Source organism: Myodes glareolus, chromosome 7 (genome assembly GCF_982192425.1).
Source record: "Myodes glareolus chromosome 7, mMyoGla1.1, whole genome shotgun sequence".
NCBI lineage: Eukaryota > Metazoa > Chordata > Mammalia > Rodentia > Cricetidae > Myodes > Myodes glareolus.
Genome location: NC_142032.1, coordinates 57,235,364 through 57,806,413, shown reverse-complemented (window position 1 = coordinate 57,806,413; position 571,050 = coordinate 57,235,364). Strand labels below are relative to the sequence as shown.

General features: G+C 46.1%; 15 protein-coding genes, 4 long non-coding RNA genes and 4 pseudogenes across 39 annotated transcripts; 9 read left to right on the top strand and 14 right to left on the bottom strand.

The window, feature by feature from the left end:
• The first annotated feature begins 3,447 nt into the window (after positions 1 to 3,447).
• Clcf1 (cardiotrophin like cytokine factor 1) lies at positions 3,448 to 12,673 on the top strand. 2 transcript variants are annotated; one of them, XM_087908228.1, is made up of 3 exons: positions 3,448 to 3,657; positions 9,312 to 9,478; positions 11,238 to 12,673. In XM_087908228.1, the coding sequence occupies exons 1-3, from the start codon at positions 3,480 to 3,482 to the stop codon at positions 11,730 to 11,732; spliced, it is 840 nt and encodes a 279-aa protein (XP_087764354.1). In that variant the 5' UTR covers positions 3,448 to 3,479; the 3' UTR covers positions 11,733 to 12,673. The 2 variants fall into 2 exon arrangements, with proteins under 2 accessions (XP_087764354.1, XP_085549613.1); XM_085693487.2 differs by lacking the exon at positions 3,448 to 3,657 and having other exon boundaries at positions 4,538 to 9,478.
• Positions 12,674 to 20,887: 8,214 nt separating this feature from the next.
• On the top strand, positions 20,888 to 22,516 carry Pold4 (DNA polymerase delta 4, accessory subunit). Its single transcript, XM_048458400.3, has 4 exons — positions 20,888 to 21,184; positions 21,426 to 21,515; positions 21,698 to 21,809; positions 22,168 to 22,516. The coding sequence occupies exons 1-4, from the start codon at positions 21,088 to 21,090 to the stop codon at positions 22,190 to 22,192; spliced, it is 324 nt and encodes a 107-aa protein (XP_048314357.2). The 5' UTR covers positions 20,888 to 21,087; the 3' UTR covers positions 22,193 to 22,516.
• A 21,232-nt stretch (positions 22,517 to 43,748) lies between these two features.
• Positions 43,749 to 44,091, top strand: LOC125415693 (large ribosomal subunit protein eL39). The gene has a single exon (XM_048458146.3). The coding sequence runs from the start codon at positions 43,782 to 43,784 to the stop codon at positions 43,935 to 43,937; it is 156 nt and encodes a 51-aa protein (XP_048314103.1). The 5' UTR covers positions 43,749 to 43,781; the 3' UTR covers positions 43,938 to 44,091.
• A 6,901-nt stretch (positions 44,092 to 50,992) lies between these two features.
• Ssh3 (slingshot protein phosphatase 3) lies at positions 50,993 to 58,943 on the bottom strand. 3 transcript variants are annotated; one of them, XM_048458179.3, is made up of 14 exons: positions 58,679 to 58,943; positions 58,188 to 58,228; positions 57,402 to 57,633; positions 55,855 to 55,970; positions 55,710 to 55,781; positions 55,452 to 55,517; positions 55,152 to 55,340; positions 54,968 to 55,073; positions 54,646 to 54,774; positions 54,485 to 54,531; positions 53,702 to 53,848; positions 53,268 to 53,468; positions 52,901 to 53,174; positions 50,993 to 51,930 (listed from the first exon to the last, which is right to left on the bottom strand). In XM_048458179.3, the coding sequence occupies exons 1-14, from the start codon at positions 58,742 to 58,744 to the stop codon at positions 51,646 to 51,648; spliced, it is 1,971 nt and encodes a 656-aa protein (XP_048314136.1). In that variant the 5' UTR covers positions 58,745 to 58,943; the 3' UTR covers positions 50,993 to 51,645. The 3 variants fall into 3 exon arrangements, with proteins under 3 accessions (XP_048314136.1, XP_048314138.1, XP_048314140.1); XM_048458181.3 differs by having other exon boundaries at positions 54,968 to 55,061; positions 58,679 to 58,939; XM_048458183.3 differs by having other exon boundaries at positions 54,968 to 55,061; positions 58,188 to 58,225; positions 58,679 to 58,939.
• A 1,129-nt stretch (positions 58,944 to 60,072) lies between these two features.
• Ankrd13d (ankyrin repeat domain 13D) lies at positions 60,073 to 71,006 on the bottom strand. The gene is made up of 15 exons (XM_048458297.3): positions 70,755 to 71,006; positions 70,070 to 70,205; positions 69,855 to 69,979; positions 69,135 to 69,180; positions 68,910 to 69,053; positions 68,517 to 68,706; positions 63,681 to 63,747; positions 63,004 to 63,085; positions 62,758 to 62,819; positions 62,533 to 62,663; positions 61,434 to 61,591; positions 61,212 to 61,328; positions 60,958 to 61,121; positions 60,700 to 60,791; positions 60,073 to 60,437 (listed from the first exon to the last, which is right to left on the bottom strand). Exons 1-15 carry the CDS (start codon positions 70,842 to 70,844, stop codon positions 60,224 to 60,226), a joined length of 1,818 nt encoding a protein of 605 aa, XP_048314254.1. The 5' UTR covers positions 70,845 to 71,006; the 3' UTR covers positions 60,073 to 60,223.
• A 3,353-nt stretch (positions 71,007 to 74,359) lies between these two features.
• On the bottom strand, positions 74,360 to 95,060 carry Grk2 (G protein-coupled receptor kinase 2). The gene is made up of 21 exons (XM_048457915.3): positions 94,841 to 95,060; positions 82,909 to 82,985; positions 81,345 to 81,418; positions 81,128 to 81,229; positions 80,934 to 81,008; positions 80,716 to 80,777; positions 80,076 to 80,127; positions 79,720 to 79,811; positions 79,230 to 79,329; positions 79,067 to 79,145; positions 78,851 to 78,981; positions 78,525 to 78,619; positions 78,348 to 78,455; positions 78,077 to 78,143; positions 77,742 to 77,842; positions 77,016 to 77,082; positions 76,841 to 76,936; positions 76,424 to 76,586; positions 76,144 to 76,280; positions 75,737 to 75,850; positions 74,360 to 75,662 (listed from the first exon to the last, which is right to left on the bottom strand). Exons 1-21 carry the CDS (start codon positions 94,951 to 94,953, stop codon positions 75,498 to 75,500), a joined length of 2,070 nt encoding a protein of 689 aa, XP_048313872.1. The 5' UTR covers positions 94,954 to 95,060; the 3' UTR covers positions 74,360 to 75,497.
• Positions 95,061 to 99,405: 4,345 nt separating this feature from the next.
• On the top strand, positions 99,406 to 105,010 carry LOC146893536 (uncharacterized). Its single transcript, XR_015003162.2, has 3 exons — positions 99,406 to 99,523; positions 102,759 to 102,971; positions 104,584 to 105,010. It is a non-coding gene; the product is annotated as an uncharacterized LOC146893536 (long non-coding RNA).
• Positions 105,011 to 106,327: 1,317 nt separating this feature from the next.
• Kdm2a (lysine demethylase 2A) lies at positions 106,328 to 183,369 on the bottom strand. Its single transcript, XM_048458193.3, has 21 exons — positions 182,594 to 183,369; positions 181,310 to 181,413; positions 156,620 to 156,758; positions 155,350 to 155,428; positions 154,910 to 154,956; positions 149,881 to 150,059; positions 144,525 to 144,631; positions 143,950 to 144,043; positions 142,522 to 142,675; positions 141,328 to 141,443; positions 137,351 to 137,477; positions 134,853 to 135,247; positions 121,743 to 121,826; positions 119,469 to 119,738; positions 118,935 to 119,066; positions 117,146 to 117,235; positions 114,474 to 115,180; positions 112,476 to 112,639; positions 111,143 to 111,301; positions 110,278 to 110,493; positions 106,328 to 109,482 (listed from the first exon to the last, which is right to left on the bottom strand). Exons 2-21 carry the CDS (start codon positions 181,349 to 181,351, stop codon positions 109,301 to 109,303), a joined length of 3,483 nt encoding a protein of 1,160 aa, XP_048314150.1. The 5' UTR covers positions 181,352 to 181,413; positions 182,594 to 183,369; the 3' UTR covers positions 106,328 to 109,300.
• LOC146893537 (large ribosomal subunit protein eL42-like) lies at positions 146,075 to 146,425 on the top strand (annotated as a pseudogene).
• On the top strand, positions 166,730 to 167,420 carry LOC125415911 (large ribosomal subunit protein eL34 pseudogene; annotated as a pseudogene).
• Positions 183,370 to 222,626: 39,257 nt separating the features above from the next.
• Positions 222,627 to 234,239, bottom strand: Rhod (ras homolog family member D). Its single transcript, XM_048458339.3, has 5 exons — positions 234,039 to 234,239; positions 226,712 to 226,799; positions 225,996 to 226,105; positions 223,605 to 223,739; positions 222,627 to 223,218 (listed from the first exon to the last, which is right to left on the bottom strand). The coding sequence occupies exons 1-5, from the start codon at positions 234,168 to 234,170 to the stop codon at positions 223,051 to 223,053; spliced, it is 633 nt and encodes a 210-aa protein (XP_048314296.2). The 5' UTR covers positions 234,171 to 234,239; the 3' UTR covers positions 222,627 to 223,050.
• Positions 234,240 to 240,674: 6,435 nt separating this feature from the next.
• On the bottom strand, positions 240,675 to 272,606 carry Syt12 (synaptotagmin 12). 6 transcript variants are annotated; one of them, XM_048458231.3, is made up of 8 exons: positions 272,013 to 272,593; positions 264,004 to 264,060; positions 256,532 to 256,725; positions 251,201 to 251,593; positions 248,389 to 248,604; positions 247,076 to 247,196; positions 244,898 to 245,031; positions 240,675 to 242,523 (listed from the first exon to the last, which is right to left on the bottom strand). In XM_048458231.3, the coding sequence occupies exons 2-8, from the start codon at positions 264,035 to 264,037 to the stop codon at positions 242,350 to 242,352; spliced, it is 1,266 nt and encodes a 421-aa protein (XP_048314188.3). In that variant the 5' UTR covers positions 264,038 to 264,060; positions 272,013 to 272,593; the 3' UTR covers positions 240,675 to 242,349. The 6 variants fall into 6 exon arrangements, 4 of the variants coding, with proteins under 4 accessions (XP_048314188.3, XP_048314191.1, XP_048314189.1 ...); XM_048458234.3 differs by lacking the exon at positions 264,004 to 264,060 and having other exon boundaries at positions 272,013 to 272,591; XM_048458232.3 differs by lacking the exon at positions 256,532 to 256,725 and having other exon boundaries at positions 272,013 to 272,090.
• Positions 272,607 to 272,931: 325 nt separating this feature from the next.
• On the bottom strand, positions 272,932 to 284,068 carry LOC125415880 (uncharacterized). The gene is made up of 4 exons (XR_007236710.3): positions 284,019 to 284,068; positions 279,474 to 279,656; positions 279,022 to 279,095; positions 272,932 to 273,624 (listed from the first exon to the last, which is right to left on the bottom strand). It is a non-coding gene; the product is annotated as an uncharacterized LOC125415880 (long non-coding RNA).
• A 4,390-nt stretch (positions 284,069 to 288,458) lies between these two features.
• On the bottom strand, positions 288,459 to 304,109 carry LOC146893538 (glyceraldehyde-3-phosphate dehydrogenase pseudogene; annotated as a pseudogene).
• C7H11orf86 (chromosome 7 C11orf86 homolog) lies at positions 303,629 to 305,384 on the bottom strand. Of its 2 annotated transcripts, none has more exons than XM_048458001.3 (2): positions 305,031 to 305,384; positions 303,629 to 304,402 (listed from the first exon to the last, which is right to left on the bottom strand). In XM_048458001.3, exons 1-2 carry the CDS (start codon positions 305,301 to 305,303, stop codon positions 304,295 to 304,297), a joined length of 381 nt encoding a protein of 126 aa, XP_048313958.3. In that variant the 5' UTR covers positions 305,304 to 305,384; the 3' UTR covers positions 303,629 to 304,294. The 2 variants fall into 2 exon arrangements, with proteins under 2 accessions (XP_048313958.3, XP_048313957.3); XM_048458000.3 differs by having other exon boundaries at positions 303,630 to 304,405; positions 305,031 to 305,378.
• A 3,952-nt stretch (positions 305,385 to 309,336) lies between these two features.
• Positions 309,337 to 310,457, bottom strand: LOC125415872 (phospholipid hydroperoxide glutathione peroxidase GPX4-like; annotated as a pseudogene).
• Positions 310,458 to 321,418: 10,961 nt separating this feature from the next.
• On the top strand, positions 321,419 to 419,578 carry Pc (pyruvate carboxylase). Of its 4 annotated transcripts, XM_048458321.3 has the most exons (22): positions 321,419 to 321,509; positions 327,254 to 327,290; positions 399,587 to 399,722; positions 399,854 to 400,038; positions 400,209 to 400,374; positions 400,491 to 400,636; positions 400,755 to 400,872; positions 401,036 to 401,187; positions 402,397 to 402,515; positions 405,084 to 405,246; positions 407,419 to 407,601; positions 415,294 to 415,438; positions 415,639 to 415,728; positions 415,815 to 416,036; positions 416,355 to 416,511; positions 416,912 to 417,152; positions 417,274 to 417,523; positions 417,703 to 417,947; positions 418,037 to 418,216; positions 418,299 to 418,547; positions 418,722 to 418,862; positions 418,942 to 419,578. In XM_048458321.3, the coding sequence occupies exons 3-22, from the start codon at positions 399,587 to 399,589 to the stop codon at positions 419,188 to 419,190; spliced, it is 3,537 nt and encodes a 1,178-aa protein (XP_048314278.1). In that variant the 5' UTR covers positions 321,419 to 321,509; positions 327,254 to 327,290; the 3' UTR covers positions 419,191 to 419,578. The 4 variants fall into 4 exon arrangements, with proteins under 4 accessions (XP_048314278.1, XP_048314279.1, XP_048314276.1 ...); XM_048458322.3 differs by lacking the exon at positions 327,254 to 327,290 and having other exon boundaries at positions 321,430 to 321,509; XM_048458319.3 differs by lacking the exons at positions 321,419 to 321,509; positions 327,254 to 327,290 and adding an exon at positions 360,896 to 361,041.
• On the bottom strand, positions 409,608 to 413,610 carry Lrfn4 (leucine rich repeat and fibronectin type III domain containing 4). 2 transcript variants are annotated; one of them, XM_085693491.2, is made up of 3 exons: positions 412,788 to 413,610; positions 410,972 to 412,330; positions 409,608 to 410,456 (listed from the first exon to the last, which is right to left on the bottom strand). In XM_085693491.2, the coding sequence occupies exons 2-3, from the start codon at positions 412,318 to 412,320 to the stop codon at positions 409,895 to 409,897; spliced, it is 1,911 nt and encodes a 636-aa protein (XP_085549617.1). In that variant the 5' UTR covers positions 412,321 to 412,330; positions 412,788 to 413,610; the 3' UTR covers positions 409,608 to 409,894. The 2 variants fall into 2 exon arrangements, with proteins under 2 accessions (XP_085549617.1, XP_087764352.1); XM_087908226.1 differs by lacking the exon at positions 412,788 to 413,610 and having other exon boundaries at positions 410,972 to 412,708.
• Positions 419,579 to 420,639: 1,061 nt separating the features above from the next.
• On the bottom strand, positions 420,640 to 423,537 carry Rce1 (Ras converting CAAX endopeptidase 1). 3 transcript variants are annotated; one of them, XM_048458326.3, is made up of 8 exons: positions 423,335 to 423,537; positions 423,100 to 423,202; positions 422,923 to 423,006; positions 422,607 to 422,685; positions 421,978 to 422,145; positions 421,785 to 421,856; positions 421,472 to 421,547; positions 420,640 to 421,285 (listed from the first exon to the last, which is right to left on the bottom strand). In XM_048458326.3, the coding sequence occupies exons 1-8, from the start codon at positions 423,517 to 423,519 to the stop codon at positions 420,925 to 420,927; spliced, it is 1,128 nt and encodes a 375-aa protein (XP_048314283.2). In that variant the 5' UTR covers positions 423,520 to 423,537; the 3' UTR covers positions 420,640 to 420,924. The 3 variants fall into 3 exon arrangements, with proteins under 3 accessions (XP_048314283.2, XP_048314281.1, XP_048314282.1); XM_048458324.3 differs by having other exon boundaries at positions 421,472 to 421,534; XM_048458325.3 differs by having other exon boundaries at positions 421,472 to 421,534; positions 422,923 to 423,002; positions 423,335 to 423,364.
• Positions 423,538 to 423,632: 95 nt separating this feature from the next.
• On the bottom strand, positions 423,633 to 511,178 carry Top6bl (TOP6B like initiator of meiotic double strand breaks). 2 transcript variants are annotated; one of them, XM_085693492.2, is made up of 16 exons: positions 511,047 to 511,178; positions 508,935 to 509,073; positions 500,387 to 500,440; positions 479,091 to 479,200; positions 461,280 to 461,363; positions 458,079 to 458,134; positions 457,691 to 457,762; positions 456,962 to 457,133; positions 451,823 to 451,976; positions 448,432 to 448,578; positions 443,116 to 443,237; positions 439,864 to 439,974; positions 435,751 to 435,849; positions 425,060 to 425,138; positions 423,867 to 424,090; positions 423,633 to 423,786 (listed from the first exon to the last, which is right to left on the bottom strand). In XM_085693492.2, exons 1-16 carry the CDS (start codon positions 511,074 to 511,076, stop codon positions 423,724 to 423,726), a joined length of 1,716 nt encoding a protein of 571 aa, XP_085549618.2. In that variant the 5' UTR covers positions 511,077 to 511,178; the 3' UTR covers positions 423,633 to 423,723. The 2 variants fall into 2 exon arrangements, with proteins under 2 accessions (XP_085549618.2, XP_048314484.3); XM_048458527.3 differs by having other exon boundaries at positions 423,633 to 424,090.
• LOC146893539 (uncharacterized) lies at positions 495,355 to 505,084 on the top strand. The gene is made up of 3 exons (XR_015003164.2): positions 495,355 to 495,625; positions 496,703 to 496,809; positions 500,953 to 505,084. It is a non-coding gene; the product is annotated as an uncharacterized LOC146893539 (long non-coding RNA).
• Positions 511,179 to 525,141: 13,963 nt separating the features above from the next.
• On the top strand, positions 525,142 to 566,468 carry Sptbn2 (spectrin beta, non-erythrocytic 2). 4 transcript variants are annotated; one of them, XM_087908224.1, is made up of 37 exons: positions 525,142 to 525,283; positions 532,026 to 532,204; positions 536,830 to 536,981; positions 537,377 to 537,550; positions 538,329 to 538,420; positions 538,549 to 538,629; positions 538,996 to 539,111; positions 540,997 to 541,109; positions 541,241 to 541,428; positions 543,372 to 543,489; positions 544,074 to 544,232; positions 544,489 to 544,791; positions 545,739 to 545,892; positions 546,102 to 546,972; positions 549,575 to 549,712; positions 550,085 to 550,841; positions 552,279 to 552,481; positions 552,825 to 552,915; positions 553,092 to 553,238; positions 555,740 to 556,003; positions 558,029 to 558,253; positions 558,509 to 558,598; positions 559,101 to 559,361; positions 559,445 to 559,575; positions 559,776 to 559,980; positions 560,568 to 560,942; positions 561,662 to 561,906; positions 562,009 to 562,147; positions 562,599 to 562,683; positions 562,947 to 563,143; positions 563,436 to 563,578; positions 563,667 to 563,742; positions 563,815 to 563,865; positions 564,053 to 564,273; positions 564,538 to 564,711; positions 565,249 to 565,291; positions 565,620 to 566,468. In XM_087908224.1, exons 2-37 carry the CDS (start codon positions 532,048 to 532,050, stop codon positions 565,845 to 565,847), a joined length of 7,167 nt encoding a protein of 2,388 aa, XP_087764350.1. In that variant the 5' UTR covers positions 525,142 to 525,283; positions 532,026 to 532,047; the 3' UTR covers positions 565,848 to 566,468. The 4 variants fall into 4 exon arrangements, with proteins under 4 accessions (XP_087764350.1, XP_087764349.1, XP_087764351.1 ...); XM_087908223.1 differs by lacking the exons at positions 525,142 to 525,283; positions 532,026 to 532,204 and adding an exon at positions 534,449 to 534,878 and having other exon boundaries at positions 563,830 to 563,865; XM_087908222.1 differs by lacking the exons at positions 525,142 to 525,283; positions 532,026 to 532,204 and adding an exon at positions 534,450 to 534,878.
• On the bottom strand, positions 527,064 to 534,357 carry LOC146893540 (uncharacterized). 2 transcript variants are annotated; one of them, XR_015738390.1, is made up of 5 exons: positions 534,101 to 534,357; positions 528,698 to 528,878; positions 527,936 to 528,016; positions 527,672 to 527,782; positions 527,064 to 527,593 (listed from the first exon to the last, which is right to left on the bottom strand). It is a non-coding gene; the product is annotated as an uncharacterized LOC146893540 (long non-coding RNA). The 2 variants fall into 2 exon arrangements; XR_015738391.1 differs by having other exon boundaries at positions 528,698 to 528,791.
• Positions 566,469 to 571,050: the final 4,582 nt, after the last annotated feature.

Below are 571,050 nucleotides of genomic sequence, written 5' to 3'. Positions count from 1 at the left end.
AGCCAGTCCCTGAGCCAACACCCAGTCATTTTTAACCCTTGGTGAGCAGCCTGGTCATCACCTGTTGCCAACTCTGCCCCTCACTCACCATACTTCTTGGGTCTGACACCCACCTGTGGCCTGCTGTCTGGAAGGTCAGAAGAGGGCAGACTAGCATCTCAATCAATCATTGACCCACTGATTACTCTTAACATCCAGGAGAGAGGAGGGTAGAGGGGGTCAAACCAGACTGTACCCTGGCCAGTGAACTCAGGTAGCCTACCCTAGCCTTACTCTTCACACTGCCTGCTGCTGCTGGGAGCTGTGTAGTTGGTACCCAGTGAACCCTCCTTAGGTTCTCCTATCAATTTCTGGGAACCCTAAAAGCTGTTCCCACCACTAGGGCTAGTGATGGCATGTAATAAGCGACGCCAAACTGAAGTTCTTGAAGGCAATGTTGAAGGAGTTCATCTTCCTCTGTTACAAGACGGAGCACCACAAAAGCAGCTGAGAAAAACACCCTTACAGGATCCCACAGGACAAGAGGATGCTCTGGAGCTGGGGGAGGAGTCTGGCTTCTCCTCCAGCCTCCACTCTGCCCCCACTCACACTCCCAGAGTACTGGGGTTGGAAGGGCCCTGACCAGCTTCTGAGCGTCACCAAAAGTAAGGAGAGAGCCAGAGCGTCACCATTCCTCAGCTGGAAACCAGAAGACAGCACCTGTCCTGCCCCACCCTGATTCACAGAAACCCTGGGGGGCTCTCCTGATTCACTTTCCTTTTTTCCTTCTCCCCCAAATTCCAGCAGCCCACCCCTATTGAGGATTTGGCAGGAGGCAAAGTCTTTACTCCAGCCCCCACTCCACCCCAACTGGCAGCTTCTTGCTTGCTGCCTTTGCCCAGACATGGCAGAGGGGCACTAGCAGCTTGGAGATGGAGTTGATTTTCCCTTTGGCACTGAAGGAGTTGGGGGTTGGCCCCCAATGGGTGAGGGGAGAGGGCAGGGATGCAAGTCCAGACTTTCCTAAAATGTGGGGTCACTACCTTAAGAATCAAAACAGAGGAGCCCCAGGAACCACGCATGAACTCAATTGTTCTGCTCCCGCTGGCCTGGATCTGCCAGAACAACTGCCCACTGCTCCTGCAAGCCAACGCCTTGAAGAAGCCTTGCTGTGGCTGAGTGGGGTAACCTGGAGAACCCTCTCCCCAGCCTTGCTGTGGCTGAGTGGGGTAACCTGGAGAACCCTCTCCCCAGCCTTGCTGTGGCTGAGTGGGGTAACCTGGAGAATCCTCTCCCCAGCTTTGCCAAAGGCTGCTGCTCTTCATCCAGTCCTTCATCCCTGTCCTTCAAAACTACAGTTCTCCTTATTCTGGTTCTGAGCCATTCCCCTCTGTCTCCTCTCTCCTTTCCCAGGTCCCTTGTCCTGTATCCCTCCTTTCCTCTCCCCCTCAGCCCTCCTTCCTTCTCTCTTCATTGGGGCTGCTTTTCCCACTGACTCAGCAAGGTGCTTTATAAGGTGCTGAGGGGGCTCAGCCAAATCCAAACCACATTGTCTGCAAAGCCTTCCCACCAGGGGCGAGCTGTGGAGCTGTTCCCCTTCCCTTCCTTGATCCCTCCCTCAGAAGAGGTAGTAGATGCCAGGGCGACCTCCTGGTCCACTCTGGGTCAGTTACTGGTGGGCACCTGCCTTCCCAACTTTGGCATGAGCATCAAGAGATGATTAGGCTCACTGGCCAAGAATGTCATTGAAACTCCAGAGCCCTAGCTGATGGGGGTGGGGAGGAGGGGGAGAGGGAGGCCAGAGCACTTTTCATAAGGGCCCCTCCAAAGCACTTTTCATCAGAGCAGCTACTGATGCTCTAGAGTACCCTGCCCCCACCCCAGACCAGCTCGCCATTCTTAGCTTTCTCTTGTTCAGAAAAAAAAGGGGGGGAGATGAGGGAGAGAGAAAGGAAGGGAGAGAGGGAAAAAAAATAGAAAGAAACAACCCAACAACAAAGTCTGTCCCACTCCAGTGAGGTAATTGAAAACAAACTTCTTCCCCACCCCCCCACCCCCCCACCTCAGTTCTCCAGTGGAGAAAAGGGAAGTGCTGCCCTGGGAAACTATCACTGGCCACGACTGATGCCTACCCTGACCCACAGGCTGGAGGGGCTGTGTTAGACTGGCAGAGTGCCCTCCTTCCCCAGGGGCACCAGCAGAAGTGGGGGTGAATGTCACATGCCACTCCTGAGACAGGCATCACCTTCCAGGTCTGGCTGCCACCCGTATCTACCCCTGTTGCGACTACAGATAAACAATACAGCAACTTGTCATCAAGTGACTTAATTGGCGGTATGCTTCTACAAGCACCCAAGACTTGGGAACCAAAGGACAGTACCCCAAGAAAAATCACAAAGTGGGGCTGTCTCCAAGGCCCAGATGACAGCTGTTTCCTCTGCACTGCTCTCTTGCTCACTCACTCTCCCTGGCAGCCCTTTGGAGAGGGAGGAAGGGGGAGGAAGGGAGACCCTCCTGGGAGGGTCTGGGCTTATGGGTCCCCTAGGTCTCCCACTCAGTAAGTCCCAACCCAGGCCTGAGGCGAAGGAGGGAGAAGAGTGCTCAGTGCCAAACCACCCCTACCTCACCACCGGAAAAACCAACAACCCCAAACCCCAAAGGGAAGAGGATGCCAAATGTCTCGATGGGGAAGCATTTCACAAACGGGATGCTGGGTCTGGTCTGCTCATGGCCTTGAATCTGCGCGTTCCCGCTGAGTCACCCGTGAAGCCTCTGGTGTTGAAACTGGTCCGGTGCCTTGTGCTGATTAATGAATTACAAATCCCCCACCCATGTGCACTCTCCCTGGTCACTGGAAGAATGAAAACCCTTGTGAACTTGAGGGAGAAGCAGGGCCTTCGTGCCCTCTTCCCTCCTCAGGGGGCATTATGAGCTGGTTAGTCACCTGCCCCAGCCGCTGGCGGCTCACTTAGCTCTAGCTTTTGGAAATGGGACAAGCACAAGCGGCGGGACAATAGGCAAGGGGGGCGGTCAGCCCAGACAAAGGGCAGCAGGAAAAACACCATCACTTGCTTGGAGGCCAGCTTGCTGGCATTTGAGAGAATGTGTCATTGCATTTACTCAAGTGGGAGGGGGAGGGAAGGTTGGAAATGAAGAGGCAGAGGTAGGGTGGGCACAGGGACCCTAAACCCAGCAGGGAGCAGAGGGAAGGCCGGCATGCCCTGGCCGACACCAAGGATGAAGCCCACACCAAGGCCAGCTCCCTCTCCAAGCTCTCAAGGGTTTGCAGAGGGACGATGCCCTCCCTGCCCCCTCCCCCAGGAGGCCTAGGGTGGTACCGTCGCAGCCTTGCCTCACCTCACCCCCCCTCAGTGTTGTGGGAGGGAGAGGAGCCCCAGAAGCCCTCCCTTCCCTCCTCCCCCCTCTCCCCCCCACCCCGGGGAGGGCTGCTACAATTTGTGGTTACAGCTTTACACGTCAGAAAAAAAAAAGTTTGCAGAATGTCCCACACCGAAAAAAAAAATGCGAAACCGAGAGAAAAAAACCTGCGAGTGGGCCTGGCGGATGGGATTATTAAAGCTTCGCCGGAGCCGCGGCTCGCCCTCCCACTCCGCCAGCCTCTGGGAGAGGAGCCGCGCCCGGCCGGCCCGGCCCCCAGCCCCATGGACCTCCGAGCAGGTAGGAGCCAGGCGTCCGAGGCCTCGGCCTCCGCCCCCGCCCAGCGGCAGTGAGATCCGGTTCCCGTCCTCCTCCCCACCCCCGGAGCCCCACGCCGGGGCCCGGCTGGGGAGCAGAACTCGGGCTGGGGAGGTACGGCCGGGCGCCCTCGAGAGGGGCCGGGTGGGGACGCGGCATTCCTGGAGTCCGCTCGCTGGAGCCAGGAGGTGGCCGAGAGCGCGGCGGGGAGCCTGGACGACCCGCAGACCTGGACAGGCGGCCACCTGAAACCCCAGCGAGGCGGGGTCCCAGAGAACCCGAGGACACAGAGCCCCGCGCCGGAGTCGGGGCGAGCGACTCCGAGGCGGGCAGCGAGGGTGCGGGGGTGGGGTGGGGGGAACGGGACGCGGCGCGAGGGAGGAGGGGGCCAGGAGAGGAAGAGGGAGGGAGGGAGGCAGAGGGGGAGCCCGCGGCCGAGCAGCGGGAGGAGAGGGGAGGCCGACACCTCGGGCCGCGCCGAACTCCTTCCTCGGCCGGCGGGGAGGGGAGGAGGGCGCGCGAGAGGAGGGCGGAGGGCAGAGCGAGCCTGGCCGGGCCGGGCGGCCGGGCCGCGGGACTCCCGGCTCCTACGCTGCGCGCGGCGTGGCCGGAGCCCTCCATGCTGCCCACCGCCGCGGAGCCGGCGGCAGGTAGGGGCGGCGTGGCGGGGCGGCCGGGGCCCCGGGCCCGCGGTGGCCTGGGAGTGATTACTGCGGGAGGGGGGTGGGGGGAGAGACGCAGCCCGGCCGGACCCGTCAGCGGCCCGGGAGCGCCAAGAGCTGCCGGCAGCCCCTCGAGCGGTCGCTTGGCCGGGCGGCCCGTGGCAGGAGGGCGGGCAGGGCAGGGAGTGGACGCGCCGGAGCGGCCAGAGGCTCAGCGGAGCCCCGAAGCCCGGCTCCCGGACCCCGCCTCCGCCCCCGCCGCCGCTGGAAAGGAGCGGACGGGGGGGGCGGGGCCGGGGGCGCCGGGGCCACACAAGGGGAAGGCGCCACCGCCGCCGGGAGGGGTCCGGGATCGAGAGGTCACGGTCGGGGAGGTCGGGCCAGCGAACTGCCAACTCCCACCACCCAAGTTCTCGGGGCTGAGCCCCTCAAGCAAAGTCCGCGCAGCTTCTCCAAAGTCCCCACACCCATGTTCTCACCTACCTTTCTATTACACTGGCTTGCAGGAGGCTTCCCTCTTGGAGACCCCCAGTTTCTGTGTTCTCCAGAGCCCACGGGCAGGAAGAACCTGCCAGAGGAGGAGGGAGGGCAAACAGTGGAGGCATGGTAGCGGCAGCCCGAATGGTGGAGAGCATCAGGTGTACCTCTCTCGCCCCCGGAATCTGACCTAGGGAAATCTCCGACGTTCATTGTCTCTGACAGGCACCCATTTCAATCCAGGACACGCTGCCATACCGTTCGTTCCCAACCACGGAACACAAGTTTTTATTTCCGTGACAGACAAGGCGCACCCCTCTAGCTCTAGTGCCCCGTAGCCACTCTTCACCATAGAGGAGGAACAACTAGAACCGTCGGCCACTATCACTGGGCAGCCCCAGAAGCGTCTGCTGACTGGAGTAATGGCCCCCGGGCTGTACATTGTCGTGTCCAATTCGCGCTTGTGCAGACCACCCCTACACACTAGCTACTGATGCCTGACACTTCACATTCTTCCCCAGAATCCCACCTGCCTGCTCACACCCTGGCTCCTGCACTCTGCAACCCCTCCCACACCCTCGTGCACACTCTGGCCACAGCACCCTTTCCAGTTCACCCGCACCCTTGCTCTGAACTGTTTCCTTCGTTTCTTTTCCGGCGGCTTCTGGCCTCAGTGGGCTGCTCAGCCTGTGACTGTGGGCTCCCCTCTGATCTCCCTGAGTGCTTCAAGAGCCCTCTTGTGGCAGGCACATCGGAGCAGCTTTTCCTCAGCCCAAGCGCGGCTCCTGGACTGACTTCACAGGGATCGATCGGCATTGCCTTCTGCTCCTTTCCCTGCCCCTGCCCCTGGTTTCTGCTATCTTTTGGACTAGAAAGGAAGAGGATGAGAAAGATGGGCATGCTGGAGAGAACGTGGAAAGCCCCAAATGTTCGGCTGGGAGAAACTTTAGCAGGCACAGCGCTGACTGCTTATGGAAGCCCACTGTCAGCTAGGTCTCCTGGTTTCCAGGCCTACCTTCCCACCAACGCTCCCATTCCTCAGCAACCTTAGGGGAAGGGAACCTGAGAAGACAGAAGCAAAGGAAGGAAAAAAATAGAAAGGGGCAGCCGGTCTTGAGGATGGAAAGAAAGGTCTGTCCCTGGGTAGGATCCCTGGATCTCACACCCTTTCTTCGGCTACTCCCCCCAGCTCCCCTCAGTGGACTTCTCCAAGGTCACCCGGATGCTGGTTCTGGTCTGAATTGAGGGCAGGACCTTTCTTCTGGCTCCCATATTCAGCCTAGACTATAGAACTTCTGGACCCAACTATAGGACGTACAGCTGTTAGCCCCTAGTCCCAGGTGCAGTCTCCCCCCTCAACCCTGGACATCTGCACTGCTGAGCCCCCCACCCTCACTGAGGGTGGTCAGCCTATGAGATGGGCCAGGAGCTGAGGGGAGGTTGGCTAAAGGCCTGTCTGTGTAGCATGTGGGGGTGGCCCTTGGGCTTGATGGGGCTAAGGCAGAGTGTGTGTGTGTGTGTGTGTGTGTGTGTGTGTGTGTGTGTGTGCGTGTGTGTGCGCCCGCGCGCGCACGCATGAGGGGGCCTTGTTTCCCAGGGCCCAGGGATCTGGATAGAATTAGGGGCTGGCCCTGGTAGGGGCCAGTATGGGGAGTGTAGGGGTGCTGCAGCAGGAAACGTGAGCTGCACTCATTAGCTCCTCACGTGCTCAGCCGGATTTATAAACACAAGGAGAAGGGGATGTAAACAATCAGTGGGCAGCAGCCAGGGCCGGGGCTGGGGGAGGGGGCTGGGATGCAGCCTGATGGTGGGGTCCACCTGCATACCGTGAGCTATAGAGGGAAGCAGAGAGCTGGACTCAGCACTGGGAGCCCCTGGCTCCGTGGTCTCACTAAGCTCAGGTGTTCTCTGTGCAGGCCTTCCAGCTTGGCTTGATCAGAGCTGTCATAGGGCAGCTGTCCTGTGCTTCGCCTGTCCTTTCTCCTCTACTGGCCTCCACTCTGATTCCTCCGGTTGCTGCTCCTTTCTGCTTCTCTCCAGGACTGGTCAGTAGGCTCCTTCTGCTCTCCCCTGTCATTCCACCTCCCCCCCCCCCCCAAAGCCTGCAGTGATACAGTTACCTCAGAACTGAAATATTCCTGGAAACACCGGCCTAGTCTGGTTAATTTCATGAGCCGTTTTTCTGCCCAGATGACTTAGCTTTTGTTTATCCAAAGGCTTCTTCTCCCCCTGTTGTCCCCGTGTAAGGAGTTTTCTCCCCAGGGACATCCACAGGGCCCAGGAAAGGAGGGGGAAACAAGCTTCAGGTGGATCTCCTGACGTTATGGGACAGACAGCCTGGTCCAGGATTCCCGATGACAGGGCTGCCTCTGGCAGGCTCGGGTGAAGTGGCCAGCCAAGCCTCCAGTTTCTGCTTTGGCAGGACTTTGGCAATGCCACTAACTTCCAGCAAAACCATACTTCATCTTAAAAACTGTCTTGTGGCTGGGAGGGCTGTGCAACTCATGGTTCTAGTCTTCAAACTGGCCCTCCGTGATACCCACAGGATCTACAGGGCATTTGTCCAGATGTCCAGGGCTTGGTACAGAGGACTTGGACGTATCTGGGGATTCAGTAATCAGGGACTAGAAAGTAAAACAAAGTTAGTAAGAACTAGGGCTGGAAAGGACCAAGGAAGGAACACAGAAGAAAGGAAAGTGGAACCTGTTTGCCCAGGAAGCAGCTGAGTGTCTGATCCTGCTGTCTGAAAACACATGTGAACTTGGGCACATATGCACACATACACAAGCTAAGAGCCTTTCATTCAAAGACACGGGTTCCTATGTGTGACTGGATACACATTCTTCCCATGCTCCGCCTGCAAAGCTGACTTAGTCAAGCACCTGAGAGTCTGTAAGGAGCACCAATGCCACGGCAAAAATCCTCAACTGCTTTCTGGATTCTGTATGTGACAACAGTCCTGGATAGTGACTTCTAAAGACTCCTAATGACAGACTCTAACCTTAGTCTAGTCTTCATACCTTCACTCCAAACCTACCTGAGTCTGACTACCGTCAGATTGTTAAACCTAGCCACTTGTTTCTAAGACGTGTCGTTACAGAAGAATCCGGAAGTATAAAATGTAAACTAGAGTAAAGAAACCACTTGACCTCATACCTATCCAAGCTTAAAACCCAAACTATCCCTGCTTTTTGTGACATGCCAAACACCATTCTATCTGACGTGTAAAGCAACAAATTCACAGATCTTAGTCTCAGCTAACCTTCTGCCTGCCTAAACCTAACCACATCCCCTTCCTGGACTCAAATCTCAACCACACTCACTCAACCAAATCCCAAATCCAAATTCATCTGAAATGTTAAGACTAGCCTAGACCTTAAACCTAGCCTAGCCCACAGCTAATTATATTCCTACCCTATCCTAGCCCAGATGGGTGATGATTTTGATCTTGGATCTCACTTAAAAAGCCCTTTAGAAAAGTGCTTCCCATTTGACCAGAGGCCCGTCTAGGGCCTTGGCTCCTGGTTTCTGGGTCAATCAAGCCTTCCGTTGTCTTCTGTGGACCAGGCTGCCTGTTTGTACCTCTTTCCCCTTGATGTCCCCTCCAGCATCCCAGACAAAGATAGGGCAGATACTGGCAGTGCCTGTTAATACAGGCCTGTAATCCCAGCTGCTCAGGAGGCTGAGGCAGAAGGATTATAAGTTCACAAGTAGCTTGGGCAACTTAGGAACAACCTGTTTCAAAAAACAGAGAAGAGCTGGGACCATAATTCAGTGGTAGAGCACTTGTCTGCATGTCCAGGCCTTGTGTTTGATTCTAGCACTGCAGGGAAAGAAAAGGGGGAGTATCAAACTTGCTACCAAGGGGAACACTACATCTTCAGATAACTCCATCAGACCCTCAACACACCCTATATCCTAGTACATACCACTTCTTGCTCCCCAAACCATCTTGGGTCCTTCACCCTGACCTTGGCTGTGAAACCCTACTCCTGCCTTTCCTGGTCGCAGCCTCTCTCTTCACTCTTCCACAGGGCTCACTGCTCACAGCTCGCCAGAATTAACATATGCCATATTCCCAGCCCTTTGTTCCTGCTGCAGTAGGAATTAGGAGACATGGAGAAGAGGCTGGGACACGCCTGGAACTCCGGCATATTGTCATACAGTCCCTAACGCCTGGTCTGCCCTTCTGAGTACACGCTTGCACACAGTTTTGGCACATGCAGTGACATACATGCCAGAGACTCAGCTGACAGATGCAGTCAAGCATCTACTGATAGACACAAATGCCAGGACTTTGTCCTTGCATACATACCTCCACACACGCTCTTGGACCAGAATTGTTTCCCTTCCTCCATCCCCTCCACCTCCCATCCGGTCTCTCAGCCTCACCCCCCTTCCTAGCCCAAGGTGGGGACAGACACCTGAGGGGCTGCCAACTGTTTCCCCACTTGGGCCTGGGCCCACCCTCATACTTCTTGCCCATCCTGTCCACAGGGGACTCGTGGGGGATGTTAGCTTGCCTATGCACGGTGCTGTGGCACCTCCCTGCAGTGCCAGCTCTTAATCGCACAGGAGATCCAGGGCCTGGCCCCTCCATCCAGAAAACCTATGACCTCACCCGCTACCTGGAGCACCAACTCCGCAGCTTGGCTGGGACCTATGTGAGTATCCTGTCCGTTTACTTTGGGCACCAGGTAAAGAGGGAGCAGAGGCTTTTAGGAAGAGAGAGCATGGTGCAGGGGTCCTGGTGAATGATTGGGTGATGAGAGGCCCTTTGGGTCCACACGGTTTCTCCATCTGGCCTATCTCCTGCCCTTCCCTCTCAGGTGCACCCCCATCCTGGCCCCAGGACTAGGCATGTGGGCAGGCCTCGAACCCGCCTTGGCCCATTGCCCCATTGGCTGCCAGCCCAGCTGCCTGCCTCCCCCTGGGGGCTGGGGAAGTCTCCTCTGTTTACACCGTGTTGTGGTGTCTCTTGCAAGGGCGGGGCTGGGTGGGGATGGAGGGGCCCCACCTTCTATGCTTGTGTTCCAGCTTGACTCTGCCCCCAGACCTGGGGCCCTGCTGTTCTAGACCCATGGGCCTCCCTCCGTCTGCCTCTCCCATCCTTCACAGGCCTCTTGGGGAGCGGGGGTGTTGTAGGAGAGGTCTACAAAGAATCCAGGGCAGTCACAGCAAGGGGTTCAGAATATGGAGGGTGGTTATACCATAAGAATTTGAGGGTAGTCCAGAGAGGTTCATAGAGCCCAGGAGAGAAGGGAAGAAGATAGGAGGCGCTGACGACCATGGGGAACAGGCCCCCTCTTCCCGTGTTCCTCTTCCATATCCCAGACCCTACTCCTGAGCCAGGGAAGAAAAGGGGAGGAGGGTGGCGGGGGGAGCTGGCTCCAGCCCCAGGATACACCGAGGAAATTAGTTTGTCTCCGCGCTTGTCAGCGTGTGAACCTCCCCCTGGGCCCTTGCCTATCCCAGGCCTCGCCCCTCTTCTCTCCCCCTCCCAGATGCACATCTCCCACATCCCCTTCCCTGGGCCTCAGGCCGATCCCCTGAGGCATTGGCAAGGGCTTTGCCCTCTTCCCTATACTGTACAGCCTTGCATGCCCTTCCTCCTGTCCCCTCTTGAGATGTCCTCAGTTTCTCCCTTTCACAGCTCTACTCCTAGTGGCTGAGTCCTCTTCTCTGGGGTGCTGGTGAGTATCCTGCTATCCCTTGTCCCTTTTGCTTGAGGAACCGGGTCTGTCGAAGAGGCGTTTTGGTGCCACCGGACCCCTCAGCCTTTGATACAGATTCTCCTCTGGCTGGTTTCCCTGCACAGAAAACCTCTGCTTGAGTCTGCTACCCTTTCTAATTCCCGACCCTTTCTCTCCGGACATCTTCTGCCAAATTTCTTGAAGGAGTCGTCTACACCCTCTGCCTCCACTTCCTCTCCACCCACTCATTCCTTAACCCCCTGCAATCTGGCTTCCAGGCCACAGCAACCGCCTCTCCCAGGTCACCAGGCATCTTCTCACCAAACCCGACAGCATTCTCTGCGGCTCACGCTCACGTTTTGCAGCTGCCTTCCTGAGCTCTTCTCTGGCCTGCACGCTCAGAGGCCTCCTTCTTCTGCCTCTCCAGCCTGGCCTCCAGGTTCCTCGGGGTCTTCTTCTTCTCTGCCCTGCCCTGTGGTGGGCACTCTCCGCCCAGCCAATCAGCACATCCTTCCTGAGTGGCTCCTTCCTGGTTTTCTCTTTCTGCACCTCTCCATAGGAGAGGTCATCACCCCACTGCTTCACCTGTCACCTCCATGCAAACGACACACTTGCTGGAAAAACTCAGGAGGTCTATGAAGAAGGCTACCATGTTTGGGAGGAGGTGTCTCTCTGGTGGCAGGCTACCAGTCTGCCCTCCTCCTTCCCCATCGTGCTCTCCTTTTCACAGCTGAACTACCTGGGGCCCCCTTTCAACGAGCCTGACTTCAACCCTCCTCGGCTGGGGGCAGAGACCCTGCCCAGGGCCACTGTCAACTTGGAAGTGTGGCGAAGCCTCAATGACAAACTGCGGCTGACCCAGAACTATGAGGCCTACAGCCACCTCCTGTGTTATTTACGTGGCCTCAACCGTCAAGCTGCCACGGCTGAACTGCGGCGCAGTCTGGCCCATTTCTGTACCAGTCTCCAGGGCCTGCTGGGCAGCATTGCAGGTGTCATGGCAGCTCTTGGCTACCCACTGCCCCAGCCTCTGCCAGGGACTGAGCCAGCCTGGGCCCCTGGCCCTGCCCACAGTGACTTCCTCCAAAAGATGGATGACTTCTGGCTGCTGAAGGAGCTGCAGACCTGGCTGTGGCGTTCAGCCAAGGACTTCAACCGGCTTAAGAAGAAGATGCAGTCTCCGGCAGCTTCGGTCACCCTGCACTTGGAGGCCCATGGCTTCTGATCTCTGACCCTTAGCTCCCCCAGACCCCCTGCCCCAGTCAGCTGTGCTTCCATTCTGGGGTGAAAAGTTCTGCATACCAACGTTTGTTGAGCCAGGAAACAGACAGTGGGAACTCTGTCCTCCTCTGCCCTGGGTGGGGAGTGTGAGCCCTGTCCCTTGACTAACTCTAGAGTCCTAGGGTCTCGGGAAAAGGTGGCACCATCCTGTTTCCACAGAGGTCATGCTTGAGGGAGTCATGGCTCAGGCGGGTATAAAGGTGCTCCCTGTTTTCTGCTCACCACTTGCCAGTGCCCACTCAGTTCCTCAGGTGGCACTTGCAGAAATGCACCTGGAGGGCATGGGTGGGGGCCACTGTAGCATGTGCCTTTCTGGGGTAAAGCCCCTTGGCTTCCCTCCCTCTCCTTGGATGGGTGTTGCTCCCCTACCCCAGTAACTACATATCCAGTTCAGGAAACAAGATGATCAGTCTGACGAAGGGTGTGATAGGGAGTGAGGGGTAGGGTCTGTGCTGGAGGTGGCCTAGAAGCCAGAAGATGTAACACTAAGAGAGGTGGGCAGGGACGGACCAGACCCAGCAGTCACCAAGGTGATTGGTGGCACAGGGCGGAAATGGAAAGCTTTGTTGAGCATCAGGACCTCGCCTTGAATTTTCTTGCCGGCATCTCGGTGCCTCCTCTCTGCCCCCTTTCCCAGGGTATCTGTGGTTGCCTGGCCTGGGGAGGGCAGCCATAGCCATAGCCACAGGGTTTCCTGAAAGTTTACATTGCAGTAGCATTGTGGGGTGAGGGGGATGGCTCCCCAGGCCCTATCCCCAGCCCCACCCACTCATGACTCTAAGTTTGTTGTATTAATATTTATTTATTTGGAGATGTTATTTATTAGATGATATTTATTGCAGAATTTCTATTCTTGTATTAACAAATAAAATGCTTTCCCCAGAACTTGGACTCTGCCTGACCTGACAGTCTTCCTGGGGCACATTGCTGGTGATGCTAGCCTTGCCTGTCAATTCCCACTGTTTCCTTATATCTGGAGGTACACAGAGCTTGGGGTGCAGGCTCTGTCTGGTGGCCCTGTGCAACCCAGGCTCCTGAAACCCATCCACTCCTTTGCCACACCTGAAATGTCTTGGTCCTCCTGAAGCTGTGTGTGTTATGTGTTTGCCTGTCTTCCTTGCCTCTGGACTGCTTTTCTGGTCCCCAGGTCTGTCTGGCCATGAATTTTTCCACTTTAGTTCAGCCCTCACTTAGTGGGGAGAGCCGACTCTTGCTGATCACTAACCCCAGACATTCAGTCTCAAACTCCCCCAGGCTCCCGTCAATGGCTGCCTGCTGGAGCCCTCACCTCAGTCTTCTCCTAGGGAGGGTAATGGACACTAGCCACATCTGTGTTCTTTGCTATGGATCTGTTCTTTTCCCTCCAATGTAAAAGCCTATTTGGAGGAAGAGAATGCGTATTGGATTGCAGGAGAATTGGATGGATGGGAGGGATAATCTCAGTTCCAATGTCACTTTATAGCCCGCTAGCTGGGCAGCCTTAGACAAAGTTTTTTTGTCTTCGGTTTCCCCATCTGTAAAGTGGGGATAATTAAATATGCTTATGCAATTGTTGGAGAGGGTGATCGAAATCTTAAAGGTGCTTGGCTATAGCAGCAACCTCTGTAGTAATTACAGATTAGTTGAAACACATCCCTATGTCATGACATTTTAGTTATGAGCTACTGGGTAAATTAATGGGTTAATTGATCCCAGGAAACACATGGCTATTTTATGAGAAGAACCTCCTAAAGATAATGCCTTGAGCAAGGAAGTAACAAATGGTGGTAGTGCCAGTCAGCTGACAGATACTTTAAAGACCTAATTACCTGCCCTTCACTGTGCTGGTTCCCTATATTGAAGCCAAAAGAAGACTCAGGCCTAACTCGGCTCCTGCCACTGTGAAACCTGCTATCTACTTGGGAAGAAAGATCAGTTTCCCCGAATAGAAGTACGTTCACATGATGTAGAGGAAAGTGCATGAGCCCCCAGGAAAGGGTGAAGTGAGGGTGTGGGCAGAGGAACTTCTGCAGCCTATGGGCTAATCAACCTCAGTGTCCTGTCCTAGAGTGAGCTGGCCCAAGTGGAACATGCCCTGCTTCTATGGACTGGGATACCTGACCAGACACTCACAGGACTCTGCCTCTTTGCCTGAGAGACCTGAAAGGGCACCAGGCCTTTCTCTATGCACAGGAGAAAAGGAGTTGTGACATGAAAAATATTACATGGGGTAGGAGGAAGGCAATAAGGAAAGCAAGGATTCTGTTCCAGGTCTTTCTCTTTAGTATCCTCCTCTTTGTTCCTTCTTTCCTCCTCTCTCTCCCTCTCTTTTTCTTCCTTTCCCCTCTCTCCCTCCTCTTTCTCCCATCCCAGCTTTTTCTCCCTCTGTGGCCTCGGCTGCCCTTGAACTTGCAGTCCTGCCCCCACCCCTGCAGTGCTGGGATGACAAGCACACACCACCATGCTCTGCTCTGCTCTCTTCCCTCTGTGCCAGTGCCCAGCTCAGGCCCCAACCTAAAGGTGTTTCTCGTTAATGTATTCTGTAACGTAGAACAAACAATTTAGAAACGGGAGTACTGGGATGATCTCCCATGATGCTGGGGTGTGATGAGGCAGATTTGCTTAAATGTAGAAAGACCTAGGCAATGGGCCAGCAAGATGGCTCAGTGGTTTAAGACACTTGCTGCCAAGCCAAACAACCTGAGTTTTATCTCTGGGACCCACATGATGGAAAAAGAACCAATAAATATTAAGAAAGGTAAGAAGTCAAGCAGGCAGACACGTGCCAATGGAAGTCTAGGACAGAGGGCTGTAGCTAATGGGGCGAAGGGTCTAGGCTGGGACTGCTTGGGAAGGAAGCAGTACCTAAAGCCATTGATGTATGTAAGTGCCTGACATAGCAAGCGTTCAGTGCACCCTTTGCAAAAGGCACAGGGTGGGATTCAAAACCATTCTCAGAGGGCAGGAAGATTTTGGACAGGTGGAAAAGACAGGGCAGGAACAGGTAAGTCTCCTCAGGCAGACAGACTCCAGGATTGTTAGCCATACATCCTGATAGTGTTTTAGCATCTTCCCATCAGTAAAATCCTGGTGTTTGATTTAAACTGGTGGAAAGACTGTCTGAAACAAGAGCGTTTTAGAAGTTGGGAGCTGATCAGCAGCCTCATGTTCCAGCAAACAGAGAAGGAAGTGGAGGTTTCTGCTGACCGCTCCAGTGGACAGCAGATTAAATACGGCTTCTCTCAGTGTGGCAGCTGGGGGTATGGTCAGCACCACACACACACACACACACACACACACACACACACACACACCTTGAAAGCCCATCTCCCTAGTTTGACATGGGTCATATGGAGAGAGCCAGGAAGAGCTGAGATGGGGCAGGTAGAAGAGAGGGAGGAGAGCAGCTGCCCGGGGCTCAGTTGGGATGTAAGGCACACCCCATTTCTTTCCCTCTTTTTACCTACCCACCCCTTCTTCAGGCCCTGCCACTCACCCTGCTGGAGCTCAGTTCAGCTCAGGGGACTCTAGGCAGCCAGATGAATGCCTCTGAAAACATACTTGCTCAGGCAGTTAGGAAACCACAGGCAACTTGTTTGTTTTGGGGCATAGGGAGCTATGTAGACTAGGCTCACTTAAAACACAATGATCCTCCTGCTTCAGTGTCCTGAGTCTGCCACCATGCCCACCCCATAGGAACCTTTAAAACAGCAGGTAAGAGGCAGTCACCAAAATGTGAATCTGAGAAAGATACAGTGTGACAAAAGCCAAAGTAAATCCAGAGTCTCAGTGTCCTGTAGTAAAGAGACAGGGTCAAGGAAGGCTTATTGTTTGTCTGTTTTAAAGAGTTCTAAACATGTTATTACCAAATGTGGAGGTGGTAGCTGAAGAATGGAGAGATCTGGGCTGTAGACTGAAGAGAATCCAAAAACTTTCTGGGAAGAACCAGGTGCTCTTAGCAGACACGTTTTTCTTGTGAGTCCCATTCGTAGCATTTCCTACCAAGCCAGAAATATCTCGCCTCTCCCCAGAGCCTCCTCAGTGCAGGCGCTTAGCCTCTAGGAAGCTGCTTTTTCTCCTAGGTGCGGGTTTTTGTGTCCTGTGCGTCTTCTCCAAGCACATAAGGTGACAGTGAGGTTTCCAGTACACAGTGCCGTCCGGAGACAAGGAGGACGTCAAGCCCTTTCATCTCCACTCTTGCTCCTTCCTTTCCCCCTAAGGACAAAGTACTTCTTTCTGGACACAGTGCATCTAGGCAAGAGGTGGGGGCACAGTGAAGAGGACATTTTTCAAGACCAAGGACCAGCAAGACAGGAATAGCAAAGTCAAGACATGAGGGACTTTAGGGTGCTAGAAATGGAGATGTTGAGCTGTTGCGCCACACATTACAAGCAGAGTAGACAGCAGAAGAAACAGGCAGGGAACGGACGGGAAGCGATACTTCATGGGGGGAGCACTGGAATTCACACCTAGAGAAAGCTGGGGTGGGGAGACGTACAGTAGCAGGTTCAGAGAGCTTTTCAGAGCTTTAGTTTTCTCCTTTCTTTCTTCCTTCCTTCCTCCTTCCTTTTTTTTTCCTGGTTTTTCGAGACAGTCTCTCGTAACTCAGGGTAACTTTGAATTTACTGTGTAAACCAAGGATGGCCTTGAGCTCAGAGATCCACCTGCTTCTGAGATCTCCTGTGTGTTGAGATTAAAGGCGTGCACCGCCAGCGCTTGGCAAGTTACAACTCTTAAGTGTGGTCTGAAGAGTCAGAAGCCCAGGTACTGAGAAACCACCATGCAAATCTACTTGGACCTCTCCAGTGTGATAGAGGCAGGGCGCTGTCTCCAGAAGTCCTGTGTCCTCAGCGGGAGAAGGAGCAAGAGTGGAGATGAAAGGGTTTGGCTTCCTCCTTGTCTCCAGACAGCACGTGCATATGGAAACCTCGCTGTCATCTTATGTCCTTGGAGAAGATGCACAGGAGAAAAGGCAGCTCCCTGGAGATTGAGTTAGCAATAAGGAGGTTCTGGGTAAGGGCAATTCATCATACCTCACCAGAGAGTGACAACAGCCAGGATGCAGGGACCCCCCCCATCCACAACAGCCAGGATGCAGGGACCCCTCATCCACAACAACCAGGATACTGGGACCCCTCACCAGAGAATGACAGCAGCCAGGATGCAAGGACCCCCTCAGCCGCGATAGCCAGGATGCAGGGACCCCTCAGCCACGAGGAAACTCTTTGAAGCGTTCATCTCACACAAACACAGTCACCAGTTGTCAAAGCCACAGCTATCCAAAATGGAGCCGGCAGAGAGGGCAGTCCTCTGTTCCCCTTAGCCTAGAATACAAAGGTCAGCGATTCAAGCCTGGCTGCAGATTCTGATAGTTGTTCCCTCCGAGTTCTCTCTTCTTCTCTGGAGCCATAATTATCCCTGCCTTTGTTCTCTCAATTCTTGAACTCCCTGACTCAGTCTGGTGTCCGCATTTCCTAGTAGGAGGGAAAGCTTGTGACGGAGTAGTGGCAAAGGCAGTGAGGGAATTGTGAGAGAGCTGTGGATCTGAGTTTCAGTCCTTTGATCTTAACCCTCAGGGTCCCTAGCCTGGGTAGTTCAGAGATGACTTGGAGGTCTCTCCCCAACTTTCCTTGACCTCCAGCATTTGGCTCTTAGGGACTAATGAGGACGTCTTCCCTTCTGGACAAAGTCTGACACCTGGTGGCCATAGTCAGAAATGACCAGCAGGGTGCAGCATTTCTTCTGCACTGTTTGTTGGCCCAGGTGAAATGGGAGCTGTTCAGCGAGGGTATGGGAAGTTCCTAGGTAGGGCAGAAAGGACACTAGAGGCCCAGGAAAGCCTTCTTGTTCCCCAAGGTTCCTACCCTTTAAATCCATGAAACCCCAAACCTAGCCGGCTAAGGACTATGTCTGAGAGGGTGAAGAGGGATTCGGAAGGCGCTCCTGAGGGAATGTGGCGCATGGGGAAAGGAATGAAGGCAGAAAGAGTGGGGCGTTCTTCTGGCTGCCAAGAACCCCTGAGCTGGACTGAGCTCCAGCAGGGTGAGTGGCAGGACCTGAAGAAGGGGCGAGTGGCTAAAAAGAGGGAAAGAAATGGGGTGTGCCTTACATCTCAACTGAGCCCTGGGCAGCTGCTCTCCTCCCTCTCTTCTACCTGCCCCATCTTCTCAGCTCTTCCTGGCTCTCTCCATATGACCCATGTCAAACTAGGGAGATGGGCTTTCAGGATGTGTGTGTGTGTGTGTGTGTGTGTGTGTGTGTGTGTGTGTGTGTGTGCGGTGCTGACCACACCCCCAGCTGCCACACTGAGAGAAGCCATGCTTAATCTGCTGTCCACTGGAGCAGTCAGCAGTGAGTCTCAGTCCCAGAAGGCTGCTGGGATTCTGCTCAGGTTATTTGTTCCCATGGTCTCACCAGGATTTTGACCTTGGACGTGGCAAGGCTTTAGGTATCTCCAAGGTGCAATAGTTAATTCCTTCTGGTTCCATCACCAGCTTTGGAGGGGTCAGTGCTGACAAATTATACTTTGCATACAAGACAGAACTGAGTCCCAACTCAGACTACCAACCTAATCTCCATTCTGAGAACCGAACATCAGTTTGGTGAATGAGCCCAGGAAGCTGCCTGAGTGGGGCAAAGTGTTCCAGGTATGAAGGGAAAAAGATGAGATTAGTGGGGAAAGGAGGAAAACATCCACAGACAGAAGGCCAAGGGCTAGTCAGTTCCCCAAACACCTCAGAAAACCATTGGATGCTGAGCAGTGCTGACTGGGAGAAGAGAGCATGCCTCCTAGGGAGAGCTGCCTCACCCCAGGTCAGAAGGCCCGTCCTAAGGTCCCTGAACTCAGGTAAACACTCTGGATCTCCCTCTGGGGCTGAGGGAAGCGAAAGCTCGTGGGAGCTCTTCCCAGACAGTGTGGGAGTGGCTAGCTGGGTCTGAGCCAGGCAGAGCTAGGAGGGGGAGCAGGTAGGGATGGCCCTCCACAGAGGAGGTCGGAGTGTCAGGGGCTGCCAAAGAAGAGAGAGGAATGGGCCCAGGCTGTAGTGGGAGCTGCTGTGGCCGCCCAGCGGCACACCCCATTTCACGCTCCCTGGGCGGTGGCAGGCCCCACGGCTATCAGCTTTCAGGGGTGGGAGGGACCAGGAATGAGGAGGGGTCTGCCCCACCCATAGTTCCCTGCTCCCTCAGGGCTTTGTGGACTCAGGAAGTGGGTGCCACATACCTTTGGGAACTGTCCCCAGTCTCTTTCTGAGGCCCTTTTAGGGAGGAGTGGTCAGTCCCACAGAGTCTAGGAGCTGGCCCACTATAGGGCACTCAGCCTGACTAGATCTAATCCTATACCCTTTCCCTTCCTAGCAGAGAATCCTCCCTGTCACCCTCCTCAACTCTGCATGGTCCCCTCTCACGGGATGTGCACCCCCCACCTTGTCCAGGAGACAGATGGGGGGATTAGACCAGGGCCAACCCAAACAATGGGGCTAAAAAGGACCTTCCAGGTCTTTGCAGTGTGCCTTGCCTCACAGCTCCTTCCTCCTCAAGAAGCAGATGGGGAAGGCCAGGCCAGAGGGGGCTCCTGAAGACACAGCCTTCTCCTCCCCACTGCTGGTCTCCTCTCTAGAGCTCTTCTCTGAGAGCCCCAGTGCTCGCTAAGGCAGATCTCAGAGCTTCAGAGAAGGGCACAGGCCTGCAAGCAGCCATCATTAGACTTTGCACCCCTGGAAAGAAGAACCGGATGGGTTCTGCAGAGGGTGATTAGTGCTGGGTCAGTCCCAGTGCTGGTTCCCAGACTCCCACTGGCCAGCACTTTCCCCCACTGCCAGGAAGTTGGTGAGGGGGAGGTGGTAGTGGGGGTGAGTCAGCAATGACAGGAGCCCCAAGACAAAGGTCATGGGTGGAGAACTGAGAGACACTGTTTACAGCAGTCTGCCTCCTGGAGGTCTTCTCCCAGTGCCACCATCCTCCTCTAGCTCTGAGGAGTCCTCCTCCTCCCGCCCTCCTGTCCCGGACTAACAATTGGATGCCCCTCTACCCTGCAAGCCTGGGAGCTTCTGGAGCACAGGGAAGGCTGGTTACACACTACCCCGGTATCTGTTGCTAAGACCCTAATCACAGTTTACCTACACCCACTTGCAAAACTCTTTTGATGTCTATTTTGAGTTAGTATGTGGGAAACAGGACAGCACTTGACACATGGTAAGTCCAATATGAGGGTAAGGTTTATTGATATTATTTTCTGCCAATATGCACATTCATAAGAAACAGAACAGGTCTGTCAATTAAGAACTGGGGATCTATGCCAGGTGGTGGTGGCGCACACCTTTAATGCCAGCATTCGGGAGGCAGAGGCAGGTGGATCTCTGTGAGGCAATCTCTGTGAGTTTGAGGCCAGCCAGGTCTACAGACTGAGTTCCAGGACAGCCAGGGTTACACAGAGAAACCTTGTCTCAAAAAATCAAAAAGAAAAAAGAACTGGAGATCTGAACCCATGGGGATTTGGGGACTAGACTTCTGGCGTCCTGTTTGGAATGGAATCTTCCTGACTAGCAAAGTGGACAGAGGCAGGCTGTCGGGCCTGACAGTAGACACAGAAACCGCATGCCTGGGCTGGGTGGATAGAGTCTCTGCCAGCAGACTGTGAGAAAGGAGACTTCTGAGCCCATGGGCTTCTCCAGCCAGGTCTCCTGGGGCCGGCAGGGGCAGGGAAAGGCCCGGATTAGTCCAAACTCTCTTTGGACCTACAGATCTGATCCCACAGCGCTCTGGGGCCAACCGGCAGGAGTAAAAGGTTCCAGCCGGGCTCAGGGGACTTACAAACTGGCCACGGGGATTAGTGAGGCTGAAAAGAACATTTGCCTAGGAAGGAAAAACGGGAAGTGAGAGGCCGAGGATAACTCTCTATATGTCCCTGGGGACCTAAATGGACCAATGAGGGACCGGGGGAGGTGGTGAAGTCTGGGGCATCTTGACAGGTCCTTGGTTCCGCCTAAGCACTCCTCACTCGGAACACAGCAGCAGCTGCCCCGCCCGCTGCCTTCTGACAACTACCATTGGCTAGAGGTAGGGCCCCGCCCCACAAAAGCCGCTTGCCATTTGCTCAGGTCTCTAATGTTTGCGTGCTTGTGGGGGCGGAAGACAGGCGTCATTCTCTGGAGCCTAGGGACTTCCTCTCTCTTGCTTGTCTGGGTCAGCTTGTCTGTCCATCGCTGGCCCATCTCTCTCTGGCCCTCTCTCTCACTCTCAGCAGCTGTCTCTCACAGGCCCGCTGCCCTGCCTTTTCTTTCCCGCTATTGCCTCCTGCTCTGCCTGCCTGGGTGGCCACCATGGGCCGGAAGCGGTTCATCACTGACTCCTACCCTGTTGTGAAGAAGAGGGAGGGGCCCCCTGGGCACAGCAAGGGGGAGCTGGCACCAGAGCTAGGTCTCTGAAACTTGGGGGTGGCAGGAAGAGTGGACATGCAAGGACCAGAAAGGACTGTGTGCGTGTGCGTGTGTGTTGGCTAGTAGGGGAAGTTAGCATGTCTCACACTTCCAATGAGCTGTTTGACTGCAGGATGGCAAAGGCAAACGAGTGAGAACATAGCCAGGACACAGTGGCACAGCTACAAGTCCAGGGCAGGGCAAAAACCGGGATGGGCCTGAGGAGCCGTATGTTATTGCAGGAGAAGACACCCAGTCCCTCAGCCAAGAGGAAGCAGAGCTGGAGTTGCTGAGGCAGTTTGACCTGGCCTGGCAGTATGGGCCTTGCACAGGTGAGAACCCCACATCCAGCCCATCTGACACATCCCTGAGCCAGTTCTGTCATCGATGTGTCTCAGAAACAATCCAAGTGCCTGCCCAACTCTTGGACACTGTCTCCTGAGACTGACGTTTGAGGAGGCTTAGGAACTGCCATCTGGACTCTCTAGCCTGGACTCTTCTGCCCACCCTGCAGGTATCTCACGGATGCAGCGCTGGCATCGGGCAGAGCAGATGGGCTTGAAGCCCCCTCTAGAGGTGCACCAGGTGCTGAAGGCACACCCCGAAGACTCCCGCTTCCAATACAGGTCAGGACAGACCAGTACAGCTTTCAGGGGAACCAGGGCTTCTCCAGGAGTTGCCACCCTTTGGTCTGTATAGGAGCTACCCTGACCTTTAGAAATGGGTAGACTCAGGGGTCCTTCCTGACAGGCGAGAAGGGTCTTCTAGGTAGGTGCCTGGCTCATGATAAACCCCTTTAATGATCCTTACCTCTGTGAGCTATGGTGAGGGGAGAAGTATATCCAGGGCCCACGGGGCTATTCATGAGTACTGGGGTTCACCAAAGCCGCAGAACCATAGGTAACAGTTAAGAAGTGCTGAAGGTCCGCAAAGGACTAGAACTGACTCTTCTGTGCGTTCCCCCTCCCACCCTGTCTTCCACAGCCTCTGGCATCTCTACCCGCTCTGAGGTATCACCTCGGGTGTCCTTCCCTTGACATCTCCTAGCTACCAAGAACTTCAGGACAGAATCCATGACCAGTAGATTCCGCTCTGCTCAGCCCTGGAGAAACAGTTAGCAGGCTGACTACAGAGTCCTCCTGGTTCAGTGTCTTATCTGCCTAAGGCTCCTGACACTCCTGAGACGCTGTGTAGCTGAAGCCGACACCTCAAGGGCCTAATCATGACCACCAGATGCTTGCTACACTTGCACAGCCTGGCACAAAGCCAGATGTCGGCAGATGAAAATCAAGGAGTTCACTAATGCTTACAATAAAATACATTAAGCCTGAAATCTGATCTTTAGTCCCTTAATATGTCTGTGTGCTAGCTGGCAGGTCCAAAAGGTAAGTCAGCAGGAGAACTAGCTAGAGCGATAGGCTTTTGTGTTGCCTGGTTTTGGGTTTTTTATTAGTTTGTTTGTTTGTTTTTTGGTTTGGTTTGGTTTGGTTTTTCAAGGCAGAGTTTCTCTGTGTAGCTCTGAGAGTCCTGAGCTCTCTCTATAGACCAGGCTGGCCTCGAACTCAGAGATCCGCCTGCCACTGCCTCCTGAGTGCTGGGATTAAAGGCTTGTGTCACTGAACTACCAGGCTTTCATATCTGTCTTTCTAAGGCAATCTTTTCAAGAGCTGAGCAACCTCTGTGTGCCCTGGTCATCCTTAGGAGAGCACTCTGAGTCACTGTCCCTCACCAGACAGCAAAACATCCGCCGATGTGCCCAGCTGCTGAGTTCCTGTTAAGTTCCTGGTACCATAGGTCTCCATGAGGCATTACCAACACTGAGATATAGCGAAACAAACATGGAAATTAGTCATGTTAGGTGGTGGTCAGCAGTCAGTAAAAATCAGGTGAGGGGTTTGTAGGGGTCAGAGAATGCCGAGGTAGCATTCGGGAGGGGTTGGACAGGAACAGCGCCGTAGTGAGGTTATGTTTGAGAAGAGGCAAAAATGAACTGGAGGGAAAGGCTGTCCCTGTGCGAATGTTCCAGACAGAAGGACTGACAAAAGGAAAGGCTCTGCGGCAGGGACATTTCCAGCCTGCTCCCCCAAGCATGTGCAAATCAACGCAGCAGGGGAAGAGGCCGGACAGGTAGCAGGCCAGCCCCACTGGGCACTATGGGCCGTGATAAGAAGTCTGGATTTTACAGTCAGTGAGAGGAGATCCTGGGATTAAAGATTAAAGATCCTGGGATGGCAAGAAGTGGCCAGATTTTATTTTGAGGGGACAGCTGACCGCTAGGGGTTGCTGATCTTGACTGGGATTTAAGGGACTGGAACCAAGGATAACTCCAGTTATCAAGTTATGAAGGTTTTGGCTTGAGTGATGGGAAGATCAGATATCCCGTCATAGACAGGATGGTAGAAGGAGGAGAGCAGGAAGGGAGCCAAGAACCAAGAGCTTTAGGCATTTTGGCTTTCGGGGGAGGTGCTGTGGATGGAACCTGGGGTGTCGCCTATAAGAGGCGAGTGCTCTATGACTGAACTACACCCCCAGCCAATATGTTACATCTGAAGTGTTTGCAACGCATCCTAGTGAAGATTGGGTGTAGGCAGAGGATATGGTAAATCTAGAAGTCTGGAGAGGTCTAGATTTGGGATATAGCTTTGGGGAACTTTCAAGAGGCATTTAAGGTCACAAGAATGAGCTGGGCACCCTGGTATTCACGTGTAATCCCAACACTCTAGAACCTGATTCAGGACTGAAGTTTCAAAGTCAGTCTGTTAACACAGCAAGACCTTTCTCCAAAAAATTCCCAGCACTTGGAAGACAGAGGCAAGCAGATCTCTGTGAGTTAAAGGTCAGCCTGGTTTATGTAGAGAATAACTGGGCAGTTAGGGTTACATAGACAGATCCTAAAAAGTCTTTTAAAAATATCCACCTATCAATCAATATATCAATTTATTAAGATTATAGAGAGCTGGACAGTGGTGGCGCATGCCTTTAATCCCAGCAGTTGGGAGGCAGAGACAGGTGGATCTCCATGAGTTCAAGGCCAGCATGGTCTAAAGAGTGAGTTCCAGGACAGCCAAGGCTAAAATGAGAAACCCTATTTCTGGGAGGAGGGAGATATATAGAGAAAAGGGATCTAAGGACAGCCCAGCCCTATACTTAGGCCAAAAGAATGGGAGAATAAAGCAAATGAGATGGGGTGGGGTAAGCCTGCAGAGTGAGAGGAAGACCAGAGCAGGTAGAAGGGGTGGAGGGCTTGAGAGTCTTGGCAGAGGGTTTCAGCCTTTAGGTGTTCCCAAGAAGCCGATAAAATGCAGTTTGAGAGCATCCTCCTGGATCAGCCACACAGAGGTCCATGGAGCACTGGTCAGAACAGCCTGTGGTGTGGTGTGATGGTAAAGGCCAGCCTGGAGCCCTGGTCAGAACAGCACTGTGGTGTGATGGTAAGGGCCGGCCTGGAGCACTGGTCAGAACAGCGCTGTGGTGTGATGTGATGGTAAGGGCCGGCCTGGAGCCCTGGTCAGAACAGTGCTGTGGTGTGGTGTGATGGTAAGGGCCAGCCTGGAGCACTGGGAACAGGGAGCTTGTTGGTTTTGGTTTATGTTAAAGGAAGGGAAGATTTATTTTGGATCACGGCTAAAGTCAGCATTGTGCTAGGGAAGGGTAGTGGCAGAAGTGGCCATGAAGAAGAGCAGTCTGGAGTGCCTCACAAATTCCACGCCGTCCTATCATTCCAGTTTTAGTGCCTGTGCTGCTGGGGTGAGCACATGCCAATTCTGCAAGGAACAACACTTCGCTGTGAAGGAGTGGGGGCTGAGGGGCAGCTATAAAGGCATGAGGTCAGAGGAACCGTTCGTTTTTGGTCTTTGTTTCAGATGGAGTAGCCTGGCAGCTTAATCACACAGTGCACACCATCAGGAGTGGTCCCCAGAATAGGATGGGATGCAGTTTGTGAGTGAGGTCGTGGTTCGGTAGGGAAGTCTGGAGACTCTAGGGAAATCTACTGTGAACATGCAGGAGGAGGTATAGGAAGGGGATGCCGTGAGGGATGGGGATACTGGAGGAGCAGCCGTTCACTGAGTGCCTGGTACTGCTGGGCAGCGGGACAGCTTTGCTAAGTGCTGTCCCACTGTACTGAATACTGTTATCAGTTGAGGCCTGAGGACAGTCTCAGTAGATGACCATTGTCCATGCTTTACAGATAAAGAAACTGAGGCTGAGAGGGAAAATGCCCTGCACACTCAGCAAACAGCACAGCTAGCCTTCACAGCTGCCCCACCAGGCTAGCCAAACACCTGCACTCCAGATGTTTAGGACGGACTTGATGAGATAAGGCCTACATGTGGGGTGTAACACAAGTCCTGCCCCAGGCAACCTAGGAGTCTACAGACACAGAGGTGCTGATGATCAGGAAGCAGAGAACATCTGGGAGGGAATAGAGCAGCCATCCTGCAGGGCAGGGGATAGAACAATCATCCTGCAGAAGCCCCCAGTGCAAATGACTCCTCCTGCTCCATTGGAGTTGCCCGGCTTACCCTCATACATCCCGAGCCTTTGGACCCAGCATCCCTGCTTCCTAACCTGCTGCAGCATGAGTACTCTGGCTAGTTTTGTCTTTTGTCTTTTGGGGGGCAATTGTGAAACAGGGCTTCTCTGTGTAGCTTTGGAGCCTGTCCGGCCAAATTTTATCTTTTTTAAAATCTGCCAGTTTTTAAGCTTGGTGGCCATAGGGACACATGCCTTTAATCTCAGCACTTGGGAGGCAGAGACAGGCAGATCTCTGTGAGTTCAAAGCCAGTCTGGGCTATAGAGAAAGTTACAGTACAGCAAAGGCTAACAGAGAAACCCTGTATTGAAAAAATAAATAAATAAATAAATAAATTTGTTTTTATTTAAATCTGCCAATTTTATATTTGACTCTAGTCTCCAGTGTTATGTCTGAAGTAGCTGTTCTGACCTAAAAATAAATGAAAACCCTTCAGCAAGATGTGTCTGTGTGACCTAAGGCTGGCTTCATAAGTTTCTGACATCTGTTACAGCCTAGTGTGGTCTGAGCAGCACTGTGTAACAGAAACTAAATATTCACCTGGAGGAAATGGAAGTATCCAGTCCTTTAAGGGTAAGCTAGAGCCGGCAGGCAGAGAATGGCATTCTGGGCTGAGCAAACAGAAAGGTGGGGAAGTGGGGGGTGTTCAGTGTTGGTTCTGTTTGTTTTTCGAGACAGGGTTTCTCTGTAGCTTTGGATCCTGTCCTGGAACTAGCTCTTGTAGACCAGGCTGGCCTTGAACTCACAGAGATCGGCCTGCCTCTGCCTTCCGAGTGTGGGGATTAAAGGCATGCACCACTACCGCCCAGCTTTAGTCATGGTTTTTATCACAGCAGTAGAAATCAAACTAAGACGGGGGCATGGACAGTCAGGAGCGATGTGTGCAGAGGTGTGCCGTGTGAGTGGCAGGAGCGATGTGTGCAGAGGTGTGCCGTGTGAGTGCAGTCAGGAGCGATGTGTGCAGAGGTGTGCCGTGTGAGTGGCAGGAGCGATGTGTGCAGAGGTGTGCCGTGTGAGTGGCAGGAGCGATGTGTGCAGAGGTGTGCCGTGTGAGTGGCAGGAGCGATGTGTGCAGAGGTGTGCCGTGTGAGTGGCAGGAGCGATGTGTGCAGAGGTGTGCCGTGTGAGTGGCAGGAGCGATGTGTGCAGAGGTGTGCCGTGTGAGTGGCAGGAGCGATGTGTGCAGAGGTGTGCCGTGTGAGTGGCAGTACAATCAAAAGCTAACATCTGGGGGCTGAAGAGATGGCCAGCCAGGTTCAGAGCACTTGTTGCTCTTGCAGAAGAGCTGACTTTGGTTCCCAGCACCCACGTGACAGGTCACAACCACTCATAACGCTAGTTCCAAGGGTCTGACACCCTCTTCTGGTCTCCACTGGCACCAGGCACACAAATGGTACACATCCATACACACAGGCATAACATAAAACAATGACAACAACAATACCTGGCAGTAGACGTGCTGTGCCTATGTGCTCAGCACTGGTCTGTGTGTATTTTATCCTCACAGCTGCTCCACACACAACTGTATCACTTCTTACACAATTATTCTAAAGAGGATGCTCAGGCGGAGAGAGGTGAAACAGTCGCTCTGGGCAGCACAGGGTATGAGGTTTGATTCCAGAGTTCACTTCCAACCAAACCTGTTCCCTTCGCTATGTGTGATCAAGCCAACGAGGCAGGCTCAGATCAAGAAAGGCTCGTGAGCTGAACAGTCTCTGTGGTAATGAGAGTATCTGAAGGTTTCTGGGTAGAAGAGACAAGATCAAGAGAGCCATTCTAAAAAGTCTGTCTGGCCAGGTATGAAAGAATGAAAGAAAGATTGTCACCCAGCATGGTGGCACACACCTTTAATCCCAGCATTCAGGAGACAGAGGTAGGCAGATCTCTGAGTTTGAGGTGAGCCTGATCTAGAGAGCAAGCTGCAGGATATCCAGGGCTACATAAAGAGAGCCTGTCTCAAAAGAGAGAGTGGTGGAGGGGAAAGAGAAAGAGAAAATGTGATTGTGTGTGTGTGTGTGTGTGTGTGTGTGTGTGTGTGTGTGTTGGAGCAGGGGGAGTGGTACTGTAGGGAGAAAGACCAAGTAGGATGTTCCTGAATATTCAAAGCATGGAGTACCATAACCTTGGATTAACAAGGACAACGGAAGTGATGAAGACTGCTGTGAAGGAAGTTGGCAAAGACTAGTATTTGGGAATCAAGAACAGGAGGAGGCACCAGACCTGACTCAGGGTCTGAGTTTGGGTGGTTGAAAGAAAACCGAAGCCATGAGCGGAAAAGCAGTGATGGGAGGGGAGATGGCTGTACTCTGTGCATGGTCACCGAGATGATGACAGAGATCCTGGTGAGAAGTCTGGTAGGCAATGTACACAGAGTTCAAGTCCAGAAGAGAGGACGGAGGAGGGGGTGACATCCAGAGAGAGGAGACTCATGTACACAGAAGTGACCACTGACCCCAAAAATGTGGGCAAATCTGTTGTGAGTGGAGACAGCATTTAGGAAAATTCTCTTTAGAAGGAGGTGAAAGAAAACCCAGCCACCCAGAAGAAAAGTCTCAGAATGACAGAAAGACCAGTGTGGTGCAATGACGCAGAAGTCAGCTGTAGAGCTCTCTGGGCAGGCACCGTCAGGAAGAGCATTCACAGCCGAATCCCAGACTCGATCTCCACATTTCCCCCTCCTCTCTTCTTGCTCTGCACTTCTATTTAGGCTTTCTCGATGTCATGGCCATGATGAAGGCCACACTGACCCTTGGGGACCACGTGAGGCAGCGTTCATCCACCCTCAGACCATGCTGCCAGCCAGGGCCAGCCTGACGGGAGGGCCCACAGAGGCTGCCTGAACACCACATGGATGAGCACACAGTGAGACTCAAGGGGTTTGTAGACCATGGGCTAGGTCGGTCCTAGGCCCTTCTTGGGTCCAAGTTTGCCTCTTTGTAACCTGAAGGAAAAGGCCTCCGGTTCTAACTTTGAGGCTACCTCTGACACCACACTATGAGGTGCTGATGCTTCTACTCCTGCTGGCTCCAGACCTTCCTGCTCCCTGTGGTGGCCTCCTTGTGTTTTTTAAGGCATGTCACATTAGGACAACAACCCCTGCATGGTCCTCACTGACACAGGGGATTTGCTCTTTGCCCACCCACCCAGGGTCAGTTCTATGGCTGACAACCTTCCCACTGCTTGTTCACATCTGGTTTTGGTCAACTTGTCCCATCAGCCTGTGAAATAATTTACAGTGTGAGGGCTGCTCATAAGCTTTGGTGAAACCCAGGCTCCATCTAAATCACTCCTCTGTCCAGTTCAGAAGCAGGGGCTTTCCTGTTTCCAAGCCTTGGCTTCCAGTGGCCAGCTGATCCAGCACAGCCTATTCAGGTCCACTGAGGGACAGAGTGGAGGCAATTGTCATGTCGAGAGCACCTGTCAGTGTCTCGTTCTTTCTCCATGTGTTCCTATCTCCAGGCAGGGTCCTACAGCCACAGCCCTACACTGCTGCAGTGTAAATTCATCCACCCTCAAGGATGTTTGTTTGACATCCTTCATTGAAATCATAAATGCGGGCTGGAGAGATGGCTCAGAGGTTAAGAGCACTGACTGCTCTTCCAGAGGATCCCGAGTTCAATTCCCAGCAACCACAAGTGGCTCACAACCATCTATGATGAGATATAGTGTCCTCTTCTGATATGCAGGTGTACATGCAGGCAGATACTGTATACATAATAAATAAATAAATAAATCTTTAAAAAAATCATCAATGTGGCTATCCCTTCCAGTCTCTATGTGTAAAATCACTCGCATGTGTAAAATCCCGCATCTAAAGCGGTTGACTGTAACACTCTTTGTGAGAGCAAAACATAAATGGCAAAACCAAAAACAGTGGGGCCTGGTGGAGTTTAAGTTCCTGATGGATGAGTTCCACAGAGTTCTTCATGTACAGACTTATTTGAATTAATTCTAAGACATATAGAGAAGTAAGGAAAAAGATTTGCAGAAAAATATGCATTTGAGCAAAAATATGTATGTATAAGGCTGAAGTGTGGCTCAGTAGTAAAATATATGTTTAGTGTAAGATCCTGGGTGATCCCAGCAAAACACACACATATACAATTTGTTTTATGTATGCAGTCCCTCTAAAAAGGCAGCCAAGAAATTAATGCCATTAGGACTGGCAAGAATGCTCAGTGGTAAAGGCACCCCCAAACCAGGTAATCTGAGTGTGAGACTCATGACACACAGTGGAAAGAGAACTCTTACACGCTGTTCCCTGACCTCCACACATGCACCATGGCATGTACCTCCACTACCACTAAAACCAAATAAATACAATGTTTTAAAAACGGAATTTAAACTATTAGTTGCTGATGTGGCATGTCCTTCTGTACGCTGTGAAAATATGCTTTTATTGGTCGATGAATAAAGTGACTTTGGTCTATAGCAAGGCAGAATATACTAGGCAGGAAAGCCAAACTGAATACAGGGGGAAAGAAGGACAGAGTCGAGAGAAAGACATGAGCCAGTAGTCCAAGAAACAAAATGCCAGCAGACTGGTAAAAGCCACAGTTATATGGCAATACATAAATTAATAAAAATGGGTTAATTTAAAAGTAGGAGCTAGTTAACAATAAGCCTGAGCAATAGGCCAAACAGTTTGTAATTAATATTAAGCTTCTGTGTGATTATTTAGGGACCGGGCAGCTGGGAAGTGAAAGAGTTGCTTCCATTTACAAGGTGCCTTTGACAGGAAGGTAATTTTTGTCTTAGTAATCATGAATAAAGCCGGGTGGTGGTGGACGCCTTTAATCCCGGCACTCGGGAGGCAGAGGTAGGCAGATCGCTGTGAGTTCGAGGCCAGTCTGGTCTACAAGAGCTAGTTCCAGGAGAGGCTCCAAAACTACAGAGAAACCCTGTCCCAAAAAATCGAAAAAAAAAGAAGAAAAAAAGAAAAAGAAATCATGAATAAATAAATAAATGGTGTAGTCTTTAATCTCAGGAATCAGTTACCTTGTTTATTTACTTATTTTTGGTTTGGGCCTTTTATTATTTTTGTTTGGTTTGGTTTAGTCTCTTTTGTTTTTTCTCCCCACCCCCAGCAATCAGGAGGCAGAGGCATGTGGATCTGTGAGTTCAAAGCCAGCCTGATCTACTCAGTGAATTCAGGCCAGCTAGGGCTAGAATATGAGGCCCTGTCTTAAAAAAAGAAGAAAAAAGTTTAATTTGAGTAATAATTTTGAATTATTTAATTAAATGACCTATTCAGTCAATTAAAAAAACACCTTATTACCAGATTCATGCCTATATATTTAAAGAATATTAATAATACCAGAAATCTCCAGGTGTGATGAAATATATTTATAATCCCAGCATTTGGAAGGTGGAGGCAGGAAGATCAAGAGTTTAAGACCAGCTTCAGCTACACAGTGAGCATGGGTTCCCTGAAACCTAGTCATAAAACAATGATGAGGATGATATGGTGATGGAGAAGGAGGAAACCACGTCATGGGGTCAAAGGCCATTGTGCCCCATGCTGCAGCATCTCTGTGGCTGTTAGACTCACAGTGCTGTCCTCTGTGCTATGTTCACTGGGAGGGAAGGGGCTCCTGCCTAGTTCTGGGGTAGGGATCCAGTGATCCTTTCCAAACTCTTCCTAGCAGTCCAGTTCCCCCTTCACATGGCAGTGCCAACATTGGCACAGGACCAACTTGTCAAGGCAACAGATTTAACAGAAGTTCAAATGTGATGGCTCCAGCATGAACGCAGGGACTTTCAGTTAGCTGGTTAGCAAGCACACACAGGACACCTGTTGGTGTGTGCAGCATGTGGAAAAAAGAACCCTGCTACCCCCCCCCCATTAAAATATGCTCAGCCTCACTCTAATAACCTCAGACAACACCCTCTGCCAGCCAGGTGCAGCGGAAACAGGTAGATGCTCAAAATAGCCTGGCTCTGAGAGGGAGCGTCTGAAGGCGGTGTGACGGCGGCGCCAATGCCAGTGCTACAACTTCCCCTAAGAATTGCTCCAACAAACAAAGCCGTGTGTGCACAAGCTTGCTCACTGTGACATTGTGTGCATGGCAGCACACTGAGAAACCCCTCCCGCCCTGTCTACCAGGGGCTGATTAAACAGTGCCGCCATAGCTAGAGAAGAGAGGCAGATTTCCTGGCTGATGTGCAGTGATTGGTTTCCAAGATAAATTGTAAAATATGTAGTCAACTCCCTTTGTTCTGGAGGGGGGAAGTAAACTATGTATTTGATTTAAAAAAAAAAATCGAAGCCGGGAGGTGGTAGTGCACGCCTTTAATCCCAGCACTCGGGAGGTAGAGGCAGGCAGATCTCTGTGAGTTCGAGGCCAGCCTAGTCTACAAGAGCTAGTTCCAGGACAGGCTCCAAAGCTACCGAGAAACCCTGTCTCAAAAAACAAAAAAACAAAAAACAAAAACAAAAACAAAATCGAAGAAGGGTAAGATAGAAATGTTGAGGCAGGTAAGAAGGGGAGGTGATGCAAAGCCGGGCTACTCTAAGACTGTTTAATACAGTTTGGCTCCTGACCTATGTTCAAGATGTTATATGAAGAGACTTCTAGGGCCTAAAATAAACAAAACAAACAAACAAACAAACATAAAGAACCCACAGATGTTGGGAAACCGGTCACATGCTGTGAAAAAGTGTGGAGCGGGAAGGAGGAAGAAAAATCTTCTAGAGTGGGATTTGGAATTGGAGATAGCAATGTGCATTTAAAGGAATCACCTTTGCTGAGGTGCAGTTTATCTGCAACATTATAGTTTGTTGGTTTTTGTTTGTTTTGATAGTGTTGAGATCAAGCCCAGGGCCTTGTGCAAACTAGGCAAGTGGGATCAGATGCCTAAACCCCCAAATTGGATTTTAAGTGCACATCTTTGATAAATGTACACACACACTACCATAACCACCAACCCCACGATGATCTAGAACATTCATTAGTCCAGAAAGCTTCTTACTTTTCTTTGTATCTAACTCTCTTCCTCATCCTATGCCATTTGGTTTCTGTAAGCAGAGCCTTATCTTGTCTTTCCTAGAACTCACAAATACCACCATGAGCATGTCTGGTTCATTTCACTTTATAATATCTACAAGAGGGCTAGTGAGATGGCTGGGCAGATAAAGGCGCAAGCCAGGCAACCTGAATTTGATTCCTGGAACCACATAGGTGAGAACTCACTCCACAAAGCCGTCCTCTGCCTACACAAAACCGTCCTCTGCCTACATAAAGCCGGCCTCTGCCTACACAAAGTCGGCCTCTGCCTACACAAAGCCGGCCTCTGACCTATATAAGTTGTTCTCTGACCTATACATGCATGCCCCCCAATAAAACTATTTTAAAGATTTAAAAACTCGCAGTCTCCATGAGAGTCAGCCACGCTGTTGTGTGCCAGGCGCTTCCCTGTGTGTGGAGTGGGGAGCGGTGAAAAGGGAGACAGGGGCGTCATCCAGAAGAGGAGGCCCTGTAAAAGTAAAGTAAACCAAAGTGGAGAGAGCGTAGAGAAAAAGAGAGAAAAGGAGATGGGGAGGGAGGTTCAGGCCACTCTGTCCCTCCCTACCCCAAGCCGGGAGCAGAAGTCAGTAATGCACAGTGGGCTCAGGAGTGAGATCAGAAGGTAGAAAGGTTTGTGCTTCGCCAGACAGGCAGTCGGAGAATGAGTGAGGCCTTTGTTAAGCAGGCCTAGTTAGGTAGGAAGGAATACTTGATGACTCCATCCCCATGGTCACAGGCCATAGGCCTGGGGGAGAGGTGGGTCACAAATGAGTCAAGCTGAACTCAATTAATTTTATGGCTGAGTAATATTCCATCATGTGAATAAGCCCAAATGAATTAGCCATTTATCAGCTGGTGGACATTTTCAATCATTTCTAGTTTTGGGCCCTGATTAATAAAGCTGTTATAAACAGGTATGTACACGTCTTTGAAACATGTTTTCTATTGTTCCTTAGTAAATGTCAAAAAATCAAATTACTGGGTTGTATATCATATGGGTATTTATTTATCTACTTTTGAAGATGTATTTTATTTCATGTGCATGAATGCTTTGCCTGCGTGTACACTATGTGCACACCTGGGGTCCACGGAGACCTGAAAAGGCATCAGATCCCCTGGAGCTGGAGTTACAGAGGACTGTGAGCTGTCTGTGGCGGCTAGGAACCCACCCCAGGTCCTCCAGAAGACCAGCTGGTGCTCCTAACCACTGAGTTATCTCTCCAGCCCATGCACATTTTACTTTAGAATAAACAGTAAACTCATCTCCCAAAATGAGTCTACCATTTTACATTCCTGTCGGCATATAGGACAGTTTTAGGGGGTGTAGCTCAGTGGTTCCTAGCATGCTTGCCTAGCATATGTGAAGTCCTGAGCTCCACCCCAGTACTGAAGAGTGGGAGAGATTTGTGAGCCTTATATCCTCACAACATTTGGTGGTGCCAACCTTTTAAGTTTCAGTCATTCTTTTAAAAAAAAAAATGTTGCTGAGGGCTGGAGAGATGGCTCAGTGGTTAAGAGCACTGCCTTCTCTTCCAAAGGTTCTGAGTTCAATTCCCAGCAACCGCATGGTGGCTCACAACCATCTGTAATGAGATCTGGTGCCCTCTTCTGGCCTGCAGGCATACATGCAGACAGAATTCTGAGAATACTGTATACATAATAAATAAATAAATCTTTTAAAAAAAATGTTGGGGGCTGGAGAGATGGCTCAGTGGTTAAGAGCATTGCCTGCTCTTCCAAAGGTCCTGAGTTCAATTCCCAGCAACCACATGGTGGCTCACAACCATCTGTAATGAAGCCTGGTGTTTTCTTCTGGCCTGCAGACAGAATACTGTATACATAATAAACAAATAAATAAATATATAAAAAAGTAAAATAAAATAAAAAAAATGTTGCTGAGTAGTGGGTGGTAATGCACACCTTTAATCCCAGCACATGGAAGGCAGAGGCAGCCTGGTCTATGGAGTAAATTCCAGGCTACACAGAAAAGCCCTACCTCAAAAAATCAAAATCAAAAATAAAATAAAAATGTCTTTATTGGGGCTGGATAGATGGCTCTGCAGTTGAGTTTACTGTTATGTCAGAGAGCAGGATATGACATGTATGTGTGCAGGTGTGCAATCAGAGAGCAGCTCATGACACATATGTGTGCTGGTGTGCAGTCAGATAGCAGTGCATGACACATATATATGCAGTCAGAGAGCAGGGTATGACATGTATGTGTTCAGGTATGTAGTCAGAGGGCAGGGCATAATCTATGTGTGCAGGTGTGCAGTCAGAGAGCAGGGCATGACACATGTGTGCAGGTGTGCAATCAGAGGGCAGGGCATGACATGTATGTGTGCAGGTGTGCAGTCAGAGAGCAAGGTATGACATGTATGTGTTCAGGTGTGTAGTCAGAGGGTAGGGCATAATCTATGTGTGCAGGTGTGCAGTCAGAGAGCAGGACATGACATATATGTGTGCAGGTGTGCAGTCAGAGAGCAGGGTATGACATGTATATGTGCAGGTGTGCAGTCAGAGAGCAGGGTATGACATGTATATGTGCAGGTGTGCAGTCAGAGATCATGGCATGACATATAGTGTGCAGGTGTGCAGTCAGAGAGTAGGGTATGACATGTATGTATTCAGGTGTGTAGTTAGAGAGCAGGGTATGACATGTTTATGTGCAGGTGTGCAGTCAGAAGGCAGGGCATGACATATATTGTGCAGGTGTGCAGTCAGAGCAGGGCATGACATGTATGTGTTCAGGTGTGCAGTCAGAGCAGGGCATGACACATATGTGTGCAAGTGTACAGTCAGAGGGCAGGGCATGACATGTATATGTGCAGGTGTGCAGTCAGAGCAGGGCATGACACATATGTGTGCAGGCGTTCAGTCAGAGGGCAGGGCATGACATGTATGTGTGCCAGTGTACAGTTAGAAGAAATGGCAGAGGACAACTTTATGAAGTTGATTCTCCTTCTACTTTTACATGGTTTCTGGGGACTGAACTTAAGGAGCCACACTTGGCAGCAAGGGTCTTTTCCCTCTGAGCCATCTCTCCAGTCTTAAAATCCTTTTACACCTTTCGAATTATTTACCCACCCCAAAAGAACAAGGGTTTTCTCCTCTGTCTTTTTCTAGATATTTTATATTTTGGCATTCACATTTGGATCTAATATTAATTTCAGGTTAATTTTCAAGCTTTCATTTCTGATAATTGATCATTTGTTTTTATCTTACCTTTTTACATTTATTGTTAATAATATCAATATAATTTTTTTTAGATAGGGTCTCACTATGTAGCCTTGGCTGACCTTGAATTCACTATGTAGGCCAGGTTGGCCTCAAACTCATAGAGATCCTCTTGCCTCTGCCTCCCAAGTGCTGGAATAAAAGGCGTGCACCACCATACCTGACTCCTTCTATTTAAAAAATCAGTTTTAATTAATGGGAGTTTATTAATTTAATTGTTTTTGTTTTTGAGACAGGATTTATGTTTGTAGACTTTGCTATCCTTAAACTTTCTCTGTATACAAGGCTGGGCTTGAACTCAGGAATCCACCTGTCTCTTCTTCCCAAGTGCTAAGATTAAAGGTGTGTGTCACTATGCCCAGCTAGTTTTAATTTTCTTAACAACTTTCGTTTGCTAACTTTATCATTTATTTGTGAAAGTGTGCATGTGCATATGGTGTGCTTATACATGTGTGCACATACATGTGGAGGCAGGACAACCTCAGCTGTCACTCCTCGGGAGTCTTTCACTTTGTTTTTTGAGACAAGGTCTCCTATTGGCCTGGAACTTACCTGTTACGCAAGGCTAGCTGGGCATCCGGCCCAGGGAGGCACCTGTCCCACCTCTCAAGATCTGGATTACAAGATTGTGGTCTTACACAGGTTCTAAAGCTCCAGCTTAGGCCTGCATGTTTACAGAGCACGTTACTCATTGGCTATGTCCCCAGCTCCTCTTTGTGTAATTAAAATAAAAAAATCTCATTAACAGAAGTAGAGCTCAAGGTTTAGAGATTTTTTTAAAAACTTTATTCTTATTTTAATTATGTGTATATGTGTGTGTCAGCGGTGCTGGGTGTGCACATGAATGCAGGTGTCTGGTCTGCAGCACTCTGGTGCTGGAGTGACAGGTGATTGTGTCAGGTGTGAGTGCAGGTGTCTGCAGAGACTGGATCCCTCTGGTGCTGGAGTGACAGGTGATTGTGTCAGGTGTGAGTGCAGGTGTCTGCAGAGGCTGGATCCCTCTGGTGCTGGAGTGACAGGTGGTTGTGTCAGGTGTGACAGGTGTGTGTGTCAGGTGTGAGTGCAGGCGTCTGCAGAGGCTGGATCCCTCTGGAACTGGAGTGACAGGTGGTTGTGTCAGGTGTGACAGGTGTGTGTGTCAGGTGTGAGTGCAGGTGTCTGCAGAAGCTGGATCCCTCTGGAGCTGGAGTGACAGGTGGTTGTGAGCCATCTGACAGGAGTGTTGGGAACTGAACTTGGGTCCTATGGAAGAACAATATATGCTCTTAACCAGGGGACCACATTTTAACATGATCACTTCCTTCAACAACATTCCGATCACTCCACAGAGAAGCTCTGCAACTGCTGGCAGGCAGGTCCAAGTCCCCTTGGCAACAGCCAACATATTTTCAATCTCTGTGGAACTGCCTGTTCTGAACATTTCACACAGCAAGAATTGCAGGGCTGGAGAGATGGCTCATCAGTTTAGAACACTTGCTGCTAATTCCCAGCATCCACCAGGCAGCTCATAACCATCTGTATCTTATCTCCAGTACCAGGGGATTTGATGCCTTCTTCTGACATCCAGGGCACCAGGCACACATGTACTTCACACACATGCATGCAGGCAAAACACTCATACCCATAAAAGAAAAACAAATAAATCCTAAAAAGGAAAAAAGAAAAAAGCCAGGGATCTGATGCTTCTTCTGGCCTTTGTGGGCATTGCATGCATGCACATACAGGCAAAATGCCCATAGACATAAAAAAATTTTTTTAATGAAAATAAATAAACAGAATCATGTAGTACGTGCCCTTTTATATCTGTATTCTTTGATATAATACAAGGATTTAAAGATTCACTTATAGCTGGGTGGTGGTGGTGCACACCTTTAATTCCAGTACTTGAGAGGCAGAGGCAGGCAGATCTCTGTGAGTTCCAGGCCAGCCTGGTCTACAGAGCTAGTTCCAGGACAGTCAGGGTTGTTACACAGAGAAACTCTGTCTCAAAAAACAAACAAACAAAGCCTCACTTATCAAAAAAAAAAAAAAAAATCCAGTCTGGAGAGATGGCTCAGAGGTTAAGAGCACCAGCTGTTCTTCCAGAGGTTCTGAGTTCAATTCCCAGCAACCATATGATGACTCACAACCATTTATAATGAGATCTAGTGCCCTCTTCTGGTGTGTATATAATAATAAATAAAGAAATCTTAAAAAAAAAAGATTCACTCACAGTGTAGCCTACAAATAATTTATTTTGATGGCTGAATAATAATAATTCATTTTTAAAAACTTAAATTATTGAAGCCAGGTGTGGTGGCACGTGCCTTTAATCACAACACTAGGGAGGCAGAGGCAGGCAGATCTCTAAGTTCGAGGCCAGCCTGGACTACAGAGAGAGTTCCAGGACAGCCAAGGCTACATACAGAAACCCCGTCATAAAAAAAAAATTAACTATTTATTGAGTCCTGAGAAGGTGGTTTAGTAGTTGGAGGTACTAGCTGCTCTTCCAGAGGACCAGGATTCAAATCCTAGCCCCCACATAGTGACTCCCAACTTTCTGTAACTCCAGTCCCAAGGGATTAGACACTCTCTTCTGGCCTTTGAAGACACTGTATACTAATACACGCAGACAAAACAACCACATACATAAAAATTTTTAAAATTTAATGTATTTCTTTTATGTGTATGAGTGTTTGAACTGTTTTTATGTATGTACTATGTACATGCCTGGTACCTGAGAATGCAAGAGAATAATATTCATTGTTATTTGTGAATTACTTAGAGATATTCTATTCTAACTGCACAAAAGAATGAAGACAGGCTTCCATAACAAAGAACCACAGAGTAAGTATAGTAACATTTCATTTGTGTTTTAATAAATAAAACTTGCCTGAAGATCAGAAAAGTAAAACAGCCTCAATGGTCAGCTACAGACCAGGCTTTAAAGGTGACACACACCTTTAATCCCAGTGGTCACACTAGCTTGCCACAGAAACCAGGTGGTAGTGGTGCATGTCCTTAATCCCAGTACTAGAGAGGATTATAAAACGGGAGGAGACAGCTCACACTCTCAGTTTTATTCTGAGATTCCTGGAGGCAGTACCAGACTGGGGTCTAGGTAAGAGTCAGTGGCTGGCTGTTTTGCTTTTCTGACCCTCAGGTTGAACCCCAATTTCTGTCTCTGAATTTTATTGACCATGCTTCAACAGAGTGCCTCTTTTTCCCCCTCAAGACAAAGTCTCTCTATGCAGTTCTGGATGGTCTGGAATTCAGGAATATGTAGACCAGGCTGGCCTCAAACTCACAGAGATCCTCCTGCCTCTGCCTCTCAAGTACTTGGATTAAAGGTATGCACCACCATGGTCCAGCAAGTTTTAAAATTTTAAAGAAACACTCTATTCTATGTATGTATGTATGTGTGTGTGTGTATCTATCTATCTATCTATCTATCTATCTATCTATCTATCTATCTATCTATCTTGCTTTCTTTTCAAGACAGGGTTTCTTTGTGTATCCTTGGCTGCCCTGGAACTCACTCTGTAGACCAGGCTGGCCTCGAACTCACAGGGATCTGTTTGCCTCTGCCTCTCAAGTGCTAGGATTAAAAGTGCATGCCACCACACCTGGCTGAATAACTTTCTATGCATGAGTGTTTTGCCTGCACGTGTGTGTGTGTGTGTGTGTGTGTGTGCACGCGTGCGTGCGCATGAGGGCCTGTGCATCTGTGTGCCTGTGTGAGTGTCCATAGAGTCAACAGAGGGTGCTGGATCCCCTGGAGCTGGTTGTTAGCCATCCTATATAAGTACTTATCCAAACTCTGGTCCTCTGAAAGAGCAATTAGAGCTCTTAAACAGCAAAGCCATCTCTCCAGCTCTCAGTCCTTGAACTTTTAAAAAAAATTGTTTATTTATTATGTATACAATGTTCTGCCTGCATGTATGCCTGATCTCATCATGGATGGTTGTGATAGCTGGTGCTGGGAATTGAATTCAGGACCTCTGGAAAAGTTGCCAGTGTTCTTAACCACTGAGCCATCTCACCAGTCCATCCTTAAACTTTTTTAGGACTGATTTTAGGCTGTATTAAACAGGTTTAGTATTGCTTTGTTCTTCAGGAGGACTTAGAAAAGAGCTAACCTCTTAAAGAGCAAGACAGTATTGTCAGCTATTCCACCCCATATGGTCTCTGCCTCTATAGTATAAGTCAGCTAGAGGGAGTATGTAAACAAACGGGCAGCCTGTAGTGGCCTGTGGTGAGCCAGACTGGGCAGGCTGTAGATTGTCCTCCCAGCTTCTAGGTCACGGTCCCTACAGCAGGATTTCACTGAGGTTCATAGCAACCAGAATATTAAAGGCGCATTTCCAGTCTGATTAGCCCACAATCCAGATTCTCACAGGACTGTGGGATCTTCAGTATGTCCACGTCACTCCCAATGGTACAGCAATAGTAAATCTCTCCTGGCCTCACAAAGCCACCCTGCACGTGTGTAGCCAGCCTCAGCCAAGGATTCAGAGAAGTCCCACAGACCTGGGCATTCTTCTTCTCCATAGCTATCTTTCCTGCAACCTGCCTTGGAATTTCCTTCCCTCAGTGATCATCTCTACCTATTTCTAAAACCTAGTAATAGTGGTCATACATACTTTACCAATTTTAGAGCCATTTACCATAATGGGAAGGCTCTGCCATGATCTGAATCAGCAGTCCTAAAACTCAGTATTTTTCTCACTTTTCGTTCATCATAATTATAATCACATATTTATAAATATAATCATATTATTTACAAGCAATAAAACTCTGTAGCAATAAACTTGTCTGGGAGCTGGAGAGACGACTCAACAGTCAAGAGCACTGGCTGCTCTTCCAGGGAACCTGGATTCAATTCCCAGCACCCACATGGCAGCTCACAACTGTCTCTAAATCCAAGACCCTCACAAGACATCCAGACAGGCAAAACACCAATAAAATAAAAAAGTAAAAACCTACAGCAAAATCGGCATATCTGGACTCACTTGTGGTTTCTGTGAACCGCTTTCTTGCTTCCAGACCTGAGGGTTTCTGGATACATGGCTGGCTTTCATCAGGGTAGCTACAAGATGTACCTGACAGGATGCACCAATGTGCTCAGAGACCTGGGACCATCTCGACAAGCTCTTCATGCCCACACACAGGATAATCTGAGAACCAGGAAGAATGAAGTGGGGCTGGAGCGCTGGCTCAATGACTGCTGCTCTTGCAGAAGATCTGGGTTCCGCTGGCAGCATCCACATCCCAAAGTCAAACTTCTGTAATTCCAGTTCCAGATCCAACACTCTCTTCTGGCCACACAGAGAACCCACACACATGGTGCACGTACATACATTCAGTGACACACATACACACATAAAATAAATAAGTACTGGCGGCAACATCGCACCACATCGCGCTGTCAGGGATAAATGTGACAAGGAAAATCCTTTCACTGGAGAAATAATAGCTTACGACATCAAATGCACGATAGAAAATGATGCAACTTAATGATACAATGAAATAAATAATTTAGGCAAGATTATCATCTGATGCTAAAACTAGTGGCTGAGGAGTGGAGGTGCAACCTAATAACAGAACACATGAGGCCTTTGATTTGATCCCTACACACACAAAGAAAAGTAAATAAAAATAAAACCAATGGTTAATAGATTATTGAGGAACAGGATATCCACAAGGCTTTAACTTCTCACTTGGAAGACAGAACAAAAGAGACAAGGGCTTTATTTTTTATTTTTGGTTTTTCAAGACAGGGTTTCTCTGTGTATCCCTAGCTGTCCTAGAACTAGCTCTTGTAGACCAGGCTGACCTCAAACTCACAGAGATCTGCCTGCCTCTGCCTCATGCTCTAAAAGGGATCCTTAGAATACCTTTCCCCTAATTCTTGACTTATACACTTTACACATATATTAGGAATCTCACATAGAGGCTCCTCTTTTTCTCGGTGGAGAGTGATCTGGGAACAGTCTCTCCTGCTTTGGACTCTCCTGAGCACAGTGACCTAGACTTTGACTGCTACATTAATTTCTACTTAAATTATGTATTGGGACTCATGATTACTTCTCTGTCAGATCCCATGTTTCCTGGAGGAAAGGTTGTATTATACATCATCACATTCCTCAGTATACCCCACACAGTACCACATACATAATAGGTATTTAAAATGTTCATGGAACTGGGGATGGTGGCACACATCTGTAGTCCCAGCACTCAGGAGGCAGAGGCAGGCTGACCTCTGAGTTCAAGGCCAGCCTGGTCTATAGAGTGAGTTCCAGGACAACCAGGGCTACACAGAAAAACCTGTCTCAAAAACAAACAAACAAACAACAACAACAAAAACCCCAAATGTTTATGGAACTGGAGAGATGGTTCAGCAGCTTAGAGCACTTGTTGCTCCTGCAGAGGGCTGAGGTTTGAGTCTCAGCACCACATGGGTGCTCCCAAGCATTCCTAATCTCAGTTCCAGGAGGATTTGATGCACTTTTCTGACCTCCATGGGCACCAGGCATGCCATGCAGGCACACATACATACATGCAGGATGCAGGCAAAGATGCATTCACATGAAGTAAAATGAATAAACCTACATGATGCGGGATTCCCCTCTGTATGCTGTGAATACCATTGGCTAATAAAGAAACTGTCGTGGGCCTATGCAGGGAACAGAGCTAGGCAGGGAAAACTAGACTGAATGTTGGGAGAAGGAAGGGGAAATTTAGAGAGAAGCCATGGAGCCACCACCAGAGATAGACATTCTGAAACCTTGCTGGTAGGCCACGAGCCTTGTGGTAAAATATAAAATAATGGAGATGGGTTAATTCTAGATGTAAGAGCTACCTAGCAATACGATTAAGTAATTTGCCAATCAGTGATTTAAATAATATAGTTTCTATGTGATTATTTCAGGGCTGAGCAGCCGGAAAATGAACAAGCAGAGGGCAGCCAGGAACCAACAAACGGCCTCCCTACAACAAATTGTTGCCCAATGTGGTTGACTAAATTCATGTAAAACTGAAACTAAGAAAGCTTGGAAAGGAATTCTCGACACTAATAAACAAAGCTTAGCTGCATTTTCCCCCCAAATGGGCTCTGCTTGCTAGTAGCAGGCTGAAGCTCCTTTAAAAGAGGTTTTCCTGATTCAGCAGTAGCAGAAAAAAAGCTGCAGTTTCAAAATGACTTCCTGGTTTGCCAGCAGGAATGGCTCTGGTTCTTTTGGGAGGTTCAGCTATGGAGCACTTGAATGGGGTTTGTGGGCCCGGCTGCTTGTATGCCCACTTAGGAAAGTAGCTGAGATCACGCCTGCAGCTCAGTGCCTCCAGCCTGGGCAGGCAGCAGGATCAAGACTGCTAGGAGTGCACAGGCAGGAGAGCATGGTAGATTCCTGCCACCATTCACAGAGATGTTTCCAGGCCACGCAATGCACTGCATGACATATTTAGCTATTACTCAGATTAAAAGGGTTTATGTGCTGCATGCTCATTCTCAGAGTTAAAGTGCTGAGCATGGTTCCTATCTGGCAGTCCCAGAGCTGGCTGTAATTTTGAAAATGGAGAGAGACGAAGCCAGCATCCAGAGTTGCTGCAACCAAGCTGCTTACCATTTTTAAAGCTCTTCAAGACAGTAAAGAATTACAAGTAATGCAATAAGGACAGATTCAGATGTAAAAGACCTCTAAATGGGTCACAGTGTGTTTAAAAAATGTATGTAGGCTTGGGAGAGAGAAGAAAAAGAATATATACAGTTATAAAAATAAGTAAATGGGCTCTTCGCCTTTCCTCCGCCATCGTGCGCTGTCTGCCCCCCTCGCCTTCTTGCCATGTCTTCGCACAAGACTTTCAGAATCAAGCGATTCTTGGCCAAGAAACAGAAGCAAAATCGTCCTATTCCTCAGTGGATTCGGATGAAAACTGGCAACAAAATCAGGTACAACTCCAAGAGAAGACACTGGAGGAGAACGAAGCTGGGTCTGTAAGGAGTCAACAATGGCAAGACAGTTTACGCTGGATCGTGGTCCTGGATGAGCGTTATCAGATGGAGTTCAACATTTTCAACCCTGATCATGTTTAAGTTGGGAGTGGGTTCTCCAGTAATAAATTGTGGAGCCTTTCAAAAAAAAAATAAGTAAATGGTTTTTTAAAAATAAAACAAAGTCTTTAAAGAGGCAGAGTATAGACAGTCATAGATTAAAAGGAGTAAAAAAATAATAATAAACCATGAAAAGATGGAATGTACACTGAGAGTCTGGATTATGTGTATTATTGTGTTTTCTTTTAATTTTTTGTCTGTGAATGAGCTAGGTACAGAGAGACATTTTATTGTATGGGCTGCTAAGCTAAACTAGCGTATATATTTCAAAGGCATCTTGATTTCAAGATTTGGGTCTAAGGATATGTTGCTTTGAAAAAGAGGTTCTGCTTTTGTTTCTACAGAGGATGAGAAGCTGTGGATTGCTTCCAGACTAATGTGGTTTGATGGACCAAGACCTCCTGAAAAGTCACTGTGAATACTGCCCAAAAATTACTTTGCCCAATAAACAGCAGGAAGCAGTATGGAGAAGAACTATGCCCATATTCCCAAATACTGTTTATAAATGTTTCTTTACATTTAAAGGGGGATATGCTATAGAGATTTGCATTGGTATGGATCTTGGTTTATTGATACAGATTTAAGGTCAATTTTGTTATACTATGTATATGTATTTCTGCTCTTGATTAAAGTATTGTGTTTGTGCAGCTCATTTAAAAATGTAATATATAATTAAGAAATATATAAACAGGTTAATAGATGATTATAATAGTCAAACTTCTAGTCATGTTAGTTAGATACATAGAGATATATTTCAGTTAGATAGGTATTCTTCAAATCTTTCAGAGATCTTCAGAATATGGCATTTAAAATGTTTTAAGAGCTTAAGACTTTTCATGATAGTGAGACATAGACATATCTGCTCCTGGCAGTACCAATTACTTCAAAAGGAAGATGGGCATCAAAGAGGTTCCTCATGGAGTTTGCTAGCCATTTGGGCAAGAAAATGCTTTTGCCTGGACTGCTTGATGAACTGAATATGCAGGACCCACAGAGAAATGACTGCTAAACTTGCCTAAAGGTGAGACCATCTTTCGGGGTTCCTGCTTCATGAAAGACTCTGCTAGACACTCTGCAGAATACAAAAAAAGTGACAGGCAAACTGCCAATATAAGCAGAACTGTCTTTGAAATTTCCTGCCTCATGGAAAAGTCTGCTGGATACTATGGGCCTGTAGGCTGAAGTACAACAGTACAGAAGAATTTTGGGTACAGAAGAATTTTGGGTGACTGTCCAGGTAGCGAGATGTCTCTGTCAATTCTAGAGTTTTAGAATTTGCTTACAATGCACTTCCTGTTTACTTAGGTAAAAATATCATATCCTTCTGGAGTCTTTGATGGAATTGAAGAATAGATAGTTATTATTATAGTTTTCCTTAGTTATGATAAAAGATAAAGTAGATATAAATATTATAACTGTAATTCTTGCTTGATAACTGTTTTTGTTATATATAATTTTACTATGTTAAAGTTAAAACCTTTCTTTTTATTTAAACAGAAAAGGGGAGATAATTTTCCTCTGTGTGCTGTGATTACCATTAATGAGTAAAGAAACTGCTTTGGACATATAGCAGGGCAGAACTTAGCTAGGCAGGAAAAAATAAACTGAATGCTTGGAAAAAGAAAGGTGGAGTCAGAGAGAAGCCGTGTAGCCCCACCAGAGACAGATGTTGGAACCTTGCCAGTAGGCCACAAACCTCATGGTAAAATATAAAATACTGGAAATGGGTTAAATTAAGATGTAAGAGTTAGAAAATAAGAAGCTAGAGCTAATGGGCCAAGCAGTGATTTAATTAATACAATTTCTATGTGATTATTTTGGGAGTCTGGGCAGCCAGGAAACCAACAAGCAGTCTCCTACAACATCTGCAAATAAATTTCATGGACTAGCTTCTACATAGAAATGTTGGTTAGCTGAATGGCCATTCTTTGTGAAGCGATGGAGGATCCACATTAAAGTACAAATAATGTTCAGGGGAGATGATTTAGCAGTTCCCAGCACCAGACACTCTTGTTTGGGTTCCCAACATCTACATGGCATCTCACTGCTGACAACGCCAATTCTCGAGGCTTTGATGCCCTCTTCTGACCTCTGTGGGCACTGCATGCATGCTATGTAGAGGTCAAACACATGAATAAAATTTTTTTTTTTTTTTCGAAACAGGGTTTCTCTGTGCATCATTGACTGTCCTAGAACTCACTCTGTAAACCAGACTGGCCTCAAATTCACAGGAATCCACCTGCCTCTGCCTCCCGAGTGTTGGAATTTAAAAAAGCATGTGTGCCACCACAGCCCAGCAAAACAAATATTTTAAGAATGTTTTTAAGTATACCCAGCAACTTTCACGTCACAACATGTAAGTGCTCACACCCCCTAAGAATCTTAAGGAAGGAAAAGTATTTTCCCCACTACCACTACCTTGGATCGTCCCCACACACCGCACCTTTGAGTGCACTGGCTGCAGCATTGATCCTTGAGTGAGTAGAGTGGAGCTTCCTCTTTACGATCACTCTGTAAACACACAATCCCACCCGAAAAGAACGGGAGTGCCCAGAAATAAAAGAAGTTACTTCAAAAAGTAGGGATCTGGCCTGGCAGTGGTGGTGCACCCCTTCAGTCCCTGCACTTTGGAAACAGAGGCAGGAGAATCTCTGTGAGTTTGAGACCAGCCTAGTCTACAAAGCAAGTCCAGGACAGCCAGAACTGTTACACAGAGAAACCCTGTCTTGAAAAACAAAACATAACAAACCAAAAAACAACAACAACAACAACAAAACTAGGGATCTAGAATTAGAATAATGCTTACTGTATATAGGCACTGCACTAAAAATGTAATGTTATCTCATCTAATCCTTAAAATCCTGAGGTAAACTGGGGGGGGGGGATGGAGCATGCCTTTGATCAAAGCACTTGGGAGATGGGAGAAAGAGGCTAGCAGATCTCTGTGAATTCAAGGCCAGCCTGGTCTACAGAGTAAGTTCCCAGACAGCCAAGCTACAGAGAAACCCTGTCCCAAAAAACCAACCAAACAAAAAATAACCTTGAGGTGTGGGCCTGGCTCAGCACTTAAGAGCATTTGCTGCTCTTGCATAGAGGAACAGATCTGATCCCTAACACCCACATTTGGGGCGCGGGGTGGGGGGTCATAACCATCCTTAACTCTAGTTCCAGAGGATCTGACACTATTTCTGACCTCCATCAGCACTCACGTGGTACACATACATACATGCAGGCAGGCGTAACACCTACACACATAAATGAATAGGCCTTAAAACAAAAACATGGTTTGGCATGATCATTACCTGTATTTGTGCCCATGAGGAAACTGAGGGTCAAGAGGTGTAATAAGTCTACACCCAAATCACATCCCATGCTGTCATTCTTGCTCAGTCCGTCTCAGTGTCCCCCAAACTTGTTTCTCCTTCTTGCACTTAGAGTGAGGGGCAGTGACTCTAGTTGTAGGTAAATTGCATGGCTAGAAAACACCTCAGGGATTATTTGCTCCAAGCCCCTTTTTAATTTATTTTTTATTTTATTTATTTTATTTTATTGAGACAAGTTCTCACTATGTAGCCTTGGCTGGCCTGAACTCGATACTACATTGGGCTAGCCTTGAATTCAAAGAGATCCACTTTTCATCTAAAGGCGTGCATCACCACATCTGCTTAAAGGTTCCTTCCTTGTTTTAACGAGACAGGAACTTGGGGTCAACGAAATTCCCATTGTATGGGGCGACTGAAGCTGGGCGTCGGCATGGAGTTCCAGCTCTTTGGAGGCAGAATCCTGTCGAAGGCCAGGTGCGCTGGTCTCCCAGGAAGAAGGGTTCTCCTTCCACATTCTCTTAGCGCCCACTACGCCCGCCCGCTGTGCGCTCGTGCAGGAGGAGTACCTGTGTGCGGCGGGCGCGCAGGCTCTCCGCTGAGGGCCACACGATTTAGAGACTGGCTCAAGATGGAGCGGCACCTTGCAGGCCAGAGCGAAACACTGCTCTCGGGACGCTGAGGCCCCGGGAGAGCGCGGACGCCGGCACACCCAGGAGAACTTGGCAGCGCTGGTCCCAGGAGGCAATTCCCCCCACTTTGTCCTCGTAATGGTCTGTAGACCCGGAAACCTAGCTCCTAGCTTCTAAGGGAACAACATTTTAACCCCTCACAGCACAGCTAACTGTCTGGCTTACCCGGGGGTCGAGGTTTCCACGGAAACGAGAAGACGGTCTCTGTGCCTGCGCAGTTGCGCTAGACACACTGGGAAATGTAGTTTTCAGGTAGTCTCTGCGAGGCCTGAGAAATGGCCACAAGATGGCGCCCGAGCGTCGCGTTTGGTTCTCATGAGCCAGAGTCTCTGCTCTCGCTGTTGCTGTGGCCTGAGGCGAGGCTGCCAAAGCCTGAAAGGTCAAACTCTGGTACGGCGCAGGCGGTGTGGCGTCCACGGTGCGGAGTAGAGGCGGAAGCGCGAGTTCTGAGGAGGGTTTAATTTTACTGTATTTTTAAACGGCGTAAAGAGGCTCTGGGCCAGGAGAAGGCTTTGAAGACAGGAACTAGCCCAAGGTGGGGCTACCTTGAGAGATGCGAGCTCTTCTTTACCCTAAGTAGGGCTGCAGTGTCAGGTGGGAATGGAATGGGAACCCGGACGCAGGATTTTAATGTCCCTGCCTGTTGGAGTTGGGCGTTTCCAGGCGGTTCTCCACCGCTTGAGCACTATTGTAAAACCAGAGAATTGACCTCTGAGAAACAGACGTCTCAGTGCTGGGAGTGAGGCTCCTGGATTGAAATCTAGAAACCCAGAATCTGACTGAGGCTCTCCTGGATTCAGTAGTTTCTTCTAAGGCGTGGTTCCTAAACAGCAGTGGTTGTAAGGCCTGCCCTTTGCCCGCCCGTCTGACAGTACTGGAAGGTGACTTGGGCATGTAGACTGGATGGCCCTTTAAGGAGGTAGACATTCCCATTGCCGTAAATTCCCATTGCAACTTCCTGGAAGGAAATTAGGCAATGTCTCATGAAATAAAAAAATGCAGTCTTTGCTTTAGCAATCTTAGAAATATGTCCCACAGATTTAGTAGCAAACAAAATATTTTTGTAAACAAAAATACAGACAAGAGTACTTAGTGAAATGTTACTTGAAATAAGATTTTTAAAAATGTTAAGTATACTGTTTATCAGTGAATGGCCTCTTATATAGCCCGGCAAATGGCACAAACCTTAAATCCCGACCCTGTAGCCTTGGCTCTGTAGACCAGGCTGGCCTCAAACTCACAGAGATCCTCCTGTCTCTCTCTACCTTTTGAGTGCTGGGATTAAAGGTGTGTGCCACCACCACCCGGCTTAGAATTTTAATATGCTGTTGTCTAGGGCCAGTGGGAGGACTCAGTGGATCAAGACACCTGCCACCAAGACTAAATACCTGAGTTCAGTCCTTGGAACCTCCATGTTGGAAGAACTGATTCCCTCTGGTTGTTCTCTTGTCCTGGCATATGTGCACATGCACACACAAAGTATAAAAATGTAACTAAAATTTTTAAATGCTACCACTTACATTTCCAAAGAACACACATACTACTGGATTTGATTACATAACCATCCTTGGAGGCCTCAGAAGCTACGAACAGCCGTTGCCTGTGAAGATGGAAGGGAGGCACTAAAGAGTAAACAGAGACTAAATTCTTCTTTTCTGTTATGCTCTTTAGCAATTGTTTGAACTTTGTATACACATCGTAATTATTCATCTGTATTTCTGATGCAAACAGTTTCCTTAATCCTCCTTTCTAGGGTCCTTGTGAACAGGGGGCTGGAAAGAGCGGAGTTTGTGACTGTCCCTGCTTTTTGAGCTGAGCAAGCAGCAGGAAGCCGGGCTGCCCTCCCAACCCTCATCTCCCCAGGCCTCAGCGTTCTGGTGTGACTCCTGCTTAGCTGCCGGAGGGAAAACAGCCCCATGTTTGCTCAGTACCTTGGGTCAGTAATGAACTAGCTTCACTGTACCCCTCCTTCTGACCCTATGCATGCCACCAGATGGGTTTAAATGACTCTTATTCCAGAGAGCACTCAGAAGCTGAGCTCCAGTTGTGCCTAAACAAAAACCAAAGAGAAGTGGGGGTGACGATGGGGGGTAGTGTTTATGGCTTCCCAGGTTTGCTTTGTTTTACAAAAAACAAACCAACTCTGGGTGCAACTTGGAAGTGATATAGCCAAGGCTGAGACTCAAGTCCACCCAACTCCCCACCAGACTTCTCCACTTTAAGGTTAGGACAGGACTGGACTACCCCAAGGCTTTGGGAAAGACACTTTCATGAAACTGGACACACATGTCTGGAGTCAGTCCTGGCACTGAACACGCTTCCCCGCAACTAGTGGAGTATGTCATCGTGTCCTGAAACACAGAGCATGATCTTGGGGCTAGGATGAAAATGACATCTCTTTCTTTTTGCTTTCGTTTTTTTGAGACAGGGTTTCTCTGAGTAACCCTAGCTGTCCTGGAACTCACAAGAGACCCGCCTGCCTCTGCCCCCATGTGCTGAGATTCAAGGCTTTGGAGGTGATTCTTAAGACCCAAACATCCTCAAGAACTAGCACCAAATATCCTAAACGAAGTCCAGCCTTAAGGACAGGCTTCGTTTGTCCAGGTAGGCAACACAGTTCCTGCTTCCTCACAGTTAACTCCCTGTGCCAGCAGAACCACAAGTCTGATGCTCATTATATGCCTGCTCTCCCTGCTCCTGTTGATGGGCAGGATGGCTAACATTTACCTAGGCTGTACCCTAGAGATGAGGAGATAGCACTGGCTATCCCTTTCCCTCCCCCAACACACCGCTCAACCAAAACAGGTCTGTCACAGGACACCTGAGAGACGTGAGAAAGCTAGAGCAGGGAGGAGAGGGGAAGTGTGGTGTGTCAACAGAGAAGGATCTGATTGAAAGACAGATGGCTTTGTCACCAAATGGAAAAATACTTAGTATGAAAATGCTTTTATTTCTCAGGACAAAGCCAGATACTATTTGACTATGAAAAACTTGACTGGCCAGAGATCTTCAAGAATAAGACTCCCTTTAGCCCAATGACCTGTGACCTCCCTTTAGTCCTGGGCCATGGAAGGACTCAGAGCAGCAGCAGAGACTCGGGTCGACTGTGGGGGGAAGGAGGGCTGTGAGTCTCTCAGAGCCTGTGGGGCTGGGATTGAAAGTGCTGTCTGCCTCTGTGGCCACTGGTCCCCTGGCCTAGCTGCCTGTAGGACTGTGGTAGGCAAGGGTGGAAGGAGCAGGACGGAATGGTCAGAAGTCGAGGGCAAGGGGGACTCGAACCAGAAACTTGCCCAGAAATTTCTGGCTTTAATTTCATGGCTGCATAAAGTGTTAGAGTTTGTGGGAAATGAAACCAGGGTGTTACTACCCTTAAAGGCACCAGGAATGGGTCTACCCATATACGTTATGAAGAAAAGTTGTGAGCCCTTGACAGGTAGACCTGGGTCTGAGACCTAAGGCTGCAGGAAGTGACAAAGGTCTAGGGACTGCTGGGGAGGAGCTGTATGGAGTGTGCAGGCCCACGGGTGCAAAGGGTGCTCATCTGAGGAGTCTGCTTAATGTCTAGGGGACATAGTATAGAGGCCTAGGCCCCACCCTCCTCTCTGCTGTCGTCTACACTGGCCTGCCTCACCATTCTCCGGAGCCTCGGTGGAGAAGACATACCAGCCTCCCCCTGCCCTTGCCCCTGCTCTTGGAAGGCCCGGGTCCTGCTGGCCACCAGGGCAGCACTGTGAAGGGCAACCACAGACTGGCGAGACTTCAGGGCAGGCCAAGGCCCCCTGCGAACTCGCTGACCACCTTTGGCTATTGAAAGCTGAGAGAAGCGGCGAAGAGGCTCTTCATCCGAAGGTTCATGGGAAGAGAAAACCTGGGTGGGGGAGAAAAAGCCATAGGGTGCTCAGAGCCACACTTCCCAAGGGAAAAGCAGCACCCAGCCTGTTCCTTGGCTCACCTGCTTGAGCTTTCTTCTACTCCCTAGAACCTGACTTCAGCCACCTTCCCCTCTCACCCCTCTGCCTTTGCACATTCAACCCAGTGAGCCACAGCTGCAACCGACAGGTGCCAGGCCTGGAAGGAGCTCTATGGACACCAGTGGCTGGGTGCCTCACAGGACACTTGCCTGTGACAATACCCACCATTATCCCATGCCTCCCTATCGGTCCATACCCTGCACCTAAACGTTCTGCCTGCACAGACTCCTTCTTTGGGTCAGCCATGTGACCTCATGTCACATGTGAGGCCTGGCTTCCTCAGGCAAGGGCCAGCTTCCTGTCCTAGCTTGTGCCCAACAGCACTCAGCACACAACATGCTTGTCCACTTAATCAGTAGGTGGACTGTGGGAGTGCAAAGGCCTTCTCTGCTCTGTCCTTTGCTGTGTGACTCCTCGGCACTCAGGACAAACTTCAGGAATGTTCTCCCCTATGCTCTCTAGTGCAGGGAGCTTTTCCAGCCATCAGCTGGCAGTGGAGTTCATGGCCTGGGGATGATGCTCACTCCAAAGCTAGGAGCCAAGGCCCTTAGGAAACAAGCCAGTTTGTCAGGCTGGGACTGGACTGTTCCATGTTCCAAGTCAGACCTGCAACTGCTTAGCCCCTGGGGCCACTGCTCTTGCCTGGCTTGGCATAAAAGGAGGAGCCCAAAGGTGGTCCCCATCCTTAGGTACTCAGGGTGTCTTGAGTTGCCTGGCACTGTCTGATGCAGAAAAGTGTAAGATGGTCAGTGTGGAAGAGGCAAAACAACACCCTACTGTGAGGGGCCTACCGGAGCCCCAAGTCAAGCTCCAGCACTTGCTCCCATATTCCCTTCTGCCAGACAGAGCTCTCCAGCCCAGCCTCACCTCGGGCAGGTCTCCAGCCTCTGGGGTACTCTCTGGCTCTGAAGAGGGCTCCAGGAGACTTATGGAGCGCATGACTCCTCGGAGATTGATGCGGGGCCTCAGCCCAAGCTCTTCTTTGGGGCTTTCATTGCTTTCCTCCAAACCCATAACCATCACCTCCCCACTGCCCCCTGGTTCTGGTGGAAGAGGTGGCAATGGTGTAGAAACTTCAGGTGCCACAGGCTCCTCAGGGGAGACCACACCCACTTTCTGCTCCCAGACATGGCTCTGCCGGCTGTGAGGAGGTGGCTCTGAGTCAGCTTTGAGTGACATAGCAGCCACCCCCCAGTATACACATCAACTTCTCCCTTGTTCCCTCCCCCTATACCTGGCAGTTAGAATGCCCTGGTAGGTCTGTAGTTGGCGCAGGAAACCAGGGTTGGGGCGCACGATGGGCCGGACTTCCTGCACATGGATCAGGGCTTGCTCCAGGCCCCAGCCATACTGTTTCATGGCATAGGCCAGCACCGTGGCAGCAGAACGGCTGACACCCATCTTACAGTGGACTAGCACCCGAGTGCCCTGTGCTCTGTGGAGGTGGGATGTGGTCAGTCCATTCTCCCTCAACCCCCATAGCCTGTGGACTGGCAAGGGGCAGATAAGGGCATAGGACCCAGCAGAAAGGGCATGAGGATAGAGAGGGCAATGAAGGGAACAGAACCAAGGGCAAGATGGGCAGGAGGAGGGCACCAGTCCCCACTGGGAGCTGGGTTTAGCCAGTTCTGTGTGGGCTGGGGCAGCAGAAGCTGGGAGGAGCCCAACCTGGCATCCTCAATGAAGCGGTGTGTCTCCTTCCAGTAGGGCAGCAGCTGTGTGGACTCCTCATCCCAGACACGCACGTTGTGATACTTGAAGCGGTCAGGGAAGAAGTTGTCAATCTCTCGGGCCATGTTCAGGATGTGGCTTACCCTGTACCGGGGGGTCCAAAACCAGACTGATGTGGCCAAGGAACCAGGCTCACTGGCCATTTCCGTTTGGTACTTGGCTCTGAGTCAGGGGATGACAACACTTGGAGCAGGAAGAGAGCTGAGCCAGCCAGCAGCCGATCGACCTTGGGCGCACTGTTTGACTCTGCTGGGAATGAGTTTCCCTGATGAGGTGGCAACACTAACCCTCTTCCATGATTCTGAGAACCTAAGCTGAGGTTAGGGGCTCTCAGCAACAGGTGATAAAGGCTATAGCAGGTCTCCCAGAAGCCCATGGTGGGGGATGGCAGGTTCCTTTCAGAAGTGGCAACCACATCCCTACTAGAAGAAGGTATTTTCTTCTGCCTGAAGAGGTGACCAGGTGGGAAGGAACCTCTTCTGCTTGGCAAGTTCCACCAACGCCCCTTGTCTCAGCACAGCTCAGACCTCATTTCTGCACTATCCTGTGTGCTTAGTGGGGCCGATGGCCAGGCTGTTAGGCCTTAGAGCCCAAGTGAATTCAACATCCCCAGGACTGGATTAAAGCAGAAACAGCAGTGCTGAGGGTGATCTCAGGTTCCAGAAACTGGCCACGGAAGGCTGCGAGAATGACTGGCGGTCCTGAGGCTGGGAACCCTACCTGTTTCTCTGAAGTTCCTCCAGATTGGCAGCATTCCACTCAGAGCCCTGTGGAGTGGGAACAGAAGAGCACCGGGCTCCCGTGGTCTGCCTCTAGCTACAGGACCTGCCATGGTAGCTGCGTGGGTGACCTGGTCCCTACCTCTAACAGCCTGCACTCACCAAGTAGAGGTGGGGGAAGATGCGGGAGGCCCGGTCTTGCTGGGCCATGAGCAGCAACATCTGGTTGTCAATAAAGTCACGGTACTGCTGGAGAGGGCATCCCAGACGCAGCTCCAGGGCCTGGCGGATCTATGAGTATGGTGCAAGGGAGAGAGTCCAGGTCCCCATGCTTATGAAGCTTCTGAGGATGGTACCCTGTCCCATCTACACAGAGCTAAAGTCGGGGATTGGGGAATGCCTCAGAGCTGGAGGAAAGCAAAATGAGAAAGGCCCTAAAAAAAAGGGTGAGTCTCAGGCCCCCGGACACAGCCACCCTGCCCACCTCTTTGGAAGTGACACTCTCTAGGTCACTGCTGTCCAACACCTGCCACAACTCAGCCAGGATCGCCTGCTCCATCTGCTCCTGTTCTGAGGCCCTGGTAGTGATCCTTCAGTAAGAGGCCTTTCCCTCACTGTGGTCCCCCACCCTGCCTCTGCCCTCCATCCTTCCCCTCCCCAGCACTGACTGTCCAGGCTCAGCGATAGGTGGTCGCAGGGACTCCAGGTCAGACATGGCCATCCACTCATTGAGGCAACCCTGGTCAGAGTTCAGTTTCTCCTGATAGTGAGTGGCCCAGACAAGGGCACTGCCCCCAGGCACAAGGCCACTGCCTAGAGCTGCCTCACATGCCTGGTGTAACACCTGCAGCGTGGCCCTGGGACAAGAAAGAGAGGCTAAGACACATGGTCTTACTTGGTTCCCTCTCCTGGGCCTAGAGGACATCTCCCAAGAGGCTGACCTAAGGCTAGGCTGCTGCAGCACTTACCACATGGTCTGGATGGAGATGGGCTTGAAGATTCGGCTCAGACCACCAGATGTCACACTGAAGCCCCTGCAGGAGACCCAGGGACCAAATACCAGCCTCTCAGAGAACCTGCTCATTAGTCAGGTGGGGGGAGGCTGAAGCCCAGAGTCAGGTGACTTTCCCAAGATCAAGCAGAAGAGTAGGTCCCGCCCTAGTCCCATTGCTTTTTAATGCCTGCCTCCCCTTTCTCCTCTTCCCCGTCCTGTTGCCATCTCTTACCCATCGCCATCCAGGTACACCTGGGTATCACTCCAGAGGGGCAAGACCAGGCCCAGGGTACAGCTGTGAGAGCTAACGGGACAGGAGAGCCATTGGCCCTTAGAACCTCACATCTCTGCCCCAGCCCTCCTCTCCCTGCTCCTACCTCCTGTCAGGAAAATCCACCCCCAGAAGAATGGTTTCCTGACTCAGACACTCTCCTGTGGATACTACCAGCAGGTAGCGGAGTCTTGGGGGCCGGGATGCCTCCAGCTGGGCTGCCTGGGAAAATAAAGAAGCCCAGAATCACAGGAGCTCCTGGCTCTGTTCCTTCACTTCCACACAGACATATCTTGCTTCTTGCTAGCCCCTGCTCCCTCTAGCTCCCATAGAGCCCATCAGTGGCTACTTAAAGACACAGTGATACTCAAATTTTGCAGTTTATGACTCAATAACTGCCTTTAGAAGCCTTAAATGGGGAGTATAAGAAAAGGAGGGGAAGCTGGGTGCAGTGACACACAACTTTAATCCCAGCACTTGGGAGGCAGAGGCAGGCGGATCTCTGTGAGTTTGAGGCCAGCCTGGCCTACAAAGTGAGTTCCAGGACAGCTAGCATTGTTACACAGAGAAACCCTGTTGTAGGCCCCCAAAAGAAGGGAGGATAGCATTAATAGAGGCGGCCTCATTTTTCTCCCTCTGCCCAAGGCAGCCTTATTTCTGCCTAGCAAAGGGTTTTATTATTTTTTTTAAATATGTTACTTGTAAGGACGCTTTGTCTGCATGTATGCATCCTGGTACCCAGAGAGAACCAGAAGAGTGTCAGCTATCCTGGGACTGGAGTTAGAGATGGTTGTGAGCTACCCTGTGTGTGCTGGGAATTGAACTAAGGGTCCTCTGGAAGAGCAATCAGAGCTCTTAACCCCTGAACCATCTCTCCAGTTCTGCAAGGAGGTTTTAAAAAACATTGCCACTCGCCAATATTTTATTTGAGAAATGCCTTCTACGAAAGGAACGGTGTAAGGCCTCATTCATGCTAAAAGGATTTCATCTTATAATGGGTTGGAACAACACTCCTGGGGCTGGAGAGATGGCTTAGTGGTTAAGAGGACTGGAGTTCAATTCCCAGCATCCACATGGCAGCTCACACCTGCTTGTAACTCTAGTTCCAGGGCCCTGACACCCTCACACAGGCATATATGCAGGCAAAACACCAAATAACATAAAAATAAAATAAAAAATAACATTCCTGTTCTGAACTCTGCTTTACCAAAGCGTGCATCTTGTTTTTCATACTTTTGCCAACAGCAAGTATCTGCCTCTACACTCGTTCGGGAGCTGACTCTAAGGCTCCAGTAAACCCCAGCCTTCTGTGGGAGCTCTGTTTGCCTGCCTGGCACACCAGCTGCCGAGGCGTGCTTCACAAACCCTGGGAGTGTGAGTCCATCTCTGGGCAGCTCTCTAGTATCAATAGGGGTCTCCTGTGGATTAACAGAAACCTCCCTCATGTACCCCTATCTCTTGGGTCATGCAGGACAAAGCTCCCTTGTCTTTCACAGTCCTCTGGAGAAAGATAAGCTCTTGCCCTGTTAAGATGCCTCTAGCTGAAATGGCAGAGTTCTTGGGGTTTGGGTAATCCCCCCTCCAGTTGCCTGGGTGACCCCTAATCTCACAGTATTGCTCCTCAATAGACACAAGCTCCGCTGGGCCCCTTACCAGGCGGATGTCATCCTGTGGCCTCAGCAGCTCTACCATGAGGTGCAGATGTTGTCTTTGCACTTGTTTCCAGGGACTCTGGAATTCTTGCCCATTGTCGGTCTGGTCCTCAGTGGGCTGCTTCTCACCCAAGGCTTCCTCCATTGACTCAGAGACGGCCTCAGCTGCACTATTATCATCTCCTCCATCTTGAAGTCCCAGAACAGCCCCTCGGAGCACCGCAAAGCTCTGCCTGGCAGAGCGATGGGGAAATGGTTCTGGTCATAGATTTTCAAACTTTAGCAAGGGTGAGTCCCCTGAAGGGATTGCTGCAATGGATTGCTGGCCTGCTCTTCTGAGTCAGCCCTCCTGGAGTGAGGCACAGTTTGCATGTTTAATCAGGACCCTGACAGTGCAGCACCCAGAGGGCCAGCCTTGGGCTCACATCGGGGATGTGTCCCTTTTCTGGGTAGGTTCGAATGCTCGAAGCTTGTCTAGGCACCTATACATCTTCAGGTCCCATCCTGCCCTTGGGCCTGTGATCACTGGCCTGAGCCAAAGTTCAGGTAATGTGTGAAATCATCCACTGACCAGGGCCAAGGTAGCCCTGCTGGTTCTTCCACAAGCCAGGGATGTGATGTTTGCCAGTTCTACCCACAGCACCTGGCTCTCACTTCTCACCTAAGCCTGGGTTTATCTGAGAATACTTCAGTGAGTCCTTGGTCCAATCAAGACACCTGGAGTTCACAATGGCAGCAACCAGACCACAGGCTACAAGGAAGCCATGTGTCTTGAGAAGGGACTCACCTGCGCTGGAGACGGCCTCTGCGCCTGACCACTCGGTCCTGCTGAGAAAGCAGCCCGGGGACAGAGTAAGCAAGCAGCCCCCAGGACAGGAAGCACCCAAAACCTCTCCTTCTTTCTTTTCCCTCAGGGAAACCCTAAGTGGGAAGAAAAAAAAAATCTCCTCCCTCTGAAGCCGATCCCCTCCACAGGCCTCAGGGGAGTCCCGGCCTGAGTACCGGCACAGCGGGGCTGCCAGGGTAGGGGGTTACAGAGTGTGGGAGGGATCTGGGCGAATCTGGGCCTCTGCAGACTGGGCTGGCTCTCAGGACTCCGCATCTACCTAGGTCGAGCTCCTGGGAGCCTCAGGACCTCCCAAGTGCCCTGGAACGTGAGACTCAAGAAGGTCCCTCTCCGCCTACTCCCAGGCGTGAGGCGTCTGCCAGGGGCAGGACGTACTCCCTCAGGCCCAGCTGGAAGCCAACTGCGAAAGGGTAAGTCCGAGCTAAACTCACCGTGGGTCCCACAGGCGTGGAGTGGCCACTAGCCGGCGGCGAGCGACTCACTGTAACCAGCGCCATAAAGCCAGGCCCGGGTCACCTGGACGAGAACCCGGCACGACCCCTCCCACAGCCCTTCGGTCAGTCTCTGCCTTCGCAGGACCAGGAAGGAGAGATTGGAGCCACTAGGGCCGGGCACCTACTCGGGAGCGGCCCTTAAAGGGCCCGACTCATGCCCAGTCCGGCCTCACGGAGCTCGTACCGAGCGGCCGCGGCCCCTCCCCTCCAGGCTTGGCTCAGCTCGCCCCGCCCCGTCCACGCTGGAGGCGGGGCTGAGGGTGGGGCCAAGGGCGGGGCACAGGTGAGGAGCCCAGACCTTAATTTCTCCCCCAGGCTTGGATCGCTGTTCCCACAGGAAGCGCCCAACCCTCCCTCCTTGCTACACCTAGTAAAATCACTTGATTAGCTTTGAACGTCCAGGAAGGAGCAAGAACGATAGCTTTTTTTCTGGGTTGTTTTTTTTTTTTTTTTTTTTTTTTTTGGTTTTTCAAGACAGGGTTTCTCTTTGTAACAGCCTTAGCTGTCCTGAAACTTGCTCAGTAGACCAGGCTGGCCTCGAACTCACATAGATCTGCCTGCTTCTACCTACTGACTGCTGGCCTCTGGAATTTAAGGAGTGAGCCACCACTGTCCATCACCGTCCGGAGTCTTTTTTTTTTTTTTTTTTTTGAGACGGGGTCTTACTATGAGTCTCTGACATGCTTGGAACTCACTATGTAGATCAGGCTGGCCTGGAGTTCACAGAGATCACCAGCGTCTGCCTCCCAAGTACTGGGATTAAAGACTTCTGTCACCATGCCTTGGGATACTGGGTCTTTAATCTACAGTCCAAACTTGTTCTCCTTTTCGCTTAGCCTTCTTTCCTCCACTCTGAGGAAATGATTTTGGGTCTTAGCAATAGTCCACAAAGCACACAGGCATTTCAGGTCTACTGTAGTGGTGAACCAGACAAGACTGAGCCTCTTCCCCAACTACTGCGCAGAGCGGATCGGGGTGTAACTTGCTTAAAGTCCCTCTGGTAGAAGATATTTGGATCTGGGTAGGAATCTGTGCCTACGCTGCAGGGACAAGGGAGGAAGCTTCCTCAGTAAAGGGTAGAATAGGGAGTCCCAGCCTTTTTCTCTCCCCAGCAGGAGTTTGGGCCAGGTTTTGGGGATGCAGGCACCTGGAATTGGGGTGGGTGAGGCAGCACCCAGGGGAACTCTCAGAATTTCCTGGAACACCTACCCTGTGAGGGGATGGCCTTATTTTACAGCTGAAGAGCTAGAGGACCCAAAGCTGAGGTCACCATCCTCAGTCGTCCTCCACCCAGTGTCCCCCTGGCTGCAGCCCAAGGAGGACAGCAAGCCCACTGCTGATGGTCTCTTTATTTCCACCTCGGCCGCACGGCCAGCCTACCTCCAGGGGGCCAGACCCCACGCTCAGCAGCAGTTTATAAATAAATAAATAGAAAACAGGCAGAAGGAATGACCCCAGAGAGCCTTTCCAGGGCCAGTCAGCTCAGTGCTCTGTGAGTGACAGCCGCAGGATCCGCTGTAGGTCTTCCTCCTCCTGCTGACCCCGTCGTTCCTGCTCCTCCTGTTCCCTGGAAGACAACTCCAGGGCCAGGCGAAGCTGCTCCTCAAAACTTGGGGGTGCAGGGGATGGAGGTGTCCTCTGAGGAGATGCTGGCCCCCTGGACTCTGTGGACAACTGCAGGCTCTCCTGGAGGGCCCTTCAGGGCAAGGGTTGAGGGGAGAACAGACCAATGAGAAGGCTTGGAGAGAAGCGTTTGTGAGATGACCTCATGTCATCGTGAGAGACAAGCAGTCAGGGAGAGAGACAAGCAAGACTCTTTTGGCCTGGCCTGGTCCTTGTAGTGAGCAGCATTTTGTCTTGGGAAAGTATGGAGCCCTAGGGTTAGAACTCCCTTGTTTCCCACCCCTCCCCCCACCAGCCAGCCAAGGACCCACACACAGAGTTCCTGGGGGACTCACTGCTCCAGCTGAAGCTGCTCTTCAAACACTGTGACTTGGGGAGGAGGAAGAATGCCAGGCCGCGTGTTGGTCAGGGCTTCCCACACAGTCACCTGCAGCAGAGCCCAGAACTGTCACCTCAGGCCTGTGGCTGTAGAGGTCGTGGCCCACCTTCCACCTGCATCACCCCACCTGCTCTGCCTCCACCTGCATCACCCCACCTGCTCTGCCTCCACCTGCGTCACCCCACCTGCTCTGCCTCCACCTGCGTCACCCCACCTGCTCTGCCTCTGTGCCGGCCTCAAGCAGGCTCTGCTGGATGGCGAACTGCAGCAGGCTGTCATCCTCATCTGGAAGGGGCTCACTGCGCTCAGCGCCCAGCACGCTGTACCCCTCAGGCACCTCGAACACTGTGGGGTCCACCTCACATGGAAAAGGGCTTCCTGGGCAGAGTACCAGCAGGGTCACATTCAGCCCCAAGGCTGATCAGACAGCTGAGCAGTCACCTAGCCCTCCTGGAGCTATAGCCATACCTGAAGCCGAAATGGCAGAACTGGGGGCGGGGACCCACACCGAGCTTACAGGCTCATCACAGCCACACAGGTTACTGAAGGTGATTCGGGCATTGAGCACGTGGAAGAGAGGAATCTCTGAGAGGAGAGAGCCAGGCTTGAGTTGCTTGCCCCCTGTAGTAACCTCAACCCTGAGGAAGGTGTCATGCCTATGTCCTGGTTGCCCCTTAGTCGTCTTCTCACCAATCTTGACAGGGAAGCCTGGTGGGAGGCGTAACGTGATGAAATCCCGCAGCTTGGCAAAATGAGCATTGCTGATGGCCATCAAGTCAATGATGGGTGTCACCTGATCACCCAAGGACAGTGGGTGCTCCTCACTTAGCCACAGCGTTGCCTTGAACCTATCCAGCCGACCAGAGAAAGTGTGTCAGGAACCCCTGGCACCTCACTCTTTCCAGTCACCTGTCTGTGGTACCCTTCTCCCTGCTCAGCTCCTATTGACTGTTGCCCCTAGGAACTCAGCACTGGCTCTAAAGTCCGAGATGTCTCAGCCCCTGGCGCATTTCTGGGGCTGAGGGCTCTGTGCCACTCTTTTGATCTGCATGAGGAGGGGTAGGAGCCAGCCTGGGCTCATCTCTGGGCCTTGTCCATAGCCCAGTCTCTATCTAAAGCTTGTCAGCACCATACACTTGAGTATGCTGGACATACAAACACAAAATCACTGTGCTCGAGTGTTAAGCACAGCCCAGAGGTCAAGACTTTGGGGTTTAATTCCCATCTCCAAACAATGTGTGAGTAGAGACACGTGAGGCTGCGTGGAGTCTGTTAGATTTGCTCTAAGGCACTGTCACTGTGTCTACATCCGTGTGACATGAACATCTGGTGGACTTTCTGTTTTTCTGAAGAAGAAAACAGACTCCCAGGAGGGAAGATCATCTCTTTGGGATATAGACCACTGGACAGCAGAGCTGTAAGCCCACTCTGCCATGCTCTAGTTCCTGGCACATGCTCACTGAGTTGAACAGAAAAACAAGCCAGGATTGGTGTAATCCCACCACTTGGACCGGTTTGAGTTGGAGGTCAGCCTGAGCTACATAAGGAGCTACAAGCCAGGGCTACAAAGTAGGACCCTGTATCATAAAGCCCAAAATAAACAAACAAAAAGGCAAATACACTGGTGATGTCACACAAGTATGACCAACTCCCTGGGCCCAGGTACATGCTAGGTGTCAAACATGCTCCCACCCTCTAGAACTGATCCAGAGAAGTCTAGGTGAGCAGATTCCTCACTGGGATGCACTCCATGCATGGCAGGACTCCCTACCCTGCCCCCAGACCTCACCTCTGCACTTTGCTGGACATCTCAATGGGGCGGCCGATGTTTCTTGATTCCAGGCTGAAGCTGGGATCAAAGTACTCCTCGGGGGAAATAGCTGTGGGGTTGGTGGGGCTGGGGGCCTGCTGCACTGGAGCCTGAGTGGACCCAGGGCAGGACTTAGCCTTCAGTATGAACAGAAGGTGCCCCACCCACCGCGGTCTGGCCCAGCCCTTCCCCAGCCAAGCTCACCCCACTGTGGGAGGAGTGCTGCTGCGCCATCCCCAGGAAGGACTGGAACGGAGTCTTCCCCCCTGAGAAGAAGGAGTGGGAACCATGAGGGAACTTTGGGCAACTCCCAGGCCTGTGTTCTGTCATTGTCTGTCTGGGAGGCCCCTGCCGAATGGGAGAGAGGGAGGCCTCGCACCCTGCTGGGTGGTCAAGCCCTGGCTCAGACCACAGAATGACCGGGCAGCAGGCAGTCGCACCTGGGTTTACCTTTGCTCCTTAACTTGTCCTGATCAGAGAGGTGCTCCGTTCTTGTGCGTGTCACCAGCTCCACGTTGGTGGCACTGTACACCTGAGGATCAGGGGGACACATGGGGAACGCAGGGTTCAGAGTCTAGTTTTCGTCAGCCCAGGATCCAAGTCCTTCTGTTCCCTGAGACACAAAAAAGTTCCCCACAGGAGAGCAGATGGTAGGGTCTGAACCCCAGGAGTCATTAGCAGGGACATGTAGTCAGAGAGGCAAGAAAAACAAAACAAAACAAAAACACCCCTTATTTCATCCCAGAGCCTAAGGAGGGGTCAGCAGGGGCTGGATCTCTGGGCGGCCACTGAAAGTTACTTGGGCTGATTAGGTTTCTGGGATCAAAAAAACTGGGGCTGGAGCGATGGCTCAGAGGTTAAGAGCACTGACTGCTCTTCCAGAGGACCCGAGTTCCCAGCAACCACATGGTGGCTCACAACCATCAGTAATGAGATCTGGTGCTCTCTTCTGGCCTGAAGGCATACATGGAGGCAGAACACTGTATACATAATAAATAAATAAGTCTTTTAAACAACAACAAAAGAACCGATCTCACCTCTCTCTCCACAGCATGAAGGGTAAAGGAGCAGCCCCCAGGTCCCACAAGACTATCCCCCAAGTCCCCTAGCCCAGTAGCCCCTCTTGCCTTGGCCTCGTAGCCACTAACGGTCTCCATCTTCTCAGACCGCCATCCCCAGATACCGCATTTGTTCCTGCAACAGACCAGACAGGAGTAGTGAGGACACGCACCCCTCCCCCAGTACACAACCACAACAGACCAGACAGGAGTAGTGAGGACACGCACCCCTCCCCCAGTACACAACAAACATTCCTTCAGCTAACTGGTGGCCCTGACTACTCAATTGCCAAGGTCCCTACCCACAGTGACACACAGAGGGGGCTGATCTAGGACTGGACAGCTAGAACATTTGCACAAGGGCAAGACCAGAAGTGTAAGAGTAATTATTTTATTGTTATTTATTATTAGGTATGACAATGGTGTTGGGGCTCAGTTAAAAACAGTGCAGAAATAAGAAGCATTTGTTACTGAGATAGTAAGATATCTAGAATGACTGTTTCTTCTTGTTGCTGTTTGAGACAAACACATATCCCTGGTTGCCCTAGAACTCACTATGTAAACCAGGCTGGTCTTGAATTTATAGAGATCCACCTGCCTCTAGCTCCTGAGTGTGCACACTTACACACACAAATAAAATAGTAGTAATTTATATGAAATGGACAAACTCCTTGTGAGGCCCAAACTTCTGAAACTGACGTAAGAATACATGATCTAAGTAAGGTGCCTCTAGCAAGTGAGGGAGTTCCTCTCTTCCCGTTACCTACAGAGAGAAGCGCAGCACTGAGTGGCTTTACCGTGGGGTTCTACCAACCATTTGAAGAATTAGTGTCAGGTATTTGCCAACTCTTCTACAAAATGGATGATGAAGGAATGCTTTCCAACTCAGGCCATCAAATTTTGCCCACATGTCAAAACCAGACAAAAACATGAAAAAGAAACTGTAGGCTCTGGTACAGCTTACAGAGCTTGCCTGGGGTTGACCACCAGCGCAGAAAGAGAGAGAGAGAAAGAAAAAGAAGCAAGGGAGACAAATAGACTGGCTACAGACCAATAAATCCTAGACAAAATCCTCAACAAATTACTAGCTAACAGGGCTGGAGAAATGGCTCAGCAGTTAAGAGCACTGACTGCTCTTCCAGAGAACCCGGGTTCAATTCCCAGCACCCACATGGCAGCTCATAACTGTCTGAAAATCCAGTTCCAGGGGATCTGACACCGTCACACCAATGCACATAAAATAAAGATAAATAAATCATAAAAAAAAATTACTAGCTAACAGACTCAGGCAGTGGCGAGGCAGGCCTTTAATCCCAGAACTCTGGAGACAGAGGCAAGATCTCTGTGAGTTCAAGGCCAGCCTGGTCTATAGAGTGAGTTCCAGGACAGTCACCACTATACAGAGAAACCCTGTCTCAAAAAACAAAACAAATCTAACAATAAATGGAAAGAATTCTATACAAGAATCAAGTAACATTATCCCAGGAATGCCAGGTTGGTTCAGTTTTGAAAGAATCAATCATATGGGGGGCTGGAGAGATGGCTCAGTGGTTAAGAGCATTGCCTGCTCTTCCAGAGGTCCTGAGTTCAATTCCCAGCAACCACATGGTGGCTCACAACCATCTGTAATGAGGTCTGGTGCCCTCTTCTGGCCTGCAGACATACACACAGACAGAATATTGTATACGTAATAAATAAATAAATAAATAAATAAATAAATAAAAAAAGAATCAATCATATGAATAGAAATCTTTGGGTATATAGTGGTTTGAATAAAAATGAATTATTTTTGAATAAGAATTAAATGAGAATAATAATAGGCTCATATATATATTAATTTATATATATATATACATATATATATATATGAATTAAGTCATCAAGGAGTGGCACTATAGGGAAGAATTAGAAGGATCAGGAGCATGGCCTTGTTGAGGGAAGTATGTCACTGGGGTGGGCTTTAAGGTTTTAAAAGCCCATGCCAGGCCCAGTGTCTCTCTCTCTCTCTTTGCTTGCAGATCAGGATGTAGCTCTTCACCACTGCGCTTCTCATCATGCTTTCTGCCATGATGACAATGGACTAAACCTCTGACACTGTAAGCCAGCCTCCAATTAAATGCTTTCTTTTATAGGAGTTGCAGTGGTCACGGTGTCTCTTCATAGCAGATGGTGGCTAAGACACAGTGGTAATGGAGATCAAACCAAGGGTCTCGCACGTGCGAACCATCCGTTTACTACTGAACTATACTCCCCACTAGCAAAAGAACACTTTGAAGGAATTGAAGGAATCACATGGTCATATCAACGAGGCACTGAACAACTCTAACACTCTTTCATAAATAAATAAATAAAGCTAGGTATGGTGGCACAAACCTTTAATCCCAGCACTTAGGAGGCCGAGGCAGGCGGATCTCTGTGAGTTCGAGGCCAGCCTGGTCTACAAGAGCTAGTTCCAGGACAGGCTCCAAAGCTACAGAGAAACCCTATCTTGAAAAAAAAAATTGGGGCTGGATAGATGGCTCAGTGGTAAGAGCACTTCCTGCTCTACCACAGGACCAGAATTTGAATCTAGTACTTATATCAGGCTGCTCATACACGGCTCCGAGGAACCTGATACCTCCTTCTGGCCTCCTCAGGTAGTACACACACATATATGCAAGCAAACACTCATACAATTAAAGTCTTTTTATTTTAATATGAAGGAATTTACTAAAAATCTAGTGAAAATAATGAGTGTAGCAATGTTCAAGAATATGTAACCAATATAGAGTTATATTTTTATATTCACTATGAACAAATCTAAACCTTAAGAATGAAGAGTTGGGGGAGATGGCTTTTAGTGATTACAAGTCATATTACTTTTTGTTGTTGTTTTTTGTTTTTCGAGACAGGGTTTCTCTGTGTCTCAGAACTCATTCTGTAGACCAGGTTGGCCTTGAGCTCACAGAGATTCACCTGCCTCTGCCTCCTGAGTGCCTGGATTAAAGATGTGCGCCACCACTGCCTGGCTTACATATTGCTCTTTTAGAGGACCCAGGTTCCATTCCCAGCACCCACATAGTAGCTCACAACCATCCTTAATTCCAGGTCCAGGAGACCCAAAGCCCTCCTCTGGCCTCCATGGGTACTAGGCACATATATGGTCCACATCTATACATGTAAGCAAAATGTTCTCTCATAAAATAAACATATAGATCTAATTTTTAAAAATTAATGAAATTATATTATGATCTGATGGGGTATGGTAGTGGATACCTATAAACCCCAGGGACTCAGAGACTGAGGCAGGAGATCAACTGTGCTTCATTGTCAGGACAGCTCACAAATTTCTGAGTTTGAAGCCAGCAAGGTCTACAGAGTAAGTTCCAGAACAGCCAGGGCTACACAGTGAAAAATCTGTCAACAAACAAAAATAAAATAAGCTCAAGAGTTGAAATAAACATTTGTCAAAAAATAAAAAAATGAATAAAATGACCCAATTTGCACATGAAAAAAATCTTCAGCATCATTAGTCTTTAGAGAAATGTCAATCAAAACCACAATGAGTTGTCACTTCCCATTCATCAGCCTAGCTGGAATGCAAAAATCAAAGAATGATCAATAACAAGCATTGGTGAAAATGTGGAGAGGAATCCTCACACACTGTTGGAGGCCATAAAATGATTCAGGCCATTTGGTAAAAAGTCTGGCATTTCCTCATACAAAAATAAAATAAAATAAAATAAATAAATAAAATTGAGTTGTTATATAAAACCCAGAAATTTCACTCAAAAGTCAGGAATATGTCCAGGAGAAATGAAATGTTCACACAAAGTTTATATAAAAGTACATAGTTTGATTATTACTAATAGGAAAACTGTAGGAACAACCCAAATGTCTACTGATGGAATTATATAAATAAAGAAGTAAAGAATAATTATGAGGACTGGAGAGATGGCTCAGCGGTGAAGAACATTTTACCTGTTTTTGTAAAGAACTGGTGTCAGTTCCAAGTACTCACATGGTGGCTTACTATCATCTCTCTCCAGTTCTGAGGGCTCTGATGCCCTCTTCTGGTCTCTTTGGGCACTGCATGCACACAATGATCATAGATACATGCAGGCAAAACCCTCATACACATAAAATATAAGTAAATCTTTAAAAAAGTAATTATGGTACGTATGGATCTCTTAGTCCATAAAAAAGAATGAAGAGTTACATGCTATAGTTACAGTTTGCATAGACCTTGAAAACATAAAGTAACAAATCAATACACAAAAAGCAACATATTTGCAATCTCATTGTGTGCAAATAGTAACAGAGAATAGATTAGTGGACACTTAGGGCTGGGTGAAGGGAGAATTCAGGTAAAGGGTTACTTTTTGAGATGATAAAACTTTTTAAAAATTAACTGTGGCGATGGCATATTTGTTAATGTAAACCATAGTAACCCTTGTACTCCAATCTAAGCAGCCTCTAGCGAAGGGGGATCAGCCTCCCATAAGTATCAGGGACCTTAAGGATAGTTCTGCTTTTATTAATGTTGGTTTACATTGGGCATGGTAACATACACACACACACACACACACACACACACCCCTATAATCTCAGTACTTAGGATTTGAGACAGAAGGATCTCTAGTACAAGACCAGCCTGGGCTACATAGTGAGACTCTAACTTTTTTTTTTTTTTTTTTTCGAGACAGAGTTTCTCTGTGTAGCTTTGGAGCCTGTCCTAGAACTAGCTCTTGTAGACCAAGCTGGTCTCGAACTCACAGAGATCCGCCTGCTTCTGCCTCCTGAGTGCTGGGATTAAAGGCGTGTGCCACCACCGCCCGGCCAGAGACCCTAACTTAAAAAAAAAAAAATGTGTGTTTCCCTATCTCTCCTCCATCGCCACCCATGCTGTGCCAGGCCCCAACTGACCTCTCGAAGGCCACATTGCGAGTGTCCAGGTGGGTGGAGACAATAGGCGAGGTGAGGCGACTGGCTACATGTTCCTCACTGGGCCGCATGGCAGCCAGCAGTGCTTCCGGTTCATGCAGAGCTGGACCTAGTGTCTCTGTGTGCACCACCTGCCGGTCATGGTCCACCTCCATCACCAAGGCTCCTGCCTCTGTCAGCGGCAGGGGTGTCACAGGAGGGGAACGGATCAGTGAGCTATTCTCAGCCACCTGCTGCTAAGTAGATACATCCTCAGCCCCTGGGTCCCTCTCCACCCTCAGCCTCAGTCTCCACTTCCAGGAAGTGCAGAAGTCATGGAGAGAATCTGAGCATGCCAACCACATCTGTCCATGCAGTAAGTGCCCCAGAGCTCACCCTGACCCCTGAAGATGAAGCTCCTCCGGCCACGTTGCCAGGTCATGTGTTCAAAGCCCAAGAGACTAGTATCCACTCGCAGGCTCTCACCACGCTTCCACACGCGGTACACATCGCTCGGACACATCTTAGACACAAGGGGTACTGCAAGGAGTCTCAAAGTTATCAGGAACCTTCCCCCAAAGAGCCCACTCCAAGCCTAGCAGTCAGTTGGTCCCCACTCACCCCAGCTGGTGAACTCCCACTTCATTTCCACGTAGAAATCGGGGGCCTAAGAGAGACCAAAGCTGCCTGTTAGGGCCTGTGGTCTGGTGTCAAAGCTTAGCAGGCTTTGAGGCTCATAGTCTACCATTACTCTTTGGGAGCTCACAAATTATGCTGCAGTGCTGTGACCCAGCTACACTCCCACTCCAATCACACCCTGCCAAGGAGAGACCCTAAAATATTCTATACATAAAGAAACTATAAGCACTGGTAGCCTGGGGCCAGTCAACATGGACCACAGGCCACTGTGGGGCCCTCCAAGGGCCTTTGTCTTTTTTTGTGTGTGTCTCTGAGTCCTGATCTGGAAAGGGGACACAATAACCCTTCCAGGCACAAGGGTGCTTCTGCCCCTTGCAAGCTTAAGGCATTCTAGGGTCCAGGCCATCTCTATCCAGTCACCCTTCTGGAAATTTACTTTCTCTAATAGGCCTAAGAGATTCCTGGCATCAGGGATCCTTAGTGTTGGTAAATGTTTTCCTTCCAAAAGACCCAGTCTCATGTGTATGGGCCTGGATCCTCTATTTCTTACGTGCCCTTTGGCAGAGGTAAACGCATAAATGGGAAACATACTGCACAGCCTATGTATTTAACTCTTCAAAGGCCAGGCCTGTCACAGGGACCTGCTGGCCCCTGTTGTGATACCTCACTTCCTTACTGACCACATTCTGTACCCTACCATACCTGACGAAGTTTATTGAGCAGTTCTGGAATGCCAGCCAACCTCTGTGTGGCCCTCTGGAAGTCCCGATACTGGAGTACCAACTGTACCATCTCAGGGTCTCCAGTGCTGACTGCCTCCTGCAGGACTAGAGACGATCGATCGCTAGGAAAGCCCTCTTAGTGACCCCAGGCTCGACTACTCACTCCCACCCATCAACCCCTGCCCTGTTTAGTACCTGCCCAGCCCTGGTGGCTCTCTTTGCCCACGTTGGCATTATGTCGAAGAAGGACTCTCACAGACTCCAAGTTCCCCAAGGACACAGCCAGTTCCAGGGGGGTCCGCCCTCGGGGATCCTCCTGTTCAATGTTGTGCTGAGGGAGATGGGATATTCAACACAAGGCAAGGGAGAGCCAAAGCAAGGAGGTCATTGGATTGAAAAGGACTAGAGTTACTACGGAAATAAGGAGAGTAACCAGGTCAGTGAGAAAATAGAGGGTGGCCTATGTGGGCTGGAGGATGCCGGGTTAAAGGAGGCAGTGAGAACCATGGCAAGGGTTTGCTCATTTCTCCTGCCCACTGCTAGCCTGAGTTGAGGGCCTAGTGGCTGAGTCTAGAGAGAGATGTGAAGAGTCTGGATCGACTTGGGGACCAAGAGCAAGGTTCTTATCCATAATCTAGCTTAGAGGTGGAGCTAGAGGTGGAGGGTGAATCCGGAGCTTAATGTAATACCAAATGGGCCGAGAACAGAGCTAGGCCCAGTGCAGGCAGATGCAGCTAAAGGGCAGGTGACCTGGGCTTCAGACAGGGCTGAAGCTAAGGAGTCAGAATGCGGCAGTGGAGCAGAGCACGGGCAAGTGTGCTGCAGGATGAATTCCGCACCTCGGCAGGGGAGACCAACCGGATCCACTGCGGGTCCTCACCTGACGGCTGTGCAGCGCGGCCTCCAGTTCGCGGTGCCGGTTCGCCCAGACTAGCCGGTGCAGTGGGAAGGTGGGGCCCAAGGCGGCCATGCTGGGCCTCAGAGCCGCATCCCGAGTGAACGGCCCACCCCTTCTAGGCCTGCGCCTGGCACTGCCCCAGCGTCTTCTCTCAGAGCCGCACCTCAGCTGCACCGGCCACAGCCCCGCGGACCCCTAGCAGGAGCCGCGGCAGCAACATCGAGGGCGGGGCGGGGACGGGGGCGGGGCTACAGGGGATGGGGCGTGGCTTCGGGCTCGGCGCCCCCTCGCCTTCTGCAGCCATGGCAACCACTTCAGGCCTGCGCGCTGGAGGCGGGCAGAGAGGAGGGGGTGTTGTCCAGTCTCCAGGGCAACCACATGCGCCCCTGGAACAGCCGGAACCTCGTTTCGAGGCCGCTAGGGTCGGTAGGGGGCGTTTCGGTGGGCGGGGCCTAGCTGCATCTCCTCCAGTGCCCTCAGGCGGCGCCCAGTGCTCTGGGCAGGCCCCCTTCCTAGAGGTCTGGAAGGGGAGGATAGGTCCGGGAGGGGACGGGGAGCTTGATGGAGCGGGGATTGGGCCTCGAGACCTACGTATGCAGTGGGTTCTGGTCTGGACCGTCGCCCACACCGTGTCCTTCCACCCAGCCCACTCCTGGGTTCTACAAGCATCGACTGGCCTTTTGTGTGCGGGTAAGATGGGAATTCTTGTCCTCATCCCTGCCAGGCAAGGCACTTAGCTTCTGGAGATGAGCGCCCACCCAGTAGCAGCCCCTACGCTGACCAGTCACCAGTCGAAGCCTCTTCCCCCAAGGAGTTGCCTGGCCCTGATGCCTGGAAGACATCACGAGCAGGGAATCCTCCAACAGCCCTGGAGTCAGGAATAGTCATATGGGGTTGGACAACACAGGCTTTCTCCGTGGGAAATTGCCACCACGTGGGTCCCTTTTGCAGAGGCTGCATTTTACTGTCAATAGGGAAGGAAGGACAGTTTCAAAACAAGGCAGGCACTTCCACCCACACAGGAACTAGGGAGCAGGCAGTTATCTTAGTTCTGGCCCCTAGTTCTCTTCAGTCCTACCATGGGGTCATTGAGGATCCTGATCTTGGTGAAGCCACAAACCAGACTTTTCAAAACCGATCCACTGTCTGTTTCTCCATTTTTAAAATTTACATTTGATTATCCATTTATTCTTGTGTGGGGGTGCCCATGAGTGTAGAGGTCAAAAAACAACTTTTAAGAGTTGGTTCTCGAGTCAGACGTGGTGGTGCATGCCTTAAATCTCAGCACTTGGGAGACAGAGGCAGGTGGATCTCTGTGAGTTCAAGGCCAGCCTGGTCTACAAGATCTAGTTCCAGGACAGGCTCCAAAGCTACAGAGAAACCTTGTCTCGAATAAAAAAAAAAAGTTGGTTCTCTATGCTGGGCAGTGGTGGTGCACGCCTTTAATCCCAGCACTTTGGGAGGCAGAGGCACACCAACCTCTGTGAGTTCCAGGTCAATCTTGTCTACAAACCAAGTTCCAGGACAGCCAGAGCTAAACAGTGAAACTACAGAGAGAGAGAGAGCGAGAGAGAGAGAGAGCGAGAGAGAGAATGAATTCTCTCCCACCCTTGAACTCAGGTTTGGCTGCAAATGCCTTTAATGGATGAGCCATCTTGCTATCTCTAATAGTTAGTGAGATGGAGAAAAGGCCATTAACTTGAGGCTCCCTTTCTGCCCTAGGATGTCATCATTTCTACAGCCCAATTGCCACCTTTACCCCTTTTCTCCTTGTGGTCAGGTGGCTTATAGCTCTCTGGAATCTCTGCTACTCACCTTGTGTGGTGTAGTTAGGTCATCTGTGATGTCTGGACTTAGGCAGGAGCTCAAAGGCTTCTGAATGTCCAGAGGTCTACAGTTAGGTTCTGCTTGGCCTCTGAGACTGTCCCCACGTCCTCTCCACCCTAACCCTGGAATTGTTGCAGTCTTGAGGATTTCTCCACCAGCTCTTACTTCCCTGACAGGGAGTCTGACAGCCATGTGGGCCTCTCCTGGCTGAGAGTTTGTCTGTTCCATTCTCCTCCTGCCACGATGCCACTCCAGAACATCCCCGGTCATAGGTACTCTATGTTGCCCTAGTAGGGTGCCAAAAGCCAAATCCCAACAACGCTTTATTTTCTTTCTCCCAGGCCAGCTGTGCTCTGGGCTCTCTTACCTCTTTTTCGTCGTTGTTGGGTTTTTTGTTTGATTTGTTGTTTGGTTGTATTTTTGAGATGGGGTTTCTCTGTGTTGTAGCCCTGGCTGTCCTGGAACTCATTCTCCTAGACCAGGCTGGCCTCGAACTGACAGAGATCCACCGGCCTCTATGTGCCACTACTGCCTAACTGTTTGTGTTTTCAGACAGGGTCTCATTATGCAGCTTAGGCTGGCTGGAACTCACTATATAGATCAGACAGGTCTCGAACTCCTTCATTCACCTGCCTCTGCCTCCTAAGTGCTAGGATCAAATGTGTCTGCCGCCATGCCCAGCTCTACCTTACCTCCTGAATAACATCATGGCCTTCTTAATACACTCCAGGTCTGACCACCTACTTCTCACCCCTAAGCTTGCCCTGGCCTACTGCCCTGCTCAGGATTTTCTCCTCTCTGGCCTCTTTCCCTTCTCCCTTTACGATCAACGTTACAAGATCATCTTCCCTGGATAAGAGCACTGACCCTGTCTCCTTACTTCTCACAGTGACCAGATCAGTTCTCATGAACTCAGCCTGCCTGAAACTTGTGAACTAGTCAGACATTACTGGGAACAGACACTTGTAATCCCAGTACTTGGGAAGTGGAGGCAGAAGGATGAGTTCAAGGCCATCCTTGGCTATATAGTGAGTTTGAGACTAGCCTCTGCTAACCACCAGGAGCTAAGCAACTTTAGTCCCTCAGTCTGTTCCTATCACCAGGCTGCAGTCACTGAATATTCTGGGCCTTTCAGAGCCCCAATGCCTGGTCCCTTCCTTCATGTTTGCTGACTGAGACACTCAAAAGTTCCTGACCTTTTCTGGTCTTAGAAACATCTCCACCAATGACCACGCCAATGCTGGAGGCCCACCTCAAATGCCATAACCCCAAACCACACAGTATCTTCCCTAGAACTATCTCCTTCTCTGTGTACCCCACCCCTACACTGGACAGGGCAGGCAATGGTGCTTCCATGTTCTGTCACCAGCTCCAAAGCGCTGGAGCAAGGAAACAGGAGAAAGAAGTTCATTCTTAGGAGATAGCTTGAAATTGGGGTACTCCTCAAACTCAGTGACCCCAGTAAAGGCTGCACAGTAAGGCCAATGGCAGACACAGCCAGTGTGGATAAGAAACACATGCGCTGAGAGGGAATGGGGGGTTGACATGTAGGGGAACTTGGTAAGGTCAGTATGTCCCCAGCCATTCCAAACATGACAGCTGTCGTGGACCATGGACCACTGCTGCTTACTTAGGAGGTGGGCAGAAGAACCCACTCCTCCAGAGAGGGAAGGATGGGTTACTAAGCTCCTCCCCTCTCAGGCCCCAGACAGAAGGGACTGAAAAGTGATCACGAGCACAAAGAATCAGACAGCAAGGAGTCAGGCACCATTTTTTATAAAAACGCATAGTCTCATTTCCACTCTTTAAAATCACATTCAAAAATCGGCAAAGAAACGCCCCGGGAGTGAGTAGACAAGAGGGGGAGGTGCGCTGACCCAGCCCCAGGGGAGAGGGTGCAACACCACACACGGCTGCGCGACTGGTACAAGGGGGCATGCGGTGGGCAAGGTGGCACCTGTGGGCGGTGGCACTGACAGAACATGGGCTAGGGGGCTGGACAGTGTGGGTGGGGACACACTGACCAGCCAGGACAAGGAGGACTGGCCCCAGCTGGGCTCCTATGCTGTGTCACCCACCTGCCCAAGCTGTCCCACTGTGGTCCTGGGCAGGTGAGCCTCACCCAGCCCAGGGCTGGGGGCCTAGGTTCAAGCTAGGCCAGTGTGGCCCAATCCACAATTGCCTTTTCTGTGCTCCTGAGTCCGGGCACGCAATGGGAAGAAGAGGGGACTTGCACAGAAGCCAGCAGCAGCCACTGCCAATGCCAGCCTTCTGACCCAGCCCTAGTGTCCATGGAAGGGGAGAAGGGGCAGTAGTGACACAGAGGCTTTTCCTGAACAAGGACCTAGAAGCCAGTTATGTGGGAGACCTCCAGGTCTGGGGGAGACAAGGGCCTTCTGTCACCAGTGGCAAGAGGGCAGAACAACAGGGGGTCTGTCCCTCTGTGGTTGTGATTGGAAAGTTCAAGTAGTATCCCTATGTTGCACCTTCCTTCCTAGGGTGGGGGTACTGGGCCACCCAGCTGTGCCACATGCTGAGCTCAGCCCACATAGCCTGAAGTGGCACACTACCGAGTGTGGCTTCACCCCATGGAGGTGCAGGAGGGCTGCTGAGGGTTGCTCCTCTTCCCTACAGGAAGACACTGGGAGCGAGGACCCAGAGGAGGGGGGAGGAGAGGAGTCAGGGAGGGGTGTTAGGCAGTGGCTGGGTTGGTGGCAGCAGGAGCCGAGGCAAGCGGGCCCCTCCCTGGGGGCTGGGCCAGGCTGGGGCCACAGGAAATCACAATAATTACAAAATAAAACCTTTTCCGCTTTGCGGGAAAACAAATAATAAAAATTCGACAAAATAAATTAGAGGTTTATAAAAGGCGGGTGGGCAGGCGGGCAGCAGATAGGTGGGTCAGAGGCCGTTGGCACTGCCACGTTGGATCAGTGGCACTTTGCTCAGTTCCACCACAGGTGAGCGTGGCTTGTTCTTCATCTTGGGCACTCGCTGCACCAGCTGCTGGGCCTCGCGGTAGGCGTCACGCAGCTCTTTTTTCCACTGCACCAGCTCAGGATCACTCTGCACATTCAGGCTCCATCAGCCTCTGCCGGCCAGGCACCCACCCACCTGCATCCGCACCAGGCCCCACTTACGTCACACTGCAGGACAAACTGCTTGCCACCGCGGATCTTCAGCAGGAGACACTTGCGCTCCTTGATCTGGGTCTCTTCCACTGACTGGATCTCTTCCATGGTCAGGAGGCTCTGCTGCAGGATGAGAGGGGCAGAATAGGCTGTGAAGAAAGGCCCTGGGGGGCCCCTGGCGGTGGTGACACATGCCTTGAATCCCAGCACTTAGGAAGCAGAGGCAGGAGGATCTCTGTGAGTTCAAGGTCAGTGCTAGTTCCAGGATAGGTAGGCAGCTAGAGCTACCACACAGAGAAACCCTGTCTCAAAAAAAAAAGGAAGGAAAGAAAGAAAGGAAAGAGAGAGAGAGAGAAAAGAAAAGAAAAGGCCCTGCCTGGCATCTACCCTGTGCCCTCACCAGTGCCCCTTCTTACCGGAGCCTCGCCTTCACCCCGCCACTCAAGTCGGTTGGGGAACAGGTAGAAGTACCGCCGCTGCCACTGGGTCAGGAAGGGATTGCCCATCTTGGACATGTAGCCATGCATGATGCAGTCCTTACCCAGGGCATAGTCTGCACAAGAGATGGGATGTAGGCTCAGCACCCTACCCCACCCCCTTTCTGGCTGTGGTCTTGGTCAGTTTCTTAGCAGAGCCCACTTCTCATTTCTACAATGTGCAACAGGCCTGGTGTCCCCCACGGTCAGGAGTCCTCACCCTCCTCATGGCCCAGCTGCTTGTTTTTGGCTTTCTTTCGTGCCTCCAGCCGATCTGTTTCAGCATTGATGGTGTCAAAAACAGTCTCTGCCACCTCCTGCTGCCACCGCTCCGAGATGGTGAGAGGGAAGTTGCGGTACAGTTCCTGGTCACTGTCCAGTAACTTCACCAGGTGGACATGGCAGGAAAACGTGGGTAGACAAAGGATGCCAGGATATTGTCAGTCACAGGCCTGCATAGGGCCCTAAGTCAGGGATGCCTCATGTGACCACTGTCCCCAGGGAGGTTGGAGGATGAGGAAGTATGGCCCACAGCCCACAGGGCTGCCACAGTGTCTCATAGGAACCAAGGAGGGGCAAGGGCTACCCAGAGCAGGCCAGGCTCAGGGTTCAGGGCCGGGCATGGTGCATGCAGTACCTTGATCCCTTTTGTGTCCTCTTCATCAAAGGAGCCAATGTCAAAAGCATCAGCTGCATTCACCTCCCCACGTGGGGGGATCAGTGGGGGTGGGTACTGTGAAGAGCAAGGGTTGGGCATCAGCAGGGGTGAGAGGCCATGGGGTTCCCCATCCTTCCCCTGGAAAGGCTCTTACCTTCTGTAAAAAGACCATCTGCCAGTCCAGTGAGCAGAAAAAGGGGCTTTCTTTTACCTCCTGAGCCCTGTGGAGAGATATACCTGTCACCTGGGCTCTGCACCTCACAAGTTGGGCTAGGTTCAGACTGTGAGGTCATTAGCTCAGGCTTGACTCAGATCTTAAGTGAGTTCCATGACTCTCAGCCCGTTAGTTCATCTTGAAATGGGAGACACAGTTCCCACATCCTGGGCTGGTGTGGGTTCTAACACCACTTTGCCTGGCAATTAACCAATGTCCCAGCAGACATAAAAAGCTGCTATTAAGCTGGGTGTGGTGACACACACCTCTAATCCCAGCACTTAGGAAGTGGAAGCAGGAAGATGAGGAGTTCAAGGCCAGCTTCTGCTGCAGAGTAAGGGGAGTCTAAGCTACATGAGGACTCGTCTTGAAAAATAAGCCCCACCTCATTCAAAAACAAAACAAAAAACTATTATAATTATGGTTATCATCACTTCACTATAAAGACTCTCCTGGGCCTTTTGAAAGCTGTTCCCCAGTTGGTTCCAAAAGTGACACACCCAGCCAGCCCTGCCACTTTGTGGACACTGGATAGTGTGGGCCATGACTTCCCTTGTGAGCACCTCACAAGGTTGAGACCATGGAGGAGTTCAAAGGATGAAACAAAACCACTGTTCTAAGGGGGGTATAGCCAGGGGCCCAGAAGCCCACAGCCATGACACTCACCCACGGCCCAGACAGCCTAGCCTCCGATTGACATCCCTCTGCAGCAAACCTTCCAGCAGGGATCGGAGTTCAGGGGAGAAGGAGTCAGGCAGCTCAACAGCCTTCCAGGAGGAAGAAGAGGAAGAAGTCAATAGGAGCCCAGGAAGAGCCCTCGGCTCTAGGGGAGAAGTAGAAACCAGCAGCAGGAGGTGAGGCCCAGCCTCCTGCTGGTCCCCAGCAAGTGTGAGCTTTGGCAGCACAAAGGAGGTCAGAGGCTACAGGGTTAGGGAAGGGATCACTGGCTAAGGAGCTGTGCTGGCACCACTGTGGCCCTTACCAGCTACCCCTATACTCACCATTGTCAATGTCATGCGGTCAATCTCATGCTTGTCTTTGGTCTTGTGCTGCCGAAAGGGGCTGTGTCTGGACAAGAGGTCAAAAACCAACGTCAAAGAACAAGAATGGGAAAACTGGGATAGATTACATGAAGGAGGTTTGTGAGAAGTGAGGGGGACTCCACCCCTCATACCCAGGCCATGGAGGGCTCCCCTCTCTGCTTCCTATCTGGACTAGGGAACAGGGTCTCAGGGCCTCACCCTACTTGCCCACCTGGGATAGCCTACTCACCCCCGCAACAACTTGAAAAGCATGCAACCCAGGGAGAACCAGTCGGCACTGCTGTCGTAGGCCACACCCTTCTGCAGGACTTCGGGAGCCATGTACCCGTGTGTGCCCCTGTGGGAGCATAGGTTGTAAGTGAAGGGGAAGAGGTTCAGGAAGGGAAGGAATGGTTTGGGCACTCACACACTGGCATGGGGCTTCTTCTTGGAGAAGTCACAGGCTAGGCCCAAGTCTGAGATTCTCACATGGCCGTGCTCGTCCAGGAGAATGTTGGCTGGCTGTGAAGGAAAGCCCTGTGAGCTGCTCGGCCAGGAGGCCAGCTTGGGCCTTTACTGGAGGGAACTACAGGTTTCTGGGACAAGGCCCCAGGTAGGACACGCCACCCTCCTTCCCCAATCACAAGTGAACTCAGAAAGTGGTTCAGGCAGGGAGGGGAGGAGGACAAGGCAGGGAGATAAGCTAACCTTGTCACAACCTAGAGGGAAGGATGGGTGGCGGCTGCCCCTTACCTTTAGGTCCCTGTAGACTACAAAACGATTGTGCATGTGTTCAAGACCCAGGATAATCTCAGCCGCATAGAAGCGCATGTCAGCCTCGGAGAAGACTCCATGCTGAGACAGGTGGTAGTGCAGGTCCCCACCTGAGGGGCAGCCCTCCAGGTGAGACTCAGCTTCCTGCCCAGGTCCAGCCCTAGGTCCACCCCCTAGGGCTGGTCCTGGGCTCACCGTTCATGAGATCCAGGATGAAGCTGAGCTTGTCTGGTGTGTGGAATGCATACGACATGCACACGATGAAGGGGCAGTCCTAGGAGGGAGGGGAAGGTGAGCAAAGGCCAGCTGAGGCTTGGTCAGAGGTCACTATGGGGGCCCGCTCGGCCTCCCAGCTCACCCCGGTGCTGACGAGGGAAAGCATGATCCGCTCGTTCAGAGCCAGGGTCTCTCCCTGCTTCATCTTGATGCGTTTCTTGTCCAGACACTTCATGGCATACCTATGATGGAGTAGGAGGTCAGCTGTGTCAGCACACCCTGCAGGGCAGAGCCCCAGGCTGCCTCAGCAGGCTGCTGATGAAGACCAGATGCAGGACAAACACGTGACACAGCCAATGCTTTAGAGAGGGCAAAAGGTGCTGGCAAATTAGTCTCTGAGGAGCCTGAAGGAGACAGAATAGCCAAAGGAAGACAGGAAGGAGGGACAGTGGCAGGAGGGATAAGGTATGGTTCTAGCAGAGACTGAACATTCACATTCAGGGACAGCAAGCTTGGGACACTGATCCCCGTAACAGCTCTTCCCTAGAAGGTCCCAGTCCCTCATGGTTATTCTAGAAGCCTGACTCCTCCCTCAGGCACCCCACCCAGTGACAACTGATCAGGGTGCTCACATCTTGCCTGTGTCTGCTTTCCGGCACCCATAGACCTCACCGAAGCCCCCACGCCCGATGATGCGATGCACACTGAAGTCGTTCATGGTCAGCTGCAGGGTGGCAACAGCTGAGGTCACTGCAGGCCTCTTGGGCCCAGCACCAAAGCAGAGGTATTTGGGCAGCAGGGACAGGCCCTAATACTAGGATCCCCTACTCTTGAGATCTGGCCACACATCTTTCTCCAGCCGGCCCACTGGGATTCTAGAACCGGCCCCCCTCCTGTCCAGAGCCACTACTGTGAGGCTGATGGCAGAGCCCGGGCCACTGTATTTCCCCATGGTCCCCTGACATGCCAGCACCCTTGGCCTACTCACGTGGATGTTGAGCTCTACATTCTTCCACTGGCAAAACCGTGTGAACTTGTCACTGGGAAAGAAGGGGATATACACTTAGGCAAACTTCAATGTATCGAGAGGCCATTAGAGCCTGTCCCACCCACTGCCCTTCCAGAGCCCTGGCAAGTGGACATGGAGACACCCTGAGCCTGTGGTCTGCTCAGGCCACACACCCTCACTAGCTGAGCCATGGCGGCCGACTGGGATCAGAGAGACAGCCTCCAGTCAGACCTCCACCAGGGCACAGCAACTGCTGCTCGCACAAACGCTCATTCCCCCTCTCAGCTACCCCCACCCCCTTCTATGGCTAGGTAGCTATGACTGCAAATACCGCTCCTAGCATTCTGCCTAGGCTCTGGAGGTTCGAGCCACAAAAGGCAGTGTGTGGCTGCCTAGACCCTGACACACCCTAGCCCTGCCTAGACCCTGACACTCCACAGAACAGGGAGACCAGCAAGGTGATTCCAGAAAGAGGGTAAGAGAAGAGGACAAAGGGTCTATGTGACCTCCCACGAGCTCCTTTGATGGAGCATGAACAGACCTGGCACCTGCCAGCGCAGAGTCAGAGCAGCTGCCGCTGTCCTGCTCAGAACCTCTTCTCCCTCTCTTCCCTACTCACCTCTCAATGAACTTCTGGAACACATCCCCTCGGAGGTTCTGACAAATCTCCTCAATGTATGGCTGTGGGGAGGGAGCTGGGAGTTGGTGACCAAATCTATTAGCCCCTGGTGACCCCGGTTCTGCATCCATCCCCAGGCTTCAGGACCCCAGCTGTCTAAGGCAGGAGGACCTCACCTGGGGAGGGTGGGGCCATGAGAAAAGGAGGCCAGCACGTACCTGGAAGAGATCTGGAGGTACCTGCTTCTTCACCAGGTGGCCCTGGACATGCTCAGTAGCATTCTTTGAAAAGGGCTGGAGAGGACAGAGGTGGCTGTGCATCCCAAACAAGGCCCTTTGTTCCCTTCCAACCCCAGGTTGCTGAGGGCCAGCATATGAGCTGGCACCCAAGGGCAGCTGACTAGGACACTCACATGTGAGCAGGCCAGCAGTTCTTTCATGATGTAGGAGTCAAAGATCTCCCGGCTACGGACCACACGCTCCTCCTCTGTCTCCAGCTTCTCATATTTCTTGATCTGGAAGGCACACCCATAGATGGTCTGTGGCCAGGGAACGGGGCTAGATCCCAGGTGCCTCACAGACTCAGCGAAGGTGCCCAAGCACCTCTCTCAGCAGACCTTGATGTCGTACCTCTTCATAGAACTCCACTAAGGGCTTGGCCTCTTCCAGGTGGTTCAAGCAGAAGTCTCGGAAAAGCAGGTACCCTGAAAGCAATCAGGCCTGGTCATGCTGAGCCATGCACACCCTTCTCTAAGGGCTTTCTCATCGCCATGGGCACTCCTAGACAGAACTAGCCAAGGCAGTGGGAGAGATGGGCTGCACCTCAGGAAGAATATAAGCAATCTGAGCACCGGTGAGTTGCCACCAGCCTAAGTCCCAGAATCCAGGCTAGGGCCACTGTACTTCTACACTATCTACATTACAGAATCTGCCTCTGGAGATGATGGCTGGGCACTATGGCAAGTTAGAGGAGTGGGGTGGGCTGGCTCTGCATCTCATGCCCTGACAGACACCCCACCCCTAGAGCTGGTGGTACTGCCTACTATGGGCTATGGAGATATAGGGACGCTCTTCTTCTGTTTGTTTTCCAAGACAGGGTTTCTCAGTGCAGCCCTGACTGTCCTGTAACTCTCTCTGTAGCCCAGGCTGGCCTCGAACTCAGAGATCCTCCTGCCTCCTGAGTGCTGGGATTAAGGATGTGCACCACCACCTCAGTGCTGGGATGCTGGAATTGTGCTGGGTGACTTTCTATGTTTCTTTAAAGCGCATTGGTCGCCTAGTGTTGTTAATGGCCTCTAATCCCAGGTGTGTCTACTAGTACCTACAGCCATCTTTTCTCCTAAGGTTAACCTGAAGGCTATGGGGAGAGGTGTGGGACCGCAAAGTGTGCTTACTGATATCACTGACTCAGGTCTACCCGGTCTGCCATGGGCAACTGGGCTCGGGGTTCCATTAATCAGATTTGAACAGCATGAGGCTCAGAGAGAGGAGAGGCAAACCCAAGGTCAGACAGCACAGGTTCAGATGTACCCCAGGCTGTGTTCTCCCTGGCGTACTGCTAAACTAAGACTGACCCCCAATGCCTGATCCTTCCAGGTCACCCTCAGTTCCACACTGAGATCCCATCCTCAGGAAGCCCAACTCTGTGCCCTGTGTGACTAGAGGCTTCCTGGGATAGAACCAAGCTTTCTCTGGGCTGGGACATGGGGTGGGCAGCATACTTCCAAGACGAGGATATACACCACACACCAGAGAAAGGATGGAGGGACCAGCTCCCAGGCAGGTTGCTCACTTAGGGACTAGGGGGGTAGGAGGGTGGCTCGGGTGGGGGCGGGGCCAACCACAGCTCTACAGGCACCACAGGAAGGGCCCCGCCTCTTCCTGTCAGTTCCACCAACGGCTCAGAGCAGCTGTGGCTGCGCCAAGGGGAAGCTGCAACTCTCAAAAACAAAAAACCCAAAGGAGGAACTTCCCTGGCGCCTGGGGAAGACTGATGGGCCCCCACCCCCACCACAGGGCTCCCTGGGCAGAAGCCAGGGGCTGGGAGGCACAAAGGGTCAGCACTCTTTACTGGGGGGGAGGGGTAAATAGATGGGGGAACCTCCTGGGACAGGGGCATATGGCAGGGTGACAGGAAGCTAACCCTGGAGTCTTCTTGGAGAGACCTCAGGCTGGGAGAGGTGGCTGCACTTACCTAACTTCTGTGAGAAGATCTTTTCAAAGGTCACCTCTCCTCGGTCCTCTAGGTACTTCTGCATGACGCTGCGGATACTGAAGGCAAAGGGACACAGTGAGCAGGGGCCCTGCCCAGAAGCCTGGATCAAGGAACTACTCATTTTTAAAAAACAAAAGCATTATTTATGTGCGTGTGAGGGGTGCACACATGCCAGCCTGTGTAGAGGTCAGAGAAGAAGGCACGGGAGTTGCCAGGCATGGCAGCAACACCTTTACCCATTGACCACTGAGCCATCTTCTCTGAGGCCTTTTTTTAAAAGACAGAATCACACTATAGCCCAGGCTGGCCTTGGACCCACAGAGGCCCCTGCTTCAGCCTCTCCAGTGCTAGAATTACAGGTAAATGCCACCATGTCTGGCTTGAAGAGAACCATCCTTCAATTCAGTGTCTTCAAGCCCTCCAGGGAGCTCTCAGACCCCCAGCTGGCCTGGTCACTCATTCTGTTCATGTAAGTCACCTCAGATGAACCCAAGGTTATGGTGGGCAGCAGCTCCTCGCCTGTGCCTACTGCCTGCAGAAGTGTGTCACACACTGCCACACACTGACTCTGATAACTTAGCCAAATGTCAAAGCTAGGACCTGCCCATTAGTTGGATAATGGACAAATCAACAAAATGTGGCTCTGCTCTGTTTGGCCATCAGAAGGAACAGAGAGCACTGAGACACACTACCACACGGGCGGCCCTTGAGGCAGCGACACTTCACAAGCTCAGAAGAGGACCAGGTAATGGATGGCAGTCATGACTCCATGACAGGTTCATTGACAGAAAATAGATTTTAGGTGCTAGGGACTTCAGGAAGACTGCCAAAAGGACCGTGAGTTTTTTGCTGTTCGTTTGTTTGTGTGTGTAGGTCAGAGGACAGCTTTGGGAGTCAGGTTCGCTCTTTCCAGTGTGGGTCCCAGGGGTTGAACGCAGGTTGCTTTACCAGCTGAGCCACCTCACTAGCCCCAGGGGTAGTATTTCTCTCAGAAGTGATAGGACACTCTGGGAGGGGGGCAGGATAATACAGTGAACACTCACAGAAAATACTGAATTCTGTTTTCACTTTTTTGCTTTGTTTTGGGGAAACAGAGTCTTGCTGTTGTAGCTAAGGGTGGCCTCAAACGTGTAGCAATCCTTCAGTGTTGGGTTTACAAGTATGTGTTACCACACCTAGTTACTAATTACATACTTTTTTCTGTTTTCCATGACAGGGTTTCTCTGTGCTGTCTTAATCCTGGCTGTCCTGGAACTCACTAGACCAGGCTGGCCTCAAACTAATAAAAATCTGCCTGCCTCTGCCTCCTGAGTGCTGGGATTGAAGGCGTACTCCACCACCCAGGCTGAATACTTTAAAGTGATGAGTTTATATTGTATTTCATCTTCATCCGAGCACTCAGGAATATCAGGGGCTCAAGACCAGCCTGGGTCATATGAGACCCTGTTTCAAAAAGAAAAGTCCAAGCGTCCTTGTGTGTCCCTAGCACACTGATAAAAACATGACTCCTGTCTAAGGCCATAGGGGAAGGACTGGTAACCCCGCCATCCCCATCCTGTCTAGGGCCACAGGGGAAGGACTGGTAACCCCGCCATCGCCATCCTGCTGATCTCACCGCAACACTGTGGCAGCCTAGGGATGTCTCACTGATACTTCAGAGGACTCCTTGTTGTCTCTACCCTTTGGCGTGCCGGACCTGCCAAGCTGCCCCAACAGCTAGCTCTGCTCACATTTGACTTCCACTAGCCTAGCCTCTTCAGAGAACACATAGCTGCCCAACTGAGGGCACATGAGAAACCAGGGGCTGGCGGACATGTGAAGCCCAGCAGATCCTGCCCAGGAGACTGTGGCTGCTGAGGATTCACAGCCACGGTCCAGTTCTCTATCTGGCACTGCCTCCCCTAGAATCCCTGGCAGGTCAAGCATAGGCTGGCCTGGTCACCCAGGCTAGAGTCAAGGCACTGTTCATGTTGTGAAACTCACACCTGCTTCTAGGCAGGTCTGTCCCTGGTATAGACCCCTTGTCTGTGATATCAATGGGGCTTGTGGTCAGATCAGCTCAGGGTGGTGGGGAGCTGCTGTGTGGAGATGGTGGACCTTTGCTGGCTTCCTGAAGTGCAAACAGGATGCCACCAGGTGGTGAAGCTCAGGTCAGGTGGGGGTAGGGTGTTAAGACAGGTGAGGAAAAAATTGGCCCAGCAACAAGAGGCCCACAGGGCAGGGAAGAAGGTACAACAAAAACTACATGAGCTAGAGAGATGGCTTAGTGGTTAAGAGCACTGGCTGCTCTTCCAGAGAACCCGAGTTCAATTCCCAGTAACTACATGGTAGTTCACAACCATCTTTAGTGGGATCTGATACCCTCTTCTTGCATAAAGGTGTACATAGAGGACTCAGCTACATAAAAAATAAATAAATAAATCTTGGCTAGGCGGTGGTGGCGGTGGCACACACCTTTAATCCCAGCACTTGGGAGGCAGAGGCAGGCATCTCAGTGAGTTCAAGGCCAGCCTGGTCTACAGAGCAAGTTCCAGGACAACTAAGGATACACTGAAAAACCCTATCTTGAAAAATCTCTCTCTCACACACACACACACACACTCACACACACTCACCAAAAAACAAAAAACACAAAAACCTGCATGAAGGGAGGACAAAAATCGGGTGCTAGGGATTTCAAAACTAGGATGCAGTCTGAAGGTATAGCCCTTAGGAGGCTAGATCCAAGACAGAGCAGAAACCTCACTGGATCACTAAGGAAGTCCGGGTAGACACTCTGATAAGGTGAGGAGGAAGTGGGGCTGGGGAGGTGGCACAGGCTACTACTGGGCTATGGTGTAAGAGGGGTGTCTGCCAGTCCTACCTTGTGCTGTGGACTTCAAAGTTTTAGGAGAGATGACAGCTCCGGTCAAAAGGAGAACTGGAGAAAGCAGTGTCAGGGCACCAGACTCAAGGCCCAGCCCTCCCAGGATCTAACTTTGTTGGCCTTCCTCAGGAAAGTCCTCTCAAGATAGTGAAGTATGCAAAACTGCCAGGGCCCAATCTTGAAACTGTGACACCCTGGTTTGCCAGCTGGGAGACACCACGGCTCCACCAAAGGCTGTCTCTGACCAGAAGTTGGGCTCCGATGACCAGGTCAGGCCTTGGTGACTCTGGATTTCCAGCCCACAACTCCTGCCCAAGCTCAGGGACCCCCACACTGTTGCCAGAGCTGGTTCCCGCTGGGAAAACAAGACCATAATTCTCTGCTACCTGGCTGAGGCACCAAGGTTACATATGCCCTGGTCCAACCTCTCCTCTTGGGGACCACCATCAAAACACTTCCTCGTCCTCGAAGACTCAGAAGGACTCAGGGTAGAGCAGACACAAACCTTACAAACAACAGGAGTTTGAAGAAAAAGCTGTGAGACTCAGAGTCCAGCTGAGCGGTTCACACCTAAAATCCAGCACTCAGTAAGCTGAGGCAGGAAGTTTTCTGTGAGTTTGAGGCCAGTCTGGGCAATAGTGTGAGACCCTATATCAAATAAACAAAACTTAAATAAGGAGATAACTCAGACACGCCCATGCTCTGCCTGCAGATGGCAGCCTGGCCAGGCAGCCCTCCACACAGCAGGCTCATCTTTCGGATCCTGCAAGGCAGTGGCAACTCCTGAAAAACCTGGCAGGAGGGCACAGGAACATGGGGCTCAGAAACCTGCAAAACCAGGTGCCTGGATCTCACCTGGCAGATAACCCAGGAGGGTGAGACTGTCACCTCCCCAAGTCCTGGGTGCTCTGCTTGTCACCTAATCTTTACATTCTGGAACATTTTGGTTCACAGGACAGGATATGAACAATAAAGGGGGAAAATATCAGCACATCCATCTTCCATACAGTGGAGGGTGAGACGGACACAATCAGGTAGGGTCAGGTGGGGTTTACGGACAGGAAGATGCTGGTGACAGATAGAGATCCCAGCTGTTGGGGACACCTCATCAGGAGCTGGGCAGGGCACCGGGAATGGGGGTACCACTGGGATACCCTCCCAACCCTATACTGGCTTCCTGAGAACTGGAAAAACAGACCATTTTGGTTGAAGGCATGCTCAGCCCGGGTCAGGGAGCTACCACCACCTCTCATCGTAGGCCCAGAGCAGCTGATACGGGTGTACAAAGATGAGATACAGCGCTTGTAAGAGACCCTGCCTTAGACAGCCAGGGAACCAACAGAGCAGGGCTTTCTGCTTTTTCACTGGGCCTGGGGCCTGCAGAAAGCAGAGTCTCAGCTGGAGACTGTCCCTCCCACCAAAAGCTACACCTGGGCAAGGCCATAGCATTCTTCCCAGACCAAAGTATTTTATTTTCTTCCTTATAAAGATAAGAAAAGTCTTCCTAAAACAATATAAATACCATCCCCAAACCAAATGTAAGGCCAGGCCCAAGCAGAGTCCTTGAATGGAAGGCTGTCTAGTGTGGCAGTTTTCGGGTTCCAGTCTGGCCCCACAGAGCTGGGGGCTATGGATGCTGGCAGGTTAGAAAAGGTGTCACTGGACGAAACTCCTGGCCAACGAGCAAGTGTAGGCTTGCATGGGAGGCAGCAGCAGCCTCCTGGCTGGGTTCCTGATGCTGGCAGTGCCTAGAGATATGACATGCTCTGAGTGGCATCTTTGTCTCCACCCATTCAGAGGTACGTGGCTCTCAAGTTCCCCTCTGGGTCATTAAGAAAATCAAATGTACGCTGGGCAGTGGTGGTGCACACCTTTAATCCCAGCACTCAGGAGGAAGAGGCAGGCGGATCTCTGTGAGTTTGAGGACAGCCTGGACTGTTAACACAGAGAAATTGTCTTGAAAACCAAAAAAAAAAAAAAAAAAAAAAAAAGTGCTGGCCATGGTGGCAGCTGCTCGTAAGCCCAGTACTTGGGAAGCTAAGGCCTGCATGTAGTAAGTTCTAAGTCAGCCCAAGCTACAGAGTGAAGGGCAGGAAGTTTATTACTACTCCCAGGTGGGAGACATTGGAGCCTCTGTTCCTTGGCAGCTGAAAGGGCACCCTGGCCAGGTTCCAAAGAGTCCTTCCCACATTCCCCAGGAGGTCAAGTCAGAAGCTGTTTTATTTACTTTTTGGCATATGTATATACGCATGGTCACATGACCCATGAGTATGCGGAGGCAGGTACTGTGCTCGCACTTAGAAAAGCCAGAGGTCGCTGTTAGATATCTCCCTTGGGAACTCTCCACTTCACTTACTAAGACAGAGACTTTTTCAAAACCCAGAGCTGGTGATTCAGATGCTCTAGCTACCTTGCCCCAGGGATCCTATTGCCTCTGCTGTCCAAGTTCTGGGGTGACAAGTGAGCCATAAGCCGGCCTGACTTCTGTAGGTGCCAGGGGTCTAAACTCTGGTCCTTTATCCACTGAGCCATCTCCCCAGCCCTACTTTAGTTTTCTGATGTGGGTCCTGCTAGTGGCCCAGACTGGCCTTGAACTAGCAATCTTCCTGCCTCAGCCTCCAGAGTGCTCGAGCTTGTGCCACCATGCTCACTCAGCGAAATTACGGACTTCTCTGCTGGTTTCCTGTTCTGTAAAACAAAAGTGTCCAGGCAATGGAACTGCCACTTCTGTACTGCATATTAGAAGGCCTGAAAGATCTGGGGGTGGGTGGGCAGGGTTTCTGTCCCATTGTTAGCCTGTGTCTTCCCTCCTAGACATTAGGACATAGCTGCCCTAAGCTTTATTATCTGGCACCCCACACCCCTACCTGCCTACACTACTCCTAGAACATGATCCTGTGCTAAGCTCACGAGTCCACATTGCCCTGTACTTGGAGGAAGGGGCTATATAGCCAGGCAGTCTCTTGGAGGCAGAGCACCGGCCAGAGCCATTGGCAGGAGGTGAACCGAACAGAGCTGTGGCTGCTCTGACCCTGAGAGCAGCACAAACACTCCCTTGACTCCACCCTAGAGCCCATCAAAGTTCTGCCAAAGGATTGAGGGCACCTAGGCCCTGACATGCTTCATGCTAGGGTGGCTATCAGGTTGTGGAACATACCTAGCCCCATCCCCATTCCTAGCACCTCTCACATAGTTTGACGGGTAGGAAGAAGGCAGTGCCCTTCTCTCAGCAGTGGCTGAGGTGAAAGGACAGCAGGCAGGCAGAACTTCTGGTAAGAGAGGTACCACATGCTTCAGTAGAAGAGCAGGTCCCACACTTTTGGCATAGTGGCCGAACACATCAGGCATGACCCTCACAGATGGCTCCCACACAAGGTCAGGGAGCTTAGCTGTGTGGACTGGGAGGGCCTACAGGAAGGAGTCTGGGGCAAACATGCCCATTTCGATAGTAAATAGAGTCTATAAGGTCAATAGTAGGCCTGTGACAAAGGAAATATCCAAACTGGCTTTGAGAAGTGTGTCAACAAGGCTTCCTCCACCCTCCCTTCGGCCTCCATGGGGATGCTGGAGGAGGGTCTCTAGGACCAGGGCAATACTCAGCCTCTTCCTGATGCCTCCCTCCCACCTCACCAGGGGCTTTAGGATATGCCTGCCAGACTGGAAGGAAAAGTCTTGGCTGGCACCATGGTGCTGGTGTTTATATGACAGCGATGCTGTAACACAGAAGAATCTGGTGCAGAGGCTACGGGCCTCCAGGCTGGTGGGTCTCAGCCAGCCACACTGGGAATTGCCACGCTCAGGTAGGGACAGTTAATAAGCTGAGGTTGCAGCTGAGGCACTCCCTGGCAGCCTTTCCAGGAAACCTGGCAGAGAGGTGGCAACAGCAGGAGGAAGATCCCTAGGGCTTCTTATTAATATTTCTTGATGAATCTCCCTGGGGCCCGACAATGTTCTCAGAGCTCAAGGATGGGGCCGTTACCAAAAAAGGAAGACCAATTGTGGCCACCATGTCTGTGCAAACCTTTGGCCAATAAAGGACAACAGTGGTTGACCATGGCAATGTTTGGTGAGCCCCAGACTTCCAGGTTCTCCTGCAGGACGTTCAGGAAGACACTCCAGTCATCACAAACAATACATAAACAGGCACCCCGCACCTTACTGCCTATGACACGAGCCATAGACATCCTGTTAGTGTGCACTGAAAACAGTTCTAAACTGGGTGGTGGCAGTGCACACCTTTAATCCCAGCACTTGGATCTCTGTGAGTTCGAGGCCAGCCTGATCTACAAGAGCTAGTTCCAGGACAGGCTCCAAAGCTACAGAAAAACCCTGTCTCAAAAAAAAAAAAAAAAAAAAAAAGAAAGAAAGAAACCCACACTAAACCTCTGCCCCCAATTCTAGAGGTCCTTGTTTTGCAGTCCTGAAAGGGGGTTATTCCCCATTCCAATTCTAGGGCAACTGCCACCCTCAGAGAAATGACCCCCATTTTACCACCAACCACCCACGTCTACATCACCAAAACCGCCCTTTTCAGTAAGCAGTGATGTGAGACAAGATGTCGTTACAGAAAAATGCAGTTGCCAAACGCCTTACTCTTAGGATCTTGTTTGAAGTGGGCCTGAAATAACCTAAGAGTAACTGTCCCAAAGAGGAAATGGCCCTAGGAGCCAGGGGAGAGTAGAAAAGGGGCCTAGGGAGAAACAGCAGGTATAATGGAGGCTGTGCTTTCCTCAAAAACCATCACACGCTCCTGGCTTCGGCTGTTTATTCCATAACATCTTTAGAACAACAGCCATGTGCAGGCAGCTGGAACTCCCTGGGGCCCCCAGGGTTCTCAGCTCTCTATACAGCAACCTGGGCACCAGAAGCTGCTGTAGAGTGTGTGCCTACACTTGACGTCAGCCAGGATTTACTACGAGCATGGACTGTGCATTAATAGGACAAATCATTCCTAGGCTGACAGAACCCAGATTCCTGTGCACGGATCCCAACCTATGACGCTCATGTTCCCTTCAAATCCATTTACTGAGCGCACGGTGGAGAAGCAAGCAGAGCTGAGCAACTTAATAGCAAATCCATGAGAGTCTTGCTCCAGAGAGGAGGACAGATGGGAAAAGGCATCTCAGAGAGCCATTCCCAGGGAGCAGCAGCAGCTTCAAAGGCCCGCAGGGATAGACTGCAGAAAAGATAATCTTGTTTTTAGGGGCAGGAGGGGGTGGGTCCCTGCTACTGGAGTGGAATGTTCTGGAAAGGGCTAAAGGCTGGCAGCAGTAGGCTTTCTCTGGTGGTGAAGAAGTCAAGGGAGGAAGAAGAGCAAAAGTCTTCTTAGCACTCCTTCCCCCACCAATCCAGGCAGGAAGTCCTGACCGTAATGAGTTAACAGGAACGAAGAAACAGAGAAGGAAGAGTAGCAGGGTCTGAGGAACCAGGGGAAACAAGCAAGGGGCGGGCAGCAGCGGAGGAAGCTCATGGTGGGGGAGGGACCAGGAAATAGCCCAGAGAACCAGAAGGCTGCAAGAGGCACCCAGCTCCCACATACTGCTGCTGGGGCTGCTACTGTCACTGGGGAGAGCAGGGACATCTCTTGGGACCGCCCAGGCAGGGCTCCTCGAGCAGGAGCCCTGAGATTAATTACACATGGCCTCAGTGGTCATATTAAGCAAATGATGATAATTATAAGACTGCAGCAGCTGCTGGGAAAGAGGCAACAGCTTCTGCAGGGCGAGGCCCAGACCACAGTCCCACAGCCCTGGGAGGTCACTAGTGAAGGACCAGCCTCCTGGTTTTACCAAAGCAGATAAACTGAGGCAGGCCCAGTCAGGATTAATGTGCCTGGGGCCCATGTGAACCAGTATTGCAGGAGTGAGGAGCCAGGACCCCTATGTTCTATCCACACAGCACCCCCTCCTGTTAGAAGGTCAGGGAATAGGTCTGTTTCCCCATATCTTCTAGGTGACAGAAGGGGAGGTGGCTTTGCCAAGTTACAGTGGCACTATGCCCAACAGTTCCCATTCCTTAGCCCTGGGAAATGAGAGCTGTGATGCCAAGCTCAGCCAAGGCACAACCCTGGGCACCAGCCACAGAGAAGGCTGCCAAGATTGCCCACCCCAAAGTAGGAACAACTCCCATTGGCACACTGGCACAGGAACGAACCCCACTGCTTCTTTCCCTAACCCTGACTTCATGGTGGGGAAGTAGGATTCTGTATATGATTGGCGCTCATAGCCTCGCCAGGGTGGCCTGTTTCTCTGTTTTAGTAAATGGCAAAAGGGTTGGTTGGGTCTTGTATAGTGTGGCAGCTGATGGTACCAGAAGCCCCTGCTACTTTCAGGCCACCACCTTAGACCCACAACTCTCAAGAAAAGGGGTGCCCCCCACCCCATCCCACAGCCAGTAACACGCCAGTGGATAGAGGAGACAAAGCAAACTGGAAGACTAGGACTCCAAAGATCTGTGATCCAATCCCAGACCTTTTGTATGACACGCCTCAAGACCTTGATCAGTAACTGAGGAAAATACCACCTGCTGGGTCGGCACACCAGGACTGAGAAGACAAGGCACTTTGCAAACTGGGACATGCTGGGCAAATGGGCAAGACCATAATCACTTCAAGGGCAAGAGAGGTCTGCCTCAAGAATGTGCAGTGTGCGTCACAGAAGCTTGCCAGCATGGGAGGTTCGCATGCCGAGGGCCATGGTCACTGTGGAGTGGCTCAGGGTCCCATCCTGGCCTGCGCACACCAATGTTTAGAGTTAGTGGCTCCTCACCATTCATAGATTGAGCAATTGGTTCCACAACATGCTACTGCTGGTACCCTGCACCAATGCCTACGGTGTCATCGGTCCCACAACTCACAGCCTGCCTCCATTCTGCTCAGATTCTCACCCCATCCTGGTACTGTTGAGCAACTAGTCCACGCAGGCAAGGCCTTGCCAACTTCACACGCTGATTTTTGGATCAACTGAGACAACAGATGTCAAAATAAATAACGAATTAATAAGATCTCCATTCTTATTCCTATCACACCACCACTGCCACCAAACGAAGGGTAAAGGGAAAGTACCAGGGTTCTCAAACACCTGCAGAGGCGACCCAAGGCGGGGCCCTTTAGGAGCAATGCATTCTGGGGAAAGATTATCCAAATATGGAGAGTTCTAGAAAAGGCACCACCTCAAACTTTGTAGACCTCACACTTACACAAGACTCTCCTGGCTGTGGCTGCCCAGGAGGGCTAGGCAGTGCCCCAGATGCTAACTGCACGCCGCGCCCTTCTCTTCCCTTCAGGTTTTGTCATTTCTGAACTCATTTCGTCCTAACTGCTCCCCCTAGACAGCCCTGGCTGATACTCAGTCTAGTTCCTGTTCTGAGAAATCTGATTGCAAATGTCTCAGAAAGAAGGGGCGCCCAACGGCCTCTTCAAAACGCAGACCAAGTTTTCCTCTACTGGGCTTGATTCTCAGTCAATCCGAAACCCAGTGAGCAGCCACTGGCGGGAGGGTGGGGGGGGCATGGTGAGCTGTACAACAGCAACCCTGCAAGCTGCCCACCCTGCTCCAACACCTGGGGCCACCAGAGGCCTAGTTCACATTGCCCACATGTCACAGACGTAAAAATCAAGGTCTAGAAAGGAAAAGAACCTGCCCCATGTCCTGTCCTGTGATAAGAACACGGCAGTAAGGTCAGGTCCAGTTCTTGGCTGCCAAGGGGGCTGGCATGAAAAGCTGCTGCGATTGGTCTTACCAGCCACCGTAAGGCACCTTGATGGGTAGACACACCTGCTCTTCCAGGGGCAGGACATCTAGGCCACCCTTCAGGGCCGGGCAGTGAACAAAATATACAACGAGAAGCTGAAAACCCAAACGTGGAGGCCAGGTACCACCATGGAGTACCTGAGTGATACTGCACAAGCCATTCAAGCATTCAGGTGTGAGATGTGGCCCCTCACATACACCACACACACACACACACACACACACACACACACCTTGTCCTATGGGCACAACACTACACCTGTCTCACTCAGTCTCTGGTCTTCTGTGCAGTTCAAATGGGAAGGTAAGTCTATCTGCCACAATACACTGGACAAACCCCAGTTACACCTCTCACATCCTGCCCGACTCTGCACCCACATCCTGAACAGTTTAAACTTTGATACCAGGTGTGATGACATCAGTTGTCTTGCGGAGAGGCGGCAGCACAGTCCAGCTGCTGTAGGATGGGATGTCCCCTGGTAAAGAGTACCCACAAGGCAACACAAGTGGGAAAAAGGGTGAAGAATGGACTTGCCTCACTCGAGCGCAGCCCCTGGGGATGGTACACACACCAATGCACTGTCCCCAAAGAGCACTCTCAAACCTAAGCCAAGGGCAGTGACACCACCAGAGGAGAAGGCAAAAAAGTCTCCGACTGGTGCTCCTCACTTCACAGACCTCACAAGAGTGTTGTTAATCACTCTGAGAAGAGTGAACAGGGCTGTGGAACACCAAAGAGAGGGGTGCTGGGAGCAGGGGCAACAGACTGGGTAAATAGAGGCAGACCTGGGGAAGGGAACCAACCGTAAGGGGACACAGAGGGTGGAGGGCAGAGCCCAGCCACCAGGGTGGGAAGAGGGATGCAGCAGAGCCAGGGGCTGACAGCGACCAGGCCCCGCAATGAGATACAGGAAGCGGCAGTGCGGCCCGGGGAGCGCGGAGGGGAGCTTGGAGTTGGGGCGCTCTGGGCTCGCAGGCACCGGGCCTGCGCCGGCCGGGACAGGAGAAGTCCCCGGGTACTGGGACGGCCCGGATAGTGAGTCTCCGGGGCAGAAGGTTCCCGGAGTAGAGGGTCCCCGAGTCCTGGGGCAGCCGGGATCGTGATGTGGTTGGGGCAGGGACCCCCGGAGTGTGTGGGGGGTTCCCGGGGCCTGGGGCAGCCAGGATAGTGCGGCCCCTGGAGCACAGGGTCCCCGAAAAAAGGGGTCCCCAGGGCCTGGGGCAGCAGGAAGAGAGGGGTCCCCGGGGCATGGTACCCGGGTCGGCGCGTGGGGCCCGACACAGGCGGGCTCACCTGGGCTCTGGAAGCAGGATCTTCTTGCTGGCGCGCGCGGCCGGCGTGGCCTTGCTCTTCTCCATGGCCATCAGGTAGCTCACATCGGCCAGCACCGCCTCCAGGTCGGCCATCTTGGCGGCGGCGGCGCTGTTCCTCCCGCCGCCCGAGGCTCCGCTCCGCTCCCGCTCGCTCGGCCCGGCCCGGCCCGCGCGGCTTGTCGGCCTCGGCGCCGCCGCCGCCCCGTCCGGTCCCCGCTCGTCGCTTGCTCACAGGCGGCGCCGCCCCATGGCGCCGGCTCGGGCCCGGCCCGGCTCGCGCTCCGCTCCCGCCGGGACTGCAGTCGGGGCGCCGCCGCCACCACCACCACCACCCGCCCTCCCGCCCGCCCGCGCCCGGAGCTGCCGCCGCCGCCTCCGGCCCCGCCTGCCGCGCACAGCGCCAGCGAGCCGCCGAGGGGCCGAGCCGGGCGGGCGGGCAGCGGGCAGGCGGGCGGCAGCGCCCCCTAGAGGCCGCACCGCTGGGGTCCGGAACGCGGGTGGCAGTCCGAGGCAGCATCTAAGGACTCCAGGACGACCCCAAGCCGTGACCACAACTCGGATGTGTACACGCTCCCTCCAGGGCGTTGACTCCAGACCGTGGATAACAACAAGAATCCTGACGCCGGCCATGACCCCAGACTCAGAGTTCAGAACATTCTCTCGGGATCACACCATCACATCCACTTCTGACCTCCAGACCTTGAATGACAATCCTGATTTCAAACTCTCAACTGAGCTCCAGACTCAGACCTTGGGCCACACTCCTGACTATGAGCATTTTGTTGTTGTTTTTCTTAATTCTGACAGAGTATTGCCATGTCTTTCTGGGTGGCCTGTAACTGACTACGTAGACCAGGCTGGACACTAGCTCACAGAGATCTGCCTGCCTCTGCCTCCCAAGTGTTGAGATGGATTAAAGGCATGCTCCACCAAACCACACTCCGATGAGGGCTGAACTTTTTTTTTTTTAAATTCCATTATTTATTTATTTACTTACATATGCACACATGGAGGTCAGAGGATAGAAAATTTGACAATCAGTTTTCTTTTTTCTTTTTTAGCACATGGGTTCCTAGGGATGGAATTCAGGTCCTCAGGCTTGGTGTCCTTCTCTGTGCCTTCTTCCTGAGCCAGGTCCTGCCTATTCTATCCTTCCAGCACTTGGGAGGCAAAGGCAGGTGTGTTTCTGTAAGGTGGAAGTCAGCCAGTGCTATGTAGTGAGACCATGTTTTAAGCAAACACATAAAAAAAAAAATTGAAACTACATACACCTCCTTAGGGCACCTCTCTGATTTCCAAGCTGCCAGGATACTTCAAACCCAGCTCTGGACACTTAGAAACTGATTCTTGTGCCAGTTCATGGGCCAGCAAAAAAAAGTACGCTTACTCCCTTTGTACTTCTTGACTACTGTGGATCAATACAAATCAGATGGAGGGGGGCTCTCAGTGGATGATATCCCCGGACATCCAAGTCAAAACCCAGGCTGCTTTTTCCTGACCCCTGCCTCATCCTCCCGTCTTCCCTACTTCATCATTACAGTCTCCCGAGAATCCTGTGACCTGTCCATAGCTCAGGATCCCTACAACCACAGCCCTGTTGGTGCAGGCTCTGACAAAAATGGCTGCTTCCAAATCTAGGTCTGATGGGACTACAGTACGTTTAGTGCCAAGTGAGTGCTGCCCAGCCCCCCAGGCCTACCAAGAGTGGAAAGTATTGGTTTTTGTTGCTAGTAGACCAGAAAGATCTTGAACTCAGAGTTAGGCCTGCCTCTGCCTCCTTGGTGCTAGGATTAAAGGCATGGGCTACTACACGTGGCTGAGAGTGTCAAGTCTTTTATTATTATTATTTATTTTATGTATACGAGTGTTTTGCCTGTATGTAGTCTGTAGTCTGTGTTCTGTGTGTGTACCTGATGTTTGTGGAGACCAGAAGAGGGTGTCAAATCCCTTGGGACTGGAGATACAGACAGTTGTGATCTGACATGGGGGTGCTGAGACTTGAATCCAGGTGCCGGGGAAGAACCAGTGTTCTAAACTTCTGAGCCATCTCTCCAACCCGAGTGTCAGATCTTAAGGGGGCAGTTTGGACTCTCGTCTTCTGCTTCTCAAGTCAGATTAGGTGAATGAACAGTATCTTGTTGGTTTTTGTTTGTTGGTTTTTGTTTTGTTTTTTTGAGACAGAGTTTCTCTGTGCAACAGCCCTGGATCTCCTGGTACTCCCTTTGTAGACCAGGTTGACCTCGAATTTAGAAAGACGAGACAGCCTCTGCCTCCAGAGTGTTGGGATTAATGTGTGCCACCACACCCAATGTATTTTGTTTTTTGAAAGAGTCTCACTATACAGACCAGGCTAGCCTTGAACTCATAGAGATCTGCCACCCTAGTGTCTGGCATTAGCAAACAATCTCATTGTTAGTTCTCTGCTCTGGGCCTCTGTTCTCCCCTAGACCTGGAGGCCCCTTATGTGCCTTTTTCCCTAGCCCATTCCTGCCCATTCTCTCAGACCCACCTTTCTGCAGGAGCCTGTTGCCCTGACTTTCAGACCCTAACTGGACACATGCTTCATTTTACAGTGACCACTACCAGGCCCTATTGCTTTAGTTTGAAACTGTCACCAATCAAAACATACATTGGCTGGCTAGTGGTGGCTCATGCCTTTAATCCCAGCACTCGGGAGGCAGAGGTAGGCAGATCTCTGTGAGTTCGAGGCCAGCCTGTATACAGAGCTAGTTCCAGGACAGCCAGGGCTACCCTGAAAAATCTTGTCTCCAAAAACCAAACCAAAACAAGCCAAAATACAAAAACAATCCCCCAAACAAAAACCATATATTGTTATAAGTTTTACAGTGGGAAGAGGACAGATAATATGTTATTACATGTCTGCATTCAAATGTCAGGATGCTAATAGATGGGGGAGATATCCACTGTCTTTTGCTTTAATTGAAGTTCCATGGTTCATCTCTTTCTTGTATGAACATGTATGTTACAAGCATGTGTGCATGTACATGTGGATATGAGTGCATGTTATGCTCAAGTGTGTTTTTGTGGAGACCTGGTCAACCTTAGATATTATTTTCAGGAGTCATCTGTATGCTTATCTATCTATCTATCTATCTATCTATCTATCTATCTATCTATCCATCTATCTATCTATCTATTGGCTTTACAAGACAGGGTTTCTCTTAGCTTTGGAGCCTGTCCTGGCTGGCCTCGAACTCACAGAGATCCACCTGTCCCTGCCTCCTAAGTGCTGAGATTAAACGTGTGTGCCATCAACATCCAGCTTATTTTTAATTTTTAACAGGCAGTGGTGGAACATGCCTTTAATACCAGCTCTAGGAAGGCAGAAGCAGATGGATCTCTGTATTCAAGGCCAGTCTGATCTATAGAGCAAGTTCCAGGATAATGAAGGCTACATAGAGAAACCCTGCCTTGAAAAAAACAAGCAAAAAAAATAAATGCATGTATATAATGCATGTATATAATTTATGTCTGAGTGTGGGTTTGTGTACATGAGTGCAGGTGCCTGGAGAATAAAGGAGAGGGTGTTGGATCCAACAAATATGGAGTTGCGGGAGGTTGTAAGATACCTGCTGTGGGTACTGGAAACTGAACTCTGAGTCCTCTGTAAGAGCAGTATATTCTTCTAACCCTTAACTACTGAGCCATCTCTCCAACCACCTAATTCATTTACTTTGAGACAGGGTCTCATATGGGGCATGCCAATTAGGCTAGTTTGGGTAGTTAGCAAGCCTCATAAGTCTCCCTGTCTCCACCACCCAGTGCTGGGACCACAAGCGTGTGTTACTATGACAGGCTTTCTCTCTCTCTCTCTCTCTCTCTCTCTCTCTCTCTCTCTCTCTCTTCCTCTCTCTCTCTTTCTCTCTTCTCTCTCTCTTTTTCAAAATAGGGCTTGCCTGCGTGATAGTGCTGGCTGTCCTGGAACTAGCTCTTGTTGACCAGGCTGGCCTCAAACTTACAGAGATCCGCCTGCCTCTGCCTCCTGAGTGCTGGGTTTAAAGGCGTGCACCACCACCACCTGACTGTGACAAGCTTTTTATGTGGGTATGAGGGATTGAAGTAAGATTCCCACACTTGTGCAGCAGGTACTTTGCCGACTAAGTCATCTCTTTGTGTCCCTGGTTCATCCCTTGTCCCCCAATGTTCATTTCAGGACCAGACTCAGACAGGCGTCAGTGTTTGATGAATGAATGGATCAGTGACTGCCCTCTTGGAACATGTGAAGTTTGAAGCAAAACAGGACTAGATGCTCCAGCAGGACAAGATGCCTGTGACCTTCTCCCAAGCCCTACCTTGACTCTCTGGACCTTGACCTGTAAGAAAACCCCACCCTGACCTGGGTTTGCTGGAACAGCTCCTATTAAAAAAAAAAAAATGCCTGAAGAACTTGTCAGACCAGAGTCTGAGCGTGGGTTTGGAAATGTCAGCCATCCCTTCCTTTCACTACCTGGAAACCAGATGGGCCATCCCACCCACTGCCCCACCCACTGCCCCACCCACTGCCCCCACCCACTGCCCAAGCCGTGGGGCCTTCCCAGAGCTTCGAGAGCCGGTGTCCGAGACCTTACTCGAAGATTCCTGAGAACTGATATGGCAGTTTTAGGAGATCCAGAACCAGAAGACTGTAAGGAGGCCGGGCTTGGTAAGGCTGGTTTTGAGATGGTGCTGCCCTCTGGTGGTGTTTGGAAGGTCGATTGTAATCTTGACCTTTCAGGCCAATTTCAATCCTTCTGGGAACCTTTGTCAGGCATCCAGATCACGCTGGATTGAGCCAGGATGCTGGCAGGGCAGAGGGGAGGGAAACACCATTTCTGCTCAGCTAGACACAATGCTGCTCCAATCACCACTGGGTGATTGTGAGTGTTGACATCAGCCCACACTGCTCTGCTCCCACCTCCCCATAAAGCCTCCATTTCCAAAACCTCACAAATTTTCTTCAATTCCTTGCTTCTTTCCTTTACCTATCCCTGATCCCCATACACACACCAGCCATCACCTATGCGCCTGGCCTCTTTTCAGGCTTCCTGGCTCTCTACTGCAGCTCCACTGACTGAATTAGCCTCCACCTTGACTGTCCTAGGGCCTAGGATGATGCCTGCCCTCTTACCTGTGAGACCTCTGCATCTCTCAACTTGGCACCCTCCACTCTTCCACTCTCCAGCCTCTGTCACATGAGGAACTCTGTTAGATTGTCCACTTCCCCAGCCTAAACTGGCCTGGCCCCTGCTCCTCCCACATGGTAGGCTCTTGCTCAACCTAATGTTTCCTGGGCTGAGACCTTTATGCTCAAAGGGCAAAGGGCTCTGGGGTACTGTTACAGTGTTTCACCCCTCAGGCTGGCCTTGAACGTGAGACAATCTTCCTGTTTCTGCTTCCTCAGAGATGGGAAACAATTACTACCTCTACACTTCCCTAGTGCAGGGAATAGAATTTAGGGCCTTTCAGGGCTGGAGAGAGGGTTCAGTGGTTAAGAGCGCCGCTGCTGTCTTCTAGAGCACCTGGGTTTGACCCCCAGCACCCACAGGCAATTCACAACTTCCTGTAACTCCAGTTCCATCTTCTGACCTCCACAGGCACCAGACACTCACATGGCGCACATACATACTGTGGGCAAAACAAACATACACATGAAATGACATGAAATAAAATAAAAACAAATTAATAAAGAAGGAATTTAGGACCTTTCACATGTAAGGCAGTGCCCTAGCACTGAGAACTAGTTTGTTTGTTTTACAATGTATGTGTGTGTGTGGAGAGAGACAGAGAAAGTTTCTCTTTGTAACAGCCCTGGCTATCCTGGAACTCACTTTGTAGACCAGCCTGGTCTCAAGCTCACAGAGATCCGCCTGCCTCTGCCTCCCAAGTGCTGGGATTAAAGTTGTGCAATACCACTACCCGACTTTTTCTTTTCCGTTTTTTAAAGAGGCTCTCATTAGCCTGGTCTACAGAGCGAGTGCCAGGACAGGCTTCAAAGCTACACAGAGAAACCCTGTCTCGAAAAAATAAAAAACAAAACAATAAGAAGGCCTCACTATGTCATGTCGCTGTCTGACCTGAAACTTACTATGAAGCAGGTTTGTCTTGAATTCACAGAGTCCCCTCCTTCTGCCTCCCGAGTAGTGCTTGGATGAAAGGCATGCTACTACTGGGGATGTCAGTTTGACACACAAACTAGAGGGGACCTTAATTGACTTTATATGATCTGGCTGGGAGGCAATTTTTAGTGGTTGAAAGGGGAGGGCCCAGCCCACTGTGGGTATGGCCATGGTTGTTCTGGGTTCTGTAAGAAAGCAGGCTGGGCAAGCCATGAGATACAAACCAAAAACAGGACCCCTCCATAGCCTCGACATCAGTTCCTGCCTCCAGGACTCTGCCCTGTTTGAGCTCCTGTCCTGACTTCTTCCAATGATGAACAGCGCTGTGAAGTGTGAGTCAAATAAACCCTTGCCTCCCCAGCTTGCTTTTGGTCGTGGTGTTTTGTCACAGCAATAGAAACCAAAAGACATGTGGCATAAAAATTTTGTTTGCGGGGGCTGGAGAGATGGTTCAGAGGTTAAGAGCACTGGCTGATCTACCAGAGGTCCTGAATTCAATTCCCAGCAACCACATAGTGGCTCACAACCATCTGTAATGAGATCTTGTGCCCTCTTCTGGCCTGCAGGTAAACATGCAGGCAGAACACTGTATACATAATAAATAAAATCTTTAAAAAAAATTTGTTTTTGAGAGAGGGTCTTATCATATACCCTTGGCTGGCTTGGAGCTTGTTATATAGACCAAGGTGGTCTTGGATGTTCATCAATTCTCCTGCCTCAGCCTCCAAAGTAACTGAGTTCCAGACATGAGCCACCATATTCTACTCTTTATTTGTTTCTCTATGTAACAGCTGTGACTGTCCTGGGACCCACTATGCAGGCTGACCTTGAACTCAAAGAAATCCACCTGCCTCTGCCTCCTGAGTGCTGGGATTAAAGGCATGTTCCACCACCACCTGGCTACCATACTTTTCTTTTTGTATTGTATTGTATTGCATTGTTGTTATTATATATGTGTGCATGATGAGCTTGTGTGGGGTGTATGTGCCATAACGCGAGTGAAGGTGAGCAGAGAACTTTGCAAGGTTTATTCTCTCCTTCCCCACTTCCATGGGTTCCAGGTACCTAATTTAGGTCCCCAATCTGGCGGACGCTATTTGTTTGTATAGTTAAGGTTAGTCTCAAACTCAAGATCCTCCTTTCTCAGGCGACGCAGGTTCTTAGCTCCTTTGTGGATTTTCACAACCCTCTTCCGAGGAGTAGAACATTCCCTTGGGACCCTAAAAGTCACGCAGTCCACTACAATCTGCCTGGACACCAAGACCTTCCGGACTTGGGCTACACCCCTAGTTTTGACGTCAGACCTGCCCTAGTTTTGGTCCCGCCCAGCCCCGCCCTCCCAGGTCCAACGCGCATGCGTTCCTGCACTCGAAAGCCAATCTAGCTGGGTAGTGTTCGTGGCAGTGCCTTCTATAACTGAACACTGGCAACTGGCTTGTGAATGTTCGATTTACCGTCTCTTAGCCCTATCGCTGGTGTTTGGTGTGGTATTGTGGTGCGACGGAAGTTGGATCTGAGAGCTATCTTCTACTAACTCCGTCCAGTGCCTTCGTCAAGTTGCTTATCCTTTCCTAATCGGCAATAGTGATCCTTTCCTAATCGGCAATAGTGAACTGAGATGATGTGGGAAGCTCTGGGGTAGGGTAGAATCTAGCCTGCCGACTCTGTCGCCAGTTGGAGTCTTTGGTGTCACTTGTTCTCTAGGCATCTCTAAATTTAGTCTTTTCTCTCATTTTCTCTTTTGCCCTCTACTTGTTACTTTTCCTTTTCTGGATCTCTCAGGGTGCATTACTGTGGTCCAGCATCCTCCTGAATCACTGGAGTCAGCTGCTGGAAATCACGCTCTCTCAGCCTCTGGAGAGGGATCGACAGGACAGGGCGAGGCAGGTGACTGGATCAGAACCTGGACAGGGTCAAGCCTAGAGCTCTCTGACTTCCATCTTGGCCTGGACGCCTATTTCTGTGACCTGGAAATATGTACCCTACGTGGAAGAGGTAGGGCTCTACATCCAGTGGGTATGAAGCATAAGTTGCAGCCTGTACCTAAGTCACACTCAGCAAAGTTGGCATGGAGGGAATTGGAATCTCCCTCACCTCCCAAAGTATTACATCATTTGAAGGGCCCTATGCAAATAAAATAGTAAGCCTCTAGGCTAGAGAGATGGCTCATTGGTTAAAAGTATCTACAGCACAATCATGGGGCACTAAGTTCAGATTCCAGTAACAAGCCAAGCTGCCTGTAACGCCAGCTCCAAGGGATATGATGTTCTCTCTTCTGGCTCTAGAACACAAACACCTTCCAGTTGAACACATACATACACACACATATGTATTTCCAAATAGTAGACTCTAGGCTGGAGAGATGACTCAGTGCTATCTCTGAGAGCATCTTTAAGAGCACATACTGCTCTTACTGAGCAGTTAGATTTCTAGCATCCAAATTCAACAGCTCACAGCCTCCCAACTTCAGCTCCTGGAGAGCCAATGCTTTCTCCTGACCTCTGAGGGCGCCGCACTCGAGAACAAACAAAAATCAGGTATTGGGGATATGGCTCAGCAGTTAAGAGCATTGACTACTCTTCCTGAAGACCTGGGTTTAATTTCTAGCATCCATGTGGTGGCTCACAATCTGTAACTCCAGTTTCAGGGATCTGCTTATTTTTTGGCCTCCATGGACACTAGGAATGCATATGGTACACAGACATACATGCAGGCAACACACACTAGCCAGTTATAGCGGTGCACAACCTTAATTCCAATACTTGGGAGGTAGAGTTTGAGGCCAGCCTGTTTTACATATGAGTTCTCAAGACAGCCAGGGCTACAGAGAACTTTGTCTCCAAAAATAAAACAGAACAAAAACCCAATAAAAAAATTCAAAAACATTTTGAGACAGGGTTTCTCTGTGTAGCCCTGTCTTGGAACTTGCTCTATAGACAAGATTTGCCTTGAATTTACAGAGATCTGCCTGTCTCTGCCTCCTGAGTGTTGAGATTAAAGGTGTGCACCAACACTACCTGGCTAAAATGAAAACTTCCATGATTTTTCATTAAATTATGTGTATCTGCATGTGAATGAATGTAGTTGCCCTCAGAGGCATCAGATGCCCTGGAACCAGGAGTTACAGATAGTTGTGAGCTGCCTGAAATGCTAATGGGGAACTGAAAGGGTCCAGTACTTGCTGGAAGAGCAGCAAGTACTCTTAACCACCATGCTGTCTCTAATCTCCAAATGAATACAACTAAGCTTGTAATCCCACCTATTTAGAAGGCCAAGACAGAAGGATCACAAATTCAAGAACTAACCTGGACTACTGTGATGAGTTCAAGGCCTGAACAACTTAAGTGAGACCATCTCAAAATCAATATAAAAACAGGGGATGTGGCTAGCCTAGTACGTACAAAAACCTGATTTGAACACTCATCCTGCCCCAGTACCATAGAAGTTTAAAAAAGCCTTTACCCACTGAGACATCTTCACAGGTCCCAGTCTCTGTTGTACTAACCAAGTCACTTTGGACAAATTATTTACATGTCCAGTTTCTCAATTTTCAAAAAAAAAATGTCATGTGTATTGTGCTTTTGCCTGCATGTATGTCTGTATGAAGGTTTTGGACACCCTGGAACTGGAGTTACAGTTGTGTGGCTGCTGGAAACTGAACCTGGATCCTCTGGAAGAACAGCCAGCACTCTTAACCACTAAGCCATCTCCCCAGCCCCCATTTCCTATCTTTAAAACAGGACAGAGGATTATCATACTATATATAAAGTATTTGTGGTCTTGGATGTCCATTGATCCTCCTGCCTCAATCTCTGAAGTAACCAGGTTCAAGACATGAGTCACTGTATCTTTATTTTCCCTTTTCTGTTCTGAAACAGGGTCTCTGTGTAGCCTTTGCTATCTGGGAACCCACTCTGTAGACGAGGCTAGCCTTGAGCTCAGAGATCTGCCTGCCTCTGCCTCCTTAGTGCTTGGACTAAAGGCACGAGTCACCACTGCTTGGTCACTTGCTTTTTCAACATTCTTTAAAAATGCATGTATGTGGCTGTGTGCAGGCCTTAGTCTATATGTGGAGGTAGAGTACAAGATGCAGGAGTCAGTTCTCCGCACGGGCTCCAGGGATTGAAAGCATCTCAGCTGCAGGTGCCTTCACCTGGGACAATCATTGAAATGTTCTTGCTATTGAGTTGGAGATGGAGTTGGACTAGCAGTGTTCTCAACCTTTCCAATGCTGTGACTCTTTTTAAATACAGTCCTCATGTTGTGACCCCCAACTATAAAACTGCTTTTGTTGCTATTTTGTAACTCTAATTTTGCTAGTTATAAATTGTAATGTAAATATTTTCGAATGATCTTAGGTGACCCCTGTGGGGTTGTCTGAAACAACCAAAGGAATCATAGCCCATAGGTTAAGATCCTCTGAACTAGAGGCTATTGCTGAGGTCCTAGAACAGTGGTAGCAAGGATGAGGTGATAACTAGACAAGCCTTAGCTATCAGTTCAGGGCAGTAGAATCCAACCCTCCTGAGCCAGTGATGATTTCTGGCAGCAGGCAGTGTTTGTCTAGAGGTGAGAACTAGTTCTCAATTTACTAAGCAACAGATCTGATTATATGGCTAAGTTAGATAATAGGGGTAAATGCCAATCACAGCCCATCTGGAGGCTTCAGGCTGGCACTAAGATTAAGCAGGGGCTTAGTCTGTAGTTTTAGTCATGTGGAGGTTGGTCTTGGTTATTGGGGCTAAAAGATGAGAAATGCCCAAGTTGTTCCCAGGCACTGTTCCAATACTGCCTGTTTAACCTCAGCACATATCTTATTTGTTACTTATCCATTCATTAGAGCCAGGCAGTGGTGGCTCATGCCTTTAATCCCAGCACTCAGGAGGCAGAGGCTGGTAGATCTCTGAATTTGAGGCCAGCCTGGTCTACAGATTTAGTTCCAGGACAGCCAGAGTGGTTTTACAAAGAAATCCTCTCACCCGTCCAAGTTTGCTTTGAGCTGGAGAGATGGCTCAGTGGGTAAAGGCACTTGCCTCAAAGCCTGACAACCCAGAGTCCTGGAACCCACACGGTGACAAAAAATTCCTTCAAGCTGTCCTCTGACCTCCACATGCATTCCATGGTATATGCATATGCTTGCAATCACACACAAAAAGTTTTAAGTTTTCCTCAATGAAGAAAGTACTGCTTTTTGATTTTAAGAAAGCTAGTTAAGTACAGACCTTTGCCAGTGCCACAGCTGTTTCTGTCCAGAGTGGAGGGGCCAGCACTCTATGGCCTTGGCTGGACACGTCTGTATGACCTTCTGACTCATACTTTCAGATATTCACATACACCAAAGGAGAAAGGGGTTAGTTTTTGTTTTTAAAGTCTTTTTATTTAAAAACAAAAACAAAAAAGAAAACCAAATCAAAATATTTCTCATTGGAGGCTATTTCTTTCTTTTTTTGTCTTTTAAAAATTTTATTACACAAATATCTCCCACTCCCAAGTGTCAGAAGAAAGACATCGTTGCTCTTTCTAAAACCAAGTGGGGAACTTTTAGAAAACAAAGCCCAACTAGCTTCCTTCCTTCCCTGACCCAAAATAATGCCAATGTGTCAGCTGGTAGCTAAGACTCGTTCCCTTAATGCTTACATTTAATTTAAAAATCTTAGCACAACATTGGAGATTGACTCTAAATAAGCAACAAAAAAATATATATTTACAATATTTCTCCCCCCAAAAAACAAACCCTTTAAACATAGTGACTTTAGGAGTTTTATTTATTGAGCAGTTATTTTTTAATCACCAAGTGATTTTATATTATATATATATAGTTATATATATATATATAATTTTCTTCCTTTCCTTTGTGGTTTTTTTGCCCCAGTATGTGGAAAGATGAAGGCAGAGGTCTGATCCTACAGTCTGAAGAGGCCAGGCTCTGGCAAGACCACAGCTAAGAGTAGATGCAGGACTATGAACGTACATGTTCTTGCCCCCAGAGACACTTCTCTCCTTTGCAAGGACCATCCCTCACCTCTAAAAGCCATTCTCCCTCATAGTTCTAAAGAAAAGAAAGACCCAACAAGGGCATCAGTCCATCTGCCGCCATCCTGAGCTCCCTTTTCAGCTGACGAATTTCTGTGTGGTAAAACATTTGCTTTTTCCAAACCTAAATGCAAAGACCAAAACCCCAGACAAGCCATCAGCTTAGAAATTTCTGTGGATGAACTGTCCCAAAGGTCAGAGGCACTCTCCCGGCACAATCCCTGCTCTGAAGGGGTCTCTCCACCTCCCCTTTTATAAAAAGACGACAAACAAAACTTAGTAATTTTAGTATTTTCCACAGGAGCAACCAAAAAGAAAAAAAAAAAAGAAAAAAAAGAGGCAGGAAGCTTCTAATTATAGGTCATTAATAATATTAATAAGGTTTTGCTCAACACCCAGGGTTCTTTACAGAAGTTCCCCTAATTGAGGCACTCTGGAATAAGTCACTGGCGTTTCCTCAACGTTTCAGCCCCAGAATCCTGGGTCCTGAAGACCAATGGAATGGCAGAGGGTCATGGAGGCAGACTGCTGTTTTTTAGGTGCAGCCAAGAGAATCAGCAGATCGGAAGAAACAATGCCACCCCTTGACAGAACCCAGTTTTCCTGGAAAAATATCTGGTTAATACCAGGGTCAAAGCTCGGCTAAGTGGCAAAGGTGGGGGAGGTGCTTCTGCCTCTATTGCTTTGGCAGTGGCAAGGGTGCAGTTAGCATCTCTCATTGGGCGGTTCATACTTCAGACTCATGGTGCCCGGGCTCTGTCCCCTCCTGATGGAGTTTAGGAAAGCCTGAGGCTGGATTACAGGAAATAGGGTGGGAAGGGGTATGGCTAGGGGAAGAGAAGGGGGGGTAAGGCTGTGCTATCAATCTCCTACAGATGGGGAGCAGAGTGCAAATTTGCATGTATCACTGATAAACTCTGGCCACAGGCCTCTGCTGAGGATCTCCTCACACTCTAAAAATTGACCCAGAATAATTCCGACCATTTTTTCTTTTTTTTCTTTTTTAAAGTGCAAAAAGCTCTCTGCTGCCCTAGAGAGAGGATCTTTGGACAGGCCGTTCAATGCAAAGTAAAAGGGGGCAGCTGATGGGGCTTGGAAAAGGGTGGTGGAGTGGGAGACACCATGCTCCCCTCCTTCCCTGCACACACGTGCAGCACACTCAGCCAGACACACAGAGGCACATGCACACACACTTCCAAGGCTGCAGGCAGAGGGCAGGAAACTGGCTTCCAATCAGGACTCCCCTTAAAAGGCACCAGGTCAGTGAGCTGCTAGGCTGTACACAGGCCTGGTCTCAGAAGGCTATGCTAAACCAGAGGCCTACCTGGCCTGGAGGCAGGTGGGGACTTAACCAGTCCTCTGTTCCCCAAACCTGAGGAAACAGGCTGCTCCTTCTGAGGACACGCATTCTAGGAAAGTCCTGTTCAGGTGGGAAAGAGGACAAGGGCAGTTGGGGGAAGGCTTTGGGAGTGGGGAAGGGAGATGATGCCTGTCTTAGAATATGCCTGGGTGGCAATGAAATGGAGCATCTCTGGGGGTACAGTTCCAGCTCCTTGGAAGAGCTTTTAATAACCCCAGTAAGTGCAACAATAAACTCAGAGACTAGTGGGAAAGTTTAAGGGGTGGTGGCAGAATGGGGACTATATTATGTGAATGAGCATGAGTGTTGGACAGCATCAAGCCCAGGGAAAAGAAAAAGGGCTAGCACAGACATGGAACAAAGCTTCAGACACCTCACAGCACCATTGAGACCTGCCAGGCCTGGTGTTCCTAGGGCTGTTGGCCCCTCCTGCAAAAGCTGGGAGAGTATAACGGAGGAGAGACACGCAACGGACACCACGAGGAGAACTTGGCCAGAGAGACAAGGCCACCTTTCTCCCTGGAGTTTGCTCAGACCTCCCTCCCTAGAGTTTGCTCAGAACCAGGTACTGCTGGGGGACCATGGATGAGAAGGAAGGGCTCTTGGCCCAGTGCAGGTGAAAATGCACAAATTCCCCCAAACTGAGAGTCCAGCTTCTCAGCTGGCAGACGAGCAAGCAAGCAGGCACTGGGACAGCACAGCCTGTGCTTTCTCCTTGATCGACCTCTCCTCTCTTTTCCTTGGGAGAAAGAGGAGCAAGCAAGTGACCTTGGTGTTCACTATCCTCTCTGCCCCACCTGTGGGAGAAGGGCTCAGAGAAAAGAGAGCAGAGAGGGAGTGTGTCATTGGCCTCAGAACCTGCGCAGGGAGAGACTCTCCTTGGTGGGAAGGCAGGGGAAGATTTTCCTGTTCATTCCGGGCTGAGCATGTCTTAGCTAATCTTCTGTATCAGTTTCTCATCAGACAGGCAGTAGAGGCTGTTGATGGACAAGTCTGAGATGAAGTGCTCACAGGCTTTTCTGGTGATCTGTTTGCATCCTCGAAGGTCAATCAAGGTGACATTAGCAATTCGCCTTAGGAAGAACAGGGTCTGGTCTGTCAATTTATTGCAACCTGTTCAAGAGAAGAAAGATCACAAACACGCAGTGGCAGATGCCCATCTCTGCCATTCAGTTCTACTTTTCTCCAAAATGCTAAATCAAGAGACCACAGGTGCCATAAGCACCGTGGCTCTTGCTGCCTTCCCACAACCACCACGGGCGAGTGAGCAGCATAGGGCCATTGGCTAACCAGACTACAGTTGAATGGCAGCCATACATGCAGGCATTTGAGTTTTATTACCTGCCTTTGAGATCTTTTGGTTAAAAAGGAACAGAAGTCTCTTGTTCTCCTGCAGATATAAACGTTTTGTTGTTGTTTTGAGACAGGGCTTCTCTGTGTAGGTCTAGCCTAGCTGTCCTGGAACTCACTCTGTAGACCAAGCTGACTTCAAATTCAGAGATTTGCCTGCCTTGTCTCTCAAGAGCATGTACCATCAGCACCTGGCCAAGATGTACATTCTCAAAATTTATTATTTATTTTTCTGAGTCAAGGTCTCATTATGTAAACCTTGATGTCCTCAAACTCAAGAAATTTACCCTCCTCTGCTTCCCAAATACTGGGATTGAAGGTGTGTGCCACTATGCCCAGCTGTTTTTGTGTGTATGCCAATGTGTGTGTAGGCACTCAAAGACTAGAAGGTGTCAGATCCTCAGAAGCTAGAGTTACAAGTGGCTGTGAACCACGTGACATGGGGACCACTGAGGCACCTCTCTATCCCCATGCAGATGTGAATCAATAAGGAAACACGGTTTAGTTCAGAAAGCAAAGAAACCACCTAATATACCAAGCATAAAGACCACAGCATACCTGCCATATTAAGCTCTGTGAGGGAGTATCGAGTGGAAGACCCGACAGCAGTGAGTAGGTTGGAGGACTGATCTGTAAGGTGGCTGCAGTGACTGAGGTCGAGTCTAGACAATAGGGGCATGTGGCGAATGATGAGTCGGAGAGTGGCATCAGTGATGTCAAGGCCTGCCAGCCGGAAGTCAGTCATGTTCCGGAGCTTGCTTCGATTGTCCTGACCTGCACAGGCAAGAAAAGAATTTTATGCCAGGTGGAAGTGGCACACACCTTTAATCCCAACACTCGGGAGGCAGACACAAGTAGATCTTTGTGAGTGCAAGGCCAGCCTGATCTACAGCACGAGTTCCAGGACAGGCTCCAAAAACCTACAGGGAAATTCTGTCTCAAAAATCAAACCAAACCAAACCAAAATCTTAGATCAAAACTTTTAATTCTCTACCAAAGCCCCAGGTAGTAGCTGCTATATGCTTGCTAGGACCCCCTTGATAGGGTTAAACAGAACTGCCACACTTAACCCTTCCCATAGGGAGTAAACAATGTTTCTAGAAAACAATGTTAAGTTTTCTATCTTCTCAGTGTCAGATTGTATGCCCCACTTCCAAGGTGATGTGTGGAATAGGCCTATGCTATACATACAGTCCAGCATACAAAGAACTTCAATTTCCTACTCTGACCCAGAAGCTTTACAAGACTTTCTCAGGTTTTTACTCTCTGGGTCTGAACTAAATGCATAGAATGAACTGCCTCCTGTTTGTGGGAGTTATTTGCTTGAATATAACTTCTGTATTTTTGCCTTAGTTTCAAGGTCTGTCCAAAAAGAAAGCTACACCAAGACAGACAAAGACAGTCAGGCAGATCCAGATCATACCTGGTTTATCTGTGGGTGGAGTCAGCAAGTCCCGAATTTGAGGGTCTTTAATTCCTACTGCCCACCGAAGATCAAGGGTCCTGAGAAGGGGGCAGCTGGAGCTGCTGAGGGCAGAGACTGCAGACCAGGAACAGCCTGCTAGGAGGAGGTCTTTCAGTCCTGCAACAAATGGAAACAGACACACAACATATTCTACATTTAGAGAATTCAAAGTCTCAGTTACCAGCTGTTCTGGGCAAAAGAAATGGATCTCTAGTCTTAAAGGAAAGAAGGACTATGTTATAGCTCTAGTAACCAAGTGTAAAGATTGCCATGGTGTCTAGGCCTCCAAGTTACAGCTTTTACTTTGGTGTTAAAATGAACTGATGGAAAACTGGGTGGTGGTGGTGCGTGTCTTTAATCCCAGCAGAGGCAGGAGGATCTCTGAGTTCCAGGACAGCCAGGATTACACAGAAAAACCTTGTCTTGAAGGAAAAAAAAAACAAAAAACAAACACAAAACAAAACAACCAATAATTGCTAGAGCAAGGTGTGGTAGCACACTTTTAATCCCAGCACTTAGAAGGCATAGGCAGACTGATCTCTGTTGAGTTCTTTAGTTTAAGAACACAAAGTGAGACCATCTCAAAATAAAACAAACAAATGAACAAACAAACAAACTCAATTGCTAGAGTGGAGTGGGTTTAGGGAGATGGCTAAGTACTTACCAGAATTCATATCCCCAGAAACCACATAAATGCCAGGTAGACATGACAGTCTGCTAGTAATTACAGCATTGAAAAGAGACAGGATCTCCACAAACTGTATATCAAAAACTAGCTACATCACATGCAAGCTGTAGGGTGTGACTGACAGATCCTGCCTCAAGTGGGAGAGTGATTCAAGGTTCCTGGTATCAACTTCTAATGTACATGTACACATGAATGCATACCCACCCACATCCATATACAAGGAAAGTAAACACTCAACTGCTTAGTTTCTATTGGAGCAACAGATGCTGTGTGGCTTCTGTCCTTCTGTGATCTCAAAATGCTGAAGGGTTAACAAGAGGCTGATGGAGGCAAAATCAGAGCCATGTTTCTTCTTCTATGCTCAGGAAATGTGCCGGGCTGGCAGCAGCAACCCAATCATTCTCTGCATCTAGTGCAGTCACCAATCCAGCAATGCCTTAGAGACTGGCAGGCTCAGTGGCGATGGGTAAGGCTATCTCTTGCTTTTCGGAAAGATAGCCACAGCACAGGACTGCTGCCTCAGCCTCAAAACTACATTGCATTAGTTTAAAGCAGTAGTGACGATGGCCTAATATCCCCTCTGCTGGTCCTTTGCTCACCTACCTGGCAGCCTATTGACCAGCCACGTCAGCTGCTTTTTGGAGATGTTAGTCCAACTAAGGTCGAGGCTTACTGGCTGGCGCTTGATGATGCCACTGAGAGCTTGGGGTACGATGGCCTTACACCTACTCAAGTCAATTTTTGTCCAAAGTCGTTTATCACAGCACCTGTAAGAGGGAAGAGAATTTAACCAACTTGATATTCCTCTCAAAGGCACTCTCTAGAAGGCTTCTAGTGAAGGCAGAATACCTGAAGGCCATTCTTCTACCTTCTATAGAAAACCAAGAATCACTCATTTTGTGCCACAGAATCAGGTAAAAACTGCCTTGCTTTTTATAACTAGACATCTTGCAAATCAAGGTTAAGCTAGTCCCGCAATAGTATACTGTGTTCCCTTCTTTTGTACTAAAACAGTATGACTTTTGTTGAAAGATGTGCAGGAACATTTAATCAATTAAAAAAATACTTTTATTTTTAAAAATAATTTATTTAAATTTATTTTACGTGCATTGCTGTGAAGGTATCAGATCCCCTGAAACTCAAGTTACAGACAGTTGTGAGCTGCCATTGTGGGTGCTGGGAACTAAACCTGGGTCCTCTGGAAGAGCAGTGAACCGCTGAACCATTTCTCCACCCCCCCCAAATACTTTAAATTTCTTAATTTTTTACTGCTTAGAATGCCCTGGCTTGCTTCTTTCCCTTGTCACTTACAGCTGAGGGAGATCAAGGATGCTACTGAGCAACACTACATTGCATCTTGCTTTGAGCCTACTACTGTCTTGGGCCAAATAAGGCTATCAGTCTAGACAGATCTCTTCCATACTCAGGCATATGCTTCCCTGCTACCTTGACACCTAGCCAGACCAGTCTCAAACTGAAAGGCAGAGGCCTTTCTACTGCAGTCTACATGGTACCATACCATGCAGGCTTCTATTTAATGTTACAGTCCTTGCTTTTGAGTTTAGCCTGCCTGGTAGGGCACAAGATTAATATGTAATAGGAGCCTTACATGCCTTGGCCTGAAAACCAAGGAGTAGAGTCTGGCAGGCCCGCTTACTGGACAAAAAGAAATTAACAGAATATGGGTAGATCATACATTAATTCGAATTCAAGAAATAGCTTTGTATTGGCCAAGTTATTAAACTGACAAAATCTCACTGATAGCACACCAAATATCAATGATAGGAGTCTTTAAATAAATATGCAACATGCCAGAACACACTGCTAGACCTATCCCAGAGGCTCTGATTCAACAGGCTTGGGAATCTGTTTTCCTCCCCCAGACTACCTCTTTTTTGCTTCTGTCTCCTGAATGCTGGGATTACATGTATATACTATCGCACTCTAAAAAGCTCTCAGATATATGCTTGGTCAGAACACCGAATTTGGGAACAACAGTAATAGAAGAGTGTGACCAAAATAAAAAATATACACCCATATGGAAAGCCTCACAATGTCCCACAGCAATTTAATCAATCATTAGCTCTAGGGATTGTCCCCACTAAGGGTCTTTCCAACTGGAGACAGGGCCATTAGGAAGGATAATTAAGTATCAGCTTCAGAACTGGGTTCTGCTTGTTGAAGGAATAAAAATTCAAGTTTGGGGGAATATTTAAACTGGAAGCTGAACTTAGAGGTGGACACACTAACGAATACCAAACTGGAAGATTTGAGCACCTTCAAATTCATTCTGGAAAGTCTGTCCATTCCTCCTGGTGCAATCCTGTCATTAAACACTGGACCACTACCTAGCATGTCATACTCTCAAGCAGCACATGGTAAGTTAGGGGAGGGAAGACAGGCTTACAACCTCTAAGATCCTACATTTTAGAACAAGCAACAAATCTACCCCTTATCAGTTTGCCTTTCCCAGCAGAGAGAGAGAAGGAAACAGGGTCAAATTCCACTAACATCTACAGGTACAATGGTCCCTTTACTAATACAGAAGACCTGCCACCTACTCCCCTGCCCCTATTCCTGACCCCCTGTATCCCTGCTCACCATTTATACCACGTCTTGCACACTCGCATACATTCACAAAGTTCTCTGCGGCTGAGGTAGCGGAAGACAGACATCCAGACCTCCCGCTGCATCCAGCTTTCGTCTCCATCCTGAGCCCAACTGCCCCGGCCATTCAGCCTGGCTGCACCCCCCTCCTCTGCACTGTCATCTTCCTCCTCCTCCTCTTCCTCCTCCTCTCCCCCTAGCCCCTCCTCATCCCCATGCTGGGGGTTTCGGGCTCGGCAGTGCTGCATCAGCACACGGGGGTTTGGGCGAAGGTTGGCAGAGGAAGCTGTGATGGCCTGCAGCTTGGGCACAATGGAAGTCCCGTGGAGCTCTTTGGTGGGCCTCTGTAGCGTGACAGTGAGGTACGATCCCCGGATCTTGGCTTTCTCAACTTCAGACAGCTCCTTTTTGCCGCTGGGATTGTTCTCCTTTTCCCGTACCATGGTGCGCTCTGTGGCTTGCAGTCGCAGCAACTGCCGCCGTTTGAAGCGCTCATCACGGCTGGCACTGTGGTGGTCACTGGGGCCAGCCCCAGGGGATGACCGAGTCACCACACCCCGAGGAGAAACAGGGTCATGGATGAGCTGCAGCATGGAAGTAGGTGAGTGAGGCGGGGGTGTTAGGGGTTCCTCGCAGCTCCTCAGGGGCCGTAGGACTTTGGCTTGCACAGCTTCTTCATCACTCTCTTCTATTTTCCGCTTCTGTAAAATGCCCAGAAAAGAAATACCAGTGCTTCCTTTTTTCTAAACCTTCTAAAGGAACAAGAAGAACCTGAGAGAAGCCAGGTCACTGTTGCCTAAGGGAGCCATTTCCTCAGAGCCTGTGATACAGCCTACCAAGATCAGCAACTGAACTCATTCTCAGGCCATAGAATGCTGATTTCAGAACACAAAATCCTTATATGGTCACTTGGGAAACAGATCTGTGAGAAAAGGTTTGTGTCAAGCACAGAAAACTAAAATGTAGAACACAAGGTTTCTTGATTCTCTACCCTACCTTATTCATTGCATCTCAATTTTTGGATATATCTTCGGGTAAAAAACTATTTTAGCATTACAATTCTACCTTTGTGTAACTTTGTCTCTAATTTAGCTCTTTCACAATCAAGTCATACATCCATGTTGATAAGAGAAAAATTGCTCATCTAACCATGGGCAAAGAAGTACCAGACTTCACTGCATCTCAGCTGTCAACTCTACAGCACCTCAATTCAGTTGTCCATGAGGAACCCTGCCACTGCAGAGATCTGCCTATGATTATGGTGAAGAATCCCACAAGGCCAAGATGTCATGCTGTAGTACCTTGTGTTTTCCAGATGCCTGTCCGTTCCTACAATCATGGTTCCTATCATGGCTATGCTGTGACAAAAATCAGTCAACATATGTCATTAAATACCCGATTAATAAATTGGATTTTCCATAAGGAGACACTAATTCGCCAGCAAAAGTCCTGGTCTATATTCCTTTTGCTCTTTACATTCTTGGTCACTAGGAGAGGAAATGACTACCTTTGTTCTGGAGGTATTTTTCACAGCATATTAAAATGCAATAGAAACAGCATTTACCACTCTCAACTGCTGCACTAGTGAAGACAAATTCAAAAGCTACTAGTTCAAGAACATGGAATGAGAACTTTAGGAGTAGTCAGCTCCACAAACCCTCACTCTTAAAAAATATTTCAACTAGCCTGGCATGATATATACATCTTTAATTTCAGCACTGGAGAGGCAGATGGATCTCTGTGAGTTCAAAGCCAGCCTGATCTACATAGTTGAGTTCCAGGCCAGCAAAGGTTATACAGTGAAACCTTGTCTCAACATACCAAATCAAGAAAAAAAATACTGACTAAAATTTCAACTGCCTGAGCCCAAGAAGAAGAAATAAAAAGACAAGCAATTTCCTTCATGCTTCTTCCTCATGCCTGTGCAGGGTCCTTGAAGAACTGACAGTAGCAGTCATCACCTGCTGTCTGTGCCCTCAACAGGTCCAGCCTTGCCAGTATGAATAACCAGAGTCCTTTTGGCCCTATGATGTTACTGGTGACCATTAGGGCAACAACCTTAGCTGCCCTGGGCTAAGATCATGAAGCTAGCTCCATTCTCTCTAGTGGAGTGGCTTTGGAATTGCTTCTGAAGTGCATGGTTGGGCGCATGGGTCAGGTAAGAACAAAGAAGTAAAGATGGGGGGGGGGGAGGGGGAGAAGTAAACCTGTCTAACCGGAAACTCTAGTGTATGAATCCAGTATGTAACAGCACCCACCACAGGCCAGCCTGCCTCTTCCACTAGTTACATTCCTCAGGACAAAGTTGCACACCTAATTCTCCGACTCAATAACCCAGGGATGGTTCCTGCCTTTCTAGTACCCTACAGAATAAAAAGGACATCAGGAATCCCTACTGGAACAGTACCTAGTAATAAAAAAAGCAAAAACTAAAACAAAAAACCGCAAGAACACTAGCAAACCCCCAAAACCAAAACAAAATAAAAACACAAACCAAAACAAAAAACAAACAAAAAATGGAAAAACCAAACCAAACCAAACCCAAAACAAAACAAAACCCCCCAAAAATAAACAGGAAAAAAAGAAATCTTGAATCAGAGAAAGCCCATGCTATTGTAAAGTCCAGCAAGTGTACAGCAACCTACCAGACTCAACATTTCCTTTACCTGGGCTTTCTCCGAGCTGTCTTCCTGGTAACACTTTGGACACTCCCAGCAATTTGGCAATTCCTCGTTAAGTAACCCCTCTCCATCCATCTACAGGCATATAGAGATGTTAAAAGAAAGTTAGTCTCCTCTGCCATCTACTATTTCTAAACATACTGGTCTACATGGGAATCAAGACTGAGAGCTACTAAGCAACAAACTATACTAACACCCACTGCCAGTCACTGGTACACTGATTCTAGGCTCCCTGCAGAGATTTTTCAGGGACTGGAACAGTTTAGAGTTAAATTTCCTCTCCTAAACATCTCATATCAATGGCACCAGACCTGACCTTGCTATCTGTGCAAGCTAATGACTACGGAGATTCAGAGATCAATAGCTTAGTCTCTGTGACTCAGGGTTTTCCATTGTAAAATGTAGATACAATGCATCAACTTAATTGTTTGAGATATAATAAAATAAATCTTGGTTTGTGGTAAGAACTAAATTCAAAATGTTCATGGCTGGATATGGTGGCATTTGCCCATAATTTCAGCAATTGGGAGGGAGAGGCAGAGGCAGGGTGATCTCAGAAAACACAAGGTCAGCCTAATCTACAAAGTAAACACTGACCAAATAGAACTACACAGGGAGGGTGTTGCAAAACAAAAAGAAAGCTATTCAGAGGTGCTCGGTACTCAACTCTCTATTAACGATTTGTCACAGGGAGGTACTTCTTTACCAATTCTTTTCTTTTTTTCTCCCATGCCCTCTTGAGGTAAGAGTCTCTACAGTAGTATAGTAGCTCAGGCTACCTTAAGTTTAGAATATTTCTGCCTGAACCTACCAAGTACAGGGATTGTAGGCATGTGCCACTTACATCTAGCTTTTATCAATTCAACACACACATTTTTCTTTTCTTTCTTTTTTTTTTTTTTTCAAGACAGGGTTTCTCTGTGTAGCCCTGGCTATCCTGGAACTCACAAGGTTCCACCTGCCTCTGCCTCCCGAGGGCTGGAATTAAAGGTGTAAGCCACCACCAACAAGCTATTTTTCACATTTTAATCTTTCTGAAATTGTGCAGATGACTATCACTGACAATGCCTCATAATCACCAGGTGGAAGTCCTTAATTGTTGATACTTTCTGTCAAAGCCAAAGTACCAGTACCCATGCATATCCATCCACCCACCCACTTATCCACCCACCCAATTTTGAGATGACCCCAAATTCATAGGCTAAAGACATTTCTTCACCTCAGAGTAACTGAGACTATAGGTGTATGTTACCACACTAGTTACTCATAAACATGAGACCTACATTTGATAGATACAATTTCACAGACTTGTCATAAAGATTTAAGAAAAAAAAATTCATGTAAAGCATGCCCATGCCTTCTCTTCTTTGGCTACATATCAGAATCACCTGGGGCACTCTGGGAATAGAAAATTTAAGCTAGCTCACATAATTTCATCTTTGAGGTTGAGTTCTAACTAAATCTCTATTACCATGAGCTCCAAACAAGCGCACATCCAGAGATATAGAGGAGACAGCAGAGATGTCTGGGGGCTTGAAGCATCCTCAAACAAGTCTGGTTTCACTGTTCACTGGGACATGAACTAGTCTACTCTGTATTCTATCCTCAAACTATCACACAGTCTGATACAAAGTAAACAAACAAAGAACAAGGGGCTAATGTTAAACAACTCTCCTCTGTGCCAAGGGAGCTGAAAATCCACAGTAGAGATGGTAACAGCCTCAACTGATAGGTGTCTTACCCTTCTGTCAAGGGCCTTTAGGCATCTCTTTACCTGGAGGCAGCCAGGATGAACTATCTCATTGCAGATGCAGCATTCCATAAGTTTCTTTTCAAAGTCTTGTGTCTCTTCATTCTGATCCACTTCTCCACAGAGAGAACACGTAACTGAATGAGGCAGTCTGGGCTACAAGAGGACAAAGATCAGGAGACCAGATTCAGAATTTTTAAATTTCATGTTCCCTTCAAATGAAGATGGAGACTTGGTTCACCTGGGATGCACAGGGCAAGGTACTAAGAAAAGACCAGCAGAGGCATTACTCTTTGGGGCTTGCCTTTGGCCTCATAAGTCCTTTCTTATTAACGAGGGGACAGAAAACAGTGAATTGTTCTTCAAATGCTGGGGTTGTTTCAACATTAGATGAGCACAGCCAAAATATTAGACTATTTTACCTACTAGATACCTTCCTTCTGAATTCAGGGAGAGAGGAACTCCATCTCAGCTGAGTCTCTCTGACTTTACGTATTACACAGGTCCTCTAGCACCAGCATCACTACTGAAAACTGTTTTACCCAGAAGAGCACTTACTGCTAAGCACTGTCGGAGGACACAGGATTGCTTCATGCGTCCAGGCCCACCAAACTTCTTCATGTCCCTGCAGTAGTGGCAGACACCACATTCTCCTTGGACACATGCTTTGCATTTCCTACAACGTACTCTTCTCCGCCTGGCTCCAGACACAATGGGGGAGGCAGCAGCAGGCCTCACAGGTGTTAAGCGTGGAGCTGGCTTCATGGTGTGAGGCTTTGTGATGGGAATGGTAGGAACCCTTACTTTTGGCCTGGTAGGGAATTTCAGCTGGAAAAAGAATGCAGCGAGGTCAACCATATTCAGACAGAATATTTATACGACAGTGTACCTGGCCTAGGATTTGGCAAACTCTTTTCTGTAGGCAAATCTGCCTACTGTCTATTTTTAAAAATAAATTTTTACTGGAACACAGCCATATTCATTTATTTTTGTATATATGGATATTTCCAAATGTTACAGAACTATGACATCATGATTGTTCGCTACATCAACCTACAGAACTTCAACATTGACAGAAAAATTTGTCAACCCCTGTCCTAATGCTCCGATGCCCCTTTTCAATTTGGAGAGCCTTGCCCCTCTCTAAAGCTTTTGGGGTTAAGTGCCTTGTACTGAAGTCACCAAAAGGCCCAAAATTCCCATAGTTCTTTATAACTCAGAATATGCTCAAACAGGGTGGCAAAGTCCCAGAAGGTCAAACTAGTCTTACTAATTTATCACTCCAAATGGCATCACACAACTTGTTATACTGCATCTAATAATATTTAAAAGTGGAATAAATGCCAATGTCTGTAATTTTAGCACTTGTGTTTAAGTTACCTTGCTAGGAACCTTTCCAAGGGTAAGAACCATATCTTCTACATCAATTCTTAACAATTTTCTAACATAACTGAATTGTTTTGAGGCAGTCCCTCACTGCAAGTGTGACTCCTACACTGAGAAAGAGAGGTCTAGGTCTCTCTCTCTCTCTGTCTCTTTTTTTTTTTTTTTTTCGAGACAGCTTTGGAGCCTGTCCTGGAACTAGCAACTAGCTCTTGTAGACCTCTGCCTCCCGAGTGCTGGGATTAAAGGTGTGCACCACCACAGCCTGGGGTGTCTCTTTAACTACATCATTTAACCCCAGAATTTTAACACTTTGCCTAAACTCCCCTGGAATGTTATGACTTTGCAACTGCCAGCTAGGAAACACTAAGAGGAGGCTTAATTTGGCTCATGGACAGACAGAATACACCAAATCTATTACAGACAGTAAGGTTAAAAAAAAAAGTATGTAAGATGTAAGCTACAAGGGCATGAAAAAAAATAAGACAATTAACTGATAGAAACTCTTTTTAATCTTAGCTGGGTATAATGGTAATGTACCTGTAATCCCAAACCATAGGAGGCAGAGGCAGGCCATGAGTTCAAGGACAGTTTTGCATACTCTGTGAGACCCCATTTGCAAAAAGAGGAGAATGGTAAATTGTTGGGGTCATGGTCTCAACACAACAAAAAAAAAAAACCCTTCTAGTCTGCCTGGGAGTGGTGGCACATACCATTAATCCCAGAACTCAGGGAGGCAGAGGCAGGTGGATCTGAGTTTAAGGCCAGCCTGGTCTACAGAGTGAGTTCCAGGATAGCCAGTGCTACACAAAGAAACCCTGTCTCAAAAAAACCCAAAAAACAACAACAACAACAACAAAAAACAAAACAAACCACTTTCTAGTGTTAGATAAATATGTACTGATTTAAATTAGCATTAAATCATATTTAGCTGAATTTCTGGGTCAGAAGAATAGGAAATATCTACTATAGTCAACCAATGTATACCAAAGTTTCTCAATCTGGAGAGGGGGCCAATTACCTTGACCTTTGAGTCAGAACAGAACCAGGTAATGATTGACTACAAGTTATTTATTTATTTACTCATTCATTAAGACAGGGTCTTGCTATGCAGCCCCGATTGACCTAGAACTTTTTGAACTCCTTCTCCCTCTATTTTCTGAGTGGAGGATCAAAGAAAGGCCTGCACCACCATGCAGGCCTATCAGGGTTTTGCTGTTTTTTGTGAGAAAGGGTCTCACTATGTAGCTCTGGATGTCCTAAAGTCACAATGTAGACCAGGTTGGCCTCAGACTCAGAGAAATCCACCAGTCTTTGTGCCACCTTGCCCAACTCTACCAAGGCATTGAATCCCATCTACCTCTAGTTGTCTTTTCTTTTCAGAATGGATGGTAATGATCAAGAGGCAATAAACTTAAGTGGCTTGAAGATCAACAGGAAGTCTCTTACCTTATCCCTTTTTGGCCACTGTACTATAGGGACTCCAGTGAGGGCTAACTTGGGATCACTACTGGCAAGTTCCTCCAGCAAAATCTAAGGGTCAAAGAAAAGGAAAAAGCTGACTATGGTGAACACAAAAGCCATGTGCTCTCAATAGCATTTAGGTCCAGTCTTACCCCTGCCCTCTTCAGCACCACAAAGAGGTTATAGCAAATCAAGTAAATCATCAAGACTTTAACCTTGGTTGGGTGTAAAGCCATGAGCCAGTAACTCTAGGACTCAGGAAGTAGATCTACATTATCAAGTTCCACCACAGACAAGCAAGATAAAAGACTTTTTTGCTCAACATCACATCTTAGTATTTTTTAATACACCGAAGCAAGTAGCTACTACAGTGTTACAGTGCTACTTGTCAAGCAGTTCTAGACAGGACAGTAAAACTTTACATTACTTCCATATACATACACCCCCCCCACACACACAGAGTTTCTTAGAAGCTATGGAAGCCAGTACTGGAACTTGCTCTGTAGACCAGGCTGGCCTCGAACTCACTGAGATCCACCTGCCTCTGCAGCCCCCCACCCATGATGGGATTAAAGGCGTGCGCCAACACCACCTGGCTACTTTTACACTTTTCTGTAGCCGCAATTATTACTAACTTTGTCTTTAAATTGTAGATGTGAGGAAAGGGTCATCAAAATGAGTGGCTAATATTGGATTAGCAAGACAACATAACCTTAATGTACTGGTTCAACAGAAGACTTGTTTTTTTGGGTACAAGAGGGAGTCAAACTGGAGATTGAACCCACAATCTCACACACGCACATTCTAGACTGATTCTCTACCACTGAGCTATGTCCCCAGACACAGACTTGTTCTAAGACTGATTACAGCTGCATGTCCTCTGGGAGTTCACAGAGTACACACAGAGACACACAAACTTACAGAGTCTGCTTTGCATTTATTACTATTAAGGGGAAAGGAACAGTTTTAGACCAATGGTTTTTATGACTTTTAATAAAGTCTGGATGGCTTAGGAATAACTGACAGTAAGCAACTGTCACTTATGTGAATCACACTAGTTGACTTCACATTTTGAGACAAATCATTTCATATCTTTGAAACAGACTCTGAATCACAAACCCCCTAGCAGAATAAATACCCCTTTTGATAACATGAGCCACAAAGCAATGCTATAGCAAAAGAATGCAAGTCTAGGTTACCCTTGTCTTAAGTGCACATAGGCTGTTTCAGCAAAAACCAAACTTTGACCTAGAACGATCAGCATACTTGGGTCATCTTTAACAAGCATTTTCATAATCAGAACTTTTAATTATTTTCATCCTTAATCTAAATATTAAGCTCTAAATTCCAGAATTATGGCTCATAAAACCTGTTTATATTCTGAAAGGTTCCTCTATTAAGCTCTCCCTTTGCCATATCTCCAGATGCCTTACACCTTCCCCCAAACGGATCTCATTTTCAGACATTTTATTTACTTCAAGTTGCTATGGCACCCTATTCCAGAGCCTCATGTTAGCGCCATACTGTGTGGGGGTGAAGAGGCAGGGTGTGGTACCACGTGGGACAAGGTTCTGGTCCCAGCTCCTAATCTTCCTAGGATGAAAAATTCAGGTCCATTCAAAATGTGCACTGAGGAGTGCATGGCTCCCCTCCCCCACTTTGCATAGGGGAGGAGTAGGACTCTGCCCATTTCCTCTGCGGGAGAGAACTGAGCTGTCCACAAACAGGGACTTTCCACTTTCAGCAAAGCAGACTGCACAGAAAGACCTATGATTAAGAGAGTAGAAAAGGAACTTAAGTTCACTGAAACAGCCTAATTCTACCTGCGAGACTTTTGTGGGGGGCACAGGGAAGGCTCAAGAGACAAACTCTGTGGGCTGCACTGGGTGGGGGCAGTTAACAGACACACCACTCAATTACTGGGGTATGTGTGGGTGTGGAGGGAAATGCAGATTTCCTTCCCAGCTTAAATTTGCTGGGGCCAAGTCTGCAATGCTTTCATAAAAAAAAAAAAAAAGAAAGAAAGAAAGAAAGAAAGACAGAAAGAAAGACAGAAAGAAAGAAAGAAAGAAAGAAAAAAAAAAAGAGAAAAGACTCTAGCTGAGGCCCTATGAGAAACCATAAAAAAGCCACCACCCCTTGCCATTGGGGATTTAGGATCAAGGAGCGGGGGTGGGGGTGGGTGGAGTGCGGAAAGACTGCTGCCTATCTAGGTTCCAGGCATTTGGGAAAACATTCAAATACAGGCCCACACCCCACAGAACACAGGAAGAGAAAGAAAACTGAGGGTTCCTGATCAAGGAGTAAGTATCCTCCCAAACCAAGTAACCCAGTTCCAAAGCACAACCCACCAGCTAGAGAACAAGTGTTAACAACGGCTCAAGAAACACAAGTAACATAAGCATTGTCCTGGACTCGCCCAGCAGGCAGTTCTGCCTCTTCCAAGAGACAAAGTCTCCACAGTTACACACACCCAAACCAGAAAGGGTTTGCCAACCGACCGCCTGACCTTGCATTTCTTGTCGCTCTGGAGCTGCAGAGGCTCTTGGGTGAAGTTTCCCCAGCGCCTTTGTTTTGTTTTCTGTGTTGGAAGTTGTGCGGAAGGAGTTAGCTTTTCTGCTTCTAGGAAAATCCTAATTTACTTGAAATCCTCCATCTCCCAGAGCAGGTAAAGCAGGGCAGTCCTACTGTAACCCTTCAGGCTACTCAGAGCAGCGTGCAGCACTCTGAGATCCTTCTAAAGCCCTTCAGCTCAGCCGCGGCTTCCTGTGCCTGCGAACAATGCTGCTGCGTCACCCACATGCAGCTCCCAGAAATGCTTTGCAACGGAAGATGGCAGGAGGGGGAGCTTAGCTCGAGTGAGCCAGCCAGGCAGAGGGCCTGGCCGTTCTGCTGCAGCACCCGGAGGGGGTGTGTTTGGCAGCCACTCGCCTCCTCGTGATTGGAGGAAGCACAACCGGGGAGGGAGCTAGGCCAGCCCCTGCCCCAGCTCCTTCCCTCCAACACTGCAATAGGAGAACCCAGAGCCAGCCCCCAGAGGGCTCTGGGTAGCTGACTTCGGGAGGCACCAGTGGAAGAGGACGCTTAACCCAGTGCGTGTGTACCATGGCCCCACACGATTCCCCTCGGAGTCACTTACTGTTCTAACTAGAGTTCTCACAATGGTACACAGATTTCTCTCCTCTATGGGATTCCATCAAGAGTCCAGCCTTTGAGGAGGAAGCTGGCAGGAGGTTATGATATTCCCCAGCTCTTTCTGAGTCACCTGTCTGCTTCACACCTGTCCACACTCACATAGTACTCCCCACCAGCAAGTATTTCTATTAACACTTTCAGAAATTACAGGCAATACTGTTCCCATCAACCATACATATACCAACAAAGGCCACCACTAGAATACTAGAATTGTATATGCAGCAATCTTTTAGCAGTTCCACTGTGACCAAATCAAGGCACTCAGGTGCAATTTAAGATCAGAACACTTTATTCTCTTGCCTCTATACAAGATACAGTGTCAGGGAATAGGTTCCCCCTCCAACTGCAACAATTTCCTTTGCCCATTAGAATGCCTCATCCTCTAGATACCACTTTTAGATTTCTTCTAAATCAGCTCTGCCTGCCTCATTCACAAACCTACTGCCTCAGCTTTCCCACTGCTGGAATTATAGACATGACTATCTTCTTGACAGTCCATGAATCCAAACAGTCCTGCATCCTATTGATATGTCAATGACACCTTCTACACTGTCTAGGGGTCCTGGAGCCAGGGTGAAGCTCAAAATTTGTTCATACACTCTCACTGGGCTATGGCAGAAAGAGAAAGCTCACACAGGCCAGAGTACTACACACATTGTATATCAACATGGGAGGAGAAGCTGGGCAGGAAAAGAAGGCTAAGGAGCAGCCTTATCTGGATTTAAATTTGTGTTTTCCAGTTCCTCATAACTGCCATTGCTACTTTGATATAAACACCTAGCTCTCACTACCATTCCCCCTTCTATTGTGTGTGTGTGTGTGTGTGTGTGTGTGTGTAAGTCAGAGGACAACTTCTATCATGTGGGTCCCTGAATGGATGTTATTAGGCTTTGCAGTAAGCACTATCACCGTGGAGATACTTTATTGCACCCCCTCAAGAATAGTTATTTTAGTGCATTTCTGGAATAGATTTTTTGGGGACTAATAGGCTTCCTAGGATCTGGGCTGGTGTCAAGGGTTGTGTTTGTGAACACACCATTTTTTGAGACATGCTTTTCTCTGTGTAGCCCTGGCTGTCCTGGAACTATCTATTTAGAACTGGCTGGTCTCGAACTCTCATAGCTCTGTCTGTCTCCACCTTTCGAGTGCTGTTGTTTAAAGGCATGTGCCACCACTGCCAGGTTGTGAGTATACTTTCTGCCAGATAGTTTCCCTTCCTGTGTTGCCTGCCCAGAATCAGCTCCAATCCTTGGGGACTCTAGTGATCATCCTAGATTCCACCAGTAGCTGGGATTCTGCACATGCTGCATGTGCTTATTTTCACAGTAGCTTACAGAATGAAAGAGGCACTTCTGTGTTCTTCATTGAGTTCCTCCAGGAAATGCTTATATGGTCATCCTGACCTTACTTTTGAACTTCCATTTTAAGACTTAAAGACAAAGTACATGCAGTTTATTTCACAAGGAAGGTTTTCATACCAATACTCTAGCTCCTAAGAGGTTTTCTTAGAAAATGCTTATCTAGCTATCCTAGAGGGACGATAAAGTACTTTAGAAAAACATATTTTGAACTTCAAGAAAAACTGGCTATAGCAAACTCTACCAGAAAAGTTGAGAAACAAAAATGCTACTAGCAAACTTACTCCAAGTAAATTTTCAAATTACTTTTTTTTCTTTCTCCCTCCTTGGTCTTTTTTTGGGGGGGGGCATTTTATTTTTTAAAATGTCTGTCTGTCTGTCTGTCTATCTATCTATCATGTATACAATATCTATCTATCTATCTATTATGTATACAATATTCTGTCCGCGTGTATGCCTGAAGGCCAGAAGAGGACACCAGATCCCATTACAGATGGCTGTGAGCTACCATGTGGTTGCTGGGAATTGAACTCAGGACCTTTGGAAGAGTAGGCAATGCTCTTAACTGCTGAGCCATCTCTCCAGCCCCCTCCTTCGGTTTTTCGAGGTAGGGATTCTCTGTATAACAGCTCTGGATGTCTTGGAACTAGTTTTGTAGACCAGGCTGGCCTCGAACTCACAGAGACCCGCCTGCCTCTGCCTCCCAAGTGCTAGGATTAAAGGCATGTGCCACCACCACCTGACTCAAAAGACATATTTAACAGGCCTAATTTTCCCCTCCTCTGCAATTAACAATAAAAAATGGCCAACAAAGATCGCCTAAACTGGGCATGGTGGCACACACCTGTAACCCCAGCACTCAGGAAGGTAAAGTAAGAGGATGCAACTTCAGGACCAACTTAGGCTGGCCAGGGAGACCCCCATCGCCAGGGGCCAAGGAGGACGAACATGGCCTTTTATGACACAGGAAATTTGAAAAAACTTACACTTTTTGTTTGTTTGTTTTTTGTTTTACCAAGACAGGGTTTCTCTATGGCCTTGGGGCCTGTTCTGGAACTAGCTCTTGTAGATCAGGCTGGCCTTGAACTCACGAGTCTTAATATTTTTGTGTGCCATCACTGCCTGGATGAAAAAACTTGTACTTTCAAATGCAACCATATTTGACTTAAAACTGAGTTATTTAAAATTTTCTATCATGCAGTAAGAATGTGTAAATTATTAAATTCTGGAGAAATGGGTGAGCATGGAGAACACTATTCGGAGGACTAAGCCTGGTTAGCAACTCACAACTACCTGTAACTCTAGTTCCAGCTGGTTATGGTACCCTCTTCTGACTTTTGAGGGGACCCTCAGACATATGGGCGATGCATACATAAACACAAACACACAAGCATAAGTAAAAATAAAAAGAAGATAGGCACAGAGGTGCACACCTTTGATTTCAGCATTCAAAGCAAAGACAGGCCAGTCTTTATGATCTGCATGGACAGCCTGGTTTACATAGCAAGTTTCAGGACAGTCAACAGGACCCGGACTCAAAGGTCAAACAAAGTAAGTAAGTAATAAAATAATCTTTAATAATACTAGAGACTGGGCAATAAAGTGCCTGCCTTGCAAGTATTAACACTCAATTTCAGTTTCTAGTACCCATGTGGGGTAGCTTACTCCAGTTCCAGATGATCTAATTCCTCTGGCTGTTCTCCCACATACAACATAGCAATACACATACACTTACTTTTAAAAATAATCTTTGCCGGGTGGTGGTAGTGCTCACCTTTAATCCCAGCACTCAGGAGGTAGAGGCAGGAAGATCTCTGTGAGGTCAGGTCAGCTTGGTCTACAGAGCAAGTTCCAGGACAGTTGGGGCTACACAGATAAACTCTGTCTCAAATAACCCAAAACAAACAGAAAACAAAATTTTAACAATTTCAGAAAGTTATTTTATAAAGAAAGAACTAGTTTTCATGTCTCCAGTAACTTAATGCCATGAAGTACAATTCACAAGTTGATCAAAAAGCTTCTTTCATGTAATGCATATACATTGCAAATTATCAGTAAAATAGACCAAAACAGATGCAGACAAAGCAATAAAGTTCAATTAAATTCTTCCAGTTGACAGTCACCACATGCAGATTTTCCTATTTAAAATATCTTAGGGTGTACCTCTCAAGAACCCTTTGTAGTTAGCATACTTTGCTTCTATTAATGGACCTGTACCATACAAACTACATCATGTAGTGCCTTTCATTCAATATATATTAAGTTGCAACTAACTTTTCTACTTTAGAAACTAAGGCTTTCTTACAGTAGAAGAGCTTTTTTCTATCTTTATTACATTTCCTCAAGCAGTTGAGGTAACTCACACATTCTCCAATTTTATCCATGCTGATTTACTTTATTAATAAGTCAATATTCCCACCCCCCCCAAAACAGGGTTTCTCTGTAGCTTTGAAGCATATCCTGGAACTAGCTCTTGTAAACCAGGCTGGCCTTGAACACAGAGGCCTGTCGGCCGGGATTAAAGGCATGCACCACCATCACCCTGTCAATATTCTCTAAATGCTCTTTTTTTCATGTAATCCCATTTTAATTCTATAGTCTATGATTTTCTTCAACACTGTAAAACTTAACATTTTAGAGTGCTCAAAGCCCTTTATCACAGCCCTAAAATGGACTTTTCTTCGAGGAAATATATAATTATGACTATCTCATCTCATCATTTTTCCATTTATCTCTACTACTCCCTGTATTTCTGATAAGCAGATGAATTATAACAGGATATAATTCCTCTCTGAATAAAGAGTAAGAGTACACTGCTTCTTTTTGTTCCTCCCACTATAACCAGCTATGTTGTCGCAGAGTCCCCATGTGTCTAGTAATCTGACACCTACCCAACCTAATTTTTCTAATGTTTTTTTGCTTTCTTGCTTGGTTGTTTTTTGAGACGGGGTCTCACTCCATAGCCCAGGCTGGACTCAAACTCAGCCTTGTTTCAGCTTTCTGTAAGATGATAGGAGCCATCGCCTAGTCTTTAAAAAAAAAAAAAAAAAAAGCACTTTCTTTTTAGTTATGTGTAGGGTATGGGCACGAGAGCAGGTATCTACAGAGTCCAGCCCAGATCTGCTGGAGCTAGTTAGGATATGGAGCGAGCCAAACAACATGGCTGTTAACAACTCAATATTTGGATCCTCTTGTAAAAGTAGCAAAGTAGCAAGTGCTCTTAACTGCTGGGCCACCACTCCAGCCACTTATAATGCCTTAACAACAAAAGGCAGTCTTACTACATAGCCCTGAATGGACTATGCAATGAAGAATGGGCCAATCTTGAACTCAATTGATCTGGCTCAATACTTTTTTAGGTGATGCTCAGAACCTTGAACTTAGTAAATTTCTCGTTACACAGATAGAATACAGAATTAACCCATTTTCTTCTCTTAAATGAAACTACCACTCTCCGAGCTCTATATCTGCTGTTTTCTGACACTGACTGGTTTAAGTATTTTCTTTTTACTTTTGAAATGGGCCCTACTGTGTTGCCAGGCCTGAAACGCCTAGGTTCAACTGGTCCTTTTACCTCTATCTCTTGAATATCTGTTATTACAAACAATAATCACGTCCAGCACTAGAGGCTGCATTTTGACATCTCTTGTTAGAAGTAAACAAGAAACAGTGTAGATGAAGTTCTGAAAGAAGAATCCAAACACTGTCAGTCTAATTAGTCATCTCATGGGCCACTAGAATCCTCATGTTTCAACATGTGCCACAATGTTTTAGCCAGTGTTGATAGCTATACTTCCTAGTGATCCTTGATAAATAATAGAAAGAAGCTCTGTGCATTTTTCACATGGTTGAAGACCTTTGAATGCCAATCCTTAACTCATTCACCTGCCTTTCTGCTGCTTCAAATTTATTTTTTCTGCATTCTCACCTGGTATACTACTGGACCATTATTTCCTTCATTCTCTGTACTTAAGCCAGGCATGGCAGCTGGTACACACTTGTAATCAATCCTAGTACCTGGGAGGCCCAAGCAGGAAGATTTTTAATTTGAGGTCAGTCTGGGCTCTCCAGCAAGACTCTACCTAAAAACCAAACCAAACCAAACCAAATCAATTTTTCTTATTTAGCTACTTCAAATACTTGTTTAGGTCAATCAAGACCTATGACCTTGAACAATAGAACACTAGAGTATAATATAGCTTTCTATAACTGGATTTAGTAAAATTAGATTATAGTAGAGTCAAAAAGATTCACTTTTTTTGTTTTGTTTTTTTGAGACAGGGTTTTTTCTTTGTAGCTTTGGAGCTTGTCCTTAAACTCATGGAGCAGGCTGTTCTCGAACTCTCAGAGATCCACTTAACTCCCAGAGGTAGGATGCAAGGCCTGCACCAGGATCACCCAGCCTAAGATATTTACTTTTATAAACTAGAAATACACACACCAAAAGAATGTTGTAAGACAATCTTAGGAATTGTTTCTTGCACTTGTGATGGAATAGCTATATAAAATGAGGATGTTGTAGAAAACAATAATGTTATGTTATAGTCAATCACCACAAAGGAAAATAAAGCTGGACTTGTTGACACACACTTTTAATCCCTGACTGGTAAGTAGAGACAGGCGCTCTTCGAGTTCCATGTTAACCTGGTCTATATAGTGAGTTCTAGACCAGCTAGGGTTATAGAGACCCTGCCCAAAAAACTAGATAGGTAGATAAGCAGACAGATAGAGAGGCAGACTCACCACAATGAAAAATAAAAAATCCAAATTGTCTTTGTTTACTCAAAGGTGTAAAGTGAATTGCAATTTGAGAGCCAAAAAAGACGGCTAAATTTCTTTTGCTATACACTAGCAATTTTAGAAATAGGATCACACCAACTTGAAAGCCTTGTTATTTTACTTCCTTACATATGGCCGTAATAGCACCTCCCTTTCCTAAAACAACAATATTTTTTAATTCCTATTTGAAACATAGTGTTATTCTATAGACCAGGCCTGAAACCCATTTTGTAGCATAAATTAGCAGTAAATTTGCAGCATTCCTTACCTTAGCCTCCCGAATGCTTGGATTACAGCTATATACCGCCATGTCTAGTTTAAGGGGAAAACACCCTAACCCCTGCTTTGGTTTTTAAGACAGGGTTTCTCTATGTACTTGGGATGCAGAGGCAGGCATGTTCCCTGTGAATTCCAGGACAGCCAGGAGGACCCCCCCCCCCGCCAAAAAAAAGGAAAGAAAAAAGAAAAGAAAGAACAGAAACATGAATAAAAGAGATTTACTATTTATAGTAACAACAAAAAACTGCATGGTCCTGGCATAAAATCTGACCCATAGACCAATGATATAAATCCATAGAGGTATGGTACGACGACCTAATTATTGACAAAGATACCAAAACATGGGTAAGGACCAGTAAGACAGCTCAATGGAAAAAGGCCACCTGCTGCTAAACGTGGGGATCTGAGTTTGATCCCTGGAATTCATGCAGTAGAAACTGAGAAGGGATTCCCACTAGTTGTCTTTGGATCTCTACATGTGTGCAGTGACACATTTGACCACACTCCCACCCACCCACCAAATAGTATGCTTTAAAAAAAGGAACTTAGGTGGTGGGAGAGATGACTCAGAGGTTAAGAGCACTGGTTGTCTTCCAGAGGTCCTGAGTTCAACCAATCACATGGTGGCTCACAACCAACCATCTATGAGATTTGGTGCCCTCTTCTGGCATGTAGGCATGTAGGCATACATGCCCGCAGAATACTGCATGTATAACAAACGAACAAAGAAAAAGAGCTTGGAAGCTGAGTGTAGTGGCACATAGCTTTAATTCTAGCTCTCAGAAGAAAGAGGCAGAGGTAGGTGGCTATCAGTGAATTTGAGGCCAGTATGGTATATGTAATGAGTCAGGGCTACATAGAGATCCTTTCTCAAAACAAAACAAAAGGCAGCAGTGGTGAGGCGGGGGTGATTGGAGCTGGTGAAATGGCTCAGTGGTTAGGAGCATCTGTGGCTCTTTCAGAGGACTGCAGCACACTGACTGGACAATTCAGAAACACCGGTAACTCCAGCTCCAGGGATCTAACACTTTCTTCTGTCATCAAAAGGCACACATATGTACACATAAATAAAATTTCATAAAAAAAATTAAAAATAAAAAATATACAACACTTCAAGATATACTGATATGTCATTTTCTAGCATACCTGGCATAAGAGTACCTTTAATCCGAACAACTCAGGAGGCAAAGAAGGGTATTTGTGAGTTTGAGGCCAGCTTGGTTTACAGAGGAAGTTACAGGACAGCCAGGGCTATATAGAAAACCTTTGTCTCAAATAACAAAGAGGTAGAGAGAGATGGTTCAGTGGTTAAGAGCATGTACTGCTCTTTCAGAGAACCAGAGTACAATTCTCAGCACCTTTATCAGACAGCGCACAAAACAAAAACTTCATTTCTAAGAGAATCTGACATCTTTGTACACACACACACACACACACACACACACAATGCTATTTATTAAAAAAAAAAGTCAAGCAGTGGTGGCATACACCTTTAATCCCAGAACTAGGGAGGCAGAGGGAAGTGATTATTTGTGAGTTCAAAGTCAGTCTGGTATACAGAGCAGGTTCTAGGACACCCAGGGTTATATACAGAAATCCTGTCTCAATAAAACAAACAAAAATCTAAAAAAACCAAAACAGCAATAACAACAAAAAACCAAACAAAATATCAAAACAAAACAAATCCAACAAAACAAAACAAAAGGATATAGGCAAGGACTTTTTGAAGAAGACTCAAATAACAAAGGAAATAACCCTACAAATTAACAAATGAGAGTTTACAAGAAATTAAAAAGTTTCTATACAGCAAAGGAAACAAGTACCCAGAATAAAATAGCAGCTTACAAAGTGGGAAATTGACACATCGAACAAAATTAATATAAAAAATAAGTATAAGAGCTATAAAAATTAAACACCAAAAGAACAAATCTCCTAATTGATAAACAAATGGGTAAAAGAACAGAATAGACAGTTCTCAAAGGAAATAGAAATAGCTGGGTATGGTGATGCACAGCTTTAATCTCAGCGCTTGGGAGGCAGAGGCAGGAAGATCTCTGTGAGTGTGAGGTCAGTCTGGTCTACACAGAGAGTTCCAGAAAGTCATAACCACATAGAGACCCAGTCAAGAAAAACAAAACAAAAAGAAATACAAATGAGTTCAATGAATATCTGAAAAGGTGTCCAAATTCTCAGTCATCAATACAAAGTAAATTAAAGCTGCTGTGAGATTTCATCTCAACCCAGTCAAAATAGTTATCAAAAACAAAACAAAACAAACCCCCCAAAAACCAAGAGAACAAAAAACCACCCAATGACCGGAGCTGACGGCAGAAAAGTGCTTATCATGAACCCAATTCCTACTTCACAGCCACACATGTGCTCTCCTCCTACAACAAATCATCTAAAAATGCAAAACCAAAAACCAAACCAAACAAACAAAAACAAAACAAAACAAAAACCAATGACAATAAATGCCAGTGAGGACCTATGGAAAAGTAATTCTTATATGTTGTTGGTGGGACTGTAAATGGGCACAGCTATTATGGAAGTCAGTATGGGAGTTTCTCAGAAGCTAAAAATAGAGGCACTATATAACCCAGCTATATCACTGGGCGTATACCTGAAAGACTCCAAGGTCACCATATCATAGATACTTATATATACATTTTTATTGTGGTACTATTCACAACAGCTAAAAAAATGGAACCAGCTTATGATGCCTATCAAGAGGTAAGTGGATAATGAAAATGCGGCATATAATTACATAATGAAGTTTTATCACCTGTAATGAAAAATAAATCATGACATTTCAGGAAAATGGATAGAACTGCAAAATATTATGTGGTATCTATATTTGTGTGGGAAGATGAAGTAGAAAGGTAACTATGAGAGGGGAGGAAATGTGACATGAAAGCAGAAAGGTAGGAAGGAAAACACAGGAATTGGTTGAGAAGGAAGAAATCAGCTCCTGGCCAGTTTGCCTATGTCTCCCTCCCATTTCACCATAGGCATGTATGAATACAGATGGGCTCTAGGAATTGAATTCTCTTGTGCAGCAAGAGAATTTACCTGCTGCACCATCACCTCAGGTCCCAGATGACCTTATGTTCACTACATTTTTGTTTATTTACTGTGTGTAAAACAACAGTTTGCAGGAGCTGATTCTCCCCTTTCACCATGTAGGTTCCAGGAATTATATTCAGGTCATTGGTTCTACTCACTGAGCCAACTCACCTGGCTCTCCACACTTTCTCTAATTTGGTGGTAAGCCTCAAGTTTTTAACACTAAATTTAAGTCAACATTGAAAACACAAATATTCTCATGTTCAAAATGGTGACTTCATGTCACTCTGGAAATAGAAACACCGAGCAGCACTAACACAGGCACACATTAACTTCCCAGTACTTGAGGCATCCTTAATCCTAGTACTTTCTCCCTCCAAATCCAGAAAGAACTCTCCTAGACACGTCAAAATCTGCTTACCTTTACGTCAGCAATCAGAGCATCTTCGTCTTCTATCCCTGTGGGGACGCACTTCTTGTGCAGTGGCAGTGACTCTAACTTATCTACAAGACAGCGAAGACCTTCAAGCTCAAAGTGGGTCAGATGCACTTGCCTATCCTTTCTAGGGCTACCCTGGGGATCCCAAACTTGGCCATTGTGGGATCCTCGGCTAGAGTCTGAGGATGAGTCTCCTGACAAAGTTTTCTTCAGACTTGGAAGACTTCGGCAGGTTTTTCCCAGTCCATCATAATCCAGGTTGACTCCATTAGCAACAGGACTGGTAAGCACAGATCGCTTACTGTTCAAGCGTCGGGCTTCTCTGTCCACCCCTTCCTCGTCACCATTTCCAGACTCCAACTCATTTAATTCCATATCTACCAATGCAAAGGAAACAAATGCCAGTTGGCTAAATGATTAACAAGAAAAATTACACAGTATACAAGTTATAAATGACAAAGCCACTGCTGAAAACCAGTTACAAACAGAAAAACTCTGTAGCAGTTTACAAGGTAATGTACGCCTTTATTTCCAGCGTACTAAAAAGCAGAAGTAGGAGGATTTCTGTGAGTTCCAGGCTACCCTGATCTACATAGTGATTCCCAGGTTCAGTTAGAATGAGTCCCTGCCTCAAAAATACAAAACAAAATGAAAATTAAAAATGTATACGGGAACTACCATGCTGGGGCTAGAGAGGTGGCTCAGCGATTAAGAGAACTTGTGGCTATTACAAAGGATCCAGGTTCAATTCTCAGTACCCACATAATGGTTCGTAACTATTTAGAACTCTAGTTCCATGAGATTTGATACTATCTTCTGACCACTACAAGCACCAACCAACCACTTATATGGTACAAATACATACTTACACTCACACATAAATCTAATAATTTTTTTTTAAAAAAGCAAAGTAAAAAAGAAACTACCATTCATCCAATTAAGCAAGCATTTCTCTGTATATTGAGAAAATGTTAAAGCACAGAGGTCAAAAACAAAGATACTAGAGTCTCACCAGTCTAGTTCAAGGTATGGCTATTCTACTTATTAACTGTAATATCATAAAAAGTATAAAAATCTTGAGAGTTAAAAATTCTCATTTATGCTGGGTGGTGGTAGCGCACACCTTTAGCCCCAGCACTCAGGAGGCAGAGGCAGGCAGATCTCTGAATTCAAAGCCAACCTGCTCTACAGAGTGAGTTCCATGACAGCTAGGACTACAGAGAAACCTGTATCTCTAAATAAAGCAAAACTCCAAAACAAATTAAGTAACCCCCTCCCCCCCAAATTCTTATTTGTAAAACCAGGTTAATTATACCTACCACACAGGTATATATTTATATTACATACATATATAATATATAATAAGAATTTAAACTATAAAATGACAAGAATAGACTGTGACCATCTATATATAATAAATGTACTTAACTGGTCAAAGGGTTGAATGTTCAACCCTAAATGGGACATCTATTTATCACTTCCTCCAAAAGAATAAAATGGCTAGAGAAAGGGATGGTGTGTTATTAAATGATGCATTCCAGGAATGACAATAGAATTTGAATTGTCAGCAGCTGTGATTATTTATAATGCACAATAACTATACAAGACTAGGCCACCAACTTCTATCATGGGTAGGAAGAGATCACAAGGCCCTGATCCTCCCATAAGATCTATAGACAGTCAAATATTACTAGGGGCTCATAAGCCCCTTTCCTCCCTGAAGATCTTTTGGCATTTTGGTAGTTCATGGTTGTGGGAGAAAGGAGAGACATTTTCCTGATTGGTTCCTCAAGCATCTGTAACTAATCCTTCACATCGGCTTCTACAGTAAGTCTAATCATATTAGTTAGTACTCCCTACCCCACCCAAGGGCTGGAGAGATGACTCAGCTGTTAAAAGCACTGGCTGCTCTTCCAGAGTATCCAGGGTCAATACCCACAAGGCAGCTGAGAGGTGTCTTAAATCCAGTTCCAAGGTCTCCAACACCCTTACAAACACACACACATGCAGGCAAAACACAAGTGCACATAAAATAAAAAATAATTAAACTCTTTAAAAAAGAAAAGAAAAATCCCCTTTAAAAAATTATAGAAGAAGGGAACTAGCTAGAAAGAAGAAAGTACATCTGCAGGTGGAGGAAACGAGACATGAGGGCAATGGGAGACAGCACATGTATGAAGATATAATGAAACCCATTTGTATAACTAATATATTTTAATAAAAACAAAACTAGACAATATATCACTTACCTTGAGAAGATGAATATAGCAACCCAGGCAAAGTGCAGACCACAATATTTCATTCAGCCTGGTAATTCATATCTAGTTGTGTATTTAGTGCTAAAATGCAGCAATCAATTTGGAATTTTCGAACTGACAAATACAAAAGTCAATCCCTGCCCCACACAAACTGTAACTACTAAGTGACAGTATATTTCTCAGTTCAAGTGTGTCTTTAATGCTCATAGGGTCAACACTTACCCATGCTGAGGGATTCTTTCTGAAATTCCTTAGTTAGGTGGGAGCGGTTGGTTATGCAGTATACATATCGCTCCAACACGTACCAACACATTTCGTAGTAAAATGGGTAACGGAATTTATTTGGAACCTATACAGGAAAAGAACCATGAGAAAACAAGGCAATGACAATTTTCAAAGTAAGAAAATAAGAAAGACAATCTCAATCTCTGCAATAATTATTAGCCCGAGAAAAATTCTTGTCAACTTATAAATTTAAGCTGGCATCTGAAGTAAGAACTTAAGTCAATTTTTGGAATGTTGATTTAGAACTATGTTCAAGTTCTAAATTCAAGTTCTATGGCAAGGTAGGCCAGGAGTTGGTGACACATGCCTTTAATTCCAGCAGACAGTTAAAAAAAGGCTGGGCAGTGGTGGTGCAAGTCTTTAACCCCAACATTCGGGAGGCAAAGGCAGGTGGATCTCTGTGAGTTCAAGGCCAACCAGGTTTGCAGAGCTAGTTCCAGGAGAGACTACAAAGCTACACAGACAAACCCTGTCTTGAAAAAACCAAAAAGCAAACCAAACCAAACAAACAAACAAACAAAAAAGGCAAGGTAGTTTGTATCTGCAACCCCAGTATTCAAGAGGTTGAGACAAAAAACAAACAAACAAAAAACTCAAACAAAAAAACCCCACCAAGTTCAAGGTCAGCCTGGATGACAGAGTGAGACTATGCCCCCCCAAAAAAAGGGGGGGTTGGGGGTGGGGGTAGGGGCGTGTGAATAAATAAAAACAAGGCCTGGGTTTGAACTATATAGGACTGCATAAAACTGGGTACCATGATCTATACTTATATGCTCACCACTTTGGAGGTAGAAGGAGGAGATCAGAAATTAAAGGCCAGCCTGGGCTACATAAAACCCTATCTCAAAACCTGACACCAAACAAAACAAAACACAATTAAAAAAGAAAAAAAAATGCTGCTTTACAGAAACAATCACTATAGACAAAAAGGATTTGCAAAAAAACCAATTAGAATCACTAAGAAACTAACATGGTTAAGTGGGAAATAAAAAAGGAATTTTAAGGTTTGATTCAAGGGATGCTATAATAAGACACAATAACTGGGTGTTGGGCACAGCCATCTGTAATTTCTGCTCTCAGGAGATAAGAGGCAAGTGAAAAAGAAGAAAGGTATAGGAGCATGAAGAGAGGGTAAAAGGTGCTATTATTTGCAAAATTATTTTAGGCCAGTATAGTGATCCATGCCTTTAATTCCAGCACTCACGAGGCAGAGGCAGGCCAGCCTGGCCTACACAGTATACACTTATAGTAAGACATTCATTAAATGCATAAAAGTATAATTTTAAACTTATTCTCAAGCTGTGTACTGTTTAGAAGGCAAGACTGAGCCTCTGTTCAACAACTACCCTCATCTTTCCTGTCTTGTGCTTTGTAGTATTCCCACCTATCAGATTAATAATTTGTGTGGTTTTATTGGTCACTATTTTTGTAGCATTCATCTTTTTTCCATTCAGAGCATTTCAAAAATTATTTTGGAAATATAATGGTTTATTATAATATAATAGTATACCCTCAGGTATACCATTGTCAAGGAAAAGATTAATTAAAATTATTGTCAATCAATGAACAAGGAAGATGAGTGTCAGGCACCATTCTAAATGTATCTGCTGTTTAATCCCAGTACTCAGGAGGCAGTGGCAGATAATCTTTGTGAGGCTAGCCTGGTCTACATACCGAGTTTCAGAACAGCCAGAGCTAGATAGTGAGACCCTATCTAAAAAAATAAAACTAAAGCCAGGTAGGGTGATGCATGCCTTTAATCCCAGCACTTGGGAGGCAGAAACAGGCAGATTCTAGTCCAGTCTGGTCTACAAAGCAAGTTTCAGAACAACCAGGGATACACAGAGAAGCCCTGTCTCCAAAACCCAGCAAATAAGTAGATAAATAAAATTGAGCCAGATGTGGTGGCACACACCTTTAATCCCAGCACTCAGGAGGTAGAGGCTGGTGTGTGTCTGTGAGTTCTATGACAGTCTGGTCTAGAGAGCGAGTTGTAAGACAGCTAGGCTTGGATCCCCCTACCCCCTAGACAGGATTTCTCTGCATAGCCTTGGCTGTCCTGGAACTCAATCTATAGACCAGGCTGGATATACAGAGAAACTCTATCTCACAAAACAAAAACTTAAATTAAAATATATGTAACACCCTCTTTATAGAAGTTGCAATTCAAGGCCAAATAGCCCACCTGTGATGTCCAGCTGTCCTCATAAATTGAAAATGAAGAGAATTCCTTTTCAAAGATTTCATCAGGTCACAGGTATTATTACGAAATAAGGAAATCACTTTCTGGTCATTAGACAAGAGGCATACAACCAATGAAGAATCTAACAAGATCGAAACCACGATCTTTTATGTGATTATGGCGTTAACCATAAGTTTCTTCTCTCTCACTTAAAAGCCAATTTAAGTCTGGCAAGAAGAGAGTAGGGAGCTAAGAACTAATAGGTATTGTGTCTCCTCAAACTAAGTACAACACCCTTATGTTTCTCTGTTAGTATTTGAAGTGCATTAATACTTTTTGGGAAAGTTCTTCAGTTCAGGACAAGTATAAATTCTAAAACTGTCAATAAATTTGATGAGAGCTGACTAATACTGACATTTATGATGGAGAGGGAAGGGCCCAATAAGATGGACTTTACCAGTAGGTACTTGCTGCCAAGCCAGATGACCTCAATTAGATAGTGACAAAAAGGAACTGACTTCTACAAGTTGCTTTTTGACCTCCACTCATATGCCTTGGCATAGGAACCCAACATACATGACAAAATAAATAAAATTTAATTTGAAAAGGTATTTATAAGCTGGGCAGTGGTGGTGCACGCCTTTAATCCTAGCATTTGAGAGGCAGAGGCAGGTGGATTTCTGTGAGTTCGAGGTCAGCCTGGTCTACAGAGCTAATTCCAGAAAAGCTAGGGCTGTTACACAGAGAAACCCTGTCTGCGGGGAGTGAGTGTTAAAATGGGAATGGGAAAGGGAAACAGGGGAGAGCTGGTAACAAAAATAAAGCCAGGATGAGTGGTGGCGGCGCATGCCTTTAGTTCCAGCATTCGGGAGGCAGAGGGATGCAGATCTCTGAGTCTGAGGCCAGAACAGGCTTCAAAGCTATACAGAGAAACCCCGTCTTGAAAAACTAAAAAGACAGAAAAATTCAAAGTTGTGAAATTTGAATTGATCATCCCATTCTATAAACTATTCATAAGCATAAAAATAAAAAACACGGCTCAAAAGATTAGGACAAATATCCATATGAAGAACTTTAGAGTTAAAAGTCCTACAAAAACAAAAGTCCAGTAAAATCTTCTGCTATATCCTCAAAGTATGTGGAAACTTCTTTTTAATGCAAAGAAAATCTAAAAAATTGACAAATTATCCAGGAATCCCTTTCTGGTTCATTTACTGTATTGGGGGAAAGAGGATGGCGGTATATGCAGATGAAGGTTAGAAGGCAACATGCAGTTGTTGGTTCTAACTTTGCACCTTATGTGTTCTGGGGTTTGTTATCAAGCTTAGTATTGAGTACATTTACCTGATAAGCCATCTCACCCCATGAATCTCTTTTGATCTGTCTTTTTTTTTTTTTTTTTTTGATACACGGTCCTGCTACACAATCCAAGCTGGCCTCAAACTCACAATCTTCTTGTCCCTGAGTGCTACAAAGATTAGAGGCAGTAGGGCACTGGTGGCACACGCCTTTAATCCTAGCACTTGGGAGGTATAGATGGGCGGATCTCTGTGAGTTTGAGGCCAGTCTGGTCTACAGAGCAAGTGCCAGGACAGGCTCCAAAGTACACAGGGCAAAAAAGAGATTAGAGACACGTGTTATCATGCTCACCAAACATCTGTCTTAAATAGGGAAACTTCTTCACATATAATTGTTAATATGATTAAATATTAACAATGATAAAATTACTCACCCGTGTCCGATCTTCAATGCTGTATATTTTTAATTGCATGGGGATATTGAAGCTATGTAAAAAATTGCCTCCAAACACTAATGTGTCTGTGGGAGTATACACAGCATGAATCCAACCTGGAAGATAGAAAATGGAGGCAGGACTGAACGCACATACTATAATATGGTTTCTGGATCATATCCTTCTCTCTCTCATTTTGGAAACAAGACCCTGATGCATAACCCAGGTAATGATTGGTAAATTTACTTATCTCTCAAAGCATCAATATTCTCTTTAAAATTAGAACATATTTTACTTCATATGGCGGTATCAAATGAGAATATGTATCTAAGGAACAGGTTTTACTTATTTTAAAGATAAGGTCTTAAATGCTGCTCTTGCTAGTCACAAACACACACAAATAGCTAGGACTATAGGGGTGTGATCCAATACTCAGCGTAAGATGTGTGTGTGTTTTTTATTCCTAGAGATATAACACAGGGTATTATGCAAGTTAAGTACTCTACCATCAAATTATTTCCTCAGTGCAAGAAACTTTTAATAAATGCTGCTTCCATTTATAAACCACCAACAATGCATCAGCTATGTGTAAGATAGCTTATAAATAATCTCATGTATTCTTCTCAACAAAAAAACAGACTTTAAGTATTTGCCAAAGTATACTGGGTCTCAAACAGATCAGGGACCCCAAAATTTGTACTATTTATATGCATTTATTTTAGAATAAGTAATGCAATTAAAATACAACTGATTCAGCACTCCCCACTCATGTGTAAAGATTCTGAATTACTGGACTTAATATGTAATCCAAATATGTATATCTTTTGGGAAGCCACCACTGGCTTTAAGCACTGTTTTTATTTTATTTTATTTTTTTTGTTTTAAAATACATTCTCTCTGCCAGGCAGTGGTGGCACCCTTCTTAAATTTAGCACCTGGAAGGCAGAGGCAGGCGACTGAGTTCAAGGCCAGCCTGGTCTACAAAGTGAGTTCTAAGACAGGCTCCAAAACTACAGAGAAACCCTGTCTCTAAAAACCAAAAAAACAAAAAAACCCAAAAAAACCAACAACCCCACAAAAAACAAAATTCTCTCCATGTATTCCATAAAAGCAGACAAACACCCTATTGTTTGCTGCTGATTGTACAAAGGGGCTAAGTGCTAGAAATCAACATACTTTCCCCACTTTGCTTACCTGAGGGAATGACGAAGGTATAGCCCTGCTTGAGCTCAATTCGTTGACAATCTGACACCCGGTCACCCAGAAAGATGTCTCCCTGTTTCCCTGACAGCAGCCAATTCTCGTACAGCTCCAGGTTGTGGGCTGTAGGGGGGATGAGCCAGAAGACCTGTGAGTTAAAAAACTTCAGTCTGTTAACAGCCATTGACATGATCCAGTCGTCTCCCTCAAATGATAAACAGGTACAAAGAAGACTGGAAGGTAGAAGACAGACAAACAATTCTCCCAGCCTATAGACTCAACTATCTGGGTAACTCAGAACCTAAACAAACAGATCTGGTCCACCATCTGGATTTCCTGAGATTATGGCTATAGAAGTAAGAACGCAGAACCTATCTACAATACCAAGAGAATAGGAAAAATGGGCTTATTACCTCGGCAGTTTCTTAAAAACTCTGGCTATAGGCTTAAGCAGTCCCATTCTTTAGGTGTAATTAATAACTCTAAAGAGACTGACCTGACATTGCCCTATCCCAAAATAGTAACTAAGATCAACAGAACAAAACTTACGACCCATCTACACAGATGGAAATAAGTAAAAGGACTTTGGATATAGACCCAGATGTCCTAGGTTAAGTTCTTGTATACTTTTTAAAATTCCAGTTCTGCTTCTGTTAACAGATGAATGAAGTCACTCTAACTAGAAGAAAGACTAATACTACAAACCTCTGCTATTAACTCTAGATTTCAATTCTGAAATTAACATTTAGAAAAACTTGTGAGAAGATATATTTTTTCTTCTGTATTTATTTATTTATTTTTAAATACCTGGAGGGACAGCCGTGGGTGCTGGGAACCGAACTCTTATATTTTTGGTTGTGAGCCTAGCCTTTAACGGCTGAGCCATCCCTCCAGGCCGAGAAGATATATTTTATTATTATTGGAATATAACTCTTTGTAACTGAAGGTACTTTTTCAAATCCTCAAAAAAAAAAAAAAAAAAAAAAAAAGAATGTTTCCTTTGGTCACATTTCAGATCAATATCTTTAGACAGGAAGAGCTGGCTGAATCCTAACTTACTCGATTTTTTGCCAATATATCTAAAATTTATGTTCTCTTCCTCTACACTACTTTTCTTTTAGGTAAAGAAAATGATATTGTCCTCCAATATATCCTTTTTAATTTCACCTAGGGAATTCTGCTCTGCAGTCTAGAAATAGTACTACTGAAATTTCTCCAAGTACTGGGCAAATATCGGTGGAATGACACTGGCCTACATAAATACTAAAACTTCAATGGACTAGCCACCAAGGGCAACTAAATCTATAATTCTCTTCCGATATGAATGGGGATGTTTCCTAATAGACTGACTCCCAGATTATATATATTAAGCATGCAAGTCATATAATCTGCTTCTAATTCCAATCCCAACCATGACCATACCTTTCCACCTTGGTGGATATGATACCAAACAGAAGTACCACCAAAGTCCACATGGAAGTCAGTATAGCAGCCTCGAACACTCATTAGACAGTACCTGTCCCCAGAGAGAAGCAGCAGTATTAGTATACTGATAAAGAGAAACCAGCCACCAAAATGACATTCTCCTTCCTAATGAATTCTACTTTGCATCTAATAAACTACCAGTAGGTTTTCTTTCTTTTCATTTTTGTTTTAAGGTCTTTATGCTTCTTGGCTGTCCTAGAACTTGCTACTTAGACCAGGCTGGCCTTGAAACACAGGAGATCTAGCTGACTCTGCCTCAAGACATGAGCCATGATATTCTGTTAAAGAAATGCAGTTCAAAGTCACGTTTCTAGAACATATAGCCTTTTCCATTATTCATGAGATCATGTGCTATGTAATTTCTCATACTTTTGACACTATAAAGCCCACTGTTTACATAATCTACTGATTTGATGATTTAGCACAGAGCAAAGCTTGAAAGGGACAGACTCCCTTTCAATATATTCCTTGCTATCAACACTTAAGAAAGTACACAAGTGTGAATAACTTACTTTTGCACCTTAGGGTACTGCATCTCTAAAATGGCATTTGTTGATTCAGTCTGACTTTCTTTCAGGTGCCTTGGCCACATGTTATCTACCCAGTCAATGAAATCCACCTTTAAAAATGAAGAAACATTTAAGAGGTGGGGTTACAGAGAATGTTAAAGTCAAGGAAAAAAAAAACTCCTTTAAATATACAGAGCACAAAAGAAAATTTAAACATCTGTGAACCTTAGAGACAAAAGACAAACGTTCTGGAAATACATAAAAAAGAGAACAAAGACTAACGGTTCCATTGCTGTGACTGTAAAGCAAGCATTGGACAAAATGGATTTAAAACAATAGATTTTTAACTTCTGTCAATACTGGTATAGTAGGTTGAAACTGTGAATGTATAAAATTTTGAAAGGGTAGTCTTTGATGGTAGATGTACATTCACTGTTAAAGTAGCTAAAATATAAAAAGATCTGGGCTGGAGAAGATGGTGTAGAAATAAAGGCACATACCACCCAGCACAACATCATCAGTTTGACCCTGGGTCTCACACAGTGGAAATAAACAACCAAGTCCCTTATATGTGTACCATGACGTGCACATGCACACACTCCTATAAAAATGTTTTCTAGTCTGTTCTGTTGAGACAGGGTTTCTCTGTATAGCCTTGTCTTTCCTAAAACTCAATTTGTAGATGTGACTGGCCTTAAAAATCCTGGAACTCACTCTGAGGACTTGACTGGACTTGGGGGGAGGGAGGGAGAGAGTATCACTAGGCAGTGGTGGCACATGCTTTTAATCCCAGCATCTGGAGAGGTAGAGACAAGTAGATCTCTGAGCTCAAGGCCAGCCTGGTTTACAGAGCGCATTCCAGGACAGCCAGGGCTACACAGAGAAACCCTGTTTCAAAAAATAAACAACAAAAAAACTAATAATAATAGAAGAATATAAAAAAAGAGAAAAAAAAGAAATTCAGTATGTGATATAGAAACTACTGGGTTAGCAATCATAAGCTTCTAATTTAACTAAGTTTTGATATCAAAGCGAGACTGTGATGATTAACTGTAGGCAAATATTAAAAGCTTTGAAATAGCTAGGCATATTAGCGTACACCTTTAACCCCAGTACTTGTGAGGCAGAGGCAGGCATATTTCTGGGAGTTCGAGGCCAGCCTTGTCTACAGGTGAAGTTCCAGGATAGCCAAGGTTACATAAAGAAATCCTGTCTCACACATGCATCCCTTCGGAAAGGGGAAGTAAACAAGATCTCTTTAGTGACGTGGCAGTGCGGGGGTGGGGGGGGACGACAGAAAAAGGGGGAAGGGAAGAAGGGGAGAGAGGAAGGAGAAGGGGAACAGAGAGGAGAACATGAGGGATTGGGAAGATTGAGCTGGGTGAAGAACAGCGAGGGAGAGCATGGAAAGAGATATCTTGAAAGAATGAGTTATTATGGGGTTAGCAAGAAACCAGGCACTGGGTAAAATTCCAGGAATCCACAAGGATAAACCTAGTTAAGAATCTAAGCAATACTTTTTTTCTTTCTGTGTCGATATCACACTTGGCAACATGGTGATCGCTCCTAAAGCCCGCCGGACATTCTGCAAGAAATGTGGCAAGCACTAACTCCACAAAGTGACACAGTACAAGAAGGGCAAAGATTCTTTGTATGCCCAGGGAAAGTGGTGTTATGACAGGAAATAGAGTGGCTATGGTGGGCAGACTAAAACTATTTTCCGCAAAAAGGCTAAAACTACATAGAAGATTGTGTTGAGACTGGAATGTGTTGAGCCCAACGGCAGATCTAAGAGGATGCTGGCTATTAGGAGATGCAAGCATTTTGAACTGGGAGGTGATAAGAAGAGATGGGGCCAAGTGATCCAGTTCGAAGTTTATCTTGTTATGAAGACAAAATCATGAGCTTTCACTCAAAAAAAAAAAAATTCTAAGTGGAAAGGGTACCTAAAATGCCCTTCCCATGTAATGAGATTGATGATAACCTTGCTTGTCATCATAAAACTTTATCCAGTAACTGATGGAAGTAGACACAAAGATCCACAGCTAAGCACTGGGCCAAACTCCTAGAGTCCAATCATAGAGGGAGGAGTGACATTTTTACAAGCAAAGGGTTTGCCAAGACCATGATGGGCAAACCCATAGAAACAGCTGACCTGATCTAGTGGGACTGACAGCTAGAGAACCTGCATAAGACCAAACCAGGTCCTCTGAATGTGATTGACAGTTGTGCAGCTTGGGCAGTTTGTGGGGCCACTAGCAGTGGAACCAGTATTTATCCCTAGTGCATGAACTGGCTTTTTGGAGCCCATTCCCTATGGAGGGATACCTTGCTCGGCCTAGATACAGGGGGTAGGGCCTTGGTCCTGCCTCAAGTGATGTGACAGACTTTGTTGACTCCCCATTAGAGGCCTCACCCTTTCTGAGTGGGTGCGGGTGGGGGTGGGAGGAGTGTGAGGACAGGAGTGAGAGGGAACAGAAATTGGTATGTAAAATAAGATTGTTTTAAAAATAAAATTAAAAAAAAAAAAAGAAATCCCGTCTTGAAAAAACTGAAAGACAAAATAAAAAAATTAAAACTAGGGACAAAACACCCAGGATACTACAAAGTAGGCTTCGTGTATAAAGGGTTAAATGTTTCTAATTGTAGCCAGCAGTGGTGGCGCACGCTTAATCCCAGCACTAGGGAGGCAGAGGCAGGTAGATCTCTGAGTTCGAGGCCAGCCTGGTCTATAAGAGCTAGTTCCAGGACAGGCTCCAAAACTACAGATAAAACCTGTCTCAAAAAAAAAAAAAAAAAACCAACACAAAACAAAACAATGTTTCTAATTCTAATAATCAAGTTTTATATTTAAAACCATAATCTTTAAATTACGATTCTAGAAGCATTAAAGAAATACATTTATAAGCAATGCTACTATAATTCTCAACATTGTTTTCTATTGTTTTTGAGATAGAAGCTTACTCTGTAGCCCAAGCAACCCTCCTGTCTCCACCTAAATGTTAGGATTACAGGATGGACCATCATGCTTTGGTTTCATGTTTCCTTTTTACTGAATGCTTTATTAAAAATGATTAGTGGAACACACCATTAATCTGAGCACTTGGGGCAAAGGCAGGTGTAAACCAGGCTACACAGTGGAATCCAACCTCAAAAATAAATGAAAGAATGATAAGAGGTGATTCCACTGCTGATAGCATATTCATCAAAGAAGTCTTCTTTGTCAATCTTCTTTCAAACCCAACCAGGACAGCCAGGACTACATAAAGAACTGTCACAGGGCTACATAGACCCTAGCACCAATAAAACTACAATGATAATACTGCAAATTATTAGAGTATCTATATAAAGACATTACACATTTTTAACAAAATCTCAACTGTTCGATTTTACCAATAAAGACCTGGGAACCAGATGCTGGGGTAAAAGGCTGCTAACTCAGAGGCAGAAAAAGCATACAGCTGACCTTTCTACTCTGCCAACATCCAAGAAGTCTGTCTTTAATAAGCCCCCTCAAACTGGATATTCCTCCCTTCTCCCCGTGTATCTCTCTCTCTTCCTGACTCCTTACTCTCTATTTTTTCTTAATAATTCTTGTTTATTTCCTGTCAACTGGTTCCTTGCTCTGTCTCTTTACCTGTGGTTGACTTTATTTAATACTATTTACAATATTCAAGCAGAAAACTCTTGGATTAAAGGTACAGTGTACTAGGATAGAACCACACAACTAGAAACAGGTTTTCCAGTAACACAATCTTGGGATTCACAGTGTGATCAAATATCCTGTAACAATTTTTTTTTTGTTTGTTTTTGAGAAGGGGTCTCGGAGATCCAACTGAAGATGACCTTGAACCCCTGATCCTTCTGCCTCCAGCTCATGCTGGGATTGGACTACAAGTTTGCATTCCTCTGGCCAGCTATTTTTGTTTTTTAGTCAAAGGTCTATATACAGTTACATTCCAAAAGTGAAGTCAATTCCACTTCCTATACAGTTTTCTCAATAGTGAAAATAGATAGATAGTGAAAATAGATAGCCACTATTTTATCAAAAGACAGGTATTAACTTCAGGGGCTGGAGAGATGGCTCAGTGGTTAGAAATACTGGCTGCTCTTCCAGAGGTCCTGAGTTCAATTTCCAACAACCACAATGTGGTTCACAACCATCTGTAATGAGATCTGGCACCCTCTTTTTGTGTGCAGGCATATATGCAGGCAGAACACTGTATACATAATAAACAAACCTTTAAAAAATTAAATTCAGGAAAGTAGAATATCAAAAACAAATGAAACCAACTCATTTATCACTACCAGTTTACTACTTGAACAACTTGTTACTTACCTGGAGAAGTGGATAGTTTGGGGGTACAAAATTTACCTTGCTCTAAACCAGTTTTCCCTTAGTTGCTCTTTTTATTTATTGAGACAGGTTCTATATTATGCAGCAATGCTATCCTAGAACTTCCTATGCAGACCAGACTGGACTCAAACTCACAGAGATTCACCTGCCTCTGTTTCTTGTGCGCTATGATTGAAGGCTTATGCCAACACACATGGCACAACCCCCACCCCCAACCCAATAATTTCCTTAAGTTTCTTAGCAAACACAGGACAGAAATTCCTTAAGCAGATTTTCCAGTAACATTTTAAATTCTTCTTATCACGGAAAGGACAAGTTTCCAAATTAATTTCTTGGGGATAAATAAGAATGATTCTAATAAAAAGTAATTGATTTTGGAAAATGAAGTCTTTTAAAAATGAAAGTTACTATTATCCAATACTCTTTTCCACATTTAGCTTAATCTTGGCATGTGCAAAGTTATAAAAATTCTCCCACTATAAAGACCTTCTGGTGAAAATGATAATTGTTGGAGAATATTTTCAGGTGTGTGCCTTTGGTTTATGCTTTATTTGTTTAACTCCGTGAAGCTGTTACTGGCCTGTCTAAAACACTGGCCGTCCTAATAAAGAGATAAATAGACAATAGCAAGGAAAGAGGAAGGATGGGGGGATCACAGGCAAAGAGTATAAATAGGAGGAATAATCTGAGAGGTGGGAGAACAGGAGCAAGAGAACAAGGAGGAGAGGACATCAGGGGCCAGTCACCTAGTCACCCAGACAGTCACAGAGTAAGAAGGAAAGAAAGGTATACAAAAAGAAAAGATAAAAGTCCACAGGCAAAAGGTAGTCAGGAAAATTTAAGTTAAGAAAAGTTGGCAAGAAACAAACCAAGCTAAGGCCAGGCACTCACAACTAAGAATAAGTTAGTTATTAGCCTCTGTATGTGATTTATCTGGGAGCTGGTTGGTGGGCCCCTCAAAAACCTGAAAGAGAAAACATCACACAATAGATAATGACTAACCGTGGAAGGTCGCTGTACCATGTTCTCAAGCCTTGTGTGGCTAAACTCTAGGCTAATGACATTATAGAGCTTCTCCCGCTCCTCCTCTGGGGTCTCATAGTATCGTGTCCATTGAGCCATGGTCATTTCAATGCCCTTCTGTGTGTTCACATCCATGACATCCACCATCCGACGACTCCCTACATGAAAGAAACTCTATTAAGTTAAAATTACTCTGAAGTATATTAAGCATACAAAACACATATCAAAATAAACTATGCTTTCTTAATTAAGGTAATTAGTAATACACAAGGAGATTACTTGATCACAACCACAGAGAATGAAAAGGACAATGGGCACAGCTAAAAATACCCATCATTCCCTATGCCATGTTTATTACACTGTCAAGTGCTGAATCTTTTATTCAATATCTCACATAATCTTACAATTATACATGATAAATGTCAATATTTATTTCATAAACGATAAAACAGGGATTTGGTAATTTTCAAGACAAAAGATTTATTAAAATACACTGTTTCAATGAAGGTTTAAAGACTGACTTAATCTGTCTCAAGAATGTCAGTTAAGAGCTAGGTGTAGTGGCCTTTAATCCTAGTACTCAGTCAGCAAGCAGAGGCAGGCTGATTTCTGTTTGAGTTCAAGGTCAGCCTGGTCTACTAAGCTAAGCGAAGTCCCAAGACAGCCAGAACTGTTACACAGAGAAACCTTGGCTCAAAAACCCCCAAAAGAATGAAGTACTAATCCACACTATCAAACAAATAAACCTGGAAAAAAACGCTATGTGAGAAGTCATAGATAAAAGGCTATATATCATATAATTCTACTTATATGAAATACACATATTAGATAAACTAGAAAGCATCAGATCAGTGATTGCCCAGGAGCCTCAGGGAAGAGAACGAGAAATGACTGCTTAACAGACTTTTGTTTTAGGTGATGAGAAAGTTCTGCAAGGAAATAGTGATAGTAGCTGCTCAACAGATAGATACAATGACACAGAACTGTACTTTAGTGATTACAATGGCAATTTTCATGCTATATTTAATCACAATAAAAAAATGAGATGGGAGAGATGGCTCAAGGTCAAGAGAGTGTACTGCTCTTGCAGAGACCTAAATTCAAATTCTAACACCTTCTATCAAGGGCAGCTCACAGATGCCAGTACCTCCAGGTCAAGGGGATCTGATGTCTCTAGCCTTCTTGGGTGCATACATTCTCTTTCTCTTTTAAAGATAAAAGTGAATGTCTTCCTTCAAGAACTCTCTGGGCACAACAAAAGCAGTTTTATTCTCTCAGTGTTACCAGAGCATTCAGAACTATGATGTACGATAGTTTAGATGAAGAATAAGAATCGTGAACAAAGTCGTCTTAGAATGCAGTGTTTTGACAGATACTATTTCTGTTTCTTTCTTTCCCCAACCCCAATTTATATATTTTATTTTATGTGTATGAGCATTTGCCTGTAAGTGTCTGTGTACCACATGTGTTTGATGCTTTTGACCTTGTCTGATGCTTGTGGAAGTCAGAACAGGGTGTCAGATGCCCCAGTATTGGAGTTACAGATGGTTATGTGCTGCCATACAGGCGCTGGGAACTAAACCCAGATCCTATGCAAGAGCAGCAAGTGCTCTTAAACAATGAGGCATCACTCAAGCCCCAGACACTGTTTCTATGTATTTCACATTTAAGAGACATGAACCACTACACCATTTTTAATTTATTTGAATCTGTGGAAATTCAACGAGTTTCTTGAAAGCATATAGAACTGCTTTGTTTGTTTTTTAAATCTACTCTGCCAATATTTACCTTCTAATTCAAGATTTTGACTCATTAAACTTCAAAGGAAGAATATATTGTCATTCTGCTAATTTGTCATATGCCTTAGAGCATTTTTTTTTGGTATTCTCTTTCTAGACAAGGTTTTTCTGTTTATCTCTGGCTATCCTAGAACTCGATCTATAGACCAGGCTGGCCTTGAACTCACAGATACCCGCCTGCCTCTGCCTGCAGAGTGTTGGGATTAAAGACATGTTGTCATTGGCTCACATTTCACTGAGGAACCCCTTTACATGAAGAGTAACATTCAAGAGTTTTGTCTTTAGCTTTTACAATGTCTGATTTGAACATATCTCTGTGAGGGTCTTTGAGATCACTGTACATTCTGGATACTTTTAATCATGTCTTTTAGAAAATATTAAAAGTCTTCAGGATTTCTTCAAATATTTTCTCTGTCCCTTTCTCTTCTAAAATTCCCACAATATACAACTGTCTGCTTGATGCTGTCCTACACGTTTCATCTTTGTCTGTTCTATACTGCTATAACAGAATACTTGATAGTCACGTAGCCCAGGTTGCCTGGAACTCATGTTCATCTTGCCTCTCAAATGGGATTACAAGAGTGCAAGCCTCAATTGGTTTGTGCATATTTAAGACAACTGTTTTTTTTTTAATCTTAGTATTTTCTGTGTATGGGTGTTTTCCTTACATGTATTTTGGTGTGCCATGTATACTATTTTTGTTTTTAATTCTTGAAAGCACTTTACAAAGTCTAAACTTATGTCTTTTTATTTTTTTTGAGCTTGCATTTCCTCCTAAACATGTGTGGTCAACATGTAACTTTCTCCATGAATTCAACTGCTTTTGAATATCCTAGTCTTGAATATTTGCTTAGGGGAAGGCATCTATCAGCCTTTGTTCTTCTTTTTGCTTTGTTTTTGTTTGAGACTGGGTTTCTCTGTATAGACCTGGCTGTCCTGGAACTCCCTTTGTAGACCAGACTTGTCTCAGAGATCTGCCTGCCTCTGCCTCATAAGCGCTGGTATTAAAGGTATGCACCGCCACCACCACGTGAGTTTTGAGACAGGGTTTCTCTATCATATCCTCTTTGTGCCATCACACCTGGCCTTCTATCAGTCTTTTAAATCCTATAGAAGTAATTGGGATCAAACATAAGGGCACAGTAACAGTTTAGAGGTGGACAAACAGCAATCTGTGACAACAGCACACAATGACAAGATCTTTCTTACCCATCGTGGCTCCTGTAAATCTTTATGTTGTGCTTTTTGAAAGTATGCACAATTGTTTCATGGGTTATGGTTGGTGAGGACTGGGGGGTGTGCAAAAATGGAAATTAACTTTACTGTCTAAATCTTTCCCTGGAAGTTGTAAGCCTTCAACCAAATTCCAAAATAGTTAAATCAGATGGACACACTCTACCAAGGCAGTAATCACATAGGTGGAGAAGGCTCTTGCCATATTCCCAGGAACCTCCCTGAGCTTTATCCCAGATGATTCTTGTGGAGGTCATTTGTGAAGGACAACCATGAGAATATCTATGCAAGGGGCTAGAGAGAGTTTCAGCAGTAAAGAGAAGGGGCTACATTTCAGAAGACCCTAGTACTATTCTCAGCACCCATGTTAGGTGGCTCACAACTACCTGCAATTCCAGAGGATACAGCGCCTCTTACCTCTGTGAGCACCTGCACTTATGTACACCACACACATACACACCACTAAAAAATAAAAATCAGCTAGGTTGGTGGATCATGCCTTTAGTCCTATCACTTGAAAGGCAGAGGTAGGCAGATCTGAGTTTGACGTTAGTCTGCCAAGCCAGCTAGGGCTACATTTGAGAGACCCTGACTTAAATAAATAAACAGAAATCTTAAAAGTCAACACAAAAAAGCTATGGATGTCTATTGCCTTATTTTCCTAAAGGTTGACTAAGAAAGAAATAAGATGAGCTGGAGAGATAGCTCAGTGGTTAAGAGCACTGGCTGTTCTTTCAGAGGACCTGGGTTCAATTTCCAGCACCCACATGGCACCTCATAAGTCTGTAACTCCAGTTCCAGGGTACCTGACACCCTTATGTAGGCAAAACACTATTGCACATGAATTGAAAGAAAGAGAAAGAAAGAAAAAGGAAGGAAAGGCTGAAGATACCCAATTGCTGAAAGAATGCTCATCTAACATGAACAAAGCCCTGGATTTGACCCCCAGCTCCAAATAATCTGGGTATGGTAGCAAATGCCTGTAACTGCAGCACTCAAAAGGTAGGACAAATAGGTAATTAGTTTAAGGCCATCTGTGGCTACATGGTGACTTTGAGATTAGCCTAGTATACACAAACCTCTCTGCCTAGAATAACAATAAAAATAAAAAGGGATAATGGTGAGTACTCACAGAGTATATAAGCCTTCTAAAGGAGCTGTGTTTGAAAGGAATGGTAAGGATAGTGATCACTCAACAGATTTAATGAGCACTTGGTCCAAAAGTTCTGCTAGGTACCAGGAAATACATGGGTGACAGGTGCTTAGAATAACACAGAGCATTAGGGCACAAATAATACAGGGATCAGAGAATTTGGGCTGTGACTTTCACCTCTCAGATCAAGCAAGTTTACCTAGCAATCTAACAAGAGTCTAAGTGGCTAGATGTACTGCTAAAATATTTAATTTCCAAGCTAAGAAACAGCACTATCACATACCACAAAATAGTAAGAGCCAGAAGAATTCCATTTTCCATCTATGTTAGTTGGAAATATGAAAGACTTTATACCATTTTATTGCCTGATCACAGAATATATAACAGTTATCATCCATGTCTAGATTTTAGAAGAACTAAATTTAAAAACTTTTGTCTTTGAAGAAAAGTTCTCCTAAACATGTATATTTACTTTCTAACTTTCTCCATATATACTTGTTTTATTTATTTATTTATTTATTTTTAAAATAAACTTTGGTATTCCTTTGAGAGAATTCTGAGTTGCTAACCAAATAATTCTTTTTTTTCTTTTTGGTTTTTTGAGACAGGGTTTCTCTGTGGAACCTTGGCTGTCTTGAAACTCTAGTCTGTTTAGAACAGGCTGGCCTTCAACTCACAGGGATCTGTTTGCCTCTGCTTCCCTGAGTGCTGGGATTAAAGGTATGTGCCACCACTGCCCAGCTCAAATAGTTCTTTCTAATGAAATATATACTTTGATATTTCTAAACCTCCAAGATGAAGAGGCCAAAAGTTTGTCACTTACCCACACACATTTTGACATCATTCACTGTGAAGTCTGGATCTGGCATCCTAAGAAATAAACACCAGTAAATGGGAAGCACTGCTTCTCTAATCAGTATGGATCTGTTCTTAAAAGAATGGAGAACTCTACAAAAATATCAATCTTCATGTTTAGCTTTAAAATATAAATGAATATATATTTATATAAAAAGAAAAAACAAAATGTTAGTAGCAATTATCAAAGAGTGATAGAGTCAAGAGACTTAAGCTTCTTTAAGCTCATCTACACTTTTCATTTCTAGGTATATGAATTACTTTTGAAACAAGAGACATACTTCACAAAGCAACTGGTAAGTTACTTTGAAGTACCTACTGCTTTGGGTTCTCAACATTGCCACTGTCTGAATTCCTGGATTTAACAGTCATTTTGTAGACATCTCTGTCCAACACCAGAGCACTTACTTTATTCCAAGTCCATCAGAACTCTTGAAAATCAGAGGGTCTCTCAAGCCACCCCGCTGGATATACTCTACATTAAAATCTGAAAGCATATAGAGGGAAAACATTAGAGAGGAATCACTGAAAAAATGAAAAAAGATTAGAAAAGAATTTTTTTCTTATTTGTTTTTTTTGAGACAGGGTTTCTCTGCCTAACAGTCCTGGCTGTCCTGGACTTTGCTTTGTACACCAGGTTGCCTCTGACTACCAAGTGCTGGGATTAAAGGCATGTACCACCATATCTGGTTTATAAGAGAAATTTTAGCCAAGCAGTGGTGGTGCATGCCTTTAATCTCAGTACTTGAGAGGCAGGCGGATCTCTGTGAGTTTGAGGCCAGCCTGGTCTATAAGAGCTAGTTCCCAGACAGGCTCCAAACCTACAGAAAAACAAAAAGGAAAAAAATTTAGGTAAAAACATATTGACGGTGTTTGTTACTCTGTGCATATAGCTAAGCTTATACAACTTCTTTGTGTTACTAAGAAGCACCTCTTAGGAAATATGGAAAGTGCACTGAAAATCAGGGTTTGAGGGTAGTATTCACTTGAATGAGAGAATGAGTCACTGCATAAACCCTAATTAGAAATTATCAATGTTTCTTAACAGCCAAAATAGTTTGAATGTTAAATATCCAACATATTTTTGCTAAAGATCAAAGCTACACCCATATGAGGAATCCCACCTCATAAAAGGTTTCATTGTACCTTTCTCCCTCTTACCAAGGTTTCGTGTAAACCAGACTGGCCTATAACCATTCCTGATCCTCCTGTCTCTACCTCCCAAGTGTTAGGATTATAGGCACATGCCACCACGTCTGTACTATTTTTAATTAAACACAAGCCGGGGGTGGGGGGAGGGAGGCCTTGTCCCTGGTAGCATTCTTATTCTAGTAAAAGACTACCGACTACTTCAGCCGGGCAGTGGTGGTGCATGCCTTTAATCCCAGCACTGAGGCAGAGGCAAGCAAAACTCTGTGAGTTCGAGGCCAGCCTGGTCTACAAGAGCCAGACCAGGACAGGCTCTAAAGCTACACAGAGAAACTCTGTCTCAAAAAACAAAAACCAACAACAACAACAACAAAAGACTACTTCAAATCTAGCAGAGAATGAGCACTCAGACAAAATAGATATAATCTCAACAGGCAGTATTTTTAAAGTTGTACAGATGTTAAACCCAGAGTTCTCAGAGTTAATGACTTCCCATCAAGGGGCTCTGGATCCAAACCATGATACTGACCTTTTCCCTCCATAAAAGTAACAAAATTGGCATTGTATTTGTTGGTGTGGAGCTTCTCTTCCAAGTCAAAAGTTCTTTTCCCCTCAATTTCATCATCTGAAATGCCATCATCTTCATAGCGACGTCGCATGGTACCACGCTGTAAAAGGAAGGATACAAGGATGAAATCATGTACTTTTCCTTCCTCTACCAAGCAGTCACTGCTCCCTAGATGTAGAGTGTGACTTCCAGTTTTAGTTGTCAGTTTAAATCATCCACTTTCTTTTCTCCAAGCTCAAGATTAACTGATATTCTCAGAACGCACAAGGTAGAACAAAGTTTTAACCAGTCACTGGGCTACCAACCTCTGAAATTTACATTTTGCTTTAAAACAGGATTTCTCTGTGTAGTCCAATCTATCCTGAACTCACTTTGTAGTACACAGTGGTCTCAAACTCAGAGGTCAGCCTCCCTCTGCCTCTGAGATCAAAGACGTGTGCCATGATAGCCAGTTGAATTTTATTTCTGCTATCTCTTTAAGCCTAAAGAAATAAATTCACAATAAAAACAACCAATTCAGACCTAGTAAGTATCTATCATGGCTTTTCAAAGTGTGAACATTTAAAGACATTCAAATAAGGGCTGCAGAGATGACTCAATGCTTAGCTGCATACTACTTTCAGAGGATGTTAATTCAGTTCCTACTACCTATGTCTGACAGCTCAATTCCAGCTCCAGAGGATCTAATGCCTGCTTGTCTGTCCTCATTTACCAGTACTCACATGCACAAATTCATATGCAGACACACAAACCTCCATAATTAAAAATAAATGAATACACAATTTAAAAGACATTAAAATATACAGACAAAATTTTTCACTGACCATAAATTTATCTAAAATTAAATTTGTAAAACAATCTAATTAGGGGGGAGAAGGACGGCTCAACAGTTAAGAGCAATCACTGGTTTTTGTTTTTGTTTTTTTTTTTTTCAGAGGATACAAACTCAGTTCCCAGCAACCCAACAAGAAGCTAACAACTACCTGTAACTCCAGTTCCAGAGTATTCTAATGGCACGTGCTGAAACGCATGCACATATACACCTAATTAAAAATAAAACCTTTTGCCTGGTGGTATTGACGCATGCCTTTAACCCAACAGGCAGTTCAATCGGCAGGCAGCTCTCTGTGAACCTGAGGCCAGCCTAGTTTACAAAGCGAATTCTAGAACAGCCAGAGCTGTTACACAGAGAAACTCTGTTATGAGAAAAACCAACCAACCAACCAAACAAATGAACAATCCCTGAGATTTGCGAAATTTTATGTTCAGAAGTAGAAGCCTTAGAAGGAAATGATGTAAGATCAAGATCTGCATTTAAAATATACCTCCAAACCCACATACTAGTATACCTCTCACTTCTCTTCAGGGTTCTAGCCAAGCTCAAGTGTCCTTCCAAGCATTTGTGCCACCCCATTTATACCACCTAAAGCAAAAACGGAGAAAAACCTATGGCTAAATGGACCTAAGAACTTTTTAAATTTTTGTTTTGTCTCTGAAATAAGGTTTCATCTGGCTGGTCTACAACTCCTGGAACCTAAAATCCTTGATTCTGTCTCTGTCAGTAAGATACTTAATAAATCATAAAAAGACCACGAAATGGATTAAACGAGGGAATCAATGTAAAAAAAAAAACCATATAAGGGCTGGAGGTGTGGTTTAGTTAGGAAAGTACTTGCCTAGCATGATTGAAACATGGGTTCCATCTCCAGAACCAAGTAAAACCAATCCAGAACTTGGAAGGTGGAACTGAAAACAGGAGGATCAGGATTCTTGGCTACAGAGATCAAGGCTATATAAAACCCTATTCTCAACATTCAAATATATTAGCAATTGTTGTTCTAAACATGAGTCAATATTGTACCTCATTTCTATTTGCAAAAATAACAGCTTAACTGTCTAAAGACAAGACCTACATCATCTTTTCTTCAAATAGCAGGAAAGTTTCTCATTCCCCCAGTAGGCCTCTAATATTTCTAAGTTGAAGCCTTACCTTCTACGAAGGGCCTTTTTATATTTTTACTTTATGCGCATTGGTGTTTGCCTGCACGTATGTCTGTGTGATGATGTTGGATCCCCTGGAACTAGAGTTACAGTTGTGAGCTGCCAAGTGGGTGCTGGGAATTGAACCTGGGTCATCTGGAAGAACAGCCAGTGCTCTTAGCTGTTGAACCATCTCTCCAGCCCCATGAAGCTGCTAAGTCTACCCATGTGTCACTATGCTAAATGCATTCCCAGGCTAGGTGTGACTCAATGTTAAAGAGTTCCTCTAACTTGGGCATGGGCATGGTCCTGAGATCCATCCTAAGCACCACTTGGGGGCAAAAAAAAAAAAAGCTTTTGTTACTACAAATCAGTGAAAAACACTGTAATGCAACATACTAATCTTCCTAATCTATAACCTATATAAAAATTACAAACATACAATCTATAATCTACAGACTAAAAACTAAGCATTGAAGGAGTGAATTCAACTTATCATATCATCATGCTGTTACTACAGTGAGCACTGAATCTTTTCTGCCACCATCTCATCTGCAGCCAATTCAGGCATAAAGAAAGGCAAATGAGAAGCCAGGCGGTGGTGGCACACGCCTTTAATCCCAGCACTCAGGAGGCCATATCATCATGCTGTTACTACAGTGAGCACTGAATCTTTTCTGCCACCATCTCATCTGCAGCCAATTCAGGCATAAAGAAAGGCAAATGAGAAGCCAGGTGGTGGTGGCACACGCCTTTAATCCCAGCACTCAGGAGGCAGAAGCAGGCAGATTTCTATGAGTTCGAGTAGTTCCGGGACAGGCTCCAAAGCCACAGAGAAACTGTCTCGAAAAACCAAAAAAAACAAAACAAAACAAAAAACAAAAACAAAGAAAAAACAAAAAAAGGCAAATGAGGTCATCCCAACCACCAGCTACAGATACAGGTATTCATTTCTCCCCTCCAAACAGATCACCATAAGGCTCATTTCATACATGAAGCGCCTGCCTTACCAAAAAACCGGTCAACTATTCATTTTGGAGTTGACATTAGGATTACTGCTTCCATCCTGATCTTACAGAATTTCCTGGGTCAAAGCAACAATTAAGTAAGGGCCAGGCCTGGCAGAACATGTGAATAATCAACCCCTAGTCTTTTGGAGAGAGAGCACATCAAGTTTGAGGACAGCCTGGGCAACATGGTACTAGGATAGCTAGATATACATAGCAAGACCCCTGCCTCTTCCTCTTCTTCTTCTTCTTTTTTTTTTTTTTAAGATAACACTTAAACAGTGGTTCAAGTAAGTTGTAGATCTGTTGCTCTCTTGTCAGAAATAAGTAGGCCCACATCAGGAGAAAACTGCGACAAACAGAAACTGCACGTGATAAAAGGCAAAGCCTGTCTTCACCAGCAGCTGAATCTTCACACATAGTTTTGGGCATAATTTATGATACCCAGAGAAATCAACAACAATCTCCCTTTGAGGCTAACAAAGCACATTTTACTGGTGGAAAAAGGCTGATAAAAACCTGAGAAAAGACATTGAGACCGGACTATAGTTAGCAATACACCACAGAGGCAAACATTTGCTATGTGGACAATTCACTAGTATTTGGTACACTCACACTGTAATGCAGCCACCATTACCACCCACATCCACAGCTTTTCATGCACGACATGGTAGTGCAAGCCTATAATGGTAGTAAAGCCACAGCACTGGGACTCAAATTTGAATCCAGCTGGGCTAAGTAGTGAGAATCTCGCAAAAACCTAAAAATATTTGTATCGCCCCACATAAAAATTGTACTAACATGTATGTTTTCACTTTCATTTTATTATTTATTTAGTTTTTTTTTTTCAAGACAGGGTTTCTCTGTATAACAGCCCTAGCTGTCCTGGAACTTGCTCTGCAGACCAGGCTGCCCTCGGAATCACAAAGATCTGCCTACCTGTGCCTCCTGAGTGTTGGGATTAAAGTTATACACCACCACTGCCCAGCCAATCTTTTTATTTTTATATTGGGTGTATGTGCAGGAACACATGTGCACAGCATGAGAGCGAGAGAGAAAGAGTGAGAGTGAGTGTGTGCACGTGCCTGTCACTGAACCTTTGGAAGTCATATGACAACTTGCAAAATTGGTTCCTTCTTCTACCCTATAGGTTTCCAAGATGGAATTCAGGTGGTCAGGCTTGGCAGCATGTTCCTTTAAGTGTTGAACCATCTAACCAGTCCCTCACAGTTCCTCTTCTGATAACATAACCTAAAATGCACATGTTCAACCCTTAAGGATAAATAGTCAAAACTGACTTCAAAGAAAGGGGCACATTCTATGAGAATAGAAATACATTTTTCATTTGTCTCTTCTGGACTCAACTTTGAATTTAAAAGGAAACTATCGAGAAAATGTTGAGTTCTTCAATGAGGAAATGAGAATGTGTAAAGTAATTATCACCCATGCAAGGATAGTCTACTGATCTTTGGCAAATAGCCAAAGGAAATTCAATACAGAAAGGCCAGTGTTTTCAACAAATAGAGCAAGAAAAATTCAAAATTCTCATGCAAACAAACAAATATACACTAACTATATGTTATCTGGAAGCAATGGTTCATAAACCTAAATGTGTACTATAAAAATATGCAACTTTTAGCCAGGCTTAGGTGGCACAGGCCTTTAATCCCAGCACTCAGGGAGGCAGAGGCAGGCAGATCTCTGTGAGCTGGAGGCCAGATTAGTCAAGAGAACAAGTTCCAGGACAGTCAGAGATACACATAGAAGTCATGTCTCCAAAAACCAATCAATCAATCAATAAAATGGGATTTTTAAAAGATAATATAGGAGAAAACCTATGTTTGGCAATGAGGAATTTGGGTTTTACTTGTGAGATGAGGTATCATGTAACCCACTGTCTCACACTTGTTTTGTATCCGTCCAAGGGTCACCTTGAACTCCTGATTCTTCTGTCTCTACCTCCTTCGTGCTCTACTTACAGATGTACCACCATGTTTTTTTCAAGACAGGTTTCTCTGTAGTTTTGGAGACTGTCGTGGAACCCACTTGGTAGACTGGGCTGGCCTCGAACTCACAAAGATCCACCTGTCTCATGCTGGGATTAAAGGCATGCACCACCACCATACTCTTAATTCCAATACTTGGAAAGCAAAAGGAGGTGGATTTTAGAAAAATAAAAGAAAAACTATAGACTTAAAAAGACACACAGTTGCTGACAGAGACAGGAAGGGGAATGCATAGCAGATTTTTAGGGAGTGAAACTAGTTTGTATTGTACTATAGTAATACATTTGTCAAAAGCCACAGAACTGTACAACAGAGTGAATACTTACTGTGAACTTGAGTTAGTAATTTGTTAGCAGGGTTGGGGAGATAGTCCAGCTGATAAAATGTGTACTGCTTAATGAGGACTGAAATCAAGAATACACAGAGAGATAGGCAGAGTGGTGTAAACTTGTAATTTCAGCAACATGGAAGTCAGAGACAGGCGGATTCCTGGAGCTATTCACCTAGTCAGTCCAGGCCAGTGAGGAATTCTTGTCTCATATAACAAAATGGATAATCCCTGAAGAGTAACAACCAGGGGAAATTTCTGACCTCTACACATAAGCATATACAAATTCATATAAATGAGAACACACACACACACACACACAAGTTATCCTTATTGACCCATTGATTCTAACATACATACCACACTAACGCAAGAATGTTACTCGGGAAAAACTGTACTTTCCACTCCATTATTCAACATACCTATAATTCCAGCATTTAGAGGCTAAAGCAGGAAGATTAAGAGTTCAAAGCCAGAGGCTAGCATCTAGAGGACCTGGGTTCAAATCCCAGCACCTCCATGCCAGTTAACAATTGTCTATAACTTCAGTTCCAGGAAATGTGACACCCTCTTCTGGCCTCCTCAGGTATCATATATGCACAATATATAGATATATATAAAAGCAAGCAAAATAGCTATAAATATAAAATTTTTTTAACTAAAAAAAAATTATAAAAGAAACAATTGAGGAAATGACTCGATGGTATACCAACTTGCATACCATGCACAAAGCCCTGGGTTCCATTCCAAATAAACAGAAAAGAGTTTATTAATTTGAAAAAGTCAGTGCCACCAGATGGTGGTGCATCTTTAATCCCAGCACTTGGAGGCAGAGCTGGACTGAGCTCTGTGAGTTCAAGGTCAGCCTGGTCTACAGAGCAAGTTCCAGGATAGGCTCCAAAACTACAGAGAAACCCTGTTTCAATGCCCCCCCCCAAAAGTCTATGCCAAGGGAAGTAGAAAACATTTTAAACTTCACAGCCTATGTAATATCTATCATAACACTGCAATTCAGTCACTGCACCAAGAAAGCAAAGCAGCACAGACAACATATAAATGAAAGAGCATAGTTTTTATTTATGGATGTTGAAATTTCAATCTCGGATAGTTTTCATGCCACAATACTGATCTTTTCTTTCCAACCATTTCAAAACCTAAAAAAGGATTCAAATACATATTCACACACATTCATGGTGGCATTAAACACAATCAAAAAGTAAACAAACCATTCAAATGTCCATCAATGTATACACAAATAAACAAGATGTAGTTTAGCTGTATAGAAAGTGTTTAGTCACCAAAAAAAGGAACGAAACTCACAAGTGAACCACAAACTCCTGTTATGTCAAAGAATCCAGACACTAAAGATAATATATGATCCTACTGATAAGAAATATCTACAATGAGTAAAATCCTTACTGACACAGAAACTAACCAAAATGGGTTTCAGAGGCTAGGGAGTTATGGGGAGCAAGTTCTTAATGAATACTAAGTTTCTTTTTAAGATACTTAAAAATTGATGGCTACAACTTTTTTTTCTGAGACAAGGTTTTACTTTGTAGAGCTGGCTTGAACTCATTATGTAGAACATACCATACACTGGCCTCCAACTCAAGAGCTCTGTCTTCTTCCTGCTAAAATTAAAGACAGGCACCACCATACCTGGCTTATAAAGCATTCTGAATGTACTAAACACTTTAATTGTACTGTTGAAAATAGTTAAATTGTGGCTTTTACTTCTTTTTTCTTGTTTATTTTCTTTGGGAAGGGGGTGGCATTGAGACAGGGTTTTTCTTATGCAGCCCTGGCTGTCCTGGAATTCTGTTGACTAGGGTGGCTGGCCTTGGACTCAGAGCCATGAGCACTGGGATTAAAAGCATTCTTTACCAAGACTGGCTAGTTTTACCTCCATTTTCCAAAAAAAAAAAAAAAAAAAAAAGGTAAGGACTCTGAGTTCAAGGTCAGCATAGTTTGTAGGCTCTATCGAAACACAAAAAGATCCCGTAAAAATCTTTTATTTGATGGATTTCACAAAATCAAATAGCCAGGTTTGTTTTGATTTGATGGTTGAAGTGTCCACTATTCTAAATTATGAGAGCCTAGAGTCAATAGTCAAATGCAGTATATAAGCCTAGACTGAAATGGGAGTGGGAGATAAGAGCTTTCCATTTTTATTTAGGCCAAATGTGGTTCATACCTGAACCTCGGAGTTAGAGGCTAGCATGGTCTACATAATGAGACCCTGTATCAAAACACAAGGACTTCTTTAGGACATTTGGAAAATTCAGACCATTTGTCATTAAAAAATGACAATTTCCTTAGTTATGACAATATATTTCTGGTAAAATCATGTTCTTATTCTCTGGCAAGAAATCCCATAGTAAGCCAGGCATATAGTGGTATATACCAGCCCTTGAGAGGCTAAGGGATGGGATCAAAAGCTAAGCTATCAGCGCCAGATGGTGGTTGCAGACGCCTTTAATCCCAACACACTGGAGGCAGAGGCAGGTGGATCTCTGTGAGTTCAAGGCCAGACTGCTCTACAAATCCAGTTCTAAAACAGCCAGAGCAGTTACACAGGGAATCTTCTCTCGTTAAAAAAAGTTAGCAGGTGGAAACTTGAGAAATGGCTCAGTGGTTAAAGGAGGGTTGTTGCTGCTTTGCTAAAGACCTGAGTTTGATCCCCACACTAACATGGTACCTTACAGTCATCTATAACTATAGTTCCAGGTGACCCAGAACATTAATCACGGACAAAGTGCACTTACATGCACTTACAAACATGTAGACAAAACATTCATTTACATAAATAAAAGCAAAGACTTTCAGTCATGTTATGAGACTATCTCAAAAATTTAATAAGTAAATAAAACCTAGAAAAATTTAATTTAAACTATTTTTCATTTTATGTGTATGAGTGTTTTGCCTGCATATATATCTCTGCATAACATTTGTACCTTGTGTCTACAGAAGTCAGAAGAAGGAACTAACTGGAGTGATAAGTGGTTTTGAGGCACTATGTGGGAACTAGGAACTGAACCCCAGTCTTAGACAAAAGCAAAAGTGCTCTTAACTGCTGAACCATCTCTCCAGTCCCAATCTATAGAAATTTTAAGTGCTAAAATAATTAGAGACACTGTACCATGATGTTCAAATTAGTTGCAAATAATTCAGTCAAAAGTAGTATGTCAGGGGCTGGAGAGATGGCTCAGAGGGTAAGAGCATTGCCTGCTCTTCCAAAGGTCCTGAGTTCAATTCCCAGCAACCACATGGTGGCTCACAACCATCTGTAATGGGGTCTGGTGCCCTCTTCTGGTCTGCAGGCACACAGACAGACAGAATATTGTATACATAATAAATAAATAAATATTTTTTTTAAAAAAAAAAAAGTAGTATGTCAGATGTTGGTGATGCACGCCTTTAATTCCAGTACTTGGGAGGCAGAGACAGGTGGATCTCTTTGAATCTGAGGCCGGCCTGGTCCAGAGTTCCAGGACAGGCTCCAAAGCTACAGAGAACCCCTGTCTCGAAAAACAAACAAACAAACAAACAAAAACAAAGAAATGAAAAAAGTAATATAAAGTTAGTTAGGTGTGGTGGTACATACCTTTAATCATACAACTTGGGAAGCAGACAGACAGACTGAGACATTTATCAACCACATATCCCTGATCCCTGATCTGAACCAACAAACCACTGCAAAAGCAGCAATTGGAGAGATGTGAGCAACGGAAATATTTTAAACTATTCTTTTTCAGTAAGAATTGTTTAAAAATAAACTTTTAATTTTTCATGTGTATGAGTGCTTCACTGCATGTTTGTCTGTACACCATGTGTGTGCCGGGTACCCTGCCAAAAGGCAGCTCCAGATGTTCTGGAGCCATAGTTACAGGTGGTTGTGAGCCACTGTGTGGGTTCTGGAAATAGAGCCCAGGTCCTCTGCAAGAGCAGTCAAGAGCTCTTAACTGCTGAGCCATCCCTGCAGCCTTTTGTTTTGCTTTGTTTTTCTAGACAGGGTTTCTCTCTGTAGCTCTGACTGTCTGTAACTCCCTCTGTAGATGAGACCTTCCTCTGTTCCTGAGTGCTGAATTATACTTTTTTTTTTTCAGTGAAGCAGAGAGGGGTTTATTTGAAGAGCTTAAAAAAGATCTGAGCACAAGAATTAACAGAGTGCTTAGTGTGGGTAAAGGCATCTCAGAATAGTTGTTTGATTATGCTATTAACTTACCACACACACACACACCATTTTTTTTTCTTTTGATTAAAAACCAGAAATAAAGATGGCTCAATGGCTAAGAGCTAGCTAGCTATGTAATCATGAGGACCAGTGTGGATTGCTGCAATGACCGTTAGATTGGGTATCATAACAGAGGTTAAAGGGACAGGACAGACTGGGTATCATGCACAGGACAGGAAGAGCCCTAAGATTTTGCCAGCTAGCCTAGAAATGCACACCTAGGGGAGGGAGAGATGGCTCAGAGATTAAGAGCACTGGCTGCTCTTCCATAGGTCCTGAGTTCAATTCTCAGCCACCACATATTGAGTTCCAGGACAGCCAAGACTATACAAAGAAACCTGGTCTTGAAAAAACGGGGGGAAGGGGGGAAGAAATAAAGAAAAAAGAGGATACCTCTTCTGGCCTCCATGTATCCCTTCACACATGTGCGTACTCATAAAGACCCTACCCCTTGCCTTCATGTGTATGTGTATACACACATCTTAAAAGATATCCACTGAGCTCTTCCGGGGACGGTGCTTAGAGGCACTCAGAATGGTCCAGCGTTTGACATACCGTCATACTGTCGTAGGCTTTCCTACAACACAGCCTCCAACAAAACTAGGCTGTCCCGAAAGCCTGGCAACAGGATTGTTTACCTTTACACCAAGAAGGTTGGAAAAGCACCTAAATCAGCATGCGGTGTGTGCCCAGGCCGACTCCGAGGGGTTCGTGCTGTGAGACCAAAAGTCTTCATGAGATTGTCTAAGACAAAGAAGCATGTCAGCCAGGCCTATGGTGGCTCCATGTGTGCCAAGTGTGTCTGTGACAGGATCAAGCGAGCTTTCCTTATTGAGGAGCAGAAAATTGTTGTGAAAGTGTTGAAGGCACAAGCAGAATCAGAAAGCGAAATAAACGTGTGGCTTTTTAATAAAGGTCAAAAAAAAAAAAAGATATCCACTGAGTCAAGAAAGCTTTTAAGATGGGAACTATTCCAGTATTTGGGTGGGTTGAGGAATTTAAACTTTATTTATTTTATGTATATAGATTGTCTGCATGTATATCTGTATACCAGAAAGAGGGCATTAGATCTCATGAGACTACAGTTATAGGATGGTTGTAAACCACCATGTGGGTGCTGGGAATTTAACTTAGGACCTCTGGAAGAGCAGCCTGTTCTCTTAACCTCTGAACCATCTCTCCATTCCCAGGTTGGGAGATCTAAGACAAGTTCTCATTATGCTTGCCTAGAACTGACTATATAGCCAAGAATGGTCTTGAATTCCTGATCCTCCACCTTTAGCTACTTGAGTGCTGGAGTTATAGGCTCATGCCCAGACTACAATGTCAAATCTTGACTGAGTGGTAGCTACACAGGTATTTGGTTTTTTTGATTATTTACTGAACTATATGACATTTCATGTCCTTTTTCTATGTATGATACTTCATCCAAACTAAGATTCAGAAGCCAAAGAGACTATTACATACCTAAGCCAGTGCTTAGAAAGACATTCAAACAGCCCAAGGAATGCCAAGGAAAGATTTTATTTAAGAACAGATAGATAAACATGCAAAGTATTCAGTGCTACCTATAAATAAAAGTACCTAGAATTGATTTCAAAATATTTTAAATGAAATGGAAAATGTAGATGAAAGCAGTTTTTCATATGATAGCATTTGAGCTGGTGATGAAAGAAACTTTTTAAGTACCTTTAAAATTTTCCATAGGAGAGTTTCAGAACATTCACAACTTTAGTACACTTATAATGATAGGCATCTAAGGTAAAGACAAACACATAAAAAGCTCATTGCCACTGAGTCCCCCCCCCCCCCCCGCCCGACTTCTTTCTCCAAACAGCTTCTTACTATGTATCCCATACTGGCCTAGAATGCTCCAACTTCCTGCCTAGGCCAACTAGGTACTGGAATTACAAGTGTATGCCACCATGCCCACTTATGTTCCAATTTTTAATTAACAGTGAAATCAGCTCTAGGAAATGGCAGTTTAATTTTCACAAGACTTCTTTACATGCATTTTTAATGATATGGGGAATTACTATAAACTACAAAACAGCATACAGAACTGCTATCAAGTACATGCACATATGTAAAATAACTGGAAGGAAACAGGCTAAAATAGTAATGATAACCTTGTTCCAAAAATCAAAACAACAAGCTTTCTAGTATTTTTTATTACCAGTTCAGCTAGCAATATAACTTTCATTACTGGGGACACAGGAAAAAGGAGAAATCCTTTAATCCTCTTTCAATTAAGTTGCCATAAATAGTTTTATTGTTTTTTGTTGTTTTCTTTTTTATGGTTTACCAAATTAACAGAGGAAGCAAGACAGTCCAGTCCTGGGTATAGTGGTGCACACCTTTAATCCCAGCACTCTGGAAGAGAGGGGTATATTTCTGTGACTTCAAGGCCAGTCTGGTCTACATAGGGAGTCCAGGCCAGCAAAAGTTACACAGTGAAACCTTGTCTCACAAAAATAGAGACAGAAACACTAATCAGCATGGAGAAAAAGTAAACATAATTATAGCCAAAGGAATATTTATTTGAATTTCTTTGAAGTCCTTCCTATTTTCTGTGTATTGAAGAATAGTCTTTTTAGGTGCTGGAGTGGTTAAGAGCATTTGCCACTCTTGCAGAAGACCGAGGTTCGATTCCCAGCACTCACATGGCTGCTTATAGCCATCTGTAACTCAAGGGGATCTGATGCTCTCTGCTGATCTCTTGAGTGCACTGTGCATGTACAAGGTACACATATCTACATGCAGGCAAAAAGAAAAAAAATGTACCCATGCACATAAAAATAAATCTCTTTAAAAAAAACTCTTTTTACGAGTCAGAAAGATGGCTCATTGGCTAAAAGCTCTCAAGCCTGATGAACCTAGTTCAACCCTTGGGTTGGCATAGTAGGAGAAAGATGACTCTTGCAAACCGTCTTCCAGTCTCAAAAAAAAAAAAAAAAAAAAAAACGCACTGTGACACACATACAAATATACATAAAAAATTAAGGAGGAAAAATAAAATTCTCCCCCATGCTAAAAAAAAAAGTCTAGTTTACTTAACACCAAATTAATTTAGGCTGGATGTGATGGCACCACCTGTAATCACAGCACTGGTGAGACAGAGACAGAAGGACGAGGAGTTATAGGCCAGCCTAGGTTACATGAGAGTCTATCTCAAAGAGAAAAAAAAAATTAATAAAAAAATTAATTCTATAATACTACTAGTTAATATATAGTCTTTAAAATTTAGCAATACACAAAAAGAATTGTATCTAAACTAAAGGAATTTTCCTCAGAAATTGAACAGCGGCTATCACACAGTGTTACTTATTTACAATTTGATGACAAACAACTTATCTCTTGTGAAATCAAGAGATTTTTATTTCAAAGGAATGTATGTCAGAGGTCACCATTCTATACATAGAAATCAATGAATTTCATTATTAGGCTAGGCACACAAAAACCATTCAAATGATTTTTAGATCAGAATGAGACCCCCCCCCCAAAAAAATCTAGACACTAGTTCTGCCTTAAGATGTTTCTAAAACTGTCTCTTCCAAAGTGAAGGGTATGAAGAAACACAATTTGGAAAAGAAAAAAAAAATCTATGAAAAGGGAAGATGTCTTTTTTTTGGAGACATTTAAAATTTTTATGCATATGTATGTCTGTGTGGTTATGTGCCCATAGTTAGAGCCTCATCTACTGTGCTGGGAACTTAACTTAGGTCCTCTACAATAGCAGTAAATGCTCTTAACCACTGAACAACTCTCCAGCCAAGGCTCCTACTCATACACAGGACAGATAGATTGATAGCTTCTGAGATCTAAACCATCAACATGCTGCAGTTATTCACAGTACCCAAGACATGGAAGCAGCCGAGGTTATCTATCAACACATGAACAAACAAGAAAACGAGACATATAAACATCTCTTTCAGCTATAAGACAATAAAATTATAATACTGACAGGAAAAAGAAAATAGGCTCAGAAAGACAAAAATCTCATGGTTCCTCTCATTTCTGGGATTTAATATTTAAATTAGAAGCAAGATAAAAAAGATGGCATAAAAGTAGAAAGACAACCAGGTGCACACCTTTGTCCTTTAATCCCAGCACGTGGGAGGTAGAGGCAGGTGCATCTCTGTGAGTTCCAGCACAGCCAGGACTGTTATGCTATGCAGAGAAACCCTGTTTTGAAAAATCATAAAAAAGAGCAAGTAAACATATCTTGAAAAGATATGAGCAAGTACATGCATAAAAATGTCACAAGGAAAGTCACTTCTTTATGTAAAACAAAAAATAAAAAAGAGGGATGGACATGGTGATCCATGTTTTAATTGCAGCACCTAGAAGGTAGAGGCAGGCTGATCTCAGAGTTCATGAACAGCCAAGGCTAAACAAAAAAACCCGTCTCAGCTGGGTGGGGTGGTGCACGCCTTTAATCCCAGCACTTACGAGGCGGAGGCAGAGGCGGGTGGATCTTTGTGAGTTCAAGGCCAGCCTGAACTATAAGAGCAGGTTCCAGGACAAGCTCCCAAGCTACAGAGAAACTCTGCCTCGAAAAACAAAACAAACAAAAACCTCTCAAACAACAATAACAAATAATAATAAAAAGCACAACCAGTAAAATATAAAACCAACAAAAACACTTGACTTAAATTTTTTTTTGAGTCAAGGTTTCACAAAGCCCAGGCTGATCTTGAAATCACTATTTAGGGGCTGGAGAGATGGCTCAGCAGTTAAGAGCACTGCCTGCTCTTCCAAAGGTCCTGAGTCGAATTCCCAGCAACCACATGGTGGTTCACAACCATCTGTAACGAGGTCTGGTGCCCTCTTCTGGCCTTCAGGCATATAGGCAGAAAGAATATTGTACACATAATAAATAAATAAATAAATATTTAAAAAAGAAAAAAGAAATCACTATTTAGCCAAGGATACCCTTCAACTCCTGCTCCTATGGCTTTCATCTCCCAAGTACTGAGATTACAGGCTGTATTATATGCCCTGTTCCAAAACTTTTGTTTGGAGATTTGTATTGCTATAAACATCAGGCTGGTCTCAGAAGGAACTCAGGTAATGTGGCTTGGTGGCAAGTACCCATTGAACCATCTAACTGGCTTTTGTTTTTTAAAATCCCCCCTCTTCATTTTTTCTCCCTCCTCATAGCATCTCCACACACTCATATGGCTTAGATAGGCCTCAAATATTGTCCTTTGGCCTCTACCTACTCCCAGGGACTTGGACTGTAAGTATGTGACATTATACCCAGCTATTTTCAATATATGGTCCCTGACCCCATTATCTAGGAAATAGGTAGAAATAGAATGCTCAAATCTTGTGCTAGACTTAATCAGAAATTCTGGGAATGGGGATCCAGTATCTGGCTCAGGTTGCTTCCAGATGGCTGTTTGTTTTTTTTTAATATATAATTATAAATAAGTTATCACCTAAATATTTCCCTTATTATAGAATTATGCTAATAATATATTCAAAAAAAGTCTCTACTTATATCTGTGCTATCCTGGGTTAAACTGGAACTTTCAAGGATTCACAATAGTAATGAACCGAGGAACTCCACAATGTAGCCCACAACTAGCTGATAACTCCAGTTCCAGTGTATCCAACACCCTCTTCTGGTCTCTACAAGCATATGGAGGCAAAATACCACATACTTTAAATATTTTTTAAAATGTTTATTGAAGGCAAGGTCAGGCAGTGATGGTCTACAGAGTGAGTTCCAGGATAGCCAAGGTTACAAAGAAAAACCCTGTCTAGAAAAACAAAACAAAATAAAACATTTATTAATGTAGATGTAGAATTCAGGCAGGCATGGTGGCTCATGCCTATGATCCCAGCACCAAGGAAGTTAAAACAGGAAAATTACCACGAGTTTTAGGCCAGCTTGTGTTATTGAGAGAGCTCTTATTTTAAGATTGAAAAAAGGCAATTAGGTGTGGTGGTGCTGCGTGCCTTTAATCCCAGAACTCCTTGGAACTGGAGAGAAAGCAGTGGTTAAGAGCACTGTTCTGGCAGATGACCTTAGTTTGTTTATCAGCACCCATGTTGAGTGGCTCACAAGCACCTGTAACTTCAGCTCCAGAGGGAGTTGACATCTCTGGATGATGGCCTCATCTATGGGCTCTTGAACTCACATGCACATATACATAGTTAAAAATAAATTTTCTAACCAAAAGCAATCTACAGATTCAACGCAATGCCCATCAAAATCCCAGCAAAATTCTTCAAATATCTTGAAAGAACTCAACTTCATTTGGAAAAGCAAAAAACCCAGAATAGCCAAAACAATCCTGTACAATAAAAGAACTTCTGGAGGCATCATAATCCCTGACTTCAAACTCTACTACAAAGCTACAGTACTGAAAATAGCCTGGTACTGGCATAAGAACAGACAGGAGGACCAATGGAACCGAATAGAAGACCCGGATATCAATCCACACACCTTTGAACACCTGATCTTTGATAAACAAGCAAAAAATATCAAATGGAAAAAAAAAAGCATATTTAACAAGTGGTACTGGAATAACTGGATATCAACATGTAGAAGACTGAAAATAGTCCCATATCTACCACCACACACAAAACTCAAGTCCAAATGGATCAAAGACCTCAACATAAAGCCAGCCACATTGAAACTTATAGAAGAGAAAGTGGGAAGTACACTTGAACACACTAACACAGGGAACCACTTCCTAAATATAACCCCAGCAGCACAGACACTGAGAGAAACAATTAATAAATGGGACCTCCTGAAACTGAAAAGCTTCTGTAAAGCAAAAGATGTGGTCAACAAGACAAAACTACAGCCTACAGAATGGGAAAAGATCTTCACTAACCCCACATCAGACAAAGGTCTGATCTCCAAAATATACAAAGAACTCAAGAAATTGGACATCAAAAGATCACATAATCCAATAAAAAAAAAAATGGAGTACAGACCTAAACAGAGAACTCTCAACAGAGGAATCTAAAATGGCTGAAAGACACTTAAGGAAATGTTCAACATCCCTAGTCATCAGAGAAATGCAAATCAAAACAACTCTGAGATTCCATCTTACACCTGGAAGAATGGCCAAGATCAAAAACACTGATGACGGGGCTGGAGAGATGGCTCAGAGGTTAAGAGCACTGCCTGCTCTTCCAAAGGTCCTGAGTTCAATTCCCAGCAACCACATGGTGGCTCACAACCATCTGTAATGAGGTCTGCTGCCCTCTTCTGGCCTTCAGGCATACATGCAGACAGAATATTGTATACATAATAAATAAATAAATATATAAAAAAAACACGGATGACAACTTATGCTGGAGAAGTTGTGGGGAAAAGGGAACACTTCTGTATTGCTGGTGGGAATGCAAGCTGGTACAGCCCCTTTGGATGTCAGTGTGGAGATTTCTCAGAAGATTAGGAAACAACCTTCCTCAAGACCCAGTAACACCACTTTTGAGTATATATCCAAAGGATGCTCAATCGTGCCACAAGGACATGTGCTCAGCTATGTTCAGAGCGCTTTATTTGTCACAGCCAGAACCTGGAAACAACCTAAATGTCCCTCGACCGAAGAATGGATAAGGAAAATGTGGTACATTTACACAATGGAGTACTACACAGCAGAAAAAAAATAACGACAGCTTGAATTCTGCAGAAAAATGGATGAAGCTGGAAAACATTATTTTAAGTGAGGTAATGCAGACACAGAAAGACATCACATGGACTCACTCATAGGTGGTTTTTAAACATAAAGCAAAGAAAGCCAGTCTACAAACCACAATCCCAGAGAATTTACACAACAATATGGACACTAAGAGAGACTTACATAGATCTAATCTACATGGTAAGTAGAAAGTAGAAAAAGACAAGATCTCGTGAGTAAATTGGGAACATGGGAACCTTAGGGGAGGGCTAAAGTGGAGAGGGAAGCAGAGAAAAATGTAGAGCTCAATAAATATCAATCAATCAACCAATTTTCTAAAAAGCCAGGTGGCTGATTTGAGATAGGTCTCACTATCTAGCTTGACTATCCTGGAACTCTATGTAAACTAAGGGAGCCTCAAACTCATAGAGATCTACCTGTTTCTGCCTCTGCCTCCCCAGTGCTGAGACAAAAGATATGTACCACCCACCACACTTGGTTTAAAATGCCAATTCTTGTCAATTTACCAAACATGTAACATTTAATTATTTTCTTGTACATCTGTTAAAAAGTAAGGGTCAGGAGCCGGGTGGTGGTGGCGCATGCCTTTAATCCCAGCACTCGGGAGGCAGAGGCAGGTGGATCTTTGTGAGTTTGAGACCAGTCTGCTCTACAGGAGCTAGTTCCAGGACAGGATCCAAAGCTACAGAGAAACCCTGTCTTGAAAAAACAAAAAAGGTTGGAGAGATGGCTCAGTGGTTAAGAGCACTGATTGTTCTTCCAGGTCCTGAGTTCAATTCCCAGCAACCACATGACAGTTCACAATCACCTATAATGAGATTTGGTGCCCTCTTCTAGCTTGCAAGCATACATGCAGGCCGAATACTGTATAGTAAATAAATAAAATCTTTAAAAAAAAGTACCTGTATATTAAAAAAAAAGGAAACTAAGAAATAAAATGCAGATTCTAGTAAGTACTAATCATAAAAGATACTCTATGCTGTAAGAACTTAATAGGGGGCTGGACAGATGGCTCCGCAGTTAAGAGCACACTGTGGGGACCGGAGAGATGGCTCAGAGGTTAAGAGCACTGGCTGTTCTTCCAGAGGTCCTGAGTTAAATTCCCAGAAACCACATGGTGTCTCACAATCATCTATAATGAGTTCTGGTGCCCTCTTCTGGTGCACAGGCAGAACACTGTATACATAGTAAATAAATAAATCTTTAAAAAAAAAAAAAGCTTAGCTGGGCTTGGTGGCACACCCTTTTAATCCCAGCACTCAGGAGGCAGAGGCAGGCAGATCAATGACAGCCTGGTTCACAAAGTGAGTTCCAGGACAGCCAGGGCTGTCACACAGAGAAACCCTGTCTTGAAAAAACCCATAAATAGTAAACAAATAAACAGATGAATAAATAATAAATGGATGAATAAAATAAAATGCTTACGGGGAACAGTGATAAACACTTTTAATCCCAACGCTGGGGAGGCAGAGGCAGGTGGATCTCTGCAATTTCAAGGCCAGCCTGGTCTACATAGTAAGTACCACGACAGCCATAACTATGTAGTGAGGTTTTGTCTTGGAAAAAAAATTAATTAAAATAAAATAGTAGGGGGCTGGAGAGATGGCTCAGTGGTTAAGAGCATCACCTGCTCTTCCAAAGGTCCTGAGTTCAATTCCCAGCAACCACATGGTGGCTCACAACCATCTGTAATGAGGTCTGCTGCCCTCTTCTGGCCTGCAGGCATACACACAGACAGAATATTGTATACATAATAAATAAATATTTAAAAATAAAATAAAATAGTAGTAAAATGAAATGCTTTCCAGAGAAAAAAATTGACTAAGCATAAAGGATAATCCCATAGCAGTTCATATGCAAATTCAAATAGTCTTTGCACAATTAGGAGAATTCTTGCAGATAGGAGAAGTGTTTAAGGATTAAATTACTCTTAAACTGACATTGTTTTCTCCTTAAAAGTACAAAGGAAAGATCTTAGTAGACTAGCATACAGTTCTACAATACCAAAAGACTGCCAAATTAATGTCTTTAGGATGTCTTGTACTTCAGTCATGCCTGCTGCTACCCAGGGAAACCATTTTCCAGTATCAAGGAACCAGGGCAAACCAAACTAATTATTACAGTAAACTGGAGAACATAGTAACAAAGCAAAAGTAACTCAACGGTTCAAGGAACATACACAGTCTCTGTCTTTCTCTAATGACCAGAAATGAAGCAAAAAGACATAACAAATTATTATTCCCTGGCACTGCCCTTCCCTTTGACTCTTTCCTAACCACATCTCTCTTGATAATTATAGCACTACCACCAGTACTTTACCCCAGAACAGATTAAATTGTGTTACATTCTAGTTTGTTCTTGGTGTACTCAGTTAACCAAGTCAGTAATATGAGAGTTTCAATGATATAACGGTACCACACTATGTATATGCCATGAAAAAGAATGATGCTTGACTGCAAAACATACTACATGGATAAAACTGAATTTCCCATCTTATATTCAGTTAGATATCATGAGTCACAGGAAAAATGAGGATCCAAGAGGTTTTCTTCAAAATACAATTACTGAAAACTGACTTTAGAAAATAAAACTGGGCCTAACATTAGTGGCACATACTTTTAAACTCAGCACTTAGGAAATAGAGGCAGATGGATCTCTGTGAGTTCAAGGCCAGTCTGGTCTACAATGTGAGTTCCAGGACAGCCAGGGATACAAAGAGAAACCCTGTCTCAGAAAACAAACAAAAGTTAAAAGTGTGCCCTATCTTAATGAACATACTACACTATAAGCCAAAGTCACATCTACACCTCCTTTACATTCATTCTCAAAATATCTAATAAATGAAAAGTCTATGGTTTCTCTAAATATTTTTCTAATCATTCCCTTTAATTCTCCCATCAGCTCTCAATAATCCCATACCAACATACTACTTGAATCACCATAGTGTCCTAACTGGTCACAAATCCATTCCTGCACTCTCCCTGGGTTTGTCTAAGGATAGCAATTCCAATCCTTTCTGTAATTCAGTCACAGATATTGTAATCTAAATATACTACCACTTTATTGAGTCTCTGTCTTCCCAGCACATTCATATTTTGTCAATATTCTAACTTCTTCACTCACATAGTTATACTGACCTTTTTAGTTAAGTGTTTTAATCACTTGAGAGGTCTCTCAAAAAGTCAAATCCTGCGGGGGTGGCAACAGCGCACACCTTTAATCTCACCACTCAAGAGGCAGAGGCAGGCGGATCTCTGTGAGTTCAAGACCAATCTGGTCTACAGAGTTCTAAGACAGACTCCAAAGCTACACAGAGAAACCCAGTATCAAGAAACAAACAAGCAAGCACATAAACAAACAAACAAACAAAACATAAAAAAGTATCACCAACAAAGCTGAACAGCTTAGTAGACCTTAACTAGACTGTCAACTATGAATCCTAGCTCTGTCCCTTGTTAGCTAGATAACTAACCCAGGACAAATTACTTAAGGCATTATGCTTATTTCCAAATCTATAAAGGGAATCATAGAATCCACCTTTGCTGGGCAATCATGGTGCACACCTTCAAGGCGTAGGAGAGTGGGGGAGGGTGCAGACAGGTCTCTTTAGTTTGAGGCCAACCTGATCTACAGAGCGACAACACAGAGAAATCCTATCTTTTTTTCTTTCTCTCTCTCTCTCTCTCTCTCTCTCTCTCTCTCTCTCTCTCTCTCTCTCCTTCTTTTTTTCCGAGACAGGTTTTCTCTGTTTAAAAGGCCTGGCTGTCCTGGAACTTGCTTTGTAGACCAGGTTGTCCTCAAACTCAGAGATTCACCTTCCTCTGCCTCCCGAACGCTGGGATTAAACGCATGTGCTACCACTGCCCGGCTGGAGAAATCCTGTCTTAAAAAACAAAAAAACAAACAAAAATTCACCTTAAAAGTTGTTGAAAAACAAATTAGCAAATGGTTTTGCATCACTTAAAGACAGAGATACATTCTTAAAACTGAATTATACTGCAAATGCACCCTTATAACATCATAGAGCATACTTATACACATAGCATATTTGTCCTCAATGTCATTATGACACATCACTGTAATCATTAACTGTATTGTATGGGAATAATAACAAAGATGTCTGTACATGGTCAACACAGACACATTCTGTTTTCAAGTGTTAGTGGATCATGGCTGGTTGAATTAGGAACTTAAAGGACCAATTGCACATTCAACTAATGTGTGCTATTATCTAGTAACAATGAGCTATTTTCCCTATCACAGTGTGATACTTCTTTTATCTATGTATCTATAACTCTTTAAGGACAAGAAAAAAATAGAATCAGTATTTTCATTTTTTTTTACAGTTATTTATTTATTGTGTGTGTACAGCAAGTAGTATGTAGCATGTGCATGTAGGAGCCCTTGCAGATCTTAAGAGGGCATCAGACCACCTGGAACTAGAGTTACAAGCAATTGTGAGTCATCATGGGGGTGAGGGTCGACTAGGAATTGAACCTTCATGTAAGTCTTAAAACTCACTTTAAAATATAGTATCTTACTTAAAACCCAAGTATAGTAAATGTAATCCAATACATGATGGAGGGAGAAGCAGGATCAATAGAAACTTGAGGCCAGCCTTATTTACATAGCAAACCCTATTTTTTTTTTTTTTTAAGACAAATGCTTAAAAAAAAGTGTGTGTGTGTTAATTTTTAAAAGTTACATTATAAGGGCCTGGAGAGATGGCTCAGTTGGTAAAGTGTTTGCCCTGCAATCATGAGGACCTCAGTTTGATCTTCTGTAGTCTGGTAAAAGCTGAGTGAACATGGTGGATCATGCCAGTAATCCCAGCAACCAGAGGTGGAAGATCGGTTCAAGGTCATCCTCAGACTACGAGGTCTCTGTGAGACCCTATCTTCAAAAACAAAACAAAACAAAGGCACCAATGTGAAAGCTGGACAATTGGTTTAGCCAAAATACCTTTTCTAAAAAATACAGTGAGAGCAGTAAAAGAAGACATAACATCTGGCCTCCATACTTACACTCCAGGTGAGCACAACAGCACAAATATGGGCATGGGCACACACAAAATAGACAAAGTGAAGTGATCAAGGCCTCCACATGCAAACATATACATATACACAAGCACAAATGTACACATATACAAAAATATAACATTATTTTACACGACACCGTGCAATAGCTCATTAACTAAGAAGAAATATGCTAATAAGGGTGGCATGACACAGGAAAAATTACCTTACATTAAAAAACAAACAAACAAGCAAACAAAAAAACTTACCAGGACAAAAGTCTCATAGAATCTCTAGATATCCTTATTTCAAGACTTCTCTACTTTGTTAAAAATGTGAGATGTTTTGTTTGCTGAAAAGGCTTTTCCTTTTAAACATTAGACTTTAAGATCCTTTAGGTATCTATCAAATAGTTCAACAATTCTATAACTTGAAAAGTTAACTGCTGAGCCATCTCTCTAGCCTCTGGAATTAAGACCACTTGTTCTTGAAGGAGACCCAAGATTAGTAATCCTGCACTCACACAATGGCTCACAAAAGTCTGTATTTCAATTCCAAGAGATCCAGTGCCCTTTTCTGGCCTCTGTGGCATTTTGCATACACGTGGTAACATACATACATACATGGAGGTAGACATACACATAAAACAAATCTTTAAATCTATTTTAACTATATGTATTTGTATTTATAAATAAATATTTGATTGGGTGTGGTGGCACACTCCTTTAATCCCAGCACTTGGGAGGCAGAGACAGGTAGATCCCTGGAGGCCAGCCTGGTCTATAGAGTTGTACAGGATAGCCAGGACTACACAGAGAAATCCTGTCAGGAAACAAACAAAACAAAAAACAAACAAAAAAGATTTTATTTATATATTACACAAATATTTATTTATATAGGTATCTAGACACATATAAGAGAGACAATTTTTTTTCTCTGTATAGCCCTGGCCATCCTGGAACTCACTCTTCTAGACCAAGGCTGGACTCCACCTCTCTCAGCCTCACAAGCACTGGGATTAAAGGTGTGTGCCACCACCACCCAGAATAAAATCTTATAAATGAATATGGATTCAGGGATATAAGATAAATCTCTGAAATACAGCTGACCAGAACACATGCACGTTAGATATACTTGCTGATACATGTCAAATCATTAAAAATTAGTTAGATATCTTATGTGTTTTGTATGTGTATGCTTGGTACCCAGGTGGTCAGAAGAGGGTATCAGATCCTCTGGAACAGTGAGCCTCCATGTGGTACCAGGAACTAAAACAGGTCCTCTGTAAGAGCAGCAGAGTGCTCTTAACAACTGAGCCATCTCTCTAGCCTTCCATACCAAATCTTTTTTTAATCAAGCACATTAAAGGAAAAGAAAAAAAGGAAAAAAGAAAGCAGGCAAGGTAGTTCACACTTGAAATAACAGCATTCATGAGGCTGAGGCAGAAGGACTGCCACAAATTCCAGGTCACCATAGACTATAGTGTGAGAAACTATCTCAAAAAAGCAAACAAAAGAAACTTGTAGCCTTTTCTCTAAGGGTGAAGATCACCAGAAAATGGATTAGGAAACTATTTACTTACTTTTCTTCCAAACAGTCTAAACACAGAACCCAATAAAAAAAAAAAAAATCACATAAATTCTTCAGTAATATTCCAAACCTTTGAGTTCACCAGATCTCACATACAATTTTGTAGCTCTCCTACCCCACTCTACAAACTCAAATTCAAGTGTTGAAAATAACTGCACGGGGAATAATACTAACAAAGGTCTCTATGACTAAGGAAAGACAACAACTCCTAGACAGCAGCAGAGAGATCCTGAGAGGGAAGCAGACTAAAAACATCCAAATGCACATACAAGCTAATCCCTCCAAACTACGACAAGAGTTCTTTCAGTAACATGTCTCATAAATTCCTTCCAAAATATTATGACACATAACTTAAGCTGCATCCAGTATTGCCCTCAATCAATCCCCTCAATAATCCTCCAAACTCACCAAACTGTTAACTCATTAAAAGAACCAGTTAACTTACCCCCCCAAAAATCCATAGCTCAAAACCTACAAATTTTAAATAGTCAAATAATACTAATTTATTGAATAAAACTATCCTTCCTTGGTTTGTTCCCAAAATTTACATTCTAATATAATGCATTCAATTAGATTTACAACAGTATTGCCAAGTTAAGAATCTTAGTCTGGTTGCAATCCACAAAAACCTTTGATTTGCAGTTTGCAATGATTTCTATAAAGTTTAGGCTGTAACTCCATTTCAATACAGGATGAATTAAGGGTCTAACTACTTGACAAAAAAAAACAGTAAGATATTATTATACCTTCACCCCTCCTCTGGTACATGGAAAAGCGATTTAAATAATTATTTTCAAAAGAAGGGAGTTGAAAATACTAACCAATCTCTGGCTGTACCGAATCCTTTCTTCTTCAGGTTCCATCTCTTACTCTTCTGATGAAAGTACTGTAAAGAAACCACTCTGGGGCTGCCTTCCTCTTCCTCCTTAGGAACCAAATTGCAAAGGAAATGAACAGATATAAGAACTCATTCTCAAACTTAAAGATTCCTCATTAAGTTGAAAGTTAAGAATCCTTTCATGAATTTGGAGCCTTTACCAAATGGTGCCACGTCTTGTCAACATTAATCACATCACAACTATAGAACCCGGTCACTCCATGGGGTTGCAGTTAGCAAAACTTCCCAGCAACATTAGCAATAAATAGGTTAGACATATTAGATTAGATAGATAGATAGACAGACAGACAGACAGAGGAAAAGCCTCAGGACTTACTCTCCTCCCCCCCCCAACTTTTTTGACACTGGGTCTCTCTACGTGGCCTGGCTGTCTTAGAACTATGTAAACCAGACTTGCCTCAAACTCAAACGAGATCCGACTGCCTCTGCTTCCCGACTGCTGGGATCAAAGGCGCATGCCACCAAACCCAGCAAGGATTTTTATTTCTAAAGCCTGAATGACCAGTTGGAAGTATGCGCAAAACTAATCCAGATGCTAAACAAATGAGTTCTCAAACAAGTAATGGAAAACTATCAGCAAAAAGGGCAGATTACTTTCATAAAAAGAGGGCAAGAAAAAATATATTTTGCAGAAAGACTCCAAACCAATGCCCATATCCTTTTAGTAAGACTGAGCACAGTTGTTGCCTTCCCAGAACTACCCTCCACAAGGTGTACAACTCGGAAACAAATTTGAGAGTTGCAATACGGAGGCAAAAACACCATCTGATCCAGATGGGTAAATAATAAATGAAACGACTATTAAATAAAGGCAGGCAGGCTCGTCAATCAATTCATAACACCAAGAAAGGGATTTGATTTTTCTAGATATTCTTTTTGCTGGATAATGGCTTCCATTGGAATGCAAATGTTTTTCTCTCTTGTAAATATATTACGGCCACGTTAACGGAATCCTTTCAGGGGACCCGATGACATAGTTTGAGAGAGCAGTCCGTGGCACTGCCCTCCTCTGCCTCGGTCGTGAGGGCCATAGCCTGACCCTGCCAGGGCTGGACAGGAAAGCGGCAAACCTCGACTGCTCCCCCAGGGAAAAGGCGTTTCTACGGTTCACCCCTCGCAACGAAATACAAACTTTACATCAAGTCTTTAGATCAGACAGGGAACCAAACTTCCCAGGGTGGGGGAAGGGGGGGAGGGGAAATCTCACCGGGGATTTTGTTCTTGAGTTCTTGTCCAAGAGAGAAGATTCCAAAAACAGAAAAAAAAATAAATCCCTAACGTCGTCTTCGGTTTTTCTGTGTATTAACCCAGTATCCAGACACGGGTCACAGCGACCCGGAAAAGAGGAAACAGTTACTGAATCAAGCCTCCTCTTCAGGCTTTACAGACTCGGAGTCCGAGGTGTTAGGAGAGGAGAGCAAGACACTCGGTGACTCCCCCGGGCCGGCAGTCAGCAGCCCCAGCCCGAGACCCGGGCACCCGGTCGCGAGGAGCACCCTCCTCTCGGTACCCTCGGCCGAACGCAGACGCTTCCGAAGCCCAGGAGCCACGGCCGATCAGCTGAGATCCACCCGGCCGACGCTCCCCGCGCCGCCCGGCCCCCCGGAACGCGGGCCCCGGCCCCGGGGGGCGGAGGGGGCGGGAGGAGCGAAGCGCTCTGACTGGGGGCCCCCGGCTGCCTTTGCGTCGTCCCCCTAAGCCGGGGCTCCGCGCTGCGGGACGATCCCCCCACCCCCGGCTACTCCCCAGTCGCAGAGGAGGGACTCCGGGGGATGGGCCCCCTGTCGTTGCCCTTCCACCAGAGAAGCCCCCTGCCCGGGAGAGGAACAGCCGCGACAGGCCCAGGAGCTGGAAAGGTGCTCCGCGACCCGCCGCTACCGCCGCTGCTGCTGGGGAGGGGTGTTGTTTCCCTCACACAGGAGGATCCGCTGAAGCAGCCGCCGCCATTTTGAACCCGTCAGATTCTCACATACACACAGCTCCTCCGGGCTCACTGCGCAGGCGCCGTCTCCTCACCCCCCCCCCATCCCCGTCGTCTCTCCACCCCCAACTCCTTCAAGCCTCCCTGCGCTTCTTACCGCTCTCCCCGACACACGTGAACGCGCACGCGTCACTCCCCTCGAACGCGGACACGCCGCCGGCGCGCGCACGCGCGAATGCGTCGGCCTCGAATCGCCCGCGCCCCGCGACGCCGACGCGGTTCCCCGCCCTCCCCACCTCGCGTCAGCCCGCAAGCCCTCTGGCCGGCCTACCGCCCCCGCTCCCTGCCCGCCTCCTTCCAGGCCTCCAGCGCGGCGGGAGGCCTGCGCCTGCGCGCAAGCTGCAAGCCTCCTCCGCGGGCTCCCTCCCCCACGCCGCACTCTCGACACACACACGCGCACACACACACACACACACACACACACATGCACATACGCGCGGGCACATACACGCACACACACAACTTCGCCTGTGACCCCGCCCACCGCCGGCCAGCTGCGCCAGCCGCCCTCCCCCACAGCTCTAGGCAGGGCTGTGACCCCCGACCCCCACAAAACACAACGCCCCCCACACACACAGTAGGGAAGCATCTCCCCTTCCCCTACTGGCATCTCTGCCCTAGGCGCCCAGACAGCCAGACGACCGAGGGCCAGGCGGCCTGTGCTAGGGCAGCCGTTGGCCGCCTCAACGCGGGGTCCCCCGGGGTCATGCCATGGGAATGGGCCAGAGCCGGGCGCCGCGCTCGGGCCTGCTCAGCCCGAGGGGGCGCAGAGAGGCGGCATCTTCCCGCCGGGTGCCCTCTCTCGCGCGCCGGCCGGTGGACCGAGGCCCACCTGCTCGCCATCCCGGAGTAGGCCCCAGCACCCCCGCTGCAGGGCCTGGCCGCCGTTAGCACGGGGGGCTCCTCTGTGCAGCGACCCGGTTCCGCCTCACCCACTCCTTGCCGCTCCGAAGGGGCAGGAAACGGGAGTAGTAGCATGTCTGTCCTAGGCTCGGCTCCCTCAGGGGAGCTCCAGACGCTTGACAAGGGCGTCCACAGGTGCTGTGCGCGACAGTGGGATCCACGACGGCTTGGGGGCGGCGGCGGCCAGCGCACCCACCGCGGGCCACAGGCGCCCGGGGAGGTGGCCCAGGAAGCCCCTGCTGTTGGCCACGCTCAGGTTTCCGTCGCGCCGGTGCCCTCGGCGGCCCGGGTGGGACGTGACCCCGCCCCCGGCGAGTCGGGGCGCCCCCCACTGAGAGGGGCGCGGGCCGCCCCTAACCCCAGGGCCGGGGCGTATAAGGGAGGCCCAGCCGGGAAAATGTCTCCGGTCTGTGTGCGCAGCTTCGCGCGAGGGTCAGCGGTGGGGCAGCGGCGGCCCAAGCTGCCCGGCCCTGCCCACGAACGGGCTCCCACGGCTCGACAGCTGCCCGACGGGCTAGCAGGCTCCGAACGTCGACGGAGCCCATCCAGAGGTAACAGAGCAATGCCATGCGAGCAGCCCAACAGCGCTCAGGGCAGTTCCCCAGCCAATCTCGTGCTTTGGGGCCCGTTTAAATTGTAAATCCCACAAAGGACGGTGGCCTGGACGCTACACATCCAAGTGCTTGAGGTTGGAAGCAAGGCACCTTCCCCTTGCTGAGTGGTGTCACACAAATCTTTTTCTCCCTGCCTTGGTTTCCAACTCTTCAGCTTGATCCTGAAGAGTGTAGAATGGAAGAGCAGAGCACGGTGTATCTATCAAAAAAACGTCCATAAACAGCCTTCTAGGTCTTTTAGGAAGACGTTAGTGATTGACAGTTGGAAAAAATGATACTTTCTTTTTCTATCACAGTTTGAACTGGTGTAAAGACTCTCCTTAAACACAAAGTATTATTTAATAAAGTACAAGCTTTTGCTAAGGCACACGGGATTTTTATAGACATTCTCTGCTTTGTTTCACATCTTTAGTAGACAAGAGAAAGAGCTTTGTGTTTTTAAATTTGTTTTACAGATAGACAATTGGATTATAAAGTAAACCGCCTGCATAATTACTGGGAGAAAGAGATCCACAGTTCTGCAACTGTCAACAGAAACATCTCACAACAACAATGGTTGGTTAGTATAGACCATCATCCTGCAGCCAGTCTCTGAGCAACATCGTTCTTTATTCTGATTTCAGTTGTTTTTCAGACTTAATTTTTTAGGGCATCGCTACAAAGAGATTAAATGCTGAAACTTTAACAGAGTTAAGGCCTCTTTCCGTCTTTCCAGGCTATAGTAAAAGTTGTAAAATGAGTACTCTTTCCCAGGTGTGGTGACTTAGAGGAAATCCTAGAACTCCAGAGGCTGAAGCAAGAAGATTCCCATGAGTTAAAAGCCAACCTGGATTAGACAATGAGTTCCAGGCCAACCTGGGCTACATAGTGCAAAACTGTCTCAACAAAAAACAATGGTCTTTTACATCCAGTGCCAGATAAAGCCACAAAGACATCGGACTTTCTATAGCTACAAACCAAAAATCTCAGACACTTGTTTTAAAGGAAATTTTGCTTCTATCAGACAAATTGAGTGCTAGGTCACATTGCTATTTGCTTTATTTAGTTCTCTTTATCCAGAAAATACTTAATACTTGTAGGTAAAAAGGAAAGAAAAGAAAGGTCCCACGTGGTACACGCACCTATAATTTCAACTCTGGGATGCTACTGATGCAGGATCTTCAGTCTGAGCTACATAATGAGTTCAAGACCAACATGGGCTGTATAGCAAGACCCTGCCTTAGAGGAGGTTAGGATCCCTAGCTGTAACTCAACTTTGCCTTGCCCTTGTAGGGACCTTTTGAAAGTTTAATTCAGGTGTACTGTAAGAAAACCAAGAAAGGCCCTAGAACAAGTTCAACTCATAGTATTTATTTGTTCTGAACATAACTACAAATAGAACAAGGTTTGTCAAATTGGATCCCAACTCTTTGCAGTTGAAAACCATTTGTTAACTACTCTGCAATAGGGGAATTGACTATTTAAACAAACACACCCAACAGTGTCTCTACAGGCTGGCTTTGTAAATACACCAAAGCAGATGTGCAGGGTATAGGAAGACATAGGCAGATGGCTAGTCATAGTCCCCCCAAATCATAGTGGCTCTGGTGGGTAGTGGCGGATCTGTGAGGACTATTGTTTTGGCTTTAAAAGAACCATTCCAGAAAGTCTAGAGCTGGGACAGCTCCCTAAGAAGGCCACTAGACATTTGAACTATGTAGCTTCAGCTGCCCTAAAGGGAGAGGAGATAAGTGGTTTATGGGAAAGAAGAAAAAAAAAATTCTAGAAGCCTTGAGAAAATGGTTCCTGTCTGGAATAATCTGGTGTCTTAATCTGTACATTCATTTCTTCTTTTTATGCACATATGTGCCAGTGTCTGTATCTGCATTTGCTCATAGGACGTGTGCACACCTACACACACAATTACCTGTGAGTCTATGTACATAGGCTAGAGGACAATCTTGGGTGTCATTCCTCAAGAACTAGCTACCCTTTCTCTTTCTTCTTCTTTTAAAGACACAGTCTCCCTGTGACATGGAACTCCCAAGTAGGCTAGGCTGGCTAGCCAGAGAAACCTAAGGATATGCTTGTCTATGCCTCTCCACCACTAAGATTACAAGTGTTCGCTATGACCCATCCGTGGTGGCACATGACTTTAATCCCAGCATTCCGGAGGCAGAGGGAGGTGGGTCTCTGTGAGTTTGAGGTCAGCCTGGTCTACAAAACAAGCTCCAAGACAGCCAGAGCTGTTACACAGAGAAACCCTGTCTAAATAAATAAACAAATATGTTTACTATGAACTCCCATCTCTTCTTACATGGGTTCTAGGGGTCAAACACAGGTGAGCACTTTATCAATTGAGCCGTTTTGCCAGCTCCAGTGTCTGTCTGTGTTTGCTTGCTTGTTTGTTTTTTTTGAGACAGGGTTTCTCTGTATAACAGTGCCCTGGCTATCCTGAAACTCCTCTGTAGATCAGACTGACCCTGAACTCTCAGAGATCTGCCTGCTTCTACCTCCTAAGTGCTGGGATTAAAGTTGTGTGCCACCAGACCTTGTTGGCTTCTATCTTTCTCTCTGCTTTTGGTTTTGTTTTGTTTTTTTTTTTCATTTGAGACAAGGTCTCACTGTGTAGTCCTGGCTGGTCAAGAAGTTGCTATGTAGACTAAGATGGCCTAAACTCAAAGAGACCTGCCTATCTCTGCCTCTGAAGTGTTGGGATTACAGATTTATACCACCACACAGTTTTTTCACAAAAGTGACACACCATAAATGCTGGTAAGAGTATGTACTGCTCTTGCAGAGGAGCTTAGTTTGGTTCCCAACACCCATGTTGACTGACTCATAACAACCTGTAACTATAGCTTCAGACTGTCTTGACACCCACCTTTGGCCTCTACCAGTAATTACACTCATATACACATACCACCCCCAAGACACAGGTATCCAGAGGATTTTTAAATCTATTTTTTAAAGCATCTTAAAAATACCCAGGCCAGGGGCTGGAGAGATGGCTCAGTGGTTAAGAGCATTGCCTGCTCTTCCAAAGGTCCTGAGTTCAATTCCCAGCAACCACATGGTGGCTCACAGCCATCTGTAATGAGGTCCGGTGCCCTCTTCTGGCCTGCAAGCATACACGCAGCAGAATATTGTATGCATAATAAACAAATAAATATTTAAAAAAAAACACAATGTTAAAAAAAATACCCAGGCCACCCACTTTTTAGTGTGTGTTTGGGGAAATGGAGGGTTTACAGTTGAAACAAAAGCTGTGTTTTTAACTATATTAAACTATTTCAACTTATTTTTAAATTTTAAAGAGAAAACAAGGCTGCCCCAAAACAGTAGATTTGAACCAAAACAGAGAAGTTTGTCTTGAGAATTCCCCAGGAGGCAACATAGTCATCAGTGACTCAAGAGAGCAGAGACAGAGTGGCCACCCTGTGGATTTATGACACTCCTTCCCCATGAGCCTTTCTAGGCCTCAGTTGTGAAATGAATAAGCTCAAAGTTAGTGTCTATCACATGATAGCTACTGTTCATGACCTCTCTATGTCAGCTAGAGGTTAGCCCCAAAGTCCTGGGTTCAGACATCTTCCTGCCTCAGCCTCCTAAGCAACTAGGATAATGAGCAAGTGCTTTTTTTAAATTAGATTTGATTTGTATATGTCAAGGCTTGCATATGGAGACAAGAAGACAGCCTGTTGAAGAGGATCCTCTGCTTCCCTACTATGTGGGTCCCACAGATCGAATTCAGGTTGATAGGCTTGACACCAAGCCTTATCTGCTGAGCCTCTCAGTGGACACAGGCATGCACTTCCTATCTTTGTTGTTATTTTGTTTTGAGACAGGATCTTACCTTGGCTGACTTCACACTTATTATGTAGACTAGGCTGGCCTGGAACTTCTAAGATCTTACTACATAAACCTCTTGAGTGCTGGATTAAAGGCATGCACCATCACACTCAGCTTTTTTTTTTCCTTTTGAGGGTCTTTCATGTCATGGGTATGTATGCAAGTGTGTCTTAGTGTATGTGTGTAGATCAAAAAGTAACTTAGAGTCACTTCTCTCCTGTCATGTGGGTCCCAGGTATGGAACTCAGGTTGTCAGGCTTGGCAGTAAACACCTTTACCTACTTAGCCATCTTGTAGGCCCTATATTTCTGGCATCTATACTTAAAGTAATTTGGGAATTGTTGGCAGAGTACTTGTTTAGTAAGCACAAAGTTCAAGGTTCCATACTAGCATTTTATAGAACAGGTCAAGGTGTTACATACCTATAATCCTAGCACTCAGGATATAGAAGCAGAAAAGATCAGAAAGTTCAGAATTCTATTTCCTATCTAGAGAGTTCAAGGCCAGACTAGGCTACGTGAGACCCTAACTCAAAACAAAGCAAACAGAAAACCAGCATTGAGTAAAGATGTTTGGTATGAAACAACTTGAAGAGGGTTCACGTGATGTGCCAGCCTTTCTAGAGCTCAGGCTGTACCTTACACCTGCTCTACAGTCCTGCTCTCTCTTTCCTCCCTGCACTTTGTATCTGAGCTCCATTTTTCTTCACTTCCCTTCCATCCTCCTTTCCCTCATTCTGTACTATCTCTACCTTCTTTGTCCATGACCTGACAGGCCTGTCTGTGTGCCTACCCTCTTTTACGATCTGGCCCACTTAACCAAGTGTTCTTTAGATTTGTTATGTAGTGAGCATTTCCCTCTTCTCTTTTTCCACCAGACAAGCTCTTTTTGGAAGTGAACTGAGTCACATGATTATCATTCAAAGGCATCTAAAATCAGCATTACTATTAACACTAGGAATAAAATCTGGATACTGATGATCATGACCTAAAGGAATTATGGGTAATTTTCTTTTGCATCTGGAGAAAGAACCTAAAAGGATTGGGGAGGGAAAAAGGCAAAAATGCCCTGTATCATTGAACATGGATGACATACTGTGGTGGTTTGACTGGCCCCATGGGCTCATATATTTACATGCTTAGTTCCAGTTGGTAAACTGTCTGGGAAGGATTAGGAGGCAGGCATGGGCTTATTGAAAGAGTTGTATCACTAGGAGTAGACTTTGAGATTTCAAAAGCCCTTATCAGGCCAGAGTCCCTCTCTTTGCCTGCCAATCAGGATGTAACTCTCTGCTGCTTCTCCAGTACGATGGGCTTGCCATCATGGCCATGTTCCCCCACCAAAAAGATAATGAGCTAACTCTGAAACTGTAAACAAACTCCCAATTAAATGCTTTCTTTTCTAAGAGCTGCTTTGGTCATGGTGTCTCTTCACAGAAATTATAACCCTAACTAGGACACACATGAAACTCATAAATTACATGAGATGTAGTTGACCTTTTCCTTAAGATCATGAGACTTCAACTTCCCCTGGCCTAGTGCCTCTCTGCTACCATCTCCTGGCATTTGACCTTTCCTACAGATGAGCCTCTCTCTTTGGCTCTTGGGTTAACTGAGCCAGCATCTGAGATCCACCTATTATTTCTACATTCTTAGCTTTGCTTTGGAAGTAGGCTACCCTTACTTCCCGTTTCTGAAAGAAACATGCTGCCCTGCCGCAGACCAGAACTGAGAAATTTCTGCTTCAGCCATATCCCCTAAAGGCTCCCTGTGCAAGTGTTTATCTGTCTCCAGACCCCTCTAGCAGGGCAGATCTCCCAGCAGGTCAGATCTGCAGGTCCAATCTCCTAGCAGGTCAGATCTCCCAGCAGGTCAGACCTCCTAAAAGGGCAGATCTCCTAGCAGGTCAGATCTGCAGGTCAGACCTCCTAGCAGGTCAGATTGTGCCCTCAAACCATCTCTCCTCAGCTTCTGCTACAGCTGCTCGAGTGCTTTTCAGGGAGTGCCTACCAGTTTGTTTTTACCTCTTGCCTTAGCCTCAGTTCTCTTGAGTAAAACAGGTTCTAATGCTTGCCCTGTTCCCTTTTAGTATCATTATAGAATCAGTAGACAAAGACATGACTGTCCCTTGGAATCTGGGAGACGACATGTTTAAAAGAATTGCTGGTTCTTTTGTATTCTTTTCCTTTTTTGGGTGCTAGGAATCAAACCTAGGAACTCCTACATGCTCAGCAACTGCGAAACACCCCCGCCTACATGTGACACACACCCAGCCCAATCCTCTAACATTTTATTTATTTTTGAACTGAAGTGGAAATCTAAGGAGATGCAACTCACCAATAGGACATCTAGGGCAACAGAAGCAGATCTAAAAAGAAGGCCAAATCAAAATATGAGCTCCAAGCTGCAGCAACTCACATTTAATTGAAAAAAACTGTAATATAAAAATCTCCCCTTAAACACAGTCAATACTGTCTTGCAGTCACTCGCAGTTCCACTCCAGAGAGTGGGAAAGACAGACTGAGCGAAAAAGTGAAGACTTAAAACATTTTAAAGTTGGAACATTTAGCAAGCAGTTTTGTGTGTGTGAGGGGGGTGTCATTTAAATTTTATAAACTTTGCCAGTAGTGGTGGCACACACCTTTAATCCCAGCACTCGGGAGGCAGAGGCAGGCAGATCTCTATGAGTGCAATGCCAGCCTGGTCTACAGAGAGAGTTTCAGGACAGCCAAGGCTACACAGAGAAACACTGTCTGGAAAAAAAAAACCTAAATAAATAAATACATTTTATAAACTTCAAATATAATGAATATTATTAAAGAGGCATTTTGGGGGAAAATGATTATAGAAATATTAAGTCTATGCTACCATGACAGGAGCCATGTTCTGGGCTAGGGATGGAGCTCAGTTGGGAAGAGTGCTTACCTGGCATGCACAAAGCTCTCTGTTCCATCCCAGGCATTTCATGAAATTCAGCATGGTAGCACATACCTGTAATCCCTGCACTCAGGACATAGAGGCAGGAGGGTTAGAAGTTCAAGGTCATCTTCAACTATGTGTTGAGTTTGAGACCCTATCTCACAAAACAAGGTTCAGTGATGTAGGAAGTCCTTCTGTATATGTGCTGCTTTTATTGGTTAATGAATAAAGAAACTGCCTTGGCCTGTTGTTACGGCAGAGTAGAACTAGGCAGGGCAGGGTGGGGGGACTAAACTGAATGCTGGAAGAAAGAAGACAGAGTTAAGAAGAAGTCACATAGCCCCACAGAGACATATGCTGGAACTTTACCCAGTATGCCACAGCCTTGTGGTGACACACAGATTAATGAGATGGGTTAATTTAAGATATGAGCTAGCCAATAAGAAGTTAGAGCTAATGAGCCAAGCAGTGATTTAATTAATAGAGTTTCAGAGTGGTTATTTCCAGAGTCTGGGCAGCCGAAAATACACAAGCGGCCTCCCTACTGCAGTTGAGCATAGTAGGACATACCTTAATCCCAGTACTAAGGAGGCAGAAGCAGGGGACTCTCTGAGGTTCATGGCCAGCATGGTCTACAGAGCCAGTTACCAACCAACCAGGGCTACATAATGAGATCCTGTCTCAATCAAACAAAATAACAGAAGCTGTGCTCTGGGGTGTAGCTCAGTGGTAGAGCTCTGGCTCGTATATTTGAGGCAGTACATAAACTGAGTGGCCTACACCTGTAATCCTAGCAGAAACGTTTAAATTCAAGGCTGTCCTCATTCACAAACCAGTCTGAGGCCAGCCTGACTCACTTGAGATCCAATTTTAAAACTCAGAAATGACAAAGTTGAATCTTTGGGCTAGGGACTAGCTCAGTAGTTGAGCACCTGCCTTGCATGCCTGAGACCTTGGGTTTATTCCCAAAGGAAGAAGGGCTTTGGTGTAGACTTTAAAGATTGACATTTTAAGACTAAATCAGGAGAGAAGCTGAGATAGACTAATAGTGATGAACTTGGCCTGGGGCTAGAGAGATGGCATAGTGGTTAAGAGCATTGTTCTTGCAGAGGACCCAGATTTGGTTACCAACACCCATGTAATGACTAACAACCATTCTTAACTATAGTTCCGGGGCATTCAACACCCACTTCTGACCTCCAAGGGCACAAGGCAAACACGTGGTGTGCAGACATACATGCAAGCAAAACAAACATCTAAAAAATATTTTTAATTTAAAAAAAAAAACTTGGCTGACCTAAGAGTCACAAGCCCACCTTGTAACTTGGTTTACAGGAGTAGGGCTTTTGGTTGCTGACAACTCTCCTCCTGCAGTGGCAGCTGAGTGACAGTTTCCTTGGAGAAATAGTAGTGCATAAACCCTGTGCTCTAGAACACAAGAGTCTGTCTTACTACATCAGATCCACACAACCTTGCAGGTAGGCATTCAAATCCTTCCACCTTCATGTTCCTCCTTTCTTACTGCTCCTTTATTCATTTGCTCACTAGACAGTCAGGAATAAGTGCTCTGCCTGGCACTGGTAACAGGTGCTTGGAATGCATCCATGAACAAAATGTCTTCCTCTGCGTGAGACTTTCATTCAGTTCACTTCCTTGACTAGTTTTGCTCAGTGGTTAAGAGCACTGACTGTTCTTCCAGAGGACCCAGATTCAGTTCCCAGCACCCATATGGCAGCTCACAACTGTCTGTAACTCCAGTTCCATGTGACCCAACACCCTCACACAGACATACATGCCCCAATACACATGAAATTTTTAAAAGAGTAAGTCTTAAGCAGAACATGGTGGTACACACCTTTAGTCCCAAGGCTTGGAAGGCCTTAGGAGGTGTATCTGTGAGTTCAAAGCCAGTCAAAGCTACACAATGAGTTCTTGTTTCAAAACAAAACATAAACAAAAAAGCAAACAGCATCCCCTCGACCAAACCAAACAAAAGTTCTCCCCCAAGCCCAAAACCATGCAAGCCTTCTGCTAGGCGGTATACATATCTTGATCCTAATAGTACTACGGGTGGGAGGATCTAGAGTTCTAGACCACTGTTGGCCCCAGGACACCTGTGTTAGTTTGAATGTAATTGGCCCCTGGAAGCCTATAGGGAATGGCACTACTAAGTCTGGCTTTGCTGGAGCAGATGTGGCATTATTGGAAGAAGTGTGTCACTGTGGGGTGGGCTTTGAGGTCTCCTTTGCTCAAGCTTAACTCAGTATGACACTCAGACCACTTCCTGTTGTCCACAAGCCAAGATGTAGGACAACTTGGCTACTTCTCCTGCCCCATGTCTGCCTTCATGCCATCATGTCACACTTTGATGTTAATAGACTAAACCTCTGAAAATGTAAGCCACCATAAGCAAGTGTTTTTCCTTTATAAGAGTTACCATGGTCCACCAGGTGGTGATGGCACATGCCTTTAATCCCAGCACTTGCGAAGCAGAAGCAGGCAGATCTCTGTGAGTTTGAGGCCAGTCTGGGCTACAGAGTGAGTTGCAGGATAGGCCCTAAAGCTACGCAGAGAAACCCTGTCTCAAAAAAACAACAACAAAAAAGCATGCACCACTACTGCCTGGCACACCTCACTTTTTAATTTTTGGAGCTAATTATAAGATTGATCCTATTTTGGGACTATATATGAAGCTATGAATGAAAATGTATGCTTTACGTAAATACTGATTTCCAGAATATATCTTATTACCTAATTCTTATTAATTATACTAAAATATATAATATATTTTAAAATATTTATCTGATATGCATGCAGTGCTCTGCCAGGCACCAGACCTCATTACAGATGGTTCTGAGCCACTTGTGTCGTTGGTGGAAATTGAACTCGGGACCTCTGGAAAAGTAGCCAGTCCTCTTAACCTCTGAGCCATCTTTCCAGCCCCTCTAAAATATATTTTAAGAGTTTTTATTATCAATGAATTCAGAAAAGTATGTACTGAGTGTGGTAGTGTGTATCTATAATCCCAGCTGCTCTAGAAGCTGAAGCAAGAGGACTGCAGTTTCAAAGCCAACCTTGAAAGCCTTCATCTCAAAATAAAATAAAAATGGGCTGGAGGCCCGGTGGTGGTGGTGCACACCTTTAATCCGAGCATTTGGGAGGTAGAGGCAGGCAGTTCTCCGAGTTCAAGGTCAGCCTGGTTTACAGAGCAAGTTCCAGAACGGCCAGGGCTACACACAAAGAAACCTTGTCTCAAAAAACTAAAGCAAAAATTGAATGGAAAAAGTGGTCTGGAGATGTTAGCTCAGTGGTAGAGCACTTGCTCAACATGCTTGAAGGACTGGATGCAATCCCCCAACTCTCCTCCTTCACTCCACCCCCAATTTTTGTCAGAAAAATAGACAAAATTCATGGATCAATTATTGAGTGAGAATATGTGGAACTTTTCTTTTCTGAATTCAAGTCACTCCTGGAAACTGTTTCTCCCTATCCATGCACTTAAGTTGCTCCTTAGTGCAGGCACTTGTCCTGGATGTCGCAGATGGCATAGTGATGCCCAATTCCCAGGGCTGACTCTTTTGTTCCACAAAGTACCTCATTTAAACATGCTGGCCATTGCCTACCATTTCACCTCCTTTTTCTTTTCTTTTCTTTCTTTCTTTCTTTCTTTCTTTCTTTCATTTTTCTTTTCTCTTTTTTTTTTTTCGAGACAGGGTTTCTCTGTGTAACAGCCTAGCTGGAACTAGCTCTGTAGACCAGGCTGACCTCGAATTCACAGAGCTCTGCGTGCCTCTGACTCCCAAATATTGGGATTAAAGGCATGCACCACCAATACCCAACCTTGATTGATTTCTAATGACTATTAGCATCAGTATATACCAATATCTGCGTGTTACTGGGTGCCTGAGATTTAAATTATAAGACATAACATGTGGATCTTGTCCTTAAGGAACATACATTTATGTTGCAGAAAAAGGCAAAAAGACATTTCACAAAATGCCAGCCTAGGTCTAGTGAGGTGACTTATAGGTAAATGTGCCCAATGACCTGATTTTAATCCCCAGAAACCACATGATGGAGAGAATCGTGTCCTCTGACCTCCACATGAGCACCGTGGCATACATACCCCCTCCCATCTCTTACTTATAAAATAAACATAATAAAAGGTTAATTTAAAAAATCAGCCAATACGTATACAAATTTGTACCATTCACAGGGGAAAATGGGGAGGTCGACCTCCACATCAAGCCTGAAGACATCACTTGATAGGGAGGACATGGTTCCTGGCCTACTTCAGAAGGAGCTGTGTCAGTGCTCTTGCTCTCCAGGACCTCCTGTGCTGCGGTGACTTCTTCCAAAGAGTGTCTGCTGGCTCCTCACCTTCCATTGGGTCATTAGCTCTGTGGTCTTTTGGTTTGATTTGTTTAGTTTGGTTTTTTTAGAGACAGGGTCTCTCTGTGTACCCCTGACTGTCCTGAAACTTGCTCTGTAGACCAGGCTAGCCTTAAACTCAGAGATCTGTCTGCCTCTGCCTCCCCAATGCCGAGATTAAAGAAAGGCACATGCAGTGCCGGGCGGTAGTAGTGCATGCCTTTAATTCCAGCACTTGGGAGGCAGAGACCAATGGATCTCTGTAAGTTCGAGGCCAGCCTGGTCTACAAGAGCTAGTTCCAGGACATGCTCCAAAAGCTACAGAGAAACCTTGTCAAGAAAGAAAAAGAAAAAGAAAGGCGCATGCCACCACCACCAGATCAATTTGCTCATTTTTAAAATTTACAGTCTGAGGCCCATGATGTTAAGAATCCTGCTGAGGTCATGCAGCTCGGTTAGTGATACAGTTGTAACCATAAACCTTGTCTTGATAGCTAGTTCATTGCTGTTCCTCAAACTGATATCATTTTCTCACCCACAGATCAAATGTTCATTTATTTGCGCCAGAAATGATGGCACAAGACTTTTGATCCCAGTACTTAGGATGCAAAGGCAGAGGGATTCCTGGGAGTTTGAATCTAGCCTAGTGTACAAAATGAGTTCCAGGCCAGCCAGATCTGCATGGTGAAACCTTGTTTCTGAAAGGAAAAAAAAAGCCAGGTGGTGGTAGTACACACACCTTTATTCCCAGCACTGGGGAGACAGAGGCAGGCAGATCCCTGAGTTGAGGTCATCCAGTCTACAGATCAAATTCCAGGACTGCCAGGACTACACAGAGAAACCCTGTCTCAAAAACAAACCAAACAAAATAAACAAACAAACAAAAAACTGAGCTTAGTTAACCACGAAAAACTCCTGCAAACAATTGGGTCTGACAGTTATCTGAGGCAGAGACATCTGGAGTTGAAACTATGACCAAAAGGAACATTCCAGGTAGAGAAAGGCACTGGTATACCCGAAGAGGAACATTCCAGGTAGAGAAAGGCACTGGTATACCCAAAGAGGAACATTCCAGGTAGAGAAAGGCACTGGTATACCCAAAGAGGAACATTCCAGGTAGAGAAAGGCACTGGTATACCCGAAGAGGAACATTCCAGGTAGAGAAAGGCACTGGTGTACCCAAAGAGGAACATTCCAGGTAGAGAAAGGCACTGGTGTACCCAAAGAGGAACATTCCAGGTAGAGAAAGGCACTGGTGTACCCAAAGAGGAACATTCCAGGTAGAGAAAGGCACTGGTGTACCCGAAGAGCAGCAGGCCAATGCAGCAGAAGTAAAATGCTGAAGGAATAGTCCTGCAAGTTGCCCTGTAGCCTGACTAGGAGCCCAGGAGGCTCAGAGACTTGAAGTTGGCTAAGAGTGAACCCTCAAAGCAGAACAACCGATGCTCTCAGATACAAGGAAATGACAAGGTCAAGTTTATGTCTCAGAACTCTGATACAAAAGCAAAATACTAGCAAGAAAAGTCTTCTGTTCTTCCCATGAAGGAAGCAAGAAAGTGGCCCCACCCAGGAGCGTAAGAGGAGAAGGGAAGAAATAAGAGCCTGACAGAGACCGGTGCCAGGAGGATCATTGAGCCCAGGAGTTTAGGGTCAGCCTAGGCAACATAGTGTGATTCTTCTTTTGCAGGGAGAGAGAAGAGAAAAGGAAGAGGGCCCAACAAGATTTCTCCACATAGCCAGGCAATGTTTGCACATGCCTTAGGATCTCTGTGAGTTTGAGACCAGCCTGATCTACAAAGTGAGTTCCAGGGACAGCCATAGCTAAACACAGAGAAACCCTATCTTGAAAAACAACAAAAGAAGAAGAGGAAGGAGGAGGAGGAGGAAAGAAAAAAATTCATCCACACATTTGTTGTATAGAATGCGAAAGAGAGGAAGGGGACATGGGTGACAGTTTCTACCCAAAGGACAAGGTCACATATATGTGTCTGAGGGACTCTGAAACACCTGCTGGATTGACAAGGATTGGAATGGAAGACAGTAGTCTGTGATAGAGGAGGAGGTTGGAGATAACATCAGAGGATCAAAATCACAGGAGAAATATGGCCTGTGTGGATAAAGGAAGGAGGCCAGAATCCTTGGGACTTCAGGCGGGGCTATAGAATCCATTGTAAATGCCCTGTAACTGTTTGAGGAATTAATGGATATGCACAATGGCCATCAGAGGAAGAGGAGACTGAGAAACAGCTAAGAAGCAATGACAAGAGAGGTAGAAGAGATAAAAGTACCTAGAGGACAGTAGGAGGAAGGGCCGGGAACAGGACCAAGTCTGGGTATAACTATTGAAGCATTACATGTGAAATTTCCCCAAGCTGGAGGAGCAGGGTGCACACCCCTTTAATCCCAACAGAGGCAGAAAGATCTCTGTCTTCAAGGTCAACCTGCTCTACAGATTGAATTCCAGGACACCTGGGGCTACTTACTTAGACCCTCTCCCAAAAGAAGAGAAGGAAGAAAAGAAAGAAAAGAGGGAAGAGGGAGGGGGAGCAGCAGCAAGAGGAAGTCTGAATAGAATGAGTGGGGAAAGGAGGAACGTGAACTTTCTTTTGAGGAGTTTGGCTGCGAAAGGGTAGAGGGAAGGAAGGTTTGAGCCAAGGGTCAGGGGTAGGACAGGAGATGTTCACTGTTATAGCATACAGAAAAGTTGGGGGCCCTGAGATCCAAGAGTAACATCAGCTAAGAATGGACAAATTGTCCTAGCTTGGGAGGAAATTACCATGGTCTAGGGCAAGGAGTTTATTTTGAAGATAATGGCATGGGAGACTGAACTCAGAAGCCTATCTGGAATATTCCTAGATCAGTGTCAGAAAAAGGGAGTGAACTTACTATTTTCCCCTGTTCTGCCATGAAAAGACATGTCAAGAAGGCTTTCAGGTGCTGGCACCTTGATCCCTGATTTCCTGTCCTCAAGGGCTGTGAAACAACTTTACAAATTTTCTGTAAGTGGAGACTGCTCTTTTGTATCCCAGCTGCCCAGACCTGAATAATCAAACAGAAATTATACTAATTACAATACTGTTTGGCCTATTAGCTCAGGCTTCTTATTAACAAACTCTTACATCCTCAATGTGTGGAGGGCCTCAACCACATTCTCCATTGCTTCAAAGGACAGAGGTAGAGATTGACCTCTGTGACCTCAAGGTGTGGTGGTACACGCCTTTAGTCCCAATGCCTGGGAGGCAGAGGCAGATTGACCTCTGTGACCTCAAGGTGTGGTAGTACGTGCCTTTGGTCCCAATGCCTGGGAGGCAGAGACAGGCAGATCTCTGTGAGTTCAAGGTGTTGTAGCACATGCCTTTAATCCCAGCATTGGGGAAGCAGAGACAGTGGGACTATAATGCGCATGTGCTTGGTAACTTTCCACTTCTGCGTCCCTGCCTACTCCCGAGGTGTCATCTGGGTTGATGGGCAGCAGACCAATCCAAGAGTGACACATCCGAAGTGAGGACTGTTTCCTATATAAGGGATGGGTTCCCTCATTCTGGGTCTCCGCTTTGGAAGCTTATGCTCTCTCTCTCAAGACGCATTAAAGCTTTTCTGCAGAAGGATCCTAAGTGTCCCGCGTCGTTCTTGCTGGCGAGACGGTAGCGTGGGACATCAATGAACCCATTTCTATTCATCTGTATATCGCCATGAGGCTGTGGTTTACTGGGTAAAGGCTCTGGGCATATTTCTCCTTTGGCAGCTACATAGTGTCTCTTAGACTTCACCTACACTTTCTCTCTCTTTCAGCCTGACTATATTCTGCCCTGTCATAGGCCAAAGCAGCTTTATTTATTAATCAATAAGAACAACACATACATAAAAGGGCATCCCACATCATCTCCCCTTTTCTGTCTAAATTAGAAGGAAGGTTTTAACTTTAACATAGTAAAATTACATATACAAAACAGTTATCAAGAAAGAATTATAGTTACAATATTTAGTCTATTGTTACAATGTTACAATGCTTAGTCTGGAAAGTTTCATATCAAATTTATCTTTTATCATAATTAAGGAAAACTACCTGTCTTCAACTCTTCAAAGACCCCAGAAGGATATAATATTACCTAAGTAAACAAGAAGTGCATTGTAAACAATTTCCAAAATCTATAATTTGCAGAGAGACCCCAGAAGGATATAATATTACCTAAGTAAACAAGAAGTGCATTGTAAACAATTTCCAAAATCTATAATTAACAGAGATATCTTGTTGTCTGGACAGTCACCCAAAGTTCTTTTGTAACATTGTGGCAAAAAGACTTGAGACTTCCCAAGATCAAATTCTTGGTGAGGGCACTTATGTTGACCCACAAGCTCAAGCTCTTTACGATGAACAAATCTTGTCCCTGTGCCACAAAGCAGCCTTAAATGCTTGGAACAGGATTCATGAACTAGGAAAACAAATCGAATCATATACCAGGGTTAAACAGGGCCAGAGAGAACCCTTTAGTGACTTTTCACAAAGACTAACTAAGGCTGTACAAATAAGAGTAACAGACCCAGATGCTAAACAAGTATTTATTGAATCTCTGGCTTTTGAAAATGCCAACTTAGAATGGAAAAAGATACTTGGGCCTTTAAAGATTAGATCAACACCAATGGATGAATGGATCCTGCATACAATGAACACTGAGACATTTGACTATAATACTGAATCTTGGGTAAGAGAAGCAATTTCCAAAGGTATGAGAAAGCATCAAAATGTCAAATGTTTTAATTGTGGCAGAATAGGACATCTGAGAAGAGATTGTAGACAAGGAATTCCTAGAAATAATGTCGCCTCTGGGAATGACAAAAATAAAAGGTATCAACCTTCTGTATTATGTAGAAGGTATGGCAAAGGCCGGCATTGGACCAATGAATGCAGATCAATAAAAGACAGATAAGACAACTCAATGCCATTGGGAAACTCCTTGGGGGGGGGCCTCTCGCAGGCCCCCAAGTCAAAAGTGGCCCAGTCATTCCCAGTCACTGTGGAGGACATGTCTCACCAGGACAATTAAAAAAATCCAGAGCCTTCTGTAAAAAACCATAATGTTCTGGATGATGGAATAAACATGGAAGATGAATCAAAAATTCCACCAGGAAATAGGAAACATATTTTCTGGCAGACTTCTATAAATGATCAAAGACCAAAACTAAGATAAGAGTGCACATAAATAGCATTGTAATTATGGCTTTGATAGACACGGGTGCGGACGTGAGTATTATTACTCCAGAATCTTAAAATCCAAATTGGTCTCTTAAAGAGACAGTTGCTCACCGAGCGATGGTGGCACATGCCTTTAATCCCAGCACTTAGGAGGCAGAGGCAGGCAGATCTCTGTGAGTTCAAGGCCAGCCTGGTCTACAAGAACTAGTTCCAGGACAGGCTCTAAAGTTACAAAGAAATCCTGTCTTGAAAAACCAAAATAATAATAATAATAAAAATAAATAAAAAGACAGTTGTTCAATTCCTTGAAAAATGGAACCCTATCTCAACTGAAACAAAGCACGAGATGGGTTGAATGCATAGGGCCAGTTAGACAGAGAGGAAGACTGAGGCCATATGTGGCTAATATTGCAGTGAATTTATGGGGTCGTGACCTGCTGCAGCAATGGAATACCCCAATTAACATTCCTGCAGTCTCAGAAACTCATAATTCTGGGAAGGCTATTATAAAGTACTATACACAAAGGTCACCAGCCATTCAGTCTGTATAAGAACACAAGGCAATTAGCAAATCTTTAGCAGTTCCAACGGCCCTACCTTTAAAATAGTTAACTGAGAAAACAATATGGGTTAAGCAGTTGCCTTTAACAGAAGACAAAACTCAGGCTTTAGGACAGTTGGTACAGGAGCAACTAGTTGCTCTCCATATTGAAGAATCAACCAGTCTTTGGAATTCTCCTGTATTTGGTTTTTTTGTTTGTTTGTTTTTGTTTTTGTTTTTCAAGGCAGGGTTTCTCTGTAGCTTTGGAGCCTGTCCTGGAACTAGTTCTTGTAGACCAGGCTGGCCTCGAACTCACAGAGATCCACTGGTCTCTGCCTCCTGAGTGCTGGCATTAAAAGCGTGTGCCACCACCGCCCGGCTGTATTTGTTGTTAAAAATGAATCTGGTATCTCTTAGTAGGCACTGTGAAGGTAAATTTTTCTCTGTCCTTTTCTTGTGAAGGTATACTGAAGAAACAATCTTTTAAATCAATTACTAGGAGACACCAGTGTACTGTCCTTTCACAGGGAATGCTCATAGCCCCACCCTATGCCAATACTTTGTCAGTCAGCCATTGGAAATAATATGTAAACAACTTCCTAAATCTATATTTACCATTACATGGATGACATTTTGCTATCTGAGTCAAACATAGATACTTTAGAAAGAATGTTTGAAGAAGTAAAGAAAGTTTTGCCAAAATGGGGATTACAAATTGCTCCTGAAAAAATACAGAGAGGAGATTCTGTCACTTATCTAGATTATAAAATAGGTTTACAGACAATTAGAACACAAAAGGCACAAATTAGGAGAGACCGATTACAGATACTTAATGACTTTCAAAGATTGTTAGGAGACATGTCCAGACTATGACCAGCTGCCGGGGTAACACGTGATCTAATAATTCATTTAAACAAAACCTTAGATGGTAATAAAGACTTGAATAGTCCCAGAGAATTAACAGCTGAAGTGGAAAAGGAATTGACTGCTGTTGAAGAAAAATTACAGGAGGCACATGTGGATAGGGTAAATCCAAATCCTTTTTTTTTCTTTTTTTAAATTGATATTTATTGAGCTCTACATTTTTCTCTGCTCCCCTCCCTGCCTCTCCCCTTTGCCCTTAAACCCCCCTACAAGGTCCCCATGCTCCCAATTTACCCAGGAGATCTTGTCTTTTTCTACTTTCTACTTCCCATGTAGACTATGTAAATCTCTCTTAGTGTCCTCATTGTTATCTAAGTTCTCTGGGATTGTGGTTTGTAGACTGGCTTTCTTTGCTTTATGTTTAAAAACCACCTATGAGTGAGTATATGTGATAATTGTCTTTCTGTATCTGGGTTACCTCACTCAAAATAATGTTTTCTAGCTCCATCCATTTTCCTGCAAAATTCAAGATGTCATTTTTTTTTCTGCTGTGTAGTACTCCATTGTGTAAATGTACAACATTTTCCTTATCCATTCTTCGATCAAGGGATATTTAGATTGTTTCCAGGTTCTGGTTATGACAAACAAAGCTGCTATGAACATAGTTGAGCACATGTCCTTGTAGCATGATTGAGCATGTAAATCTAAATCTTAATTGCATTTTAGTTATATTACCTTCCAGAATTTCCCCTACAGGAATTTTAATGCAAAGGGAAGATATTATCTTGAATGGATCATTTTATTACATAAAACAAGTAAAAAATTAAAAACTTATGTGGAAAAAGTCTCTAAATTAATTATAAAAGAAAAATTGAGACTTTGTCAACTAGCAGGTATAGACCCAGCAGAGATTATAGTGCCTTTTACTACTGATGAAATTAAAAAATTATGGGAAGACAATGAACCATGGCAAAGAGCTTGTGCTTAATTTTTAGGAGAGATTAATAGCAACTATCCCAAAAGTGATAGAATTAACCTTATAAAGGGAACTACTTGGATCCTTCCCCACATTGTATAGGATACACCAATAACTGGAGCCCATACATTCTATACTGATGCAAATAAAGCAGGAAAGGCAGGTTACAAATCAGAAGATTTAAGTAAGGTAGAACAAAAACCTTATAATTCTATCCGAAAGGCAAAGTTATATGCTATTCTTATGGTACTAAGGGATTTTAAAGAACCTCTTAACATATTATTGATTCACAATATGCAGAAAGAGTTGTCTTGCATATTGAAACTGCTAAATTTGTGCCAGATGATTTCAAATTGACTTCATTATTCATACAGGCTCAAGATATAATCAGGAATAGGCTCCAATCCCATATGGGTCTGCTAGCACAAGGTAATGCAGAAATTGATCAATTATTGATTGGAAGTGTGTTGAAGGCTTCAGAATGTCATAAGAAACATCATGTCAATATCAAAGATTTAAAGAAAGAGTTTTCTATTACATGGCAACAAACTAAGGAGATTATAAAGATATGTTCTACTTAGTCTTTCTATAACCAAATACCACTACCTGCAGGGAGTAACCCAAAGGGTACTCAAAGGAATGAAATCTGGCAGATGGATGTGTTCTACTTTCCAGATTTTGGAAAATTAAAATATGCACACCACACCATTGACATTTATTTAGGTTTTCAATGGGCATCTGCTCTGAGTTCAGGAAAGGCTGATTTAGTAATCCTGCATTTATTAGAAGTTATGGCCATCATGGGTATACCTGAACAAATAAAGACAGATAATGGTCCGGCATAGGTCTCTAACAAAATGAAACAGTTTTTTTTTTTGCTTATTATGATATAAAGCATATTACAGGTATACCAAACAATCCTACAGGTCAGGTAGTTATAGAAAGATCAAATTGAACTATAAAGGATATGTTAAACAAACAGAAAGGGATAAAAAATATTCCAGAAATAGATTGCATGATGCTTTATTGACCTTGAATTTTCTTAAAACTAATGAGAAAGGAACAACAGCAGCGGAGAGGCATTGATTGAGAGAAAAGTCTTCTGAATTAAATCAGCCAGTGTATTTCAAGGATGTGCTGACCTTACAATGGAAGCTAGGAGATGTACTTCGTTGGGGACAGGGTATTTCTATTGTTTCAACAGGAGAAGAAAAGTTATGGATACCATCAAAATTAACAAAGATTCTGTTTGAAAAAGAGAAATCTCTTGAGAAAGAGAAATGATGGGCCATCCACAGAGGTGACAACCAATCAGGTGGTAACGAAACCTCATAAGGGTTGGGGCAGGGTTCTGTTCTTGTCTTTGCAGGAAAATACTCATCTTCAAAAAGTCAAGAGACCCTGGACATCTAGAGGAAAAGATAATTACCCAGATAGGATCACCAGCAAAGAGAATTATGACTTATGAGGACAGGCCATCTGAGGCTAAGAATCTCTGAACATAAACTAGAATAATAGTCATGACTCACTTAAAAATGAAAACTGGCTTTGGAGTTGGACAATGGCTCTGTCCTTCTCTAAATCCAAACATGTTAAAATAGAATTTCAGAGTTTCTGTCTCATGTCAGGAGCCATGGTATGGAACAGAAAGAAGAATTTAGAAAAATGTTTACTTTTCTTCATACCTATATTTGTCTCTATCATACCTTTCATTGAATATATATCTGTATAAATAATGTTTAAATTTTCCAAAATGAACAATGAATTTTCCTGCAGTAATCTTTGAAGTTTCCAGGAAGAATATGGGGCCACACAACAATGAATCCACTTGGTTGATATGACATCATGATGCTGATAGTACTACTATAAGACCTGTTTGGGGTACCAGCTGCTCAAGATGGTTCCAAGTTGGTTAGTTGAAATGGTGCACTTTTTTTACAATGTTCTAGCCAGAATTCCAAATAGGAACCTCAGAAAAACCCTACTGAATACTCAGAGACTATTTGCAATTATACCAGACAGTAATATTGAAATTTAACCATCATTTTACTTTCACAGGATCCCATAGAAAGAACATCACCCCCATGACAGCTGGAAGTAATTCTAGATGGCAACATCCCCTCTCCCAACAAAGTTTGTCCTCAGGGTTAGGGACATCAATTAGGGGTTGATTATGATTGGTATAAAGTTGGGGGTTGGGAATTATGTAGGCTCAGGGATCTCTTTAAAAAAAAGGGGGGGAATTGAATGGGATAATAGATTAGTGTGAATTTACACTAATAATAATAGTCAGTAATAAAGTGAATACTTGTGAGCAATTATTTATAGGCAATTTATATTGGTATAGATTCTTGTATATTGATACAAACTTAAATTATATTGATTATGTTCCTATTTTTGTCTACAATATTTGTATACCTAGGCAAAGTTATTTTGTCATATTGTATGCATGCATGCTTCTACCTCTGCTTAAGACTTTTTGTATATTGATACAATTTTAAGATATATTTATCATATTGCAATATACATTTCTACCTCTGATCAAGATACTTACACATTGTTTACATTTTGAAGTCATTGTCCTCATTTGTTGCACAGTTGTTTAAAGATTGTTTAATATTCTAATATGAAGTCTTTGTCTTTAAGTTATCTAGGTATTAAGAATTAAAGGTCACTAGTCATCCATCAGTGTCATTCAGTGGTGCAGGTCCTGCCTGTGCCTAGTCTCTCTCTCTCTCTTATTTTTTTTTTGTTGTTGTCTTTGTTTTTGTTTTTGTTTTGATTTTTGAGACAGGGTTTCTCTGTATTTTTGGTGCCTGTCCTGAAACTAGCTCTTGTAGACCAGGCTGGCCTCGAACTCACAGAGATCCGCCTGCCTCTGCCTCCCAAGTGCTGGGATTAAAGGCGTGCGCCACCACCGCCCGGCCTGCCTAGTCTCTCTCTTACAGATGCATCCACGATGATCCTGGCAGAATTTAGAGTCACCTCTCTCTGTGGATGTTAAGAAGCCAACTGCTCCTGGCCTTACCTGGTATAGCCTGTGTGACTTTGTTTTGACCCAGCATCCCCTTCTTTCTGGACACTAACTCCCAAGCAGGTGAATTGAGAGAAAGTGCAGAACTAGGATCCTATCTACCTCATAATCAGATTGATTCTATTAAACCTCAGCTGTGTATCTACTGAAGTCCCTGGATTTCTGTAATGTGGGATGTCCTTCTGTATATGTGTTGCTTTTATTGGTTGATGAATAAAGCTCTTTTTGCCAGTGGCTTAGCAGAATAAAGCCAGGTAGAAAATCCAAACATAGATAGACAGAGAGAGTAGGCAGAGTCAAGGAGATGCCATGTACCTCCATGGAGAAAGTCAAAGGAGAAAGAAGCCAGAACATTACAGCTAAGCCACAGCTTCATGGCAATATATAGATTGATAGAAATGGGTTAATTTGAGATGTAAGAGCTATCTAGTAATATGCCTGAGCCATTGGCCAAACAGTGTTGTAATTAATAGAGTTTCTATGTGATTACTCAGGGCTGGGTGACCAGGAAACAGAAACACAATCTCAGACTACATTTCTGCCTATCCCAACTCTGGTGCTCCCACCACAACACCACCATTACCACCATCACCACCACTGTTGCTACAGTTTTTCCACGTTTCAGACTTGAGGAGAAGGTGAGAGGCTACCAGGGGCCTAAGGTCATGTGGCTTTCATAGGAAGAACTAGGGTTTGAACTAGGGTAGTTTAGTTCCCAGGCCTGTGCTCCCAAGAAAGTTATTTAAAACTTCAACTGGAGGGGTTGGAGATGCAGCTTGGCAGATTAGCGTGTTTATGTTGCATGCATGAAGTCTGGGACTCAATCTTCAGCACTGCATTTAAAACTGGGCATCATAGCCAGGCTTAGTAGCACATGCCTTTAATCCCCACACTTGGGAAGCAGAGGCAAGTGTATTTCTAAGTTCGAGGCCAGCCTGGTCTACAGAGTGAGTTCCAGGACAGCTAGCCAGAGCTACACAGAGAAACCCTGTCCCTAAAAACCAAATGTGTGTGTGTGTGTGTGTATATATATATATATATATATATATATATATATATATATATATATATATATATAAAACAGATTTCTATATCTTTAAAAAAAAAAAAAACAAGCTAGGCACTGGGGAGGCAGAAGCAGGTGATCTACAGATCGAGTTCCAGTACAGCCAGGACTACACAGAGAAAAACCTTGTCTTGAAGAACAAAACAAAACAAGCAAATGAAAAAGATAGAAGGTTATATTTTCCCTTTATTAACATGCAGAAGGCTGTATGTGTTAAATACGTGGCATAAGAAAAATGTCACAGTGTTTAAGAGCACAGACTACTGTTCCAGAGGAACTGTCTATAACTCCAGTTCCAGGGGATCCAACACCCTCATTCAGACAAATGTATACATAAAATAAAATAAATATTTAAAAAATGTCATGGAGGCTGGGCGGTAGTGGCACACACCTTTAATCCCAGCACTTGGGAGGAGAGGCAGGCGGATCTCTGTGAGTTTGTGACCAGCCTGATCTACAAGAGCTAGTTCCAGGACAGGCTCCAAGAAACACAGAGAAACCCTGTCTTGAAAAACAAAAACAAACAAACAAAAATGTCACGGAAGGAGTTGGACTGTTGTTGATGGTGTTGTGAGTGCTGGGTTGGCTAGATGCAGGTGGAGGGCAGGAGTTCACACTGGGAAGAAAATTTTCCTGTGTACCAGACTGGAACAGAGCAGAGCTGAATGGAACCCGCATCGTGCTGGCCAGGAAAATGAGTTGCCCCGTGTGAAAGGGTGGGGCACCAGAGGGGACAGCCAGCACCAAGTGTGTGAAGAACAGGAAGGTGTGACCTCTTCAGCTGGACCACAGTCCTGAGCGGGCTGAGATGACTGCTAGAAATAGCAGTGCTTACTCTCTGAAAGCTGTTCAGAAAAACTTGGAATCACCTTGACAAGGTCATGAGACCATTTATTCAACCTGTTTATTCTGGTTGCTTTAGCAATGGAGCCCCACCCGCCAGCTCACACACCTAACCCACTCAGAGATCATACCTCGATGGGCCAGGGGTTGCAGGGGAGGCATGTTGTCATCTGGCAGGTGCTGGAGGGTAGCCATGCACAGGAGTTAATGCCAGCAGATTATAATCACGTTGAACTCCAAGTTACTCATCAGGGAAGTGGTCACCTTTCTCTTTTGACCCTGGCAGCTCCTCTGTAATCCACGCACTTCCCTTTCTATGGGAGCAGCTTTGAGAGAGATGGCAGGGACAATTCAGTCTTCGCCATGCTCTAGACCCTGTGTGGCCTTCAGTCTGGCATAGAATGGAACATCCTCCATCTGAGCAAGGCTCCAAGTGTGTCTGGCTCTCGTCCATCCAGTTCTACTGCCCAGCTCACACACACATGGCTATCCTGTGTTACCCGCAGCCCTCCTTCAAAGGTCCTGCAGTATGCTTCTGCCTTGCTCCGTCCGTCACCTCACCTCCTTCGCCATCTTCCCACCATCTTGGAGCCTGGTGCTTGCACAGATGACCATAGATTTCACAGAGGCATACAGGGTTTCACTTCAACCTCCTGTGTGCCAAGATTACAGGTGTGTGCTACCACACTGCCTTATATGCTGTGCTGCTCCAGCTGGGCTAGGCAAGCACTGTGACAACGGAGCCACACCCCAGTCTCCTCTGTAACATTTTCATGCATGCATGTAATGTATTTCGATCATATTCACCCTCTATTATCCAATGTTACCCGCTTTCACCACCCTTCAGCAGGTTCTTTAATTATTATTATTATTATTATTATTATTATTATTATTATTATTACTACTACTACTACTATTTTTCAAGACAAAGTTTCTCTGTAGCTTTGGTGCCTAACCTGGAACTAGCTCTTGTAGGCCAGGCCGGCCTCGAACTCACAGAGATCTGCCTGCCTCTGCCTCCCGAATGTTGGGATTAAAGACTTGCACCACCACTGCCCAGCCTTTTTTTTTAAATATCTGAAAGTTGGGTTTGGTAATACATACCTTTACTCCCAGCACTGGGGAATCAGAAGCAAGCAGATCCCTATGAGTTCTGAGTTTGAGGTAAGCCCGGGTCTGCATAGAGGTTATATGGTAAGACCCTGTCTCAAAAATCAAAAACAGGTTGGAGAGATGGCTCAGAGCTAAGAGCACTGGCTGCTTTTCCAGAGGTTCTGAGTTCAATTCCTGGAAAACACATGGGGTGACTCACAACCATCTGCAATGATATCTGGTGCCTCTTCTGGTGTGCAGGCCTACATGCAGGCAAAGCACTGTATACATATTTTTTGGTGGGGGGGGTTTCGAGACAGGGTTTCTCTGTAGCTTTGGAGCCTGTCCTGGAACTAGCTCCTGTAGACCAGACTGGCCTCGAATTCACAGAGATCTGACTGCCTCTGCCTCCCAAGTGCTAGAATAATGAATAAACCTTAAAAAAAGAAACAAAAACAAAACCAAAAAACAAAACAAAGCCAGGAAGTAGTGGTTCTTGCCTTTCACCCCAGAATTCAGGAAACAGAGGCAGGTGGATCTCTGAGATCTCTGAGAATATATATATATATTCAGGGTTTAGTGTGTGTATCATACCACAGCACACCTGTGGAAATCAGAGACTAGGATGAGGTTCTCTTGTTCCACTTGTGTCATTCTAGGGGTGGAACCTGCGTTGTCTGGCTGAGCCATGTCACTTGTTTTCCAGCAAACTTTTAATACCTGTCTTAATTTATTCAGCTAATGACAGGATTTGATAAGAGGGCCACTTCCCTTGGGAACTGCAGTGCCTGTGATCCAGAACCCCAGGGGTGTATCCAGACAGTCAGCCCACAGGGACAGGACAGGGTCCAGTGATCCAGAACCCCAGGGCTGTTTCCAGACAGTCGGCCCATGGGTAGGACAGGGCCCAGTGATCTAGAACCCCAGAGCTGAATCCAGACAGTCAGCCCATGGCATGACAGGACCTAACGATCCAGAACCCCAGGGCTGTATCCGGACAGTCAGCCATGGCTAGAATAGGGTCCAGTGATCCAGAACCCCAGAGCTGTATCTGGACAGTCAGCCCATGGCTAGCATAGGGTCCAGTGATCCAGAACCCCAGGGCTGTAACTGGACAGTCAGCCCATGGCTAGCATAGGGTCCAGTGACCCAGAACCCCAGGGCTGTATCTGGACAGTCAGCTCATGGGCAGAACAGGGTCCAGTGATCCAGAACCCCAGGACTGTATCCAGACGGTCAGCCCATGAACAAGACAGGGCCTGGGCTCCAAACTGAACTCTTTGGAATGCACTGCTCTAGTTTGAAGTCCTGGGTATGTTAGACAGTCTTCCCTTGATTCCAGGAGAAAGAAACTGTGAGGGAGAGTGAATGATAGAACCCTTCAGGGTTATTTACATCTCTGTTTACATCTCAGTGACTCCTCCCCCACCCCAGCTCCTGTCAAGCCCTCTGTTCTGACTCTAGCAGGCAGGACATAGGCTGGTGAATGAACAATGCTGGAGAACTGGAGACTTCTGATATGGCCGGCTGTAGTGGGACCAGATGAGAAGCATCCTCTCCAGCACGTGTTCTTGGCCACCACTGGTGGGAGTTCAGGAAGAACAGTCATGGCCCAGCCCAGGGGATGTTTTTCCAGCAGCTCATAAAGGTTTATGTGGTGCTGGGACTTGAATCAAGGACTTTAATTCATAGTAGGTAAGCATTTTACCAGCCGAGCTACGTTCCCTGCCCAATAAACTGGGATAGGTTGGGAGCGGTTAGGACTAGTGTCCCTCAGTCACTGTTCCCCTAATTTGCATTGACAAAGTCAGACTAGTCTGTGTTACCTGGGCTCTGTCTGTAGTAGCTAAATGCAGATTTAAATGCAGAGGCACTGTAGATTTAGGACGGCGTAATGTTCTATTTAGGTTCATTCTAGACTGGCCAAATAGTTAACTCACAGGACCACCCTGGACCTTGGTAGTTTTCTAATAGAGAGTTGGTGTGGTAAGCCTTACCCCTATGGTGTCAACCAGTGAGAACACTGTGCTATGAAGGGAACCGTTGGGGCAAGTCACACCTGTATCCCTGACTTCCTGCAACCAGGAAACGCTGCTCTTCCTGGGCCCTGCTGCCCCCTACTGGTCCAGGTTCAGCTACAATGGCTCAAAGGAGCAGAGACTCTCTGTCCAGAGTCTTAAGCTCCCAGCTCTGACTGGCCCAACACTGCCTTTGATAGTTTTCTGGGTCTCCCTGAACCTTGGTTTCCTCATCTGGAAAGAACTGTGGGTACCAATTTAGGCAGGAAGACAAAATGTCTCGAGATTGCCCAGTCAGACACAACTAAAGTCACTCTTCTCACTCTGTTGCAGATACAAGGAGGTATTTTATTCCGGAGCTGTGCTGTGGACTACAGAGCAACCGTCATGTCACAGGCCAGTCCCCTGCCCGTTGTGATCTTGTCCACAAAGCTCTCCTGCAGGACTGAGGACAGGACTTGGAGGACAAGGAACTCATGTTGCTGTCTGCACTGACAGCCCTGCCACAGTCAATGTTCAGTAGCCATCAGTGCCTACAGCAGGAAGGAAGGCTTACATTCTTATGTCCTCTCCTCCTGGAGGCTCCAGGAGGGTCAGAGTGCCCTCTCTCCTAGGCTGAGATGAGGGAACCAGCCCTGAACATATTCATATATTTGCATACTATGATTTCTGGTTTACAGAGCCAACAGCAGCCTTGCACAATAAATAATTACATTTATACAATTATTTTACATTTCATAACTAGTTAGCAATATATACCAAGTGAATGAGTAAACATTAGCATTAACTTAGATTCTTTCTTTTTTTTTTTTTTTTTTCCGAGACAGGATTTCCCTGTAGCTTGGAGCCTGTTCTGGAACTCACTCTGTAGACCAGACTGACCTCACACTCACATAGCTCTGCCTGCCTCTGCCTCCCAAGTGCTGGGATTAAAAAGTGTGCACTACCACCACCCAGCTAATTTAGATTTTTTCTTGAGGTTGGATTTATTTTTATATTTTATTTATTTTTACATTTTTTAATTGATATTTGTTGAGCTCTACATTTTTCTCTGCTCCCCTCCCTGTCTTTCCCCTCCCCCATCAAACCTTCCCCAAGGACCCCATGCTCCCAATTTACTCAGATCTTGTCTTTTTCTACTTTCTACTTCCCATGTAGATTAGATCTATGCAAGTCTCTCTTCGTGTCTACATTGTTGTCTAAATTCTCTGGGACTGTGGTTTATAGGCTGGCTTTCTTTGCTTTATTTAAAAACCACCTATGGGCCGGGCGGTGGTGGCGCACATCTTTAATCCCAGTACTAGGGAGGCAGAGGCAGGGGATCTTTGTGAGTTCAAGACCAGCCTGGTCTACAAGAGCTAGTTCCAGGACAGGCTCCAAAGCTACAGAGAAACCCTGTCTCAAACAAACAAACAAACAACAACAACAAAAAACCCACACCTATGAGTGAGTACATGTTATAATTGTCTTTCTGTGTCTGGGTTCCCTCACTCAAAATAATGTTTTCTAGCTCCATCCATTTTCCTGCAAAATTCAAGATGTCATTTTTTTCTGCTGTGTAGTACTCCATTGTGTAAACGTGCTACATTTTCCTTATCCATTCTTCGGTCGAGGGGCATTTAGGTTGTTTCCAGGTCTGGCTATGACAAACAAAGCTGCTCTGAACATAGCTGAGCATGTGTCCTTGTGGCAAGATTGAGGATGTAAATCCAAATCTTAATTGTATTTTAGTTATATTGCCTTTCAGAATTTCCTCTACAGGCACAATTGAGAATTTGGATTTTTTTTAATGTGTATGGGTAATTTGCCTGCATTCGAGTCTGTGCACCTCATGTATGTCTGGTGCCCCCAAAATCCAGAAGAGGGTGTTTGATACTCTGGAACTGGAGTTACAGATGGTTGTGAGCCTCCAGTGGATACTGGGAATTGATCCTGGGTTCTTTGGAAGAGCAACCAGTGTTCTGGTTCTGACCACTTCCACAATCCCACATTAACTTTTTTTGAGATGTGGTATCTCTGTGAGTCAGGCTGATATCGAACTCCAGATTCTCCTGCCTCAGCCTACCAAGTGCTGACATTATAGGTATATGTAGTCATGCTGTGTTAACTCTTAATCCAACTAGCCTGAAAAGAAAAAAAAAACAAAACAGCCAACCGTGGTGGTGCACGCCTTTAATCCCAGCACTTGGGAGGCAGAAGCAGGCAGATATATGTGAGTTCAAGGCTAGCGTGGTCTACAGAGCGAGTTCCAGGACAGGCTTCAAAACTACATAGAAACACTCTGTCTTGAACCACCCCCGCCCCCAAAAAAGGAGCTGGTGGTGGTAGTACACACTCAGGAGGTAGAGACAGGTGGATCTCTGAGTTTGAGGCCAGCCTGGTCTACAGAGTGAGTTCTAGAACAGCCAGGGCTACTGTCTTTTTCCCCCTGCTAAAAGGTACTGTTCTTGCCTACAATTAGAAATAAGGGAACTGATAATTAAGATATATAGAAAAGGAAACTGAAGAGAACCTGAGTAACTGCATATCAAGACCTAGAGCCAAGCATGGCTGCAAACATTTGTAATCCTGGTGCCTAGGAGGCTGAAGCAGGAGGAGTTTTGCCATTCAGGGCCAGCCTGAGCTACACACCACACAGAGAGACTGTGTCTCTAAAAATAGAGGGGCCAGAGAGGTGAGGCATGGGTAAGAACGCTTTCTGTGCGGTCAGACTTTGACCTCAGAACCCACATAACCAGCCAGATGGCTCATACACCTGCGACCCCAGCTCCAGAAGGAGACAGAGGGCTTGCTGGCTTCCCACCTAGCTGAGAAAAAATGCAAGTCCCAGATTTAGGGAGAGGTGTTTCCTGAATGGAAGAGATGGGGAGTGATAGAGAAACATCCTCTTCTGGCCTCAGGCACGCACCCCCAGCACATGGGCACATACACAGGCCCACATAAGTAAATAAGTACATCTTTAAAAACATAGAAAAGCCCCAACAACACAAAAACACAAGATAACACAACAAGATTATGCAGCTGTTCAGCTTTTTTTTAAATTTTGTGTTTGTGTGTGTGTGGTTGCTACAATGCTCATATATCTATCAGAGGAAAACTCGAGTCTATTCATCCGAGTGGGTTCTGGAGATCTGGGATTCTGGAGTCATCAGCCTTAGTGGCTAGTGTCTTTACCACCTTTCTGGTCCCTCCTTTTCCTTCGAGACCAGGTGTCATTATGTAGCTCCAGTTAGCCTCCAGTTTGCTACACAGATAAGCAGACAAGGCGGGATTTGAACTTGCAGCTGTGCTCCTGCTCCTGGCTCTCAGGTACTAAGACTATATAACATGATAGCCCTCTGTTACCATGCTTTGCTGCAGAGCCAGGATTTGAAGCTAGGAAAATCCCTTTCTTTTACCTATCTAATCTATTCCTCAGGAGCATCCAACTGGTGGTGGTGGGGTGACACCCTCACCCCCACACTCCCAGCTTAGAGGTGTGCAGTAGGCTGCTGGTGTTTTAGGTCTCCCTGTTCTCTGGCCTGGTCACAGGGTGCTTTGGCTCCCCGGCCCTCGGCTTCAGAATGCCTTCCTGGGGCTGCAAGTGCTCATCCTGGGACGTGAAAGGAGGCCAGAGAGCAAGCAGGGTGGCATGATCTGCAGTTACGACTCTCTGCCTGCGCAGAGAGCTTTATGACTCAGTGTTGGCTCCACCCTCTGCCCCAGAGAATGCCAGGGAGTGGCCTGTCCTGGGAGAGATCAGTAGACAACTCTAAGGCTGGACTGAGGGATTGTGTGTGGGCGGTGTCTTCCCAGGTTGGGTCCCTCTGCCAGGCCCCACTTACCCCTCTGGCTGGTTGTAGGGAACTATCTGAAGAGCTGGCTGGGGGTGGGGGTTCTGTTGGGGGGCAAGCACTGCCTCCATAATTCTGTAGCACACCCCTCCTGAGCTCTGCTTTCACACACGGGATGCCTGTGTGTGGCTGAAGGCCTGTGTGCGGCTGGAGGCCTAGAATGCAGACACGATGGGGCAATATCCCCACACTGAGGTCATGGGGTATTTTGTTTTGGTGTTTCTCACCTCAGGGAGAGGCTGCACTCTCACTGTCCCCACCCTTCTCACAGACCACTGTCATACGTGGCTTCCCAGAAGCCACCAAGCTTTGACTTGTGGTGACTTGTCCCTTGTGTCTGGATGGCTGCACTTGCCCGACTTGTCTCCTGGCATCTCCCAGACACTCCACCTTGTCCTACTGCCAGAGCTGTCATTTTAGAGAATCCAGGATGGGAAGAAAGATCCAGAATCCTTTGCAAAGGGGTTTGCAGAGATCAGATCAAGTTTTGGCCTGTGAATGAGTGCTCAGAGATTAAGAGGCAGGGCGATGACTTCTTGGAGAAGATGGTGTCTGAACTGGCCCCTAAAGATTTGGTGCTAGAGGGAACTTAGGACCACACTACCTTGGTGCTTTATGACAGTGAGGATGTGGAGGTAGCCTGGTCAACAGCTTAGAGGCCAGTGCCCTGTGGGTGTGGCCCTGTGTGTGCAACTGGAGTGGGTGTGGTCAGGTGCTTGTGGGACAAGGCCAAAAGGAAGTGGGCTGACGCCAGATCCAGGGCAACCCGAGGCACAGCTGGGGTCTTTGCTTCTTCTCTGGATGGGGAGGCTGAGCATAACTTTCTGCACTGTGGTTCCTGTCTGGATTTTGTGTTTCTGGTAGCTTTGCCTTTTTGAGGAAGATGAGGCAGGTGAGAATCTGGAGGGTCTGGACTTGGCATGCTCCAGGCCATGGGAGGCGAGGGCTGGAGGAATGCGGCTCCACCGCATTCCTTTACTCTCACCATTGTCCTACAGAGGCATTAGTGATGGCACAGAAGGGCATGGGCACAACTAGGGCCTGGACAGATGGCTCAGCAGCACTTAGGAACACTGAGTGCTCTTCCAGAGGGCCAAGGTTTGATTCCCAGGGTCCATAGGACAACTCATAATCATAACTCCGGTTTCAGGGATTCAGTGCCCTCTTCTGGCTGCTGTGAGCATCAGGCATGTACATGGTACACAGTCATACATACACACAAAACACCCCCACACAGAGAAATAATAATGAACTTTTTTTTAAATCTTAAATACCAATCAACCGAGACTGAAGAGATGGCTCAGAGGTTAAGAGCACTGGTTGCTCTTCCAGAGGTCCTGAGTTCAATTCCCAGCAACCACATGGCAGCTCACAACTGTCTGTAACTCAAGGGATCAGGTACCCTTGAACAGACATGCACGCAGGCAAAACATCAATGCACATAAAAATAAATAAATCTTAAGGGGGAAAAAAACAACAAAAAAACAAGACCAGCAGCAAAATCTGGGTAGGTGATGGACCCAATGTTTTGCCAACACTTTCAAGGTAGAATAAGGAGGACCAGAAGTTCAAGGTCATCCTAAACTACATAAGTGGTTTGGAATCAGTCCAGGATACATAAGACACTGTCATAAAACAAAACAAAAAATCCCAAAAGCTCGAGAGTTGGGGGTTGTAGTTACTGGTGGAGTGCTTATCTAGCATACTATTAGCCAGCAAAGTATAAAGCAGGTGATAGTGGACATTTGTAGGCCTAGTATTTGGCTATAGAAACAAAAGGAAATGTATTCAACTATGTTCATAGCAGCTTTGTTTGTCATAGCCAGAACCTGGAAACAACCTAAATGCCCCTTGATCGAAGAATGGATAAAAAAAATGTGGTAGATTTACACAATGGAGTACTACACAGCAGAAAAAAATAACGCCATCTTGAATTTTGCAGGAAAATGGATGGAGCTAGAAAACATTATTTTGAGTGAGGTAACACAGACACAGAAAGGCAATTATCACATGTACTCATTCATAGTTGGTCTTTAAACATAAAGCAAAGAAAGCCATCCTACAAACCACAATCCCAGAGAACTTAGACAACAATGAGGACACTAAGAGAGACTTACACAGATCTAATCTACATGGGAAGTAGAAAGTATCAAAAGACAAGATCTCCTGAGTAAATTGGGAGAGGGCTGAAGGGGGGAGAGGAGAGGCAGGAAGGGGACCAGAGAAAAATGTAGAACCCAATAAATATTACGGATAAAAATAAAAATTTGTAAATGAAAAAAAAGTGCATAGAAATAAACATGGGCAGAATTCAGCAATCAGTGTTCACTGAGCTGCCCTCCTGTTATTAAAAAAAAAAGAAACAGAAGAATAAGAAATTCAAGTAGCTGGAGAGGTGGCTCAGCAATTAAAAGCAGTGGTTGATTGGGCAGTGGTGATACATGTCTTTAATCTAGCACTTGGGAAGCGAGACAGGTGGATCTCTGTGAGTTCGAAGTTAGCCTGGTCTTCAGTGCTAGTTCCAGGACAGGCTCCAAAGCTACAGAGAAACCCTGTCTCATCCTCCCCCCGCCCGAAAAAAAGAGCCCTGGCTGCTGTTCCAGAGGTTCTCAGCACCCATAAGGCAGCTCACAACTGTCTGTAATTCCAGTTCTCGGGGATCTGTGACCAGGCTGGCCTTGAACTCACAGAGATCTGCCTGTCTCTGGCTCTCTAGGTGCTGGGATTAATGATGTTACACCACCACCGGCTCTGGAACTCTCTTTATAGACCAGGCTGTCTTTGAACTCACAGAGATTTGCTTGCCTCAGACTCCCCAGTGGCGTGCTAGAATTAAAGGTTTGTGCCATCACAGCCTGGCTTGGGAGTTGAATTTAGAACTCAAGCATGCTATTTTCTAGGTCCCTACTTCCTGTTTTGCTCTTGTCCCAGACTTTCCAAACTGGTTCGATCTGGACCCAATCACCTGCTTTTTCCAACGCGTCTTCAAAGCTGCTGTGACGACAGTGGTGAGCAGCAGGAGTGAGGAGGCCAAGCTGGGACTCTCAATTGACAAAAGGCAGTTCCGGGATTTTTCTCCCTAAGCTGAGCTCCTTGGGGTCTATTTACATTCGTATAGACAGGGCCCAGGGTTGGGGTTCAGGGTAGACTGTTGAGGGCCAGGGCCCAGGGATGGAGTTGGCAGGGCTGATGCAAGTATATTGGACAATCCTGGCCCAACTCTGCCCCTCATCTGTGAGCTGGGTGCAGTATGGGTTCTCTCTTATCTACCCAGGAACTTTATATGAGGTATATCATAGAAAATGACTGTATACGCTGTCTGGCACATGCTAAGACCTTAAGTAAATATGAATTCAATTTTGTTTTTTACAACTGATTCTGCAAGAAAGTGCTTTCTAAACAGCACTGAGATGCCCGCAAGGGCTGAAGGGGACCTGAGGTCCAGCTGGAATGAGGTTTGAATCCCTTACTGTCCACTTCTCTGACCCGTTTATGTTTGGTTTGAATGAGTGATTCTCATGCTTGAAGTCCTTCTCTGAACCAACGGTGAAACAGTAGCCAGAGCAATACTGGTCTGTTTTCTGTCCAGGTGCTCTGGCTGAAATCCGAGTTTTTTTCTGTTGTAATTTGAATAAAGTCAAAGCTTTCAGTAAGCCCCATCAACTAAATCCAAGCACGTATTTCTTAACCTTGCTGAGTCCTGAGCTGGAACAGACCCGGAACATCACATTATGTCGTGAACCTGAACCTTGGGTTGATGCATGTGATACTCAGGAAGAACAAGCTACCCCCATCCAGTTCAGCAGCTCCATTCAAAAGACCACAGCTCGGGTAACAGGGCTGAGCCACGGCCGGTGAGTAGTCTTGGGCTCATATGGAAAGGTCACTGGGGTGACAGGCCCCACTTTGGGTTTTGGTTTTTTTATTTGTTTTGAGACAGGGTTTCTCTGTGTAACAGCCCTGACTGTACTGGAACTAGCTCTTGTAGTTCAGGCTGGCTTTGAACTCACAGAGATCCGCCTGCCTCTGCCTCCCCAATGCTGGAATTAAAGGTGTACGCCACCACCTGGCTCCACTTTGGGTTTTCAGCTCGGTCTTCAGGGCTGAGAATATAGCTCAACAGTAGAGCGATGCCTCACGTGTGAAGACAAAAGTCCAGGTCTGAGCACCACACACGGAGGAGGCTCTAAAGCCCAGCGTGGGCTACGGACACAGCGCCTCCTTTCATGTCATTTCAGCCTCCCAAGTCACTGTGACCACGAACATATGCCATCGTGCCTGATGGAATTTATTTGTAATAGAAGGCTCTTGCTTTACAGTGCGATCACCTGACACTGCTCTCCAGAACACACATAAAGGCAAGAGAATCATTTTCACAAAACTGACCTCTGACCTCCACTCCTTTGCCATGGCAATATGTATACCCACATGCACACATACTTCTACACAATGCTAACAGTTATCTCGATTAGCATATACAGAATAAAAAATAAAAACAAACAAACAAAAAAAAAGACGTGAGATTGGAGAGATGGCTCCGGGTTAAGAGCACTGGTTGCTCTCCCCGAGGACCGAGGTTTGCTTCCCTGCTCCCACGGGCATGCAGCTCATCACCCTCTGGAACTTCAGCTCTGCAGTCTGCTGCCTTGGGCATCAGGCATGCACATGGCACACAGACACACCATACAGGCAAAACATTCATACATATAGTAAAAATAATGAAAATTTAAAGCCGGGCAGTCTACAGAGTGGGTTCCAGAACAGTCAGAGCTACACAGAGAAACCCTGTCCCTCTGACTTGCAGAGAGTCTGCTGGGAGCTGAGCCCCTCAGCAGCAAAAAAACAAACAAATTTTAATTTAAAAAGAAAATTAAATAAAACCCAATTATCTTGGAAAGAAAGGATAGATGTGATCATATTTAAATTGGTAGACTTTGGGAGCCAGTGAGATGGCTCAGTAGAAAAAGGCACCTGCTACCGAGCCTGACAACCTGAGTTGATCTCAGGGATCCACGTCGTGAGAGATCCGACCCTCAAGGGTTACCTTTTCACTTCCACAGGTGTGGTGTGGCGTGCTCCCCAGCCCCCACAAATAAATACATGAGAAAATAAGTATAAATTGGTAGTCTTTGAATAAAGCAGGTGGCACTCAGGATGTGTGGGCTTTGTGGTTTCCTGGCAAATTCTGCCTTGAGTCAGCAATCCAGAAACCCTGCCAAAGCTTCCAGCCCACAGTCCTGCAAATCCAAACTCTGCATGTCAACCCTGACTCATTTGCCTGGCAAGCATCAGCCTTGCCAGCCCAGACCCCACAGTCACACCAGTATGAGCAGGCTCCTTAAAGTCTACCGTGTGTGTGTGTGTGTGTGTGTGTGAAGTGCATACGTGCACACATGCTCTACAGTACACATGTAGCAGTCAGAGGACAATTTTTGGAAATCAGTCTCTCTTGTTTCTGTGGCTTCCCTATATACCCCTGCTAGTGGGCTTTGAACTTCCAAGGGATTTGGGACTTTCCTGTGTATGCCTCCCATCTTGACATAAGAGTGCTGGCATGCACAATCACATATGCAACTTACATTTATTATTTATATTATTATTATGGATTTAGGGTTTCCCTGTGTAGCCCTGGCTGTCATCCCAAGTGCTGGGATTAAAAAGGTGAGCCACCACTGCTCAGTTTGATTTTATATTTTATGTCTGTTTATATTTTGCCTGCTCATTTGTGCCTGGTGCCTACGGAAGCCAGAAGACAGCACTGAGTTCCCTGAAACTGAAATTACAGGTGGTTGTGAGTGCTGGGAACCAAACCTAGGTCCTTTGGAAGAGAAGTTAGTACTTTTTCCATTCGTTTGTTTCTTTTTTTTTTAATATTTATTTATTTATTTATTTGTTTATTATGTATACAATATTCTGTCTGTGTGTATGCCTGCAGGCCAGAAGAGGGCACCAGACCCCATTACAAATGGTTGTGAGCCACCATGTGGTTGCTGGGAATTGAACTCAGGACCTTTGGAAGAGCAGGCAATGCTCTTAACCTCTGAGCCATCTCTCCAGCCCCATTCGTTTGTTTCTTATTTATTTTGAAACCAGTGCTCTTGAGCCATCGCTCCAGCTTCTAGCCTCTTTTTTTTTTTTTTTTTTTTTTTTTTTTTTTTTTTTGGTTTGGTTTCTTTTTTTTTGTTTTTTTGAAGCAGGGTTTCTCTATGTAACAGCCCTAGCTGTCCTGGAACCCACTCTGTAGACCAAACTGTCCCTGAATTCACAGAGATCCTCCTGCCTCTGCCTCCCAAATGCTGGGATTGAAGGTGTGCGCCACCATCACCCGGCTCTAAAAAGTTTTACAGAACGTTGTAGTTTTACTGTGTGTTTGGAGGTCAGAGGACAGCATGCAGGAATCTGTTCTCTCCTCCCTTCACACGGTTCCAAGGAGCTCAGGTCAGTCTCGGTGGCAAGTACCTTTATGTGCTGAGCCATTTCACCAACCCCGAATGACTTACATGGTTGGTACCTGTAAAAAACTCCACGGTGTTTCTCCACACCACAATGAGCAAACCCCAACAGGGTTTCTCTGTGTAGTCCTGGCTGTCCTGGAGCTCACTCTGTAGACCAGGCTGGCTTCAAACTCAGAGATCCTCCTGCCTCAGCCTCCCAGGGAGTAAAGATGTGTGCCATCACTGCCCAGCTGTGAGTAAATTCTTTAAAGGAAGTGTGTGTCTTTGTGTTTCTGGAGAAGCCTGACTAACATCTAGCTAAACAAGATTGTGCACCTTCTGAGCCGGTTACCCGCTAAGCTCTCTTCATGTGTTAGTCCTCGAGACTCTCTCTCTCTATCTCTCTTTTTTTTTTCTCGGCAGGGTTTCTCTGTTTAACAGCCCCAGCTGTCCTAGAACTCGCTGTGTAGACCAGACTAGCCTTGAACTCACAGAGATCCTTTGCCCCCTGGGTGCTGGGATTAAAGGCCTGCACCACCACTGCCCTACTGCTTGAGGTAATTTCTGATTGGTCATTTTACAAATGAGGTGGTTTTGGCCTAGAACTTTCTTAAGGTCTTAAAGACAGGATGGGATTTCTAGCAGTCCCACCCTAGGAACTAGGTGGGTGGGCTCTTCCCCACCTAGTATATGTAAAGATACTTTGAGGCAATAATCAGGAAACAAATAACAAGTGATATCATTTTAATTGTTACACTTATCAACGGGATGAATAAGATGACCAGGGAAGGGACAGGGTAGGGTGTTGGCCCTGGCGGGATGGTCCCAAGAACCCCTAGGTCCTTAGGTACAGCTCAGAGAATAGCCACAAGGTGGCGCCAGACTAGACTCCACAGAACCCACACAGCATGCAAGTCCAGGATTGGGCACAGGGAGTCTATTAATGGTTCCAGAGCTAAGTGCCTGGGAACCTTCTTCCTCAGTTCAAGATTCCTAGGTCCGGGAGCCAGGCCACTGTGGAGCCCATCTGTGAAGGTATGGTTCTACCGGCTCAGCCTGGGGACTAGGTCCAGCCCAGTCAACAGAGCGGGTCAGCTCCTGGGTCTTCCTCCAGCTGAGGGATGTGGGAGGCAAGGTGGGTTCCAAACTAGTCAGGAGATCAGGCAAAATCTCTGGGTAATTCGCCGCCAGAAGTTACGACTCCGACTGCTGAGTGCCACATTAACCGCTTCCTGGAAGACGGCTTCCACGTTGTCATGGAGCCGAGCTGAACACTCAAGGTAGGTCACTGCTCCCACAGACATTGCCATATCGTGGCCCTGCCAGGGAAAAATAGGAGCTACTATGAGTTGGGGGTGCAGGGTGGAACTCACGTTTGGTCTCCTTGCAACCCTTCTGGCCATCTGGGAGTCTAGAAGACAACAGTGGGGAGTGGGGCTTTTCTAGGACACCCGCAGTGGACAACTAACCTGTGTGTTGCAGAGAAGGTTAATAACATGGACCTCAGGGGCTCCATTTGTGCTATACATTTTCTATTCATCCTTCCCTGACAGAAGCTTCTAGAAAGTGTTCTGCTTTCTGCTTCCAAGTGCCAGCAGTTCCTGACATCCCCCAAGACCCTTGAGTGTGCTACACACCCGGCCTAGTGGAGCAGTATCTTGAGTTCCCTCTCCCAAGTCCTCTGGCCCAAGGGTTAGCTTCCTACCCTGTGGTAGGTCACGGGCTCCAACCCATTCTTCCGCAGCTTGTTCACCAGCACCTTGTCCTTGCGCAGATCTGTCTTGCAGCCCACAACGATGATGGGCACTCCCTTGCAGAAGTGTGTCACCTCTGGGTACCACTGCGGGGGAGAGGGGAGGAAGAATTACATGTGAGCCACTCTCCATCCACCAAGTCTGTCCTAGGAAAGGGGCTACCGGTGGCCTCATGAACCCAACAGTAGGAACCTAGACACCAGGATCAGCTCCTTTAGAGTGGTCTACAGTAGATCCAGAACCTGCTCTTCTGGCTCTCCTGGTTTGTCCCCTCTGCCCTCCTCTCCCACTGGCCTATGGTCTCCTCTCCCCTAGCTGCTCTGGCTCCCTAGGTGACCTCCTCAGGTCCTTTGGATGTACCCTACCTAACTGGCCAGCTCCAAACTCCCTGCAGGGGACCCACAGATTCCAGTTACCATCAGCCTGTGACTCCTCTCTATCCCAGGCTGCTCCTCATCCTGGGGAAGTAGTGACTCAGTTTTCTGCTTACTCTAGTCCAGCATCTCTCCCATCCATCAGCAAATCCTGAGGCTCTGCCTTCCAGGATCTGGAATCTACCCACTGTACCATAGGCACCACTATCCTTCCCTGTCCTCATGCCCGTAACAACGCCTGGTCCAGAGATGTGCTCAGCACTAGCTCCGAAGAAAAGCATGGAACTTCTGCCCAGGCTCCAGCCCTTGACTTGTCACTTTAATAAAAAGTGATTCAATCCAAGAATGACAGTATCTTGACTCTGTGTGGTTGTCATGAAGGTAAATGAATGGATAAATCCATGTAAATGCCAGAACAGTGCCCATTACATGGCCAGTCTTTTTCTTTTTTCTTTCCTTCTTTCTTTATTTTTTCCCCCCGAGACAGGGTTTCTCTGTGAAAGTTCTGGCTGTCCGAAACTCGCTGTGTAGACAAGGCTGGCCTTGAACTCACAGAGATCCACCTACCTCTGCCTCCTGAGTGCTGGGATTAAAGGCATGCAAGTTCTTAATAAATGCTATTGTTGCCTTTGCTAATGCTGTCACTGCCCAACGTATTGTTTCTGTGGAGGTCTTGGCAAGCAGTGGCTGTCACGGCTGGGCAGAGGAAAACAAGATACTGCCTTTTTGACCCTTAAGGGCAGCCGTGAGAACCCCTCTTGATCCTGGGCATCATGAGAGGCTGCTGACTATCAGCAGCAGACATGGAGTGGAGTGCCTACAGCTGCTAGAACTGGACTTTATAGTTCATGTGACCTCCAGCAGTCCCAGGCTAGGGAGGCGGCCTGAGTCACCCAGCATTCTCAGCAGAGTCAGCAGGAAAAGACCCAGCATCTAGGCTGCACTGTGGGCAGGCAGGGAGCCACTGGAGTGAGCCAGAGGACTGGCCCTGCTACACATTTCTATGTGACCCCAGGCAAGTAGCTGCCCTGTTCTGTATCACATTATCTATGGATATATCAAACCCAGCAGACTCATCAAGGGCCTGCCAAGCCTTTTTTGTTTATTTTTGTTTTTAAACAGGGTTTCACTATGAACTACAAGAACTTACTATGTAGACGAGGCTGGCCCCAAACTCCTAGAGAATCGCCTGCCTCTGTTTTCTGGGTGCTGGGATTAAGGACATGAGCCACCATACCTGGCACTTGAAAATTTCTTGTTCTTTATGTGTGTGTGGATGCTTTGTCTGCATAACACAAGCATGTTGTGCCTGTGAAGGCCAGAAGAGGGCATAAGATACTCTGGAAGAGGGTTTCTCTGTGTAGCTCTGGCTGTTCTAGAATTTACTCTGTAGACCAGGCTGGCCTCGAACTCACAGAGATCCACTTGCCTCTGCCTCTTGAGTGCTGGGATTAAAGGCGTGTGCCACCACTGCCCAGCTTTTTGTTTGTTTGGTTTTGTTTTTTGTTTTTTGTTTTTTAAACTTTATTTAACTTTATTTCATGTGCATTGGTATAATGATGTCAGATTCTCTTGAACTGGAGCTACAGACAGCTGCGAGCTGCCATGTGGGTGCTGGGAATTGAACCCGGGTCCTCTGGAGGAGCAGTCAGTGCTCTTAACCACTGAGCCATCTCACCAGCCCCTTGTTTGTTTGTTTTTGAGACAGAATCTCACTGTGTGTTCCCAAATGGTCTGGAACTCACTATGTAAATCAGGCTGGCCTCAAACTCAGAGATCTGCCTGCCTCTGCCTTCCTACTGCTGGGATTAAAGGCATGCCCCACCACTGCCCAGCTCAGTACGCCCTCTTCACTACTGAGCCATCTGTCTAGCCCCAGGCCTGCCAAGCTTTGACAGCTGACAGGGCAAAGGGTGATGAGCAGTGGCCTGGGTGTTGAGGTGACATATCCCTCACCCCATCACCTACCCTGTTGGAGACATTGTCAAAGCTGTTTGGACTGGTCACATCGAAGCAGAGGAGCAAGACATTGGCATCGGGGTAGAACAAGGGTCGGAGGCGGTCATAGTCATCTTGCCCTAGGCAAAGGAGAGGAGTCACATCTAGTCCTCCTGCCTGATCTCAGCATCTCCCCAACATCAGGGAAGGGAACTTAGCAGACCAGGGATTTTTAGGGGGTGGAGTCAAGTTTTGTAGGTCATGTGGATGTCCCCTGGTGGTGGCTTTTATTTGGCTTGCCTGTGAGATGTGGCAGCCTTGGCCTGGAGAAGCTATCACTGGAAGACCCTGTTCAAGGAATGAGCTTGGGGCACAGGCCAGGCTTAGGAATCCACTCTGCCCTTGCTTGTGCAGTGAGGGGCAGGGACAGATGTGACCCCAACAGAGAGGTCTTAGCAGGTGGACTATCAGGGGGCTGCTGGGTCTCCTTGACTTTAGTTAACCAACCCATGTATGGGCAAGGCCAGGAGTAGGAGGGCTCAGACCAAGATTAGGGGGTCTGAGAGAAGCTAAATTCAGGGTACAAAGCTTGGGAGCCAGGACCAGGCTATCTCTTGAAGCTGCCTTGGGTTGAAGAAGTGGGCACATACAGGTGGAGGGTTCAGTTTCCCGGGGCCCCTCCTAATGCCAGTGCCTGTCCACTGGGGCTCCCCTTTTCTTTCCTGCCCCCTAGAGCCCCCACTTACCTGCTGTGTCCCAGATTTGGAGGTGCACAGGTTTACCCTGCATTTGCAGAGTGACATTATAGCGCTCAAACACCGTGGGGCTGTAGCTCTGAAGAAGAAACAAGACAGTTAGGAAGCTTTTGAGAGATTTGGAACAAATCAGACCCCCAGGAATGTGTAACCCCCTCATTGTGCTTGTTTCTGAGAAGATCCCCAGTGTCACAGTGACCAGCCTTCGGGAAAGGTTTAGAGCCAGGTGCCAGGAAGGTCCCCATCTTCCCTGGCCTTGTTTTCCTTGATTATAAAGGGAAAGATAATGTCCCCATGATAGGGGTAGAATATTGCCACAAGGAGTCAGTGAAATGGTCCAGGCAGAGTGCTCAGCTCAGTCTGGTGCAAAACAAGACCCCACACATGCTGGCTACTGGTATTAGCATTGTCCTGTGCCCACTTCTGAGCTTTCATGTGTGCACACACCTCTTTCTGGGAAGATATTAACCTATACCTACTTCTTTCCTTGTGCATCCATATGTTCATCCAGCAAACGTTAGCACTGTCCAAGCCTAATTCTGGGCACCAAGGAACCTAGACTAACTAAAGAAGACTCGGTCTGGCTTGCGGAGCTCAGTCTCTCAGTTATTTGGTGTCTACTTTGATAGACTCTCATAAAACCCAGGCTGGTTTTGAACTTCTGATTCTTCGGCTCACAGCCCCTGTTTTAGGATCAAAGGTATGCAACACCTACCACCTCTTCACTTGGGGTCTTCTTAGCTTAGACTACCCCGAACTCGTGGCAATTCTCTTGCCTCAGCCTCTTGAGTACTGGGATTACAAGCAAGCACCACCAGGTTTGCTCTCTCTTCCTGCTGCCTGCGGGTCCAGATGTAGAACTCTCAGCTACTTCTCAGCATGATGTTTGTGCTGCCACGCTCCCTGCCATGCGGCTAATGCACTAAACCTCTGGCACTGCAAGCAAGCCCCCAGTTAAATGCTTTCTTTGGTAAGAGTTGCCTTGGCCATGGTGTCTCTTAACAGCAAAAGAACAGTGACTAGGGCAGCTCCTTTTAAAATTTTTATTTATTCATTCATTCATTTTGAGACAGTCTCTCTACATATCCCTGGAACTCACTGTGTAAATCCACCTGCCTCTGCCTCTCAAGTGCTGGAATTAACATGACCCATTCCTTCTTTATTTTAAAAAAGGTTTTATTTTATGTGTATGAGTGTTTTGCCTAAGTGAATGAATGTGCACATATGCGCCACATGCCCATGAGGTCAGAAGAAAGCAGAAGGTCCCCTGGAATTAGAGTTACTGGTGGATGTGAGCCACCATGCAGTTTGGAGTCTTCGGCAAGAGCATCAGGTCCTGAGCCATCTTTCTAGCCCCCTTTTTTGAGCTTTCCAGACATGGTCTCATTGTGTGAACCTGACTGGCCTGGAACTTGTCACGTAGACCAAATTGACCTTGAACTCACAGAGATCTGCCTGCCTCTGCCTCCTGAGTTCAGGGATTAAAAGCAAGTACCACGACGCCTACCTCCCCCCACACTTTATTTCTTTTGAGATGTGGTCTTGCTGTGTAGCCCAGTTTCACTTAGAACCTAACGAGCCTCTGGTTTTCCTTCTGAATGCTCGAGCATATATACCATATAAGGCTCCTCTCGATCTTTTAGAATCCTAACAGAGTCCTCTCACACACTCCCTGTCTTAGCCTGCCTTTCCCGATCCCCCTTGACGTGTCCTCTCTTGAGTGGGTTACCCAGGGCAGTGTCTGTGCTGGCTGGTCTTATGTCACTTGACATACAAACTAGAGTTATCTGGGAAGAGGGAGCCTCAATTTAGAAAATCCTCCATAAGATCCAGCTGTCAGTCATTTATTTCCTTTCCTTTCTCTTCACTCCCCCCACCCACACACATACAGGGTCTCACTGTGTAGCCTTGGCTCATTCTTGAACTCATTCTATAGACCAGGCTGACTTTGAACTCAGAGATCTGCCTGCCTCTGCCTCCCAAGTGCTGGGATCAAGGAATTACCCCACCACTGTCCTGCAAGACCAATATGGACTCTTAACCCCTGCGCCATCTCTAGTCTAGAAAAATAATAATTTTTCTAGGACAGAGCCTTTGTAGTTTTCTAGGATAGAACTTTGTAGTTCAGGCTAGCCTGATGGGATTACAGGTGTGCACCACTGGGCTCAGCATAACTCTTGGGGTGTGTATGTAGGGAGTACTGGGGTTTTGTGGAGGTTTTGTTTTTTGAGGTAGGGTCTTCTGTAGTCTTGAGGGTACCCTAGACTCACTGTGTACCTGAGATGACGATGGCCTCTCCCTGTGTATCCAGTACCATCCATACCCGGCTGTTTTGCAGCTTCGTTTCTTTTGTCTTTTTCACACTTAACGTGTGTACACATGTCCTGGAATAGAAGTCAGAGGACGATCCACAAAAGGTTGATTCTATCCTCTCACCATGTGGAGGACCTAGGGATTAAACCTGGGAACCTGTACCCTCGGAGCCATATCTCCAGCCCCGTGCTTTTTGAGACAAGGTCTCACTCTAGTTCAGGCTTGTCTCAAACTCAGTGTGATCCTCCTGTCTCCGGGTGGTGGCACATGCCTTTAATCCCAGCACTCAGAGGCAGAGGCAAGCAGATCTCTGTGAGTTTGAGGTCAGCCTGGTCTCTACAGCCAGGGCTACATAGAGAAATCTTGTCTGGAAAAAACAAACAAGGGAAGGGGAGGGGTGCTGCTTACTGACTTGCTTCCCATGGCTTGTGTGCACCACTATGCCTGGCTCCCCATGGCTCCTGCCTCCAGGTTCCTGCCCTGATTGAGTTTCTATCCTGACTTCCTTTAATGATGAACAGTGATACGGAAGTGTAAGCTAAACCCTTCCCTCCCCAACTTGTTTTGTTGCAGCCTTAGAAACCCTGATTAAGACAGTCCCCTACCCAACCCAGGCCTGTCCCCTGCAGACTAAGGCACTGGGGCTCCCCTCCTCTTTCCTGCCCCTCCCAAAGCCCCACACCGACTTGCCTTGTCCCAGATTTGGAGTGCACCCTCTCTACAATGGTTGAAAAGTGGACCTGGAAGGTCTGATAGCTAGATGAAAAGCTAGGGGCCTGAGCCACAGGTAACGGACTATGCCAAACCGCTACGTCTGGAGCCTTTGGCTATGAGTAGCCCTGGACCTCCTGGTCTTGTTACTGCTTCATTATTTGAACCAGGGTCTCACATAGCCTAGGAACACCTTGAACTTATAATCCTCTTGTTTTCACCTCCTGAATGCTGCAAACATAGACAGGCAGGCACCACACCTGGTTTATGTGATGGTGGGGATTGAATCCAGGACTTCATGCATGCCAGGTTATGGTGGGGATCGAATCCAGGACTTCATGTATGCCAGGGAGGCACACTACCAACTGAGCTCTATCCCTAGCCCCTCTTTGCTTGATTTTAATTACATTTATTTATTGGGGGAGGGGCACACATGCCAGAGTACCCATGAGACGTCAGGGGGGCTGGAGAGATGGCTTAGCCGTTAAAGGCAAGGCTCACAACCAAAAATATAAGAGAGGTCAGGGGACAGGAATCTGTGATCTCCTATTATGTGGGTGCTGGGGATGGAACTCAGCTTGTCAAGGTTGGTGGCAAGTGCTTTACCTGATAAGCCCTCTCCCCCCGCCCCTCAGACAGGTTCTCACTGTGTAGCCCAGGATGGCCTGAAACTTACTGCAATTTTTCTACCTCGGCCTCTTGAGTGCTAGGGTGACAGGCATGAGCCACCATTCCAAGCTTAACTTCCTGTAAGGGCCCCTTGGGCTTCTATCACTTGGCCAGGACTGGCTGGTAGGGTCACAGTGTGGAGATCCCTAGTCTCTTCCTTTCCCGTGTCGGGCAGGGTCTTTACCTGCCTATGACTCAGTAGGACTTCTTGCCTGTCTTTCTTATGGCCAGATTGCCTGCCAGTCCTCTGAGTCAGGCCCTGGCCAGCTGGGAGGGGCAGTCACAATGATGGGTCAGTATGTTCTCCAGGGCACCTGGGAGGCCATGTAGTAGAGAAAACGGAGAAGTCAGCGTGAATAGTCTGCCAGCTCCCATAGCAATAGAAGTAGACAGGGACAGACAAGGGCCCAAGCTGCCTACCCATCCCTGTTTACAGGCGTAGGGCCCTCTTCCCTTCAGCATTTTTCCTATTGGAGGGGAAGAGAGTGAGGACAGCACTGACTTTGAGATCAGATGAGCTTGGTTTAGGACCCAGCTCTGACAACCACTACCTATGTGTGGCCTTGGGTCGGCACCATCACTGGTTAGAAGAAACAGTGTCACCTTGGGATGCAAAGGGAAGGCCTGGTCCAGCATGGATGGTCACTGCTCACCTGGTTGGCAGTACCTATACCAGCCCTATCCATCCCTCTGACTGTACCGTTTCCCATCCCCAGCTGCAGCCTCTGGCCTCTGCCCTAGAGCAAGAACCTGTCACTGTGGCACTACCGACCTCTGCATCTGAGACCTCAAGGTGGTCATCCACATACCAGCTGAGGGGCTCTCCTGATGTGAGCGTGAGGATGGCCCCACAGGTCAGTGCTTCACGAAGTGTGAAGATGGCCCCAGCCCACTACTCCCTAAGGCTCATTTCTTGGACAGACAACCTCCGCAGTCCTCAAGAGGTTCTGAGGAAAGTGACTTGCCTAGGGTCATGCACTAGCTGGGCGAGGCAGAAGCAGAGCAGGGGTTGTTGGTCTTCATAGACTACACCAGTCAGCCACCTTCCTCTTCTGAGGTCACCAACTCTTGCTCCTGACGTCAGACAGACGCGAGCTGAAAAGGGCTGTGTCACCTCCTTCACTGAGAAGTGTCACCGCCCCACCCCTTCCTTGGGAATGTTACTTTATCTATACCTTTTGTGGTGTTCTTTGACCCCCCCCCCAGGCAGAAGTGCCTAATCTTATCTGTTCAGTTTTGTTCAGCCAGAGACCCAAGGCCTGGCCCAGGCTGACCCAGGACAGAGATAACTCAGCCCCGGGTTTGCCCTCCTGGGGTTCACAGACAGGTCACTCTAACAGAACGAGAATAGGGTTCCCCAGGTGGACACCTATGGAGACAGGAGCAGTGTGAGAAGGACTTCCAACTTGGCTGGTTCTGCACACCGGGTGTTCTCTCCCACCTCCTTGCTACTAGGAATGTTTGCTTTCTCAGTGCCGCTGAGGCTTTCTGGAGATTGATGCCTCTTCCGGCCCCATAAGCTCTATTTTGCCCCTTCTGCCTTGAACTTGGGTTACAGCCAACAAGAGTCACAGAGGCCGCTCCACATTTCCAGCGTGTTCTCTTCTCTGCCCTTTGCTGTAAGCGGAAAGCCTGAAAGATAGACCCTAAGCCTCCAGGTTGCTGGTGCCCTGGCTTTTAGGACTGCCTGAGGCAGAAGGGGCTGAAGCTGGGTCAAGACACAGCAGTGGTGACTTCAGAGGTCACGGAGTGTCCTGGGGAGGGCAAGGCGACCTGAGCTCCAGACCAGAGCTACCCCCATGTTCCCCTCAAAAGGCACTACCCATAATCACAGCACTTGGGAGGTGGAGGCAGGTGAATCTCTGAGTTCGAGGCCAGCCTGGCCTCGAACAAACAAAACAAAATAGAAAACAATTTATAGTGCTGGGATTCCAGGTAAGTGGTGTTACACACCTGTAATCCCAGCACTATGGCAGCAGAGGCAGGAGGATCATTGATTTGAGGTGAACCTAGGCTACATGTGGAGACTGTCTCAAAAACAAAACAAAACTAACTTGATAACTTACTAAAACTAACTAACTAAACAGAGTCCTTTCTCAGGTCAGGGACCTCCCAGACAAAGGGAGAATAAGGACAAATGGTACACACACGCACGCACGCACGCACGCACGCACCTACTCTGCTCTTTTGTCACTCCAATGTGTCCTGTAAAACATACATAGTTCATGGGCTTTAAGGTATTTCCATATGAAATTAGCATGGTCCCTGCAGTCAGCGTCCATCTGGAATGTCTGAGCCAGGACAATGATGCTGAGCCCTTCCCCTCTCTCTTTAGGTGCCCTCCTCTGATCCCCCGGCTGTTACAACAGCCACGTTTCCACGGGCAGCACCTAGAGACCTGGAAACTATCTCCTCAGCTTAAAAAAAAAAAAGTTGTGTAATTGGGCAAAGGAGGTGATGTCAGCTTTGCAATCCACAAAACCAAAGGCTCTGAGCTGGGTATGGTGGCACATACAAGTAATCCCAGCAACCCTCAGGGCAAGAGACTGGAGGCCTGAAGGCCTACACAGTGGCATCCTGTCTCAAGAGTAAAACAGAAACCACTAAGGCCCCAAAACATAAAAACCAACAGCTCACTGGTGTAGAGTGTCAAGCAAGCCCTGCTGGCACCTTTGCCAGGGCAGCTTCTCGGACTCCTGCATTAGACCGCCCAGCTCTGCACAATCCCAGAGGCTGGAAGGACACAGGGACAGGAAAGGAAATGGACGTGCTGCTGGAGGCAGACTCATGGAGGCACAGAAAGTAGGCTCAGCCACTGTCCTGGTCACTGGACCTGCCGAGCTGCTTGCCCTGGAGGGCTCACAGTGGCAAGCCCAGAGAGCCAAGCCTTACTCCGGTACCGCGCTCAGCTGTCCATCAGCCTTCTGCCTCACCTTCCCAACTCCCTTCCCTCCCATGAAACTGAGGTTTAGAGTCAAAGCAACTCAGCAGGCGAATAGGGCTCTTCAGAGAAAGGTCTAGGTTTCCTATCTTCCTCTCTACCGGGAAGCGCTGGATCTGCACCACAGTGGCCAGGGTTGGAGAAGAGCTGTGTCTCCCAAGGGACATCATTTATCAACTGAGTCCTTGCATGCAGACTTGGAGCTGAGCTCCTCACCTCTATCCACTCATTCATCTGAACTCAGGTAGGGGCTGCCAGTCCTATCATGCAGTTAAGGAAACAGGCACAGAGAGGGTAAGGGACTTGCCTAAAGGCACACAGCTGTAAGAGGCAAAGGCTTGGTTTGACTGCTGCCAGTCTGGCTCCAAAGTCCTCACTCTCTCTTAGCCAAGTTGTGACACCAACTGCTCTCCTAGGATTTGCTATTTCCCCAGGTGTCCTAATTCAGTCCCTGTGACACCCCTCCCCCTAAGTACCATTAGTCTCACTTCGCCCCTACAGGCTAAATCTGAAAAACTCTGCCTTCGACCCCAGGCTCTCTTGGGACATCTCCGTCTTTCTCTCCCCGACTCCATACACACTCAGGAGACTGGAGCTGGGTATTTCGAGGCAGCTCTTGGCAGACCCGCACATTGGCGCGTCCCAGCGCGGGGACAGCACAAGGCCAAGAGTGAGGGCACTCACCTCTGGGAAGTTCCCGGCGGCGAAGACCATCATCAGCGACGTCTTCCCGCAGCCCCCGTCGCCCACCAGGACCACTTTGACCGAGCGCCCGCTTAGCGGCGCCTCCTCCCCCGCTGCCTGGGCCGCCTTCATCCCGAGCGGGCGGGCGGGCGGGCGGGCAGCCGTGCGCGGAGCAGCGGGTGGTGCGCGACGGGCTGGCTGCGGCGGGCGCGGGGCTGGCCCGGCGGGACAGGAATGTGGAAGGGGCGGGGCGGCGGGAGGAAGTGGGAGCGGGGCGGCCCGGGCAGGAGGCGGCCCGGGGGGCGGGGGACACCCAACTCAGGTGAGAGGCTCTGACCAGGATGGGGGCGCGGCAGCCGGCCAGGCGTGGAGCGCTCCCGGGGTCCGGTCTCCTGGCTTCCTAGCTGGCCATTCATGAAACACTTTTGGAGCCCCTACTGTGGGGCGCAGTCACTGAGGCCACAGGGATGGGCGGAAACCTATGCCTCCAGAGGGCACGCGGGGTTCCTAGGAGAAAAAAATAAGTAGACAGGCAGTTGGAGAGGGATTGGGGACAGGGAGGGAAGACGCACCTGGGCTGGCCCATCCGCCTGGGAGGCAGGTGGTCTTTTATGAGTGAATGAAATGAACGAATCTGAGTTTCTGTGCTTGGGGGCCTAACAATCCAGACCTCCTTCAGATGCAGGTCAGATGAGAATGGAATGTCCTGGACATGCCCTTGTGGGTCCCTGCAGGACCTCTTCGACCAGCACCAGGTATCTTCAATGAAGGCGAATCACTACCTGTCTCCCCCAGACAGGCAGGGATCTAGGGAAACTACGGAACCGTCCATCTGTACATCTCATAGCAGGCTCTGGCACATGGCTGATGCCATGAGTAGTTCTTAGTATAATACTTACGTTAAAATTTTATTTTTGTGTGTATGGGTTTTTATCTGAGTGTATGTCTGTGCATCACGTACATGCTTGGTGACCTCTGCCCTCCGAAGCCTTGGAACTGGAGTGACAGACATTTAGGAGCCACTACGTGGGTGAACCTGAGTTCTCTGGAAGAGCAGCCAATGCTCTTAACCTCTGGGCCATCTCTCCAGCTCCTTGGTATAATATTTAATCAACACAGATGGTCCTTCGTTTCCAAGAGTCTGGGGTCCCTGCGCTGTTCAAGTCAAAACATCTACTGTGAGAAGCCTAGACTGGGAGCCGGGCAGGCCACCATCCAATGTAAGATCTGCCTGAGGCAGAGAGACCAGAGAGAGAAAAAGGGACTCCTCACCTGGGGTAAACACGGAGGACATTTTCACGGGACAGGCAGAGTCTTGAAGAAAAAGTAACAGGTGTTTCAAAGAACATAAAGAGGCTGGCATAAGGTGGCCCCGCCCCCTTCCCAGCTACGTACTAGAGGGCGGGGCTTGGCTGAGAAGTTGGAGGCGCACTTGGGATTTCAGGAATAAACCTAATATTGAACTGAAAACTTACTGTCCTCTAAATCCCGCATTCTTTTTTGTGGTTATATATATATATTTAATTTTTAGTGGGCATAAGTAGGCTGGGAATGTAGCTTTGCTGCTAGAATGTTTAACTAGCATTCACGAAAGCCTGAGCTCCACCCCACTATCACATAAACTGAACTTAGAGGTGCATGCTTGTGATTCCAGTACTGGTGAAGTGAAGGCAGGAGGATCGGAAATTCAGTCAATGTCAGCTTGGTCATACAGAAAGTTTAAGACCAGCCTGGGCTAGATGTTCTGTCTAAAAGAAGGGAGGGGGGGGTCCTCTGTCTTCCCGGACCTTGGACTTGGTGTTTACGTGGAAGTTAAGTGGAACAAAGTCGGAAGTCTTTGGGTGTTACCTCCCACCCCACACTGGTTATGACGTCATCCCCATGGTATTCAAAGTCAGGTGAAAAGAACTGTCAGACCTATATGATCCTCATTGCGTCCCAAGGAGGCAGTTTCCGGTTCCCCTCAGGGCGGCGGCTGCCAGGTCAGCTGCGTAGATGGAACCTCCCCAGGACAGCTCTGCCCCTTCCCTGAAACTGCCACAGGGCTGGGTAGGACTTGGCATGAGGCTGGGTATGTAGCTGAGCAGGACGCCCAATCCAAGGAGTGGTGAGGAGGGGCCCTGTGTCCCGTCCCGTCTCCGTCCCTGTCCCTACCGTCCCATCCCCACTCCAGTCAGCTGTCAGCCTAGTCATGCCTGCGTTGCTGTCACCAGGTCCGTCCCCGTCCACTGGTCGTCCTGTCAGCTGTCAGCCTAGTCATCCCTGCTTGCTGTCACCAGTCCTGGGAGGCAGGTGGAGCGGAGCAAGGGTGGAGGAAGTTGAGAGTCAGGCAGAGGCGGTTGACCTTGGTTGCTATAGGGATAATCACTGTAATGACACCCTTGGCGGTCCACACATTACAATTTCTCTACCTCCTAGTAACAGCACCCACTGATGGGTGGGAGCTGCTGTGCAGGGACTGTCCACCAGGAGGCAGGAATTGCTAGCTCCATTTTACAGAGGAGGAAACTGAGGTCTAGAGAGGGTAACTTCTTGTCTAAGCTCCAATGATAGTTAAGAGGCCAATGGCACATGGACCCGGATAAGACCCTACTGCTGCTCCCAAATCTTACTTCTTGTACATTATTGCTCTCAGCTCTCCCACTATGAGGCAGGCTCAGGGGATGGTCCTACTTCTTGTTTGCAGACTTGAGGACTGAACCCCAGGGGCAGGAGGCTGCTTAGATTAGGCCATTAAGACCCAGAGCCATGACTTGTTCTTCTCCATGTCCAGTCCAGCCTCATCAACACCCTCTGCTCAGGTTCCTGCGAGAGGCATGTCAGCCAGTCACTGACCCATGGCCATCTGCCCTGGTGATCGGGAGTTTTCCCAAATCTCACATTACTGGACTCTGGACTTCACTGTTTTCCTGAAGTTTATTTTTGGAGTGGGGAGATGGCCCAGGCCACATAGTCGGTCTCATCAGGGTGCTGTTTGCTGTTTTTTCTGTTTACTGTAGCTGCTGCTGACTTCCGGCCTGTGGGTGACTCAACCCCTCCAGGCCCCATCAATCCCAAGCCCAGAATTCTTTATGAACCCTGTGTAGCATGTGACTGCCCTGCAGACCTCAGCACCGAGGAGGGGGTGGGGCCAACATCCGTCTGGAATGCTGTTCTTAGTGATGCAGGTCTCCAGCAGAGCCAGGGCCACCTCAAGAGCCAGCCGGGACCGACCGCAGCTGACCCATTTCTGTACCCCAGACTATCTCAGACTGGCGCCAGCTGTGGTTCCGGATATTATGTCTAATTGACAGCCTGGCTGGACAAACACGGGAAGAGAAAGAAAAGAATAGAATGAAGTAAAGAGAGGAAAGGACAAAAGGAGGGAAGGAGAGAGACGAGGAAGGGAGAAGGGAAGGAAAGAAAGAGGGGATTGAAAGAACCAAACTGACCAAATGGCTGAGTGTGATGGTACACGCCTGGAACCCTAGTACTCAGGAGGCAGGCGGTTCTCTGTGAGTTCAAGGTCAGTCTGGTCTACAGAGCAAGTTCCAAGCTAGACAGAGTTAAACAGTGAAACCCTGCCTCAAAATAAATAAACAAAGAAATACATAAATAAATAAAGAAGAGCTGAAGGCTAAATACATATAATGTGTGACCGTAGGTGGGAGCGCGTTCTGCAGCTTCTACTTGCTCCAAGGATAGATCCCCTAACTTTTGGCCCCATTTTTTGGTCCACCTCTACCCTCCCTTGCAGATGGGCATCTCAGGCTGCTCTGATTCTTTGCTGCCACTGTGTGGCCACTCTGTTCTTTGCAGGTCATTCCCAGGGCTTTTCCCTGGGGTTCCTGGCATATGGTGCTGGGTGTTTGTGTAGACACGGCCTTGCCTTTGGGGTGCCTTGGCAGGGTGACCTGGGACACAGTTCCCCAAGCCTTTGTGCTCTGCATGCCCTCCCTCTTTAGTCCCAACCACCAGATTCCAGAAGTCCTTGGATTCAACTTGAACTGTGCCATTCAAAACTTTGCCCTCACATAAACTGAGCACCTACTGTGTGCCATGCACTTGGCAATGCCGTTTCATCCTGCCCTTTGAAGTACATGGGATTCCTATGCATCTGTGAAATGAAGAAGCAGAGGCCCAAAGAGGAGAGAGACCTTAGACAAGGCCCAGCTGGCAGTTAAAATCTGAACACTGAGTTCCAGAGTTTGACCACACAGAATCCTCAGAAATTATGCCAAGTTGGTGGCCGTGCCTGTAATCACAGCACTTGGGAGGTAGAGGCAGCAGAAATAGGAGTTCAGTGTTATCCTTATCTACAAAATGGGTTTGAGGCCAGCCCAGGATCTGTGAGGCCCGGCCTCTAAACAAAAGGGCAGGGGGCAACTGGAGAGCTGACTCAGTGGTTAAGAGCACTTGTTGCTCTGACAGAGGACCTGGGTTCGGGTCTCAGCACCGGATGGTAGTTCACAGCCAGTAAGTCCAGTTTCAGAGTATTCGATCCCTCTCTGACCTCTGTGGACACTGGGCGCACATATGGTACACATGCATTCATGCAAAACACTCACTCTACATATAAAATAAAAATTTTTAAATAAAAAAATGAAGCCAAAGGTGTGAGGAGCATTATATGGGCCATCTTGTCCAATGCTCTTCATTTTTCAGTTGGAGAAACTAAGGGCCTGGGAGTAGAAGTAACTTCTCAGACAGCAGGGAAGCAGACCCAGGCCTATGCACAGCAGAGCCCAGAAGGTGCCCCCTCCGAATCATCCTTCGGTGGGAAGTCCAGCTCCTCCACCTGTATGAACCTCCTGGTTGGGATCTTGCTACTGTTGGGCTCCCCCTCCCCCACTAGGAAGGGTGAGCCAGCAATTGGGTGAACTGAAGAGGGAGGGAGTTCTCTGGCCCCATCTCAGGGCTCATTTAGCCCCCTAATTAACTCGCTCTGGGTATCTGCCGACACAGATGGATGGGCTCAGGCAGGGGAAAGGAGAAAGAGGTAACAGCTTCTGTCATCAGTGGGTGCCAAAGAACTCATCCTCCCCTTGCTATGGGCAGGTCAGCAACACTTTCCTCTTGGGTAAGTCATTAGAGAGAGGGGCCCAGGACGCTGAAGGCAGGCCCATAGACTGGGTGCGAGGAAAAGGGGACTGGAAAGAGTGGGAAAGGATGGGTGCCCAGGGAAGGTGTCAAAAGGGGTGGAGCCAGGTGAAGAGAGTCATGAAAGAAGATGGGGACAGGACATGCCGCTGCCAGCCTCAGCCACCCTGCTTCTCTCCAGTAGCGCCTCTGAGGTTTTATCTGTTTGTACTTTGTGTGTATTAGTGTCTTGCCTGTGTGTGTATGTAAGTGGAACACATGCCTGACTAGAGAACAAAAGGCTCTAGATCCTCTGGAAGTGGAGGAGTTACAAACCGTTGTGAGCCTGCTCTGTGGGTGCTGAACCTGGGTCCTCTGTTAGAGCAGCAGCCATTTCTCCAGCCATTTTGAGTACTCTTTAATGAACCCCAAACCTAGAGATAACTGAGCAACCTGCCTGCTTTGCTTGCCCCTCTCCGCCTAGAACTACGTTGGTTCACTTCCCTTCTGGGTCCTCAACCCCAACCTGGGCCTGCTGTTGCTCAGAGCCTTTCCCAGGCTCCCTCCTGCCAGCAGAACAAGGACCTCATGGTCATCCCTCATGGGGATGCCGGGAGGCTCCACAGCCCATCTCCCTCAGTCTCTCAAGTCTCTGCCAGGCTATGGTTCTCCATGGGTCCCCAGTTGTGCCCTGTGGTCTACTGGGTGGATGCTTGGAATTTAAATTTTTCTTTATTCTTAAATCGGATGATGATGGCAGTGGTGGCACACGCCTTTAATCCCGGCACTTGGGAGGCAGAGGCAAGCAGATCTCTGAGTCTGAGGCCAGCCTGGTCTACAGAACAAGTTCCAGGATAGCCAGAGCTACACAGAGAAATCCTGGGATGCGGGGTGTTCTTGAGAATGCCATACAATGCACACATGCATATGATCAGGCCTGCCCCACCTACCCCTTCCTGAGACACTGGATTATTATCTAGCTCCGGAACTCCCAGGAGAAAGGAAGGAGTATGTTGGGATCCAGAAAGTTCTCAGCTGCCCTTCAGTGACTTCTGAGGAGTTAGAAAAAGGGTTGTGTGTCCTCAGGTTCGAGAGCATGGGTTCTTGAACCATAATGCCTCAACTTGAATCATAACTCGGTGACTTTCTGGCTGTGTGATTTTAGGCTAGTTACTTAACTTCTCTAGGCTCTGGTTTCTACATATCTACAGAGGGAATGCCACAGTTGCCTTCCTTTGAGGGCTGCTGGACTGCAGCATCAGTTCTTGATGACCTTGTAAAGAAGGCCCTTTATCCCTCTCTGGTCTATGCTCTGCTCCCTGATCTTTGGTTCCCTCCCCTGAGCTAGCAAGGCAGAGAACTGCCAATTGTGGGTCCCTTCCTGCCCTTTTCTAATTAATATGCTCTCTACTCAAAATGCTTTTCCTGCCTTATATACTTAATGCTCAACTAAGTGCCACTGCTAGGAAGCCTTTCTTGATTTCCCCCGTGCCCACCTTTCCCTACCAGGACTGGTACTGGGGATCTCACAGTACCCCTGTGGGACCCAAGGTTCCCAGTGAAGACAGTGAGATGCTCTAGGCTGAGCCAGGGCTCCCTGTAAGCCCCCTTCTGCTCCAGCTTTATTTTGGTTCAGGAATCATTCCAGTCAGCATTCTTGGTCAGCACCACAGCCATCCGGGCACACTGTCAACGTTTCATGCAGTATAGAAGGAAGGAACAAGGGAATGGAGGTTGGGAGATGTGGTCTGCCCTGCAAAGCCACTGGCTTAGAAAGAGTCCGGGGCTTCCAGATGACAAGGCCTGGCCCAGCCACCAGTATCCCTGGTCCAGGATTCACCTTTTGATACTGGCCGCAGGCTGAGATGAGAAGTCTGGCTTCAATCGGGTCCAGTTACGGCAGGTGTCCTGCCTCCAGTCCTGTTGACGTGTGTCCCTGTTCTAACCACCCTTCCCCTTGACATAGATGGTAACTGATTAGACCTGGGTCTCCATGGTTCCTGATTGGATCTGGGTATCCATGATTCATTAGGGCCAAGGACCAGAGGCAGCCACCTGAGTCCTCTTCTTATCACTCCCCATGCCCACTATCCTTTTAAATCTGCAGGTACCAGAGAAAAGAAGCCAAAAGCCACCACTTCCCTGGGGCCGCCATTACCAAATGACATTTATGATATCTGGGGGATGTGATAACCCCACTAACTGACCAGCTGGGAGCCAGGGAACGATTTTGATAGGGGTTGTACAACCCAACCCTTGCCTGCTGAACACCATTTCCCCAGAATTCCTACTAGCTCCAGTCTAAGCTAACTATCCCTGAAGTCTGTGTTGGGAACTTGACCTAAGATGCCCATTATTCCAAGGGTTGGGTTTAGGCCTGCCTGAGAGCTTCCCTTCGAGAGAAGCCTGGCCTGGAGGGACACCAGCTAGCACTGGCGGATCTGGGCCCCTGGAGACTTCCAGTTCTCTCAGGGGTGGAGGGTTAGGGGAGTCTTCATGTGGCCTACAGGCTTTTGCTGGGCCTGGACTCCTGGCCTTTTCTTGTCCCCACTCTGTAGGCAGAGTCTGTGTTTGAAATGGGCTAGCTTGTGTCCCGTCCCTTCTATTGTTTGACTGTTCACCACAACCCCCACTACACCCCTGCTAAATGTGGATGCTATTTACTCCCAAACCCTCAAAGTGCAGCTTCTTTCTTGTCTGAGAGATCCTCCCTGTTCCCCAAGACCAAGGGCTCCTTCCCAAGTCCATCTGGCTGGGCAGTCACTTGATCAGAACTGAGCTATCCACCAGGATCGGAAAGGGGCCATCTTGACTTCCTGACATGGCATCCTGGGTGCTGCGTCTTGTTAACATTAGCCCTGTCAGTACAGGGACTAGCTCCCTCAAGACAGCTGGCCTCTAAGAGAATCACAGAAGGGGTGTTGACCAGCTCTGAAACTCATGTGCCTCTGCAGGCTAAGGGACATACTTAATTAGGCTCCCTAGTATACACTTGGTCAGTCTGCTGAGTCCCCAGCCAGCTCCACATAGTCCTTAGTGAGGAAATTACCCTAGGTCCCCAGGTGAAGAGCCACACCCATTCCTCCATGACAGTCCGGACAGAGGATCCAAGATGACTGATGAGGACCCCCTAGGAGGTGAGGCGGCCCCGGTGTCGACAGCTCCAGCTGACTATAGAGAGGGCATCGCTGGGTAGAACTGAGATGGTGCCAGGCTCTGACGGCTCTGCTGCCCACTTGGCCTGCTCTGGCTGCTAGTTTCGCCGGACTGGGTGCCACATGGACACAGGCCTGCGCAGCGTGGCCAGCATCTGGTTCCAGTGTGTGGTGCCCATGCCACTGGCCGCTGGACCAATGATGACATGTCCCACGTTGTCCCCACGGCCATCACTGCTGCTCTCAGCCACGGTCACTCGGAGAGACAGGTCCTGGGGAGAAAGAGATATGAGAGATTGGGACCAGGAGCAGCTGAAGGGCTCTCCCTTGCTCCAAGGTCCCAACTTGTGAATACCAGGCCCTCTGAGGTACAGATGGCTCTCTGAGTCCTCCCGTGTGACTTGGGAATGGAGAGTTGTCCTGGTTACTTACAGATGGATAGTCAGCTATGATGTGACCTCACAAAGTGCTAAAAGTGACAGCTGCAGCCGGACTTAAAAGCTATTTCTCACTTCTTTGTCCCTCAACATTTTTTTTCTTTAAGATTTATTTTAAGGGGCTGGAGAGATGGCTCAGCAGTTAAGAGTACTGCCTGCTCTTCCAAAGGTCCTGAGTTCAATTCCCAGCAACCACATGGTGGCTCACAACCATTTGTAATGAGGTCTGGTGCCCTCTTCTGGCCTTCAGGCATACACACAGAAAGAATATTGTATACATAATAAATAAATAAATATTTTTTTAAAAAAAGATTCATTTTAAGCCGGGCGGTGGTGGTGCAGACCTTTAATCCCAGCATTTGGGAGGCAGAGGCAGAGACAGGCAGATCCCCTGGAATTTGGAGTTACAGGTGGTTGTTAGTTACCACGTGGGTACTAGGAGCTGAATCCAAGTCCTCTGGAAGAGCAGCAAGTGCTCTTAAGTACTCAGTCATTTCTTCAGTCCCTTCCTTTGTTTTCTGTTTGTTTGTTTCTGAGACAGGTTTTTCTCTGTGTAAGTAATAGCCTTGGCTGTCCTGGCTTCGCTTTGTAGACCAGGTCTGCCTCTGCCTCCCAAGTACTGGGACTAAAGGAATGTACCACCACGCCAAGCTCTAAGACAGAGTCTCACTATGTAGTCTGCAATTCACCATGCAGACCAGGCTGGCCTCAAACTTGGTCTTCCAAGTGCTAGAACTAAAGACCATTGCCACCTCATTATTTATATTTATCTATAATTCCGGCTGGCCTCAAAATCCCTTCAGAGTGGGACATGACCCTGAACTTCTGACCCCCACTTCCACCTCCTGAGTGAGTGCACCACCATGCCTGATTTATAAGGTGTGGTGTGTGTGTGTGTATATGTGTGTGCGTGTGTGTGCGCGCACATATGTGTGCACAAGAGTGTGTGCATGCGTGAGTAGTGTGTGAGTGTGTGTGTGTGTGTGTGGTGGAAACCCAGGATCCTGTGTGTGCTCTAGCTTCCGGTCTTTTGGACTTGAGCCTTTGCTACCTGTTTCTTTGTTCTTAAAATATGACAACATTTCCTACTCCATAGGGCTGCTGTTGAAAGAAAATTAAACATGTAGGCGGGGAGAAAACCCACAAACAGAAAATGTGTGACCCAGTACTGGCCCATCAACAGAGCACTTACAGGCGCCTCTCCCAGCTACTGGCATAATGTGCGATCACAGCCGAGGGTCAGGGTTAAGTAAGAACAGGTTTGAGATGGTAGCCCAGATGTTCTTACCTAGTCTCCAGCAGCTTTAGTTTTGGAGGTTAGAGGGAAGGGGCATTGTGACAAACAGGGCAAAAGTGGTGGTCAAATTGGTGAATTAGCCAATAAGGGACAAGGTTATGATCCTAGGACCAGCCAGATATGCTGGAATGTTGCCTGGATTCCTAGATTTGGGACACCCAGAGTAAGGCTGACATCCAGCTTCCAAATCTACAGGAGCTAGCAGGGTAGCTCAGTGGTAAAGTGGTTGCCTAGCACACACAAAGCCTCCGGTTCATCATCAGCCCTGGAAAACAAAGAAATCCCCAAGAACATCCCCAGGAGGGGACTAGGTGAGCCCTGCCGAGAGTCCTGGGCTGCAGGGCAGACTTTAGTACAAGGATGATTGTTAGGCGTAGCTAAGGATAGAAAGAGACAAAGAGAGGAGAGGAGGGAGTGAAATCCCCACTTTCTGACTGACAAGGCTTAAGCTATTCTCTGTGGTTCATCCTACCACCCCAGCCAGTAGTCTGTGACAGACCAGAAGCACATAGTTGTCTGGAAACTCTAGAATGAGAAGATCCTAGTGAGGTCTTTGCAGTAGGACCTCTGAAGACTTAGGTTCACACCCTGGGGTCACCTCTAGCTCATCTTCAGGCCAGTGTGGTTTCTCTGAGCTCAGCTGAGCTGTCACCTCCTGCAGAAAGTCCCCCCTGAGTACTCACACTGGGGAAGCTTCCAGTGGGGTTTACAAAGTCTAGGGACTTCCCTACCCATCCTTCGTAGGCATAAAGAAAGCAGTGCCTGGGTCCACAACCCTCACCACCGGCTGGCACATAGTGGTGGGTTCAATTAGTGATAGACTAGAAGGAGGTTGGCTTGAGGTCCCTCCCATGAGGCAACACCAAAGGGATGCAGTGGCCCAGAGTCCTGTGAGGCTCCAGCACACCTCACCTGGAGCACAATGGCTGGTACCGAGAAGATCATGGCTTCGTTGAACACCGGGTTGGGGTCATCCCTCTTCACAGCCGTCTTCTTCTTGCTCATCTTCCTCCCATCCTGCAGCAGGTATACTTTGACGAAGGGGTCTACAGGTAGGTATGTGGGTGAGGGTCAGTAACACGCTTGCTTGCTTGCATGGCATGGCATGGCCCTGTCTACTCTGGCTCCACCCACTGCCTCTTAATTCCCTGGTCCTTGGCTATAGCCGTTATCTTCAGAGTTCACTGTTTGGTATTTATTTATTTATTTATTTATTTATTTATTTATTTATTTATTTATATTAAGACATGGAGCTGGGCAGGATGGTGGTGGCGCATGCCTTTAATCCTAGCACTTGGGAGGCAAAGGTAGATGAGGTCAAGATCAACCCGTTCCTGTGTCCTGGAACACAGTGAGTTCCAGGACAGTCAGAAATACACAGAGAAACTTGTCTCGAAAAGCAAAAATAAAAACAAAATAAAACAACAACAACAAACAAATAGGATCTCATTATGTGCTCCAGGCTGGTTCTAAACTCCTGAGCTTAGGGATCCTCCTACCTCAGAGTCCTGAGTTGCGTAGATGAAAACTGCCAACTACAATGCCTGGCTTGACAAATCACGCTTTGTTTACTTGTTTATTTCGGGGTTTCTCAAGAATGGTTTCATGCCACCACCACCCCCAGTTTATTTATAAGATTTACTTTTAATTTGATTTATGTATTTAAATTATGTATACAGAAAGTGTCTCTGTTTGGTGTGCACACGTGAGCGCAGTTCCTGCAGAGCCTAGAAAAGGGTGGCCGAGCGCTGGAGTTACAGGCAGTTGTAAACTGCCCAGTGTGGATGCTGGGGACTAAATTCCAGTCCTCTCCAAGAGCAGCAAGTGCTCTTAACCTTGGAGCAATTTCTCCAGCTTTTTTGTTTATTTTTGAGACTGACTTGCTAGGTAACACAGGTTGGCCTTGAATTTGTAATCCTAGTACTTCACCCCATTGAATACTAGGAGCTACCATACCTACTTTGCTATTGGGCATTGATTGATTGACGGATATTGAGAAACAAAATCTCATTATGTGTTTCAGGCTGGTTCTGAATTCTTGGACTTAAGGGATCTTCCTGCCTCAGTCTCCTGAGTAGATGGGCCTATAAGTGCATACCACTGTATGTAGCTTGATGTTATTTTAAGGATGACCTTGAGTTTCTGATTCTCCTGCCTACACCTCCTGAGTGCAAAGATTATAGGCACATATTTCCATGTTGTATATTTTTTTTCCCTGAGACAGGGTTTCACTGTGTTGTGTAGCCCTGACTGTCCTGGGACTCACTCTGTAGACCAGGCTGGCCTCGAACTCACAGAGATCTGCCTGCCTCAGCCTCCCGAGTGCTGGGATTAAAGGCATGTGCCACCACTACCGCTGGGCCCATGCAGTGTGATTACTGAACCCAAGGCTTCATGCATGCTAGACAAGCACTCTATCAACTGACCTAATCTATCCAGATCCCCAGACCCTCGATATTATTTAAAATTCACTTCCCAGTTGAGAAACCCAAGGCTCTCATGGCCAATCAAGAGAGGGCAGCCGACTGCAAATTTCTCTCCCACATACTCCCTGGTAGGAGGCAGATCAGATGCTTCTCTTCCTGTTAGTGCCTGAGTGCAGACAGCAGACCTGAGTGACTGAATACCAACACAGCGGAGCCTAACAGTGTGCAGCTCGGAGATACCAAGTCTTCCTACTGCCTGGGGTCCTCGGCAGACAAGTCCCAGTAAGTCCTCACAGACCAGAGTGTTAGAGCCCACAGGACACCCACCCCAAGGGTTGGGGCACGGCTCCTCCCCATTTAAAGTCCGGGTTGCTGCCCTGTCTCTGAGCTCAAATTCTGACAGATGGAGACCGACTCCCCCTTTCTTGTCTGGTGCCACAGCCCAAGTGTTGGCTCCTGCCCTCAGATTCAGTCATTTTCCCTTTTCCTCTACACTCCACTCCCTGGGCTGCTTGTCACCCTCCAGGGTTCGCATGTTTCCCCAGCATACCTGGCTCCTGAGCTTAGCTGAACCCACAGGGGCTCTGGCCCTGTGCCCAGTACATGCTCATAGCACACAGCTCCCCCTGAACCATGTGGAGGAACCGAGGACATAGGCCCTCACCTGCTGTGGTCTTGTCGTTGGTCCAGATAAGATTCTTGGCTTTCACCACAACCACAGTCAGACGCTCGGCTGTGGGCAGGTAACTGAGGGACAGTAGGATCTCTCCCACAGCATCAGCAGCCTATGAAAATAGGTGTGGTTCAGGACTCTTCTGCCCTCCAGGGTCTAGGGGTCCAGGGAAAGGTGGATACTTCCTTCTCCATCGGAAAGCCGCTGCTTTGGGACTAACTCTTAACCAGGCACCAGGCTGACAGGACTGAGAAAAGGACAACCAACCCACCCCCTGCCACACCAGGGAGGATGAGCAGACCCTCCCTTGCTCCGGGTATAGACCATGCCTTGGAAGGAGGCCCAGAGGTTGCCTGTCAAGTGCATCACTCAGATGTAGTTTTGTTCCTCATTCGGGGCCAAGGAAAGCATTCCCTGACTAGTGTAAAGGGATCCAAGTTGACAGCATTTGCTTAAGCAACAACGTTCCCTGAAATTGTAACCATGACAAAAGTAAGCTTCAGCTTGGCCCCTGTCTGAGATAGCCCTCTTTCGGGTCAGACCCACACATCCCTAACAGTAGCTTAAGGAATAGAACCTCTGACGATGTGGTCAGCACAGAGATGATGGGCTGGAGATGACTCAGCAGTTCAGAGCACTGGGTTCCTTCCCAGAAGGCCCAGGTCAGTCTCCAGCACCCACCATGTAGCTCACAACCATATGTAACTCCAGTTCCTGGGGACTGGACATCCTCCTCTGACCTTCATGAGCATGGTACGTGTGCATGACACACAAATATATACCCAGGCAAACCAGGCGAAACACTCATAAGAATAAATAAATAAAACATAAAATAAAAATAAATATGTACCAAAAAATGAAAAAGAAGAAGAAAGAACTGAGAAAAGGGCGAGAGAGATGGCTCAGTGGGTAAAAGGACTTGCCACCAACCCAAATGACCTGAGTTCAATTACCCACAACCCACGTGGTGAGGGAGAGAACCGACTTGGAGAAGACAAGGGGTCTTCTGACTTCCACATGCCTTCTCTCTGTGTGTATATGCCCGTACACACATGCACATAGAAAACACAATAAATACAATGTTGAAAAAATCAAATCAGAGTTGTAAACAGTGGCAGCCAGAGGGCGTATTTGCCACCACATGCACTGGCAGTGAGCGGTTCCCTAGAGTGTGGCTTGGGTACCCTTCTCTGCTCTGCTAATGCTGTCAGGGTCCAGGTGAAGGGACAGGATAGTGGCATCTTTCTTAGGAAGTGTGTGTGTATTCTCGCCACAAGTGAACAGGGAGCCAAAGCACGCAATACCTTATTCTGGTCCTGTAAGTACAGCCAGCCTCTGAAGGGCTGCAGCGGGAGGTCCAGCACAGACAGCTTCAGCTCCACCACCCCAGTGCTCACGTTCCGCTCATCCTCATCGATGCCAAACACAGAAAATCGGAGGCTCTTCTCCTCCAAGGCTGTGGGATCCAGGGGGACAGAGAACTTCTCATCGAAGAAGATGGAATAGGCATTCCTCTGGATCTATAGAGAGAAGGGGCCGTGGAGGGGCTTTCTGGTACCCACAGTCTCGATTCTGGTCCTCCTTTTGTATTTCAGCCCTCAAAATTTGTTTCCTTAACTTTGCTTTGAGACCGGAACCCACATAGCTCAGGATGGATTCCTGAGCTTCCTGCCATTAATTCCAAAACGCTAGGATTACAAATATGATCCTCCCCTCTTTTTCTTGTCAGAGACAGGATCTCACTATGTAGCCCTGGCTATCCTGGAACTCACCATATAGACCGGGCTAGCCTCAAACTCACAGTGATCTCCCCCTTCTTCATCAGGGTCTTGCTATGCAGCTCTGGCTGGTCTGGAACTCGCTATATTGCCCAAATTAGCCTTGAATTTGCAGCCATCTTCCTGCCTTTGCCTTTAGAGCACTCAGATTACAGTGCCAGTTACCAGACCTGGTAGACCTGAAGGTTTAGGTTGTTGGTAGCATTTGATTGGTTTTTGGCTGTTTTGAGACAGGATCTCATGTAGTTCAAAATGACCTCGAATTCATTATGTAGCCGAGGACAACCTTGAATTCCTGATCTTTCTGTCTCTGTCTCCCAAATGTTGAGATTACCCTGAAGGTTTAAAAGCCTCAATGTCTCCTTCTTGGTTATGGTTAACCTATTGGCCTGACATTAGAAGCTTCCATTTCTGAATCCCAGTAATCTTCATCTCACAAGACGCAGTGGTTACACTGGTCTCTCTCTCTCTCTCTCCTGTCTGCCCAACTTAGCACAGCCGTGGGACAGGCATACAGGGGGAGCTGGATAACTGTAAACAGCCCACCGACACCACAGCCTCCTATAAAGCCTGGTGAAGACTTTCTGATTGTCATAAGATATACCGATGAGTGGACAGATCGACAGATGGGTGGAGGGACCAGGCAGGGCTGGGCATGTTTCGCTCCTCAGCTCACTCCTGCTTTCGGATGCCATTGGCCTCCTCCCAGGAAGCTGTGGGCAGTCCTCAGGGAGGTGCAGTGAGGCTCTGTTTGCCCTTCTGTGGGGGGCCGTCTGAGTCACCGTGCGGTGGTATTTAGAGAGCAGCTCTCATCCCTGGCACCTTCTCTGATCTGAGGGGGTTGTTCGACCTGGAGGCAACACTGCACCCCCACAGTGACTGCTAGGCTGTGATGTCACCGAGCCTCTCTCCCTAGAAACAAACCCTATTAGCCTCTAGCTATTTTGATCTCATATTCTGTCTCTGCCTGGCTCTGAAGGGTTCTTCCTGCAGCCACTCTACCCCAATACACAAACCTGGAACCATGTTGCCACACAGTCCTCGCCTTAGACTCTTCCAAGCTTCTGTCCGCCAGTGTCCCTCCTCAAGGAACACGTCCTGAGTCAACCAAAGTCTTTCATGTGGCCCAGGCCAAAAGCAACATAATGTGTATCAGCTCAACAGCAGCTCCTCGCGGTCCTGAGAACTGCTCCCGACGCCTACCAAGGACTGAGTTAAGTACTCTGCAGTATAAACCCAGCCCTTCTTCATAACTGTGATGCTTATTTGACAGACACGGAACTGAACAGTGACGCGCTCAAGGTCACACCGCCAAGTAAGGGTGGAACTTGGGTTTTGGCCCAATTCCTAACCACCCACTGCTGCTATACTGTCAGTAGAAAATGAGACTCTCAGTAGCACATGAATAGAAGACTGGTGGTTAGTTCAGAGTCTTCTAGAGTTAAGGGGTACTCTGGGGGTGCAATGGAACATCCACCACTGAGAGCCAGCCACCCAGTGTCCAGTGTGATTCCATACAGACGGGTCTCCAAGAACACAGACGACCCTTGGTCCTGCAGGGTCCATCTCAGAGGACTCAGGATCTGGACTCCTCCCAGCCCGGGCAGTGGGTGTAGCTGTCAAGGTGGGGCACCTTGGAGGTATCCTGTATCCTCCCTGTTGGATCCAACCCCTTTCCTCTTGATTGCTGACGGTCAGGGGTTGTATCAGCATGTTCCCTAGGTCTCTGGCTTCCATTAGGGTGAGCCACTGGGGTCACCAGAAGAAAACAGAGATCAGAGGGGACTTCAAGTGCTTACCTTCCAAATCATATCTTCAGTTTCCCCGGGGGCCGACCACACACTTTCACGCGAGAACACAGCTCCTATGAAGGTGACCCTTTCATTTGGGGCCCAGAATTCACTTTCATGTTTTTTTTCAGTTCCTGGGGTGGGCCTCCTTTCTCATTCACAAACTCATGGAACCATGCCACCACCGAGGCCACCTCTTCTCGACCCATTCCAAAGCAAATAGCAAATGAGACTGTCATTGAACTCTCTCCCAGATCAGCCAAATGAGCGGGCCATCTTTCTTCTTGCCAAGACTCCATGCTGACAGATGTGGAGATGGACAGTTACTCACTGCCCTTGAGTGATAGGAAGATTGAAACCAGTACACAGCGGTAACACAAAGCTGGTTCTATCCCTGGCCATTCTCCTCTAGAGTCACATTCTGGTCTACTCTCCAGCGCCCCCTGTCATCCTGTCTGGTACTGCAGATCTGCCCACCAGCCCAGATGTCAGTTTCCCTGACCCGTTTCGGGGAACCCAGTGCACCTCACTGGCCCAGCCCCACTTACCCTGGAGATGCCAACGATCTGTTCATCTGGCAGCAGACTGACGCGCATGAAGCAGGACTCGAAGGTGGCCTCCTCACGTTCCAGGAGGTCCTTGCCTTGCAGCACGGCCACGTGGAGGGTGTGGGAGGCTGCGTCGTAGTCCATGCTCACCTCCACCTGGCCCAGTGTGAAATCCTGCCCAAAGGTGTTGCTCACGGAGGAAATGGAGTTCAGAGAGTCAGCCGACTGTGACTTGCGGAGAGTACCGTAGGGGGCCAGGTCCAGTTCCCGGCCCATCAGCTCCAGGGGTCCCAGCTCACTGATGCTCTCAAAGGTGTCCTCGATACTGAGGCTGCCTTTGCGGCTGGATGGTCCCCGAGTGTTGGTCCGTTGGGCATTCCACTGAGGGACTCTCTGTGGGTGAACAAAAGGAACAGGGAAGCATTACATGGGTCACAGGCACCATCTCTAGGGGACAGCAGTGATGTCTTTTGCCTGTTTGTTCAAAAAACCCTAGTCTCTCCTTTCACAACACCAGCCCAGGGGACTATTTCTTCAGGCCACTTTGTTTCTTTCTCTCTCAACACAGGAACTTGCTACATATCCCTGACTGGCCTGAACTCCCAGCCCGCCTGCGTTAACCCCTGAGTGCTGTAGTTACAGTCCTGTACCAACCACATCTAGCTTTTTCTCTCTTTAACCAGAATGGAAGAAAGCATTTTCTTTTTCTTTCTTTCTTTCTTTCTTTCTTTCTTTCTTTCTTTCTTTCTTTCTTTCTTTCTTTCTTTCTTTTTTTTTTTGCTTTGTTGGTTTTGTTTGTTTGTTTGCTTGTTTTGAGACAGGGTTTCTCTGTAGCTTTGGAGCCTGTCCTGGAACTAGCTCTTGTAGACCAGGTTGGCCTTAAACTCACAGAGATCCGCCTGCCTCTGCCTCCTGAGTGCTGCGATTAAAGGTGTGTGCCACCACCACCCGGCTTTAAATTACTTATTTGTTGTGACAAAATTTCATAAAAATGTCAGCTGCAATGGCATTTATAAAAAGAAAAAGCTGGAGCTGGGTGGTGGTGGTGCACACCTTTAATTCCAGCACTCGGGAGGCAGAGGCAGGCTGATCTCTGTGAGGCCAGTCTGGTCTTTGAAGCTAGTTCCAGAACAGTCAGGGCTGTTACACAGAGAAACCCTGTCTCGAAAACCAAAAGAAAAAAAGGAAAAGCTGGGCTGGAGAGATGGCTCAGAGTGGCTCAGAGGTTAAGAGCACTGGCTGAGTTCAATTCCAGCAATCACATGGTGGCTCACAACCATCGACAATGAGATCTGGTGCCCTCTTCTGACCTTCAGGCAGAACAGTGTATACATAATAAATAATGAAAAAGAAGAGGAGGAGGAGGAGAAGTGGGGGGGGAGAAAGAGGAAGAAGGAAAAGCTGCTGGATGTGGAGGAGCACATTTTCCCCAAAATGTGGGAGGTGGAAACAGTAGGGTAAGGAGTTCAAGGTCAGGTTCCTGAAAGCCAGTCTCAAGACCATCAAACAATATTAACTAAATGTTCAAACGAAAAGGACTAGGTTAAGGATCATAGATTACGTCACTTCACAGTTGGTTGAGTAGCCTCAAAGGAAGATCACAAAAACCTAACCCAAGGGCCAGAAAGACGACTTGGCAGGTACAGGTGACAGGCACCAAGCCTGAGTTGGATCATGATGGGAGGAGAGAACCTGTCTCCTACAAACTGTCCTCTGACCTCCACATGCGCGCCTATGCAGCCAAGGAAAGCCTTGGGTTCCTGAGACAGGGTTTCTCTATGGTGAAACAGCCCTGGCTGTCCTGGAACTCACTCTGTAGACCAGGCTGTCCTCGAACTCACAGAGATCTGCCTACCTCTGTCTCCCGAGTGCTGGGGTTAAAGGTGTGCACCACCATTATCTATGACTCCGTCTCTTGATTACAAAGAATAACAGGCGATGCCACCACACCCAGCCTCAATTAGCTTTCTTTTCTTTTGTTTTTGGGACAGGGCCCTGGTTAGCTTGGAACTTACTCGCAAAGATCTGCTTGCCTTTACTTCAGAGTTCTGGATTTAAAGGCGTGCTCCACCACGAGCAGCCCCCAAATAGCTTAGTAAGATCCCAACTCTGAGGACAGCCCTTTTGTCAGTTCTCGACGTGTGTTGCCAAACGCTTCCTGGAAACGTTGTCCCAGTTTGCCCTCTCCCCAAGAGAGTAGCAGGGGCCCACCAAACGGGTGAACATCCGATCTGATAACAGAGTCATGCTGTGCTCTCCGGAACTGGATGTGATGCCTGAAAAATCCTCTGCCAAGTATGGAATGATCTCAGCTTCAGCAGTACATACGAGAACCTTAAAGTAAATCTCAGGGCTGGAGGCTCCGCTGGGTGACTGAGAGCACTAACCGCTCTCCAGGAAGACATAAAAGTTCAGTCCCCCTCGGACACATGGACACATGGTGGCTCATGACCTCAATTCCAGGGGACCTGATGCCCTCTCTACTCTCCTCAGGCACCAAGGACGCACGTGGTGCACAGATATACATGCAGGCAAAACCCTCATCTTGATTTTTTTTTTTCAAGACAGGGTTTCTCTGTGTTGCCCTGGCTGTCCTGGACCTAGATCTCTAGATGGAGCTGGTCTTGAACTCAGAGATCTGCCTGCCTCTGCCTCCCGAGTGCTGAAATTAAAGGCCTGTGCCACTACCACCTGAGGGGTGGGTAGGAAGGGGAATTAAAAAAATCTTACAATGCCAGGCGGTGGTGGTGCAGGCCTTTAATCCCAGCACTCGGGAGGCAGAGGCAGGCGGATCTCTGTGAGTTCTAGGCCAGCCTGGTCTACAAGAGCTAGTTCCAGGATAGGCTCTAAAGCTACAGAGAAACCCTGTCTCAAAAAACCCCCCAAAAAATCTTACAACAAACAAACAATAAAAAAATGAAGAAAAGTACAGCATCCCAAATAATAATAAAGTTTTACACATCACAGAGAGGCACAGGCAAGAAGATCACTACAAATTCAAGGCCAGCTTGGTCTACATAGTGAGTTCCAGGAAGATACAGCAAGACAGTGTCTAAAAACAAATCCCAAATAATAAACAAGCAAGTAGTTAATAGTTGGGTAGAAGCATTTATAAAAATGTTTTTCTAGGGGGCTGGAGAGATGGCTCAGTGGTTAAGAGCACTGACTGCTCTTGCAGAGGACCTGGGTTCAATTCCCAGCACCCACATGGCAGATCACCACTGTCTGTAACCCCTGTTCCAGGGGATCCGACACCCTCACATGGGCATACATGCAGGCAAAACACCAATGCACATAAAATAAAAATAAATAAATTTTTTTAAAAATTTTTTTATTATTTGTATTTTCCTCTATTTTTTAACGTGATATTCTTAGAATTTTTGTTACATTTTATTTATTCTTTCTCTGTCTCTCTGTCTCTGTCTCTGTCTCTCTCTGTGTGTGTGTGTGTGATGGTGTGTGTGTGTGTGATGGTGTGATGGTGTGATGGTGTGTGTGAACTTCAGTTTGTGGGAAGAGTCTGTTCTCTCCTACCATGGCCCCAGGGACTGAACTCAGTCATCAGGTTTAGTAACAGGTGGGCATGTCACTTTACCCTCTGAATCACCTCCCTGGCCCACAGGAAAGTCTTTTGAGACAAGGTCTTACTGTGCAGCCTAGACATGGCTGCCTTTGACTCATGATCCTCCTGCTTGAGCCACCGAAGGTCTAGGATTACAGTGTGCACTGTCACGTCCAGTCCCACATGACACAGGCGTGTCACTGCTCATACAACTGTCACGTCCAGTCCCACATGACACAGGCGTGTCACTGCTCATACAACTGTCACGTCCAGTCCCACATGACACAGGCGTGTCACTGCTCATACAATACAGGTGTAAACTGTCACAGCTAGTCTCAGATTTTTAAGATTTTTCTTTGTTTGTTTTTTGGGTTTTTTTGAGACAAGTTTTCTCTGTGTAACAGTCATGGCTGTCCTGGATGATCAGGACATCAGGAGCTACAGAGTAAGCTCTGTAGATCAGGCTGACCTTGAATTTACAGAGATCCTCCTGCCTCTGCCTCCTGAGTGCTGGGATTGAAGGTGTGCACCACCTTGTCCAGCTAAGATTTTTTTCCTTTTAAAAAGTTTTATATAGTCAGGCATGGTGGTGCACACCTTTAATCCCAGTACTTAGGAGGCAGAGGCAGGCAGATCTCTGTGGGCTCCAGGAGATCCTGGTCTACAGAGCAAGTTCCAGGACAGCCAGGGCTGTTATGCAGAGAAACCCTGTCTCAAAAAACAAAACAAAAAAAAAAAATTAAAAAAATAAAAATAAAAAATAAAAAAACAAACCCAAAAAACAAAAAAAAACAAAAAACAAATAATAATAATTATTATTATTTTTATTTTTAAATATTTATTTATTTATTTATTATGTATACAATATTCTGTCTGTGTGTCTGCCTGCAGGCCAGAAGAGGGCACCAGACCTCATTTCAGATGGTTGTGAGCCACCATGTGGTTGCTGGGAATTGAACTCGAACCTCTGGAAGAGCAGGCAATGCTCTTAACCTCTGAGTCATCTCTCCAGCCCAATAATAATTATTATTATAATAAATTATGGGTATGTGTATGTGTCATCCAGAGACATTACATCCCCTGGAGGCAGAGCTATAAAAGACTGTAAGTTAACCTACACAGGTGCTGGGAACCAAATTCCGATCTTCCTGCCCACACGATAGCTTTCTTTTAAAAAATAAATTTATGTATTTGGTGTGAATATGTGTAGACACTTGCACCACAGTCTGTGTATGTGGAGGTTAGAGGTCAACTTTCAAGAGACGGTTGTCTTCTTCCACCATGTCATTCCCCAGGCTCCAACTCAGGTCACCAGACTTGGTGGCAGAGTCCCTCACTCGCTGAGTCAGTCACCTCAATAGTCCAAGTGATAGGGATTCTGTCTTTATTTTATTTTATTTTATTTTATTTTATTTTATTTTATTTTATTTTATTGAGACAGGTTTTCTCTGTAGCTCTGGCTAGCCTGGAACTCGATTTGTAGACCAGGCTGGCCTTGAACTTACAGAGATCCACCTGCCTCTGCCTCCAGACTGCTGGGATTAAAGATGTGCGCCACCATACCCGGCTTTGGCTGTGATTGTTTTTTAAAACTGTGATAAATCCCTTACTCAACATCAAACATTTATTCAACAAGCTCACGGTTAGGAGTTGTCGATCTGCAGGGGTGTAAGAGAGGTCTGATCCACACTCACAGAGGGGACAGGCCTGGAAGGTGACCCTCAGAATGGATGGTGGGACATGGATTTACGCAGGAGCGGAAGCCTCACCTTCAGCTTAGCCTCCACGTAGGCCTCTCCATACTTTTGCTGCAGGTACCTGTAGTCGTAATTAGGGAACGGGGAGGGGTTGGGGAAGCTCCCCGATGTCCAGAGCTTCCACAGACTCACAGCCGCGATTCCAAGCAGTGCCAGGGCCCCGGCAGCGTAGACACCCACCTCCCAGCCAGGGGGGCTCTTGATGACTGCAAGGCAAGGCAGTCTGTCATTAGTGGGGTACAGCGATCACCAGGGGAATTTGATTACCATGAGTGCTTACACATTTACATGGTTTGTGTGCTTGGCTTTTTTTATTATGTGAGCATGCATGTATGTAGACACACGAATGGGTGTGCATGCACATGTGGGTGAATGCATGTGAAGGCCAAAGGTCATCCTAAGGTGGTGTTCTTCAGAAGCTGTCCACCCTTTTTGGACACAAGTTCTGCTAGCTGGCCAGCAAGCCCCAAGGCTCTCATGTCTCTGCTTCCCCAGTGATGGAATTACAAACCATGTCATCCTGACTTCACGTAGTGGATGGGAACCAAACTCGGGTCCTCAGACTTGCATTTCATTGACTGAGACACCTAAGGCCCTGTTTTCTGGCTTGTTTGTCTGTTTAAGACAGGGGTTCATGCTGCCCAGGCTGGCCTCAAACTTGCTATGTCGCTGAGATTTAGCGCCAATCCTCCTTCCACCTTCTAAGGGCATCGCCCTACCTAGTGACGCTATGTACTACACAATGTTTATTGTGAAGAAAAAAGCAAGATGGCTCATTGAGTAAGGTACTTGCCACCAACTGATGACCCCTGAGCACCATATGGTGGAAGAACATAACCATAAATTGTCCTCTGTCCTCCACACGAGTGCCACAGCATGCCTACACACATATATAAGCCACAATTTAAATTAGTAAATAAATACATATGTAGTAAATATAAATTTAAGAAAGAAAATAAAAATTTTTATTTAAAAAAGTTATACTTAAAATTTTTATTTAAAAAAAGTTACAAGACTTGGTATAAGATCCTACAAATTCAGTGCTAAACAAGACATTCTGCTTGATTTCTTTCTTTCTTTCTTTCTTTCTTTCTTTCTTTCTTTTTTTTTTTTTTTTTTTTTTTTTGAGGCAGTCTTGCTATGAAGCCCAGGCTGGTCTCAAATTCTAGGCAATTCCTTATTTCCTTTTTTAAAAAATTATTTATTTTAAGTATGCTAGCTTGCATTGTGTGAAGCTATTGGACCCTCTGGAATTGGAGTTACAGACAGTTATGAGCTGCCATGTGGGTACTGGGAATTGAACCTGGGTCCTCTGGAAAGGCAGCCAGTAATCTTAATCACTGAGCCATCTCTCTAGCCCCACAATTCTCTAGTTCAGCCTTCCAAGTGCTGGGATTATATATGTGTGACACCACAACCAGCTTAAACACACTCTTGAGATCCCTTCTTCTGCCTCCTCTTCCACAAAACTATACATTTCTACTGGGAGGTACATGACCAGAGCAGACCAAAAAGCCTCACACGGTGGTTAGATATCCCTCAGGCTTCAGAAAAACACAACAGCTTCCATGGGTTCCCTGGCCTCAAAGTCCTCAGGGGCCTCTCACTTCAGAGAATCAAGATGACCTCTCCCTCTTGGGGAAAAGGATGAAGACTCAGAGGAGAAAAAGAAGTGGCTACCTGTGCTTTAAGCCCCACTTAGAACAACCCGACGCCCATCAGCGGGTGAATGGCTAAACCAAATAGTGACACACTCAATGCATGGGACACGGTGCAGTCACTCAAACAATGTTACTTGGAAATAACAAGGTCAATGGTAAGAGAACGGAAAGTAGATGAACCTTGAGAACATCCTGGTGGCTGCAAGAAGCTGGTCACAGGGACCACATGTTGTGTAATTCTGTTACAGTCAGCCTCTGTCTGTGGGTTCCATCCCCCCCTCCCCGTAGCCTCAACTCATCCTGAATAACAGACTGTGCAATCAGGCTATAACTGTCCTGACTTCAGACTTCTTTTTCCTTTGTCTCTATTCCCTTAATAGAGTAGGGCAATGAATATTTACTAGGACTGACATTATATTAAGTGTTAGGAGTCACCTAGAGATGGCTGAAGGCACACGGGAGGACGCGCCTAGAAACTGTGCGAACATCATTAACGTGGTCATCTGTGGACTTCAGTATTTAGTGGGGGTCCAGGAATGAAGTCCCTGATGGTACGGAGGGATGACTACATCAGAACTTTTCAGGAGGCTGGAGAGAGGCTGGAACAGTAAAGTGCCTGTCGTACAAGCATGAAGGCCCGAGTTCAGATCCCAGCGCTCTGACACAAAAGCCAGGTTCGGTGGCTCATGTTGTAACCCTAGTGCTGTAGGCAGAGACAGGTGGGTCTCCAGAGCTTGCTGACCGGACAGTCGAGCCAACTGGCAAGGCTGAGGAGAGACTCTGTCTCAAAAACTAAGGTAGAGAGCAAGGATGGAGGAAGACACACACGTCAAAAGCTCACTCACACACGCATACACTTACTAACTCATACACTTCACACATACACACAAAAATAATAAAAAAACTATGGGGCTAAGAGATGGCTCAGCAGTTGGGAGCACTGACTGCCCTTCCAGAGGACCCAGGTTCAATTCCCAGCACCCGCATGACAGCTCACAACTGTCTGTAACTCCAGTTCCAGGGGACCCGACATCCTCACCCAGACATACATGGAGGCGAAACACCAATGCACAAAAAATAAAAATAAATTTAAAAAATGATAAAAACTGTTTAGGGGCTGGAGAGATGGCTCAGCAGTTAAGAGCATTGCCTGCTCTTCCAAAGGTCCTGAGTTCAATTCCCACAACCACATGGTGGCTCACAACCATCTGTAATGAGGCCCTCTTCTGGTCTGCAGACAGAATATTGTATACATAATAAGTAGATAAATAAATATATTTTTTAAAAAAACTGTTTAGATGTGGTAAACGGGGGTAGTCGAAGGGATAGAATTTCTTTTGGGGATGATGAAAATATTCTAAAAATCCATTGGCTGTTTATTATCCTAAAGCCACTGCTGTGCACGTTTTAAAGTGGTGAAGTCCATAGCGGATGCTTTTGTTTTCTGAGACAAATTCTCATGCATCCCTCCCAGCTTGGTCTAGAGCTTGTCACACAGCTGGAACTGAACTTCTGTTCACCCTGTGTCCACTTCCCAAATGCTAGGATTAGAAGCCTTTCCCGCCATGCCCAATTAACTGTACAGTAGTTGAATTTATTTTATTTTGTTTTGAGATAGGGTCTCACTATGCAGCTCAGGCTGACTTCAAATTTGTGATCCTCCTGTCCCAGCCTCCCGTGTGTTGTGATTTACAGGTATGAGCTCCAATCCCCAGCTTATTCAAGTGGATTTCATCTCTTAGTAAATCTCTAACCTCAAATCAACACACCAGCTCCACTTAAGCAAGAGGTGGCCACAGGCTGTGCTTGGCCTCAAGAGAAACCAAAGGCTCTGTTCCTCTGCTGACCAGGGCGTAGCTGTCACCACGGGAATCTCTGTTCCCACACGTAGCAATTTAATCCCTCAACCATTTCCCCGTGAATCCTCACCTTGTGCAGTGCATGGGCCATGACAGGACCACACGTGCTCAAGGACGTGGTCTCACCCTGCTCGGGAACCTGTCTCTGATGTCCTAAGGAAGCCACCAAGATGTTTCATGTGGCAAGCGACAGTGGAGCCAGATAGGACTCTAAGCCATTTCCAGTACTATTGTGTACTCAACTCAAATGGGGAAGCTGAGGCTTGGGGAAGTAACTCTCCCAAGGCCCCAGAACTGAAAGTGAGTAGAGCTGGGCTTACTCCAGGTAAGAATCAGAGCCACACCTATCTTAGCTCCCTCTGAATGGCAAGGTAGAGATCTGCAGGAGGGATGGAGGGTCTTTCTGAGTGGAAACCAAGATCTAATGAATACATTAAAATAAAGAAACAAGAAATAACAGAAGCAGGGTGGAGACTGATCACCGAATGCTGGATGCACAGACATGCCGGCACCTTGTGAACAGGGGAACCAGCACTGAGTGAGAGAGCCCCGGGTCCAGATCCTGAGATCAGAGAGGGGCGGGCAGGCAAACAGATACATCAAACAGGATGCTGGAAACTGTACTGGCAATGCAGGAAGGCTGAGATACGTGGAGGAGCAGGAAGTATGGCAGTGCTGGCTAGGTGGCTCAGCAGTTAAGGGTATCGGCTGCTCTCCCAGAGGTCCCCCGTTTGAAACTCAGCACTCACATGGTAGCTCACAACTGGCTATAACTCTAGCTCCAGGTACCCTCTTCTGGTCCTTGTGAGCACCATGTACATACAAGTAGTACAGACATCCATGCAGGTACAACATCATACATACAAGATAAAATAAAATAAAAAGAAGTAAGGCAGATCGTGCAACAGGGGTTAGGAGTTGTGGGCCAGCCGAAAAGAAGTGTTGACAAAGAGCCTGAGCCCAGTGGAAGGGAGAGAAAAGGCACCATGAGCCAGAGGGGCTCCTTGTCTCTGCTCCCCAAAGCCCAACAAGCTGAAGGACAGGGCTGGACCTTCAGCCAGACATTCCTCCAGCAATGAGCTCTCTCTGCTGTCACACGAGGGAAATCAAGATTGACAAAGTCACGCAGCTAACAGGCACCATCTTTGCTCAGGTACCTTGGCTCGTCACCAGCCTCTCTGGGCATCAGTGTCCTCCCTGGGAGACTGGAGGTGACAAATACGCCCATTCAGTGGTTCCACCCAAAGGATGTATTATTTGAAGGGGAAAAAATCCCAACATGTCATGTCTCTTGTGAGTCACTGGCTTATTTATGACAGAGGAGCTCTGAGAGCATCCTGAAGGTCCCATAGAGGGAGCTGCTGGGGGTTGGCGCTTCTGTCACAGGCAGGAATATCATTGGCTTTTGAGAATGACAACTTAGATCATTAGGATGGGGGTGGTAGGGACATTGCCAGCACTAAGAAAAAGAAATAAAATCACTCCCCAACATGATATGTTTTAATATAAAGAAATCACACAACATAGGGACAAGGGTTTGCAGACCAGGCTGGTGTTTCAGCCAGATGTGGGGCCAGGTGTGAGGAATCCCAGCACTTGGGAAATGGAGACACAGGATCAGGAGTTCATCTTCAGTTTACAGAGACTCGAAGGAACTGTAAGCACGAGCCTCCTACTTATTCTAGACTTTCCCTGTGATATAATAGAATTTGGGAGGCAAATTTGACTGAAATCACAGCCAAAACATCTAGAGGGTCCCAGGCCCAGACATGACAAGATCCTGGAATGTCCTCGGAGTCTGCAAACTGGGGTTGAGATGGAAAGTAACTGGCCAGCTAGGCCACATCAGGTCAGGCAGGAGGGGGACTGTGCAGAATTCCAGAGAGAGGTCCACAGTCCCAAGCACATCCAGGGGCACAGCAGAGTCAGGCACCCTTGCATGAGAGGCTCTAGGGGACTAAATTTTCAGTGCTGGTTGGCAGGGAATGGTAATGAATGCCCATTAAATTGATAGATTCTGTGGAATACCAGGAGGGACAGTAAGTGAAGCCTAAAGGAAGGAGAGGGACTCTTAACAGCTTTTTTTTTTTTTTTTTTTGAGGCAGGATCACTTTATAGATCTGGCTGTGCTGGAACCCATTATGTAGACAAGGCTTGCCTAGAACACACATTGACCCACCTGACTCTGTCTCTGGAGTATGTAGATTAAAGGCGTGCACCATTACACACAGCCTAAACTTTAATCCCAGCACTCAGGAGGCAGAGGCAGGCAGATCTCTGTGAGTTCGAAGCCAGCCTGGGCTACAGAGTGAGTTACAGGACAGCTAAGGCTGTTAAAAAAAAAAAAAACCCTGTCTCAAAAACAAAAAACAAAACAAAACAAAAAAACCCCAAAAACAAAAGACATACACACACACCTGGCCAACAATAGCTCTCTTACTGTGCACTGACCTTACTTGCCAGGATTTGCTTAAGCTCTTCCCATTGGCCCCTTGAGTCCTGAGAGCCATGCTGTCCCATTTCAGATGAGGAAGCTGAGGACAGAGGAGAATCTTCCGATTGTCTGGCTCTGGATCTGCACTCTGTAGGTTTCCACCTGAGACACAAGGTCTCAGCCAGACAGAGTATGTCAGACAGTCAGATCCAAGGAGTGCACTACAAAGTCTGGAGCTGGGAGAGCTGTGACATTGCCAAAGGCCACACGTGTTCTCTGTGTGAAGACCAGTGGGATGGCAGGTGACAAGTGAGGCTCTCTGGTTAGGGCCTGAGAAAGGCTGTCGTTGCCTCCCTTGAAGTCCAGCCCTGGGCCAGTGGGGCCTGCACTGGTGTGATAGGGAATGCTGGACTAGGAGGTTAGGAAATCTGGGGTCACATTCTGACCTGTTACTGTCCCCTTGCTCACTAAGGCTCACTCCTATTGCTGTGAATAGGGAGGCGGACATCTGGAAGAAAGATGGCAGTCGTGTATCAGCCATGACAGCACTTGGTAGCAGGACCGTGGGAGTATGAAAGAGTATCGAGGTCATCTCCCAGAACTGGAGAAGGGCAAGGGTGAGTCCCGGACTCTTGTTGTCCTTGACCTGAGTAAGTACAACATTGTCTAACATGGACAAATTCCGGGAGGGCCCCAGACGAATGGATTCTGTGTCACAGGCTTATCCCCAGGGACTGGTACAACAAGGGTCTCACGGGGAACCTCTGTCTCAGACAAAGGGAATCTTTTTAACAGACATGTTTCTAGGTGTGATGGCACGTGTCTGTAATCCCAAGACTTAGTGAGTAGAAGCAGGCAGATCATGAGTTCAAGTTCATCCTTGGCTACATAGAGAATTGAGGGGTTCAGGACTGGGGAGAGAGCTCAGTGCTCAAAGCGCTTGTTCAAGTGTGAGGCTGAGAGTTTGGAGCCCCAGAACACATATAAATGGTGGTGTGGTGGGCGTGACAAACGCCTGTAATTCCAGCCTTGGAAATCAGAGACAGGGATTCTCCCGAGCAAGCTGGCTACTGAGACTAGCCAAATAAGCAGGTTCTGGATTTCACTGAAAGACAGCTTGCCTCAATGAATAAGGTGGAAGACTACTGAAAGATGATTCTGGACATCAACGGTGGCCAGTGGTGGCTACCACATGTACACACATGTGCACAGACATACCTCCTATGTATGCCCACACATATTCATACATGCACACACACACACACACAAAATGCAAAACAATTGTTTCTGAAGCCATCTTGGGCTTCATGAGATCATGTCTAAGAAACAAACAAAACACCAGTAACAAAAACACACAAACCAAACCAAAGAAATGGAAAGAACCCGCAAGTGGGTCTCAGGACGCTGTCCCCAGGGCTGTGTGGCCTAAGGAAGAAGGCTGCCCTTCCCATCCCACTGACCCTTCCCATCCCAGGCTTGGTGCAGCTGCCTGAGGCTGTGGTCCTTGGAGGTCTTGTCTGGGGGACTCACCGCTCAGATGATATTCTGTCACATCCACGGCCATGCTGTCCCCTGAGATGACCGGGACTAAAAGGGAAAAGAGTCAGCCATGAGCAGGGTTCGGAGCACCGCATCCTAACTGGGTGACTTCAGTGCGCCTGTCGCTTGAGGTCATATGCAGCTGCTCAAGAGAACTCGGCCAAAACGATTGCTACTCTGCTTCCCCATCCTGTGTCCTTCCTCCTCCTCTCCTTTTTCTTTTTTCTTCTTGGTTTTTCAAAACAGGGTTTCTCTGTAGCTTTGAAGCCTGTCCTGGAACTAGCTCTTGTAGACCAGGCTGGCCTCGAACTCACAGAGATTTGCTGCCTCTGTCTCCCAGTGCTGGGATTAAAGGCATGTGCCACCACTGCCTGTCTCCCCATCACAATTTTTAAGAGTTCTCTTCAGTGGCTTCCTGATTAAACTGTTTTCATAAGCACTGGATACCCCTGATGTCCTCCCACCTCCCTACCCTCCCCACACCCCCTTCTCTCTACCCCTTCACCTCCCCACCCAGGCAAGGTAAGTGAGGGTGAGGTCAAAACCAAAGAAGGCTTGCTTGGCTCAGGGCACCTGTCTCCCTTTCCAGCAGGAATTCTAATTAGGAATAGTGGGACCTTCCATCTTGTGAAGGCTTCGTTTTATGTCAACTCGACATAAGCTACAGTCATCTGAGAGAAGGGAGCCTTGATTGAGAAAGTACATACATAAGATTGGGCTGTGAGACAGGTGAGAGAGAATTTTCTTAATCAATGGTTGTTGTGGGAGGGCCCAGGCCATTGTGTGCGGTGCCATCTCTGGGCTGGTGGTCCTGGTTTAGCAGACGTAAGCCAAGGCAGAGCAGGAGCAAGCCAGTCAGCAGCATTTCTCTGTGGTCTCCGCATCTGCTCCAGCCTCAAGGTTCCTTCCCCGCTGAAGCTCCTGCCTTGGCTTCCCCCAGTGGATGGTGACTCACATGTGTGAGTCAAATAAACCCTTTCCTGCCCAAGTAGCTTTAGTCGTTAGTCGTGGCCTTCATCATAACAACAGAAACTGTATCTCTTTAAAGACAAGCCAGACAGGGGCTGGAGAGGTGGCTCAAGGGCGAAGAACACTGGCTACTCTTCCAGAGAACCTGGGTCTTAGCCTCAGCACTCACTTGGCAGCTTACAACCTTCTTACAGTCCCCGGGGATCCAATGCCCTCTTTTGACTTTCATGGGCACCAGGCATGCATTTGGTGTATACACTCACATACAGGCAAAACACTCATACACATAAAAGAATAAAATAAATCTCAAAACTTTTTTTTAAAGAAAGGCCAAAAAATATTGTTTGAAAAAAATTTAATTTTTAATCACATTTTGCTTATTTATTTTGTTTATTTAATTAGTTAGTTAGTGTGTCTGTGCACACGTGTGGAGATCAGAGGACAACCTGCTGGAATCAGTTTTCTGTTTCCACAGTGTGGGCTCCAGGGACTGAATTCAGGTCTTCAGGCTCCACAGCAAGCACCTTTACCCGTGAGCCATCTCACCAGCCTCTTGCTTTGTTTGTTTGTTTTGTTTTTGAGACAGAGTCTCACTCTGTAGTCTAGTGTGGCTTCCAGCTCACTACGTAGCCAAGGATTACCTGGAACTTCTGACCCTCCTGCCTCTACCTCGTAACTGACAGAATTACACCCACTAAGAATTAAAACCTTTACTAACTTTTTGTTGAGACAGTCTCCCATGCTAGGCCCGGCTCAAGCTCCATATGTCACTGACAATGAACTTAAACTTCCAATCCTTCTGCCTCCCCGTGAGTTCTGGGGTTACACATGTGGGCCACTATGCTCAGTTTTATTTGATGTTAGGAACTGAACCCAGGACTTCAACCATACCAGGCAAGCATTCTACCACTGAGCTACTGAAGGAGCAGAACAAACTCCATTTTGAGAAAGGAGTCCATTTTAGACAGGAATGCAGCCCAGCAAAGTCATAAATATTCCCAAGAAACTGCCTGCCTTGGTCAAAGTGACCCACCAGGGTGTCCAAACAACATCTGCTTGGTTCAAACGCCCTTGTAGGTATCTGATTAACCACTGTTTTGAAATTCCTGTACATTCCAACCAATGAATTCAAAAGTTGTATACTTTTACCCAGTCCTGACACGGCAAAGCTTGTGCCACCCTACCCTGGGGCTTCCCCTTTAAAATCCCCTTACCCTGAAGCCTCGAGGTTGTTCTCCCCTACCCACTGTGGCGGTGTATTGGATTACAGTCCAAGTTAGCTAACTTGTACTCAATACTTGTACTGAAGACCCAAGTGTGTTTGTATCAGATACCGGCTCTGTGGTGGTCTTGTTTGGGGGTCCTGGGACACAGGCATAACTACATCCCTAGTACGCATTAATTTTGAGACAGGGTCTCATTATGACACACTGGTTGACTTGACCTGCTAGGCTCTGTGGGTGCCCTGTTTAGCATGTGGGCAAGCTGGGACTACAAGCACATGCCCACATGCCTAGCTTGTTGACTTTTTTTTTAATATTTATTAATTGTGCATTGGTGTTTTGTCTGTGTGAAAATGTTGGGTCCCCTGGAACCATAGTTACAGACAGTTGTGAGCTGTCATATGGGTGCTGGAAATTGAACCTGGGTCTTCTGGGAGAGCAGTCAGTGCTCTTAACTGACCCATCTCTCCAGCCCCCTTTGTCTTTGTTTTTGTTTTGTTTTGTTTTGTTTTCCGAGACAAGGTTTCTCTGTAGCTTTGGAGCCCGTTCTGGAACTCATTCTGTAGACTAGACTGGTCTTGAACTCACAGAGATCCACCTGTCTCTGCCTCCTGAGTGCTAGAACTAAAGGTGTGTACCACCACTGCTTGGCTAGCTTGTTTACTTTTAAGTGTAATCAATTCACACACGCATTCAGGCACACTGGGCTTTGGCTCACCAACCCTTCCAAGCATTCTGTAGGCTTTCTCTGAGATCAGGGTTCAGTGAGAGGTGAAGCTGAGACTTTAGGCATCTTTTTTTTTTTTTTTTGGTGTGGGGGGGTTAATCTCCTGCCTTTGCTTTGGAGTCAAGAAGTTGGTCCTGCACACAAGTTGGTCTAGGGTATGTGGCCTTGTGATGCAGGGCAGATGTGGTTTTGTAGCTGGCTTCTGGTTTCCTGATGTTGCTCTCAAGTTAATGAGATAAGAGTTGTCATGGTGATGGGAGGCAGTGCTAAGACAAAAGGTTTCACCCATCTTGACTCGAGTGAGCCCCAGGCTTGAGATAATGATAACAGCCAACCTCCCTGGGCATATCTAAGCACCAAGCACAGTTCTAAACATCTATGCATATATGACCTCATTTAACCCTCTTAGCAAGGCATTGAAATGCACACTAGAATCATGTCTGCTCTGTTACCAGAGTGCTGTGGAGTTAATGTGCCACATAGCTAAGAAATATTCAACCAAGGCTGCCTGGCTCTGAGCTCCTAATCCCTGTGTCTTACTGAAGAGAGACACAGTTGTCTAAGAACTGTAGGTTACAGGGCTTGCTGTGCAAGTCTGGGGCTGTCCTAGCCCCGCAGAAGTGACTTTGGACATAGTAAACGCAGTGTATGAAGACACACATTCCAGTCTGCCCCAGCCTGGCTGCGATACTGATAATGCCTTAGCTGCATATCTGCCACAGGCTGGCAACAAAAGGAAAGACTAAGCAAGCATGGCACATGCTACAGCATGTGTGGTACCAGCAGAACCTCAGAGGGCATCAAGTCTCTGGCTTTGGCATGTGTGTGTATGTTGGGGCTAGGGGTCAACCAATGCTGTCCAGCCCAGGTTCCACAATCTTAATATCTACTTCCCTTATTTTGTCATGGGAACTGTGGTACCTGGGAAGGTATAAATGACTGCTCAGAGCATTCCCAGACAGAGCTTCCAGCTGCACCCTGCTACAATGGGCTTGAAGTCAGGGCATAGCTGCCTAAGTAGAGAGAGGAAGAAACAGGAAGATCCGCAAGATCTTGCAGGGGATCAGCCTAAACCCCAGGTCAGCTCTAGATTTCACATTAGCCCCTTCACTGGCTCATGGCTTTAGGTGATTTTCTTAGTCTCTCTCTCTCTCTCTCTCTCTCTCTCTCTCTCTCTCTCTCTCTCTTCAGTAGTACCATCTATAAAAGGGGCTCAAGACTGGCCTTGGAATATAGATCTGTTGGAAGAGTGCTTACTTAGCATGAAAGAAGACCTGGGTTTGGCTCTCCAGCACTGAATAAAACTGGGTGTGGTATTATACACTGGTAGTCCTAGCACTCAAGAGGTAGAGGCAGGAAGATCAGAGTTCAGTCATGACCAGCAAAGAATGAGATGGCGTGGCAAATAGCTGCTGTGGTTACTGGCCTGGCCAAAGTACAGAAAAAGCCCCCTGGCTCCCAGTCTGTGCAGAACAATCATGGGGCAGAACTGCCGGTCTGCTCATGTGTTTGGTTTGTTTAAATTAAAGTGAATTGTATGCTGTGTGTGTGTGTGTGTGTGTATGCACTGTTTCGCTTTTGCGCATGCCTGTGTACTGTGTGTGTGCCTGGTACCTGCAGAAGCCAGAAGGGGGCTTCAGATTCCCTGAAACTGGAGTTATGGGCAGTTGTGAGCCATCATGTGGGTGCTGCAAATTGAACCCAGGTCCTCTAGAAGAGTAGCTCTTAGACTCTGAGCCATTTCTCCAGCCCTTAAATTCTATTGTGTGTGTGTGTACATGATTGTGTGTGACGGGACTATATGTGTGCATAGGTATGGAGGTCAGAGTTTCTTTCTTTGGGAGCTATCTAACCTTTTTTTTTTTTTTTGAGACAAGGTCTCTTGCTGGCTTGGGACTTGAGGATTAGGCTAGGCTGTCTAGCAAGTCAGTCCTATGAACTGCCCACCTCTGCCTCCCCAGTGCTGGCTTAGGATGTAGGTGCTGGAGATTAGACTCTTTATTCGTACTTAGCAGACATTTTACTAACTGAGCTATCTCCCCAACCCAATATATATACAAATGTTTTTCAAGACAGGTTTTCGCTATATAACTCTGCTTGTCTTGGAACTCACCCTATAGACCAGGCTGGCCTCGAACTCAGAAACCACCCTGTCTCTGCCTCTAGAGTGCTGGGATTAAAGGCATGCAGCACCACCACCCAACTTCAAAATGTTTGTTTGTTTGTTTGTTTAACTGAGAAATTTTCATTTAAAAATGAAATTCAGACAGGAAAAGGAGGGGGTGCTAAGTGTATAGGTCAGCGGTAGAGTGCTTGTCTAGTATGTGTGAGGGTCTGGGTTCTGTCCCTGGTGCTGGGAGAGAGGGAGGGACAGGGAAGGGAAGAGGCATTCCTACTTCCTTAGAACAGTGGTAAAGTCCAGTGGGTCTGTGCTGCACCCCCTGCCCCATGATGACAGGGGCTCTGACAATGGTGATATGTACAGTCTCATGCTCCTGGGTTCAGACCCGGCCCCTCCCACTCCTCCATTCACTTACAGAACCTGCAACCTGCCAGAAGTATCCTTATTCAAAAGCTAAACTTGAAACGAGCTCAGCAGAGTGGGCACCTGTGTCTAGGGCTTCTGTTTCAGCAGCCATAGCCCCCTATCCAGAACCTCCTTCCCCATGTCCCCAAATACTCTGGGCAAATCTCGTTATACTCAAAGAAGGTAGTAAATGGGTCCACCACGGCCCAGCCCTTGCATAGGGAGCTGCACACACCCCAGGTCTGCTCTGCAGCAAGTGCCCTTCTTAATGGCTTTAGTCACAACCCGAGAGACCCTTAGCTCTATCTCACTGCAGGCCACATCAGTGGGTTTCTATTGGCAACCCAGAGGTTGCAGCTTTGGCTAGGGCTTGGATGCTGACAAGGCATTTGAAGGCCAGGGCAGCCAGTGGCCAGAGCTGGAACTTCTGATGGGCAGCAGGGGCCAGCTGGGGTTGCTCCAGGCCCTCAGCTGAGCTAAGACTATGCATCTTTCTCCTTGAGCACCCCTTCCTACCCAGCCTACAGTCAGTCCCAGCATCCACTGCAGGGAGCAGTGTTCATTGAGAACAGCCCCCGCTTCACAGTTCTGCTTAACAGTACCCTCCCCAATACTGCCTGCACAACACCGTGTGCCGAGTGCTTAACTAACCAAGTCTAGTGCATAATTGGTGCCCACCAGATCTGGTGACTGAATAAATTACTGGATCCCTGTTTCATAGATGAGGAAGAGGAGGGTCACATACATCCCAGTGTAGCAACTCTGGCTCCATATGAAGAATGGCTCTGGGCCTAGGCACTGGGCCACCATGCTGCCTGCTGACCAGGCCTTGCAGACCATGGGATGGTTGGGAAGCACCAATATCCTACTATGCTGGAACCTGACCATGGCAGGGGCTCCCTCCTGAGCTTGTCAGAGAAATGGCTTTCCAGGAATTCTGTGTGTAGAATCTGGGACCTGAGCTGAGCCCCTTTTCTGCACTTCACCTCCTTGCTCAGTGTCCTCAAAACATGACCAGCAGGGTGGTGGTTCCCTTTATCTCTACCAGCAGGTAATAAGAAGGAGGGGAGGGGCCTTATGGGGCGCCTCAGTCTACTGGGTTGTGAGTTTCTTGCAGGACCTTTAGGTTTGAAAACCTTTGCAAGTGCGCAAGTGCATGCCTCCTCCACAACACTTTCTGAGATAACCACATCCTGGTGCCATCCCCAGACACCCGCAGAAACCACAGTACAGACTGGCTGGGGGTGGGTGGCAGCTGACACTGGGCACCTACTGTGTGCCAGCATCTACCAAGGCCTTGTCTGCAGCCCTGAAAACGGGGGGAGGGGTGGCCCAGCAGCTGAAGCCCCCTCCAGCTTTGCCAAGTGTGAGAAGTGACTTGCCCAGGGTCATTAACAAGCATTTAGTAGGTTGAGGCCAGGATTAGACTCTAGGCTGGGAGTGCCCACTCTTCAGGGCTGCTTGAGAAAGATTTCTGATTACACCGTGAGGATGGGAGACAGGGGTGGGGTGGGGGCTGGGGGATGATTGTTCATCTCCTGGCCTTACTGGGTGGGCTGTGAGGGTTTTTTTTTTTGTTTGTTTTTTTGAGACAGGGTTTCTCTGTAGCTTTGGAGCCTGTCCTGGAACTCGATCTTGTAGACCAGGCTGACCTCGAACTAACAGAGACCAGTCTGCCTCTGCCTCCCGAGTGCTGGGATTAAAGGCCTGCGCTTTGGGCAGGCTGTGTTAAGACCTAGGTGGGTCTCCTTCCCTTGTGGAACCTCAGATTTCCTTCCCTCCTGTCTAATCAGAGGGACCGCTGCTCCTGCGGCTCTTTAAACCCAGCACAACGGGTTTCCCAGGTGCAAGTTTCCCAGGTTCTTCCCTACCGACTGTAAGGGGACTCACCGACTGTAAGGGGAGACCCAGTCACTTAGCAGCACCTTGGCCACCAAAGAGAGAGGCTCAGGGCCCCTTCACCCACAGTGCCGTTTGCTGCCCCCATCCATGTTCAGCCCCAGTCTACAGATAGCCTCGAAGAAGCTAAAGGTCCCCTTAGGCTCTTCCCGCAGCCTTCCTTCCCAGGCCTCCGAGAGATAAATGCGACGCGCCCCCTGCGATGTTGACAGTTCCTGCAGATTCTCACACTCCTCAGCATATCCGGGGACTGGAAGTTGGGGGGCCTGACCAGGGACCCCCCTCCCAGAAGGATGTAAGGCCAGGGCACAGGCAGTTAGGATATCCAGGGTGCCGAGTGTGAAAGTGAGGGGTGTGTATGTTGTGCGGGCTCAGGGGAGGCGTGTAAACAGCGGGGTGAACCGCGTGTGTGCACACGGGGGCCGGGCGAGCCGGCACCAGGCGATGCGCAGTGCACGGAGTGGCTGGGCCGGGGAAGGGCGCCCGGCGTGCTCTGTGTCCCGCGTTGCTGTGCCAGAGCGGTGCGGGGGTGCAGACGCACGGAGTGTGAGGGGCCCTGGATGCCGGGCGCAAGAAGAGGGACTGCGTGCGTCCGTCCGTGCCCAGGGCATCTGTGCCTGTCGCTCTCTGGGGGTAGGCCGGGGTGCGTACTCACCCCGGGTTCCTCCGTTGGGGCCGCGGGTCCGACTCCCGTCTCTGCCTCTGCTCTGCTGCTCCAGTGCCGGCCTCCCGCCGTAGGCTAGCACAGGAGCCGGACTGCCAGCCGCTACGCCACCCCTGCAGTGTCGCAGGCACCTGCCTCGCGCCGGAGCCTCGCTGCACGGATCGGGGGCTCCGCGGGGCCCGGCGGCCGAATGGAGCAGCGCCGCAGTCCGGGCACGCTCCCAGGAGCCCGCCGCGCGCTCCCTCGCGCTCGCCCGCCTGCCCGCCCGCCCGCTCCTTCTTGAATTTAAAGTGACGAGCGCTCTCTCTACTCCAGGGAGCGGAGCGGGGCAGTGAGAATCTGAGTCGGAGATCCCCAAGCGCGGTTGGGTCCTGGGGGGGTGGCCAACCCCAACCTCACAATCGTGGGCCCGTGGACGTGTGGTGGGGAGCCATGCGCCCACCAGGGGTGTCCCTGCTTCCCTTCTAGGCCTCAGTTTCTTTATCTGTAAAATGGACTCAAGGTAGCCACAAGAAAGCAGACCAGCGAACAGCTCAGCTAGTAGTTGTTCCCCTTTCTCCGAATGGCTGATACTCCCTTCCATGATTGAGTTGTAATTCTAGGCTCCAGGTCTCTTACCGAGATCATCTCTTGTAAACTTTGCAATGACCTCATCCGTGGCCACTTTTTTCTTTTTTTTTTTTTTTAAGGCCCAGGGTGGATACCAAGGTCACAGGGCCAAATGTCAGAGTCAGAACTTGAACCTGAATCTTTGTGACTTTCAAAGTCATCCCCTCTCTCTCTCTCTCTCTCTCTCTCTCTCTCTCTCTCTCTCTGATCTTTCTTTTTGAGATATGATCTCTCTATATATCCCTGGCTACCCTGGGATTTACTATGCAGATCAGCTGCCTGCCTCTGCCTGCCAAGTGCTGGGATTAAAGGCGCATGCCATCACACCTGACTCAAAACCTTTATTTTGAACCTTTTATTTTTTTTTCTTTTTTCCGTTTTTCGAGACAGGGTTTCTCTGTAGCTTTAGAGCCTGTCCTGGTACTAGCTCTTATAGACCAGGCTGACTTCGAACTCCCAGAAATCAGCCTGCCTCTGCATCCCAAGTGCTGGGATTAAAGACATGCGCCACCACCGCCCAGCTATTTTTAATCTCTTAAGGGTCATACTTTCTCTTCCAGAGGAATGAATGAATCATTCAGGAGGTATTTATGACGCCCTCACCCAGGCTCTCGGCACAGCTCCAGGCGTGGGCGATCTTCCATCTTCCGGGAACAAGGGACAGGTCCTTTCACTGCCTGCGCAGTCTGGCAGGGAGCTGGGTCGAGTATTAGGAGGGGCTGGGTGGTGCGCATGGCAGGGAAGAGCGGGAGGAACAAGTGTTCCAGACACAGTAATCGGAACAGCGGGCTGGAAAGGCACTGACTAGGCCTCAGGGTCTGGGGTATAGTAGAGAAGCTGATAATCTCAGGGAGAGCCAGTATGGGAAGGTTCGGTTGTCTGAGAGCTGTGTGTGGGTACTGACTTGTAGAGGTTCAGACTATGTGTCTTTATGGAGAGCAGGTAGACAAACTTGGTCCACCCTCACCTATAGGGCCACCTTCATTTTTAGGACCTAAAAGAAAAAGAAAGAACATTATGGGCTTTGGACGTTTGGTGCCATTTCCCATTTAACTAATCTTCATGGCTGCTTTGGTAAGACTGAACCCTTTTTCTTTTCAATTTATTTATTTATTTATTTGTTTGTTTGTTTTTTCGAGATAGAGCTTCTCTGTAGCTTTGGTGCCTGTCCTGGCACTAGCTCTTGTAGACCAGGCTGGCCTCGAACTCACAGAGATTCGCCTACCTCTGCCTCCCGAGTGCTGAGATTAAAGTCGTAGGCCACCACTGACCATCATCTTTTCAATTTTAAAAATTATTCTTTGTGTGTGGATGGATGTATGTATATGTATCACATGTAAGCAGGTGTTCAGGAGGCCAGAAAAGGGTAACAGGCCCCTTGGGACTGGAGTTGCAGGTAGTCATGAGCTACACCAGGTGAATGCTGGGAACTGAACTCTGGTTCTCACATGAAGGCCTGGCAAAGGACTAGGCTACTGCCTTGGAGGGCCTGGGGATTTAGGCCGACTTTAAGAGCTTCTGTTGGAGGAGCTGAAGATAAACTACCTGCAGGTTCACTTCCAGGATAGCTCCGAGGACGCTGCTACACCAACCGAGACGACCTTGAAATGAAATCTCGTTTAGAAACCTTTACTAACCACACACAAGTCCACACGTGCTCCAAGAAATAAGACAAGAATGTTGACAGAAACTCCAAACTGGACCACAAAAGCTCACCAACAGCTGCGTGTGCAAAGGCACTGCAATAGTGTCACACCATGACACTACTGTGTACTGTGTCGCAAAGAAAAGAAACGAACAAATTGCTCCACCAGTGGATGATGAGGGATTGCACAAACAAAACTTTGTAGCAGGCCAGACACCAAAGAACACATGACTGTTAGAGTCCATTTATAGGACGTTCACAAACAGCAAAACTATTCTTTGCTTTTAGAGGCTGGGACGATAGTTCCCATGGGATGGGTGATGTAAAGAAATTCGAGGAGGCTGTAAGGGTTTGGCTATGGCTTGAGTGTGCTTCCCCAAAGTCATGTGATGGAGCTCGGCCTCCAGTGTGTGAATATCAAGAGGCAGTAGGATATTTAAGAGCTGTGACCTAGAAGGGGGCTGGTGTGGGCAGTCCTTCTTTATATGTGTTGTTTTTATTGGTTAATAAATAAAGTTGCTTTTGTCAGTGGCTTAGCAGAATAGAGCTAACCGGGAAAACTAAACTAGAATGCTGGGAGAAAGAAGGCGAAGTCAGAGAGAAGCCAGGTAGCCACCAGAGAAGAAAGATGCGAGCAGCCAGCTGGGAACTCTTCCCGTAGGTCATGACATCATGGTGGTGCACAGGTTAATGGAGATGGATTAGTTTAGAATATAAGAGCTAGCTAGAAATACACTTAAGCTATTGGCCAAACAGTATTGCAAACAATACAGTTTCTGTGTGATTATTTTGAGTCAGGGTAGCTGGGAAACAAACTAGCAGACTCCAACAATAGGGGGCTGTTAGATGACTGGGGGTGTTGGGTACTGTGGACCCCCAGACCTTGAACTTCCTGTGATCCCCTACCCCGCCTGCCAGAGTAAACAACTTGTTTTCCTATGCTTGCAGCTGCTCTGAGCAAACTACCTGTTTTACAGCTGCTCTGAGAACAAGACACTCAGGAATTCCTGATGGCAGGGGAGTGGTTTCTGGTGGGCTTGCACCCGAGAGTTAGGGCATGGCCATTAGTCAAAGAGACCCTATATAAGCTGCCCTGGACCACAATAAAGTGAGTATTCTTGGCTCTGTGTGTGTGTGTGTGTGTGTGTGTGTGTGTTTTAATCTCCAGCCCCTTCCTGACTTGTGAACTGTACAGTAGCACATAGCCCATACTATAGACAGGCTGCTACATGGAGATACTGTCCTTAGAAGGGATTCAAGTGTTTCCCAGGAAAGCCTGTTTAGTTATTGTAGTGGTTTGAAAGAAAATGACCCCCATAGGCTCAGGGAATGACACATTAGGAGGTGTGGCCTTATTGGAGTGGTTATAGGGTTGTTGGAAGAAGTGTGTCACTGTGAGGACAGGCATTGAGGTCTTATATGCTCAAGCTATACCCAGTGTGGCACATAGTCTCTTTTTGCTGCCTGGAGATCAAGATGTAGGACTCTCAGCTTCTTTTCCAGCACCATGACTGCCTGCATGCGCCATGTCCATCATGATGAAAGTGGACTAAGTATCTGAAACTGTAAGCCAGCCCAATTAAATGTTTTCCTTTACAAGAGTTGCTGTGGTCATGGTCTCTTCATAGCAATAGAAACCCTAACTAAGACAGGTCTCTTGAAAAGATTATAAGATAGCAAGGTCCTGCTTGGTCTCTTGAGCTTTCTATCTTGCCCTGTAATCTCTTTGTCCCACACCATGACAGCACTTGCTATGATGTGGCTTAGGAGGCCCTCACCAGAGACAAAATCAATGGTGCCATCCAATTTTGATTTTTAAGTTTTTTAAAATTTTTATTTCATGTGCATTGGTATTTTGTCTTCATGTACGTCTGTGTGAGGATATTGGATTCCCTGGAACAGGAATTAGAAACAGTTGTGAACTGCCATGTGAGTGCTGGGTATTGAACCTGGGTCCTCTGGAATAGCAGCCAGTGCTCTTAACCAGAGATTGGAGTCATCTCCCCAGCCCCCAATCTCTGAGTTTTTAAAATTATGAACAAAAACCCCACAAAGCTACTTTTCCTCTTTCTCTTCCTTTTGTCTTTTATCATATTTATCTATTTATTCATTTATTTAGAGAAGTAGTTCTCAACCTTCCTGATGCCGCAAACTTTCACACAGTTCCTCGTGCACATGCTGTGCTGACCCCAACTGTAAAATTATTTTCGTTGTTACTTCTTAACTGTACTTTTGTTATGAATCATAATGTAAATATCTGATATGCAGGACATCTGTCATGTGACTCCTGGGCTCCCAGAGGAGTAACGACCTGTAGATTGAGAACCACTGATTTAGACAAAGGCTCTTACTATATCGCTGACTGGCCTGGAACTCACTATGTAGATCAGGTTGCCTTCAAACTCACAGAGATCCTTGTGTCTCTGTCTCTCAAGTGTCAGAACTAAAGGCATCTACCACCATGCCTGGCATACATATAAATTAAAAATAAAAACAAACATTTAAAAATAGGAAATACAAGGCCAGCCTGGTCTACAAAGTGAGTTCCAGGACAGCCAGAGCTATTACACAGAGAAAATCTGTCACAAAAAAGAAAAAAGAGAGAGAGAGAAGAAGAAAGAAATGAAAAGTGCATTTTATTTGCTTGTGTGTTTATGTGTACGGGTGCCGCAGCTTGCATATGAAGGTCAGAGAACAACATTTGGGAGTCAGTTCCCTCTTCCTCCTGTGGAACGTCTACAGTTCAAACTCAGGTCATTGGGTTTGGCGGCAAGTAAACCAGCTCTCTGGCCCCCTCCTTTTTGTTAGGACAGCATCACACTCAGGCTGGACTTTAACTCTTGATTCTCCTGCTTCGGCCTTCTGGGATTGCAGCCATGTGACACTACTCAGAACTGACTTACATTTCTCTTATGCGTTGGTGGACTAAGACAGAGGATTCTAGGGTGCTATTCCTAGCTTGGGTCTCAGTGCCTGTCTCCCACATGTATTCCCCATGTGAAGTCCCACGGCACCATACACTTCTCTGCATGTGTGATATGCTCCAACCTGGTGTAGCCACAGTGTTGCCCTGGAAACAGTCAGGCTCCTTCTGTGGTCCATAGACCCTGGTGAGATGCTCCTGCTGGCCTTTCTCACCCATCATGCCACCATTCCTCTCACCTACCAAGTTCCCACTTCCCAAACCTTCTGCTCTTGACACCCTGCCAAGCTATTTTCCACCTCAAGACTCTAGCATTTTGCTCACCTCTCTGCAAAGTGTTTCAGCTCATTGACTTCTCAGTCCAGTTTTGGTTTGTTTTCAGAGTCACTATATAGACCAGTCTGGTCTCAAACTCACAGAGACCTGCCTGCCTTTGCAGTATTAAAGGCCACACTCGACTCCTTTCTGTTTTTGTTTTTTTTCTAATTTTGTTTTTTTGAGACAGGGTCTCTCTGTGTAGCTGTGGAGCCTGTCCTAGAACTTGCTCTGTAGACCAGGCTGGCTTCAAACTCACAGAGATCCACCTGCCTCTACTCTGCCTCCTGAGTGCTCCACCACTGCCAGGCTTTTTTTTTTTTTTTTTTTTTTTTTGAGACCAGGTCTCCAGTATCTGGGGCTGTCCTTGAACTCCTGATACTGGGATTACAGGTGTGTCCTCTACTCCTAGCTAGAGTCCGAGTGCTCAGTTCTGTGCTCAGACAGACTTTGATGATCTTCCTGGTAGAGGTTGGGACAGATCCTGCTATCTGAGAGAGCACCGAGCATGGACTAGGTTCACAATGAATGCTTGTTAAATGAATGAAGTCTAGAGGAGAGAGGGGTGTGACTTGGACCCTGGAGTGGACAACGAGAAGGAATGGGTAGTAGGACATAGGTCTCACTAGTGGGGGCACTGAGGACCTGAGACACTCAGGACCAAGCTCTCACCCAGGGCCTAGGAACATCTCTCCCACTGCCAGGCACAGAGTGTAATGGTCTGTCCTGTCCCTTTAAGAGACAAGTCCCGCCCACTTCCTCCCTGCCCACCACTGAGGCAGGCAAATCTTCCTTCAGCTCTAGGCCTGAGCTCTCTTCCTTTCTGTCTCTCTCCCAAAGAGGTAGCTGCTGCTGTGTCCCCCCACCCCCGTTTCTCTTTCTCTTTCTGCTCTTCCCCTTTCTCCCCTTACCCCCTCTCCCCTTTCCCTTCCATAACCCACTAAATAAATATCCAACCTCACTCTGCATGGAGTGCTTATCCAGGTCTCTGTTTCTCACCCGCCACAGGGTCTCAAGCCAGCAGCTCACTGCCGCTGCAGCATTTCTACCGCTGCGCCCCTCAGGGAAGCAATGCATTTTATTTTTAGCATAACACAGAGGTTGCTCCCAGAGGGCACTCTGCCTTGAGGGTCCACACTCTGTTTGGTCCATGACTGTGTGTAAGCCCCCTGCAAGCTCTTCATCAAGTGCTCAGACCACAGTGACCTTAGAGATGTGAATCACCTCTGGCCTTTTGGAAATTCCTTCACAAAAGAAGGTCCCAAGTACCTTAAGAGCCCAGGTTGTGACTGGGTGGTGGTGGTGCACGTCTTTAATCCCGTCACTCAACAGGCAGACACAGGCAGATCTCTGAGTTCAAGGCCAGCTTGGTCTACAGAGTGAGTTCCAGGACAGCCAGGGCTGCACAGAGAAACCCTGTCTCAGAAATTCATAAACAACAAGGAAAAGGAATCCAGGCTGTGGACTGGGTGACAGACCCAGATCACTGTGTTTCATCCCAAGCTCACCTTGTGGAAGAACAGAGCGAATCCCCAAAGAGTTATCTTCTGACCTCCATACATTTAATTTGGCATACGCATGTCTATATACATAAACACAATCACACAAGTTAAATAAATAAAATGTAATATTAACAAAAGAGTCCAGGTTGTAAGCTGGATGTGTGTTGGATCAGGCTCCTTAGACCCTGTTGCCAGTCCCAGGAAAAGTAGGGGCAACACAGTTGAAAAGGCCCAAAGGGCTCCTTGTCAGACCCATGGAGCTGTTGTGTGGGGTTGACCTACAGAGAAGAAAGACTGGCCAAACCCATGCTACCAAGCTCTGGGGACAAGACTGGTATGTGGGCTCCAAGGTCAATACTCCAGTAAACTGGCCATTTTCCAGATCCTGCCTTGGCTCCTGGGATCATTTGTCTTCCCTATAGCCCTTGATAACCCAGCTTTATAGTTTTCAAGTTTACCTCTCAGGTCATGCAGGCAAACATGAACTTGATTCCACACCAGGAAATGGGTTCCCTGCCCTGGCAATGCCTTCATCTATTGAATGCAAAGGAAGTTGTTGGACCTTTCACAGAAAAGAGGTGAATTGAAGGGCTTGGCACGTCTCAGCCGGTAGGAGCCACTATTCCTTCTCTTCACATTCCCTTTGAAACAATAATAATAAAATTTAGGAGTAGAGTGTTGTTGGCGGAGGCCTCTTGTTTGTTTTCTGGGCTGCCCAGACTCCCAAAATAATCACACAGAAACTATATTTTGCAATATTGTTTGACCAATAGCTCAAGCATATTGCTAGCTAGCTCTTACATCTAGAATTAACCCATTTCCATTAATTTGTATTTTACCACAAGGTTCACGGCCTGCGGGCAAGGTTCTATCTGGCAGCTCATGTCTTTCCCCTCTGGTGGCTACATAGTATCTCACGACTTTGCCTTTTTTTTCTCCCAGCATTCTGTTTAGTTTTCCCACCCAACTCTACTCTGCTAAGTCACTGGCCGAAACAGAGTCTTTACTCATTAACCAATAAAAGCAACACATATACAGAAGGACTTCCCACACCAGAGTGTGGTGGTACACTTGTAATCCCAGCTACTAGAGGCAAGAGCATCAGGAGTTCAAGGCCAGCTTGACCTATAGGCGGTTCCATCTCAAACCAAAACAAACAATAATGAAATGTAAATAGTGTTTGCCTCTGTGTAAGATTTCCTAGCTCATTATTTCACATCACTATCAAAATACTCAGGGACGAGCTGTTTCCAGGTAAGTGTGTAACTCTGACCCTGGAACTGTTGGAGTCCACAATCCTGGCTTCAGATCCTGCCCTGTTTTGTTCTCAATATGGCCTTTAATTTACAGTAAGCAACAGAAAGCAGATGAAAATGGTGACATTTAGGAAATTTCCCCAAATTGTGACAGGTGTCATCTGCAGGGTGTCTGGTCAACCAGTTAGCACTGAGCCAAAAGAAGCCTGGCGAGACAGAAGGGTATGAGCTTATGGCTGAGATCAGGAGACCAGATCTGAGATCAGGGCAATGAGATTCAGCTACTGCACACCCCCAGCTCAATCCTGACACCCTGTCTGCACACTGTTCACCTCTGGGTTCCAGCCTGTCCTGCACATCAGAGCTGGAACCTGGAGTTGGGTTAGGTGACCACTCCAGAAGTTATGCTGCCTCCTTTCCCCATGAGCGGGGATTGGAATAGAGTCAGCACAGGTGTTCCCAGGGAGGAGGAGAGAAAGGGGGCCTGGGAGGCAGCTCAGTGGGTAGCGCGCTCGCCATGCAAGCGTGCAACCTGAATTAGATTCCCAGAAGAAGGCTAAGTGTGGTAATTAATACTAGCAATACTTGTAATGCTTGCACCAGGGGAGTGGAGACAGGCAGATCCTAGAGACTAGCTGGCCAGTCAGCCTGATCCAGCTAGTGAACATCAGGCCAGTGAGAGACTCGCTCACCAAAGTGGGAAGCTGGAGAGCTAGCCTGGTGGTTAAGAATATGGCTGCGAGGCTGGGTGGTGGTGGCGCACGTCTTTAATCTCAGCACTCGGGAGGCAGAGGCAGGCGGATCTCTGTGAGTTCGAGGCCAGCCTGGTCTACAAGAGCTAGTTCCAGGACAGGCACCAAAAACTGCAGAGAAACCCTGTCTCAAAAATAAAAAAAAAAAAGAACATGGCTGCGTCTCCAGCCTCCAGAGGACCGGAATTTGATTCCCAGCACCCACTTTGTTGAGTGACTCACAATTTCTTTAAGTCCAGCTCCAGGTGACCCAGCCACCTTTTCTGGCTTTCACAGACGCTTGCACTTATATGTACATTCCTACACATACATACATTTACACATAATTTAAAAATAAATCTAAAAAAATAATAAAACCAAGATGGAAGACTCACCTAAGGAGTAACAGCTGAGGCTGGTCCCTGACCCTCCTACTCATACACACACAGGTGTACATACATGTACCTGCACACACAAGCATACACATACATGTGTGCATATACAAATTTTGCATCGATACACACATATATATGGAAGAGTCCTTCTGACGGTCATTTCTAGGATTCTGTGATTTCTTTTTCTAGCCTGGAAGATAGCAAAGCATGTTCTCTAAATGTCTGGGTAAGTCAAGAACGCCTGGGTAAATAGCTCTGCTACATTCCTTCTCGCCTGTCTCTCAGCTCCTCAGCGTCCCCGTCGCTCAGGCCACACATTAGAAGCTGCAGCCGGAATGCCCCACTCACTGCTCCCTAGACACTGAACCCTTCTCTATCTCCACACTCTGCTCAGCGTAGTTCCTTCTACTTGAGATTTCCTTGGCCTGCTTTTCCCCAGAGGGCTCACACTCTTCTCCATCCTTCAGCACCTCATGTATGGTGGCACATGCTTTTAATGCCAGCAAAGGTAAGTGAATCTCTGAGTTCAAGGCCAGTCCGGTCTACAGAGTGAGTTGCCGGACAGCCAGGACAGTGCAGAGAAGCCCCGTCCTGTGAAGCTTCCATGACAGCGGTGACAAGCAGATTTCCCCTCCTCCTGCGGAGCTGGTACCCACCCACTAGCACAGTCACACGCAGTCTATTCTGGAATGATTCATCCTGGGCTACTCCTACTGGATCCTGGGTGTTTGAAGAGCTGACGTCATGTCTTACTCATCTCTAGGTGCTTTTGGCCATCATCTAGCAGTAGCTTGGTCAGTATTTTAAAACCAGAGCTAGACACGGTGACATAAACCTTTAATCCCAGCACTCAGGAGGCAGAAGCAGGCAGATCTCTGACTTCAAGGCCATTCATTACATAGTGAGTTCCAGGCCAGCCTGAATCACGTAGTGAGACACTCTCACACACACACAAACTCAAGAACCTGCACACCCACACACCCACACACAAAATTCTTATGTGCCAGGCCGAGTTCTGACTCATTTAATCCTCCCAGCGTCTCCATGACCAGGTTTCCTTGAACAGCCCCTATTTACACATTAGAAGCACAGAGAGCTTAGGAAGTATGGCCAAGAACAAGCACGGCAGATGGCAGAGGTGGGATTCAAACCAGTAATAACAGTAATCATCAGTAACAAGCTGGTGAGCCAGCAGACCCGGAGAGCAGCTAAGAGCATGAAAAGGTGCAGTGAGGGACATTTGAGAAGGCCCACGGGGCAGGCAGTTTGCTGCCAAGCCTGATGCCCTGGCTTTGATCCCTGGAATCCTCACGGAAGAGAGAACTGACTCCCAAACGTTGTCCTCCGACTTCCATGCATACATCATGGCATATGAACACCCACCCCAGCCACCCCCTGACTAAATAAATGTTTTCTTTAAAAAATGCAGCGAGTGCAGTACTTCTTCTGGATGGAGGAGGAAGTGCCCCCCGCCTCTCACTGAGGATTGGGAAGGAAAAAGCCCTCCATCGAGACCCAGTCTTTTCATAGAGACGCAGTATTTCCTCTCCCACTCTCTTATTACCGCCTCCCACTCAGGAACTGAGAACTCTGCAAAAATAGAAAACCTGGAGGAGTTTGAAGGGAGCACTGGGCAGGGAGCCCCACCGAACCGTGACCTCTCTGAGGGCGGTGGATCTGAGGTTCCATAGAACTTTATAGGAGAGGGTACTGGCTTGTCTTGGGGGTGGCTTCTTTAGGATCATAGTGCAGTGTGTCTTGACTTCTTGCTGGGTTCCTTTCCATCTCTTACCTACAGGACCACATCTGCCTCTTAACAAGCCCAGGTCTCGGCTTCAGCCTGTCTCTCTTTTTGGTTTTTGGAGACAGGGTTTCTTTGTGTAGCTTTGGAGCCTGTCCTGGCACTCACTCTGTAGACCAGGCTGGCCTTGAACTCACAGAGATCTGCCTGCTGGGATTAAAGGCGTGCGCCACCACTCTGCCCAGTCTGTCACTTTTTATGCCATGTGGCAGTATACCCCCTATTTCTTGTTCCTCTTTTACACCCAGCTCATTAATTTCCTGGGACTCTGCTGTGGCCTGCAGGAACCTAGTCCCTGCTAATTCTGTGGAATGAATTCAGATGAGACACAGAGCCTGCTGCAGAGAAGCCAGGCAGAGTTTGTTACAGGATAACACAAAGTGCTCTCCAGGCTGGGAGCAGGCAATGATCAGAGGGGTTGTTGCTCTAGAGAAAAACACTCCTTTTTGTTTGTTTGTTTTTCAAGACAGGGCTTCTTTGTGTAGCCTTGGCTGTCCTGGAACTCACTCTGTAGACTAGGCTGGCCTCAAAGTCACAGAGGTCCACCTGTTCCTGCCTCCCAAGTGCACTGCCACTACTTAAAGATGTGCACTACCACTGCCCAACTAATACCAAACGTTTTGGGACAGACAGCTTTCCTGATTGTAACATGAGGGTTGGCTTGTTGAGGTTTCTGTCCTGCCCAGTACCCCAAAGCCGGGCAAGCCCAAAGAAAATCACACACAGGACTTCATAAGGTTATAAACTGATTGGCCCTTAGCTCTAATAACTTATGTCACCCCACCATCCTTATCTATGTTAGCACATAATGGCTCCGTACCTTTCTCAGCTGGGCAAGTTACATGCTGCCTCTTCAGTGGTCTGCGCAGGAGTGGAGAAAGAGCTTCCTGTGTCCCAGAATACTCCCAGTCTCTTTGCTCCACCCCTACTTCCTGTTTGGCTTTCCCGCCTATACTGCCTGCCTGGCCAATCAGCGTTTTATTAAAATATGAATGACAGAATACAGACAATTCTCCCACACCACCTGATCATATGATTGACAGGCCCATTTGAGTAAATTCAACTTAGGGAGGAGCCAAAAGTATGTCTTTTGTTTGTTTGTTTGTTTTGTTTTGTTTCATTTTTCGAGACATGGTTTCTCTGTAGCTTTGAAGCCTGTCCTGGAACTAGCTCTTGTAGACTAGGCTGGCCTCAAACACACAGAGATCCACCCACCCAAAAGTATGTCTTTATTCTTCACAGAAAGTCTCCTGCTATAGTAATATCACGGTCTTTTGGATAGTTAGAAAGTCACATGTCCACCCACGGCTAGGGACAAGATTCAGACTTCAGTCTTTTCTCCAGGAATCAAAACCCTGCACTTGCAGGTCCTGGTTAACAAGCCGCTGATTATGAGGGATTCTATTATTATGATTTAATGACCTTCAAAGTCTGCTAATGTCTGTCTGGTCACTGGCAACTTCCTCTACCTCTGAGAAGTCATCCTTAGCCCTGAACGAGTTCCAGAATTCCAGTTAAAGCTAACTGGACCCACAGAGTAGGCTTATCAAAACCAAAACCAAACCAAAACAAACAAACAAACAACAACAACAACAAAAACCCCACCAGATAGTCTTGAAGAACAGGGTCATAGGTCAGAGACTATCACGCGCCTAAGTATCACACAGTTTCCCCTTTTCTGTCTGCAGCCCACTCTAAGATGCCCAAACAGAGCTGGAGAGCACTGACTCTATAGGACCCAGGTTTGATTCTCAGGACCCACATGGCAGCTCACAATACAATCATCTGTAACACCAGTGCCAGGGCATCGAACACCTTCTGGGTTTTATTAGAAGTGAAAGACCCCTGAGGGATGTCTTCCTTTCGAGAGAGGCCCCGAACCCACGAATCAGACGAAACCACACTTACGGATGCAAACAGCAAGAGGTTTATTCGAATACACAGGTACCTGGGGCGACAAGGTCTCTCGGAAGACTTGCGTGCCTCCAGGTTGGGGTGAGGGGTTCTTATAGGAGAGCAAAAGCGCGGGTACAGAAGCGAAAAGCGTGGTTACGGGGATTCATTCCATTGGTCAATTCAAATAAGGCTAAGAGCGCGCTGAGTGGCAAATTCTTGACCTTTCACCTAAATGCCAAGGAGGGGGTTGTCTGGGGGCTTTCTGTTTATCTTATCTCTTCCTGCTTTCCTAGCTGGAGACCTGATGGCCGATGGCCGGCTGTAATTACCCTGACTCACATCCTGTCACAGGACAAAAGGCCTCCCCCCTTGACTCTAATGCCTTACATTCCAACATCCAGGGTGGTATTCTTTTCTTTTTTTCCTTTTCAGAAGTAAGTGCAGGGTCACAAAGAAAGAGACCACCACTCTAGCTGAAGTGCTGGCAGGGCAAACTGTACGTTTGGTGGTGAGAGTCTGCTTGGGAAGAGTGAACACACAAAGACAGGAAGTTCATTTGGTTTTTGTTCTAATTCAGACAGTGGCTGTGTCCTTTCCTCATCGACTGAAGTCAGACCTAACGGTCTTAGTTTAATTGGCTAGTCTGAAAATAACTGGTACCCAGGAACTGAAGGAAAGGGAAAAGGGTCATTACTCCAACCAAATTCCTGGAATACAACCATGAACCTTTCTGCCTCTCTGTGTCTCTTTCCCTTTTGAGGGCACTGATTCACCCTTTCTCCCCCCCTTTCTCTTTCTTGGTTGTTTGTTTTGTTTTTGTTTTTGTTTTTGAGATAATGTCTCACTGTATAGTCCTGAGTGGCCTGGAATTTGTTATGTAGATTAGGCTGGCCTCTAGCTCACAGAGGTCCATCTGCCTCTGCCTCCTGAGTGCTGGGGTGACTGGCAGGTGGCCTAGTTTTTGTGTGGGTTCTGTGGATCTGTGCATGCCCCTCCCCACCAATGTTTTCATTCTGTAGCAGGCTGAATCCATATCCAGAGAGCATCCAGAGCTGGGGCTTGCCTGGACTGTCAGGGTGGAACAGAGATTGCATAGCACCAAACTTGTCCCTGAAGGTTGCTCTCTGGCTGCCTCCTCACTTTGGGTTCTGTATTTTAGTTTCTGTTGTTTTGGAGGAAACAGGATCTTACTGTGTAGTCCAGACTGGCTTTGAACTCTTGATCCTCCTACCTTGGCCTTCCAAGTGCTGGGACTGTAGGCATGTGCCCCTATGCTTGGGCTGCATTAGGTTCTTCAACCTGGACAGCACCTTGTTCTACTCAGTCTGTTAGGACCTGACTGTCACAGTCCCTGAGGATTGGGTCAGTGTTTTCCTCCACTATGTAGGGCCTTTTCAGACTCTCCTGGGACACTGCCATCTGTCTGAACGGTCTTTTGTACCAACAGGCCTGATGGATGATCTTCTTCCAGAACTTGGTTGAAATGCATCTTGATCCCATGTACTGTTTCTTCATTGTCCCATGTCTGGCTTGAGACTTTCCTCCTACGAATGGGATCTTGTGTTATCCCATAGATGTACCTGTGTCATGATGGCCAGTTGTTGGGCCCCAGGCTCCTTTTATGATGATGGGGAAATACATTAATTTTCATATTTTTTCATTTTAATTTTATTTATATGTATGGGTGCTTTTGTCTGTGTGTATGTTTGTGTACCGCTTGCATGCCTGGTAACTAAGGAAGCCAGAAGACGATATTAGATCCCTTGGAACTGCAATTACAGTTGGTTGTGAACTTCTACATGGAAAAATCAAATCATGGACCTCTGGAAGAGCAGACAGTGCTCTTAACTACTGAACCATCTCTCTTAGCTTCTCATTTAAATTTTTTTTTTGAGACAGGTCTTTCTATGCAGGCCCGATTGGCCTAGAGCTAGCTCTGTAGACCAGGCTGGCCTTGAACTCACAGAGGTCCACCTGCTTCTGCTTCCCAAATGCAAGACCTAGGATTAAGAGTGTGTGCACCTCCCAGCACTCAGGAGGCAGAGGCAGGCAGACCTCTGTGAGTTCAAGGCCAGCCTGGTCTACAAGGGCTAGTTCCAGGACAGGCTGTCGTTACCTTCTCAGCAGAGGGACTGAAAGTGTGGGAGTCACCTCCAGGGCTTTTTAATGTGGGTGCTGGGGACCAAACTCGGGTTTCTGAGTTTGTACAGCAAGCACTTTGCCAACTGAGTTGGTTTTCCTATTTTGTTTTATTTTTTTTTTGTATTATTATTTTATTTGTGTGTGTGCATATGTATATTACAAGTGGTGGTCAGAAGACAACTTTGGAATCAATTCTTTCCTTCTACTGTGGACTCCAAGGATTGAGAGACAAACTCAGGTCCTCATGTTTACTCGGCAAACACTTTAACCACTGAGCCCTCTTCACAGTCTGACTCCTGGTTTCTAGTCTAGTCTAGGCTGTATCTTGAACCAGTTTGTCTCCTTGCCTATTTTTCTTAAAAAACAAAACAAGCAAGCAACCCCCCCCCACACTGCCTATGCACTCACACATACAGACACTGGGAGCTGGAGAGATGGCTCAGCAGTAAGGGAATGCTCTACTTGTTCTTGCAGAGGACCTGGATTTGTTTCCTTGCACTCATATGGTGGCTCACAACCACCATAATTCCTGTTCCAGAGACTCTGAGGCCACTTTCACTTCCACAGGGCACAAGGATGGGGAGGGGGAGCCCCTGCAGCCTTTTGAGATTCAAGAGGGCCAGATCCAGCCTCCTGATCTGTCTATTATGAAATTAGAACCGTTTAAGACTCTCTCCTGAAGCTTCTCCCCAGGAATCCCATGTTCCCGGGGAAGCAGGACCTGAGATGGCCCTGTGGGGATGTGGGCTTGGGAGCATACCAGGCCACCTGGCAGCTGGGTACAAGAAAAGGTGCCAGCCTCTCCACACACCCACTCACATTCCCCACCCCTGGGCAGCTGCTTCAAGTCTTTGGCAGTGAGCCCTCTGCGGCTGCTGCCTCTCATTTTCCATCAAAGGCTCCGATAGAGGCTGCTGGCACTCAAGGTGTTCTTGTTCGGGGAATGGTAAAGTCTGAGATAAAGCTGAGCATTCAAAGCCTCACACAGGGCTCAGCAGGTAGAGGCACTTGCTGTTTAGAGGCACAAGTTTGATCCTTGGGACTCACAAGGTAGAGGGAGAGAACCACCTCCAGGAAGTTGTCTCCTGACCTCCACACATGCATGGGGCACAAAGGTGCCCTTCATAAATAATGTAGTCTAAGAAATTAAAAAATCAACAAAAATAAGACCAAAAAACAAAACAAACAAACAGAAAAAACAACAAGTGGATGGGAGAAAAGGCTCAACAATTACGATGGCAAGAATGCTGAGTGTCAGGGGAGGTGGTGGGTGCAGGGCAGAATAAAGTGAAAGGAAACCTCAAAATAGCCACAAATCAGAGGCATGCTCGCCTACACAGCTCAGGTGAAGACTCTATCCAGCCTGTACTTTGCCCTGGGAAGGGAAGGTGCTTGCCAGGTTGTGGGCTGGAGCGTTTTCAGACATTCATGTGGTGTGTGTGTGTGCCGCCCTCTGAGTCTGCAACTTCCACACCCATGGCTTCAGACTTTCACGTGGTGTGTGCGTGTGTGTGTGCATGTGCGTGTGTGTGTGCCACCCTCTGCATCTCCAACTTCCACACCCATGGCTTCAGTCGATCAAGAGCAAACTTACTGCCTCATTGTTGATGTGATCTCTGCGGTGAGGCCGGGGATCCTTGTATCTGCACTGAACATGTATAGTCTTTTTTTTCCTTGTTATTCTCTAAAGGAGAGGACATAAAGATTACAGGAGGATGTGTATTACCGTGTGTGTGTGTGCAGTAAGCTTTATGGATGATATTCAAGAAAGTAGAGTTCCCTAAGGCCTGCGCCTTCTTCTGGGGATCTGGGATGAGAAGTGTGAGGGAACACACTCACTGTTGAAGGCTGAGTTGGCACAAGGACTTCTCAGCAGTCAAAGACTTCTCTCTTGCTTTTGTGTTCTTGTGGGGGTGGGTGCTCCAGGCCTTCTTACTCCTTGGAGACCATGTAGGTCCACCATCCTGTTACTGGAGCCATTCCTTGTCATACCAGGAAATATGATAATGTCATTGAGAGCATTGCCAGCCCCAGAATCAAAGGTGGTAGAGTGGGCATAACTGTTAAAGTCGAGGGAGACAACCTGGTCCTCTGTGTAGCCCCGGATGCCCTTTAGTGGTCCCCCAAATGCCTGCTTCACCACCTTCTTGATGTCGTCATGCTTGGCAGCTTTCTCCAGGCAGCCTCTCAGATCCTTGACAGACACCATGGGTAGCTATGCTTCCTGTAGAGCTCTGGGATCACCTTGACCACTGGCAGGGCCAGTGGATGCAGGGATGATGTTCTGTGCATCCCCATGGCCATCATGCCACAGCTTGCCAGAGGTGCCGTCCACAGTCTTCTGGGTGGCAGCGATGGTGTGGCGTGGACTGAGCCATGAGTCCTTCCACAACGCCAAAGCTGTCATGGATGACCTTGGCCGGGGTCGGCTAAGCAGTTTGTGCAGGAAGCACTGCTGACGACCTTGGCCGGGTTGGCTAAACAGTTTGTGCAGGAAGCACTGCTGACGACCTTGAGGGAGCTGTCCTACTTCTCATCGTCCACACCCATCACAAACATGGGGACATCAGCAGAAGGGGCGGAGATGGTGACCCTTTGGACTCCACCCTTCAAGTGGACCCCAACCTTCTCCATGGTGGTGAAGACACCAGCAACTCCACAGCACAGTCTGCACCAGCGTCACCCTATTTGATGTTGGCAGGATCTCAATCCTGGAAGAAGGCGATGGCCTCCTGCTGACAAGTCTCCCATTCTCAGCCTTGACTGTGTTGTGGAACTTTCCGTGGGTGGAGCCATACTGCAACCTGTGGATCATGTAACTGAGGTCAACGAGAGGTTAACAGTGATGGCAGCAATATCCACTTTGCCAGAGTTGAAGGAAGTCCAGATAACCAGGCACCCTATATGTAGCACAAATAATAAAAACCCAGAGACAGATACTGGGGTTCAACCTGAAGATCAGAAACGCAGAGTAGACAGCTACTGACTCTTGCCTCTTCCTCAGACCGAAAATGGGCGATCCTGTCTCCACAAATCCTCAGACTGAGAGTGAGATCCGTCTCCTCCCATTTTATATTCCTCTCTAGTGCTGGGATTAAAGGCATTCACTACCACCACCCAGTCTCTGTGGCTAACTCGTGTGGCTTCTGGGATTAAAGGTGTGTGCCACCACTGCCTGGCCTGTATGGCTGACTAAGTGTGGCTGTTTTGCCTTGATCTTTGAGCAAGTTTTATTTATCAAAACACAAATAGTATACCACTATTATTTCCCCTCTTTTGTCTAAAATAAAAAAGAAGGCTATAACTAATATAAGAAAAACTATATACAATAAATACAATAACTATATACAATATATAAGACAATAAATACAACAGTGTTTAGTCCATTTACATTTGACAAATTCAGAGTAAATACTCCGTATCTATCCTATTTTGATGAGTTAAAGGCTCATACCTAATTCACTTTCTATTATAATTTGCTTTATGCATCTGGTAAACAAGGAAAATTATAACAATCTAGTCTTCAACTTCTTTAAACCCAGGAAGGAAATAATATTAACTGAGTAAGCAGGAAGTGCAAGCAAACGACTTCCAAAAGATGTGAGAAATGACAGAAACAGCTGACTGCCTGGACAATCACCCAAGGTTCTTCTGCAATGTTGGGGCATCTCATCTTCAGCCTACTGGGCTAGCATATCCAACAGACTTTTCTATGAAGCAGGATATTCTTATTGTCCCTCCTTGTCTTGACAATATTTGGCAGTCACTTTCTTTTGTGTCCTGATTGTCCAATTAGGACAGCATACTGTCAGCAGTTGAAGTAAGGGCATTTTCTTGCCCAATGGCTTACTTTTGCCACAAAGAAAGTAAACTCCATATGGAGTTTCTTTGATGCCCATCATCTTCTCTGAAGTAGATTGGTGCTGCCAGGAGCAGACATATCTCATTGTCATAAATAAAAGGATAGGTTATTAAAATATCTTAAATGCCATATTCTGTAGATCTCCTAAGTGTTTGAAGATAACCTGTCTATCTAAAATATATCTTTGTTTGACCTTGAAAACATGCCTAATGTGACTACAAGTTCAATTATAATAAGTGACTAATTACTAACTTGCATTTTCTTTTTATTCTAAACAATTGGTAATAATAATTTTCAAGAACTAGAAGTTTGCATCACATTGTTAAATGAACTGTATAGGTACAATACCTTGAACAAGAGTAGAAATATATGTACAGTGTGTTCTAACAAAATTAATCTAAAATTTGTATCATTATACAAAATTTGCATACAATATACAAAAGTCTAATTCAATATAAAACAGTTAAAACTAGCAGTTGCTTCTTAAAAGTAGATTCAATAGTCTACCTTTATATTTATCACATCTATATCCTCCCTTTTTCTTTTCAGAGGAGAGTCGATAATCTACCCTTTTACCCTAGCATATCTGTATCCCCTTTTTTTCTTTTCAAAACAAATCTCTGAATCTAATATCCTTTGTTCAACTTTCCTTCTGGCCGTAACCAATAACAACTTGTAATCAACCCTCCTAAACAATGGCAAATATCTGTAACCCACTGAATGACCAAAAACCACCCTTCCCACCTCTTGGGAATGTGGGTGTCGCATTCTTAAATTTACTTCCTGCTGTCTGGAGGTAAAGGTATTTTTAGGAGATCATGAAAAGTAAAATTTGGGTTAATTCTCAAGTCCTAGGAGAGCTGTATCATTAATTGTCCAGTCTCTGCATAATGGGAAAGTGCAGGGCTTGTCTCAAGTCCTGGCTAGAGCAGTCTGCTGTGCTGGATCATCTCAGCTAGCCACCTCGAAATTGTTCTGAGCAGATTGTAGTCCAAAACCAATATTTAGATTATATTTTTCAGCTTAGTGGTGTTATCGTAGTCCTGGAGGAATCATTGTTGTGGGGCCCCATCCTCCTTTTGGAGACTTCAAAGGTTGCTGCTGTTAGGCATGCTCATGGTTCACTGCAGAAAACTGATAGAGACTCAAACCCAAAATCATGTACAAGAAGGTAGATGAAAGCTTCTTCTAGAATTAGTACTCTATATGACCATTAGCATCATGCCAAAAATTTAGAAGATATATATATATATATGTATTAATCTTATAAAAATTTATACCTTAAGAAAAGCTGTTAAAGACTCAACATAAAGCCAAAGGATTGTGAGATTAGTGTCAATAAAATAATCCTTAAATATTTGTTTTTCTTCTGTCCCATATCAGGTGGCTCTTCTGACATAAGACAGAGATTTTGGATTTTCCTTTAGTAAGCAATCTTGGGTTTGGAAAAGGAGAGAGCCCCACTCCAACTCCAATGTCAACTTTAATATCTAACTGGACTGGGACTACAAAAAGACTATTTGCATTATATGTCTGTAAAGAATAGCAAAAACAAACATTTGGGAAGATTTATGAAATTTTATCTTATTGGAAATGTGATATATCAATAGGCCAATTTACTCCTTTTCTTGGAACATATTTTCTGGATGATTTTTACTTTTTCATCAGATGTCTCATTTGTCCAGTGGTCTTCAGATTCCTTAGCTGGATACCTTTACTACACACAAAAGACAGAAACAAAACTCTTCCCCAACCTTAATTTTGGGGAGATTCTCTTTTGGTAGTTTATATCTGATCAAATAAAAAGCATGTTAGTTTTATAGGTTAGTTTAGATTAATTGGCCATGGTACTTAATGAATTATAATCTCTTCTAATTAAGAGGTGTTTCTTGTTTAAATCTAATCTTTATCAATTTTGATGGTACCCATAGCTTTTCTTCTCCCGTGGAAACAAAAGTAAAACCCCTCCCTCAATGTAACATATATCCTGACTTCCATTCTGAGATCAGTAGTACATCTTTCAAGTATATCAGCTGATTTAATTCTGTAGTTTTTCTACTGTTCAATGTCTCCCTGCAGCTGTTGTTCCTTTCCCATTAGCATTTAGAAGATTCAAAGTTAATAAAGCATTATGCAATCTATTTCTTGAGGTATTTACCATTACTTTCTGTTTATTTAACATATACTTTAGAGTTCAACTTGACCTTTCTATAACTGCCTGACTTGTTGGATTGTGTGCTATACCTGTAATATGTTTTATATTATAATAAGCAAAGGACTGTTTCTTTTCCATAGAGACATATGCCGGAGCATTGTCTGTCTTTATTTGTGCAGGTTTACCCATGCTGGCCTTTTCTAGCAAATGGGTGATGACTAAATCAGCCTTTTCCGAGCTTAAAGCAGTTGCCCATTGAAAACCTAAATAGGTTTTCCAAATTCTTCAAAATGAAACACATCCATCTGTCAGATTTCATTCTTTTGAGTACCTTTTGGGTTACTTCCTACAGGTAGTGGTGTTTGGTTGTATAAAGAAAAAGTAGGATATTTCATTATAATTTCTTTGGCTTGTTGCCATGTGATGGAAAAGTCTTTTTTTTAAACCTTTGCTATTGACATGATGTTTTTTATGAAATGTGTCTGAGGTCAATAATTGATTTCTGCGTTACTTTATGCTAGAGGACCTGGCAAACCCATATGGAATCAGACGTGTGTTATGTATATGGGATGATTCCTATTTCTGATTATATCTTGTAACTGGATAAATAATGAAGTCAATTCTGTATCACCTGGTATAAAATCAGTGGTTTCAATATGCAAAATTGCAAATTCTACATATTGCAAATTGGCAACTATGTTGAAAAGTTCTTTAAAATCTCTTAGTACCATGAGAATAGCATATGATTCTGACTTTTGGATGGAATCACAAGGACTTCGATCCATTCTACTTAAATTTTCTGATTTGTAACCTGCCTTTCCTGATTTATTTGCATCAGTACAGAATTAGGGGCTCCAGTTATTGATGTGTCCCTTAAAATGTGAGGAAGGATCCAGTTAGTTCTCTTTATAAGTTGAATTCTCTTGCTTTTGAGATATTTGTTATTAATCTCTCCCAAAAATTACTACAAACTTTTTTCCAGGGTTAATTTTCTTCCCATAATTTGTCAGTTTCATTATTAAAAGCTACTCTAATATCTGCTGGGACTATTCTTGCTAATAGACAAAGTCTCAATTTTATAATTAACTCAGAGATCTTTTCCACATAAGTTTTTAATTTTTACTCAGTTTATGTGGTGAAAAGATTCATTCTAAGATAATATTTTCCCTCTGCATTAAAATTCCTCTAGGGGGATGTTTGGAGGGTAATATGACCAGAACGCAGTTAAGATTCAGATCCACATGTATCTTCTGTAATTTCTCTTCAATAAAAACTAATTCTCTCTTAGCTTCAACTGATAAATCCCTGAGACTATATAAGTCCTTCTCACCACCTAAGGTTTTGTTTAAATCAACCAGGTCATCAAGACCTATTCCAATATTGCACCATAGATGGGAAATGTCTTCTCCTAGCAATCTTTGAAAGTTAATAAGAGTCTGCAATCAGGAAGGACCGGAGGGAGAGGAAACTAGGATTGGTATGTAAAATAAGATTAAAAAAAAAAAAAAGAGTCTGCAACCAATCTCTCCTAATTTGCACCTTTTGGGGTCTAATTTTTGTAAGCCTATTTTATAACCTAAATAATTAATATAATCTCCTCTTTGTATTTTTTCAGGAGCAATTTGTAATCCCCAATAAGGTAAAATTTTCTTTACTTCTTCAAAAGTTTTTTCTAAAGTATCTACGTTTGAATCAGATAGCAAAATGTTGACAATTTAATGGTAAATTATAGATTCAGGAAGTTGCTATGTATCATTTTCAATGACCGACTTACAAAATATTGTTTTTTTTTTAACAGGGTGGGGTTATTTAACATTCCTTGTGGGAGAATTTTTCATTGATATTTCTTAACAGGCTGAGAATTATTTTAAGTAGGCATTATGAAGGCAAATTTTTCTCTGTCTTTTTCTTGTAAAGGTATAGTGAAGAAACAATCTTTTAAATCAATAATTACAACAGGCCATTCTTTAGGCAATAGGGAAGGCAAAGAATTCCAGACTATAGAGAGTCTATTGGCTGAATCACCTTATTAACAGCTTTTAGATCTGTTGCCATTCTCCACTTTCCAGATTTTTTCTTAACAACAAGTATAGGAGAAATCCAAGGGCTGGTTGATTCTTCACTATGCTGAGCATCTAGTTGTTCCTGTACCAGCTGCCCTAAAGCCCGCAGTTTCTCTATTGTTAAAGGCTTAACATTGCTTAACCCATACAGGTTTATCTCTCAACCATTTTAAAGGTAGGGCTGTTGGTGCCTTTAAAATAGCAACAGCTATTCTGCCCTGTTCTTGTACAACCTGAATAGTCAGTGACTGTTTTTTATAAAACCTTCTAATATTTTTCCCAGAAACATGCATTAATTTATGGTTTGTTTCTAAGGTTGGGAAAAGGTTAATCTGAGTATTCCATTGCTGTGACAAATCACACCCCCACAAATTCATTACTATGTTAGCCACACATGGTTTTAATATTCCTCTCTGTCCTTCTGACTCTATACAGTTGACCCATCTCATGCACTGCTTTACCTAAGATAAAGTTCCAGTCCCTAAAAACTGAACATTTACATCCTGAACAGGCCAATTTGGATGCCAATATTCTGAAGAAATTATTGTTGCATCCGCACCTGTGTCTACCAGACCTTCAGTGACAACACCATTTATTTGTATTTTTAATTTTGGTCTTTGTTCATTTATAGAAGTTTGCCAAAATACTTGCTTTATGGTTTCTCCTGAATTTTTTGTTCTCTCTTCTATTATCCAGAACAGTGTGATTTCTTACAATAAGCATTAGGTTCTTTAATTGCTCTGGAAGGAGTATCCTCTTTGATGGCAGGACTGAACTGGATTTAACAAAATATAAATATATTATTTGTGTTTTAATAAATAAAGCTCACCTGAAGATCAATGTAAAACAGCCACACTAGTCAGTCGTACAGGCCAGGCAGTGGTGGTACACACCTTTAATCCCAGTAGCCACGCTAGTTAGCCATAGAGTCTGGGTGGTGGTGCACACCTTTAATCCCTGCACTAGAGAGGAATATAAAATGGGAGGAGCTTAGTTTCATTCTGAGGATTCCTGGAGGCAGGCTTGCCCATTTTCAGTTTGAGGTAGAGGTAAGAGCCAGTGGCTGGCTGCTTTACTTTTCTGAACTTCAGCTTGAACCCCAATGTCTGTCTCTGGGTTTTTGTTATTCATGCTCCACCAGTACTGATGAATTCGTTTCCTCTGACTTTTCACCATTGTGTCTCAGGGACAAGACTGGCACGGCACGAAATGTGGCTGTCTCTAGAACAGAAAGTAGCAGAAGAGCCTAGTACATTATTTTCTCTGTGTAGCTCTGTCTGCCCTAAAACTCAGTCTGTAGGGCAGGCTGGCCTCACACGCACAGACATCCACTCGCCTCTGCCTCCCAAGTGCTGGGATTAAAGGCGTGCACCACCATCAGCAGGCCTAGTACACCATTTTATATACAGTCTCAGCTTGTTTGTTTTGTCTTAATATTTGTTTATTTTTCTGTATATGAGTATTTTGCTTGAATACATGGATATATACCATGTGCATGTCTGGTACCAGTGGAGGCCAGAAGAGAGATCAGATGCCCTGAAACTGGAGTTACAGATGGTTGTGAGCTGCCATGTGGGTGCTGGGAACCGAACCTGGGTTCTCTGCAAGAGGAGCCGGTGCTCTTAACCACTGAGCCAACTATTCAGCTCCGTATTTGTTTTTTGAGGCAGTATAGAGGTGGAAGTCAGTTCTCTCTTTCTGGGCATTGAACCCAGGTCTTCAGGCTTGGTAGCAGGTGCTGAGCCATCTAGCTGGTTCCTAGTTTCCTTATATTTTAACTTAATGTTTCTCTTGTGTCTCCGAGTTTCATCTAGCTGTTTTACAGACTGTCTCTCAGATTTGTCTGAGATATTTCTTGTTACTACATCAGGGCTGTAGATTTGGGGTGAGGACCATAGGGGAAGCCATTTTCATCATCAACATTTGGTCTTGGCCACCTGGCTGGGAGAGCGTTCCTCGGGCTTTGCCACCAAAGCTGCCCTTTATTCCCATTTGCTGTGCCTCTCCTGTAGAAGTCTAATGGGCTTCTTCCCTTGGCAGCTGCACCTTTGTCTTCTAGGGGTCAGCAAGCTGTGGCAGTGGCAGATCCAAAGTAGGCAGCACTCCTGGAACACATGGCCTACAGTAAGATCTTCATTGTGTCCCTCCTTATGACTCCTCATAACAACCCACTAGCCTGTTCTTGCTGTCTCTATTTCAAAGATAAGAGCAGAATCTTCTAGAGCTAACCACACTAGAGCAGGCAAGACCCAGGCAGGAGAGATACATTTCAAGTCTGTCTGACCCTGGGCCTACCCACATAGATGCAGAACACTTATCTGGCCAGGGACTCTGACAGCACCCTCCTCTCTCTCTCTCTCTCTCTCTCTCTCTCTCTCTCTCTCTCTCTCTCTCTCATTACATTTTTTTAAAATAATTTATTTTATTTTATGTTTACTGGTGTTTTGTGTCCATGTACATCTGTGTGAGGCTGTCAGAAGCCTTGGAACTAGAGTTGCAGACAGGTGTGAGCGACCATATGGGTGCTAGAAAGTGAACTCATTGGTTCTTTGGAAGAACAGACAGTGCTCTCAACCGCTGAGTCATCTCTCCAGCTCCAGTCAGCCCTCACTGCCCCCCCCCAAGGCCCCTTTTAACATGAGCTCTGCAGTGGTTTTCTTCCCTGGCTTTGGTTCCCATCAAACAGCCCACTCCTGACCCTCCAGGGTGTTTAGTGCCCACAGGGGAAGTGACCCAGACTTCCCAGCAAATAAACCTGCCCACGGATTTCCATATATACAGAGGCCACTGTTTCCTCTCCCTGCCGCTGGGAAGGGCAGTACTCTACACATCCCAGTCTGCTTGGGATCCTCCTGGTGGTGGGATCCTAGGCCAGAAGTCTTGGTGCAAAGGAAACCTGCACCCTGGTGCGACAGAACAGAGGTAGCAAAAAAGAGTTGCATCCTGAGCCACACCCACAGGCTGATTCTGGATACATTTGACTTAACCTTTTTGCAATACTGGGGAATCAAACTCAGGGCCTCACACATGCAAGGCTAGCTGTTCCAGCACTGGGTCACATCTGCCACCCTGATACATTTGTTTGGTCTAGTTCTTTTTGCTACAGGAGTTCTTGTAACCAGTGTTAGCCTCCAGCTGACTATGTAGCTTAAATGCCTGACTTTCCTGCCTCTACTTCCCAGAACTTTGCCAGCAGGCCCAAAAGATACATTTTCTAAAATTTATTTTATTTAGGCCAAGCAAGGTGGCCTCAGTAGTCAGGAAGCAGAGGCCAGTCTGTTCTACATAGTGAGTTCCAGGTCAGCCAGGGTTACATTGTGAGACCCTGCCTAGGAAAAAAAAAAATCAATCAGTATATGTACTTGTGAAAATCAGATAATCTAGGGTTCCTGAGGGAACCTTTTGTCTCATCTCCCCCTTTCCTAGGTAGGTGCCCCCACAGGTGCCTCCTCTGGGGTTCTCTTTCTAGACAACACATTGGCATTGCAGTTTCTTGACTTCTCAAACATGAATATGCTGTCACCTACTGACTTCACACTGTGGATGGTAGAGACTTAGTGTCCTCATGCTCCCTTCCCCACCATCCCACCATACACTAGAATGTTCTTTCCCAGCCCTCTTGACAGTTACACTAGGATTTGGTATAATAAATATTCACTGATTACATTATTATTAGTTCAGGTTTGTTATGTGTGTGTGTGTATGTGTGTGTGTGTGTGTGTGTGTGTGTGTGTGTGTGTGTGTGTGTGTAGGCCAGAAGATTATCTGGGACTAGAGACACAGGCAGTTGTGAGGTGCTGTGTGAGTGCTAAGAACCAAATTCTAGTCCTCTGCTGGATCATCAAGTGTTCATAACCACTAAGCCATCTCTCCAGCTATTGCTGTTTTTCTTTTAAATTTTAAGTATTTTATTATTATTATTGTAGGGGGAAACACTCTTTGGAGCTACATCCTCAGCTCCTGGAGACCCTAGTCTGGAAAACAGAAATATAGACGGTTCTCACATCTCCTTCTGTCATCCTCAATGGGCAGCCCCAGGGAATCTTTCCCAGCTGGCCACTCCCGAACAGCCTGCTGTAGCTGCCCTGTGCTTCTCAAGAGAGACACTCTTTGGCTTCCCTTTTCTGGGCACCTCTGCATCTTCAGACAGCACCTGCTTGCTCCATTCTCAAAGAGTTGGCCTCAGTGGTCTACAAGGGGGAGCACTGCCTCTCATCCTGTCTGAGATCCACACTGCTGAGTGAGCCTTGGAAGCACAGGGGTGGGCTGACTGATTGTCCTGGAGGTGTGGGGGGTCAGGCACGGTCAGTGGCAGGCACAGTGGGGAGGGCACAGAGAGGAGCCTCTGTCTGCCTTCCTGTCATACCCATTCCCGGACATGCACTGAAGGCAGACTCCTCTTGGGAGGTCCAGCGCTGCCATCTGGTCTGCGGCCTGCTGGGCCCACTCTCCCAGATCCTGAGAGCTTCTGCCTGGCACCCGTAACCCTGCCAAGGCCATGCATAGCCAAGGTGAACCGAGGACACGCCAGGCTTTGAATGCCAGACTTCCTCAAGGCTTTCCTATGGCAGGCACTTTCAAGGGCTGGCCCATTGCAACTCCAGGTGCTTCCAGCCAGGGGCTGCTATCAAACTTACTTCCCAGAGGTGGATGTGAGTTTTCGGAAGTTCTAGTTGCATGTGGAGACTTGTCTGGAAGTGGTGAACCCAGGGCTCACTAACAGCTCTGCTGTTTCCCATGTATTAGCTCCAGGAACCCAACAACCCTGTGGGAAGCAAAGACTCATAATTTTATTCAACAGAGAAGGAAATCAAGGCACAGAGAGGTTGAATGACTTGCTTGATATCATTCAACCAGCACTAGTGAAAACAGAATTCGCCTTCCAGCTGGCCGTGTGTGTGTGTGTGTGTGTGTGTGTGTGTGTGTGTGTGTGTGTACATTCACCTGTCAGTGGTCAACCCCTCAGGTGCTGTCACTCGGGTGCCATCACCTTGTTTTTTGACACAGGGCTCTTTCTCCTCCTCCTCCTCTTCCCCCCCCTCCTCTCTGAGGCAGGGTCTCACTATGTAGCCCAGGCTGGACTTGTATTTTTCCACCTTTCTACTGTAACCCTCACTGTCCTGGAACTCACTCAGTAGACCAGGCTGGCATTAAACTCATAGAGATCTGCCTGCCTCTGCCTCTGTCTCCCAAATGCTGGGATTAAAGGTGTACATTGCTACATCTGGCTGATCCAGGGTTTCTTACTGGTTTTTTTTTTTTTTTGGTTTCTTTTTTTTTTTACTACTATGGTTCATGCATTAAGCTAGACTGAAGGGCCAATGAACTCCTGGGATCCTTCTGTTTCTGTCTCCCCAGTGCTGGGATTACAAGCACATGCCGGTGCACCTGGATTTTTATGTGGGTGCCTGGGATTGAACTCGGGTCCTCATGTTTGCACAGCAAGCCCTTTACTGACTGAGCATCTCTCCAGCCTCTGACCTTGGATATTTTACGCACTTTATTCTCTAGCTTGATGATAAAGGCCAATTGAGTATGTGTAAGAGTTCTCTCTTGGGATATAGAATGCCAAAGTATCATCATGCCCATTTTACAGAGAAGACTGTTAGGGAGGAGGAGAGTGGGCTGGCGGGATGGTTCGGTGTATAGAGGTACTTGCCATGCAAATTTGACCACCTGAATTCAGTGCCTGGAACCTACATAAAGATGGAAGGAGAACAGGGAGGGGAGCAGAGAAAAATGCATTAAAATTAATTAATTAATTAAAAAAAGATGGAAGGAGAAAACTCACTCCACAAAGTTGTGCACTGACATCCACATATGTGTCATGTCATATGTTCACACACAAACGAGAGAGAGAGAGAGAGAGAGAGAGAGAGAGAGAGAGAGAGAGAGAGAGAGAGCGTGCTCACGGGAGAGCATGCAGCCGGAGTGTGGAGTGAGCTCAGAGGAAGGGAGTGATTCTCCCTGAGGTTGTTACTTTCAGGAAGGAGGCTCTGACTATAGCTTTGACACTCAGGCCCTGACCTCAGTTCCTTCTCTGTCTGACCACACTGCATCCCTGCTGCCTCCTTCAGAGAGGAGGGTTTTGGACATCCAGCACAGGCAGCATAAGCTGTGGCTGTCAGTCCCAGCTTGTCTCTGGCCCACTGCAGCCTCGCTGCCTCATCTGTAAGATAAATAGCCCTTTCAGCACCCACAGCCCTCACCCTGAGAGACGCTGGGGACACAGTGCTTTCTGTGCGCCTCACTGCTCCCCCATTAGCGCAGCCATGAGGCCCTATTTCCCCAGCAGGATTCCTTCCCCCAGCCTGCTCCCAGCCTTCTTCCTTGCAGGAAGCTGAAGAAGATACCCAGTCAAGCCCAGAGCCAAGCCCTGGTTCAGGAATCAGACCTCCTGTGGAGTCCCCCTCGCCATGCTGCCCTAGTGAACATTTAGTCCATTTTGTAACAGAACATCAGGCAGCTGTCTGTGCTCCATAGCCACACTGTGGACTATCTGTGACTCTCTGAGGACCGGAGCACTGACGGAACCATGCTGGATGAGGAATGTGTTCCCCAGAACTGAGCAGATGGGAAAGAGGCTGCTCCAGCACCAGGGGGTGAGCAGGGCAGACTGGAATACAGTGGAGTCCCGGCCCACACTGTAAACTGTAAGGGCCAAGAGCCCTGGGCATTGACGGAGTGGCTCTGACCACAGAGGCCAGAATCAGTGGGGAAATGAAAGGTAAAAGCATGAAGAGCAAGAAAGCTGGATGGACAGACGCTGTCTGGGGGCAAGCGAGTGCGGAGCCCTGGCAAGTACCTCTGCATAGGCCATGCTGACCATTACACTGGGGAAGCCTCTGGAGGCCACACCTTCACGTTTGCCTACACTGACAGAGAGGTCTAGAAGGTGGGGGAGAGTGTATGTCCTTCATGAGGTAGCTAGCTAATTGGTTAGGAGCTACCCCTACCCCTAACCAGCAAGCTATGTCACTACTGCTCTTTCTGGTCAGGTTTGAGCCCAGCCTGATCATGGTTCTGGTCCAATTCAGTGTGGTCCCCATGCCTCCCACTGTCACCACATCAAATCTGGCAAGGTAAGGTTGTTGTCTCTTTTGATGGATGGGGAAACCGAGGCCTCAAGTGCAGGAGAGTATAGGTAGCTGTTACAGAGCCTTACTCAAGGCTGAGTCCCTCTCAGTGGCCTACACAACCAATGGAAGTAAAGGACAGACAAGGCATGAAGCAGGCACATGGGAGGCCGTGGGAAGCAGGGAAAGGAGTCATTTGCAGCAAATCCATGCAGTGCCTGAGTCAGGTCATTGCTGTGTCTGAGACCTTTGCAGCAGTCCGTGCTTCCGAACTGCACCATAGTCAGTCTGATCTCTAGCCTGTGCTGTGCCGATCTGTGTGTGGCAAATATTCCCTGAGCGCCTACAATGCAGCCAGTGCAGTCTGAACAGCAAGGGCAAGGAGAGGCAGGCTTGTCCTGCTGTGAGCTTTCCAGTCAGGACAGGCTGTGGCCATAACCCCTGTTCCCTGGTCAGTGATTCAGAGTGACGATGTCCCAGTCCTACTGGGTCTCTGCTCCAGTTAGAATTCCCCAAACACCTGAGACTGCCAAGTCTTCCAAAACCTAAGAAGCTGATTCACAGTTCTGGAGGCCAGGCAGGAAGGCTGAGTCAGGTGTGTGCAGTCTCAGCATCTGGGAGGGAGGGGCTGTAGGATCAGGAGCACAAGGCCCGCTTTGGCTTTCTAGTGAGTTTGAGGCTAGCCTTGGCTACAAGAGAACTCGTTTCGAAATAGACAAATAGAATTGGCAAGGTTGCACAACTGGTAAGAGCACTTGCCCTGTGTCCTTGATGACCTGAGAGATCCATTCCCAGGTCTCACAGTGAAGAGTGAACCAGCTCTGGAAGTCGTCCTCATGACAGTGCACACGCACGCGCACACGCACGCGCACACACACACACACATACATGAATAAAAATGTAATAATTTTAAAGTTTCTACCCTGTTTCCACAGTCTAGATTCCAGGCCAAGTTCCCAAAGGCTGCCAGGGACAAATACTGTCCAGTACCTTTTTTGTGCTCTAAGAAAACAGGGAGCCCATCACTATATCTTCTGAGACTTAACCAACCCCTCAGTGGACCCTGTTGCAAGACATCAGGCTGGAATTTGAAGAACTCAGAGGACCCACCAGGAAGTCTGATACCCTCTCCCTATGTGGCCCTAGGAGATCCCTCTGCCCTTGAGCCTTTGGACTCTGGGCTGGGCTTGTTCGCAGGAGTTGGGAGAGGCTCAGAACTTGAGTGTCAGTCACCATGCAAATATTTCTTTCAGCTCAATGGTTTTATTAATGTGTCAGGTACTGGGTGTGTATGGAGGCAGAAGGCCTCTTTCCCTTCCTGGGCCTCGGTTTCCCTCTGTCACACAGGGAGCGAGAACTTCCCTGCTTCCTTCATCAGGATGTAATGAGGTCTAAAGAGGCAATATGCATGACTGGGCTTCTCAGGCATAGCACCCAGAGTGAGGACAGTACAGACGCGGTCCTAGCCTTTGAAGGCTCACGGTCTGTGAGGGAGACCCAAGGTAGAGCTTGGCCCTGTGACCAGGCTATAGTCAAGAAATTCTCAGCCGCGTTTGGCTTTGGCTTCACTGAACACTGTCCTAGAAACGGCTGGTCTGTGTGGGGTCAAGAGTGTTGTTGACACTCTCATTTCTGCATAGGTCCCTAAGACCTTCATACGTGCCAGTCCAGAAGGCAGGGAGCTGAATGCCTTCTCCTCAGGCCTATGGAGGTCCATGCTAAGAGCTAACTGCTGGAACCAAGAAGGGCAGTCACACAGGGCTTTGAATGACGTAGTGACAGAGGCCTCCGCGGGTCACATGGCAAAAGCTGGAAGTACAGAGTTCAGAGTACAGAAAAGTCATGAAGAAGCAGATGGGGAGACGGGAGACGCAGGAGTCCAGCTGGCGGAGCAAGGGACAATCACAGCAGTTCTAAGCTGTCGGTGTCCTGCGAGGTCTCTGAAGAGGCTGGCCGATTCAGGGTCACACTGGGGAAGTTGGCGACAAAGCTCTTCCACTTTCTCCTCACCTGCTGGAAGACCAAAGAGGGAAAATGACGACACAATGGTGGGCTTCAGATGCTGTTCCACTCATAGCCACCAGGTGGGGGTAGATCCATGAAAGAGAGGCTAAGTTCCTGGGGGAGAGAAGGGGGACTCTTCCCGCTGGGAGGCAGGGCCAGGAGGGATGGGGAAATCTACCCTTCTTTCCTTAGTAAGAGAACAGACAGTAACTTGCCCTTAGTTGCTCTGGTCGATTTCCTTGCCTCCTGCTCTAGTTCCCTTCCGGCATAATATTACATTAATCATCTTAATACAGCTCTGAAAGCCTGGCAAGGCGGTTCATGTCTGTATTCCCAGCAGCACTTGGCACACAGTAGGATCAAGAGTTCTAGGCCATTCTGAGCTATAGAGTGTGATCTTATCTCAAACACAGAGTTCTGACCATATCCCACCCAGGCCCCATTTCATTCCTCCTTCAACCCTCACTGACCCTCCCCCCAAAGTGCATGGAGAAAACCCCAGCTGCTTCCAGAATGTTCAGTCCCTGGGTATTTGCTTGGCTTTCCTCAGGGCAGCTGCGCTCCTGACCCTTTTCTGCCCTGGGTCCCCACCGTCCGACCCCCATGGAACTGGTAATTCAATTCGAAGTCTCACCTGTTGGTATTGCCTCAGCCACCGCTGGCTGCCTTCTCTCTGGGTTTGGATTAGCTGCTCTGTGTCTCCCAGGGTCCCTGGCAGCCGCTCCTGAACAGGGACCTCCGGCCCTTCTGTGCCAGCAAGGCCCTGCGACCTGGACTTCCCAAGGCCCTGTCTGAGGCTCAGTGCCCGGTGGAGTCGGCCCTCCAGGGGCCTCCCCTGGGACTCACGTAGCTTCCCGTAGCAGGACCGGGATTCTCGAAAGGACTGACTGCGCATGCTGGTCCCCATGGTTCTGGAGGCTGTAACTGCTCTGTGAGCCACTAACTTTGTGAGATGGCCTGATGCGTCCACTCATATGATGGAGCCAAAGGTCAGCACTGCTGAGGTGGCTGTCATCAACCAAAGGGCAGGACACAAAGATCAAACATTTCTGAGTCACTTCCCACTTGTCTCCTCACCCTGTGGCACTAGATAGCCCAGGCTAGCCTCAAACTCATAATCCTTCTGAGTGCTGAGCTAGCCCCCACTGTCTTTCCTCCTAGCTCTACAGGCAGCCTACTCTGACCGCTCTACCCTTGGGGACCTTGGCCTTGGCCATCCATAGCGCTCAACTCATTGACGTGAAGCAAAGATGCTTCCACAGTAGAGCAGAGAACAGAACAGCTTCAACCTAGAACTGTCAGAGTCACATACACCAGCGTGAAACTGGGTAAGGCAGGGGGCTGGAGCAGGGAATGGCGCTACAGACTCTGGCGTTTTACAAGGTGACAAGGGCTCTGGAAGTCAGTGGCACACATAAAAAACCCATGACCCACAGGGCCTGGGGAGATGGCTCGTTCGTAAAGTGTCTGCTGCACAAGGTTTGAGTCTGGCTCCCCGGTACCCACGTGAGAAGGCGGATGTGCAACACACACTGTAATCCCAACACCAGAGAGAGACGGGAATCTCCCTGGGGCCTGCTGGCCTCCTAACTGAGTTGCATTGGTGAGCTCCTGGTTCAGTGAGAGACCCGGCCTCAAAACATAAGGTGAAGGCTGTCAAAAAGGTTGAGAGGGCTAAGGTGTGGGCCACCCCGCCTGACAACCTGAGCTTGATCCTTGATGGTGGAAGGAGAGGACGGACGCCCACAGGTTGTCACCACACCGCCACACACGTGCTGCGGCACTCAGCTCCAGCTCTCAAGAATGCACAGTAAACAGACGAATGAATGAATGTAATTTGAAAATCTAAAATGGTGAGGTCAGGCATGGTGGTGAAAGACCTGGATAAATCAGATCCCCCTAGTAGGAAAAAATAGAGCCAAAAATCTAAGCAGGGAGAGAAGAATCAGAAATCTAGGATTAGCTTGTTCAGTGACTGTTTCAGGATCTAGCTGAAGATAAAGTTAGATTGTAATCTTGAGAATAATCTTGAGAAACAGGGAGTTGCCCCCTTGTGATCATCATTGGATTTTCGGAATTTTCTATGGCATTCTCCCTACCCCCTTCGGATTACTGGGCTGTGGTTTCTTCCCTTAAAAACCCCTTCTCCCAGTTACTCGGGGTTGAACTCCTCCCCTGCGTGGGTTATAAGTCTCGGCCCCAGTGCACTGGTTCCTCTCTTGTCGTGTGATTGCAGCAAAGACGGTCTCTCATGAGTTACGGGGGGGGGGGGGGTCTTGTTATCCTGAGACTTGAGTGAGAGTCTCCCCACACCGGGGGTCTTTCAGTGGCACGTCTTTAATCTCGGTGCTCAGGAACTACAGTCAGAGGGAATCTCTGTCAGTTTGAGGCCAGCCTGGTCTACACAGCTAGTTCCTCTCAAAACTAAAAAATAAAATAAAATAAAAATTAAAGGTAGAGAAAGATACCTGATGTCAACTTCTGCCACCTCCACGTAAGTCCCCCTCAAACACATATACTACATAGAGACACAAAGAAGAAAATAAAAAAATGATATATAGTAAATATTATTTCACTGTACCAGACTTTTGTTGTTTTTAGAAGGGATCGTATATAGGCCAGACTGGCCTCAAACTTGCTATGTGTCAGAGGGCAGTCTTGAACTCCTGATCCCCCGTTTCACCCCTGAGTTCTTGGACCACCAGTATGAGTCACCACGCCTGTGTAGCTAGTGCTAGGAATGGAACACAGATCCTTGTACACGCCAGGCAAGGTTGTACTAACTGAGCTACAGCCTCAGTCTAGAAGAAAAAAAACGAAGAAAAGAAACAGGACAGTTCCTGGAGGTGTTAGACGCCTGGATCTTTCCAGCCTTAGCTTGGCCTCAATATTCTAGCAAAGCCCACGGTTGGGTTAAGAGCCCAGGCTCTGGGAACCACCATCTCTAAGTGAGCTGTAGTCTTACTGTGCGAAGCTCTGCTCTCCTAAGTCCCCTCAGGCCGTTGTGTGGACTAACTGGGGTGTATAGGTCTGGAACCTTGTAAATGCTCAATTAAAGTGATTTGATGATGTTCATTGTGTTGTTGTTATTGTTGTTTTCAGTTTCTCTGGGTAGCCCTGGCTGTCCTGGTACTAACTTTGTAGGCCAGGCTGACCTCAAACTCACAGAGATCCACCTTGTCTCTGCCTCCTGAGTGCTGGGATTAAAGGCGTCTGCCGCCTTCACCCAGCTAATGGCATTCTTTCTTGTGTGTAAACCCTTTCTTGTAAATTTCCTCATCTGTAAAATGGGTTGTTTGGAAACTAACATGCATCATGGACTTGAAGTGAGGCTACCCACGGCAGCTCTCAGATGAGACTGGGGAGAGAAGACCGTGGTCTGGGCCAGTGATTCCCTGGAATTGTATTATTCGATTACCAAGGGGATTCCACACACCTGGAGCACCCTCTTTAAGCATTTTTGTTATTAATGTACACATTTCTGGGGCTAGAAAGTCATTTGTCACCAGCCTGATGACATGGTGGGAGGAGAGAACTGGCTTCTGAGGACTGTCCTCTGGTCTCTCCATTCACACCACACCTCACACACACACACACACACCCCACACACCCCAAATAGGTGTACAAGTGTCTTGACAACATGTCTGAATGTGCACCATGCACCATGAATGTGCCTGAAGAGGCCAGAAGAGGGAGCTGGATCCCCTGGAACTGGAATTCAGAGCACTGTGAGCTACTGTATTGGTGCTGGGAAAGGAACCTGGGTCCTTTGCAAGAGGAGCAAGTGCTCTTAATCCCTGATCCATCTCTCCATTCTCACACTTTCAAATTTTGTTTTATTATTTGTTTGCTTGAAACAGGGTCTCCTTCTGTAACCCAGGCTGCCGTTAACTCAAGATCTTCTTGCTTTAGCCTCTCAAGTACTGGGATTATGGGCATGCATCAACATGCTTTACCTATGTGTGCGTGTTCACGTGTGTGTGCACACGTGTGCAAGCACACACACATGCTTGAGCACAGAGGTCACTGGACAACTCTGGGTGCTGGTTTTCTACTTCCACCATGTGAGTCCTGGTGACTACACAGAGGGTCTCGGGCTCAGCTGTAAGAATGTGTGTTTATCCCCTGGACCATTTCATCAACTCATAAATAAGTCTTTAAAAAATTAAAAGTGAATCTCTGACCTTCAGCATCAGCCTGTCCCATAGCTCTGTTCTGAAGCAGACCCAGGTCTCTTTTTGTTGTTATTGTTTCTTACTGTGTAGCCCTGACTGGCCTGGAACTTACAGAGATCTGCCTGCCTCTGTCTCTTGAATGCTGGGACTAAAGGCGTGTTCTGCCATGCCTGGCTGCTGTTGAGACAGGGTTTCCTGCATCCCAGAATGGCCTCAAGCTTGAACTCCTGCTTCTTCTGTCTCCACCTCTCAAGCGCTGGGATTACAGGTGTGCACCACATACCAGTAGCTTTAGTGCAATGTACCCAGGCCCCTAGTGTTAAGACTCACACTCTTTTTCTGCTTAAAAGACTTCAGAACCATTAGCATGCTTATCTCAGCACATGTCGTCAGCTCAGATCTCCAGCCGTTGGTCCGGGATGTGCTCAGGGGTAAAGTGCTTGGCTGGAGATAGAGGCCTACCTTCTATCCTCTGCCCCACAAAAACTTAGGGCTGTGGGGCTAGGGTGTGGTCTGAGTCCAGAAGGTGCTGCTGACTCACTGAACCCTGCATTGAGCCCATAACTGGAAAGTACCCCCTTGTTGAACATTTAGTAATTTTTTTTTCACATTTCAAGATTTTATTCCCTCAGAGAAACCCTGTTTTGAAAAAAAAAATTATTCTCATAAGGCAGCCAAGGTGAAGCTCGAGCCGAGGGCCACAGGGCTCCGGACTTTCCTCTGGCGGGGGATGCATGTCAGGTGGAAGACTCCAGGAGTCACAGGGCAGGGGGGTTCGGCGGGGGCACACACTTGTAGGGCTAGAGATAGCATGGCAGGTCTTTCTCCATCGCCTGGGGCTCCTCCCCATGGGTCCATAGCGCTTCATCACGCAGCCATTTTTATCGATGAGAAACTTGGTAAAGTTCCATTTCCCAGCATGCCCCTGCCCTTGGGCTGGACTTTCATCCATTTCCACAGTGGGTGGCCATCGTCCCCGTGTACAACAGATCTTGTTGTACACGTCAAACTTGACATTGTAGCGTGCTGCAAACTCCTTGATTTCTTGATTACTTCCTGGCTCCAGCTTCCCGAACTGGTTGCAGTGGAAGGCCAGGATTTGTAAACCACACTCAGCATATCGGGCATGCACATTGACTAGCTGAGTGTAGTTTATGTCGGTTTTGCCTCATTGCGAGGCCACGTTGATGACGATGCACACGAAACCCTTGGACTTATCCAGGCAAATCATGTGCCCGTCGATATCCTTGGTTGAGAATTCGTGCACGTGAAAGACCCCCGATTAGGGGAGACTCTCTCTCGAGCCTCGGGATGACACGAACCCCCCCAGTAACTCACGAGAGACCGTCCTTGCTGCAATCACACGAGGTTTAATGACAAGACAACAAGACGACAAGACGAGGACCAGTGCACTGGGGCCGAGACTCATAACCCACGCAGGGGAAGAGTTCGACCTCGAGTGACCGGGAGAAGTAGTTTTTATAGGAAGAAACCACATAGCCCAGTAATCCGAAAGGGGGGCAGGGAGGATGTCACAGAAGATTCCGAAAATTCCAGTGATGATTACAAAGGGGCAATTCCCTGCCTCTCAAGATCATTCTCAAAGGTCGTAATCAGCTAGTTCCTATTCCGGTGATGATTACTAGGGGGTGACAATTACTAGGGGGGATCTCTTTGTTTCTCAAGATTACTCTCAAGATTACAATCCACCTTTATCTTCAGCTAGTACCTGGAACTCTGGAACTGGTTAACCTTAGATTTCTGATTCTTCTCTTCCTGCTAGATTTTTGGCTCTATTTTCCTGTTAGGGGGATCTGGATTTATCCAGGTCTTTCACACGGAGCTCAGGAGCGCACAGAGCGCCAATCATCATGGGATGCGCACATGGTGCCTGCGAGACCTGGAGCGCCAGAGCCCCGCTCAACAGCGCTGGCTTCTGTTTGTTTGTTTTTTGAGACATGATTTTGTGGGGGCCAGCCATGATAAGCTAAGTCTGGGCAGGTCACCCAAAGGAAGTTCTTTACTTCCAATCATTATCACCTGGGACTCTGGCCATCGATGAATTTAAATGGAGGCTGTAGTCTCAGTACTTTACTCTGAGACAATGCCTGGCAGACCGAGATTGCCTGACCCCCCACCCAAAGCAGACCATTCGAAGGAAATGCCTGGCATTCCAAGAGCTGTAAATAGAGACACCTGCCAGCTTACCTCAACAGGACATCCCTAGACAAATGGCAGCCAATCAGGGGCCCTAAACCTCAGAGATCCCTCACCCCCACCTCTACTACTATAAAAACCCTATTCTAATTGAGCTCGGGGCTCTCCGGATATTCCTATAAGTTGAACGTGCGGAGAGACTGAGTTTGCAATCTTGATTAAAATAAAGGCTCTTTGCTTTTACATATGGGACTCGGTCTCCTTTGTTGGCTTTTGTGGGGACCCCATGAATTTGGGCATAACAATTTTATATAACAACCCATGCTGGAACTTAACTAAATAGCTAAGGAAGACTTTGAACTCTTTTATTTTTTTTATTTTTATTTTTTCTTTTGAGACAAGGTCTATATAGCCTTTTGGTTGCCTTGGAACTCGCTATCTATATATGTAGACCAAGCTGGCCTCATACCTGGAGATCCGCTTACCTCAGCCTCCCATGTGTTGGGACTAGAGGCATGTGCCACCACCGCTGACTCTTTATAATATTTTTCAGATTTATTTTAGGTACGTGGGTATTTTGCTGGCATGTTTGTATGTGTACCACATGTGTGTTGGTGCCTGCTGAAGTCAGAAGAAGCAGTTCAGTCCCTTGGAACTAGACTTACAGATGATTTATGGACCACCATATAGGTGCTGAGAAATGAACCAGGGTCCTCTGCAAGAGCAGCCATTGCTCTTAACAGCAGAGCCATTTTTCCAGCCCCTCATCTTCCCATACCTAGATCTGAGTGATACCTCCCACTCAGACACCTTGGTGCTAGGTAAGGTGGGCTGTTCCTCTGGCAGTTCAACAATGTACACATCCACTTTAACCCTTTACTGAGCATTCCTGAAGGCCAGGAAATCATTATTTTTATCTTTGTGTCTTCAGGCCCAGACACAGTGTTAAATACTAGAGGCTGTTGTTACCCTTGCCACAGGACAAATTACTTGGGGGAGGACTGCAGTCCTTGGATGGGACCAAAATGTCTTCCTCTTTCTTTCTTTCTTCCTTCCTTCCTTCCTTCCTTCCTTCCTTTCTTTCTTTTTTTAAAGATTTATTTATTTATTTATTTATAGAGTATCCTGCCTGTAGGCCAGAAGAGGGCACCAGATCTCATTATGGGTGGTTGTGAGCCACCATGTGGTTGGTTGTGTTCTCAGGGGTGGTTGGGGCGGGGGCGGGGGGGGGGGGGGATTGAACTCAGAACCTCGGGAAGAGTCAGTGCTCTTAACCGCTGAGCCATCTCTCCAGTCCACCCCCATCCCCACCCCCCCTTTTTAAAGACAGTGTTACAGCCCTGTTTGGCCTGGAACTATGTAGAGCAGGCTAGCCTTAAACTCAGGAAGTCCACCTGCCTGTCTACTCAGTGTTGGGACGAAGTTTCTGCAGCACCACACTCTGCCCTCATTTGGTTTTACCCATTATCTCTCAGGCAGTTCTTACTGGTTCTGGAGCTAATCCCTTCACGGGTTTCATCTAAACCTCCAGAGAGCTTAAATGAAATTTAGTGGCTTAAAACAACATTAGGGGCTTAAGACAACACACTGTAATTATCTCTTTGTTCCTGTGGGTGGAGGAACTGGGAGTGGCTTAGCCTGGTGCCCGCCTCTCAAGGACTCCCACCGAGGTGGCCCAGAGCAACAGAAGTGCTTCAAACTCGCTGGATTATTAGGCCAAGGGCCTCAGTTTCTTGCCAGCTGTTGTCGCTTGATCCTCTCTTCAAAGAGCCTCTCACGACAGGACAGCTTGCGTCAGTCAGAGTGAGCAAGAGTGAGGCCGGAACTCAGGGGAAGACAGAGCCCGGCTACATGGGTGTAACATTGGGAGCGGCCATCACCGCTTTCCGCTGCCTTCTGTTTCTTAGAAGCAAATTGCCAGACCCGGCCTGCTGTCAGTGCGGAGGGCTGCACATGGAGGCTGTGCTATGTGATTATTTTTTAAATTTTTATTAGAAATTTAAATATATATGATATACTTTGTGTATATTCTCTCCCCTCCCCCACTCCTCCTAGATCTTCCCTCCCCCACTCAACTTTATTTTCTTTCTCTTTCTAAAACAAAAGTAAAAAGAAAACCAAAACAGACAAAAAGAAAATCAGTAATAGAAAACAAAACAAAAAGTGCACACACACAAAAAAAATCCATGGAATGTATTTTGTATTGACTCCGGGGCCTGGAGTGTGGTTAGCAGACCCAGTGCCATGGTCTGTGATTTTGTTTTGGTTTTGTCAACTTAGCACAAGCTAGAATCACCTGGGAAGAGGGGACCGCAGCTGCAAAAACATGTCCATCAGACCGGCCTGTGGGCAAGTCTGTGAGGGCATTGTTTTGATTAGTGACTGATGTGGGAGGGTCCAGGCCTCCATTTGTGGTGCCATCCCAGGACAAGTGGGCAGGGTTGGATAAAAAGAGCTGAGTGAGTTGACATCGAGGCAGTGAACCACGTCGCTCCCTGGTCTCTGCTTCAGTTCCTACCCCGATTTCCCTTCATGATGGCCTGTGTCCAGGATGTGTAAGTCAGATAAACTGTTTCTCCCCAACTTGCTTTCTGGTCATGGTGTTTATCACGGCAGTGGGGGGCAAATGAGGACAGAGGTGAACACCAGCAGCCTGGTGTACCTGGGGCCGTCCTAGATAGGCCATTGCAAGAGTTTAGAACTCCAAACCCAGGGCACTGCTTAGGTCTAGGGTCTTGCTCTGTTTTGTTGTCTATGGTCTGGAACTGTGTAGCCTCAGCTGGCTTTAGACTTGAAGGATCCTCCTGTAGCCATCCTTTCAGGAAGAAGACTCCTGGGGAGACACTAGTGCTATCAGCCACTGAAATCACAGACCTCAAAGGAATCTGGGTGGAGGGAAAGGTTGAAGGCGTGGTGCTAGCAGAGGAGAAGCCCACCTCCCAGGAAGGGATTTCACAGAGCTGTGACAGTTTATCTGACCACTCCTGGCTCGGGTCAGATGCTAGGATGACAGATGTGAACCACCAGCCAAGCTAGTTTCCTTAGTTCAGACAACGGATCTACATTTCTGGTTTTTATTTTTTTTTTATTTTTTTATTTTTTTTTAAATTATTTATTTATTATGTATACACTATTCTTTCTGTGTGTATGCCTGAGGCCAGAAGAGGGCACCAGACCTCATTACAGATGGTTGTGAGCCACCATGTGGTTGCTGGGAATTGAACTCAGGTCCTTTGGGAGAGCAGGCAATGCTCTTAACCTCTGAGCCATCTCTCCAGCCCCATTTCTGGTTTTTAAATGTTCACAGAAAAGATGGGATGGTTCTCAGGTTCCACACTACCCTATCACCTTGGTGACAAATGCTTCTACCCATCAAGCCTTCCCACAGGCCTCCACCTCATCACATGGGGTGAATCAAAGTGAAAAGTAAACAATCACATCTTTACTGAAAAAGTCCTCTGAAAAGCAGGGAGGAGAGCACTTGGTGCTTAAGGTTTCCCGTGTGGGAGGGGACTTACCTTACAGAGCCAAAACTAGGCCTGTTCTGATAGGGGCTGGTGTGGGTTGTGTCCTGGGGGTTGGTGTGGGTTGTGTCCTGAGGGGCTGGTGTGGGTTGTGTCCTGAGGGGCTGGTGTGGGTTGTGTCCTCAGGGACTGGCGTGGGTATGGCCTGCTTCCTAAGCTTCTTCCTCACCTGGGTGCCCAAACTGCCTTAGTTAACAAGTACAAGAGCATTCTCTGCTTAAGCCCACTGCAGAAACAGGTCTGGGCAGAGGCCAGAGAAACTGTCTGTACAACCAGGTCCCAGGCACTCCTTATCTTACAGGAGATCTTGGGACTGCATTGTTCAAAATGCTTCTGGATTTAAGAGGGTGTGCTTAAAGATGCATACTTCGAAACAAAGCCCTTTGTTTGAAGTCTATTCTTTTTCACCTCATGTTTTTCCAGGTGACCCAAGGTGGTTGTCGACTGGAATACAAAAGAAGCACAGTCCAAGAGTCCAGGCTGTGGATCAAGAGAGAGGTCATGTCTGTTCTGGGAGCCTCAATGTTCACATCTGTCAAATGGGCACAGCATTCTTTCATACTTGACAGGATTACTAGGTCAACCACAGGGGTTGTGGCTGAGTGAGTCGGAGATTTGGCCCTCTTCTCCATCTCATTGTGACATGTGACGTGTGGCAGTGACACGGTGACTGGTGAGCTGTCTACCACAGGCTTTGTGCACTTGAGCATCAAAACAGCAATGTGACAGGGCAGAAATTTCATGTTCACTGTGGTGAAAGAGATGGTATGGTCACCCCCAATAAGATTGGGAGGCAGAAGCTGGTGGATCTCTGTGAGTTTGAGGTCAGTTTGGTCTACAAGAGCTAGTTCCAGAACAGGCCCCAAAGCTACAGAGCAACCCTGTCTTGAAAAAGGGGGAAAAAATTGGGAGGCACTTTGGAGGTTACTGTGGAGGGCCACAACCACATTCTCCATTGCTTCAAGGGACAAAGGTAGAGATTGACCTCTGTGACCTCAAGGTGTAGTAGTACACGCCTTTGGTCCCAATGCCTGGGAGGCAGAGACAGGCAGATCTCTGTGAGTTCAAGGTGATGTAGCACACGCCTTTAATCCCAGCGCATGTGCTTGGTAACTCTCTACTGCTGCGACCCTGCCTACTTCCGAGGCATCATCTGGGATAATGGGCAGCGGACCAATCCAAGAGTGACACGTCAGAAGCGAGGACTGTTTCCTTTATAAGGGCTGGGTTCCCCTCATTCTGGGTCTCCGCTTTGGAAGCTGATGCTCTCCCTCTCAAGACGCATTAAAGCTTTACTGCAGAAGAATCCTAAGTGCTCCGCGTCGTTCTTGCGGACGAGAAGGCAGCGCGGGACAAGTTACTGTCTACCCTTTGCTTGTTGGGAGCCATATATTTAGAGGAAAGAGGGAGGATCTAGGAATTGGCAGAGTCAATTGTAGACCAGGTTGGCCTCGAACTCACAGAGATCTGCCTGCCTCTGTCTCCTGAGTTCTGGGATTAGAGGCATGCACCACCACCTCCTGGCTGGTTAGAACATTTTGCGGAGATGGGAATGTTTATGCCAAAGACCCAGAGCAGGAGGAGACTTAAAAGAATGGGACTGGGCGGGGTGGGGGCGCAACAGGGTTAAAAGAACCTAAAAAACACAACAGGGGAAACATTGAGATTTAAGTTCCCTCCAATCCAAAAACTATACCTGGCAAAGGCACAGGACAGCCTTGCACACTGCACAACTGATGCAAACTTATGGGGCAGGTGGGAATCACACCCTAACCTAGGGACTCTGCAGGTGTCAGGGAGACAAAGCAACCTCCAAGAGATCAGAATGAAAACTCAGGTTAGATCGACTTCATTAACCTGGATCAAGACTTCTAAAGCCAGGCATGCCTTTAATCCCAGCACTCAGGAGGCAGAGGTAGGTGGATCTGAGTTCCAGGCCAGCCTGGACAACACAGAGTGAGTTCAAGGACAGTCAGGGCTACACAAAGAAATCCTATTCCCCCCCCCCCCCAAAAAAATGATAAGCAAACAAACATACAAACAAATAAATAAGAGTCTGATATCAGGTGATTCATTCTGAATGTATTTTAAGCCAACTATGATTTGGAAAGACATTTCTTGGTGTAACATAATCCTCGGTGCACAAGGAAGTGTAATTACATCAAAACTCAGCTCAGGGTACTTGTTATTTCCCCCAGAAGATGGGTTCTAGAGATAGGCCACCTGTACTAGCTTAAGAGCCTAAGGTCCGGCCTGGATCAGTCAGACAGATAGGGTAGAGGTCATTGGCACTACAGGCAAGTCTGGTCCTGGTTGTGGGAGCTTGGGGGAGCCTCTGGCTATAAGAATCATTTAGATTACCAGCCACCTCCAGTCCTGGTTGTAGGAGCTGGACGTAGTCTAGTCCAACAGATAACACAGCACCAGCTCTTAATCACTTCCAGTTCTCAGCTTTCTAGAACCTAGAACAAAATGTTTGTTTTTCTTTTTTACATTTTTCTCATCCTATGTGCTTAACATTCCTGGTTTCTCTGGAGATCTATGGATGCAAGGACCTTTGTGCTATGCTCTCAAACTAACCCATGTCTGATTTGTCATGGACTGGTGGGACACTGCTATGGACCCAGTGACTTCCTGAGGGCCACCTTTGCCTCATTTTCATGAAGGCCCAGAATGGCTTAGGAGTACTGCTATATGGAAACCAACTTCAGAGACCCAGTAGTGTGGCCTGGGTCCCTTGAGGACCTGGAGAAGGCAAATAGTGAAACGAGAAGAACCAGGGTTTGCCCACTGTTCTTCCAGAAAACCTGGGTTGAATTCTCAGCCACCACATGGCTCTTATAACCTCCTGTAACTCCAGTTCCAGGGAATTTTTTGCCCTCTTCTGACTTCTGGGAACACTAAGCAAAACAACCATATACATAAAATGATAATAAAATAATGCTTTAAAAAAGAAGAGTTGGGCGGTGGTGGCGCATGCCTTTAATCTCAGCACTTGGGAGGCAGAGGTGGCGGATCTCTATCAGTTCAGGACAATCTGGTCTACAGATCGAGTTCCAAGGTAGGCTCCAAAGCTACACAGAGAAACCCTGCCTTGAAAAAAACAAAAAACGACAAAGAGAAAGAGAGAGGGAAAAGCTATCGCTCAATGGCTCCTCTCACGTCAGCTTGCTTGCTCACACCTCAGACTTGACCTGGCATGTTGCAGGGTGTTGGCTGCAGTTGGTCCTTCCTTCTTCAATACAGAGGTCTGGACTCTTCTGTTCTACGGGCTTCTCTGCCTCTCTGCCAGTTTCATTTACTCCAATTCACTTAACTACTTATCACGGACTGGTTTCTCTTTATCAGGAAACTACTGTTTGTCAAACTCAACTTTTCAAGAGGCTCTATTTTCAAGTGAGCAGGGGTTAGAAGACAAAAAGCACACCACTCTCCAGTTTGTCTTTGTGGAAGACAAAGAAGCTAGATGGCCTTACAGGAGCCCCTGCGATGCTAGGCACACTTCCTCCCTCCCTCCCTGTCCTGAGTCCATATCCTATGTGTCACAGACAAACTCCTAGCCAAACCTGCCTAGGCCAGGCTCTGCACTTTTGTCTGATCTTGCTTTCTGTTGAAATCTCTTAGGATTCCAGACAAGTTTCCTAAGAACTCGAACTCAACAATCAGTTGTGGGTTGGTCAGAAAGTATGAAAAAAAAAATCAATAAAAAGCTTTCTGGGCTCCACCCCAGATTTCCAGGCACATAATCTCTAAGAGTGGGTGTGAGCCCAGAAGTCAGGTTGGTTTTATATTTAAGAGTACAAGGAAGATTCCTTTTTTTAAAAATGATTTCTTTATTCTTATTTTTGTGCATTGGTGTTTTGCATTCATGTCTCTGTGAGGGTGTCAGATGCCCTGGAACTGGAGTTACAGAGAGTTGTACCCTGTGGGTGCTGAGAATCCAGGTCCTTTTTTTTTTTCCAGGTCCTCTGGAAGAGCAGCCATTGCTCTTAACTGCTGAGCCATCTCTCCAGCACCACCAGGAAGGTTCTTATCACCACCGAAGCCTGGCAAATACTTCTGAGGTCTCCTGGTGTGTCTCAACAGTCACAGAAGACCCGTCTGGAGAGCTTCTAAACCAGCACAGAAATAAAGGGGCCCTCAGTCCCCAGGGATGCTCTTAGGTGGCTTGGGTTTCTGACTTCAGAAGGTAGAGCTCAGGCTCTGCCACTGCCAGCAGCAGTAGCTCTGGGGTTCTGACATGGGTGTGCAGAGCTCAGGCTGAGAAACAGTTTCCAGCCATGCTAGAACTTCTCACCCCAGCTTTTAGTCACTTGGCCTCTGGGGCCTGGAATGGAATCCATCCCCAAGTCTTGCAGTGAAACTCATCCAGGGGCAGGTGAAGGCCTGGGTAGACCGGTGTCTTGTTTCCTAATCTAACCTGAGCTACATAATATAGATGCTAGACCTCACTGTTCAGAGCCTACAGTTTGTTTGTCCACTCACTTTCTGGTTCTATCTTCATCAGTTTCTTTGCTCAGGAATGAGTCATTTGGGGTGGATGTAGATGCCATGTGGACCTTCGGGAACTACGTCAATGCTTACAGGAACCAAGCAGAACAAGTCACACCATCTCAGATTGTTGCGTGGCCAGCTAAGCCTTTTTGAAGGACATAGGAATCCATGTCTTATAGCTATTAGTGGAGATTAGTTATAGACAAGAAATGAGGAAATGACAGGTAATCATGTACTAGGAAAGTAATTAGGGCCAGCAATTAGAAGACTCAGTCACCATTAAGTGCAAACCCCTTTCATGGGGAAATCCACATAGAGAAGGTGAGGCCTTTGTCCAAGGTCATATAGCTTTCAACAACTCTTTTCCTGTCTTAAAAAAAAAAAAGGCCAGGTGGCAGCAGGCACACACCTTTAATCCCAGCACTTGGGAGGTAGAGGTGCGTGGATTTCTGTGAGTTCGAGGTCAGAGATCTACAGAGAGAGTTCCAGGACTGGGCCATAGCTACTGAGAAACCCTGTCTCGAAAAACAATACCCAAAAAAATTTAGAGGGGTTGGAGATAGCCCAGTGGTTGAAAACACATATAATTCTTGTAAAGGATCCAAGTTTGATTCTCAGCAATAATTTTAGGCAGCTCACAAATGCCTGTAACTCCAGCTCCAGGTTAACTAATACCCCTCGGTCCTCGAATGAACACATACACATAAGTAAATAATGATAGCCGGGCAGCGGTGGCGCACGCCTTTAATCCCAGCACTTGGAAGGCAGAGGCAGGCAGATCTCTGTGAGTTTCAGGACAGGCACCAAAGCTACAGAGAAACCTTGTCTCGAAAGAAAAAAGTAAATAACAATAAAACAAAAGTTTTTAAAACGTTAGAGACCAGATGAGGTGATGTGGATCTCCAATCATTACATTAAAAAGTAGAGGAATTTGAAGCTAGCCTGTGCTACATAGTAAGTCTTTGTCCCAAAAACAAAACAACTCCCAGACATGAACAACAAAAAAGTATGATCTTGAACTTGAGCGTTCCATAGAATACACCTCTTGGGGTTATAGAAAGAGCTCTATGGCAGCCAGTAAAAGGAGCTCATACACAAGGGCAGTGAGACCTCATCTCAACAACTCTCAACTCCTGATCCTCAGTTGAGACTAGTGGCACAAGCCTTTAATTTCAGCGCTGCGGCAGGGGCAAGTGAATCTAGGGATCCCAGGCCAGCCTGACCTACATAGTGAGGTTCCAGGTCAGCCAAGGCTACACAGGAAGAGCTTGTTGTCTTAAATGAGCAAAAACCAAACAAAAAACTCAAACCCAAACTTCCTGATCCTCTTGCCTTTGAACGGCCAAGTACTGGGATTAGAGTTTTGTGTCATTGTACCTGGCGTTTTGGTCATTGTTATTAGGAATATGAAGAATTTAATGCAATGGCTGAAACAGGGTCTTGCCCACCACTCTCTCTGGCATAACACCAAGTACATGCTTAGTACTTAAAAGAGATAAGTTGAGTCTGGAAAATTGTAATTTAAATCCATATTCTCCCACAAAATAGCTGTATTGTATTGGATCCATGCAGGGTAGGGGTTCTGCCAGACAGATGAAAGGAGGACCCACAGTTGTCATTCTTTCTTTTTAAACAGGACATACTGCAGGGGCCAACCTCGAACTCAAAATCTTCTTGCCTCAGTCTTCTATGTATTGGCATTACATACCCATGCCAGCTCACCCAGCAGCCCAGTGCCAAGCTCTACGTAGCAGAATCGGAGTCGATAGCACGTATTGGTTAACGCGATGTTCTTATAATTCTTGATTGTCCTGTCAGGAAGTGGTTATTTTTCTCTTCTTGGCCTTGAATGATGATCAACTGTAGATTTTATTTGTTTACTGTCTAGTCTCCTGTCATTGGAAGGCAGGACTTTTGCTTTGGTGACTTCCTACCCCTGGTTTGGAACAGAGCCCAAATTACACAGCTTTCCTTTCCTTAGCTAACCGAACCTTCTAGAAAGAAAACCTTTAAGGTTCTGAGCGGCCCGGCATTATAGATCAGGAAACGGAGCTCAGAGACGTGAAGCTACTGCTCCAAGGTCACACAGACGCGGGCTCCTGACCACCATCCCCACTCACGCAGCTACTAAAGGACGCGGACACGCAACCAAGCAGGACCGGCGCTTTCTCCTTCCTCATGCCCTTCGCTGAGGCTTTTCCTGCGACCTCTTCTCTATCCGCTAACGTGTACCTGCGTCTGGCAACGCTGCCCCAATCCCGTGCATCTGTTATGATTGCGGTTTCAAGAGACACGTGCTACCCAGTGAATGAATCGCACGTCCCCACCCCCGCCGACAGCCAATCAGGATGAGCTAAAGCCGGACCACTTCCGCCTATTGCGGACTCGGGCCACGCCAGACGGCCCACGTGAGGCTCTCAAGAAAAGTGTGTAGGCGGTGGCGCGCAGGGGGCGGGCTTTTGACGCCTCTTCACCAATCAGAAGGCCCTCCGGGGACGCGAGGGGTGGGGCAGACGTGAGGCGCCAAAGCTTAAACGAGAGGGGTAGGTAGGTGCAGGGAGGAGTCCTGAAAGGGGGAGCGGTGAATGATAGACCCGTTCATCCAATCCTAGGAGGGGTTGGGCTGCATCAACCAATAGGAAGTCTGATGGGCGGGGCTGGCGCTGCAGCAAGTTCGGTTGCGCGGAGACCGCAGCTGTTCTCTGTCAGTGGAGGCAGAGGCCGTCAGAGGCGGCGGCCACGGTTTGCGGCGGCGGGGCGGAGGTGAGTGTCCGCGGCGCTCCGCACCTTCCTCTTCCTGCTGCAGGTTGCCGTGGGTGGGAGTGCGCCGGCGCCGGCGCTGGCGCTGGCGACGCTTATGTAAGGGTAGCGCGCTCCCAGGCGGCGCGGGCTCCGCGAGTGACTGCTAGAGGAGACTGCTGCGGGCTGTGCGCGACGCGGCGCGACACGACGTGCGCAGTCCCATCCTCCCCAGGCACCGGGTCGGCACCGACCCGCCCCCTCGGCGGCGCCCGGGAATCCGCGGCTGCTAGAGCATCCTTCTGGTGCTAGCGACTCGTCCCGCCCCCCTGGTGGCCCGCATTGACCTCAGTCCTGTTCTTGGGGGGGCCCATTTTTCAGTTAGAGAAACTGACACTCCAAGCCCTAAAGTGCTTCGCGCTAGCTTCCCGAGGACTCGAACTCCACTATGTCAGAATGGGACTTCCTAGTTGTCCCCATAATACTGGATGCGTGAAATCCATTCAGGGAGTGTCAGAGACTTTTCCTTGTTCCAGATGTCTGTGCCACGTCTCAGGGAAGCTCCTAAGAGCTCCTGGGTTTCACTTTGGTTCAGGTGTGAAAGAAATTGAGGCTCCCAAGATGCAGTGAGGTGTGATGGGTGCAGCCCGTTATTTCTGCATCTTATAAGAGTTTATAAGCACTTTTGGGAAGTGCCTTTTGGGGCACAAAAGCCCTGACTTTGAGGACTTGTGTTTCGGGTTCCTCCCAGAGTTACTTGCCCAGTGTACTTTGAGCGAGTTGTTTTACCTTTACAGGACTCTTTCCTCATCTCACAAACTTTGGAATCAAGCAAGATTTATAGGTTGGCTGGTCGGTGGTGGTGCACGCCTTAAATCCCAGCACTTGGGAGTCAGAGGCAGGCGGATCTCTGTGAGTTCGAGGCCAGCCTGGTCTACAAGCGCTAGTTCCAGGACAGGTTCCAAAACTGCAGAGAAACCTTATCTCGACCCCCCCTCCCCCAAAAAAAGATTTATAGGTCTCTGTCAGAGATTCCTAAATATCTGAAGGTCTCTTAATTTTAAGAAAAAGTTCAGCCAGGGCTAATTACTACCATTCTCCTTCTGAAAATACTGAGGTCAAAGAGCCAACTAGCTGGGTAGTGGTGGCTTACACCTTTAATCCCAGCACTTGGAAGGCAGAGGTAGGCGAATCTCCGGGTTTGAGCTTGGTCTACAGAGTTCCAGGACAGCCAGGGCTATACAGAAATCCTGTCTCAAAAAACAAAAACAAATAAAAAACCAAGTAGGTAAACTCACTCCCAGAGTCTTTGCCGTGTGCCTTCCAGTTGCTCCCTCACCCACTGCCTCCAGCAGTCCTGGCTAGCCTCCTGCTTGTCACCCTTCCCCTGTATATGATGTAAATGTTCATGCTGGGGGCAGACATGCAGAGCCTTCTACCGACTTTCAACTGAAGCTTGTTGGTTTCTCTGTTCTTCACTGTTCATTCTCAAATTATTTTCTTTTTGGGAGATAGGATTTTTCAGTGTATCCAGGGCTACCTTCTAGCTCATGATTCTCTTGCCTGTTCCTCCCAACTGCTGGGGTTACAACCACATGCCAGCAGTTATAACTCTAGGTCTTTAATTTTTTGTAATTAATTTTTCTTCAAGACAGGGTTTCTTTGTGTTATGCTGGTTGTCCTGAAACTCACTCTGTAAACCAGACTGGCCTCAAACTCAGAGATATGCCTGCCTCTGTCTCCAGAGTGCTGGGATTAAAGGGGTTCCACACCCAGTCCCAATGGATACTTCTACAACACATTCTTGCAACTAAGTCTCTGGGAACATTGTGGAAGAGGGGGTGGAAAGATTGTAAGAGCCAGAGAGAGGATCAGGGAGTTTGCTGTGAGACTATGTATCCTAGTAATTAATGTCAGATGCTACTCCATAAAAATCTCAGCAACAAGCCAGGCATGGTAGTGTAAGTGTAAGCCTTTAATCCCAACACTTGGGAGGCAGAGGTAGGTGGATCTCTGTGAGTTTGAGGCCAGCTTAATCTACAAAGTGAGTTCCAGGACAGAGGGCTGTTACACAGAGAAATCCTGTCTCTAAAAACAAATAAATAAAAGTCTTACCAACATAACTGTCCAAATGGGATTTGAATAAGGGTGACATGAACACACATACCAAAGAAAAAGGGGGTAGGGGAGCCAATAAGGCCTCAACCTTACACAAAGAGCTATATGCAGCTCAGGAAATCTGGGAGTGGAAGAGATGGTCTTCCCTAGGGAAGAGCACACCAATTAGTTTTCCAGGACAAAATAATCAGCTGTGAAAACATACATACAAGTAATATCATACAGAGTGAGTAAGTTTTATTTAGGAATATGTATGTATAGATGTATACATATATGCATGCAATAACAGTTAATGAGAAAAGAGACCATGAATTTGAGGAGAGGGGGAGGATTACATGGGAGGGTTTGGAGGGAAGAAATGGAAGGGAGAGATGTAGTTATAACCTCACACTGCTCTTTCAGAAAAAAAAAAAGACATGCACCACCATGCAGGTTTTTGTTTTTTAGATTAGTTTTTATGTAACTGAGGCTCTCCTGATCCTCCTGCCTCTCTACTCCCCAAGTGTTGGCACTATTGGTGCATTCCCAGTTCATCTTTTTCTCTTGCAGTACTCCAAGTGCTGTGCTGGGTGCATGTCCTCCCAAATTCCATGTTTCCACTGTGTCTTTACAGTCCCCAACACTGCCCTGGGAACAAAAAGGTTCTTAATAAAGATTTTGGATATATTGAAATGGCTCATGGTGAAAACCAAGGAGAGTAGTGGGGCAGAAGCCCAGGAAGCTAAAAGTCGGTTTAGGGCAGTGGCAGTGGCCAGAATCATTAGGAGAAAGTCAGTGAATTTGAGAGGAGTTTCATCTCTCTGGAACACTTCTGCCTGAGCCAGATGCCTTTGTGGGTCTTCTCTTTTGCTGCTTCTGGTAGCATCTTACCTCTTTTGAATGGGCCCCTTCTTTTGTTTTCTAGAAGTGCCTGGCTGCCCCTCTGTTAGTGCTGAGTTTTATAGTGAGATATAACCAGTGTCTGCAACTCTGAAGCACAGACTGTCCTGAAGGTTAGAGGTAGATATGTGGAGAAAGTGCCTTGGGGCTGATTTCTTGTCCAGAGGCATCCTGTGTAGAACTTATCTACTCATTTACTGGGATCTCACCTGAACCTGTGGCTGCCTGCCATGGAGGAAGGCCTGCAAGTGGGAGCTGGGAAATTGGCAAAGAGAATAAACCATTTGTTCTTGTTGAATGGGAAGTTTACCTCAGCTTGGCTTTTCAAGTGGCTGGACATGATGGCTTATACCTGCAGTCCCAACACTCAGGAGGTGAGACAGACCAGCCTGAGTCTCATAGTGAGTCCCAGGCCAGCCTCAACTGCATAGTGAGACCCTATCTCCTCCTTGCACTCTTTAACAAAACAAGACTAATGCTATTTTACCATTGACCTCAAGACCACTTGACCTTCTTTGAAGTGCAGTTACTAATTGGTCTTAAAAATAAAAAGCCAGAGTTAGATATTAGAGGGTGAAATCTGAAAGATCAGAGAAGCAGAACAGCCAGCCACTAGTTCTTACTGCTACAAAATCTTCAGACTGAATGGGGTATCGTGTCTCTACAAGTCCTCAGACTGAATGCCTTCTCTAAGAATCTTCAGACTGCCGTCTCTATGACACTTCAGACTTGATCCTGCATATGTTCCACCCCCACCAGCCATATCACCACCTCCACCTCCCTAATGCTGGGATTAAAGGTGTGAGTCACCAGGCTTTTCTCTTTTAGACAATCTCTGTAGCCCAGGTTGGCCTTGAATTCACAACAGAGATCCACCTGCCTCAGTCTCCCTAGTGTTGAGATTAAAGGTGTAGCTGCCACCACAGCCTGACCTCTAGTGTGGCTAGCTCTACACGCTGATCTTTAGGATTTTTAGCATGCTTTATTTGTTAGAGCACAAACACCATACTTTTTTAGCCCCTTTTGAAACTATTCCCTTTTTTCTTAAGCCCTCTTTAGAGTATGTCTTTGGATCTTATTTCTAGTGACCTTGTTTTTTTTCAGGGTCTTTCCTCTTGTTCTGTCAAAATTAAACTAGTCTTCAAGACAAGGGGCTTTCCTGAATTAAGCTTGCCAAATATTTTCAGTCAGAGATGGCTCTCTATTTTAATATAATGATGATATTAATTTTAAAAGCCACATGCCTGATAAGCAGATCTCTGAGTTCAAAGCCAGCCTGGTCTACAGAGTGAGTTTCAGGACAGCCAGTGCTACACAGTATATGTATGTGTTGGTGTGTGTGTGTATGCTGTCTCTCTGTGATAGGGACTTTGTATACAGAGAGGTGACCTAATTCATTCAAAATCATGCAAATAGGAATGGCATGGTTGGAACTAGTCCTGGGCTCAGGTCCTGCTGGCTACCTCTTGTTTCATCCCTCTTTTGCCTTCTTAAATTGGTCTGTAACAATTTATTGGCACTTTTTAGGCAGAGCCTGTTCCTTTTGGCTTGAATCTTTATGCAAGGCAGTACTCAGTAAATGTTTTATTGAGTGAAATGTCCCAAACATTCTATTTTATTTTAATGTAATCTCTCATGGCAACTGTTTTTTTGTGGACAAGTGGCTTTCTGGTCTGTGGCTCCCATTTGCTATTTATTGGCCAGTAGCTTGAGCTGCCCACAAATAGCCTTTGGAAAAGAAGTACTTTACAGAGAGTCTCCAAAGCAGATGCATACTCCCTGTGCATTCCTGGGGTGGGGGCTTTTAAATAGTGGGGTGTGCTCTAGGTATGGCAAAGAGGGGCCTCAGTGTGAGAGGATTAGAGGAAAGAGTTGGGGGTAGTGGAAACAGAAGATGCATGGTAGGTCACGTAGGCCTGTGCTTCATTAGTGTCAAGTTGCACAGTGAGATAGGCCAGCATCAGAGAATCAGGAGCGCAGGTAGCACTTCGATTAGACACAGCTGCCTGGAGAAAGAGCGTCTGGAGCTGCATGGAGGAGGAAGGGGAAAAATATCACTCTGGAGGAAACAGAAATTGTGAGTTTTTGTTCTTCATAGTGGTTTCAGACAAGGGTTTTACTTAAATGCTCGTTGCATGTTGACCCTCGTCAGAGCATGCCTTTTTCCTCTTTTAGTGCTGAGGATTGAGCCAAGAATCCCATATATGCTAGGCAAGTGCTGTATCACTGAGCTATATCCCAGTCTTGTTTATATTTTTTATTTTATGTGTATGGGTGTTTTGCCTGCATGTATGAATGTATGTATATGTACCCTGTGTGTGCTTAGTGCCTTGCAGTATAGAGGTGTCATATCCCCTAGAACTGGAGTTACAGAAGGTTGTAAGCTGACATGTGCCTGTGGGACCTGAACTCGGACCCTCTGTAAGAATAAGTGCCTTTTGCCACTAAGCCATGTTTCCAGCCCCCTTTTTACTTTTATTTTGAGACAGGAGCATTGAATTTGTGATTTCTTCTGCCTCTGTACAGGCCTATGTGTAACTCCAGTCTGAGGCAGAAAAATCACAGGCTCAAAGCCCCTGTCTCTCTCAGCAGTTATTAATATTGCCCCACCTTTTATAGGTGACTGGTGGCAGAGCAGCAAGGTGTGGGGTGCAGGTAGCCCTTATAGGACAAGCAGTTCTGTGGGTTCTCAGTGTTCCTGACATTCCTACATTCTCTGCGGAGTATCTGGAGAAATGAGATAACTCTTTTTTTTTCCCTTTTTACTTCAGCTAGCATTTGCCTTCTGGAGAGCCGACAGCACCAAGGGTGAGTTCTGAGCCTAAGCCCAGGCCATCATCCCACTGCATGGGGGTTCTTAGGACATTGTCGTCCTAGTGTGCACACTCCACCTTTCAAGTCCAGTGAGTATGAAAGCCCATACTCTTGGCTTTCAGAAAATCTCCACTTCATCTTGATCTCTGAATTTTTTCTAGGTTTTCCCAGGAAGGTGACATCTGGTTCCCTGCAAGCTCCAGTTGGCAGCTGGCCAGCTGCAGCAGGAGGCCCACTTTCTAGAAGGGTGTGGCTTGGGAAGCTGGGCTGGGGATGGTGGCCCTGACCTTACAGGAAGCTCCCTTCTGTGCAGCCTTTGAGAAGACCCCAACTTAGAGACAGGCATTGTGGTGGCACTCAGTGGTTGAGAACTCTGACTGCTGACTGAGTCCAGAGACATATCAGCTGTCACCTGAGAGGTGTCTTTCTCAGCTGTAGTAACAGACACTTGGCCCACTTCTCTGATGTCTAACCATCACAAGGACAGGGGTAAAGGCAGAATTGTCCCTTTTTCTTCCCACCTAGTGCTTAGCAGCATTGAGCATTGTCTTCTTTAACCTGCCACTCTTTTTTAGACAGGGCTTTTCTGTGTAGCTCTGGCTGTTCTGGAACTGGCTCTGCAAAGCAGGCTGGCCTCAAACTCAGAGATCTGCCTGCCCTGCCTCCCAAGTAAAGGCATGTACCACCATGTTCAGCAGGCCTGCCACTCTTAAAGTGTCTCCCTTGAGGCTTTCTCTGGGTTGGAGGTAGTTGGGAGCTGCAGGTGCATCTGCTCAGCCTGAATCTAAGGCACGGGGTTGGGCCCTACATCCTTTTCCAGTCCTGTCTCCCTCTGGTTTGACAGAGGAGATACTCTTTCTCTCCCTCGGACGGCAGGTGCACTGCTTTCCTGTTTTGTGGCTGGGGACCCTGGGGACCTTGGGGACTTTGTTACTCAGCTTTCTCCAGTGCTCATGTCCATCATTGGGTAGAGATTCTTTTGAACAGGGATTTTTGTTGGTTTTCTACTCGTACAAAATATTTTTTGAGGGTGCCCTTCTGTCTCTTAAGATTTTATGTGTTTGGGTGTTTGTCTGTGCACCACATGCATGCAGTACCCAAGGAGGCCAGAAGGTGCTATATCCCTCTGGAAACTAGAGTTACAGGTGGTTGTGTGGGTGCTGGGATCCAAACCTGAGTCCTCTGGAAGTGCAGCCATTGCTCTCAGCTGCTGAGCCATCCATCTCTCCAACCTAGAATTGGTCACCTTACGTCCGTATTCCTCTTGTCCTGCACCTTGGGTCAATATTTCGATTCTACCACAGTCTTCTTAGAAAGTCCATGGAGCAAAGACAGATGGGTACCTATTGGAAACGGTCTATTCTGTGGACATGTGACGTTCTCTACCATGGTTTTCATCATCTTCTCTTTCTGGCTCTGTACACGATTTTTTTTTTCCGAGACAGGATTTCACTGTATTGTATATCCCTGACTGTCCTAGAACTCACTTTGTAGACCAGGCTGGCCTTGAGCTCACCGAGAGAGCAAGCCGCCACCCCACCCCCCCACCCCAGCACCCAGCTACTAATTCTTAGTTTGTGGCCTGGTATGGAAGAAAATGAAGCCTAGAGAAGATTCATAAGCCAAATTCAGGAGACCAATCCTTTTTTTTTTTTTTTTTTTTTTTGGCTGTCATCATTTATGGATGACAAATCCATCAGTTAGAAGAGAAAATTAGTCACCAAGAAGGGTCTACTCCCAGGTCATTTGGATTGTCAAATCGTGTTCTACTCCTCAGTTCCCAGGGCTCTGCTACTTCCCCAGAGCTTTCCTTAGTTACTGTAACCAAGACTCTGTCATCTTATTTGGGGCCTCCCTGCTCTGTAGCTTTCTCCTGGGGCTCTCAGAGGGAGGTGGGTGTGGGCTGTTGTGATTAAATATCCCACCAGAAGGCAAAACTCATCTTCCAACCCACCTCAGCCTGCAGCTTGTATGTTACTCCTTGTCTTAGTTTGCCACCAGGGCTGGGGGCCAGGCTGGGATATGGCAGGCTGCTGGGGATACATTGCTTCAGCCATGTGTGTGTGTGGTAGGCCAGACTCCGGTGGCATCTCCTCTCCTGCCCGACATGCAATATGACATCGCAGGCTGAGGTTTCAGGGAAAATTCCATGAGCTGGTTGTGCTGAGTCATGCTTAAGTCTCCTTTCTCCCGCCTGTCACTGGTCAGCCTCGGGTCTGTTTCACCTGCAGAAGCTGTAAGAATATCAGGCTGTCACTCTTATATATGCACGTACTTTATACTTCGGAGTGTTTTTTCCCATTGATGTGCTATCCATTGATAAGAAATTTATTAATAATAAATCTCTAACTACAGTATTTATTTTGAGAGGCATTCCTTTCATGAGTAAGAGAACTGAGATTCTGAAAGCCTCAGTGAGTTTCGGGGGGGGGGGCAGGCGTGTGGCATGTTTGGGTGAGGTTGTAGGTGTAACCTCTACCCTGACCCATGGAGCTTTGAGCAATGCCAAAGACATTCATAGTGACTTTGGTTGAAAAGTTTTTGTTGCTTATTTTTTTGTTTTTTTCAAGACAGGGTTTCCCAGTAGCTGTGGAGCCTGTCCTGGAACTTGCTCCGTAGACCAGGCTGACTTCGAACTCAAAGAGATCCCCATGCCACTGCCTCCCAAGTGCTGGGATTAAAGGCCTGTGCCGCCACCACCCTGCTAAGTTTTTGTTGTTTATTTTTATTTTATTTATTTATTTATATGAGACAAGGTCTTGTGTAGCTTTGGCTGCCCTCAAACTCACAGAAATCCATTCGCCTGCATCTACCTCTGAGTGCTGGGGTTAAAGGGATTAAAGTTTCAGTTTTGATTTGTTAAAATTGAAAATTAAAAAATCTAGTTCTTCCTTGAAGGCGTAAATCACAGATAATACCACACCAGTTTGGAATTATGATTAATAGAATGGTTATTTATTCAAAGGGGAAAAAACTTACAGATTACCGTCCCAGACAACAGCCCCTTCACGCGAACAGGAAAGGAGTCTAGAAGCCAGAAGCGGAGCCGGAAGCCAGAGAGAGAGAGGAGGACAACCGCTGCTTTTTTTTAAAGAGAGAGAGACCATGCCCCAATGGGCTGGTAACTCAGCAGCGATTGGCTGAAGGAGCGGAAGGAGCTCCCGCAGCATCTCCCCCTTTTGTTTAAGTAAGAGAGTTCTAAGCCTACTATGAAATTATATACAATAAGTACAAACCTACGAAATTATATACAATAAATACAAATATCCTATTCTAACTAGCTTAAGTCTTGTATAACAAATAACTTGGCCAAGTCATGAAAGGAAAGTAACTACATTTATATAATCTTCAATCCCATCGAAGATTTGAGAAGGGAAATAATGTTACCTGAGTAATTAGGAAGTGCAATCAAACAACTTCCAGAACATGTAACAAATCACAGAGACAACTGGCTACCTGGGCAAACACCCAAAGTCACGTTTGCAACGTTGAAGCAACCAACTTTGGCTAAGGCCTGACGTAACTGACATACCATTTTCAAAGGCAAGAAACTTCAAAACTATCTTACCCTGTCTTGGCAGGATATGACAGTCCTGTTTTATCCATTTACGGATATTCTGTAACTCTCTCAGTAGTTGAGGTATGAGCATTTCTTTACCCAAAGGTCAGTTCTGCCAAGAAGGCTCCAGGTGGAGTGTCTTTGGTGCTCAACATTCTCTCGGGAATAGATCAGTGTTGCCAGGAGCGATTGTGTCTCCCTACCACAGAGCTCTGAATTAGATTAAAGGCCATTTTCTACAGCTCTTTGAAGAGGTTGAAGATTATCTATCTATAATGAATATAATCTCTATGTATCTAAAGAACCTGATTAGTCTAATTATAAATGACAAACTTAGATGATCTATATAATTCTCAATATCTATCTAACTTAAAGACTGAGATAATAAACAACTGTGCAATAAATGAGGACAATGTGACCTCCAAATATAAACAATGTGCAAGTATACATTGCAATATGGTAAAATATATATCAATACATAAACAATATATAAGTATCTTAATCAGGGGTAGAAGTGTACAATGCAATATGGTAAATATACATATATCAATACAATATATATATAAATACATAAAAATGTTTTAAACAGAGGTAGAAGCATGCATGCATAAAATAGTCAACATAATTTAACTTTGTATCAATATATAAGAATCAATACCAATATGTTTGTCTAAAAACAATAGCTCACAAGTACAAATCTATTATCCCATAATCCAACTATCCCTCTTTTTTTTTAAGATTCCTGCGCTTATAAAATTTCTCCCCCAACCCTCAACCGTATACTAATTATAACCAACCCCTAAATGATGTCCCTAAACCCAAGGACAAACTTTACTGGGAGAGGGGATGTCGTTCTCTAGAATTACTTCCAGTTGTCATGGGGGCGACGTTCTTTCTGGGGGATCCTGTGAAAGTAAAATGATGGTAAATTTCAAGATCAATGTCTTTTAAAACTGCAAATAGTCTCTGAGTATTTTGTGGAGGTCTGGCCAGAATGTTGTACAAGATGTGCACCATTTCAGCTAACCACGTTGGAACCATCTTGTGCAGCTGGTACCCAAAATGGGTCTTGTAGTAGCACTATCAGTATCATGACGTCATCTCAACCAGGTGGACTTGTTGTTATGGGGCCCCATCTTCTTCTTGGAAACTTCAAATGTCACTGCAGGAAAAACTCATTGTTCATTGTGGAAAACTTAAACAGTAATCATATAGACATATACAGACATACATATATTCAATGAAAGGCGTGATAGATATATTTAATGAAAGGTATGATAGATATGAAGAAAAGTAAAGATGTTTTCTAAACTCATATTTCTTTCTGTCCCATATCATGGCTCTTGACATGAGACAGAAACTCCAGAAACTCTGGGTTTTTCTTATAACAACAGGCTTAGAATTAGAGAGGGACTGAGCCAGAGTCCAACTCCAAAACCAGCTCTATAAATTTAGAAATATGATTTAGTATATTGTATTTACAGAACCTATTCAGTTTTCCTGATAGTCCCTATTGGGCTGTTATTTTCCATCTGTCAGTATTCAAATATCCAGGATTCCTTGAACTTTTCAAAGATCAGTGTTTTCCTGTGGAGATAAGAACAGAACCCTGCCCCTATTCTATATGTTTTTCTTACCACCTGTATGAATATCATCATTGTAGATGAGCTGTCATTTCTCCTTTCCAAGAGGTTTCTCCTCTTCAATTCGAACCTTTATTAATTTTGATGGTATCCACAATTTTTCTTCTCCTGTGGAAACAAGAGCAAAACCCCTTCCCCAACGTAGCACATCTCCTGGCTTCCACTGAGAGGTCAGCACGTCTTTGAAATAAACAGGTTGGTTTAGTTCAGAAGTTTTTTCCATTATCCAATGCCTCTCTGCTGCTGCTGTTCCTTTCTCATTAGCATTAAGAAAATTCAAGGTTAATAAAGCATTATGCAATCTATTTCTGGGGGTATCTTTTGTCCCTTTCTGTTTGTTTAACATATCCTTTATAGTACGATTTGATCTTTCTATAATTGCCTGACCTGTAGGATTATTTGGTATACCTGTAATGTGTTTTATATTATAATAAGCAAAGAAGCGTTTCGTTTTCTTAGATACATATGCTGGACCATTGTCTATCTTTATTTGTGCAGGTATACCCATGATGGCCATAACTTCCAATAAATGTGTAATTACCGAATCAGCCTTTTCTGAGCTCAGGGCAGTTGCCCATTAAAAACCTGAATACGTGTCTATGGTGTGGTGTACATATTTTAATTTACCAAATTCCATAAAGTGGAACACATCCATCTGCCAGATTTCATTCCTTTGAGTACCCTTTGGGTTACTCCCTGTAGGCAACGGTGTTTGATTATAGAAAGAACAAGTAGGACATCTCTTTATAATGTCCTTATTTTGTTGTCATGTAATGGAAAACTCTTTCATTAAGCCTTTACTATTGATGTGATGTTTTTTATGAAATTCTGAGGCCTGCAGAATGCTTCCAAACAATAATTGGTCAATTTCAGCGTTACCTTGTGCTAGAGGGCCAGGCAGACCGATATGGGACCGGATGTGTGTTCTGTACATTGGACAAAGCCTATTCCTAATTATGTCCTGTACCTTGATAAACAATGAAGTCAACTCTGTCATCTGGTATGAATTCAGCGGTTTCAATATGCGAGATAACTCTTTCTGCATATTGTGAATCTGTAACTATATTAAGAGGTTCATTAAAATCCCTTAGCACCACAGGAATGGCATATAATTCTGCCTTCTGGACAGAATTATAAGGGCTTTGTTCCACCTTACTCAATTCTTCCGATTTATAACCTGCTTTCCCTGATTTATTTGCATCGGTATAAAATGTCCAGGCTCCAGTTATTAGAGCATCACGTACAATTCTAGGAAGAATCCAAGAAGTTCTCTTTATGAGGTTAAGTCTATCACTTTTGGGATAGTTGCTGTTAATTTCTCCCAAAAAATTAGTACAAGCTCTTTGCCATGGTTCATTATCTTCCCATAACTTTCTTATTTCCTCAGTAGTAAAAGGCACTATAATTTCTGCTGGGTCTATACCTGCTAGTTGACGAAGTCTCAGTTTACCTTTTATAATTAATTCAGAGACCTTTTCTACATAAGTTTTTAATTTTTTACTTGGTTTATGAGGTATAAATATCCACTCTAAAATAATATTTTCCCTCTGCATTAAAATCCCTGTAGGAGAAATTCTGGAAGGCAGTATGACTAGGATGGAACTAAAATTCGGGTTGACCCTATCCACATGTGCCTCCTGTAATTTTTCCTCAATCATTGTCAGTTTCTTTTCTGCTTCAACTGTCAATTTTCTGGGACTATTCAAATCTTTATCACCATCTAAGGTTTTGTTTAAATGAACTATTAGATCAGGTTTTATCCCAACAGCTGGTCGTAGACTGGAAATGTCACCTAACAATCTTTGGAAGTCATTAAGAGTCCGTAACCAGTCTCTCCTAATTTGTGCCTTTTGCGTTCGAATTTTCTCTAACCCTATTCTGTAACCTAGGTAATTAATAGAATCTCCTCTTTGAATCTTTTCAGGGGCCAATTTGTAATCCCCACCTAGGCAAGACTTTCTTTACTTCTTCAAACATACTTTCCAAAATATCTTTATTTGAATCAGATAATAAAATATCATCCATGTAATGATAAATTATGGACTTGGGAAATTGCTTATGAATTCTTTCCAATGGCTTATTAACAAAATATTGACACAATGTGGGACTATTGAGCATCCCCTGTGGGAGGGTAGTCCATTGATATCTTCTAGTAGGCTGAGAATTATTATAAGTAGGCACTGTTGCAAAGGTATAGTGAAAAAACAATCTTTCAAATCAATAACTATAAGAGGCCATCCTCTTGGTAATAGAGAAGGCAAAGGAATTCCAGATTGTAGCAGACCCATAGATTGAATTACCTTGTTGACAGCTCTTAGATCTGTCACCATTCTCCATTTACCAGATTTCTTTTTTACAACAAATACAGGAGAATTCCAAGGGCTGGTTGATTCTTCAATATGGTTAGCATCTAGTTGCTCTTGTACCAGCTGTTCCAAAAAAGCCTGTAATTTATCTTCAGCTAGAGGCCACTGCTTGATCCATATTGGCTTCTCAGTTAGCCATTTTAAAGGTAGGGCTGTTGGTACCTCTAAAGGTTTGCTACTGGCTGTATGTTCTTGTACAGCCTGAATGACTGGTGACCTTTTTCCACAATACCTCATTATATCCTTCCCAGAATTGTGAGTTCCTGGAACTACAGGAATGTTAATCTGGGTATTCCATTGCTGTAGCAGGTCACGGCCCCATAAATTTATTGCAATGTTGGCTATGTATGGCCTTAGTCTTCCTATTTGCCCTTCAGGCCCTATGCATCCCATCCATCTTGTGCTTTGTTTTACATGAGATAGGGTTCCAATTCCCAGGAACTGAACATCTATCTCTTGAAGAGGCCAATTCGGATGCCAAGATTCTGGAGTAATTATACTTACATCCACACCTGTGTCTAATAAGCCTTCAATAAAAATGCCATTTATACAGACTCTTAGCTTTGGTCTTTGATCGTTAATAGAAGTTTGCCAAAATATGCGTTTACTCTGTCCTACTGAATTTTTTGACTCATTCTCCACAGTTAATTCATCATTTAGACCAGTATTACTTTTTACGGCAGACATTGGAGTTTTCAATTTTCTTGGTGAGACACATTTTCCACTGTAACTGGGAATGACTGGGCCACTTTTGGCTTGGGGGCCTGCGAGAGGCCCCTCAAGGAGTTTCCCGATGGTATCAGGTTGCCTTGTCTGTCTGTTGTTGACCTGCATTCGTTGGACCAATGTCGGCCTTTACCGCATCTCCTACATATACCTGAAGGCTGAGGTCTCCTACTTTTGTCATTCCCAGAGGAGATATTATTCCTAGAATTTCTTTGCCTGCAATCCCTTTTCAGATGTCCTAATTTACCACAATTAAAACACCTGGTAGTTTGATATCCCCTCATAGCTTTGAAAATCGCTTCTCCTACCCAGGATTCATCATTATAGCTAAACGTCTCAACAATCATCGTATGTTGTATCCATTCTTCCATAGGTGCTGATCTAGATCTTAAAGGCCCAATTATATTTTTATATTCGGTATTTGCATTTTCAAAAGCTAGAGATTCAAGAAGTATTTTCTAGCTTCTGGGTCTGTTACCCCTATGTCCAGAGCCTTAATTAATCTTTGCACAAAGTCAGTAAAGGGTTCTCTCTGTCTCTGCCTAACCCTGGTATATGATTCGACCCTTTTTGCTGGATCTTGTGTTCTATTCAAAGCATTCAAGGCTGCTTTGTGACATAAGGACAGCACTTCTTCGTCATAAAGAGCTTGGACCTGTGGATCAGCATATGCTCCTACACCAAGAATTTGATCTTGGGAAACCTCCACACCTTTTGCTCTTCCTTGCTGTTCCATATGTTTGGATTCTTCTCTGAAATAAATTCCAAACATCAAGGAAGGTCCATCATCTAAAACTGCAGACACTAGCTGAGAGAAATCATGGGGGGTAGCTCTGACATTAGAAGCCCAAGTCCTTATCATTTCCTTAACAAATGCAGAGTGCAAGCCATAATTAACGACAGCTTGCTTAATTTCTTTTAAATCATTCATTGCTATTGGTGTCCATCTAGCTTCTTTAACTCCCTTTGAGCTTTTAGAAGTTGACCCTTTGTCAGAATAAATTACAGGGTATGTTGTTAGAACCCTGGGTAAGCCAGTTCTAACAGCTGGTGGTGGCATTGTATCCTGTCCTTGTGCTTACTCTATTCACCAGCTCCAATAATTTCTTCAATCACTTCTAATCTTTTTATCATTGTCTCCCTTAAATCTTGAATCTCCTGACCTACCCGTGTTTCTAGGAATTTCACTAAGGTATCAGTTTTTTGGTTCCCATTCTGGAGGTATATTCTATCTGTTACCTTATCAAAACTTTGTGGTAATATCTGAACGTCAAATTCAATAGCTTGAACCCTTTCAGGTAACTTTCTAGTACCCTTGAACATGGAGTCAATTTTGTCTATCATAGTATCCACTTGTTCAGATAACCCCTGATTTTCAATAATTTTAATCCTTTCGAAAGTCCATAAAAATCGTATCTTCCTTACTGATAAAATATTGAAAAGAAAACTAAAACCTAGTAACAAGTAAATTAATGTATCCCCATAGTCATATAAACCTTGCATGACATAATCCATTGTATTAATAAAGAAAACAGTAAAATTGGCGTTGGAAACAAAAACTGCCATATTACCTCTTGTCTAGTGGGCGGCGCTGTTGCCAAGTCGCGACTAGAACCACTGCAAAGGTGACGGAAACGGGGTCCTGTTTCAGTGTCTGCCTTAGTATTTATTAAAAACTAGGAAATATAAGTTGCTCAACAAAGAAAATGTAATTAAATCAATTCCATACACGGAACCAGAAACCCAGAATCCAGGGGTAGAAAAGAGCAACCTGGAAGCCGCGTATGCCTCCACGTGACCGAGTCATTCTGTTTCACGCCACTAAAGCGCCGCACTTACAAGGGAAATTTAAAAACAACTCAGAAAAGAGCAAACCATTCAGGCAGAGACTGTCCCGAGCCTGTGGAGCTTGGGAGGCGTGGGGTTTAATTGAACTGCTGGCTCCACACACAGGGCACAGGCTGCAGCTGAGGGAGGGCTCGTGACTAGCGGAGCTGGCAGCAAGCAGTTGGGTGGGGGGGGGAGGGGAGGTTCTACAACCAAACGTGGGGCACCAGATGAAGGCATAAGTCACAGACAATACCACACCAGTTTGGAATTATGATTAATAGAATGGTTATTTATTCAAAGGGGAAAAAAACGTACAAATTACCGCCCCAGACAACAGCCCCTCCACGCGAACAGGAAAGGAGTCTAGAAGCCAGAAGTGGAGCCAGAAGTCAGAGAGAGAGAGGACAACCGCTGCTTTTTTTAAAGAGAGAGAGACCATGCCCCAATGGGCTGGTAACTCAGCAGTGATTGGCTGAAGGAGCGGAAGGAGTTCCCGCAGCACTTTCTTTTAAGGACTTTTAAGTTTAATTCTTTACGTGTAACCTCTGAAACTTTCCATTTTATTTATGAGTTTAGAAAAGTTTAGCAATCACCTTGAAGGGTTCTTTTGATTAATATTGGTCTCCTTTGAATAATTCATTAAACTTACTTGAAAATTTTAAATTGAATTTATAAATTATAGTCACCTTCCCTTAATTTATTATTTTTTCTAATTGAATGATTAAAAATCCCTTAATATTTTAATTACTCCTATAAATCTAATAAATTAAGCCAACCCTTAAATTTTCTTAAGGATATTCCTGTTAGATTTTATTTGTTTATTTATTTTTGATTTTTTAGGTTTTTTGTTGTTGTTGTTGTTTTTGAGGCAGTGTTTTACTCTGTTGCCTGGAATTTACTATATAACCCTAGCTGGCCTTGACTTGCAGTAATCTTGTCTCAACCTCAGGAGTGTTGGAATTTACAGGCATGGACTACCATGGCCACCCCTGTTCTGGTTTATTTAAGATTTATTTTATTTTAATTGTATGCATGTGTGTTTGCGTGTGTGCATATGTGTGTGTTTGAGCTCATGTGCATGTTTATACAGGTACACAAGGAAGCCAGTGGAATCAGATCACCCTGGAGCTGGCTTTACAGGTGGTTGTGAACCACCGACATGGTGTTGGGAACCAAACTTGGGTCTTCTGGAAAAACAGTGCTTTTAGCTGTTTAGCTCTCTGATTCCTCCACTCCAAGGAACCACAAAACTGCTTTCCATTCCTGAAAGTTGGTTTGCGTATTTCTCTAATTTTCCGTAGGTAAACTGTTGTAGGATCATTTCCACTTTGTGTCCTTTCACTCAATATAATCAATAAGACATGTCCATGTTGTTGCATATATCAGCAATTCATTCATTTTTACTGCCAAGTCACTCTTATCTTACATACACAGCACACAATTTATCCCTTACTTGTTGCTGGTCATCTCAGTCATTTCCAGTGTCTGGCAACTACAAATAAAGCTGCTATGATCATTTGTGTATAAGTTTGATTTGGCAAGTGCTCCACTGGTGAGCTATGCCCAGCTCTAAAACTTGAATTTTTACTGTTCTGTGTGTGTGTGTGTGTGTGCATGCGCACACGTGTGCTGGTCAAGCACTCTACAAACTGAGCTACATCTCCATGCATCTGTTCAAGTCTTTTTATGGGCATGTATTCCTTTGCCTAAAAGTGGAATGATTAGATCACAGGTAACTGTTAAACCCTTCCAAAGTGCTTGCTCTGTTTTATATTCCCATCAGTAATAGAAAGTTCCAGTCACTTTCCACCTTCCCTAGCATGGGAAATCACCAATCTTTTCCATTTTTTCCCATTAAAAATATATAGTTTAATATATATAATACTGATTGATATATATATATATATATATGGTATCTCATCATGCTTTCAATTTAGATTTCTCTAATTACTATCATAATGTGGAACATTTTTCATGTGCTTGCTTGCCACCATGTGGTCTCTTTCTTTTTTCTTCTTCTTCTGATAAAGCTCTATTGGAAGGTCCAGGAGAGGCCAAGTTAGCTCCACTTCAGATAAAGGAACTGAAGGCAACCTGGATTCCAGGGCCAGGACTTCTTGGTAACCAAACCTTACTGACCAAAAAAGTAAGAATTCTTAAGTTCCACATTCTCTTTTTCTTTGTGGGAAAAAAACTATGTATGAAATAGTAAGTGGAAGGCCAGGCCTAGACTTAGAAGACCCGGACCCAAATTCCAGCCCTGCTGAGTCACTGACAGGAATTTTGCAGCCAGCCATTGGTCAGACAAACTCTTGACAGCTACACAGAATCCAAGTTCTACTTACTTTGTATTCAAGTTCTACCTATTTTATAGGACATGAAGCCATAAGTAGATGAATCGAATCCAGTGCAAGGATTCAGCATCTGGTAGGGAACTGGAGAGGCAATTATGCAATAGTGTTTCTATCCAGGACACAAGGACTGTAAGACCACCCTATCTGAGTCAGAATGGCTGTGAATCATGGATCTGTTTAGCAGCCAGATTCAGAAGCTAAGACCTAATTTCATCTCTGCTAGGGGTCCTTGAATAATGAGGAAAACATGCAATTGCAGCCAGGCAGTGGTGGCACACACCTTTAATTCCAGCAGAGGCAGGAGGATCTCTGTGAGTTCGAGGCCAGCCTAGTCTACGGGAGCTAGTTCCAAAGCTACAGAGAAACCTTGTCTCAAAAAACCAAAACCAAACCAAACCAAAACAAAAAAGCAAAAAAACAAAACCATGCAATTGCAGAGAAAGTACCAGAAGTTGCTTTGGAAAGTAATGTACTCAGAGTGAGCTCCAGAACTTCAGAGAGACCCTGTCTTGAAAAACACAAACAAAAAAGGAAAAAAAAAATCATTGTCAGGTGACATTTAGCCTATTTCCTTGAAAGAGTTTGTGGTTTTAGACGTTGCATTTAGATCATGGATCTATTTGAATTACTTTTCCTACCCAAGGTTTTGTTTTTGACTGCTTCAGTTATCTGCGGTTAACCTGTTTCCAAAAAACATTAAATGTAAAATTCCATAAATAATTTACCAATTACCCACTGTTCTAAGTACTCTGATAAAGTCTCTTGGGTGTCCTGCTTCTCACTGCCTAGGACGCAAATTACCACTTTGCTCAGTAAACCCATACTATAGGAAACCCACCTGTCAGCTACTTCATGACCGTCTCGGTCGTCTGAAATGCGATCCTAATTAATTAGTCTTAATAATAAAAACCTGGAGTCAGATATCTGGGTAAAAGCTGAAAGGTCAGAGAAGGGCCAGCCACTGTCACCTCTTATCTTTTCCACTACTCAGACCAAAGGGCCTAGATCCTGTCTACCCTTCTCCCCCAGTCTTATCACTTCTCTCCACCCAAGGAACAACATGCTAGCAGCTGGTCACGGTCAAGTTAGCTAGGAATAGGCCTGAGCCTTTGGCCTAACATTGATAATTAATATAAGCCTCTTAGTGATTATTTGGGAACTGGCGGATGGGAGAGAAACATCCAGTTATACATATTATTCTCCTGTCTGTAAGACCTCCAGATCTCTATGGTTAGCTAGTGGCTAGCTCCACCCTCCAGGCAAGCTCCAGGCAATACTTTTGTCAGAACATAAAGTATCACAACAGTCGTCAGACCAACTATGCTGAAATGTAGAGCTTGAGGAAGTGACCCTGAGCCTTGGGGAGAGGCCTAACATTATGCTACGATGCCTCTGCTGTCTATTCTGCTTCATCTCATCATGTGGACTTCACATTGTGTGGTCTCACATCAGCACAAGAGTGAGAACAAGCCAGGTGTGAAGTCATGCACTGCCACCACCATCTTGGTGATAGTTCACATTTTTAATTCCAGCTCTTGGGAGGCAGAGGCTAGCCCTCTACATAGAATTTCTGGCTAGCCAGAATTACCCTTGTTCAAAAACAAAAGCAAAACAAAACAACCTGGAGAGATGGCTCAGCAGGTAACAGTACTTGCTCTTGCAAAGGACCTGGCCACTAAGAATGTCTGAAACTCTTGTCCCTGAGGATCTGAAGTCCTTTTCTGGCCTCTGCAGGAACTGTGCACACACAATTGCACAAAAATACATGAAAAATTCTACAGACAAAAAACAAAACAAAAACTGTAAAACTGAACAAAGAAGACAGATAAACACTGTATGTTATAAGAAATTATTATTTTCACCTGGCATTGGTGGTGCATGCTTTTAATCCCAGCACTCAGGAGGCAGAGGCAGGTAGATCTCTGTGAGTTCGAAGCCAGCCTGGTCTACAGAGTAAATTCCAGGACAGGCTCCAAAGGTACGAAGAGAAATCCTGTCTCAAAAAGCAATATATTATTCTACTTTTTTCCCCCCCCGAGACAGGGTTTCTCTGCGGCTTTAGAGCCTGTCTTGGAACTAGCTCTTGTAGACCAGGCTGACCTCAAACTCACAGAGATCCACCTGCCTCTGCCTCCCAAGTGCTGGGAATAAAGGCATGCGCCACCACCGCCTGGCTTATTCTAACTTTTATTTTACTAATTATTACTGCTAATCTTTTATAATGCCTAGCCTAAAAATTAAACTTTATTATGGGTATGTGTGTATAGGAAAAGCAGTTCACATAGGGTTCAGCACTATTAGAAGTTTCAGTCATGCACTGGGCGTCTTGGAATGTATCTCCATGAACAAGGAGGAACTATATAGTGTTAGGGCCCAACTTCCATAGGAATTTTAAATAAAGTCTCTCCTTACCTATGATTCTGTGTTTTCCCTTTAAGTAATGTAGGAATACTATAATTAAAAAAATGCCTGCATGGGACTAGGCATGGTTGTGTATGTCTTTAATCCCAACACAGGTGGGCAGAGGCATAGACAGATGGGTCTCTGACTTTGAGACCTGCTCTATGTAGTGAGTTCCAGTTTAGACAGAGCTATACAGTGAAACTCTGTCTTACCAAAACAACAACAAAATTGTGTGTGGGGAGGGGTTGTCTTGAGAAATGGCTCAGTTAAGAGCATTTCTGCTCTTGAGAGGCTTGCCCACATTGGGTGGCTCACAAATTATTGTAACTCTAGTTCCAAAGAATCTCACGTCTTCTGGCTTCCTCAGGCACTGCACACACAATGCACATAGAGACAAACAGATGCACACACATACAAATAAATTTATTTTAGAAAGTATGTGAGAATATAGTTGGCCTTTCATATTTTGGGTCCCACATCTGTAGATTCAGACAAGTTCTTTCCTTTGACATTATTCTCTAAGCAATACAGTACAGTAGCTATTTTTATGGCATTGATGTTGCCACAGGCTTTATAAGTATTCTAGAGATGAAGGCTACAAGAGGGTGTGTGGGTTACATGCACATATGCCATTTTATATAAGAAACTTAAGCTTTTGAAGATTTTGACATCCAAGGTGGGACCTGGAATGAATTCCTTCTCAAATACCTAGGGGTGACTGTCACTAAGTGACACATTTTCTTCTTAGAGCGGGATATGCTATATCACAGGATAGGACATTTAAATAGAAGGCAATGCAGAGATTAAAACTTAAAAAATATAAAATACCAATCTAAATTGAGGAGTGCAACCTGAAGCGTAGTAGATCAAATGAATGTGTAAAAGTATTCAAATGACCGTTCTTACAGCAGAAATGTCCATCAGAAGATAGTTGTTCTTTATGCAGTCTGTTTGGGGTCATGTGATATAGCCTTTAAAATTAGCTCCTGTGCCCTGATCAAACTGTCACTCCAGTTTTATTACTACAGAATAAGACCTATGAAACTTTCCTATAAATAGGCTGCATAGAAAATCCACACCACCTCTGTCTTGGTTAGTTTAGAATGCTGCACTGAATGTCTTCCAGATGCTGGAATCGTAAGTTTGCACTTCCAGCTTCTTTCCAGTGTGCTTTAGTTTAGTTTTGGTTTTTGAGGTGGTGGAGAGTGAACCCAAGACCTTGTGCTTCCTAAGCAAGCTAACTAAGCGAGCATTCCACTACTGAGCTGTATCCGCAGCACATTTTAATTTTTAAATAATCAGCTCAGTTTTTTAATTTTTATTTTTTAAATAGAGAATATTCCTTCTTTCTCTTTCTCTTTTAAATATACTCTATTTTATGATTTCTTTATTTTTATTTGATGTGCATTGGTGTTTTGCCTGCATTTATGTCTGCATGATGGTGTTAAATCACTAGCTGGATTACAGGCAGTTGTGAGCCACCATGTGGTTGCTGGGAATTGAACCCTGGTCCTCTGTAAGAGCAGGCAGTGCTCTTAACCACTGAGCCATCTCTCTAGCTCCTCTCTATTTATTTGAGACAGTGTTTCTCTACATAGCACTGAGCACTGGCTGTTCTGGAACTCACTATGGTTGACTGGGCTGGCCTTGAACTCCACCTGCCTCAACCTCCCAAGGGCTGAGATTAAAGACTACTGCACCAGGTTGAAAAGAATATTACTTTGTAATAGTACTTGGAGTTTACTATTAAGTACAAATTACTTACTATTAGAGTTTTGCTTTATTTTTCTTTCTTTCTTTTTGTTTTGTTTTTTTTTTTTTGAGACAGGGTTTCTCTGTAGCTTTTGGAGCCTATCCTGGAACTAGCTCTTGTAGACCAGGCTGGCCTCGAACTCAGAGATCTGCCTGCCTCTGCCTCCCAAGTGCTGGGATTAAAGGTGTGCACCACTACCGCCCAGCAAGTTTTGCTTTCTTATATGTCTTCTCTGAAACTTTGTTCTGGAGACAATCCCTCCACCCCCTTTTTTTTCAAGACAGGGTTTCTCTGTAGCTCTGGTTGTCCTGGCACTCTTTGTAGACCAGGCTGGCCTTGAACTCACAGGGATCCACCTGCCTCTGCTTCCTGCGTGCTGGGATTAAAGGTGTGTGCCATTATGCCCCACGGGAAAATCATTTTTCTAAATGCCACATAAGGTATTGTTCTCTGAGGAATGACAGAGTAAGAACAGTGAATGTGGCCAAAAATCATTCCATTTAGAGCTCTGGCGATTAATCAGAAGTGTACAACAATTGAGACATATTTATCCAAAACAATGACTGAAATATGTATTCATGTTTTCAACGAAAAGTTATGAGGCATACACAAAAGAAACCATCAATTGAAAGTGTCCCCAAGGACACCCAGGTAGTAGACTGTAGACCAGTGGTTCTCAACCTTCTGAATACTGTGACCTCCCAATACAATCCCTCTGGTTGTGTAACCCTCCCCAAACATAACATTATTTCTTTGGCTATTTCATAACTGTAATTTTGCTACTGTTATGAATCGTAATGTAAATATCTGATGTGCAGAATATCTGATATGTGACCTATAAAGAGGTTGTGACCCACAGATTGAGAACCGCTGTCCAGACAGTCTTAAATGCTCCATTTCAAATAAATCTAAAGAACTAAAGGAAACTATGAAAACACAAAACAACCTTCTTTGCAAAGAGAACATCAGCATATGTTAGATGGACAAAAGAGAACCACATAGACGCTCTGGGGTTGAGACTTCCACTGGAGGGATCAGCAGCAGAGCAGGAAGGTGCAAGAACCAGCAAACCTGAGAGCAGGCAGGTGGAGCACATGCCGCTGAGGATCAGAAAGAAAGAGCAGTGAAGGGGAAGGAGCAAAATCTCAGAGGCAAGCAGAACACCATCAGAAGGTCAGTGAGTCAACACACGTGGCAGGAATTCTAGAAACAAAAGAAAAGGTCAGACTGTTTGAAGAAATAATAGCCAGAAACTTTCCAAATTTGATGAAAAAGCATCTAAACATCTAAATAACTCAGTGGGCTACAACTAGAATCAACGCAAAGAGATGCACCCAGGTGTGCCATAGTTATACTGTGAGGCAGAGGTGCTAATTCAGCATGTGCAAGGGGCCACTAAGAAGTTTAATAGCTCATTTCTCCCCATAAGCCAAGGGGGCTAAAGGTAAATGGAAGTGCCTTGTGAGGAGAGTCCTTCAGCTATGATTACATCATTGCTTGAGTTGTAGATGGTCTGGACCTCCCATCTTTACTAATGATTTGTTAGTTAGCTTTCTAAATAGCAATAGGTCAAACTCCTTTACTTTTTTTGTGGTGCTGAGACTTGAACTCCAAGGCCTTGTGTATGCCAGGCAAGCTTTCTAGCACTGAGCTACATCCCTAGCCATCGTTTTTATCTTACTTTAATTAATTAATTGGGTGCAGGGTCTCATGTAGCTTGGGGTGGCCTCCAACTCAATATGTAGCCTTTTATGACCTTGAGTTCTTTTGTTTTTATTTTTAATTTTTTTATATAGATGAATATTTTGCTTGCGTATGTGTTTGCAAATTCTGTACATGCAGTGCCCATGGAAGCCAGAAGAGAACATCATAACACCTGAAACTAGAATTATAGATGGTTGCAAGCTGCCGTGAGGGTGCTGGAAATTGGTCCCTGATCCTTTGCAAGTACACAAAAATTCTTAAGTGCTGAGTCATCTCTCCATCCCCAACCTTTAACTCTTGATTCTCATGCTTCCACCTCCTAAGTGCTGGGATTACAGGTGTGTACCCACTACCACTTTTCCCTTTTTATTTTGAAACAAGGAAGATCTTGGTAGTTTGCCCAGACTCATCTTGAACTCATTATATATAGCCCCAAAGACTCTGAACTTGTGGTCCTCTTGCTTCAGTCTTAGAATAGCTGGGATTACAATACTACATCACCACATCTGGCTAGCAATTCTTTTCCTTCCTTCCTTCTTCCCTCCCTCCCTCCCTCCCTCCCTTCTTCCCTTCTTTCCTTCCTCCCTCCCTCCCTCCCTCCCTCCCTTCCTCCCTCCCTCCCTTCCTTCCTTCCTTCCTTTCATGTTTAGAGACAGGGTTTCTCTGTATAGCCCTGGAACTCACTCTGTAGATCAGGCTGGCACAGAATTTGTAGAGATCCACCTGTCTCTGACTCACAAGTGCTGGGCTAGCAATTCATTCTTTACTCAAGAAAAAGAGATTAAATGTAAGAATTTAACAATGACAGGTTCTCCCCTGCCTGTTGGCCATCCACGTTCAGTCAGATATTGGGATTTGAGGTCAACCTGAGCTCCCTAAAACACCCCAATGGAACTGGCTGTTTCTGTGTTGATACTATTGTTTGTGTGTGTGTGTGTTTATGATAGACTCAGTTTTACTAGGAAGAAGCTCTCAGGGGAGAAAATTACAACAGTCAGTTTAAGATGTTTAATTAGCTTTACTTTTGATTGAAGAACCAACAACACTTCATTCTACAAAATAAAATAAATGTTTCAATGAGCCAGAATGAGCCAAAAAGCCAATGGGAAAATTGGTTTTATAGATAGAAAAATGGCTGAAGACAGAAGAAACAAAAACCAAAAGGCAAACTGGTCACTTTCCGTTTTCCTTGTGAGGTAGGGCCTTGGGACAGAACAATAGAAAAAGAAATGATTGGTCACCAATGATTTCTGGAGGAAGGCCAAGAGAACCTTGGTGTTATTCCTGTGGAAAGCTGGTCTGTTTGCACAATTTAGCTATTAGCTCTCTAATTCTGATTGCTCTGAAGATTGGGTCCACAGCTTAGTTTTAGCTTAATGGAACCTCAATATGAGTGATTCCATTTTGAATTTTAGTCAGTAGTCTTTTGAGACTCAATTCAGGAGTTTAGTTCAAAGCAGTGGCCTCTTGTAATTTTTATTTAACATATCAGAACCAAATTTCTTTCCTCTTGAGACAGGGTCTCGGCAGGCCTCCAATTCAATATGTAACTGAGCATTTCGGTTGATGGAAGGTAGTCTGCTAAGTTACTGCATTCCAAAAGGACCAGGTGGTGGTGGCACACATCTTTAATCCCAACGCTTGGGAGGTGGAGGCAGGACCTCTGGGTTCAAGGCCAACCTGGGGTACAGAGTGAGTTCCAGAACAGCCAAGGCTACATTGTGAAACTCTGTCTTGAAAAACCAAGAACAAAAAGAATACAATCCAAAATGTTTTTAATCTGTTAGTCACAGAATGTTAGGTCTGACACATAGGTGGACAACGAATGACTAATTAGGGGCTGAAAGCTAGCCTGAGATAAATTATAATTAGGCTCTGGACCTGCAATGCTTCAACCTTTCCACATCATTGCATTTCTGATCAGTCAATCAGCCTTTGCAGACACAGCCTCTTTCCAGGAATTCTGTTAAGTTCATTACTGCATAGCACTCAGGAGGCCTTGGAGAGCGGTGCTGCTGTGGGTAGCAGGTGCCAGGGCTGGAAACCATTGTGTGAGCCTCAGCTGTGTGCTGTGAGTTAGGTCAATAAGAAGTCCCTGAGATGCTTGAGCGGGGGACCACCCTGTGCTACACAGGGTTTGGGGAGCTTTTCTGAGCTACAACTCCAGTTCTCTAAAATGCCCCTCATTTGTTTGTTTGTTTGTTTATAACTGTCTATCTATCTATCTATCTATCTATCTATCTATCTATCTATCTATCTATCTATCTATCTATCTATTTGAGATAGGGACTTTCTACATAGTCCTGGTTGTCCTGGAACCCACTATATAGACCAGGCTGCTCTCAAACTTAGAGAGATCCTCTTGCCTCTGTTTCCTGAGATAAAGAAATGTACTACCATAACTGGCCCACTGTTTTAATATTGAATGTGGTTCAAACCTAGTACCTTGACAAGTGCTCTGCCACTAAGATACATTGCCAGCCCTTTTAAAAACTTTTTTATTAGGCCAGGTCTGGTGTTGCATACCATTAATCCTAGCACTTGGGAGGCAGAGGCAGGTGGATCTCTAAGTTCAAGGCTTGGTCTACAGAGCAAGTTCCTGGGAAGCCAGGGATAAACAGAGAAACTCTCTTCCTCAAAAACAGACAAATAAACCCCACTAATTTTTTATTGACTGAATTCTTTTTACTTTCACTTCTTATTTGTATGTATACTGTTGTAATTTATTTAAAAATGACCTCGAAGAGATGACACCCCATGCAACAAGGATCACATAGGTTTATTGGAAGAGAAAAGAGAAGGGGCACAGACAGGTCCCTGGGGACAAGAGTGGTGAGAAGCGGGCAAGGCTCACCTTTTAAAAGGGAACATAGCAAATGTGCACAGGAGGAGCCTTAGTGGCTGCAGCTGAGGACGTGTCCTGTTAGGATCCCAAGGGCAGACCAGTATAGATGCCTGAATACCAACATATATGTTTCTGTGTGCATGTCCATGTATGTGGAGGTCACATTGTAAGAGCTGGTTGTCTTCTAGCAAGTGGGATCCAGAGATCAGGTTGTCAGGCTTGGTGGCACTCTTTTCCCATTGAGCCATCTTGTCAGCTTCTTTTTTTATTATCCTTTTTCCGATTATTCTCTCATTTTATCCTGATTTCCATAGTTCTTATGCTTGGGAAGGGAGTTTAGTCAGCTGAAATGACAGGTGGGGCATCAGCAGTCCCTTTGAGGTCAAAGTCACAAACTAAGCTGTGTCACCTGCATCTAGCCTGCTAGACAGCTCTCTCTGGCTGATGTGCTTCTCAGATTAAGAGCATTTCTGGTGAAAAGGGCAAATGAAGCCACTCTTCAGACTCATGGATCCCAGAGAACATTGCAGCTGCTGCCCACCTGGAAGAGTTTTTCCCAGATCAGCCCACCCAGCAGGGCCCAGGTGACCCAGCACTTTTGAGTCCATGCAAGAAGTCTCTGAGGGACCCTGGGCTAGATGGAGTTGAGTTTTGCTTTCTGGGTAGTCACATGACATGGTGGAGTTGCATCTACTCTAAAAGCTTGTGAGACCAAGAAGCCAGGGTGGCCCAGGCTAGTGTTTCAATGACACCCTTGACCCTTACTACCTAGTAACAGAGGTGGTCCAAACAGTATTTAACTTTTAAAATGTCTCTGGTTTTTAGCTGAATAATACTTAAATCTGGAATAAGCATCTTCATGTATCAAAGCCTCCTTTTGTTCTCCTTAGGGATTAGCCTCCCTGTAGGCTCACTTGTGCTAAAATGATCTCAGTCTTTTAGAGACATGTATTTGTTTAAAATAGAAACACAGCAGCTGGGGAGGTGACTCAGAGGTTAAGAGCACTGGCTGCTCTTGCCGAGGACCCCAATTTGTTTCCCAGCATCCACATGGTGGCTAACAATCATCTAAGGACAGTTCCAGGGCATCTAAAACCCTCTTCTGGCCTCCAATAGCACTACACACACGTGGCACACATACCTACATGGAGGCAAACACACAAAAAATAAAATAAATCTTTAAAAAGATAAAACAGAGATGTGGTTCTCTTTGCTTTCCTACATCTTTTCTCTTGACCATCCTCTCTGCTGAGGCCCCTTTTATCAAGATTTGATTGGATATGTGTTACTTTACAACTCACCATGGAGTGCACTGCTCTTTTTCAGTGTTGTAGGGTTTCTTGCTATACCCCAGTGTATTTTTCTTGGTCTTGCTGAGAAGCCCTTTGGCTTTTACCTTCTTATGCTCCTAGAAATGGCACTTTTGTGAAATTCTTGTCCAGGGTTCCTAATTCGTGTGAGCAAGTGTTGCTCCAGGATATAAATTAGGAGAGGAGTTGCTGACCCCTCCCACTTTAGGTTGTGTGGCATCTTCCTACCAACAGTGCACAGCACTCAGTATTTTGTGGTCTCTCAGCTGTGGAATTTGGATCTCAGGTCTTTGTGAGAGCCACCTTACAATCTCAGATTATTGGGGTGAGTTTTCTTCTTACCGTGTGATAGGATCACACTTGATTTCCCTGCAGATAGTTCTGGGGGAGGGGAAGATAGAAGAGGTTTATTTCTGGTTGACTCTCACCCAGAGGTGTATCTTTCGGAAATCCCAACTGGACTTGGAGTAAGATCTCCTTAGATTTCTCATCTTGGCTGGGCACTGTGGGTGTGCCCTTTGCCTTTTGAGGCTTTGAAAAACCAAAGCTCAGGTTTCCCTGGTTCTAAAGGCTCCAGGATAAAAGTTACAGCAGTTACCTGCCTCTGGACTTCTGCCTCCCCTTAGGTTTCCGCCTGAGTGGTCCTGTTTTTCTTGCTGACTTGCTTACACTTTTATGAAGTATGTGTATGTGGTGTGTATCCCTCCTCCTCAATACATACATTTTATCCACAAATATAGTTTTTTTTTTCAGCAGGAAGGATGTATAGTCACTTATCTATCCTTCTGGGAAACTTCTTGATTTCCTTTGAAGTCCCTGGGTACTGTGTCTTAACAGCTGTGGATTCCTTCCCAGGAGTCTGAATAATGGGGCCGCCCCATCATAGGGACATGGTGGAGGCAGCTTGCCCATTTGCCATCCAGAACTGTAGAATTGCAATGTTTGGGCTCAGAAGTGTGAGTCTCCCATGTCATAGATTTCTGAATTATGAGAATTGGAGTCTTTGAGGTCCATCCACCCCTCAGGTTTTAAAGTTCTGTAATTGATCCACTTGGCCTATGTTCCTCTGGCCTGCCTTGGGATTCAGTAAATTCTAGCTTTGGCTTTGTATGGGCAAATTGCTTAGAGAACAGGCTAGTACACAGGCAATGATTAGGAAGTATCTGAGGGATTTGGTTTAATGAGATAGTACACCCCATATCAAACCCTGATCCCTCTTGTCCTTTGTTGCAAAGTCTTAGTGATTTTTTTTTTACAAATATTTTGCTACCTTAGCCTTTGATTCCTGAAATTTCCATAATTCCCATATTTTTTGCATTCCTGGGTAGATTTCCTGGGTGAAACCCATTGTTACTTGGATTCTGGTCTCATTCTTGTTTTCTAAAAACAATTTACACTATACTTACATCTGCCACCAAAAAGGCTTTCAGTTGTTTTCTGCACACCTCCAGATGCCATCTTTTTTGTGGTGCCTTCCAAAGTACCTGCCAGTGATCTGGTTCTGGGCTGCTCTGGTCCATGTGAGTGGGCCAGGCCACAGCTACCTCAACCCATAGAGGTTCAAAGACCTGCCTGTTAGACACACCAGAATGAGGGGCATGTTTTTCCCGGGGAAGGAGGCAGGACAACTTCAGCTGGTTTCGTCTTAGGATCTAAATATTACTTCTCAGTCAGTGTTCCTGTTTCTGTAGAGTTCTACCACACTGATGATCACTCTAAAATAATGAAACGACTTTCTTCCAGAATGCCAGCTGCTTTTCCATTGTATTCTTTTCTTATGTTTCTTTCCCTTTTCACTTTTCCCTGTAGGACTTTTATTTTCATTTATTTTTTGCTGTGTGGCGACTCCTGTACATACGCTAGACTAACAGGCTAGCACTTTTATATTCTCAGTTGGAATTTTAAAATGTTTATTGCTTTGTTTCTATAAACTACCTTCTGAGTCCAACAGTTGCAGCCATTGTCTTTCTAGCATGTTCTGTCTGTTGTGCTGCTCTGCCCAGTGGAAGCATCCTTCAGCTTCTCCTTGTCCTGCCTGTGTGGTCTTTGTTTCCCTTGCTAGGCCCCTGTTCTCTGACTTACCCTCTCTTTCCAGAGAAGTGCCCTGGAAGGGAAGTAAACCATAGGCTTTTTGGGGTTTTTGTTTGTTTGTTTGTTTGTTTGTTTGTTTGTTTTGGTTTGGTTTGGTTTTTGTTTTTTTTTCGAGACAGGGTTTCTCTATAGCTTTGGAGCCTGTCCTGGAACTTGCTCTGTAGACCAGGCTGGTCTTGAATGCACAGAGATCTGCCTGCCGGCTGCCTCCCGAGTGCTGGGATTAAAGGTGTGTGACACCACTGTCAGACCCTGAGCTAGTTTTGATATAGCTTGTCATTCAAATTAAACCAGAACATTGCTGCATTATGAATTGATAGCATTAAAAAATGTGTTCATGCCTTTAATTCTAACATTTAGGAAGCAGAGGCAAGTGGATCTCTGTGATGTAGGTCAAGTATACATAATGAGTTACAGGACACCATAGCTACACAGTGAGACCCAGTCTTAAAACAGAAAACCAAGATCCCCCCCACCAAAAAAACTTATGTGTGTGCCTATGTGAGTGAAAGTCACAATGTCTATGGAGGTCAGAAGAGTGTGGTGGCCTGAATGGCACCAGAGCAGGAGCTGAGAGCTACATCCTACAGGCCAATCTGATGGAGGCATTTTCTCAATGAGTTTCCCGCTCGGGTTAGAGCTCAGAGATAGAACATGTGCTTAGCATGAAGGAGATCCTGTATTCAATGCTCTAGTACTAAAAATGTAGATTTTTAAAATGTAATATACATGTGAGTATTCATGGCATTATTATTCATAATAACCCCCAAATGGAATCAACCTGAAGGTTCATCACTTGAAGAGTGTATTCAGATGTAAGAACTGACATTTGCTGAAACCTGGGTGAAGCTTGAGAACACTGCAGTTACAGAGGCTAGGCACAAAAGGCCACATGCTGGATGACATTTCTGTGTAATACTGGAGTGGGCAGAGAGCCAGAGTGGTGATATCCAGGGTTTGTAGAAACAGAGAACAGGATGTCTGGTTTCTTTTTATGTAATGAAAATATTTTGAAGTAGATATTGGTGATTGCACAGTATTGTAAATCTGTTGAGACCCACTCAGTTGTGTACTTATTGTTTCAGTGATGAAAACGTAACTTAAAGCACTTAACAGAAGTTGCAAACTCAAAGTGTAATTGCCTCCCAACACGCTTGTCTTTGTAAGTGCATCTGTGGGTCATGTATTTTCTTGTAACTAGAGTAAATGCAGTTATGGGATAATATGTGCCAAACAGTTTTGTGGTTTTTTTGTTTTTTACATTTATTATTTTTGGTTTTTCTAAACAGGGTTTCTCTGTATTGCCCAGGCTGTTCTGGAACTTGCTCCGTAGACCAGGCTGGTCTGAAACTCACAGAGATTTGCCTCTGCCTCCCAAGTTCTGGGACTGAAGGCGTGGACCACCATGCCAAGTAGTATAGATTTAAACATTTCTTCCTCCATTGTGCCAAGCACTTAAGAAGCACTCTCTAAATACTTATTGAGTTATCTATGTTTGCTATTTTCTATTCATTTGTGTGGACACTTTTTAGGCTAGTTATAATTACCTATTGTTCTCACAAAAGGTAATATTCTCCAAGAGATATGCTTTTTGGTACAGTCTATGTATACAAGCTTTTACATGTATAAGCTGTGTGTATATTCTTTTCCTGGATGGAAAATAGCTTACTTTTTTAATCATAAAAGCAGTATCTGGCACAGATGTTCAGCTCTAGCCTCTCTGGACTGGTGTTTATCTTTCAGAGGTTTCTAAACAGCCCACATCTGCACAGGACTCTGCTTCTTACTTGTTTGCTTGTTCTTGTTCCTGTCTTCTCTGTGCCATCATTGTCTTCCCAGTGACTTCTGAGATACCTTTTCTTAGGAAGGAGCCCAGGATGGTATTGTTCTCTTGTCCAGGACTCATGTCTAACTGGTTTGCAAATAATGAGGAAAAATAGAGTGCTTGATGTTTGATCCACAAATTAGTATCTTTTATTCCTAACTCTTTTCTTCTCATTTTTGCATTAAGGTTTTCTGACATTCAAACCTGTCTGTGTTTCCTTGGCCAATTTAAAGCTCTCAGCTATTGCATATTTCTTGTGGGGAAGGAAGGAATGGAATTCTAGGGCTCTTCCCTTTGCTGTGGAGCTCAGTGTACATCTGAGTAAGACATGCATGGTTGTACTTGTGGCTGCTGTTTGCTTATAAAGCAAATGTTACTGACTTTTTTGGAGTTATTGCTCAGAAATAAGAGCATAATTATTTGAACCCCCTTTGTAGCTAAAAGCAAGCTTGAATGGGTATTTTATCTGTGCCAGGGGAGAACTCGTCATAATGTCTCTCTAGTTGATGGTGATTGTCTCAGTCATTGTCTGCTGCTGTAAAGAGACACATGACCAAGGCAACTTTTATAAAATAAAACATTTAATTGTGGCCTTGTTTGCAGTTTCAGAGGGTTATTTCATTATCATCATGGTGGGAGCATGGTGGCATGAATGGCACTGGAACAGTAGCTAAGAGCTACATCCTGATCCATAGGCAGAGAGACACAGAGAGAGACTTTGGGTTTGGTGTGGGCTTTTTGAAACCTTAAAGTCTATTCTGTGTGACACACTCCTCTTATATGGCCACACCTACTCCAACAAGGCTACACTTTCTAATTCCTCTTAAGTAGTGCCAGTCCCTAATGACCAAACATTCAAATATATGAGCCTATGGCAGGGTTATTCTTATTCAGACCACTACTTTTTGGCCTACATAGACTTGTAGCTATATCATAGTGCAAAAATGCATTCTGTCCTTCTTCAAAAGTCCCCATAGTCTATCAGTCTCTGAGACGCAGGCAATCTCTTAACTGTAACCCCTGGAAAGCAAACTCAGAAAGCAGACTGCATACTTCCAACATAAATGGCACAGAATACACATTGCTATTCTGAAAGTGAGGAAATACTGAACCAAAGCAAGACTGAAAATAGCAGGGAGAACTCAATTCTGTATTTCCATGTCTGATGTCAAAGCCTTCTTTAGAACTCCAGTTCCTCCAGCTATGTTGACTGAAACACACTTTTTTTCCTCATGGGCTGGTTGCACACATGTCTGCAGCTCTCTTTGGTGGGTATCCCACAACTCTGGCATCTCCAACATCTTGGGGTCTCCAACACAACCCAAGGTTCTTTTTTCCAGCTTCACACAATGATATCTCTGGACCTCCATGCTGGAACACTCTTGACACATCTGGTCTCAGTGACTTTTTGTTTTGTTTTGTTTCTTTTAGCTGTGAAGGGAAATTACACAGTACCCCAACCCCCCTCTTTTATTTTATTTGTTTATTTATTTTGGTTTTTTGAGATAGGGTTTTACTGTAGTTTTAGAGCCTGTCCTGGAACTCGTTCTTGTAGACCAGGCTGGCCTTGAACTCACAAAGATACACCTGCCTCTGCCTCCCAAGTGTTGGGATTAAAGACGTGCGCCACCACCACCTGATTCCCCCTCTGTTTTTTTTTTTTTTTTTTAAGACAGCATTTCTTATGTAGCCATGACTTCCCTGGAACTCTCTCTGTAGACCAGGCTGGCCTCGAACTCAGAGATCAATCTGCCTCCCAAGTGCTAGGTTTAAAAGTGTGTGTGCAAACACTGACCAGCTATCAACACCTTTTTTATATATTCCTTGACTCTACAATCAGAACCATGGGACTGAAACTTGACCTTTTCCTTCAATTACATTTGCATCAGCCTTCTGTTGATGATTTCCTTGACTGCTTAAGCTTTTCTTTAATTTCTCTTCACAAGTTGGAAGCTTAGCTGGGTAGAGACTTGCCTGAGCACTGGACTTAACTCCATTACACTTTCTGGAGTCCTTTTCTCCTCAACTTGTAGATTTTTAATTTCTCTTTGTCCTGTTTGCTCCTTTTTATTATAGATTAGCAGAAAAGTGATTACTAATAACCACATGACAAAGTCAATACTAGGACAAGGCAAAAAGCAACAACATCCTTTGCCAAAATATCACAAGAATTTTCTCTAGGCCACTTACTATTATTTCTACCCTCTGAAACTTCTTCAACTGGCCCCACAGTTCATCCTCAGCATTGTTTTCTTCTGTGCTCTTACTAGGATGGCCCTTTAAGCCCTGCTTAAAGGATTCAATCACTTTTCCAAAGTCTTCCATATTCCTCCAACAAATAGCATGATCAGGGCTGTTACAACAATACCCTGTTAAGGAGTTCAAATCCACTGGGAAAAGACCAAAGACTTGATTCATATTATAATTAAAAGAATTTATTAATTACTGCTGGCAGGCTAACAGCCTTGAAGTCAAACAAGGTGTGTCATGCAGAAGACACTAGAGGAAGGGTTTTTAAAGGTGGGTGCTACAATTATCTCATTTGTATGGAATGTGTAGCTAAGTGAGCAACTGCTTTATGCCTCTCAGCTATGAGGAACTGTCCCTCTCCCTCTGTATACAGCAGCAAGGGAGCTAGCTGTCTCATTCCCTGGTACACAGTGATGAGTGGGTTTACAAAAGCCAGAGCAATTGGTTAATTAACTCATAGCAGTTTTAGAATTTGAGGGAGGGAGGCAAGGAGTCAGCATTGCTGGGAGCTTATCTTTGAGGAATGTAGACTGGGTGCATAGCACAAAGTGAAGTTTTTCTTAGCCATCACAACCCCAGTTTCTGGTACCAACATCTGACTTAGACACTGTTCTGTTGTTCTGACATCATGACCAAGGCAATACTTATACAAGATAGCATTTAATTGGGGGCTTGCTTACAGCTTCAGAGGGCTAGTCCATTATCATCATGGTGGTAGCATGGTGGTGCTCATGGCGCTAGAGTAACTGAGAGCAACATCCTGATCTGCAATCAGAGAGACTCAGAGAGACACTCTGGGCCTGGTATGGGCTTTTTGAAACCTCAAAGCTCACTTGAGTGACAGCAAGGCCACACCTCCTAATCCTTGAGATGGTGTCACTGCCTAGTGACCAAACATCCAAATGTATGAGCCTATGGGGCCCATTCTTTTCAAACACCACATTGATGTTGCCCCTCCAGCTTGTCCTATAGCTCTGGGCATCCTTGTGTATAGTAATGTGCAATGATTATGACAGCTATAAGTGATAGAAGTGACTAAAGTCATGCTGCTATCTGGGGGTTCTCCTTCCTTTCCTTTTATTTCTTTTCTCTCTTCCTCCCTGCCCCCATTTGGAAAGCTTTTATGTAGCCCTGGTTGTCATCGAACTTCCTATATGGCCAAGGATGATCTTGAACTTCTGATCATTTCTGCCTAAGAGCTGGGTGCACCTTCACCAGTGGTTTCTGTGGTGCTTGGGATTGAATTTAAGGCTTTTTGCAAGGCAAGCACTGCATTGACTCTACATCCCAACTTTTAATTAATCAATTAAGGATAGAGACTGTATATTCTAGGCTGGCCCTTAACTCATTCTGCAGCCCATTTTGGGTATAAATTTTCAGTGGTCCTCCTGGTTTAGCCTCCCAGTGCTAGAATTTCAGGAGTGCTCTACCATACCTGGATTTCCTGGTATTTCTTTATAGATCATTTCTATTTCAAATCTAGGACCTTTTCACATGCTAGACAAGAAGTCTACCCTTGAGCTACAGCCCAACCCTCTGCTTTCTTTTTTTTTTAAAAAAATATCTGTTTATTTATTTATTATGTATACAATATTCTATCTACATGTATGTCTGCATGCCAGAAGAGGGCACCAGACCTCATTACAGATGGTTGTGAGCCACCATGTGGTTGCCGGGAATTGAACTCAGGACCTTTGGAAGAGCAGGCAATGCTCTTAACCACTGAGCCATCTCTCCAGCCCCAACCCCAACCCTCTGGTTTCTTACAACTGTATTAGAAGTCTCACCTTGAGGAAATGGACCTTTCAAAGGAAAACCTTCTTTTTTTTTTTTTTTTTTTTTTAAATATTTATTTATTTATTATGTATACAATATGCTGTTTGTGTGTATGCCTGCAGGCCAGAAGAGGGCACCAGACCTCATTACAGATGGTTGTGAGCCACCATGTGGTTGCTGGGAATTGAACTCAGGACCTTTGGAAGAGCAGGCGATACTCTTAACCTCTGAGCCATCTCTCCAGCCCCCAAAGGAAAACCTTCTTGTCCAGGATGTGGCAGAGTTCAGACCTAGAATCTCTGACATTATGCCAGCACCCAAGCCATCCCTCTCATCCTGCCCACAATGGCGACTGAATAAGGCATTCCCACCCCTGAAGGCCTGAGCTTGTGCTAGTCTCTGAATGATAACTGTCTCTCTGTTGTTTCTGTGCTTATGTGCTTTGCAAAGCCTGTAAGCCCCTTTCTTTTTTGCCTCCCTACACATGGTGCCTGGAGTCTAGGAGCAGGTTTTGCTGAGGTGCCTTGCTTTTCATCCATTTAGCGTATTATCCTTACTCTCTGTTGTTGTTGTTATTGATTCCATTTCTTCTCTCGAGTGCAGCTTTCTGTTTGTGAGACAGGGTCTCGATAGCCCAGAATGGCTTCACATTTGATGCTTAGCAGATCACCTCCTGAGTGCTGGGATTGTAGGCATATGCTACACACCACCCAGTTCTTCTTAAGGACTACAACACAGATAAAGACAATCTTGCCCGAGAGTTTGAAAAAAATACAAAAGAGAGTTTTTTGTTTGTTTGTTTTTGTTTTTTAGCTGGTGGCCAAGTTTCTCCTAAGGCTGTTTGTACACTCCTGGCTGTTCAGTGAAAGTGTTGTTTTCTTCACATGCTCAGGAAAGGTGGATACAGTCTGCTGGCAGCCCAGTCAAGGGCAGCATCTCCTCCTTAGCCATGCTTCCTGCACTGCACACTGGTGTTTCTGCACACTGAACAAATTAAGTTTGGACTGAGGCCCAGTTCTGTTGAGGAGAGAATCCTGAAGAGGAGAGAATCTTAATGTTGAGTAGAAGGAAGAGGTCAAAGGGCTCTTTGACTACTTGGAGGAGAGTGTCTGAAGAGAGAGGAACACATTGAAGAATCAGGATTGAGACTAGCCCCTGCTTAGATCTGGTGTGCTGTTCCTTCCCAAGGGCAGGCCTTCCAGTGACTGCTGTTCCATCTGGTTTCTGCCCATTATCCTGTGCCCCTGTGCTTGTCCCATCTTCCAGAATTGAGTCTATGTTTACAGTTTTCCTTTCTTCCCAGTTCTAGTTATCCTTACACATGCACTTTTGGCCTGTCTCTGTCAGCTTGATTACTTTACATACAATCAGCCTTGTTCTGAGACCATTCATTCATATATTCACCCAACAAGCATTTTTTTGTACAGGCATTGTAGCTTAAATCTTCAAGACTCCAAACTGTTATTACTAAGCTGGTATCACTTGTCACTAATGCCCAATTTTTATAAACCCAGGTATTCAATGTGAGGTAATAGAGTAATTCTATTCCAAAGAGTTATGACTTAGATGAGAGTTCTGCCATCACACAGAAGAGCCCTTGGATCAGGCATACCTCTTGCTTTCATTCCCAGCCATGTTACCTCCTTGCTCTTCTTAGCATAGGTCCTCAGAATTGGTTCATTCACTTCTGACCTGGGACCCATTCCATTGTTGTCACTGCACCAACCCACTCTAGACATCTCAGAGAGTGTGAGCATTGATATAGATGCCACCCGGCCGGAGGGCTCTGAAGGGAGAATTGGCAAACACATTTTCCCCTTTCACTGTTCCTTTTGAGACTGCTCAGAGCATGAGTCAGTCTACCTGGGCTGGTGGTGCCAGGTGTGGAGCCTCACTGGGCTTCAGCTGGATGCTTCTCCGAGCTACCCCAGTCAAGGAACAGAAGAGCTCTTCCTCCAGGCAGATGTTCTAGAGTTGTTGAAGTCCACTTGAGAAGTACTTGTAGAGGTGACTGCCTCAACGTGGCCAAAGAGGGAAATCTTTTCTTTAAATATGTTAAGTGTGTGTGTGTGTGTGTGTGTGTGTGTGTGTGTGTGTGTGTGTGTGTAGTAAGAAAACAATTTGTTAGATTTGATCTTGGGCTTGATCTTGGGCTTGGCAGCAAGAGTCTTTCCTGACTGAGCATCTCACCAGCTGGAAAATTTGTTCTTTATTCTTTTGCTTCTCATTTCCCTACCTGTCTGACCTCCTCCACACAGTGTTCCCAAGAGAGATGGTTAGATATAGAATGTGGAGCTGGTTCAGAGGGACTCCATGGAGGTTTGTTTACCTCCCTATACAGGGGATACATGGGGGTGTGAACATCTCACCGATGCAGTTTTCTTTTACGAAGTGTTGTTGGGAGGCTAAAAGAAAATCCCACCCAGTGTTTCTGTCACACCATAGAGTATACAGGCTTCTGTGAGAGAATGCTTGACTAGAGATTTTACAATTGATTGTGGCTGCTCCATCTTGGATAAGAAGACTGTTGACCTAAAGGAGAGCTGAGCATTTCCATTTTGTTCCCTTTTCTAGTGCATGTCCTCTTAGCCATCTTGTACAGTAGGCAGCCCTTGAAGGACCTTCTGTGCAGCCTGCCCTGGGCAGGGAGTGGTGCTGCCAGGAACCCTGAGGCCAGATAGAAGTGCCTCTCAAACCAGGTCACCTAAGTATAGTTCAAACAAACCTCTTCTTTAGTGTTGAGAGTGCCAGCAGGTTTGCAGGCCTTTCCCTCTTGCAGCAACCAGGCCAGTGGATTTGTGTTGACTTAAGTGTTGGTTTGCTGAGCTCAAGTCTGAGGCAAAGCTCAGTGACAATGGACAGCAGCTCTCGCTCACTGGAAACCAGAATTAGGGTTCCCTGGCCTGGCCCAGTCAGTTCTAGAATTTCACACTTAACCTATTTTCTTAGCTTACTACTTCCTATACCCTCAAGTTCCTTTATCTTAGGCAGGAAAAGGAGAAGACTGTTTCTGGAAACCTATGCTGATTTGATTTGCAGAGATTCTTCGAAGTATACATTCCTGAGGGGACTGGGAATTTCACATTTTAAAATGGTTTACTAGAAATCACAAAGGGCCAGATCCATCAAGCACTTTCTGCAGTACTGCCTTATTCTCCCTTTAGGTTTATTTCCATAACTATTTACCCAGTTGGAATTGACAGAAGAGCCAGCAAAGAGAACCTGCCCCTGCACAAAGGTCATTTCTTTTTGCCAAGCCCTACCAGCAATAGTGTGTGTTCCAGCAGACGCGGTGGCTAAAGAAATGCAGGTTGGTGGGCTTGTTTACTGGGATGAGGGCAGAAGGACAGGACAGGAAAGCTGGGGAGAGCTTTGAGTGCCGGGGTAGAGACAGGATGGAGAGTACTTAGCTTAAAGTGCAGGAAGATGTGAGCAGTTGCTGGCACCAGGACTAAGAAGAGAAGAGACAGACCAAAGTGGGGCCTTGGGCTGGAACCAGGCATCATCCACCAGTGCATACTTGTCAGAGCTGGGGTTGCTGCCTGGTTACCCTCTCTGCTCCTTTAGCACGAGACTCTGAGATGTGTAGTGGGAACCTTGGAGCCTGGCATCCTGCCCTCTGAGGTCGCTGGCCCATTTCCCCAGAGTTACCCTGAGGAGAGGCCACCAGCATAGCCCTTTGTGGGGTGGGGCTCAATCACTCCATATCCTGGTTTCTGTGTAGCTGTCTGGCATGGAGTGCTGTTCTGTAGCCCTGCTTTGGGCATTGCTGTGTAGCTGAAGGAATAAATTTCAGATCCCTGCTGGGAACACTGTAGGGAAAAGAAGGCCCTGGCATCTCCTGTCATCAGAGAAGCCAGAGAAAGGCCAGACTGTGTAGTCACTGCTGTGATCATACTGTGGGGAACCACACAGTGGCCCATGAGCACACCCTAAGCCTATGGGGGCCTCTCAGGGAGCCTCCCTTCCCTGTAGCTATCTGCCTCCTGCAGCTGGCAGCTTCAGACCCGCAACTTGGAAGGACACCTGAACCTTAGTACATTTCAAACTCAAGAGTAGAGAGTCGAAGAGGAGGCTGAGCAGCCCCTCCTGTTGTCCTGTGAGGCCCATTGCTGGTGCTGCGTGATGACTTACTTGGTGAGCCTCTTTTCGTTGGCCCAGCCTAGGGACTTGTAGAGTGTTTCCGTTAACCAGCTCTGGGTGGTGTCCCTGTGGTTAGCAGAATTGTCCCTAGGAGACGGAGCTTATTTAGAGTTGAATTCAGCACTTCAGCTGTGGTTACCTACCTGGGAGTTATCTGGGTTTGTTCTCAATTCATGTTACCTGATCCTGGCCTCTCAGTGAAGTCTTCCCATGCGCTTTCTTCCTGGCACCTCACCTTTGGGTCTCAGTGAGGGGTTAACCCAGTAACATGCCACACTCCAAACAAAATACCCTCAGTAGACTGAGTAGCGAAGGTCTAGGCACTCACTGAGGTTTGGTGTTTCCCAGTTGGCTCGATATCTCCCATGTCCGAACAGGAAATACTTAGGCTTTGAATCCTTAACACATTCTTGAGGACAACTTTCATAACCCTTCAAACCCATTGTTGTTGACTCTAGTTTTAGAAGTGCCACCATTGGCCAAGGCTGCACCTCAGAGCACACTTAGGAGTTTCTTCCTTCAAATGGTCACAGTTCCCATCGTGTGTCCTTTTGGCACATTGACCCTTTGAGATGCTCTGAGTCATCACCTGTGCAGGGATAGCCAGCTGTATCATGTGATTATTCTGGCCTATGCCTAAGCCCAGTTTCAGGGACAGTTGTGACATTTTCTATATGTACCCTGTGGGCTATCAGAATGGTGTTGGTGTAGTAATATTGAGTTCTTCATGTATATGAATAAAAAAACACATTTGCTTGGAGCCCCAAACATCTAGGGGTACCCTGTCCAGGGGCTTCCTATTGTGTCTTCTAGTTCTGCTTGGCAGCTCTGGGTCTGGAACAGGAAAAAAAAAAAAAAAAAAAAAAAAAAAAAAAAAAAACCTTTACCAGAGTAAAGGGCCTATTGTTTGTCCCTGTGGCCTGAATGGCACTTTGTTTTCCTCCTTCAGCTCCAGCCAAGTGGCTTTGCTGTGGCTGCGGGTGCTGGTATTACAATCCCATCTGAAATAAGAAATCCATTCCCAGAAAACTTTATGCCACCTACTGAATATTAAGGGCTTTGAACCAACTAGGGGTCTTGTGTTGGTGTCTGCTGGGAAAGAGCCCGTTATAGGGCCAACAGAAAGCAACGTCCTTATCAAGTGCCTGGAGCTATTATTACTGACCTTGGGTCTAGGTGAGAGAAGTATTTGCAGGAAGGGCATGGTGAGGCCTGGTAGATGGACCAAGCTGGGGGCAAAGGCAGGAGATGTGGGCTGTGCTTCCCCTTCCCTTCCTGTCCTCCTACCCTTTGTCCCTAGCCATGCACTGTCACGCTGGTCCTCTAGTTGGAGGTATCTGTTTTGACTGGAGGTCAAAATAAGAGAAAGGTTGCTCAAGGCCAGATGAGTAGGGATCAAGCTATTGGATTTGGCAATCAGGAAGCAGCCTATTCAGCCAGCTTTGTGCTTGAACACCCGTCCTGCAGGTACAGGTCAGCTCCCACCTGGCCCTGAGAGTCAAATCTGCTCACTGCTCTTCAGAAGTCACACAGCAGAGCTGGCTGTTTGCTTTATTTACTACCCCAGGATGTCAAGCCCAGTTCAAGGGAGTCTTCAGGGTAGAACAATTTCCTAACAATAGTGACAAATTCTTTTCACCAGTGATGTAAAATTAGGGGAGGCAAAACTACTGACACTTTTACAGGGGTCAGGCTACACACAGACCACTCCACCACCCCAGACCCTTGCCCGCCACATCATTTTACATTGGCCTTAATGAAGCAGTGAAGCAGGTTCATTTAATCAACACTAACGTGCTGTGCTTGGGCACATATTCTTACCTTTCTCTGTGATAAAATAGGAACTAAGCATTCTGTTTGCCAGCCATGGGGGCTGTGTGGGAAAAGCGCTCATCCAGACCTATGAGTTGCACATTGAGTGCCATGGGTTTTTCGAATGCATTGATGTAAAAGTGTGGTCATGACTATTGTTACACAGATTTGAGTGCTTTCTAAACTTTATATTTTATTCCAAAAGTGAACATTGATGAGTCTTTTTCTTAAAAGGAATCAGCTAACCATACAGGTAGCCTGTGGTGAAGCTAGAACTTGCAGGCTTTTCTGATGACATTGACCTTGGTGGTGATATTATACACGTGGCATTCTGTTAATTCATTTCAGTTTGTACTGCGTTCCTGCCCAGAAGAGCAGCCTAATTCAGAGAGCCAGTATTTTCCGGATGACCAGTACATAAGATTACAAAATCATGCTGAGCAAAAGGACCCATTTACAAATTGAGACAGGCCAGTGAATTTTAAAGTCACAGAGCAGGAAAAGTTCATGAGGTTTGAGATTCCCTGTCACAGTGGACTACTTGTCTATTGAGTTTAGATGTAATGTCAAGGGGAGTGACCTCATTCATTGAGAGGTTATTAAAATATTTCTCTTTTGTAACTACAACTACATGTCTGGGCGAGTCTAAGTTTTCCTCACAATCAATATCACAGTAGATTAATCCATGGGTACACATGTGATGGGTGCTGAGGACTGAACCCAGAACTTCATACAAGTTAAGTAAGTGCCCAATCTTCATTAAAATTTTAGTAATTTTTTTTGCGGTATTGGGGGTACAATCCAGGGCCTCATGTATGCTAAGTAAGTGCCATACTTTAAAATTAAACTTGCCAGGCAGTGGTGGCGCATGCCTTTACTCCCAGCACTCGGGAGGCAGGTGAACCTCAGTGAGTTCGAGGCCAGCCTGGTCTACAAGAGCTAGTTCCAGGACAAGCTCCAAAGCTGCTGAGAAACCCTGTCTTGAAAAACCAAAACAAAACAAAACAAAAAAAACAAACAAACAAAAACTAAAGCCCTGGGGGCTGGTGAGATGGCTCAGTGGTTAAGAGCACTGACTGCTCCTCCAGAGGACCTGGGTTCAATTCCCAGCACCCACATGTCAGCTCACAGCTGTCTGTAAATTCAGTTCAAGAGAATCTGACATCATTATACCAATGTGCATGAAATAAAGTTAAATAATTTAAAAAAAAAAAAACTAAAGCCCTAAAATTACTTTTTAAAAAAAGTTTTATTGATATGTAATTAATATAAAATTTACTGTGTGTGTTTGCCACCCCGTGTGTATCTGCCCCACCCCCACCCCGTGTGTGTGATGTCTGCAGTGGGTATGTAGGCTGATATCAGGTAGGCAAAGAACATTGTCTTTAAAGGGGTTCAGCTGCCCTGGTAGAATAACAGCTTTTATAAGATGGGCCTAGAGTGAGGACAGGAAGACTTGGGACAGCTACAAACTCTGTCTCTTGTCAGTGTTCCTGTCCCTGGAGCTGATCTTGGAATGTCTCATTCCTCACTCAGAATCACCAGCTGGCATTTGCCAGGTGTAGTGCAAAGCATCTGAGCAAATCACTTGCAATCTGTGTATCACCTACCTGGCCCATGGTTTACACCGGTAGTACTCTGGTATCTTACTCCTCTGGTAACTGCTGGTATCTCTGTCAACTTCACCTTCTTTCTCTCTGTATTCAGTTTGGCTTTCCTGTCTAGCTATATTCTGCCCTGTCATAGACCAAAGCAGCTTTATTCATCAACCAATAAAAGCAACACATATTCATAGTGTACAGAAGGACATCCTACATCACCCCCTTCTGTTTTTTTTTTTTAAGAGATGAAGAAACAGACAAAATCCCTAATACCTGAACTTCTGTATCCATGACTTCTGCATTCAAGGGATTAAAATTATTGGGAAAATATCTTAACGTTGTTGCTGGTGTGTAGTATATTGTTAGTCCTGTGTTGGTTGCTGGCTATGTCTGTACTGAGCATACATGGACATTTTTTTGTCATTATTTCCTAAGTATGACAACTATTTGCCTTATGTCATAGAGATGGTTTCCACGTATGGAAGGTGGCCAGGGAGTCACATGCGTAAAACACATCATTTTTTTGCAAATAGGTTTTGGTATCTGAAACAGTCTTGGAACCAGTCCTGTTTTGGTACCAGATGATTGCAGTACTGTTGGTGTTTTGGGGTACTTCACAGTTGGAGAAAAAAAATTGGATTTATTTATTTGTTTGTATGTGTGTATGCATGAGTTTGGGTGCCGCATGAGTGTAGGTGCTCACAGAGGCCAGAAGAGGGCATTGGATACCCTGAAATTGTGCTCTGAGCCACCTGGTGTGATCTGGGGGATGGAACCTTTATTCTCTAGAAAAGCACTAAGTGCCCTCAACTGCCCAGCCATCCCTCCATCCACATATTACTTGCTAGATTTTATGCAGCAAAATTGAAAACAATGGAATGAGTGTTGGGCCCCTGTTTTCCCTTCCAGCCTGGTATGCATAACTTGGCCCATCTGCCACCAGAACTATAGTATCACCCAGGTTGAGCCTAAACATTGCTAGTATCTTCAGAGCATCCTGGGAAAGGGGTATCTCCTTCCTTCCTAAGGCCTAGTCCTGACCCAGGGAGACTCACCCTAGAGCTGGTGCCCTTTTCCCAGCTAGATTGAGCAAATCAAAGTCCTTCAGATTTGAAGAGCAGGTATAACTAATGTTTTATGCTCTTGAGGTTTTCAACTCTTTCCCTCAGTGCAATGGGGGTAAATGTCCCATCCTATATTTTGCCCATGGTATGAGAATGAGAATGTTGGTGTAACATATTTAAAGGAATTCTCAAGAGTGGCCACGATCTGTTGTAGAAGTGTCTCCTCAGCCATTTGTGGTCCTAGGCCTTGCTCCTGGGTGTTGCTCAGGCTCCAGATGACCAGACTTTCCAGCTCCACATCCACCCGGTGACTCACCCCCAGCAGAAACTGTCACAGGCCAGAGCAGCAATAGGAGCAGCAGAGCTTTCTAGATGCTCCTCTCCTCTCCTCTCCTCTCCTCTCCTCTTTCTCAGCTCTGGTTTGAGTGATTAGACCTTACCTTGCAGAACCAATGTTAAATGGGCTTTGTCAAGATTTTTTAGTGGGAGCAATCTTCCTTGGTGGACAGGAAGGGAAGCAGAAGCTGATACTATCAGCTCTAACAAAGGATGAGAAGAGGTGGAGGCTTGATACTGCCAGGTGAGGTCTTGGAGGATTCAGCTTCCACTAACTCTTCAGGAGATTTGCATTCAGACTGTGCCTACCTAGGAACCTGGCCCACTTCAGAGCAACCTGTATTTTATTAGCAGTTTCTCTGGACACGGCCAGAATCAGGTGGGGACCCGATTTGAGCACTTACCCTTTAGTTCAGGAGGTCACACAGAAGAGAGCAGTGGAAAGTTGACTGCTGCCCCAAGGAACCTTGTCAAAGCTCAACTAAGTGCTTTGTTTTTTGTGATGGCTATGTTCCTAGAGGGAGGAGCCCTTCCTGTCCTCACTGGGTGGTCTTAGGGCCAATACCACAAAGGCCGACTTTGTAGCAGGTAGCATTTAAAAGGCTACTTGTTAATGAAATCTGGTACAAGCTCACAAGCTCATAGGCCTCAGGTGATGTGGCCTGCAGAGGGATCCATCTCCTGGCTCCAGTAGGAGGAAGGACCATCATGTCATTTGTTTCCAGATGAACTACCTGAGGCGACATTGAATCTCTGCTGCGGTGGGGTGTGGTGGGGTGGAGTGGGGGGTGGGGGGAGTGGGGAACTTTTAGCCTCCTCTGCTGCTTCTAGATCGATCTCATCTCTTTCCTGGCTGGCTTTCCCAAGCCTCCTGCCTTTGAAAATTCCAATGTCATTGTTCCTTCTTCCTTCCATGGGCACCCATGAAAAGTGGCTTTTTATTACCCTCTTGCAGCTTATTTTCACCTGGTTATTTTTGCTTTGAGGCGTGGGGGGGCATTGTCACTCTCCCTCTGGAACAGATAGCTCTCTAGCAGGAACAGAAGAGGAGACAGGCTGGGGACAGGTCTTAGGGATGGGAATCAAGTAAGAGAGTGGACTAGATCATGGTTCAAGGGTCTGTGAGAACATCTGAAGTTGGAGATATCAAAACCCTGCTTTGGACAGAGGATACTGGTTATCGATCCCAAAGCTCCGGGCCAGTCTGTTAGAGCTGTTAGAGGAAGGCAACAAGGGTCCCTCATGGAACTGGCTGCTGAGGTCAGGAGAAGGTCTGTTCTCAGTCTAGCTCAGTCTAGCTCCAAGCCAGGGTCACCCTGGGCTGTGACCAGAGGAAGAGGCCAGCTTTCTAAGGCCCAAGGCCTCCTGGACAGCAGTGAGGGAAAGTGCTGCCACTGGCCTATGAGTGGCACTCACTGCTCAAAGTAGGGTTAGAGAGCTCTCAAATTTGCTTAGGAGGAAACCTTTTAGGAGGAAGAGAGCTGATAAGGCCCTGTGGCTTCTAACTCTATCTAAACTGCAAATAGCCCAGATGCCTGCCAATCATAGGGTAGTGACTCAGGAGGTGGGAAGCTATGTGTGTGCATGTGTGTTCAGGAGGCGGATGAGGATGGCATGGAGGTTAGCATGCCTTAGTTATTTTCCTCTGTCATGTCCCAATGTCCCAAAGCCCCTACATCAACACTTAATAGTGACTATATCTTTTCTCGGTGTGGGCTAGATGGGACAGGGGACTTACTCCTATGCCTTTGTTCTCTGTTCAGGAAACCTATCATTAGGAAGGGGGTCTGAGGCAAAGATACAGTCTGTATTAATCTGAATTAATCTGGAATGATCTTTTTGTTTGTTTTCCCCTGGAAACTGAGAATTGAACCAGTGACCTCATGCATGTTGGTTAAGTGCTTTGTCACTGAGCTATCTCCTCCAGCCAGAATGATCCTGGTGTGAATGAAATGTCAGTTTCACAGGGGCCTCTTATCTGTCCAGTTTATCTCTAATCCTAACAGGCCTCAGGTTTTGTGAAAGGCTCTGTCAAGACTGAATGAATGAATACTTCTTCCCCCACTTTTATGCCTGTCATTCCCTTAATCCTGTGCACCTTCTGGTGGTGCCACTGGGCCTCTCACCACTATCATCCACCTCCAGCTGCCCTCTCTGTGACTGTGTTCCCATTACCCTAGGAAATTCCCATAGCTGCCTCAGATTTTTTTTTTTTTAAGCTCTTGCCAGGTGACATTTCAACAGTATTCTTTTGCCCCTTCTCAGCCCACCTGGTTTGTTTGTGCTGTGGTTTCTCCGCCTGGCATTTCTGCATCCCATCCATGACCTTTGCTGTTCTGGGAAAGGGTTTTTTTGATATGAAAACAGCTGACAGAGAAAAGCTGAGAAGGGCCTGAGCCCTGTTTTAATAGAGAAAGAATGGTTGTGGGACTTGAGGGCACATGGCTCCTTCCTAGCTTGTCAAGATCCAACTGTCTATTACGGGTTTGCCTGTCGCCTCTATGCTGATCCCTCAATCACTGTGGCACCCCTTCATACTGAGCTGATGGTCTTTCCAAGTTTGGCTGCAGCCTGGAAATCAAACTTTGCTTGGTAGCATGTTTTACACCCCTGCCGAGGACAGTTTACGTGGATTTTCATATTTAATCTTCCCAAATGAATATCTGAGGTTGAACTATTCTTATTTTCCAGTTTCTCAGGCAAGTGAGCTTCCCCCAGGCAACCTGGTTTATAAACACTGGGGGTAGGAATTAAGATTTGCTGGACCCTGACCTGAAGCAGAGCCTCAGCAACAGGAGGTGTTGGGGGTTTGTTTTCTCTCTGGTGCACTCGCTGAGCACGTGCTAATGCCCTCTGAGCCAAGTGGCCCTCCCTCTGTGACCCTTTTACCCTTCTCAGCTGCTTCACTGTTTCTCTCAGCCTCGCCCCTTCCACCGTGGCACCTTCACTGCTTTCTCATACATGAGGGACAACTTGTTTCAAAACCCTGACCATTTGAGATTCTAAGTTTCTTGGGGACAGAGGCCATCCTTCATTATTTACCCTCTATCCCACAAATAAGATATTGGAAAATGCTCGATAAGATGGCTTGATTACATGGAGTCTAGTCGTCATCCTTTGAGTATGAATTATCATTTACAATGATAGAAATGAAGAAATTTTGAGTATGAATTATCATTTACAATGATAGAAATGATAGAAATTGAATGATAGAAATTCAATGAAGAAACACGGCAGCCAGCCAGCCTGTGATTTGAGATTTAGCTTAGCTCAGTGGTAGAGCATTTAGGCCTGGATTTGGTCCCTAGCTTAGGGGTAAAGGTGGTAGGCTGACATGGACAGAAAACGGTGGGCAGTGGTGGTGCTCACCTTTAATCCCAGCTCTCGGGAGGCAGAGGCAGAGTTTAAGGCCAGCCTGGTCTACAGATTGAGTTCCAGGACAATCAGGGCTGTTGCACAAAGAAACCCTGTCTCAAAACCAAAACATGAAACAAACAAACAAAAAACCCATCCCCCCCAAGGAAAGAAAAGATGGGACAAAATCACAAACAGCTTGTTTATGAGAAAATGCTTAACATTGGTATTCACCAAGGAAAGGGGCAAATGAAGCTGGTCATTTAGCAACATACTTGTAATTCCAGCACTTTGGAGGTAGAGGCAGGAGAATCCAGAGTTCAAGGCTAGCCTTGACCACATAGAGAGTTCTAGGAGTAAAAGCATATACTACCAAGGCTACCTAGCCCGCCCTTCCTTCCTTCCTTCCTTCCTTCCTTCCTTCCTTCCTTCCTTCCTTCCTTCCTTCCTTCTTTTCTTCCTTTCTTTCTTCTTTTAAATTTATTTATATTTTATTTTATGTGCATTGGTATTTTGCCGTCTGTGTGAGGTGTCAGATCTTAGAGAGTTAGAAACAGTTGTGGGTGCTGGTAATTGAACCTAGGTCCTCTGAAAGAGCAGTCAGTGGGCTTAACTGCTAAGCCATCTCTCCAGTCCCTAACCCTTTATTTTTTAACTATTTCAAATTTTTGGTAAATTTTAAGATTTTTCCATAGGCCAGGCGGTGGTAGCACACACCTTTAATCTCAGCACTTAGGAGGCAGAGGCAGGCAGATCTCTGTGAGTTCGAGCCAGCCTGGTCTACAAGAGCTAGTTCCAGGACAGGCTCCAAAGCTACAGACAAACCCTGTCTCGAAAACCCAAAAAAAAAAAAAAAATTTCCATGACTTCAGAACTTAAAAACTCATATAAAAAGTCTGAATATATTGAAAGCGTAAGAATGATCAATACATGTACATACAATACATGTACATACAATACATGTACATACAATACAATGCAATTTTTTGGTGTCACTACACACTGTACTCAGAGCCTCACCTACACCAGGCAGGTGCCGCACCACTGAGCTCTGACACTGCCGCTGTGTAAATATAAACACAGTTACGTACATCTACCTTCTCATTTCTCATCTCCTTAAGGTAAAAATACTGAAAGTCCTTTCTAGATCTTTGAAATATTCAGTACTAAATTGTACTGCTGTAGCCACACCATCATGGAACCACCACAAGATTGTTTTTCTCTCCTTCAGGTGCAGCTCAATGCCCACTGACATCTCTCCAGTCATCTCTCCATTGCCTTCCTCAGCCTCTGGAAGTCTCAACTTCCAGAAAGTCAGTTTTTCACATTCTATACTGGTCTTTTATTTCATATAGCATAATGTCCCCAGGTCTATGTTGTCACAAATGACAGGATTTCATTGCTTTTTATGGCTGCATAATGCTCTACTGTGTATGTCCTGCTGTTTTGAACACATTCCTCCACTGACAGACATCTAGGTTGTTCCCATGTCTTGGCTCCTGTGAAGAATGCCGCCATAACATGGAGTGCAGGTGCCCTTTGGCCCTGTATCCGATAGTGAGAGCGCTGGTTCAAACTGTAGTTCTTTTGTTTGTTTGTTTTGTTTTGTTGAGACAAGGTATTGGTATGTAGTTCTGGTTGTCCCGGAACTTGCTATGTAGTCCAAGCAGTCCTCAAACGCACTGACATCCTCCAGCCTCTGCCTCCTGAGTTTGACTCAGCCATAGTTCTCTTTTTATTCTTTTTAAAGCCCTAACACTGTTTTCCTTGTTGCTGTACTAGTTTGCATTCTCACCAACAGTGTGAAGGGTCCACTCTTCCCACATCCTTTACGAATACTTCATGTTTTGTTTTTTTTTTTGTTTTTTTTTTTTGTTTTTTTTTTTTAGCTGTTGTTGCTTGTGTTTTTCAAGAGGGTCTCATGTAGTAGCATTTGGGAAGCAGAGGCCAGTCCGATCTACAGAGTGAGTTCCAAGGCAGCCAAGGATGTATGGAGAAACCTGTCCTGAAAAACAAAACAAGCAAGCAAAAAAGCTGGGCCTTTTTTTGCTTATCTGGAGAGATTATTGAGCCATTAGGAGTACTTACTGCTTTAGAGGATCCTGAGTCCAGAAGGGGAAAGAGCTGATTCCCTGGGTTAACTTCATCTTCTCTGTAGCCACTGCCCTGGTTCACTGGTCTCTAGATCAACCTGGGAGGACCCTGGCTCCAGGAGAACATTTGCATTCTAATTCGATTTTATTTTGGTTCAGTTAAGTATGTTTGGAACCTACACCATGAGCAGACACCAGGCCAGGTTCCTTGGGTGGGAAAACAGGGGCTCTGATGTTGAATGGAGTAATGATTCTGGAGTTTGCTACTTCCTGTGGGTCCCTCTGAGCCTCATTTTTCTTATCAGTAAAATTCGGGTTGATTATACCCCCATGGGATCATGGGGAAAATTAAACGAGCTAAAAAGTGCCTGGCATAGAGAAGGCAGGAAATGAAAGTTCTTTTGCTGTGCCCCTGGAGCTAGTTATGTATGCTACATTTCCATGACAAAGATGAGGCAGATGTGTGTGTGGGCAGCAGACTCCTTATCTTTCAGATTGGGTCTGGGGAACCTAAGTCCTCATAGTACCAAAACTCTTACCTATACACTGCATTTTAATATGCCAAGCACAGTAGACGTCAACAATAATTGTTATAACAAAGTTATGTGAATGTGCTCTCCCTCAAAATATTTTGGTTTTGCACTTTTTGTTGTTTTAAGACAGGGGCTAGTCCAAACTGGCCTAAAACTCCAGCCCTTCTACCTCTACCTCCTGAGTGCTGGAAGTGTGACACACATGCACACCCGTGCGTGCACGCACACACATACATTTTCAAAAGCCTTTACTGTACTTTCCCTCCTTGTGCAGCTATGAAATGACACAGACCTAGTGATGGCGTGAAGCAAGGCACTTAGCCTAGTACCTGGCCCTGATTGTGTAGCTTGAGGTACAGCAACAAAACTTACTTGAATTTCTTTTTTCTTCCTTGCTGTTTCACAAATAGAATCTTTCCTGACAAAGATCTTAGCAATGCAGCCTATGATTTTTTTTTCTTACTAAGTCAAGAACTGTCACTTAAATGATATGGCCTCTCACTGCCCTTGCCCTTGGGGCCATTGGTAAGTAAATGATGGTTGCCTGAACAAAAGGGTTTTGCTACTGGAACAGTCTTTGATAATTTAGACTTCCAGGTGACTAGCAGGCAGGTAACACATGCAGCATGGATTTTCTAGACAAAGGCATGGTTTAAGTCTACCCAAGGCAAAGCAGGACCAAGAGAAATCTCATATTACTCAAAATGCACTTAAGAATCACCAGGTGGTGGCGCACGCTTTTAATCCCTGTGCTCAGAGGCAGAGGCAGGCAGATCTCTGAGTTTGAGGCCAGCCTGGTCTATAGAGTGAGTTCCAGGACAACCAGAGATACACAGAGAAACCCTGTCTCAAAAAAACATAAATAAATAAATAAATAGCTGGAGAGATGGCTCAGCAGTTAAGTGTGTATAATTGATTTTGCAGAAGATCCAAGTCTGTTCCTGTCATCCACCTCTAGCAGCTTACGGCCACCTCTAACTCTAGCCTCTGGATGATCACAGGCCAAAGTCTCTTACTGCTCTCTTGTTGGAGTAGGGCCCACCCAAAGCAGCTCCTGGGGAAAGTCTACTGCATTTATTTATTTAAGAGACATGGTTTCACTGTGTTGCCCAGACTGGCCTCCAAAGTTTCCCCTACCACCGCGCACTTGTGTTGATGGACCCTAGTGTCCAAACACCGAGAAGGAGTCGTCCCCAGAGACCACCTCATATACCACAGCCGATGCAAAAACATGAGGATTTTATTAATTCTGTCATGACAGGGTCCCTCAGCATTCAGGAAGCCGAGAGACCTCGAATAGCTGGTACAGTCTACTTTTAAAGCAGAAGGGGGGTTGTTCTTTGACCATTATGAATGGTCGAAAAGGGCTAATACCAATAATTGGCTGGAGAGCTATTATCAGATCAGATGAGGTAAGAGGTCATTTTGACCCCGTTTCCCAGGGGACTGAATCAAAACATACGTGTATGGGTAATTGTTCAGGAACTGAGCCAACATCTTAAAGGTTATCTTGCCCTAATTTCTGGAGAACATACGTGCATGTGTAGCTGTTAGGTCCTTGGTTCCCAGGGGAGGAGGGTAAGCACTAAGGCATAGAGGCTGAGAGGGTTCAGAATTGTCTTAAAGTCTTACAGTGTGTGTGTGTGTGTGTGTGTGTGTGTGTGTGTGTGTGAGAGAGAGAGAGAGAGAGAGAGAGAGAGAGAGAGAGAGAGAGAGACTATGTAGCCTGGAACTTATTATGTGGACCAGGCCTAGAACTCACAGATTACCTTTGCCTTCCCAAGTGCTGGTATCAAAGCCCTGAACCACCACATCTGGCATTACTTCTGCCTCTCCTTCTTTCCTTCCTTCCTTCCTTCCTCCCTGCAGCCCTCCCTCCCTCCTTCCTTCCTTCCTCCCTTTCTCCGTCCGTTCCTCCCTCTCTCCATCTGTTCCTCCCTCCTTCCTTCCTTCCTTTCAATAGGAACTTACTATATAACTGACTGTCCTGTCCTGGAATTCACTTTGTAGACCAGACTGGCCTCGAACTCACAGAGATCCGCCTGCCTCTGCCTCCTAAGTGCTGGGATTAAAGGCGTGTGCCACCACTGCCCTGCTGGAAGTCATTTTCACTTGACAAATCTGAATACATGCTTTATACTTTTGTAGCTTCTCAAATTGCTGAGAAATCCAAAACCTTTCTGATTTTCGACCGCTCTGCCCCCTCAGCACACCTTGATATTGGTGTGTTTATAAGACTCTCAGCAGTTCCTGAATTACTACTAACATTTTCTCTTCATTTTCACCACTCTTTGAAACTCACGTTATTTAGGTTTTGAATCTCTTGAGCTGACCCTCTCATTGTACCCCATTTCTGGCTTATGTGCATTTTCTTTGTCTTTTTGCTTTAGTTTCTAAATTTCCTTTCATCTTAGCATCCCAACCCTTCTATTGATATTTTTGTTTCTTTCCAACATACTTTTAATTTCCTAGTGCCCTTTCCCTGAGTAGTTCTTTAAAGACACATGTATAATATCCCATTGAATATGGCCTTATTTCCCTGAGGATTTTAATGATGTGGGTTTTTCTTCTCCCTGCATAGTCTACTGCCTCTAAATTGCTTTTTTCTCTGCAACTTTCTTTCCATCTCTGTCTTCTTTGAATAAACCCAATGACCATAGCTTACACGTATGTTTTAGGAGCGGAGGATTTAGAAGCGGCCTGAGTCCAGAGCGCTTGGGACTCTTTTGTCTTACATTAAGTGTAGGGTGGGCTGTTTGTGGGGTCTTACAATCAGAAATCTGTCCTCCTCTCTTACTGCCATTTTAGAAATAGTGTGCAGGATGGGCAGAATAAGAGGCACTTACCCCTAGTCCCTAGCCCCATGCTAGCAAGATCTTCAGTCCCTCCACTCTGCCTGTGTCCCCAATCCCAGCCTGAGAGCCCTGCTTTACCCTCTAGAGGGTGAGTTCTGTTCTCCCTGGGGTGATTAAGAGGATGTAGCTGTCTAACTGTTGGTTGGCTTTTGCCCCATTCCATTGTTTGACATCTTCTTCCCTGGCCAATGTGGAGTCTAGGGTGGATGGGGATAATCAGCCTTGGGGGGATATAAAGTCCTTAACCTGGCTTGTGTTCCAGCTTTCCTGGTTATGTTATTATTGTCACATCTCCTGTTGTGTCTGCCCTTAAGTGGTTTATATCTTTAAGAAAATCTGCTGTACAGTGGTGAGTGTCTGTAATCTCATGAGGATGGTGTTGGGTGGTGGTTTACTCTTTTGGCTTCTTGGGCAGGCCCACCATCCAGCTCCCAAATAAATCACACACAGAGGCCTATTCTTAGTTATGAATGCCTGGCCTTAGCTTGGCTTGTTTCTAGTCAGCTTTTCTTATCTTAAATTATCCTGACTACCCTTTCCCTTTGGGCTTTTATCTTTCTTACTTCTGTATATCTTATTTTCCTTCTTACTCCATGGCTGACTGTGTGACTGGTTCCTGACGTCCTCCTCTCCTTGTTCTCTTGCTCCTCGTCTCCTTCCATTTATCCTCTCTGCCTGCCAGCCCCACCTATCCTTGCTCCTGCCTCGCTATTGGCCATTCAGCTCTTTATTAGGACTATCAGGCGTTTTAGACAGGTACAGTAACACAGCTTCACAGAGCTAAACAAATGCAGTATAAACAAAAGTCACACACCTGAAAATAATACTCTCCAACAGGATGGAGTGGGGGAGGAATATCTCATATTTGAGTCCATCTTGGACTACAAAGTAAGATTTTGTCAAGAAAAAAAAAAAGGTCTCTTTCCTGAAGTTGTGTTGGGACTTCTGGAGGGAGAGGTGTTAGAACACATAACTCAGACCCCAGCACAGTCATGCAACAGGAAAGGGTGTTCTAAATTGGCACCATCTAGAGGGAAAGAAGATGGTGGTTTAAAAAAAACATAGAGCAGAGACAGATGGGCCGGGTGTACAGGATGAGAACATAGAGCAGAGACAGATGGGCCGGGTGTACAGGATGAGAACATAGAGCAGAGACAGATGGGCCGGGTGTACAGGATGAGAACATAGAGCAGAGACAGGTGGGCCGAGTGTACAGGATGAGAACATAGAGCAGAGACAGGTGGGCCGGGTGTACAGGATGAGAACATAGAACAGAGAGACAGATGGGCTGGGTGTACAGGATGAGAACATAGAGCAGAGAGACAGATGGGCCGGGTGTACAGGATGAGAACATAGAGCAGAGACAGGTGGGCCGGGTGTACAGGATGAGAACATAGAGCAGAGACAGGTGGGCCGGGTGTACAGGATGAGAACATAGAGCAGAGACAGGTGGGCCGGGTGTACAGGATGAGAACATAGAGCAGAGACAGGTGGGCCGGGTGTACAGGATGAGAACATAGAGCAGAGACAGGTGGGCCGGGTGTACAGGATGAGAACAAAGAGCAGAGAGACAGGTGGGCCGGGTGTACAGGATGCAGAAAGGGAAGGATGGTGGAGACAGGCTGGAAAGCAGGTTGGTGTTATCATGAGCACAGTCTAGAATTGCCAGAAGGACGTCTTACCCGCCAATGGCTCCCGAGGTGATGGTTACAAGGATTTCACAATAGCTCAGGCCATCAGAAGAGGATAATACAGGGTGGGTTATCAGAAATGGAAGGCAAGGAGATTGTGAGGGACTTGAGGTGAAACGAATAGTATTTCTTGAGTAGGTGGTGGGTGAGGGGAGGGAAGAGCTGAAAGTGATGCCAAAATTTAGTCCTTGAGTAGATGGTGTTGAGAAAGACCAGAGGGGGTGTTTGACCTGGTTTTATGTGCATGGAGGGACATGCTGGGGGAGATGAAGGAAAGACCAAGTTCAGCTATAAAACAGGTAGATGTTTGTACATTCAAAGCTATAATTTTAAACCCCCATACTTCAACTTGCAAAATCCCGTGGTTGGGAGGGAGCTCTCAAGGGTAGGAACAAGGAAGTCATTCTCTTAGAAGATAGGACAGTTTTCGAGTTGTTAAAAGTGATCATCAAGGCATTTTTATTTTGAGATGCTCTCAGGCTAATTAGTACTGCCAGTGGCTTCTTGGTCCCGAACACATCTCCTCATCAACAGAGGATCTGTTTCCCATCTTCTTTAGTTCTTCATCTATTTTGACTGAATTAAACCCTTTGTATTCTAAACCCTTAAACAGAGAAAGAAATTTCTTCATTTGAATTCTGCAGTTAAAAGGAAAGTAGAGAAGGGGCTGTGTTCATCTGCTTGCCCTGTGGAAGTTTTCTGTCAGTGGTAGATAGGGCACAGTGAGGACAGGGCTGTGTTGAGGCTTTGCTAATTCCTAGGGAATAAATATCCCAACTGTGGCCACTTTCCAGCTACTTACATGATGTCATTGAACATGGAGCCAGAAATCAGTAGCACAGTCATGTGGGCCAGTGAGACAAGCAAACCCAGGTCAAAGACTTCCCATTGGTGCCAGCAGAGGCTTCTCTTAGAGATGGTCTGATCTGAGCAAGGTTTCTCCCTGCTGCAGCCTCAGCCTCTCTGACAAGCCTTTGTCCCCCCTCCCCCACCTTCCTGCCTCATGCTACCTTGGCAGCAGCCACAGATCCAGCATTAATACTCAGCCAAGTTCAGGCTGACTGTGTGATAGGCAGTAACTTAGACACTTTACATGCCTCAACTCAATTGTTCTCTATCAACCCCAGAGGTAATTACTATTAACTCACACTTTATAGGTGAAAAGATTGAGGCTCAGAAATGAAGCAGCTTCCTCAGTCTATGGAACGCTGATTCAAACCCAGGCAGCTTGGCTCCTAAGGGCTTAGGCACTGGGTTTGCCCTGCCATGTTGTGTCAATAACAATAGGGAATTCTCTCTATTAGCTTCTTTTGTTGTGCTGTCCCTGTAGTAACTCAACTCCAGTGGCTTGTTAGAGTTGCCAGACAAACTATAGAACGCCTGGTTCATTTAAATTGTGATTCAACAACAAATAATTCTGCAGTATAAATATACCCTAAATAGTACATGGGATTTACTTATATTTTTGTGTACTTTTTTTTTGGTGCTTGTCTGAAATTCAGACTTTTTGTCTTGGCGGTGCTGGGAATGACTGAACCAGGGTCTTGCTGGTAGATAAGTACTCTGTTACTGAACTACACTCTCAGCCCACCTAAGTCAGATTTCAATCAAGCATTTTACATTTTATTTTACTGCTTCTGGTATGGCCCAGTAGACTTTTACTTGTTTGTTTATTTTGAGATGAGATATCATAAAACCTAGGTTGGCCTCAAACTTGCCAAGTAGCTGAAATTGATCTTGAATTTCTGATCTTCCTGCCTTCCCCTCTTCCAAGTGCTAGGATGTAAGCATGAAACACTTGCCTAGAAGATTGGTGAGGTATGGGAGCCACAGTCATGCTGCTGGGATTCTGTGGCTCAGTGGTACTGGGCTTCAGACCTCTGAGTACATTTTAAATTTGATCTTTAAAGAAAGACTATTAGGGCCAGGGATGTGTGTCAATAGTGACTTGCCCTGTAATCCCAACACTTGGGAGGCAGAGGCAGGAGGAACACTGCAAAAGTCTGGTCTACGTTTCAAGCTGCTAGGACTGAAATGAGACCGGTCTCAAAATAACAACAACAGTGGCCACACCAGAAAAGTGCCGTTAGTGCCTCACCAAGACAAGAAGGTAACCACAGCAGAGATCTTGTGTGCCATTGGTTTTTGCTTTCCACAAAAGTCACTTGACCTCAGTCCACTCCTTTGGAAAGCGAGCTCCTTAAACTCCCTCAGAGGCAAGTGCCACTGCATCTTTAATCTCAGGTTTTCGCTGATCTCAGTGGGCCAGATGTTGTCTTCATGTTTAATCTCGGTGCAACTTGTCCTCATTATCGCTGCTTTTGGAGCAGCTGTGGCAGGCAGGCAGCTTGCTTGTCAGTAGGAAGCCATGCCGTCTGCTCATGGGTTTGTCCTGGGCTGCTGTTCTGTTCTATTGGCTGTACCTCCTGGACAGTGATGCCTGTGGCTTAGCCTGGGTGCCAGAGTTTTAAAAACTGTCAGTCACTGGGTGATACTCCTGGACAGATACAGGGATGTTTTACAATTAGGACTGTCCCAGAAAGCCTAGGTATTTGTTTTTTCAAGGAGGTGTTTTTGTTCAGTTCAAGTCCAGCCTTTTACCCGGGCCCAGAACTTGTTCATCTCTTATATTCTTTTTCATTTCAGATCTTCCTTTCTCCTAATATTTGCTCCTCCATGGAAAAGGAGTCTGCCACATAGGTAGTAGGGAGTGTCTGGAATAATATACACATTTATTACAGCTAGGAAAAAGGACAACAACAAGATAAGCAGAATATGTCCATGACCTTGAGATCATCTTCAGCTTCTCTAATAGAGAACTGATAATGAAAACAAAATAGGAGTTTGGGGTTTAGCTTAGTGATAGTGTGCTTGCCTGGCAAATATAAAACCCTGAGTTTAGTTCCTAGCATATACACAATAAAACAATAAAAATGTAAATAAAATATCATTTTATACCTACAGAGTTGACAGAAGTCAAAAGTCTGATGTAGTAGTCAGTAATGATTTGAAGGCTATCTAGGAGTCCTGTTGGCCTTCAGTGGTTGTGCGAATTGCTAGAACATGCTTTTGGGACAGAGTGTACTAGATTGACATGGAAGACATTCCAGTTGTCTGATGCAGCGGTGCCAATGGCAGGTCTGTTTCTACGACAGATTCTTATACTCCTTTGACAGGGGTCAAGGCTTTTCTTTTCTCTTTTTAAATTTTATTTTATATGTATAGGTATTTGACTGCATGTATGTCTGTGCACCACATGTATGTCTATTGCCTGCTGAGGCCAGAAGTTATGGTATGATCTCCTGGGACTGGACTTAAAGATGGTTGTGAGCTGCCATGTGGGTGCTGAAAATTGAACATGGATCCTAAGAAAGAATAGACAGTATTCTCTTTTTTTAATTGATATTTATTGAGCTCTGCTCCCCTTCCTGCCTCTCCCCTCCCCCATCCAACCCTCCCCCAAGGTCTCCATGCTCTCAATTTACTCAGGAAATCTTTTTCTACTTTCTACCTCACATGTAGATTACATCTATGTAAGTCTCTCTTAGTGTCCGCATTGTTGTTTAAGTTCTCTGGGATTGTGGTTTGTAGACTGGTTTTCTTTGCTTTATGTTTAAAAACCACCTATGAGCGAATACATGTGATAATTGTCTTTCTGTGTCTGGGTTACCTCACTCAAAATAATGTTTTCTAGTTCCATCCATTTTTCTGTAAAATTCAAGCTGTCGTTATTTTTTCTGCTGTGTAGTACCCTATTGTGTAAATGTACCACATTTTTTTTATCCATTCTTCAGTTGAGGGGCGTTTAGGTTGTTTCCAGGTTCTGGCTATGACAAACAAAGCTGCTATGAACATAGTTGAGCACATGTCTTTGTGGCACGATTGAGCATCCTTCTTTGGACATATACCCAAAAGTGGTATTACTGGGTCTTGAGGAAGGTTGTTTCCTAATTTTCTGAGAAATCGCCACACTGACATCCAAAGGGGTTGTACCAGCTTGCATTCCCACCAGCAATGCAGAAGTGTTCCCTTTACCCCACAGCCTCTCCAGCATAAGTTAAACAGTATTCTTAATGCTGAGCTATTTGTCCAGCCCCAGCTTTTCATTTTTTATTTTTGGCTTGTTTGTTTTGAGACAGGACTTCACATAATCCAGGCTGACTTAAAAGTTGTTATGTGGCCAGGCGGTGGTGGCGCACGCCTTTAATCCCAGCACTAGGCAGGCAGAGGCAGGAGGATCTCTGTGAGTTTGAGGCCAGCCTGGGCTACAAGAGCTAGTTCCAAGACAGGCTCCAAAGCTACAGAGAAACCTTGTTTCGAAACCCCCCCCCACCCAAAAAAAAGTTGTTATGTAGCTGAGGATGGCCTTGAATTTCTGATCTCCTGCCTCTCCCTCCTTTTGTGTCAGGATAACACTACCACAGCTGGCCATTTCTTGGCATTTTTAAAAGATTTTTATTATGATTTTTCAATCATTCACGAAAACAGAGCAATTAGTGTATTGACTCAGTTAAAGCTTTTACCCTAGCTTTAACAACTATTCTTATCAATTTGTAGGCTGTGGCTTTGGAGCTTTAAGAAGAAGAAATAGCAAGGATGTGTTGGCACTGTCTCAGTCTGTGTGAGGTAGTCTAATAGCATAGACACCATAGTGTAAGCAGTGGACTTTGTTTTCACTTTCTTGAGGCCAGAAAGTCCAAGAACAGGTGTCTATACAGCTTCTGCTTGGTTCTTACATCACTGTTCTTATTACATTCAGGAACTGTGCCCGACCAGGACCTTTTCACCTTTCAAAAGTCCCACCTGCTAACACCATGTAGAGGTATAGAGTCATCACTTGTGAGTGTGGGAGGACAGACAGAAATATTCAGTCAATGAATAGTTGAGTGGGTCCTCATTTGGTCATGACTCAACTCTATTATACAGAGCAGTATACAGCCACTGAAATTACAAATTAACAAGAAAAAAAGGGGGGCTGGAAGGATCATTCAGTTTGATCGCAGCATAAAACAGACAAATGTAATAATAATAATGACAGAACACTGTGTGTGTGGTATATGCCGTGTGCACATACATTTGTGCTTATTTGGGAGACTGGAGTCTGGAGGTTGATATCAGGATGCCTTCATCTATTGCTCTCCACCTTGTTTTTTCAGATAGGGCTTTCATTGAACCTGGAATTCATAATGCAGCTAGACTGGCTGGTCACTGAGCCCCTGGGATCTTTCTATTCCTGCCCCCCAAGTACTGGGTCATAGGAACATGCTACTTACCATGCCTGGCTTTTTATGTGGGTTTTGGGGATCTGAGCTCAGGTTTTAATGCTCCCAGCAAACACTTTAACCACTGGGTAGCCTCTAATGCCATTCCTTGAGAGCCACCCATCTCTCTTTTGAGACACATCTCTCCCTGGCAGCCCAGACTTGCTGATTAGGCTAGGCTAAGGAGACCAGGTCCACCTGTCTTCACCTTCTCAGTGCTGACATTGCAGACTCACTACCACATTCAACTTTTAGACAGGTACTGGATGTCAAGCTCAGGTCCTCATACTTACATGGCAAACACTTTATCAACTGAGCTTTCTTGATATCAGTTCTGTATTTATTGATTTCTTTTTCTTATGATTTAGTTCGTGTAACACTCCCCTCTGTCCCAAATATGTATCCCCTTTCTCTCTCTGCATCCTTCCAGTATGGGTATAGGCATACTTTTTCATATTTTCAATTATTCAAGTCAACTAGTCATATCTGAAAGTGTGTGCTGTGGTAGTATTTCCTTGTCTAACTCTCACTTTGCTGGACCTGGAGTATTCTATTCCTTCCCCATCAGCTAATCTGCCTTTTTGTTGTCTAGCAGTCACGCCACAGGAAGCCTGAGCCTTCCTGTCTATTGCCTTGTAAATCTCCAGGTGGCTCTGCAGGCTTGTGGGGCAGTGGCCTGGGGCTCTCCAGGTGGTTCCCTTTGCTCCTTCTGGAGACAGCCAGGGACTTGGCATGCCTGAGGTCTGTATTTATTGATTTATTGAGACAGGATAAAAAAGATAGAAAATTAAGGGGGCATGAGAGAGTTCCAGGACAGCCAGGGTAGTTACACAGAGAAACCCTGTCTCAGAAAACCAGTAACAGATAGATAGATAGATAGATAGATAGATAGATAGATAGATAGATAGATCGTTATAAAAACAAACAATGAGGGCTGGAGAGATGGCTCAGTGGCTAAGAGCTTTTCCTGTTCTTCCAAAGGTCCTGAGTTCAATTCCCAGCAACCACATGGTGGCTCACAACCGTATACATGATAAATAAATTAAATATTATTATATATTATTAAAAAATAAAAATAAAAACAAACAATGAATATTAAGAACCATAAGTTAGGAGGCTTGGCCATCGTTAAGACACTAAGGTGCACCTCTGTTGAGCAGCTCAGCCCACACTGGACTGTATACTGCCCTTCCTCTGTGTTAAAGTCCCATCTTGTTTTTTCCGCTTTCTGCCAGCTCATCCTGAAATTCTTCTCTGCAGTGAAGTCAAGTATTTAGGCTTCACCTGAGCAGAGTTCTCTGAACAACCACTCCAGCTGCTACAGTTGAAAGCATGGAATCCTGGCCCATGTTCCACTGCCACAGATGTAATAGCCTGACTGGGTAGGACATTTAGGTTGGAAAGGGCTTCCCTCAGGAAATTGCAGACATTGGTCCAGGGGCCTGTAAGCATCCCTGTTGAAGACTGTTCAATGCAACCTCTTCCCTCTCTGCTCAGAAGTGTTTTAGGGATTCAAGGCACCCCTAAAGATACAAGGTCTTAATGTCAGTGTCATCTTAAAAAAGGTCTCAATATGTGGATTAAGGACTTTGACAGGGGATGGGCCCTGCATACTATTTAGGAGAGAGAGAGTTACACCAAGGTGATGTGGAAGCAGAGGCAGGAAGACATTGAAGTGATGTGGCCACAAGCCAAGGAGTCCCATCTACCACCAAAAGCAAGGAATGGGCCCTTTCCGTAGACCTGCCCAGGAGCAGATTTCATCTAAAATTGATGCTGAATTTCTAACCTCCCAAACTTCAAATGGATGCATTCCTGTTTCCTCATTTTTCAGGCTTGTGTTCATTTGTTACCATCCTTAGGAACCAACTCCAAGAAGCTCACCAGGTTCCTCCTAATCCTTTTTCCAGTTGGGGCTTTCAGCAGAGTGGGTCACAGACCCTTTAACATGGAAGGAAGTGGGTGTCCTTCAGCCTCCCAGACTGCCATAGGTTGTTCCCCATCCCCTAATTTTTTTTCCTCTCTGGGATTCCCAAGTAGCCAGATAGTGGACTCCCTGAATGAGTTCTTTATTTTCTCCTGTTTTCCATAGGTAGCCTTTCTGGGTGATGTTGTCCTGACCTGTCTTGTGGTCCCACTTGTTACACTAAAAACCTTTCCTCAGCTCTGTTTTTACTTTCCTAGAGCTCTCTCTTGTTGCTTTTTAAAAATAACTGCCGCCTCTTAATGAATACAATCACTTTTCTTATATTTCTGAGGAGATTAATTACAGTTTTTCTACATGTCTGATATCTATATTATTTTCCTCTTCAAAATTTCCATTAAAACATTCCCAACTTTGTTTTGGTGATTTCCTCTGGTATCCAGTGGCAATTGGCCGATTGTTCCTATGTAAGACTGCAACTGGGAGGTGTCCTGGGAGGTGAGGAAGTGAGGGTTGGAGAAGGTTATAGGTATGGACCATGGTCTTTGCTCTGGGAGAGGGGATCCTGGATAGGCTTTTCCAGACATTTGCAACAGTGGGACTGGGTTGGCTTCTGTCACTGTAACAACTTAGAAAAGCAGTTAGCTGAGAAGGGGTCTGCTTCATCTCGATCTTTCAGAAGTGGTCCACGGCCTGCAGGGCCTGATTGCAGTGGGAACATGTGGAGGAGCAAACCAGCTGTCTCATAGCCAGGGAGGGAAAGTGGGAGAGCAGGGTCTCCTTTGGAGGACACCTCCCAGTGACCCAAAGGCCTTCCATTGGACCTCATCTCCCAGAGACTCTAGCACAGTGGTTCTCAACCTCGGGGTTGAACAACCCTTTCACTAGGGTCACATATCAGATATGCACATCAGATATTTGCATTACAATTTATAACAGTAGCAAAATTATAGTTATGAAGTAGCAACAAAAATAATTTTATAGTTGAGGTCATCACAACATGAGGAATTGTCTTAAAGGGTCCCAGCATTATGGAAAGTTGAGAACATAGTGCCAGTTTGGGGATCAAGCCTTTAACATAGAAGATCCAAGGGAAGAATCTCCTAGCTTGCTGCCTAAGAGTGAGCCTGCTTAGTGTTCTGTGTAACTGTGGAGCTGCTGTTTCCATCTCACTCCTTGGTGGCTGGGGTTGCAGCCTCTCCTGGGACCAAGCCTGCTTCCTAGCTTCAGAGAACATTGTTACATAGTGTCCAATAGCAGGACAGTGGGTTCCCATGACCAAGCTGTGTGCTCTGGCCCTGACATCCTAGCAGCATGCCTCTGGCATGTGGCTCAACTTAAGTTGCCAAAATGTCTGTCTCCGTAGCTCTAGACCCGTAAGCGACCATCATAGAGGGACTTGTGAGGGGTCAGAGAATGACTGCAAAGGGCACTCGGAGGCCATGGGCACATCTGTGGAGGTTTGCTTTCACTGTCACTCCACCGGGGACTGGGACGTCCCAGGCTGTGCAGGAGAGAGACGTTTGCGTATTCTACATCCCTCAAACTTCAGTTTGTCTCTGGTACCTTTGCTGGACTTTCCAGAGTCTCCAGATTCTCTTGCTGGGAGGAACTTGGCTTGTATTTGTTCCCCATCTTCTGAGTCATGGCCCCAAGTCCATATACTGCCCATCTTGTTGAGTGTAGCCTCTGTTGTCTGCTGTCACCAGCTGCTATGAAGTGTTCTCACTTTGTCTTTTGTGCTCCTTAGGAAGTCCCAAGGCAGGTATAATCCCAGCCCTTGGAAGTCTGAGACAGTAGGAGTATGAGGCCAGCCTTGGCTATTAATGAGTTCCAGGCTAACCTGGACTACAAAGTAAGATGCTGCTTCATAATGAAAGGAAGGAAGGAAGGGAGGGAGAGAGGGAGGGAAAGAAAGAAAGAAAAGAAAGAAGAAACCAGTACTCATTGCCTGCCCATGGGCTCCTTTATTGCATCCTTGTTCCCTGCTGTGACTAGGACACTGGCTAGGAGATTTACTCCTGTTGTCCACCCCCCACCCCTACATCTGAGCCTCTTCCTCTGTCTGGCCTCCTTCCTCTGCCTGGCCTCCTTCCTCTGCCTGGTCTCCTCTCCCTCCATTAATTCCTCCTCCCCCTCACTTGTCTCTTCAGGGCTAGTCTGTGATGTCTTTGCCCCTAGAGGCCTTCCTGCTAGCTCAGCCCAGCTTTCCCAGCAGCCTCACTTACCACAGCCACAGCGTCACTGTTTGCTTCTCTCTCTGCTGCCTCCCACTCACCTTCCCCAGCTGAGCCAGTCCTAAATAGCTACATGCTCTGAAACTCGGCTGCAGCTGCAGCCTGCAGCAGGATTAGCAGGGCAAATTGTACTATTGAATATTTTCCTCGCCCTGGTATTAGGGTTTGCAGAGGTCTGGCTATCTGTCTGGTTATTTTCCAGGGTCATCACAACCAAGGACCAACTCTGGTCTTAAAACTTAAAACAACTGAGTTTTTTTACTCTCAGATTTGAAGGCTAGAAGTCTGAAATCATGGTATCAACAGGGCCATATCTGCCTGAAGGCCTTGGGTCTTTTCTGACCCTTTTCAGTCTCCTATGTTTGCCTTTGATGCTTGGCTTCCTAGGCTTGTAGACATCATTGTAGTCACATGGCCGGATGTGTCTTCATGTTATCTTCCATCTGTGCGTCTCACTGTTCATGTGTCCCCATTTTAGAAGAATACCAGGCATATATTGGGTTAGGAATGCCATCCAATAACTATCAGAGTTCCTTGGTAAAGACTCCATTTGTAGATGAGGTCATACTCTGAAGTACACGGGCAGGACTTTAAGGCATTTTTTTTTTTTGAAGGGACACAATTCAGTCTATGTGTCCTGAATGTACCAGGCCCTCAAGACTTCTAAGACTCCTGCTCTTATCCAGCCGGGGCCTTTCACCTTCCATCTTAGACCATGAAAGAGGAGCATATGAAGGGAGATGAGGCCAACATGACTCTGGAAACACTGGGCCATCTACCAACATCTGCTGTCCGCCTTGCCTTACTACAGACATGGGCCAGTGAGGTGCTTCTCAACACTCACCACAACGAGCCCTGAAACTTGCCTTTTTGTTGTTGTAGGTTTTTTTTGTTTTGTTTTTTTTTTGTTTTTTTTTTTTTTTGAGACAGGGTTTCTCTGTGTAGCCATGACTGTCCTGGAACTTGCTCTATAAACCAGGCTGGCCTCAAACTCACAGAGAGCCTCTTGCCTCTGCCTCCCAAATGCTAGGATTAAAGGTGTGTGCCCCACTGCCCAGTTGAAATTTGCCTTTCTTGGTTCCCACCTTTAGCTTGTGTCTGAGTCCATTTGGGTCACTTAAAAAAAATGCCGCAGACCAGGAAGCTTATAAATAACACATGCTATTTCTCGTAGTCCGGAGGCTGGGAAGTCCGAGGTCAGGGTTTCAGTGTGTGCATGTGGGGCAGAGACAAACAGCCCGTCTGCCAGGTGCTCTCTACCGCCTTGCCCTTTGTCCTGCCAGCAGCGCACTGGGCTCCAAATTTTGTGGAGGGGACTGGTATGCACCATCGGCTTGGGTATGCCATTCCCAGAGGAGCTGGGCTTTGCTCACCTTTGGTAACGCACCGTAATGTTTTTGAATGAATTTTAACCACCACTGTATTTTGCAAGCTTAATGTGTGGCCTGGTTTATTCATTCCTTGATTCATTCATTCATCATTCATTCATTCTTCATTGCCTGCCTCAGGTATACATTTATTTTTTTTTTTCAGGTATACATTTAATTTTGGTGCCTGGCACTATGTACAATATTATGGAGAGAGTAGAGGGAAAGCTAAGCCAAGGATATTGTGCCCAAGTGCTCACAGTGCCCAGTAAAAGGAGACATATGGGTCAGCAAGTTGTTGTGATATAAATGTACCTTGCTAAGGACGTAATATTTGTCCTCAGGGAGATGGCCTCAGCAGGAGCTCGGTGGGTGAGAAGGAGATGGCTGAAGGGAGGTGGCTGCCCAAGCAGGGCTGTCAGAGTCAGCTGGGGAGGTGGGGTATGTTGGAAGGCATTTCTGTTCAGAGTCCCAAAGGATGTGGAAAAATCGGCCTAGTGCCCTTTCCTGTTGGGGGTGGGGCGTGGGCAGCAGGTTGGTAGTAATGGCTTCTTGCACCAGAGGGCAGTGTTTTTCGGGGACAGAGCAGCCATCTCCAGGCCATCAGTGCCCTGTCCCTTGTCCTCTTCCTGCTGTTCTTCAGGCCCTTGAGATAACTTCTTGCTTTCTATCTCTGTCTTTTTGCACAGATAGAAGCTCTATGTAGCAGCAGATAGTCTGCTTCCTTCTCCTGTGGCATTTGAATGGAAGTTTGCTGAGTACTGTTGAACCACATAGCCCCTGGGGATTCTAAGTCGCCCAGCTCTGCCCAGGGCTCAATCTGCCACAGTGTTTCAGTGTTTCGCTGAAGCTCCTAGACCACCCCCCTCCCCAGTGCCTGTAGACTGGGTGTCCCTCTTATGCTGTTCTGTCTTCTCTGTTACCTTGTGACACCCCACACCCCTACCTTCCCAGCCTCCATTCCCTCTACCCAGAAACCATAACATCAAACTGTCCTTTCCCTGGTGCTTTGATATCAGCTACTGTAGCCTAAAAAGCCAGATATGTTCTTGTTTCATTTGTTCTATTTGGCTGCCAGTTCCTGGACCCACAACAGACATGTTTAGGATACCATGGAGCAGCCTAGAGAGCAGCACGTCCACCAGAGGATGGCAACCAGGGAGGAATGTTCTGCCAAGACTTTCTGGTTCACCTAGCCTGCAATTGCTTGCAATGGCCCAGGATAGCTAGGATGGGCTGAGCTGGGGCCTGGGAGCGGGGAAACAGACTTTGTTGGCTAGTGTGGTAGATATAAGGGCCTGTTTCTGAGTTGTCCTTTCTTCTTTCTGCACACCTGGCTGCTTCCCAGCAAACTTGAGTCAGCACAGGTAGTCAGGACTGCTGGCTGTTCAGAAGCCACTTACTACCAGTGCCTCAGGCAGGATGTCACCTTTCCCTTCCTTGTGACCCTTATGCTACTTACTCTGTGAAGGCATATATAGTTAAGATCAAAGCCATGTAGGTTCTAGAAGGAACATCCCAGGCCTACCACTTGACCGCAGCACTGACAGGGCTGTTCTGCCCAGTTCCCCAGCCAGGCTGTTCCGTGGTGGAGCACATCTCTTTGGTTGCACAGTGGCCATATTACATGTACCCAAACTGACCTGGCATGGAATTCTATGCTACTTCTGGTTGTAGGAGACAGCTTGCATGATTATAGTTTAGTCTGAAGGAGTGGAGTTTCTAAGGACATTTGGTGATTTATTGGGCAAATCAAACCTGCCCTGGCATTTCTGTGACACATGACCACTGGCACTGTTGTTGGCTTTGGTGTTCAGGAAGTTTTTGTGGTTTTTGTTTTTGTATTTTTGTTTTTGTTTTTAAATCATAGGTTTTCTAGTTTGGTTGTTTTGGTGTTTAAGAGCCTGTCTCCTGTGTTTTGGATGAAAGTCACAGCTCAGTTTCATAGTTGGGACTTAATTGCTATCAGCTCAGAGCTCCATCTCTGGAAGGAAGTGTTAATGTTGAACTCAAACATGGCTGGTGTTAGTTAACCCTTAAGTGCCTGACTAATGATCTGTGAAGGAGCCTCTTAAGGAGTGGCTTCCTGAGAATCACCTGCTGGCACTGGGAGCTTGGTGTTTGCGTGGCACTGTAGAATCCACATGGACAGCACAACAGACCTAGCGCCTGTGATGTCAGGACCTTTGACCTGCCTCACTCAGCATTTTGCTGTAGGCACCATCCCAGCTCCACGATCTTCTGTCTGGAAGGGGAAATGCTGAGTTCATAGATCCAGTGTTGGAGAAAACCGAGGCAGGAAGATGTAAAGTCTCCCATATGCTGTCTTGAGAAGTGGCGAGAGAAACAGGTGCGCCAGACGCTCCTTGCTTCTCTGTGGTTCAGTCTTGCTTGAGAGGAGTTATTTACATGTCCCCAGTGACAGTCACAGCAGTCTGAGTTCCCTGTTTTTAATGCACAACCCGAGACCAAGAAAGGGATCTGTCAGCCAGCATTTGCAGGAAATAGCAGACAGGCCTCTTCAGGCTACTGGCTCTCTGAAGAAGAATGTGGGGTGAAGGATCTTTGGGGAGTAGTGGGTCACTTGTCCTTTTGCCGTGAGCAGGAGAAGAGTTCTGCTTGTGTGTCACTCAAAGCAAGCAAGACGGTGTGATGTCTCCTGAGACATGTTCCCTGGGCCAGTTGCTGTGCCTGTAAGATCCTTTCTGGAAGCTTCAGGCTTAGTGCAAACTCCAGGTGCACTGGTGTCACTGAGTAGGAGGGCTTTCCCTCATAGGATTTAAATCAGATTCTCAATCACATTGTCAACCATGAAGACTTCATGGTAACCATCCAACCAAATACTCCCACAACAGGACTCTGTGTGGGCAGTTCCACTTCTTTTCCGTGCCATCGTGTGGAGTGAGAGCGACAGGAGACACCTGGAACAGTACTGGCCTGAAGGGCTGTGACTAGAAACTCCTTCTGATAGGTGATATTGTGAAGAAAGACACTGGCACATCGGGATGCCAGGACTCGAGTCCCCATTAGTGCCCGAAGCAGGAATTCTGGGGAACCTGGAGGACATCTCATGCCTCAGTGCCCACTCAAAATCTTCTCATTCCCCTAGGTATTCTTCTTTCCCACATGACCCCCAAGCTTTATGACATTCCCTGAGCTGTGCAGAAGGTCCTGTTCCTTCATCTTTGGGAGAACAGGCTCAGGTGCAACTTGGTCAACCTTATTAACTGGTCTCTGGGACCATTTCAGACCCTTAGACTCAACACTTCAGTTAGCTGTCACATGGGTCTGTGAGGGCCTCTGATGGGCCACTGTCCAGTGGATCCACCGCTGTCCTGTGGCAGGGTGTCTCTGGCTGATGATCCTGAAAGGTCCTGGTTGTAGGCCTGTCAGGGCAGTGGGATTCCCTGAGGGAAATTCTGGATTAGCAATGGAGATGCTTCAGGAACAAGGTGGTGTGTTCTCTTATCTGTGTCAGCAAGCAGTGTGTTGAACTAGAGGAGAGCAGGTTGAAGCAGAGGTCTCCTGTAACTGTCGCATAGTGAGCCAGCCAAACTTCAGAGCAGTGGGACCCTCCATCATGCCCAGCACAGCCCCTCCCAAGCAGCCCTCCTAGGCACTACTCTACTCTCTGGTTGATATTTTTGCACCTTGAACTTCAAGAGGCATTATGTCCTAAGTCCATCCTGTAAGTCTGCAGTGGCGTGCTAGCCTTAGAACATTTGTTTTGTAATCCTGCCCATCCCCGAGGGCCCAGGGAACAGGCTGTAGGCCACTGCTCCTTTACTTTCTGCACGAACCAATGTCCCGCCTCCCTTGCCCGGCCTTCCCAGGCAGCCAGTGGCCCGTGATGGCCTTAGGAGGCGGCGCCCCTTCCCCTGATTTCAGCCTTGGCTACAGCCCAGGCCTCCAGCAGCCTAGTGCTGAGGAACTTTGTATTCTGGGGCCAGTGACCTCAGGTGGAGCAGCTGCTGGCTGTGGGTCATCTACCAAGTCCTGTGTGCAGCAGCCTAGGTGGTTGACCAGTGACCGTTCCAGAATAGGTGCAGCTCTACACATCTGACTCAAGTCCTGGGGTAGGTTCTTACATGTGGTGAGCATGGTGTGTGTGTGTGTGTGTGTGTACAGTTCAGTCCTCCATCATTGGGGGTAGTAGAGAGTCAGCCCTCCAGGAACCTGCCAGCTCCTCCTGCAAGGTGACCAGCCTTTTGACACAAATCTAAAGAACTCTCTTTCTTATCAGAAGAATGGGGAGCCTGTGTGATGGAGAGAGGGAGTAGTGCACCAAAATGGCCTGTTTACTCATAAGATGAGCGTTAGGTGCTCAGGTGGTGGTAAGATCAAGCCCAGCAGGTGAGAAACAGTCAGGGCCTCCCCAGAAATAGCTTGAAACCTCCCCGGCAGTTTGAGAATCTGGGTGCCAGCTGTAAGGCTGCTTGCCACCAATTGGACAGCTCCAGCTGGGCAGTAGGTGGGAAACAAGTATGAAGGCTCATGCCCAACTTTTGCTACCCACCAGCCTCATTTGCTACCAGGCAGAAGCCCAGGAAGTCCCCTTGATTTTCCTCAGCAAAAGTCTGCCTTCTCTACCCCTCCTTTCTACTTCTCACCATGTAATCCAGCCTTGAACTTGAGGCTGACCTCCTGCCTCAGCCTCACAAGAACTGGGATTACAAATATAGTTCGTATTTAAAATTATTTTACATTTTTCTTTTACGTTTATTTGTTTTGAATAAGGAGTGGACCTGAGTGCCACAGTGTCTGTGGAGTCTCTCTCCCACTCACCATGTGGGCTCCTGGGGTTAAACTCACTCGTCAGATTTGGCAACAAGCACTTACCAGCTGAGTTATCTCACCAGTGCATTTTCTCTTCTAACTATAAATAATATGCCCAGCCTGGTCCTGAGCCAGCAGCGGTCTGACCTGTTGGTGGCCTGGAACTTACCCTGGAGTGGGCATCAAGATGAGTGAATGACAAGCCAGACCTGTCCGAAGTGAAGCTTGACAAGTTAAAGGAAACTAATACTGAAGGAAATACTAATTCTTCAGTCAGAGAAAACTAAACAGAGGAGAAAGGTGTGTTAGAGGGTCGTGGCCTGAGGGTCTCCTCCCAGAGCAGCCAACACTGTCCGACAGTCCAGGTTTAGGCTTGACTTACAAACCTATGTGTCTGCAGAGATTTAAGACAGTCGCTGAAGGCTTCTCTCCTGTTCTGAATGACTAAATGTAGCCAGGGTCCACTGATCCCTTTGTTTGTTTTTAAACCGATTCATTGATGCACAAATTCCAGATGGCAGATTCTGACAGTAATCTCGTCACTGATGACCATTGTGTTTACCTTGGCCCCTACAGGAAAGTCAGTTTTACCAGTAATAGGGTCGCTGCATTGCTTAGTCACTGTTCTGGAGTTGCGGGTTTTTGCAGCTTCCCATGTTTATTTTCATTTTTAATGTAGCAATAAAAATAAGTATCGTTATTATTTTAAAAAATAATATACTCCCATTGGATAAAATATGAAGATTTCTGCATATGTAAATATATAGGCATATAAAGGAGAAAATAAACACTGCATCAAACTAAGCCTATATCAGTGAGGTGGTCCACTGGCCTGGTATCAACAGTTGTCATCTTTGCTTCACAAAAAACTTCATGAGATGGTATAGTTTACCTTTCATAAAAACACTTTCCATGCTGTGAACACCCATACAAAGCTATCATTGATGGATTTGTAATGTCTATCCAGGACTTCCAATTGTACTTTAAATCCCTTCTTGTGTGTTGTTGTAAATGGTGCTACTTCGAACACCTTCATACACACATCTCAGTCCGTGTTTCAGAATATGGATATTCTGGATTCTTGGAGTAGAAATAACCTAGTCAAGGAACAGGAGATTTATATTTTAGAAAGAATTTAACTTTATATTTTGATATTTAATATATTTATATAGCATCTTGATCACTTTCATCCCAACTCCCTTGCCCTCTCACACCCTCCCAACACTTCCCCTCCCTCTTTCCCTTGTAAGTACTGTAGAAGCTCTGTAATCCAAGCTATATTATAATAAAACCTGGTATCAAGAAATGAAGGAAACTAGCATTTTGCCTTGTAGATCAGACTGGCCTTGAACTCTTGATTTTCCTTTCTCAGGCTATGAAATACCAAGATTATTCATTGTATCAGTGGGCCTGGCTTGAAGGCTCTTGATAGATTCAAACAGCACTTCCACAGTAACTGGTCCTGGGGGTATAACCTGTGGACTTCTCAGTTAGAAATATTCTCTTTTATGAAGTTGTGAATTCATGGCAAGGGTGGCCATTTCAGTAGCTGGGTATTTGGTAAGGGAAAGCCTCATGCGCTAGGCATTTGTTGCTGTCAGAGCTTCTCCTAGTCATTGACCAACAGCAAGACCAGGAAATGAACATTGGCACCCTACTGTGTAACTTGCAGACCTTGTTTAAACTTTGTCAGTGGTCCCCTTGTGCCCTTGTGCCCTTGTTGGCAACAGAAGTCCAGGGTTCAGTCAGTGCCTAGTTGTCATTTCGGCTTCCTTTCATCTGAACTGATTCTGGAGTCCAGGAGTCCATGTCTCATCTGAACTTTTACGCATTTGGGTTTTTGGTTTTGTTTTTTTTCGAGGCAGGGTTTCTCGGTAGCTTTGGAGCCTGTCCTGGAACTCACTATGTAGACCAGACTGGCCTTGAACTCACAGAGATCCGCCTGCCTCTGCCTCCTGAGTGCTGGGATTGTTGTTTTTTGAGATGGGTCTCTCACATAGTTCTGACCATCCTGGACCTGGATCTTAGGCCAGGCTAGCTTCAGACTCACAGAGATCCACCTGCCTCTGCCTCCTGAGTGATTAAAGGTGCCACAATGCCACAATGATTGGCATCTTTCACATATTTGAAGCATCAGTTTTGAAACATTAGTTTCACATATTTGAAGCAATAAAAATCGTTATTATCTTGAGAAAAATAGTGTGTCCCCTCACATTGGACAAAATATGGGAATCGGGTTTTAGTTAAGCTTGGGTTGTGTATCTGAGGCCAGACTCTGTAACAGCCTGGCTTCCATCTTGGTGGATGACTTCAGGGCCAGGCACCAGTCATGTCAGTCTGGTGCTGGTGCTGGTGCTGGACCTTTCTTCCTCTCTTAGTCAGTAAAGAGTTGGCCCAGTCTGTCCACACTATGCTTAGCGCTCGAATCCACCAACTCCTCTTTTCTCAGTTCAGTTATCCATGACAAATTATGCCCCAAAAATATTAAATGGAAAAATTTCAGAAGTAAACAAATCATAAGTTTTAGGTGGTATGCTGTTCTGGGTGTAATGAAATCTTGCCACCTGCCACTTCCTCCCACCCAAATTGAGAATTATCCTTTGTACAGAGTCTCCACGCTGTATTTGTTACCTGTTTGCTGGTTGTCTAGTAGTGTCTCAGTTATCAAAGACTGGGTGGAACTGCTTGTGTCTGGATAACCAGTATTTTACTTTAGTGACCCCAAAACACAACAGAAATGAGGCTGGCAAGTGAGATTTGCCAGGAAGAAGCTATCTGCTTTGCTTCAGCGAAAAGGTGAACGTTCCTGAGTTACTGAGGAGAAAAATAGATGCTGAGTTGCTAACATCCACAGGAGAGATCCAAAAGAGATCGCATAGCTCTGTTATAGCATTCATTATGGTTCTATTTGATTATTAATTCTGTTAATCTCTAACTAATTTCTTTTTTTTCATGATATTTATTGAGCTCTACATTTTCTCTGCTTCCCTCCCTGCCTCTCCCCTCCTCACTTCAACATTCTTCTAAGGTCCCCATGCTCCCAATTTACTCAGGAGATCTTGTCTTTTTATACTTTCTACTTCCCATGTAGATTAGATCTATGTAAGTCTCTCTTAGTGTCCTCATTGTTGTCTAAGTTCTCTGGGATTGTGGTTTGTAGGCTGGCTTTCTTTTTTTCTTCTTCTTCTTCTTCTTCTTCTTCTTTTTTTTGAAAGTAAATTTTATTAAATTATAAAAATTTCCATTTCCGCCCCTCTTCCCAACACCCTCCCACTCCCCCCATAGGCTGGCTTTCTTTGTTTTATATTTAAAAACCACCTATGAGTGAGTACATGTGATAATTGTCTTTCTGTGTCTGGGTTACCTCACTCAAAATAATGTTTTCTAGTTCCATCCACTTTCCTGCAAAATTCAAGCTGTCGTTATTTTTTTTCTGCTGTGTAGTACTCCATTGTGTAAACCACAGTTTCCTTATCTATTCTCCAGTCAAGGGGCATTTAGGTTGATTCTAGGTTTTGGCTATGACAAACGATGCTACTATGAACATAGTTGAGCATGTGTCCTTGTGGCATGATTGGATGATTTGGATATATACCCAAAAGTGGTATTATTGGGTCTTGAGGAAGGTTGTTTCCTAATTTTCTGAGAAATCGCCACACTGACATCCAAAGGGGTTGTACCAACTTGCATTTCCACCAGCAATGCAGAAGTGTTCCCTTTTCCCCACAGCCTCTCCAACATAAGTTGTCATCAGTGTTTTTGATCTTGGCCATTCTTCCAGGTGTAAGATGGAATCTCAGAGTTGTTTTGATTTGCATTTCTCTGATGACTAAGGATATTGAACATTTCCTTAAATATCTTTCAGCCATTTTAGATTCCTTTGTTGAGAGTTCTCTATTTAGGTCTGTACTCCATTTTTTTTTATTGGATTATGTGATCTTTTGGTGTCCAATTTCTTGAGTTCTTTGTATATTTTGGAGATCAGACCTCTGTCTGATATGGGGTTAGTGAAGATCTTTTCCCATTCTGTAGGCTGTGGTTTTGTCTTGTTGACCGTGTCTTTTGTTTTACAGAAGCTTTTCAGTTTCAGGAGGTCCCATTTATTAATTGTTTCTCTCAGTGTCTGTGCTGCTGGGGTTATATTTAGGAAGTGGTTCCTTGTGCCTATCCGTCTAACTGTAATTTCTAAGTTAAACTTTACCATGAAACATATATTTTAAAAAAACCTACATTGTTGCAGCCAAATGTGGTAGTACATGCTTGTAATCCCAGTACTTGGGAGGTAGAGGCTTGAGGATCAGGAGTTCAAGGTCATCCTTGATTATTTATGGAGTTTGAGGATAGCCTGGGCTACAGGAAACTTAAAAAAAAAGCCATAGTTGCCAAGGTGTTCAGTACGTTCCAGATAAGATACGGCTACAATAAGGTCAAGATAGAAGTTATTTTAGGGAAACCGAAGCCTGGAGTCCAGCAAGGTGACCCCATACTTTTGAAGCCTGGAATCCAGCAAGCTGGTCTCCCCACCACCACCACTAATGCACACATTTTTGTGCAGGTGGGTTAGCTGTTCCTGCCAGCCCTGGCTGCTGCATACTACCTGAGGCAGACACAGATTTGAGGATGGTCTCAGAGCCATCTTATTCTGCCTCTCAGATGTCATGGCTGACCCCACTTTCCCAGGGCATGATCTCTGACTCAGGACTGACACTATGTTCCTGGCCTTCCTCCTTGCTCTTGGGTAGCTGTCTCTTTGTTGGCTCTTCATCCTAGTCAAACCAAAAAGGACAAACCTGACCCTTTTCGATTCTACAGCATCCTCAGCCTGAATTTGTACGTTACCTGTCATCTTGGCACCAGGTTTGTCTTCCTAGCCTTTCCCTCCTAATGCTGCCTCTATCTCTACAGTCTTCCTGTGTGGGCATCTACTAGACAGGCTTCTTTCATTCCTCAACCCAGTGGACTTCTTAGTGAGTGCTGCCGGCTATACCCTACAGCCTCCCTGACTCCAGCCTGATCCCATGGCCCCACCCTTAGTTAGAGGCTCTCTGTCTCTCCTCAGCCTCTGGAATGGTCTATGGACATCCTCTGTTGTCCCCATCTCTGCCCTGCCAGGATCTTTTCCAAATCCTTTTCGATCCACTCATGGGCTGAAGGAGGCAATGACCAGGATGTCTGCCCATGCCTTCAGCTTTCCTTTACACACTGTCCTTTGCCCTCCGGCTCCTGTCCCTCCAGCTTGCTTCATTGTACCAAGCTTGTTCCCTCAGGGCCTTGGTGACTGCTGTTCTCACCTATCTCGGTGATAGGTAAGAAGGCACCTTTCTCCCTGGTCAGGTTCCTGTGTCCCCTTCTCAGAGAATCATTCTGATATCCAGCTGTAGTAACCATCTTTCCCCAGGACGTTCATAAACATGACCTTTGGGCACTTTGTCGTCACTTATTTGGTCAGAGATGTTCTTGTGTGTGCTTCCCTCTTTGCAGCGCGTCCTCACAGGAGATCAGGCTTTGAGTCCAGTGGGTGGAGGTGGGCCTGCTGCCACCCTCCCTGCTTCCTCTTCTGTGTAGGACTTACTTGCTCATGCCTTTTCTGTTCTAGTTTCCCTTCTGTATTGCTGCCTATCCCTGTGACATCGGTGTTCTTGCAATGTTTGTTTTATTTATTGAGTTTGTTTTTATATTTTAAAAAAAGTGGCTGAGTCAAGCATTTATACCTTTTACTCAGAACTGAACCATTCAGTTACAGAAAGGCCATAGTCTGAGTGGAGAGACCAGACGCAGACTTGGGTCCTGCTCCGTCTTGTCCTTCTTTACTGGACCTGGCTCTCTCTCCCTTCCCTCTTTTCCTTCTCCCCACCTCTGTAGCTTTCTTTTGATTTTTTTTTTGAGGGCGTGGGTGTAAAATCACACTGTAGTTCAAGCCATCTGGAACTCACTATGTAGCCAAGGATAGCCTCAAACCCAGCAATCCTCCTGCCCCAGGTTCCTGAGTAGCTGGGATTACAAGTGTGAGCCACCACATCCAGCTGAATCTTTAACTTATAAAAGGGGTGGTTGGCTGTGAGACCTATTTTGTGGTATATCAGTTTTCTTCAATAGACAATGCCAGGTTTCCTGTCTCTGCCAGTACACAGTTTGGTGGCTTTAAGTCCATTCACAGCCATTCCACCGTCATCCACAAAGCTCTTTTCATGAAACTTTGTCCTAGTTAAATACAGCTTTCTCTCTCCTACCCTCAGGTGAGAACAATCCCTCTCTCCCTTCTTTCTCAGCCTGTCACACCGCCGTAACCATCCTCGGACCTATTGTCAGTGGAATCCCAAGGCATGTGTCTCTGTGACCAGCCTCTTGACTTGCTTTTTGTGGTTATCATAAATATTTTACTTGATATCTCCCAGTAGAAGGAAGGTCCAGGCTTCTGTTTGAAGAAAGCTGTGTTTTAGCTGGGAGCCAAGGCTAGCTCCTGCGAGAGCAGGCTGACAGGATTAACACATGGAGAAAGCCCATACTGGATGTTGGTGGAGAATGAGAGTAGTGAGCCTACAGAGCATAGAGATGCACACTAGGCCTGCATAGGCCACTCTGTTGTAGCCTCTGAAATGTAAACACTGTACTGAGTAGGAGGCTGTTGAGCTGAGCTGAGCTCCACTGGGTTGACTTTGCTTGCCTCAGAGCTCCACCACAAATGGAATTAGAGTTGGCACTGTCTTTTTTTGTGGTCTCTTGAGGGTTGAGATTCCTCTCTCTTTCGGGATTTGGGGTGCTCAGTGCCTAGCCTGCTCTAACCTGGACTCTGATTGCCTTTCCTTAGATGCTGAAGTTCCAAACAGTTCGAGGGGGCCTGAGGCTCCTGGGTGTCCGCCGCTCCTCCACTGCCCCTGTTGCCTCCCCAAATGTACGGCGCCTGGAGTACAAGCCCATTAAGAAAGTCATGGTGGCCAACAGAGGTGAGCACTACCAGTACTCAGGGGTTGGGGTCAGCCTAGCCTGGTCTCCTCCTCATCACTCTGTGCTGCCTGTCTCCTTTGTGTTTCTCTCTGGACCCAGGAGTCTTAACTGCTTGCCCTGCTTCTCCTAGGTGAGATTGCCATCCGAGTGTTTCGTGCCTGCACAGAGCTGGGCATCCGCACAGTGGCCGTCTACTCGGAGCAGGACACAGGCCAGATGCATCGACAGAAAGCTGATGAAGCCTACCTTATTGGTCGTGGCCTGGCACCTGTGCAGGCCTATCTGCACATCCCAGATATCATCAAAGTGGCCAAGGTAGAATCATCTTGGCCTAGGAGATGCCAGGGTCTCCTGACGCTGCGCGAGATTCCCACATCTCTGTACCCACATCTACCAGCAGGATGTGTAGGGGTTGAGGTGCAGTCCAGGACAGCAGGCAAAGGACAAAGACAAAGGCACACAGGTGTTTCTTCTGCCACTTACAGGAGAATGGTGTTGATGCTGTGCACCCGGGCTATGGATTCCTCTCAGAGAGAGCAGACTTTGCTCAGGCCTGCCAGGATGCTGGAGTCCGGTTTATTGGGCCAAGTCCAGAGGTAGTCCGCAAGATGGGAGACAAAGTGGAGGCCCGGGCCATTGCCATCGCTGCAGGTAACACTCATCTCCTCCTGGGCTAGTAGACAAGGGCCAGTGTGAGAGTGTGCTTCTCTGACAAGGTGTAGTAGAGATGTAGTCTGCTACAGAGACCCCTCATACCCTCCCAACAGGTGTCCCAGTGGTCCCTGGCACTGATGCTCCTATCAACTCCCTGCATGAGGCTCACGAGTTCTCCAACACCTATGGCTTCCCTATTATCTTCAAGGCTGCCTATGGAGGTGGGGGCCGTGGCATGAGGGTTGTGCACAGCTATGAGGTGAGCATGGTAGCACGTATGCTGAGGGCTGGGTGCCAGGCAGGCGTCCCCTTGCAGTGGGCTCTGGGAAGTGTGCAGAGGTGGTCCCATATCTGCTTGGCCTTGCCTGCCCTTTTAGGAGCTGGAGGAGAATTACACCCGAGCCTACTCTGAGGCCTTGGCAGCCTTTGGGAACGGGGCACTGTTTGTGGAGAAGTTCATTGAGAAGCCACGGCACATTGAGGTGCAGATCCTGGGTGAGTGGGGGTTGTGTGAATAGGAGGAGCCTAGATCTCCTCCTTTGGGACAGCCTCCCCAGGGATCACCCCCTGGAAAGGGGCCCTGGGGCAAAGCAGGTAGCTTGTAGGAGGAGGCACTTGGATTCTAGGAAAGGCTGAATTCAGTTTCTTGTATGCTCAGGGGACCAGTATGGGAACATCCTGCACTTGTATGAGCGTGACTGCTCCATCCAGCGGCGACATCAGAAGGTGGTAGAGATTGCTCCTGCTGCCCATCTGGACCCCCAACTGCGCTCACGCCTCACCAGTGACTCTGTCAAACTTGCCAAACAGGTGAGGACATGCTCCTGGGGTTATGAGCCCATTTTTGCAAACTTTCTTGATACCTCTGCCCATATTTTCTCATTGCTTAGGGGTACAGGCATTCCCTGTTGAAGGAAAGAGGAAGGCCCTGCAGGGAGGAGAAGGGTGCAGATATCCTCTTGAGATATCTTGAGATAAGCAGTGCTTATCATCCTCAGTGATAGTAGAGGCGTTTGGCCCCAAGGGAAGGTGTACTGGCCATTCCTTCTGTTCTTGCTATACAGACAAGCTTTTCTGTGGGACCAGCTCTGGTCACTGGAAAGAGAATGAGAGTCCTCAGATTCTGGCAGTTATGGCATGTCCTCATTACCGGCTCCTAACCTTTGCTGCAGCACAACCCGCTCCCTCACCAAGGTGTCTCTGCTCAGCTGGGAGAGTGGGTTCTGAATATGGAGGTGGGAGCTGTGTCCATAGTCTGTCCTGGGAACATCGGCCCATAGCACCAGGGTACCACCTACACATACCCCCTTGGACTGCCCCGGGTTAAGTCCTATGGCATCTAGGGCTTAGGACAGTGGGAACAGAGTGGTTCTGGGACAAGGCTCAGCAATGTGAGCAGAGGCGCTGTGAGTTCTGGTAGAGCTGGGGTTGCCTCAGAGGAGCAGGGTGAGGACCTTAGCCTTGCTCTGTTTTTTTTTTTTTTTTTTTTTTTTTGTTGTTGTTGTTGTTTTGCCAGTGCCATTAACCATACCAGCTTAGACTCTAGGGAGTGGATGTGTTATTCTGGAAGGACCAGAAGTAGAATGGAAGTAGGTTTGCAGTCCAAGTTAGCATCACCATTGCTAGTTCTCAAGTGGCATCACTTGAGGCGATGGCCAGAGTGAGGACACTGGTCAGAGATGACTGCAGAGCAGTACAGGAGAAAACTTCCTAAAAACCCTTCTGTAGGGGAGAAGTGGGCTGGGAGGCTGCAGGTCTGAGGGAGGAGCAACTTCAAAAGCAACAGTGAAGGTCTAGAGTGGGTCAGGGAATGTCTGCACCCAGACTTTCCGGGTGTGGCCGCTTTAGTAGCTCCCAGTGGATCCTTGCGGGGTGGAGGTATATGCTGGGTCCTGGGTGCTGGCCGTGGTAGGTGGCTGGATTGCCACCAGCTGTTCTGTTCCAGAACCTGTGTGGTGGGCAGGCTTGGGAAGCTCAGCTCTGATCTTGGGAACCTCTTCTTATCGGCCAACCCTGCAGGTGGGATATGAGAACGCGGGTACCGTGGAGTTCCTGGTGGACAAGCATGGCAAACACTACTTCATCGAGGTCAATTCCCGCCTGCAGGTGGAGCACACAGTCACTGAGGAGATCACAGAGTGAGCACAGGGCACAGGGCGGGCAGGGTGGGAAAGGGGCTCCTGGAGGAGCAGCCAAGGCTCGCTTGTTGTCACTTTAGTGGACTTAGGGACTTCACTGAAAGAATTCTTATGAGGGTTTTACATGGTTATTGTAAAAAAAAAAAAAAAAAACAAAAAACCTAACACAAAATAAAAATTCAGGGCTTACCCACCCCTCACAGTGAGAATGCCAGGTGCTGCCAGGTACTCCATGGGGGGCCTGTCTGTACTAAGGGAATCATGACCCCATTTTTCAGATGAATGAACCAACGCTCAAAGAATTTAAGAAAATTACACAAATCCATATAGTGGGCTCAGTTTCTCCAGCCTTGCCCCCAGTTTTGTGACATTCCTTATGCCTAGGCAAAGTCTTTAGGTACTTTTTTTTTCCATCTTTGTTTATTATATGGTTGTATGCCAGTTAGATATTTATACATACTTAAATTTTTGAGATTTATTTTTACTTTATGTATGAATGTGTGCCTCAGTGTGTCTGTGTACCGTGTGTGTGCAGTGCCCATGGAGTCCCGAAGAGGGTATAGATCCTTCAGCATTGGAATTACTGAGAGTTGTGAACGTCATGTGCATGCTGGGAATTCAGCTCGGGCCCTGGGAAGAGCAGCCAGTTCGCTTAACTGCTGAGTCATCTCTCTAGCTCCTTAGATGATTAAAAAAAGATTTACATATTTTATTTTTATATGTATAAGTGTTCACCTACATGTATGTATGTTCACCATGAGTGTGCAATATGCCTACAGAGACCAGAAGAGTGTGTCTGATCCCCCAGAACCAAAGCTACAGAGGGTTGTGAGCTACCATGTGGGTGCTGGGAACCAAACCCTTTTCCTCAGCAAGAGCAGCCAGTGTTCTTAGCTGCTGAGCCTATCTCCAGTCTCTAGAATTTTTATTCTCCTTTAACCTGGTCTATATCATGATTCCCAGGACAGCCAGGGCTATGTAGAGGAGACTATATTTCAAAACAAAACAAAACAAAATTACAATAACAAAACAATTGCTATTTTGTTGAAGACATCTCCAGGATCATTTTTCTTCATGAGTACTTTTAGTGGCCGTAAACTGTTCCACCATCTGTACATGTAATAATTCTGTTATCTTGCTTTCTGTTGGACAGTGTACTGTTCTGGCTTCTGTGGTTCAGGATCTATTAACATCTGTCTAAATGTGAGCCATGGCTTCCTAGACAATTTGTATCAGAGTATTCTCCCACAAGTTTGGTTACAGACTTAGAAAATCTACTTATTTTTATAAACTGTGAAAATAGCTTTCATTATTCCCAGATACATATTTTGAGCCATTTAAGAATTAATCCTTGGCATCAGACTAGTCCACCGTGCCATGGAACATTCTTGATCCAATTTTCTCCTTGGCCCCACCCAAGACTAATGCTGATGCTGCCCATTGGCTGCCTTTGCCTACTACATATCCAGAAGCCCACAGACTCCTAGCTCCCTAGGGTCAGAGCTGGAGTGACAGCGATGCTCCAGCCATGTTCCCTGATCTATGCCTTGGTGCTGCTCTGCCAAATATTTGCTTGCCCAGGTGTGAGTCATGTGTAGGCTGTGCTAGCCGTGGCTACTCTAACCCTCAAATCCTCTGATGGGAGAGTACCACCATGGAGACCTAGCATGCAAGCAGGGTCAGTGGCCTGCAGAGACGGTGCCATGGTGACCATCATTGCTACTCTGCTTTCATCAGTGACATGGAGGACAGAGAACAATCTACCACTAGAGTACTGGCCATGAGCCCCAGAAATAATACATTAAACCTGGAGGGTCTGTGTTAACAACTTTCGCCTTGATTTGATACCATTCTTAAGAGTGGCTGTTGCTCAGGCTAAGTTCACACAACCATGCAAATATGGAGAACCTTCTGCTCTGCATGTGCCTGGGGAACAGTGTCCTGATCATGTCTATCTTTGCAGGCCTCCAACTAATGTAGTTCCCTAGTTTTGTTTGTTTTGCTTTTCGTTCTGTTGTGCTTTTATTTATTTATTTATTTTAAAATGGGATCTCCTGAGACCCACACTGGTCTCGAGTTTGTTAGGTAGCCAAGGGTAACCTTGGATTTCTAATCTTCCTGCCTCTACCCATCATTGCTGAGATCACAGACCTACCAACATCCCTGGCCTTGGGATTCTGATTTTGCAGCCTGCCCTCTCTGCATTCACAGTGTAAACCCCATGCTCCCGGAGTGGGTGTCCACTGTGACTGTGACCTCGGCCTATACTTGGTGTCACAAAGCAAGCAGGAGTTTACAAACCTTAGGGCAAGGGAAGGCAGAGGACAGGCTACTGGAAGAGGCCCTCAGGAGGGTTGAAGGCAGGTAGATATCTGTCTTCTTAGGGAACTGTTTTCTCCCAGTGCCCTTGGGGCAAGCAGGGCAGGCTGTAGGACCACCAAGCAGTGGACCCTAGGCTGCTTGGGCTAAGAGGAGGGTGCAGCAGCATTGGCTTGTGTGGGTCATAGAACCCCCTCCTCCCTGCTTCACCTCATTATCTTCCTTTGTTGGTGTCCTTCTCATTTGCAGCGTGGACCTGGTCCATGCTCAGATTCACGTGTCTGAGGGCCGGAGCCTGCCTGACCTGGGCCTGCGGCAGGAGAACATCCGCATCAATGGCTGTGCCATTCAGTGTCGAGTCACCACGGAGGACCCTGCACGCAGCTTCCAGCCCGACACTGGGCGCATTGAGGTAGGTGACGTATCAAAAGTTGACACCAGCTCCAGCCTGGGCCGAGATTCTTCACAGCCTCTCCATGGTGTCCAGGTTGTCACCCAGGAGTCCAGGTGCAGCTGCTTAGAGAACATGGGAGCCCAGTACTGTCCTAGAGTATGGAAAGGGCATTCCACAGAAAGCTAGCAGAAAACCAACAGATCACCTGGGAATCGGGGCAGACCAGCTAGGGACAGTTGTGGGCTCCCATATGTGAAGCTTTGTTCCTGGTGCCCTGCTGGTCTCTACCCTGCCTTTTGTTAGGGGTGAGCAGTGACTGGCAAGGCAAGACCTTGTGGGGAGCAGAGGATTGTGGTCTCTGTGGTAGCACGAGTCAAACAGAAGGTGGCCCCTTGGACATAAGCAAGAGTTCTTCAGAGGGCAGCACTGAGGGACTGAGTTTACCTCAGCTCTCTGCCTGTTGTCCTCATCAGGGTTGGTGCCTTTGGGCTAAGTTGCCTGTCCCTTGCATTCCTTATCTGTGGCTCCAGCCTGCTCCCTCCCCATGCATGTTGGCAGCACTGCCTACTGGTCAGGGGATGCAGGACATCAGAGGTACTCAGGGCTGGCACTGGTGTCCAGGGTACAGGTGCAGCAGTGATGAGCATGAACCAGACTCCAGAACTACAGAAATGTCCAAAAGTAGCATGATTGAGTAATATGGCCGGGACGGGGTGCTAGGTCAGTTATGATGACATTGAGAGCCCCAGGGTCCCCATAGATGACCACCAGCGTTCCTTTCTGAGTCCCTAGGTAGGGCAGCCTTGGATTGGTGCTGCCTTGTAGCCCTGGTGGAAAGGGGCAGCTGATGGCCTGGGGCTCAGAAGCTGGCTCCTGGGCTATACTGTTTCTCTCAACCTCCGTGGCCAGGGCCTGACTTTAGAGTCGGTCACCACAAGGTATTTTTAGTTGGTGGTTCCTGCACACAGCTGAGTGTCCATCCTTAAATATTGCATGAAGTTCTTCTTTATTGAACACAGCTTGTGCCCTTAGCAGCCGAAGGGTGATGCTGAGGGTGTTCCCAGGCCAGTCCCCCTGGCCTCCTCTCCCTTGAATTCTCTGTGAACCTCAGCTCCCTCACCTGCCCAATGCCTATCCTGAGCACTCACCTGTGTGTGCAAATATAGGTGCCCCAGCTAGCCCAACCCCATCCTTGTCAACATTTCCCCTCTACTTGCCTCTCGTGTTTCCTGGATGAGCTGGGTGTGCCATCTCCCTGTCTCCTTCCTTCTTCTCGGCTCTCTCCCACCCTCTCCTTCAGGAAGCAAGAGTGTGAGTAGATACTAAGTTCTTCCCCTTCCTCTCTCATTAAAAACAAAGCAAAACAAAAAAAAAAATGCCAACAAAAACAAAACAGCCAGGTGGTAATGGCGCACACCTTTAATCCCAGCACTCTTTGAGTTTGAGGCCAGCCTGGTCTAGAGTGAGTTTCAGGACAGGCTCCAAAGCTACACAGAGAAACCCCATCTCAACAAAACAAAACAAAAAGCCTGAGTGTGGTGGTACACACCTGTGACTTCAGCACTCTGCAGGCAGAGGCAGAAGAGTCAAGAGTTCAAGGCCAGCCTAGGCTACATTGTAAATTCAAGCTGGCCTGAGCTACAGAGTGGTATTTCAAAACCTGGAAGGAAAACAAACCAACCAAAGCCTTCCTTGGTCAGTCTGCCTGTCTCCTTGTCTTGCTTGTGACCCTATGGTTTGTGTGCTTCTGTCTGTCCTAGGGCTGTTTTGTCAGGGTCTGCTTTAGCTGCTTCATCCCCAGTGAGAAACTGATAGTGCTTATTGCTTGCTGCTCCTGGAATGATGGTGGTCACAGAATGGGTCTGCAAGAAGGGAGGGTGAGGCCGGGCAGGAGGTAGAAGGTCTGTGGGATCTGACCCCTCCCCACCTAGGCTGCTGACTGGGCTCTGCATGAACTAGGAGCCTTGCCAGGCATTTCCTCCCCTATCCCCTCCTTGTTGCAGCACAAGAATGAATTCATAGGACTCAGAAAGTCTGTGGTCTGAGTGTACTGGCAGAAGTAGGAACTTGACTGATCAGGGACGGACTGTCTGGGTACCCTTGAACTCAGCCCTCCAGAGGTCATGCTGGGAGCCGTTTACTCCCCAATTTTCATCCCAGCCGCTGACTTGGTTTTCCTTCTGGCGACAGGTTTTCCGGAGTGGTGAGGGCATGGGCATCCGCCTGGACAATGCCTCTGCCTTCCAGGGGGCTGTCATATCACCCCACTATGACTCTCTGCTTGTCAAAGTCATCGCCCACGGCAAAGATCACCCCACAGCTGCCACCAAGATGAGCAGAGCCCTGGCTGAGTTCCGTGTCCGAGGTGTAAAGGTGAGAGGTGCCTTCCGCTGCCTTTGCCCACAGTGGGTCCATGTGGTCATGTGCTAACAAGGGGCAGGGGTGCTGCCTGTCTTGTCCTCGCCTTGCTTTACTGAGGGGCTCTTAGCCTCAGTGGCACAGTAATCTCTTCTAGCTCTTCTCAGACTGCTGGTGCCAGGACTCTGCTGGGTCTCAGTCTAAGCCTGGATCCCTGAGCAAGAGCTCTGGCCCTGACAGATGAGGTCAGACCCTCTGCCAGTTCCCAGCTCTCCTGGCCTGGCATCTGGAGTGACAGATGCTTCACAGTAGCCAAGAAACATATAACAAGGGACAGGGCTCTGGCCACAGTGGCTGCCTGACACCAAGGGCCTCGAAGTGCCCATTACCTCCTTGTGGGCTCTATTTGTAACTAATTTCTTTCTTTCTTTTTTTTTTTTAGTATTTATTTATTTACTATGTGTACAATATTCTGCCTGTGTGTATGCCTGCAGGCCAGAAGAGGGCACCAGACCCCTTTACAGATGGTTTGAGCCACCATGTGGTTGCTGGGAATTGAACTCAGGACCTCTGGAAGAACAGGCAATGCTCTTAACCTCTGAGCCATCTCTCCAGCCCTTTGTAACTAATTTCTGCAGCTAGAGACAAATCCATAGCTGAGAAATGTTATTCTGTCCTTTGAAGCCAGCACCTGCTCACCTATCCTGTGGGGCACCCCTGGGCATGGGCTTAGACCCCCAGCCCCTATTGAATTCCATCCCTCCTCTTCTAGAAGCTCCATTGGGTGCTCTGGTCATGTGGGCAGTCCTGGGTGCTGGCCTCCCCCTATTATTTGTGACCTCTTGCAGCCCTCGATTGCTGTTCAAGCTTGGTGGCTCGTGGGCCCACTGTGACAGTGTTGTCCCTGTGGTGGCCAGTCATTTTTCTCACTGTCTATAGGTCCTGTCAGTGACAGTGGGCTCAAAGACCTTTTGGAAAATCTTGTGGAGAGAAGAGATGTTTTGAGCCTGTCCTGTGGGGTGGGGTAGAGCAGCCTGTCTCCCACAGCCCACCTTGAGAGGGGTCAGTGCTTTCTAGATGCTAGGGTCTGCATTCTGCTGTTCAAAGCTCACAGGCTCTGTTGAAGTCCCTGTCACCCTGAGGGCAGAGGTATGCTGTAAAGTCAGCTCCCTACATCCTGGATCCACTGCCTCATGCTCTGGGGCCTGTCTCTCCTGTGGCTAACCAGGGATGAGAAGGGTCTTGGGGTACACATTGGGCTGTCCCCAGGTTTGAGGTTTTGCCCTGATACCTCTGCTTATTTTCTCTACCTGTTAAGCCAGGTACCCTGAGTCACACAACCTCATACACCTGTCCTATATCCCAGTGGGATCAAGATCCCAGCATGCTCTTCCAAGGGTGAGAATAGGGACAGCAGTGTCCATGACCACAGGAACAACAACAGAATCTGGGGCCTGTGTCTGTCCCTTCCTGCCTACACCCTACCTTATGTTCGCCCTCTTCTATGTCTCCCATCTCTCGCTTATTTCCCTCAAGGGCCTTAAACTAGCATTTCTCTAGGTCCTGCCCAGGTTGTTTTGGTGCCAGGAGACTGGGTGTGTGTAAGCTTGGCTGCACACCGTGGACACACGGTAGAATGCTCTCGGGCTGCATGGCAAGTCTGGGATGCCAGTGTCTACTGCACTTTCATTAAGCACAGGTGCCCACCCATGCAGGACGCATCCACGGGTGTGGTGGGGCCCAGCCAGGCACCAACCCACCCAGCACACAGCTGTGAATATTACAGCAGCCGGGTGGGCTATCTCACACAGGACCTTCCTGTCAGTCCTGTGCTCATACCTGCCTTCAGGCAGGGTTAGCAGATGGCAGTTTTTGACTACTGCCCTGGGCTTCCATCTCTGCTGGGCCTGGCAGCTTTAGCCGTGACACCTGGACTAGGCTGTGTGCCTCTAACAGTCTCCCTCCTTCCCTCCCTCTCTCCCAGGAACCAAGCAGAATGAGAGCAAAGACCTACACCAAAGTGTCCCCAACAATTTTATTATAAATAGAAACAAGACTCCCTCTTGGTGGCTGCAGCCCCTGCCTTGGTGGCTCTGAGCACCTGTTGGTGGGACCTGTCCCTTTAGTCTGGAGGCCAAAACCAAGGAAAGGGCTTGCTGTCCCACCAAGTACTTGAGGAGCCTGAGGTACTGAGGATAAAAAGCAGAATGGGGCCCAGGGCCGTGCTGCCCACCCAGGCTGGGTGCTGCCACCTGGGCCCAACAGTGGCACTGCTCCTTCCTCAGGGCACGAGAGGCTGCCCTTCCTGTCACACCACACTCTCCTCCAGCCGCTCTGTACTGCCCCCCACACCCCGGCACCCAGCTCCCAGCAGCCCCCCATGTACAGAGTGGCTCCGCCGGGCCCAGGCTCCTCCCAGGCGCCTAGCATACCCGTAGCACCCACCAGTGTCTCCCAGGTCCAGTGAACAGCTGCGCTGGGGACGGGGTGGAGGGCTCCGTGGTGGGTGGCTCTTGGGCATGGGGCTGGTGCCACCATTGGTCTGGGATTGGACATGGCTGAGTTTGAGTGGGAGGCGGCCATTCCCAGCTCCCCGGCCCCGAACCAGCAAGGCCACAGTAAAGACCAGTAAGGCAGCCACTAGGACCCCCCCCACTGCCACAGTCAGGGTCCCGCCCAATACATGGGCCTGTAGGGCATGGCACAGGGGTGTGGCTGGTAGCGTAGAGAAGTGGGCACAGCCCAGCAGTCTGGTGGCTGTGAGGTCGGAAGGCCCAGCAGCAGGTGACAGGGCCAGCAGGCAGAGGTCGTAGTCAGCACCAGGAACCAGGTGCTTCAGCAGGAAGTGGTGGCTGGAGGCTGGCACGATCCTGCAGGCAAGGGCAGGTGGTCAGAGCCCCAGGGTGGGGTACAGCCCCCTTTCCCATCTTTCATGTTTTCCCTAGACAGCCCCTCAGGCCTGTAAGACTGTCAACACAGGCCTGTGCTCCCTCAGGAAGGCAGAGGTGACGACAAGCATCTGTGTCAGGGCACAGACGGGTGTGTGCACTGAATAGGCCTCAGGCAATAGGAGTTGGGACAGGGTAGCACCAAGCAGAGACTGAAATACCCTAGGGTGGGGGGCAGGTGCTTCAGCAGATACCCAAACTGCTATTACTGATGGTTAGGAAGGCTGGTGCATACACAGCACACCTGAGACCCCTTATCAGCAGCTGCCCCCTTTCTCTGCTCCAGGCAGCAGGCCCAGCCATGCTCCAAGAGTTTAGAAGTAGAGAAGGAGCAGGCACAGGCCTGGAGGGGAAACAGGCAGGACTTGGGGACAGAGGGTCAGCAGGGGGCACTGGGAACAAAGCAGGCTGAAGGGCGTGTGCAGGCCCGTCCTCACCGGTAGATGAGGGTCTCATCCTCGCTGCTGTTGTACTGGATTTGGAACATCCACACTGGGTCAGCTGGCCGCCCTGGGCCCCAGCTCACCAGGCCAGAGGTGGCAGTCACCTCCGTCACTTGCACGACTGGCTCAGACTCTAAAGTCCCCTCGCCTTCGGCAGCAGTTCTAGCAGAAGCAGCAATGTCCGAGGGCCCTGGACGGCCTCCCTCAGCACTGGTGTTTCCACCATGGGGCAAGGCCAACACCCGGAGCTCTACTCGGGCTGTGGCCTCACCAGCAGGGTTAGTGGCGATGCAAGTATAGGCTCCTGCATCTCCTGCGCCTGTCACCCCAATCTCTAGGGTCCCGTTGGGGAAAGCCCAGGCTCGAGAGGAATTGCCAACCAGCCGGTCATCAGGGCCAACCCAGTGCATGGTGGGCACAGGATCACCAAGGGCCCTGCACCGTAGAGTGGCTCGCTGGCCCTCTAGCACCCACAGGCGCTGTGTGTGGCGGGCAATCAGTGGAGGCTCACAGGAGAACTCTCCCTCTGGCACTGCCCAGAAGTAGCGGCCTGCCAGGGTTGGTGGAGAAGCGCAGGTTTCCAGGTCATCAGGCCGGGCCAGCCGCCGCAGCCACAGCAGCTCACAGTTGCAGTGCAGTGGGTTCCCACTGAAGCTCAGCACGAGGGGGGAAGGGGAGGCCTCGGCGTCCCGACCGCGGGAGAAGAGTGGATCAGGCGCCAGGGTAGCCAGGCGGTTGGAGGTGAGGTCAAGGCGGGAGAGTTGGCTAAGCTGGGCAAAGACACCTGGGGGTAGTGCATCGATGAGGTTATGGTCCAGGTTAAGGGTATGCAGGGCAGGCATGGCACCTATGCCAGCCCAGGGAACCTGCCGGAGATTGTTATAGGACACATCCAGGTCCTCCAGGCTGTCGAGGAAGTCATCAAAGGCCCCTGGCGCAATGCGGCCTAGCTGATTGCCACTGAGAATGAGGTGCTGCAGGTTGACAGGTCCCCGAAGGCTGCTGCTGCCCAGCTCCACCAGCCTGTTGCCATCCAGGTGCAATGAGCGCAGGCTCTCCAGGTCCCCAAAGGAGCGGGCCCCGATGCGGGTGATGGCATTTCGAGACAATGTTAAGTCCACCAGCCCTGTCATGTTGCGGAAGTCAGGTGGTCCCAAGGCCTGGATGAAGTTGTCAGCCAGGCGCAGTTCAACTGTGCGCCGGTCCACGTTGGGTGGCACAAACAGCAGGCCTCGGTGGGCACAAAGGGTGCTGAGCGACTCCGACAGGTTCTGGCACACGCAGGGCAGCGGGCAAGCGGCAGCTCCACTGGCCAGCAGCAGCAATAGGAGCGGCGGGGCCATGGTGAGCGCCCTGTGGGAAAGGGTCACAGCCCCAGGCACAGGTGGGGTTAAGGCAAGTGCCCACTTGTGCCTAGGGCACGGTCCCAGGAACCAGTTTCCAGAGTCTGGGCTGGGAAGGGTTGGGTAAGAGGCTCAAGGAGGACCCCAGGGAGAAAAGATGGCTGGGGCTGCTGGCTCAGGCCCCCCCAGAGTAAAGGTCACATTTCCCAAGCAGTTGAAGAGAGTCCAGGTACCAGAGACAAGGTGAGGCATGAGGCAGGAAGTGGAGGAGGGCCAATAGCAGGGAGGGTCCCGGAACTTCCTTCAGGCATCCTCGGAATGGCCAGCCCCCTCCCCCCTTCGCGCCTTCCCCTTCGTGGCTGAGGACTGCGTCGTTCCCCCCCACCCCAAATCCCTGGCGTGGACTGTGGCTCTTCCCCCGGCCGGCCACCCGCTGTACCCTGCCCGGACGGGGGAGGGGGGCTCACCTGGTGTCCGTCGCTCAGGGGGCGCGGGCCGGCCTCCCCGCGGGCCCAGCCGGCCTCTGCCGACTCCAGGCCGCTCTCTCGCCGGGGGGAGGCCCAGCCCGCCAGCCGCGCGCCCTCCGGCCCATGGCGCTCGGGCCCTCGGCCCCGGCTCTCTCGGCTCCCGACACCTTTTCTCCGTGCCGTTCGCGGCGGCGGCGACAGGCAGGCGGGTGCGCGCGGGCGGACACGCGCGCCGCGGACACGCACGTGGAGGGCGGACCGGGAGGGGCACGGGGATCCACCCGGGCCCTAGCCCGACTCCCGAGGTCACGGGGACACGCGGCCACTGCAGCGCCCACGGGTGGCACCCAGTCACGCCCGAGGCTCGGCCAGGCCCGCCGCGCTGCCCCTCAGCGCTGCCGCAGCGCACTCACCCTGGCACGGGCGCGCGCCCCCGGCCACCCTGGCGCCCAAGCATCTTGCACCGCTCAGGCAGGCGCCGCGGCTCTGCAGACAACCAGACAAAGCGCCAGCTCGCAGGCCCCTTCACCATCTCCCGGAGACGGGTCTTTGTCACATGTCTCTGGGCACCCTCCCCAACACGCCCACATATGCCCACACACCCACACGTCCCCGCACCCACGGGCAGGGCCGGGCGCAAACCCGCACAGTTGCTGGGACCCTCGCGTTCACAGACACACACTGAAGGTCACAACCGTTCTGCATCACCGAGTCACGTGAAGGATCCCCCCCCAAAGGCCCGGGCCCTGGGGGCTCGGGTGGCGCCCCCAGCAGGGCTTCTGCGGGTGGGGCCTGAGGGCTCGGCCACGAAACCGGCGTCGCGCCCCGCCCCACCGCGCCCCTCCCTCCTCGGCTTGGTCCCCCTCCCGCCCTGCCCGGCGCTCCCCAGCCAACCGGCCTCCGCCTCCAGCCCGATTGGTCTGCGCTGCGCGGTTTCCCAGCAAGCTGGCGGTGGCACGCCGTTTGAAGCTGTGCGTCAGTGGTCCTCTCCGCGTCGCTGCTCCGCCTCCCCCCCCCCCCGCCCCACTCCCGCGGGTCTTCTTAAGAAGTATGGCCCGAACGGCCAAGGATGTGAAGTGGCCTCAGAGCCCGGGCTTGGGTGAGAGTGCTGAGGACTCAGAACCAGGTTGAGTATCGCGGTTCTTGTTTGTCTCCACCGTCAGGAGTGGTTCACCTAGTTGGCACTGAAGTTGTCACCACCTACGGGGGCGTCTCCTTGCCCCTAGGCTACCTGGGTCCCTTCATCCTATTCCCCTCCCTCCATACCTGAGTCTCAGGAGCGCCGGGCTCGCAGGAATGCAGGGAGATGCTGGATTCTAGTCTTGCGCCGCCTTGAGCAAGCTTCTGGTGGAGACCCTGGGCTGTTAATTGCCTGTATTATTCACACCTAAGGGAGTAGGAAACCGGAAACCGCGCAGCTTGAGGGGCTTAAGTTCTTGCCGCTGGAATCCACTGCCTGAATTGTTGCTGGGACACCGCAACTTTAGCAAAACAATTTGGATCTTTAGTCTGATCAGCTGTGATGTGAGGCGGTGTCAGATACTTTTTCTTCCCCTAAAGAGTTTCTTTCACTTCAAACATACACGAGTTCTAACATCTGTCGTGTGTTGCCCTGTGCTGGGAGCCAGGTGGTTTCTGGCTCTGTTCCTACCACTATGGAGCTTTCAGTAGAGGCGATGGTGGTAGTCTAGTAGTAGTGAAGGGAAGGAATCCGTGGTGGTGGGAGGCTCTTCATCCATCTCCTGTGCAGCCTTGGGGGGCGTCAGCTGCTCTGATCCCTATTGCTGGTGGGCAAGGCACCCCAACTTGTCCAAAGGTGGGCAAAGGTGGCAGTGTTGAAGCAGCTCAGGTGGACTGAGCAGATGGGATTAAGAGTTCAGGGTTTGGGGGCTAGAGAGATGGCTCAGTGGTTAAGAGCATTGACTGCTCTTCCAGAGGACCCGGGTTCAATTCCCAGCACCCACATGGGAGTTCACAACTGTCTGTAACTCCAAGATCTGATACCCTCACATAGACATAAGTGCAGGCAAAACACCAATGCACAGAAAAATAAATATAAAAAAAGTTCAGGCTTTGTCATGGGACAGGTGAATGGGGAAGCCAGGGTATAAGGCAAGGCCTTCATCTACCAGATAGCTGGGGAGCACAGGATGCGGGGCTCCATGAGGGATGTGGAGATGCTAGCTGCCATTCCACGGAGGATGAGGAGGTCAGGGAGGAGAGTCAAGATGGGAACTGTTAGCAAGACGCTGCAAGATGCTGTTGGAATTAGGAAGAGTTGATGCCGTAGTAGTAGGGCATGGGGGAGGTGTTAGATTTTAGTTTGTAGACCCAAGAGGGGTGGCACTGGCATATGTTCTGGGTGAGCAAAGGTGGAGGGTGTGCATCTAGCCCCTGGCAGCCCCAGGGATTGCCTGACTGATGGTGAGATTTGGAGCAGCAGTGCTCCAAGGTCGCCTCTTCCCTCCCTCTGCTGCACAGTGACCCCTCTGCCTTTGTCTTGCAGACCAACATTCCCTTCCTGCAGAACGTGCTCAACAACCAGCAGTTCCTAGCAGGCACTGTGGACACCCAGTTCATTGATGAAAACCCTGAGCTCTTCCAGCTGCGGCCTGCACAGAACCGAGCCCAGAAGCTGCTACATTACCTCGGTCTGCCCACCCTTCTCCCTCCTGACTGTTCTTTGTCTCCCACTCCACAGCCCCGCCCTTGTTAAGATCCTGTACCTTCATGTGGCCCTTAATAGGTTTTTGCTGCCTGAACCTAAGAGGCCTGGGTGTTCTGGGGAGAGTCTCCATCACGAGCCTACCTACTCACAGCTGTCCTTGACATACTGCCCCTTCCTCCCCAGGACATGTCATGGTGAATGGCCCCACCACTCCAATCCCTGTCAAGGCCAATCCCAGCCCCGTGGACCCCGTTGTTCCTGCAGTGCCTATAGGTAGGTGAGATCCTTTTTTACCAACCCAAGGGGTAATGGCTGATTGCTACCTACAGGATAGGCATTGGTGTTCTTGTCTGCTCTAGGTCCACCCCCAGCTGGCTTCAGAGACATCCTTCTGCGAGAGGGGCCAGAGGGCTTTGCCCGAGCTGTGCGGAATCACCAGGGGCTGCTGCTGATGGACACAACCTTCCGGGATGCCCACCAGTCACTGCTGGCCACTCGAGTGCGCACACATGATCTCAAAAAGATTGCGCCCTATGTTGCCCACAGCTTCAACAGGCTCTTCAGCATGGAGAACTGGGGAGGTAGCTGGAGGCGGGCTGGGATGTTGGACAGTGCTAGCAGGAATGGAGTGCCCAACTCAAAAGGCCAGGACACTAGGGACAGAGACAGCAGCCGGCTCCTGCTGGAAAAGCCCAGTGCTTGAGGCTGCAGGGCTGGGGTGTAGGCCCTGTCCTGGGTAGCTTGAGGGCAGAGGGGAGCTCATCAATGCTTGCAGGATCTCAGATGAGCCTGAGCATCCCTGAGCCTCAGTGGAGGGAGAGGCTGGGGGGCTGGGAGAGAGGGGCCATTGGAGGGTCCTTGTGACATGTGGAGTGACTAGTCTCTCTGTTCCTGTCCAGGAGCCACATTCGATGTTGCCATGCGCTTCTTATATGAATGCCCCTGGAGGCGGCTGCAGGAGCTTCGGGAGCTCATCCCCAACATCCCGTTCCAGATGCTCCTGCGGGGGGCCAATGCCGTGGGCTACACCAATTACCCTGACAATGTGGTCTTCAAGTAAGCCTGGGTCGGCTGGGACCACACAGCAGTAGGCTCCAAAGTGTCTTTGACTACGCCCTATGGGGACCAAACACAAAATTGCAGAGGCATAGCAGGCAGGGCTTCTGGGTCTCCATGGCAGCAAACACTGAGGGCGATGACTTGTCCCAGGAATCACAGTGTGGAACTGGGTTGGAACCCAGGCCACAACGCCTTTGCCAAGAATCTCACTAACCCTCCAGGCTCAGGCTGGACAGTTCTGCCAGTGATAGTCACCCCTCCTGGCCCAGGCTGGCCTGGAAAAGGCCTTGTTTACACTTTGAAGCCCCTACTCCTGCCAGGCCAGACTCCATCCCCTGGGGGCTAGGAGCTAGAAAAGGAAGTGCAGGAAGGATTCACCTATTTTCTCACCTGCCAGGTTCTGTGAGGTGGCCAAAGAGAATGGTATGGACGTCTTCAGAATCTTTGACTCCCTCAACTACTTGCCAAACATGCTGCTGGGCATGGAAGCAGCAGGCAGTGCTGGAGGCGTGGTGGAGGCTGCCATCTCGTACACCGGGGATGTGGCTGACCCCAGCCGCACTAAATACTCGCTGGAGTACTACATGGGCTTAGCTGAAGAACTGGTGCGAGCTGGCACCCACATCCTGTGCATTAAGGTGCCAGGGCTGCTTGCCTATCTCTTTCTCTCGCCCTCCCTACCCTCCCCACCATGGCCTGCAGCACAGAAACACATCCCATCCCTCCTCACCGTGTTTCTTTCTCCTCTTCACTATTTAGGACATGGCAGGGCTACTGAAGCCTGCGGCCTGCACCATGCTGGTCAGCTCCCTCCGGGACCGATTCCCTGACCTCCCGCTGCACATCCACACCCATGACACCTCAGGGGCAGGCGTGGCGGCCATGCTGGCTTGTGCACAAGCTGGGGCTGATGTTGTGGATGTGGCAGCAGACTCCATGTCTGGAATGACATCACAGCCCAGCATGGGGGCTCTGGTGGCATGTACCAAAGGGACTCCTCTGGACACAGGTAGGATGGAAGAGCCCGTGGCCACGCCCCTCTCAAAGCTGTAGTCGCAAATCACCCCAGCAGAGTCTGGGACACAGAATCCAGATGCCCCACTCTGCTCCCACCCAAATTTGAATGGGCTAGCCCTGAGTCCTGGAAGGAGCCCCTGCCACGCTCTCCTAACTCTAGCTTCCCTGCAGAGGTACCCCTGGAGCGTGTGTTTGACTACAGCGAGTACTGGGAAGGGGCTCGGGGGCTGTATGCAGCCTTTGATTGCACGGCTACCATGAAGTCTGGCAACTCAGATGTGTATGAGAATGAGATCCCGGGGGGCCAATACACCAACCTACACTTCCAGGCCCACAGCATGGGGCTTGGCTCCAAGTTCAAGGAGGTCAAGAAGGCCTATGTGGAGGCTAACCAGATGCTGGGGGACCTCATCAAGGTGAGCTAGGCTCTTATCTAATGGCCCTGCACACTACACTCCTGCCTCTGTGCCTAGCATTGTTATTATTAGAGATCTTTTCTCTTCAGGTGACACCATCCTCCAAGATTGTGGGGGACCTGGCCCAATTCATGGTGCAGAATGGATTAAGCCGGGCAGAGGCTGAAGCTCAGGCAGAAGAGCTGTCCTTCCCCCGCTCTGTTGTGGAGTTCCTGCAGGGCTACATTGGGATCCCCCACGGGGGTTTCCCTGAGCCCTTCCGCTCTAAGGTAGGGATGATGCCTTAGGATGTGAGACAGGGACCGAGTACAAGAACCTGGCCTGACCCTCACCCTCTGCTTTGCTCCTCAGGTGCTAAAGGACCTGCCAAGAGTAGAGGGGCGGCCTGGAGCCTCCCTCCCTCCCCTGAACCTGCAGGAGCTGGAGAAGGACCTGATTGAGCGGCATGGGGAGGAGGTGACCCCAGAGGATGTTCTCTCTGCAGCTATGTACCCTGATGTCTTTGCCCAGTTCAAAGACTTCACGGCCACCTTTGGTCCCCTGGATAGCCTCAATACCCGCCTCTTTCTTCAAGGACCCAAAATTGCAGAGGAGTTTGAGGTCAGTGGTTCTTGTGTTTGTCCACACTCAGCCCCAAGTACTACAGAAGCCCCGCCAGACAGCCCAGACTTGGTTCTCACAGCCTTGTGGACTTTAGAGCAGAAACTTCCCTTGTCAGAACCCAGGGCCTGCTCTCCTGACTCTCTCTCAAAATTTGATCTACCTTTTCTGCAGGTGGAACTGGAACGGGGCAAGACACTGCACATCAAAGCCCTGGCAGTGAGTGACCTGAACCGGGCTGGCCAGAGGCAAGTTTTCTTTGAACTCAATGGGCAACTTCGGTCCATTCTGGTTAAGGACACCCAGGCAATGAAGGTACAGTACCCTCAGGGCCAGCCAGGTGGCAGGGCTGGGCCTGACTTGGTGTCTCATGTCATCTCTATCTTGTTTGCAGGAGATGCACTTCCATCCCAAGGCTCTGAAGGATGTGAAGGGCCAAATCGGGGCCCCTATGCCTGGGAAGGTCATAGACATCAAGGTGGCAGCAGGAGCCAAGGTGGTTAAGGGTCAACCCCTCTGTGTGCTCAGTGCGATGAAGATGGAGACTGTGGTGACTTCACCCATGGACGGCACTATCCGCAAGGTTCACGTGACCAAGGACATGACACTGGAAGGCGATGACCTCATCCTAGAGATCGAGTGATCTTGCTTCAGAGTGGCAGCCTGGCCAACCCTACCCCAAACTTCCCGACAGAAGCTGTGCAGCCAGGGCAGGCCCAGGCCAGCCGGTACCTGAGAGCAGGAAGGCCAGGCCCTTGAGGTCCTGTCCCATGGGACAGCACACACTATCTGCAGTGGCCCATTCCCTTCGGTCATTTGTCCTTTCCTTATGGACAGGCAGTTGCTCATATTCTCATCTCTTGCCAAATAAGGGGTTGCTCCTGTGGGAGACTACAGGTGTACAGCAGGTGGCCTTGGGACCTGGGGGAGGTGGTTTAGGGGTTCTACCTCTGGGGGTAGGGGGAAGACCTAATTCGCAGGTCCTGGGAAATTTGCTCAATAAAAGTGGCCTTCCCTTGCCCTCCACACTAGATCATGACAGTCTACACCATCCCTAGTGCTGTCTCCAACCCAGGGCAGTGTGGGTGGGGGTCTCTCAAATTCCTATGAGATCTAGGCCAAATCTGTTTTACTTAAAAAAAAGGGGGGGGGGGAGAAAGAAAGAAAGAAAGTTAGTTCCTAGATCTCAGGATAATGGATGCCTGTAGCCTGTCTGCCCAGTGTTCTCAGGGTCCTGGCACCTGATTTTGGGGGAGAACAAGTCAGTGGGCCTAGGCTGCATCCTTTCTGGACTCCAAGATCTAAATTCTATCTACACCCTCACCTCCCTAGTGCCAGCTTCTGCACAGGCTGGAGGTGAGAGGTGAGAGGCACTCTACAGGGAGGCAGCCACGTCGCAGCCAACCTTAGGGCGGGGGAGACACTGGGGAAATGAGTACATGCCTGTTTTCTCTCAAGCACCAGCTCTAGGGAACAGGTTTCAGGACAATCTTGAATGGGGGAGACTTAAAAGGATAAAGGAAAAAGGGTTAGCCAGGAAAACAAGAGCCACTGTAGAGTAGTGAGCAGTAGAAAGAAGCCTGGGCCTAAAGAACCTTGAGTTGCTGTGTTGCTTGGCAGAGTCCTTGCCACTCTCAGTGCTATGACCTTTGTCCTGGGTGCAGCAGAGGGACAGCAGTCCAGTAGAACCAGAAACCTCCACTCCTGGGAGACAGAGAAGCATCCTCTGTGCTCTGGACCTACATTTCTGTGTGGAATGGGGCTCTGGAGCCACCCTCCACCAGCTCTTGGGACATAGGTCAGAGCTGTGGGTCTTACTCCCTGACCTCAATAGCAAAGGTGCAGGCCCCACGATGGGCTGGGTTCCCACCTAGTACCTGACAGCCACAGGAGCTCAGGAGAGAGTGAACCACAGCCTTGGCAGCTAAAGGCCCCACCCCATCCTCTGCTGTTGGGACCTGCTTGCCAGGCTCACCTGCCCAGGTAGGCAGTGTTCAAAGCAGCCAAGAGAGGGAGTGTACACACTCTCAAGTGTAGGCCTGAGTCCTCACCAAGATCCAAGTACATGCACTCCCAAAGGTTCAAGACAATGTTACCCAAGTTAAATCTCTTTAATATCCCAATACAAAGTCTTGATGCAAAAAGACAATGAGAAAACCCTGGGAAGTTGGGAGGGTTTTATAAATAAACCCACTGAGCAGCTTTCCGGGGGAAGGGGGGGCAAAGAGAAGCAGCAGTCCAAAGAGGGAGCGCACAGCTCCTAGGATTTGTCCTTCCCCTCATGTCCAGCTGCTCCTCAACCCCTCTGTGAGAGAGGCTGCACCCTTTGGATATCTGCTACTTTCTCTTGGTCCCTGGGGTTCAACTAGCTCTGGCTTCAATCCCCTACAAAAATTCCTGAGATCTCGGGGACCCCAGCCAGCCCTGCCCTTGCAGTATTCCTTGATAAGGAGGGGCTGGAGAGCCCGTCAGAGTTCACTGGAGTGTACACAAGAGTGATGGTCAGGAGCACAGTAGGGTCTCTGAGGCTCCTGTTCGTTCCAAAAGCACACAAAGGGGAAGGCTGCCATAGAGCTTGGGGTCCGTCAGGGGCTGAAGCAGAAGCAGGAAGAGTCCCACACCAAGAGCATAGCCTGCCAGCAATGGCCACTTCTGTGGATGCTCCAGGGCTGCGCACACAGCAGGGAAGCCCATGTAGTTGCAGAAGGAGTGGCAAAGAACTGGCCCTATCAGGTGTCCTAGAGAGGGAGATGGTGTGACATATGAAACGGCCCCACCACTTCTGGCCCCCAAGTCATAACCTTTCAGACCTTAAAGAGCTGAGGGCCCTGGCTCAGTCTGCTTCAAGGACTGTGCTAGAAGAAACTGTCACATCCACACTACCCCCTTCTCCCACCCTCGGCTATGGGGCCCCGAGAACCAACCTGTGCGGATGAAGAGGAAAGCTGTGTAAGCACCGAAGACAGCGGTGTAGGAGAACTGGAATGCTGGAGACAGAAGCTGCGAGTGACTACACCTGATGCCCACCCTGCCCCAGCCCTGCACATCCCACAGCCAGAGACCACCCTTTCCCCTTGACAGTGGCTGCCCCACCATCTGTGGCTGTTCTCTGTACCCCACCTCCAATGACCAGTGGTCCCCATTCAACATTTATAGCCCCATGTTTCCAGCTCTTTCTGTAGAGTGGCTGTCAGGCATATCATAACACCCTGCCCCAAGCAAGCTTCCCAGGCTCACCTGCAGACAAGAAGATACTCCCCATACTGTTTTGGCGGAAACGTAGCTGCTCAATAATGTGATGAAAATGGGCTGGGAGGAAAGTGAAAACCACATCGTATTCCTCTGGCCTGTTATCTAGCTCACCCCTCACCCCACGCCCCATTTTCAGCCCTCATGCTGGGAATATCTTCACTGGACCAGTTAGACTCACCAACTCCAAAAAAGAGTGGGCAGGTGAACACAGCAGGGCCCAGACCTGTGCATGGCGCTAACATGGGCAGCATACAAGCCCGGAACACCAGCTCCTCTGTCAAGGGTGCGATAACTTGGTTTCGTAGCCAGCGCATGTCTGTGAGGCAGCGGGCCCAAGAACGCGGGGCTAGGGTAAATATTCAGGATAATAATGAGTGCCTAGTTACTAAAAAGAGGGCCCTTACCACAGATTTATTCTGGCCACACTCAGGTCGGGAACCCTGAGAATCAGAATGGAGCACACATAATCACAATGTCTTGAAATATAGGTGACAATGGTAAGGGAAGGGAACAGTAGATGAGGGAGTCAGTAAATTTAACCAAGGCCAGTCTGGGGAAGTCAAGGATGGAAAAGTAGGGGAAGGTGCTTCTGACCCAAATCAAGTACTGTTTTGGGTCCTGAAAGGCCTCCTTGAGAATCATAAATTTACAAGGTACCCAGCAATATGATCCACTTTAATGGTGAAGAAACACACCCAGAGAGGTGACATCTCGCCTCTTCAGTCCAGGTCACAGCATCTCACTGACTCCTTTCCCCAGTGTCCTGGACTGCCTGTGCCTACCTTTTCCTCAGTCTTGAAGACTCACCCAGGACAACCTTCAGCCCATCTGTCAGGTCGCACGGGCAATCCATAGAGAGCTGCATCAGTGGACCCAGGAAAAGGATCTGGGGGCAGAAAGACGGATCAAATGAAAGACTCACCACAATCCAATGACCTTGCTCACACAGTGCCCTTGGTCAGCCTCAGGACCAAATTTCCTAAGTTCTTGGATTTCCCAGTCATGCACACCAGGGGGCTCAAGGGTCATATCACAATTCCCGTCAGCCAACCTCCAAGGCTGTACACAAGGGCATTTCATTACACTAGTGAACACAGGGTAGGAAAAAGGAAGCAGGACTCACCATAGTTAGCAGCAGCGGCAGCAGAGCTGCTGGGAAAATGCCCTCCAGCCTGAAGCCCATCAGGGTGAGCAGTGATGTGCCTGGCTGAGCCACAGGAAAGGGGGCATCAGTGATGTTCCCTCCCACAAAAACCTTGGAATCTTTCCCTGCTTGCCCTGTGCCCCGCCTCCTTCGCACCTGGATGCCAGTGAGTTCCCGCCAGAGTAGCACGCAGAGAGGGGACAGGCTGGAGACCACCAGGACACTGGTGAAACGCCGCTTGATGACAGCAGGGTGGTCCCTAGGAAGGATCAGTGAGTTCAGGGGGCCTGTAGCAGCCACTTGCCACCGCGGCCCCACCCCCGTACACAGCCCCGCCCACAGTCCCGCCTCGCGGGGGCGCGGATTTCGGCCGCGCGCGCAGCCCCCGCACCTGGGCAGCTCGCTCTTCCACACGTAGAGGCTGCCCACATAGGAGCAGGCGAGGCTGAAGCAGGAGAACACGGACACCCAGCAGCACAGCCCCGGGCCCGGGCCGCTCAGCGCGGTTGACTCGGGCTGCCGCTGAGGCCGCGATACCGACAGTAGGCGCAGCCCGTCCCCGCCCAGCGCCGCCATCACGCCCGGACCCGTGGCGCGCGGCAGTGACGTGTCTGCGTGGATGACGTCAGGCGGCGGCGCGAGCTGCCGGTGGCCCCGAGGTGCCCCTCCCCTTGCACCGAAGCGGAGACTCTGTGCTTGGAGCAGTTTTATTGAACTCCAGAGGGCACGACACACGTGTCCCGGGCGCGTTGGCCCGCTGGGATCCTCAGTAGCGGGCGCTTAGAACCTGCGTCCCGGACTCAGCCACTCGGACAGATTGGAAACCTCTTGCAGCCACAAGTCCTGCGGGAGCAGAGGAGACAGTGGTGAGGACCTAGCGGCAGCAGCCCAGGCTGGCACCCGCCCTGCGCTCGCCGCGGTACCTCCAGGCCGCCCGCAGGGCTCGCTGCGTCTGGCGCCGAGACCCTGCTTTGGGCCGCTCTGGCCGGCGATCCTCTGACATTGGGGGAGACCACAGTGGGCTTGTGGTGGCGTGTGGCGCACTCTGGAGGGTTCGGATCTCTGGCGGGGCACAGAGCTTGCGATTCTTCCCTGCCCAGGCTGGGGCTTCTCTTCAGTTTCTTGTTTTCTGCTTGCCCGCTGCTCTCTAGGAGAAGAAAAGTCCGTTTCAAATCTTGCTCCCGCAGCCTTGTGCTAGTGCTGCAAAGTCTTGAGACAGGGGAGTTCTAAATGAGCTCTCCCACTCCATCCTTCCAGATGAAATCTTTCAACTCCTGCCTTCCGTAACCACCCCCCACTCCCCCCCCCCCCCCGTCTTAGCTGGACTTTGATAGAGGGCATTAGTAACTCCCACCACCCGATTGTGCGATTGTGTAGCATGAATTCCAAGCTCCGATTGCTTCGGGCAGAAAACAACTCAGTCTCTCTGGTGTTGTACTAGGCAGCTGCTACAGAGGCAGCCTTTTGTTGATATTTAAACAGGCTCTGACGTAACTAAGGCTGACCTTAAACTGATCACCCTGCTTCTGGGATCACAGATACGAGTCAGCATGCTTTAGCCAGTGGTTCTTAACCTGTGGGTCGCGACCCCTTTGTGTTGAATAGTCCTGTTACTGGGGTTGCAAATCAGATATTACGATTTATAGCAGTAGCAAAACTATAGTTATGAAGTAGCAATGAAAATAATTTTATGGTTGGGGGTTGCACTACAGCATTAGGAAGGTTGAGAACTATTTTCCGCTTATCAGTAACAGGTTCATTTGTGGAGGGGAAGGGAATCAAGGTCAGGGTCTTGACAAACAGGCAAGCACTCTGCCCCTCAGGTGCAAATTTACAGCGTCTTTGTCGTGACACATCCCTCTTGAGCAGGTCCCTGGGGATCTCGGCCAACAAATGCACTTTCTTTAGAAAAGCTAACATGCACACAATAATAAGTGCAACACACAGATTTTCAGTCCTCTCAGGTAGGAATACATGCTGCTGCTGCTGAAGCCCCACAATCCCTGTGGCAGCCAACCAATCCCAGCAGGGGGCATCATAGCCTAACTGCAGTGGTATAGTTGAAATGCTCCAAGCCATGGTTTTTACTTCTCTGCTTTCAGCCCAGGCGCCTTACCCACATGGGACTGCTGGCCGATAGTCCCATGCCAGTCTTCGGTGCTCTGGGTGGAGTGCTTTTTCTCTGGAGTTGGGTGCTGTAACAATTAGAAATTCCAAATGAGTTTGCAGAAGTCTGACTGAGCCTTAGTGAGCCGTGTGCCTGGTGGCTTGATTGATTTATAGGGCCTTCTTCACCTGGAACTCCCTCTTCCTCCTAGTTCATCAGTCTCTACTTGACCTCCAACTTTCAAAGCATCCTCCTGTGCAACTCACGCTCTAGCCTTCCCAGCAAGTCTGTTCTTCCCTGGCCTTCGGATACTTGCTGACAGTGAAGTATGGCACTGCTCATCATTTTATGTGCACGTGTCCATCTTTCTACTCAGTCTAGTTGTGAGGACCTATGTGAATTATGTGTGTACATGCGTACATGTAGGAGGCCAGGAGAGGGTGTCAGGTCCCCTGGAATTGGAATTACATGTTTGTGAGCTGTCTGATGTGATTCTGGTCTGCTGCAAGAGCAGATGGTCCCTCTTAAACACAGACATTTCTCCAGCCCCTCTTTATGGAGTCCTGACTGTCTGGAACTTGATATGCAGACCAGGCTAGGCTCGAACTCACAGAGATCATCCTGCCTTTGCCTCCTGAGAGCTAGGATTAAAGGCATACATCACAATGCCTGGCTATGTCTATTTTAAAATAAATAATTGGGGGGGTATGAGGAACAGAGTCTCATATATCCCAGGGCTGACCTTGAATGTCTGATCGTCTGTCTCTCTGATCATCTTTATGCATATATAAATTATTAAATATAAAAATTAAAAGGAAATCTTTAAAAATATGAAAAATGAGTACTTGCATAGCTCAAAAGTACATGAAAGCTCTGGGTACAACCCCTAGCACTACATAAAATGGCATAGTAGCACATACATGTAATCCCAGCATGCAGGAGATGAAGGCAAATGAGTATGAGTTCAAGACCATCCTCAGCTACTTAGGAAGATAAAGGCCATATAAAGATAAAGGTCTCAGATACACAAGAGTCTGCCTCAAAATCAACAACCCAGCCCTCATCTGCGATTTCTACTCCAAAGAACACCATGGAGAGTGGAAAGTGAAACTGGAGTAGGAGAGAGTGGGCTAAGCTCAGCGGGTGCAGGGCTGGTTTTCAGTGCGGTGGAGTTCGGAAGGGGGACACAGCACCATGAGAGCCTTAGTAGCACCTTTAGAGCTGCACACTTTAAAATGACCAGTCAGTCGCCGGGCATGGCAGTTCACACCTTTAGTCCCAGCCCTCAGGAGGCAGAGACAGGCGGATCTCTGATATGGGATTCCCCTCTGTATGTTCGTTTTATTGCCAGTGATTAATTAAAAAGTTACTTTCAGCCAGTGGCTTAACAGAGTAAATCCAGGCAGAAAATCTGAACAGAGATGAAGGGAGAGAGTTGGCGGAGTTGTAGAGATGCCATGTAGTTGCAGGAGGAGGACGCCCGCACGCCGGTAACAGTAAACCACAAGCCTCGTGGTAAAATAGAAAATAATAGAAATGGGTTAATTTAAGATATAAGGGCTAGCTAGCAATATACCTAAATTATTGGCCAAACAGTGTTTTAGTTAACACAGTTTCTGTGTGATTATTTCGGGTCTGGGTGGCCGGGAAGAACAAGCAGCCTGCACTTACAGATCTCTGAGTATGAGGCCGCCCGGTCTACAGAGCAGGTTCCAGGACAGCTATGGCTACATAGGGAAACCCTGTCATGAAAGACAACAAAAAAGGTAAGTCCTACATAAGAATTACATCACAGTCTCACTACGTAGCTTTGGCTGTAGTGGAACTTACTGTGTAGGCCAGGCAGGCCTCTGTCTTACAAGTGCTGGGGTAAAAGGTGTACACTACCATACCTGGCTATGTTCCAGAGCTATGCAGTTACAATTACTGCTCATCATTTCTGTGGCTGGTTCCACAGTCTCTCCCAATAGACCAAAATCCTCAGATGCACATATCCTAAAAGGTGTGTGCCACTATGCCTGGCCTACATTGTTATTAATACAAGTTCCAACTTGTATAATTGCATTCCCAGGAACATACGAAGGGCAAAGATAGCCCCCAAGAAACAGTGCAGTTTCAGTTTGTTCTAGCCAGGGAAATCTGGGCCTCCTTAAATCCTTAAAAATACAGCTCCTTGGATTCAACATTGGAACATTCAATTCTAGTCTGCACCCTAGGAGACCAAATCTTTCCTTAGAGAACTGCCCATTTCTCCTTAAACTATAGATGGGTTGATTCTGTATTAGGTGAGTTGGCTAGTTGCCATGGAAACAAAATAATAGGCCCACAAGTAAAAAAGAATTTGACCTAGGGCCTTGATCATGTAGTTTGTGCCTGAGGCCACTGGGTGCCGCTATTGTGCCACCAATGAGTTATCACACAGTGGCTGGTACTAGAGGAAAGAAGTAATGACAAAGTGTTGATGTGCCTCTTCCCTGGGCTTGTCACTCAGTCCTACAAAGGCACACTGTGATCAGGCTGTGGAGACGTGTGACTAGCAAGTTTGAAGTTTTACAATTACCTTGTCTATAAGATGGACAACAATGACCTAGCTCATAACGTCTTTATGGAGACTGAGGTGGAAATACAGACTGGGTATTCTGTAAATGCTCCTTTCTTTCAAGATCCTTGGGTTCACCAGCCATCTGCCAAGTTAAATGGGCTATGAATGGCCCTGAGGCTGTGAGCCATGGCTAGAACCAAACAAGGTAAAGAGATCAGATAGATTGTTTCAGATCTCACTGGGATGTCAGAGGTCCACGCAAAAGATCTTCAGAAACAGGCACTCTAGATCCTGAGGGGTCTTCGCGGGTCCTAATGATGGCTCATGCATTATTCTCCTAGGTTGTACTAAACTGAACTGTGCCCCTTCCCCATATATCCATGCCCTAATACCAAGCGCCTCTGAGTGTGAGATTATTTGGAAAAAGGGTTGTGGCAGATACAATCATGCTGGATTCGGGCAAGCCCTCCTAAAGCTGAGAAACAGGTAGGGAAAGGCTAGGTGAAGATGGATGGAGGCAGAAGCTGGAATTATGTAAACCACAAATTAGGAAGCCAGAGAGACCAGATGGACTCTCCCAGGGCCTCTGAAGGAAGCACAGATCTGCTCGCACCTTAATTTTGGATGCCTGGCTTCCAAAACTGACAGAATAAATGATGAGTTTATCTATTTATCTATCTATTTATTTATTTATTTGGTTGGTTTGGTTTTTGGTGATGGTTTCTCTCTAGCTTTGGAGCCTGTCTTAGAACTCGCTCTGTAGACCAGGCTGGCCTTGAACTCACTGAGATCCACCTGCCTCTGCCTCCGAGTTTTCCTTCCTGAGGTGCAGCCATCGGCTCTCCAGCCCAGGGGAAAGCAGGAGGTTTCGCAGTGAGCCAGCTGAGGCTGCAGACAAGTATGACGGAAGCTGTAACGGGCGCATTGAAGAGAAGGGCAAATCCAAGAAATGTGAAGACCATTCCGTGCTTGAGGACCTAGATTCCCTATCCAGTCAGGTAGACCAGGGTCAAAGGGAGAGCAAGTGCGGAAGGCGTGCTGAAGGCCTCTCTTCTGAGAGTCTGGTAAAGTCACTCTAGGAAGTGAATGATGAGATACCGTGTCGGGGTTGGAGATGGCGCAGCAGTGAAGAGCTCACAACCACTTGCAACTCCAGCTCTAGGGATCACATGAGTCAGTAGTTCTCCCTGATGGCTGAGAGTGCTCCACCATATAGACACACCACATGCTGCTTAGCCACAAACCTCTACACACAAGACTGTTCCCAGCCTGGTGTCCCAACAAACAGGTAGTATGGACATGGATGCACTAGACTCCGTGGCATAGTGGGGTAGCTAGTGCAAATAAGTACATATGTGGCTTCTAAAGAAACTTCCACATTGCCTTCCAGAGGACTTCTCCGCCTCTGTCTTTTTTTTTAAAAAAAAAAAATATTTATTTATTTATTTATTTTTGAGACAGGGTTTCACTATGTTGCCCAGGTTGGGCCTAGGCTAAATGATCCTCCTACCTCAGCTGCCAGAACTGAGGATACAGGCACACGACACCATGCCCAGTGCTCTTTTTATTCCCAATATCTGTGGTGTTTATTTGAATTTTCAAACTACTAAAAATGAGTTTATGTATTTGTTTGCAGTTTATGTGTTTTGTATGGGCACTTTTATTAAGTGTGTGTTCACTAGGGCTCTGGAGTTAATTTTTAACTAGAAGTACAATTTCTCCCATAGCTTCTCCTTTGTCACAGGGGCATTTACTCTTAGTGAATTGCCCATTTCATCATTTGATGTCAAATGTCCTGCCAAATAGCTGCTCCTTCTCTCCTGATAAATAATTAAAAATATAGAGGATGCCACATGTCTAATTTCTGAGAGTGTCATCTTATGGTTTAAAAGGAATCTGAGAGAAGGCAATGCTGCTATGCAGATGGATCTGGTCTTGAACTCACTATGTAGCCAGCCCTGCCTTAGGCTCTCCGTGTTCCTGCCTCATCCTCCTGAGTACTAGGATTACAGGTGTGCACGACACACGGACCTCTCTTTTTATTCTGGGTTTACCTGCTTACAGCTTTATTAATAGTCCCAATTCTGTAACATTTTAGTTTCAGTGGCTTTTCTTTATATTTCATATTGGTCTCTACTTGGCTCTTTATTGTTTCATTCCCTCCATTTGTGCAGCTTGCTCTTCTGATGTGGTCAGCAGCACTGGAAGGCAAGGTTGCTGTACCGAGTCTGTTCTTTCTTCCAGGGATCGCCACCTTAGCTACAATCACTTAGAGTACACCCCATTTATTTCCAAACACGTTAGAATCTTTTAGATGGTTTTCTGTTGTTAGTTTTATTTTAGTTATAATGTGGACAAAACATACTTAGAGGCTGGTGATGTGGCACAGCTTGCCACCACGCCTGAGTTTGAAGGACCCCAACTCGTTTTAACTTTAACCACAGTTATAACGTCTTGCAAAGGATGAACAGATAACAAGCCTAGTCAGGACCTCCGGAATGCTGAGCAGATAACAAGCTCCATTAAAGGCCTCCGGAATTGGATACCTGAGGTTAGAGCAAGGACAGCCTTATCTGGCTGCAAGACAGGGATTTATGAACTGGCCATAGAAACAAAGAAAGAGAGGATTGCGAGGCCTGAGTCACGTATAAAGCGGGGCTCTCACGAGTCAGGGGCTGTGCAATCAGACATCTGGTCGCCAGCCAGGAAAGGGGGGGGCAGGATGGGAAGAACAGTAAACCGCTGAGTAGTCCTCTCATTGTTATTTAGGTTAAGAATTTACCACCCTGCATCTCGCTTCTGTAAACCTTGCTTTTTGCTCTCCTATAAGAACCCCTCACCCCCAACCTGCAGGGGCGCAAGTCCTCCGAGAGACTTGTCGCCCCCAGGTACCTGTGTATCCAATAAACCTCCTGCTGTTTGCATCCGGCTGCGTGTTTTCGACTGATCTTGGGCACAGGGTCTCTCCCGAGGGAAGACGCCCACGGGAGTCTTTCAAGTTCCATATCAGTAGGAGGGCCCTGATTCCTATAAGTCATCTCTCTGATTGCATGTGCACCGTGACAAGTGTCACAGATAAAGTGTTAACATACACACCACAAACTGCAGAGCAAGGTGGCTCGCTGGGTAAAGGCACTTGCTGCCAAGCCTGACTACCTGAGTTCAGCCCTGAACACGCGGTGGAAGGAGGAAAAACTTCTACAAGTTGTCCTTTGACCTCTACATAGGCACCACAGCACGCACATAGACACACAAATCAACAAATAGATATAATAAAAATTTAAAACATATGTTTGTATTATTTTAAATAAGTTTAAATATATCAAGAGCTATCTAATAGCTGGGAATGTGGTCTGATTTTGATATCTAATAACTGGACATATGATCTTTTCTAATACAGAAGTATCCAATGGCTAGAATATGCTCTGTCCTGCTGGATGTGTCCTATGTACATGGAAGAACTGTATTTGTCCATGGTTGGGTAAAGTGTTTTCATGAACATTAGTTAGGTCACACTGATAGGACTATTAAAGTCTTATACAGACTTAACTGATTTCCTGTCTGCCTGTCCTGTTAATTATTGTGAGAAGTATGTTAAAGTCTTCAAACATAGCTTGGATTTAGCTCTTTGTATTTAAGAGTTTCTTCATTTTGTTTCCTGTATTTTAGAGCCTTCCTGAAAGGTCTGTGCGTGTTTAGGACTATAGACGGCCCCTGGGTTATGATGGTTTGGCATGGATTTTTGGCTTCACAATGATTTCACATTCAAATCGTCTTTCTAGGCTTCTCCCATCACTTCCTTTTAATTTTCTTTTCTTTTTGTTTTTCTTGGTTTGTTTTTAGGGTTTCTTGTTTGTTTTTAAAAGGTGTGCACCACCACTGCCTGCACCCCATTTCAGTATAGCAGTTAATATATCCCATGAACTGTTGTGTAAAATTGGATTTGTGTTTGGGTGGCTTCTCCCAGATGAAAGCTGTTGTGTCTGAACACACTTAAGTTAGGCTGGGCTGTGGTATTCAGTTAGTTAGCTGTATTAAATGAAATTTTACTTATGAAGATTTAACTTACGATGGTACTGCAGAATATTATTTTCAGGTGTGTGACTTTTGTTTACACTGCATTTGTTTAGCTCTGTGAAGCTGTGGTACTGTGCCTGTCTAAAACACCTGATAGTCCAATAAGAGCTGAATGGCCAATAGCGAGGCAGGAGCAAGGATAGGCGGGGCTGGCAGACAGAGAGGATAAATAGGAGAAACGAGGACAAGGAGGAGCAATGAGAGAACAAGGGGAGAAGGAGGTCAGGGGCAGCCACCCAACCACCCAGCCACCCAGCCAGCCACGGGGTAAGAGTGAAAGGAAGATATACAGAAGTAAGAAAAGGAAAAAGCCCAGAGACAAAAGGTAGTCAGGATAATTTAAGATAAGAAAAGCTGGCTAGAAACAAGCCAAGCTAAGCCCGGGCATTCATAACTAAGAATAAGCCTCTGTGTGTGGTTTATTTGGGAGGTGGGTGGTAGGACACCCCAAAAAGTCAAAAGAATAAAACATCACACAATATGATGGTTCAAGCCGGGTGATGGTGGTGCACGCCTTTAATCCTAGCACTTGGGAGGCAGAGGCAGGGGGATCTCTGTGAGTTCGAGACCAGCCTGGTCTACAAGAACTAGTTCCAGGACAGGTGCCAAAGCCACAGAGAAACCCTGTCTCGAATATATATATATGATGGATCATTGTAATGTAATACAGCTGCTGTAAGTTGAGTAGCATCTGCAGTGTCTTCAGGACAAATATTTCACCAGTATGAAATGATGTTTCTCGGTACTCAACTTCATATGGAAAAGCAAAAAACCCAGGATAGCTAAAACAATCCTGTATAATAAAAGAATGTCTGGAGGCATCACAGTCCCTGGCTTCAAGCTCTACTACAGAGCTATAGTACTGAAAACAGCCTGGTATTGGCATAAGAACAGACAGGAGGACCAATGGAACCAAATCGAATATTAATCCACCACTTTTGAACACCTGATTTTTGACAAAGAAGCAAAAAATATCAAATGGAAAAAAGAAAGCATATTTAACAAATGGTACTGGCATAACTGGATATCAATATGTAGAAGAATGAAAATAGATCCATATCTATCACCATGCACAAAACTCAAGTCCAAATGAATCAAAGACCTCAACATAAAGCCAGCCACACTGAATCTCATAGAAGAGAAAGTAGGAAGTACACTTGAACACATTGGCACAGGAGACCACTTCTTAAATATAACCCCAGCAGCACAGACACTGAGAGAAACAATTAATAAATGGGACCTCATGAAACTGAAAAGCTTCTGTAAAGCAAAGGACACAGTCAACAAGACAAAATGACAGCCGGCTTACAGAATGGGGAAAGATCTTCACTAACCCCATATCAGACAGAGGTCTGATCTCCAAAATATACAAAGAACTCAAGAAATTGGACACCAAAAGACCACATAATCCAATTTAAAAAATGGAGTACAGACCTAAATAGAGAACTCTCAACAGAGGAATCTAAAATGACTGAAAGACACTTAAGGAAATGTTCAACATCCTTAGTCATCAGAGAAATGCAAATCAAAACAACTCTGAGATTTCATCTTACACCTGGAAGAATGGTCAAGATCAAAAACACTGATGACACCTTATGCTGGAGAGGATGTGGGGTAAAGGAAACAGTCCTGCATTGCTGGTGGGAATGCAAGTTGGTACAACCCCTTTGGATGTCAGTGTGGCAATTTCTCAGAAAATTAGGAAACAGCCTTCCTCAAGACCGAGCAATAGCACTTTTGGATATATATCCAAAGGATGCTCAATTGTGCCACAAGGACATGTGCTCAGCTATGTTCATAGTAGCATCGTTTGTCATAGCCAAAACCTAGAATCAACCTAAATGCCCCTTGACTGGAGAATAGATAAGGAAACTGTGGTACATTTACACAATGGAGTACTATACAGCAGAAAAAAATGACATCTTGAAATTTGCAGGCAAATGGATGGAGCTAGAAAACATTATTTTGAGTGAGGTAACTCAGACACAGAAAGACAATTATTACATGTACTCACTCATAGGTGGTTTTTAAACATAAAGCAAAGAAAACCATCCTACAAATCACAATCCCAGAGAACCTAGACAACAATGAGGACCCTAAGAGAGACTTACATAGATCTAATCTACATGTGAAGTATAAAAAGACAAGATGTCCTGAGTAAATTGGGAGCATGGGGACCATGGGAAAGGGTTGAAGGGGGGAGGGGAGAGGAAGTGAGGGGAGCAGAGAAAACTGTAGAGCTCAATAAAAATCAATTTAAAATGACGTTCTTTATTATGTACTATTAACTAATGTGTGTGTGTGCATGCTACAACATGAATGTGGCGGCCCATGAATGTGGGGTCAGTTCTCTCCTTCCACTTTGTTTTTGAGGCAGGTTCTCTCTCTTGCTGTTTCTGCTGTGTTGTGTACTACTCCAGGCTAGCTGAACCATAAGCTTCCAGCCGATTCTTCCTCCTTTACCCTCCATCTTGCCACAGGAGTGCCGAGATTACAGATACACATTACCACATATGGCTTTTTGCATGGGCTCTGGGACTCAGACTCCAGACTTTCTCAGCAAGAACGCTCACCTCCGAGCTGTCTTGCAAACTCTGAAGGGCCCTGTTTATCTCACATAATATTTTCCACTCTCACATTTACTTTGTCTGATGCCGATATCTTCTCTAGCTCTATTTTGTGTTAATATGGTGTATATTATGTATACATATGTATGGGTGTGCACATGTCCTTACGTGTGTATATGTATGTCTAGGTCACCAGAGTTCCTATTTTTAAATATTCTGTCACCCCAATGTCAAATGGACTACAGCAGCACCGTAGGTCTCCAGCCCCATTGTTTACCTCGGGTAGACCTGGGCCCCCTCTCTTTGATGGCCTCCATACTTTTCTAGACAGTATGTTGTATTGGGGGAATCATTGTTTTGTTTGAATTTTTTTTTTAAAGTTTTTTTTCCAGCTGGGTGATGGTGGTGCTTGCCTTTAAACCCAACACTCCAGAGGCAGAGCAGGTGGATCTCTGAGTTTGAGGCCAGCTTGGTCTGCAGAGGGAGTTTCAGGGCTACATAAAGGAACCCTGTCTCAAAAAAAAAAAAGAAAAAGAAAAAAAAGGTTTCCCCAAGAGGGTATGGTGGTACACAACTTTAATCTCAGCACTCAGACGGGTCTCTATGAATTTAACATCAGCCTGATCTACATAGAGTTCAAGGCCAGCCAAGGCTATATATTAAGACCCTGTTCTCAAAAACTTTTTTTTTTTTGCTTTCCACTTCTCAGGAATGACCATTCTATTTATTGCCTGACATTAAGTAGCCATCTTGACACCAGTCCCTCCTTTCCTCCCTCTCTCTCAGAAGCCATAGTGTAATGATTTAATCTTTAGTCTCTTGCTTATTTAATTTATACTTTAGTTGTTTTTTTTTATGTCAAGAGAACCAGAGACTGGTGTGATGGTGCACAACTTTAATCCCAGGAGGCAGAGGCAGGTGGATCTCTGAGTTCAAGTCTAGTTTGATCCTACAAAGGGAGTTCCAGGACAGCCAGGGCTATACAGAGAAACCTGTTCTGAAAAACTAAAAGGTGGGGGGAGGGAGGGAGGGAGGACAGGAGAACCAGAAAGGTGGGCTTTAGTTGAACAGTTTGCTACCAGCTACGACTGGAATCTGAAGGCATACAGAATGTTCTAGGCAAGCTCTCCCCTTGTGGGAGGACACGGCCACCAGGTGTGCTGCAGTAGAGACCTCCACTGAGAGCTCCGGGCCTTCAGCAGCCAGAAGGGTGAACTGCTAACGGAAGATTTGGCATATTATTATTTTACTGGCATAGAAACCAAAGCTCGGCAAGGTTAAATCGTATCTCTAACGATGCCAACAATCACCCAGTGGTAGAAATGGAACTCAGTGTCCGGCCATGCTCTTGGCTTCTACAAAGCACTTGGTTCTGTGATGTTTCTTGGGCCAAGGCATCTTTGCTGAAAGGCCAGCCGTACGACCTGAAGCATTTGTACTTACCCACCCTGAATTAAGGGCTCCCACATCAGAATGGGAGATTCCTACTAAAATACTATTATCGTCACACTTACCTGTTCTGTGTCGCATGAGCAGTGCTGCAGAAGTCGGTGCTGGGTGGCGTCATAAAATAATCTGTGTAGTTTGGCCCCAAATTCCTGTGTGTCAGCTACCTGAAATTCATGAGAAATAGAAGGCTGAATTCACCACTGGAACCAGAGGGGGAACTGTAAAACCTGAGGAAGACAAGATACAGCCTTCTCTGCTGTATTTACAGTTTTGTCTCTACGGGAGAGCACCCAGGGGCAGAAAAAGCCCAGGAGCTCGGCATGTGGCTCCCATATGTCTTCCCACCTAAGCAAGATCTTCAACAAGGTCTTTGTCTGCAACAGATAGATATCACAGAAATCCCTCTGTCTCATGTTTGGGTTGTAAAAGATTCTCTTCCCTAAGATGAGCGAGAAAACGGTGATCCCACTGACACTGGAACTCCTCAGCGAGGCTGAGGAAGAGGTAGGAAGTCTTCCTCAGGCCTTCTAGAGAAAAGAGCCAGAGAATGCAGTCTATATCCTAGGCATACGGATCAGCCTTTGCTGCTTCAGTGCCTGACTGTGGGGTGTCAGAGTCAAAGAACATGAGGAATCACCTGAAACCAGGCATTAATTTAAAGATTTAACTCTTTGGACTGGAGAGAGAGGGGAAGGGGGTATGGGGGGAGGGGAGAGAGAAATGGGAGGAGGTGAAAATTTTTAATAATAATAATAATAAACTAAAAAAAATTTAACTTTATGTGTGTGCTTGTATGTTTGTAAGCCATGTGTGCACAGGATCCTGCAGAGGCTAGAAGAGGTGTCAAGTCCCCTGGGGCTGTTGTGAGCCACCTGATTTGGGTACTTTAACTAAACTTGGGTCCTCTGGAAGAACAGCAAGTTCTCTTATAACAACTGAGCCATCTCCAGCCCCCAACACATTAATTTAATACATGAGAAACTGAAGTTCAAAAAGAAGTGACCCATTCAAGATCAGGTAGGACAAAAGCCAGGGCCACTTCTTTTTACCCCATCAACTACATGCCCAAAGATGAAGTCATGACTTAAAGTCTCTTGCTTATATTCTTGCGTTATTCTTTGTGCCACTAGTTCAAAGCACTTTATTCTATGAAATAATTTTAGATAAAACAAAATATCACAGAGTTTTGACTGAGGCACTATATACAGCAATAAATGTTACCAACTTAGAAGACTGAGTGATTAGATTAAGTAACAAAGTACACTATTGACTAAAGCAAATTCTAACCCTGTTGAAATTGGTGGAATGCCATTTTATATATAAAAATATAGTTCCTTGGTTTTTACTATACGATATGAGATGTACAAAAATTAAAATTATAGTGATAGAAATTAATACTTAAGCTTGTCTATGTGTTATATTATCTTTTAAGATAAAAGGGCACATAAAAATGAACAGCCAGATCTGGAAAGCAGAGGCAGGTGGAGCTATGTGAGTTCAAGACCAGCCTCATCTACACAGCATCCCAAGCAGCCAAAGACTGTCTGGAGGGGAAGCAGCAGCAACAGCTAGGGAATCTGTGATCTGCTGGCAATCCAGTTCGTCACTGTATGACCCCAGAGGAAGAAAGGCAACTAACACTGAGGACCCGTTATGCGTAAAGTATTTTCAGTCTCGGTTTCTTCAGCCACTGCTATGAATTTTCACAGACTAAGGCTTATAAACACTCCACATTTCTTTCTCACAGTTTTGGTTATCTGCGATCAGGGTGTGCATCGATGATGGTTAATGTTAATTGTTACCTTGACAATATTTAGAATCACCTGGACGGAAGGCCTCTGGACAGACCAATGATTGTTCTGATAATGTTAACTCATATGGGAAGACCCTCTTAATTGTAGGTGGAACTGTTGGTTCCCAGGCAGATCATGAACTGATCTGAGTACTGGCATGCACACACACATTCATGGCTCTGTGTCAAAACACCATGGCTAAAGCAACTTGGGGAGAAAATAGTCTATTTTCTCTTACAACTCAAGGCAGAAACTAAAGCAGAGGCCGTGGAGGAACACTTGCTTTCCATGGCTTGTTTAGTCCGCTTTCTTCTGTACCCCAAGACCACCTGTCCAAGGATAGCACCATCCTTACCACAGCAATCATTAATCAAGGAAATGTCCCTCAGGCTTGCCTATGGAGCTGGTCATTTTCTCAGTTGAGGTTCCCTCCTCTCTGATGACTCTGCCTTCTTTCAAGTTGACCAAACACTAGCCGGCACACTGCTCTTCTGACCAAACACTAGCCGGCACACTGCTCTTCTCAAGACAGATGAGACTCTGGTTAGGTCTTTGTTTTAGCTTTGGCAGGTGGTGCTGTCTAGTGCTGAGTTTACAGCCTGAGTGGCACTTCTGCCACAGAGTCAGTTATGCTAAGGTCAGGGCGGCCCTGTTACAATCCCAGTCATGTGACCACCTCTCAGAGAACAAAACCGCCAACTGAAGAGCACAGCCTAAAGAGCTTTGATCCCAGTTCTTGAGAGGGAGAATCAGGAGGATCTCTGTGATTTCAAGGCCATCCTGGTCTATATAGTAAGTTCCAAGACACCAGGACTTTTTACATAGAAAAACCCTGTTTCAAAAAGAAAACATTTGCTTTGTGTGTGTGTATGTGTATGTGTACAAGTGCACACATATACATGTACAACCACAGAGTGCACATGTGGAGGTTGGATGACAACTTCCAAGTGTATCACAAGTTCTAATTGTTTTTATAAAAAAAAAAAGCCGGGGTCAGATATTAGGGGGTGAAAGCTGAGAGATCAGAGAAGCAGTGCAGTCAGCCACTAGGGAGACCTTTAACTTCTACCAAATCCTCAGACCAAAAGGGTAATCCTGTCCTCAGATTGTGTCCTCTGACTGCTTCAGACTGCATCTCCAGCCTGTACTGTTCTTGTCTCTCCCTGCCTTATATTCCTCTCTCCACTCAGCCTTCCTGCCTTCACCTCCCAAGTGCTGGGAATAAAAGTGTGTTCCACCACCACCAAGCCTCTTGTGGTTTAGCTCTGCACTCTGATCTTCAGGCAAGCTTCTTTGTTAACACACAAACAGAATAATGTAGCAACAGCCAAGAGTTATTTTCTTCAACTATGTGGGCTTCAGGGATCAAACTCAGTTGTGATCAAGTTTGACAGCAAATGCTTTTACCTGAGATATCTTGACAGTTCCAAAAACTTGAGCTGCTAGGTGGTGGTGGCACATGCCTTTAATCTCAGTAATCAGGGAGGCAGAGACGGGGATCTCTGTGAGTTTGAGGTCAGCCTGGTCTACAGAATGAGTTCCAGGACAGCCAGGACTACACAGAGAAATGCTGACTCAAAAAAAAATATCTTGAGCTAGGTGTGGTAGCCTAAGAGTAGCATGTTAAGTGTTAGGATTCACCATGTGGAGTTTGGAATGATACAAACATTCAGACTGTACCATACATTTAGGCCCCAGGCCATGAGGGGCTCATATTTTCCCCACACTTTTCAACAAGTTTCAGAGAAGTTATATATAGGCCCAACTCCATGTAGCAAGTAACAAGTCAAGAACTGACTGACCACCCAAGCTCTGATGTCAAACTATATCACACCCTGTTCTGTTCACACACATGGCGCTGTGTCTGCCCAGTTGTTTCTAGTGTGTTACATCACCAGGAGGTCGTGACGTCATCTTCAACAAGGAGCTGGGAATCAAGGATCTAATTCTAGCTCTCTGAGTGAGTTGTGTGATGTAAAGGAAGCATAACTCTTAAATAACTTTTCTTATTTATAAAAAATAGTATATATACTGCTATCCTTCAACAAATTCTTTTTAAAATTAACTAATTATTCTTTGAGACAGGGTTTCTCTGTGTAGCCTTTGCTGTCCTGGAACTCGTTCTCTAGACCACTGGAGCTCAGATTTGCCTGCCTCTGCCTCCTGAGTGCTGGAATCAAAGGCGTGTACCGCCACTGCCCGGTGGGAGAGTAGCTCCTAACTGCTGGGCCATCTCTCCAACCCCAATAAATACTTCTGAAAACACTCAAAGCTGGCACTAAGTAGACTAGCACTAAAGGTGTTTCTGCTAGCACTGTATGGGTTGTAGGCGTGCTGAAGAGCACCACTCAGCGTGGTCTGTTGACCCCACCCCCATCTACTAACCTCAAGAGCCTGGAGGCATGTGTTCCTGAAGCTGCTGCAGGTGCTTCCAGTCAGCACACTCCTGATGGCATTCACAGCCACAGAGAGGGAGCCCTGCAGTCTCTGATGAGCCTGGAGAAAGGAGGAAACCATATTATCTCAAAGCACTGGCTCTGGAATGCCAGAGGGGAAAGGTTCAAGGCAAGGCAGAACAGCAGCAGTTCCACCACCAACACTCAATAAGAAGATGCTGCTGTTTTCTGTTGGGACAAGAAATTTGCAGATCAAAACATTCTCTTCTTCCAGAAATGGCATAACTATGTGACATACTAAGAAGAGACAATAAGACACTGGGTAGGGATGGGAATGTGGCTCAATTGATGGAATGCTGGCCAAGCATGTATGAGACCCTGAAGCAGCACAGAATAAACCAGGTATTTTAATAAAACAGGTATGAAGCACATACCTGTAATCCCAGACCAGGAGGTGGAGGCAGGAGGAGCAGAAAGAAGGTCAAGGTCACTTTCCACTAAGAGTTTGAAGTTAGCCTAGGCTGTATCAGTCCTTGTTTCCCAAACAAACAGAAGAGTAAAACATATTTGGCACTGGAGAGATGGCTCAGCAGTTATGAGCAAGTACTGCTATTGCAGAGGTTTGGTTCCCAGCACTTTTGTCAGACAGCTCACAGTCACATAGCTTCAGTGGCCTCCATCCACACACAAGCATATAATAAAAATATTTTATTGTTTGTTTCTATGTACTATGACGGGCCTCACTGTGTGGCCCTGACTGGCTAGGAACTCACTGTATGTACCAGACTGGCCTTGACTTCCGAGGTTCACTTGTCTTCACCTCCTGAGACCTGGGATTAAAGGTGTGTGCCTGCACACCCAGCTTTTATTTATTTTATGTGTTTGAGTGTTTCTGCATGAAGATTTGTGTATCACATGTGTGCCTGGTGTCAGCAGAGGGCAGAAGAGGGCAACAGATGCCCTGGAACTGGCGTTACAGACAATTGTTGCTGTCTTGTGGGTGCTGGAAATGAAATCAGGTCCTCTGGAAGAGCAGCCGTGCTCTTAACTGTTGAGCCACCTCTCCAGTTCTAAAAACAAATCTTTGAAAAAGCAAACAAAACAAATATTTGATTTTTGTTTTAAATGCATTACTGTTTAAGTGCATGACGTGTGGGTCTGCACATGCCACAGTGCATGTGTTGGGGTCGCCGAGTTGGTTCTCTCACACCACCTTTATATGAGTCCCTGCAATCAAATGCAGTTGATCAGGTTGTGTGGCAAGTAAGTGTTTTGACAGCTGAGCATCTCATGGTCCCTAACTCTGTGGCAGTGTCTCATACTATGGCCTAGGCTGTCCATAACTCATTATATAAATCAGGCTGGCCTTTAACTTTGAGTCATCCTGCCTCAACCTTCCAAGTGCTGTGGTCACATAAGGAATTGATCAGACCTAGCTCTAATATTGGTTGTTTTGTTTGGTGCGGGAGAATTATCTGTATTCTGTCAATCATATTTTAATAAAACGCTGATTGGCCAGGCAGGCAGTATAGGCAGGAAAGCCAGACAGGAAGTAGAGGTGGAGCAAAGAGACTGGGAGTATTCTAGGAAGCTCCCTCTGGCAGTTCTGCCCAGACCACCGGAGAGGAAAGATGTAAGCTGCCCAGCTGAGAAAGGTACTGAGCTGTGTGGCTAACGTAGATAAGGATAATGGGGTAACATAAGTTATAAGAACTAATAAGTAGCCTGACCTAATGGGCCAATCAGCTTTATAATCTTATGGAGTCCTGTGTATGATTTTCTTTGGGATTTGCCGGCTGTGGGGTACCGGGCGGGATAGAAACCCCCAACAAGCCGGCCCTCATGTTACATTTGTTTTTGTTTTTGTTTTATTTATTTTTCTCTGCTCCCCTCCCTGCCTCTCCCCTCTCTCCTTCAGTCCTCCCTCAAGGTCCCCATGCTCCCAATTTACTCAGGAGAGCTTGTCTTTTTCTACTTTCTCCTTCCCATGTAGATTAGATCTATGTAAGTCTCTCTTAGTGTCCTCATTGTTGTCTAAGTTCTCTGAGATTGTGGTTTGTAGGCTGACTTTCTTTGCTTTATGTTTAAAAACCACCTATGAGTACATGTGATAATTGTCTTTCTGTGTCTGAGTTACCTCACTCAAAATAATGTTTTCTAGCTCCATCCATTTGCCTGCAAAATTCAAGCTGTCGTTATTTTTTTCTGCTGTATAGTACTCCATTGTGTAAATGTACCACATTTTCCTTATCCATTCTTCGGTCAAGGGGCATTTAGGTTGTTTCCAGGTTCTAGCTATGACAAACAAAGCTACTATGAACATAGTTGAGTACATATCCTTGTGGCACGATTGAGCATCCTTTGGATATCTACCCAAAAGTGGTATTACTGGGTCTTGAGGAAGGTTGTTTCCTAATTTTCTGAGAAATCGCCACACTGACATCCAAAGGGGCTGTACCAGCTTGCATTCCCACCAGCAATGCAGAAGTGTTCCCTTTACCCCACAACCTCTCCAGCATAAGTTGTCATCAATGTTTTTGATCTTGGTCATTCTTCCAAGTGTAAGATGGAATCTCAGAGTTGTTTTGATTTGCATTTCTCTGATGACTCAGGATGTTGAACATTTCCTTAAGTGTCTTTCAGCCATTTTAGATTTGTTTTGTTGTTTTTAGTTTTAAGCTTTGCTCTTCAGTCAACAGCTTTTTCTACAAGGGGTGGGCACAGGAAGTAGGAAATGTATTACCAAAAGCACACAGATTGGAAGAATTCAGTCTGGGCAGAAGCAAGTGTGACATTATGAAAGAATGGAGAAAATGAGGGAAGAGGTAAGGTTTATTGAAATATCAGCTCCAGAGAATTTGTGGGATCAAGATGCACAAATAAGAAGCGGTATGGCTGGACCGTGGTGGTGTATGCTGATAATCCTACCACTTGGGAGGCAGAGGTAGGCAGATCTCTGAGTTTGAGTCCAGCCTGGTCTACAGAGCAAGTTCTAAGACAGCCAGGACTATGCGGAGAAACCCTGTCTTGGAAGAAAAAAAAATAAGAGGTCTGGCGGCCATGTTATTCTGCTGTGTTGTTTTGTTGCTGTTGTCTCCGTGGCTGCTCTAGCACAAACTGGTGCAGGGGTCTAAGTGAGAGCTTAAGTCCCTGTCCAATTGCAGCATTAGGACCTCACCAAGGTGGCAGAATGGAAGGCGCATCGAAGGGGCCTATACACTCCCAGGTTGTAATTTATTACCTGGGCAGCCTGGTGATGTCGCTCCAAGACCTGGTCCACAGCTGACTGGATGGACTCTTGCACGGTGCTGCGGCTCTCTGAGAGGATGGCACTAAGATGATCTGTGAGCCAAGTGTGGAGTCCTAAGAGGATGAAAATGGTGGGAGCCATGAGTGAGGACACATTTTCAGGACCTCTGTGCACATGCTCTGTGTTGGGCCTGGGACTGGGGTAGTGCTCCTGAAGAAGCTGCTTCCAATTCTCCACCCTGATTTTTAGAGAAAGCTCCTCTGAAGCCCCAATGGCAAAGGAAAGCAAGCTTAGGAAAATTAAATGAGTTACATTGTTTTTGAAAAAATAAATGCTTAATCCATGCTATGAAAAATGATAGTGGTATCTTCTGGAGGAGAAGGAAGCCTCTTAAGAGTGTCTAACCTCTTCCATTCCTACTTGGGCATCACTGTTAAGTGAACCTCCAGTTTTCTGCAAGGTGACATTTCTTTCCAATGTTCTGTGCTAAAGGAAAGGCTAAAACTTACAGAAATTACCCTGGGAATTGTGAATGTAAGACCATTTAAAATGGGGTGTGAGTGCTCGATTGGTAAAGTGCTTGATTAGCTCGTAAACAGCCCTCGGTTTGATTCCCACACACCTCTAATCTAGCATTTTGGGAGATGGAGGTAGGAGGATAAGGAGTTCCAGGGCATCCTCAGATTTACAGTGAGTTTGAGGCTGTCTGGGGACATACAAGTTCCTGTCTCAAACTAATTAAAATATGCAAAATGAGGGTGATCTCAGATGAAGTAACCTCTGCTTAGCATCATTCAGAAACTGACATGTGGGGCTGGAGAGGTGGCTCAGTAGGTGAGGGCACATGTTCTTGCAGAGACCGGGTTTGATTCCCAGTACCTACATGGTGACTCACAACTGTCTGTAACTCCAGTTCCAGGGGACCTGACCTGAGGATGCTAAGCATCCAGGTGGCAGATATACATACACATAGGTGAAGAATTCATTCATACATATCACACACACACACACACACACACACACACACACACACAGAGTTTTAAAAGGTAAGAGTTGGAACACTTCTATCATGGGGCCCCCCCAATGCTCTCCAGAGTGAGAAATTATATGTGGACTTAAAAGGAATCTGGAACTAGAAGTAAGAGAGCATAGATTTGAGGTTATTTTTTTTTATTTTTATCACCAGCTAGTGATGAGATAACTTCACTCTTCTCACTTCAGTGCAGAAAATGTTTTTCTTAAGTGTTCTCTCAGATATGTTGTCTAGATAAACTGGGGTCATGTAAAATGAAGTATTCTGAAACACACGCAATGTTCAAAGGGGAGTACTGCCGTTGCCATGGTGATAGAGCATGCAGATTCTATTTTATATACTCTGGACCCAAGAAGAACCCAAGAAATGAGAAGTTTTTGAAGGCAGACATTTAATTAAAAACAAAACAAAGCAAAATTATTCCTAAAACTGTCCCTACCACCAGATGCTTTTGGCACTGTGGCAAAATAAGGAGTTAATCATAGAAGTTACCATGACAAGGTGGGCGGGAGGCCAGCCGACTGATTTTTTTTTAAAGACACATGAACACAGACTAATTCTGCACAATCTGTTTCCTACCGCACAGAGCTCTGGAGAAGGAAGGATGGTGAAAGACAGGGCAAACTTAGCCTTGCTGTCCCTCGTTGTATCTCCTTCAGAGGCCTAAACCAAGGAGGGTTTTGTTCTAGTTACTTTGAAGGAGTTTTTAAAAAATTATTACTTTTTAAAATTCAAAACTTCATGTTTGTCTGTATATATGCATGCATGTATGTATACATACATGCCTCCAGGTGTCCACAGAGGCCAGATGAAGGTGTTAAACCCCTTCCTGGAACTTGAGACGCAGGCAGTTGTAAGACACTGTACATAGGTGCTGGGAACCAAACTCCGGTCCTCTGCGAGAGCAGTGCTTGCTCTTAACCACAGACCTATCTCTTCAGACCTGGCAGTGATTTTTGTTTTGAGACAGGATCTCACTTATTAGCTCAGACTAGCCTGGAACTACGTAGACAGGATGCCTTCAAACTCACAGTGATCTACCTGCCTGTCTCCCAAATGTTGGGATTAAAACATACGTCACGCAGTGAGTGGTGGTGTTGCACAACTTTAGTTCCAACACTGGAGGGTGGGGGGAGCAGAGACAGGCGGATCTCTGAGTTTGAGGCCAGCCTGGTCTACAGAGTCAGTTCCAGGACAACAAGGGCTACAGACAGAAACCCTTTCTCAAAAATAAATAGATAGGTAGATAGATAGATAGATAGATAGATAGATAGATAGATAGATAGATAGATAGATGAATAAATAAAAATTAAAAAAGCATGTGCCACCACACCTGGATTTTTATTTATTTTATTATTGTTTTTTTTAGCAGTGAATATTTAAGTGTTTTGTTGTTGTTGTTGTTGTTGTTCTTGTTGTTTTGAGACAGGGTTTCTCTGTGTAGCCCTGGCTGTCCTGGAACTAGTTCTGTAGACCAGGTCTTGAACTCACAGAGATCTATCTGCCTCTGCCTCCTAGTGCTGGGATTAAAGGAATGTGCTACCATTTCCCAGCAGCAGCGAATTTTTAAATCTAAAACTGAGTATAATTACTGAGAAGTTGCAGGCCTGTGGAGACATGCTAACCAGAGGCATATAGATTGTTCTGGTACAACACAAACTGTTTTTAGAGCACCTGAGTTCTTTGGATATGTTAAATAGGACTTAGAACATGGTGTCAGATTCAAACTATCCTCCGGCAAGCAGTTTAAAAATGCCAGGAAGTAACAGATCTTAGGTCTCAGGTGGGCATTGAGCCTCTGAAGGGCCTTTGCTATTACCTAGTTTAACAATTCGTGTTAGAGATTGGAAAGGGAGGCTCAGATGGTTTATGTGACTTGATTTTTAAACATCACTAAGGAAGCTGGAATCAGCACAAAGGAAAGCCAACTGTTTGACTTCTACCCCCAAGTCCTTTCCACGGCTCCCCTCCTCAGTTTTCTCTGTGGGTATATGACCTAGAATCCTCACCAAAATCCCTATCTTGAACTTCATAACCCTGAGTTATAGTGGCATATTATTTGTGTTTTAATAAATAAAGCTGGCCTGAAGATCAGAGTGCAAAGCAGCTACACTCGTCAGCCATACAGACCAGGCAGTCTTGGCACAGGCCTTTAATCACAGCACTGGAGAGAGATATAAGATGGGAGGAGACAGGGGCTGGAGAGATGGTTCAGTGGTTAAGAGCATTGCCTGCTCTTCCAAAGGTCCTGAGTTCAATTCCCAGCAACCACATGGTGGCTCACAACCATCTGTAATGAGGTCTGGTGCCCTCTTCTGGCCTGCAAGCATACACACAGACAGAATATTGTATACATAATAAATAAATAAATATTAAAAAAAAAAGATGGGAGGAGACAGGTTTCAGTTTTAGTCCCAGTCTGAGGATTCGTGGAGGCAGGATCGCCCATTTCGGTCTGAGGTAGAGGTAAGAGGCAGTGGCTGGCACTTTGTTTTTCTGCTCTTCAGCTTGAACCCCATTATCTGTCTCTGGGTTTTTATTATTCATGCTACATTGAGTCTCTTTTCTTTCCCATTCTCTTGACCTTAATCAATGAAGCAGGGACACCAAAGAACATTGGCTTCCAAGTTGGCAGTTTGAGCCCAGGAAAGCAGTGCTTCCTCCTCTGGGAATGCACACACCAGGAAGGGAGGAAGAGGTTTGGAAAGTAAGCAGGTAACAGGAAGAATTAATCTCATATTTGACAGCCACGAAATCTGGCACCAGTCACTGAGAGCTTCCGATCTGGGTTATAGGCAGTCTTGTTTCACCTGTGGTGCAGGGGGAACCAACACCATACTGTGAAGAACACAATGAAGGCTCTGTGGAGCCTCCATAGCTCATGGAGGAAGGAGCACCCAAAAGGAGGCTTATAGACGTTTCCTGAAGCAAGTCTAGGTGCCATTTCTTGTAACTTTCCTTGATGTGGGATTTCCTTCTGTATGCTGTGAATGTTTTATTCTGTTGGTTAATAAAGAAGCTGCATTGGCCTAACAGCAGGGCAGAATACAGCAGAGATAGAGGAGGAAAGAATGCAGAGTCAGGGAGATGCCATGTAGCTGCTGCAGGAGACAGATGTTGGATGCCAGATGGAACCTTACCGGTAGGCTACAACCATGTGATGATACACAGATTATTAGAAATGGGTTAATTTAAGATGTAAGAGCTAGCTAGAAATATGCTTAAGCTATTGGTCAAGCAGAGTTGTAATTAATACAGTTTTATGTGTGATTATTTGGGTCTGAGTAGCTGGGAAACAAACAAGCAGCCTCTGCCATCAGAATGGCACCCAATATGGGGCTGACTACATCCACATAAAACCTGAGAGAGCTTAAAAAGGAATTCTAGGCACACACACACACACACACACACACACAGACACACAAAACAGCAAAAAAACCCAAAAAACAAACAAAAAAAAAAAACAGAATCAAGTGCAATTTCTTGGTAGCTGCATTTTTTTTTCCCAGATAGGTTCTGTTTGCTGGTGATGAGGATGGGCCAACATTTCCTCAGTTTAGGAATGTGTTATCAACTCTTAAAACTTACTTCCCAGGGGCTGGAGAGGTGGCTCAGAGGTTAAGAGCACTGACTGCTCTTCCAGAGGTCCTGAGTTCAATTCTCAGCAACCACATGGTGGCTCACAGCCATCTATAATGAGATCTGGTGCCCTCTTCTGGTATGCAAGCATACATGGAAGGAATGTTGTGTACATAATAAATAAATAAATCTAAAAAAAAAACTTACTTCCCAGGGTTCATTGAATTAAAGCATGTGATTAAAACACTCAAAAGGCTTCCAAATTTTACTACATCTGAGGATAACTTGAGAATCAAGTGATGTAAATTTGTATTTCAGTCATTCTAGATTTTTACAATATATAGCAAAAATAATAAATTAACTTGACCTAGGAAGTTGTACATCTTCAAATAGGTGATTCGGGTATTTATGTTTTGTGTTTCACAAGCGGAAACCACCATGTTACCCATAAGGAGGAGAACCTTTCTGATAACAGGTAACTCTGCACCTGCTGGACACATACCAAAGCAGCCCTAACTGCACTTACATGGAGACGGGCTTCTTCCCTTGATTTCATCTAGAAAGGCAGTGATAATTCTTTACATATTACACAACTATCTAATTTAGACAGATATATGCATTATTCATATAGTCCTTTCTTTATCCACTTAGCACTTGGCACACCCAACCTGGTTGCTGTATTTTCTCAAACATACCCCAGACTTCTGCTTGCTGGACTGGGAATCCACTGTGAAAATCTACAAATAGGAAAAGTAGCAGAGCTGGCCCCTCTGAGTCCATATCCTGAGACTGATTTCCCTCAATGGACTCCACTTGATAACTCACATCTGGAATCACCAAATCTAAAGAAAAAGATAACAGAAGAATTTATAAGGTAAACAAGCCCCTTATACCCTGAGTGATACAGAACCATATTGTGACTGAGAAGGAACTACTAGGTCTACATTCAAACAGTCAGTTCCACTCCTGAATCTGCTTCTCCACCCACATTGTGGAAACAAAAATAATAATGACTTACATGAAGAACATTAAAATATCCAGGTATGTAAAATGCAAGGGAAATAGCAGCCTTGTGCATTTACTATGGAAGCATTACACAAAAAAAAATCATTTATTTCTTGTGTAACTTTTTTTTTCCATTTTTGAAAGGCTCTCACTATGTAGTGCTGCTGGGCCTGAAACTTGATATGTAAACCAGGCTTGTTGGGGGCTGTGGATCCCCAGACCCTGAATTTCCTATAAACAACTTGTTATGCTTGCAGCTGCTCTGAGCAAAACAACTTGTTTTCCTGTGTTGCACCTGCTCTGATGGCAGGGGAGTGGTTTCTGGTGGGTTTGGCTGGGGCGTGACTATCAGTTAAGGATCCCTATATAAGCTGCCCTGCACCACACTAAAGGGGGCATTCTTGGGGAATTCAAGGAGGACCCATGTCCCTGTTTCTGTGTGTATGTGTGTGTGTGAATCTCCAGTGCCTGGCTCGTGAACCATCCCGTAGTGCAGGTGGTACACTACAGGCGTAGTATTGTAGTACAGGTACTACAGGACCATGATACATGTAGTAGCTCGGATACTATAGGCTGGTTTTGAACTCAGATAATTCACCTACTCTGCCTCCGATGTCCTGGGCTTAAAGGCGTGGTCACCACACCTGGACATCTTGTGGACCTTCCTTCAAATAAGTTATTTAACAAGCATTGGTGTGAGGGTGTCAGATCCCCTAGAAATGGAGTTACAGACAGTTGTGCGGTGCCATGTGGGTGCTGGGAATTAGAACTGGGCCATCTGGAAGAACAGTCAGTGCTCTTAACCACTGAGCCATCTCTCTAGTCCAAATATTTTTTTTAATTTTTATTTTATGTGCCAGTGTTCTGCTTGTATTTGTGTATATGTACTGCATGTGCACAGTGCCTGTGGAGATGAGAAGAGGCTGTCAGATCCTCTGGAACTGGAGTAACAGACAGGTGTGAGTTACCATGTGGGTGCTGAGGACTGAACCCAGGTCCTCCGCAAGAGCAGCAAATGTCTCCACCACTGAGCTGTCTCTCAAGCCCCTTCTTGTGAACCTTCTAAGGTAGGTCTGGCTACAAAGAGGCAGAGGTCAAATTTCAACTTGAGTAATGATATTCCAGGTAACGTACTATAAGCAGCCAGGTGCCATGCTAAATTCCTTGTATGTCCTTTCTCAAGATTTAGACTTCATAACACTCTTGAGGAAGACCTATTGCTACAACATTTTACAAGTAAGAAAAGAGGCACAGTCTGGTAAAATGCCTTGTCCAGTATGAGCTTGTGAATGGTAGAACTGAGTTGTCGGCCTTGCCAGATCAACTCCAAATCTGTGTTCTTAATGCTAGATGCACCCTTTAAAATTCCAAAACGGTAGTCCCACACCCATATCCACAAGGAAGGGTATCTCCCTGTGGATCCTAGTTCTGTCCTTTAAGAACTACAGGACAGAGCATGGTGTGGCAGCATGCTCCTATAATCTTAGTACTTGGGAAACCAAATACTAGTACAAGGAGGATTACAGCAAGCTAAGGACAGCCTATGTCAAACATTTTGACAGTGTGTAACTCTGTCTCAAAAGACAAAGAAGAAATAAATGTGAGAAATGAGGGTGTTTTCCTGTATTATTCATTTACAAAGTTAACTGACCAGAGTTGACACTGTAAACTGTAGAAACAATGGAAATCAATAAAGTCTAAGAATAAAAATGAAAGTGGCGAAAAGATAATGAGGGCGAGGGCTGTAGCTCAGTTGGTAGAGTGCTGCCTAGCATAATGAAACTCTGGGTTCAATCAAGCATAGGCTACAATGAGATCCAATCTCAATTGCTTTTCTAAAATAAGATCCCAGAAATCCGGTTAGGCCTTCCTTCTAGTCAAGACCCATGACATCCCACCTGTTAAGACTGCAAATCATTTCCTCTCAAAACGGTTTACTCCAGAGACTGTCCTAGGATGCATCCTCTCATACCATTTTCTGGATAACTGTCTTCTCAAGAACAAAGACCCTTCTGTGGAGGCTGATTTCTTAGATACCTTCAAGATGCTGCGTTATCCTAAGATGCAGCAATCTTTTCATGCTAGTGAAAATCCTAGAACATCCTTTCCTCTGCTGGCCATTACAATAGACAAGCGCAGAACTATAAACCTCCAAGACCTTCGCTATGGTTGCAGCCCTACTCCCCAGTTGTGATCCAGTCACTAACCATTCAGTTTAATAAGTATGCTAATCAATTTATGTGTCTGTGTTTGCACATACATATGCCATGGTGCATGTGTGGAAGTCAGAGGACAACATGCAAGCTAGAGCTCTCTTTCTACCTTGTACCTACCAGGGAAAAAACTCAGGTCGTCAGGGCTTGGATGCAGGTACCTTTACCCACTGAACCATCTCATTGGTACCAACCTTTCAACATTTAGTACAACTTACCCAAAATTAACATGGTTAGACCCTATATGAGTACCGGCCGCTTACTGCTCTTGCAGCTGGCATTTGTGTTGCATTTAATTTTTCTTCCTTTCTTTCTTTCTTTCTTTCTCTTTTTCTTGACAAAGTTTCTCTGTAGCTTTGGAGCCTGTCCTGGAACTTGCTCTTGTAGACCAGGCTCTTGTCGAACTCACAGAGATTCACCTGCCTCTGCCTCCTGAGTGCTGGGATTAAAGGGGTGAGCCTCCATGGCCCAGCTGCATTTAATTTCTTCAAGTAGTTTTCTGTGTACTAACACTCATTTCAGTAGGAATCATTTCTCTTCCACGTACAGAAGGGTTGTTGTTCCCTCATCCACTCTTCTGAAGCTCCCAAACTGATAAATGAAAGTATGACAGAAGCCTTCCAAGAAAAGTATGAGATAGAGAGGCACCAGCGGAAGTGAGAGAAAAGTGTCAGACTCCATGCCAAGCAGGCCCTCACTGAGTTTGTGTGGGACACTCTGCTTTGTTCTAAGTGGACTCTCAAATGAGGTCAGATCCCCATCCTCTTGTTCAGCCAGTATATTACTAGGTTCTATTTTCACAGACATTTGCTTATATATTCATTTCTCTAATTCTTTGTGTTTCTAAATTTTGGTACAAAATACATACCTGTATCCAAATTGAGATCCAAAGTGGGCACCATAAACAAATTGTGTTTCTTCCAGTCAATGAAATAGGAGGTATCTCTGAAGACAGTGATACATGGCTGCTCCTGACCTGATATCAGAGGCAGACCCAAAGGTCCGTATAGAAATATGTATAACTGCTAAAGAAAACTGTCAAACTTTTCTTACAACTACGTACTCATATAAAACAAACTTACAAATTGGCCTGGTTCACACCACAGGAATATACACATATGATATACAATTACATGTTTATCTTTTTCCAAATTACAGATGGGTATGATGCACGGGAGCTCTACCGGGATCCTCGGATTTTTGCAGGGGGTAACTGAATGACAATTTATTGATTGATCTTATTCATCTGATCATAAATGTGAGTGGCATCACAAGCTAAACACAATGATAGGTTCTAGACGTATGAAGATGAGTAACTAGTATCTGTGCTCAAGTTTTCCATATTTTAGTGTGCTACACACAAAAAACCTAGTAAATTGCAATACAAGGTAGTGCACACTTGTATAGAACCGCATACAAAGGAGTGTTTTCTAGAAAGTAATTGAGTGTATTTGGATTGAGAGAAACTTCTCACTTTACACAATCCTATTCTTTTGTTTTTTTCTCTGTGTAACTTTGGAATCTGTCCTGGTACTCACTCTGTACCCCAGGCTGGCCTCAAACTCAGAGATTCATCTGCCTCAGCTCCTAGGTGCTGGGATTAAAGGCGTAGACCACCACTGCCGGCCTAACCCTATTCTTCAACCAAGACAAAGGCCTTGAAATAATCTCTCCCCTCTGGACTCTGCTCATGCCCTGAATGTGATTTCTTGATGTGTATCAGCACTTGATGGTGAGAGACAGGTGCTCGTTGTTGGGCAAGGGGATGTCTATCTATTATAGAATGAAACGTTTTGGAAAGTCAGAGAACAAAGGGAGACTGAAATCTCAAAGCCTCTCTCACAGATCTAAGCAGGCATTAACATAGAAACTAAGGCCACTACACTTATTGCTCAGGGACAGAGGGTCTTTAAATTACTTCACATACAATGTGAAGAATAAAAAATAGAGTGTCTGGAGTCCAAGCATATGGTTGCCTTATGATTTGATATTTTTTCTGCATAGCCCTGGCTGTTGTGGAATTCAATCTGTAGACCAGGCTGGCCTTGAACTCAGAGATCCACCTGCTTCCACTTTCTGAGTGCTAGGATTAGAGGTATGTGCCACCATCACCCAGCTGGTGTTTTATTTTTAAAAATTATTTTTATTTTATTTGTGTGGTGTTTTGTCTGCATGTATAGCTGTGTGGCACATACATGCAGTGCCTATAAAGGCCAGAAGAGGGCGTTGGTTCCCCTATAACTGGTGTTAAACACAGTTGTGAACTGCTATGTGGGAACTGGAAATTGAACCCAGATCCTCTGGAAGAGCTGCCAGTGTTCTTAACCACTAAGCCGTTTCTTCAGTCCCTTCCCTGTTTGAGACAGGGTTTCATGTAGCCTAGCCTGGCCTCAAACTATGTAGCTAAGGATGACCTTGAACTTTTGATCCTGTATTCAATACCTGAGCACTGAGATTACAGGTGTTTACCACTATAGCCAGTTTATATGGCACTGGAGCCCACATGAAAGGCTTTGAGCACTCTAGTCAAGCAGTCTACTAACTGAACTGTATTACCAGCCCTTAACTGGACACTCCAAACCATTCACATCTAATATGAATACAGTCATGGTTGGACTTAATCTATCTGCTCGTTATATGGTTTCCATTTGCTCTCTTTACTATTTTTGGATTCTATTTTGGATTCAGTATTCTATCTCTGTTTTGACATATTAGTCATGACTCACTGGTTCAGACTTTAAAATTTTATCAGGATTCAACAGTTGACAAATATAGAAGAATCTAATAATACACTTCCATTTCTTCCTGATTGGTCCCATGTTATTGTTGTTAAGTAAGATTTGGAGGTAGATTAAGATATACATGCATGAAACTGTCAAAGAATACTTTTTTATTTTTGAGACAAGGTTTCTCTCTGTAGTGCATGATATCCTGGAACTCTGTAGACCAGGCTGGTCTGGAACTCACACAGATCTGCCTGCCTCTGTTTCTTGAGTGCTGGGATCAAAGGTGTGCATGTCACCACCACATGGCTAAAGAATACAAATTTTGCCTAGCGGTGGTGGCACACGCCTTTAATTCCAGCACTTGGGAGGCAGAGGCAGGCAGATCTGTGTGAGTTCCAGGCCAGCCTGGTCTACAGAGTGAGTTTTAGGACAGGCTTCAAAAAAATACAAAATTTGAAGGATTTCTTTAAGCATTTTTCTAATACTGCTTCCTAGTGAGTTCCTGACTCTTCTGAATGTCTGAGAAAGTCTCAATCTTGAATCCACTGGTTTTGTTTGGCAGTGGGGATTCTTGCAGGGAGGGTCTCACTCTGTATCCCAGGCATTTTCCAGCTCCAGGATTCCATGTTCTAGGATTACAGGAATGAACCATCAGGACCAGCCCTTGTCTTCATTTTGTGTGCATGAGGACAACCTTGGCTGCCATTCTTCAGATACCATCTACCCTGTTTTGAGACAGCGTCTGGTTGGCCTCAAATTTGTCAGTGAGACTGGACAGCCAGTGGGCTCCAAGGATCCTCCCATTATTCAGGAAAACTCCAATCTGATGCCATGAAATGTGAATTTTTCTGCTTAGCCTGATGGGGACAGAAACTGTCCTGGCTTTGTGTAGGCCAGCACTGGCCTGTCTGCAGCTCTGTATTCGTGCATTTCTCTTCAGTTTTCTTGTAAGTTCTAGCTGACTGGCACTCAAATCATCTCATCTTAGACCCACCAGACTCGAGATGAGCGTCCCTGCCTGCTCTGCAGCCTGGAGATTTTCTCTGGCAGTCTGGCAATGCCATCTAAATTTTCTCGTTAGAACACTATCCTGCATATGTTATATAACAGCACTGATATTTGCCTTGACAAAAAAAATGGTCATCTACTTTGTGTTGAACAATATTCATCCATAATTTTGGGGTTTTCTAGGGCCACTGTAGAGGCCACACTGGAATTAAAATAATGGTAATAAAGAGGGGACAGCATTTACTTCTATCATGAAAATTAGCGGACAGAAAAACAGAAAGCAAAGTCTAGGTCTTTCTGCATTTCAGCTGCCTGTCAACAGTGTCCTTTGCCTTCCAGAGATGTTTTAGTTTCATGAGGTCCCATTTATTAATTGTCAGTCTTAGTGCCTGTACTGTTGGTGTTCCATTCAGGAAGTTATCGCCTGTGTCAATGTGTTTGAGATTATTTCTCCCTTTCTCTTCTAACAGGTTCAGTGTATCTGGATTTATGTTGAGGTCTTTGATCCATTTGGACTTGAGTTTTGTGTAGGGTGATAGATATGGATCAATTTGCACTCTCCTACACGCTGACATCAAGTTAGACCAGCACCATTGTTGAAAATGCTTTCCTTTTCTATTGGATAATTTTGGCACCTTTGTCAAAAATCAGGGGTCCACCATAAGTGTGTGGATTTGTGTCTGGCTCTTTGGTGAAGTGAGAGGGAACTGACTATGAAGCACAGTGGGAGATTGATGCGGCAGAAGGAGGTGAGCAAAGACCCACAATAGTCAAAAACATTTACTTGGTTTACAACGATGAGTTAAAATATTATTACTAATCAGGTCTGGCAGTGGTGGTGCATGTCTTTAACCCCAGCAATTGGGAAGAAGAGGCAGGTAGAGCTCTGTGAGTTGGAAACCAGACTCTACCAGAGTGAGTTCCAGGATAGTCAGGACTACATAGAGAAACGTTGTCTCTCTCTCTCTCTCTCTCTCTCTCTCTCTCTCTCTCTCTATATATATATATATATATATATATATATATATATAATATTTAATATATTTATAATATAATATTTAATATAAATATAAATAATATATTTATCTATATATTTATTTATATATATTTATGTCTCTCTCTCTATAATATATATATAATTGACCCAACCCACTTGTCTAGTCACTGAAAGCATGTAATGTCTAATGGTCCCAGTTTGACTGTGCACATGGAAGGTAACCTGAGGAGCTATACACCACCAGAAAATTGAAGTCATTCATGCCTACACAACACACACACACACATTTATTTTGTATGGTGCTGCAACATGATATGGTCATCTACAAAATTCCCACTGTTACAAAAACAAAAACTTAAAACTCATGATACTTTAATTAAGTTTACAACTTTGTGCTGGGCCACATTTGTAGCTATCCCAGGTCACATGACATCACAGTCACGGGTTGTACATCCCTGTGTGAGGAGCTTCACATGGACTATAGTTCTCCACCACAACAGGAGAAAAATCAATCCACGAGATGCTCTCATTTTTGCTTTAAAGCTGAGGAAGCAGAGTTAGGCTGTTTAAATCAGCTGCTTCTGTCACACAGCATTTATACCCGTGTCCCAGTGTCAACAAGGCACATAGAATATTTACTCATGGGATAAACCAGGGGTGGTAGCTCACATCTACAATCTTAGCACTTGGGAGACGGAGGCATTAGGATCATAAGTCTAAGAACATCTAACAGTAAGGAGTTTGAATTCAGCCTGGAATATAAAAGAGATTGTCTTAAAAACAAACCAACAAAACCACTCCTTCCCCAGGCTCTCCCAACTTCAGTAATGAATACTGGTTTTCTTATGTGAAGTTCTTCAGGTGTTAACTTTTGCCTAAACACATAGTTTTAACTCAGGACTTACTAGCTCTTATTCCACTTCACTCACTTATTTAGTAATTACTACCTTTTCTCCTAGAGCACTCTGAACGTGCTGTGTGAGTTACTCTTGTCAACCATAGGAAATGCAGATCACATTCCTTAGTAAGGTATGCAAACTCTACCACCCTCAACCCCAACCATTTTTTCTGGTCTCATGTCTACCTTTCACTATCTGTTGTAGTCGACTGTTCTTTGGCAAATACTTCAAGCCTAACATTCACACTGGGTTATACTTTTATACAAATCATACAGAGTTACAGATAAATAATTCATATTAAGACTTGCCTAAAATTAGAATTAAAAAATTCATCTTCAAAGGCAATTGGATAGAACCTGTCAAAAGGATATGGAAACCGAAGAAATCCTATCCCGTTGGCTTGGGCACAGAGCAGCAGCTGGAGTCAGCGCCAGTTTTCCCAACAGGCCCACATCAGCCATGCCATCAGGGATGGACAGTAGAGCTGGATGCCCTAGCACAGGGTGGATTCTGCTGCAGTGCGATTCAGCTGAATTCAGTTTTGGCTTACTATTAAAAAACATACAAGGCAAATTTGACTTTTTTCTTCAAGAAGTTATTTAATGGGCATTTAAAATTCCTTAACTGCTCAGGATATACATAGCCCTATGGCCTGCCATGTCATCTTATCTGCATAAGATCAGAAAAATTAGCATTCCAAAGACTATTATCATGGCTCCTGTTTATGTTATCTCTCATGATAGTTGCTTATTCTCAAATTGTATTTTCTCCAATACAATTATACTCTACGGTGCCAAGCATGTGTTTCCAAAAGCATTCAAAGACCAGCATTGTGTGGGGATTGTGAGCAAATGGTCTAAAACTGACCCCATGACACCCGAGAGTCTTCTTCCCTCTGCACAGGCCTGAGATCGCTGTTAAATCAGAACAATGAGAAAAATTAAACTCTCATCCTCTCCAACAAAGAAGGCGGTTGATTTGTTTCCCCCCACAGTTCTCTTCTAAACAAAAGAAATACAAGCAAAGAAGAGAGAAGAGGAGGGGAATTGCAGGAGAGGAGGAGAGAGAAGAAAGGAAAAGGCATGGAGATCATTTCCAGCTTCTACCTCACATAATGCTGAACGCCCACAACAAGGGTGATGCCATTGGAGAGTCTCAAAAGAGGCTCGTTCTCTGCCCTGCAAAACAAAAGAAAAAAAAAGTCATCTTTCAAATTAGTCTCTAGTTGGCTCATGACACTAACACCCAGAGATCACTGGAATTCAGCAACCAAAAACCAAAAGGAAAACCACAACTTTTATGCTCATTCCCCCCAGTGAAAAGGAGAAACATGAAAGGGACGAACATATTTATTTGTTAAAAACTAAGAATATGTGAGGGTCTCAGGATTAGTCTCAAGGAGATTTTGGACTAAGAAATCAAACTGTAAACCTGCTAGAAGCACAGGGCAATCATGCTTAAAAGTCATTCAGAGCCATAAAATCGTTTACAGACCCAAAGATCTCTGCAGAGAGGATCCCATTCACCATTAAACTGAAATTAAACTTGAGCTGCAAAACAAAAAATGAAGGGTAAGATTTCATCCTAGTCAAGGTTGAGATTTAAAAACATCCACACAGAGAAGTAGAAACTACCAGAGAAGTGTTGTTGCTCAAACACCCAAACCTGCAGAACCAGAAGAGGCCTCAGTGGAGTGCAGGGATCCCAGGGAACCACCAGAAAAGGATTTAAAACCTCCCCTCCTGCACAGACCAGACCCCCTGCTAACACTGAGGCTCAGAAACCAATGCCCCTCACCCTGGCCCCCACAGCACCACACAGAACCTGCTGGAGTCAGAGGAAATCTGAGTGCTTCCTTTTCAGTTCAGCACAGCTGGGCAAGCAGTTTGCTCCACAGAGAAAGACTCTTACTTCTTACTTTCTGCTGGTTCTTACTCTGCATGTATATCTTGGGACTGTTTTGCTTTTGTTTGTATTGTTCAGTTTGGTTTTACAATTGTTTATGCTTCTCACCCAGCTTGCTCCAGGACATACTTTACTGTGTTCTTCGCCGGTATCTCTTATGCTCCCCCGACCCCCATCCTGCACCATTTCTCTTCCTTTTTCTCTCATCCTCACCCTCTCCTTGTACATCTTAACTGTAATCTTCCAGATATAAAAATTCCAACTTCCCCCTCCCAGCTACTTTATCTGCATCAGTTATTTTCAAAATCTCATCCTTACTTCTTATCTTTACCCACTCTCCTTCTCTCCCACTTCTAATCTTTTGCAAATCGACTTTAAAAATTTTGAATTATCTGTATATATTCATTTTGGTGCAGTGCCACCAGAGGCCAGAGAGGGTGTCAGATCCCCTGGAGCTAGAGTTACAAATAGTTATGAGTCACCTGATATGAGTGCTAGGAACTGAACTCAGGTCCTCTTGCAAAAGCACATACTGCTCATAATTTTACAAAATATCAGAAGTGGTAGGGAAGACAATGTGTGCTTAACCATGGAACAATCTCTCTTGCTCCCAACTCATTTTTCTGACTAAAATCTGAGTAGGTTTCCATACCATTCTTGGTTGTTTATCTCCAGCAATTATGAAGTAAGGGAATACTGTAGTTAATTGGCTAGAATGGCATTTGCATAGCAATATAAAACAGCTGAGCTGTGGTTGCTCTTCCAGTTAAAATCCTAAGAATACAGAATTTACGCCAGGTACCCTTGAGTTCCTGGACTGAGGTATTATTCTCTGAAGTATATATTGAACTCTATCACATCAGAGTCCTACTTGAAAATTGTGAACACTTCAACTGAAGCAATGTAGCTGATTAAAAATAAAAACAAGCAATGAAATAACACCAGATGATAAATCCTAATGCAGTAGCAAAGTAAATAGAAAAGACTAAGACATGATAACACCTCCAAAATTACTAATCCTATAAAATTCCATCTAAGGAAAGTGAGATAAATGAGTTCCTAGACAGAACTCATAAGAATGATCATAAGTGCTCAAAGACACAACAGATGAATGAAATCAGGAAGGCAATGTATGATATAAAAGAGGGAACCCACAAAAAGGCATACTCAAGAAAAACAAGCAGAAACACTAGAAAAAAACAAAGTAAGTTAAATAAAAGAACTATGGAAAGTCTCTTCAATACAATAAGTCATGGAGAGAACAAAATGTCTGTGCTTGAAGACAAAGTGGAGAAACTGGACCAATTCAATAAGGACAAAGATAAGTAAGAATAAAATACCATCAGACAGACAGACAAAAAGACACACAAATAAACACACACACACAAATAAACTACATCAGAATAATAGTTAAGCAAGAGAAAAATAGGAAAAACAAGTACTACAAAATTAATAAAATGATAGGAATCAATACACACCTTTCATTAGTAACTCTGAATATGAATGGTCTCAGTTTCCCCCCAAAGGAAAAGACCAGTAGATTGGACCAATAACTAGGAATCATTTGTTTGTTGGCTCCACAAACTTCACCTCAAAAAACAGCAACTTCACCCTTAAGTTGAAAGTCAGGTGTTCCAAGTAAATGCACCTAGGAAACAAGCAGGTGTTACCCTTCTAATATCTGACCAAACAGATTTCAAACAAAAATTAGTGAGAAAAAACACATGAGGTCACTAATTAGGGAAAAAAAAACTGTCAAGAGAATATAACATTTTAAACTTATATGCTCCAAATACAGGTGCACACAGTTTCATAAAACAAATGTAACTAGATGTAAAATCACAGATTAATAGTAGTGGGTACCTTTAAGACTCTTACCAATAGATAGGCAATCTAAGCAAAAGAATAGATAATCTGAACCAAATAACATCATAGATAATGAACTTAACAGAGATCTACAGAATATTCCATTCACTGACACAAAGTCTTAAATACAGGAAAACTGAGCTAATTCCTTGTGTTCTATCTGATCACAATGGACTAACACTACACCCCTACAACAGGGAAAACCCTAGAACACATAGACTCATGGAGAGCAAACAAAACACTACTAAATGATGAATGGCCTTACAAGAAGGAATTAAAGACGTTCCTCGAGACAAATGAAAATGAGCACAACATACTGAGATGAGTGGGACTGCAGTCCTAGAGAAGTTTAAAGCTCCACGCGACTATAGTAAGAAATCAGAATGATCTCAAGTGACTTAACAGGATGCGTTAGAAATCCAGACAAAGAACAAGTCCCAAGTCAACAGAAGGAAAGAAGTCACTTACAATCAGGGCAGACATTAACTACATGAAAATCAAAAAATATACATAGTTGGATTTTTGAGAAGATAAACAAGATGTATAGTCCTAGCCAAACTAACCAACAGAAAAGACTCAAATGGATAAGACTAGAGATAAAAAAGGAACCACTACAACAGATGGCTATGCAATTTAGAGAATCATTAGGTCTTATCTAAAAAAAAAAAAAGTATGTTCCTCTAAACTAGAAAATCTAAAGCTCATGATAAACCAAAATTAAACCAAGGTGGGCCTGGCATGGGGGTGCACACACTGATCCCATATTCAGAAGGCAAAAGCAGGCAGACCTTTGAGTTCTAGGCCAGCCTGGTCTCCACAGCAAAATCTAGACCAGCCAGGGCTACTAAGTGAGTTTCTTGTTTTGTTTTTGATTTAAAGAAACTATGGATAAATTGATACTATTTAAAGAATATATAACTTCACCTTGTGATGAACTATGATGATTTTTCGTAAAAAACGCTTTATAATCAGACAGTCTGTCATCAAACTTTGAGTAGTTTCATCAACCTGTAACAATAAACACAGCCTGTAACTACACATATGTAAACTCAATAGCACAAATAAGTTAAATAGGCATTTCTTCCTATAAGAGTAAATATTCAGGATATCCCAGCCCAAAACTCCAGTGGAAGCACCTGCTCCACCAGAGGCCAAGCTGGCAGCCAGAACCCTAGGCAAGTGCCCCCTCTACTTTCTCAGGGCCTGCCCAGCCCACCCAGAATTAGCCCTCCCCTCCTTGTTAACATATCCTGACCTCCAGAGGACCCTCAGCTGGACCAAAGGACACAATGGCTGCCAGAACTTCAGCCCCAATTCAGGTAGAAAATCCCTACTCGGCCAGAGGCCACCGCAGCCATCATAATTCCAGCCCCCAACTTGGATGGAGATTGACCTACTCAACCACAGGCCACTCCAGCCAGAAGACCAGAGAGGAAACAGAAACTAAGAGAACAAAACACCCATCCAACAAAGGCAAACTCAGAAATTGGTACCTAGACCTATAATCACCCCAAACCCAGATGCCTAGATGCCAGTGTAAGAACACAATTAACAACAGCCAGGGCATTATGCCACCACCAGAACCCTGTTACCGACTACAGCAAGCCCTGAGTATTCCAACACAGTCAAAGCACAAGGAAACAACATTAAAACCAACTTTACGGCCAAGTGGTGGTGATACACGCTTTAATCCCAGCACTCGGGAGGTAGAGGCAGGTGAATCTCTGTGGGTTCTAGGTCAGGCTGAGTACCAGGACAGGCTCCAAAGCTACAGAGAAACCCTGTCTTGAACTGCCCTGCCCAAACCTCAAAACAAAACAAAACAAAAACAGTTTAATGAAAATGATAAAGGTCCTTAAAGAAGAAATTAATAAATCTCTTTAAAAATCTAGGGAAAACCAAAAAATTAGAGGAAATGAATAAATCCCTTCAAGATAGTCAAGAATAAAACAGTTGAAGAAAACAAATAAAACTGTTTAAGACCTGAAACTGGAAATAGAAGCAATAAAGAAAATACAGGGAATTCTAGAAATGGAAAATCTAGATAAGTAAAGAGGAATTACAGACATCATCACCACAACAAACACCACCAACAGAATACAAGAGATGGAAGAGAGAGCTCAGTCATTGAAGATATAATAGAAGAAATAGATACCTCAATCAAATAAAATGCTAAATCTAAAAAAATCCTGACATAAAAATTCCAGGAAATCTGGGACACTATGAAAAGACTAAACGCAAGAATAGTAGGAATAGAAGAGAAAAATTCCAGCTCAAAGGCCAAGAAAATATTTTTAATTAAATCATAAAAGAAAATTTTCCTAAGGAAGGACATGCTTATAAAAGTACAAGAAGCTTACAGAACACCAAATTGATTGGACCAAAAAAGAAAATTCCCCCTTGCTACATAATAATCAAAACACTAAACATATAGAACAAAGAAAGAGTATTAAAATCTGCAAGGGAAAAGGCCAAGTAACATATAAGGGCAAACCTATTAGTATTATCCTGACTTCTCAATGGAGACTCTAAACTAAGAGCTAGAAGGGCCTGGGCAGATGTCCTGCAGACTCGAAGAGACTACAGATACCAGCCCAAACTACTATATGCAGAAAAACTTCCAGTCACCACAGATGAAGAGAACAAGACGTTCTATGATACAGTCAAATTTAAACGATATCTATTCACAAATCCAGCTTTATATAAGGTACTAGAAGGAAAACTTGGGCCCAAGGAGGTTAACCACAACCATGAAAACACAGGAAATAAATAATCTTACGCCAGCAAAACCAAAATGATGTGGGAAGGCCTTCTGTATATGTGTTGCTTTTATTGGTTAATGAATAAAGAAACTGCTTTGAGCCTCTGGCAGGACAGAACAGATCTAGGCAGGGAAAACTGACCTGAAGGCTGGGAGAAAGAAGGTGGGGTCAGAGAGAAACCTTGTATCCCCGCCGAGAAAGATGCCGGATGGAAACTTGCCAGTAAGTCACAGCCACTTGGCAATACACAGGTTAATAGAAATGGGTTAAATTAAGATGTAAAGGCTATTCAATAAGAAGCTAGAGCTAAAAGGCCAAGCAGTGATTTAATTAATACAGTTTCTGAGTGATTATTTCGGGAGTCTGGGCAGCCAGGAACAAACAAGCATTTTCCTACAACACCAAAAGAAGGGAAACGTATGCGCTTGTGCACACACACACACACACACACACACACACACACACACACATACACACACACAAACATACACACAAACACCACCATTCCACTATCAACGAAATAACAGAAATTAACAATCATCATTGATTATTGATATCTCTCAGTATCAATGAACTCAATTCTGTAGCACAAAAATAAAAACCCAGAGACAAATATTGGGGTTCATGCTGAAGATCAGAAGAGTAAAGCAGCCAACTACTAGAGAGACCTATTACCTCTACCAGATCTTCAGATTGAAAGGGCGAGAGTCTGTCTCCACGAATCCTCAGACTCCACACTACACTGAGTTCCTGCCTCTCCCCCTTTATATTCCTCTCTGCGCCCAGCCATATCATTCCTGTCTGCACCTCCTTAGTACTGGGAGTGTGTGATTTCCGAACACTGGGATTAAAGGTGTGAACCCACCACCACCTGGATCTGTTTCTAGATCCATCTTGGATAGTGCAGGGTAGTCTTGAACTCATAGAGATCCGTCTGCTTCTGTCTCCTGAGTCACCACTCCCTGGCCTGTATGACTGCTTTGCCCTCTGATCTTTAGGCAAGCTTTATTTATTAAAACACAAATAATATACCACCACACAATTCCCCAATAAAAAGACATAGACTAACAGAATGGATGTGAAAACAGGATCCATCTTGCATACAAGAAACACAACTCGACATCAAGGATAGACATTACTGATGTGGTATTCCCCTCGTATGCCATGAATACCATTGGTTAATAAAGAAGCTGTTTTGGGCCTATGATAGGGTAGAGCAGAGCTAGGTGAGGAAAACTAAACTGAATGCTGGGAGAAAGGAGGCAGAGTAAGGGAGAAGCCATGGAGCTGCGACCAGAGACACATATGCTGAAACCTTGCTGGTAGGCCACAAGCCTCATGGTAAAATATAAAATAATGGAAATGGGTTAATTTCGGGAGTCTGGGCAGCTGGGAAACAAACAAGCAGCTTCCTATAACACATTACCTCAGAGGAAAGGGTTAGAAAAATATTTTCCAAGCAAATGGAAGCAAGTTGGTTTAGTCATTCTAGTATCTAACAAAATAGACTTCAAACCAAAATTAATCAAAGAGAAGAGGAAGGAAAAGTCTACCAAAATGATCTTTCAATTCTTAACATCTGTGTCCCAAATGCAAGGGCACCCACATTTGTAAAGAAAACACCACTAAGGTTTAAATCACACAAAGGCCCTCACACATTGAGAATGGGAGACTTCAACACCCCATTCTCACCAATGAACAGATCATCCAGACAAAAACGAAACAGAGAAATAATGGAGCTAACAGAAGTTATGAACTAAATGGGTCTACCAGACTCTACAGAATATGTCACCCAAATACAAAAGAACACACCTTCTTCTCATCGCCTCATGGAACATTCTCCAAAATTGACCACATATTTGGTCACAAAGCAAAATTACAAGAAAACTGAAATATCTCCCTGCATCCCATCAGACTACCATAGATTAAAGCTGTATTCTAACAACCACAAAAACAACAGGAAGTCCACAAATCATGGAAACTGAACAACTCTCTACTAAATGACTACTGGGTCAAGGAAGAGAGAGAGAGAGAGAGAGAGAGAGAGAGAGAGAGAGAGAGAGAGAGAGAGAGAGAAAGGGAGCGAGGGAGGGAAGGAGAGAGAAAAGAAAAGAAAAGGAAAGGAAAGAAAAGAAAAGGAAAGAAAAGAAAGAAATTAAAGACTTCCTAGAATTCAATTAAAACTTTTTTTAAAAAATTTTTTTATTTATTATGTACACAGTGTTCTGTCTCCATGTATACCTGCATGCCAGAAGAGGGCACCAGATTTTATTGTAGATGGCTGTGAGCCACCATGTGGTTGCTGGAACTTGAACTCAGGACCTCTGGAAGAGCGGTCAGAGTTCTTAACTTCTGAGCCATCTCTCCAGCCCTCAATGAAAACTAATACACAAAATAGCCAAACTTACAGGAGACAATGAAAGCGGTACTAAGAGGAAAGTTCGTAGCATTAAGTGCCTACATAAAGAAACTGGAGCAATCTCATACTAGCAATTTAACAGCTCACCTGAAAGTGCTATGAAAAAAGTAAGCATACCCAAGAGTAGATGGCAGAAAATAATCAAACTGAGGACTGAAATCAATAAAATAGAAACAAAGAGAACAGTACAAAGAATCAATGAAGCAAAGAGTTGGTTCTTTGAGAAAATCAACAAGACAGACAAACCCTTATCCAAACTAACTAAAAGACAGAGACAGAATATCCAAATTAAGAAAATCAGAAATAAAAAGGGGACCATAGGGCTGGAGAGATGGCTCAGTGGTTAAGATCATTGCCTGCTCTTCCAAAGGTCCTGAGTTCAATTCCCAGCAACCACATGGTGGCTCACAACCATTTGTAATGAGGTCTGGTGCCCTCTTCTGGCCTGCAGACATACACACAGACAGAATATTGTATACATAATAAATAAATAAATATATTTTAAAAAATTATTTAAAAAAAGGGACCATAACAGCAGACCCTGAGGAAATCCAAAGAATCATCAGGTCATACTTTAAAAACCATACTCTAGAAGGTGGGGGTGGATTGGGAGGAGTAGAGGGAGGGGAAACCTGCAGTTGGGATGTAATGTATGAGAGAAGAATTAAAGTTTTTTTGAAAAAGGAAAAACAAAACAAAAAACCTGTTTTCCACAAAATTGGAAAATCTAAAAGAAATTGATAATTTTCTCAATAGATACCATTTACCAAAGTTAAATCAAGATCATATAGATAATTTAAACAAACTTATAACCCCTAAGGAAATAAAAACAGTGATTGAAAGTTTCCCAACCAAAAAACAAAGAAAGAGAATTACAGACCAATTTTCCTCATGAACATTGATGTAAAAATACTCAATAAAATATTGCAAATCAAATCCAAGAACACATCAAAAAGATCATCCACTATGATCCAAGTGGGCTTTATCCCAGAGATGTAGGGATGGTTCAGTGTACAAAAGTCAATCAATGCAATCCATCATATAAACAAACTGAAAGAAAAAAAACCCACATGATCATCTCATTAGATGCTTAAAAAGCCTTTGACAAAATCCAACACTCCTTCATGATAAAAGTCCTGGAGAGATTAGGGATTAAAAGGACATACCTAAACATAATAAGGGCAATTTACAAGGAGCTGATCACCAACATCAAATCAAATGGAAAGAAATTCAAAGCAATTTCAATAAATCAGGGATAAACCAGACATGGCTGTCTACTCTCTCCATATATTTTCAACATAGTACTTGAAGTTCTAGCTAGAGCAATAAAACAACTGAAGGAGATCAAGGGGATACAAATTGGAAAGGAAGAAATAAAATTGCTTTTTGCAGATTACATACATAGATTACACACACACACGCACACACACACACACACACACACACATACATGTGTGTGTCATGGTTCGAATAGGTGTGGCCTCCCATAGACTCATGTGTTTGAATGCTTGGCCCATAGGTTATGGCACTATTAGGAGGTATGGACTTATTGGAGTAGGTGTGGCCTTGTTGGAGGAAGTGTGTCAATATGGAAGTGGGCTTTGAGGTCTCATATATGTTCAAGCCATGCCCAGTGTGGCAGTTCACTTCCTGTTGCCTGCATGCAGATCAAGATATAGAATACTCAGCTGTTTCTCCAGTACCATGTCTGCGTGAATGCTGCCTTGCTTCCTGTCATGATGATAATGAACTAAGCCTCTGAAACTGTAAGCGAGTCCCAATTAAATGTTTTCCTTTATAAGAGTTGCCATGGTCATGATATCTCTTCACAGCAATAGAAACCCTAAGACATAAGTGACCCCCAAAATTCTTTTTTTTAAAAAAATATTTATTTATTTATTATGTATACAATATTCTGTCTGTGTGTATGTCTGCAGGCCAGAAGACCTCATTACAGATGGTTGTGAGCCACCACGTGGTTGTCAGGAATTGAACTCAGGACCTTTGGAAGAGTAGGCAATGCTCTTAACCACTGAGCCATCTCTCCAGCACGACCCCAAAAATTCTACCAGGTAACTTCTACAGCTGACAAACACTTTTAGTGAAGTGGCTGGACACAAGATTAACTAAAAAAAAAAATCAGTAGCCTTCCTAAACACAAATGACAAAAGAACTGAGAAATCAGGGAAACAATACCCTTCACAATAACCATAAATAAAGTAAAATATCGTGGGGTAACTCTAACCAAGCAAGTGAAAGACTTGTGTGACAAGAACTTCAAGTCCTCTAAGAAACTGAAGAAAATCTTCCACACTCATCAATTAGACGGACTAACATAGTAAAATTGTCATCCTACCAAAAGCCATCTACAGGTTGAACACAATCCCCATCAAAATTCCAACCCAATTCTTTACAGACCTTGAAAGAATAATACTCAACTTCATATGAAAAAAAAAAACCAAAACCCAGAATAACTAAAACAATCCTTTACAATAAAAGAACTTCCAGAGGTATCACCATCCATGATTTCAAGCTATACTACAGGGCTATAACAATAAAAGCCATATAATATTAGCATGCAAACAGACAAGTTGGTCAATAAAATTGAATCAAAGACCCATATGTAAATCCACACACCCATGCACACCTGATTTTTGATAAAGAAGCCAGAAATACAAAATGGAAAAAGAAAGCATTTTCAACAAATGGTGCTGGTCTAACTGGTAGTCAGCATAAATAAAAATACAAATAGATCCACAGAAGAATGTAAATAGATCCATGTCTATAACCCTGTAAAAACTCAAGTCCAAGTGGATCAACATAAAACCAGATATACTGAACCTTATAGAAGAAAAACTGGGGAATAACCTTGAACACACTACCACAGGAGACAACTTCCTAAATAGAACAACAACTGTGAAGGCACTAAGATCAACAACTGTAAATGGGACTGAAATTGAAAAGCTTCTGTAAAGTAAAAGACACTATCAATAGATCAAAATGGGAGCCTACAGAATGGTAAAAGGTTTTCACCAACTCCACAAACAGTATACATAAAGAACTCAAGAAACTAGATGTCAAAAAAGCAAATAATCCAATTCAAAACTGGGGTACAAATCTAAACAGAGTTCTCAACAGAAGGATCTCAAATGGATGAGAAATAAAGAAATATTCAACATCCTTAACCGTTAGGGAAATACAAATCAAAACTACTGAGATTCCATCTTACACCTGTCAGATGGCTAAAATAAAAAACACAAGAGATGGCTCATGCTGGCAAGGATATGGAGCAAGGGAAATCACTCCTTTATTACTGGTGGGAGTGCAAACTTACACAGCCACTATGGAAATCAACATGGTGGTTCCTCAGAAAATTGGGAATGGATCTACCTCAAGACCCAGCCATATCACTCTTGGGCATATACCCAAAGCATGCTCCATCCTACCACAAGGACACTTGCTTGACTATGTTCATAGCAGTTTTATTTATAATAGCCAGAAACTGGAAAAAACCCTAGATGTCCCTCAAAGAATGAATAAAAAAAAGTGATAATTTACACAATGGAGTATTACTCAGCTGTTAAAAACAATGATATCGTGCTGGAGAGACGGCTCAGAGGTAAAGAGCATTGATTACTCTTCCAGAGGTCTTGAGTTCAACTTCCAACAACAACATGGTGGATCACAACCATCTATAATGAGGTCTGGTACCCTCTTCTGGTGTGCAGGCATAATGCAGACAGAACACTGTATACATAATAAATAAATAAATCTAAAAAAAACTCCAACGATATCATGAAATTTGCAGGCAAATGGATGGAACTAGGAAAAAAATCATCCTAAATGAGGTACTCAAGATCCAAAAAAGACAAACATGGTATGTATTCATTTATAAGTGGACTCTAGCTGTTAAGTAAAGGATAATCATGCTGCAATCCACAGACCCAGAGAGGCTAAATAACAAGGAGGGCTCAAAGGGGCCCCTGAGAAGGGGAAATAGAATAGACTTTTTAGGCAGACTGGAGGCAGGTGAGGATGGAAGGAGACAGGAGGGATCAGGCCTGTGGGGAGGAAGAGATGACTAGAACTGGGGGGGTGATATAGAAACCTAGTGGAAACTCCCTGAAACCTAGAGAGTGACCCTAGCGAAGCTCCTAGCAATGGGGAATACGGAGCCTAACCAGCCAGCTTCTATAATTAGGCAAGATTCTTGGCAGTGGAAGTGGGACATCAACACAGTCACAAAACCTTTGACGTACAATCTGTCCTGCCTGTAAGGTGTACAAGGGTAATGGTGGCACAGAACTTGGAGTGTCCAACCAGTGACTGGCACAACCTGACAGCCATGCTTGACACTGCCTGAATGGCCTAGAATCAGAGACTGGGCAGTACAGATATTCAAGATAGAACCAAACACTACTGGCAAAAAAGTCAATAAAATTATTTCTAATGATTTTCTGCTATACTCATAGATCAGTGCCTAGCCCAGTTGTCATCAGAGAGGTGTCATCCAGCAACTAATGAAAGCAGGTGCAGAGATTCACAGTCAAACATTAGGGAGAACAAGGGGAACGCCACAGAAGAGAGGGAGGAAGGATTATAGGAGCCAGAAGGGTCAAGGACATGTGAGAACACAACCCACAGAGTCAATTAATCAGGGTCAAGGTTCACAGGGACTCGTAGAGACAGAAGCAACAATCACTGACCCTGTATGGGTTTGAGCGAAGTCCTCTGCATATATGTTATGGTTATATAGCTTGGTGTTATTATGGGACTCCTAACAGTAGGTGAAGTGTTCTAATAGGCCCAGACATGGTAAATATGGCTCTGGCAGGCCTTACCTTTCTTTCTCTTCTGCCTTGCTAAACCATTAGATTACATTCCTAAAGCTAGCCACCAAAGTTCATTCCCTTATTTGGCTACTTTCTCCTCCTGAGGCTGACTACTAAGGTCCAGCTACCAAAGTACTGAAGCCCAGCAATCAAAAACCCCCTTTGGCTACTTGAATTAACATGCCCAATCAAAATTAACCAACTAATTTCCCTTTATGAACTGCCATCTGCTTATGGGCTGTGCAGTCTCTCTTCTGTCCAGAGTCCTTTGTCCCTCTGGGCAAACATCCCTTTCTCTTCTCCCTCATCCTATCTCCTGTCATTGTCTCTTATTCTCTGCCTTTTGTCCTTCTGGGGCAAATCTCCTTTGTGCTGAGAACTTGATCTTGGGGTGTCTTGTGCCTACATAGGCCCTTTCAGTGGGAGTGGGAGATGTCTTTGACTCTTTTGCCCACACTTGGGACCCCTTTCCTCCTACTGGGTTGTCTTGTTCAGCCTTGATATAAGGGTTTGTTCCTTGTCTTGTAACTTGTTATGTAATACTTGGTTGATATCTCTGGGAGGCCTGCTCTTTTTTGAAGGGAAACAGGAGGAAGAGGAGTGGATCTGGGGAAGAGGGAAAGGTGTGAGGAGGACTGGGAGGAGTGGAAGGAGAAACTGAGGTCAAGATGTAATACACAAGAGAAGAATTTTTAAAAAGTAAACATTAAGGATAGTTTTGGGATATCCATGGGGAAATGACTTGGAAAATGAGAAATGTACAAAAATGGAATATAGGGAATTGATACAGGTAGAAAACCTACTTCATGTAACTTCAAGAGACAAATGAATAAAATATTAATGTACACTCACAATGTCAAAACCACTTTTTGGAACATATCTGAAGTAATTAAGACTGGTGATGAGAAAAGTAATTCTGTCTTTGGTGTCTAATGTGCTTTGGGATAATCTGTATTAAGAAGCTGAAGGAAGGGCTGGGGAGATATGGGTAATCAGTAAACTTGGTGTCTTGTAAACATGAGGATGGATTTTCAATAGCAGTTTCCTGGAGACTGAGACTGCAAGGCATAAGATTGTACAGGAAGCTCCAGACAGCTCAAAATAGCTCCAGGAAGTCCCTGAAACTGACCAGATGCACTAGACTTCTTTCTCCCCCAAATAGACAAAGATAGTTGAGAGCCACTCTCAGACAACCCCAGCCACCTGGAAGAGTCTGAGACCAACCAAGCATCCTGCAAGAAACTGAAGCCAGGTGAACTGCCTGGGAGAGGTTTAGGATAACTGAGCCACCTGTTAAGCAACGACTGTGCAGTGAGTTCCAGGTTTCCAGCTTCTGTGAGGTGTCAACCATGCTGGGGTGGGCTTTGGTGATGCAGCTGTTTTGGGGTAATTTCTGTTCCTGTAAGTAACCCCTCACCCAGTACTAGGAAGTCTAGGATTTTTCACACTTATAGGCAGAGTTGATTAAATAGAAACTGCAGTTCTGCAGAATACATATTGTAGTCACATCCTTCATTTAAAATGCTTGTTAGAGCTGGATGACGGTGGCACACACCTTTAATCCCAGCACCCATGAGTCGGAGGCAGGAAGATCTCTGTGAGATTGGGGCCAGCCTAGTCTACAGAGCATGCTTCAGGACAGTCAGAGATACACAGGGAAACCCTGTCTCGAAAAAAAAAATGTTTAGTATAGAATGTTTAAGTGGTAGACAAGCAATTGTATTTTAAAATCATTTTCTGTACTTGACACTTCAAAAGCAAGTTCTTGAAACAGTTTCAAATCTTTGAACCTTGGTAATTACAGGGTGTATCACAAAGCAGGCTGATTACATCTAACAGTAAAGTAACTAAATAAGTAAAGAAAGTTCATCAAACAGATCTAAAAAAAGAGGCTACAATTAATGATGATGTCTACCATTTACTCAATACACGCTACAGGCCAAGAGTTAAGAGGAAGCAGGAATATTTCCACTTTATAAAGAAGATCATAAAACTCTAAGTTAATATATTTGTTGAAGTTCATAGGCAGACAAATGACATCACTGGGATTCAAACCTGTAACTGACTCCCTGCAGTCTGGCACCAAATGTAGCTCAAATTCTAATTATTCTTAATAATAAAAACCCAGAGTCAGATATTAGGGAGTGGAACCTGAGAGATTAGAGAACAGTCAGTCACTAGAGAGAGTTTTTTACCTCTACCAATGCTCAGACCAAGGGGCAATCCTGTCCTCAGACTGTATGCACAAACTGTACCTCCAGACTGCATCCTCAGACTGTATTGAGCTCCTGTCTCCTCCCTCCTTATATTCCTCGTTCTGCCCAGTCATAGCACTCCTGTTTCTACCTCCCTAGTGATGGGATTAAAGACATGGAATCCCAAGTGCTGGGATCACCTTTGTGTGAACTCTGTTTCTCTTTTAAACATATTCAATCTTGTGTAACCCATGGTAGCCTCTGTCTCCGGAGTCTTGGGATTAAAAATGAGTGCCACCACTGCCTGGCCTCCAGTAGCTTAGCTTTGCGCTCTGATTTTCAGGCAAGCTTTATTTGTTAAAAACACAAACAAAGTATCAGTCCATTTCCCCTTTTTTGTCTAAAATTTAAAAAAGGCTATAACTAATATAAGGAAAACTATATACAATAAATATAATAACCAAATATAATATATACAGGCAATAAGTACATCAACAATGTCTAGTCCATTTGCATTTGACAAATTCAGAGAAAATACTCCATTATATATCTTATCTTGGTAAGTCCAAGTGTTGTACCTAATTCACTTTTTACCCTAATTTGCATTACCATCCAAAACTATCTTTTAATATCTTTCAACTTTATACACTGTATACCTCTTTAATTAGATTCTTTTCTGAGTCTGGTAAACAAGGAAGACTATAACTATACCTACCTCTTCTTCAACTCCCTCAGAGACCCGAGAAAGAAATAATATTAACTGAGTAAGCAGGGAGTGCTAGCAAGCAACTTCCAAAAAATGTGAGAAATGACAGAAACAGCTGGCTGCCTGGACAATCTCCCAAGGTTCCTCTGCAATACTGAAGCATCCATCTTCAGCTTAAAGGCCTAGAATATTTGACAGATTTTTCTAGGAAGCAGAATTTTTAAAGCACTGTCCGCCTTGTCTGGACAAGGTTTTGTAGTCACTCTCTTTTGTGTCCTGATTGTCCAATTAGGACAGTATGCTGTCAGCAGTCAAGGCAAGGGCATTTTCTTGCCCAGTGGCTTACTTTTGCAACAAAGAAAGTAAACTCCGTGTGGAGTTTCTTCCATGCCCATTATCTTCTCTGAAGTAGATTGGTGCTGCCAGGAGCAGACATGTTTCATTGTCATAAAAAGAAGAACCTAGGTTATTAAAACACCTTAATTGCCATATTCTGTAGATCTCTGAAGTGTTTGAAGATGATGTATCTATCTATCTATCTATCTCTTTTTTAAAAAAATTTATTTATTAGTGATGTATAGTGTCCTGTCTGCATGTATCCCTGCCCACGAGAAGAGGGCACCAGATCTCATCACAGGTGGTTGTGAGCCACCATGTGGGTGCTGGGAATTGAACTCAGGTCCTCTGGAAGAGCAGCCAGTGCTCTCAACCTCTGAGCCATCTCTCCAGCCCCTATCTATCTCTTTTGACTTTGAAAACATACCTAATGGGACAAGTTTAATTGTAATAGGTGACTTCATTTCCTTATTATCCTAAACAGTTGGTAATTTGAATTGCATTGTTAAATGAGCTGTATAGGTACAATACCTTGAACGAGAGTAGAAATATATGTATATTATATTCTAACAAAATTAATCTCAAATTTGTATCAATATACATAATTTGTATACAATATACAAAGGTCTAATCTAATGTAAAATATTTTAGACTAATAGTTGCTTTTTAAAAGTAGACTCAATAATCTACCTTTTTATCTTATCATATCTATATCCTCCCTTTTTCCTTTCAGAGTAGATTCAATAATCTACCCTTTTCTCTTATCATATACTCCACTAATTTTTCATGAAAAATGACAAGCAATGCCTACATGTGACTACTTAATATTACATTTATTTATTCACTCACAAAACACTAATATAACTTATTTGCATATGTGGGTCTATAGAAATAAAACAACCTACAAATTAGAAAGGTTCATAGTTCTAGGAGAAATAAGTAACTCATATGACAACGTAAAAAGTTTCGTAATCTAAAGATAAACAAAACATGACCTGCATCTAAATCAGATTAAAACACCAAGGAAGTTCCATCAGGTTAGCAGAGAATAGTAGATTGTTACTTTTAAAAGCTGGTTGTAAGCGGGGTCGCTCTCTGCTGTCGTTGGTGAAAGATCCTAAGATGTGTAGAAAGTGAACTTGCTTTGAGCCAAAAAGTCATACACTGGGTAGCTTTGGGATAGATCATACCCTGAAACCAAAAGACTATTGCAAATTCCTTGAATATCTGGAATGAGACCCTCCACTCCAGGGTGACTACTCTGAGAAACCCCCAGTGATGGAGCAACTGGGCTTACTACAGGCCAGTGTGGCCAAGGCAGCTTGGTGAATGATTCTGAAAAGACATTTAATGTCCTGAAGATTTCTATGCCTGGAGATAAATATACTGTTCTGGTGAACACTGACGGAAAGAAGGATTTGCAGAGTTGTGCCAAGTTCATGTGTGAACTGAAAGTCATGATCCAGGAAAATGAGAAACAACTTGAAAAAGTGAAGAATATAATTCCTTCTAATCAGATGGCCATAAATCTTCTCAGAAATCAAGTTAGACAAGAAATATCCCCATTATCCTAATCAGGAGGAGACAAGAACAGAGAGATAATAAAGCCTTTTACACATGTGTGTCAGAACCCCAGGTCTGTCAGAAGCGGTGACATTACTTAAAGGCCATTATGAAAAACAAATAATTCCAGTCCTGGGGAACAGAAACCAATGTTTAGCATAGTAGCACACTTCTGTAATCCCAATGCTGGGAAGGTGGGGGCAAGAGGATCCGAAGTTTAAGATCATCCTCAAAATTGAGGCCAGTTTGTGCTACATGAGACTATATATATGTGTGTGTGTGTGTGTGTGTGTGTGTGTGTGTGTGTGTGTGTGTACACAGGCTCCAAGGCCACAGAGAAACCCTGTCTCAAAAAACCAAAAGGAAAAAAAAGTTCTTTACTGGCATATATTAATTATTCATACTGATGGGTTTCCCTAGGACATCTTCATATAGGTACATGGTGTATCTTGATCATAGTCATCTCCATTACCATCTCTTCTCTTCCTTTGAGTCCCTTCCCTTTTCCATCCTTCTTCCCTCCCCTAGTCCCCCTTCAATGTTCATGTCTTTTAAAAAAAAAGTGAACCAATGAGTTTATAACAGTTATATAAAGAAACATGAGAACATACCAGTGGATCTACAACTAAAGAACATGTTTCTCTCACTTACCCAGCCACCATTAACTGCTTACAGATCCTTGGGGAGGGGTGGGACTTCGTGTGCCCTATTTAGAAGTTTGTTTATTTATTTATTTGGTTTTGTGTCTGTTTATTTTGGTTTGGTTTTTTTAAAATTTTTATTGAGCTCTACATTTTTCTCTGCTCCCCTCCCTGCCTCTTCCCTCCTCCCCCAAGGTCCCCAAGCTCCCAATTTACTCAGGATATCTTGTCTTTTTCTACTTTTTACTTCCCATGTAGATTAGATCTATGTAAGTCTCTCTTAGTGTTTGGTTTTGGTTTTTGAGACAGGATTTCTCTGTGTAGCCCTAGCTGTCCTGGAACTCACTCTGTAGATCAGGCTGGCCTCAAACTCAGTGACCTGCCTGCCTCTGCCTCCCAAGTGCTGAGATTAAAGGTGTGCACCACCACGCCCAGCTAGAAGTTTATTTTCAAACATGAACTAATGCAGTCATATTTTGGACTATTTTCCAGAAGTATCAGTTTCTCTCTCTTCTCTCTCTTTTTGGTAGGTGTAGGTAAGATAGTCAGACAGACAAGATAGATGTAAAGGTATAAGTATACAGATGTTTGTGTATATGTGTTTGTACACATGCATATCTCCATCCATTTTATCATTTAGTATGATTGCAAAATAAGTATAAAACTGGATAAAGGGTTTTTTTGAGTCTGGATCTCTCTACATAGTCCTGGCAGTCGTAGAACTTACTACGTAGACCAGCTGGGCCTCAAAGTCACAGAGATCAGATCTGCTTGACTCTGCCTCCAAAGTTCTGGGATTAAGAACATACACCACCACTGCCGACTCTGGATACATTTCTTATTGGAAATCATACTGCTTTGGAAAGGGGTGTTACCCAGGGAGTCATATAAAGATCAAAGTCACTATCTCTTCTACACAAGGCAGTTCTCAGAGACTACTTTTCCTCATACAATCAAGTTAAATAAAACATTTCGTATAGTCTTTTCACAGATGTCTCAACTAGAGTTTGCTGGAAATCTTGCTACTTGACCCCCCATCCCCCCCCACACACCACACCACACCTAAAATCAAATCTTAGGCACTTTCCTATAACTGTCTTCACTTAAATATCTCTTAAATAGCTATAAGATACTAGAGATAAAGAGATGCAATGAAAATGAAGCGCACAGACCCCTCCGTACTTCAAAGCCTGACTTTCACATCCATGTACACGACCGAGGACCCAGGAGTGCAGTGACACAGACTGCTCATCCAGCATGCTTGAGGCCCTGGGCTCAACCCCAAGCATAGAACAGAACAGAAGAGCAAAACAGTTCTATTTGCCTATCAAGATGATCACACTAAACAACAACTCAGTCTTAATTCCCTGGCCTCTCAATGACTGTGACCTCAATTTCCACTAATTTTTAGCTATTTCCATAGTTATATCTTAGAACTTATTCCGGAAACTTTAAACCAGTGGTTCTCAGCCACCTTTCCTCATGTTGTGGTGACCCCAAGCGATGAAATTATTTCGTTCCTACATCCTAACTGTGATTTTGCTATTGTTATGAATTGTAATATAAGTATCTGACATGCTCTCCCTGTGAAAGAGTCATTTGACTCAAAGGGGTCACAACCTACAGGTTCAGAACCACGTTTTAAACCAAAATGCCTCACTCTAACTGGAAAAAATACACACCAATAATATTACCAGTGGCTTCCTTGATAAGGAAATTATATATACTCTAAATATTGTATATGTACTCTAAATATTTGATTTAATCATACTTTTATTTTCTTAGGGAAACAGTTTTGTAATAGAAAAAAAAAAAACTTTATTATCTAATTCTTCCAAGTGTTATAACCTCTTGTTCCAGCGTTCATCTGAACTAAATTCAAATCTGCTTTCCAATATCAAGACCTCTAGACCCGAATCTCTTGTGGTTGGGATTCCCTCAGTGCTTACCTTATTCTGGCGTATATCACAATGTTTTGTAATGTTTGCTGACATGTGTGTCTTTCCTTTATATTCCAAGTTCCTAATGATCAAATAACACCTCCAGAGGAATGTGTACCCATAAGACCTAGCTCAGTGTGACTAATATGAACAGACACTGCCTTCTAAGTGAATAAATATTGAACTAGCATTGACCTATATGAATCAGACAGTTTAAGTTCTAATTCTTTCACTTTCACATGACACCAGGAAAGTCAACCCAATTCTCTGCATCTAAATTCTGTCATCTGTAAAGTGGGGTGATAATCCTATTTCATAGATGTCAGAGACTTAAATATTTGTAAATGTCAGTCATGTGAGTTATTTGCTCAAACTGGCTGAATCACATGCTCTCAGTTCTTTGCACTGCTTTCCTCGGTTCACCGGAATCACCTTTTTATTGCTTCTTGGCATCAGCAGTTTCAGAGCTGACTAACCATTAATTGTTCCAGATTGTTTACTTTGCACTCCCCTAAAGAAGATAAGGCACAGTCAGGGTATCCTGAAGCTGTGCCTGCGCCTCCCAGGAGGCATTTGCAGTTATTCAAACACGGAAGGTGCTTCCTGGAAAATTTTGGTTTTTGTTTGTTTTTGGAACCAGTTCTTATACAGCTCCAGCCAGACTAGAATGTGCTATGCTGCTGAGGGTGCTGCTGAGGATGCCGTTGAACTGATCTCTTCCTGCTCCATCTTCCAAGGCCCTAGTTGCCATGGTGACTATTTTTAGACATAGCACCTTAAAGAGTCAGTGAAGGGATTTTTTTTTAAACAAATAAGAGACATCTCTCTATTACACACTGAGGAAAGGCCATGTAAGAACTGAGTGACAAGAAAACAGTCGGCAAGCCAGGAACAGGCTCTCCAGACAGCAATCCTGAAGGTACTCCACCCCCTCAGAACACCCTCTCTCCAGAACTCAGTTGATCCCAGCGTCTTAGTCTCCAGTGTACAGGGATTACAGACACAAACATTACACCTAACCCAAATGTCATCTTGGTCTTGGACTTTCAGCCTCCAGAACTGTGAGCAAATAGATCTTTGTTGCTTAAGCCACCTACCTCGTCTATGGTATTTTGTGTGGACGCCCAGACTAGTGAGTTCCCAAGGTCAATTAAATATAAGCCTCTCAGTAGGAACTAGACATTAGCATTTTGGGAGCTCCTAGGTCATCTAATGTCTACAAAGCATCTTTATTTTACTGTACCTTCAAACTACGATGGAACCAGGCTTTCTTTCCTGTAATTGTAATTGTGTAAAACTAAGTCAAATAATCAGAGTGTATAGAACCACAACAAAACTTGCCTTAAAAGTCATCTGGAAGGGTGTTACGCCTGATGTGTCTTGAGAATGGTCACCCTCCTCTGAAGCCGAAGTCAGCTTTGCAGAGAATCTGGGCAGCACAGGTTGTATTTCTATACAAGAAGAAATATCCACAAATCAGATCAGCAGGTTGGGTAAGCAACAGACTCCGTGATATATTTATTAAACTGAGGAGCCAAGAAGGCCTGCCTTCCTCTGATGAAAGATTACCAGCAAAATGTGAAATATGAGAACTGGCTATACATCAGCAAATTGTTTCAATATTTAGAATTACTTTCTAGAGGAAAGACACCTAATCTCTTATTTTTAATTTTTTAGATTTGTTAAATCAACCTAAAATTTCAGTTTCTACAAAGTCATGACTAGTGACAGACGTTCCAGCTGACAATGATAGTCCTGCATTTTTCAATAAATCGGTACATTATTTCATAAACACAAGTCCACTAAAGCAACTAAGTTAGAGCTAAAAACTGAAAAATTTGAGAATGACTGTTTCAGGCATGTGATTTTTAAAATATTGTAGTCCTTAAACTCAAATTCTCACCAGTTTTAAGAATTAAATGCTTGGCCAGGCAGTGATGGTGCCCACCTTTAATCCCAGCACTCGGGAGGCAGAGGCAGAGGCAGGCGGATCTCTGTGAGTTCGAGGCCAGCCTGGTCTACAAGAGCTAGTTCCAGGTCAGGCTCTAAAACTACAGAGAAACTCTGTCTCGAAAAACCAAAAAAAAAAAAAAAAAAAATAGAGTGAATTTGGATGTGTTGACCCAGAGCTAGCTTTCCACGAGGCACCTGTGAGTCATGGATTATCCACAACAAAGAGAACATCATAGTCTGTACCATCCCTCTTCTTTATTTCCTGTACCTGAATTACAAAATATAAAACAAAACAAAAAACAAACAAAAACTTTCCCATTCTATAAAATAAAAACTTCTTAGTGCAGGAACAGTAAAGAAACCACTGTAACAAGTTACTTCAACTTCAAAAGTCTAATAGCAATAAAAACACCTTGAAATAATAATACAAATATTCATACTCATACCTAATAGTGTTTTAACTATTAAAAAAGTATAAACTTTCCCAAGATAAAAATATAGATTCCCATCTTCATGAGTAACATTTTTCTTGTCATTGTGTTCTACAAATCTAATTCAGTCACAAAGCCCAGGATAACTTGGTAGCAAGGTCATGCTACAAGGAGCTTGGTGACCTTGATACTGAACCCAGATACTCCATGTCACTCTTCAGCTCACCATTGACCAACCGCCCTTTTCTGATTCAGTTGTTTTTCTGTGAAGTAAAGATCAACTGCTCCTGAGTTCTATGTCTTTTTAAATTAGTAAGAGAGTATAGTGATGAGAGAATTGTCAGTGCAAGACAAAAGGGGGTGTTGAGTGTCTCTGAATTCTTTAGAATAATCTTGATAACCATATAAAACAAACTGTGTACTTTAAAAAAGTCTACTCCAACCATCTCATTCTGCACAGCAAAAAAGAAATGAGCAAGCAAACAAGATATAGATTATATATAAAAAGGTGAAAGAATCAGAAGTATATTATTTCAAGATAAATTGAGCCTATGTTGAAATCTCATGTTCCTGTTCAAACATATATTATAGGACAAATATTTTGAAATTTAATAAAGACACATTCATGGTGGGGGAAGAGGAAAATGTAATAGACCATAAATGGAAAGACAAGAGGGCTACTTGCTGCTAAGCCCAACAACCTGAGTTCAATCACCAGGTCTCACATAGTGGAAAAAGAGAACTGACTCCTACAAGTTATCCTCTGACCTCCAAACTTGCACCAGGGATGAATAAGCACTGCCTACTCACCTGAGGGATGGCTAGAGCAAAGGAGAGGTGGTAGCCACATTACTGTGTGATGTAAGCAGTCACAGGACTCAGAATTACACAACTATCACATCCAGGAGCTTTGCATCTCATTACCCAGGTAAAGTACAGTTTAAGACATATGCCATACCAGGCTAGGGCTCAGCAACCCTGAGAACTTTTGACCTACCAGTTGACAACATGGGATGTATTCAAGCAAACAGATCAGGGGCAATTAACTCTAAATTACCAAGCAACGAAGCTTGATACCATCAAAACTATAACATGGCAAACAACAACACTTATACCTGAAGAGTTAGTAATTAGACATTTTAAAATAAATATCTATACCTTCAACAAAGAAAAAGAAGCCATGAAACAAGAACCCACTTGTTGTACGGAGACTGCTTGTTCGTTTCCTGGCTGCTTAGCCCAGAAATAATCATACAGAAACTGTATTAATTAAAACACTGAAAAAAAATAAAAAATAAAAAAATAAAACACTGCTTAGTCCATTAGCTCTAGCTTCTTATTGGCTAGCTCTTACATATTAATTTAACCCATTTCTATTAATCTGTGTATCACCATGTGGCTGTGGCTTATTGGGTAAAGTTCTGGCGTCTGTCTCCAGTGGTGCTACATGACTTCTCCCTGTCTCTGCCTCCTTTCTCCCAGCATTCAGTTTAGTTTTCCCTGCCTACCTAAATTCTGCCCTATAAAACAGGCCAAGGCAGTTTCTTTATTCACCAATGGTATTCATAGCATACAGAGGGGAATCCCACATCACCCACTGTAATAAGTTAAACCAAAAGTAATAGGGGAAGCCTTATTAAAAAATATTGGAATTTAAAGATATGATGTTTGAAATTAAACCCTTATAAATGGGGGTCTGACTGCTCTTGCAGAGGACCCAGGTTTGATTCCCAGCACCCACTTGGTGATTCACAACCATCTGTAATGAGATCTGGTGCCCTCTTCTGGCCTGCAGGCATATGTGCGGGCAGAACACTGTATGCATAATAAATGAGAGAGAGAGAGAGAGAGAGAGAGAGAGAGAGAGAGAGAAAGCAGGCTGAGCAAACCACCACAGGGTGTAGTGACATTTCAAATGTCTTTTAATAAATAAATACTGCTTGAAGATCTGAGAGTAAAACAGTCCCACTAGACAGCCTTACAGACCAGGTTATGGTAACACACATTTTTAATCCCAGTGGTGCATGCCTTTAATCCCAGCCTAGAGAGGAATATAAGACGAGGGGGGTGAGATAGCTCTCAGGCACTGAGATTCCTGAAGGTAGGATTGTCCTTTCAGACTGAGGTCAAGGTAAGAGTCAGTGGCTGGCTGTTTTGCTTTTTGGATCTTCAGGTTGTACCCCAATTTCTGACCCTGAGTTTTTGTTTGTTTTTGGTTTTTCAAGACAGGGTTTCTCTGTTGCTTTGGAGCTTGTCCTGGAACTAGCTCTTGTAGACCAGGCTGGCCTCAAACTCACAGAGATCTGCCTGCCTCGTCTCCTGAGTGCTGGGATTAAAGGCGTGTGCCACCACAGACGGCTTCCCTGAGCTTTTATTAATCATGCTTCAATGGGAAGAAAGCCAGTAAGTAGCACCCCTCCTTGGCCTTTGCCTCAGTTCCTGCCTCCAAGTTCCTGCCCGGTCTGAGTTCCTGTCCTAACTTCCTTTGATGATGAACAGCAATATGAAAGTGTAAACCAAATAAACCCTTTCTTCCCCAGCTTGCTTTTAGGTCATAGTGTTCCATCACAGAGATAGAAACCCTCTCTAAGGGGTAGAGAGATGGCTCAGTGGTTAAGAGCATTGGCTGCTCTTCCAGAGGTTCTGAAGTTCCATTCTCAGCAACCACATGGTGGCTCACAACCATCTCAGAGGGAACCTGATGCCCTCTTCTGGCATAAAGGCATATATGCAGATAGAACACTCATACATAAAATAAATTTTTTAAAAAACTAGCTAAGACATACCGTAATATGAGGAAATCCTGAAAAACCAAGCTTAGACAAGCACCAGACATAAAAGGCTATGCATCATACAATTCCATAATATTCAAAATAGGCATATCAATAGAGGGGGGGAAACAGGTTAATGTTGCCAAGGCACAGGGATTGAGGGCAAATAGAGTCATTACTGGTTTTGTTTTGTTTTTGTTTGTTATTTTAGGTGATGAAAATACTGGAATTAGATAATGCTTATGATTAGATAATGATTGAGTATATGATTAGATAATGAATTATATAATTACTGAGATTATAAGAAAAACAGGTGAATTATAAGCATTAAAATGGTATATTATGGCATGTGGAATGTATACCAGTTAAGAGGAGAAAAGATAAAAGACATTAACATAGACCCAAGGAAAATACTGGCAATTATAATAAGACACAGACAGATATAATTACTATTTGAATAAGTTAGCCAGGTACAAAGAAGTCTAATTTTCTAATAAACAAAATAGAGCTGGAGGATGACTCCACAGGTTAAAGATGCTTGCCATGCAAGCCTGGCCACATTAGTTATATTCCTGGACCCCACACTGGAAGGAGATAAACGACTCAAGAAAGTTGTCCTCTCCAATGGAACCGAATAGAAGACCCGGATATCAATCCATACATCTTCGAACACATGATCTTTGATAAAGAAGCAAAAAATACCAAATGGAAATAAGAAAGCATATTTAACAAGTGGTGCTGGCATAACTGGATATCAACATTTAGAAAAATGAAAATAGACCCATATCTATCACCATGCACAAAACTCAAGTCCAAATGAATCAAAGACCTCAACATAAAGCCAGCCACACCGAACCTTATAGAAGAGAAAGTGGGAAGTACACTTGAACACATTGGCACAGGGAACCGCTTCCTAAATATAACCCCAGCAGCACAGACACTGAGAGAAACAATTAATAAATGGGACCTCCTGAAACTGAAAAGCTTCTGTAAAACAAAGGACACGGTCAACAAGACAAAACGACAGCCTACAGAATGGGAAAAGATCTTCACTAACCCCACATCAGACAGAGGTCTGATCTCCAAAATATACAAAGAACTCAAGAAATTGGACACCAGGGGGCTGGAGAGATGGCTCAGTAATTAAGAGCACTGACTGCTCTTCCAGAGGACCCGGGTTCAATTCCCAGCACCCACATGGCAGCTCACAACTGTCTGAAAATGCATTCCACAAGATCTGACACCTTCACACCAGTGCACATAAAATAAAGTTAAATAAATCATTAAAAAATTAAAAAAAAGAAATTGGACACCGAAAGATCACATAATCCAATAAAAAAAATGGAGTACAGACCTAAACAGAGAACTCTCGACAGAGGAATCTAAAATGACTGAAAGACACTTAAGGAAATGTTCAACATCCTTAGTCATCAGAGAAATGCAAATCAAAACAACTCTGAGATTCCATCTTACACTTGGAAGAATGGCCAAGATCAAAAACACTGATGACAACTTATGCTGGAGAGGTTGTGGGGGAAAGGGAACACTTCTGCATTGCTGGTGGGAATGCAAGCTGGTACAACCCCTTTGGATGTCAGTGTGGCAATTTCTCAGAAAATTAGAAAACAACCCTCCTCAAAACCCAGTAATACCACTTTTGGGTATATATCCAAAGGATGCTCAATCGTGCCACGAGGACATGTGCTCAACTATGTTCATAGTAGCTTTGTTTGTCATAGCCAGAACCTGGAAACAACCTAAATGCCCCTTGATCAAAGAATGGATAAGGAAAATGTGACACATTTACACAATGGAGTACTACACAGCAGAAAAAATAACGACCGCTTGAACTTTGCAGGAAAATGGGTGGAGCTAGAAAACATTATTTTGAGTGAGGTAACCCAGACACAGAAGGTCAATTATCACATGTACTCACTCATAGGTGGTTTTCAAACATAAAGCAAAGAAAGCCAGCCTTACAAACCATAATCCCAGAGAATTTAGACAACAATGAGAACACTAAGAGAGACTTACATAGATCTAATCTACATGGGAGGAAGTATAAAACAACAAGCTCTCCTGAGTAAATATGGAGCATGGAGACCTTGTGGGAGGGTTGAAGGGGGGTGGAGAGGCAGGGAGGGGAGCAGAGAAAATTGTAGAGCTCAATAAATATCAATAAAAGAAAAAAAAAGAAAAAAGAAACATAAAAAAGAAAGTTGTCCTCTGAACTCCACATGCATGCCATTGCACATATGCTCCCATACTACACACCATACACACAGTAGCTAAAATTCCTTACCAGGGGCAGACTATGCAACATCTATCCCTTCTCCTAAGGCTCCAACAACAAACAGATGCATGATTCCTCCCAAGTTCACTCTGGGCACCCAGTGAATTTACAGAGCATAAGTGAAGGGTTATTTGCAGTGGTGTAGGTGCTCCCCCACCAAAAGGCAGAACCTGGAAAGCCCTTACCCAGCAGGGATGATGGCTTTCCCCTATCCATAGATGGAGTCCCTTCTCCCCTAGTCTGCCCCAACCTACATACGCTAGCCCTTCCCTGAGGCTGAATGCACTTAAAGCAGCGTTCCCTACAACAGGTGGTGGGAGCAGCTGGATACTCAACGAGAGTCTCGTGACCTTCTCTGCCCCCCGACAGGGGTATAAACAGTCAACAGTCCTGCTGGAATAATCCTTTTGCAAGGGGCACAGCTGAATTCTCTAAGATGGCAGTTGCATGGCTTTGAGGACAGTCATAATATACACGTACAAAAATACAACAACAACAATAATAACACAATAAAATGACTTTAAAAGCAACATAAATATATCTCGATGAAATTCAGAATAACAAAGATAAAGAACTCTAAAAACTAAGGGAATCATAAATAAATGAGTCAAAACACAAGCTAGGTCTAGGGCAATGGCTCAGAGGGTAAGGGCACTCACTGTGCAAGACCTGAGTTTGATCCCCAGAACTACATAAAGGTAGGAGAGGACCAATTTCACAACATTCTCTGATCTCTGTGTGCCACTGCATGCACTACCTCTGCCACCTCACTCCACCCTGGCAACTGACATAATAATATGAGGGATAGAAGAGGAGACAGAGAGGGAAGCTGGATTTCTCACCAGCAAAACTTAGTGTGAAAAGATCATCTGGTGCTTACACCTCAAAGATAAGAAAATTCACTTTGGTCAGGTGGTGGTGGCGCATGCCTTTAATCCCAACACTTGGGAGGCAGAGGTAGGCAGATCTCTGTGAGTTTGAAGCCAGCCTGGTCTACAAGAACTAGTTCCAGGACAGGCACCGAAGCTACAGAGAAACCTTGTCTCGGAAAAAAAAAAGAAAGAAAGAAAGAAAAAAGAAAAAAAGAAAGAAAGAAAACTCACTTTGATTCTGGAACTTCATCCCTCCCACCATTTCTTGTTTTAAGTGTTGAGGATGGAACTCAGAATCTCACAGATGCTATGCAAATGCTCTTACCACTGAACAACACCCTTAACTTCTTCTTCTTTTTTTTTTTTTTTTTCGAGTCAGGGTTTCTATGTAGCTTTGGAGCCTGTCCTGAAACTAGCTCTTGTAGACCAGGATGACCTTGAATTTACACAGATCCACCTGTCTCTGCCTCTGGAGTGCTGGGATTAAAGGCGTGCACCACCACCACCTGGCAAACATGGTTTATTTTGGTAGTGGAGAAACTTCCACCAAAAAGACTGATGAAGATACTAAGTCACAATTTCCCATTTTTCCATTTGGTTCCTTCAACACATTACATTAGCAGAAAGAAACACAAATATATTCAAATAGTCCGAGTGAGGAATGAACTGATAGGGAATGACAGCAGAGAAACAGACATTATAGAAAACCAAATGGGCCTTTTCCTAGGTCAGCATATATGAAGTCATGTTCAGTTCCAAGTGCCAAGACCATGAGCCCTAACAAGTTGGAAAATAGACAAGTTTGAGTTGGGTATCTCCCGGATGACAACCAAATCAGAGACAGACTTGGACGTCAAGACCCAGCTGAAGGTGTTCAACATCACAGTTGTCAAGGACATCGCAGCCGGGAGAGGCCAGAAAGCTACCATAATTTTGGCTACAGTTCCTCAGCAGAAATCTTCCCAGAAAACTCATGTCAAACTAGTGCATGAATGGAAGGGAATATCCAGTGGGAAACATGTAGTCTTTCTGTTCGGAGAATTCCACCTAAGCCAGCTTGAAGAGCTGCATGAAAAATAAACCAAAAGTGCCACAGACCGCATCCTACTGCTGTGCATGTGTTGCTTCCCAAGAGAAACTGGGGGCAGGAAGGTCTGTGAAACTGAAAAATAGCTGGCTCATAAAGGTTTACAGAGACAAAGAACAACACAGAACAGAAGGCTGACACCTGTTTTTTTGGCTTGTTTGCTTTGTTTTGTTTTTGTGTGCATGTGTGTCCTTAAGAATTCTCCAGAGCACTGTGCAGTAGTAGCATACACTTTAATCCCAGGACTGGGAAGGCAGAGATAGGTGGATCTCTGTGAGTTTGAGGTCAGCCTGGTCTACCGAGCAAGTTCTAGGACAAGCTCCAAAGCTACAGAGAAACCCTGTCTCAAAAAGCAAAACAAAAATAAAACAAAACAAAACAAAAAAGAACTCCCCAGAGCTTTGATTATGAATAATATGAAAACTGGCAAGATGGCTCAGAAGATGCTGCCAAGACTGACGACTTGACTTAGATCCCCAGAGCTCATGCAGCAGAAAGAGAACCGACTTCTGCAAGTTGTCCTCTGACCTCCATGCACACTGTGGTACACACATACCCATACACTTGCTCTCACACACAAACACACACGGATGCAAGCACAAATAAATAAATAAATGTAATAAAGACTTAGTGATAACTAAGTACCATTCATAGGGGAAAAAGACAAGGAAAAAAAACCACACGGAGAATCTGTAACTGAAAAGTTAAATTCTACTACAGAATTCACTGGATAGATTTATCAGCAATGTAGACATGAAAAAAGAGTCACTGAAATCACTAAAGACCAATAACAAAAATATCCCCAAAGAGCCCAGTGAAATGCATCTGTGGACCCAACTACCCAGAAGGTTGAGGGGAGAAGACTGTTGGAGTCCAGGAGTTCGAGGCAGTCTGAAGAAAAGAACAAATAAAGTCTTAAGGATCTGTAGGAAAATATCAACCAGTCTAAAATATATATATAATGGAAGTCCCAGAAGGAGAAGAAAATTAGAATAAGAAAGGAAAAATACTTTTTTTTCCAGACTAACAGGTAGCTTAGAAAGGAAAAATACTTAAGAGCAGGGACAGAATTTCCTAAAATTTAAGATGAAAAATCTCAGCAAACCCCAACCAAAATAAAAGCAAAGGAATTCACATTTAGGTGAATACTGTCAAGGCTACAGGCAGGCTGGCTGTTCAGATCTCTGGAGCTGGTCAGCCAGTCCAGCCAATAGGTGGTGAGTTCCAAGTTCAGTGGAGGGACTGAAGAAGGGGCCAGACTTTGACCTCTGACCTTCACAATCTGCCAATAAGAGTGAGTGCTCAATGTTTAAAAAACACAAAAATTATTTTAGTTTAAAGTGTTATAAGAGGCAGAAGAGACCCTGTGTGCTATTGACATGACCAGCCATGACAAGGACTACAGCCTCAGACCCATGGGAAAATGTCAAAGCTTTTCCCCAGGGTGAGGTTAAGATAAATAAATGGCAAGCTTTCCTTTCTGGTCCAAGGGCAAATATTGATAGTACGTGTAGAAAATGTCCACCGTAGCTCTCTGCCACCATACTTACTGCCTGAAGACTGCTCCCCTAGAGCCTATTCCTGAGCTCAGTTCAACCTGCCTCCTTGTTCACCTATATAGAATAACTCTGCCTTCTCCTTTGTCTGTAATAACCCTGCCTCCTTGTTCATCTGCACTCAATAACCTTGTATCTCTGTTCAACTGTATTATAGCAGGCAGTTTAAATCACATTGGTTAATCTGACTGTTGAGGTTGTATAGAGTCAGGAGCAGATTTATGGCTCAGTTTATGGCTCTGCTCTTCCAGGGGTCCTGAGTTCAATTCCCAGCAACCACAAGGTGGCTAACAACCATCTACAGTGAGATCTGGTGCCCTCTTCTAGTGTGCAAGCATATATGCAGGCAGAACACTGTATACATAGTAAATAATTTTTTGCCGAGTGGTGGTGACACACACACTTGGGAGACAGAGACAGGCAAATCTCTGTGAGTTGGAGGCCAGCCTGGTCTACAAGAGCTAGTTCCAGGCTGTTACACAAAGAAAATCTGTCTTGACCCCCCCGCCAAAAAAAGAAAAAGATAATTGAATTTGTACCCACCCCATTCTCAGTCCATATTCCCTTTGTGTGGGCCCACGGTGGTAAGTAGTCCAGGTCCCTTTCCTTTTGTCCAAGACCTGAGTGACTGAGCACATGGCTGATGAACTTCTCGGGTGGGTGAGCCCTATGAGCATTATAATTCCTCTGCATTTAAAGTAGTGAATGAAGAGTTGATGCCAAATTTCTGAAATATCAGTTACATTGCTGATTTTCCTTTTCTAAAATGTGTCTAGGTTTGTATTAAAACAGAATAATGGCTACTGTAAATCATGACCTCAAACCACAGTTGCCTAAAGAGTGCATCTGCATTGTCTTAGTTAGCTTCACTTTTAGAAATGTGGTCGTACAGCTGCTTTATTTACCGGTGCATTCTCTGCGAGTGTTATTATGGTATTATGTTAAAGTACAGGAATCAGGCAAAAAATCATGAGTTTGTAAGGAAAACAAAATAGCAATTGAATGTCAACTTGGTGACCATCGTAGGCTTCACTATGCAGCCCTAGCTAGCCCTATGTAGACCAGACTGGCCTTGAACTCATAGAGATCTGCCTTCCAAGCATTGGGATTAAAGGCGTGCACCACCAGATCCAGCTTTAAACCCTTTTCTTATAAAAATAATATAGTTCATTTCAGAAAATTAAAAAATTAAGAAAAGGGTGTTAGATATGGTGGCTCACACATGTAATCCCCACTCAGGAGGCTGAGGTAGAAGGGTTGTGTGTTCAAGGCTAGCCTAGACTACAAACCAAGACTCTGTCTCAACACAAAACAGAAGAAAAAGGTGAAAAAGTGAAAATAGAGAAAAAAGGGAAAAACAACAATAAACTTCTTGGGACTAGCAAAGGGCCCACTGGGTAAATTTGATCATCATACAAGCCTGATGACTTGAGACCAGCATCCAATCTCCAGAATCTATGGCGGAAAAGGTAAAAATCAACCCCTGAAAGTTGTCCTCTGACATCCACATGTGTGCTATGGCACACACATGCTTATACTCACACATATATAGAGATTAAGAAAACAATTGTTAAAATGTACAATATGATAAATGTTAGCATCTTACTGTATTCTTTTTAGAATCTCCATTCACATGTCTTTTGATACAGTTGTATTCATAACATTTACAATGCATCTGCTGCTTTTTTATTTAGTATGTTATATGCATTTTTCATGTTATAGCATGGTCATCTAGTCATTACTTAATGACTAAACTGTTTATCCAGATGTAGCATACAGCCTAGTTCAATAGTAGAACATCTTGCTCAATATTTAATCCCCGCACCAAGAAAAAAGATATTACCATAATATCAAATGGTTGAAAAATCAACCATTTTTCTATTAATAGGCATTTAGTTATGTTCATACTTGCCCCACCCACTTCTGTTAGTGTGAACAACAGAACACTTCAGGAGCTCATACTGTGTCCTTGAGCAAGTTATTTGCTTTTCGTTTGTTTGTTTGTTTTGTTTGTTCAAGACAGGGTTTCTCTGTAGCTTTGGGGACTGTCCTAGAATTCACTCTGTAGATCAGGCTGGCCTTGAACTCACAGAGATCCACCTGCCTCTCCTTCCTGAGTGCTGAGATTAAAGATGTGTGCCATCACCACCCAGCTAACTTAATTGATCTTTTAAAGACACCTACCTCATAAGATTGTTTTGAGAATAAGATAAGTATTGAATGCAAAGTGCATGCAGCACAGTGGTTATTCTGAGCTTATGGTTCTCAATACATGCTAATAAACATTTATGACTCTGAAATGAATGTCTTAATGCATACAGTTTTTTATTCCATTGAAAATGTTGGGACTAACTGAAGTAGAATTAAGTTTACAAACTCTCTCTCTCTCTTTCTCTCTCTCTCTCTCTCTCTATATATATATATATATATATATATGTGTGTGTGTGTGTGTGTGTGTGTGTGTGTATGTATGTATACAGAGAGAGAGGATAGAAATAGAGATATATAGAGAGAAAGAACGAGAAGTGGGGGAAGAGAGGGTGGCACTCTTCAAAAGAGGGACGGAAAGAGCTCCATAAAAATTTTTATGGTTCTTGAAATTGTCTTTTTAAAAATGTGTCACGTAATAGTAGCATTTGTAATTTAGATACAAGTTCCATTATAGTTTGCTAGCGATTGGGAGCCAAGCCTGAGGATCTGTGCTCAGTCCCTGAGCCCTACCTGGTCAAAAGAGAAAACAGACTCCTGCAAGTTATCCACACATGCCCTGAGCATAAGGTGCACAGACATACAGACAGCATGCAGCCAAAACACCCATACAATTAACAATTAGAGTTAAAAAAAGAAGAAATATTTCTGGGTGGTGGTATAAACTTTAAACCTAGTACTCAGAAGGCAGAGGCAGCTGGATCTCTGAGTTAGAAGCCAGCCTGATCTACAGAGCAAGTTCCAGGACAGCCACACAGAGAAACCCTGCCTCAAAAAAAAAAAAAAAAAAAAAAACCAAAAAAAAAAAAAAAACCAAAAAACAAAAAACAAAAAAAAAAACTATAAAAAAGAAAAAAATATTAAGGGAAACAAAAGAAGACAGAAACCAATTCATTCTAGTTTCTTTGGTCTTTAGCCAACCTTTATAAAATCTTCCCTAATGGAAGGCAAATTTGGCAGCCAGAAACTCTTCAGAATGTACCAAAAACTTGGTCTCATCTGGTTTAATGGGTAACTAGTGATTTATGAAACCACAAAATTCTTCTCTTTAAACTTAGGATAACAAGCTGATGTAAGTCTGGATTTCCTCATCTCTGAAACAGATAACAGGTCTGACCTACCTCTCAAAAAAATGAATGATGTCATGTCTTGTTTAAAGAATAGGAGAGCTGGGCATGGTGGCTCATGCCTTTAACCCCAGCACTAGGGAGGCAGAAAAAAACGTCGAGCTCTGTAAATCTGAGGCCAGCCTGATCTACATAGTGCATAGTATGTTCTGTGTAGGCAAGGTTACATAGTGAGATCCTCAGGAAAAAAAAAAAGAAGTAACAGGAGAAGTTAATCATCGTTTCCATAACAGACCTGGTTAAAATTTGATTGAATTGAATTATGCATCTTTTCACAAGAAAAATGAATACATCCACAAAACTACAAAAATTTAAAATTCTATCAAAGACTTCAAGTTATGAGCTCCTGTTACAGAGAGAAGAGACTAAAGCTGTAGGATAGCGTTGTGGGTGGGGCAGGTGTTAGGTAATTTCTCAGTCTTAGAATTGTTGACCCTCTAAGGTGTTAAATTGTAACAGAATTTTATTCTCTGGCTATAAAAATGTCAGATTTAAAAATTCAAAGGTTGATCATTATAAGATGCTCTGTCAATGTTGAACATGCTTAGATCTGTCAATTATTTCTCATTGACTTTTCAAATAAACTAATGAGCAGGGCAAAATTAAACGTTAAGTGTGTGTGGGGGGGGATCCAGGACTGTAGTGGCTCATGAGAGACGCTCTCCAGCAGCATTTACGAAAGACCCTGGCTGTCACCTGAGCAGCATAAAAACAGAAGAAAAGGTTCGCTGATGGCACAGCAAAGCCATCTGTACTTACAAAGCCTAGTATTCTTATCTGTTTTTTTTAAAAATATTTATTTATTATGTATACAATATTATTTCTGCATGTGTGCCTGCAGGCCAGAAGAGGGCACCAGACCTCATTACAGATGGTTGTGAGCCACCATGTGGTTGCCGGGAACTGAACTCAGGACCTTTGGAAGAGCAGGTAATCCTCTTAACCACTGAGCCATCTCTCCAGCCCTCTTATCTGGTTTTTTGAAAAATTTAAAAATAAAACTTTTCTGACTTAGAAAAAAGTAACTATTTTAAAAATGCCTGGCCAAACTGGACAGAGTTAAATTATGTAAAAAAAAAAAAATGGAGGACTAGGAGTGTAGCCAGGAGTATCGCCCTTTACCTGGCATGTTCAAGGTCTTGCCATTGATCCCCAGGACTGCAATAAATAATTTAAATGAAGCTAATTGGAGGAGGTAATTTCAAAATATAGGTAAGAATGTGGTTGCTGTCTGTCACCCCATTAACCAGCAGGGTTCATCTGGCTGATTTGGCGAGCTAGGTAGTTGTCCTCTTCCTCCGTCACCCACTGTATAGCAGGACTGTTCTTCAGCCAGTGTTATTTGAATAGCTGCTCTTCCCTGATAGACCCTTGCACAAGCTCTTACACAGACGTAAATAGATAGTAAATATAATCGAAGAAACAGACAGTAAAGCAGGCAGACCTATGAATGTGGCTTCTTCTATCAGCAGTTCACTACTCCCTTTTCTCCCACCCAAGTAAAGGAAGCAGTTTGTAGAGACAAGCAAGTTGCACAAACTGGAAAAAATCATATTTTACTAAGTAGACATACATTATAGAAGTAATTCAGCAGGTAATGTACATATAAAGTAAGTGATAAATAGGATTACACACAAGTGAATAAGCATACAGTGTTTAACACAATTTACACATTTAAATGTAGTTATGAAAAACTCTAAACACCTATTTATCTATCTTAGTGATTGTCTTATTTAAGGTTTCTGAAACCATAACCTAAATCAACTTGGGGAGGAAAGGGTTAATTTGGCTTAGATAACCTGAGTCACCATCTATTGAGGAACACTAAGGCAACCCAACCAGATGGTTACTTGGAGGCAGGAACTGATATAGAGGCCATGGAGTGGTGTTGCTTACTGGCTTGCTTCTTATGACTTGCTCAGTCTGCTTTCTTATAGAACCCAGTACCACCAACCCAAGGGTGGCCCTACTCAAAATGAGCTTGGCTCTCCAACATCAGTCAGTAATAAGAAAATTTCCTACAGGCTTGCCTACAGCCTGATCTTACGGAGGCATTTTCTCAAGAGATGCACCCACTACCTGCCTCTGATGACTCTAGTTTGTATCAAGTTAAAATGAAACTAGCCACTACAGTGACCATTGCTCTTGAAAGTCAAGGGGATTATTCTAATTGATAGGTGGCATCAAATCTGATCCTCATGGGTTTTTTGTTTTTTGTTTTATTTTTTGAGACAGACTTTATCTTTATAACAGCCCTGGCTGTCCTGGAACTCACTCTTTATGTGCCTGTCTCTGCCTCCTGGGTGCTAGGATTAAAGGAGTGTACTACCATGCCTGGCTTGTTTTGTTTTTAATAAGAACATAGGAAATCATTCAAGGAGGAACCTAAAAGCACTTAAGAAAAGATTTTTAAAATGTATTTATTTTTATTTTATGTGCATTGGTGTTTTGTTTGCATGTATGTCTATGTGAGGCTGTTGATTCCCTGGAACTGGGGTTACAGACAGTTGTGAGCTGTCATGTGGGTGCTGGGTATTGAATCTGCATCCTCTGGAAGAGTAGCCAATACTCTTAATGCCTGGCAATCTCTCCAGCCCTAAAAGCACTTTTAAATTAATTTAATAAACAATTTTATATTACAAAGATGTAATTAACAAGAAATGAGTTTATTAGATAATGAAGAAAAAACTGAAAAATTCACTCCTCTTAAAAAGGCAAGGTTTCTAACTCTGGAGAATTGTAAGAATGTTGATATCATTATAAAGAAATCTTAAAGCACACCTTTAATCCCAGCACTCGGAAGGCAGAGGCAGGTGGGTCTCTGTGGGTTTGAAGACATCCTAGTCTACAAATTGAGTCAGGGCTGTTACACAGAGAAATCTTGCCTTAAAAAACTTAAAAAAAAAAGAAATCTCAATAAGCCAAATAAATAAATAAATAAAAGAAATAAATACATCAATTAGCAATTTAGGAAACATGTTACACATTCCAGAGTAACTCCCAAACAGAATAGTCTGCTGCTAAGCCTGAAGCCCTGAGGTTAATTCCTGGGGCCCTGTACAGGAAGGAGAGAAACACTCTTGTAAGTTCTCCTCTAGCCTCCACATGTGTGCCATAACTAAAGGAAGAAAGGCACACTTGTGATGGGACTTTGAGGACTATCTTCTGGGTTACCACAAAAGCTCTGGGAACACAGCTCCCTTCCAATCCTGTCACACCCTATTTTATTTGCAGAGCTGTCCCTTTCTGTCACTTCATGGCAAGGCAGATATTCAATAAAAGTTACTGAATAAAAGCATGAGTCATTAGAAACTGGAGACGGATAAAGAGAAAACGAACCTAAAGAGGCAGGACTCTAGGGAGGCTGCGTTGGTCAAGTGTTTATTAACTCAGCATAAGTATGAGTCTATTTGTAGAAAATGAATTGGAATGTCCAGAAGGAAGTAAGCAAAGAAGTGAAGGCAACGGAAGTTAGGTTATTCCGACAGTTCAGCTCACTTAGAGCTGGTACCTCGTTCAGGCACTGACGAGATCAAGCAAAGGATGAAGATGACAGTGCGCTCACACTGAATTCAGAGGTATGCTACTAATTTTGAAAGATATACAACTCTTTAGCATCTGGGCCCTGATGATTAATAAATCAGCTGCCAGAAACTCCCCGATGAAGCTAATTAAACAGTGTAAAGACAGTGGACCAATTTAAGCAGTTTGCTAACAGTGTTATAGGAATGTTAAATAAATAATAATAGTAATAAGGGCATAATTAATGACACATAAGCCAAGGAGCTAAGGGATTCGAGTCTTAGTCTTGGCCAATTTCCTTTGTGAGCTTCACTGAACAATTTATGCTACTAATTAGTATGAATAAATAGCATTATGGAGTGGAGGTTAGTATTATGAGCCCTAACAACTGAAGAATTAAGCTGAAGTTGGTTGCTAAATGAGACTGACAATGAGCAAATAACTCCATTTTTGCTGTATACTTCATCCATAATATTTCATATTTGTACAAAAAGCCACTCACTCTTTATCACAGTTGTATAAAATATATTAAACAAAACTGTTTGCTTTTTAAAAATACAAAGTTAAATCTAAATCACTATGACACTATCTAAATTTTGTATTAATTTTGTATAGAAAATGTGATTTCTATAAATGATACTTGATGCCTCCTCCTCACTAGTTACAATGGCAATAAACTGACTCCTTTATTGTTATGGGGTTTTCATTTTTCAAAGCACTTTCACAAATATTAATTGAAGCAGCCTTACTTATAATCCGACCACTCCTTGCACACAATATTAAATATTAGTTAATATAACAGAAAATTCTATTACCTTGCTACTGCTCATAACATATTTCTTCTGTCTATATGGAATTACTTCTTTCAAAGCACTTTCAAACATTTCAACTGCAGCAGTGGCATTAGGAATGATCTTTTCATTTTTTGTATCATCCCATGGAAACAATCCCAAAAAGAAGAGATGATTTAACAATAATAGAGATGATTTTGAGGCAATTGATCCATAATTTCTTTTTAGAGGGGAGGATTGGGTTTTTGAGACAGGGTTTCACGCAGTCCAGGTTGCTCCTGAATTTACTAGGTAGTCACGGATATCTTTAAACTTCTGATTCTCCTGTCTCCATTTCTCAAGTGCTGTGATCACAGGCATGTACCAACATGTCCAGTCACAACCCATGACTTTTGAATTTGGATTCAGATCTCCCAGAAGTCTTGGAATCAGAGCAACTCTTCAAGCCAGTAAGTTGATGTTTCCTTTCTTCCAGGATAGCAGTAGAGCAGAGTGAATAAAATCTAAGTATGAACTGAGCTGGGGATATAGCTCAGTTAGAAGTGTGCTTGCTTAGCATGCAAGAGACATAGGTCCCATCCCAGCACCTCATGAATTGGGCATGGTTTCTCGAAAACAACAACGAAGAAATATAAGTATGTGGGCCAGGCACACGCCTTTAACTCCAGAATTCAGGAGGCAGAGGCAGGTGAATCTCTGTGAGTTCAATGTCAGCTTTGTCTAGATAGCAAGTTCCCAGGACAGTCAAGGCTACATAATAGAGAGACTCTGTCTCAAGAAACCAAAAACAAACACACAAACAAAAAACAAACAAAAACCCCTCCTCTATAATGAGCATAGGCCTAAAGTATAATAAACGTTCACTAGAATAATCACTGTGAAAATCACTAAAGAAAGAATATTCTACTCAAACTTTCACAGACTATCTATTCAAGAGTTAAAAGACTGTGTCTCAATAAAAATATTATATCATATTAACATAACAAAAACGGTTTTATCCTTATTGTCTCTTTAAACATTAGAACTTGGGCTGTGTAATCAGAAGGCTTGCTTCTAGGGAAAACGCTCTAGTTCTAAGAGCAGTTTATACCCATGTTTAGTTACTATGCAACTTTGAGCTATAGGCAGGCATGCTGGGAAAAGTGGGATAGGTTGCTTCCCCAAGCATAATCTGCCTCCATGAGTGTGGTCATTTTGGGAGGAAATTATTTTAAGGCGTGTTGCTTTTGTTTATGCTGCATTTGTTTAACTCTGTGAAGCTGTGATTCTTTGCCTGTCTAAAACACGTGATGGTCTAATAAAGAGCTGAACAGTCAGTTGTAGGTTTAATAATTTCTTCTTTCCTTTGACTTAGAAAGAGTCTGTATTTACTTTAAGGAGACCAAAATGATCAGAGAATTATTGTGCTTCCATTTTTATCTTCTGTGCTCGTGGAGCAGGAGCGAGGGCAGGCTGGGCTGGCAGGCAGAGGAGAGGAAGACATCAGGGGCCAGCCACCCAGCCACCCAGTCAGTCACAGAGAAAGAAGTAGAAACGGGTATACAGAACTAGAAAAAGATAAAAGCCCAGAGGCAAAAAGTAGTCAGGATAATTTAAGAAAAGCTGGCAAGAAACAAACCAAGTTAAGGTCAGGCATTCATAATTAAGAATAAACCTCTGTGTGTGATTTATTTGGGAGCTGGGTGGTGGAGCCCCCAAGAAACCAAAAGAATAAAACATCACCCAACAGTTAGTTGTTCCCAAAGCGTATGCACCGTAGGTACTAAGAAACTCAAATACCAATAATGTTGTTATGAAGGAGAAGAAAGGCAAGATTAGATGCTTAATAACAAACTAGTAAATAACTGCTAAAAACCACAAAAAGATCTAGATATTTTCCTCATAAAGTTGCAGATAAGTTCCTACAAAAACTTTAAATAAAAACTCATTTTCATTTAATTTGCAATGTAAATAATAACATTATGACAATCAATGTCGCTCCACCCCCCGTTCAAATTATCAAAATATAATAGGCAGAATAAAATATATGTGTCTAGTTATAAATACCTGCAGAGTACACATAGAGTATTAAAAGTAAAATTCTTTTGTTAAGATTTGTTCATTTTTAATTTTTAAATTTAAATTAAATTTAAAAATTTTTAATTTTAATGAGTATTTTGTTTGCATATATGTATATGCATCACAATCATGCCTGGTGTTCACAGAGGCAGAAGAGGGAGTCAGATCCCTAGAATGGAAGTTATAAGCGTTGTGAGCTGTATTGTGGGTGCTAGGAACTGAACCTCAGTCCTCTGTAAGAGCAGTCAGTACTCTTAACTGATGAGCCATCTTTTCAGTCTCAAAAAGTAAAATTCTTAAACCATACCTTAATTCTAATAAAAAATTATAATAAAACTGATAAAATGTTCTATGTTATTACAGACAAAAAACAAACAGCAAGAGATGGTGATACTCCTCAGTGGTAAGGCATTTGCCTTACCAAAGAATATGTAAAATCCTGGGTTCCATCCTAAACACCACAAAAAGTAATAGCAATTGCTTGAGGAACTAGGGCTATAGCTCAGAGGTAGGTAAGGCATCTGCTTAACATGTGTGAGGTCCTGGGTTCCATCCCATATGAAACCTAAACTTGGTAAAACTTGGTAAAATTTATATTTTAACAATTAAGCAGGAGAACACGGTCACTGGCTAATTATTTCAAAACCAAACGAGCACAGAAGATAAAAATGGAAGCACAATAATTCTCTGATCATTTTGGTTTCCTTAAAGTAAATACAGACTCTTTCTAAGTCAAAGGAAAGAAGAAATTATTAAACCTACAATCTTCAAAAGTTCCTAAACTGGGACTGGCAAGATTGCTCTTGCCACCAAGCCTGACAATCTGAGTTCAGAACCCACATAGTGAAAGGAACAACTCCAACAAGCTATTCTCTAGTCTACACACACACACACACACACACACACACACACACACACACACACGAGTGCACACATACACAATAAATAATGTTTTAAAAAGATTATGTTTCTCCTTAAAGCCCAGCACTTGGAAGGCAGAAGCAGGTGAATCTCTGTGAGTTCAAGGCTAGCCTGGTCTACAAAGCAAGTTCCAGGACAAACAGGGCTACACAGAGAAACCATGTCTTGAAAAAAACAAAATAAATAAATAAACAGATTTTAAGTTCCTAAACCATACTAATGTTAACATATATTTTTGACATGCAAATATAGAGAACAATATTACTATATTACTACAAGGGAAACCCATTTATGAAAATCTTTCTGAATTATATAGGAACAAATCCTCTTTTATATCTGGGAAACTTCTGCCTGAGTTGTACAGAGAATAGTCAGAAAAGCTAGAATTGCCTGGATGCCATGTTCATCCCTGCATCTATTTAGCTTTATTGTTCCAGTGGAATTGCCAGATAAAATGTATGATACAGCGTTACATGAGACACACTTATACTGAAAAATGAGGGTCTGTGTCTGGAGAGGTGGCTCAGGGTTAAGAACACATACTTTTCTTCCAGAGGGCCTGAGTTCAGTTCTTGGCACCCCTGTTGGGTAGCTCACAACCACCAGAATCAGGAGATCTGACTTCCTCTGTGAACCCTGCAGGCACCCACACACGTGTGGTATACACACGGAAACATACACATAATTGAAAAATAAAATACATCTCTTTTTTTTGCTTTTTTTGTTATTTTTTTGAGTCAGGGTTTCTTTGTGTAGCTTTGGAGCCTGTCCTGGAATTCTGTAGACCAGGTTGGTCTCAAGCTCACAGAGATCCACCTGCCTCTGCCTCCCAAGTGTTTGGATTAAAGGCGTGTGCCATCACTGTCTGACTAAAATACATCCTTAAAAACATCTAGTGTTTATCTCAAAGTCTAATTTGAGTGGGTATCCTATATTTCTATTTATTAAACCAAGAAATTATATCTTTCAGAATAAATGTACTTTAGAAAACAACAAACTTATTTACGAAAAGAGATTTAGTCTCCTGGAAGTTAAGTAGTTGTTTACCTTGTAGAATCTTCTTGAAGACCAAGCCACCATAAACACTTCCTGTAGAAGCAACTGTAAGAAAAAAATACAAAAAAAAGTAAAACAATTAGGTATATTTGACTTTAAAAAATCAATGGGACTCTGAAAATACTGCCTTTTGGTATGGAACATTAAAAGGAGCCCTTAGTAATGAGTTCAGTACAAATACAGGGCAAAAATGGTACTAAAAGGCACAATGAATATGTGGGGGTTGATGACAACCAGTGGCAATTCTTTTCACCTAAATTTAGCACCTATAATCAACACCAGGACTGTTCCTTTAGATGCTGCTATACTTGAAAGAACAGGATTATGGAAAACTCTAAACTGCAACTATTGATCAGAGAGCATAGTGCCAGCAACTAACTTTGAGTGTTAAGAGTCAATTAAAATATTGGCCCTTTTGAACCAATTTTACTCTGAAATAGAAGATATTTTGCCAGTCAATTGACTTAAGAATTATTTGTACCTAGATTTCAAAAAGCCGAAGTTCTTGGTCCTCTTTTTAAACTGAATTTAATTAGAACTTTACCGCCTCTTTTCAGCATCCTAGAGGCTGGCCCTCCCTACCGGCGATGCAGGGAGAAGCTGTTCTGAGTGCGCTGAAGTGTGAACCTCTGCAATGAAAAACCAAAGTCGTCTTTCAAAGAGTGGACTTAGTGAATCTAAATACGAAGCACTGAGATAGCTAACACTCCTCTTTCCCTCGCTTCAGAAATGTTAGCAGCTAGGCTTTTACCCATCAAGATAGAGGATCCGACCATTCTAAGAGCAAAGATATAATGATGATACTGATATTAAACAAAATGAGGTTTCCTCAACAAAGACTTGGAAGAAAAACTGGATGTAGCCATGGAGCCGATCTGGGTGCACTACATCCTGTGACCTGGGATGGCAGGTGAGTCCCTGTGAAAGGAACCAGACTGTGCAGTCCTAGGTATCTGTCGCTGGGAGAGGCTTTACAAAATGGAAAGTGGGGAAAGACGCTGAACCCAACAGCCGGAGCTGCACCCCCCGCCCCCGCCCCGTCTCAGGACATGCTGAGAAGGACCCAAAGGAAAAGACATGACTGTCAACGTGTAACACTGAAGTCGACTTTCTCCAGTGCTTTAGAGCTGATTATGGACCCCGACAAGGACAGCCCCCTCCTGGGCCAGGCCCTCTCGCAGCACTTCTGTTGCCAGGGAGACATTCACACTGAATGGTATTCACAGAAATTAGCCGAAGGATACCAGGTGTGGTAGTGCACATGCATTATGTCAGCCCTGGGGAGGCTGAGGCAGGAAAATTATCATAAGTCTGAGACCAGTCTGAGCTACACAGTAAGACATATCTAAAAAAAGTGAGCGCTGGGTCTCAGTTAAAAGAGTGCTTGCACAGACAAGGATTGAGCCCATAAACTGGATAGATGGTGGCACCATCTGTCACCCCAAGACACAGGAGTCTGAGGAAGGAGGATCAGGAGTTCAAAGTTGGCCTTGAATTTGAGGCCAGAGTGGGCCACAGGAAACCAAGAGCCAAAAAGAATAAAAAAAGAAAGTCAGGCAGTGGTGGCGCACGCCTTTAATCCCAGCATTCGGGAGGCAGAGGCAGGCGGATCTCTGTGAGTTCGAGGCCAGCCAAGGTTATAGAGGAAAACAAAAGAAAAGAGCATCGAACTGTGCTGTTTCTGCCTCCTTAAGCGACGGCAAAGGCAGGCTGGCCTCCAGTGAGTGACAGCAGCACTTGGTGCCTCCAGAGAAACGTAAACGTTTGTCCTGCTAAAGTCATTGCCTGTGTTTGTTATTAAACTTCATAATTTTTTCTAAATGGCAAAAAAAAGAAAAACTGAAGGAAATTACCTCAAAAACATGAAAATCAGAGAGAACATTTTAGAAAAAAAGTTTCATAAATCCACTATCTAAATAATGGAAACTGCTGTAGAATAACCACCAACAAAATTTTCCACATCTGGGGGCTCAGTGGTTAAGAACACTGGTTGCTCTTCCAGAGGACCTGGGTTCAATTCCCAGCACCCACATGGCAACTCAAAACTGTATGCAACTCCAACTCCAAGGTACCCAACACTCTCACATAGATACGCATATAGGCAAAACACTAATGCACATAAAATTAAAATAGATAAAACATTTAATAAAGGCGATGGTGGCACACGCCTTTAATCCCAGCGATTGGGAGACAGAGGCAAGCAGAGCTCTGGTGTGGGAAGACACTATATATATATATATATATATATATATATGTATTGCTTTTATTGGTTAATAAAGGAGCTGCTTTCGGCCAATGACTCAACAGAATATAGCCAGGCTGGAAAAGATATATATAGAGAGAGTAGGCAGAGTCGGGGAGAAGCCATGTAGCCACCACAGGATACAGGTGCCTCCACAGGAGCCCACAGAAACTTTGCTGGTCAGCCAAGACCTCGTGGTGATGCACAGAGTAATGGAGACGGGTTAGTTTAGGTATAAGAATTAGCTAGAAATACACTTAAGCTATTGGCCAAACAGTATTGCAAATAATACAGTTTCTGTGTGATTATTTTGGGTCTAAGCGGACAGGAACAAATGAACAGGCTCCACCTACAGATTGGTGCAACAACATTGTCTGAAACGTTTGGGGCTGATGCCTGCCACCCACTTTGGGTCCAGATGCTTTTGTACCCACTCAGGGTCGGGAGAAAGTTGCTCAGACCATGCCTACGGCTCAGCCTTCCACACCTGGGCAGGCGGCTGAATCAGGAGCATGGCACATTCTAGCCACCATACACAGAGATATTTCCAAGCCGTGCAGTGCACTATATGGCAGATTTAGCTTTTACTCAGATAAAAAGGGTTTATGTACTGCATGCCCAGAGTTGAGGTGGTCCCACTCAGCAGTTCCAGAGCAGACAGTGAACTACCTCTACCATATTGAAAGCCTGGGAGAGGTGGAGCCAGCATCCAGGGCCGCTGTGACCAAGCTGCTTACCATTTTAAAAGTGCTCCTGGTCAGAAGATTATTACAGACATGCAATAAAGACAAATTCAGATTAAAAAAAGACCTCTAACTGGGTCACAATATTGGATAAATGTACATAGGCTTGAGGGGGGGAAGTACAGACAAGTTATAATATAAAAAAGTACAGAAAGTCATAGATTAAAGGAATAAAGATAATAAAATAAATATTAAATTTGTAAAAAAAAGTAATAGAGTAAGGCAAATTAGCCTCGTAAAGATAGAAAACATACAGAGAGTCTGGATTATGTATATTATTGTGTTTTCTTTGAATTTTTTGACTGTGAAGGAGCTAAGTACAGAGAGTACAGTTAAGTACAGAGAGTTAAGTACATACAATTTCATTGTATGGGCTGCTAAGCTAAACCAAGATATATTTTAAAGATATCTTGACTTCAAAATTTGGATCTAAGGATTTGTTGCTTTGGAAAGGGGGTTCTTTTGTTTCACAGAGGATGAGAACCCGAGGATTCCTTCCAGACTAATGCGATTTGATGGACCAAGAGCCCCTGAAAGGTTGCCGTGAATACCCACCAAAATTATTTCATCCAACAAAAAGCAGGAAGCAGTTTGGAGAGAACTACACCCAAATTCCCAAATATTGTTTATAAAAGTTTGTTTACATTTAAATGGGGCTATGCTGTAGAGATTTGTATTGGTATGGATCTTGGTTTACTGATACAAATTTAAAATTAATTTTGTTTTATATATATATATATATACACATACATACACACTGCTTTTAATTAAGGTATTGTGTTTGTGCAGCTCATTTAAAAATATAATGTATAATTAATAAATATAGGTTAATAGAGAGTCATCTATAATAGTCAAGCTTGTAGTCATGTTAGCTAGGTTTTCTAGATGTACAGAGATATATTTCAGATAAATAGATCTTTCTTCTTCAGATCTTTCAAAGACTACATAATATGACATTTAAAATGTTTTAAGAACTTAGGACTTTTCATGACACTGAGACATATCTGCTTCTGGCAGCACCAATCTACTTCAAGAGAATGAAGGGCATCAAAGAGGCTCCTCATGGAGTTTGTTAGCCATTTGGGCAAGAAACTGCTCTTGCCTGAACTGCTTGACTGGACTTGCAGGACCCACAGAAAAATGACTGCTGAAGCTGCCTAAAGAAGGTAAGACAGTTCTTTGGGGATTCCTGCTTCATGAAAGAGTCTGCCAGACATCCTGCAGGACACAAACTGCCAATATAGGTGGAACTGTCCTTGAAATTTCCTGATTCATGGAAAAGTCTGCCAGATACAATAGATCAGTAGGCTGAAGATGCATGCCCCAACAGTACAGAAGAACTTTGGGTGACTGTCCAGGCAGCGAGATGTCTCTGTCAATACTAGAATTTTGGAAGTTGCTTACAATGCACTTCATGTCCTGTTTACTTAGGTAATATTATATCTTTCTGGAGTCTTTGATGGAGTTGAAGAATAGATAGTTATAATTATAGTTTTCCTTAGTTATGATAAAAGATAAAGTAGATATAAATATTGTAACTGTAATTCTTGCTTGATAACTGTTTTGTTATATATAATTTTACTATGTTAAAGCCTTCCTTTTTGTTTAAACAGAAAAGGGGAAATGGTGTGGGAAGTCCTTCTGTATATGTGTTGCTTTTATTGGTTAATAAAGAAGCTGCTTTCAGCAGATGACTTAACATAATATAGCCAGGCTGGAAGATATAGATGAATAGATAGATAGATAGATAGATAGATAGATAGATAGATAGATAGATAGATAGATAGATAGATAGATGGAGAGAGAGAGGGTTGGCAGGCAGAGTCAGGGAGAAGCCATGTAGCCACCACAGGAGACAGACACCTCCACTGGAGCCCGCTGAAACTTTGACCTTGTGGTAATGCACAGATTAAAGGAGATGGGTTAGTTTAGGATATAAGAGCTAGCTAGAAATATGCTTAAGCTATTGGCCAACCATTGCAAATAATACAGTTTCTGTGTAATTATTGTGGGTCTAAGTTTGGTCATTCTGGGAATGAACGAACAGGTTCTACCTACAGATCTCTGTGAGTTAGAGGCTAGCCTGGTCTACAAGAGCTAATTCCAGGACAGGCTCCAAAGCTACAGAGAAACCCTGCCTCAAAAAAACAAAACAAAAATCCCACACCCAAAGGACATGAGTTACATGGAAAAGGCTGAGCACAGGCATGATTGAGGAAAACTGACCCCACAGCAGGCGTAGTACTGTGAATTTTCAGAAGAACAAAGATTGGCAACTGCTGATCACTCTCTTCTCACTGAGCACAATTAGACACATTTTATAGGCTCCTTTGAAAGTGCAGAGCAATTATGACAAAACTAAGTCCAGGTCAAAAGAATGGGAAGAGAATTCATGTCATTTCCTAGACTTGTCTTAAAAACGTTTGAGTTATAAGCCTTGTTCCCTTTCTCCATCCTTAGCTGAAGGGATAGTTATTAGAGGCCTAGGGGACATGAAGCCACAAGGCTGAAATATTGTGGATTCTACTTTATTTTTTCTAAAAAAAAACTTTATTTAACTTTGTTTTATGCGCATTGGTATAATGATGTCAGGTTCTCTGGAACTGGAGTTACAGATAGCTGCGAGCTGCCATGTAGGTGCTGGGAATTGAACCCGAGTCCTCTGGAAGAGCAGTCAGTATTCTTAATCACTGAGCCATCTCGCCAGTCCATGGATTCTACTTTAAAGCAAATAAATCCCTGTACATCTACACTCATCTGGTGGTAAAATAAAGTTAAAAACAAACATCCCATATGTTAAGTCACTGAAATTACAAAATGTATCTATTAAATATAAAAATACAAAGATAAAGTATTATATAAGCTTACATGGAGAAAAAGAAAAATAGGTCATATACAGAATAATCATAAAGACCAGAAGTCTCAATATCAACAGAAGAGTTATGAAGCAACATTGCAACATCATTGAAATTCTGAAGAAAAATTAATTCTGACTTAGAATCCTATTCTCTGACAAACTACCAATTAGGTGTGGAGTGAAGACATTTTCAGAAATACAACGTCTCAAGAAATTTATCTTCCCAACATGCTTTGTCAGGGAGCAACTACAGTCTAAGAGCCACCAAAACAGTGAGCCAAGAAATAAAGATATTGGGATTCAGAAGCAAAAGACACTCAGAAAAACCCCCAAAATAAATAGCTCTATATACTAAAAACAGAAGGTATCAAAACTAGAGCTGGTTAGAGGCCATCATGGTGGCTTATACTGTAATCCTACCACTCGGAGACTAAGGCGAGAGGACTACTATGAGTCCCAGGCCAGCATGGCTTACGGTGAGACCCTATCTCAGAAAACCAAACCAAGAGATTGGAGTTGTCCCTCGGGGAGTAGAGTGCCTACTCTCGTGTGAACAAAGCCCTGTGTGGATCCCCAGCGGCACAGAAGCCAGGTGTGGTAGCACACACCTGTAATTCCAGCATTCCTCTGGAAGTAGAGGAAAGAAGTAGAGTCATACTTGCCTACATCTTGAGTCAGAGGCCAACCTGGGTCACATGAGACTCTTTCTTTAAAAGTCAATAATAACAATGCCTTTAAAACTTCTAAAGGGGCTAGAGAGATGGCTTGGCAGCTGACAGCAATTAGTTCTCTTAAAAAGAACTAGGGTTCAGTTCCCCACTGGGCAGCTCACAACTTCCATAATTCCAGGTCCAGAGGGATCCCACACCTCTAGCCTCCTTAGTCAATGGTATTCACATGCACAGACATATACACAGAAACACATATACAATTAAAAATAAACCTAAAAGGGCTGGGTGGTGGTGGCACACACCTTTAATCCCAGCACTCAGGAGACCCTGTCTTGAAAAAAAAATCAAAAAATAAATCTTTTTAAATGAAAAATATACTATAATGTAAATATGTTTAGAAATAGGTAATATTAAAATAATCAGTTAATGTGGCTAAAAGTATTAGCCTTTAGGAGAAAAAAGTCAGGGGGTTGGGCTATCTCATAACTCTCTTGGTGTGTGTGTGTGTGTGTGTGTGTGTGTGTGTGTGTGTGTACTGTCTGGGTGTATGTGAAAGAAGTTGTGTGCATGCATTCATGTGAAGACTAGACGCTGATATTGTGTTTCTTCCTTAATTATTTCTTTACCTTATTTGTCCCCTTCTTCCCCTCCCGCCTCCCCACTTCTTTTTGATTTTTTGAGACAGATTTCTCTGTAGCTTTGGAGCCTGTCCTGGAACTCGCTGTGTGGATCTCACAGGAGATCTGCCTGTCTCCACCTCCCAAGTGCTGGGATAAAAGGCGTGTGCCACCACCGCCCAGCTTCCCCCCCCCCCCCCCGCCTTCTTTTCATGTGTATGTGGTACTTGAGTGTTTGCATGTGTGAGCATGCATGGGAAGGACCAAGACTGATAGGAATCTTCAATTGCTCTTCCATATTTTATGAGGTAGAGTCTTTAGAACCCTGAGCTCATATATGGCTAGTTTTACTAACCAGTTTGCTCCTTGCGCCCCTCGTCTGTGCCTTCCAAGGCTCAAATTATAAGCATTTCACCACACCCATCCAACATCTACATAAGTTCTGGGTATCTGCACCCTCAACCTAGCCTGACCTGGGACTCATTAAATATGCCAGGCTGGGATTAAAGGTGTGCACCACCACCGTCCAGCCATTTTTTATATTCTTTGGTGTTTTTGCCTGCATGTATGTCTGAGGATGTGAGAGGCCCTGGAACAGGAATTACAGACAGTTGTGAGCTGCCGTGTGGGTACCGGGAATTGAACCTGGGTCCTTTAGAAAAGCAGCCAGTGCTCTTAACCACTGATCCATCTCTCCAGCCCCCATCTTTTTTTCCTTGACAGACTACAAACTAACTACATAAAGATCAGAAATAACAAAGCAGTGCCATCTACGCCAGACATACTGAGGAAGTCCTTTATGTTCAAAATGTCTATGAAACTGGGTGTCTTTTTTAAAAAATATTTATTTATTTATTATGTATACACTATTCTGTCTGTGTGTATGTCTACAGGCCAGAAGAGGGCACCAGACCTCATTACAGATGGTTGTGAGCCACCATGTGGTTGCCGGGAATTGAACTCAGGACCTTTGGAAGAGCAGGCAATGCTCTTAACCACTGAGCCATCTCTCCAGCCCGAAACTGGGTGTCTTGATAAGAGCATACACCATTCGTCATTTCATTTCCTTTTCCTTTATTTTTGCCTCTTTTGCAATTGCCAAAGTCCATACATGAAAAAAGCTGTAACATTTGATATAATTTTGTTGTGAAAGAATAGCTTAAAATCAAGGTCAAAAGTAAAATTGTTTTTGAGCAATTTTAATTTAAGCTAGCTATAGAGTCTCACAATAAGAATAATTTTTATCTTTCCTATATCGAACACTTACAAATTAATTACCAAATACTTGTTAAAAATCATCCTGGTTTTATAGCTACACTAGAAAAGAGTGTGACAAATTGGAAACTTTACACGAACTATGACATGTGTAGCGACAAAAACAATTGTCAACGATTTCTGCCTCTACTTACTAGTCACTGCACAACGGAGAGAACTCGGCACCTGCTTAGAACTTAACGCGTCTATGGAAACTGTTAGCTGCCCTTCTAGCGACGCTCCCTTTGGCAGTCCTGCTTCACACTTCCAGTGAATTATTAAATACCTCAAAATCTGAAAAGAATACGATTCAAATGAAACACAATCTTTAAGATCATGGTCCTAACAAATTTGTAGGACACAGTTAAAACTCTACTATAAAATACTGTACTCCTGCTTATGAAATGTCAGATTTGCTTTTGTTCACAGCATAGTATTGTATCTAAACACAAAAAATAGTTGGAAAGCTAGCTTGGGAGGCAGAGGCAGGCAGATCTCTGTGGGCTCGAGGCCAGCCTGGTCTACAGAGTGAGTTCCAGACACTGAGAAACTCTGACTTGGATTTAAAAAAAAGAGAGAGAGAGAAAACCAGGCAGTGGTGGTGCATGCCTTTAATCCCAGCACTCCAGAGGCAGAGGTAGGTGGATCTCTGAGTTCGAGGCCAGCCTGGTCCTCAAGAGCTAGTTCCAGGATAGGCTCCAAAGCTACAGAGAAACTCTGTTTAAAAAAAGGAGGAAGAAAGAAAGAAAGAAAGAAAGAAAGAAAGAAAGAAAGAAAGAAAAAAGGATGCTGGAGAGGGGCTGGAGAAATGGTTCTAAGATTAAGAGCTCTTGCTGTTCCTGCAGAAGAACAGAGTTCAGTTCCCAGCACCCATAAAGCACCTACCTCACAACCTTCTTTGCAGACCAGGGTGGCCTTGAACTCTGAGATCCACCTGCTCCTGTCTCTGCCTTCCAAATGCTGGGGTTAAAGGTATGTGCCACCACACCAGGCCGAAAAGACTTAGTTTTATGTGTATGAGTGTTTTGTCTGTATACACATAAGTGTTCCACATGCTTGCTGCCCACAGAAGTAAGAAAGCAGCATTGCCACTAGGGTGCTGCAAATCAAACTCCAGGTCTTTGTGAGGGTGATGAGCACTCTAAAATTTCTCAGCAAACACTTTTTTTTTTTTTTTTTTTTTGGCAAAGAGCTCTGAGTAAGCAAGTTTGGGAACTAAGATCCTGATTTGTACCAGAGTTCTGAAGGCAGTTTCCAGGCACTTCTACAATCTAACAGCTTCCTTCACATCATCTTCTGATTTCCTGTGCGCCCTCTGTTCGTATTTTTCCAGCGTCTTTATGTATAAAGATAGCAGTTGGGAAAAGAATACTGGCTGGTGAGTCAGAGCCCTGGGTTCTATCCCGGGTTCTGTCATCTGTAAAATCTAATCCCCCAGCTTCCTCTGACGATGACAAAGAAGTCACGAGGACCACAAATATTCTAAGTCACCTCAGCGCCTGTGATTCTATCCCTGTTCACCTGTGCAGTGTTCCTTAGGTCTGAAGCTAAGTGCCCCATTAGGAGATGGCTGCAAAGTTCAGCAGTGGAGTGAACACATGCCGCTAACGGGCACTGGGCCATCTTCTAGAACGAAACAGTTCTCAATCCACTGATAAGGGGAACCTAGCACGAACCCCTGGATTCAACCTTTCGTCATTCAGCCCAGGATCTGCACCTCACGGTGGTTGCCGGGGGGAGGGGGAGATCGTGTCACACCTTGTCCTCATGTTCCCGTTTTTTACGTGGCTTGGTGCCTCCTTGCCTCTCCTCTGACTCCCTGGTCCACCCTTCAATGGTTGCACACTTCCTTCCCGCCTTTTCGATCCCCTTCTCACATAGATGGGTACAAAACACTGGGAATCAAGTTGGCCGAATTCCAATTCCCCTCTCAGAATCATCTCAGGTTTGGCAAACACCATACATAGTTCTTGGGCCTTCGCGTTCTCAGCTTTAGACGGTGGTTTTAGCGCGCACGAAGGCAAGCCCGGAATACACTGGTTCCTCACAAAGGACCCACGAGGGTGATGGATAGTCCAGCACCTCCATACCTCGGGCCTGACGCCCTTCCCACAATCCCAAAGAAAGCGGGATTTACAATTGTCTAGGCATTCACGGCCTTTTTTCCTGCACCTCAGAAAACGCCAGATCCCGCCGCCCAAACTTTGAGGTCTCCTCACAATGCCCTCTTCTCGGAAAAGTGTCTTTCTGTCACTTCCCTGCATCACCTCGCAGACAGCCAAGGCCATTCTCTCCATTCTGTAAGGAGAGCGGCCACAGCGCTCAGGGTTGCTGGCTGCTCAAAACCTCTTCCTCAGCTTCCTTCGACCGGCGTGAGCGCCCGTCCAGGCGGCCGCCAGCCGATTCCTTCCCGCCCTACAGCGCGATCGCCCCGCCCCCAGCCCTCGCGCCTGCGCAGTGGACTAGCTGCCTGAGGTCGCCCGCACCAGTAGGCGGCTGGGTGGGAGGACAGGTGGCCCAGCTCCCAAGGTTGGAGGCGAGCCGGGAAGAGGCCGGGCGATGACTCCTCCTGAGGAGATTTTCCCACGGTCTCGCCAAGACGCGGCCCTCGGCCCTTTTCAAAACGCTTTGACCGCCGGCGGCGTTTTCCAGGGCCGGTCCCTGGAAAGCTGCGGCTGCGTGGTGCAGGATTCCCAAGCTGGTTCTAGACCACAGCCGGCTTCGCCTTCTGTTCTGAGGGCGGTGCCTGGGACCAGACTCTGCTCCCACATCTAACAGAGGGATATATGGGTGGCTAATTAAGTCTGAATTTTAGGTGAACGATCTTTTTACCCCATATTGTGTATGTCATGCCATAAAATTTGGGATATATACTAAGGAAATTATTTTGAAATTCAGAGCTGAGAGCTGGGGGGCTTGTATCCGGCAACCTGTCTCCAAACCTCTCCTCAGTCTATTCTAGGAAGATTCTGGGAACTTCCCCCTCCCCACCGACCCTTCCATCCCCAAGTTTGACTTCAGAAAACGTCTGGCTGACAAGCAGCTCTGAGTGTCCCCAGCTGGAAGGAAGTCCTATAGGCTGCAGAGCGGGCTTCATGAGATGGACGTAGGCTCACAGCTCCCGAGAATCTGACAGATTGTTCTTTGGGCTGCCAAAAGAAGACACTGGCATGAGAGATTCTTGCCTGGCAACGAGTTACCCAAGGAGAAGGGTGGAACAGGGCGTTGGCCGCTTTCCTTCGGAGGAAATTCTTCCACTCCAGAAGCGGGGATTGCACAGAACAGGCTGTGGAGTTGGCAGAGTGCCCACCCAGTACCAGCCTTGGTGCCACTTCAAAGACCATGTCCCTTAGGACCTGAACCATACCCCTTTGCCGTGTTCTAGGGCTCTTGCCTGCCTTCCCTATCTCGGGTGCTCACAGCGAGGCAAACTGGAGAGGTGGTTTTTATTTTTTGGTTTTTCGAGACAGGGTTTCTCCGTTTAACAGCCCTGACTGTCCTGGAACTAGCTCTTGTAGACCAGGCTGGTCTCGAACTCACAGAGATCTGATTGCCTCTGCCTTCCAAGTGCTGGGATTACAGGTGTGCACCACTACCGCCCGGCTGGAGTATTCATTTTAATCATCAGAATTAATAAAAAGCTGACATTTGGGAAGCCACTGGAGTCTTTTCCTCCTTTTTACATCTCTTTTAGAATATTTCTCACTGAAAATGTCGTCTCAGCAGAAGCGCTCCGCCTTGAAAATACCAGTGGAGATGAAGAGTGAGGAACAATGGCTAATGGCACAGCACTTGAGCTGAGGCGGTTGTCTTGGCTCTCAGCCTCCTCCTTGGAATGCGCCTTAGGGATGAAGGTACAGGAAACACCCAACACTATCCCATGTGTAGGCAGATACCTAACAAAGCAGCCTGGGAGAGAGTACCCTCACATTGGTCTGGGCAAAGTCGGGGGCGCCTTTGCTCTGAGGATCCACCTTCAGGACTCCCGTAGTGTTTCTTCTTGTAATCAGACTTGACATTTGCTGAACCTGACTCCCAGCTCTACACACCCTACTTTTTAGCTCCACTTGTTAAAAGTAATCCTTCTGTGTAACAGGTATTGTAAACAGTAGAAATGAGGCTCTGAGGAGAGGTTATATAACACTCAGTTTGTAAATGTCAGAGCCTTAAGACGAAGGCATCCCTCAAGTCCTTTCTGTACGTCTCCCCATCTTCCACCTGGCTGTCTGTCGGGGAGTTCTGTACTGTGCCATTATTGATGTTACTGTAAAATGTGAAGCCCTCTATACGAACCACAGCGGCGATACCCTCCTCTTCCACAAACCACTGCTCACTTTTCCTACTCATCAGCCTGCATCTCCAACCTGTCTGTTTGATCTTGTAAGTAATACGCTGTTGGATGCTACATTATGAAAACATGTTTGCTCAGATTCCTTCCTCAGGCCAACAAATGCTATAGTCAGAAGGGATTGCTGAGGTGACCACTTACCTTCAATAGATTAAGATGTATGAGGCCTAAAGAAATTAGATGGCCTGCCTAAGGTAAGGTCACTTAGTCCGCTGGGTTGACCAAGAAGCCTTGTGGATAACTGTATTTTCAGCCCGACCTTTGTTATCTGGTATCTTCCTTGAAGTGTTTCCAGAGACCCATTCCCACTGATGTCTAGACTGTGTGGCATGCTGGCTGTGCTACCATTCCTCTGCTCACTCAGAAACTGTACTCACCTTTCATGTCTTTTTTGGATATTGATTGTTCTGAGACAAAAACAAAATAAAAAAAAAAAACCCTGTCTGGCCAGTTTTAAAACCATACTCCAAGAGCCCCAGATTGACTCTGAAGCCCCCAAAAGTCAAAAATGGGGGGATTGAATGGAACCAGAACATCGTAAGCAATGCTGCCGGGCAAACAGAGACTTTTCAGGGACTGTTAAGCTACCCATTCCTTTCAATGTGTTCTCTATACATATTCCAGACACTTCTTAGGGTATACCTTAGTCTCCAGTTCTTCCAGTCATTCATATGCCCTGAAAGAAGTCAACCTTAGGAATTTAGATGGAAAATATCCCTGGGAACACCCCCTCCCCCATTAAACTATTGTCAAATCAGGTTCATTTGAGGACTTTTCCCCCTGGGAAACAAGCACCTATCACAAGAGGCTGTTTCCCACACAGACAATGAGAAAGGGTTAACTGCTTCTCTCAGGTCCTGAGAGAAGTCTGTCCCCCACCAGTTCCCATAACCGGGTTTCCTGAAATGGAGCATGTCCCAGGTGCCTCTCCACTAATCACATCCTGGCAAATGGGGCCATGCGCTCAGATTAGCTCATCCCTTCACCTTCTTGAGGCCTTCTCCACCTGGAGCAGAGAATCTGGGGCAGCCTCACCACTGACTTCCCATCGGGGGTCAGATAGGAATCTCTCACAGAGGGCAGGTAGGTTAGGGAGCACCAGAGACCATCGTAGAACTGACTTCCACACCAGTTCATGGCCACGGCTGCTGTTCTAAGGCTTGCAGGCAAAGAGCAATACCAAGGTTTATGTAACAAAAGTATTTTCCTCTGCGCCCCCATTCCCTATGCTTTTCTTCCTCTCCTTCTTAAAAGGACTGGCTCTGGTACAAAGTGGCTTCCTGTGTCTCCTGGCTGAGTCACCTTCTCAGTCTGATTTCTCATCTGCCAGTTATCAAGTGCTGGGCCAGCCAGGAGATTTCTTTCCTTTCCTTTTCATATCCATTCTCCTTTGCTGGGGGAGAAATAAACCTACAAAAAAATCTACTCTACAAAATGATTCGTCCCTCCATAACTGACTTTTTATCCTCTCTGTAACCAGAGTTGGATTTGTCCCGACAACTGATACACACTAGATGGGAAGTTGGCTTTGTGGCCCAGAGTATGGAAGCAGCTGAGTAGCCTGGTTACGTGTGACCAAGTAAGCCTATTGATCTGAAGGTCAGACCATCAACTGGATTTTAAGACAAGTAGGCTCACTGGGACAAAGATTCATCTTGTAAGAGCCCCGTTAAACAGATGTTAGTGCCAAAAGTTCAGTCTCGGTCAGTCTTGGAGAACGGTATCCCAAAGCACTTACCAGGCGCTCAGGCCTCCCATCTCACAGCCAGAAGCTGAGACTCAGCTCTAAAGGCGACTAGATTTTACCCATTCTGGCTTCAAATGGCTGTCTTCTTCATCTCCAACTTCCATTTTCACGAATTGAAGAGACTGTGGGAACAAACGTCTAAGAACGTCTGGGTGTCTAATCCCTCACATTTTCTCACTCATTCTGGGCGTTAAGTCCTAGTTCTCCACAACTGAAATAGGGAAATCCTCCAAGGGATATAGTTAAAATAACATCTATGAAATAATTTGAGAGTTCGGATCTTTAAATTACAAGACATTTTAGAGGCCATTTAATCCAGCATTTCCCAGTCAGACAAGCAATGCTTGTTCCCATTCCTTCCCTTCACCCCCACCCTACCTCCGAAGAGTCAGGCTCTTTCCTCTGTCTTTTCCTGGTATCCAAGCAGTTTGCATAGTGTACTTAAGAATGGGAACGAGTGCCTTACTTCCCTTTCCACTATGTGCAATAGTTAAGCCATCGCTGCTCAAGTTGGTAGCTAGCGTTTACTTGAATGTCTCCTGTTGGGGTCTGCCATTACAAACCCTTCCACTTTGAAAAGCAGTGGTTTGGATGAACTTTTCCATCACAAGAGCTACCTTCTCCCCGCTGTTTCCCCAGTCCCATGTCTTCCACTCAGCAGTCACAAATCTGTCCTTTGAAACCACAGAGAATCCATATAATCCCCATATAAAAGGCCCCGGGGAATACTCGGGATGGTTATTGTTAACCTGTCATAGTGGCTCAGACCTGGCCTGAATGATTGTATTATAGATGGCCTGAGCTTGGCACACATGTTGTATCCCTAAAACATTGTATAAACCAGTTTCGTGTGAATCAAATCATTTCAGACATACATGGAAGTTGACTGCTTTTTAAAACCCTGTTATCGGTTCTCTCATCAACGGAAAGAGGGGTGGGGCACTGAACCCGGGGTTTCTCCATGCTCAGCAAGCACTCCATCACTGAGCTACATCACTTCCTACTTTTGAACAACGTGCTGTCTCAGTCGCCTGCAGTGCCCAGGTTCTAGGCAGGCCCCGCACTTGTCATCTTCAACTCAGCGCCCCAAGCGGCTGGAATCACAGGCTTGGAATTCACCAGGCCAGACTGGACAGTCTTTGTCTCACGCAGAAATCTCCCCTATCTGACTTTCATACAAATCTAAATTTTCATGCATTATGTTTTCCTTCTGGCAAAATTTGCCTACATAGAAAACATGCAAAATCATGATAATGGGCGCAGCAAACACTGCCGAGTGCTTATCTGGCAGCCGGTGCCTCATAGCTGACCTGTACTGATTAATTTCTCCCCATAGCTTCCTTCTGTGAAATCACCCTAATCGTTTCCAGAAGAGGAAATTCAGGTTCAGAAAGGCTGCATACCTTTCTAAGGTCACTCAATCAGACTGTGATAGACCAGTGTTCAAACAAGACCAGAGTCCAGAGTCTATTGTCTTTACCCTGAGGAGGCTTCCAATGCTAGTCACAGTCAGAACGACTAAGTATACCACATTAAGAGTAAATTGGCCAAGATACTGAAAACTGACCTAAATGTCTACAGCTTCAAAGATATACATAAAATTGTCTCTTCTTGGATATGAGCACCGTAGATTTCTCAGAACAACATATTCCAGCACATAGTCTTGCATTTTCCAGTACAGCTTAGCTGATGAGCCCTCAACAGCTTCCCTTCAGCTGCTAGTATTAAATAGATAATGTCAGATTTTATTTCTGGGGTACGGTTGAGAGAAAAGGTTGGACACCTTTTTCCAGGGTCTTTGTACTCCCAGGGGTTAATGGTATGAGCTTTTTAGAAGAAAGAAATGGCTCACTAGTGACTAGTAAAAAGTCACTGGGTATCATAGTTGCTCCCAGCCTGCTCCTAGATGGGTCAAGATCATTCAGATGAGCCCAGTTTTTTAATGGCATTTAGGTTTTGGAGTTAAAAATAGTTTGGCGGGGATGGAACATAATAAGTAAGCTCTGTTTCAAATCCAAATGGGGCAGAGATAAATGGAGGTGATGGCTCAGTGTCCTCCAGTTCCAGTTTCCTCCATTTAGTCAAGACCAGTGTGCAGTCAAAGCATCACTTAGAGCAGAACACAGCCCTTGGAGTTCCTAGGACCCCAAGCTTTCTGACACTGTATAAGGAAGCTTACAGTGGAACCCTTTTCCAGTCCTCTGTACCCTACAGCAACTGCCCGCACCCATGAAAAGGCCCCATCGGACTAACATGCTGCCTGCAGTCTCATGTACAGACTTGCTTTCAAACACGTGTCAATCCTTTGCACATCATGCCCGAAGCTGTCAGGCTGGTGTCCTGGTCTGTGCTAGCCACGGTTAATTAAGCCCGTCTTCTGAAGGTGCACGCTCCCTTGGGAGCTCACCTTTCTAACCTTTCCTTGGGCAGCCGTCTTACTTACAATCACAAATCAAAGACTGGCGTGGGAAAGGATGAAGTTTTCTTTTCTTCTCAGCCTCTGTTTCTGTGACTGGCAGAAGAAGAATGAACCTGACCAAGTCAAGACAACTCAATCAGTCTTCAGCTTTAAACTCTGTCTCTTAGGCTCCTCTTACCAGCCATTCCTGTGGTTTTCTACCTGAGGGGTCATATGTCACTCTAACATCAGGGAAGGAGCATCAAGGCCGAGTATCACTTTTCTGTCTTTCTTGCCTGATAAAAGTGTGGCTTCCCTCATATGTGCCGAGACCACTGACTCTGCAGCAGGGATCCCACCCAGGCGGCTTCTCTGGTCTTGGTCTAGCTGGAGCACAGTGATGGTTTCTAGTGCCGCTGCATGTCTCCCCAGGACTGCTGAACTTTCATCTGGAGCCTGGCTTGGCCCATTCACATGCTTTCTCTCTGGGTTTCTCGGCCCTTACTCCACACCAGCCCCACAAGCATCCCGGCTTTTAGGTTCTATCGTTCCCCCACATACCCATATAGACCTCTGAGGGGATGGGTACCAAGGAACTTTTCAGAATTTCCTCCAAATATCAAGGAACCCAGGAAATCTGGATTTGGGGGATAAAATGGAGGAGCAGGGCATGGTCCATAGGGAGGGTTACACCAGATTGTCTGCCTGCATGTGTCTATGTGGACCCTGCTACTAAGACTCTGAGGCAGCTTCCCGCTACTGACAGAAGGTGTATTGAGAACCTTTCTTCTCTGAGTCGCAGGAGTGCAGCAGAGTCCAGGCCGGTTCTGTCCACTACTGCTGGGCTGTGCCAAGGGAGTCAGAACACTCTTGTTCTCATGTCCTCAGCCTTTTCAATGCTGCTCCAATCCCAGAAATTTTATTTCCTATGTGAAAATCCACACGTCTTTTGCAATCCAACAGATGATGGCATAATCTCTGAACTTTAGGTTTACCGGATCTGTCTGTCTCTTGATATTTAGAGGAAGTTTCTGGAGGAAACCTTAAAATCCCTCTCAAGCACCTGGCTCTTCAGTTGAAGAGCCAAGCGTCTTAAGAATAGTATCCTGCTATAGAGTTGATTTGAGACAAACTTCTAGGCTCCAGCAATTCTCCTGTCTCAGCCTCCTGCGTAGCTGGAGCTATAGGAATGCACCTAATCTCTTGGTATAGCTTCTAAAAGGACTAGTTAAGAGTTTAAAAGCCAAAGATGAAGAGATAGCTCAGCCAGTAAAGTGCTTGCTTTGCAAGCAGAAGAACCTGAGTTCTGAGTTCAATCCCAGAACGTTTATTAAAAATAAGTAAGTAGAGTCGGGCGGTGGTGGTGCACGCCTTTAATCCCAATACTCAAGAGGCAGAGGCAGGCAGATCTCTGTGAGTTCAAGATCAACCTGTACTACAAGAGCTAGTTCCAGGACAGGCTCCAAAGCTACAGAGAAACCCTGTTTCGAAAAACCAAAAACCAAGACAAAACAAAAAAAAGTAAGCAGGCAGATAATAGATAGATAGATAGATAGATAGATAGATAGATAGATAGATAGATAGAAAGATAGATCTTATCATGCTGGTATGGTATCTTCTTATAATCCCAGCACTGGGGAAGGTAAAGACAGGCAGATAGATCCCTGGGGGCTCTCTGACAGGCTAGCCTAGCCTACTTGGTGAGTTCCAGGCCAGTGAGAGATTCTGTCTCAAAACAAACTGTTGGAACACAGTCCAGGAATGGAATCTGTGAGAACTCTGAGGGCTTGTAAGAAGACTCTAAGGAAATAAGACAAGAGTTTTGTGACCTCAGTTTTTCAAAGCATGGACTTGATGGCATACGATGGTGGCGCACGTCTTTAATCCCAGCACTCGGGAGGCAGAGGCAAGTGGATTTCTGAGTTTGAGGCCAGCTTGGTTTACAGAGAGAATTCCAGGACAGTCAAAGCTACACAGAGAAACCCTGTCTCAAAAAACCAAAACCAACCAAACAAAAAAGCACAGAATTATTTTTAAAATGTGTTTTGTGCCCCTCAGGTGTAGCAGATAGGAGCATGTTTACCTGAGATTATCCATCACAGCTGGCTGGCCATACTTCCATGGGAAAACATGCTTTTCCCTCATGCAGCTTGCTCACCACATGCAACTTGACCTTGTGATTGTACACTTTACTCACGTGACTCCCAATAACCTTCAGAATATATATTGTCTAACATTCTGAATTGCATGCGATTTTGGTTCCCCTTCTTTATCAGCTCCTTTCTCCCAGGTCCCACAGCTGCTGGAGTGGTGAACACAGACAAACAAATGTGGGTGCCACTTGATGAATGGCCCTAAAGTTTGTCCCCTGGCCTATAGACACATACCTACGCAGAACACATGCATACACAAATACCTGTGTTTGCACAGATGTTCACAAGGCAATGGGGGTGGGGAGAAGGAGGAAGAAGTGAGGGAGGCAAGAGGAGAAAGAGAGAGATCACAAAAACTAATAATTTGATGGGCAGTGGTGGTGCACGCCTTTAATCGCACTTGGGAGGCAGAGGCAGGTGGAATCTCTATGAGTTCGAGGCCAGTCTGGTCTACAGAGTGAGTTCCAGGACTGGCTCCATAGTTACTGAGAAACCTTGTCTAAAAACAAACAAACAAACAAACAAACAAAAACAAAAAAAACTAAGAACTTAACTAAGATTCAGGTATCTTGGTAGCGAACCTATGCAGACAGCAGTCCATATATAAAGTTCTTTCTGCTGCTTAAATGATGGAACACAGATTGGAGACATGGAATAAAGACAAGCCTATACAAAACAACACCACCATTAGAAACAAGCGAAAAAACAAAAACAACAACAAGACACACAGGAGAGCATGGAAACCACAAGCCAAGAGAAGCGTTGTCCTCACGCCAAGAGGCCAGTGAGCAGCACCGGGAATAGGAATAGGATCACTGGTGACCGTTTGTCAGCATCCTGGAGGAGTAAGCCTATATCTGGGCTGCATTAGGTCAACTGCAGGGATTGGGGAGATCAGGGGGTAAAATGCTGAGTTCAGATTCCCAGCAGCTGTGTAAATGCCAGGCGTGGTGGCAAAGTGCCTGTAACCCCAGAACTGGGGTATTGCAGAGACAGGAAGATCCCCAGCTCAACCAAAACTGAGAAGCCAGGTTCAAGAATATATTTTCTCAAAATGTACAGTGGAAAGTCATAAAAGAGGGAACTCGCCAGGCAGTGGTGGCACACGCTTTTAATCCTAGCACTCGGGAGGCAGAGGCAGGCGGATCTCTGTGAGTTCGAGGCCAGCCTGATCTACAAGAGCTAGTTCCAGGACAGGCTCCAAAGCTACAAAGAAACCCTGTCTCGAAAAAAAAAAAAAAAAAAAAAGGGAACCCACTGTTTAACTTCTGGCCTACACACACACACACACACACACACACACACATGCAAGGAGCACATGGAGATAAAAATGAATGCGGAGGGAGCCCACTATCAACTCCTGGCCTCCACACACAGGGAAGAAACACAAGGAGATTGAAGTGAATTCGATATGGGATGTTAGGGAGGAAAGAGGATGGACTGAGTGAGTGGAAGGAGGGAGGCTCTACTTTCTGATATGCAGTGTGACCAGGTTTGGGTGAGGAAGACCATGTGAAAATGTGTGTGACCACGTGTGCATTAAATCAATCACTTCAAAGCATCTCTCACCTTCCATCTCTACACTGATGTCTTTCAAATGGGCTTCCTAAAGGCAGGTGACTCCAACTCGTGAGTAACTACTAACCAATATCTCCACTTGACTCAAAGATACTTTCAACCCAAGGTTCCAAAACAATAGTCTCCCCTCTTTTAAACCTGGCCATCCTTCCTCCTCATTAAATTCTTCACAAGCCCGTTTCCTCTCCAACAGAGCTATGTGAAATTCATTTCTGTCCACATCTTACCAGATTTCCCAGCTATGCACTTGTGTTTCCACTGCCACCACCTGAGTTCTGGCTACCATCTTCTCTCTCCCCAGTCCCAGTGCAATGTCCCTACTGGCTTCTCTTCCACATAGACACCCTTTCCACCACCTCCCCACACACCAGCTAGCCTTTTTGAAAAACAAAGGCACCCATTTGACTTCCTTGATTCATTAATCTCCAGGGCACTAAAGCTAAAAAATTAAAAAATTCTTTATATGCTATAGATATCTCTGTTAAAACCTCAGCTCTATCTCTTCCTATCTCAGTGATCTTAGGTAAGGTGTTCTAGCAATGTCTCTACTTTCTTATCTGTGAAATGGGCTTAATGTTTATCTCTCCGTGTTCCTAAAGGAGTTAAATAAGGGTGATGGCTCAGGGTTTAAGAGCACCTGTTGCTTTTGCAGGGGACAACGATTTGGTTCCCAGTTCCTACCTGGCAATTCAGAACCATCTGTAACTCCAGTTCCAGGAGATCCAACACTTTCTGGCCTCTGTGGGCACTAGGCACAAATATGTACATGTAGGGGAAACGCTTTTACATATAAAATAAAAAACGCCTTTTAAAAAATTAAATAAGATAGGCTTGTATTCAGAAATCAGAAGCAGGAGAATCATAGCAAGTCGGGGGTGGGGAGCAGCTTGGTCTACATAGTAAGCTAGTTAGTTCTAGGCTGGCCATGGCTACGCAATGAGACTCTGGGAGAAAGAAGAAAGAAAGCAAGAAAGCAAGCAAGCAAGCAAGAAAGAAAGGGGAGAAGTAGGGTGTAAACTGCAAGAAATAGTCTCCAACTTATGTTAGCAACTGCTATCACTGCTCCCCATTCTCCAACTTGTCGGTGCTTCTCAAAACCAGTTTCCAAACTCAGGTGACGTGTCCTGAGCCAATCTCCTTTCGTCCTCTCTTTCAGCAGGTTACTGCTCTCTGTTAAACTCTCTTACAACCTCTGAAGTTTCCGTTCGTGACACTGATTGTACTTGGTGGTTATAACTGAGCAATCCTTCTATTACTGTCTGTGATCCCTCCCAGAGGGTCCTCCAAGATCCTAGCGCAGTACCTGGCACAGACTAAGTCATAACCTTTGAGGCGAGGAAGAAGATGATGGGGCAGATGACTCAAGAAGCCCGTGTGTATCTCAGGGTGTAATACTAGCCAAGCCAGCACAGGCTGTGGATTCCATGCCAACAAAAGGAAGGAGGAGGGCGAGATGATAACAACCTGTACAGGGTGTCAAGATTTTGTGCTTGGACTGGGCAGTGGTAGCACATGCCTTTAATTTCAGCACTCGGGAGACAGAGGTGGGCGGATCTCTGTGAGTTCGAGACCAGCCTGGTTTACAAGAGCTAGTTCCAGGACAGGCACCAAAGCTACAGAGGAGAGAAACCCTGTCTCAAAAAAAAAAAAAAAAATTCCTGCTTTTAATTTAATCTGGTAGATGATCAAGCGTGTTTAAATGGTCACCAGAAGTGAGGGCCATGAGGGTTGAAAGGTATGAGACCTACAGCAGGAACCAGAAGAATCAGTCTCAGCTGGAAGAAGGGAGACACCTCTTCCGTGATTCAGTTCCAGCACTAGCTGTGACAGCACAGCCAAGATCTTCCCATGAATTGTGCTTAGCCTGAGTAGGAAACTCGAATCCTCTGAGCAGTTCAGCACGCCTGGTGGGTACCATTCCATTGACTTTGGCAAGGCACAGGAAAAGGAGGCAGAGGTTCTCTTTGTCATTGACCGCACTGATTCACTACCGTGCAAAATACCAAGTTTCCAGAGCAACCCAGGCGCAGAGCTGAGACGGTGATCTCAGCAGTCCCTTGACTGAGCATGCTTGCTTTCCAAATTGGGAAACAGTGCAGTGAAGTAGGAATGTGGGAAGACAATGGCTGCGATGGACTGAGTGCTTACCACGCGGGGGGGGGGGGGGGGGGGGGATGCTGGGCTAGTGCCTTACTGCAGTAATTCACGCGGTCCCCACATCCTACAGGTGAGGAGACTCATTTACAAAGAAGGTAAGGACAGATTTAAGGTTCTACCACAAAACTAGATTTTTTTTTTAAATCTATTTATTTTGAGACACAGTTTCACTCCATAGTCCAGGCTGTTGCAGATACAGCCTCCAGAGTGCTTGGATTACCTGTGTGAAACCACCCCTCACAGCTCCTAACCAGACAGTCATCTCAGGGGTCCTAACTCTAAAACCACTGCCGCCTTTCTTCCCTCGCCCCCTGGTGCTCGGGATTAAACTCAAGGCCATGTGTGTGCTAAGTAAGGGATCTACCTCTGAGCTACCCCAGATTCCAAATCTATGCTTTTAATTACTCTGCCGTACTCTGCCTCTGAGCAGACTAGGAGTTAGCGGACAAGGAGTCTTTCCACAAGTTAATTCTGTTAACATGGACATCCACTTCGGTGTCGGAATAAAATTTGCTCCTCAGTAAATTACGGGTGAAAGTTAGAATGCTTATAAGGCTTTTTGAAAGATTTACAATGCTTAAATTTGGAAATTAATCTACAAAAGCTATTGTTTATGTCAATCACAAGACCTAATAACTCCAAAAGGCCACGATCTAACAGGTTGTCACTGAGACCTCAGTTTCCATAATCCTAAGCAGCAGCAATAAATGGTTTCCATCCAGTCTGTTTGGTGGTCAGCTAATTCCCATCCCATAATCAACTTTAATGTCCCTGGCAAAGTTTCCATAATGACCATTATGTACACGTTGGCCTCTTTCTTTCTGAACATCCAAAATACTCTGACCTCTGGGGACAGAAGAAGTGTATGTCCTCTCTTGACTCCATCGCCTGAAGGAGAATGAGGTGGGTTTTTTCTCATTTTGTTTGTAGTCCTGACTGGCCTGGAACTCCCTTGTTGAACAGGCTGGCTTTGAACTCTCACAGATTTGTCTGCCTCTGCCTCCCAAGTGCTGGGATTAAAGGTGTAGCAATCCAACACAAGTGACCGATTTTTTTAAAAAAAGAAAATCATAAATATCTTGAATAACAGTTCACAGTGAGCTATTCCAGAGAAGGCTAAATTCCAGTTTAATGGTAGAATCTCAGTCTTCAACAAAACTCCCCAATCCCTCTCCCAACTCATTTTACATATGAGGAAAACCAAGGCCAGACAATGGAACCAATGCAACTGTCCAGCAGTGGTGGCAGGATTGGGTTTCACCTTGCAGATTTTTAAAAGTACATTTAACACAATGATTTCACTTTGTGAAAAGCATACATGTAGCTGTCTTAGTTATGCATACACTTCCAGAAAAAACAAAATTGCTAAAATTTGGCTAACAATAAAGCCATTATTAAACCTTAAGTCCAATAATTCACTGAAAGAGCATTCTTTTTGTTGCCCTTACTTGTCCATTTCAGACATTTCCCAGGTTTGAAGGGGCCTACCTCTTCTCTGGAGTATATAACCCAAAGCCTCTGCAAAATCCATCCTGGTTTTGGTTTTGTTTTTTTTTTTTTTTTCCTCCTTCTGGTTCCTCCCTGAGCTTAGCTCTCCAATCTGGAAGAACAGTACTTTCAGAGCTGGAGTGGGGGTGGGAGTGTCACATGACATAACGCACTTTTAGCACCCACTGCGAGCACCCACTCTGTGCATTTGCTCTGATTTGGGCATATTTCCTTCCTCTCCTAAGCAGATAGCAGCTCACCTTGGTTAATGCCATTAAACCGTAGACCACTCAGCTGCTAATAAACCAAGAAGAAACCCGTGCCAGGCCTAGAAATGTCCATCCCTGCCCCCAACCCCCTTAAGACAGTGACTCGGGCAGAATTCTCCTGGTTGATAAATGAGAGGAGCTGAGGAGCCGCTGTGATGACGGTTCCGAGAATCTGATTTGTGAGAAGGCAAATCTCCAGGAGCACCATGGAGATGCTTTTGGAAAGCGGGCCAGCCTACCTGCCGGAAGGAGGACGAGAGAAAGGGGGCAAGGCAGAGAGAAACGCTTAAGCGAGATGGCCTGGAGGTGCCCAAAAAGGGACATTTGAAAAGGAAACGGAGGCCGCATCTCGGGGAAACCTCGGAGGTGAGTGACATTAAAAAGGGCTGCGCACCCTGGCAAAGGGGCATCAGAAACAAAGGTGGAATGTCCAAACTGGGAAGAATGAGCCCGTTAACTGTGGGTGGTACCCAGACGCCCAAAGGGCGTCGCGGGGCAGGCGAAGACCGGAAGGTGGGGGTCAAGCAGGGCATCCACGCGGAAGACCGTGGGGGGTCGGGAGCAGGCTGAGGAGCGGGCCGTCCTGAATTTGCCCCGGGGAAGGTCAGCGACCCCCGGCCGGGGAGCCACAGTAGGAACTGAGAGGGGCCGCGGTTGCCATGGCGCCGGGCGGGGAGGGGGTGCCTCGCGCCCCGCCCCAAGCCCCGCGGGGCCCGCGAGCTCCAGATGGTCCCGGGCCTCCCGCGGGAGCCGGCGGCCTGCGGCAGGGGGAGGCTATTGTCCTCCTTCCGCGGCGCCGCAGTCCCGCCGCTCGCGCCCGCGCGCAGCCGCCACGCGCCCCGCGGCCGCCGGCCCCGCGCGCCCCCCGCGCCGCTCGCGCCCTGTGACAGCGCCCGCCTGCCGTGCGCCCCGCCGCCGCCGCCGCCTGTGACCGCCCGCAGCCACCCCTCACGACCCGGCTGTGGGCGCGGCGACGACCAGTGCGCCCCGGCCAGCCGCGCTCCCGTTACCCGGCAGGCGCTCTGCACCCAGGTAGGTGCCTCCGGCGCCCCGGCCCGCTTTGTCCCGGCCGGCAAGGAGGCGCGCTTTGTGCGACCGCATGCAGGCGCTGGGGTCGGTCCTGGGAACCCCAAGAGGGAGGATGCGACGCCGAGTGCCCGGGTTCTGTGCGGGCCAGCCAGGTACCACTGAAGACAGTGGGGGTGGAGGCTTGGGGCACACGGACATCTATGGAGCGCAGAGAAGAGTCTGGAAGAGTTGAGCTGACAGACGCGCTGATGGATCGGGGTCGCCTGGGCTCGGAGCGCGTCTGGCAGCGCAGGCTTTTTCTGGTGCGGTGGTTCCTGCCGGGGACCAGCCGGCGCCGACGCCGGTCCGGGGACTGGGGACGTGCTCGGATCTGTCTGTCCGGGGCCTGTGAATACCCAGCTTCCTCCAGCTCCGCAGATTGTTGGCAACTGGCTATGAGGCTTCGTGGGCTTCTCCTCACCTCGGTGGTAGCTAGCTCCATGCTGCCCTTTAGGTCTCGCACTGGTATGAGAGGTGGACACGGTTTGGTGGAGATGACTGTGGTTGCTAGAGAGGATGAAACCTTCAGGCCGTGAGGAAGCGTTGTGGAAGGTATTTCTGGGGTTCTGTACATTTACAGGGCAGTGAAGTGTGCCTATGACACAACTACCCAGCAAGGCTGCCTGACTGAGGTTTCAGTTCCAGCTCCACCATCCGTTTACACCATCCACTCTGACTCCAGCCCACTGCACCCCAGAATCCTCATGACACTGCATGCTTGTCTGAGATGGAGGCTTGCTCCTGTTCTAATGTGATTCTCTGTGGGCTGTTTCTCAGCTGCCATCCCCCATTACAATTCCAGTTTTCAGAGCCTGGGTTTGTTGGCATTGCCGGTCGGTATCCACAACCCAGTTTCCCTTGAAGGTGAAGAGAGCAGAGTGAGTTCCGTATGTGTATGTGTGTATCTCAGCTTGAGAGTGGGGCATCCTCTTGGCATGCTGAGAGAGCACGGACGGGATCAGTGGTGAGGGACGAGCTAAAATGGAGCTGAGACTTTGCTGGTTAAGAAACTGATGTAAGCTCAAGCTTAGGGAAGCAGGTGGTAAGGGAGGGGGAAATGAGTCTGAATAATTATGCCCGGGTGGAGGATTTTTTATTTATTTGGGTTTTAGACCAGGTGATCTTCCTGCCAGTTTCTGGGTGCTGGGATTACAGGTGTGCAGTACCAAGCTCAGCCTAAATAGCCGATTCCAAAAGAGAAAATGAAAACATCGGCGCGTCTTCAGCCTGGCTCCCCAATCCCTCCTAGCAGAGCCCCCCTGAGCCCAGGAACACTGCCTGGGAAAGATCAGGGTTTATTTTTCTTTCTTCTCTTCTCTGTCTTTCTCCTGCTTTCTTAAGCACCCCGCATCTCACTGTGACTCTTTCCCCCTTTCTCTCCCTGCCAATCCATCCATTTATACTTTGAGTCAGATGAGATTTTTACTTTGCTCAAGTCCCTATCTGTCCTAATGTATTATTCACCCTCTGGTCATTTATTCAGCCCCGGCTTCCCAAGGCTGTCTAGCCCTGCCCTCCTTCCTCTCAGACTCAGTTCAGTTTGATTAGTTCTGGAGCTCACTTCTGCTTCGCTTTTGCTCTGTCGTGGCTGGGGCTGGGGTTCCTGTCCTGAGAGGGAAGAGGTATTTTAGTTTAGCTTTGGATAAGACCTGCACATACTTAGAAGTCATCCACAGTCATACTCACCCCCGGAACTCTGTGCTTTTCAGTCCTCAGAGCTGCCTGAAGTAGTTGCAGCTGCGGGCTTGGTCAGTGGCCCTCTGGGTGAGCTCCTTTCGCCAGCATCTTTTGAGCCACCTGGGAATGAGTTAGATATGCAAAGTCCCAGCCCATTCCAGATCTGCCAAACCAGAAATAGGTATTGAGGGAGGCAGTGATGTGTTCCAGTGGCCCAGCACTCAGGTCATGTGATCTGTATTTGTGACTCCTTAGTCTGATGCTAGTGCTTACCTTGAAAGTCCTCCAGCTGAGAAACAGGTCTTTTCTCCTCCCGTCTCCATTCCATTCTTTCCATGAGTGTTTTCTTCATCCCTAAGAAAGACATTGATTCAATGATCAAAATAGGAATTGTGATGAATTCATGTGATGTCTCTTTAATACCTATTCTGCTGGGCCCAGAATGAAATGAGAGAGAGACAGAGACAGAGACAGAGAGAGAGAGAGAGCACTACTCCTGCTCTCAAGGAGTTAAAGTGGAACAAGCAGAGACACATGCACAACTGACAGTCGTGTCGTAAATGTGATAAGCACTGTAATATGTAATAGCTGTATCCACAGGGCTGAGTGAAGCACAGAGGAGGAAGGATCACTAAGGGGGTGGAGAAGTAATCGGGAGCAGGATATGGTAAGAAGAGGAATCAGAGGACGAGGCAGGGCAGGAAATAGGGTTTCTAGCTTTTCAGACTAGTGCCAGTAGAGGAAAGTGAGAGGGGACCCTGCTGCCTCGGGACCAGCCCCTGGCTAAGCAGAGCCTGTGTCCCGCAGCACTTGGGTGGGCACCAACCCCTGGCTAAGCAGAGCCTGTGTCCCGCAGCACTTGGGTGAGCACCAGTCCCTGGCTAAGCAGAGCCTGTGTTCTAGCAAAGCTCCAGCCTGAAGCTAATGGGAGGTACTGCTAGCCTGATGCTAACCACATAAGCCTCTTGGGCCTGGCTGAGGTCAGTGGCTAAGAATGAGGGAATGCAGAACTGTAATCTGGATTAATGGTGGCACCTTTCTTCCGCCGGAGTTCAGAAATCCTTGGAGGAGAATAAAATTGAGGATTCTCCATTCTCCACAGTCACGTGGCTGGAGGTTTGCTGGAAGACTGATCACAGAGACGCAGGTCATATGTAAGGGATGGTCTGGGTAGGGAAATCTCAAGCAGAAAACTTTAAGACCCTGGAGCTGGCAGCTGTTGGAACGCAGAAAACATATTGTAAGACGACGGGGGGGGGGGGTGTCCAGAGCTAGAATGCTTAGAAACTGACTGTCAAGGCACAGGGATGGGGATTGTAGTGGGGTTTTTCCTATAAAAAGAAAATAGTATAATAAAATAATGAGGGGAAGCTGGGTGTCATATGGGGTGCTTTGCTGGGGTCTGTGGAGAAATTATTTGGGTTCTAACATCCTTCAGATGAACTGACAAGGACTGCTGGTGAGATTTTAGTTCCACACACAGAGCAGGGCCAAGGCCAGTGCTTCTAAGTCAGATTCTGTTTTCTTGTTCAGAAACTAAAACTGTTAGCTGACTGGCTCAGGTCATGCCTGGCTTATAGTGTTCTTTGCTCAGGGTGACTCAACTCTGCCCTACAATTTAGTTTTATATAAATATTTACAGAGCAAATCCAGTGGCTCTGTTGGTGAAAAATGATGGGAAAGGCATCCTAGACCAGTGGAAATTAAGCTCCTTGCTCATCTATAGGGTAATGAACGATCAAATCTAGGAACCAGAGGCCTGAAAGTCCTCCAGCTGAGAAACAAAGTCTTTTCTCCCATCTCCATTCCATTCTTTGCATGAGTGTTTTCTTCATCTGTAAGAAAGACATTGATTCAATGGTCAAAATAGGAATTATGATAAATTCATATGGTATCTCTTTATTGAATACCTATTCTGCTGGGCCCAGAAAGAAGAGAGGAGAGAGAGAACTACCCCTGCTCTCAAGGAGTTAAAGTGGAACAAGCAGAGATACAACTGACGGTCGTGTCGTAAATGTGATAAGCACTGTAATATGTAATAGCTGTATCCACAGGGCTGAGTGAAGCGCAGAGGAGGAAGGATCACTAAGGGGGTAGAGAAGTAATTGGAGCAGGATGGAATTCTTCACAGCTTGGTCTAGTCAGTTTAAACTGTCAGTGTGATAAAGCCTAGAGTCATCTGAGAGGAGAGTCTCCATTAACCAGTTGTTTGGAGGAGATGGGCCTGTAGGCATGCCTGTGGGAGATCGTCTGGATTGTTAGTTGATGTAAGAGGCTCCAGTCCACTGTGGGCAGCACCATTCCCTGAGCAGGGGGCCCTGGGGTGTATTAAAAAAAAAAACTAAGCATGTTCCTAAAAGGAAGCCAGCTAACAGGGCATCCCTCTGTGGTTTCTGCTTCTGCTTCCGTTGCTGCCTTGCCTTCCCTCAGTGATGGACTGTGACTTGAGAGTATAAGCCAAATAAATCCTCAGAGGGTCTTATGACAGCAACTGAAAGGAAACTAGAACACACCTCCTTCATGCCACTCCCAGAAAAGTGCTGGTGTGGGGCAGTGCTACCCAGCCCCGCCCCCAAGGAGAGCACGCTCAGCTCTTCGGAACCAGCCAACCATAGTAGCTAAGTTCTGCCTTTGTGTGCTCATGTGCACACACACTTCTACCCACCTAGAGCCTCACCACCCAGCCTTCAAACCACAGGAGAAGTTTTCCTCACCTCCTTCCTTCCCAGATCAAGTATTTTTTTCTGAAACAGGGTTTCTCTCTATAATAGCCTTGGCTGTCCTGGAACTCACTATGTAGACCAGGCTGGCCTCGAACTCACAGAGATCCACCTGTCACAGCCTCCTGAGTGTAGCATGATTAATAAAGACTTAGAGACAGATATTGGAGTTCAACCTGAAGGTCAGAAAAGCAAAAAAGCCAGCCATTGACTCTTACCTTCTACCAAAATGGCGATCCTGCCTCCAGGAATCCCAGAATGAGACTGAGCCTCAGAGCTGTCTCCTCCCGTCTTGTATTCTTCTCTAGGGCTGGGATTAAAGGCACACACCACTACCTCCTGGTTTCTATGGCAAACTAGTGTGGCCTCTGAGATTAAAGGTGTGTGTCACCACTGTCTGGTCTGTGAGGCTGACCAGGGCAGCTGTTTTACTCTCTGATCTTCAGGCAGGCTTTATTAAAATACAAATGAAACATCACTATACCTGAGTGCTGGAATTAAAGGCATAGGCCACCATCACCAGATGAAGTAGTTCATGAGTTTAAACTGTCTTGTGGTGAAGAAGTATTAGGAAAATGAAAAATGTGGGATTTAGAGTTCTGTTAAAGTTACAACTTTCTATCCCCTATTCCCTTGAGTGGTTAGTAAATGTTGTTTTACACCAGAACTTTGGACCTTACAGACTTTCAAAAAAAAAATCCCCAGCAGCTAATCTGAAGCTCATTTGAGGACAGAGTGTGTTTGCTTAAGTTAAGGTCATAAATAGTACTGGCAAGTATACATGATCCAGATACCATAGCCTAGACCATGGAAGGCTGGGATGAATGCTGATCCCTCAGACCACTGCTGAAGGGCCCCAGGACGGTTCAGGAGATGTTAATAATGTTCTCTGTATCAGATGCTATGAAGAAGAGTTAGAGGGGCTGGAAAGATGGCTTACTGGTTAAAAGCAGTGGTGTATTTTTCAGAGGACCCAGGTTCAATTCTCAGCACCCACATGGCGGTTTACAACTATTTGTAATTTCAATTCCAGGGAATTCCGCATCCTTTTCTGACCTCTCTGGGTAACAGGCAAAATTTGATACACGCTATATATATATATATATGTATCAAAACATCCATGCCATAAAACAAAATTTAAAAAGTCTTTTTCAAGACAGGGTTTCTTCAAATATCCTTGGCTGTCCTGGAACTTGCTCTGTAGAGCAGGCTGGCCTCAAACTCAGAGATCTGCCTGCCTCTGCCTCCTGAGTGTTGGCTTTTTTTTTTTTTGAGGGAAGCAAGATCCTCTTTTTTAAAAATTAGGAAGAACCTTACTCCAAAACCTAGTACTTGCCTAGTGGTGGTAGCACACACCTTTAATCCCAGCACTTGGGAGGCAGAGACAGGTAGATCTCCGAGTTTGAGGCCAGCTTGGTTTACAAAGCAAGTTCCAGGACAGCCAGTACTGTTATACAGAGAAACCTTGTCTGAAAAAAAAAAAGAAGAAGAAAAGAAGGAAGGAAGGAAGGAAGGAAGGAAGGAAGGAAGGAAGGAAGGAAGGAAGGGGAAAAAAAGAAAGAAAAACACAAGAAAAAGAAGGGCAGGTGAGTGGCAGTCCCAGCATGCCCAGGGCGCTCTTCACAAGCCACATCTTCTTGTAGGAACAGGAAGCCACCCACCACCATGAGCAGCACTCTGTCACCCACAGACTTCGACAGCTTGGAGATTCAGGGCCAGTATAGTGACATCAACAACCGCTGGGACCTGCCCGACTCAGATTGGGACAATGACAGCAGTTCAGCCCGCCTCTTTGAGAGGTCCAGAATCAAGGCCCTGGCAGGTAAGGAAGGGCAGGGAGGGGCAGGGAGGTGATGAGATGGGTGGAGGTGGGTTTATGAGCTCGGAAGGGAGAATCTTCTGTCTTTATGGGAAGACAGACTTGGTTTTCTAAATTGCTGCTCTGAAGCAACAGATATGGATGCCTGGTCCCCAAGTCCAACCTCAAGGTCAAACTTCATGCACTGCACAGTATTGCTTAGCTCCCTTCTCCCCTAACCTAGAGATGCCACTCACATCAACCCTGGGAGTGCCCTGCTGCGTGGATGAGCCGCCTTTCATGACCTAAGCCCTGAGTCAGGTCTCTGTCCCCACAGTGCTTTGCTTTTTACTCTGCTAGTCATTTCTGTCCCACCCACCTCTCCCTCATCTTCCCTCCCGATGTCCCTTCCCTTATTTTGACTGTCACTTCCCACACCTGTTCCCTGTCCGGCCCTATTATCTTCCTGGTTCTCTCCCCACCTGTTCCTTCTACCAGCTCCTGTCACTCCTATTATTTACCTGTTCCCTGGAGCGGTTCTCTCAGCTGCCACCCTCCCATTCTCCCAGGGTTTGCTCTCCGCCCACCCCACCTCAACCCCTGCCCTCCCTATGGCCAGGACTCTCCCCTTGGCTATGCTGGGCACAAACAAACCTGTCTGACAGGCCTCCCTGCATTGGGAAGGGGGGTGGTCATGGCAACAAGAGTACAGCTGCCACCTGACACCACCAGCCAGTGGCTGTTTTGGGATTGAGTCACCCACACACCCTAAGGCCACCCACCCAATCTGCCTTCCACATTCATCCCACCCTCTTCATAGCTACTGACCTGCCTGTGGCCCAGCCAGTTCCAATATGAGAGATTACTTCCACTTAAGGGGTGATCTTCCGGTGGGGTGGCTCCCATCAGAAGAGATTTGGAGGCCTTGATGATTTTTACAAATAGAGGTTCTCTAGAAGGATGAACTTGAGAGCCTTTAGACATGTAGTCCAGAACTTAGGATTCTCAGGTGCTTTCCCAGGAAATGATGCTCAGCCATCCCAGCACCAGATAATGGCTACAGCTTGTGGGGTTCATGGGTCACTCTCTCCTGGCATCCTCCTGACTGGGACTGAAAACTGGCTGATAAAGCACTCATACGGGCACCTTAGTAGTTCAGGGAAGACAAGAAATGTGGGGTATGGAAAATGTCACCTCTCTGGGGAAGTGTGCCTGGTTCCCTGGTTTTAAATGTGTGTATCCTCTGGTACTATCGTTGATGTCATTGAGCACATGCTACCCAAAACTCTCATGATATCTGCAATGATATATACCTTCCAGAACTGTCACTGTGTCTGTACAGGTCACATGCCAACCATTGTGATCATTATATGTATGTGCACATGCTACATTGCCACCTAGTAAGTTTTCCAGGTCTAGCTCATATGACAGCTGCCATTCAGAGCCCTCACCATGTCTGTAAGCATGCCACATGCCACCCAGTACTGCTACCATGCCTTAGCATTTAACACATACTTCCCAAGATGGTCAAACTCTGCGCACAAGACCGGCGCCAATCAGAACTGTCACCATATGCGCGCGCGCGCACACACACACACACACACACACACACACACACACACCACTCGGTGCTCACGTGGAGTGTTTACCCCCGCTCAAGGCTGGGCTCCTCTCAAGAGGCTTCTCTGAATGGGCTCTGCTCTGCACAGTGCCACTCACTCAGTAGGTGCCAAATAAATCCTAAATGACTAGGCGGAACTAATGTAGGCTGCCAGGGACAAAAGCAGAGGCCCAGGAAGAGGTAGGAAGGGCATCTGATAGATGTGCCCGGTATTCGGTGTATGGGGGCTGGGATATTGACTGAGGAGGCTGGTGGGCAAAGGCAAAGGGCTGATAGTGGAGGACAGTCACAATACTTACTCCCCAGAGGCCATAGAAGTCAACACGAGCACACCTGGCTCCACTTCCAGGATCTCCTTAGGCTCCTGTGTTTCTCTGCTCTCAGGGCTGAGATCAAAGTTCAGGCGTCCTGAAGCAAGCCCACCCAGCAACGCCCAGAGAAGTCTGCCCATTGCAGACCTTCTAAAAGCAGGGGTTTGCTTTGGGGCCCCCTCTGGCAGGTTTTCCCTAGTCTTGGGCAACTAGTGGCCTGACGAGCAGGTCTCTGGGTGCTGGCAACTCCCTCCTCCGCCCCTGCAGGGCCTGGCCAAGCCCCAACCGGCTCCGCCTCCAGAGCCGCCTGCCCCTCCCCCGCCACTGTCCGACCTGTTTGTCTGGAGCTGCTCTGTCTCCTCTCCCCACAACCAGGTGTGCCCTACTGTCTCAGAAGCTCAGGCATCCCATAACTTTCCCCCACTCCTTGAAACTCCCGGCATCCTTGAAACAACTCCACCCCACCAGGTACGGAAGCCTTTTTTTGGACCCCACCAGCACAGGCTCAGGGGACACACACTCTTGGCCCTGCCCTGGCAGGGGAGCATGGACTCTGGGCCACAGGCTGAGTAGGAGGCAGCAGGCACCATGAGTGCGAACGGAGTGGGCAGGGTACATGGAAACGGCCTGAACGGGGCTGGCGAGTTTTACTATGAGGCTGTGGAGGGGTCCCAGAACCCTGGGGGCGTCCTGCTCTCGCCAGCTGCCTTCATCAATCCTGCTCAGTATGCCAGTGTGCTGGAAGGACGCTTCAAACAGCTCCAAGGTGAGTTTCCCTGGGCAGAGGGGAGCCTGCTGTGCCAAAGGGGACCTGGGATACTGAGAGTGAAACCCATGCCTAACGCTTTTGGTGACTCAGATGTTTGTGCTGAGCAACAACGTGGTGAAACTTAGAGGGAATCATCGCAGGTAGCCAGAGAATCCAGGCGCGTGGAGAACTGGAATCCCACTGAATGAGACTGGATGATGGGGTGGGGGTGGCACACGGGGTGTGACCTTGAGGTGCCCTGCTGGGTGCAAAGGTGATGAGGATGAAGGGAGCTGTTGGGTTCCTGTCATCTGCTAGAGAGGCCAAAGCAGTCTCCCCTGGTGGCTCACCCTCATGGTTTGGCCATGCTGGAGAGAAGAGTGGTCTAGAGGCCTAGGACCTAGAACTTTCATGTGTTTTTCTGGACTACTGAATGGCTGTGAAGGGAGATGTGGAAAAAATGGAGAGCATGTGTCAATGGAGAGGTTTGTGCACACACGTCCCATAGATGTCTGAACAGAAATGTTCATCTTGGCTCAGATAAGCTCATTTCATGGTATGTGTGCTTTAGGGATGTTGTAGGTGTCTTGTGATGCTACACTTTGGTGCCTGGTTTTACCAGGTTTTCTAGGTACTGTTTCCACTTTTAGTCTACCTGTGTGCCTCATACCAGCATGCCCAGTGTCAGGGAGGTCTCCCTGGATTCAGCAATGGCCAGGTGATTTAATCTGCCCTTAGGACCTGGGACCCTAAGAGGTCCAGAGTCACCATAGGCACCACAAGTGCTAGGGGTGTCCCATATGGTGATTAGGACCCTGGATTTGACATAGGCCCAGGACTTGGGTGTGCTGTGGGACAATGGTCTTTTGGGACTGAACATCTGTGGGACCTGGTGGGACAGAAACCTCTGTCAACATGGGTGTGTGGCTGTTTTACGGGGGAGGTGCACAGGAATATGAAATTAACTTTCTGAGGTGCTGGATGTGATGGTACACACTTACCACTTGGACTGAGTCCCCACATGGGGCTTCCTATGGGCGACTGGCAGGAATCCTGACCTCCAGAGTAGCTCACAGTGCAGAGCTGACTCTCTCCCTTTTTGTTTATGAAGCTTTTAACCATCAGTTTCCTGTGCAACTTGACAGCATCCCCTGTTAGGAGTGACCTGGGGACCTGGGGACCTGGCCTCGCCTGCCTTCTTGAAGGCTGGCAACACTCAGCTCTACCTGCCTTGCTCCCTTGAACTTGCAAGTTCTTATTTGTTTGTTTTTGTTTGAGACAGGATCTCACTGGCTGGTCCGGAATTCAGAAATTGGCCTGCCTCTGCCTCCCAAAATTAAAGGCATGCACCATCATGCCTGACCTAAATTTTTATAAATTATTCCTGACTCTTGGGGTATTGGTGTTCTAGGCCTGGATCCTCTACAGCCAACTGTGCAACCCTGCCTCTGGTTAGAGTCGCCTACCTTTTCTGTATATGACCTGGAAGACAAGTTGCCTTAAAGGCCCACACAGTCCACATCTGAAGGAAAAGGAGGGCTTGCCTTTAGCAAAGCTCCCCAGGAGGGAGCCTGGACAGCCACTAGATGTATCATCCCAGTATCTCATTTAGTTGCTGTAGTGACTCAATAAAATAGAAAGTAATATGCTTATCCTACAAGTGGAGAAACTGAGGCACTGAGTACGTTTTCCAGTATTTCATCACTAACCCCATCTCCTTCCTGGGCAGTTTCTTCTATCCTTTCTTTTTGAGGCCTTTTTGTCTGTCTTGTTCTCCATTCCCCACCCCCACCCAGCCCAGAGACAGGGTTTCTCCATGTAGCCTTGGCTGTCCTGGAACTCTCTCCCTGTAGACTAGGCTGGCCTCCAACTCACAGAGATCCACCTGGCTTAAAGGTGTGTGCCACCACGCCCAGCTCAAGCATTACTGTCCTCAAAGAACAGAAATGACTCCTTCTTGCCACTGCAGATGAACGCGAAGCCGTGCAGAAGAAAACCTTCACCAAGTGGGTGAACTCCCACCTGGCCCGGGTGACATGCCGGGTGGGAGACCTGTACAGCGACCTGCGGGACGGGCGCAACCTCCTGAGGCTCCTGGAGGTGCTCTCGGGAGAGACCCTGGTGAGCTGGGGTAACGGACAGAAGGGAGCCTTGGAGACTGGCAAGGGTGCAAACCACAGAGGGGTGTGACAGAGAGCTGAGCAAATCCCATGGCTCCTGTGCCTAGAGGATGGTCTCATTCCAAGAGGCTTTGCTACATGAATTACATGGGAGCCATGCTTTGCAAAGACAGGAACAGTGGCCTCATTGAAAGCATTTCTTCTCCCACCCTCTCTGGGTGCAATTAATTCCCCTGGGAATCTTAATCTGCTAGGCCTCATCTGTAACCTTGCTTGGGCTCCATGACCTCTGGCCTGGCCCTAGGAGATCATGGGAGGTATGGGGCAGGTTGCTGAGAAAGCTAGGAAGGAAGAGAACCATGGCCCCATGTCACTGTACCCTCCATCCGCTCACAGCCAAAGCCCACAAAGGGCCGAATGCGGATCCACTGCCTGGAGAATGTGGATAAAGCACTGCAGTTCCTGAAGGAGCAGAAAGTACACTTGGAAAACATGGGCTCCCATGACATTGTGGATGGAAACCACCGTCTGACTCTTGGGCTGGTGTGGACCATCATCCTTCGTTTCCAGGTATCCTCCAGGTGTTATCTAAGGTGTGAGCTGTGTACCAGCCAGCTTTATACTCCCACACTGCTACTGATGGTCCATGACAAGATAAATACAAAAATTAAGAGGCTGGAGAGATAGGCCAGGAATTCAAAGCATGTAATGGCTGCTCTTCCCGAGGACCTGGGTTCAATTCCTAGCACCCATATGGCAGCTACCAACCACTTCTAACTCCAGTTCTAGGGGGTCTAATGCCCTCTTTTGGCCTCTGAGAGCACTGGACACACATATGGTGCACAGACAAACATACAGGCAAAATACCCCTATACATGAAAATAAAATAATAATAAATTTAAAAATTAAGCATATAGAACTTTCTAGAGCAGTTTGCCATTGAAGCACATCCATGCAGCTGCTTGCAGGGGGAGCCTTGTCACTTTCCATGCTACACTCTATCTCAGTGTCACTCAACTCCTCTGACATTCCCTCTTTCCTCCAGAGCAGAGCTCTTTCAACTCTGTCTTTGAAAACGAGCTCTTAGAAAACATTCATTCACCTGTTCATATTCTCCACCTGGAAGAACCAGCTCCCTTCACTTGTAGGTACTTCCGCTCCACTGATTTCCTGCTTCAAATCCCCTGGACCTGAAAATATGTGTCACTAGCCGAGGAAATAAGGGCCCAGGTTCTGTTCCATCACTCAGCATTCCTAAAGATCAGTTTTCTGTGATTTCTCCCTGTGTGTCTTTGGTATCACCAAGACACCACTTGGGGAGTGAAAGTCCTGTTTGCTGCTTTCTCAGATCCAAGACATCAGTGTGGAGACAGAAGACAACAAGGAGAAGAAGTCAGCTAAGGACGCTCTGCTGCTGTGGTGCCAGATGAAGACCGCAGGGTGAGGAGGCCCAGGAGCATGGCTGTAGGGGTTGGCCACACTGAGATGGACTCTCAGGTTCACTACCTGCTCACTGTCCTTGTATTACAGACCAGGGCTCTGAAGCACTCACTGTTTTCTCTTTATAGGTATCCCAATGTCAATGTGCACAACTTTACCACCAGTTGGAGAGATGGGCTGGCATTTAATGCCATCGTGCATAAACACCGGTGAGAAGACAGGTTTAGTGAACACGTGGGTCAATGACCCAGGAGCACACAGCAGAGGCCGGGAGAGCGGCTGAGTTACAGCATAGCTATAGGGGGGAAAATGAAGGGAAATCCCAGTCTTTGGAGGCAGAAGCAGAATAGCAAATCCAAGGCCAGTCTGGTCTCAGAGTGAGTTCCAAGCTAGCCGAGGTTGCCGAAGAAGAAACCCTGTCTAAAAAAGAGCGAAGGAAAAGGAATGTGGGAGAGGAGTCAGGAAGTAGGATGGTATACCAGGAGTGGGCTTGGGGTTTTCCCACCAGAAATGAATTTACATCTTTTTCTTTGGGCTCTAACATGCTTTTGATGTGCTTTGTCCCCCACCCCCAGGCCAGACCTACTGGATTTTGAATCCTTGAAGAAGTGTAATGCACACTACAACCTGCAGAATGCTTTCAATCTGGCGGAAAAGGAACTCGGCCTGACCAAGCTCCTGGATCCTGAAGGTGGGTCAGAGCTCTGCAGTCAGGTGTGGAAAGACGGGCAAATTGTTAGCTGCCAGGGAGGACCAGCAGCAGTGGAGGGTGCAAATGTTCTGGAATTAGGCAGTAGCAATGACTGTCACAACCTTGTGGTAAGAAATTCTGTCTTGAAAAAAGAAATTATCTGTATGTTAGCTTATGCCTGTAATCCCAGTACTCAGCAGCCAAAGGTAGAAGGGCTAGGAATTTAAGGCCAGCCTTCCTTAAATTTGAGGATAGCCTGGGCTACATGAGACTCTACCTCAAAACAAACAAAGTTTGTATGAATAAAGGAAGCCCCAACTCAGAGAGAGCTCTGGGCTGTAGGTTCTGTCTCAGCTCAGAGCACCAGTAAGTATAGTTTAAAGCCAGTCATTTAGCCTGGTTTAGTTTCCTCATCTCCAAAATGAGAACACCAGAGCTGGGAATGAAACTCAGAGATAGAGTGGTCATTGTGCACACTCTAGCACCACAAAATTAAATAAAAAGTTAAAAAATAAAATGAGAGAACTATAGTTCCCATGATCTCTGAATTATTCTAAAATTCTAGGGTTTTGGTTAAGCTGTACAGCCTTTGGTTCTCACTAAGAAGGGGCCCGTGGTCAGTTGTCCCTGTGGCTGTGGCGCAAAGGCCAATTACGGCCACATACCTTATCCTAACAACAGCCCTCAGCCGTTGTCCTCCTCAGTTTACAGAACAGGTGGAGCCTTTGAAGGTCAGGTGACCTGCTGAAGGTCAAAGACCTGGTACTACTGCGATTCAGGTTCAAACCAGCCCTAGAGCCTGTTTCCTTGCTGCTTCTGCTGGGCAGAGTGATCTGGGTGCAGCCAGAAAAGGGAGGAGAGCCAACTGCGAGCCCCTGTTGGAAGCTTTCCTTCTTAGCTTGTCTGGCTGGTTTGATTCTTTCTCTCTTTTCACCCCACCGGTAGCCCTCTTGGTTCAGAAGCATGTCATTCAGCTGTCATTCAGAGTATCTTGGTTACGTAGAGACAGAAGCAGACTAAATGCAAAGTTCCTTGGAGAACATTTGCAAAGCATGGCTGTTCTGCAGGACACGGGAGTAAAGGGAAGACTCCTGTGACTGACTGAGATGACTTTAGGCCTTCCAGAAGGCTGTGAAGGGCTTCCAGTCTCCTCGTCTGGCCTTTGAGAGGAGTAATGTGGCCTAAGTCAGATGGCGCAGGGATCCCAAGTTATCGTCAGCTATGGTTGTTTGGAGGGAATGCTTGGTCTAAAAGGATACTTACCTCCTTGGGTATACCCATGGCTGAACCTGGGAACCAGACTGGGAACAACAGCAGTGACCATGCCCCAAGATGGTACTAAATGCTGGTACTGCACCCAGGTTCAAGAGGCTTAACTTGTAGTTTCTGTCACACTGTCTCCAAGTCAGGAATGCTTGCTTTAATGTACATCACATACTCCTGGGCCTCTGGATTTCTCCCCTCTGCTTGGCAGGCCCTTCCCATATTGAAGAGAAAGTTGGAATAATTGACTTGTTACTTGGCTCTAAAGCAGTGGTTCTCAACCTGTGGGTCGTGTGTCCTGTGGGGAGTGGATCGGACAACCCTTTCACAGGGGCTGCATATCAGATGTTTACAGTATGATTCACAGCAGCAAAATTATAGTTATGAAGTAGCAAAACTAAGTTTATGGTTGGCAGTCACCACAGCACGAGGAACTGTGAGAAAGGATCACAGCAGTAGGCGGGTTTAGAGCCACTGATCTGAAGGGATCTGAAAAGACGTTGCTAGCCTTGGAGGGCTAGGGGGCCCCTGGCATGAGGTGGGTCAGTCAGGTTTTAGGTCTACTTCTGGAAGAGAGGCAGGTTTCTGATGTTTACCTCACCTAGATGGTCCTTTTTCTCAGACGTGAATGTGGATCAGCCTGATGAGAAATCAATCATCACCTACGTGGCCACTTACTACCACTACTTCTCTAAGATGAAGGCCCTGGCTGTGGAAGGCAAAAGAATTGGCAAGGTACCCTCACTGTGAGACAGTAGGTTTAAGGGTCAGAGGAGGCCTGCTGTCGGTCTTACTCCCCTAAAACGGGGCAGGGTAGAGCCATAGCTCTGGGCGAGATACCCACTTACGTATCTCCTGTCCCACAGGTCCTGGACCATGCCATGGAGGCAGAACACCTGGTGGAGAAATATGAGTCCCTGGCCTCTGAACTGCTGCAGTGGATTGAACAAACGATTGTGACCCTCAATGACCGGCAACTGGCCAACTCCCTGAGTGGAGTCCAGAACCAGCTGCAGTCTTTCAACTCCTATCGCACTGTGGAGAAGCCACCTAAGTAGGTGTCCTCTGGGCCCCACCCTGCCAGAGCATGCCTGCCCAGAGCTGTGCTCTCTTGAGAGAAAGCCTGAATGAGGGCGGTCTTTTGGGAGGGACATTTAGCAGTACAGAAATGCAGCCAAGGCTCATTTCCCTCAGCTCAAAGTGCTGGAAGCATCCAAACAGCAGAGCTGTTCCAAAACACATTTTCTAATGACTAACCATTTTTAAAACGCATGCCATGGAAGAATGATTGCCATGGCATGTCAAGTCAGTGCAGTCCATCAGATAAAATTACTGGTTGCAAGCCAGCTGTGGTGGCTCACACCTGCAAATCCCAGCACTTGGGAGTCTGAGGCAGGAAGACTGCTTTGAGTTCTAAGGCCAGCCATATTGAGTTCCAGCCGTACTCCATCAGAGTAAGACCCTGCCTGAGAAAAGAAAAATATATGGTTGGGGTCATACTGTAGTCTCAGTGTAGGAGCGACAGAACTAGACCCCACAGGTCAGCCCGCAGGATGGTGTGGCCAGTGGCATGAGCATCACAAAGGTATTTACCATTCATTTCTTCACGTGTAGGATCGCCATTAGCAATTCCATTTAGCACAGGTTGGGGAGGGAGGGAGGAGTCGGGAGGGAGGGAGGAGTCGGGAGGGTGATCATAATCCTCAAGCTCTTTTGGAGTTAATATGTTAGCTCCAAACTAATACTCATCTAGGAAACAATTATTCTGTACAGCCGAGGGAATGGTTTGAGGTGCCCTTTGCCTGGAAAATCCTTTTCTTGGCATTCCAACAAAGATGTAAGCTCAAGGACACTCCTCAACATGACCTTTGTAAAATAATAATAATAATAATAATAATTCATGAAGCAACCACTGAAAATAGTATCCCCCCCAAATGAATTTTGACATGAAAAGATTGTCATAGTTGAAGAAGTGGGCTACAAGAGTTCTTCATAAGCCACAGCAAACAAAGTGGTAAGCACCCAAGTTTAAATTACCTGGTTCAAATCCTGGCTCTGCCACTCAGCAGCTGTATTAGACAACTTATATAGCTTGTTAAGTGTTCTCATCTGGAAAAAAGGATGAGAGAATGTAAACAATGCTGAGAAGGTACCGTGCACCAAGTGCTGAGAAGTGTCCAGAGCCAAGGCCTTGGTCACACCTGTTGAGTTGTTCACCACTGAGCTCTGGTTATACTGGCTCCTCACTGTTGAAGGAAGAAACCAGCACTTCCATGGGTAGCAACATTTTTGTGGAGCTTTTGGTTTCTGCTGGGCCTGGAGTTGCAGGTGTATAATCCAGGCTGTTCAGGAAGCTGTGATAGGGTGGATGATCAGAAGCTCAAGTTCAAAGCTAGCCTGGGTAACTTGGTGAGACCTGTGATGAAACAGTCTTCTTTTTTCTTTTCTTTCTTTCTTTCTTTCTTTTTTTTTTTTTCATTTTTGAGACAGAGTTCCTCTGTAGCCCTGACTGTCCTAGAGCTTGCTCTGTAGACCAAGCTGGCCTGGAACTCACAGAGATCTGGCTGCCTTCCAAGTGCTGAGATTAAAGGCGTGCACTACCACTGCTTGGCAGAAAGTCTTCTTAAAGAGGTAGAGATGTACTTCAGTGGTAGAGGATTTGCTTAGCATGTATGAAAGCCTGGATCCCACCCCCAGTGCTGTAGTCAGTAAACAAATAAATAGAAAAATAAACAAATGACGTTCTTGGGCCAAGCACACACACCTGTAACCCCAAGTCTCTAAAGGCTGAGTGAGCCAGGAGGATTATGAGTTCCCTAAAAAAGGAAGAAGAAAACCAAAGTCCGATCTTTTGGCTTACTTGCTAATGATTTTTGCCTTTCGCACATACAGAAAGTTTACTATGTGAGAAAAAAAGCAGCGTGAGTATTCTGTGGTGTAAAGGCTTTGGGTCCCTTGTGGCCTTTGCCTCTGATCTTGTCTTGGTCTCTGCTTCAGATTCACAGAGAAAGGGAACCTGGAGGTGCTGCTCTTCACCGTCCAGAGCAAGCTGCGGGCCAACAATCAGAAGGTCTACACGCCACGTGAAGGCCGGCTCATCTCCGACATCAACAAGGTCCATGCTCCCCCTTAACATTCCCAGATAGCCATCCTTGGTCGTCTCTGACCTAGGCACCTTCCATGCCTTTCGTGACCCAGGGCCTTCTTGGTCACGAATCACCTCCACCAATCCCTGATAGCCACTGCCCACACCCTCAGACATGACTCTGGTGTCCTCTCATGACTGTGGGCTCTTTGCCCACTCACTCTACATCAGAGCCAGTAAATAAATCAGACCTCAAGTCTTTTGTCTTGTTCCGCATGTCCCCATTTCACTATCTCTACTGCTTTATGTTTTTCACAAAAAAAAATTGTAAGACTAATTCAGGTAAACTAAGGTTCACCCAGAGTCCCACCACTGCAGACAAATCTGGTATTTTCCATAGATGACCTCATATCTCATCCAGAAGCAAACAGTTATTATGTGGGTTCACAATGTACCTGGCACCTCTCCCTTTTTCTCATATTTTCAGGCACAGGTGCCTCACTGATCCCATTCCATGAATCCACTAGACCAAGCTTCTGTGGTACTCACCTGTGCCCCAGCCCTGCTGACCTCTGCCCTGGCCCCATTGTAACAATCCAGTCTCCACCTCACAGGCCTGGGAGCGGCTAGAGAAAGCTGAACACGAGCGAGAGCTGGCCCTGCGCACAGAGCTGATCCGCCAGGAGAAGCTGGAGCAACTGGCTGCTCGCTTCGACCGCAAGGCTGCCATGCGGGAAACCTGGCTCAGTGAGAACCAGCGCCTCGTGTCCCAGGTAGGACTCATGTTACGGACACATCCAGGCTGGTGGGGAGAAATGTGAGAAAGACCATACCAGTAAAGGTTCCTCCAGGGCGGGAAGATGATAAAACACGGTATCTGTCATGCAGGAAACTCAGGATCTGGGGGCCCAAGACTTGTCTGGGAGAAGAGACAGTGAGGCAGAATGAGGTGGTACAGAGGGAACAGACAGAGCCAGCGGAGGTACTGCCCCTGGGTTCCCAACCTTGCCTTCCCTGCCTCTGCCACAGGACAACTTTGGGCTGGAGCTGGCGGCAGTGGAGGCTGCAGTGCGGAAGCATGAAGCCATTGAAACAGACATCGTGGCCTACAGTGGCCGGGTGCAGGCAGTGGACGCTGTGGCTGCAGAGCTGGCTGCAGAGCACTACCATGACATTAAGCGCATTGCAGCACGGCAGCACAATGTGGCCAGGCTCTGGGACTTCTTACGGCAGATGGTGGCTGCCCGCCGTGAGCGACTCCTTCTAAACCTGGAGCTGCAGAAAGTGTTTCAGGACCTGCTCTACCTCATGGACTGGATGGCAGAGATGAAGGTAATAGCCCATGACTCACCTGGGCAGGAGGCCCGAGGTGTGGCTGTGTACCTCACTCACCCATTCAGCCCATCTCTTCCCAGCAAGTACTAATTCAGAGTCAGCCCCTCCTAGTTCTGAGGAGCAAAGCTGACAGGTAGTCCCTGTGGGGCTTCCAGCCTAGGGGCAAAGAGGCTGATAAAAACCATAGACACCACAGCAGGTGGTTCTAAGGCCTGGGGCTACTGGAGCAGGTGATTGGGTAAGAATTGGCCCTTTCGAGAGAAGGCCATTTGAACTGAGGCAAGGAGGCAGCCCAGAGCACTCTGGTGAGAGCAGGTTCTGGGCAGAAGGAATGAGGAGGCTACCACCCTGGGCTGTGCAAGTGGGGCCCAAGGGGACTGCAAGGGTAGACGAAAGAGGAGCTGTGGTAACTCCCTTAGAGCCTTGCAGGCTTGTCAAGGAATATGGATTTTATATTTAAAGTGCTCAAAGAAAGGAAGAGGTGTGATTTCACCTCATACTTTAAAAAAAGGTCCTTTGGACTTCTGTGTGCAGAAGGTCTGTGGGCAGCAAGAGTGGGAGCAGAGAAACAGGCTGCCATCTCCTAGGCAAGAGGTGTGCTTGAGGGTGGGTCTGGGAGAAGACGCTGAAGGGGGCTGGAATGGAACAGTGACAGTAGTGGGCATCTATGATTCTGGAGCGGAGATGACTCAGAATAAAAATTTCAGAGCAGGATTTAGTAAGAAAACTCTTCCATGGGAGTGCAGTTGAGGATAAAGAACCAACTGCGAGAACAGAACTGGGGTGTGTGTGTGTGTGTGTGTGTGTGTAGGTATGCTCACCTGGGTGTAACGTGGAGCCATCCAAAGAGGGTGGAAGGAAGATGTGCTGCAGTGAGCTTGGCAGGCTGGTAGGCTAGTAGGCTGTTGTCAGACGGGCACTGGCATGCCATGTGTGTGTGGCAGGGCCGGCTGCAGTCTCAGGACCTGGGCAAGCACCTGGCTGGAGTGGAAGACTTACTGCAGCTACACGAACTGGTGGAAGCAGACATCGCAGTGCAGGCCGAGAGGGTGCGAGCAGTCAGCGCCTCAGCCCTGCGCTTCTGTGATCCAGGGAAAGGTGAAAACTGGGGGGAGGGCGAGTTGGAAATGAAAGGACTGGGAAACAAGGAACAAGCTTGTCACTCGGGAACATTTGGGGGCAGGATCACTGATGGGCAGGTAATGGTGATAGCTAGACCCAGAAGGGAGACCTACCAGAGTGACCATGACAAGGGGTAAGGGAAGCAACTGAAGCTCTGGACCTCTGGCTTGCTTTTTTCTTTTCAGAGTATAGACCATGTGACCCACAGCTGGTGTCAGAGAGGGTGGCCACTCTGGAGCAGAGCTATGAAGCCCTGTGCGAGTTGGCAGCAACTCGAAGGGCCCGTCTGGAAGAGTCACGTCGTCTCTGGAGGTTCCTCTGGGAAGTGGGTGAGGCTGAGGCCTGGGTGCGGGAGCAGCAGCACCTCCTGGCCTCAGCTGAGACAGGCCGGGACCTGACCGGTGTCCTCCGTCTGCTCAACAAGCACACAGCCCTACGGGGTGAGATGAGTGGCCGTCTGGGGCCCCTGAAGCTTACCCTGGAACAAGGCCAGCAGTTGGTGGCTGAGGGCCACCCCGGAGCCAACCAAGCCTCAACCCGTGCAGCTGAGCTCCAGGCCCAGTGGGAGCGGCTGGAGGCCCTGGCCGAGGAGCGAGCCCAGCGGCTAGCACAGGCTGCCAGCCTCTACCAGTTCCAAGCAGATGCAAATGATATGGAGGCCTGGTTGGTGGATGCACTACGCCTGGTGTCCAGCCCTGAGGTAGGACACGATGAGTTCTCCACACAGGCCCTTGCCAGGCAGCATCGGGCCCTTGAGGAGGAGATTCGAGCCCACCGGCCCACACTGGATGCCTTGAGGGAGCAGGCTACAGCCCTGCCACCTGCACTGAGCCATACACCTGAAGTTCAGGGCAGAGTGCCCACTCTGGAGCAGCATTATGAGGAGCTGCAGGCCCGGGCGGGTGAGCGTGCACGAGCCCTGGAGGCAGCCTTGGCACTCTATACCATGCTCAGCGAGGCTGGGGCCTGTGGGCTCTGGGTAGAGGAGAAGGAGCAGTGGCTCAACGGGCTGGCCCTACCTGAGCGCCTGGAGGACCTGGAGGTGGTACAGCAGAGGTAAGGACTGCCGTTTTCTTTGAGATGCATCATCTGTGAGCTGATACAGGGATGCAAGCGTTATAAACTGCCAGCAGCATCCGTCTGAGCCTTAACTGTATTCTTTGAGTCATAACTACCATCTTTTTTATAGGGTTCTATTGTTGTTTCTCTTTTAGTTTTAGTATATATATATTTAAAGATGTATGTTATATGTGTGATTGTTTTGCCAGTATGTATGTCCGTGCACCGCCTGTGCGCCTAGTGCCTGCAGAAGTCAGAAGTAACAAGAAGTAACAAGAGTTACTCGTCCCTGCTCTTTGCTTCCTTCTCTAGTAGTTCCTAGCCTCTGTGGACTGCTCTGACCTCTTCTTCCTTTTATGACTTCACTTCTTTCAGTGTATCTTCTGAAACTGGAGTTACTGATGGTGGCATGTGGGTACTGGAAACCAAACCTGTGTCCTCCCCAAGAGCAGCCATTGCTCTTAAACAGTGAGCCATCAGGATCTCCTGTTCTGTTTTTAATACACTGAGACCAGGCCTTGCTCTAGAGCCTAGGCTTGGTGAACATACAGCAGCCTTCCTGTCTTAGCTTCCCGAGTGCCTTGATTACAAACATGGGCCACCACGCCCAGCCTTTTAGAGTTTTAATGAAAACGTTGAGCATACTCAAGGTAGAGAGCATGTCACAACTAGACCCCGGGTGTCCCGATTCCATTATTGTCAATAATGTTGCTCTTTTTTATTGATTTTTCTTTTAAACAGCAAGTCTCTAGTATGATTCTTCAAGACATCCCCTTTAGGAAAGATGAGGAGGTATCCTTATTTATAATAATAATACTTTTAAATTATGTGTGGACTTACAATAGCACCTTTGGAAGCTAGATATGGAATATGCCTATGATGCCAGCATCCAGGAGGTCATGGCAGTCTTTGTAAGTCTGAGACTGGTGGGCGCTGTATAATAAGTTCCAGGGGCAGCCTGGGCCACATAGTAAGACCTTAACTTAAAAGACAAGTTTAAAAAACAAAATACCTGGGCTGGAGGGATGGCTCAGTGGTTAAGAACAATGCTTTTACTGAGTTTGCTTCCCAAAACACACATCAGGTGTCTCACAGTTGCCTGTGAATCCAGTTCCAGGGGCCTGACACTATCTTATCTTGCTTCTGCTGGTACACAAACACACACACACCAAATAAAAAAAACCTGAACTATAGCCAAAGAACAGTAAACCTTACAGTTATTTAGAAAAGGCATCTTTCTCTCTCTCTCTCTCTCTCTCTCTCTCTCTCTCTCTCTCTCTTTATATTTATTTATTTATTTATTTTGAGAAAGATTCTCATTATGTAGCCCTTGCTGTCCTGAAACTTTCAGGGTAAGCCAGGCTGCCCTTGAATCACAGAGCTTCACCTTCCTCTACCTCCTCAGTGCTGGGATTAAAGGTGTATGCTACCATGACCAGCTGAAAGGACATCTTTATTGAACTTCAATACCATTATCACATAAAAAAGTAACTCTTAGATATTACTCACTATCAATCTATAATCAAATTTCCTGGAAGGTTTTGAAATATAAGTAAAAATTTTTTTTAAAGTTTTTAAGATCTCCTATTACAATGTGGGTTTGGCAAACTATAACCCTTGGGCTAAATCCAACCTGTGGCCTGAGTTGGGTTTTATTTTGTTTTGTAAATAAAGTTTTATTGGAGCAGAGCCATGCCCTCTCATTTATGATCTTTGTGGCTGTGTTCACCTTCCTAGTTGAGTTGGGGACTGTGGCTCAGACTGTGACTCACAGAGCCAAAAGTATTAAGTATTTACTCACCTGGCCTGTTACAGAAATGTCAGGTGTTCCACGCTCCCAAAGACATTGTCGTTCACATCTTGATGCTTGGATATTTGTTTTTGGTTGCCTTTTTAGCTCATAGTAGCAGGATGGGGCATGGGTAGGTGGTTACGGAATAAGGGCCCTAATAGGAACACTGAGGTTCTGATGAAGGTAGGGACCCACCTGTGCCACAATTGAATTTGACTTGCTGTACATGTATTCCTGACTTTAGACCTTTACTATGTCTTTGAGTAACCCTACAGTGGGTAGTTTTCCTCCTCGTTTTGAGGGAGTTAGGGGCTCTGACCCGCATGTACTGTGGACCTTATAGGCTAAGAGGCACAGTAATGCTGAAACAGAAGCCTTATGGTTAAGTGTAGTGAGTCTCTGTCCCATCAGCCAGCTCCCAAATCATGACATGGAGACTTATTATTAATTATAAAAGCTCAGCTTTAGCTTAGGCTTGTTCCTAACTAGTTTTTATAACTTAAATTAATTCATATCTTTAATCTACGTTCTTTTATATGGCTCAGTTACCTTTACTCTGAACTCCTCATGCTGCTTCCTCCCTGTCTCCTGGCGTCTTAGCCCTTTTTCTTCCCAGGGTCTTCTGTACTTGGAAATCCTGCCTAGCTGTTGACTGTTCAGCTTTTTACTAAAGCAATCAGAGTGACACATCTTCACAGTATACAAAAAGATTATTCCATAACATTTAAGGGACAGTGTTTCTGTGGGTATCTGAGGGCAGCTACCTGGTGGCCTTGCTGCCTCACACCAACTCTTCCCTTGCCTCAGGTTTGAGACCTTGGAGCCTGAAATGAATGCCCTGGCCGCACGGGTTACTGCTGTAAATGACATTGCTGAGCAGTTGCTGAAGGCCAATCCGCCAGGCAAGGACCGCATCACTGGCACCCAGCAGCAGCTCAACCACAGGTGGGCTTGCGGTGGGGAGGCAGCACCAAAGATTAATCTGAAGGGAAAAAAAGCAAATTTACTTACTAGGTAATGCAGATGGCAGTTGAAGGAAGAATATGGTAGGACCTGGAAGGGTGGCTGAAAATGAGAAAAGAAACATAACTAGAATATGTTGAGAGAAGAGAAGTCATAAAAGTAATAGAAGAGGTCAGGGCAGTCCAGAGAGGCTGGGAGCTATCAGAAAAGGAAGCAAAGAGCAGGGATGAGTAACCCTTATGACAGTAGAAGCAGGAGTTGTATGCAAAGAGCAGTAGGAAGAGGTTTCCAGGTACCTGGCCAGGGCAAGGAAGCTAAGCCCATTCTACCTATAGACCTTTCCCCTACTCACAGGTGGCAACAGTTTCGGTCCCTGGCAGATGGCAAGAAGGCAGCTCTGACATCAGCCCTGAGCATCCAGAATTACCACCTAGAGTGCACAGAGACCCAGGCATGGATGAGAGAGAAGACCAAGGTCATTGAGTCCACCCAGGGCCTGGGCAATGATCTGGCTGGTGTGCTGGCCCTGCAGCGGAAACTGGCAGGCACCGAGAGAGATCTGGAAGCCATCTCTGCCCGGGTGGGTGAGCTGACCCAAGAGGCAAATGCCTTGGCTGCTGGCCACCCAGCCCAAGCCCCTGCCATCAACACCCGACTTGGAGAGGTGCAAGCAGGCTGGGAGGATCTTCGGGCCACCATGCGGCGCCGAGAAGAGTCCCTGGGTGAGGCACGAAGGCTGCAGGACTTCCTGCGCAGCTTGGATGACTTCCAGGCCTGGCTAGGCCGCACACAGACTGCTGTAGCCTCTGAAGAAGGGCCAGCCACCCTGCCTGAGGCAGAAGCCCTCTTAGCCCAGCATGCAGCCCTGCGGGGAGAGGTGGAGCGAGCCCAGAGCGAGTACAGCCGCCTCAGGACCTTGGGCGAGGAGGTGACCAGAGACCAGGCTGATCCCCAATGCCTCTTCCTCAGACAGAGGCTGGAAGCTCTTGGAACCGGCTGGGAGGAACTGGGCCGCATGTGGGAGAGTCGGCAAGGTCGCTTGGCTCAGGCCCATGGCTTCCAGGGGTTTTTGAGAGATGCTCGCCAGGCTGAGGGTGTGCTTAGCAGCCAGGTAAGAGCCTAGGGAATATGATCCCAACTAGAAAGACGAGGAAAATAGGCATTAGGGGAAGGGGTAGGCAGTACTATTGGGTGGAGTAGTTGAGCAAGCAATATAAGCAGGAAGAACATATTAGAAATAGGTTTTGTTTGGTTTTTTTTTTTTGATTTTTCAAAACAGGGTTTCTCTGTAGTTTTGGAGCCTGTCCTAGAACTAGCTCTTGTAGACCAGGATGGTCTCAAACTCACAGAGATCCGCCTGCCTCTGCCTCCCAAGTGCTGGGATTAAAGGTGTGCACCACCATCGCCTGGTAAAATGTTTGTTTGGTTTTTTAAAATTATTTATTTATTATATGTTGTCAGGGTTTCTGTCCTGCCCAGTCATTAAGTCCCAAAGAAATCACACAGAGGTCTGCATTAATCATAAACTGGTTGGCCCATTAGCTCAGGCTTCTTATTAACTCTTATAACTTACATTAGCCCATTATTCTTATCTGTGTTAGCCACATGGCTTAGTATCTTTTTCAGCAGCGTAGTCACATCTTGCTTCTTCTGTGTCTGGACAAGATTGCAGAGGAATGGGCTTGCTTCTTCCCAGAATTCTCCTGTTCTCATTGACCCACCACTACTTCCTGTCTGGTTGTCCTGTCTATACTTCCTGCCTGGCTACTGACCAGTCAGCATTTATTTAAAATATAATTGACAGAATACAGACCATTCTCTCACACCAATTATGTACAGTGCTCTGCCTGCATGTGTCCGTATAAGCCAGAAGAGGGCACACGATTTCATTACAGGTGGTTGTGAGCCACCATGTGGTTGCTGAGAAATGAACTCAGACCCTCTCTCTGGAAGAGCAGTCAGTACTCTTAACCACTGAGCCATCTCTCCAGCCCCTAGAAATATGTTCTAATATTATTTTTAACCTTCTTAATGCTGGAACCCTTTGATACAATTCCTTGTGTTGTGGTGACCCCAACCATAAAATCATTTCATTGCTACTTCATAGCTGTGATTTTGCTACTGTTATGAATCATAATGTAAATAGCTTATATTCAAGATACCTGATGTGTGACCCACAAAGGGTCACAACACACAGGTTGAGAAATGCTTTGTTATTAGAATATAATAATTCTAACAAAATTTAAATTTAAATATAACCACACTGACTTTAGAAGAAATGAAAAGGCTGGCTAGTCCTGTAACTATTAAATAAATCAATAGTTACCAATAAGGTGGAACAGGATTTGGAATGGTGAAAGTCCTCCAGCCCAGTTGCCTTGCAGTGTTGTAAGATCCCCACATTAGTGGCCCCTGCCCTGTCTGCAGAGCCATCTGGACCACCTGTTCCTCACCAGGCTGGTCTCTATGTACCTTTGGGCAAGTCTTCTCAGAGGGGTAGAATCTGCATGCTATGAGAAGTGAATTTGCTACTGTCTCTCCCACACAGGAATATGTTTTGTCTCACACGGAGATGCCAGGGACACTCCAGGCTGCAGATGTGGCTATTAAAAAGCTGGAAGACTTCATGAGCACCATGGATGCCAATGGAGAGCGCATCCGTGGACTCCTGGAGGCTGGGCGCCAGCTGGTGTCCAAAGGCAACATCCATGCTGAGAAGATCCAAGAGAAGGCAGACTCCATCGAGAAGAGGTGTGATGAGGATGGTGGGACAAATGAGGAACTTGACAGAAAATAGTGGAAAAGGGTGACCTGAAGCTTAAGACACTCATTACATCTATGAACTGAGAGAGGGCAGGGAACTGGAGGCAGAAGACCAAATAAAGGAAGATCAGAGTGGTTGGAGAGGCTGGACCAGGATCCATGAGGGTCTTGCCACATTGAGCCAAATTGGAGCCTACTAAGATGGCAGGCCTAGAAATCAGATTCGTTGGGTATCTTTTGGGGCCCCTAGGGGTCATTATTCACCTAAGAGGAAGACTGGACCTTCTAGGTGAGTTAAGGGTCCTTGTTTCATTCTGGACTGTCATTGCAGGCACAGAAAGAATCAGGAGGCAGTACAGCAGCTTTTGGGCCGCCTTCGGGATAACCGAGAGCAGCAGCACTTCTTACAAGACTGTCAGGAGGTGAGGCTCCCAGTTCCCTGGCATCCCGTAGCATCTCCTAGCTATCCATCCCTTTCACACACATACACACACCTTTCATGGCTTCCTCTGGAGTCTTCTGCATCTCCTGGCTCATCTGCCACAGCACTCCTTCCCTCTAAAAGATCTCCTTCATGCCTGCTTTATACTTGCACTAGCTGAAACTCTGGATTGATGAGAAGATGCTGACAGCTCAGGATGTTTCCTATGATGAGGCCCGCAACCTGCACACCAAGTGGCAAAAGCACCAGGCATTCATGGCTGAGCTGGCAGCCAACAAGGACTGGCTGGACAAAGTGGACAAGGTAACTAACATGGCCAGAGGCACAGATGATGATCCTTTCGAGCTGCTTCTGCGCAGATCCTGGACACAGTATAGGCAGAAGGGCCTAACCCCAGAACATAGTTTTTTCCAGATGCTCTCATTACCAAAGTGGAAAGTTAGGACTTGGGGATGAAGTTCAAGAAAATACAGTATCTTAGCGAGCCAGATTGTGACTTGGGTTCAATGTCATAACTGTTTCTAGACCTGTAGCACCACAGCCTCTTCTGCTGTGACATCTGCAAAAATCTATAAAGGGCTGACAGGAAATACTTCAGGCTTTGCAAGCCATATAGCTTGTGTTGCAACTCCTTGTCTCTGCTGTACCAGCACAAAAGCAGTCATAGAAACTAACGAGCATGGCTGTCCTCCAATAAAACTTTATGAAAACAGGCAGGGGGCAGATTTTGTCCATCTGCCTTGGTCTGACAACCCTTGTTTTCGAATCTTGTTCTTATGACTTTGTCTCTCATGCAGCTGTGCCTCAGTCGCTGAGGACAAGTGAATATTTACTTCTCCTCAGCAAATATTCCTAGAGGTGGTAATACGAGCTAGGTGTTGCTAGGTGGTGTGCGGCACATGAAAGGACATTTTCCCTTTCTCAAGCGCATATAACTGGGGAGCAGAAAGTAGTTTTCTGTGTTTGCATTTGCTCAGCAGATACATACTTAGCACTCTATGCAAAGCACCAAGAGAGAAAGGTGATGCTAACACTGGTTCAGACTTCAAGGAAACACTATAGCCACGATGTGAGATATATGTAGACAGCTAAATCAGATCATAGCAGAAGGCTGTCTGGTGGAACAGGCCTGTAATACTAGTTCTAGCTACTTGCGAAGCTGAGATGGGAGGATCCCAAGTTCAAGGCTGTCCTGGACAACTTAGTGAGACTCTCTTTCAGAATGAAAAGTAAGAAAGGGCTGGAGCTTTGACTAGCATGTACAAGGTCCTTTGTTCAATGCCCAGAATTGCAAAAATAAGTGAAAAGATCCAGAGCAGAATGCAGTCTGCCAAAAGGTAGAGTCCATACAGGCTGATACTAAGCAGGTTAGAGATGAGGGAATACATCAGGGCCACCTGTGGAAGGAAAGGAGAATCGTAAGCAAGCAGAAATGGTAGGTTCTAGGTAGAGTAGATGATAAGCAGGAAACCAGAAATGTGAGGAGGAAGTCAGCCTGTCAGGAGCATAGAATGTGTGCAAAGCCCCTGAAGCTAAGGTAGACAAAGGGTCCTGGGCAAGGTCAAGAAAAGCCTGGATCACTATGCAAGGAGTGTGCTAAAGGCTGGGAAGCCACACAAGCCAAGCTGGCCGTGGATGCTCTTCATCCCGACAATCCTATAAAGGGCCTGAAAGCATCTGACTTTATGGTCTTAGAAGCAGACCCTGAAACCTGAATTTTGGAGCAGCCCAACTTCAGGAGAGTTGATGCAACAGACACCCAGAGGGGAGTTGGGAGATGAGACAGAAGAGAGTCATCTAGACAGGATATGTTGGGGTAGAGATGGCGCTCAGGAGTAGAACGTGTGCTTGGTATATGTGAGCTTAACCCAGGTTCTATCCCCAGTACCACAAAGGATGGAGAGAAGAAGAATATCATCACGCCAGGCTTACCAGCAGGTTGTTAGAACACCCTGGAGACAACACAGAACCTGAAGCAGTGTTATCCCACCTATAGCATGAGGTTGCCGATTAGTCATCCCTGGTTGCCATTGGTTGAGGCCATTTCTAGCTCACCACACATGCTTCCTGTACTTCCAGAGAAACAAGCTGAAAGGCTAAAAATGGGGAGACCATGTGAGATTCGCTTGCTGTAAGAAACGTGAAATGACAGCAGTCCGTGTGCAACACAACACTAGAAGCTATGAGCAGTAGGGACCCCAAAGTAAGAAAATATTGCAAGTGACTTTTAGGAGAATTTTTTTAGGCAGGATCTTACCATGTAGACCAGGCTGGCATTAAAGTCACAGCAACCTTCCTGTCTCAGACTCACAAGTGTCAAAATTTCAGGCCCAGCTCACAATGGTTTACTAAGTGAGAGTCAAGTTGAGTCCTAAAAAATGGAGCAGAGTATGATCAACAATGAAGAGGAGTCTAGAAGGCTTTAAAAACCTCTAGGGGCGGGGAAAGCTGGAGAGATTGGAGAGATGGCTTAGTGGTTAAAAGCATTGCCTGCTCTTCCAAAGGTTCTGAGTTCAGTTCCTGGCAAGCATATGGTGGCTCACAGCCATCTGTAATGAGGTCTGGTGCCCTCTTCTGGCCTGCAGACATACACACAGACAGAATATTGTATACATAATAAATAAATATTTAAAAAAAAAACTCTGGGAAGGGTCTACTAATAAGACCACCTCACACGGGAAATTAGAACTACTTGCTATACTTCAGTTCTCTACTGTTCAGACAGATCCCTAGCCTGTGATCAATCTGCAACATTCAGTGGTATCTAATCTTGGCACTTACACCTCCTTTGTCCTGTCACCTAGGAAGGGCGGGAGTTGACTCTTGAAAAGCCAGAACTCAAGGTCCTAGTGTCAGAGAAGCTGGGAGACCTACACAGGCGCTGGGATGAACTGGAGACCACCACCCAAGCCAAGGCCCGCAGCCTTTTTGATGCCAATCGGGCAGAGCTATTTGCCCAAAGCTGTTCTGCTCTGGAGAGCTGGCTGGAGAGCCTGCAGGCCCAGCTGCACTCAGATGACTATGGCAAGGACCTCACCAGTGTCAACATTCTCCTAAAGAAGCAACAGGTATGCAAGGGACCTTTGGGAAGAGTGAGCAGCAGGAGAATGGAAGAGGGTACCTGGTACATAACATCTAGAATCTCGGACAGTGATTTCTGGTTTGTTTTATTTTATTTTGTTTTTCAAGACAGAATTTCTCTGTAGCTTTGGAGTCTGTTCTGGAACTAGCTCTTGTAGACCAGGCTGGCCTCGAACTCACAGAGATTCACCTGCCTCTGCCTTCTGAGTGCTGGGATTAAAGGCATGTGCCACCACCGCCTGGCCTCTGACAGTGATTTCAACTAAGAACTGCATCACAGTCTACAGAGTGATGGATGTGTCAGTCAGGGAGAAGTCAGGAGACAGGCTACATTAATAACTTAGACAGGGAAAGTTTAGTTTTAAAAAGGTATTCATTACTAAAAGGTGTTATTACTAAAGGTGTTGTCTCATTCTTTTCTGTTGCTACAATAAAATACCTGAGGCTGGGTGATTTGTTTTTGGTTTTTTTGTTTTCAAGACAGAGTTTCTCTGCAGCTTTGGAGCCTATCCTGGAACTAGTTTTTGTAGACCAGGCTGGCCTCGAACTCACAAAGATCCGTCTGCCTCTGTCTCCCCAATGCTGGGATTAAAAGCATGCACCACCAGCACCATCCAGCCATTTGTTTATTTTTTAAAGTTGGTTCTGGGTTGGAGTTCTGGAGGTCCAAGGACATAGCACCAGTATCTTCTCAGTTCTGACGAGAGCCTTGTACTGTGTGGTAAGGTGACAGAACAGGATGGAAATTAGCTTGTGTGAAAGAGAGGAAACACAGGAGGCCGCCTCACTTTACAACCCCCTCTTGTAACTAATCCAGTCCCATGGGAACTACATAAATCCCTTCAATGGCCTACTCACCTCTTAAAGGCCCTCTACTGTCTGTCAACACTTTGTCTTGAGGACCAGATTTCAACATAAGTTGTAGAGGAAACAAATCACATCTAAGCCTTAGCACGTCTTAAAAAGAATTCTACAATTGTCAGAAGACCTTTTCTCTGTAAAGAGATGGTAGGGCCAGCAATAGCTCTGTGGGTAAAAATGCTTATCACCAAGCCTAACTGTTTGAGTTCAGCCCTAGAACCTACATGGTAGAAGGAGAGAGACTGCATTATACACCCACAAATAAAATGTAACAACAACAACAAAATCACAAACATTTTCAACAGAGCCAAGTGATAAATATTTTGCATTTTGTAGGTCATATGATTTCTATCACAGCAATTCAACTTTGTCTTTACCATGTTAAAAGAAAAAGCCATAGAGGCAATACATAAGAGGAATGGAGCTATGCTCCAATACACTTTATTTACAAAGTAAGCTGTATTTGCTGATTTCCTGACCTGAAGAATCCTGGAATAGCAAATATAGAGCCCTGGCCCTGAAGGGAAAAGAGCTACCCTTTTCTGTGGGCAGTTTTTGAAGCCCAAAGAAAAGCACATGCGGTCTCCAGTGCAATATGTTTGTCTCTTGCGCCCTCTTCTGACAAGGCTGACATTGTAACAATTGGCAAAAATAGAAAATGCACTCACTGGTCTAGTTCCAGCATCTCAAAATAAGGCAGAAGTGTATTTGGGACTGAGAGACAATGAATTCATAATATGCATAATAGTCACATAGTCCTGGAATGTGTGTGTGTGTGTAATATTAATGTATATTGCCGGGCAGTGGTGGTGCACACCTTTAATCTCAGCACTTGGGAAGCAGAGGCAGGCAGATATCTGTGAGTTCACAGCCAGCCTGGTCTACAAGAGCTAGTTCTAGGACAGGCTCCAAAGCTACAGAGAAACCCAGCCTCAAAAAACATGTGTGTGCATGTGTGTGTGTGTGTATGTGTGAATGTATATATATGTATATGTATGTATGTATATATGTATGTATATATGTGTGTGTATATATATAAAGTTTAGGACTGACCTATCCAGACTGTGGGCTCAGGAATTATGACTGACTACGTCTTCTGAGTTTGAAGGTAGAAATGTGGCACTGACATCTCTTTTCTCCTCTGTTTGCAGATGCTGGAACGAGAGATGGCTGTGAGAGAAAAGGAGGTAGAGGCCATCCAGGCCCAGGCAAAGGCCCTGGCCCAGGAAGATCAGAGTGCAGGGGAGGTAGAAAGGACCTCAAGGGCTGTGGAGGAGAAGTTCAGGGCCCTGTGCCAACCCATGAAAGAACGCTGCCGGCGCTTGCAAGCCTCCCGAGAACAGCATCAGTTCCACCGGGATGTGGAGGATGAGATCGTGAGTCACCAGGCTGGGCATGGAATGGCAAGCTACCCCCAGCCACGTGGCTCTCTAGTCTCTTTCGGACACTGGGGAATGCCCACAGTGCTCCGTTCCCTCTTCTCTTACATGTTGAGAGTGTCTTCTCTAAGGATATTCATGGATGTTCTGCAGGCCCTCTACCCTAGAATGAGATGGCTGCTCCCTATATACACAACTGTAGCCCTAGGTAGCTCCTCTTTGCACCCCTATTAACTTTTCCTTTCTCTCCAGTTGTGGGTAACTGAGCGGCTACCCATGGCCAGCTCTATGGAACATGGCAAGGACCTGCCCAGTGTTCAGCTTCTCATGAAGAAAAACCAGGTGAGGCAGAGGGCAGGGGTGAAAACAAAGTTCCCAAAGAGCCTCTTCAGAGCTTTGTTTTCTCCTTTGTAGGGGGTGATGATGAGAGGTGGAGGATGGGTGCTGTGGTTTTGAGACAAGGTCTTACTATGTATCCTTGCATGACCTTGAACTCACAGAGATCTGCTTGTACCTGCTGGGATGACAGATATATGTATGCTGCCATGTCCAGCTCCTGTGTTTTCTCCTATGATAGGGTTTCTATGGCATTATCTTGTTGTTACGTAGCCCTAGACCCCGCGATTTAACTTTCCCTAGCTCAGGAAGGGGGCCTCTGTTGGTAAGAAAGCATGAGAATTGAAGAGATATCACACTGTATCCCTAAGCCTGGAAAAAGTCCACAAGAGGATTCAGGAAGGAAAATAATATAAGGTGGGCTCCAGGTAGAGCAGCAGGTCTAAGGGGATACAGGCTGGGGATTCCTTTTGCAAGCCTTTCAGTCTATCTTCTGTGGCTGGGACAGACCCTGCAGAAGGAGATCCAGGGTCATGAGCCTCGGATTGCAGACCTCAAAGAGAGGCAGCATGCTCTGGGAGCAGCAGCAGCAGGTCCAGAGCTGGCTGAGCTCCAGGAAATGTGGAAACGCCTAAGCCATGAGCTAGAGCTTCGGGGTAAGCGACTGGAAGACGCCCTTCGAGCCCAGCAATTCTATCGTGATGCTGCAGAGGCTGAGGCTTGGATGGGTGAGCAGGAGCTACACATGATGGGCCAGGAGAAAGCCAAGGTGAGAGCCAGAGCAATGGCTGTTTGTGGCCAGTTCTTTCTGCTTCGCCCCTGCTGTCTGATGTCCCCCTTTCCCTCTCCCAGGACGAGCTGAGTGCCCAGGCAGAAGTGAAGAAGCATCAGGTATTGGAACAAGCCCTTGCCGACTATGCCCAGACCATCAAACAGCTAGCAGCCAGCAGCCAAGATATGATTGACCATGACCACCCAGAGAGGTGAGTGTGTGAGTATCAAAGGGCCTAGACTCCAGAGGAGAGGAGGGCCGACTCTGGGAAAGTATAGGAATTATGGTGTCTTTTGAACCATGAGCATATAGAATAGACTAGAAAGTTAGGAGAAGCAAGGGACTTGGCAGGCAGTTACGGACATAAGAAACAAAGCTCCATGGAATAAGCCATTCTCTTTACCCCTGCAGCACAAGGCTAACAATCCGCCAAGCCCAGGTAGACAAGTTGTACGCCAGCCTGAAGGAGCTGGCAGGAGAGCGGCGTGAGCGCCTGCAGGAGCACCTCCGGCTGTGCCAGCTCCGCAGAGAGCTGGATGACCTGGAACAGTGGATACAGGAGCGTGAAGTTGTGGCAGCTTCCCATGAGCTGGGCCAGGACTATGAGCATGTGACTGTGAGTGCCACACATATCTGCACCCAAAGCCTTGGCCCAGGCAGAATGCTGAGGGTGGGGACACAGAGCCAGACAGAGAAGGCGTTGTTCTTTTGAGTGTCAAGTTATATAACCTGAACAATTTGCAGAAAGAAGGGTGTAGGGTGACCATAGGTGAGGATAAAAATGAAAATGCTACGCTTTTTGAACAGACTTCAACAAAACAGGATGAGCTTCAGATTCTTTGGTGTGGTTGGAGGTTTGGGCCCTCTGGTACAGAAATCTAGACTATAGTTACGGTGTCCTCGTTAAGGGCTAAAGGGTCCAAGTGTCTCTAGGTGCCTTTAGGATGCCAGGCACCGTATAGAACTCTGTGATATTATGTCACCCTAGCCATCTTAGTTCACATATGCACCCTGGTAAAATTCCCCAGTAACACATTTCTCAGGATGTGTTCTCATTATTAAGCAACATAGAAGTGTAAATTTTTTAAAACTGCTCACTGACCAGCGGGTTCTCAGTTTTGGGGAGAGAAGTGACTGCTTCATGAGGCAGGGCCCTCACACACTAGGTCTCATCCCTGTCTCTACAAATGCTTCCTTCACCAGATGCTCCGGGACAAATTCCGAGAGTTCTCTCGGGACACCAGCACCATTGGCCAGGAACGTGTAGACAGTGCCAATGCACTAGCCAATGGGCTCATTTCTGGGGGCCATGCTGCACGGGCCACTGTGGCTGAGTGGAAAGACAGCCTCAACGAGGCCTGGGCTGACCTGCTGGAGCTGCTAGACACAAGAGGTCAGGTTCTGGCTGCTGCTTACGAGCTGCAGCGTTTCCTGCATGGAGCCCGTCAAGCCCTGGCACGGGTACAACACAAGCAGCAGCAGCTTCCAGATGGGACTGGCCGCGACCTCAATGCTGCTGAGGCCCTGCAACGCCGGCACTGTGCCTACGAGCATGACATCCAAGCCCTCAGTACCCAGGTCTGACCCTAGTTGAACAGGTGGGGAAGGGAAGGCTGAGAGGAAACTGGTTTCATGCACTAGGAAGATCTCTGAGAGGCTGGGAGGATGCCCCCATGGAGGGGCGGGCATTTGGAGATAAGGTTCCATCAGCTACCACATTCAGGCTTGTTTTATAAGGTGTGTACACACACATGCATCAGAGCACACAGACCTTAATGTACATATGGGGATTAGGGACAACTTTAGGTTCCAGTAGTCAGGCTTGGAGGCATTGCTGGCTAATTTCACACTTGTAATGAAGACCCATGACTTTTTCCAGTGCTCCCAATGGCTGCAAGATCCCTCATGCTGTGCCCAAACCCACGTGTTGATACCACTCAGGCCAGAATTCTGGATTTACGAAATTAACACAGATATTCCTTCAACCCATATGACCAGTCAGTCCCCAACCTAAATCTACTCTGCAGGCTGCACCTCTCCTAGTGATTTTTCAATGTCCCTTTTATCCTGGATAGGATAGGATAGCTCAACTTGAGTTTAGAACTCCCCTGGGGTAGGGCTGGCCCCAGATGAGGCCCAGTAGGACAGAGGTGGAAGGTAGGGCTCGGAACCTCAGTTCTTCCTACCACCTCTTCGGCTGGTGGAACAAACAGAAGGTAGAAAGCAGTGCAAGGATAAGGGAGGCTTCAACTCCTCTGTGTCCCAGCTCTGCCTGACTCAGACCTGGGTTCCCATAGGTCCAGCAGGTTCAGGACGATGGTCACAGGCTACAGAAGGCCTATGCTGGAGACAAGGCCGAGGAGATTGGCCGTCACATGCAGGCAGTTGCTGAGGCCTGGGCCCAGCTCCAGGGAGGTTCTGCTGCCCGTCGTCAATTGTTACTGGACACCACGGATAAGTTCCGATTCTTCAAGGCTGTCCGGGAGTTGATGCTTTGGATGGATGGGATTAATTTGCAGATGGATGCCCAGGAGCGGCCTCGGTGAGACCCACAGTGCCTGGCCTCCTCCACAGGTTATAGTATACTACTGGTGGCTGTGGTCAGGCTGGAGCGACTGGTAATGCCATCTTTGTATTGTCCTAGGGATGTGTCCTCTGCAGATTTAGTCATCAAGAACCAACAAGGCATCAAAGCAGAGATAGAGGCCAGAGCAGACCGGTTCTCCTCCTGCATTGACATGGGGCAGGAGCTGCTGGCTCGGAGCCACTATGCTGCTGAGGAGGTAGGTGAGCTCTAGAGAGAACCTGGCCAGCCACACTGAACAAAGATTATTCCTGAAATTTCTCTTTCTGTTCATTTTGTTTGGTTGGTTGGTTTTGTTTGTGGATTTGTGTTTGTTTGCTTGTTTGTTTGTTTGTTTGTTTTGGAGACAGGGTGTTACCATGTCACTCAGGGGGCCACAAATGCTCTTGCTGCATCCTCCCAGTGCTGGGCTATAGGTGTGTACCACCATGCCCAGCTTTGATTTTTTTTTTTCCTGTCTTCTGCTTCTTGTCATTCTTTCTTAGCAAGAATTCTTTCACTGTCCTCTCAATGCTGTCCAGGGATTTCTAAAATTCCACTTCTCCCCCCAGAACTATTTTCTCTCTTGACATTAGAAATCATTACTGTACTTCAGTGGTTCCCAGAGACCTTGGAAAGCCCTAAGTCATGCATCCTTTCCTTACCACCAGATCTCAGAGAAGCTGTCTCAGCTACAGTCCCGGCGCCAGGAGACAGCTGACAAGTGGCAGGAGAAGATGGACTGGCTGCAGCTTGGTAAGCCACTGTGGGAATGTCAGCAAGAGGGAGGGAGCTGATGAGAAAGACCTGCGCATTAACTATCTGTGGTTGTCACAGTGCATGATATCAGGAACCCTGGGTGTGGAATTCCAGGATCCTATACTTGGTACCTCCTGACAGTGCTCTGGGACAATGATGGTCTCTGACCCTGTACTTGAGGTCACTATTGCTACAATCCCTTACCTCTATGTACTCTAATTTTCCATCTTTCTATGATCCCCCCACCCAAATCATGGCAGTTTTGGAGGTGCTTGTGTTTGGGAGAGATGCAGGGATGGCAGAGGCCTGGCTGTGCAGCCAGGAGCCATTAGTCCGAAGTGCAGAGCTGGGTTGCACCGTGGATGAAGTAGAGAGTCTCATCAAGCGGCATGAAGCCTTCCAGAAGTCAGCAGTGGCCTGGGAGGAGCGTTTCAGTGCTCTGGAGAAGCTCACTGCGGTGAGGACTGTGGGACCTCAGAAGGGCCCAACCCTACAGCAGCCCCAGCCCTGTTCTTGTTACTGTTCAGAGAAGCCATTTCTTCTCCTCCCACTGCTTCTCTGCATGACTGCTTTTCTGTTAGAGGACCACAGATGCCAGTTAGCCTTGGCGCTACTGAGATCACCCTGCTTCTTACCCTACCTTCTTTTAGATTCTCTTCTCCATCTGTCCTGTTTCACTGGGCTAGAGCTGAGGCATTTCAGCTTTTCTCCTCACCATGATTCTTGCTGACCTCAGCATTTCTTGACAGCTGGAAGAGCGGGAGAAGGAGCAGAAGAGAAAGAGAGAGGAGGAGGAACGGAGGAAACAGCCCTCTACTCCAGAGCCCATGGCTAGTCGGCCAGAAGGGAGTCTGGTGGATGGCCAGACAGCTCCTGACACCGTCTGGGATGGGTAAGAGCTGAACACCTGGGCCAGGAGGCTGAGGTCAAGCCTAAGCAAGCTACAGATAATTATTCTGTGTCACATTTGGTCATTCTAGAACCCAGTCACAGTTGCCACCATCCACACAAGCACCCAGTGTTAATGGGGTCTGCACAGACACAGAGTCTTCCCAGGTAAGTTCATGTCCATGAACATCCCTGTCAATCCTCCAGCCCCCACATCCTCACAGCTTCTTATCTTTGCAGCCCCTGTTTGAACAGCAAAGACTTGAACAGAGCAGTGTCCCAGAAGGGCCTGTGAGTCTCTCTGGAGGGGTGGATGTTGGTACTTGGGGGATGAAGGGACAAAAGAAGTGGGTAGGGATCCTGGGTATGAAGCTCAATAGAATCTTGGGCTTGGAGACCAGCTCTTGGTTGTAGAACTTCCTGACTCCAAGGCAAGGTACCATCACCGATTAGCAATGACATTGCTTTCCCCCTACAGGGATCTGGCACAGGGGATGAGTCCAATGGGCCCCGGGGAGAGAGGCAGACCCGGCCACGGGGCCCTACCCCTTCTCCAATGCCCCAGAGCAGATCATCTGAATCAGCTCATGTTGCCACCTTGCCTACACGAGGCCCTGAGCTCTCTGCTCAGGAACAGATGGAAGGGATGCTGTGCCGCAAACAGGAGATGGAGGCCTTCAACAAAAAAGCCGCCAACAGGTATCGGGCCTGGCTGTGCTGAGCATGTAGTCTCTCAGGTTCCTGCTTCTGAGGAGGATTTCCTGAAAACTTCCTAGACAGAGAGGGGAGCACTTTATAGGAGTTTGTCCTTTTGGAAAGGGCTGGAACTAAGGGCTCTCATAGGCTCAGAGGAGGGCCACGAGTTACCTAAGGACTATATTGTGAAACTTATATGTTAAAGGTCCCACAGAGGCCACCAATCCACCTATCTACCAGGTTTCTGACCCCACCATGTCTCCCCAGGTCCTGGCAGAACGTATACTGTGTACTTCGGCGTGGGAGCCTCGGCTTTTACAAGGATGCTAGGGCAGCTAGTGCAGGAGTGCCATACCATGGAGAAGTGCCTGTCAGTCTGGCCAGAGCCCAGGGCAGTGTGGCCTTCGACTATCGGAAACGCAAACATGTCTTCAAGCTGGGGTAGGAACCAGGGCTGCTCTCAGGTTGGGATGGACGGAGTCAGAAATAAAGCAAGGTGGATGAATCGGGGATAGGCTCCAGAGAAAAGGAAGTGACCTGAAGAGAGCTCACGAATAGGAGCTGTTCTTCTAAGTGCTTGGGTACATTTGTAGGTGGAAGAGAGTAGAGATTCTGGGTCCTGAATCATATTAAAATGGAGGAGCTAAATAAAACACAGGCTGAAAAGTTATCTTAGATAGGAAATGTGAGGTCAGGATGCTAGCTCACCCTAGCTTCCAGGGGCCTGCCCACTGCCAGCAAGAGCCTGCGTGGCCTTGGATGGAAATGAGCTTAACATTGCCCTCTGCGCTCTATCAGAAATAATTTGCTTTTGCACATCTGCAAAATCCCGAAACTATGAAGAATGTGTAAAACGTGATCTGGTCTTGAAGGCTATGCCCTCCCAGTCAATCCAATCCTGGGAAAATACTGAGCTCACAAAAGCAGACATGCCAAATACAGTTTCTTAGTTCCACCCTGTGCCTTCTTTCCCAACAGGTTACAGGATGGCAAAGAGTATTTATTCCAGGCCAAGGATGAGGTGAGCCTTCCCCTGTCCTGCTGTGTTCTCTCTACCAGCATGTTGTTTTATGAGACAGGGTCTCATTCTGTAGGCTTGATTCCTATTCCAGAGTGGTCTCGCACTCATAGCAACCCTCCTAGCTCAGCATCCTAAGCCTGGGTTCACAGGTATATTGCCACCATGACAAGCTGAAGCTCCCTATTATAAAGGGATCCTTTTTTTTCTTCTAAAATGAAAAAGTCAATCTCTTTTCTACTTATTCCTATTATACTTTCCTTCTGTCTGCTACATGCAGCCCCAGGTCAAAGTCCTTGAGTATGAGCTGATGTCTCTCTGTCCCTCACAGGCAGAGATGAGTTCATGGCTGAGAGTGGTGAATGCAGCCATTGCCACTGCATCCTCTGCCTCTGGAGAGCCAGAAGAGCCAGTGGTACCCAGTGCCAGCCGAGGTCTGACCCGGGCCATGACCATGCCCCCGGTGTCACAACCTGAGGGCTCCATCATGCTTCGCAGCAAGGATGGCAGAGAAAGAGAGCGAGAAAAACGATTCAGCTTCTTTAAGAAGAACAAGTAGTTGGGGGCAAGACTCCTAGCCAGCTCCCTCCCTCCTCCGTTAAGGAAACTGCCAGGGACTATCAACAGAGACCGCCCTCTTGTCAGGACAACTGCCTGCTGCTAGGGTCTGCTGCTAAGGTCAGCCCATCACCAGGAACTTTCACTGAGGACAAACAAGTGTTCCCACAAACAACCTTCTCTTCTGCTATTTAATTCAACTGGTGGTGGGACCCAGGCAACCCCTAATATCACTCTTTCCCACCTTGTCACCTCTTCCCAAGCCTTATGCCTCCACCCCCACCATGGTGCAGATAGTGTCACCCTCAAAGTGGGCTATGTGGGAACCACTGTCTCTGCCTCAGGGACATTGTGTCACCACAGCTAGGGTGTACCATCCACCATCCAGTTCTTTGCCTCTGGGATCAGCCAGGACCCTCTCAGAGCTGAAGCAGGATCCAAGGGCAGGAACACCAGATGATGGAGTCGGAGGCACTGAAGCCTTCCCTGCCCATCCTGCCTCACCCTCTGACTCAAGTGGCTGCTCCTCCAGCCACTCGAGGTGGCTCCCAAGTGTGAGTTGTTCAGGAGTAGCCACATCCTTGAGTCTATCCAAGGAGGTGATTAAACAGCTCAGCTTCTCTCACTGCCTCTTGGTGTTGTTACTTTCTGACCGTAGCCTCTCTGGTTCTGGTCTCCTGTGTGTCAGATAGCCACTCTGCCCCCACCTTCCGAGCCTCAAAGACTCCTGTGATCCTGAGAGTCTCCCTATCTCAGTTTCCCCATGACAGTGATCTGTTTCACCAGGTTGACCTATGCTAAGCCTCTGTTTAGACCAAAGATATCCACTGAGGTTTGGGTTGATGTTAATTAACTCCCTGGTGCACACTTTTCTTTTTCCTTTAAAAAAGTTGTTTAATTTCTTGCATTGCTAGGGATGGAACCCTGGGCCTCATGCATGCCAGGCAAACACTCTACCACTGAACTACACTCCTAGCCCCTACACTGTTCCTCACTCGCAAGTCTCTCAATTGTTTTCAGTAAGGGGTAGTGAAGAATGTTACCACAACCTAGTCTCAACTTCTGCTCTGATCAGCCAGCAGTGAAAAGGTGAGCATCCTACTTTCTGTCCTTCCCATAGATTCAAGGGTGCTCACACAGAATCAGAAGAATGTCACCCTAGGAATCCATAAGGTACATCCTGAGCATGTAAATAAACACACAATATATTCTAGAGATTGAGAGAAATATTTTTCTTAAAGTTTGTGGTATTTAAAAAGGAGATATTAAAGTTGGAAGTTTTGGGTCTGTTTGTCTTCAGCATAACTGGCCAAGGGCCCCAGGCAGCCCAGATTGACTACTACCAGTCAAAACAGTGACAAACAGTCAGGTGTATGCAGGGTAGGAACTAGCACCACACAGCTCCAGAATGGGCTTCATTTATCAGATCTGGCAGAACAGATCATTCACAGGGTAATCATCCTTTCTCTTAAGATAAGTGGATTCAGTCCCCCACAGTAAACATGCATAAGTACAGCATTAATAGCCCATCCACAGACAGAACAGTAATTAGCAGGACTCAGACACCTTTGCCCATGATTCAAGTACAGTTATGATACCTCCTGTTAGATGTGGGAGAGTCCCTGTGGAGGGCGCAGATTATGTGGCTTGGGGAAAAACTAACTGAAAAGTTTAAAAACAAACGTAGTATGTGCGAGAGAGAGGTTAATGGAAAAATGATTACTGAGGTGTTACTGCAGAAAAGTCATGTGACTGAAAAAGAAAGACAGGAATTAGGTGAGAATCATGTACACATATGGCAGTTGAAACTGCTTCCTAGTATGATTCCATATGGGCAGAAAGGAGAAGAGGAAAAGCATGGGGCTAGGAAGCAAGTCTTCAAGAGAGAAACTTTTGAATGTTGGTGGAAGAGAGGAAAGATGGTAGATGAATGGGGCCCAAGGGATACGAGAAAGGTTAGGGCACAAAAGCAGCATTAGAGTTGCCCTGCATACTGGTGGGGAGTAGGAACAAATGAAAGTGGATAGGCTACGTAGGAACGAACTTGTTTGCATTTTTACTGAACACCACTGACAAGGGTGGATTCAACTTGTGTTGGCCCACTGTCCACATGGGTCTACAGAATACGCAAAGTGTGACAAATCTAAACTTTGGTGTACTGAAGGTATGAAATAACAGATTTCAAGGACTTTAGAGGGAATTCTAATATCTCAGTTTTATATTGAATACATGATGAAATGTCAAAATTATTAAAAATAGATTTCAAATTTTTATAGTTTGATGTTTTTTGGAAATTTGTGTTTAACTTATTTACTGTGGTGCTAGGAATGACACTCAGGGCCTTGTGTATGCTAGATAAATGCTTCACCATTGAGTTATAACCATAAACCATTTTCCCAGTTCTTTTTGAATTATTAATATGACTCATTATATCTCCATTAGCTAGCATTGTTCAAAATAGACCACAGACATAAACATGAAAAGAAATGAAAATGGAAGAGAACAAGACTATATGACTTGTGGTAGGAGAACATAAAAGAGCAAGCTTTATGAAACAATAATTAATTGTTACATTTTAAAAATGATTTACATCCTGTCTCAAACAAAACAAAACAAAACAAAATTTACTTCCAGAGACAAAGATAATAGTGGAAAGACAAGATATTTGAAGCTAATAAGAAATATCCACAATTGTAGCAAAGTCCTACAGCTCAACACAAAGCCTGTAACCTGAAATATAGGCAGAAGATAGGGGCAGGAAATTAATATGAGCACAAGCTCCAAGACTTTAAGAATAAGAAGGTATTTTCAAAATCCTTAGTTATGGGACAAAAACAAAGAAAGTTGGGAATAATACCTTATAGCTCTTTGACAAAAATCAGGAAACAGCCTGGCGGTGGTGGTGCATGCCTTTAATCCCAGCACTCGGGAGGCAGAGGCAGGTGGATCTTTGTGAGTTCGAGGCCAGCCTGGTCTACAAGAGCTAGTTCCAGGACAGGCTCCAAAGCCACAGAGAAACCCTGTCCAAAAAAAAAAAAAAAAATCAGGAAACAAATGTCAACCTTGGTAAAGATGGAAAAACGGTGTCCCTTACGTGTTACAAGAAAGAGGGAGGATATGCTAGCAGAGCTTTTCTGGGGACTTGGTTCTACTTAGATGACCTGGAATGGGTGTGGGTTCATGCGGGTCTGTAGAAAGTAAGCAGTGGCACTCCAGGGATGATTTTAGCCTTTCCAGCTGCAGGGGACTCAGCCTCTTCTCGGACTGAGACACTTTCCCTTAGCAAAGGGCTTCTTTATTTATTTATTTTTAATATTTATTTGTTTATTATGTATACAGTATTCTGTCTGCAGGCCAGAAGAGGACACCAGGCTTCATTACAGATGGTTGTGAGCCACTATGTGGTTGCTGGGAATTGAACTCAGGACCTTTGGAAGAGCAGGCAATGCTCTTAACCGCTGAGCCATCTCTCCAGCCCAAAGGGCTTCTTTATTATTCTCCAATTTATACCTTAGCAAGTTGATTTCCGTATCCCCAAAACATCTTAAGTTTTCCAAAGGGACAATGCCAAATGCAAATTCTTTTTTTTTATATTTATTTATTATGTATACAATATTCTGTCTTTTGTGTATGCCTGCAGGCCAGAAGAGGGCACCAGACCCCATTAGAGATGGTTGTGAGCCACCATGTGGTTGCTGGGAATTGAACTCAGGACCTTTGGAAGAGCAGGCAATGCTCTTAACCTCTGAGCCATCTCTCCAGCCCCCCAAATGCAAATTCTTGATATGGAATACTGTAGTTTTCCAAACCAAATTTTGCATAGGCTTTGCACCTTTGGAAAGCTGTCAGACACGATTCACATATGTTAAATAGAAGGTGCTGAAGACAAAGGGCAGAACGAAGGCTACCTGTCCACATTCAGGAGCCAGGTGCAGCTGTGTAGGAGCTGTCCTCTATACTTCGACATGTTAGTTTTCTGGGTCTACATTCCCCACAGTCTAATGTCTACATTAGAGCACAGAGGTTGCTAGTCAGCCCAGTTTATGATGCTGAGGGGCTGAAGCAATTCTAGCATCTTATCACCTACACAGGGAAGGTGAAAAGCATGGCTGAAGCAAGGCTATAACAGAAATGAGACCTAACACATCATGTAGTGGGGAAGAAAGCAAGAAATAATTAGCTATACACATACCATTTACATAATTTACACAAACGAACAGTGGGGAATCTTGCTTAGGTTCAGCAAAGAAGTAAACTAAAAATGGAATTTGTGACAATCTAGGGAAAATTTGAGCACAAATATTAGATGATATTGACATAACACATGTGGTGGCAGTATAGTTCAGAAAAGATCCCGGGCTCGGTCCCCAGTACTACGAATAATAATAACGCAGGTAATATTACATTGTGTGTATAAAAGGCTGGGAGAAATGCTGAAGCCAGACAAAAGGTCCAGAGGAATTAATCACAAGTCTACATTTATGGGTTTGTTTTTGGCTTTGTTTTGTTTTGAAATTTTCCACGATGAAAAGTTTTAAATGAATTGAAAAAATACATGCATTAAAAGGAGTGGGAGAGACGGCTCAGCAGTTCAAACAATTGCTGCTCTTGTAGAGGACCCAAAAATGGTTGCCAACACTCACATCGTGCAGCTCACAGACACCTGTAACTCAAACTCCAGGGGATCTGACACCTGCTGGCCTCTGGACACCTGCACACGCATTGCATACATTCACACAGACACAAACATACACGTAACTTTTCTTTTTCTCAACAAGGTTTCTCTGTGTACCTCTAGTTGTACTGGAATTCTGTAGACCATGTTGACCTCAAACTCAGAGCTCTGTTGGCCTCTGCCTCCCAAGTGCTGGGATTAAAGGTGTGTGCCACCACTCAATTTTTTTCAATTTTTTTTAAAAGAAAAACCAGAGAATAGAAATAGTGGTGCACACCTGTAATTCCCAGCACTTGGGAGGTGGAGGTAGGAGAATTGTGAGTTCAAGGTTGTTCTGGGTTACACAGCCAGTTCTTGGCCAGCCCTTGGCTAAATAGTAAGGCCATCTCAAAATGGAAAAAAAAAGAGGGAGTAAAATGAAAATGTTAGAGACAGATGGTAACTGTAAGCAGAATATTAGTTGTGGAGAACTCGGGAAATTTGGGAAGGACAGAACCCAAAATGCAAAGTTGTGTGGTAGCAGACCCAG

Coding starts and splice junctions, on each gene's coding strand:
- Clcf1 (XM_085693487.2), top strand. CDS start 9,101: ATGCCAGGACTTTGTCCTTGCATACATACCTCCACACACGCTCTTGGA. Junction 9,479..11,237: donor GCAGCTTGGCTGGGACCTAT/GTGAGTATCCTG, acceptor TCCTTTTCACAG/CTGAACTACCTGGGGCCCCC.
- Pold4 (XM_048458400.3), top strand. CDS start 21,088: ATGGGCCGGAAGCGGTTCATCACTGACTCCTACCCTGTTGTGAAGAAG. Junction 21,516..21,697: donor GCAGTATGGGCCTTGCACAG/GTGAGAACCCCA, acceptor CCCACCCTGCAG/GTATCTCACGGATGCAGCGC. Junction 21,810..22,167: donor GACTCCCGCTTCCAATACAG/GTCAGGACAGAC, acceptor TGTCTTCCACAG/CCTCTGGCATCTCTACCCGC.
- LOC125415693 (XM_048458146.3), top strand. CDS start 43,782: ATGTCTTCGCACAAGACTTTCAGAATCAAGCGATTCTTGGCCAAGAAA.
- Ssh3 (XM_048458179.3), bottom strand. CDS start 58,744: ATGGCGCTGGTTACAGTGAGTCGCTCGCCGCCGGCTAGTGGCCACTCC. Junction 55,518..55,709: donor GTGTACCTGGATGGCGATGG/GTAAGAGATGGC, acceptor GGTCTCCTGCAG/GGGCTTCAGTGTGACATCTG. Junction 55,341..55,451: donor ATCTCCATCCAGACCATGTG/GTAAGTGCTGCA, acceptor TTCTTGTCCCAG/GGCCACGCTGCAGGTGTTAC.
- Ankrd13d (XM_048458297.3), bottom strand. CDS start 70,844: ATGGCCGCCTTGGGCCCCACCTTCCCACTGCACCGGCTAGTCTGGGCG. Junction 70,206..70,754: donor CCGCGCTGCACAGCCGTCAG/GTGAGGACCCGC, acceptor CATCTCCCTCAG/CACAACATTGAACAGGAGGA. Junction 60,792..60,957: donor CCGGCACAGAGGCAGAGCAG/GTGGGGTGACGC, acceptor GCTCTGCTGCAG/GTGACTGTGTGGGAAGCCCT.
- Grk2 (XM_048457915.3), bottom strand. CDS start 94,953: ATGGCCGACCTGGAGGCGGTGCTGGCCGATGTGAGCTACCTGATGGCC. Junction 82,986..94,840: donor ATCCTGCTTCCAGAGCCCAG/GTGAGCCCGCCT, acceptor CTTTGCCTTCAG/TATCCGCAGCGTCATGCAGA. Junction 81,009..81,127: donor AACTGCTGGCCTGCTCACAT/GTGAGTGTCCTA, acceptor TGTCCTCTCCAG/CCCTTTTCAAAGAATGCTAC.
- Kdm2a (XM_048458193.3), bottom strand. CDS start 181,351: ATGGAACCTGAAGAAGAAAGGATTCGGTACAGCCAGAGATTG. Junction 121,827..134,852: donor CTCTGATTGCTGACGTAAAG/GTAAGCAGATTT, acceptor TTTGACCCTTAG/ATTTTGCTGGAGGAACTTGC. Junction 111,302..112,475: donor GCTGGTCAATAGGCTGCCAG/GTAGGTGAGCAA, acceptor CATTTGTTGCAG/GACTGAAAGACCTCCTCCTA.
- Rhod (XM_048458339.3), bottom strand. CDS start 234,170: ATGAAGGCGGCCCAGGCAGCGGGGGAGGAGGCGCCGCTAAGCGGGCGC. Junction 226,800..234,038: donor CCGCCGGGAACTTCCCAGAG/GTGAGTGCCCTC, acceptor TTTCTTCTTCAG/AGCTACAGCCCCACGGTGTT. Junction 223,219..223,604: donor AGCCCGTGACCTACCACAGG/GTAGGAAGCTAA, acceptor TTTCCCTGGCAG/GGCCACGATATGGCAATGTC.
- Syt12 (XM_087908227.1), bottom strand. CDS start 272,604: ATGGAAGGGAGTATCAGCCATTCGGAGAAAGGGGAACAACTACTAGCT. Junction 264,061..272,012: donor CCCCAACGGAGGAACCCGGG/GTGAGTACGCAC, acceptor TTTCCCTTTTAG/TCCCGGTCATCTCAGGGGAC. Junction 256,726..264,003: donor GACAGAATATCATCTGAGCG/GTGAGTCCCCCA, acceptor CTTGCCTTGCAG/TCATCAAGAGCCCCCCTGGC.
- C7H11orf86 (XM_048458000.3), bottom strand. CDS start 305,303: ATGGGGACCAGCATGCGCAGTCAGTCCTTTCGAGAATCCCGGTCCTGC. Junction 304,406..305,030: donor GGCTGAGGCAATACCAACAG/GTGAGACTTCGA, acceptor TTGGTCTTCCAG/CAGGTGAGGAGAAAGTGGAA.
- Pc (XM_048458319.3), top strand. Junction 399,723..399,853: donor AGTCATGGTGGCCAACAGAG/GTGAGCACTACC, acceptor TGCTTCTCCTAG/GTGAGATTGCCATCCGAGTG. Junction 400,637..400,754: donor GGGTTGTGCACAGCTATGAG/GTGAGCATGGTA, acceptor CTGCCCTTTTAG/GAGCTGGAGGAGAATTACAC.
- Lrfn4 (XM_085693491.2), bottom strand. CDS start 412,320: ATGGCCCCGCCGCTCCTATTGCTGCTGCTGGCCAGTGGAGCTGCCGCT. Junction 410,457..410,971: donor GATGAGACCCTCATCTACCG/GTGAGGACGGGC, acceptor CCTTGCCTGCAG/GATCGTGCCAGCCTCCAGCC.
- Rce1 (XM_048458326.3), bottom strand. CDS start 423,519: ATGGCGGCGCTGGGCGGGGACGGGCTGCGCCTACTGTCGGTATCGCGG. Junction 422,686..422,922: donor TGCCGCTGCTGCTAACTATG/GTGAGTCCTGCT, acceptor TTCTGCCCCCAG/ATCCTTTTCCTGGGTCCACT. Junction 421,548..421,784: donor GAGTATCTTCTTGTCTGCAG/GTGAGCCTGGGA, acceptor AGTCACTCGCAG/CTTCTGTCTCCAGCATTCCA.
- Top6bl (XM_048458527.3), bottom strand. CDS start 511,076: ATGGAGAGAATGGCCTTGGCTGTCTGCGAG. Junction 457,763..458,078: donor CTCTCTGCAGAGATCTTTGG/GTCTGTAAACGA, acceptor TTTGTTTTGCAG/GGCAGAGAACGAGCCTCTTT. Junction 439,975..443,115: donor GACATCACCAGGCTGCCCAG/GTAATAAATTAC, acceptor TCCTTTCTCCAG/GCTCATCAGAGACTGCAGGG.
- Sptbn2 (XM_087908222.1), top strand. CDS start 534,701: ATGAGTGCGAACGGAGTGGGCAGGGTACATGGAAACGGCCTGAACGGG. Junction 559,576..559,775: donor GACCATGACCACCCAGAGAG/GTGAGTGTGTGA, acceptor TTACCCCTGCAG/CACAAGGCTAACAATCCGCC. Junction 560,943..561,661: donor TCCAAGCCCTCAGTACCCAG/GTCTGACCCTAG, acceptor GGGTTCCCATAG/GTCCAGCAGGTTCAGGACGA.